Source organism: Pseudophryne corroboree, chromosome 2, assembly GCF_028390025.1.
Source record: "Pseudophryne corroboree isolate aPseCor3 chromosome 2, aPseCor3.hap2, whole genome shotgun sequence".
Classification (NCBI taxonomy): Eukaryota; Metazoa; Chordata; class Amphibia; order Anura; family Myobatrachidae; genus Pseudophryne; species Pseudophryne corroboree.
The window spans coordinates 655,396,172-655,972,887 of record NC_086445.1 but is presented as its reverse complement, the minus strand read 5'-3'; the positions used below and the strand labels follow the sequence as shown (position 1 = coordinate 655,972,887).

Here is a 576,716-nt window from a genome sequence, read left to right as displayed (position 1 = left end):
TCCGTGGGGTGTCAGTAGTGCCCACCCAAATACGCCTGTGAGATTGCTTCCACTGCTTCCTGGTAGATCTCCTCCGAAATACTTCACCACTGCGACGTCTGATGCGGAACCTGGATGTGCAGCGCGTTCCCGATTGTTCTGGCGTAGTCGCTTTAGCCGAGCACTGTCTCACCGCCTTATCCTCCGCAAAAGCCCAGGGAGTGCACCACAGCAAAATTTGATTGTATGAAACTGTGACTTTTGGGATATTTGACCATCCCAGCTGGTGGGTTGCAGCACCTTTGAACTAAAGCGCCATCTATATAACTTTTTGTTTTAGATATGTAAGGCAGCCACATGGTCTTCCATTAACACATTCATTAGACATTATGCCTTGGATACTTTTGCCTCTCATGACGCTGAATTCAAGCGTAAGGTTCTCCTGTCTAATCAGGAGCGTCCCCACCACTAAAAATTGCTTTGGGAAATCCCATTGTTATCCTGTGGATAACCTGTGGACCCTGACGGAGAAATATACGTTATGGTAAGAATTTACAGTTGATAACGGTATTTCTTCTATGCCCACAGATTTCCACAGGGATCCCACCCTGACGCACCTGATTTGAGGATCTTTATACTCAATAAACTCTTTCCTCTTGCATGGAAGGGTGTGCATGTGTGGTGTTCTCGTCTGAATAGGGTTCTACATAATGCTCCTGCCTAAATGCTTTGGAATCCAACTGATTTGCCTGAGCCATTGGACGGGGATAAATGGACAAGCCCGTTGCATCCTGGGAGGACTGAAAGCTTGTGATCATTTGGTGCCAATTCGCTGTCACTCCATCATATCCCACTGTTATCCTATGGAAACCCGTGGACATAGGAGAAATACCGTTATCAATGGTAAGTTCTTACCATAACGTATAGTTCTATCCCTTTAAATTTATCCTTCTAGTCATCTGGAGGGTATTGGGAACCTGTATTGGAATCATTTGCATTGCATCTATTCTAGATTATCATCCACAATATTTATATTTGAGCAATCTCTAAACACCTCATTAATCTGAGTTTTCCTGATAATCCCATGACAAAACATTTTATAGGCAGCAAGACACCTCAATAAAGTGCAACAAAGTATTAAAAATAAGAAACAAAAAGGGTCACTTTAACCCTATAACCGCAGCTCAGTCCCAAATCACAAGAGCACCAAATCTTGAAAAGCACATATATAAAAGCACAAATCTTGAAAAGCACTATACATAAGAGTGGTCCACAAGCGCTGCTAGTCTCATACAGGCAGAACAATTTTTTGTCATCCTGGTGCATCCACATTGTTGTCCTAAAGTTTTTAAGAAATTAAAAAATTACAAGAAATGTTCTGTTATTTATTCACATCCACACAATTCCTCCTCAGTAATAACTTTCTTAAGGCCAGTACTGATGGGAGAGATGTGTGCTGAGCGATCTTAACACAGACCGCTCAGCACACATCTCTCCCCCCGCTCAGCACAGCGCGATGTGTGCTGAGCAAGGGGAGGGCCGCTCACTTCACACAGCGCTGAAGTGAGCGACCCGCTAGATTGAGCCTGCATGCAGGCTCAATCTAGCATCTGCGATAGCGATGCGCTGGGCCGCACATCGCTATCGCTGAGGGGCATACACACGACAGATCCGTGCTTAAAATCTGAGCAATCTAGTCAGTTTGCTTAGATTTTAAACACGGATCTCTGTGTGTGTAGCCCCTTTTAGAGGTATAGAGTGATAAGAAAGTTTAAAATTTCTTTATCGGGGTGGCACTGGGATCTCCCCTTAGTTTTAGCATTGTGTCCCCTCGCCGGCTCACTGCACTCGCCACACTTATTTATTAGAGATGAGCGGGTTCGGTTTCTCTGAATCCGAACCCGCCAGAACTTCATGTTTTTTTTCACGGGTCCGAGCGACTCGGATCTTCCCGCCTTGCTCGGTTAACCCGAGCGCGCCCGAACGTCATCATGACGCTGTCGGATTCTCGCGAGGCTCGGATTCTATCGCGAGACTCGGATTCTATATAAGGAGCCGCGCGTCGCCGCCATTTTCACACGTGCATTGAGATTGATAGGGAGAGGACGTGGCTGGCGTCCTCTCCGTTTAGAATTAGAATAGATTAGAGAGACACTTGATTTACTAATTTTGGGGAGCATTAGGAGTACTCAGTAGTGTACAGTGCAGAGTTTTGCTGATAGTGACCAGTGACCACCACTTTTATTTATAATCCGTTCTCTGCCTGAAAAAAGCGATACACAGCACACAGTGACTCAGTCACATACCATATCTGTGTGCACTGCTCAGGCTCAGGCCAGTGTGCTGCATCATCTATTATCTATATATAATATTATATATATCTGTCTGACTGCTCAGCTCACACAGCTTATAATTGTGGGGGAGACTGGGGAGCACTACTGCAGTGCCAGTTATAGGTTATAGCAGGAGCCAGGAGTACATAATATTATATTAAAATTAAACAGTGCACACTTTTGCTGCAGGAGTGCCACTGCCAGTGTGACTAGTGACCAGTGACCTGACCACCAGTATATATAATATTAGTAGTATACTATCTCTTTATCAACCAGTCTATATTAGCAGCAGACACAGTACAGTGCGGTAGTTCACGGCTGTGGCTACCTCTGTGTCGGCACTCGGCAGCCCGTCCATAATTGTATATACCACCTAACCGTGGTTTTTTTTTCTTTCTTTATACATACATACTAGTTACGAGTATACTATCTCTTTATCAACCAGTCTATATATTAGCAGCAGACACAGTACAGTGCGGTAGTTCACGGCTGTGGCTACCTCTGTGTCGGCACTCGGCAGCCCGTCCATAATTGTATATACCACCTAACCGTGGTTTTTTTTTCTTTCTTTATACATACATACTGGTTACGAGTATACTATCTCTTTATCAACCAGTCTATATATTAGCAGCAGACACAGTACAGTGCGGTAGTTCACGGCTGTGGCTACCTCTGTGTCGGCACTCGGCAGCCCGTCCATAATTGTATATACCACCTAACCGTGGTTTTTTTTTCTTTCTTTATACATACATACTAGTTACGAGTATACTATCTCTTTATCAACCAGTCTATATATTAGCAGCAGACACAGTACAGTGCGGTAGTTCACGGCTGTGGCTACCTCTGTGTCGGCACTCGGCAGCCCGTCCATAATTGTATATACCACCTAACCGTGGTTTTTTTTTCTTTCTTTATACATACATACTAGTTACGAGTATACTATCTCTTTATCAACCAGTCTATATATTAGCAGCAGACACAGTACAGTGCGGTAGTTCACGGCTGTGGCTACCTCTGTGTCGGCACTCGGCAGCCCGTCCATAATTGTATATACCACCTAACCGTGGTTTTTTTTCTTTCTTTATACATACATACTAGTTACGAGTATACTATCTCTTTATCAACCAGTCTATATATTAGCAGCAGACACAGTACAGTGCGGTAGTTCACGGCTGTGGCTACCTCTGTGTCGGCACTCGGCAGCCCGTCCATAATTGTATATACCACCTAACCGTGGTTTTTTTTCTTTCTTTATACATACATACTAGTTACGAGTATACTATCTCTTTATCAACCAGTCTATATATTAGCAGCAGACACAGTACAGTGCGGTAGTTCACGGCTGTGGCTACCTCTGTGTCGGCACTCGGCAGCCCGTCCATAATTGTATACTAGTATCCAATCCATCCATCTCCATTGTTTACCTGAGGTGCCTTTTAGTTGTGCCTATTAAAATATGGAGAACAAAAATGCCACTCCTAGATGGGCCCGGTGTTTGTGTCGGCCACTAGGGTCGCTAATCTTACTCACACAGCTACCTCATTGCGCCTCTTTTTTTCTTTGCGTCATGTGCTGTTTGGGGAGGGTTTTTTGGAAGGGACATCCTGCGTGACACTGCAGTGCCACTCCTAGATGGGCCCGGTGTTTGTGTCGGCCACTAGGGTCGCTTATCTTACTCACACAGCGACCCCGGTGCAAATTTTAGGACTAAAAATAATATTGTGAGGTGTGAGGTATTCAGAATAGACTGAAAATGAGTGTAAATTATGGTTTTTGAGTTTAATAATACTTTGGGATCAAAATGACCCCCAAATTCTATGATTTAAGCTGTTTTTTAGTGTTTTTGGAAAAAAACACCCGAATCCAAAACACACCCGAATCCGACAAAAAAAATTCGGTGAGGTTTTGCCAAAACGCGTTCGAACCCAAAACACGGCCGCGGAACCGAACCCAAAACCAAAACACAAAACCCGAAAAATTTCAGGCGCTCATCTCTATTATTTATTCCCCCCCCCCCCCCCTTCCCAGAGTGGGGATTCCGGGCTCTGGTCAGGAATTCCCTTGGCTGTCGGGATTCCAGCGTCGGTATCCAGCAGGGAAATTAACTGCGTACCACTGCCCTGATTTAAATTATACTTTCAAAAGTGGCACCCTTGCAAACTGTTTTGGCTCATGAGAATTAATACGAATTGAGATGAATATCCTCCCAAAAACATTTTATATTTTTCAAACTTGCCAATTTCTGTTCCTAAATCCTTTTTAAATAACTTCAGGGAGCTGCTGAGGGATTCTGGGGGGCAGGACGGAGAGAGTAAGTTTAATGGAGGTCTACAATTTCCCCACTTTGGGCCTAATTCAGGGTTGATTGCAAAATAGATGTTATGGTAAGAACTTACCGTTGATAACGTAATTTCTCTTATGTCCACAGGTATCCACAGGATAACATTGGGATATGCCGAAGCGACAGCGGAAATGACACCAAACGGTCGCAAGCTTTCTGGCCTCCCAGGATGCATCGGGGCTTCACCATATAATCCCGCCCACTGACTCAGTCAAATCAATTCTTTCCACAGAGATTAGGCAGGAGCATCAGGTAGAAACCTATTTAGGCGATAAGAACAAACATGCACAACCTTCCATACAAGAGGGAAGAGGTTTAGTGATTGTCAAGATCCTCAAATCAGGTGCGTCAGGGTGGGACCCCTGTGGATACCTGTGGACATAAGAGAAATTACGTTATCAACGGTAAATTCTTACCATAACGTCTATTTCTCTGGCTGGGTCCACAGGTTATCCACAGGATAACATTGGGATTCCCAAAGCCAGTTTTAGTGGTGGGGATGCTCCTGATTACACAGGAGGACCTTTCACCCGAAGTCTGCGTCATGAGAGGCAAAAGTATTCAAGGCATAATGTCTGATGAATGTGTTTATGGAAGACCATGTGGCTGCCTTACAAATCTGTTCTGCTGAAGCACCCTGTCGTGCTGCCCAAGAAGGACCTACCTTACGTGTAGAGTGAGCAGAGACATTAGCCGGAGTAGGGAGATCTGCATGAGAATAAGCTTCTGATATTACCATTCGGAGCCATCTTGCCAGCGTCTGTTTACTAGCAGGCCATCCTCTCCTATGAAATCCGTAGAGGATTAAGAGAGAATCTGTTTTTCTGATGGCACTAGTACGATCTATGTAGATTCTTAATGCTCGGACTACGTCCAGCGACGCTTCTCCCGCAGAAAGTCCCGATACCTGAAAAGCTGGGACTACAATCTCTTCGGTAAGGTGAAACTTTGAAACCACCTTCGGAAGATAACCAGATCTAGTTCTGAGAACTGCTCTATCTGGAAAAAAAACGTAGGAAAGGAGACTTAAACGATAACACTCCTAGATCTGACACTCTTCTGGCTGACACCATTGCCAGTAGAAAAAGTACTTTAGCCGTTAACCATTTAAGATCTGCTCTCTTAAGTGGTTCAAACAGAGGTCCCTGGAGGAATTTAAGAACTAGACACAAATCCAAGGGAGCTGCAGGAGGAACAAATGGAGGTTGAATATGCACAACTCCCTGAAAAAAAGTATGTACATCCTGTAAATCAGCAATCTTTCCCTGAAACCATACAGTTAACGCTGATACTTGAACTCTCAAGGAAGCTACTTTCAAACCCTTATCCAATCCTGCTGGAAGGAAATCCAAAATCCTGGATACTTTAAAAGATCTTGGATTCAAACTTTTTTCAGTACACCAATGAATATAGGCTTGCCATATTCGATGATAAACACGAGCTGAAGAAGGCTTTCTTGCTCTAAGCATAGTTTGGATTACTTGTTTTGAAAATCCTCTAACTTCTAAGATAGAGGTTTCAACAGCCACGCTGTCAAAGACAGACGATCCAGATGGCTGTGACAACAAGGACCCTGCATTAGCAGATCCGGATGTTGAGGGAGCAGTATCGGTGCTTCCACGAACATTCTCAGTAGATCTGTGTACCAATGCCTTCTTGGCCAAGCTGGAGCTATTAGAATTATGGCTCAATTTGCTTGCTTTATCTTTCTCACTACTCTGGGTAACAGAGATATTGGAGGGAACAGATACGCCAGATGAAATTGCCATTCTACTGACAGTGCATCTACAAGGACCGCTCCGGGATCCTTTGTTCTTGATTCGTACCTCGGAACTTTGTTGTTTAGACGAGATGCCATGAGATCTATCTCCGGTAGACCCCATCTGTTCACTATCATCTGAAACACTTCTGGGTGTAATGCCCATTCGGTTTCCTGAATGTTGTGTCGACTGAGAAAATCCGCTTCCCAGTTCAGTACACCTGGGACAAATACTGCTGACAATGCTGAAAGAGGGAGCTCTGCCCATCTTAGAATGGGAGTTAGTTACTTCCTCCTTCAATCTTTTGCAGTCAGTTCCTCCCTGATGATTGAGGTATGCTACTGCTGTTGCATTGTCTGAGCGAATCTGGACCGGTCTTCCTTGCAGACTGTCCTTTGCCTGAACTAAAGCCATATAAATGGCGCTTATTTCCAACAGATTTATTGGCAGGCGACTTTCCCTTACGGTCCATTTTCCCTGGAACCAAAGGCTTCTGAGTACCGCTCCCCAGCCTTGAAGACTGGCATCTGTTGTCAGGACTTGCCATTCTTTTATCCAAAAGGGTCTCCTCTTGTTTAAATGGTCTGTCTGTAGCCACCATGCTAGAGACCTTTTTACGTTTACTGGCAACTTTATCATCTGCTTTATCGTCTGATGATTTCCATTCCACTTGGTCAGAATAAGGTGCTGTAAAGGTCTGGAGTGGAATTGCTCATAATCCACCATGTCAAAGGTTGATACCATCAGACCCAACTGTCGCATTGCTGCATGGACTGACATTGTCTGGGTGTGCAATTCTTCCTGCTCATTGTAAAGGCTTGTATTTTAAAGTGCTGCTTGGATTTGTAAGTGTATGTGAGTTGGTAACAGCAAAAGGTGAGTTCTGATTATTCTTTGTCTATCCATATAGGGATAGTAATATTGCGAGATAAAGTTAATCTGAATCTGATTGTTTGTATCTATACTGGTTTTTTTGTTTGTATCTGTACTGTTTTTTGTTTTTTTTGGAGGGGAAAAAAAAGTGTGAGGAGGAAGCCACAGGGAGGGGGTTGAATCAGGTGTGAGTAATCAGGAGGAGGAGGGGCTGACTAAAGCAGCTGGCTGAGCCTATATAATCAGTTATTAGACTCATTGGAACTTGCTCATTTTTTTGGAGGGTGGAAAAAAGTGTGAGGAGGAAGCCACAGGGAGGGGGTTGAATCAGGTGTGAGTAATCAGGAGGAGGAGGGGCTGACTAAAGCAGCTGGCTGAGCCTTTATAATCAGTTATTAGACTCATTGGAACTTGCTCATTGTAAGGGCTTGTATTTTAAAGTGCTGCTTGGATTTGTAAGTGTATGTGAGTTGGTAACAGGAAAAGGTGAGTTCTGATTATTCTCTGTCTATCCATATAGGGATAGTAATATTGTGAGAGAAAGTTAATCTGAATCTGATTGTTTGTATCTATACTGTTTTTTTTTGTTTGTATCTGTACTGGGTTTTTTTGTTTGTTTTTTTGGAGGGGGAAAAAAAGTGTGAGGAGAAAGCCACAGGGAGGGGGTTGAATCAGGTGTGAGTAATCAGGTGGAGGAGGGGCTGACTAAAGCAGCTGGCTGAGCCTTTATAATCAGTTATTAGACTCATTGGAACTTGCTCATTGTAAGGGCTTGTATTTTAAAGTGCTGCTTGGATTTGTAAGTGTATGTGAGTTGTTAACAGCAAAAGGTGAGTTAGAATACAGAAAAAGGTGAGTTTTATAATACACAGTCAGGAACACACACATTTGCAGTACCATTAAACTTCTGGTGAGGCTGCAAGGGGCTGACCTTGTGAGTGAGTGAGTGAGTGAGTGAGTGAGTGAGAGGGTATCTTACTTGGAGTAGCAGAGGGGCTGTGATTGTGCGTGTGTGAGGGGCATTTTTTTTCTTTAGCAGGAGCTGGAAGCAGAGTGAAAAGGAGGTGCAGTGAGCTGGAACAACTGCAACTGCTAAGTGGAGTATCGGTGCCGCAGGAGAGAGTACTACGGCTGCATTACAGTGAAGGACCAAGAACCGCACACAGATAGATAAGTATAAGCCAGCTTAATTATTGTATAAGTGAGATTGCTTGTCTTCTACTTTTTATTTTCGCTTTTTTTCTTTGAGAGTAACAGGGAGTTAGACCTTACAAACAATATGGGAGGGGCTGTGATTGAGGACCTCACTCAGTGCATGTCGTGCAAGATGTATGCACACCTTAAGCTACCGGCCCAGTGTGATTACATCTGCACGAGCGGGGTGTGCGAACGGTTGCCCTGGAAGCCCAGGTAACTGATCTAGAGCAAACTGTTACACGACTGAGGGAGATTCACAATCTCGAGCGAAGTTTAGACAGAACAGTGGAGGAGTTGCTGGAGGGGTCACTGGTAGAAGAGGATGATGATCAGGTAGCCAGCTGGGTCACAGTTAGAAGGAAGAAAAAGAGGGGGAGGCTCAACATCTATCAAACCCGAACAAATTTGCCCGACTGGACGAGGAATCGGAGGATGATAGTGAAGAAATGACAGGGCCGGAGGAGACTGCTCCCTCTAGCGTCCCTCTGGCATGGTTGGGATAAAAGATAGTGAGGTACCTAGTCAGATGGTGGTGGTAGGGGATTCTATCATCAGGAAGGCAGATAGGGCAATCTGCTACCGGGACCGTGATCGCCGTACAGTCTGTTGTCTCCCGGGTGCTCGGGTACGGCACATTGTGGACCGGGTAGATAGATTGTTGGGAGGGGCTGGGAAAGACCCGGCGGTCTTGGTGCACGTTGGCACCAATGACAAAGTTAGCGGAAGGTGGGATGTCCTTAAGAAAGACTATAGGGACTTAGGAAAGAAATTTAAGGCAAGGACATCTAAGGTAATATTCTCGGAATTATTACCCATGCCACGCGCTAGTCCAGGGAGGCAGAGGGAGATTAGGGAGGTAAATGTGTGGCTTAGGGATTAGTGCAGGAAAGAGGGGTTTGTGTTCCTGGAACACTGGGCGGACTTATCAGTCAGGCGTCCTCTCTTTTGTTGTGACAGATTTCACCTGACTGAGGAGGGGGCAGCGGTGCTGGGGGGAAGGATGGTTAGAAGGTTGGAAGAGATTTTAAACTAGGAGCCTGGGGGGAGGGTTTAGTTAGAAACTACGGGTCATGCAGTGAGAATAGTGGGGATGGCGGTAGTAAACGAAATGGGGGAGAAGTTGGGGGGAGGGTAAGAGCAGGCGGTAAGGTTACTAACATGGGTACTAAAAGAGATTTTACCAAAGCACTAACAAATGACGATTACAGGTCATCATTGCTACATAAGGTGAAAGATGTCCCTAACGCAAGGGAAAATACTTATCTTAGTTGTATGTATGTAAACGCCAGAAGCATTACTGGTAAAAAGCGCGAACTAGAAATACTTGTAGCAAGCAAACAGTATGATGATATAGGCATTACTGAAACTTGGTGGGACGAATCTCATGATTGGACAGTCAATCTAGAGGGCTCTACACTGTTTAGGAGAGACAGACTAAATAAAAAGGGTGGAGGGGTGTGTCTTTATGTAAAGCCATTTTTAAAACCTGATATACTGGAAGATATTCAGGAGGGGACTGTAGACACTGTCGAGACATTATGGGTAGAAATTGCATGCGGGGGTATAAGGAATAAAAAAGATAGTATTGGGTGTATGCTATAGGCCGCCTGGTATTAACGTCAGGGCCGAAACTAGGAGTTTAGGCACCCGGGGCAAGCCATTAACTTAGCGCCCCCCCCCCTCTCGCGCGCGTGTGTGTGTGTGTGTGTGTGTGTGTGTGTGTGTGTGTGTGTGTGTGTGTGTATATATATATATATAGTAGCAAAAGGTGCAGCACTGAAGCGGATTCTCTGTAATTAAGAGACGCACACGGTCCTGCATTTGAAACACAGGACCGTGTGTGTCTCTTAATTACAGAGAATCAGCTTTAATGCCGCACCTTTTGCTTCTGTATCTGCTTACACCTGTGAGGGCACCAGCGAAATAATTCATACTACACTGGGAGTGCCGGACCTTTGGTTACACAATGTATATATATCTCTCTCTCTCTAAACTTCATAAGGGCAAAGGGGATCGCTAGGCATTTTCATAATTTTTATTTTCATTTTTTATTTATTTGGGCTACGGATGAAGGAGAAAATAAGATTTTACTCACCGGTAAATCTATTTCTCGTAGTCCGTAGTGGATGCTGGGAACTCCGTAAGGACCATGGGGAATAGCGGCTCCGCAGGAGACTGGGCACAACTAAAGAAAGCTTTAGGACTACCTGGTGTGCACTGGCTCCTCCCTCTATGACCCTCCTCCAGACCTCAGTTAGGATACTGTGCCCGGAAGAGCTGACACAATAAGGAAGGATTTTGAATCCTGGGTAAGACTCATACCAGCCACACCAATCACGCCGTATAACTCGTGATATTATACCCAGCTAACAGTATGAAATATAACTGAGCCTCACTAACAGATGGCTCATAACAATAACCCTTTAGTTAGGCAATAACTATATACAAGTATTGCAGACAATCCGCACTTGGGATGGGCGCCCAGCATCCACTACGGACTACGAGAAATAGATTTACCGGTGAGTAAAATCTTATTTTCTCTGACGTCCTAGTGGATGCTGGGAACTCCGTAAGGACCATGGGGATTATACCAAAGCTCCCAAACGGGCGGGAGAGTCCGGATGACTCTGCAGCACCGAATGAGTAAACTCAAGGTCCTCCTCAGCCAGGGTATCAAACTTGTAGACTCTTGCAATAATGTTTGAACCCGACAAAGTAACAGCTCGGCAAAGTTGTAAAGCCGAGACCCCTTGGGCAGCCGCCCAAGCAGAGCCCACTTTCCTCGTGGAATGGGCTTTTACAGATTTAGGGTGCGGCAGTCCAGCCGCAGAATGTGCAAGTTGAATCGTGCTACAGATCCAGCGAGCAATAGTCTGCTTAGAAGCAGGAGCACCCAGCTTGTTGGGTGCATACAGGATAAATAGCGAGTCAGTCTTCCTGACTCCAGCCGTCCTGGAAACATATATTTTCAGGGCCCTGACTACGTCCAGCAACTTGGAGTCCTCCAAGTCCCACGTAGCCGCAGGCACCATAATAGGTTGGTTCACATGACAAGCTGATACCACCTTAGGAAGGAATTGGGAACGAGTCCTCAATTCCGCCCTATCCATATGAAAATCAGATAAGGGCTTTTGCATGACAAGCCACCAATTCTGATACACGCCTGGCCGACGCCAAGGCCAACAGCATGACCACTTTCCACGTGAGGTATTTTCGCTCTACGGATTTAAGTGGCTCAACCCAATGCGACTTCAGGAAATCCAACACCACGTTGAGATCCCACGGTGCCACTGGAGACACAAACAGGGGCTGAATATGCAGCACTCCCTTAACAAAAATCTGAACTTCCGGCAGTGAAGCCAGTTCTTTTTGGAAGAAAATGTACAGAGCCGAAATCTGGACCTTAATGGAACCCAATTTTAGGCCCATAGTCACTCCTGACTGTAGGAAGTGCAGAAATCGACCCAGTTGAAATTCCTCCGTTGGGGCCTTCCTGGCCTCACACCAAGCAACATATTTTCGCCATATGCGGTGATAATATTTTGCGATCACATCTTTCCTAGCCTTAATCAGCGTAGGAATGACTTCCTCCGGAATGACTTTTTCCTTTAGGATCCGGTGTTCAACCGCCATGCCGTCAAACACAGCCATGGTAAGTCTTGGAACAGGCAGGGCCCCTGCTGCAGCAGGTCCTGTCTGAGCGGCAGAGGCCATGGGTCCTCTGAGATCATTTCTTGAAGTTCTGGGTACCAAGCTCTTCTTGGCCAATCCGGAACCACGAGTATAGTTCTTACTCCTCTCCTTCTTATTATTCTCAGTACCCTGGGTATGAGAGGCAGAGGAGGGAACACATACACCGACTGGTACACCCACGGTGTTACCAGAGCGTCCACAGCTATCGCCTGAGGGTCCCTTGACCTGGCGCAATATCTTTTTAGCTTTTTGTTGAGGCGGGACGCCATCATGTCCACCTGTGGCCTTTCCCAATGGTGTACAATCATTTTGAAGACTTCTGGATGAAGTCCCTACTCTCCCGGGTGGAGGTCGTGCCTGCTGAGAAAGTCTGCTTCCCAGTTGTCCACTCCGGGAATGAACACTGCTGACAGTGCTAACACATGATTTTCCGCCCATCGGAAAATCCTTGTGGCTTCTACCATCGCCATCCTGCTTCTAGTGCCGCCCTGCTGGTTTACATGGGCGACCGCCGTGATGTTGTCTGACTGGATCAGCACCGGCTGGTGTTGAAGCAGGGGTCTAGCCTGACTTAGGGCATTGTGAATGGCCCTTAGTCCCAGAATATTTATGTGTAGGGAAGTCTCCTGACTTGACCATAGTGCTTGGAAGTTTCTTCCCTGTGTGACTGCCCCCCAGCCTCGAAGGCTGGCATCCGTGGTCACCAGGACCCAGTCCTGTATGCCGAATCTGCGGCCCTCTAGAAGATGAGCACTCTGCAGCCACCACAACAGCGACACCCTGGCCCTTGGAGACAGGGTTATCAGCCGATGCATCTGAAGATGCGACCCGGACCACTTGTCCAACAGATCCCACTGGAAGATCCTTGCATGGAACCTGCCGAATGGAATTTCTTCGTAAGAAGCTACCATCTTTCCCAGGACTCGCGTGCATTGATGCACCGACACCTGTATTTGTATTAGGAGGTCTCTGACTAGAGATGACAACTCCTTGGACTTCTCCTCCGGGAGAAACCCTTTTTCCTGTTCTGTGTCCAGAACCATACCCAGGAACAGTAGACGCGTCGTAGGAACCAGCTGCGACTTTGGAATATTCAGAATCCAGCCGTGCTGTTGTAGCACTTCCCGAGATAGTGCTACTCCGACGAACAACTGCTCCCTGGACCTCGTCTTTATAAGGAGATCGTCCAAGTACGGAATAATTATAACTCCCTTTTTTCGAAGGAGTATCATCATTTCGACCATTACCTTGGTAAATACCCTCTGTGCCGGGGACAGACCAACGGCAACGTCTGGAATTGGTAATGACAGTCCTGTACCACAATTTTGAGGTACTCCTGGTGAGGAGGGTAAATAGGGACATGCAGGTAAGCATCCTTGATGTCCAGTGATACCATGTAATCCCCTTCGTCCAGGCTTGCAATAATCGCCCTGAGCGATTTCATTTTGAACTTGAACCTTCGTATATAAGTGTTCAAGGATTTCAATTTTAGAATGGGTCTCACCGAACCGTCTGGTTTCGGTACCACAAACATTGTGGAATAGTAACCCCGGCCTTGTTGAAGGAGGGGTACCTTGATTTCACCTGCTGGATGTACAGCTTGTGAATTGCCGCCAGTACTACCTCCCTTTCTCCGAGGGCAGCAGGCAAGGCTGAGGTAACGGCGAGGGGGAGTCGCCTCGAACTCCAGCTTGTATCCCTGTGATACTACTTGCAGAACCTAGGGATCCACCTGTGGGCAAGCCCACTGGTCCCTGAAGTTCCCGAGACGCGCCCCCACCGCACCTGTCTCCACCTGTGGAGCCCCAGCGTCATGCGGTGGACTCAGAGGAAGCAGGGGAAGATTTTTGATCCTGGGAACTGGCTGTCTGGTGCAGCTTTTTCCTTCTTCCATTGTCTCTGTGCAGAAAGGAAGCGCCTTTGACCCGCTTGCTTTTCTGAAGCCGAAAGGACTGTACCTGATAATACGGTGCTTTCTTAGGCTGTGAGGAAACCTGAGGTAATTTTTTTTCTTCCCAGCTGTTGCTGTGGATACGAGGTCCCAGAGACCATCCCCAAACAATTCCTCACCCTTATAAGGCAGAATCTCCATGTGCCTTTTAAAGTCAGCATCACCTGTCCACTGCCGGGTCCCTAATACCCTCCTGGCAGAATGGACATTGCATTAATTCTGGATGCCAGCCGGCAAATATCCCTCTGTGCATCCCTCATATATAAGACGACGTCTTTAATATGCTCTGTTAGCAAAATATTATCCCTGTCTAGGGTAACACTATTATCTGACAGGGTATCAGACCACGCTGCAGCAGCACTATCCATGCTGAGGCAATTGCAGGTCTCAGTATAGTACCTGAGTGTGTATATACAGACTTCAGGATAGCCTCCTGCTTTTTATCAGCAGGCTCCTTCAAAGTGGCCGTATCCTAAGACGGCAGTGCCACCTATTATGACAAACGTGTGAGCGCCTTATCCACCCTAGGGGATATCTCCCAACGTGACCTATCCTCTGGCGGGAAAGGGTACGCCATCAGTAACTTTTTAGAAATTACCAGTTTCTTATCGGGGGAACCCACACTTCTTTACACACTTCATTCACTCATCTGATGGGGGAACAAAACACTGGCTGCTTTTTCTCCCCAAACATAAAACCCCTTTTTTGTGGTACTTGGGTTAATGTCAGAAATGTGTAACACATTTTTCATTGCCGAGATCATGCAACGGATGTTCCTAGTGGATTGTGTATATGTCCCAACCTCGTCGACACTGGAGTCAGACTCCGTGTCGACATCTGTGTCTGCCATCTGAGGTAGCGGGCGTTTTTGAGCCCCTGATGGCCTTTGAGACGCCTGGGCAGGCGCGGGCTGAGAAGCCGGCTGTCCCACAGCTGTTACGTCATCCAGCCTTTTATGTAAGGAGTTGACATTGTCGGTTAATACCTTCCACCTATCCATCCACTCTGGTGTCGGCCCCACAGGGGGCGACATCACATTTATCGGCATCTGCTCCGCCTCCATGTAACCTTCCTCATCAAACATGTCGACACAGCCGTACCGACACACCGCACACACACAGGGAATGCTCTGACTGAGGACAGGACCCCACAAAGTCCTTTGGGGAGACAGAGAGAGAGTATGCCAGCACACACCAGAGCGCTATATATACACAGGGATTAACACTATAACTGAGTGACTTTTCCCAATAGCTGCTTGTATACACAATATTGTGCCTAAATTTAGTGCCCCCCCCCTCTCTTTTTAACCCTTTGAGCCTGAAAACTACAGGGGAGAGCCTGGGGAGCTGTCTTCCAGCTGCACTGTGAAGAGAAAATGGCGCCAGTGTGCTGAGGGAGATAGCTCCGCCCCTTTTTCGGCGGACTTCTCCCGCTTTTATATGGATCTCTGGCAGGGGTATTTTACACATATATAGCCTCTATGACTATATATTGTGTAGATTTGCCAGCCAAGGTGTATAATATTGCTGCTCAGGGCGCCCCCCCCAGCGCCCTGCACCAATCAGTGACCAGAGTGTGAGGTCTGCATGAGGAGCAATGGCGCACAGCTGCAGTGCTGTGCGCTACCTTGGTGAAGACCGAAGTCTTCTGCCTCCGATTTCCAGGACCATCTTCTTGCTTCTGGCTCTGTAAGGGGGACGGCGGCGCGGCTCCGGGACCGGACGATCGAGGTCGGGCCCTGTGTTCGATCCCTCTGGAGCTAATGGTGTCCAGTAGCCTAAGAAGCCCAAGCTAGCTGCAAGCAGGTAGGTACGCTTCTTCTCCCCTTAGTCCCTCGTAGCAGTGAGTCTGTTGCCAGCAGATCTCACTGAAAATAAAAAACCTAAATATATACTTTCTTTTCTAGGAGCTCAGGAGAGCCCCTAGTGTGCATCCAGCTCAGCCGGGCACAAGATTTTAACTGAGGTCTGGAGGAGGGTCATAGAGGGAGGAGCCAGTGCACACCAGGTAGTCCTAAAGCTTTCTTTAGTTGTGCCCAGTCTCCTGCGGAGCCGCTATTCCCCATGGTCCTTACGGAGTTCCCAGCATCCACTAGGACGTCAGAGAAATAAAATAATAACCCATATATTAATACATACATAAAATCACACACCAATACAAAATGCATACTGTCACGCACACATACATTCACTCACTCACATACATACATACATACATACATACAATCACACACCTGTACAAACACATGTATACTGACACATATGTATAGTGACACATACAGATGGGATGTAGTTATGTGACCGCTGGTCACAGTACCTCCCCCTATATCCCGCCCCCTCACAATCCCGACGGTCGGCATGCCGACCAACAGGGACTATTCCCACCCCAGCGTGGCGAGCACAGCGAGCCCGCAAAGAGGCTTGCTGCGCTCGCCAACCCCCCTTCCCCTCGACGGCATTCCGCTCCCGGGATACCAGCGTCAGTATGCCCGGTCACGCATACCACACCCATACAGATATGTAGTCACACACCTATTCACATACAATCACACACATGCACACATTCATACACACATATAGCAGTCACAGAAACATACAGTGCCCCTTCCCTGAGTTATACTCACTGTTTAGGCTGTGCTGCTCTTCTCCCCTCCTCTCTCCCATGCTGTTGCTGGCTGGCATGGCACTGTGTGTACAGTGCCGTTTAGCCCCGCCCCCTTTTCGGAAATTCTGTTCACTGCAGCAGTGGCTGCAATTATTAAAGTAACTGGCAGTGGGGTGAGCAGGGGAAGGGGGAGGGGGGTTAGTCATTTGTCCCCTGTGCCCCATCTTACTTGCTTCTCTGCTGTACCGATCACTGCACGCTGCAGAGTTGAAACTGAAAGTAAAGTACAGCTCCCGGCAGCAAGGGCTGCTGGGAGATGTAGTTTATTTTCAGTGTCATCTCTACGATGCGGTGAGTGTGCCTGCTGGCTAGACGGGAGCTTGCAGAGTCTGGAGCTCGAGCTCCCCGGCTGCATGCTATCGCTGCCGCATAGGGAGGGGGCGTTAGGGGGGTTTAGTGACAGTCTCGGCGCCCTCTCGAGTCTGGCGCCCAGGTCACATGCCCCCCTAGCCCCCCCTAGTTTCGGCTCTGTCAACGTATCTGATGAGGAATTGTTACTAAAGCAAATTGAAAGAGCAGCAGGAGTAGGAGACATAGTAGTGATGGGAGATTTTAACTATCCAGAGATAAACTGGAAAAACGATTCATGTGATACTGCTAGGGGCAATATGTACTGCTAGGGGCAATATGTTTTTAAACACACTTTATGATAACTACTTAGTTCAACTAATTGAGGAACCAACTAGGTACAATGCAATCTTAGACCTGGTATTAACAAACAATGGGGATTTGGTATCAGGTATTATAGTAAGGGAACCCATAGGAAACAGGGACCACAATATGGTCACATTCAATATCAGTTTTCTCTGGCTGGGTCCACAGGATTATCCACAGGATAACATTGGGATATTGTTGAGCGACAGCGAAAATGGCACCAACACGGTCACGAGCTTTCTGGCCTCCCAGGATGCATTGGGGCCTCCACTATATAGTCCCGCCCACTGACTCAGTCAGATCAGTTTTTTGCTTGGTGCGGCAGGAAGCCGCATGGTCACAGGGCTGCTGTGAAAGCAGCCTCAAGTTTTCATTACTTTATTTTTATAGACTTACTGTTTTGGTTTTTGAGCGACTTCTCTTCACAGCGTCTTAAACGCATATTAGAAAGAGTCGCTCCAACAACTCCCCACCGGGTCGCAACAACGCTTACCTTCGCGGTAAAGTGCTGTCTCGACGGGCGTCTGTGTCGGATGTTCTAGCAGGTCCAGCAGACGTTACCAGGCTGTGGCCGGAGCATGGGGAGACGGTGAGTCTATGGACTTCCTCTTACTGGAGGGGTCAGAACACAGCTACACTGATTTGGTGGAGACTTCAAACAGTGTGTTGATGCGCCGAACATCTCGAGTGTGACAGCGCTACGCTCCTGGGATCATAGGCGCCAGGACTAGGTAGAGGCCGCGTTCCTGGGAGTTTAAGTCAACAGGGGGTTTCAGACGCTCTCCTGGCCGCCCCTCCTCCGAGTTCATGGCTAGTTCCCGCGTGTCTCTCGTTTCATGAACTGAATGACCTCACTTCCGGCTCAGGCGCTACCACGAGGGTACTCGGTCGCAGCTTAGACGCTGCGGTTGTGTTCACTGGATATAAACCCGCCCAGACCGAGTCGCAGGCCTTAGCGTCTGCATGCACGTGGAATCGCTCAGCGTCCGTGTCCGTTGGTGAGCGTCCGCGTCCGTTATCAGTTACCAAGAGCGGCAGTGTACACCAGTAGCGTCTGAATCCACTCAGCGTCTTGCGAGCGTCTTTGCTTGGATATGGAAGTGTGGTGAGTCTCACTGTATCCCGCTCTCTGGAGGCAGGGTATACAGTACTAAAAATTCCTTCTACTTCTTAGTGTGCATTGTTAATTTTTAGTTCCTATTGCATATGAGACCTGTATATTTCTGTGTTTTCTGCATGTTATGTTGAAAAAAGAACCAGGTAAACAGAAGTACAATTTTCCTACTTATGTATAAGTTATTATGGAGGTTGTATTCTCGTATGACAATGTCTAATGCTTTAACATGCTAGTATGTGTGCTGACTTTTCTGTGTAATGTCAGTCCTGTTCTGACCCTCAAATCAGGTGCACTGTGGTCAGATTGATTTCACCTCTATATACTGATTATAGGGTGTTTTTCAGTCACAAAATTGTGTAGTCAATATCAGAAAAAATGTCTGTGAGCGGCAAAAGTGATGAGGAGAATTTGTCAAGCACTCCCATAGCCCTAACATGCTTATCTTGTAAGTCAGGGGTAATTGATATGAATCAATTGGTCACTTATGAGGGTTTGTGTGCAAACTGTTTCGCTTTTCAGCGAAGTAAAAAACAGGAGTTAGTTCAACTTCCAGTAGAGCCACCATGGAATATGTTCGCAAAGACTCTGTCTTCAATAGCGGACAGGTAAGCTCCAGTAGCACCACCTCAAGGGTTAGGTTACACTATGAACCCATACATGCAGCTCCCTTCCTATGGTTTGGTTTCAGTAGCCTCTACAAGCAACCAAGGGGCAGGTAAGACTAAGACAGATACGTCTGTATGGCAGACTACACAAGATGATACATCGGATGATGATGCGGAAACAATAGATTCAACTCCGTATGATGATCAGTCGCAGAGCTTTAGTTCAGATGATGTAGCTGAACTCATTAATGCAGTGAAGGCTGTGCTTTCTCTGGAAGAACCAGCCAAGACAGCGTTAAAAGCAAAAGCACCTGTATTCAAACGAACAAAGTCAGTGAAAGCTGAATTTCCAGCGTCAGAGGAGTTGACGGAAATTATGGATGAGTCTTGGGCAGCGCCCGGTAAAAAGTATAAGATTCCTAGGAGATGGGATTCTTATTATCCATTTCCTGCTGGAGATTGTTCGAAGAGAGAAGTTCTTTCAAAAGTAGATGCACATGTTCTGCGACTCGTGCATAAATCTGCTTTGCCACTGTCATCTACCTCTTTGAATGATGTCACAGACAGGAGGGTAGAGAGCCTATTGAAAAATATTTTTTCTCTTGTGGGTGCAGTGGTAAGACCTGCTATGACTTCGGCCTGGGTAGCAAAGGCAATGGGCGAATGGATAGAGGAACTAGAGAATGACATCCCCTCTCCTACTAGGGAGCAAGAGGATCGTCTTTGCCGTTTAAGACAATCTGCCCAGTATTTAGAAGAAGCAGCCAATGATGTAGGCACTGTTGCTTCTAAAGCTTCAGCCCTGGCAGTAGTCGCTCGCAGAGCAGTCTGGCTACGGACCTGGAAGGCAGATGCGGAGTCCAAGAAGGAATTGGAAGCATTGCCTTTCGTGGGTAATATATTATTTGGAAAACCTTTATCGGATATCCTAGAGTCAGAGGCTGAATCGAAGGTCAGATTTCCGGCTATCTATAACCCTAAGTCCAAGGGTTTAAAATTCCGCTCATTTCGCTGGCAAAGCAAAGCGAAAGCTAAAGAGGAGCCTAAACAACCCCAGTTTAAATCCAGGGGTAGGAAGCAGTGGGCTAGCAAGAAGCCAGCTTCCAAACCTGAACAGAAACCCTCAGCCTGAAGAAACGGGCCTCCGCCTGGAGGATTCCAGGGTTGGGGGCTGACTCCTGCAATTTGCACACATATGGCAACAGTCAACAGCAGATGCCTGGGTGCAGAAGGTAGTATCTCAGGGGTATGGGTTCCCATTCAGGAGGCAGCCTCCTCAAAGATTTTTTTGCACCAGCCCATCTCGTATAGAGTCGAAGGCCAATGCCCTGCAAGAAGCAGTCCAAAAATTACTGCAGTCAGGTGTGATTGTCCCAGTACCTCCATCACAAAGGGGACAGGGGTATTACTCCAATCTGTTTCTAATCCAGAAACCAAATGGGTCATATCGACCAATTCTAAATCTGAAGATGTTGAACAACTACATATGGATCCCGAAGTTCCACATGGAGACGTTACGCTCCATAATGTTGGCTATGGAACCGGGAGACTATATGGTATCTCTGGATGTACGGAATGCTTACCTACATGTGCCTATAGCACTATCACATCAGTGTTACCTCAGGTTTGCCATCCTCAAGGAACACTTCCAGTTCCAAGCTCTGCCCTTCGGGCTAGCTACAGCACCCAGGGTGTTTACCAAGATCATGGTGGTTATGGCAGCTTGTCTGCGCAAACAAGGGATAAGAATATTCCCATACCTAGACGACCTATTAATCTTAGCACAGTCGCAAGATTTACTGGTGAGCCATCTCCAACAAACGATAGTTTGTTTACAGAGACACGGGTGGCTCATAAATTGGGAGAAGTCGTCCCTGAATCCGTCACAGCGGATGGTTCATTTGGGAGCCATATTGGATTCAGACCTACAAAGAGTTCACTTACCAGAGAAGAAAATAGTCAAGGTGCAGGTCATGGCTCAGGAAGCGTTGCAAGCCCAGACAATGTCAATCCATGCAGCAATGCGACTGTTGGGTCTGATGGTATCGGCGTTCGACATGGTGGAATATGCGCAATTCCACTCCAGACCATTGCAGCATCTCATTTTGACCAAATGGAACGGAAATCATGAAACAATAAAGAAGCAGATGATAAAGATTCCAGTGAATGTAAAAAGGTCTATAGTGTGGTGGCTACAGACAGACCATTTAAACAAGGGGAGACCCTTTTGGATAAAAGTGGCAAGTCCTGACGACAGATGCCAGCCTGCAAGGCTGGGGGGCGGTACTCGGAAGCCTATGGTTCCAGGGAAAATGGACCGCAAGGGAAAGTCGCCTGCCGATAAATCTGTTAGAAATAAGAGCCATTTACTTGGCCCTAGTTCAGGCAAAGGACAATCTACAAGGAAGACCAGTCCAGATCCGCTCAGACAATGCGACGGCAGTAGCATACCTCAATTATCAAGGAGGAACTTACAGCAAGAGTCTGATGGAGGAAGTAACTCCCATTCTAAAATGGGCGGAACTCCATCTCCCGGCATTGTCAGCAGTATTTGTCCCGGGTGTACTAAATTGGGAAGCGGATTTTCTCAGTCTGCACACCATTCAGGAAACCGAATGGGCACTACACCCGGAAGTGTTTCAGACACTGGTGAACAGATGGGGTCTACCGGAGATAGACCTTATGGCGTCTCGTCTAAACAACAAAGTTCCGAGGTACGGATCAAGAACAAGGGACCCAGGAGCGGTCCTGGTAGACGCACTGTCAGTAGAATGGAGGTTTCAGCTGGCATATCTGTTCCCTCCAATATCTCTGTTACCTAGAGTAGTGAGAAAGATAAAACAGGCAAAAGGAGCAATCATTCTAATAGCTCCAGCTTGGCCAAGAAGGCATTGGTACACAGATCTATTGAGAATGTCCGTGGAAGCACCGATACTGCTCCCTCAACGTCCAGATCTGTTAATGCAGGGTCCTTGTTGTCACAGCCATCTGGATTGCCTGTCTTTGACGGCGTGGCTGTTGAAACCTCTATCTTAGAGGCTAAAGGATTTTCAAAGCAAGTAATCCAAACCATGCTTAGAGCAAGAAAGCCTTCTTCGGCCCGTGTATATCATAGAATATGGCAAGCCTATATTCATTGGTGTTCTGGAAAAAATTACAATCCGAGATCTTTTAAAGTAGCTAGGATTTTGGATTTCCTGCAGGCAGGATTGGATAAAGGGTTAAAGGTTGCTTCCTTGAGGGTGCAAGTCTCAGCGTTGACTGTATGGTTTCAGCAGAAGATTGCTGACCTACAGGATGTACGTACGTTTTTCCAAGGAGTAGTACATATTCAACCTCCATTTGTTCCTCCTGCAGCTCCCTGGGATTTGAATTTAGTTCTTAAATTTCTCCAGGGTCCTTTGTTTGAACCACTTAAGAGAGCAGATCTTAAGTGGTTAACGGTTAAAGTTCTTTTTTTTTACTGGTATGGCGTCAGCCAGAAGAGTGTCAGATTTAGGAGCATTATCATGTAAGTCTCCTTTCCTAAGTTTTTTTTTTCAGACAGAGCAGTTCTCAGAACGAGATCTAGTTATCTTCCAAAGGTGGAGTCAAAGTTTCACCTGAATGAAGAGATTGTAGTCCCAGCCTTTCAGGTATCGGGACTATCTGCGGGAGAAGCGTCGCTGGACATGGTCCGGGCTTTAAAAATCTACATAGATCGTACCAGTGCCATCAGGAAAACAGATTCCCTCTTCATCCTCTACGGATTCCATAGGAGAGGTTGGCCTGCTAGTAAACAGACGCTGGCGAGATGGCTCCGAATGGTAATATCTGAAGCTTATTCTCATGCAGATCTCCCTATTTTGGCTAATGTCTCTGCACACTCTACACGTAAGGTAGGTCCTTCTTGGGCAGCACAACAGGGTGCTTCAGCAGAACAGATTTGTAGGGCAGCCACATGGTCTTCCATAAACACATTCATCAGACATTATGCCTTGAATACTTTTGCCTCTCATGACGCAGACTTCGGGTGAAAGGTCCTCCTGTGCAATCAGGAGCGTCCCCACCACTAAAATGGCTTTGGGAATCCCATTGTTATCCTGTGGATAATCCTGTGGACCCAGCCAGAGAAATGAACGTTATGGTAAGAACTTACTGTTGATAACATGATTTCTCTTATGTCCTCAGGTATCCACAGGGATCCCACCCTGACTCATCTGATTTGAGGATCTAGACAAACACTAAAAACCTCTTCCTTCTTGTATGGAAGGGTGTGCATGTGTGTTCTTATCGCCTGTACAGGTCTCTACCTAATGTTCCTGCCTCAAATCGCTGTGGAAAGAACTGATCTGACTGAGTCAGTGGGCGGGACTATATAGTGGAGGCCCCAATGCATCCTGGGAGGCCAGAAAGCTCGTGACCGTATTGGTGCCATTTTCGCTGTCGCTCGACAATATCCCAATGTTATCCTGTGGATACCTGTGGACATAAGAGAAATCACGTTATCAACGGTAAGTTCTTACCATAACGTTCATATCTTAATGGTATGTGTGTGTGTGTGTGTGTGTCCGCGGGTGCGAATCTCCGCCCATGCGAACTGTACAAACTGCACATTAATGTACACATATCAATAAAGTTTATTACAGATGACACCATACAATTACAACCAATCACATGCCACCACAAACTATAAATATAAGACCATATATGGAAAACGCCATTGCCATCATGCGCGCAGCAGCATTTACACACCGCGAGATGCGCGTGTTGGTAGCGGTAATGGGCCCTTTATCCCAAATAGGGTAAAGCGCGAGGCCAACGCGGAGGTCCGCAGCTTAATGCGAACTCGCGCCCGGAGCAGGAGGACCGTCATCCAGCTGGAGAGGCGCTGGAGCGACCTCCGCAGGCGCACGCCGGACCTGTTGGCGGAACTCCGCCAACAAATCCGTGATATACGTAGGCGCAGTAAGTTTCATATTACATTAAATAACACTGAGATTATTAGCATAAACTTTGCCTATTTTCCCTAAGTGATAGTGTGAAAATTTGCACACTGACAATGAACTATTGTAGAATAAACATGACACAGTGTGTGTGGTTAGGGCAAGCAGTACTGACTGTGTAGCAAGGTGCTTCTGAATAAGTGCATGTTGTTGTACAGAGTTGCTACACAGGCTGTCAACTGAACCCAATAACTTGCTCAGTCGGGTAAATTTAATAAGGTGGGAGGTTTTTAGAAATGGTGATGTTGCCTATAGCAACCAATCAGATTCAATCTATTATATTCTAGAAGCATCTTAATAAATGTTACGTATAATCTGGTTGCTATGGGCAACATCACCAGTTTTAAAATTAGAAAAATCTATTAATGTTACCCCTGTGTCTTTAACATGGGACAGAACAGTGTAATAGAAAAATGCTGCTGTTATAATTTTTCATGCTACAACCTAAAAATTACATATGTCATTCTAGGGTGAGCACAACGGCAAGCTGCTGCTGCTGGAAGCCCCGACCAATCCCCTTCTCAGCCCCCCTCCCCTTCTGTCGCCCAATCCCCCTCTCCATCCCGGTCCCCTTCTCAGCCCCCCTCCCCTTCTGTCGCCCAATCCCCCTCTCCTTCCCAGTCCCCTTCTCAGCCCCCCTCTCCTTCTGTCGCCCAATCCCCCTCTCCTTCCCGGTCCCCTTCTCAGCCCCCCTCCCCTTCTGTCACCCAATCCCCCTCTCCTTCCCAGTCCCCTTCTCAGCCCCCCTCCCCTTCTGTCGCCCAATCCCCCTCTCCTTCCCAGTCCCCTTCTCAGCCCTCCTCCCCTTCTGTCGCCCAATCCCCCTCTTCTTCCCAGTCCCCTTCTCAGCCCCCCTCCCCTTCTGTCGCCCAATCCCCCTCTCCATCCCGGTCCCCTTCTCAGGCCCCCTCCCCTTCTGTCGCCCAATCCCCCTCTCCTTTCCAGTCCCCTTCTCAGCCCCCCTCCCCTTCTGTCGCCCAATCCCCCTCTCCTTCCCAGTCCCATTCTCAGCCCCCCTCCCCTTCTGTCGCCCAATCCCCCTCTCCTTCCCAGTCCCCTTCTCAGCCCCCCTCCCCTTCTGTCCCCCAATCCCCCTCTCCTTCCCAGTCCCCTTCTCAGCCCCCCTCCCCTTCTGTCGCCCAATCCCCCTCTCCATCCCGGTCCCCTTCTCAGGCCCCCTCCCCTTCTGTCGCCCAATCCCCCTCTCCTTCCCAGTCCCCTTGTCAGGCCCCCTCCCCTTCGGTCGCCCAATCCCCCTCTCCTTCCCAGTCCCCTTCTCAGGCCCCCTCCCCTTCTGTCGCCCAATCCCCCTCTCCTTCCCAGTCCCTTTCTCAGGCCCCCTCCCCCTCTCTTTACCAGTACCCATCTCTGTCCCCCTCCCCCTCTGAAGGCCAAACAACCACTTCGGCCACCTCCCCCTCTCTTTCCCATTCCCCCTCCCCCTCTGTTGCCCAAACACCCTCTCCGCCCCCCTCCCCCTCTCAATCAGACCCACCCTCTGAAAACAGCTCCCCAATCCCTCCTCCTTCCCCAATCCAGCCTCCTTCCCCAATCCAGCCTCCTTCCCCAATCCATCCTCCTTCCCCCATCCAGCCTCCTTCCCCACCCAGTGAATGGGCAGCAGAAGCCCCAGCGGATATTCCGGGGAGTCCGCATGTGGCAGATGAGAGTAAGTTTTTAAACATTTAAAATGTATTGGTTACCTACTTCATACTTGCCTACCTGACCCTCTCCATGAGGGAGAAAATGCTCTGTTCCTGGACTTTCCTGGTAATGTATGATTGCCATCACCTGTGGTGAAACTTCTTTCTTATCAATTAACTAGCTCACCACAGGTGATGGCAATCATACATTACCAGGAAAGTCCAGGAACAGAGCATTTTCTCCCTCATGGAGAGGGTCAGGTAGGCAAGTATGACCTACTTACACTTACAATACATGCAGGGTTGTACTGTGGCCAATCTTGGCCCAAGGAAAAATGTTTGTGCTCTTCTTCATGGTATAGATGTTGCTTGTACATTTATGTGAGTATCATTAGATGTACAGTGTCTGTGTGCAATGTTTAGGCTGTCCACTCTAGGTCGACACTCATTAAGTCGACAGGGTTGCCAGGACAACAGGGTTTATATGTGCTAGGTTGTCAGTGAAACAGTTAGACCTGAGTGGAGTTTAGTATGTTGTTGGTCTTTTACACTTGTGCCTGGGTATTCCTAATATTTGCACATTCAACTCGCATGCTTCACTTTGTTAGCCAGGCTAACGACACAATGATTTGTGTTGTGAAAGTTACACTCACAAAATGATTATTTGATTTTTAAAAACCTATTTGACCTTATGTAGTAAGGCAGGCTTTCAGGGAGTGTGGGCATGCTAGGATATGTTGGCCTTCTGAAGATGTTGATATGCAGTGTGATGATGCAGGGTAAACACCACAAAAGATAAGTCTGCTTCACTCCAGATGTGAATGAATCCCAACATGGTGTTACATTTACTAAGATGGTAGTTCTCTTCAAGATGGGATGTTGCCCATAGCAACCAATAAGATTATACTTGTAATTTTTTTGGCCCCTTCTACAAGATAATATGTTGAATTTGATTGGTTGCTATGGTCAACGTTCCATCTTAAATAGAACTCCCATATTAGTAAATGTACCCCATGGTGTGGTACACTTTAAAAAAAAAAAACCATTGCTGAGCAGGCTTGTGTGTTGTTCTGCTACTGATTTATCCTTAAAACAGCCATGATGTAGTCACTTTGCCATTAAAGCAGGCCTGTCCAAACTGCGGCCCTCCAGCTGTTGAGAAACTACACATCCCAGCATGCCCTGACACAGCTTTTGCATTCTCTGACCCCAAAACTGTGTCAAGGCATGCTGGTATATGTAGTTTCACAACAGCTGGAGGGCCGCAGTTTGGACATGCCTGCATTAAAGTGTGCTTTGTGCCTTGCTTGTATAATAGGTAATGTGAGTAAGTAAGTAATGTTTATGTTGCCTCTTAATTTCAGATGTTGCAGTTGGAGATCCCACTACTTTTGTGGGCATTCTTGCCACCATGCGCCAACACCTGCAGGGATTATTGAGGAGTGTGGAGCAGCTACAAAAGGTTTCATAATTTTTATTTAAAATCATTTTATTTTTCCGTTTTAAAAAAATCAAACACACCAAAAACAAATTATTACAAACAATAAAAAAAATATATTTCGAGTTAAGCGGTGTTGTGTTTATTAATGCAATAAAGGAACAGCAGATTGGCTAGCAGAAATTGATTACCTTAAACATTTCACACATCTAACGTAAGATTAAAAAAAAAAAAAACAGTTAGGAGGTTACTGTCTAAAAAAACATGTAAACACCTTCATTCACAAACTACACCTCTACACAAAAAAACAAACAAAAAAAACAAATTAGACCAGGCACATTTAAAACATCTATATTTTTATTTTTAACATTTAAATGTTGATGGCCAATCATGCCTACAAAGTGTTCTTCAGGTATTTTTTGAAGACTTAATTGGTCATGACCATTATCATTCATTACACTAATTGGATTCGTAATTGAGGAGGGCTTGTGGACTTTAAACTGAAAGGTGTAATTTAACTTAATAGAAAAAAAATACATTGCTGTGCGTTTTTCCGCAAAAGCGTGTGCACTTTTAAGAAGAAGGTGTAAATCTACAAAAAGTTAGTATTTTTACGATGAGGTTTGTGTTAATGCGATGGTTTCGCATTACTGCGATGTCATTTGGCATACGCCCACTTTCTGTAATACTGCGGACGAATTAGCAAAAATACGTTGGAGGCGGATATTCGCTATTTTGCAACATGTTCGCAATATTGCACATACCTTGTGCGAACGAAAAAAATAGCGAACAACTCGGAATGACCACCCAAGTGCGAAGGTAGAGAGAGTGAACAGCACTATTAAGAACAAGCTCAGCAAAGTGATGGCTGAAACTGGATTGCTGTGGCCAGAAGCTTTACCACTAGTGATGTACAGCATCAGAACAACTCCCAGGTCTCCAATTAACTTATGTAAACGCTAGATTTACTTTCAGGACTAAAAGCTACACTTTAATAAGACATTCAATACACTTTAAACGGAGCCGCTGCGGCCGCTATACTTAATCCTCAACCTAAATTCTTATTACACCATTAGCGTACAGAACCCCATACCGTGTACGTACTTTGCGTACAAATGCCGCGCTGGCTGTACAAAGTACACTCAGTGCGTACACACCCAAAGATATTTCGTGAAACCTAAACAGCTACACATGTGATGGTAATACACTTATAACCTTAGCAGGGAAAGGAAACACGACACCAGTTTGTATTTAAAATGCAGGGTTCCGACACACCAACATATAATTACTGAAAGGGGGTTACCATAACAAAACAATACAATACAATAGAATAATGGCTACAGACAATGGTACATACTTGTTCGATTTCGCCTGCGCTTCCCAGTCTGGTCCTCAGTCATCAGGGTAGATGACCTTTAGAGTCTGTGTGTGACCAGGCACGCAGCTGGCCTTTTATACAATCTTCCAAATCTTAACACAATGGATACTGTAATCTCTTTGTCCATTGGACACAGGGATGGTCATTTACAGTACAGGAGAGGTCATAGGTTGGTTTGAATAGGTGGGCGCTGTCTGTTCCAGATGCACTTGTGGGTGGTCTCCTCTGGGTTCCCGCTGCATACCAAATGTACAGTAAATACAGTTTATATTTATATTCTGCTCCTGCACATAACTATTTGCAGGAGCATGCGATCTTATGCAAACCAACACCGGAATATTTTCTTAATATACCCTACAGCTGGATACCAAACACCACCTTATAACCTTGTTCTGTCCCCTCCTATCCAGTAAAGGTGAATCCCTTTGTTCTGATACCATTTAAACTGATAAAACTGGCTGGTGTGGTGCAGGGAGACTATGTGTACATTGTGCACTATTTGGATTAAATATGTAATGTGTTTTGATGGCTTTTTCATGCGTTCACAAACTCTACCGTAAATACACATACGCAAATAGCGAATATGCGCACGCACAGCAGAACAAGTACATGCACGGAGGCCATCTGTGTGTAGTTTGTACGTGATGTGTGTATTGCAATATTTTTCGACATCGACTGTCCACCCTTTGGCAGTCACCAATAACTGCCACTACCTAATCAATAAACAGAAAAATATCTATACAATATATACAGAAGCTTGGATGGTCGGGGGAGAGTTGTAGGTGGGAAATGTATGACCTAGTGGGATAGTAAAAAGCATGTATGTATGAATCCATGTCTGAGGGGCATGTATCATCATGCCATATATGTTTTAAATAAGCTTTAAGGTATTGCAAAGTATACATTAAATCCTTCTCATCCCGTAATAAGTAAATGGACCAACAAACACTACCGAGCTTTTTTCTGCTTTTTTTTGTTCCAACAAATGGGGTCCACATTTAATTGATGATACATGGAGGGGGAACATATGTGAGTGCTAGTATATGTGTATATCACCTGTCGACTATGTGTGACATTAACTGGAGGTTGAAAAGATAAAGAAAAGATATATATATATATATATATATATATATATATATATATAAAAGAATACATTCACATAAACATTTTGGGTAGGGCTGACGTCTTTTCCGGTTGGATGTATCTGGGCAGAGGGGGAGACAAAGAAAAACGGCTGAAAGAAACAGGCCATGAAATTCATTTGCAATCCTTATCATAACGCTGTCTCTATGGATGGATCATAAATTAAATCTTCTGCTGTAACAGCGCCCTTGCTCCTTAGACTCATCAAATTTGTGCCGTGCTTGCGCCGCGTTAGAATTTGAACACACCTAAATATCAAACCAATAATTATGATGACTCCCAGGATACAAAGGAGAAACTTCCCCACACTCATAATGACATTTTGAGCCCACTCTCCTAAACCTGAGAACCATTTGCGTGGGTTCAACCATGAAACCCAGCCGGTCAGTTCATTACTCACAGTCGCTAAGGTAAGGTTGTGCTTCTTCCTGAACTGCCACTTCAACTGCAAGGTCTCATCCATCTTCTGATCGATGATCTCCGTGGGATCATCAGTGCTGTTTGTAATATACGTACAGCACTTCACACCATATTGAGTTGCCAGAGTAACACAGTACCCACCTGTCGTGGCTGTGACATAATTAAGGACCATCCTGTGCTGAATCAGTTCCTTCTTGTAGGCTTGTAACTCCCTTCCCATATACCTGAAGGTGTCATCATACATCTCAGTGATATTATTTATCAAGTTCGCTAGCGCATGGATATACTTATAATTCATAGTTCCTCTAGCAGTACGGGTGATGTCTAATGTGAGAAGGTACTGGATCTCGTTGGATTCGTGGATCAAATCAGAGGCTGCGTGCTCTGCCCTATCTATGAGGTGTCTCTTGATGATGTGTTCATAGTGAGTATGAGTATAAGGAGCCTGAGCACTGCAGTGAACGTCTTTCATTTTATCATGGGTTATGGTCATGACCTCTGGTAGTACTCTCCCAATATAACACAATCCCTCTGAGCAAGCCACTTGTACGCTTTCCTCCCACATATGAAATAGGCATCATCTGGGAGAACATAGGGGACAAAATATAACATCACCATATTACAAATTTTCCAGGTAAAGAAACCAATCCCTAGTTCTCCCATCTGCTCAGTACAAGTATCGGGCTGGATGATATGAGCACAATACCCTGACGATACTTTTCCAACCCACATGGTCTTGCTTCCACGGATATACCTATACCGAAAATACCTCCCACTGTTGGCCATATGGCGTACAAGTTCAGCAGACTATATCCCTTCACAGTGCCTCCGAGCTCCATGACTACCAGAGCGCTTACTGATACTAGCCTTTACTCGAGTGATGTGCTGCTCCTGAGATCCTACAAATTCGTACTCACCATCAGAACCCATTCCAGATCCCTGTTCAACCTCCCTGGGACCCTCACCAAAACAAATTGTCCTGATCAAAACCATAATTACTAGTAGAACCCAAAATGCAGTCTCTTGTGATCGATCCATTTCGTTAGGGGAAAGAAGGAAAATAAGAAGGAGAAAAGAAAGGAAAATGCAGGGGGAGGTGAAAAAAGAAAATGGTGCGACAACCGTTCTAGATCTTGTTGCTCTCTGTGCTCAGGTGCCTTTCAACAGTCCTGCCTCTCAACTTTCCCGGAACAAACACTCCAGTGATACGAGATTCTCTACACTCTGCTCTTTGTCACGAGTTCTCTCCGGGTCAGCGAGCTTCTTGCAGTGGGACGAGTGGACCCAAGTCTCTCTTTCGGCGACCTTCAATGCTGTCGTGCTGGTTAACAAGACTTTGATAGTCCTTCCCACCTGTCTATGAGGCAACCTGAACGTAAGAAATTTTGAATCATCACATAATCCCCAGGTTCAATGTCATGACAATTACTGTTCGGTAGGTCAGGAATCACCAGCTTTAGATTTCTTTGTTGATTTCTCAGCTGCTGGCTCATCCCAACCAAATATTTCACAGTCACTTCATTATTACATTTCAAATCATCCTGGGGGTCTATTATTACATGAGGTTGTCAACCAAAAAGAATTTCAAAGGGTAATAAGTTAAGTGGAGACCTGGGAGTGGTTCTGATGCTGTACAACACTAGTGGCAAAGCTTCTGGCCACAACAATCCAGTTTCAGCCATTAATTTGCTCAGTTTGTCCTTAATAGTGCTGTTCACTCTCTCTACCTTTGCGCTCGCCTGTGGACGGTACGGAGTATGCAGCTTGCTATTAATTCCCATCAGTTTGCACATGACCTGAAAGACTTCGCCTGTAAAATGGATACCCCTATTACTTTCAATTATTCTAGGGATACCATATCTACACACAAATTCCTGCACAATTTTCTTTGCAGTGAACGTAGCAGTATTTGTGGCAGCAGGGAACGCTTCTACCCAGTTGGAAAATGCATCAATACAAACTAACACATATTTAAAATTCCTACAGGGTGGTAACTGTATGAAGTCGATTTGTATTACCTGAAAAGGTCCGTCTGTCGGAGGGATATGGGATGGCTCTGTTGGTATTGTCTTTCCAATATTCTTCCTCAAGCAAGTGAAACATGTCATTGCTCTCTTACCTGCATGAGAAGAGAATCCTGGTGCACACCAGTAGGCTCTTACCAACTTGCACATACCCTCTTTGCCCAGATGAGTCCGACCGTGCGCCGCTTTAGCTAGGCTTGGAAGATATGCTCTGGGGGCCACTGGCTTACCGTGTCCACAGTCCTGAGGACTCCTGGCTATACCCCTTTGCCCTCCAGTCTGCCTTTTCCTGTAGGGAACACAAATTTTGCATTTCGAATAATTGTTGTGTGTTGATCGTATTAAATGTCATCAGTGATGTGATGTTCGTTTGTATGGGGGTGCTTTCTGCTGATTTAGCAGCTTCGTCTGCCCAGCTGTTACCAACTGAAATTGGGTCTTGGTTGTAAGTGTGTGCTTTGCACTTGATAACAGCCTCTCTGTCTGGTTCCTGTATTGCTGTTAAAAGCTTTTTTGATGTGGGACGCATGCGCTACAGGTGTGCCAGCTGCCATCATGAAATTTCTGAGGCGCCATAGGGCCCCAAAATCATGCACCACTCCAAAGGCGTACCTACAATCTGTGTATATATTAGCTGATTTACCCTTGCCCAATTCACACGCTCTGGTTAGGGCGACCAACTCATCAACTTGTGCTGAGTGCGGTGGGCCCAGGGGTTCAGCTTCTATGATACCTTCGTCATCTACAACTGCATATGCAGTGCACAAGTCTCCCGATTCTGTCTGTCTGTAGCAACTATCGTCAGTGTAGAAGGTAAAGTCTACTCCTTCCAGTGGGTTGTCACTGATGTCAGGTCTCGCTGTGAAAGTCTGATTCAGGTATTCCATACAATCATGCGTATCAGTGTCTGCACTAAATCCTCCTCCACCCTCATTCTCATCCTCCACCCTTTGTGCCTGTCCAGGCACACCTGGCAAGTAAGTTGCAGGATGTAGTGAGCTGCATCTCTTAATGGTGATGTTTACCGAGGCCATCAGTGATAATTCCCACTTTGTAAACTGAGCAGATGAGACATGTCTGGTTTGGGCGGAGTTCAGTAAGGCTGATACTGCATGAGGTGTATGGATGGTCAGGTCATGTCCTAACACTACGTCCTCGCTTTTACTTACCAGCAAAGCTATCGCTGCAACACTTCGTTAGCAAGTGGTGAGAGACCGTGCTACAGTGTCCAGCTGTGCACTGTAGTAAACTACCGGTCTGCTGGCATCACCATGTCTCTGAGTTAAGACACCTGCCACGCACCCAGCACTTTCAGTACCGTACAATTCAAAGGGCTTCTCATAATCTGGCATACCGAATGCAGGTGCCTGTGATAGACACTGAGTCTCTCAAATGCCAGTTCGGACTCATTTGTGTGAGCGATCCATTCCGGTTTGTTCAAAGAGACCATTTCTTGCAACGGTAAAGCCAGTATAGAGAACCCTGGAATCCAGTTTCGACAGTACCCACACATTCCAAGGAAAGTGCGGATCTGTTGCGGAGTTTGTGGCAGAGTCATGTCGCGAATCGCCTGTATTCTATCAGTGGTGAGGTGTCTAAGTCCTTGAGTGAAGCAGTGTCCCAAATATCTGACCCTGGTCCAGCACAACTGCAACTTATCATTTGAAACCTTGTGTCCTGTATGGGAAAGATGAAACAGAAGCTGTTTTGTGTCTTTCAAGGACGATTTGAGTGAGTCAGAACACAACAATAAGTAATCAACATACTGTATTAGTACTGATCCACTCTCAGGTTGAAAGGATTGTAAACAGTCATACCCGGGCTGTCAATGAAACCTTGGGGGAGTCAAGTCCAGGTGTACTGTACTCCCCTGTATGTAAAGGCAAAAAGGTATTGGCTGTCAGGGTGAAGAGGGACAGAAAAGAAAGCAGAACAGAGGTCAATGACAGTAAAGAATTTTGCAGTAGAGGGAATTTGCATGAGGATGACAGCTGGATTGGGCACTACAGGGAATTGGCTCTCCACTATCTTGTTTATCCCCCTTAGATCCTGCACTAACCTGTAACCCCTCCCCCCGCTCTTTTTCACAGGGAAGATGGGACTATTGTCGGTGCTGGATGTTCTGACTAGGATGCCCTGCTGTAGCAGCCGCTCTATGACAGGGTACACTCCTAAGTCTACCTCTGGCTTCAGAGGATACTGAGGGATTTTTGGAGCTATTCTACGATCTTTTACTTGTACTGCTACTGGAGCTACATTCGCCATCAATCCAGTGTCCTGTCCATCTTTGGTCCAAAGGGAACACGGTATTTGCGAGATCATTTCCTCTACCTTTGATGGACACTCGTCTATAACAGTAGAATGCGACATTAGCCTTTGAGGGGTGTCTAGTATATCTTGTACTTCTTGAGCATGGTTCTCAGGTATATCCAAGAAGACACCCTCAGGAGTACAATATATGACACACCGCATTTTACACAATAAGTCTCTACTGAGTAGATTAGTCAGAGCCGATGCAGCCAGCAGAAAAGAATGTTTAGTTTGCAAGGACCCTATCGTAATCTCTGCAGGTCTACTCAAAGGGTATTGTTGCACCATTCCTGTTACTCCCATTGCCGAAATCATTTTTCCATGGTCTTTACACCTGATGTGGAATTCAACACTGACCTGGCCGCCCCTGTATCTACAAGAAATGGTTATGGTACACCAGCTACATCAGCCGTGACCTCCGGTTCATTACCAAGGCTAGCAATCAACTTCACTGGCTATAGACTACAGGTGTGGCCCAACCCCTATTGTGTATTTGGACCCTCCCGCTGCGCATTGGCAGCTACGATATGTGAGGGGGTAACTGAGAATTTTCGGAGGTCTGCCAGTCTCTCCTTGGTGGGTACCTCCTTGTTTCCCCTGCATGTGGCTCGTAATTCCTCCTAGGTGGTCCCTGATCCCAATTATGTGAATCGTAGTGTGGTTCATATCCTGGTCTAGGGGGTCGGTATACGTTGTGTGTACCTTTTTATTCCTACATTCCCTCGAGTAATGTCCTACCTTCTGACAATTATAACATATTACTACACGTGACTTACCATCAGGGGTCTGGGGTTTTGGCTGATGTGGTTTTGTTGTAAGAGCATTTATACTTACTGTCATCAGCTTATCCCCCTGAGACTCCCTGTGCTTACTGATGTTCCGGTCGTGCTCGATAGCGGACTCTCTCAATGCAGCCACCGAGATACCTCTCCAGTTAGGTAGAGAGGTTTGTACTCTTGTTCTAAGTGCCTCCTTTAAACCGTCCATTAATACAGAAACTGCTACCTCCCTTTGGTGTGCATTATCTTTAATGTCCTCGATCCCAGTGTATCTAGCTATTTCCTGCAGTGCTCGATGGAAGTATTCGGATGCCATTTCACCTTCCTTTTGTCTTATGGAGAAGATTTTATTCCATTTGACAACGGTAGGGAAATACACTCCTAATTGCAGATTGATTTGCCGTACATTCTCCTGATTGTATTCATCAGTGAGAGGTACCTCTGCATCTAACTTACAATCGGTTATGAATTTCGTGGTGTCAATATTTGAGGGTAAACACATCCGTAGCACTGTTCGACAATCTTTATTTGTGGGCTCATGGGCGTTACCTAACTCTTTAACAAACTTCTGGCATCCAACTAGATCTTTTCTGGGATCTGGAAATTCTGACATAATTGACCTTAACTCTGCTCGGGACCAAGGACAGTGCATGGCAATGTTCCTGATGGGAGTTACTCCCTGAGCGTCAGTCTTCCCATTGGGGACTGCAATCACCCTAACAGGATTTAATTCAATTACATCATTCTGGTTAGACTCTATAATGTGAGGAGCTATTGTTTCTGCATAGTGTATGGTACCGTACATACCTGTGGACATGACCTCACTTATCCCTCCGCTAGGGGGCCTTGCTACAACTCTTGGTGGTTGGGCCGTGCCCACCTGGGTGTCCTGTATGGTGGCTGCTAGAGAGAGTGCCGATATCGCGCTGGGCTCATCTTCCTGCTCACAATCCTGGGCAAAATTTAAAACGGGATACAGCTGGCAAGGGTTAGCGTTAGTACATTTATCAATTGCTTTCTTATCCTGTACCAATGCACCATTGCTTGTAGCCACTTTCTCCCCATCAATATATGGTGGTGGTGGTGTGGTCGCCATTGTTTTCCCGCCAGAGTTGGAACCTGCTGCACGAGCTAATTCCCTTTGCATATCCCCCTCTTGCTGCCATAGATTTAAGCAATCCATATGTCTAATCCTTAGTTTTCTGGATTTTATCAGACATATCCTCATCCTTAAGTTCTGCAATACTTCTGGTTCAAAGCTGCCCACCCTAAGGAATTATACCCTATCATTGTCAGTCATACGTACCCATTCAGACAAAAAGTCTTCAGCGTGTGGACCATATTTTCACACATAACAAACCTCACTGACCCCTTGGGCCGCGGCTCTTCAACCTGAACCCTGGCTACCATACGTCCACCTCTTGTGCAATTGGATCCCATCGCGAACTTTTTACTTTTACGCAATCCCCATTGCACTACATGAATAGACAGTGAAAGTTCTTAGAGCGCTTTCACCCACTCCTTCTCCGCTGAGTACCACGACTCACTCCAATAGTGACCACCGCGTACCCAGTTAGGTCGACCTAAGATTTCTATTTACTGGAAGTGTTAGGAGTGACTTACCCTTTCCAGCAAATATCCACCGTTGGAGATTTTCCTGAGAGAGACCAGTGAAAACTCCCTATGCACTTTATACACAAATCATGCTTGCGTATGCTCTACACGGCGCTAATGATACCGCGATTTTACACAAAAGCTCGTTAAAGCGGTATCAAGTTGCGCTATGTATCGCACCCACAAACATGTGGTCCAATCGCACAACGTATAGGTACTTGTTACCTATCTGCCGTACAACCACGAGTCGATGTACAAACTGCGACCCTCAGCCGGAGCATAACAAAAAACCTTTTTACTTCAATACTATACAATACACAATTGCCTATTATGCTCCTTTGCAAATCTCATGATTTGCGTATTTCAATCTATACTAATGTGAGTCAGCCACCTCATGCCGCCAAGCCTCCACTTACTTGGTGTACCAAACGACGGGATCCCGAATTCCACGGGGTTCAACTCGCTCACTCCTACTTTCACTCACTCAAATACGCTTTGTTTTTCTGTACAGAAAATTTTCACTCGTTCTGATTGGCAGCTTTACCCCCAGAGGCAATACAGTTTAAACAAAAGTTTTATACTAATCTGCTTTAGAAACTGGATAGTTATGTGCTATTGTAGCATGGCTACTGTCCCACCTTTTAACTGAATGAAACTATCGTGTAATTTGTACTTAGCGTCTGCACTCTTACGCACTTTGTGTAAACACGCGACCGTGCGTGTCTTTTACGCTGCATGCGCAGTCCTGTACTTTGTCCGAGACACATGTACAAAACCGTGCGTCCGCAATAAAACAAATCACACACCTCTATAAATGTGAACAATACTAATTACAATTGTCCACTAAACACAACTTGTTCTGTATAAACTTTTATGCAGACCTGCGTTTGTGTCTTTACACTTACTTCCTTAAAATACTGTTTTTTCAAGTTTAACTATATAGCAACAAATGTATCCAAATTCACACAGATCTAAATGAATCTAGCAATCTGAGTCTTGCAGCAACAATGTGAGAGGGTATGCAAAGTATGGGTGCCCTTTGTGTACGCTTTTGGCGACAATTTTTTTTTACAGATTTTTAAATGGCTTTTTTTCCTGTTTTACGGGTTCTATCAGCACCTCTGCAGACCAGACAGAGCGGACGCAATCTAACAGCACACAGATAGGGTTTTCAGCATATCCATTGACCAGTAAAAGGTTACGTAGGATAACTGTCCGCCCTTTGCTGATAGATTAAGTCTGCTATGACCTGTTAGGCTGTGAGCATGTGAAAACCGGATGATGCCCCCAATTGTAAATGCTAGATTTACTTTCAGGACTAAAAGCTACACTTTAATAGGACATTAAATACACTTTAAATGGAGCCGCTGTGGCCGCTATACTTAATCCTCAACTTAAGTACTTATTACACCATTAGCGTACAGAGCCCCATACCGTGTACGTACTTTGCGTACAAATGCCGCGCTGGCTGTACAAAGTACACTCAGTGCGTACACACCCAAAGCTATTTTGTGAAACCTAAACAGCTACACATGTGATGGTAATACACTTATAACCTTAGCAGGGAAAGGAAACACCAGTTTGTATTTAAAATGCCGGGTTCCGACACACCAACATATAATTACTGAAAGAGGGTTACAATAACAAAACAATACAATACAATAGAATAATGGCTACAGTCAATGGTACATACTTGTTCAATTTTGCCTGCGCTTCCCAGTCTGGTCCTCAGTCATCAGGGTAGATGCCCTTTAGAGTCTGTGTGTGACCAGGCATGCAGCTGGCTCTTTCATACAATCTTCCAAAACTTAACACAATGGATACTGTAATCTCTTTGTCCATTGGACACAGGGATGGTCATTTACAGTACAGGAGAGGTCATAGGTTGGTTTGAATAGGTGTGCGATGTCTGTTCCAGATGCACTTGTGGGTGGTCTCCTCTGGGTTTCCGCTGCATACCAAATGTACAGTAAATACAGTTTATATTTATATTCTGCTCCTGCACATAACTATTTGCAGGAGCATGCGATCTTATGCAAACCAACACTGGAATATTTCCCTTAATATAACCTACAGCTGGATACCAAACACCACCTTATAACCTTGTTCTGTCCCCTCCTATCCAGTAAAGGTGAATCCCTTTGTTCTGATACCATTTAAACTGATAAAACTGGCTGGTGTGGTGCAGGGAGACTATGTGTACATTGTGCACTATTTGGATTAATTATGTAATGTGTTTTGATGGCTTTTTCATGCGTTCACAAACTCTACCGTAAATACACATACCACGCGCTAATGCACAGGACCGCGGGAGCGGCCATACGCAAATTTCGAATATGCGCATGCACAGCAGAACAAGTACATGCACGGAGGCATCTGTGTGTAGTTTGTATGTGATGTGTGTATTGCAATATTTTTCGATTTTGGCAGTCACCAATAACTGCCACTACCTAATCAATAAACAGAAAAATATCTATACAATGTCAAAGTCTAAAAATATTGCAGAGCACACATCATGTACAAACCACACACACATGCCCGCTGCGCGTGCACTTGTTCCGCCATGAGTGCACATATCCGCAATTTGCGTATGGTCGCATCCGTGGTCCTGCGCATTAGAGCGTGGTATGAGTAATTACAGTGGAATTTGTACTCTCATGGAAAATCCACAAAGACATATCATAGATCTAATATATATATATTGTAAAAATCCCACACTGTCTGCTTTTTCTTCTTAATAGCATGAAGATCAGTCACACATAAATTAAAACTCCCAGAGACTAAAATACAATGACCTTATTTACACTAAGCTTTGGAATTCTATGAAGAAAGCAAACACCTTTGTTTAGTAGGATAGCCGAGTTTCTATTTTAAACAATTAATAATGGATTGTCATTTCTCTCACCTGAAGGCAAAAACAAACGAAGAGACAATACCCAGGAACCGACGCTGTTAGAAAATCAATTAACAATAGCTAACCAAAACACAAAACCAGACAGTTAGAAATCTAAGATATTAACATTCATAGTCAAAACTCATGGAGATGTATGTGTTTGTGTGTGTGTGTGTATGTATATATATATATATATATATATATATATATATATATATATATATATATTAATATTAGAGATGAGCGCCGGAAATTTTTCGGGTTTTGGTTTTGGGTTCGGTTCCGCGGCCGTGTTTTGGGTTCGACCGCGTTTTGGCAAAACCTCACCGAATTTTTTTTGTCGGATTCGGGTGTGTTTTGGATTCGGGTGTTTTTTTCAAAAAACCCTAAAAAACAGCTTAAATCATAGAATTTGGGGGTCATTTTGATCCCAAAGTATTATTAACCTCAAAAACCATAATTTCCACTCATTTTCAGTCTATTCTGAATACCTCACACCTCACAATATTATTTTTAGTCCTAAAATTTGCACCGAGGTCGCTGTGTGAGTAAGATAAGCGACCCTAATGGCCGACACAAACACCGGGCCCATCTAGGAGTGGCACTGCAGTGTCACGCAGGATGTCCCTTCCAAAAAACCCTCCCCAAACAGCACATGATGCAAAGAAAAAAAGAGGCGCAATGAGGTAGCTGTGTGAGTAAGATAAGCGACCCTAGTGGCCGACACAAACACCGGGCCCATCTAGGAGTGGCACTGCAGTGTCACGCAGGATGTCCCTTCCAAAAAACCCTCCCCAAACAGCACATGACGCAAAGAAAAAAAGAGGCGCAATGAGGTAGCTGACTGTGTGAGTAAGATAAGCTACCCTAGTGGCCGACACAAACACCGGGCCCATCTAGGAGTGGCACTGCAGTGTCACGCAGGATGGCCCTTCCAAAAAACCCTCCCCAAACAGCACATGACGCAAAGAAAAAGAAAAGAAAAAAGAGGTGCAAGATGGAATTGTCCTTGGGCCCTCCCACCCACCCTTATGTTGTATAAACAAAACAGGACATGCACACTTTAACCAACCCATCATTTCAGTGACAGGGTCTGCCACACGACTGTGACTGATATGACGGGTTGGTTTGGACCCCCCCCAAAAAAGAAGCAATTAATCTCTCCTTGCACAAACTGGCTCTACAGAGGCAAGATGTCCACCTCATCATCATCCACCGATATATCACCGTGTACATCCCCCTCCTCACAGATTATCAATTCGTCCCCACTGGAATCCACCATCTCAGCTCCCTGTGTACTTTGTGGAGGCAATTGCTGCTGGTCAATGTCTCCGCGGAGGAATTGATTATAATTCATTTTAATGAACATCATCTTCTCCACATTTTCTGGATGTAACCTCGTACGCCGATTGCTGACAAGGTGAGCGGCGGCACTAAACACTCTTTCGGAGTACACACTTGTGGGAGGGCAACTTAGGTAGAATAAAGCCAGTTTGTGCAAGGGCCTCCAAATTGCCTCTTTTTCCTGCCAGTATAAGTACTGACTGTGTGACGTGCCTACTTGGATGCGGTCACTCATATAATCCTCCACCATTCTTTCAATGTTGAGAGAATCATATGCAGTGACAGTAGACGACATGTACGTAATCGTTGTCAGGTCCTTCAGTCCGGACCAGATGTCAGCATCAGCAGTCGCTCCAGACTGCCCTGCATCACCGCCAGCGGGTGGGCTCGGAATTCTGAGCCTTTTCCTCGCACCCCCAGTTGCGGGAGAATGTGAAGGAGGAGATGTTGACAGGTCGCGTTCCGCTTGACTTGACAATTTTCTCACCAGCAGGTCTTTCAACCCCAGCAGACTTGTGTCTGCCGGAAAGAGAGATCCAAGGTAGGCTTTAAATCTAGGATCGAGCATGGTGGCCAAAATGTAGTGCTCTGATTTCAACAGATTGACCACCCGTGAATCCTTGTTAAGCGAATTAAGGGCTCCATCCACAAGTCCCACATGCCTAGCGGAATCGCTCCGTGTTAGCTCCTCCTTCAATGTCTCCAGCTTCTTCTGCAAAAGCCTGATGAGGGGAATGACCTGACTCAGGCTGGCAGTGTCTGAACTGACTTCACGTGTGGCAAGTTCAAAGGGCATCAGAACCTTGCACAACGTTGAAATCATTCTCCACTGCGCTTGAGACAGGTGCATTCCACCTCCTATATCGTGCTCAATTGTATAGGCTTGAATGGCCTTTTGCTGCTCCTCCAACCTCTGAAGCATATAGAGGGTTGAATTCCACCTCGTTACCACTTCTTGCTTCAGATGATGGCAGGGCAGGTTCAGTAGTTTTTGGTGGTGCTCCAGTCTTCTGTACGTGGTGCCTGTACGCCGAAAGTGTCCCGCAATTCTTCTGGCCACCGACAGCATCTCTTGCACGCCCCTGTCGTTTTTTTAAAAATTCTGCACCACCAAATTCAAGGTATGTGCAAAACATGGGACGTGCTGGAATTTGCCCATATTTAATGCACACACAATATTGCTGGCGTTGTCCGATGCCACAAATCCACAGGAGAGTCCAATTGGGGTAAGCCATTCCGCGATGATCTTCCTCAGTTGCCGTAAGAGGTTTTCAGCTGTGTGCGTATTCTGGAAACCGGTGATACAAAGCGTAGCCTGCCTAGGAAAGAGTTGGCGTTTGCGAGATGCTGCTACTGGTGCCGCCGCTGCTGTTCTTGCGGCGGGAGTCCATACATCTACCCAGTGGGCTGTCACAGTCATATAGTCCTGACCCTGCCCTGCTCCACTTGTCCACATGTCCGTGGTTAAGTGGACATTGTGTACAACTGCATTTTTTAGGACACTGGTGAGTCTTTTTCTGACGTCCGTGTACATTCTCGGTATCGCCTGCCTAGAGAAGTGGAACCTAGATGGTATTTGGTAACGGGGGCACACTGCCTCAATAAATTGTCTAGTTCCCTGTGAACTAACGGCGGATACCGGACGCACGTCTAACACCAACATAGTTGTCAAGGCCTCAGTTATCCGCTTTGCAGCAGGATGACTGCTGTGATATTTCATCTTCCTCGCAAAGGACTGTTGAACAGTCAATTGCTTACTGGAAGTAGTACAAGTGGGCTTACGACTTCCCCTCTGGGATGACCATCGACTCCCAGCAGCAACAACAGCAGCGCCAGCAGCAGTAGGCGTTACACGCAAGGATGCATCGGAGGAATCCCAGGCAGGAGAGGAATCATCAGAATTGCCAGTGACATGGCCTGCAGGACTATTGGCATTCCTGGGGAAGGAGGAAATTGACACTGAGGGAGTTGGTGGGGTGGTTTGCGTGAGCTTGGTTACAAGAGGAAGGGATTTACTGGTCAGTGGACTGCTTCCGCTGTCGGCCAAAGTTTTTGAACTTGTCACTGACTTATTATGAATGCGCTGCAGGTGACGTATAAGGGAGGATGTTCCGAGGTGGTTAACGTCCTTACCCCTACTTATTACAGCTTGACAAAGGGAACACACGGCTTGACAAATGTTGTCCGCATTTCTGGTGAAATACTTCCACACCGAAGAGCTGATTTTTTTGGTATTTTCACCAGGCATGTCAACGGCCATATTCCTCCCACGGACAACAGGTGTCTCCCCGGGTGCCTGACTTAAACAAGCCACCTCACCATCAGAATCCTCCTGGTCAATTTCCTCCCCAGCGCCAGCAACACCCATATCCTCCTCATCCTGGTGTACTTCAACACTGACATCTTCAATCTGACTATCAGGAACTGGACTGCGGGTGCTCCTTCCAGCACTTGCAGGGGGCGTGCAAATGGTGGAAGGCGCATGCTCTTCACGTCCAGTGTTGGGAAGGTCAGGCATCGCAACCGACACAATTGGACTCTCCTTGTGGATTTGGGATTTCGAAGAACGCACAGTTCTTTGCTGTGCTTTTTCCAGCTTTAGTCTTTTCATTTTTCTAGCGAGAGGCTGAGTGCTTCCATCCTCATGTGAAGCTGAACCACTAGCCATGAACATAGGCCAGGGCCTCAGCCGTTCCTTGCCACTCCGTGTGGTAAATGGCATATTGGCATGTTTACGCTTCTCCTCCGACAATTTTATTTTAGGTTTTGGAGTCCTTTTTTTACTGATATTTGGTGTTTTGGATTTGACATGCTCTGTACTATGACATTGGGCATCGGCCTTGGCAGACGACGTTGCTGGCATTTCATCGTCTCGGCCATGACTAGTGGCAGCAGCTTCAGCACGAGGTGGAAGTGGATCTTGATCTTTCCCTAATTTTGGAACCTCAACATTTTTGTTCTCCATATTTTAATAGGCACAACTAAAAGGCACCTCAGGTAAACAATGGAGATGGATGGATACTAGTATACAATTATGGATGGACTGCCGAGTGCCGACACAGAGGTAGCTACAGCCGTGGACTACCGTACTGTACTGTGTCTGCTGCTAATATAGACTGGATGACAATGAGATGTAGTATGTATAAAGAAGAAAGAAAAAAAAAACCACGGGTAGGTGGTATACAATTATGGACGGACTGCCGAGTGCCGACACAGAGGTAGCTACAGCCGTGGACTACCGTACTGTACTGTGTCTGCTGCTAATATAGACTGGATGATAATGAGATGTAGTATGTATAAAGAAGAATTAAAAAAACACGGGTAGGTGGTATACAATTATGGATGGACTGCCGAGTGCCGACACAGAGGTAGCTACAGCCGTGGACTACCGTACTGTACTGTGTCTGCTGCTAATATAGACTGGTTGATAATGAGATGTAGTATGTATAAAGAAGAAAGAAAAAAAAACCACGGGTAGGTGGTATACAATTATGGATGGACTGCCGAGTGCCGACACAGAGGTAGCTACAGCTGTGGACTACCGTACTGTACCTGCTGCTAATATAGACTGGATGATAATGAGATGTAGTATGTATAAAGAAGAAAAAAAAAAACCACGGGTAGGTGGTATACAATTATGGATGGACTGCCGAGTGCCGACACAGAGGTAGCTACAGCCGTGGACTACCGTACTGTACTGTGTCTGCTGCTAATATAAACTGGATGATAATGAGATGTAGTATGTATAAAGAAGAAAGAAAAAAAAAACCACGGGTAGGTGGTATACAATTATGGATGGACTGCCGAGTGCCGACACAGAGGTAGCTACAGCCGTGAACTACCGTACTGTGTCTGCTGCGACTGGATGATAAATAATGATATAAAAAATATATATATATCACTACTGCAGCCGGACAGGTATATATTATATAATGACGGACCTGCTGGACACTGTCTGTCAGCAGAATGAGTTTTTTTATAGAATAAAAAAACACCACACAAGTCACACGACGAGTGTTTAACTTTTTCAGGCAATCACAATATAGTATACTATACTGGTGGTCAGTGTGGTCAGGTCACTGGTCAGTCACACTGGCAGTGGCACTCCTGCAGCAAAAGTGTGCACTGTTTAATTTTAATAATATGTACTCCTGGCTCCTGCTATAACCTATAACTGCTCCCCAGTCTCCCCCACAATTAAGCTGTGTGAGCACAGTCAGATATTATACATAGATGATGCAGCACACTGGGCTGAGCACAGATATGGTATGTGACTGAGTCACTGTGTATCGTTTTTTTCAGGCAGAGAACGGATTATATTAAATAAAACTGCACTGGTGGTCACTGGTCAGTGGTCAGTCACTAGTAAACTCTGCACTCTCTAGTACTCCTAAGCTCCAGTAAATCAAGTGTCTCTGTCTCAATCTCACTCTCTCTCTTCTAATCTAAATGGAGAGGACGCCAGCCACGTCCTCTCCCTATCAATCTCAATGCACGTGTGAAAATGGCGGCGACGCGCGGCTCCTTATATAGAATCCGAGTCTCGCGATAGAATCCGAGCCTCGCGAGAATCCGACAGCGTCATGATGACGTTCGGGCGCGCTCGGGTTAACCGAGCAAGGCGGGAAGATCCGAGTCGCTCGGATCTGTGTAAAAAAAGCTGAAGTTCGGGCGGGTTCGGATTCCGAGGAACCGAACCCGCTCATCTCTAATTAATATATATATATATATATATATATATATATATATATATATATTAATATATAATTCCTAACAAATTGTAATAGCAGGAGTATGTGTGTATGTCTATATATATATATATGTGTGTGAGTATATGGATATATGTGGATATATGTATATCTTGAGGATTGAAATAGATAATCATATCATGTGTGGGATCATATTGTTCAGAGTCACGTAAACATTAATATGGTGGGAATAAGAACATTATTATATATTACCTCATCAAGTTATTAATAATACCAGATTTATGTCTGATTAATGTGATGGGTTTAACTGGTCATGGGGCGGGAACTCAGATGTAAACAACAGAAACCACATCTCAAGTCCTAGCCATCGCCCACTTCTTGAGCTGACCAATGGTCCCCGGTGCACAGGATAAGTCCCACTCCCGAACCAATGGAAGAAGAGCACACAGTGTCTATTGTATTATGTTTTGATCTACTGAATAAAGAGCGAGCTGCAGGCCAGGTCACTATCAGAAGACTCTTAACACTATCTACCTGATGAGCAGAGGGCTGGACCAGGTTGCGCAAGCGAATATTCTCATGTATGTACATTGACTGTAGCCATTTTACTCTGTTTTATATTGTGGTGTATAAATTGTATTGTTATCCCCTTCCAGATATATACGCTGAAGTTTTGGAGCCCAGTGTTTAACTACAAATCGGTGTTGTGTCCTCTTCTCCCTGCTAGGGTTTAAAGCGTATTACATTACCTAACTGTATACGGTTTTGAAGTGTATTAATAAGGTGTGTACGCGCTGCGGGTACTTTGTACCGTCAGCGCTGCATAAGGTTTAAGGTGTATTATCATTGTAGTGCTTTGCTGCATAAGGTTTAAGGTGTAATATCATTGCATTGCATTACTACTAAGGTTTTAAGTATATTTCTGGGTGTGTGCGCACTGTGTGTACTTTGTACCTCCAGCGCGGCGTTTGTACGATAAGTCCGTACAAGGTACGGGACTCGGTACGCAAATAGCGTGCAAAGTACGTAGAGTGCATATTAAGTCTAGCGGCCGCAGTGGCTCCATGGTAAAAGTGTGTTTAAAGTAGTGATGAGTGCCGGAAATTTTTCGGGTTTTGGTTTTGGGTTCGGTTCCGCGGCCGTGTTTTGGGTTCGAACGCGTTTTGGCAAAACCTCACCGAATATTTTTTGTCGGATTCGGGTGTGTTTTGGATTCGGGTGTTTTTTTCAAAGAACCCTAAAAAACAGCTTAAATCATAGAATTTGGGGGTCATTTTGATCCCAAAGTATTCTTAACCTCAAAAACCATAATTTCCACTCATTTTCAGTCTATTCTGAACACCTCACACCTCACAATATTATTTTTAGTCCTAAAATTTGCACCGAGGTCGCTGGATGGCTAAGCTAAGCGACCCAAGTGGCCGACACAAACACCTGGCCCATCTAGGAGTGGCACTGCAGTGTCACGCAGGATGGCCCTTCCAAAAAACACCCCCCAAACAGCACATGACGCAAAGAAAAAAAGAGGCGCAATGAGGTAGCTGTGTGAGTAAGCTAAGCGACCCTAGTGGCCGACACAAACACCTGGCCCATCTAGGAGTGGCACTGCAGTGTCACGCAGGCTGGCCCTTCAAAAAACTACTCCCCAAACAGCACATGACGCAAAGAAAAAAAGAGGCGCAATGAGGTAGCTCTGTGACTAAGATAAGCGACCCAAGTGGCCGACACAAACACCTGGCCCATCTAGGAGTGGCACTGCAGTGTCACGCAGGATGGCCCTTCAAAAAACTACTCCCCAAACAGCACATGATGCAAAGAAAAATGAAAGAAAAAAGAGGTGCAAGATGGAATTGTCCTTGGGCCCTCCCACCCACCCTTATGTTGTATAAACAGGACATGCACACTTTAACCAACCCATCATTTCAGTGACAGGGTCTGCCACACGACTGTGACTGAAATGACGGGTTGGTTTGGACCCCCACCAAAAAAGAAGCAATTAATCTCTCCTTGCACAAACTGGCTCTACAGAGGCAAGATGTCCACCTCATCATCATCCTCCGATATATCACCGTGTACATCCCCCTCCTCACAGATTATCAATTCGTCCCCACTGGAATCCACCATCTCAGCTCCCTGTGTACTTTGTGGAGGCAATTGCTGCTGGTCAATGTCTCCACGGAGGAATTGATTATAATTCATTTTAATGAACATCATCTTCTCCACATTTTCTGGATGTAACCTCGTACGCCGATTGCTGACAAGGTGAGCGGCGGCACTAAACACTCTTTCGGAGTACACACTTGTGGGAGGGCAACTTAGGTAGAATAAAGCCAGTTTGTGCAAGGGCCTCCAAATTGCCTCTTTTTCCTGCCAGTATAAGTACGGACTTTCTGACGTGCCTACTTGGATGCGGTCACTCATATAATCCTCCACCATTCTTTCAATGGTGAGAGAATCATATGCAGTGACAGTAGACGACATGTCCGTAATCGTTGTCAGGTCCTTCAGTCCGGACCAGATGTCAGCATCAGCAGTCGCTCCAGACTGCCCTGCATCAGCAGTCGCTCCAGACTGCCCTGCATCACCGCCAGCGGGTGGGCTCGGAATTCTGAGCCTTTTCCTCGCACCCCCAGTTGCGGGAGAATGTGAAGGAGGAGATGTTGACAGGTCGCGTTCCACTTGACTTGACAATTTTGTCACCAGCAGTTCTTTGAACCCCAGCAGACTTGTGTCTGCCGGAAAGAGAGGTCCAAGGTAGGTTTTAAATCTAGGATCGAGCACGGTGGCCAAAATGTAGTGCTCTGATTTCAACAGATTGACCACCCGTGAATCCTTGTTAAGCGAATTAAGGGCTCCATCCACAAGTCCCACATGCCTAGCGGAATCGCTCTGTGTTAGCTCCTCCTTCAATGTCTCCAGCTTCTTCTGCAAAAGCCTGATGAGGGGAATGACCTGACTCAGGCTGGCAGTGTCTGAACTGACTTCACGTGTGGCAAGTTCAAAGGGCAGCAGAACCTTGCACAACGTTGAAATCATTCTCCACTGCGCTTGAGACAGGTGCATTCCACCTCCTATATCGTGCTCAATTGTATAGGCTTGAATGGCCTTTTGCTGCTCCTCCAACCTCTGAAGCATATAGAGGGTTGAATTCCACCTCGTTACCACTTCTTGCTTCAGATGATGGCAGGGCAGGTTCAGGCATTTTTGGTGGTGCTCCAGTCTTCTGTACGTGGTGCCTGTACGCCGAAAGTGTCCCGCAATTCTTCTGGCCACCGACAGCATCTCTTGCACGCCCCTGTCGTTTTTTAAATAATTCTGCACCACCAAATTCAAGGTATGTGCAAAACATGGGACGTGCTGGAATTTGCCCAGATTTAATGCACACACAATATTGCTGGCGTTGTCCGATGCCACAAATCCACAGGAGAGTCCAATTGGGGTAAGCCATTCCGCGATGATCTTCCTCAGTTGCCGTAAGAGGTTTTTAGCTGTGTGCGTATTCTGGAAAGCGGTGATACAAAGCGTAGCCTGCCTAGGAAAGAGTTGGCGTTTGCGAGATGCTGCTACTGGTGCCGCCGCTGCTGTTCTTGCGGCGGGAGTCCATACATCTACCCAGTGGGCTGTCAGTCATATAGTCCTGAGCCTGCCCTGCTCCACTTGTCCACATGTCCGTGGTTAAGTGGACATTGGGTGCAACTGCATTTTTTAGGACACTGGTGAGTCTTTTTCTGAGGTCTGTGTACATTTTCGGTATCGCCTGCCTAGAGAAATGGAACCTAGATGGTATTTGGTACCGGGGACACAGTACCTCCAACAAGTCTCTAGTTGGCTCTGCAGTAATGATGGATACCGGAACCACGTTTCTCACCGCCCAGGATGCCAAGGCCTCAGTTATCCGCTTTGCAGCAGGATGACTGCTGTGATATTTCATCTTCCTCGCAAAGGACTGTTGGACAGTTAATTGCTTGGTGGAAGTAGTAAAAGTGGTCTTACGATTTCCCCTCTGGGATGACCATCGACTCCCAGCAGCAACAACAGCAGCGCCAGCAGCAGTAGGTGTTACACGCAAGGATGCATCGGAGGAATCCCAGGCAGGAGAGGACTCGTCAGAATTGCCAGTGACATGGCCTGCAGGACTATTGGCATTCCTGGGGAAGGAGGAAATTGACACTGAGGGAGTTGGTGGGGTGGTTTGCGTGAGCTTGGTTACAAGAGGAAGGGATTTACTGGTCAGTGGACTGCTTCCGCTGTCGCCCAAAGTTTTTGAACTTGTCACTGACTTATGATGAATGCGCTGCAGGTGACGTATAAGGGAGGATGTTCCGAGGTGGTTAACGTCCTTACCCCTACTTATTACAGCTTGACAAAGGCAACACACGGCTTGACAAATGTTGTCCGCATTTCTGTTGAAATACTTCCACACCGAAGAGCTGATTTTTTTGGTATTTTCACCAGGCATGTCAATGGCCGTATTCCTCCCACGGACAACAGGTGTCTCCCCGGGTGCCTGACTTAAACAAACCACCTCACCATCAGAATCCTCCTGGTCAATTTCCTCCCCAGCGCCAGCAACACCCATATCCTCCTCATCCTGGTGTACTTCAACACTGACATCTTCAATCTGACTATCAGGAACTGGACTGCGGGTGCTCCTTCCAGCACTTGCAGGGGGCGTGCAAATGGTGGAAGGCGCATGCTCTTCATGTCCAGTGTTGGGAAGGTCAGGCATCGCAACCGACACAATTGGACTCTCCTTGTGGATTTGTGATTTCGAAGAACGCACAGTTCTTTGCTGTGCTTTTGCCAGCTTGAGTCTTTTCATTTTTCTAGCGAGAGGCTGAGTGCTTCCATCCTCATGTGAAGCTGAACCACTAGCCATGAACATAGGCAAGGGCCTCAGCCGTTCCTTGCCACTCCGTGTGGTAAATGGCATATTGGCAAGTTTACGCTTCTCCTCCGACAATTTTATTTTAGATTTTTGAGTCCTTTTTTTACTGATATTTGGTGTTTTGGATTTTACATGCTCTGTACTATGACATTGGGCATCGGCCTTGGCAGACGACGTTGATGGCATTTCATCGTCTCGGCCATGACTAGTGGCAGCAGCTTCAGCACGAGGTGGAAGTCGATCTTGATCTTTCCCTATTGTCACGATCCGGGTATCTGGACGCCATTTCTTACCCATCAGATGCCTCCTAAGGCTGGCTCAGCGCTCCAGGACCGGATCCCATCTGTTATCCTGATGTGCATATTCCCGCATCCTCTCCTGTCTCTCTGGACGCTGTCACAGTAACGCCTTATACATCTGACATGGCGTCTCCCGCGGCCTCCGCCGCCGTTCCTGAGCTTCTGCATTCAGAGTGGCGATTACGTCAGCCGCGGCCTCCGCTGTGTCCGCGTGGTTGGATGTGCACCTGTCAGCCTGGCGTCTCCTGTCTCCGGTGGCCGGCGCCGCCATTACTGTTTTCCAGACCACATGGATTACAAACCAAACTTCCCTCCAAGTGTCTGCATGGGCGCAGCCATCTTGGATTCTGTCATCTGATCATATTCACCAATCTGCTGTCTGTATTATTAATTTGCATAATTGCCTAGCCAATGCCTTCCTTGCTGCAGGTATAAATAGGTTGTGCCTGAGCAAGGAAGGCGTCAGTGCTTTGGTTGTCAAACCTAGTTCCAGTTTGTCTCTCTTCTGTGAATGTCTTCCAGGTTCCAGCTCCTGTCTCCAGACTTCTGCTATAGAGACCCGCACCAGCATTCCATCTGCGGTGTAGCCTGACTCTCCGATCCATACTGGACTCACCTGTTTCCAGCTACAACATCACCTGCTTCCAGCTCAGCTTCCAGCAGTGTACAGCTTCTCTTAAAGGGCCGGTGTCCTTTCTGCAGTTTACCACTCTCCACCGGTATTATTATTTCTCCGCTCTCAAATTCTACATTTCATCTACATTGCATCGCTCTCAAGCTTTATTTATTATTTAACTGGTTCCAGCCAGTTTCCACTCCGTGCCAACACCTGTCTGGTTCTAACCAGTACCCACAGCAGCATTTTATCTACAGCAGTCCAGCTTTCCCTGGAACACCAGCTGGTACGATCCTGGGCTTTCCTCATTGCTACAGTTGAGCCTGGTAAGGACTTTCCAACTTGCAGATAATAAGAACTGTCTCATACCACCAGAGCTCTGTGGCCCCTGCCACCCTGTAGTACCCAGGAACTGTATTATTATTTCTCTGCTGATTTTTATGTTACTTTTTACTGCTACTGTGATGCATGGAGTTTGTCATAAATAAATATCATTGACTTTTACTCAAGTTGTCGTGGTCACGCCTTCGGGCGGTTTCTCTTCATGTTACTTACATGTCCAGGGGTCTGATACAACCTCCCAGGTTCCGGTACATCTCAGCCCCTACAACTGAGGCTGCCTTCCGTCAGCTCAGGCCCTCAGTTGTGACAGTAAGCACTGACCAAATGAATCCAGCCGGAGACCAGGATCAAGCGGCCAGGCCGATGCAAGAACTGGCAGCCCGACTTGAACATCAGGAGGCTGCACAGGGCCACATCATCCGCTGTCTCCAGGATCTCTCTACTCGGCTGGATGGGATTCAGACAACTCTCCGTGGATCAGGCGCATCTGGGGCGTCAACCACAGTGACTCCAACTATAACCCCACCCACCTTACCCGTTTCTGCTCCACGTCTTCATCTTCCAACGCCAGCAAAATTTGACGGATCTCCAAGATTCTGCAGGGGATTTCTCAACCAGTGTGAGATTCAGTTTGAGCTACAACCTGGCAATTTTCCCAGTGACCGTACAAAAATTGCCTACATCATCTCTCTTCTCAGTGGCTCAGCCCTTGACTGGGCATCACCGTTATGGGAGAGGTCCGACACCCTGCTATCTTCTTACACTGCATTCGTGTCAACATTCAGGCGCATCTTCGACGAGCCAGGCCGGGTAACTTCAGCTTCGTCTGAGATTCTCCGTTTACGCCAGGGATCACATACTGTAGGACAATATCTTATACAGTTCCAGATCCTGGCATCCGAACTGGCATGGAACGACGAGGCCCTGTATGCTGAATTCTGGCATGGTTTATCTGAGTGTATTAAAGACGAGTTAGCTACCAGAGACTTACCCTCCAAGTTAGATGAGCTAATCTCACTTTGTACAAAAGTTGACTTACGTTTCAGAGAGAGAGCAACTGAGCGTGGAAGATCATCTGCTCCAAAATCTTCTGCTCCTCCTCCTCCTCGCCAACTGTCACCAACTAAAGATGAGCCCATGCAAATTGGCCGTTCCCGTTTAACTCCTGCTGAGCGCCGAAGACGTCTCTCCGAGTCTCTCTGTCTTTATTGTGCAGCTCCGTCTCACACCATTAATGCTTGTCCCAAACGTCCGGGACTCCAGACCCTAGCTCGCCAAGGAGAGGGCCAGCTAGGAGTAATGATCTCCTCTCCATCCCCTCAAGATTGTAATCTCCCAGTCTCGCTTCAAGTTGCTCAACGTTATCAGAACGTCATTGCCCTCCTTGATTCCGGAGCAGCTGGGAACTTTATTACCGAAGCCTATGTTAAACGGTGGTCCCTACCCACCGAGAGACTTCCTTCCTCCTTTTCCTTAACTGCCGTGGATGGCAGTAAAATTTTTGATACAGTTATTGCTCTAAGGACTCTACCAGTTCATCTGAGAGTGGGAGTTCTTCATTCCGAACTTATTTCACTTTTAGTGATTCCAAGAGCCACACATCCTGTGGTCCTGGGCCTTCCATGGCTCCGTCTTCACAATCCTACAATTGATTGGACGACTACGCAAATCCTGGCATGGGGTCCCTCCTGTGCTGAGACATGTTTGTTTAAAGTGTTGCCTGTCTGTTCTTCCTCCCCCAGGTCGTCTGATGTTCCACCTCCTCCATATCAAGATTTCACGGATGTGTTCAGTAAGGCTTCTGCTGATATCCTTCCTCCTCATAGAGAATGGGACTGCCCGATTGATCTCGTTCCAGGGAAGGTTCCACCTCGAGGCCGAACTTATCCGTTGTCTCTGCCCGAGACGCATTCTATGGAGGAATACATTAAAGAGAACCTAGCAAAGGGGTTCATTCGACCTTCTTCTTCTCCAGCCGGCGCAGGCTTCTTTTTTGTAAAAAAGAAAGATGGTGGTCTGCGGCCGCGCATCGACTACAGAGGTTTGAACGACATTACCATCAAGAACCGCTATCCTTTACCCCTGATTACTGAGCTCTTTGACAGAGTTAGCGGAGCTACCATCTTTACAAAGCTGGACTTGAGAGGTGCATACAATCTCATCCGGATCCGTGAGGGTGACGAGTGGAAGACCGCATTTAACACCCGTGACGGACATTATGAGTACCTCGTCATGCCCTTCGGATTGAGCAATGCTCCAGCTGTCTTCCAGCATTTCGTCAATGAGATCTTCAGAGACATTCTATACCGTCATGTCGTGGTCTATCTAGATGATATCCTCATTTTTGCCAACAATTTAGAGGAACATCGTTTTTGGGTAAAGGAGGTTCTGTCCCGTCTCCGTGTCAATCATCTCTATTGCAAATTAGAGAAATGCGTCTTTGAAGTCAAGTCCATTCCGTTTCTAGGGTACATTGTGTCCGGTTCCGTACTAGAGATGGATCCTGAGAAACTACAAGCAATCCAGAATTGGCCGGTACCCTTAACCCTCAAAGGGGTCCAGAGGTTCTTAGGGTTCGCCAATTATTACCGAAAGTTTATACGAGACTTTTCCACCATTGTGGCGCCTATTACTGCTTTCACCAAGAAGGGTGCTAACCCGTCCAAGTGGTCTGAAGAAGCCATGCAAGCTTTTCATCTTTTAAAACAGAGGTTCATCTCTGCGCCTGTCCTGAAACAGCCTGACATCGACTCTCCTTTCATCTTAGAGGTGGATGCCTCCTCCGTTGGAGTAGGAGCGGTGTTATCTCAGAGGGCTAAAGATGGCCATTTACATCCTTGCAGTTTCTTCTCACGGAAGTTCTCCCCAGCGGAACGCAACTATGCCATTGGCGACCAGGAGTTGCTAGCCATCAAGCTCGCTCTAGAGGAGTGGAGATATCTGTTGGAGGGAGCTTCTCATTCAATCACCATCCTTACAGACCACAAGAACCTTCTATATCTGAAAGGCGCACAATGTCTCAATCCTCGTCAGGCCAGATGGGCACTTTTCTTTTCCAGGTTCGACTTTAAACTACAGTTCTGTCCGGGCTCTCAGAATCGCAAGGCCGATGCCCTTTCCCGCTCATGGGAGCAAGAAAATGAGTCAGAGTCTTCAGACAAGCATCCTATTATAAATCCATTGGCATTCTCCACGGTAGGGATGGACTCTATGCCCCCATCAGGGAAAAGTTTTGTGAAGCCGACACTAAGGAAGAAGCTCATGCATTGGGCCCATGCTTCCCGCTTTGCCGGACATACAGGTATCCAAAAAACCCTGGAGTTTATCTCTAGGTCCTATTGGTGGCCAACTCTGAAAAAGGACGTTTTGGAGTTTATTGCATCTTGCCCAAAGTGTGCTCAACATAAAGTATCCCGCCAGTCGCCTGCGGGGCAACTGGTTCCACTATCTGTTCCCCGTCGACCATGGACCCATTTGTCGATGGATTTTATTACAGATTTGCCCATGTGCAACAAGTTCAATACCATCTGGGTGGTAGTTGACCGGTCTTCCGTCAGCTTCCAAGTTGGCTCAAGTATTCATACAAGAGATCTTCCGACTCCACGGTCTTCCAGAAGAAATTATCTCAGATCGAGGAGTTCAATTCACAGCCAAATTCTGGCGAAGTTTATGTCAAGTCCTCCAAGTCAAGCTAAAGTTTTCCACGGCTTACCATCCTCAGACCAATGGTCAGACTGAGAGGGTGAATCAGGACTTGGAGTCCTTCCTCCGCATCTATGTGTCCTCCTCTCAAGATGACTGGGTTCAATTACTTCCCTGGGCCGAGTTCTGTCATAACAACCAGTATCATTCTTCATCTTCTTCAACACCATTCTTCACCAACTTTGGATTCCACCCTAAAGTCCCTGAGTTCCAACCGCTTCCAGCAACTTCTGTTCCCGCAGTGGATATCACCTTGCATCAGTTTGCCAATATCTGGAAGAGCGTACGATCAGCTCTGCTCAAGGCATCGTTCAGGTACAAGAAGTTTGCGGATAAGAAGCGTCAAGCAGTTCCTGCTCTCAAGGTGGGTGATCGGGTATGGTTATCCACGAAGAATTTGAGGTTGAGAGTTCCCAGTATGAAGTTTGCACCTCGCTTCATCGGTCCTTTTAAAATTGATCAAGTCATCAATCCTGTTGCTTACAGACTCCAGTTACCTCCTTTCTTAAAAATACCCAGGACATTCCATGTTTCCCTGTTGAAACCGTTAATCTTGAATCGGTTTCATTCCTCACTTCCTCCAACTCCGAAAGTCCAAACTCAACGAGGCGTTGAGTATGAAGTGGCCAAGATCCTGGACTCACGTCACCGTTACGGTCGACTTCAGTATCTTATTGACTGGAAGGGTTATGGCCCTGAGGAACGTTCATGGACCAATGCTTCTGATGTCCATGCTCCTGCCTTGGTCCGGAGATTCCATTCCGAGTTTCCTCAAAAGCCAAAGAAGTGTCCTGGGGCCACTCCTAAAGGGGGGGGTGCTGTCACGATCCGGGTATCTGGATGCCATTTCTTACCCATCAGATGCCTCCTAAGGCTGGCTCAGTGCTCCAGGACCGGATCCCATCTGTTATCCTGATGTGCATATTCCCGCATCCTCTCCTGTCTCTCTGGACGCTGTCACAGTAACGCCTTATACATCTGGCATGGCGTCTCCCGCGGCCTCCGCCGCCGTTCCTGAGCTTCTGCATTCAGAGTGGCGATTACGTCAGCCGCGGCCTCCGCTGTGTCCGCGTGGTTGGATGTGCACCTGTCAGCCTGGCGTCTCCTGTCTCCGGTGGCCGGCGCCGCCATTACTGTTTTCCAGACCACATGGATTACAAACCAAACTTCCCTCCTAGTGTCTGCATGGGCGCAGCCATCTTGGATTCTGTCATCTGATCATATTCACCAATCTGCTGTCTGTATTATTAATTTGCATAATTGCCTAGCCAATGCCTTCCTTGCTGCAGGTATAAATAGGTTGTGCCTGAGCAAGGAAGGCGTCAGTGCTTTGGTTGTCAAACCTAGTTCCAGTTTGTCTCTCTTCTGTGAATGTCTTCCAGGTTCCAGCTCCTGTCTCCAGACTTCTGCTATAGAGACCCGCACCAGCATTCCATCTGCGGTGTAGCCTGACTCTCCGATCCATACTGGACTCACCTGTTTCCAGCTACAACATCACCTGCTTCCAGCTCAGCTTCCAGCAGTGTACAGCTTCTCTTAAAGGGCCGGTGTCCTTTCTGCAGTTTACCACTCTCCACCGGTATTATTATTTCTCGGCTCTCAAATTCTACATTTCAGCTACATTGCATCGCTCTCAAGCTTTATTTATTATTTAACTGGTTCCAGCCAGTATCCACTCCGTGCCAACACCTGTCTGGTTCTAACCAGTACCCACAGCAGCATTTTATCTACAGCAGTCCAGCTTTCCCTGGAACACCAGCTGGTACGATCCTGGGCTTTCCTCATTGCTACAGTTGAGCCTGGTAAGGACTTTCCAACTTGCAGATAATAAGAACTGTCTCATACCACCAGAGCTCTGTGGCCCCTGCCACCCTGTAGTACCCAGGAACTGTATTATTATTTCTCTGCTGATTTTTATGTTACTTTTTACTGCTACTGTGATGCATGGAGTTTGTCATAAATAAATATCATTGACTTTTACTCAAGTTGTCGTGGTCACGCCTTCGGGCGGTTTCTCTTCATGTTACTTACATGTCCAGGGGTCTGATACAACCTCCCAGGTTCCGGTACATCTCAGCCCCTACAACTGAGGCTGCCTTCCGTCAGCTCAGGCCCTCAGTTGTGACACCTATTTTTGGAACCTCAACATTTTTGTTCTCCATATTTTAATAGGCACAACTAAAAGGCACCTCAGGTAAACAATGGAGATGGATGGATACTAGTATACAATTATGGATGGACGAGCGACTGCCGACACAGAGGTAGCTACAGCCGTGGACTACCGTACTGCGTCTGCTGCTAATATAGACTGGATGATAATGATATAAAAAATATATATATATCACTACTGCAGCCGGACAGGTATATATTATATAATGACGGACCTGCTGGACACTGTCAGCTCAGCACTGCAGACTCCTAAAGTAAGCTACTAGTATCAAGAAGATAGAAAAAAAAAAAACACCACGGGTAGGTGGTATACAATTATGGATGGACGAGCGACTGCCGACACAGAGGTAGCTACAGCCGTGGACTACCGTACTGCGTCTGCTGCTAATATAGACTGGATGATAATGAGATAAAAAATATATATATATATCACTACTGCAGCCGGACAGGTATATATTATATAATGACGGACCTGCTGGACACTGTCAGCTCAGCACTGCAGACTCCTAAAGTAAGCTACTAGTATCAAGAAGATAGAAAAAAAAAAACCACCACGGGTAGGTGGTATACAATTATGGATGGACGAGCGACTGCCGACACAGAGGTAGCTACAGCCGTGGACTACCGTACTGCGTCTGCTGCTAATATAGACTGGATGATAATGAGATAAAAAATATATATATATCACTACTGCAGCCGGACAGGTATATATTATATAATGACGGACCTGCTGGACACTGTCAGCTCAGCACTGCAGACTCCTAAAGTAAGCTACTAGTATCAAGAAGATAGAAAAAAAAAAAAACACCACGGGTAGGTGGTATACAATTATGGATGGACGAGCGACTGCCGACACAGAGGTAGCTACAGCCGTGGACTACCGTACTGCGTCTGCTGCTAATATAGACTGGATGATAATGATATAAAAAATATATATATATCACTACTGCAGCCGGACAGGTATATATTATATAATGACGGACCTGCTGGACACTGTCAGCTCAGCACTGCAGACTCCTAAAGTAAGCTACTAGTATCAAGAAGATAGAAAGAAAAAAAACACCACGGGTAGGTGGTATACAATTATGGATGGACGAGCGACTGCCGACACAGAGGTAGCTACAGCCGTGGACTACCGTACTGCGTCTGCTGCTAATATAGACTGGATGATAATGATATAAAAAATATATATATATCACTACTGCAGCCGGACAGGTATATATTATATAATGACGGACCTGCTGGACACTGTCAGCAGAATGCGTTTATAGAATAAAAAACACCACACGACGAGTGTTTAACTTTTTCAGGCAGACAATCACAATATACTGGTGGTCAGCAGACAATCACAATATACTGGTGGTCAGTGGTCACTGGTCAGTCACACTGGCAGTGGCACTCTGGCAGCAAAAGTGTGCACTGTACTTAAAATTTGTACTCCTGCTATAACTGCTCCCCAGTCTCCCCCACAATTAAGCTGTGTGAGCAGAGAGCACTCAGCACAGTCAGATATACAGTATTACATATGATGCAGCACACTGAGGCTGAGCACAGATATGGTATGTGTCACACTGTGTATCGTTTTTTTTCAGGCAGAGAACGGATTAATTAAACTGGTGGTCACTGGTCACACTATCAGCAACAGCAAGTAGTACTCCTAATATGCTCCCCAAAATTAGTAAATCAACAATCAAGTGTCTCTACTCTAGTCTAAACGGAGAGGACGCCAGCCACGTCCTCTCCCTATCAATCTCAATGCACGTGTGAAAATGGCGGCGACGCGCGGCTCCTTATATAGAATCCGAGTCTCGCGAGAATCCGACAGCGGGATGATGACGTTCGGGCGCGCTCGGGTTAACCGAGCAAGGCGGGAAGATCCGAGTCTGCCTCGGACCCGTGTAAAAAACGTGAACTTCGGGGGGGTTCGGTTTCCGAGAAACCAAACCCGCTCATCACTAGTTTAAAGGTATAGCTTTATTGTTTAAGATAATATCGACATTATCAACAATATATACAGAAGCTTGGATGCTCGGGGGAGAGTTGTAGGTGGGAAATGTATGACCTAGTGGGATAGTAAAAATCATGTATGTATGAATCCATGTCTCAGGGGCATGTATCATCGTGCCATATATGTTTTAAATAAGCTTCGAGGTATTGCAAAGTATACATTAAATCCTTCTCATCCCGTATTAAGGGTCTGTAAATGGACCAACAGATGCTACTGAGCTCTTTTCGGCTTTTTTTTGTTCCAACAAATGGGGTGCACATTTAGTTGATGATACTTGGAGGGGGAACTTATGTGAGTGCTAGTATATGTGGATATCACCTGTTGACTATGTGTGACATTAACTGGAGGTTGAAGAGATGAAGATAAGACATATATATATATATATAAGAATACATTCACATAAACATTTTAGGTAGGGCTAACGTATTTTTCGGTTGGATGTATCTGGGCAGAGGGGGAGACAAAGAAAAACGGCTGAAAGAAACAGGCCATGAAATTCATTTGCAATCCTTATCATAACGCTGTCTCTATGGATGGATCATAAATTAAATCTGCTGCTGTAACAGCGCCCTTGCTCCTTAGACTCATCAAATTTGCTTCTTCCTGAACTGCCACTTCAACTGCAAGGTCTCATCCATCTTCTGATCGATGATCTCCGTGGGATCATCAGTGCTGTTTGTAATATATACGTACAGCACTTCACACCATATTGAGTTGCCAGAGTAACACAGTACCCACCTGTCACGGCTGTGACATAATTAAGGACCATCCTGTGCTGAATTAGTTCCTTCTTGTAGGCTTGTAACTCCCTTCCCGTATACCTGAAGGTGTCATCATATATCTCAGTGATATTATCTATCAAGTTCGCTAGCGCATGGATATACTTATAATTTATAGTTCCTCTGGCAGTACGGGTGATGTCTAATGCGAGAAGGTACTGGATCCCGTTGGATTCGTGGATCAAATCAGAGGCTGCATGCTCTGCCCTATCTATAAGGTGTCTCTTGATGATGTGTTCATAGTGAGTATGAGTATAAGGAGCCTGATCACTGCAGTGAACGTCTTTCATTTTATCATAGGTTATGGTCATGACCTCTGGTAGTACTCTCCCAATATAACACAATCCCTCTGAGCAAGCCACTTGTACGCTTTCCTCCCACATATGAAATAGTCATCATCTGGGAGAACATAGGGGATAAAATATAACATTACCATATTACAAATTTTCCAGGTAAAGAAACCAATCCCTAGTTCTCCCATCTGCTCAGTACAAGTATCGGGTTGGATGATATGAGCACAATACCCTGACGATACTTTTCCAACCCACATGGTCTTGCTTCCACGGATATACCTATACCGAAAATACCTCCCACTGTTGGCTATATGGCGTACAAGTTCAGCAGACCATATCCCTTCACAGTGCCTCCAAGCTCCATGACTACCAGAGCGCTTACTGATACTAGCCTTTACTCGAGTGATGTGCTGCTCCTGAGATCCTACAAATTCGTACTCGCCATCAGAACCCATTCCAGATCCCTGTTCAACCTCCCTGGGACCCTCACCAAAACAAATTGTCCTGATTAAAAACATAATTACTGGTAGAACCCAAAACTCAGTCTCTTGTGATCGATCCATTTCGTTAGGGGAAAGAAGGAAAATAAGGAGAAAAGAAAGGAAAATGCAGGGGGAGGTGAAAAAAGAAAATGGTGCGACAACCGTTCTAGATCTTGTTGCTCTCTGTGCTCAGGTGCCTTTCAACAGTCTTGCCTCTCAACTTTCCCGGAACAAACACTCCAGTGATACGAGATTCTCTACACTCTGCTCTTTGTCACGAGTTCTCTCCGGGTCAGCGACCTTCTTGCAGTGGGACGAGTGGACACCAAGTCTCTTTTTCGGCGACCTTCAATGCTGTCGTGCTGGTTAACAAGACTTTATATGGTCATTCCCACCTGTCTATGAGGCAACCTGAACGTAAGAAATTTTGAATCATCACATAATCCCCAGGCTCAGTGTCATGACAATTACTGTTCGGTAGGTCAGGAATCACCAGCTTTAGATTTCTTTGTTGATTTCTCAGCTGCTGGCTCATCCCAACCAAATATTTCACAGTCACTTCATTATTACATTTCAAATCATCCTGGGGGTCTATCATTACATGAGGTTGTCAACCAAAAAGAATTTCAAAGGGTAATAAATTAAGTGGAGACCTGGGAGTGGTTCTGATGCTGTACAACAGTAGTGGCAAAGCTTCTGGCCACAACAATCCAGTTTCAGCCATTAATTTGCTCAGCTTGTCCTTAATAGTGCTGTTCACTCTCTCTAACTTTACGCTCGCTTTTGGACGGTACAGAGTATGCAGCTTGCTATTAATTCCCATCAGTTTGCACATGACCTGAAAGACTTCGCCTGTAAAATGGGTACCCCTATCACTTTCAATTATTCTAGGTATACCATATCTACACACACATTCCTGCACAATTTTCTTTGCAGTGAACGTAGCAGTATTTGTGGCAGCAGGGAACGCTTCTACCCAGTTGGAAAATGCATCAATACAAACTAACACATATTTAAAATTCCTACAGGGTGGTAACTGTATGAAGTCGATTGGTATTACCTGAAAAGGTCCGTCTGTCGGAGGGATATGTGATGACTCTGTTGGTATTGTCTTTCCAATATTCTTCCTCAAGCAAGTGAAACATGTCATTGCTCTCTTACCTGCATGAGAAGAGAATCCTGGTGCACACCAGTAGGCTCTTACCAACATGCACATACCCTCTTTGCCCTGATGAGTCAGACCGTGCGCCGCCTCAGCTAGACTTGGAAGACAGTGGGTACAACTGCATTTTTTAGGACACTGAGGACACTTTTTCTGACGTCTGTGTACATTCTCAGTATTGCCTGCATACAGAAGTGGAACCTCGATGGGATTTGGTACCGGGGACACACTACCTAAAGCAATTCTCTAAGTCCCTGTGAACTAACGGTGGATACCGGACGCACATCTAACACCAACATAGTTGTCAAGGCCTGAGTTAACCGCTTTGCAACAGGATGACTGCTGTGATATTTCATCTTCCTCGCAAAGGACTGTTGGACAGTCAATTGCTTACTGGAAGTAGTACAAGTGGTCTTCCGACTTCCCCTCTGTGATGACGATTGACTCCCAGCAACAACAGCAGCACCAGCAGCAACAGCAACAGCAGCAGTAGGCGTTACACTCAAGGATCCATCGGAGGAATCCCAGTTAGGAGAGGACTCGTCAGACTTGCCAGTGACATGGCCTGTAGGACTATTGGCGTTCTTGTCTAAGGAGGAAATTGACATTGAGGGAGTTGGTGGTGTGGTTTGCAGGAGCTTGGGTACAAGAGAAAGAAGGGATTTAGTTGTCAGTGGACTGCTTCCGCTGTCACCCAAAGTTTTTGAACTTATCAATGACTTCTGATGAATGTGCTCCAGGTGACATATAAGGGAGGATGTTCCTAGGTGGTTAACGTCCTTACCCCTACTTATTACAGCTTGACAAAGGCAACATACGGCTTGACACCTGTTGTCCGCATTTCTATTGAAATAATTCCACACCGAAGAGGTGATTTTTTTTTGTATTTTGACCAGGCATGTCAATGGCCTTATTCATCCATGGGCAACAGGTGTCTCCCTGGGTGCCTGACTTAAACAAACCATCTCACCATCAGAATCCTCCTTGTCAATTTCCTCCTCAGCACCAGCAACACCCATATCCTCATCCTGGTGTACTTCAACACTGACATCTTCAATTTGAATATCAGGAACGGGACTGTGAGTGCTCTTTCCAACACTTGCAGGGGGCGTGCAAATGGTGGAAGGAGCAACCTCTTCCTGTCCAGTGTTGGGAAGGTCAGGCATCGCAACCGACACAATTGGACTCTTCTTTGGGATTTGTGATTTAGAAGAATGCACAGTTCTTTGCTGTGCTTTTGCCAGCTTAACTCTCTTCATTTTTCTAGTGGGAGGATGAGTGCTTCCATCGTCATGTGAAGCTGAACCACTAGTCATGAGGAACATAGGAGAGGGCCTTAGCCGTTCCTTGCCACTCCGTGTCGTAAATGGCATATTGGCAAGTTTACGCTTATCCTCAGACGATTTTAATTTAGATTTTTGGGTCATTTTACTGAACTTTTGCTTTTTGGATTTTACATGCTCTCTACTATGACATTGGGCATCGGCCTTGGCAGACGACGTTGATGGCATTTCATTTTCTCTGCCATGACTAGTGGCAGCAGCTTCAGCACTAGGTATAAGTGGATCTTGATCTTTCCCTATTTTACCCTCCAAATTTTTGTTCTCCATTTTTTAATGTGTGGAATTATATGCAAGTAATATATCTGGAATTAGATACCACTAGATAGATACCAGATACCACTGTGACTGGAATGATGATGACCTATGCACAGTGACAGGACACTACCACAGCACCCTACAACAGCAAGATGCAGCACTGTACTAGTATTAGTAATGTAGTATTACTGAGCACCACAAGACAATGAGCAGTGATACTGAGCACTGATGATACTACGGAGAACTGACACTGAGCAGCACGATTAGCGCAAGACACTGTACTAGTATTACTAATGTAGTGTTGCTGAGCACAAGATAATGAGCAGTGATACTGAGCACTGCTGATACTGAGCACTGATGATACTACAGGGAATGATACTGAGCAGCACGATGCAGCACAAGACACTGTACTAGTATTACTGAGCATCACAAAAGCACTCTGGAATTGTCACCCCCCCCCAGATACCACTGTGACAGGAATGATGATGACCGATGCAGTCACAGGACACTACTACCAGAGCACCCTACAGCAGCAAGATGCAGCACAAGAGAGACACTGTAATAGTATTACTGAGCAGCAATAAGCACTGATACTGAGCACTGATACTGAGATTTGACACTGAGAGAACGTAGCCACATCCTCTCTGTACCCTCTACAATGCACGAGTGAAAATGGCGGCGATGCGGGGCTCTTTATATGGAATCCGAATCTCGCGAGAATCTGACAATGGGATGATTTTTTTTTTTTTTGACTCGTTCGGGTTTTTTGAGTGAGGCGGGAATAACCGAGCCTGGCTCAGACCCGTGTTTGACACGTGAAGTTCGGTAGGGTTCAGTTCTCAGAGAACCGAACCCGCTCATCTCTAGTACAAAGCAGGGTAGGGTCGGATTGTATGTCACTTTAACAAAATTTTAAGTGATCACAGTCACAAATTGTGTAGTGACACTGTACAGGTGTGTTTTTTATTTATCATGTCTAAGAGCGTTAAGGGTGAGGAAAATATACTTTCCGCAGCAGCACCAACACTCATTTCATGTTTGTCTTGAAAAGCTGGGTTAACCTCTCAGGAACCGGTCCAAAATGGATTATGTACAAATTGTTTTAGCATTCACTGAAGCCTCAGAAATAATCTGAGACAAGCACAGGTTCAAGTGAATCCCCGTGGTCTACTTTTGCACAGACATTATCCAGTATAGCTGAGCGAATAATGGCAGCTCCTATACCAGGGATAGGTTACCCTTTTAACCCTTACATGCAACATTCCTCCTGGGGTTTATTATATCCAGTACAGGGAGTGGCAGCCTCTCAACAAAGGCTGTTTGTAAGTAAATCACATAGGCATGATACAACATGTTCACAGTCTACACATGTTTCAGATAAGGACTCGTCGGAGGATGAGGACTCATCACACTTCGGGTCTGCATACAGAGACAAGGAGGAAGGTCTCAGCTCAGTGGACATACCTCAGCTAATTAGTGCTATGAAAGCCATTCTATCCTTATAAGAGGCAGCAGAGCATTTGTTTAAAACTAAGGCACCTGTATTTAAACATCCCAAAACAGTTAGGACTAAGTTGCCTGGGTCAGATTAGCTGACAGAAATTATGCAAGAGGTTTGGGTTACGCCCAGTAATAACTTAGAATTCCAAGAAAATGGAATTCCAATTATCCTCTTTGGGCTGGGGACTGTTTAGAAAGGGAGGTGGATCCCAAAGTAGATACGCAGGTCATTAGATTGGTGCAAAAATCTACATTACCTCTGCCTTCAACATCAATAAATGATATCATGGATAGGAGAGTCGATGGTTTTCTAAAAACATTTTTTCCTTGTCTTGGGTAATCATAAAACCAGCCATGGGTTCAGCCTGGATGGCGAAAGCAGTGGCAGCCTGGGCTGATGAATTGGAGGAGAATCTTTCAATGGCATCTAGAGAGCAAAAATCCTATATTGCACATATCTAACAGGCATCTACGTTTATGGAAAAGGACTTGGATATGGGTACAATTGCCTCTCAGGCATCAGCTTCAGCAGTAGCAGCTTGCAGAGCGGTTTGGCTACGTACATGGATAGCTGACTCAGAATCCTGGTAGGTACTGGAGTCTTAGCCTTTTAACTGGAGATATTCTTTTTGGTAAAGAATTAAACAGTATTTTTAATTCAGAAGCAGACTCCAAGAAAGTGAAGTTTCCTTTCACACAAAAAATGTGATGAGAAAAAGTTCCAATCCAACAAGTCTGGTAAGACTAAAAAGCATTGGACTACCGGAGGTCCGGCTCCAAATCAGAAGATAAATCATCATCCTAATGGTGCGGGGCTCCACCTGGGGAATCACAGGGTGGGAGGCCGACTTCTTCAGTTTACACAGATTTGGTAGCAGTCTACCACAGATGCCTAGGAGCAAAAAGTGATATTTCACGGTTATGCATTTGCTTTTAAGACACACCCTCCTGAAAGGTTTTTGTATCAGCCCGCCTTCAGTGGAAATGAAGGCCACGGCTTTGCAAGATGCAGTTCAGAAGTTGCTTAAGTCAGGAGTGATAATTCCATTTTCTCCTGCTCAACGAAGACAGGGTTTATTACAACCTAGTTCTAGTCCAGAAGCCAAATGGGTCGTTCCAACCCATACTCAATCTCAAAGTGCTGAACTAATACGGTTGGGTGCCTCAGGTTCATATGGAGACTTTATGTTCCATTATTTTGGCCATGGAGCTGGAGGTTTTATGGTATTCCTGGATATCCAGGAGACTTAACTACATGTGCTTATAGCACTGTCCCATCAGCGCTTTCTTAAGTTGCTATCCTCCAGCAGTATTTTTCAGTTCAGGTCCTAACATTTGAACTGTTTACAGCTGCCAGAGTATTCACCAAAATTATGGTGGTAATGGCATCTTATCTCCATCAATAGAGTATAAGGATTTTTCCATACCTAAACAAGTTATTAATCCTGGCACAATCTCAGGAATGGCTTCAGTCTCAGCTGCAACTTGTTTGCAGTGACAAAATTGGCTCATAAATTGGGCAAAGTCATCTCTGGTTCCGTCACAATGAATGACTCACTTGGGGACTGCGGTGGAATTGGGTATTCACAGAGTAATTTTACCTCTGAACAAAATATCCAAAAATTAATTTAAGGATTTAGGAGTTGCTACACAGTCAATCGGTATCCATTTACGCAGTAATGCGTGTGATGGGTTTGATGGTGTAGACATTTGACATGATGGAGTATACTTGGTTCCACTCGATGCATCTGCAATGTCTGATCTTTTCCAAGTGGAATGGTTTTCATCAGACTATAAAAGCGCAGATGATGGTCTTTCCTCTGGAGGTAATAGACATCCTATCTGGACAAAAGGAGACTCCCTTGGATATCAGATTGGGAAACTCTGACAACGGATGCCAGCCTTCAGGGCTGGGAAGCAGTGTCAGGAAGGAGTTGCTTCCAGGGGCAGTGGACCAAGGAAGAAAGTTGCCTGCCAATATATATATTGGAACTTCGGGCCATATATATGGCACTTATTCAGGCAAAGAACATCCTTCAGGGAAAACCAGTTCAAATCCACTCGGATAATGCAATGGCAGTAGCGTACCTCATCCATTAGGGAGGAACCCGCAGCCAAAAAACAATGAAGACGGTAAGTCACACGTTAAGGTGGGAAGAACTTCATTATCCAGCCTTGTCCGCAGTATTCATTCTGGGAGTCCTAAACTGGGAAGCAGATTTTCTCAGTAGACACGCCAATCATGCACGAATGGGCTTTATACCCAAAGGTCTTACAAACTCTGGTAGACAATGGGGGTTACTGGAGATAGATCTCATGGCATCCCGTCAGAACAACAAAGTTTTCCCATATGGGTCAAGAACAAAGGATCCCAAAGTGACCTTTGTGGATGACCTGTCAGTGAGATGGGACTTTCGTCTGGTTTATGTGTTTCCACCAATCACTTTGTGACCCAGGGTGATGTGAAAGGTAAGACAAGGTAAGGGTGCCATGATACTAATAGCTCCGGCTTGGTCCAGAAGGCAATGTTACACAGATCTGCAGAGGATGTCCATGGGTGCTCCATTTCTACTCCCTCAACAGCCAGATCTAATGGCTTGGGGTCCTTGCTATTACAAGCACTCGGATCAACTGTCTTTGATGGCGTGGCTCTTGAGACTTTCATCCTGAAAGCAAGAGGATATCACAACAGATAGTTTAAAAAAATGCTCAGAGTACGGAAACCTTCCTTAACTCGCATTATCATCGAATATGGCAAGACTATATTCAATGGTGCAACAACTAGCAATTTGACCTTCGGATTCAGAATTTTAGAGTCTTAGCATTCCTTTAGTCAGGAATGGACTAAGGTCTGCGGGTGGTTCCTTGAGAGTACAAGTGTCAGCATTGACTGTATGGTTCCAAAAGGAAAATTGCTAACCTACAGGATGTGCGCACTTTTTTATAGGGAATACTGCAGATTCAACCTCCTTTTGTTCCTCCTACAGTGCCTTGGGACTTTAGGTTAGTCCTAAAGGCCCTTCAAGTTGCCCAATTTGTACCACTAGAAAGAGTGGATCTTAAATGGTTGACAGTTCTCTTTCTACTGGCTATTGCTTCAGATAGAAGAGTTTCAGATTTGGGGGCATTGTTATGCCACCCTCCATTTCTGATTTTTTTTATCCAAATAGAGCGGTTCTCAGAACCAAATCTGGGTATCTACCTAAAGTGGTGTCTAAATTCCACCTTAACGAAAAAAATGTAGTCCCGGCCTTACAAGGGCCGGACCTTTCTGTGGGAGATGCATCATTGGATGTAGTCCGTGCCTTAAGGATCTATGTGGATCGTACCAGTGCCATTATAAAGACAAACACTCTCTTCATTCTCTACGGATTTTACAAGAGAGGATGGCCTGCTGATAAGCAGACACTGGAGAACAGAGCCAGCCCTAGCCAATATGATGCCCTAGGCAATATTTTGGCTAGTGCCCCCTAGCACATACACTAGTTCCACCTCTGACCCTGTACCCCTTTCTCAGCACCATCACCACTCACCCATAGCAGTCCTCATTTTGGTGCTCCTACCCCCTATATTTTAAATAGGAACAGTGCGCACATTTGGTGTGCAGCCCAAAACGGGACGTGTTCTTGCTGGGAAGGGGTATGGCCACACGATAATACCCCCAGTTGAAATTACGCCACACAGTACTGCAACTTTATTCACATTATATCATGCAATAGTGTATCTTATTTCATGTTACATCACACAATAGTACCACGTTACTCCTCACAGTAGTGCCCCTTATTCACATTATACCACACCATATTGCTCTGTATTCACATTAGACCAAACAGTAGTGCCCTTTCTATATGTTATACCACAAAGTAGTACATCTTATACACATAATGCTACACATTAGTAATGCCTTTATACACATTGTGACAGAATCTACTGTCCAAGGTCCATTCTGACAAGGTTGTAGTACAGAATTGAACCATCAGCTATTGTTCTTAAACAGGGCCAGATGTAATGTGTTATGCTGGACCAGTCACTAGACACTAATAACAGGAAGTTGGGAGCAGTTTGAGCCCTCTGAGGTCACAAATGACTATAAAAGGTTAAAACAGGGAGTGACTGGCTATCTTCCCCCATCACCAAGGGATTAATTGCATCAAGATCCCATTGTTCTCCCCTAGGACTGAGTCAGACACTGGGGCATGAGAACAGCAGGGGGGATCTCTGCATGACTCATCTCTTTTACAGACCCTCATAGAGCTCTTCCAATCAGGGAGGACCTTTCCTTAAAACCGCCCTTGGCAGGAGGGACTTTGGTGGTGGAAATTGGAATTTTGTTTAAAAAGGGAATGCAAGAGATCTCCAGAGTGTGTGTGAATTTGGCTTCTAAAAGCTACTAGTCCTGGAGTTTCAGCTCCTGCTACTGTGCTGAGGATTTTGCCTCGGAGCATTGTGGCCACTGGATTACCCACTTTTCTCTGGATTTGCAGACTTGTTGGCTCTGCTGTATGAACACTGCTTGAAACTCCTGTGATCCTCCACAATTATACTACATCCGGACAAGAGCATGTGGGAAAGTGCTGGGAAGTCTGACGTAAACTGCTGTTTATTGGGACCTGTTGTTCTGGGGTTAATTTCAAATGTGTTTATCTTATAGTTGATTTAGAGAGCTTGTACTAAGTAAATACCTAATAAATATATTGTTATATCTTTATCTGTCTCCTGTCTGCGTGACCTGACCCAGAAGTCCTGGAGTACACTCTGAGTTTATGCTGTAATACTCCTGGTCTTCACAATTGGTGGTAGACAGTGGGGTCACGCAGTCCCGTCCAGTGGGAAGAGCATAAGGTGCTGTATAGAGATACACCAAGCTCTACAAGAACAGGTTTCAGTAAAAAGTAGCCAAGTAACCTCAGTCCCGTCAGATAACCCAAGAGACATCTCAGGAAGAATGGGTAGTGAAGCTGCAATAGGAGATTTGAGGGAAGCAGAGAAATATTACAGGAGGACTAGGAAACAGCAGTTGTTTGAGCTCTGTAAGCTAAAGAAGATCCCCTGTAATGGAACTGAACAAAAGGATGTGTTAATCAATCTACTATTGGACTTTGACAGAGCTCACCCAGGGTAGATTGCTCTAAGTGATGAGGAGGAAGAGCAAATCCCAGCAGTGGGGACAAGAATGGGGAGAATGCATAGATCAGAGGCAACTCCAGAAATATTGGAGCGGTGGATGAATGTCCTAGGGGACAGAGCTACCTCTAGGGAGAGGGCAGGAGTAATACAAACTGTGCTGGGGGTAAATATCTACATGGAGGGACCAGCTAGACAGGCTGTGCAAGAAGAGGAAAGTAGAAAGTCACGTCTAAGATATGGAGATGTGCCCAGATTTAAGGAAGAAGAGACGGACATTAATACTCATCTGCAGGTTTTTGAGAAACTGATGACCGTGCACCATATTGATGAGGAGGAGTGGGCTTGTTATGTGGGACCCAGTTGTCGAAGTCGGAAAATATTACAGTACACACAACACGTACAAACTCCTTACAGATTACCTCCGTGCGCATACTTATTCTGCCGTGCGTGCACATATTCGCAAGTTGCGTATGACCACTCACGCAGTCCTGCGTATTAGCGCGTGGTATGAGTAACTACGGTAGCATTTGTATTCGCATGGAAAAGCCTCAAAGACATATCTCATATTTAATCCACATAGTGCACAATGGCCCTCATTCCGAGTTGATCGGTCGCAAGGCGAATTTAGCAGAGTTACACACGCTAAGCCGCCGCCTACTGGGAGTGAATCTTAGCTTCTTAAAATTGCGACCGATGTATTCGCAATATTGCGATTACTAACTACTTAGCAGTTTCAGAGTAGCTCCAGACTTACTCTGCCTGTGCGATCAGTTCAGTGCTTGTCGTTCCTGGTTGACGTCACAAACACACCCAGCGTTCGCCCAGGCACTCCCACCATTTCCCCGGCCACTCCTGCGTTTTTTCCGGAAACGGTAGCGTTTTCAGCCACACGCCCCTGAAACGCCGTGTTTCCGCCCAGTAACACCCATTTCCTGTCAATCACATTACGATCGCCGGAGCGAAGAAAAAGCCGTGAGTAAAAATACTTTCTTCATAGTAAAGTAACTTGGCGCAGTCGCAGTGCGAACATTGCGCATGCGTACTAAGCGGATTTTCACTGCGATGCGATGAAAAAGAACGAGCGAACAACTCGGAATGAGGGCCAATGTACACATAGCCCACACGCACCACACCAGAGCAAGTTATATTTGTTTAAAAGGTACAACAACAAAGGGATTCACCTTTACAGGATATGAGGGGGCAGCATTAGGTTATGAGGTGGTGTTTGGTATCCAACTGTAGGGTATTTTAAGGGCAACATTCCGGTAGCAGTTTGCAGAAGATAGCACGCTCCTGTGCATAATTATGTGCAGGAACAGGATATTAATATTATACTGTGTTTACTGTACTCTGATATTCGGTGGGAACCCAGTGGAGACCAACTGCAAGCACACCTGGACCAGACATCGCCCACCTATTCAAACCAACCTATGACCCCTCCTGTACTGTAAATGACCAGCCCTTTGACCTATAGATGAAGAGGTTACAGTTGTTGTTGTATTGTGTTTTGACCAACTGTATAAAAGCCAAGCTGTCTAGCCGGTCATTCATCTCTCTCTGAAGGTCATCTTGCTTGATTGATCGGAGCACCCTAACATGTTGCGCTGGTGAAACTAAACGTATGTACCATTGATTGTAGCCTCTTTTCTGTTATTGTGATTGTATATCTGTTGTAACCCCCTTTCAACAATTATATGTTGGTGGGTCGGATCCCAACATCTTAAATACAGTTGGTGTTGTGTCTCTTTTCCTGCTAAGGTTTTAAAGTGTATCTCAGCCACACCTGTAGCTGCATAGTGCAATCAGCGTGTCGGTGTGTGTGTATGCACTGCGTGTACTTTGTACGTCCGTCGCAGCGTGTGTACGCAAAGTGTGTACATGGTACGGGCCTTTGTACGCTAAATGTGTAAAAAGTACGTAGGTTAAGGATTACATACAGCGGCCGCAGCGGCTTGAATTTAAGTGTATTAAGGTATTGCTTTTAGTCCTGTAAGTAAATCAGTATTTACAATAGGGTGCTCGATCTGGTTTTTCACACGCTCGTAGGCTAGCAGATCATAGCAGACTTTAATATATCAGCAAAGGGTGGAGATATATCTTTAAGTAAAACCTTTTCCTAGTTGCTTGGATGTTTTGAAACCCTATTTTTGTGCTGTTAGATTGCGTCTGCTCTGTCTGGTCTGCAAAGGTGCTGATAGAATCTGGAGGAAACAGGAAAAAAGTTATTTAAAAAAAATCTGTCATTTTTTTTGGCGCCAAAAACGTACACAAAAGAGTACACAAAGCGCACACAAAGCGTACCAGTATTCTGCATACTCTCCCACATATTGTTGCCATAGGTTATTCGTCATTTTAGACCTGTGTGAAATCGGATACATTTGTTTGCTATATAGATAAATTTGAAGTAAGTATTAAGGGTGTAATCATAAAACGCAGTTCTGGCCTAGTCATTAAAGGTTTATACAGAACAAGTGTGGGTTGTGTTAGTGAGTGATAATAGTTTGTATTGCTCACATTTATAGAGATTGTGTGATTTGTTGAAATTGCGGACATGCGTTTGTACACGTGGGACAGACAAAGTACATGGTCGCACACGTGGCGTAAAAGGCATGCACGGTCGCATGTTTACGCAAGGTTGCGTAGGAGTGCAGACGCTAAGTACAAATCACACAATAGTTGTTCAAGTAAAGGCGGGGTAGTACACATTTAATACAATAGCACATAACTATCCGATTTCAAAAGCAGGTTATCTTAAATATTTTCTTTAAAACTGTAAGTACCTCTGGGGTAAAGTAACCAAACTAAGGAGTGATATTTTCTGTACAGAAAAGAAAAACAAGGTGTATCTGAGTGAGTGAAATCAGGAGTGAGTGGAGCTGAGCCCCAGAAAATCGGGTCCCATGGGAACACTGGTATTACGCTCACTGTACTTGGAACTCCTGGAACTGGGCGGATGAGCCCCAAGTACAGGAACGTAATGCTGAGGCAGGAATTGAGTTCATCAGCAACCCCTACAGAACCCTGATTCCGTTGTTCCACCCACATGATCAGTCTACACCTGCAAGACTATGTTTGCTTGGTCCCACGTCAGCAGCGTTTGAATGGTGGGTTATGTCTGCCCAACTCCGATGCCCCCCGGTCTTAGTTGGAGACAAGGCGTAAACTGAGATGGGGCAATAACAAGGGGAACCTCTAGCTAAACAGAAACTCGAGTTAGGGGCAACTACAAAACTCAAACAGTATGTGCGGCACAGCCGCCAGGACAAACTACAACAAATGAAATGCTGTCCACACGCCGACACAATACTACTATGTACTGGCGATGACCGCATATGCAGAACCCTCTGCAGAAAATCCAAAGCAAATATAACGGACAGATACGGCCAAGGCCGTAAGGTGCAGCAAAGCCGCTACTCACGAAACTGGTGTGAATACAGGCAGACGGACAAGAACCCCCAAAGCTGCAGACACAGGCTCACATAACAGGAAAGCCAGACAGAGATCTTTAACAGGCTCTGAACACCAGGACTCAGGACTCTGGACTCAGGGCTACTGGATCACAGGAACACACCAGGGCAGGAACAGCTCATAGGAAGTTCTGGACTCTGCCAGAGCTGAGTACACAGGATTTCAGTATCAGACAGGGCCAAGACACAGATGCAATACTGGACAATATTCTATTCAGGAGCATACAGGTATCTTAACTGAACGTCTATCACCAGCTCAGAACTGCATAGTTATCTAGGTAATAAGGGAACATGCCCCAATCCGGATGGCTGGAAGCCACGAACAAGATAATGACCAGAATAGCTGCAGGTGAGAGTAACAGACAAGAGCCAGATTGCAGTACAGAGACCCACCACATACTGATCAACTATCTGACAGGTGAGACTAAACACATAGACACAGGCTGCAATTACACAGACTCACCACCGGCGGCCAACAAGAGTCTTCTAAACAGGTGTAATGGAAATCCTGGCATGTGAACAGAACTAGAATACAAAATACATAAACGGAAAGCAAACAGGAATGAACCACTGCTTGTGGTTCATAACAACTGGGTTAGTAGAGGACCGGTGGCGTAAGGTTCGCTACCTTACGTGAACATAAAGAGAGAAATACGCAAGTCGTGAGGAGACTTGCACAGGAGCATAATAAGGAATTTTGCATTGAGAAGTTTAGAAATTGTGAATTGAAGTAAAGGTGAATCCCAAACGTATAGATATTTTTTTTGTTACGCTCCGGCTGAGGAGCGCAGCTTATGAATTTGACTCCCGCGATCGTAGGGCATATAGATAACTAGTATCTATAGGCTGTGCAATTGAACCGCACGTCCGTGTGTTTTACACAGCACAAAGTGATATTATTGTTTCATATGCGCTGTGGAGAGCATACGCAGACGTGATTGTGTAAAAGGAAAGAGAAAGGGGTTTTTCTTTGAAACGTCGGGAAATCTCCCTGGTGGGCTTCCACTGGAAAGGGTGAGCAATAGTTATTAGGCAACTGTTTTTTTCACCCTAAAAAAATTCCAGTGGAAAGATACCGAAAGGGAATTTTTTCGCTGCCTCTCTCAGGAAAAGATTCCAACAGAACCTCCACCGAAAGAAATTATGGTGCTGTAAGGTCTGATAGGGCCCTAGGTTGGGTACATTGCGATCCACTATCGACAGTGTATCGTTGTACTGGCCAACGTGGGCGAGAGCGGGTGAAGAGCGCTCAGTGAACTTTCACCATCTGCTTGCATTGAGTATTTTGGTGTTTGTAGGAAAAGGCCCACAAATATGGGAGCCAGTTGCTCAAGTGGGAGATGTTCAGTATGCAGGGTTCAGGCTGGAGAATTGCGGCCGAGAGGGTCAGCAAGGTTTATTATGTGTGAGAAATATGGTTCACACACGGAGGCTTTTTGCAATGAATGGGTACGTATGACTGCTGAAGATAGGGCCTCATTCCCTAGGATGGGCAGCTTTGAATCAGAGGTATTACAGAACATAAGGATTAGAATATGTCTGATTAAATCTAGAAAACAAAGGATCAGACATACCGATTGTTTAAATCTGTGGCAACAAGAGGGGGAGGTGCAAAGGGAACTGGCTTGCACAGCAGTTCCAAATCTAGCGGGAAAGCAATTGCTAGCGCATATGTTGATGGGGAGAAACTGCCTACAAGCAATGGTAGATTGGTAAAGGATAGGAAAGTGATTGATCATTGTGTTAACCCTAACCCTTGCCAGCTGTATCCCATTTAAAATTTTCCCCAGGATTGTGAACAGGAAGATGAGCCCAGCATGATATCGGCACTCTCTCTAGCAGCCACCATACAAGACACCCAAGTGGGCACGGCCCAACCACCGAGAGTAGTAGCGATACCCACCAGCGGAGAGGTGAGTGAGGTTGTGTCCACTTGTAAGTACGGTACCACACACTATGCAGAAACGATAGATCCCCACATTATAGAATTAAGTCAAAATGATATAGTTGAACTAAATCCTGTCAGGGTGATTGCAGTCCCCAATGGGAGAACTGACAGTCAGGGAGTAACTCCCATCAGGAACATCACCATGCATTGTCCTTGGTCCCGAGCAAAGTTAAGGTCAATTATGTCAGAATTCCCCGATCCCAGAAAAGATCTAGTCGGATGCCAGAAATTCGTTAAAGAATTAGGTAACGCCCACGAGCCCACAAATAAAGATTGGCGAACAGTGCTACGGGTCTGTTTACCCTCAAATATTGACATCACGAAATTCATAACGGATTGTAAGTTAGATGCAGAGGTACCTCTCACTGATGAATACAATCAGGAGAATATACGGCAAATCAACCTGCAATTAGGAGTGTATTTCCCTACTGTTGTTAAATGGAATAAAATCTTCTCCATAAGACAAAAGGAAGGTGAAATGGCATCCGAATATTTCCCGCGAGCGCTGCAGGAAATAGCTAGATACACTGGGATCGAGGATATTTAGGAGAATGCACATCACAGGGAGGTAGCTGTCTCTGTGTTGATGGCCAGTTTAAAGGAGGCACTGAGGACAAGGGTGCAAACCTCTCTACCTAATTGGAGAGGTATATCGGTGGCTGCGTTGAGAGATTCCGCTATCGAGCACGATCGTAACATCAGCAAACACAGGTAGTCACAAGGGGATAAGCTGATGACAGTGAGTATACAGGCACTTACAGGAAAGTCCTATCAGCCTAAACCCCAGACCCCTGATGGTAAGTCGAGGTCAATGGTATGTTACTATTGTAAAAAGGAAGGACATTATGCAAGAGATTGTAGGAATAAAGGGACACATAACGTATACAGACCCCCTAAACCTGAATACGAACCACACTACAATTCACATAATTGGGATCAGGGACCACATAGAAGAGATTACAAGCCACATAGAGGGGAAACAAGGAGGTATCCAACCAGGAGAGACTGGCAGGCTTCCGAAAACTCACAGCTACCCCTCTCACATATTGTAGCTGCCAATGCGCTGCGGGAGGGTCCCAGTACACAATAGGGGTTGGGCCACACCTGGAGTCTGCAGCCAGTGAAGTTGATTGCTAACCTTGGTAGTGAACCTGAGTTCATGGTTGATGTAGCTGGTGTACCATTACCTTTTCTTGTAGATACAGGGGTGGCCAGGTCAGTGTTGAATTCCACATCAGGTGTAAAAACCACGGGTAAAACGATTTCGGCAATGGGAGTAACAAGAACGGTTCAACAATACCCTTTGAGTAGACCTGCAGAGATAACAATAGGGCCCTTGCAGACAAAACATTCTTTTCTGCTGGCTGCATCGGATCCGACTAATCTACTCGGCAGAGACTTATTGTGTAAAATGCGGTGTGTCATATATTGTACTCCTGAGGGTGTCTTCTTGGATATACCTAAGAACAACGCACAAGAAGTGCAAGATATACTAGACACCCCTCAAAGGCTAATGTCGCATTCTACTGTTATAAACACGTGTCCATCGCAGGTAGAGAAAATGATCTCACAAATACCGTGTTCCCTATGGACCAAAGATGGACGGGACACTGGATTGATGGCGAATGTAGCTCCAGTAGTAGTACAAGTAAAAGATGGTAGGATAGCTCCAAAAATCCCTCAGTATCCTCTGAAGCCAGAGGTAGACTTAGGAGTGTACCCCGTCATAGAGCAGCTGCTACAGCAGGGCATCCTAGTCAGGATGTCCAGCACCTCCAATAGTCCCATCTTCCCTGTGAAAAAGAGTGGGGAAAGGGGTTACAGGCTAGTGCAGTATCTAAGGGGGATAAACAAGATAGTTGAGAGCCAATTCCCCTTAGTGCCCAATCCAGCTGTCATCTTCATGCAAATTCCTTCTACTGCAAAATTCTTCACTGTCATTGATCTCTGTTCTGCTTTCTTTTCTGTCCCTCTTCACCCTGACAGCCAATACCTCTTTGCCTTCACGTACAGGGGAGTACAGTACACCTGGACTCGTCTCTCTCAAGGTTTTATTGACAGCCCGAGTATTTTCTCCTAGGCCTTGCATGATTGTTTACAATCCTTTCAACCTGAGAGTGGATCAGTACTAATACAATATGTTGATGACTTGTTGTGTTCTGACTCACTCGAGTCGTCCTTGAAAGATACTAAACGCTTCTGTTTCATCTTTCCCAGACAGGACATAAGGTTTCAAAGGATAAGTTGCAGTTGTGCCGGACCAGGGTTAAATACTTGGGACACTGCTTTACAAAGGGACTTAGGCACCTGACCGCTGATAGGATACAGGCAATTCGCGACATGACTCTGCCGCAAACTTGGCAACAGATCCGCACTTTCCTTGGAATGTGTGGGTACTGTTGGAACTGGATTCCAGGGTTCTTCATACTGGCACTACCTTTATAAGAAATGGTCTCTTCGAACAACCCGGAACAGGTCTCTCACACAGATGAGTCTGTACTGGCCTTTGAGAGACTAAAACAGTGTTTATCACAAGCACCTGCGTTGGGTATGCCAGATTATGAGAAGCTCTTTGAATTGTACGGTACTGAAAGTGCTGGGTGCACGGCAGGAGTCTTAACACAGAGACATGGTGATGCCAGCAGACCGGTAGCTTACTACAGTGCACAGTTGGACACTGTAGCGCGGTCTCTCCCCACTCGCTTGAGAAGTGTTGCAGCGATAGCTTTGCTGGTAAGAAAAAGCGAGGATGTAGTGTTAGGACACTACTTGAACATCCATACACCTCATGCAGTATCAGCCTTTCTGAACTCCGCTCAAACCAGACATGTCTCATCTACTCGGTTTACAAAGTGGGAATTATCACTGATGGCCCCTGTAAACATCACCATTAAGAGATGCAGCTCACTAAATCCTGCAACTTTCTTGCCAAGTGTGCTTGGACAGGAACAAAGGGTGGAGGATGAGAACGGTGAAGGAGGATTTAGTGCAGATACTGATACACATGATTGTATGGAATACCTGAACCAAACTTTTACTGCGAGACCTGACATCAGTGACAACCCACTGGAAGGAGTAGACTTTACCTTCTACACTGACGTTAGTTGCCACAGACAGACTGAATCGGGAGACTTGTGCACTGGATATGCAGCTGTAGATGACGAAGGTATCATAGAAGCTGAACCCCTTGGCCCACCACACTCAGCACAAGTCGCTGAGCTGGTCGCCCTGACCAGAGCATGTGAGTTGGCCAAAGGTAAGTCAGCTAATATATACACGGACTCTAGGTACGCCTTCGGAGTGGTGCATGATTTTGGGGCCCTATAGCGCCTCAGAAATTTCATGACGGCAGCTGGCACACCTGTAGCGCATGCGTCCCACATCAAAAGACTCCTGACAGCAATACAGGAACCAGACAGAGTGGCTGTTATCAAGTGTAAAGCACACACCTACAACCAAGACCCAATGTCACTTAGTAACAGCCGGGCAGACGAAGCTGCTAAATCAACAGCAAGCACAACCATACATACTAACATCACATCACTGATGACATTTGAAACAGTTAACATGCAACAGTTAATTGAAATGCAAAATTTGTGTTCCCTACAGGAAAAGGTGGTCTGGAAGGTGAAGAAATATGGTCAGGAGTCCTCAGGACTTTGGACAGATGGACATGGTAAGCCAGTTGCCCCCAGAGTCTATCTTCCAAGTCTAGCTGAGGCGGCACACGGTCTGACTCATCTGGGCAAGGAGGGTATGTGCAAGCTGGTAAGAGTCTACTGGAGTGCGCTAGGATTCTCTTCTCATGCGGGTAAGAAAGCAATGACATGTCTTACTTGCTTGAGGAACAATATTGGTAAAGCAATACCAACGGAGCCATCCCATATCCCTCCTACAGACGGACCTTTTCAGGTAATACAAATCGACTTCATACAGTTACCACCCTGTAGGAATTTGAAATATGTTTTAGTGTGTACTGATGTGTTTTCCAACTGGGTAGAAGCATTCCCCGCTGCCACAAATACTGCTGTGTTCACTGCAAAGAAAATCGTGCAGGAATTTGTGTGCAGATATGGAATCCCTAGAATGATTGAAAGTGATAGGGGTACCCATTTTACAGGTGAAGTCTTTCAGGTCATGTGCAAACTGATGGAAATTAATAGCAAGCTGCATACTCCGTACCGACCACAGGCAAGTGCGAAGGTGGAGAGAATGAACAGCTCTATTAAGAATAAGCTGAGCAAAGTGATGGCTGAAACTGGATTGCTGTGGCCAGAAGCTTTGCCACTAGTGTTGTACAGCATCAGAACCACTCCCAGGTCACCGCTTAACTTATCACCCATTGAAATTCTTTTTGGTCGACATCCCCATGTAATGATAGACCCCCAGGATGATTTGAAATGCAATAACGAAATAACTGTGAAATATTTGGTTAGGATGAGCCGGTAGCTGAGAAATCAACAAAGAAATCTAAAGCTGGTGATTCCGGACCTACCGAACAGTAATTGTCATGACATTGAGCCTGGGAATTATGTGATGATTCAAAATCTTTTTACGCTCAGGTTGCCTCATAGACATGTAGGAAGGACCGTATCAAGTCTTGTTAACCAGCACGACAGCACTAAAGGTCGCTGAAAGAGAGACTTGGGTCCACTTGTCCTACTGCAAGAAGGTCACTGACCCGGAGAAAACTTGTGACAAAGAGCTGGGTGAAGAGAACCTCGTATCACTAGAGTGTTTGTTCCGGGAAAGCTGAGAGGCAGGACTGTTGAAAAGGCACATGAGTGCGGAGAACAACAAGATCAAAGACGGTTGTCGTACCAGTTTTCTTTTTTCACCTCCCAGTGCCCTTTTCTCTCTCTCCTTCTTATTTCCCTTCTTTTTCCCTAACGAAATGGATCTACCTCAAGAGACTGCGTTTCGGGTTTTTCTGGTAATTCTGTTTTTGCCCAGGACAATTTGTTTTGGTGAGGGTCCCAGAGAAGTCGACCAAAGATCTGGAATGGGTTCTGATGGCAAGTATGGATTTGTAGGATCTCAAGAGCAGCACATCACTCGAGTAAAGGCTGGTATCAGTAAGCGCTCTGGTAGTCATGGAGCTCGGAGGCAATGTGAGGTGTTATTGTCTGATGAATATTGTATTTGTAGGAATTGTGAGAACATAGTTGGGTGCATCCAGAGATGTCAGTCCAATATTAATATCGACATGGACCGACATCCGTTGAGTGATTACCACTCATTAGTGGGTAAGGTCTTAAACCAGACAGAATGTTGGGTGTGCTCACAGGTACCTCAAGGACAGAGTAAGTCAGGATTAGTACCATACCCTTTAGCAATAGATGAGGTACTCGAATTACAGGGTGGGAGACCGGTGGACAAGAAATTCAATATATCTAGGCCCTCTAGTTTAAAGGTCCACCAGTATCATGCAGATACTGTAGGTCACTTTTGTGCTTTAATGTTTCCAATTTCTGAAAACCAGGAAATAGGGAAGTGACGTGGAATAACCAGACAATGGGGGCAATTCCAAGTTGATCGCAGCAGGACATTTTTTAGCAATTGGGCAAAACCATGTGCACTGCAGGGGGGGGGGGGGGGGCAGATATAACATGTGCAGAAAGAGTTAGATTTGGGTGTGGTGTGTTCAATCTGCAATCTAAATTGCAGTGTAAAAATAAAGCAGCCAGTATTGACCCTGCACAGAAATAAAATAACCCACCCAAATCTAACTCTCTCTGCAAATGTTATATCTGCCACACCTGCAGTGCACATGGTTTTGCCCAATTGCTAACTTTCTTGCTGCTGCGATCAACTCAGAATTACCCCCAATGACCTTTTCACACAGAGCTGATAGGATACCTATCGACTCTGAACTTGTACGTAAGATAGCCAACAGTGGGAAGTATTTTCAGTACCGGTATACACGTGGGAGCAAAACCATGTGGGTTGGAAAAGTATTGCAGGGGTATTGTGCCCACATCATCCAGCCCGATACTTGTAATGAGCAAATGGGAGAACTAGGGACTGGATTCTTTACATGGAAGATTTGCAATATGGTGGTGATACATTTTGTCCCCTATGTTCTCCCAGATGATGCCTATTTTATATGTGGGAGGAAAGCGTACAAGTGGCTTACTCCGAGCTCTGAGGGATTGTGTTATATTGGAAGAGTACTACCAGAGGTCATTACCATAACCCACGACAAAATGAAAGACGTTCACCGCAATGCTCAGACTCCTTATACTCATACACACTATGAACACATCATCAAGAGACACCTCATAGATAGGGCAGAGCACGCAGCCTCTGATTGTATCCATGAATCCACCGGGATTCAAATTCTTCACGCATTAAACATCACCAGTACTGCCAGGGGAATTATAAATTATAGGTACATCCATGCGCTGGCGAACTTGATAGATAATATCACTGAGATGTATGATGACAACTTCAGTTATACAGGAAGGGAGTTACAAGCCTACAAGACGGAGCTGGTCCAGCACAGGATGGTCCTGAATTATGTTACGGCTGTGACAGGTGGGTACTGTGTCACTTTGTCAACTCAATATGGTGTGAAATGCTGTACGTATATTACGAACAGCACTGTTGACCCCACGGAGATAATCGATCAAAGGATGGACGAGATCTTGCAGTTGAAGTGGGAGTTTCGGGGGAAACACAACCTTACCTTGATGGCTGTGGGTGACCGACTGGGTCTCATGGTTAAACCAACTCAAATGGTTTTCTGGATTAGGAGAGGGTGCAGAATGTAATTGCAAGCGTAGGAAAGTTTCTCCTTTGTATCCTAGGTGTCGTCATAATTATTGGTTTGATATTCAAGTGTTTTCAAATTCTAACACGGCGCAAGAACGGCACAAATTTGATGTGTCTAAGTAGTGAGGGCATTGTCACAGCAGCAGATTTGATTTATGACCCATCAATAGAAACAGTGTTATGATAAGGATTGGAAATGAATTTCATGGCCTGTTTCTTTCACCATTTTTCTCTGTCTCCCCCTTTTTACCCAGAAATATCCAACCGGAAAAGACGTCAACCCTACCCGATGTTTATGTGAATGTATTTTTATATATGCGTCTTATCTTCATCTCTGCAACCCTCAGTTAATGGCACACATAGTCAACAGTGTTTGTTTGCCCAAGTACAGACCCTTAATACGGGATAAGAAGGATTTAATGTATACTTCGCAATACCTTGAAGCTTACTTAGTGTTAGGCGCGGCGGTGCGCCCGCTCTCTGACAGCGCAGCGGTCATGGCCGCTGCGCCTCTCTTCTTGTTTCTTCTGCACGGCGCCTAGCAACGCCGGGACGCTAGGCGCGCGCTAGCCGCCGGCTCCCTGACAACGCTAGGGCCGCCGGGTCCTTAGCAACGGGGACGCCACAGGCGGACCGCGTTCCCCGTTGCTCTAATCAGCATTCACCTGTTTTCCCCTGCTCGTGCAGCAAAGCAGCTGCATGACATTTGTTCATTTAGCCCTGTGTTTTCATTGGAGGGTTCCCTGTTATATGCTTCCTTAGTGCCTCACACTAACGCCGGTGATAGCTTCCTGCATGCTGCTCATGTTTGGTGAACGTCTGTTCCTGGTCTGCTGTATCCGGTCCGTTCTGCTCCCTGAGTTCCTGTATCTTGGCGTTCGTTAGCCGGTCCTGGGAATCCTTCTGGTCCTCATTTACCTGTGGCTGTCAGTTGGGGTTCTCACCTGGTGTCGTGAGTGGCGGCCTTGCCGCGTGTTGCGACCTAGGCCGTTTAGTATTGTTTTTTTGTGCTGGAGCATTTGCGGAGGTTTCCGCTTTTATTGTCCTCCCTGGAACTCGGCGGTGCCGTGTAGGGGAGTGGACAAGTGGTATCTTTTGGTTGTTCTTTTCCTTGGCGGTAAGCCGCGCATACTTTTAGTTTTAGGTTAGCCAGTAGCCCCTGGCCTTGTTGTTTCAGTTAGAGGGCCCCTTGTTATTACCCTGTCTCAGTTCACTCTTTGTCTCTCCTTAAGACCTGAGGGGGCATCGGAGTTGGGCAGACTTAATCTGCCCTTCAAACGCGCCTGCCATGGGCCCAAGAAACTATAGTCTCGCAAGAGTGAATTGACAGCACGGTTAAAACAACGGAGGTAGGGTGCCAGGGGCTATTCCCATTCCGTTTCCCTCTCCCAGCATTACGTCCTGCTGCTCTGGACTACTATCTCCCTGGTCCTGAGCCTCTGGGTCGTAACATTATCACCGGCCCAAAAAGAAAAAGAAAAATGAATTTTATTTTTTGTATTGGTGGGCCTAGAAATTCGTCCTCATGAATCCAGCAGGGTTAGGTCCAAATCCCAGTCAGCTTTTGGCCAACCAGATTCAGGAGTTAACTCAGATGTTTCAGGATCTTTCTCTTCGGGTGAGATCGCAGGAAGATCTTTTGCAAGCCTCCCCGAGTGTGGTTCCTGAACCGAAGATGCATTTACCTGATCGTTTTTTGGGTAGTCGGAAGGATTTTTTTAATTTTAAGGAAGCTTGTAAGCTTTATTTTCGTTTAAAGCCTCGTTCTTCCGTTACAGAGTCCCAACGGGTCGGGATTGTCATATCTTTACTCCAAGGTGATCCACAGACCTGGGCCTTTGGGCTAAAATCAGATGATGCTGCCTTGCTATCAGTAGACGCCTTTTTTAAATCCTTAGGCCTTTTGTATAATGACCCTGATAGAGAAGCATCAGCTGAGAGCTATCTGCGTGCTCTAAAGCAAGGGAAAGGTCCAGCAGAAGCATATTGTACCGAGTTTCGCCGTTGGTCGAACGACTGTGGCTGGAATGACCCGGCCCTGCGCAGTCAGTTTCGCCTCGGTTTGTCTGAAATTATTAAAGACGGTCTCCTTCAGTACCCCGCTCCTGAGACTCTAGACAAACTCATGGAGCTTGCCATTAAAATTGATCGTCGTCTCCGAGAGCGGAGGGCTGAAAGAGGAACAACTGTTAGGCCTAGTCCATGTGTATACACTTCTCCTGAGGACGTCGAGGAGCCCATGCAGATGGGTTTCTCCCGGCTGTCCCCAGAGGAAAGGACCAGAAGGTTAAAATCTGGTCTCTGTTTGTATTGTGGTGGCAAGGGACATATTGCACGTAGTTGCCCGAATAAGTCGGAAAACGCCTTTGACCAAGTGAATGGTGAGGGGGTTCACTTAGTTCTGCAGTTAATCTTCTCTAAAAAAAATTTTTAGTTCCTGTAAAGATTTCCTTTGGTAGCCTCAATTCGTCGGTGTCGGCCTTCGTCGACAGTGGAGCTGCAGGAAATTTCATGGATTTAGGTTGGGCTAGGACTTTAGGCATACCTCAGGTACCTTTGGATAAACGTATTACCATGCACGGCTTGGATGGTGGTCCACTTTCCAATGGGGTTATTACTTACCACACACCTCCAGTACTCCTGACTGTGGGGGTCCTGCATTCTGAAAAAATAGAATTTTACCTTACTCATTGCCCGGCATTTCCAGTAGTTTTGGGCCACCCCTGGCTAGCCCTTCATAATCCCACCATAGATTGGCGGTCTGGGGAGATATCTCAGTGGGGTCCCTTTTGTTGCAAGGAGTGTATTTCCCGTCCAGTCCGGGTTGCGGCTGTTACCCCAGAATCTATTCCTTTGGAATATCAGGATTTTGCCGATGTTTTCTCCAAAGGTAACACGGACGTTCTGCCTCCCCATCGGTCCTATGATTGTGCTATTGACTTAATTCCAAATGCCACTTTACCAAAGGGGAGATTATATGCCCTGTCTGGGCCAGAAACCACGGCTATGGATAATTACATTCAGGAGAGCCTGAAAAAAGGTTTCATTAGGCCCTCGAAGGCCCCATTGAGTGCAGGGTTCTTTTTTGTAGAGAAAAAAGATGGGTCGCTCAGACCATGTATTGACTTTCGGGCTCTGAATAAAATTTCTGTTAAGAACACCTATCCCTTGCCATTAATTTCAGTACTCATTGATCAGTTACGCTCTGCCGTCATCTTCTCTAAGATCGAACTTAGAGGAGCTTATAATCTCATCCGAATAAGATCTGGGGATGAGTGGAAGACGGCTTTCAGCACACAGTCAGGTCATTATGAATACCTGGCGATGCCGTTTGGGCTGTCTAATGCGCCTGCGGTATTTCAAGACCTCATTAATGATGTGCTTCGTGACTTTCTTGGGAAGTTTGTAGTCGTTTATTTAGACGACATCTTGAACTACTCCGAGTCTTTGGAACAACATGTTTCCCATGCGAGTCTGGTTCTTCAAAAGCTATGGGAGAATCATTTATATGCTAAACTTGAGAAATGTGATTTCCACATCACGGAAGTGTCTTTTTTGGGGTATATCTTTTCTCCCCAGGGGTTTTATATGGAACCGAAAAAACTCCAGGCCATCCTTAATTGGGCGCAACCCACGAATTTAAAAGCAATTCAGCACTTTTTAGGGTTTGCAAATTATTGTAGGCATTTCATTCATGCCTTTTCTGATTTGGTCGCTCCAATTGTAGCCTTGACTAAAAAAGGAGCAGACCCTTCCAATTGGTCGCCAGAAGCTGAGTCTGCCTTTCTGGCCTTGAAGCAGGCCTTTGTCTCGGCTCCTATTCTCATACATCCTAACCCGGAGCTCCCCTTTATTGTCGAGGTAGATGCCTCAGAGGTTGGAGTGGGGGCTATCCTTTCTCAGGAAGATCCGGAGTCTCAGGAGTTACACCCTTGTGCCTTCATGTCCAGGAAATTCTCCTCCGCAGAATCCAACTATGATGTTGGTAATCGAGAATTGCTGGCAGTTAAATGGGCTTTCGAGGAGTGGAGGCATTGGCTGGAAGGTGCTAGGCATACCATTACAGTGTTTACTGACCATAAGAACCTGCAATATATTGAGTCAACTAAACGACTTAATGCTCGGCAGGCACGTTGGGCATTGTTTTTCACTCGTTTCAGGTTTATTATCACCTTCAGGCCCGGTTCCAAGAATACGAAAGCTGACGCCCTGTCATGTTCTTTTCTTCCAGTTCACAATAACCATCCTGCCACCACCCCCATAGTTCCATCATCTATCATCCGGGCAGGCCTCACACAGGATTTGTTTACACAGCTGGTCCAGCTTCAACAGCAGGCTCCCAAAGCTACTCCTGCTGATCGTCTTTTTGTCCCTGAATTTCTGAGAGGCGCTGTTCTAGCTGAGTTTCATGACAACAAAGTGACTGGCCATCCAGGTATCTCTAAGACCTTGGAACTAGTATCTCGTTCGGTGTGGTGGCCTAGTTTCTCAAAAGATGTTAAAGAATTTGTCCGTTCCTGTCAGGTTTGTGCTCAGTTCAAGGTTGATCGAGCGTTGCCAGTCGGGCAACTCATGCCTCTAGCCATTCCTCTCAGGCCATGGTCACATATATCTATGGATTTCGTGGTGGACCTACCTCTTTCAGCGGGCCTTCGAGTCATCTGGGTGGTGGTAGACCGCTTTAGTAAAATGGCTCATTTCATTGCTCTCCCCCGGCTACCCTCTGCTCAAGGGTTAGCAGTTTTGTTCCTTCGCCATGTGTTCAGGCTCCATGGTTTAACCACGGATATTGTTTCTGACCGGGGTCCGCAATTCATCGCACGATTCTGGAAACGTTTTTGTGCCTCCTTGAATATGAAACTTTCTTTAACATCTGGATATCATCCCCAGTCTAACGGACAAACTGAACGTGTAAATCAGTCATTAAAACAGTACTTACGGTTATATTCGGCCAAACTTCAGAAAGATTGGTCTGAATTTCTGCCGTTGGCCGAGTTTGCTTATAATAACTCTTGTCATTCCTCCACCAAGGAGTCCCCGTTCTTTTCAGTGTTGGGTTTTCATCCTAGAGCAAATTCTTTTTACCCTCATGTTCCAGTCTCTTCGTTGACCTTAACTTCCCGTCTTAGAATTATTTGGAAAAAAGTTCACCTTGCCCTCAAGAAGGCTGCCTTCCGAGAAAAGTTTTTTTCTGACAGGTCCCGGCGCCCATGCACGTTTAAGGTGGGAGATAAGGTGTGGTTGTCAACCCGCAACATCAGGCTCCGACAGCCCTCGGCTAGATTAGGACCCAAATTTATTGGACCGTTTCTTATCATTAAAAAGGTTAACCCAGTTGCTTTTCGATTACGTTTACCGAGATCACTAAAGATTGGCAATACTTTTCACTGTTCCCTTCTGAAACAGTATTTTTCCTCCAGGAGATTTCTTCGGAGGGCTTCCCGGAGTAGACTTCCGGTGAATGTGCAGGGGCAGCAGGAGTATTTGGTGGAGAAGGTTTTAGATTCTAAGATGTCTCGGGCCGACTTTATTTTTTGGTCCACTGGAAAGGCTATGGCCCTGAAGAAAGGTCTTGGGTGTTGGATAAAGATTTACATGCTCCTAGACTTAAGAGGGTATTTTTTCAGGAGTTTCCTCAGAAACCCGGCTCTAGGGGTTCTGTAACCCCTCTTCAAGGGGGGGGGGGGGTACTGTTAGGCGCGGCGGTGCGCCCGCTCTCTGACAGCGCAGCGGTCACGGCCGCCGCGCCTCTCTTCTTGTTTCTTCTGCTCGGCGCCTAGCAACGCCGGGACGCTAGGCGCGCGCTAGCCGCCGGCTCCCTGACAACGCTAGGATGCCATGCGTGCAGGGCCGCCGGGTCCTTAGCAATGGGGACGCCACAGGTGGACCGCGTTCCCCGTTGCTCTAATCAGCATTCACCTGTTTTCCCCTGCTCGTGCAGCAAAGCAGCTGCATAACGTTTGTTCATTTAGCCCTGTGTTTTCATTGGAGGGTTCCCTGTTATATGCTTCCTTAGTGCCTCACACTAACGCCGGTGATAGCTTCCTGCATGCTGCTCATGTTTGGTGAACGTCTGTTCTTGGTCTGCTGTATCCGGTCCGTTCTGCTCCCTGAGTTCCTGTATCTTTGAGTTCGTTAGCCGGTCCTGGGAATCCTTCTGGTCCTCATTTACCTGTGGCTGTCAGTTGGGGTTCTCACCTGGTGTCGTGAGTGGCGGCCTTACCGCGTGTTGCGGCCTAGGCCGTTTAGTATTGTTTTTTTGTACTGGAGCATTTGCGGAGGTTTCCGCTTCCATTGTCCTCCCCGGAACTCGGCGGTGCCGTGTAGGGGAGTGGACAAGTGGTATCTTTTGGTTGTTCTTTTCCTTGGCGGTAAGCCGCGCATACTTTTAGTTTTAGGTTAGCCAGTAGCCCCTGGCCTTGTTGTTTCAGTTAGAGGGCCCCTTGTTATTACCCTGTCTCAGTTCACTCTTTGTCTCTCCTTAAGACCTGAGGGGGCATCGGAGTTGGGCAGACTTAATCCGCCCTTCAAACGCGGCTGCCATGGGCCCAAGAAACCATAGTTTCGCAAGAGTGAATTGACAGCACGGGTAAAACAACGGAGGTAGGGTGCCAGGGGCTATTCCCATTCCGTTTCCCTCTCCCAGCATTACGTCCTGCTGCTCTGGACTACTATCTCCCTGGTCCTGAGCCTCTGGGTCGTAACACTTAGAACATATACGGCACGATGATACATGACCCTCAGACATTGAGTCAAACATACATGCTTTTAATATCCCACTAGGCTATACATTTCCCACCTACAACTCTCCCCCGATCATCCAAGCTTTGTATATATTGTCTAGGTAATATTTTTAGTTTATTAGTTAAGAGTGGCAGTTATTGAAGACTGCCAAAGGGTGGACTGTTGAAGTTGGAAAATCTTACAGTACACACATCACGTACAAACTCCTTACAGATGGCCTCCGTGCGCGTACTTGTTCTGCCGTGTGTGTACATATTCGCAAGTTGTGTATGACCGCTCACGCGGTCCTGCGCATTAGCGCATGGTATGAATAATTATGGTAGTATTTGTATTCACATGGAAAATCCTCAAAGGCATATCTCATATTTAATCCACATAGTACACAATGTACACACAGCCCACACGCACCACACCAGAGCAAGTTATACTTGTTTAAAAAGTACAACAACAAAGGGATTCACCTTTACAGGATATGAGGGGACAGCATTAGGTTATGAACTGGTGTTTGGTATCCAACTGTAGGGTATTTTAAGGGCAACATTCCGGTAGCAGTTTGCAGAAGATAGCACGCTCCTGCGCATAATTATGTGCAGGAACAGGATATTAATATTATACTGTGTTTACTGTACTCTGATATTCGGCGGAAACCCAGTAGAGACCAAATACAAGCACACCTGGACCAGACATCGCCCACCTATTCAAACCAACCTATGACCCCTCCTGAACTGTAAATGACCAGCCCTTTGTCCTATAGATGAAGAGGTTACAGTTTCTATTGTATTGTGTTTTGACCAACTGTATAAAAGCCAAGCTGCCTAGCTGGTCCTTCATCTCTCTCTGAAGGTCATCTTGCTTGATTGATCTGAGCACCGGACCGTGTGGCGCTGGTGAAACCAAACATATGTACCATTGATTGTAGCCTCTTTTCTGTTATTGTGATTGTATATCTGTTGTAACCCCCTTTCAGCAATTATATGTTGGTGGGTCAGATCCCAACATCCTAAATACAATTGGTGTCGTGTCTCTTTTCCTGCTAAGGTTCTAAAGTGTATCTCAGCCACATGTGTAGCTGCATAGTGCAATCAGCGTGTCAGTGTGTGTGTATGAACTGTGTGTACTTTGTACGTCCGTCGCAGCGTGTGTACGCAAAGTGCGTACATGGTACGGGCCTTTGTACGCTAACTGTGTAAAAAGTACATAGGTTAAGGATTACATACAGTGGCCGCAGCAGCTCGAATTTAAGTGTATTAAGTGTATTAAGGTATTGCTTTTAGTCCTGTAAATAAATCAGCATTTACACAGTTTGACAGGCAAAGCTCAGCAAGCCTATCAATCTCTAGCAAATGAGGATGTGGTAAACTACCAACTGGTGAAGAAAGCCCTGCTGGCAAAATTCCAAGTCACCCCCGAATCCTATCGGGCAAAATTCAGGACTCTAAATCGTGGGGGGATGACTCCCATGCTGAATTTGCCAGACAACTGAAGAGAGCGTGCCAGCAGTGGTGGGATGGACGACATGTGTATTCCCCTGAACAAATCCTGAATGAAGTGGTGCTGGAACAATTATTAAATAAAATGGCACCAGAGGTTCGAGAGTGGGTGGCTGACCGTAAACCTCCAAACCCAGAGTCAGCAGCCCAAATGGCAGATGAGTATCTTGCTAACCGAGTCAGATGGAAGGCACCCAGTGTACAGCAACAAGGAACACAGAGAATGGGAATGAGAGAGACCCATAAAACCAGACCATTATCTGCCCCAGCTTACCAGAGGGATGCTGCACCTCGACACTCACTAGTGCAACAGTCCTATCCCCGCAGATGTTACCGATGTGATCATCCAGGGCACATGCAGAAGGATTGCAGCCGGTCCCGAGGACCTTATGTGGGAGCTTGTCCTGCCCCAGTTAATGTGGTGTACCATCCAGTGGGGGGGATTTGAAAGGGATTATCCACATCCTGATGCACCAGAGGTGATGGATGGTGTGTATGTGGTGGACCTGGTAGTGGGGGAGGGATGCCAAACTCCCAGAAACATGAAAGGTCATTTGCAGTCTGTCTGGGTGGATGACCAGGAGGTCCAGGATTTTAGAGATTTGGGAGCCTCTCTTACCCTCATAGAACCTGACCTGGAATCAGTAGACAAGATCCTGGAGGACCAAAGGGTTAGAATCAAGTTTGGGATATCCCAGTAGCCCGAGTGCATCTGGACTGGGGGGCAGAACATGGCCCTGTGGATGTAGGAGTTCTTAGCGGCCTGCCAGCAAAAGTCATTCTGGGAAATGACCTAGGACAGGGACTGGTCACACATTTTGTTCAAGTGGTGACCAGGAACCAAACTCGGAGAATGACCCCCCTCAACAGAGACAAACTCTGCATCTTCGTCCACCCTGGGGCCCACTCTCACTCAGATCCAACACACTACTGCTTATGAACCCAATCCACAGGTGGTGAGTATGCCCATCGCTGAGAATTATATGTTTATAAATAGGAGTACCGCAGTTGACCTAGAAGTGAATTCAGAAAGCTACAGAAAACTGATCCCACCTTAGCCAAACTTTGAAGTGCAGCAGATAGTGGGTTATCTGACTCTGAAGGGTATAAGGTAGGATGGGTGAACGGGCTGTTGTATAGAATTTCTCCTCATAGTGATGATCTGGACCATGGCAGTGCCTTAAAGCAATTGGTGGTTCCCCAAAGATATTGACAGCAGCTGTTGACCTTAGCCCATGACATACCAGCAGCTGGACACTTTGGGGTCAGGAAAACTCGTACTCGAGTTTTGAGAAGTTTTTTTTGGCCCAAGGTATCCCATTATGTGAAGCATTATCGAGCCTCCTGTGATACCTGTCAGAGGTTAGGAAGTGTACCACAAAGAGCCCCTCTACATCCTTTACCTATAATTGGGGAACCCTTTCAGCGGGTAGCCGTATATATAGTCGGGCCTCTTAAGTTTCCTAGTCATTCAGGAAAAAGATATATTCTGACCCTCATAGACTTTGCACCTCGATATCCCGAGGCTGTAACACTCTCCTCTATAGATGCAGAGCATGTAGCTCAAGCCCTGAGTGACATATTTAGTAGACTGGGCAATCCCCAAGAGATTGTAACGGATCAGGGGGCCCAATTTCAGGGGGAATTGTTACAGACATTATGGGGAAAAATGGGGATTACGTCCCTTAAGGACCATCCCCTATCACCCACAGACTAATGGATTATGTGAGAGATTTAATCGAACCTTCAAACACCTGTTGCAGGCTTATGTGCAATCAGAGGGGAGGGACTGGGAAGAGGCACTGCAGCAGCTCCTGTTTGCATATAGGGAAGTGCCACAAGACTCTACTGGGTTTTCCCCATTTCAATTGTTGTATGGCCGCAGGGTCAGAAGACCACTGGATCTAGTCCATGAAAGCTGGGAAGGAAGCTTTATTGATCATGATCAACCCATCCTGCAGTATGTGGCACAGATGCGGGAAAGGATGGTGAGGTTAATGGCCTTAACACAATCAAATCTCCAAGGGGCACAGGCCCGCCAATCTGAATGGTATAATCAGAATGCTAAAATGTACGTAAGAATAAATTACAGGCTACCTGGGATGGCCCATATACTGTGGTAAAACATTGTTGCACTGGATAAGGCTGGCCGACAAGTCAGAAATTTCCACATTAATCGTCTTAAAGCTTATGTGGAAAGAAATGCAGCAGCAATGGTAGTATGTTGTCCCCCAATGGAGGCCTCTGCGTTAGACCCCTTACCTGATTTGTTAGAGGAATGCAAGAAGGACAAAGGATTGGAGCCAGTCCAATATGGGGAAAAACTTAGTGTTGCCCAACGTCAGGACATGGGGAAGGTGTTAATGGCCCAGGCTTTGCAATTTACATGTATTCCAGGGACCACCACTCTCACTGAGCATGTGGTAGATACAGGGGAGGTCAAGCCCATCCGGCAAAAACCATACCGAGTCACGCCTGAGGTAGCAGGCAGCCTCAAAAGGGAGGTTGATGAGATGCTGGAGTTAGGGGTTATTGTGAAGTCCAATAGTCCATGGGCAGCCGGGGTAGTCTTAGTTCCCAAGAAGGATGGGACCACCAGGTTCTGTGTGAATTACCGATGTTTGAATGAGGTGACTGTCACAGATGCATATCCCATGCCCCGGGTGGAAGAGTTGTTGGAGAGATTAGGGGGAGCCACCTATGTAACCACTCTAGATCTTAGCAAAGGATACTGGTAGGTCCCCTTAAGTCCTGAGGCCCAAGAAAAATCTGTATTTACCACTCCATTTGGGCTTTATCATTTTTTGTCTATGCCCTTTGGCATGAAGAATGCCCTGGCCACTTTTCAAAGAGCTACAGATGTAATGCTGGAAGCATGTCAGGCACAAGCATACCTAGATGATATAGCTATATTTAGTTCTTGCTGGGAAGACCATCTATCACATGTGGCCGAGGTCCTCAGGCGTATTCAGCAGGGTGAGTTAACCATCCATCCTGTTAAATGCCAAATAGGAATGGCTGAGGTGCAATATCTGGGTCACCGAGTGGGAAGACCTTCCAATCAGAAACAAGTAAGAGCATTTTTAGGACTAGCTGGCTACTATAGGAGGTTCGTTCCCCAATACAACACATTGGCCAAACGTTTGACGGACCTGACCAAAAAGAAATATGCTAGACAGGTTGCATGGTCCCCTGAGTGTGAGAGTGCATTTGTGGCCATGAAAGATGCCCTCTCCAGTGCCCCAGTACTAGCTGCCCCTGACTTCTCCAAGAAGTTCATTGTTCAAACTGACGCCTCTGGTTGTGGTTTGGGAGAAGTGTTAAGCCAAGTGGGGGAGGATGTGTTATGCACACCAGTGCCTGCAGGAATGTACTGGTGTCTGAACTGTTATGCACACCAGTGCCTGCAGGAATATACTGGTGTTTGAACTGTTATGCACACCAGTGCCTGCAGGAATGTACTGGTGTCTGAACGGATAGGGATGCAAAACAAATGAACTCACAGACAGACTGGGGAATATGACATTACGTACACAGAAGGTGATAGGGTAACAAAATAAACACAAAGTGAACAGAGAAGCCCAGAGGCTAAGAAACTGGGTGTCTCCCTAGTATTAGTAATGCTCAGATGGAAAAAGCAAGATGTTGTGTTTTAATACGTAGAGAACCCGAAATGCTGTTGCTAAGGGCAACAGCAAAACCCTAAAGGGTTACCAACGGGTGTGGCAGTAAACTCCTTGGTCAGAGATGGAATGATAGACACAAGGAGAGTCTCCACAATCCTAATCCTCACTTGCAGTGCACAGGTTCAGTTTACTGCCACTAAACTGACACCTAAACACCTTGCACAGTGAGACAGGATTTAGGCAGGCAAATCTGAGAATACAGCCGCAAACTTGCTAAGTTCACAGAGTAGCAAAAGAACCCCAGCAAGTTAAACGACTGACTCCAGTCTTACTGCTAGGTCTGGATTGGCAGAGTGTAGTACCAAATCCCCAGGCCTATTTGCAGTAAGCAACAACAAATACAAAGCTACACAGTACTGGCTAACTTTCAGGAACTGACTAACCAACAAAGATTCAGCAGCATCTGCTTAACCTTGAGAAGAGGCCTTATATAGCAGGTGCTGTCCACGCCCCACTCAGACCTCACAGACTGTGAGCACAAAAACCAGCACCGGATCCCCTGCCGTGCACAGAGCCTGTAACCACTGCACAGCAAAAGACCCGAACCGGAGTATCAGCTGCGCTCAGGTTACTCTGCTAGCACTTGTCTCCCGGTTGCCTTGATGACGTGGCAGCACAGGGCAGGAGACCCTAACAGGATGGCCGTGACCACCCTGTGGTATATTTGTCCCGTAAACTGGTGGATCGGGAAGTGGCTTATGCCACCATTGAGAAAGAATGCCTGGCCATTGTGTGGGCCCTGAAAAAGTTACAACCGTACCTTTATGGACGAGAATTTACGGTGGTGACTTACCACAATCCACTTAATTGGTTACAAAAGACAGCTGGGGACAATGGATGATTACTACGATGGAGTCTTGCCTTGCAAAGATTTAACTTCTCCTTCTCTCACAAAAAGGGCCGTGGCCCGTGAGCACACCAACGCCAATGGATTATCTAGGAGAGAAGAAGGAAACCGCATCGCACCTGGTAAAGGTCACATGGCCGGTCCAGGAAAATGATCCAACCCTGCTCCCTTGATTTAAGAAGAGGGAGGTATTTGACAGAATCTACTGTCCAAGGTCCATTCTGACAAGGTTGTGGTACAGAATTGAACCATCAGCTATTGTTCTTAAACAGGGCCAGATGTAATGTGTTATGCTGGACCAGTCACTAGACACTAATAACAGGAAGTTGGGAGCAGTTGGAGCCCTCTGAGGTCACAAATGACTATAAAAGGTTAAAACAGGGAGTGACTGGCTATCTTCCCCCAGCACCAAGGGATTAATTGCATCAAGATCCCATTGTTCTCCCCTAGGACTGAGTCAGACACTGGGGCATGAGAACAGCAGGGGGGATCTCTGCATGACTCATCTCTTTTACAGACCCTCATAGAGCTCTTCCAATCAGGGAGGACCTTTCCTTAAAACCACCCTTGGCAGGAGGGACTTTGGTGCTGGAAATTGGAATGTTGTTTAAAAAGGGAATGCAAGAGATCTCCAGAGTGTGTGTGAATTTGGCTTCTAAAAGCTACTAGTCCTGGGGTTTCAGCTCCTGCTAGTGTGCTGAGGATTTTGCCTCGGAGCATTGTGGCCACTGGATTACCCACTTTTCTCCGGATTTGCAGACTTGTTGGCTCTGCTGTATGAACACCGCTTGAAACTCCTGTGATTCTCCACAATTATACTACATCCGGACAAGAGCATGTGTGAAAGTGCTGGGAAGTCTGACGGTAAACTGCTATTTATTGGGACCTGTTGTTCTGGGGTTAATTTCAACTGTGGTTATCTTATAGTTGATTTAGAGAGCTTGTACTAAGTAAATACCTAATAAATATATTGTTATATCTTTATCTGTCTCCTGTCTGTGTGACCTGACCCAGAAGTCCTGGAGTACACTCTGAGTTTATGCTCTAATACTCCTAGTCTTCACACACATACTACACATAATACCACACAGTAATGCCCCTTACACATATGACACACATTATTAAGGCCCTTATACACATAATGTCCCTTACACATATGCACCATATTATTAATGCCCTTATATGCAAAATTGTACACATAATGCCCCTTACACATATGCCGCACATTAGGAATGCACTTTGTATGCAGATAGAGCCGCAGTTACACACAGAATATAGGCATGCTGCATATCTGTCACAACTGAGGGCCTGAGCTGATGGGAGGCAGCCTCAGTTGTAGGGGCTGAGGTGTAGTGGAACCTGGGAGGTTGTATCAGACCCCTAGACACGTAAGTTACATGTAAGAAGATTGCCCGAAGGCGTGACCACGACAACCAAAATAAAAGTCAATGTTGTTTATTTGACATACTCCAAGTATCACAGCAGCAATAAGAGAAAAACATAAAATCAGCAGTTTAAATGACACAGTTCCTGGGTACTACAGGAGGGCAAAGGCCACAGGACTCTGGTAGTATGAGACAGTTCTTATTATCCTTCAGGTGGAAAGTCCTTACCAGGCCCGTCTGTAGTAATGGAGATAGCCCAGGATTGTACCAGCTGGTGTTCCAGGAAAAGCTGTGCTGCTGTGGATAAAATAGCTGCTGTGGGTACTGGTTGGAACCAGACAGATGAAATGCATGGAGTGGGTTGCTGGATAGAACCAGCCAAATAATAAATGAAGCTTGAGAGCGATTAAATATGATGGATATATGGAGCTTGAGAGCGGTGAAACAAATAGTACCGGTGGTGAGTGGTAATCTGCAGAAATGGTATCGGCACTTTAAGAAGAGCTGATCTCTGCTGGAAGCTAAGGCTGGAAGCAGGTAAATCTGTACCTGGAAACAGATGAGTCCCAGAGGACTGGAGAGTCAGGCTGCACCGCAGGTGGTAGACTGGGGCGGGTCTCTTTAGTGGAGGTTTGGAGATGGAAACTGGAACCTGGAAAACAACCACAGGAGAGAGAGACAAACTGGAACTAGGTTTGACAACCAAAGCACTGACGCCTTCCTTGCTCAGGCACAGAATACTTATACCTGCAGCAAGGAAGGGATTGGCTAGGCAATTATGCAGATTACAATGGAAACAACGGATTGGTGGAAATGAACAGGTGACAGAATCCAACATGGCTGCGCCCATGCAGACACTTGGAGGGAAGATTGGTTTGGTAATCCATGTGGGAACTTTAGCAGTAATGGCGGCGCCGGCCACAGTAGACAGGAGACGCCAGACTGATGAGTGCACATTAGAACCACGCGGGCACAGCGGAGGCCGCGGCTGACGTAAGCGCCACTCTGACATCCTGCATGCAGAAACTCAGGGACGGCGGCGGAGGCCGCGGGAGACGCCATTCCGGATGTAAACATGGCGTCGATGTGACAGCGTCTCAGAGTGACAGGAGAGGAGGCAGGAATGTGGACATCAGTATAACAGATGAGATCCGGTCCTGGAGCGCTGAGCCAGCTTTAGGAGGCATCTGAAAGGTAAGTAATGGCGTCCAGATACCCGGATCGTGACAATATCATTTTAATCAGCAGAAGCTGCTTGTGCCCCTAGGCATTCAAAATGCCCTAGGCATTTGCCTAGTTTACCTATGCCTAGGGCCCGCTCTGCTGACGCAGTGTCTTCGGATGACAATTTCAGAAGCATACTCTCAAGCTGATCTCCCTGTTCCGGCTAATGTCTCTGCTCACTCTACTCATAAGGTAGGTCCGTTATGGGCAGCACAACATGGTGCTTTGGCAGAATAGATATGTAAGGCAGCCACATGGTCTTCTATTAACACATTCATTAGACATTATGGGCCAAATGTTGAGTGAGAGTTTCAAAAAGTGAGAGATTTGGTAAGATTTTGCAGTGTTTTTTTTAAAGTGGCAATCATTTACACAGCAAGATCAACCTGAAAAACCTTACCAAATCTCTCACTTTCTGAAACTCTCTATTACATTTGGCCCTATGCTTTTGATACCTTTGCCTCACAGGACGCTGGATTCAGGCGACAGATTCTCCTGTCCAATCAGGAGCGTTCTCACCACTAAATTGCTTTGGGACATTCCAATGTTATCCTGTGGATAACCTGTGGACCCTGCTGGATAAATATTCGTTATGGTATTGCCTAGTGGTAAATCCGCTACTGCACTTAATTGTCAGACCTAGTATAATGGTGTCACACTAAAGGTACTGTTAAATACTGTAGTCAATACAGTCACTGATTGAGGGGGTGCAATAATGGATTTTATAAAGGATGGGGGACCTGCAAAAAGGGGATGGTTGACGTACTACAATTAGTGTGTGTGTGTGTATAAGTGTTGACTGCATTATATATATGTGCCTCTGCCTCCCGCTATTGATTGTAGCAGCCTATTAGATCCCTCTTCCCTTATAATACCCTATATTACACCTCTCAGTCAGTGTGACTGTATTGATTATATATCAGTGCACCCCTGGTTGTAGCAGGCATCTCCCAAACACGGTAGTACTTAAAATAGTGTATTATAGCATAGTGACCTATCACCAGTCAGTGTGTGCCTCCCCCCAGCCATGATTGTAGCAGACACTGTGCTTAAAATAACACTGTCCACCCCCCACCCCTCCATCCCCTACTCCCACCTGATTGGAATTTGAAGTAGGTGAAAGTTATATAAAATTAAAAAAAATACTGTAATAAAGTACACTGGAAGACATCATGTTTTTTTCTGTGCACATCCTGGCTCCTCTCTCTAAGCATCTGATGTCATACACACGTGTGTCATGACTGGTCACATGTACAGTACTGCAGGACTGTCACAAGCATTCTCTAGAACTGTCACCCAACAGCTGTCTAATCAATGACAGCCTGCTGGGAGTATTCAGCCAGCCCAGCTATTGGACAATTTTGGTGAAGCTCATGGTCTTCCAGAAATGCCATTTATACAGCCTTGGGGGTGGGCCCTCTGGGACCTGCAGAGCACCCTGATAACAACAGGGTCCTAAGCAGCTGCTTTGGTTGCCATATGGTAAATCCTCTTCTTCTTCCTGACACTGCTTATCCCTCACACAGCTCTTGCCCTGACAATGCTTAGCCCTCAAACAGTGCTTTCCTGTATACCGCTTATCCCTCACAGCTCTCGCCCTGACTCAGCTCTCACCCCGACACTGCTTATCCCTCACACAGCTCTCACCCTGACTAACAGGTTATCCTTATGTGTATCCCTCTTGCCTGTCTTCCCTTATGGAGGGGCACATTTAGTGTATCTTTCTTCATGTCCTCCCCATCCAGCCTGCCACCCCCCACCCTGTGTCTTTTCTCATGTGCCCCCCCCCCTGTCTTCTTTATTGCGCTCCAGACAGCATCCAAGTGGGTCCACATGTCTCTTCTCATGTCGCCTCTTTACACGGCAGGATAAATGAACAAACAATGACAGTACTACGTGCACCATCTCATTCCCATTGCTAGCTCCATCGAGGGAGAACTAGCTGGGGGAGAAGCTGCAGGCTAGTGCTACTTGCCTCCTCTTTCAATGTGGGAGGCACGTGCTGCACCTCCCACATTGACTGGGAAAGTAGGCGGTGCTATGTTACTCTGTACACTATTATCAACCGGGAACTGCCTGTACAAAGTGGTCGGGCAAGGTGGGCTGGCAGAGGTGATATGCATTTTGCCTTCATATACAACCTATGAAAAGCAGTTCCGACCTGTTCTGGCACTGTTTAACCCATGGTTAAGAACATCTATTTAACAACTTATACCACACTTTCATATTAAAATTATTTTTTACACTTTTAAAAAATATGTGACCAAAATATTGGTCTATCGGATCATCATGACCCTCACAAATTTCACATTTACTGGGCTGCTGCTACTCTCTGCACATATACAACAACATTAGGGTAATTATAAAGTGTGCCATTAGTCCCAGAGAAAAACAAAGTGCCAGTGAAAGACAAAGAGGACATTTTCACCTTTCTTCCTTATAGTAGACTGATTTTTACATTCAGGGTGAGAAAGTGAGGCTACCTGTTTTAATTTTTCCCAATGTCCGATCAGCAGTATTCAGGTGCATGACAGGCACAGGGGACAGGAACCAAGAAGCAGATGGGCCGGGAGGTCCTTCAGAGATTGCCAGCTGCTGGAAGATTATTTTCCAGCAGCTGCACAGTTGTTGTTTCTGACTGGTCACATCAGATGCAGCCATGTCAGGGAAAGTCCAGCCTGGTGTGGCCTCATCTGATGCAAACATGTTTGATTGTTTTTTTTTCTTGAAATTTCATTGAAAAAAAAGGTTTTGTCTACTTTGGTACAATTTTATTGACGTTAGAATCTGAAAAAATAAATAAATGATATTTTCTAAATGTATGGGTACTGCATAAAGAGTCATTCTGATATTGGAAACTGATAAGCACTAATGTTCAAATTTGGCCCCAGCACAAAGTAGGGATCCCCACCTCCCCAGGGAAATTGGAATTAGGTGATCAATAATACCACTTTCAGACAGAAAAATCTCAAAATCACAGGTTTTACCCGTATTTGTGAAACCAGGAAAAACCCAGGTTACAGTTCCTAACCCTCTTTCAGACAGCACATTTGACCCGGATTATTCCTGGGTCGACCCCTTTCAGACAGAACCCATGTCAGCTCTACAATAGACTGTGTGTAATAAGAAATGGACTGTTTTTATGGCACTCAGAGATGAGGTCATGAAAAGTGGGTGGTGACTGCTCACTGCATTGCATTAACCATGGCCGACGAGTTACTGCTGAGTAGCCCTGAGTTCTTGCTGTTTTTTGCTATTTTGCACAGGAAATGAGAGCTTGATGCAGCTGCTTACACTGTGCTACCTGGCACAGTCTTATGCCAAGAGGAGATTGGAGTAATTTCTGGTGGAGAGGGCTAATATTCGACACTGGTATTTGCGCAGGAGGAGAGCCCTGATTTTGGGCAGCATTACGTCCACCCTCAGATTTACCAGTGCGACAAATCGATCATTGTGGGCCAGAGACCGCAGGCATGGATAAGCTTTCTGGGCGACCGTGAAAGTTTTTAAGCCAGAGCAGTTGATGGCACATTTTTGGATGTTGCATGTGTCAAAGTCAGAAAAATATCTCTATGCACACTGCCATATTTGCACCTCACACAGGTCTGCGCTGCGCATGCGTGCGCTCTCCCGTGCGTGCGCATACTCGCTGTTGCGGGCACCCGCGGGCGCGCGGTATGTGCATTTACGGTAGAGTTCATGTGTTCGTAGCGTGCGACTCAATCGTTACATATTTCCACTATATAATGTATTTTGTAGATCATGGTCCCTTTGATAGAATCTGAAAGTTTGGTTAATGTAGAATGTTCATGAACAGAGAAATCCCCCTTTGTTTGATACGAAGGGTCAGACAGGAGTAATACAGTGGTGTTTAGTATCCATCGGAAGAGTATTTAATTAGCAATATTCCGGTGTTGGTTTGAAGCGGATTAATCGCTCGTGCGAATAGTTATGGACATAAGAAGTTTATGAACATTTACTGTATTTGCACTTACTTATCCATGCGGCGGGAAACCCAGTTTCCCTCCCACCTGAGCTGTTGGAAATAGTCACAGCCCACCTGTATGAATCAACCTATGACCTTTTGTTATAATGCGAGGAGGAATTCCTGTGTCCAATGAACAATGAGATTGTAGGGACCATTGAATTGTATTGTGTGTGGGGCATAAATAGACAAGCCGATCACATCCAGCTCTCACTCTTCAACGGTTATCATTGCTGAAAATCGGGAGCTGGATGTCCAGAGGCGCATGCGATCGTTTCCTTTGTGCGTAAGTTTTCTCCGCAATCATATTGTCTTTCTTGTTGTTATGGGCCATATCTCTCTCTCTCACTCTTCTCCTTTTTCTCTCGTAGTCTCTTAAACGTAATAGTATTGTATTGTATTTCATGTGTAGTTATCTGGTTAGGTAGTCTATGTTATATTGTAGTGTATGACTTGTATTGTATTAATTCTTTTGCAAGTATAACATTCATAATATATATATTAGGCGTTGGACCCTAAGCACGGTATCTGTGTATTTCTTATAGTGTTAAGTATTCTCAGAGCGTCGGTGACGCTCAAACAGCTTTTAAGTTAACAAGGTTACACTGTGTTGCATCTACACCCTATCTCTACACTAAGGTTTTACAGCATATTACATTGTTTATGGTTTAGATATAAAGGTTTAACATTGTGAGCGTCTGCGCCGCTCGTGATCTCCTCGTGGTCTCGAGCGTCCGCTACGCTGATAGCGTAGCATTACGGTAGTCGCTCACCTATAAGTGTGCCCGATACCAACAGCGTATTCTTGTGAGCGTCTGTATCGCTAGAGCAGCCCGCTCCCGATACAGCGTCCGTTACGCTATAGTGAACCATTACGTTAGTCACCAGCCAATAGCGTGCCTGCCTGTGATCTCTTTGCCGTGAGCGAACGTGACGCTTGAGCGTCTCGACCACGGCTAAGCGATTGTTACGCAACGAGCGTACCCTTACGGTACTCCATACGTAAATAGCGTACAGTGTTCTTAGACCTCATAAAGGGTTTTATATAAGATAAATATTTAGCTTTATCAATTGGCGGCTCGTCCTGTCCTTCACATATCTCTGCTAGGTAATTTCAGCAGACATTATCCATCAGCAAAGGGCGGGAGATCATATTCTTCGCAGTGCTGACGGGATAAGCGTCTGCTTCGCTTAGTAAAGGGTGCTGAAGAAATCCGGAACCGGAGGTAAGAACAACACGCTAGTGTCTTTTAAAACTGTTTATTTCTGTCTTGCGTACACACGCACATATCTGCATTTCTTTTTCATTCGTGTATTTTCATATATCACTCTCCTGTTTGCCATTTTATAATTGATAAAACGTGCTAAGAGAGATTTGTCGCTATTTCATAGTTAAAGTGTAAAAGTAATGCGTTAAGGGATAAAGTGTAAAGCACACACAGCTCTACCTAAAGGTAAAAGGAGAGATTGGTGTGTTGCGCGGTAGATGATCGAGGATCATCTACATTGATAAAACGTGTTAGTTGTGTTACGGTGGACATTGGTTTTGTGTACACGTGTCTCTAACAAAGGACTGAGACTCGCGTACGCAAGGGCCGACGCACGCAGCGTAAATTACGCAACGGAGCGTCTGGGTATGCCCACGTAACTCAAGTCACACGATAGTGTTGATTTTTAAGTAACGCAACAGGCGATAAGTAACGCAACAAGCGATAAATAGCGCATCAGGCGATAAATAACGCAAATCTATTTTAAATCCGAAATTTAAATTAACAGATCCTTCTCCAAATTTACAACACATCTGGTCTAAAGAAAAAAAAAAATTCTGCGCAGAAATAGAAATAGAAACAAAAGTGTGTATGTGATGAGTGAGTGTTTTTAAGTTTTACAATTTTGGGGATTGAACCACAGAAATCATCGAGTTCTCGTGAAGGTACATACGTGTAAGTGACATACATGGTGTCTAGGGAGGCATCCCTGGTTAAACATATATAAAATTTGAGCATTAGAGTGTAGCAGACCAGGAGGTCATACTGTAACAGACCAGGAGGTCGCATAACAGACCAGGAGGTCCAGGTACAGCAGACAAGGAAGTCCGCTATAGAAACAAGGCACAACACCAAAGAAGGGTTGGTGCGACACCCATATAGGAAAATAAAGCTCAGGCTGAAGGAATTCACAGCTGCTGAATGTCGATTCCACTGGTCGCTCCGTACATAAGATTAGTTGCTTATGTACTGAACGATTGTACCGCACGTAATTGTGTGCATTAGTTAGTAACCTGACCAATACCATTTGTGTACAAACCGGGTCATAAACGCTATTTGTACATTCTAACGTGATTTGTGTAATTTTTTATTTTAACCAAAAAGGGAAATTTTCTGGTCACTCAGGAATTATCCGACAACCCCACCTTTACTGGAAAGGGTTAATGCTCTTCGGATCACACCCACATGTTCCAGTAAACTCAGGTTAATAGGGGCCCTGGGTCGAGTACGCCAGCACTATATCAGTGTGTGGGCATATTGGTCGGCGTGGGCGAGTGAGTGAGGTGCTCGGTAAACTTCACCGTCAACCTATCTTTGAATATTTTGGTTTTTTAAGGGTTAGCAACACCTGCAAATTATGGGGGCCAGTTGTTCAAGAAGGGGGCGATCAACCTCGGTTCGGGTTGATTCTGTAAACCGACCAGTCGGGTCGGCAAGGTACGTAATGTGTGAAAAATACGGAAGGCACACAGAAATTTTATGTGATGAATGGGAGAAAATGACTGTACATGACGGGGAGAAATTCCCAAGAGTAGGTAGCTTCAGCCCAGAAGTGTTAACGAATTTAAGGAGAAGGATATGTCTCATTAAATCAGCAAAGAGACGAATCCAACATTATGATTATTTGCAGCTATGGCAACAGGAGGGTGAAATACAGAGAGGATTGGCTCAGGCGGCGGGATCTGGCCCTATCAGAAAACTGATAGCCACGGCCCCGCCGCCACCATACATACCAGGAGAGAAATTGGTTGCGGAGAATGACGCATCAGGGGGTAACAAACAGGCACTTAGCAACTGTATAAATGTTAAGGATAATGTTAATAAGTTAACCCATGCAAGTATTAACCCGTGCAAGTTGTACCCTGTTTTGAACTTTCCCCAGGAGTGTGATCAGGAAGACGAATCGGCAACAATATCGGCGCTCTCTCCAGCAGCCACCATATCAGAAACGACAGTAGGCACGGCCCAACCCATAAGATTAGTAACAAAGCCCCCTAGCGGAGGGACAGGTGAGGTCGTATCAACGGGTAAGTACGGCACCATACACTATGCTGAGACTATTTCACCACAGGCTGTAGAATCTACACAGAATGATGTTGTTAGAATTAATCCTGTTAAGGTAATAGTAGTGCCAAATGGGAAAACGGACACTTCAGGAGTCACTCCTGTTAGGAACATTGCCATGTACAGCCCGTTTTCCCGAATGGAATTAAGGACCATAGTGTCTGAATTCCCTGACCCCAGAAAAGACTTAGTTGCTAGCCAAAAATACATCAGAGACCTAGGAAACACTTTAGAGCCCAATAACAAAGATTGGCAGGTATTGCTGAGGGCATGTTTACCCTCCAATGTCGACGCAGCTCAATTTTTAGCTGACTGTGGACTGGATCAGGATGTACCTCTTACAGATGTGTACAACAAAGATAACGTAAAAAGAATAAATTTACAGTTAAAGGAGTATTTCCCAGCTGTAGCCAAATGGAATAGAATTTTTTCCATTAAACAAAAAGAGTCAGAAACAGCTGCTGATTATTTTCACCGGGCATTATTAGAAATGGCAAAGTACACTGGCATAGAGGACATTAGGACCAATGCAAACCATCAAGAAGTAGCAGTATCTGTGCTAATGGATGGTTTAAAAGAGGCATTAAAGACTAGGGTACAGACCACACAACCATGTTGGCGAGGTCTGTCGGTGGCTACTTTGAGAGAGGCTGCTATTGATCACGACCGGAATATCACCAGACACAGGGAGTCGCAAGGTGATAAGTTAATGTCAGTAAGTATACAGGCCCTGACCACAAAACAGCCTGTGTTTATATCACCAAACCCTGTGGGTAAGTCAAAGGTGGTAACATGTTATTTTTGTCATAAACAGGGACACATAGCACGAGACTGTAGAGCGAAAAATTCGCAAAGATCATACCAACCCCCTAGACAACGACACGACACACGACATTGGGAGCAAGGTCCGCAGAGACGGAGTTATGAGCCACATACAGGGGAAACAAAAAGATACCCCCCGAACAGAGACTGGCAAGCCACTGGTAGTTCCCATTTCACCCCTTCACAAGTAGTTGCTGCCAGCGGGATTCAGGGAGGTCACCATACCCAATAGGGGTGTGGCCATACCTGTAATCTGCAGCCAGTAAAATTGATTGCAAGTCTTGGGAGTGAACCAGAAATTGCAATCAATGTAGCTGGTAAATCATTAAACTTTCTTGTAGACACAGGGGCGGCCAAATCAGTGATAAATTCGACAGTGGGCATGAGAACCACTGGTAAGACAATTCCAGCCATAGGAGTAACAGGAGTAGTCCAACACTACCCTGTTAGCAAACCAGCCGAGATTACAGTAGGGCCGTTACATACCAAGCATTCCTTTTTGCTGGCTGAATCGGCACCGACTAATCTCCTGGGAAGTGACTTATTGTGCAAAATGGGGTGCATCATTTATTGTACTCCTGAAGGTGTATTCTTGGACATACCTGAGAATCACGCTCAGGAAGTGCGAGACATGTTAGACTCCCCGTCAAAATTAATGTCACATACCATTATGACAAATAGGACTCCATCCCAAGTAGAGGAAATGACATCCCAGATACCAGAGTCACTTTGGACTAAAGATGGACAGGACACTGGATTAATGGCAAACGTAGCTCCGGTAGTTGTACAAGTAAAAGATGGTAGGATAGCTCCAAAAATCCCACAGTACCCTCTGAAGCCAGAGGTGGAGTTAGGAGTGTACCCCGTAATAGAGCGCTTGCTACAACAGGGCATTCTGGTAAGAACGTCCAGCACTGCCAATAGTCCCATCTTCCCTGTGAAAAAGAGTGGGGGGAGGGGTTACCGGCTAGTGCAGGATCTAAGGGGGATTAACAAAATAGTTGAGAGTCAGTTCCCCGTAGTGCCAAATCCAGCTGTCATCCTTATGCAAATCCCTCCCACTGCGAAATTTTTCACTGTTATTGACCTCTGCTCCGCTTTCTTTTCGGTACCTCTGCACCCTGACAGCCAATATTTGTTTGCATTCACATACAGAGGAGTCCAATACACATGGACTCGATTACCACAAGGGTTCATAGACAGTCCAAGTATCTTTTCCCAGGCTTTGCATGATTGTTTACAGTCTTTCCAACCAGAGAGTGGATCAGTATTAATACAGTACGTGGATGATCTACTACTGTGTTCTGATTCATTGGAAGCATCCCTGAAGGATACGAAACAGCTCCTGTTTCATCTTTCAGACACAGGACACAAGGTTTCCAAAGACAAGTTGCAATTATGCCAAACTAAGGTAAAATATTTGGGACACTGTCTAACACAAGGACTGAGACACCTGACCGCTGATAGAATTCAAGCAATTAGAGACATGACTCTGCCACAAACCCAGCAACAGATCAGAACATTTTTAGGAATGTGTGGGTATTGCCGTAACTGGATCCCAGGATTTTCCATTCTAGCGTTACCTTTGCAGGAGATGGTCTCCTCAAACAAACCTGATCGGATTTCGCACACAGACGAGTCCGAGATGGCATTTGAGAGACTTAAACAGTGCCTAACGCAGGCACCAGCATTAGGTATGCCAGACTATGGGAAACCCTTTGAGCTGTACGGAACAGAAAGTGCGGGTTGCGCGGCAGGCGTCTTAACCCAAAAGCACGGTGATGCCAGCAGGCCAGTAGCATACTACAGCGCTCAGCTAGATACGGTAGCGCGATCCCTCCCCACATGCTTGCGAAGCGTTGCTGCGATAGCATTGCTAGTAACGAAAAGCGAAGATGTAGTGCTAGGCCACAACCTCACAATTCATACACTACATGCAGTGTCAGCCTTGCTAAATTCTGCCCAAACCAGGCACGTCTCATCAGCGCGGTTTACAAGATGGGAATTGGCACTAATGGCCCCCGTAAACATCACCATACGGAGATGCAGTGCATTAAATCCTGCAACATATCTCCCAGGTGTGCCTGGACAGGCACAAAGGGTGGAGGATGAGAGTGGTGGGGAAGGAGAATTTAACACAAAGGAAGACACACATGATTGTATGGAATATTTGACCCAAAATTTTACCGCAAGGCCTGACATCAGTGACAACCCACTGGAAGATGTAGATCTAACTTTCTACACGGACGGTAGTTGTCACAGACAGTCAGACTCGGGAGACTTGTGTACTGGATACGCAGTCGTAGATGACCAAGGCACCATAGAAGCGGAACCGCTAGGCCCACCTCACTCAGCCCAGGTTGCTGAACTGGTCGCCCTAACCAGAGCATGTGAATTGGCTAAGGGCAAATCAGCCAATATCTACACCGACTCTAGATACGCATTCGGGGTAGTCCATGATTTCGGAGCCCTATGGCGCCTCAGAAATTTCATGACGGCAGCTGGTACACCGATAGCACATGCAGCTCACATCAAAAGGCTTCTAACAGCGATACAGGAACCCGACAGAGTGGCTGTTATCAAGTGTAAAGCACACACATATAGCCAAGACCCAGTATCACTTGGTAACAGCCGAGCAGATGAAGCTGCTAAGTTAGCAGCTGGTACACCCAGACAGACAGACACCACACAACTGATGGTATTTAATACCATCAACACACAGAAGTTGTGTGAGATGCAAAATTTGTGTTCCACACAGGAAAAGGCAGTCTGGAAGGCAAAGGGATATGGCCAGGAGTCCTCAGGACTCTGGACGGATGGACAAGGTAAACCGGTGGCCCCCAGAGCATATCTCCCATGTTTAGCTGAGGCAGCTCACGGGCTGACTCATCTGGGCAAGGAGGGAATGTGCAAGTTGGTAAGAGCATATTGGTGCGCCCCAGGATTTTCATCTCATGCAAGTAAGAGAGCAATGTCATGCCTTACCTGTTTGAGAAAGAACATCGGAAAGGCAATACCAACAGAACCATCTCATATCCCACCTACAGGCGGTCCTTTCCAAGTAATACAGATTGACTTCATTCAATTACCCCCTTGTCGAAATTTGAAATATGTACTTGTTTGTATAGATGTTTTCTCAAATTGGGTCGAAGCATTTCCTGCGGCCACAAATACCGATATGTTTACTGCTAAGAAAATTGTGCAGGAATTTGTATGTAGATATGGTATCCCTAGAATAATTGAAAGCGATAGGGGTACCCATTTTACAGGTGATGTCTTTCAAGGAATGTGTAAGTTGATGGGAATTGATAGCAAGCTGCACACTCCATACCGTCCACAGGCGAGTGCAAAGGTGGAAAGAGTGAACAGCACTATTAAAAATAAACTGAGCAAAGTTATGGCAGAAACAGGATTGACATGGCCAGAAGCTCTACCCATTGTACTGTACAGCATCAGAACCACTCCCAGGTCCCCTCTTAATCTGTCTCCCTTTGAAATCTTGTTTGGTCGACAACCGCATGTTATGATTAACCCTCAGGATGATTTGAAGTGTAACAATGAAGTGACTGTAAAGTACTTGATTAACATGAGTAAACAGCTAAGGAATCAAAATGATAATTTGAAGTTGGTGATTCCTGATTTACCAGATAGTAATTGTCATGACATTGAACCTGGGGATTATGTAATGATACGGAATTTTCTACGCTCAGGTTGCCTTATTGACAGATGGGAAGGACCATACCAAGTCTTATTGACTAGCACTACAGCATTGAAAGTTGCAGAGAGAGAGACTTGGGTTCATTCGTCCCATTGTAAGAAGGTTGCTGATCCAGAGAGGTCCCGTGATAAGGAACAGACGGTAGAGGACGTTGTATCACTGGAGTGTCTGTTCCAGGAGGACTGAGGCGGCACCTGAGCATCGAGAATCACAAGATCAAAAGCAGTTGTCGATCCCCGTTTCCCTTTTATTGTTTTTCTCCACTTCCCATCCCCCCTCCCTCAAATTATTTTTCCCCCTCCTCATTCTTCTTCGTTTCCTCCTATAAGATGGACTTGCCCCAAGAGACTGTGATCCGGATTTTCCTGTTGACCATGATGTTGACCAGAGCAGTCTGTTCCGGCGAGAGTACCATGGAGGTCGAGAGAGGTTCTGGAATGGGCTCTGATGACAGAGATGGAGGCGTAGTTTTCCGAGAACAACATAATCAACAAGCAAAGGCGAGTATCAGAAAACGATCCGATAGCATTGACCATAGAAGGAATTGTGAAGGATTGTTAGCTGAAGAAAACTGTATCTGTAGGCTCTGTGACAACGTAGTCGAGGATGGGTGCATTAAGAAATGCCAATCCAGTTTTAATATCCACATGGACCGGCATCCCTTGAGTGACTATCACTCTTTAGTGGGTAGTGTGTTAAATCAAACAGATTGTTGGGTATGCTCTCAAGTACCTCAAGGTCATAGCAAATCAGGACTAGTACCATTTCCTTTAACGATAGGGGAGGTACTTGAGCTAAGTGGTGGGAGGCCGGTGGACAGGAGGTTTAATATCTCCAGTCCTCCTAGTTTGAAGCTCCACCAATATCATGTGGATAGATCCCTCATATGTTTTAACATTTCCAATCCCCGAAAGCCGGGAAATTGGGAAGTGTCATGGAGTAACCAAACCATGACCTTTTCATATAGAGCAGATAGAATGCCGACAGATACAGAGCTTATACGCCACATAGCCAGTAGAGGAAAATCTTTCCGATATAGGTATACCCTAGGAAATAGGATTACGAGAGTTGGAGAGGTATCACCAGGATACTGTGCACATATCGTACAAGCTGATACGTGTACTAGACAGATGGGAGAATTAGGGTTAGGAGATTTCACATGGAAGATGTGTAATATGGTTATGTCTTACTCCGTCCCATATGTTCTCCCCGATGATGCATATTTCATATGCGGGAGGAAGGCGTATAAGTGGCTTGCCCCAAACTCTGAAGGATTGTGTTATATTGGAAAAGTATTGCCTGAAGTAATGACTGTATCACATGCCAAAATGAAAGATATACACCGTGTTGCCCAAGCTCCTTATACTCACACCCATTACGAGCACGTAGTTAAACGGCACCTGATAGAAAGAACAGAGCATCCGGCCTCTGACATGATCCATGAATCCACCGGGATTCAGTTTCTAATCGCGTTAGACATCACTCGCACCGCCAGAGGAGTGTTGAATTATAAATACATATCTGCGCTTGCAAATTTGTTAGATAATATCACAGAAATGTATGATGACACGTTTAGGTATACTGGAAGAGAACTTCAAGCTTATAAAACAGAACTAGTTCAGCATAGAATGATTCTCAATTATCTCACAGCAGTAACAGGTGGATATTGTGTCACACTGGCAACGCAGTATGGCGTGAAATGTTGCACATATATTACAAATAGTACCGAGGACCCGGTCGAGGTCATAGACCAAAAGATGGACGATATTCTCCAACTGAAGTGGGAATTTCGCAGGAGACACAATCTCACCCTTGCTGCTGTGAGTAATGAGCTGACTGGTTGGGTGTCATGGTTGAACCTGCGAAATTGGTTCTCCGGTTTAGGAGAATGGGCTCAAGGAGTCATAATGGATGTAGGGAAGTTTCTCCTATGTATCTTAGGTGTTATCATAACGATTGGCTTGATATTTAGATGCGGTCAGGCTTTAACGAAGTGCAAACAACGTACCAGGGTGATGAGTTTAAGGAGTGAGGAAATTGTAATTCCAATGGATTTGATTTATGACCCAAATGTAGAAACAATGATGTGATGAAAATGCGATTTCTACGGTCCGTTTCTTTCACCTGTTTTCCGTTTTCTCCAAGGTAAAAAGACCCACTTGGACGAGGAATTTGATGAGCCGATATACAGACAACAGATGGATTAAAGAAGAAGTTTTGACAACCTGATACACAGATTTTTGATGAACTTTGCCATAGATCCCCAGTTTCCCTAGAAATTTTAAAATTACGCTAGCCCAACACTTTTGTAAATCTATGGACATTGACAAAGCTTTTGCTCGCACCTTATGGGCAAAAGCACAAAGAAGACTGCATTCAACAGACACCGAACAAGACTTCAACTGACAAATGTTCATTTACCTGACATAGAATACCACTGCATTTACCGTAATTATGTCTTATCTTCATCTCTACAACCTTCAGGTAATTACACACATAGTATAGGGAATACAGGCACAGATATCAGCAATCACATATTCCCCCATTCATGTATCATCAACTAAAATGTGCTCCCCATTTTGTTACAACCACAGCCGAAAAGAGCTCGGTAAAGTTTGACAGCCCATCCACAGACCCGTACCGCGGGATAAGAAGGAATTCAAATGTATACTTCGCAATGCCTCGAAGCTTGATTTAAAACACGTATGGCACGATGATACATGACCCCCAAGCACGGATTCATACACATGCTTCTGCTATCACACTAGGTCATACCCTTTTCCTACCTTCTCCTCTCCTCCCCTACCCAACCATGTAAATGTATTAACCCCTGACATATATTTTTCTCGTTTTGAAATGTTTTAGGAAGTGGCAGTTATTGTTGACTGGCAAAGGGTGGACTGTCAAAGTCAGAAAAATATCTCTATGCACACTGCCATATTTGCACCTCACACAGGTCTGCGCTGCGCATGCGTGCGCTCTCCCGTGCGTGCGCATACTCGCTGTTGCGGGCACCCGCGGGCGCGCGGTATGTGCATTTACGGTAGAGTTCATGTGTTCGTAGCGTGCGACTCAATCGTTACATATTTCCACTATATAATGTATTTTGTAGATCATGGTCCCTTTGATAGAATCTGAAAGTTTGGTTAATGTAGAATGTTCATGAACAGAGAAATCCCCCTTTGTTTGATACGAAGGGTCAGACAGGAGTAATACAGTGGTGTTTAGTATCCATCGGAAGAGTATTTAATTAGCAATATTCCGGTGTTGGTTTGAAGCGGATTAATCGCTCGTGCGAATAGTTATGGACATAAGAAGTTTATGAACATTTACTGTATTTGCACTTACTTATCCATGCGGCGGGAAACCCAGTTTCCCTCCCACCTGAGCTGTTGGAAATAGTCACAGCCCACCTGTATGAATCAACCTATGACCTTTTGTTATAATGCGAGGAGGAATTCCTGTGTCCAATGAACAATGAGATTGTAGGGACCATTGAATTGTATTGTGTGTGGGGCATAAATAGACAAGCCGATCACATCCAGCTCTCACTCTTCAACGGTTATCATTGCTGAAAATCGGGAGCTGGATGTCCAGAGGCGCATGCGATCGTTTCCTTTGTGCGTAAGTTTTCTCCGCAATCATATTGTCTTTCTTGTTGTTATGGGCCATATCTCTCTCTCTCACTCTTCTCCTTTTTCTCTCGTAGTCTCTTAAACGTAATAGTATTGTATTGTGTTTCATGTGTAGTTATCTGGTTAGGTAGTCTATGTTATATTGTAGTGTATGACTTGTATTGTATTAATTCTTTTGCAAGTATAACATTCATAATATATATATTAGGCGTTGGACCCTAAGCACGGTATCTGTGTATTTCTTATAGTGTTAAGTATTCTCAGAGCGTCGGTGACGCTCAAACAGCTTTTAAGTTAACAAGGTTACACTGTGTTGCATCTACACCCTATCTCTACACTAAGGTTTTACAGCATATTACATTGTTTATGGTTTAGATATAAAGGTTTAACATTGTGAGCGTCTGCGCCGCTTGTGATCTCCTCGTGGTCTCGAGCGTCCGCTACGCTGATAGCGTAGCATTACGGTAGTCGCTCACCTATAAGTGTGCCCGATACCAACAGCGTATTCTTGTGAGCGTCTGTATCGCTAGAGCAGCCCGCTCCCGATACAGCGTCCGTTACGCTATAGTGAACCATTACGTTAGTCACCAGCCAATAGCGTGCCTGCCTGTGATCTCTTTGCCGTGAGCGAACGTGACGCTTGAGCGTCTCGACCACGGCTAAGCGATTGTTAGCAACGAGCGTACCCATACGGTACTCCATACGTAAATAGCGTACAGTGTTCTTAGACCTCATAAAGGGTTTTATATAAGATAAATATTTAGCTTTATCACATGCTACGTTTTACTACCTGCTGGAACTTCTCCCTCCAGCACTCACCAAGTAAAACACCAACTACCGCAAGACCATTGAGTCATGCAGGAAACTGGCGATTGTGTTGTGGTGGTATGCAACACCCGGGGAATACCGCACAATCGTCTGCTAGTTCTGTGTAGGCATATCGATAGTGTGTGTGCTAGTGAGGGAAGTGACCTAGTCAATGCTGGAAACCCTTTCATCTCCTTACTGTAAGGTGACTGGCTGAATGATACCATAAAAGGTTTCCCATCTATGGCTCCGGCGTGCTGGAGCCATAGATGGGACCCACATACCAATTATTGCCACCAGAGACAACCCAGCGGATTATTATAACCAAAGAGGCTGGCACACCATCATCCTGCAGGCTGTAGTGGACCAAAAGTATTGGTAAATTGTATGGTGTGTTTTAATGTGAGTGATATGCTGGACCCATGATGTGTATTGTTAAACACAGCTAATACGTATACTGTCAGTTTCACAGATGTATTTATCGCCATGCTCATGCCTCCCAGGTACTTGCCAACTTGGATTTGTTCCAGATTGCAGAGGAGAACCAACATGGCTGGTTGTTCCCTAGAGAAGTAAATATATATGTTTTTCACAGCAAAATAATAATACAATAGATTGCAATTATGGTATAGGGCCGGCCTATTACATTGTGTAGCAGGGGTGTTAAACTATAGCTGTTGTGGAACTAAACTTCCCAGCATACCCTGCCACAAATTTTCTATTTGGGGGTGCTGCAACTGTGGCAAGGCATGCTGGCATGTGTAGTTCCACAACAGCTGGGGGGCCGAAAGTCTGACACCCGTGTTGCGTTTCACCATGCTATATGGGAAAGGTGAAGATCCTCACAGCCACGACCCTGAAGGTGGGTATAGATGGAGGGTAGGGTTATGCACCAAGGGGGCAGGTTAGGGTTAGGCTGCTGAAAGTGAGGGTTAGGTGCTAGGGGAGGGTTAGGATACTTATCTCACCCATGTCAGGATTAGATTGTTGGTATCTCTAATTTTTCCCTGTACTTTCCTGAACGGGTGTAGTATGGCCGACGCCGGGATCCCGGCAGCATACCGATGCCGGGATCCCGGCGGGGAGAGGCGAGTGCAGCAAGCCCCTTGCCGGCTCGGTGGCGACCTACGGTCGTCACGGGTTCTATTCCCACACTATGGGTGTAGTGGACACCCACGAGTGGAAATAGTCCCTGTTGGTCGGCATGCCGACCATCGGGATAGTGGGGGTTGGGAGGCTGGAGGAGGTCATGTGATCGTCGGTCACATGAATACCACCCTTCCTGAATATTATGTGTGCCACCTACAGTATACTATATATTAATATTTTTTACCATTACAGAAACAAAGTTTGCTGATAGGGTGGAGAGCCCGCTACACCTTATTGTAGATGTGGCATACCCTTTGAGGCGATGGCTCATCAAGGGCTTCACACAGCATCTCCCACTCTCTCCAGAACAAGTGCATTTCACCCACACTCTCAGCTCGGCCAGGATTGTGGTGGAGAATGCCTTTCTCTGAAGGGGCGCTGGCGGTGTCTACTAAAACGTAATGACATTGACATCACCCTGGTGCCGGATGTGGTTGCTGCTTGCTGTATCCTCCACAACTTTTGTGAGATACAGAAAGAATACTTTTTACCGGAGTGGAATTTTATGGACTCTGAACTGTGTGATACTCCGGTAGAAGCAGCAGAAGCAGCCTACAAGGAGGAGATAAGTAGTGGCATTGCTGAGGAAATCCGCAACACCCTCACTGCTAACTTAACTACTATGACACAGCAGAGGACACGAGATGTGTTGCACACAAGTTTAGGTTTTATTGTTTCTGAAAAGAAGTTTTGTTTTTATTGTTTATGAAAAAGTTATATACATGTTACCTCACATGTATCACTTTAAACATAACATATTAACAGTTTAAAATGCTTCTTTCATTTTTGTACATAAATAGACCATAAAGTGTGTAGAGACATTAGATAACATAAATTATATAAATAGAAGGCATAATGTGTGTACATTCAGCCTAATGTTAACCCCCTCTCAATCTGTAGAAGTGGCTGAGGTAACAGCCAAGGAACTTGACAGGCCTGTAAAGTGCAGAATACACATGAACATTTACAAAACTACCGGTAAATCCTTTTCTCGTAGTCCTTAAAGGATGCTGGGGTTCATTTAGTACCATGGGGTATAGATGGGTCCTTTGAGAGCCACTGGCACTTTAAGAGTTTAATAGTGTAGGCTGGCTCCTCCCTCTATGCTCCTCCTACCAGTCTCAGTCTGGAAACTGTGCCCGAGGAGACGGACATACTTCAAGAGAAGGAAATACACAGATAGTGGTGAGATTCAAACCAGCTCACACATAACAAAAAGGAAAGCCAAGCTAACCAACTTGGAAAAATTAAGCAACGGCTGAAACAACAATGAATACAAGAAAATTACAGAAAGCATTTATGGCGCTTCCACAACAGTAGGATTTTTTTCTCAAAAATCAATTCAGAAATCACAGTACAATAGTGATATATTAGTTACGTTCCTGTAGTATATGGATCAGCTGGCGTGTAAAGGCATCTTTCAACTGTTCCTCCTCTCAAGTGCTGTCCCCAAGGTAAGTGCCTTGAAAAAGAACCTGGAATAGGTTTGAAAGCGTTGGTTCGGTGCAGGTGAGCCACGCTGTGGTATCCAGAGTATCTGGTTACTGGAGTCCAGATCGGTGCTTCCCGGGTGGCTATCTGGCTGTTTGATTATATCTATTTTGAGAACTAGTGTTGGTTCTCAAACCTTCCGGTCATTTTTTCATCTTTACCACTTTTGGATTTCCCCTGCACCCAGTGTGTATACCACTATACATATTTTTATGGAATTTACATTTTAGGATTTATATTGTTTTTATTCTTTTGAGTGTTTTTTATCTGTGGCCTTTATTAAAGACGTATTGCATGAGATACCGATATCTTTTAACTTTTATGAATACCGGCATTTGAGACCTTGGGGACAGCACTTGAGAGGAACAGTTGAAAGATGCCTTTACACGCCAGCTGATCCATATACTACAGGAACGTAACTAATATATCACTATTGTACTGTGATTTCTGCATTGATTTTTTAGATTAAATCCTACTGTTGTGGAAGCGCCATATATGCTATCTGTACTTTTCTTGCATTCTATTTGTCAGATTTTAGGGTGAGGGAACACCCTTTTTTGTACAGAACTGGTATAGGCAGCATCCCATTCTGCACACTTGAGACAATTTAATAGTTTTTTTTTATTGTACCATTTGGCTGAAACAACAATACTGAACCAAGTAACAATGCAGGAGTACGAAGCACTGGGAGAGCGCCCAGCATCCTCTACGGACTACGATAAAAGGATTTATCGGTAGGTAATTAAAATACTATTTTTTCTTACATCTTAGAGGATGCTGGGGTCCATTTAGTACCATAGGGATGTACCAAAGCTCCCAGTACGGGAGGGAGAGTGCTGAGGTTCCTGCAGAACAGATTGACCAAACTTTAGGTCCTCAGAGGCCAAAGTATCGAACTTATAGAACTTAGCAAACTTGTTCGACCCAGACCAAGTAGCTGCTCGGCAAAGCTGTAAAACCGAGACACCCGGGCAGCCTCCCAGGAAGAACCCACTTTACGAGTAGAGTGGGCATTAACAGATTTTGGACACAGCAAGCCTGCATAATAAGTCAAATAAGCATACTGGATAGTAAACCTGAGCCAGCAAGAAATCGTCTGCTTAGAAGTAGAACACCCAACCTTGTTGGGATCATAAAAGACAAATAAAGCGTCCAACTTCCTGTTATAAGAAGTTCTCTTCACATGAATTTTCAAAGCCTTTACCACATCCAAGGACTTTGAGGTAATTGAGGAGTCAGTAGCCACTGGCACCACAATAGGTTGGTTGATATGAAAGGCTGACACAATCTTCGGAAGAAATTGCTGACGCATTTTGAGCTCAGCCCTATCTTCATGGAAAATCAAGTAGGGGCTCTTGCATGACAATGCCCCCAATTCTGACACATGTCTAGCAGATGCCAATGCCAACAGTGTGACCGCCTTCCACGTAAGAAACTTGACGTCCACCTCCTGCAAAGGTTCGAACCAATCCGTTTGCAGGAACTGCAGCACCACATTAAGATCCCAAGGTGCCGTAGGAGGCACAAAAGGTGGATGGATCTGCAGAACCCCTTTCAAGAATGTCTGAACCTCAGGGAGGGCAGCCACTTGTTTCTGGAAGAAAATGGACAAGGCCAAAATCTTAACCTTTAGCGGAGGCCCACGTCCACACCTGCTGGCAGAAAAAGGAGAAACCGTCCCAGTTGAAACTCCACTGTTGGGAACTTCTTGGATTCACACCAAGACACATACTTTTTCCAAATCCGGTGGTAATGTTTAGATGTAATTGCCTTCCTAGCTTGAATCAGGGTAGGAATGACCTTTTTAGGAATGCCCTTCCGAGCTAAGATCTGGCGTTCAATTTCCATGCCGTCAAACGTAGCTGCGGTAAGTCTTGATAGGTGAACGGTCCCTGTTGCAAAAGGTCCTAGTAAAGAAGCCTCGGATCCTCCAGCAGTAATTCCAGAAGATCCGCGTACCAAGCCCTCCTTGGCCATACCGGAGCAATGAGGATCGCCATGAACTCTTGTTCTTTTTGTTAGTTTGAGAATCCTTGGGATGAGTGGACGTGAAGGGAACACATAAACTAACTGGAACACCCACGGAGTTACCAGTGCATCCACCTGTGGTTCTCTCAACCTGGAACAGTACCTCTGACACTTCTTTTTGAGGCGAGAGGCCATGATATCTACTGAGGTACACCCGATCCGCTTGTCACCACTGCGAAAACCTCCGGGTGGAGTCCCCAATCTCCGGAAAGGAGATCGTGTCTGCTGAGGAAATCCACTTCCTAGTTGGCCACTCCCAGAATGAAGATTGCTGATAGCGCCACCGCGTGCTTTTCTGCCCAGAGGAGGATTCTTGTTACCTCTGCCATTGCTGCTCTGCTCTTCGTTCCGCCCTGTCAGTTTATGTAGGACACTGCCGTTACATTGTCCGACTGAACCTGAATGGCCTAATCTTGTAGAAGGCCATTATTGTATATGGCCCTTAGCTCCAGAATGTTTATCGGAAGGATGGATTCCAGACTTGACCACCTTCCTTGGACGTTTTCCCCTTGGGTGACCACTCCCCAACCTCTGAGACTTGCATCCGTGGTTAAAAGGATCCAATTCTGAATCCCGAACCTGCGGCCCTCGAGTAGGTGAGAAGTTTGCAGCCACCAGAGGAGTGAAATTCTGGCTTTCGGTGATAGGCGTATCTGCCGGTGCATGTGAAGGTGTGATCCTGACCACTTGTCCAGGAGATCCAGCTGGAAGAACTTTGCATGGAATCATCCGTATTGTAGAGCCTCGTAGGAGGCAACCATCTTCCCCAGAAGGCGAATGCACTGATAAACTGACAACCAGGCTGGCTTCAAGACATCCCGAACCGTTGATTGGATCACCAGCGCTTTCTCCACTGGCAGAATCACCCCCTGAACTTCTGTGTCGAGTATCATCCCCAGGAAGGGCAGTCTCCTTGTCGGCTCCAAATGTGACTTTGGAAGGTTTAGGATCCACCCGTGATCCTGGAGTAGTCGAGTTGAGAGCAATACTCTGCAACAACCTTTTCCTGGAAGATGCTTTTATCAGCAGATCGTCCAGATATGGAATTATGTTCACTCCTTGCCTGCAAAGGAGTAGCATCATCTCTGTCATGACCATGGTGAACACCCTCGGTGCTGTGGAGAGGCCAAAAGGCAGTGCCTGGAACTGATAATCCAGCAGCGCAAATCGGAGATAAGCCTGGTGAGGCGGCCAGATCGGAATGTGAAGGTACGCATCCTTGATATTCAGGGGTACTATGAATTCCCCCTCTTCCAGACCTGAGATCACCGCTCTCAGAGACTCCATCTTGAATTTGAGTTCCCTCCAGTAGGGGTTCAGTGACATTAGGTTTAATATATTATCGACCTTACCTAACCATCCGGTTTCGGTACCACAAACAGGTTTGAGTAATAACCCTTGTGTTTTAGGTGAGGTGGAACTGGAACAACATTTGTTCGGACCAAATTTTGAATGGCTTCCTGCAGGATAGCACTTTCTATCAGCGAAACTGCTAAGCCTGATTTGAAGAATCTGTGAGGTGGGAGTTCCTGAAACTAGTCTGTGGCCCTGGGTAACAATGTCTGTCACTGGGGGTCTAGGCATGATGACGCCCAGATGTGAGTCAAATTTTTTAGTCTGGCTCCCACGTGCCCAATCTCAAGGCTGGGAGGTCCACCGTCATGCTGAAGATTTTGAGAAAGCAGAACCTGGTTTCTGTTTCTGAGAACCTATTGGTGCAGGTTTTCTGGATTTACCTGACCACCCCTAAAGAAGGTGGAAGGGAATTTGGATTTTTTACATTTTGTGGTACGAAAGGACTGCAGTGTAGATGAAGGATAAGATTTCCTAGTCTGTGGTGCTACTGAGGGGAGAAAGGTTGACATAACCGCAGTTGCCGAGGAGATCCATGCATCCAATGCGTCCCCAAATGGGGCCTGACCAGTGAAGGGTAGGTTCTCCACACTTTTCTTGGATTCTGCATCCACAGTCCTCTGCGCGCCGAAACCGCCATGGAAGTAGCCCTCGCATTCAGCATGCCAAGGTCCTTCATGGCCTCCACTTCATGGCCTCCACCCAGCAGAATCCTGTATGTGATGCAAAAACAATTCAATGTCACACCTATCCATAGTATCTAAGTCCTCTAGTAATGTGCCTGACCACTTTACTATTGCTTTAGAAATCCATGCACAAGCATTAGTGGGCCTTAAAGCCATGCCTATAGCAGTGTATAGTGATTTGAGCATAGTCTCGATCTCTTTTAGGGCAGTTGAAAAACCACCTTTTTAGACAACCTAGAAACAAGCATCTACTAGGTGGGTTTTCCCACTTCATTCTATCCTCCCCAGGGAATGGGAAAGCAATGAGTATTCTTTTAGGGATCTGGATTTTTTTTCCCAGGATTTTTCAAATAAAGAATTTAACTCCTTAGAAGCTGGGAAGGTGAGCGAGGATTTCCTATTTTCCGTAAAATAAGATTCCTCTACTTGTTCAGGAATCTTCTCAGAAATATGTTAAACATCCCTAATGGCTTCAATCATTAGCTGCACCCCCTTAGCAAAGGATGCATCACCCCCCTGCATATCCACATCACCGTCCCCTGTATCAGAGTCGGTATCAGTATCAACTTGCATTATCTGGGCAAGTGTACGCTTCTTTGGGTATGTAGGTGGGTTAGTAGAGGAAGTAGTGGGAAGTGAATGCTGCAACCCCTCTACAGATTTTCTCAAAAACTGTGTCTCTTTCTCATTATGGGACATCCTTGATGAAATCTAGGATATCATTCCCCTAAAAGAATCCACCCATGGGGTTTCAGATTCAGAAGGCTGGGAAAGCACATTGCAGTCCTCACTACAAAGAATAGACTCCTCTGGAGAAGATGCACACTCTGCAGCACATGATACAGAGCCCTTAGACATGGTAATGTGGATATATACACTCACACACACATACAGGAAAATGTCAGACACAGTTTCCCCCAGAGTACCTTCAGAGAGTCACAGAGTATAAGGAGCCAGCCACACAGCGCCCCTGTGGACAGTTATTATTATAAAAGCCCGGCGCTGACTAATCAACCTTAATAGATTGAATAGTACTAACTATACTATATACTAGATTTTAATTTAAAAATAAATAAATAAATAAAAGTGTGTATAAAGTAAAAAAAAATTCTTACTGTTCCTATGTAACTTCGGGGTCTCAGTCTGTGCAGCAGCCGGTGTCTCAGCCAGAGGGGGTCATTCCGAGTTGTTTGCTCATTGCCGATTTTCGCTATGCTGCGATTCGTTGCTAACTGCGCATGCGCATGATACGCAGAGCGCATGCGCTAAGTTATTTAACACAAAACTTAGTAGATTTTCTGCTGTTTGAGCCACGCTTTTCAGTCGCACTGCTGATCGGTGAATGATTGACAGGAAAGGGGTATTTGTGGGTGGTAACTGAGCGTTTTCCAGGAGTGTGCTAAAAAACGCAGGTGTGTCAGGGAAAAATGCGGGAGTGTCTGGAGAAACGGGGGAGTGGCTGGCCGAACGCAGAGCATGTTTGTGACGTCAAACCAGGAACTAAACGGACTGAGCTGATCGCAATCTAGGAGTAGGTCTGGAGCTACTCAGAATCTGCAAGAAAATATTTAGTAGCAATTCTGCTACTCTTTCGTTCGCAATTCTGCTAAGCTAAGATACAATCCCAGAGGGCGGCGGCCTAGCGTGTGCAATGCTGCTAAAAGCAGCTAGCGAGCGAACAACTCGGAATGAGGGTCAGAGTCCCTGTGCTGCTTCCACTGGCATTGACCACATCCTCAATAGTATTGGTGACTGGGTCTCCCACAGCAGCCATCAGCTCGGTGTCGCTGATCTCAGTGATGTCATCAAACAGTATTAGTGGCATCAATGGGCTGGATTGGGTGTTCTCCAGGGTAGCGCTTCGTGAGGATGCACAACTGGACGATGAAATGGCAATGGGATTAACCAGTGCAGAATTGGCAAACACTTCATTGCACTGATTGTAGCATGCTCACTCTATTCTAACAGCACCACTATTCCTCCTGTTGTGGTAGTCAACTTTGTTGTAATATTTTCTGAGAGCTTTCAATTTATTCACTACCTGCTGCTGTGTCCACTCAATCGCCTTTGAGGTAAGTATCTCGGCAATGTTGGTGTACACTGTGGCGTCCTTCACTGCCCCAGTGATCTGTTTCTGGATCTCCTAGTCCCCTCTAATAGCAAGCAGGTCCCAGATCTCTTCTTTCTTCCAGTGTGCCATGCTGTCTCTTTCCATCTCCAATGCAGCACAATTGTGACCTAAGAAGCTAGCGCCAGTGCAACGCCTGCTCAGCCAATCAGAGAGACCCTGCTGCTCAGCCAATCAGCCCGGGCTCCACCAGCTCAGCCAATAAGCACCGTTAACCGTGACCTGTTTCTAAAATCCTGGGTCGGACCCTTTCAGACAGCCGGCAACCCGTGTAAGATCCGGGAAAAACCCAGGTACAAACCTGGGTCAAAGTCCCAGGATTTCAGTCCCGGTTTGACCCTTTTAAACTCCTTTCACAGCGCACATATAACACAGTATTGACCCGGCATATTGCCGGGTCGACACATGTCAGTGTACGGTGTGAAAGTGCCAACTCCAAATTTCCTGTTCGCCTGACCCGGTAATGTACCCCGGGATATAAGCAGTGCTATTCCCGGGTTGAATACCGGGTAAGTGGCTGCATAAACGGATTCCCAGGTTGATGCGACCCAGGACCCGTTTACTAGATAGGGAGAGGCAGCGTGGAGATAAGCTCATCTCCCAGCGCCGTCTCCACCTCTGCCCCTGGTTCCGCCCGCCGCCGCTATGGCAACCAACCTGGACAGCCAGCGAAAGGGGTAGGGAGAGTCTCCAATGCCGGATCCCACCCAGGAAGGACCTGTTTCCAATTCCAGGGTGGGAACCGGCATTGGAGATGTGAAAGGGGTACAAGATAGAAAAAATTTACTGGTCGACCCTTCTCGTGCCGGGAAATTTCCGGGTTCTTTTCCTTGTCTGAAAATAGGATTTTAATTACCTACCAGTAAATCCTTTTCTCGTAGTCCGTAGAGGATGCTGGGGTCCACATTAGTACCATGGGCTATAGACTGGTCCACTAGGGGCCACTGGCACTTTAAGAGTTTGAGAGTGTGGGCTGGCTCCTCCATCTATGCCCCTCCTACCAGACTCAGTCTAGAAACTGTGCCCGAGGGGACAGACAACTTCAAGAGAAGAATTTTACACAGATACTGACGAGATTCACACCAGTTCACACATACAAGGCAAACCAAGCTAACTAGATTGAAACATCAGCAACGGCTGAACAATATTACTTAACCAAGTAACAAAACAGTACTAAACCGAGAACTAAGCAGTACTGAACAAAGTAACCACTGCAGGATCACGAAGCACTGGGCGGGCGCCCAGGTAATTAAAATGCTATTTTCTCTTACGTCCTAGAGGATGCTGGGGTCCACATTAGTACCATGGGGATGTACCAAAGCTCCCAGAACAGGAGGGAGAGCGCGGAGCCTTCTGCAGAACTGATTGACCAAATTTAAGGTCCTCAGTGGCCAAGGTATTGAACTTGTAGAACTTTGCAAACATGTTCAACCCCGACCAAGTAGCCGCTCAGCAAAGCTGTAAAGCCGAGACACCCCGGGCAGCTACCCAGGAAGAACCCACCTTATGAGTAGAGTGGGCTTCAACAGACATAGGACACGAAAATCCTGCTGTAGAAGACGCATGCTAGATAGTGAACCTGATCCAGCGAGAGATCGTCTGCTTAGAAGCAGGACACCCAAGTTTCTTGGGAGCATATAGGACAAACAGAGAGTATGATTTTCTGTGACGAGTACTTCTCGTTACATAGGTTTTTAGAGCCATTACAACATCCAAGGAGTTTGATGAAATTGAGGAGTCAGTAGCAACTGGCACCACAATAGGTTGGTTGATATGAAATGCCAACACAACCTTCGGAAGGAACTGCTGATGTGTCCAGAGCTCAGCTCTATCTTCATGGAAGATCAAGTAGGGGCTCTTACAAGACAAAGCCCCAAGCTCCGACACACATCTAGCAGAAGCAAAGGCCAACAAAGTGACAGCCTTCCACGTGAGAAACTTGACCTCAATGTCCTGTAGAGGCTCGAATCAATCCGATTGGAGAAACTGCAGCACCACGTTAAGATCCCATGGTGCCGTAGGTGGCACAAAGGGAGGCTGGATGTGCAGAATCCCTTTCAAAAAGTCTGAACCTCCGGGAGGGAAGCTGTTTCTGGAAGAAAATGGATACGGCCGAAATCTGGACCTCTACGGATCCCAACCTCAGGCCCATATCCACACCTGCTTGCAAGAAGAGGCAAAACCATCCCAGTTGAAACTCTACCGTAGGAAACTTCTTGGGACTCACACCAAGAGACATATATTTTTTCCAAATACGATGGTAATGTTTTTACGTTACTCCTTTCCTAGCCTGTATCAGAGTAGGAATAACCTTGTCCGGAATGCCCTTCTGAGCTAATATCTGGCGTTCAACCTCCATGCTGTCAAACGTAGCCGTGGTAAGTCTTGATAAGTGAACGGCCCCTGCTGCAGCAGGTCCTCCCAAAGAGGAAGAGGCCTCGACTCTTCTATCAGTAGATCCAGAAGATTCGCATACCAATCCCTTCTTAGCCAGTGCGGAATGAGTGGAAGTGGAGGAAACATGTACACTGACTGGAACACTCATGGAGTCACTAGGGCATCCACCACAACGGCTTGTGGGTCCCTCGATCTGGAACAATACCGCCAAAGCTTCTTGTTTGTTGAGACGAGAGGCCATCATGTCTACTTGAGGTACGCCCCAAAGATCTGTTACCTCCATGAACACCTCCGGAAGGAGTCCCCACTCTCCTGGATGGAGATTGTGTCTGCTGAGGTAATCCGCTTCGCAGTTGTCTTCTCCCGGAATGAAGATGCTGACTGTCACTTGTTTTTCTGCCCAGACGATGATTCTTGTTACCTCTGACATTGCAGCTCTGCTCTTTGTTCCGCCCTGTCGGTTTATATAAGCCACTGTCGTTACATTGTCCGACTGCACTTGAATGGCTCGATCTCGCAGAAGATGGGCCGCTTGGACAGGGCCGTCTTTTCATATGGGCTCAGTGGGCTCTTGCCCAAGGGCCCAAGATAATAAGGGCCCTAGGCTGATAGCTGAGGGTCCCCTCTTTCGCGGGGTACCAGATTTTTGAAAATCGGCTCTGGGGAACCGGAGATATCTGACTTGAAAGCAGTGGTCCCCATCCAAGCCTGTTAATTGCTCTTCCCAGCCAGAGATTTCATGTTCTCTCTAACTTAGAGTATTTCTAAGGGTATAAGCCAAAAGCTGTGACTCTCCCCTTTTAGTGGACACTGGCAGCTTATTTTTACTTTGCCCAGAACCAGAGATATCAGCCTTCAAGCAGCTGGTCCCCGCTCCAGCTCCACATGCCTAATATGCAGATTTAGAATTTCATTGGTGAATTTCTCTGGCTCCTGAACTCTGATCCTCAAGTCCCCAAAACCTTCTGAAAGGTGGGACTCTCTAGTTTTTTATCCCATTCAAAGCTAAGAGATATATTTTCAGGAACTTGAGATATGTGCAGTCAAGCAAGCTGCCCTCCCACCGTAAAATGATAAATATTAAGCCCACTCCACTAGCCACCCCTCCCCTATGTATTAAACACCCCCTACCACCCTGGAAGTCATGTACCAGGGCTTTTTCATTCAGCCCAATGCCCCCTTCTACAGTTTAGCCCCATCTGTGCAGTAAAGTAATTAGCAGAAATTACTGCTTCAGGTCCTACATGCTGAGCAGAAGATAGAACACCTCCTACTGCCCGTGGGACATCACAGCTGCTGCTGATAACTCCTCCCACCCCTACCACTTGAGCATGGGTAAGGGGCCCAGTGCATTGCTGTGCCCAGGGGCCTACACTGCTGTTAAGATGGCTCAGCACTTGGAGAAGACCGTTGTAGAAGGATCTTAGTTCCAGAATGTTGATTGGTAGGCTGAATTCCAGGCTTGACCACCTTCCATGGAAGGTTTCCCCCTGAGTGACTGTGCCCAAGCCCCGGAGACTTGCATCAGTGGTTAGAAGGATCCAGTCCTGTGGCCCTCCAGAAGATGAGGTAGTTGTAGCCACCAGAGGTTTGAAATCCTGGCTTTTGGCGACAGACGTGTTCTCTTGTGCATGTGTAGATGAGATCCCGACCACTTGTCCAGGAGATCCAGTTGTAAGGGCCGAGCATGAAACCTTCCATACTGCAGAGCCTCGTAATAGGCCGCCATCTTCCCCAGAAGGCAAATGCACTGATGAACCGAAATCCAGGCTGCCTTCAGGACATCCCAGACAATTGTTTGTATCACCAACACTTTCCCCTCCAGAAGAAACACCCTCTGCACTTCTGTGTCGAGGATCATTCCCAGAAAAGACAACCTCCTGATCGGCACCAAATGTGATTTTGGAAGATTCAGGGTCCAACCGTGTTCCCTGAGCAGATGAGTCGTGAGAACAATGGACTGCAACAACCTCTCCCTGGATGATGCCTTTATCAGCAGATCGTCCAGATATGGGATTATGTTCACCCCCTGTTTGCGGAGGAGAACCATCATCTCTGCCATCACCTTGGTGAACACACTCGGTGCTGTGGAGAGGCCCAATGGTAGTGCCTGGAATTGATAGTGACTGTCTAACAGTACAAATCTGAGATAAGCCTGGTGAGGCGGCCAAATTGGAATGTGGAGGTACGCATCCTTGATATCCAGGGTTACCAGAAACTCTCCCTCCAGACATGAAATCACTGCTCTGAGAGACTCTATTTTGAATTTGAACACCCTCAGGTAAGGGTTCAATGATTTCAAGTTCAAAATTGTTCTGACCGAACCATCCGGTTTCAGTACCATGAAAAGGTTTGAATAATAACCCTTGTTTTGCATATGAGGTGGAACTGGGACAATGACCTGTGATTTTTCCAATTTTAGGATTGCTTCCTGTAGGATAGCCCTGTCTGTCAGCAAAGCTGGCAAGCCTGATTTGAAGAATGAGTGAGGCGGGAGTTCTTGAAACTCCAGTCTGTACCCCTGGGACACAATATCCTGTACCCAGTGATCCAGGCCGGAGGACAGCCAGACGTGGCTGAAACGTCTGAGTCTCGCACCCACCAGCTCGTCCTCCAGGCTTTGAGGTCCACCATCATGCTGAGGATTTTGAGGAACCAGAAGCAGGTCTCTGGTCCTGGGAGCCTGCGGGTGCAGGCTTTTTGGATTTTGCCCGACCACCTCTAAAGAAAGTGGTAGAAGGCTTCGGCTTTTTTGTCTTAGCGGCCCGAAAGGACTGCAGCACAGCTGAAGAGAACAGTTTCTTCATAGAAGGAGTAGCAGAGGGAAGGAAAGGTGACTTACCTGCGGTTGCCATGTAAATCCACGTATCCAACGCTTCCCCAAATAGAGCCTGACCTGTGTATGGTAGGTTCTCCACACTTCTCCTGGATTCCGCGTCTGCAGACCATTGGCGTAGCCAGAGTCCCCTGCGAGTTGATACCGACATGGAGGTGTCAAAGTCCAAAAATATTGCAGTACACACATCACGTACAAACTACACACAGATGGCCTCTGTGCGTGTACTTGTTCTGCGGTGCGTGCGCATATTAGCAGTATGCGTATGGTCGCTCCCGCGGTCCTGCGCATTAGCACGTGGTATGAGTATTTACGGTAGGGTTTGTGGACGCATGGAAAAGCTATCAAAACACATTACGTATTTAATCCAAATAGTGCACAATGGCCCTCATTCCGAGTTGTTCGCTCGCAAGGCGATTTTAGCAGAGTTACACACGCTAAGCCGCCGCCTACTGGGAGTGAATCTTAGCTTCTTAAAATTGCGAACGATGTATTCGCAATATTGCGATTACAAACTACTTAGCAGTTTCTGAGTAGCTTCAACCTTACTCGGCATCTGCGATCAGTTCAGTGCTTGTCGTTCCTGGTTTGACGTCACAAACACACCCAGCGTTCGCCCAGACACTCCTCCGTTTCTCCAGCCACTCCCGCGTTTTTTCCGGAAACGGTAGCGTTTTTATCCACACGCCCATAAAACGCCGTGTTTCCGCCCAGTAACACCCATTTCCTGTCAATCACACTACGATCGCCGGAGCGAAGAAAAAGCCGTGAGTAAAAATACTATCTTCATAGCAAAATTACTTGGCGCAGTCGCAGTGCGAACATTGCGCATGCGTACTAAGCAGAAAAACGCTGCGATGCGAAGAAAAATACCGAGCGAACGACTCGGAATGAGGGCCAATGTACACAGTCTCCCTGCATCACACCAGCAAGTTTAAACGGTATCAGAACAAAGGGATTCACATTTACAGGATAGGAGGGGACAGAACAAGGTTATAAGGTGGTGTTTGGTGTTCAGCCGTAGGGTATTTTAAATGTAATATTCCGGTGTTGGTTTGCAGAAGATCGCACGTTCCTGCGAATAGTTATGTGCAGGAGCAGAATATAGATATAAACTGTATTTACTGTACATTAGGTATGCGGCGGGAACCCAGAGGAGACCACCCACAAGTGCATCTTGCACAGACATCACCCACCTATTCAAACCAACCTATGACCTCTCCTGCACTGTAAATGACAAATCCCTGCGTCCAATGGACAAAGAGATTACAGTATCCATTGTGTTAAGTTTTGGAAGATTGTATAAAAGGAGCCAGCTGCAGGCCTGGTCTCTCTCTCTCTCTCTCAAGATTCACAGTTATCTATCTAGATGACCGAGGACCAGACTGGGTAGCGCTGCGAAATTCAAACAAGTATGTACCATTGACTGTAGCCATTATTCTGTTGTATTGTATTGCTTTGTTATTGTAACCCCCTTTTAGTAATAATATGTTGTGGTGTCGGAACCCGGCATTTTAAATACAAATCTGGTGTCGTGTTTTCCTTTCCCTGCTAAGGTTTAAAGTGTATTACTATCGCATGCATATCTGTTAAGGGTTCACTGTGTAACTTTGGGTGTGTACGCGCTGTGTGTACTTTGTACAGCCAGCGCGGCGTGTGTACGCAAAGTCCGTACACGGTACGGGACTCTATATACGCTAATGGTGTAATAAGTACGTAGGTTGTGGATTAAGTATAGCGGCCGCAGCGGCTTCATTTAAAGTGTATGAAATGTCTTTTTAAAGTGTTGCTTTTAGTCCCATATGTAAATCAGCGTTTACAGAGGATATCTGTACAGTCAGCATACCCAGGTCCTTCATGGCCTCCACCATGAACCCCGCAGAATCCTGTATGTTACGTAAAAACAATTCAATATCACTTCTATCCATTGTATCCAAATTCTCTAGTAATGTGCCTGACCACTTTACTATGGCTTTAGAAATCCATGCACAGGCAATAGTGGGCCCTAAGGCCACTCCTGAAGCAGTGTATATGGATTTGAGCGTTGTGTCAATCTTAAGATCAGCTGGTTCTTTCAACGTGGTAGATCCAGGGACAGGTAAAACCACCTTTTTAGACAGTCTGGAGACATGCGTCAACAATTGGTGGGTTTTCCTATTTTTTCCTATCTTCCTCAGGGAAGAGAAAAGCAACCAGAACTCTTTTTGGGATCAGGAATTTTTTCTCCGGTTTTCCCAGGATTTTTCGAATATAGCATTTAAATCTTTAGACGCGGGAACGGTTGGCGGGGATTTCTTATTATCAGTGAAGTAAGCCTCCTCAACCTGCTCAGGTGTAGAGTCATTAATGTTTAACACATCTCTAATGGCCCCAATCATGAGCTGCACCCCCTTTGCAAGTATCAGAATCGGTATCCGTGTCATCTTGCATAATTTGGGCAAGTGCATGTTTCTGTGGGAACATGCTAGGGGATTTTGCAGGAATAGGGGCAGAGGGGGTCATTCCGATTTGTTCGCTCACTAGCAGTTTTTAGCATCTGTGCAAATGCTATACAAATGCTATGCCGCCTCCCACTGGGAGTGTATTTTAGCTTAGCAGAAGTGCGAACGAAAGGATCGCAGAGCGGCTACAAAATAATTTTGTGCAGTTTCAGAGTAGCTTCAGACCTACTCAGCGCTTGCGATCACTTCAGACTATTCAGTTCCTATTTTGACGTCACGAACATGCCTTGCGTTCGCCAAGCCACGCCAGCATTTTTCCTGGCATGCCTGGGTTTTTCCGAACACTACCTGAAAATGGTCAGTTGACACCCAGAAACGCCCACTTCCTGTCAATCAGTGTGACTGAAATGCTTTGCTAGACCTTGTGTGAAACTACATCGTTCGTTGTAATAGTACGATGCGTGTGCGCATTGCGCCGCATACGCATATGCAGAAGTGCCGATTTTTTTGCCTGATCTCTGCGCAGCGACTGAAAGCACCTAGTGATCAACTTGGAATGACCCCCTGAGCCTGATCAAACTGCCATAGACTTCTTCAACACCTGAGTTTCAGTCTCAGTAATAGCTACCCTAGTAGAGATATGAGAGATCATTCCTTTGTGCTAAGTTTGTTTAACTTTCAGGAAAGAAAAGCAATACCTTAAATGCACAAATGTTCAGGCCGCTGCGACCGGTAAGCGTGTGTGTGTAAAACCCCTATGAAATGTGTACACATTGCGTAAGCACGCCATCATGCTGTAAGCACAAAGTAGCTACACGTGCGGCGGAATACACTTTATAACCCCTAACAGGAAAGGACTACGACATCAATTGTATATGTAATGTTGAGGTCCAACCCAGCAACAGATGTTTACTTAAAAGGGGTTACAACAGAAAATACAATAATACGAGAAGAAGCTACAACCAATGATACATATGTTTGTGCGCCTGCACCACCCGGTCCCGGTCCTCAGTCAATCTGGATAGATGACCTTCAGAGAATGTGTCTGACCGGCCAGTAGGCTTGGCTTTTATACAATTGTCCAAAGCATGAAACAAAGGAAACTGTAATCTCTTCACCCATAAGACAAAGGACTGGTCATTTACAGTATATGAGGTGTCATAGGTGGGTTTGAATAGGTGGGCGATGCTAGGTCCAGGTGCACTTGCAGATGTCCTCCACTGGGTTCCCGCCAAATATCAAGAGTACAGTAAATAAGTGTGATATTAATACTGTACTCCTGCGCATATCTATGCGCAGGATCATACTACTTTCTGCAAACTGCAATCGGAATATTGCCCTTGAAATACTGTACAGCTGGATACCAAACACCACATCCTAACCTAATTCTGTTCCCTCATATCCTGTAAAGTTGAATCCCTCTGTTGTTATACTTCCAAAGTAAATGTAACTTGCTGGTGTTGTGCCTGTAGGCTATGTGTAAATTATGCACTATATGGATTAAATATCAGATATGTCTTTGTGGCTTTTCCATGCGAATGCATATGCTACCGTATTTACTCATACCACGCGCTAATAAGCAGGACCTCGTGAGCCAATATACGCAACATGCGGGTATGCACACGAACGGCAGAACAAGCACGCGTACAGAGTCCACTGGTGTTTGCACGTGATGCACGTGGCTATACTATTTTTGACTTCAACAGTCCACCCTTTGGCAGTAAACAATAACTGCAACACATAATTAATAAAAACTGAAAATATTACATATACATTATATACAAAGTTCATGTATCCGGGGAAGATTTGTAGGTGGGAAATGTATAGCCTAGTGGGATAGGAAAAAGCATGTATGTGTGAATTAATGTCTGAGGGGCATGTATCATTGTGCCGTATATGTTCTAAGTAAGCTTTGAGGTATTGCGAAGTATACATTAAATCCTTCTCATCCCGTATTAAGGGTCTGTACATGGGCAAACAAACACTACCGTGCTCTTTCTAGGCAAAGGCCATTAACCCTCACCTTTCTGGCTTCTTATACCAAGGTAAGACACACAAAAATAGATTCACATAAATTTGGGTATGTTGAAGTCGTTACCAGTTGGATGTCTCTGGGTAGAGGGGAAAACAGAAAAATGGTGAAAGAAACAGGCCATGAAATTAATTTGCAATCCTTATCACAACACTCTTTCTACGGATGGGTCATAAATCAAATCTGCCGCTGTTACAACGCCCTCGCTTCTTAGACTCATCAAATTTGTCCTGTGTTTGCGCCGTGTCAAAATTCGAACACATCTGAATATCAAACCGATAATTATGACGACACCCAGGATACAAAGGAGAAACTTTCCCACACTTGCAATTACATTTTGCGCCCACTCTCCTAATCCAGAGAAACATTTGAGTGGGTTCAACTATGAGGCCCAGCTGGTCAATTCATTACCCACAGCCGTCAAGGTAAGGTTGTGCTTCCGTCGGAACTCCCACTTCAACTGCAAGATCTCGTCCATCTTTTGATCGATGATCTCCATTGGGTCTTTAGTACTGTTCGTAATATACGTACAGCACTTCACACCATATTGAGTTGCCAGAGTAACACAGTACCCACCTGTCACAGCCGTGACATAATTCAGGACCATTCTATGCTGGACCAGCTCCTTCTTGTAGGCTTGTAACTCCCTGCCCGTATACCTGAAGGTGTCATCATACATCTCAGTGATATTATCTATCAAGTTCGCCAGCGCATGGATGTACCTATAATTTCTAATTCCTCTGGTAGTACGGGTGATTTCTAATGCGAGGAGAATTTGAATCCCGGTGGATTCATGGACCAAATCAGAGGCCTCATGCTCTGTCCTATCTATGAGGTGTCTCTTGACAATGTGTTCATAATGTGTATGAGTATAAGGAGTTTAAATGTATCTTTCATTTTGTCGTGTGCAATGGTCATAACCTCTGGTAGTACTCTGCCAATATAACACAACCCTTCAGAGCTCGGAGTAAGCCACTTGTACGCTTTCCCTCCACATATGAAGTAGGCATCATCTAGTAGAACATAAGGGACAAAATGCAATAACACCATATCACATATCTTCCTTATAAAGAAACCGGTCCCCAGTTCTCTCATTTGCTCAGTACAGGTTTCGGGCTGGATGATGTGGGCACAATACCCTTGCAACACTTTTCCAGCCCACATGGTTTTGATCCCACGTGTATAACTATACCAAAAGTACTGCCCACTTGTGGCTATCTTACGTACAAGTTCAGAGTTGATAGGTACTTTATCAGCTCTATGTGAAAAGGACATTGTCTGGTTATTTCATGTCACTTCCCAATTTCCTGGTTTCTACACTGTACTGGTGGAGCTTCAAGCTAGGGGGCCTAGATATATTGAAATTCTTGTCCACCGGTCTCCCACCCCGTAATTCGAGTACCTCATCTATTGTTAAAGGATATGGCACTAATCCCGACTTACTCTGTCCTTGAGGTACTTGTGAGCACACCCAGCATTCAGATTAGTTTAAGACCGTACCTACTAATGAGTGGTAATCACTCAAAGGATGTCCGCTCATGTCGATATTACTGTTTGACTGACATCTCTGGATGCACCCATCTTCGACTATGTTATCGCAGTGCGCACATATGCAGTATTCATCAGACAATAACCCTTCACATTGCCTCCGAGCTCCGTGACTACCAGATCTCTTACTGATACCAGCCTTGACTAAAGTGATGCACTGATCCTGGGGTCCTACGAATCTGTACTCTCCATCAGAACCCATTCCAGATCCTTGCTCAACGTCTTGGGGGCCCTCACAAAAACAAATTGTCCTGATCAAAAACAGAGACACCAGAAAAAGCCAGAACGCAGTGGATGTGGATCCATTTCTTTAAGGAGCAAAAATAGAAAGGGGAAAAAAAGAAAGAAAAATGCAGTGGGGGTGAAAAAGAAAAATGGTACGACAACTGTCCTTGACTTTGCTGTTCTCCACGCTCAGGTGCCGTCCAACAGTCCTGCCTCTCCGCTTTCCCAGAACAGACTCTCTAGTGATACAAGGTTCTCTTCAGCTTTCTCTTTGTCACGAGTTTGCTCCGGGTCAGCGACCTTTTTGCAGTGGGACGAGTGGACCCAAGTCTCTCTCTCGGCAACCTTTAGTGCTGTCGTGCTGGTCAACAAAACTTGATATGGTCCTTCCCACCTGTCAATGAGGCAACCTGAGCGTAGAAAATTTCGAATCATCACATAATCCCCAGGCTCAATGTCATGACAATTACTGTTTGGTAGGTCAGGAATTGTCAGTTTTAGATTTGTCTGCTGGTTTCTCAGTTGCTGGCTCATCCTTACCAAATATTGCACAGTCATTTCATTATTGCATTTCAGATCATCCTGGGAATCTATCATCACATGGGGCTGTCGTCCAAAAAGAATTTCAAAGGGTGAAAGCCAGCAAGCTGTACTGCATCTGCTAATTATCATATATGAATAGAACTTTGAAAGGGTGATAAGTTAAGCGGTGACCTGGGAGTGGTTCTGATGCTGTACAACACTAGTGGGAGTGCTTCTGGCCACAACAGTCCAATTTCAGCCATCACTTTGCTCAGCTTGTTCTTAATAGTGCTGTTCATTCTCTCCACCTTCGCACTGGCATGTGGCTGGTATGGAGTACGCAGCTTACTATTAATACCCATCAGTTTGCACATGACCTGAAAGACTTCACCTGTAAAATGGGTACCCCTATCACTTTTAATCATTCTAGGGATACCATATCTGCACACAAATTCCTGCACCATTTTCTTTGCAATGAACACGGCAGTATTTGTGGCAGTGAGGTAAAACATCTCTAGAGGAGAGAGAAGGGAAAAAAAGAAAATGTCAGATTTACGTCCACCAACGGGCTGCACACCATCATGCATATCAGTGTCCGTATGCAATCTCCCTTTACCAGTATTTCCATTCTCCACCCTTTGTGTATGACAAGGCACACTGCAGTAATAATGGTGCCATCGTGCTGGTGAGATATACCGGGTTTGGGCAGCACTCTGAAAGACCAATAAGGCATGTGGTGTATGGACTGTAATCGGGTCCATGTATTGTACCCTCCTGTAGGTGAACGTAAGAGAAAACTGTGAAGAACAACCACATAGAGGTTGGTAACAGATAAGTTTGTAGAGGTAAAAAGGATTTTATTAAAATGACAACTGGATTGGGCACTACGGGGAAGTGATTCTCTACTTGGTCTACTCCCCTTTAAAGTTTGTGCTTGTTGTATCACTACTGGTACTATACCAGCCATCAATCCAGTGTCCTGTCCATCCCAAGTTCATAGGGAATTAGGTATTTTGCAAGATAATTTCCTCTACCTGTGATGGACATGAATCTAGAACAGTGGAATGCAACGTTAGTCTTTGTGGTTGTCTAACATACTTTGTACTTCCTGAGTAGGAGCATACTATATGTATATCATATTTAACAAAGTCTCTGTTAAGTTAGTCAGGGGTCACCATTGCTAGGAGAAAAAGAAAGAGTTTAGCATCATAGAGGCCCCATCTTAACTTCAGAAGGTTTTGTCAAAGGGTACTGTTGCATTTATCTCGTTCTTCCCATTTGCCGAATTTGTGTTTTCTATATGATTTTAAATCCTTACTATATGTCCCTTGGTCCCAACTATGTGTTTAATAACGTGGCTCGTATTCAGGCCTAGGGGGTCTATATACGTTAAGTGTCCCGTTACTTATACACTCCCTGGCAAAATGCCCTTTTCTCTTGCAAAAAAAACATGTTATTTACCGTTTCTTACCATCAGGGGTCTGGGGTTTAGGTTGATGGGACTTCCCTGTAAGAGCCTGTATACTTACCATCATCAACCTATCCCCTTGCGACTCCCTGTGTTTACTGATGTTGCGATCATGCTGGATGGCAGACTCTCTTAGTGCAGCTACCTTGATACCGCTCCAATTTGGCAGAGAGGTTTGCACTCTGGTCCTGAGTGCCTCCTTCAGTCCATCCATTAGTACAGAGAAAGCTACCTCCCTGTGGTTGGCATTTTCCTTTATATCCACTATCCCAGTGTATCTAGCCATTTCCTGCAGTGCTCTATGGAAATACTCGGATGCCAGTTTACTGTCCTTCTGTCTTATGGAGAAAATTTTGTTCCACTTGGCAACAGTTGGGAAATACAATCCTAATTGTATGTTAATTTGCCTTACATTCTCCTGGTTGTACTCATCAGTGAGAGGCAATTCTACATCTAGTTTACAATCAGTTATGAATTTTGGGATGTCAATGTTTGAGGGTAGACTCGCTCTTAGCACTGTCCACCAATCTTTGTTTGTGGGCTCATGGGCATTGCCCAATTCTTTAATAAATTTCTGGCATCTGACTAGATCTTTTCTGGGATCAGGGAATTCTGACATAATTGACCTCAGTTCTGATTGAGACCAAGGACAATGCATTGCTGTGTTCCTGATGGGTGTTACTCCCTGATTATCAGTCTTCCCATTAGGGACTGCAATTACCCTGACTGGGTTTAACTCAACCACATAATTTCTGTTTGTCTCTATAATAAGGGGAGCTATTGTCTCTGCATAATGGACGGTTCTGTATTTATCGGTGGACACAACCTCACTTGCCCCTCCACTGGAGGGCATCGCCACTGCTCTCGACAGCTGAGCCGTGCCAACCTGAGTGTCCTGTATGGTAGCTGCTAGAGAGAGTGCTGATATCGTACTAGGCTCTTCATCTTCCTCACAACCTTGGGGAGAATTCAAAACAGGATACAACTTGCAAGGGTTAGGGTTAAGACATTGATTATGCACTTTGCTATCCTTTACCGATATACCATTGGTTGTAGCCAATTTCTTCCCATCGACATATGGCAGTGGTGGTACGCTCGCAATCACCTTCCTGTCAGGTTTGGAACTTGCTGTGCGAGCCAGTTCCCTTTGCACATCTCCCTCTTGTTGCCACAGATTTAAACAGTCAGTATGTCTGATCCTCTGTTTCCTAGATTTGATCAGACATATCCTAATCCCTATGCTCTGTAGTACCTCTGGTTCAAAACTACCCATCCTAGGGAATGATGCTTTATCATCAGCAGTCATCAGAGACGTAACTAGGGTTTTTGGAGCCCAGGGCAAGATGAATACCGGTGCCCCCCCCACCCCCAAAAAAAAAAAAACTACAAAAGGAAAGTATGTGCAGACGCCACCGGTGTCACTGTATATAAAGATTTTAGGGTGTGTATGTTGATAATGCCGATTTATTACCTTATAACATTCACTATATATTGGTAAGAGACTCAGTACGCAATGGGCGTACGGGGTACCGTAAGGGTACGCACTTAGCGTAGCAGACGCTAGGCCGTGGTCGAGACGCACATGCGGCACGCTCGCTCACGGCTTAACGCTTGGTGTCAAAAACGCTATAGGCGGCCGACTACCGTAATGCTACGCTACCAGCGTATCGGACGCTCGTGACCACGAGGGGAACACGAGCGGCGCAGACGCTCACGGGATGACACTCAGTAAACCTTGTATGCAACACACTGAAAGATTGAGTTTGTACTGTAAACCTTACTACTGAAATACTGTAGCGATATAACGCTGCTTAACCTTGTTAATACTAAAGCTGCTTGAGCGATTGAGACGCTCCGAATACCCTCAGCAATGTAATAAACACACAATACCTTGCTAAGGTTTCAACACCTTTACTAACAATATCTAGCTATGTAAAAAGGGGAAAACAGTTAACAGTTCATACACTACAGACTAACATCGCTATCTAAGCAGAATAACTACACATAAATATACAATAGCGGCACAATCGCAAACAATAACATACAATGAGAGAGAGAACGAGAACGTGGCAAAATACAGTCAGAGAATAAGTTGATTACAGAGAATAACTTACACACCGGGGAACGATCGCTGCGCAGTCCTGGTACCAGCTCTCTAGTTAGTCAATGATGAAAACCGTTGTGGAGAGAAGACTGAGCTGGCCAGGCTGGCTGTTCTTATATACACTGCGTACAGTACACTACAAAGGGACCTATAATTTCATTGTTCATTGGACACAGGAATGTCTCCCCACATTATAACAAAAGGTCATAGGTTAGTTTGAACAGGTGGGCTGTGACTATATCGAACTGCTCAGGTGGGAGGGAATCTCAGGATTCCCGCCGCATGGATAATGAACCGCAAATATAGTAAATGTCCAGAAACTACTAATAGACATAACTATACGCAGGAGCGATTAATCTTTACCTAACCAGCACCGGATTGTTTCTAATAAAATGTTCTTTAGTTAGGTACCAAACACCACTGCTCAAACCCTGTCTGACCCTTCGTATCATGCAAAGAGGAATTCCTCTGTCCAGCGACCAGTTACAATAAACAAACTTACAGTTATTATTAAGGGGAACATTATCTATAAAACATACTATTTGGATTTACTATGTAACGATTGAGTCGCCCGCCAGACGCACACAAACTCTACCGTAAATGCACATACCACGCGCCCGAGCGCACGCCCGTGGAGGCGTCGTCACGCAACTGCGAATATGCGCACGCACGGGAGAAAATGTGCATGTGCAGCGGGCAAGCGCATGGGGTGAATATATGGCAACGTGTAGCATGATATTTTTCCGACTTTGACAGTCCACCCTTTGGCAGTCATCAATAACTGCCACTTCCTAAAACAGTTCAAAAAAAGAAAAATATATGTCATCATGTAAATACCTTTTTATGATTGGGTAAAGGGAGGAGAGGAGAAGGTGGGAAAAAGGTATGACCTAGTGAGATAGTAGAAGCATGTGTGTATGAATACATGTTTGAGGGGTCATGTATCATCGTGCCGTACGTGTTTTAAATCAAGCTTCGAGGTATTGCGAAGTATATATTGAATCCTTCTTATCCCTTATCAAGGGTCTGTGGATGGGCTGTCAAACTTTACCGAGCTCTTTTCGGCTTTTGGTTGCAACAAAGGGGGAGCACATGTAGTTGATGATACATGAATGGGGGGATATGTGAGTGCTGATATCTGTGTCTATATTCCCTATCGACTATGTAAGTCATTACCTGAAGGTTGTAGAGATGAAGATAAGAAACAATCGTTATAAATGCAGTCATAAACTATGTGAGTTTAATATGCATTCGCCGATTGAGGTCTTGTCTGATGTCTTGTCTTGATGTACATTATTGTCTGATGTCTCTCGGTGCTTTTGCTATAAATAGCGAGCAAAAGTTGTTCCATTGTCCATAAACTTACAGTCTCTAGAGTATTGGGCTATCGTAAAAGTTAAAGTCACTAGGGATATTGGGGGTCTGTGGCATAGTCCATCAATGGTCTGTGTAAAAGAGGTTGTCAAATTCTTCTTCCAAGCGGATGTCTTTGTACCTTGGAGGAAAACAAAGGAGAAACGGGTGAAAGAAACTGACCGTGGAATCACATTTTCATCACAACATTGTCTATCGTTGGGTCATAAATCAAATAAGTTGTTGTTGTTACAGTGTCCTCGCTCCTCAGACTCATCACTCTGGTACTACCTTTACACTTCATTAAAGTCCGCTAGCGCAGATAGTTTATCACTCCTCTGGCGGTACGAGTGATATCTAACGCGAGTAGGAATTGAATCCCGGTGGATTCATGGATCAGATCAGAGGCCGGATGCTCTGTCCTCTCTATCAGGTGCCGTTTAACGACGTGCTCGTAATGAGTGTGAGTATAAGGAGCTTGGGCAATGCGGTGAATATCTTTCATTTTGTTATGGGTTACAGTCATTACTTCAGTCAGTACTTTTCCAACATAACACAATCCCTCTGAGTTTGGGGCAAGCCACTTATACGCCTTCCTCCCGCATGTGAAATATGCATCATCGGGGAGAACATATGGGACAGAGTATGACATTACCATGTTACAAATTTTCCATGTGAAATCTCCTAACCCTAACTCTCCCATCTGTCTAGTACACGTATCAGGTTGTACGATATGTGCACAGTATCCTGGTGATACTTCTCCAACTCGCATGGTCCTACTTCCTAGAGTGTACCTATACCGGAAAAATCTTCCATGGTCGGCTATCTGGCGTATAAGTTCTGTGTCTATGGGCATTCTGTCGGCTCGGTATGAAAAGGTCATGGTTTGATTACTCCATGACACTTCCCAATTTCCCGGCTTTCGGGGATTGGCAATGTTAAAGCATACTAAGGACCTATCCACATGATATTGGTGGAGCTTCAAACTAGGAGGACTAGAGATATTAAACCTCTTTGTTAGGCGCCGGGGTCCGCTTGTCTGCGCGGCCCGGCGCCTAGCAACTAGAGACGCCGTGCGCGTACAGCCGCCGGCTCCCTAGCAACGCTAGACGCCGGGCGCGCTGAGCCGCACGGACCCTAGCAACGGGGACGCCACTGGCAGACCGCGTTCCCCGTTGCTAGGCTTTAGGAAATTAAGATATTCACCTGCTCTCTGGCCGTGCAGCAAGGCAGCTGCACGGCATTTATTCTAATCAGCATTTAGCAGCTGATTGGAGGACTCCTTGTTAAATACACTCCCAGGGCTTCTCACAGACGCCGGTAATAGCTTCCTGCATGCTGCCTTTGTTTGCTGAGAGTCTGTTTCCAGTCCTGCTGTATCCGGTCATTCCAGTCCTCAGAAGTCCGGTATTCGGGAGTTGTCATCTCATCCCAAGAGGTCGTTTGGTTCCCTGGAGTCCTGACTGATCACCGTTTTATATCCAGTGGTGTTCGTGAGTTGCGGCTCTGCCGTGTGTTGCGGCTCAGCCGCTTTACTTTTTATATTTTGTGTTTGGAGCATTTGCGGAGGGTTCCGCTTCCACAAGTCCTCTCTGGTACTCGGCGGTGCCGGGTAGGAGAACTGGACAAGTGGATATTTTGGTTGTCCTTTTCCCTGGCGGTTTCTCCGCACATATTATAGTTTTGAGTTTGCTTAGCCCCTGGCCTGGTTGTTTAGTTAGAGGGCCTCTTGTTATCACCCTGTCTCGGGTTTCCCTTTGTCTCTCATTAAGACCGGGGGGCATCGAAGTTGGGCAGACGTGATCCGCCCTTCAAACGCGGCTGCCAGGGGCTCAAGAAACCATAGTCTCACAGGGGATTTCTGACAACACGGGTGAGACAACGGAGTTAGGGCGCCAGGGGCTATTTTCCTGTCCTGCTCCCTTCCCCAGCATTCCGTTCCAGTGCTCCGGTCCTTGCCATAAGATCTCCTCTGACCAGAGTGCTGGAATCATAACACTCTTGTCCACCGGCCTCCCACCACTTAACTCAAGTACCTCTCCTTCAGTTAAAGGGAATGGTACTAGTCCTGATTTGCTATGACCTTGAGGTACTTGAGAGCATACCCAACAGTCTGTCTGGTTTAACACTTTACCCACTAAGGAGTGATAGTCACTCAATGGATGCCGGTCCATGTGGACATTAAAACTGGACTGACATTTCTTGATGCACCCATCCTCAACTATATTGTCACAATGCCTACAGATGCAGTTTTCTTCAGCTAACAATCCTTCACAATTCCTTCTATTGTCAATGCTACCAGATCGTTTTCTGATACTCGCCTTTACTCGGTGATCTTGTTGCTCTTGGAAAACTACGCCTCCATCCTGGTCATCAGAACCCATTCCAGATCCTTTCTCGACCTCCATGGTACTCTCACCGAAACAGACTGCTCTGGTCAACATCATGGTCAACAGGAAAATCCGGATCACAGTCTCTTGGGGCAAGTCCATCTTATAGGAGGAAAAGAGAAATTTGTAATGGGGGGACAGAAAATAATTGAAGGGGGAAAAAAATGTTACGATGTCTTTTGTCCTCTAGTCTTGTTGTTCTTCTTGCTCTGTTGTCATCTCAAAGGTGCTGTCTCTCAGTCTTCCAAACGAACATTCTGGTGATACAATATTCCTTCCAAATCTGCAATCTTTCTGTAAGGAGCAAAAATCTTGCATTACCATTTGTCTAACTGATGTGTGAGATACCATCTGTAAAACATAAGAACATGAGAGAGAAGAGGGAAAAAACAAACAAACGAGAAAGAGAACAATTCATCACATTTTTCATTAAACAACAAACAAAAAAACATTATCAGATCTTCCGTTCACCATCAGGCTGTCACACCAACACATCCATTGGTATCTTTGCGCAGTCCCCTCCCCACCAGTATTTCCACACTCCACCCTTTTGTGCCTGGCCAGGACACACCGATGTCGGTAGGTCACACTGGGGTTAGGTAGACTTCTGCAAAGACCAAGTAGCTATGTGATGTTTGAGTTCTGCCGATGAACGTCAGAGATGGGGAAAAAGAAACATTTACAGACAAATTACAAAGTTTTACCCGGCCGTTCCTGTGTCTACAAGGAACTGACCTCCTAACATCATTAACTGTACCTTCAGGCTTACTATCAGTCCTAATGATCACCTTTCCTGACTGCATCTTATGGGTGTAGATCAAAATTTTAAATATGTGGTACCTGATTACAATTTTGTGTATCCCGACTTTGCTCATGTTCTTGTCTAGGGGGTCTGACTTTATGTGGGCTGTTACAGTTGCTGGCGTAATGCCCTTCCCTTTTACACAAATAACAAACCTTGGGCTTCCTCCAAGTGCCAGTGACCTGGGGTCTTGGTTGATTTGATGCCTCCTCAAATGCTTGGATGCTCATCACCATCAACCGCTTTCCCTGTACTTTCCTGATTCCTTGGATACCATGGTTATGTTGTTGTCTAGGGGGTTGATATGACTTTTGTCTACTTCTTGATCTACAATCTCTTGCAAAAGTCCCTCTTTGTGACAATGGTAACAAACTACCACATTTGAATTTCTCACAGGGGTTTGGGTCTTAAGCTGGTGTGGCTTCGTTGTCAGGGCTTGTCTACTGATTGTCGTTTGCTTACTGCCCTGTGACTCCAGGTGTCTTTTGATGTTCCACTCGACAACGGCTTGGAAATATTTTCCTAACTGTCGGTTGATCTGCTTAATACATTCCTTCTGTGTCTAATTTACAATCAGTAATAAATTTTGCAGGGTCAACACTGGAGGGCAAACATGCCCTCAGCACTGTCCGCCAACCTTTGTTGGTGGGTTCTGTGGAGTTTCCTAGTTCTTTAATGAACCTCTGACATGCAACTAGATCTGTCCTAGGATCAGGGAATTCAGACATAATTGCTCTCAATTCCATCCGGGACCAGGGACGGCGCATTGCACTGTCCCTGACGGGAATGATTCCCTGAGCGTCAGTCTTCCCATTGGGGACTGTGATCACCCTGACAGAAATAAATTCAATTACATCATCTTGTGTTGGTTCTACAATATGAGGTACATTTGTTTGTGCATGATATATAACACCGTACGTACCTGTGGACACGACCTCATCTGACCCTCCGTTAGGGGGTTTGATTGCTGCCTTTACCGATTTGGTCGCGTCCACCTGGATGTCTTGTATGATGGCTGCTGGAAAAGGTGCCGACATCGTGCTGGGCTCACTTTCTTGCTGGTAATCCTGAGGGAAGTTTAACATGGAGTGCAACTTGCACGGGTTAACAGTTGTACATTTAACAGTTTTACTTTTATCTTCGTTACATTTGTTACTTTTATCATCAATAATACAGTTGCTAAGTGCATTTTTATCATACACCAGTGTGCCACTCTCTGTAACCACCTTCTCTCTTGTTGCCATATTTTTCTTACCACAGTGAGAGTCAGCTGTGTAAGCTAATCCTCCTTGTCTCTCACCTTCCCATTGCCATAACTGTAAACAATCATAATGTCTGATTCGTCTCTTTGCCGATTTAATGAGACCTATCCTTTTTTTTTTTTAGATTTTGCAATACCTCAGGGTTCAAACTGCCTACCCGGGGAGACTGTTCCCCATCATCCTCAGTCATTCGTTCCCATTCTTTGACCTGTGTGTGTGATTTTTCACACATTATATACCGTGCTGACCCTTTGGGCCAACAAATACCAACGTGAACCCTTGTTGGACGTCCCTTCTTTGAGCAATTGGCCCCCATCGTTTGCAGATATCGCTGTCTCAGCGAATTCTTACAAAACAAACCAAGGTTGCCCGCGGTAAGGCGACGGTGAAAGTTCAACTAGTGCCTTCACTCACTTTACGCCCCAATTGGCCAATACGAGTTCCAGCAATGTGCCCACCACTGGTCGTACCCAATTCGCGGGATCTTTTTGTAACCTCTATTTACTGGGGCGTGTGGGAGTATGCTACCCTCCCCAGTAAATATTGGTTGTTGGAGATTTCCTGAGTGAACAGCGAAACTCCCTTAAAATAACAAAAACCTACACAAATCACGTTAGAATGTACAATTAGCGTTTATGATCCCACAGTAAATTTTAATGGGTATCAAGGTAACAAACTAATGCACACAATTACGTGCGGTCCAGTCGCACTGCGCATAAGTAACTTAATATTTATATGCTGTACGACCAACGGAATCGGTTGTTTAGGATGCTTCAGCCGGAGCTCAATCTATATGGGTACTACGCAAAACCCCCCGGGCTGCGCTTAAACCTTTGCAGTCCTTTTGTCTGCGGATACTACTTGCTCCTTTTACCTTGTATAATGTTAACGCGGGCAAGCCAGTCCCACGCCACCAAGTGTCCACTCACCTGATGTGGTCTCCGACGGGATCCCGATTTCTGGGTTCACAAAATAATACCTTTATTTACACACTCACTCCTGTTCATTCATATACACTCTAATCTTTCTGTACAGAAATTCCTTTCATACAGGCAGTAGTCCAATCCCAGAGGAGTTGCAACTAGAGAAGGATCTATTAGCTTAAAATTTTGGACACTGAGATTGATTTTGCGCTATTATCGCGTTGCCTCCGTATCGCCTACTAAAACAATACTATCGTGTGATTTGTATTATGTGGGCGTACCCAGACGCTCCGTTGCGTAATATACGCTCCGTGCGTCGGCCCTTGCGTCGCGTACGCTAGTCCCGCCCTTTGTTAGAGACACGTGTACGCAAGCCAGGTATATCCACAGAAATACAACTAACACGTTTATATCAATGTAGATGATCTTTAACTGTAATCATCTACTGAACACCACACAGATCTTTCCTTGTATCTTTAGGTAAAGCCGTGTGCGTGTTTTACAAATTACCCCTTAACGTATTATTTTTACTTTTAACTACCAATAGCAACAAATCTTTCTCAGCACGTTATCATTATAAATGGCAAACAGGAAGGTGAGATGTGAAAATACACGAATGAAAAGAAATACGGGTGTGTGCGTGCGTGTGCGCGTACGCAATGTGTATCAAACAGAAATTAAACAGTTTTAAAAGACAATAGCGTTTTGTTCTTACCTTCCACCTTCCGGATTCCACCAGCACTCCTACAGCGTAGCGTAACAGACGCTTATCTAGTCAGCACTACTGTATCCCTCACCACCAATACGGATACGAAGGGATACTGCCTTCCCGCCCTTGCTGACAGATAAAGTCTGTGTTCGCTAGTGCGGATATGTGGAGGACGGACGAGGCTCCAATTGATAATGCCGATTTATTACCTTATAACATTCACTATATATTGGTAAGAGACTCAGTACGCAATGGGCGTACGGGGTACCGTAAGGGTACGCACTTAGCGTAGCAGACGCTAGGCCATGGTCGAGACGCACATGCGGCACGCTCGCTCACGGCTTAACGCTTGGTGTCGAGCACACTATAGGCGGCCGACTACCGTAATGCTACGCTACCAGCGTAGCGGACGCTCGTGACCACAAGGGGAACACGAGCGGCGCAGACGCTCATGGGATGACACTCAGTAAACTTTGTATGCAACACACTGAAAGATTGAGTTTGTACTGTAAACCTTACTACTGAAATACTGTAGCGATATAACGCTGCTTAACCTTGTTAATACTAAAGCTGCTTGAGCGATTGAGACGCTCCGAATACCCTCAGCAATGTAATAAACACACAATACCTTGCTAAGGTTCCAACACCTTTACTAACAATATCTAGCTATGTAAAAAGGGGAAAACAGTTAACAGTTCATACACTACAGACTAACATCAATATCTAAGCAGAATAACTACACATAAATATACAATAGCGGCACAATCGCAAACAATAACATACAATGAGAGAGAGAGAACGAGAACGTGGCAAAATACAGTCAGAGAATAAGTTGGTTACGGTCCTGGTCTGTGGATATGGACTCCAATAAAACCCTGGAGGTATTCCCTTTTAAGGGTGACATTCTTTTCGGAGAAGACCTCAACAAGATAGTGGCTGATTTAGCTTCTGCTAAAACAGCATGTCTACCTAGTACTGCTCCTTCGGTGCCGAAGGCTAAGAGTACTTCCTTTCACTCCTTTTCGTCCTTCAGGGAAAGCAAAAGGTCAGGCATACCCAAAACAGGTTTGCACTTCCAAATCCAATATGCCCAAACCCAAAAGGGCCTGGGCTGCCCGTCAGCCTGCCGCATGATGGGGCAGGCCTCCCTCTAAGGGATCCCTGGATGGGGGGCCGACATCTAGGATATACCCAGGAATGGTTGAGGACCACTTCCGATGCCTGGGTATTGGAAGTCGTCACTCAAGGTTACGCCATACCCTTCAAGAATCGTCCCCCTCATTGATTTTGCCTGACAGGCGTCCCTTCAGATCAGGTGAAGACAAAAACTCTTAATTCGGTGGTACAGTCCCTCCTGGACAAAGGAGTGGTAGTACAGGTGCCTCTGGCTCAGAGAGGCAAGGGGCACTATTCACCGCTGTTCCTAGTCCTGAAACCGAATGGGTCCTCCTGGCCCATTCTCAACCTCAAGTCCTTGAACAAATTTGTGAGGGTTTCCAAGTTTCATATGGAAACTCTTCGCTCTATTGTTCTGGCCTTGGAACCTGGGGATTATATGGTCTCCTTGGCTTTACAGGATGCTTACCTGCATATTCCCATTGCAGTGTCACATCAGCAGTACCTGAGGTTTGCGGTTGGCAACCTCCATTACCAATTTTGGGTGTTACCTTTTGGTTTGACCATGGCTCCGCGAGTCTTCACCAAGGTCATGGCGGTAGTGACGACTGTACTCTGCTGTCAAGGGGTCAGGATCCTACCATACCTAGACGACTTGTTGATCCTGGCAAATTCCCCATAAATTCTTCTACGCCATCTGGATCTGACTATACAGTTTCTACAAGCCCACGAATGGCTCATCAACTGGAAGAAATCTTTCCTGGTCCCTGCTCGGAGCATGGTGCACCTGGGGGCGTTGTTGGACACTCACAACCAGTGGTTGTTCTTGTCTCAGGAGAAAGTCCTGAAGCTTCAGGACAGGATTCAATGTTTCCTATCTCGTCTGAAAGTGTTGATACATTCGGCGATGCAAGTGCTAGGTCTCATGGTGTCGGCTTTTGACATGGTGTAGTACACTCAATTCCATTCCTGCCCTCTGCAGAAGCTGATTCTTGCTAAGTGGGACGGTCTGCCTCACCGAATCAGGTCTCAAATGATCTTGTCTCCGGAGGTCCGTCTGTCACTGAGCTGGTGGCTTCAGGACCAACGATTGAGCAGGGGTCGTCCCTTCTGGATCTCCAACTGGGTCCTTCTGACGACGGATGCCAGTCTGAGAGGTTATGACGTGGTGTTGGAGCAACACTCCCTTCAGGGTCGGTGGACCAAGGAGGAGTCTCTCCTCCTGATAAACATTCTGGAATTGCGGGCGGTGTTCAACTCATTGAACTTGGCCCAGCATTTAATACAGAACAGACCTGTTCAAGTACAGTTGGACAACGCCACCATGGTGGCATACATCCTTCATCAAGGCGGCACTCAAAGCCGCATGGCATTGAGGGAAGTATCTCGGAACGCCATCTGCCAGCCATATCGGCAGTGTTCATTCCGGGGGTCCTAAACTGGGAAGCGGACTTTCTCAGTCATCAGGACGTACACACCGGAGAGTGGAGCCTCCATCAAGAAGTGTTTCAACTCCACGTGGACAAGTGGGGCCTTCCAGATGTGGATCTAATGGCATCTCGACACAATCACAAGGTTCCGGTCTTCAGAGCAAGGACAAGGGATCCTCATGCAGCATTCGTGGACGCACTGGCACTTCCATGGAACTTTCGGCTGCCATACGCTTTCCCTCCGATGTCACTCCTGCCCAGAGTAATAAGGAAGTTCAAGCAAGAAGGAGGTATCCTACTTCTGATCGTTCCAGCATGGCCCAGACGGCATTGGTTATCAGACCTGCAGGGTCTCTCGATAAAGTGTCCCCTTCTTTTTCCGCAGCGCCCAGATCTCCTCGTTCAGGGCCCCTGTGTATATCAGGATTTAGCCCGATTGGCTTTAACGGCGTGGCTCTTGAAGCTTCCGTCTCAAGGTCCAAAGGATTTTCTGAGGCGGTCATTCAAACCATGTTGAAGGCCCGGAAACTGGCTTCTGCTCGGATTTACCATAGGGTCTGGAATTCTTACTTTGCTTGGTGCGCATCTAACAATCATGACGCTTACAAGTTTAGTACGGCCAAACTTTTGGCCTTTCTGCAACAGGGCCTGGACTTGGGCCTTCGTCTAGCCTCCATCAAGGTTCATATTTCTGCCTTGTCGGTTTGGTTCCAGAGAAAAATTGCAACTTTACCTGATGTTCATACATTTACTCAGGGTGTGTTGTGGATTCAACATACTTACATCCCGCCGGTGGCTTTTTGGGACTTGTTGGTGGTTCTGTTGGGTGGGTCTCCGTTTGAGCCTCTTGAATCGGCAGACCTTAAGTGGCTTTCTCTTAAGGTGTTGTTTCTGCTGGCTATTGCCTCTGCCAGACGGGTGTTGGATTTGGGTGCTTTATCCTGTAAGTCACCATATCTGATTTTTCACCGTGACTGGGCGGTTCTTAGAACACGTCCCGGGTACCTACCTAATGTGATGTCTTCTTTCCACTTTAATCAGGAGATTGTGGTTCCGGCCTTTGCCTCTCCTAAATTGTCTTTCAAAGAGCAGTCTTTGGATCTGGTATGGGCTCTCCGTATCTATGTGAAGGACAGCTCCTACCAGGAAGTCTGATTCTCTCTTTGTACTGTTTGGTTTTCACAAACGTGGCTGGCCTGCTCACAAGCAGTCCTTGGCCAGATGGATTAGAATGGTGATTGCACATGCTTATGTACAGGCTGGTTGTCAAGCTCCTGCTACTATTAAGGCCTATTCTACTCAGTCTGTGGGACCTTCTTGGACGGCCCACCGTCGTGCGACCCTTGAACAATTGTGCAAGGCGGCTATGTGGTCCTCAGTGAACACATTCATAAGGTTTAAAGCCTTCGATACTTCCGCCTCCCAGGATGCTTCCTTTGGACGCCGGGTTCTTATGCCACTACAATGCATCCCTTCCCATAAGGATCTGCTTTAGGACATCCCCAATGTCATTCCCTGTGGAGCCCAGTGTACCCCGCAGCAGAAAACGAGATTTATGGTAAGAATTTACCGTTGTTAAATCTTTCTGTGAGGTACACTGGGCTCCACAGGGAGCCCACCCTGACGCACTTTGCTTCTTTGGGTTGGTATGGCATTAGCCGCTGACACTTTCTCCTGTCGTGAGAATGTGGTGTATGTGGCTACTAACAGTTGTCGTCTCTTTTGCCTGCTACTGCATTAGACTGGTTAACAAAAGCTGAGCTCCAGTGCATGGAGGCGGGGTTATAGAGGAGGCGGCGCTAGGCATTCTGGGAAGAAGGTCAAAGCTTTGAGCCTGTTGGTGCCTCAGATCAAGATCCTACTCTATACCCCAATGTCATTACCTGTGGAGCCCAGTGTACCTCACAGAAAGATTTAACAACAGTAAGTTCTTACCACAAATCTCGTTATTTACCATATTTAGTTTTTCAATAAAAATATTAATATTACACAATCAATATAATCTGCAGTAGTTTGTACTAGATGTATACTAATATTACTTCTGAATAACATAAAAATAAACAAGAGCTTTATATTCTGCAATGCTAACACTGTGCCTGATAGGGTTTTTGTTTGTTTTTTGTTTGGTTGTTCTGGGGTTTTTATTTTGCAATTGTGCAATGAAACATTGTGCTTAATATTCATATTGTAATCTCTTTAATCTTCCATATGCAGAAAGCTCTATGTAGCTTTTGCTGAGGATAATCTGCAGAGCTGATACTGTATGCTTTTGCAGCTGCTATTTTCTAAGGTTTGATGTGTTAAGGAAAACTCTCTGTTAGCTCACTTATTGACCAGCTGGTGTTTCTCAGACACATGCAGGAGCATCTGAAAGATGCTGATCGGTTTCCATGGTGACAGATCCTCCGCTCTGGATACTGAGAGTCAGAAGGGTTGAATTCACAGAGCTATTTATAGCCTGCTATCAGAGCACTTATGGAAATAGGTCTGCAGAGGACACGTGCCTTCTCATCCCTTCATTGAACATAATAGCCACACCATGTCACCTGGGCTCTCACCTGTGAAAGACAATTAGTAAGATAAATACCTCTGAATAATATTGATATTTATTTGGTAATAATGAACATGTACAAATAACATCCCACTGCATTTCAACACCTGTAAGATGACCTACTGTAGATTTGGCTAAACACATTAGGGGAGATGTGCCAAACCTTGGAGACAGATAGTGGAGTAGTTGCTGTAAAGTTCGATTTACTTACAAGGAAAATGCAATACCCAATCACACTGTGGCTTGGGCCGCTGCGGCCGCTACATGTAAACAATGACCGTTAAGATGTGTATACACGTTGCGTATACACGCCGACACGCTGTGCGCACGATGCAGCGACACGTGTGGCTGAATACACCTTATCCCCAATCAAGAATGCAATACGACACCAGTAGTTAAATGTTATGTTGTGGTCCAACGCATCAACAATATTTACTCAAAAAGATACAACAGTAATGCAGGGAAGAGCTACAACCAATAGTACATATGTTTGTTCTCCAGTGCTCCCGGATCCAGGTCTCAGTCAGTCTTAGCAAGATGACCTTCAGAGGAATAGACTGAGCCTGGTCAGGAAGCCTTTCTTTTATACAATGGGTCCAAATTCAATACCATGGGGAATGTAAGCTCTTCTTCCATAGGTCAAGGGGCAGGTCCTTTACAGTACATGAGGGGACATAGGTTGGTTTGAATGAGTAGGCGACGCTTGGTCCAGGTGTGCTTGCAGGTCTCCACCACCGGGTTCCCATCAAATATCATGAGTACAGTATTTACAGTATTTGTGAAATGTTACAATTCTGTGCATATCTATGCGCAGAAACATGCGATTAACTGCACATAACAACCGGAACATAGATCTCGAAATACTGCACATCTGGATACCAAACACTAAGTCCTAACCTTGCTCTGTCCCCTCACATCCTGTAAAGCTGGATATCTCTAACCCTCTGTTGCACATTCTCTATGTACCCCATCTGTGTCACCCCTGTCTGTCTACCCCTCCCCTTTAGATTGTAAGCTCTCACAAGCAGGACCCTCTTCCCTCATGTGCTTATCCTTAGTCTTACTTTAATAATCTTCAACTCTACCACATCCAGCAGTCTTCTGCCCCCGATACTTATTCCAGTGTCATCTGCTGATGTAACTATGTTTATTTACCCTGTACTTGTCCTATACTGTCATCAACTGTAAGTTGCTGTTTTCCTGTTTGATTATTTATGTACTCTGTAATTGGGTGCTGCGGAACCCTTGTGGCGCCATATGAATAAAGGATAATAATAATAATCTCTATTGTTCTACCCTTTGCGCAAATGTAACTTGCTGGCAATGTGTGTGGAGACTATGTGTAAATTGTGCACTATATGAACTGAATGTTGAATATGTCTTTGTAGCTTTTCTGTGCGAATGCGTATGCTACCGTATATACTCATACCACGCGCCAATGTGCAGGGCTCGTGGTGCAGTGTACGTAGCGGGCGGGTATGCGTACGCACGGTGAAAACGCACGCAGAGGCCACTCTGTGTGGTGTTTGCACCTGAAGTGTGTGTGTAATATTTTTGACTTTGACAGTCCACCCTTTGACAGTAAATAACTGTCATAAATTACTAACAAAACAGAAAATATTTCAAAACACATAACAGGTGACCTAGACACACGTATGTACTTATTTTGCAAATCAGACATTGACTATGGTTGGGGAAGACAGGGAGGAGAACGGGACATCCTCTATGCACCAGGGACCACTGGTTGGGTGTGGGATGACATTCGACCTATAGAGTATGCTGGGACAGTGTTATAGCCTGTCTGATTTGAACGAGCGTTGCATACATGCATGTGCCTATGTCTCTGCACACTGAGGTCTGGCTTTGGTAGGAGTTTCGCTGGGTAGAGGGAGAGAACTCAAAAAGATGGTGAAATAAACAGGCCATGAAATTCATTTACATTCCTATCACAGTACTGTCTCTATCGTCAGATCGTATACCAGATCTGCCGCATTTACAACGCACCCGCTCCTTAAACTCATCAAATTTGTATTATGCCTTTTCCGCTGCATCAGAATTCGAACACATCTAAATATCAGGCCGATAATTATGACAACACACAGGATACAGAGGAGAAACTTTCCCACATTTGCAATTATACCTTGTGCCCACTCTCCTAACCCAGAGAACGATTTGAGTGGGTTCAACCATGAGGCCCATCCAGTCAATTCATTACCCACAGCCGATGAAGTGAGATTGTGTCTCCATCTAAACTCCCACTTCAACTGCAAGATCTCGTCCATCTTTTGATCAATGATCTCCGTTGGGTCCTCAGTACTGTTCGTAATATATGTGCAGCACTTCACACCGTATTGAGTCACCAAGGTAACACAATACCCACCTGTCACGGCCGTGACATAATTTAGGACCATTTTGTGTTGGACCAGTTCCTTCTTGTAGGCCTGTAGTTCCCTACCCGTATACCTGAAGGTGTCGTCATAGATCTCAGTGATATTATCTATCAAGTTCGCTAGCGCATGGATATACCTATAATTTATAATTCCTCTGGCAGTATGGGTGATATCTAATGCAAGAAGAATCTGAATCCCGGTGGATTCATGAATCAAATTAGAGGCTGCAAGCTCTCTCCTGTCTATGAGGTGTCTCTTGAAAATGTGTTTGTAGTGGGTGTGAGTATAAGGAGGCGGAGCGCTGTGTTGAATGTCTTTCATTTTGTCATGTGCGATGGTCATGACTTCTGGTAGTACTCTGCCTATATAACACAATCCTTCAGAGCTCGGAGTATGCCTTCCTTCCACATATGAAATAAGCGTCATCTGGGAGAACATAAGGGACAAAATGCATCAATATCATATCACAGATAATCCTTAGAAGAAACCTGTCCCCAGTTTTTCCATCTGCTTGATACAAGTATCTGGCTGGATGACGTGCGCACAATATCCCTGTGACACTTTTCCAGCACACATGGTTTTGATTCAATGTGTATACTTGTATCGGAAGTACCTCCCACTCTTGGCTATTCCCCGTACAAGTTCAGTGGTGATGGGTTCTTTATTAGCTCTGTGTGAGATGGTCATTGTCTGATTGTTCCAAGTCACTTCCCAATTTCATGGTTTACAGAAATTGGTTATGTTGAAACACATTAGTGATCTATCTACATGGTACTGGTGGAGCTTTAGGCTAGAGCATCTAGATATATTGAATTTTCTGTCCACCGGTCTCCCCCCCATGTAATTCGAGTACCTCATTTACTGTTAATGGGTATGGCACTAATCCCAATTTACTCTGTCCTTGAGATACTTGTAAGCACACCCAGCATTCTGTTTGGTTTAAGACCGTACCCACTAATGAGTGATAGTCACTCAAAGGATGTCTATAAATATTGATATTACTGTTTGACTGACATCTCTGGATGCACGTATCTTCGACTATGTTATCGCAGTACTTACATATGCAGTATTCATCAGACAATAACCCTTCACATTGCCTCTGAGCTCCGTGACTACCAGATCTCTTACTTATACCAGCTTTGACCAAAGTGATGGACTGATCCTGGGGTTCTACAAATTCATCCTCTCCATCAGAACCCATTCCAGATCCTTACTCGACTTCTCGGGGGCCCTCACAAAAACAAATTGTCCTGATCAAAAATAGAATCACAAGAAAAATCCGGAATACAGTCTTTTGATGTGGATCCATTTCGGCAGGGAAATTAGGAGGAAAAAAATGAAGAAGGGGGGAGGTATTTGGAGAGAAAAAAACAGTCCTTGATTTTACTTTTCACCACGCTCAGGTGCAGTTCGACAGTTCTACCTTTCAGCTTTCCCGGAACAGATTCTCTAGTGATATCAGGTTTTCTTCACCTTTCTCCTTCTCACAAGTTTTCTCCGGATTACAGACTTTCGTGCAGTGGGATGAGTGAACCCAAGTCTCTCTCTCTCGGAAACCTTCAGTGCTGTTGTGCTGGTCAACAACACTTGATACGGTCCTTCCCACATTGTCCCCAGGTTCAATTTCATGACAATTACTGTTTGGTAGGTCAGGAATCGCCAGATTCAAATTCCTTTGCTGGTTTCTCAGTTGCTGGCTCATCCTAACCAAATATTGCACAGTCATTTCATTATTGCATTTCAGATCATCCTGGGGATCTGTCATCACATGGGGCTGTCGTCCAAAAAGAATTTCAAAGGGTGAAAGCCAGCAAGCTGTACTGCATCTGCTAATTATCATATATGAATACCATGAATGCTTAGCTATAGGTATGACCAGTGGGACAACAATTACCAGCAACCTGTACTGCATCTGCTAATTATCATATATGAATACCATGAATGCTTAGCTATAGGTATGACCAGTGGGACAACAATTACCAGCAAGCTGTACTGCATCTGCTAATTATCATATATGAATACCATGAATGCTTAGCTATAGGTATGACCAGTGGGACAACAATTACCAGCAAGCTGTACTGCATCTGCTAATTATCATATGTGAATACCATGAATGCTTAGCTATAGGTATGACCAGTGTATTAATTGTTATTAACAGATTGAAGCAAGCTTTATTATTATTTACTTGGGGAATGTGTGATCGTTTCACCCCCACACACCATTTGTTTGTGTAAGTTTTATTGCTTCAAATGGGTGATGGGCTAAGGGAGGGTCCAATCAATCAATGTGCTTACATACACACGTTTGTTGGTCTTGATATTAGTGTGTACTCTAGCTGTATTAGCGTGGCTAAATCTGGGTGGAATTAAAGATTTCAAAAGGTTAAAATTTCTAAGGGTGCTGTTTATGACTTATACTGGACTTTAACTGGACGGAAACAGAAAGGAACCACCAAAATTAGAAAAGAAAAAAAACCTTCACAAACCAACAATACTTGGACTGCAGCTACAAATGTTTGACCACTCCTAATATTCCCAAATTCTCACTTACTCACAAGACTGTACATTCACTTTCTTACTTTAACTCGGACCCTGCAAATACCTGGTAAACAAATGTTTCATTGAGAAGCATTGTTAATGAAGTAACATTGACTTGCGGGTTGCTAACATTTTGTAATTTTCCATCTAACAGCAGCAAAATATCTGAGTTACCGTTAACCTTTATATAATAAACATATTTTACATACTTGCAAATCGTACTTAATTCTGCAAATTTCATTGCTCTCTCATTCAGCCACCACTCTTCCTCCTATTCTCATTTTACTACCACTATTTACCCCATCCACACTATGGCCATGCTGGCAACCCCCATTAATCCTCGTCTTCCTAATCCTTTATTCTGTCCACTGGTACCACCTCTATCCTTCTCTCCCAGTCTCCTACATCTCATCCTCTCTCCTCTCCTCTGTCTACCATACTTCCCTCTGTCGCCTTTCCCCTCTTCTTCTGTTTCCCCATTGCAATTTACTTCTGCCCCTTCACACCATTTCTTCCCCACCACTCAACCCTGCTCTCTCCCTCCTCTGCCTGTCACCTCACCTCTCCTCCACCAGTATCATACTGCACTCCCTCCCTGCCTCACTCCTGCAGTCTCCTTTCCTAGCCAAGGCCCCAGCTCCATCATTACACCCTCTTTATCCCTTCCTTCCACATTAATCTTACCTCAATGCTACAGCAATCCTGATAATCTCATTCACATCTCTCCCATAAACTCCTACCCCCTATCCTGTGCGCTCTGGAATGCCAGATCTGTTTGCAACAAACTGGCCCCCACTCATGACCTTTTCATTTCCAACTCCCTGTACCTCCTGGCCATTACAGAAACCTGGATTACTCCCTATAACACCACTTCTCCTGCTGCCCTCTCTGCTGGGATCCTCACATTCTCACACACACCCCGACCCGGGGGTCACCATGGGGGTGGTGTTGGGATCATTTTACCCTCAAGCTACACATACCAACTTATACCTCCAGAACCATCCCTTACATTCTCTACATTTGAGGTCCATGCAATACACCTCTACCAACCTACTAATCCTCGAGTTGCTGTCATTTACCGTCCACCTGGTATTTCCTCCAAATTCCTCGACAACTTTGCTTCCTGGCTACCTCACTTCCTCTCTCCTGACATTCCCTCCATTATTCTAGGTGATTTCAACATCCCTATTGATAACCCCACAAAATCACCTGCCTCTAAACTCCTTCACTTCACCTCTTCACTTGGTCTCTCCCAGTGGACCACCTCACACTCCCATGTAAACGGGAGCTCACTGGATCTGGTTTTCACTCACCGCTGTGATATTTCTGATTTCTCCAATTCCCCTTTTCCCCTCTCTGACCACCACCTGCTCTCTTTCAACCTATCTCTCTCTGCTTCCCCATCTCTCCCTCCTAAGGCTACAATCACCAAGCGTAACATTGAGGCTATTGATGCCTCATCCCTATCCTCCCTGTTTGACTCACTTCTCTCTCCTCTTCTCTCTCGCACATGCCCTGAACAAGTCACAACCCTATACAATGCATCTCTTACTTCTGCCCTTGACTCTGTAGCTCCGCCAACCACCATTCACCCTCGTAGAACAACACCTCAACCCTGGCACACCAAATGCACCAGATATCTTCAAAAATGCTCACGTACTGCCGAGCAACAGTGGAGGAAATCACGCTCTAAACCAGACTTCCTCCATTTCAAATTTATGCTCTCGTCCTTCAGTACTGCCCTCTCCCTCGCTAAAGAATCATACTTTAAAATCCTCATCTCTACTCAGTCTTCCAACCCCCGGCGCCTCTTTGCCACTGTTAACTCCCTCCTTTGCCCACCATCACCTCCTCCCCCTTCCTCATTGTCTGCACTTAACTTTGCCACTTATTTCACATCCAAGATTGACTCCATACGTCAGGACATCACATCCCACCATATCAGCCACCACCTTTCCCTTACCACCCCTCCCCTTCCCTCTTACCAACTCTGACATCTTTCTCCCATGTATCTGGTGAGGAAGTCATGGCCCTCATCCGTTCCCCCCCCCCCACCACCACAACCTCCCCACTTGACCCTATCCCCTCCCACCTCCTCCGCTACCGCTCTCCTTCTGCCTGTTCCAATCTTGCCCACCTTCTCAATCTCTCCCTCTCATCAGGCACTGTGCCCTCTGCTTTTAAGCATGCTCTTGTCTCCCCTATTCTTAAAAAAACCTACCCTTGATCCTCCAAACTTCTTGAGCGTATTATCTATAATCGCCTCTCTGCCTTTCTTTCCTCTCACTCATTGCTTGACCCATCCCAGTCTGGTTTCCTATCTCTCCACTCCACTGAAACAGCCCTCACAAAAGTATGCAATAACCTACATGCAGCCAAAGCTAAGGGCCACTACTCTCTTCTTATTCTTCTTGACCTCTCTGCTGCTTTTGACACTGTGGACCACCCTCTCCTTCTGCAAATCCTTCACTCTCTTGGTCTGCGTGATACTGCCCTCTCCTGGCTGTCCTCCTACCTCTCTGATCGTTTCTTCTCTGTCTCCTCTCATGATGCTACCTCCCCCCACTTCCACTAACTGTTGGTGCCCCCCAAGGCTCTGTTCTTGGTCCTCTCCTTTTCTCTCTCTATATGTCCTCTTTAGGTGAACTTATTAGTTCCTTTAACTTCCAATACCACCTCTATGCTGATGACACTCAAATCTACCTCTCTTCCCCTGACCTCTCCCCCGCTCTCCTCACTCGTATCTCCAACTGTCTTTCTGCTATTTCTTCCTGGATGTCCCAGCGCTTTCTTAAACTCAACATGTCTAAGACTGAGCTGATCATCTTCCCACCCTCCCGCACAACCTCACCTCCCACAATCTCATTATCCATTGATGTCATGACTATCTCCTCTAGCACCCAGGTACGCTGTCTTGGTGACTCCTCCCTCTCCTTCAAACCTCACATTCAGCACCTCTCACAAACCTGTCATTTTCATCTCAAAAACATTTCCAGAATCGGACCTTTTCTCACCCAGGTGAGAAAAGGTCTGATTAAGATCATTATTCACTCATTGAATATTTCCAGACTGGACTACTGTAATCTCCTCCTAACTGGCCTCCCTGACAATTACCTCGCTCCACTCCAATCTATCCTCAATGCTGCTGCCCAGCTCATCTTCCTCACCAAACGCACTATGTCTACCTCCCCTCTCCTACAAGCCCTTCACTGGCTTCCCTTCCCTTTCAGAATCCAATTCAAACTTCTCACACTCACTTACAAAGCCTTCACCCACTCCTCTCCCATTTACATCTCTGACCTTATCTCACTTTACTCTCCCACCCGTCCTCTTCGCTCTGCTAATGCACGCCGACTCTCCTGTCTTCTGATTACTACCTCACACTCCTATCTCCAAGATTTTTCATGTGCTGCTCCCTTTCTCTGGAATTCTTTACCTCTCCCCCAGACTCTCCACCTCTCTGCAAAACTTCAAATGGGCTCTTAAGACCCACTTCTTTACCAAAACCAGCCAAATCTCATCCTAACCCTCTGTTCCACGCTCTCTATGTACCCCATCTGTGTCACCCCTGTCTGTCCACCCCTCCCCTTAGAATGTAAGCTCTCACGAGTTGGGCCCTCTTCCCTTATGTGCTTATCCTTTTCTTACTTTAATAATCCTCAACTGCCCAAATCCCACAGTTTTTTGGCCACCTTGGAACTTATCTCTATGTCGTTTACTAGTGTAGTTATGCTTAGCTACCCTGTATCACTGACCTGGTTTGGAAGTGTTGTGGACTCAGGGTTTCTTCCGGTGACCGGGAAGAGGAACCGCTACTGGGTCGCAGAAGAGAAGTCCGGATGTAGGTCTTCCTCATGCAGGATTCGGACGGTAGGCAGAAGGCACGGGTGGGCGCTTGAAGGTCTCCTGAAAGACAAGACTTGTAAAGGTGCTGATGAATTGGTGGAGTACCAAAAGCTCGCTGTGAGCGATGTTGTGGTGCTTAGAGGCACTGAAATGCAAGAGGTACTGAGGTGTTTGAAGGCGCTGAGGCGCTTAGAGACGCTGAGGTGCTTGGAGGCACGGAGGTGCTGAGGCACAGAAGTGCTGAGGCACGGAGGTGCTGAGGCACGGAGGTGCTGGAGGCACGGAGATGCTGAGGCACGGAGATGCTGAGGCACGGAGGTGCTGGAGGCACTGAGATGCTGAGGCACGGAGGTGCTGGAGGCACGGAGATGCTGAGGCACGGAGATGCTGAGGCACGGAGGTGCTGGAGGCACGGAGATGCTGAGGCACGGAGATGCTGAAGCACGAAGTTGCTGGAGGCACGGAGATGCTGAGGCACAGAGATGCTGAGGCACGGAGGTGCTGGAGGCACGGAGATGCTGAGGCACGGAGATGCTGAGGCATGGAGGTCTGGAGATCACAGGTACAGCAGTAGTAGCGATGATACTCAGGCGCCGGAGCTCTGCCCGGCGTCTGAATTTGTACTTCCCGCCAGCACCCGGGCGCCGGACGGAGCGCCAGAAGGCAGAGACCGCCAGCGGGGATGGCCGCCCGTGTAGCCAGCAGCCTCAGAGGGACAAGCCCGGCGGCCGCGGCGGTAATATGACAGGAAGAGCTGGAACCTCTTCTGTCGGAAGACTTGGTAACTCCGGAACTCGTGGATGGAACCTATAGTTGACGAAGAACGGAGACTCACCAGTGGAAGAATGAAATGAATGGTTATGGGCAAACTCCGCCCAAGGTAACAACTCCACCCAGTTGTCCTGTGAAGGGGAGATATAAAGGCGAAGGAAAGTCTCTAGATCTTGATTGACTCGTTCCGTTTGTCCATTCGTTTGGGGATGATAAGCGGATGAAAACTTAAGTTTAATCTGTAAGGCCGAGCAGAGGGCTTTCCAAAACCTTGCGGTGAACTGTACCCCTCGATCAGAGACTATTTCCTGAGGTAACCCATGTAACCGGAAATGTTCGCAGATGAATAGTAGAGCTAGTTTAGGAGCTGTCGGCAGACCAGTCAATGGAACGAAATGCGCCATCTTCGAGAAACGGTCGACGATCACCCAGACAGTGTTGCAACCTTTGGAACAGGGCAAGTCAGTGATGAAGTCCATGGAAATGTGAGTCCAGGGTTTCATAGGAATGGGCAGAGGACGAAGCAACCCAGCTGGAGGCAGACGAGGAGATTTATGTTGTGTACACTGTGGACAAGAATTAATGTAATCCTTTCTCATGGTGTCCCACCAGTAAGATCTTTGCACAAACTTGTACATCTTCTGGGTGCCGGGATGACTGGAAAACTTGGAGATATGGGCCCACTGTAGTATTCTCGACTGGAGTCTAGCTGGTACGGACATTCTTCCAGGAGAAGGAGCTGGAGTAGTTGAAGCAGCAGAGACAGAAATTGGATTTAGAATTAAACTCCGCTCGAAGGAATCATCCTCGTCTGTGGAAATTTGTGAACGGGACAGCGCATCCGCTTTAATATTGAGAGTCCCGGCCCGGTACTTGATAACAAAAGAAAATCGAGTAAAGAAAAGTGCCCATCTCGCTTGGCGAGGATTCAAGCATTGTGCGGATTTGATATACAGCAAATTTTTGTGATCCGTGTAAATGGTAATCACATGTTTGGCCCCTTCTAAGAGATATCTCCACTCTTCCAGGGCAGATTTAATTGCCAAAAGTTCCTGGTCTCCAATAGTGTAATTTCGTTTGGCCGGAGAGAATTTCCGAGAGTGGAAGCCACACGGATGTAATTTCTTATCTGAGGAGTACTGAGAGAGAATGGCCCCAACTCCCACCGAAGATGCGTTAACTTCTAGGAAGAAAGGTTCATCGAAATTTGGTTGTTGGAGAACTGGAGCGGACATGAAAGCTGACTTCAAGTGGGGAAAAGCCTCAATGGCTTCGGGAGGCCACAAACTCGGATTAGAGCCCTTTCTCGTCAAGGCAGTAATGGGCGCAACAATGGTGGAGAAACCCCTAACAAATTTCCTGTAGTAATTCGCAAAGCCCAGGAATCTTTGTATTGCTTTTAAAGAGAGAGGCTGAGTCCAGTCACGAATGGCAGAGAGCTTCTCTGGATCCATGCAAAGCTCCGTCCCCGAGATAATATAACCGAGGAACGGAATTGATGTTACTTCAAAGGTACATTTGGAGAACTTAGCATAGAGATGATTCTCTCGTAAACGGTGGAGCACTTCTTTGACTTGAGTCCTGTGTTCAACAAGATCTTTGGAAAAAATCAGTATGTCGTCTAAATATACCACAATACTTTGATATAACATGTCTCGGAAGATTTCGTTGATGAATCCCTGGAAGACAGCAGGAGCATTACTAAGGCCAAACTGCATCACCAGGTATTCGTAATGCCCATCCCGGGTATTGAAGGGTGTCTTCCATTCATCCCCTTCTCGGATGCATATAAGATTATAAGCTCCCCTCAAGTTGAGTTTGGAGAAAACGCGGGCACCACGAACCCTATCAAATAATTCTGTGATTAGTGGCAAGGGGTATTTATTCTTGATGGTGATATCGTTTAAACCACGGTAGTCGATACATGGTCTCAACCCCCCGTCCTCCTTCTTCACGAAAAAGAAGCCCGCTCCAGCAGGGGAGGAAGAGGGGGCGAAGGAATCCCTTGAGCAGATTGGACTTAATATAGTCCGACATAGCTTGAGTCTCGGGAAGTGACAGAGGATATGTGCGGCCACGGGGTGGCATCTTACCTGGGATAAGGTCAATAGGGCAGTCCCAAGGCCTATGAGGTGGTAACTGATCAGCCGCCTGTTCCCGAAAACACATCCTTGAACCCTTTATACGCCTTCGGAATATGCTCTTCATCCGACTTAGTAGAGACACGGAGCGGACAAACGGGAGTGAGACAGTTAGCATCACAAAAAGGACTCCAAGACAGAATTTGAGAAGACTTCCAGTCAATGTGGGGATTATGAATTTTGAGCCAAGGCATTCCAAGGACCAGGTCGTGATGCATTTCCGGAATCACCAAGAGTACCAGACATTCTTGATGTAGAGCCCCGACCTGCAGCTTAACTGGAAATTCTAGTACCGTTGATAGCCGTCAACGAAATAGGCCACTCGATAGGCCGTACCTTTAACTCCATGCTTTGGATACAGGAGGAAGAAACGAAATTCCCCGCAGCTCCGTAATCCAACAGGGCCTCGCAAGACTTGGAAACTGAATTGGTGATTAAATCACAGGAAGCAAACAATCCAAAATAGGAGAAGATTTAGTCGTGACCCCCAACTTGACTCCTCCGGAACAAGCTATGCCTGCCCGTTTCCCGGTCGGGATTTTCAAAACTTGAGGAAATGATCTGCGGCTCCACAGTAAAGGCAGAGTTTACCCTCACGACAACGCTGTCGTTCCTCCGGAGACAGTCAGGATCGGTTAACTTACATGGGTTCGTCCGAGCTGGGCACAGCCGCCGGTCTAGGAGTAGAATGCCGGAACCTGGGACGATCTGAATGGCTATGTTCTCTTCCACGCTCCTGCATCCGAAGATCCACCTTGACGCAAAGGGAGATCAACTCTTCTAATGGATCGGGCAGATCCCTAGTAACCAACTCATCTTTCAGCCGGTCGGAGAGACCGTTCCAGAAGGCAGCCCTCAGAGCGTCATTATTCCAGCGAAGTTAAGAGGCAATGGTCTGGAAATGAACCACGTACTGACCCACGGGGCGGGAGCCCTGACGAACATGGAGCAAGTCGGAAGAAGCAGTAGTCATCCTGCCGGGCTCGTCGAAGATTCTTCGAAAGGATGTGATGAAGTTGTTGTAGTTGGAAACCACGGGATCAGATCGTTCCCATAATGGAGACACCCAATCCAACGCTGACCCTTCAAGCAGGGAAATGATATACGCTACTTTAGAGCGATCAGTAGGGAAATTATGAGAGAGAAGCTCAAAGTGCACCTCGCACTGATTTAGAAAACCACGGCAATTCTTTGGGTTTCCATTATGGCGGGAAGGAGTAGGAAGCTGAAAACGAGACCTGGTACCAGCCGGAGGTTGAGCATTACTGGAAACAGCAACTAGAGCAGTTACGGGAACTGGAACCGGAATTACGGAAGCTAGGGATGCTTGAATTTGATCCAATCGGCCGGACAATTCCTGAAGATATTGCATCACCTGGCCCTGTGTCGCCTTTTGAGTCTGAACTCGGGAAGCCAAACTTTGGATGGCGCTCGACTCTGTGTTCCGATCCCCCGGGTCCATGTGGCCTGAGTATTCTATCACTGACCTGGTTTGGAAGTGTTGTGGACTCTGGGTTTCTTCCGGTGACCGGGAAGAGGAACCGCTACTGGGTCACAGAAGAGAAGGCCGGATGTAGGTCTTCCTCATGCAGGATTCGGACGGTAGGCAGAAGGCACGGGTGGGCGCTTGAAGGTCTCCTGAAAGACAAGACTTGTAAAGGTGCTGATGATTTGGTGGAGAGTACCAAAAGCTCTCTGTGAGCGATGTTGTGATGCTAGAGGCACTGAAATGCAAGAGGTACTGAGGTGTTTGAAGGCGCTGAGGCGCTTAGAGACGTTGAGGTGCTTGGAGGCACAGAGGTGCTGAGGCACGGAAGTGCTGAGGCACAGAGGTGCTGGGGCACGGAGGTGCTGAGGCACGGAGGTGCTGGAGGCACGGAGATGCTGAGGCACGGAGGTGCTGAGGCACGGAGGTGCTGAGGCACAGAGGTGCTGAGGCACGGAGGTGCTGGAGGCACGGAGGTGCTGGAGGCACGGAGATGCTGGGGCATGGAGATGCTGAGGCACGGAGGTGCTGGAGGCACGGAGATGCTGAGGCACGGAGGTGCTGGAGGCACGGAGATGCTGAGGCACGGAGATGCTGAGGCACGTAGGTGCTGGAGGCACGGAGGTCTGGAGATCACAGGTACAGCAGTAGTAGCGATGATACTCAGGCGCCGAAGCTCTGCCCGGCGTCTGAATTTGTACTTCCCGCCAGCACCCGATTGGAGAGGCGCTGATGACATCACCCGTCCCCAGTGAGCGTCGGGCGCACCCGTGACGTCCTCACTACGGGCGCCGGACCGAGCGCCGGAAGGCAGAGACCGCCAGCGGGGACGGCCGCCCGGGCAGCCAGCAGCCTCGGAGGGACAAGCCCGGCGGATGCGGCGGTAATATGACACCCTGTACTTGTTCTATATTGTCTTCAACTGTAAGTTTTCCTGTTTAGATTATGTGCATATGTACTCTGTAATTGGGTGCTGCGGAACCCTTGTGGCACCATATAAATAAAGGATAATAATAATGATAGGTTAAGCCACAGGCGGAACTACCGCCAGTGCAACCAGTGCGTTGCACTGGGGCCCGCCTCTGTCCAGGGGCCCAAGCATGTAATGAGTCAAAGTGACTCATTACATGCCGCTGTGCGCTGCAGGCAACCGCTGCCCGCAGAGCACAGCCTCCTGTAGAGGAGAGGAGCGCAGCGGCACGGACGGGGGAAGGAGGAGGGAGGTGAAGGAGGGAGCCGCAGCAGCGCTTTGTTACTGGTGGAGGCGCTGTTGCTGCTGCCCCTCTGCTTCACTATAGGCTGTCTTCCGAGAACAGCCTATAGTGAAGCAGAGGGGCAGCAGCAGCAGCACCTCCACCAATAATACAGCGCTGCTGCGGCTCCCTCCTTCACCTCCCTCCTCCTCATTCTCTACTGCCCGGGAATCGTCAAGCTGCACGAGGAGCCTGAGCCAGCGGAGAGGGTAAGTATAATTCTTCTTTCTTTCTGTCTCTTTATTTCTTTCTTTCTTTCTTTCTTTCTTTCTGTCTCTTTCTTTCTTTCTTGGGACTGCCTGCCGCTATGTGTAAAAAAGGGGGACTGTCAGCCGCAATGTGTAAAAAGGGGGAACTGCCTGCCGCAATGTATAAAAATGGGGAATCTGCCTGCCGCAATGTATAAAAATGGGGAATCTGCCTGCCGCAATGTGTAAAAACGGGGGACTGCCTGACGTAATGTGTAAAAAGGGGGAACTGCCTGCCGCAATGTATAAAAATGGGGAATTTGCCTGCCGCAATGTGTAAAAACGGGGGACTGCCTACCGCAATGTGTAAAAAGGGGGAATCTGCCTGCTGCAATGTGTAAAAAGGGGGAATCTGCTTGCCGCAATGTGTAAAAAGGGGGAATGTGCTTGCCGCAATGTGTAAAAAGGGGGAATCTGCCTGCCGCAATGTGTAAAAAGGGGGAATCTGCCTGCCGTAATGTGCAACAAGGGCACGCTGTCTGCCGTAATGTGTAACAAGGGCACGCTGTCTGCCATTGTTTGTAAAAAGTGTGCGCTGTCTGCCATAATGTGTAACAAGGGCACGCTGTCTGCCGTAATGTGTAAAAAGGGCACGCTGTCTGCCGTTATGTGTAAAAAGTGTACGCTGTCTGCCGCTATGTTTAACAAGGGCACGCTGTCTGCTGTTATGTGAAAAAAGTGTACGCTGTCTGCCGCTATGTTTAACAAGGGCAGGCTGTCTGCCGTTATGTGAAAAAAGTGTACGCTGTCTGCCGCTATGTGTAACAAGGGGACGCTGTCTGTCGTTATGTGTAAAAAGGGGGACGCTGTCTGCCGTAATGTGTAAAAAGGGGACGCTCTGCCCGGCGTCTGAATTTGTACTTCCTACGGCGCGCACTGCCCCTATTTTGCATGCAGGGGTGGGGCTCCAATGCCATTTCTTGCACACAGTGCTAAAATGTCTAGTTACGGCACTGTTGCTAGGTATCCACTTCCCTGAGCAGGCCCCCCTCACCAGATCCTCTCCAGGGGTGAGGGGGTGGACTTGGATGGGATGGGGGGGGGGGGGGGCAAGCCATTTTGTCGCACATGGGCCCACTGCTCGCTAGTTCCGCCACTGGGTTAAGCGGTGACCTGGGAGTGGTTCTGATGCTGTACAACACTAGTGGCATCTTTTTGACTTTGACACAGGGAAAATTTTACTCCATTTTACAATTGTGGGGAAATACAATCCTAGTTGTATATTAATCTGTTTTACGTTCTCTTTTGCCTCTATCTTACAATCTGCGATAAATTTTTGGGTGTCAATATTGGGGGGTAGGCACACTCTTAACACTGTCCGCCAATCTTTGTTGGTAGCTTCGTGGGCATTACCCAGATCCTCAATAAATTTCTGGCATCCGGCTAAACCCGGCTGGGATCGGGGAATTCTGAAATGATTGATCGCAGTTCCGACCTGGACCACGGGCAATACATTGCAATATTCCTGATGGGGGTTACTCCCTGGTTATCAGTTCTTCCATTGGGAACTGCTATTACCCGGATAGGGTTTAACCCAACCACTTCACTCTTGTTTGTATCAGTGCCAGAAGCTACTGTCTCTGCATAATGAACAGTCCCATACTTACGGTGGCTATGATCTCACTGTCCCTCCAGTGGAAGACACCACCACTGATCTTACTGGTTGGGCCGTGGCCATCTGAGTTTCCTGCATGGTGGCTGCCTGGGAGACAGCTGAGATCAGTCTGGACTTGTCGTCATCCTCCGAACGACAACCTTTGGAAGAACTTAAGACAGGGTACAATTTGCATGGGTTAGGGTTAATACAATTTGTAAGTGTCTCCCTGTCATTCCCTGGAATGCTACTGGTTGTAGCAGCCTTCTCTCCATTGACATATGGCGGTGGTGGTGCACTCGCATTCACATTCCTGATTCGTTTGGAACTTGCTACACAAGCAAGCTCCCTTTGCATTTCTCCCTCTTGTTGCCATATGTTCAAACAGTCATTATGCCTGATACTTGTTTTCTTGGATTATATCATACATATACTATTTCTAACATTTTGCAGCACCTCTGGTTCAAAACTACCAGCTCTAGGAAATGATGTCCTGTCTTCAACAGTCATACATATCCATGCATCACAAAAAGCCTCCGTGTAAGGACCGTACTTCCTACTCATAATATACCGAGCACACCCTCTTGGTCTCTGCTCCTCAACCTGAACCCTAGCTCCTGAACGCCTCTCGCATGCCCATTTGGCTCACATTGGGGGTAATTCTGGTTGATCACAGCACTAAGTTTGTTGGCAATTGGGCAAAACCATGTGCACTGCAGGGGGGGGGGGCAGATATAACATGTGCAGAGAGAGTTAGATTTGGGTGGGTTATTTTGTTTCTGTGCAGGGTAAATACTGGCTGCTTTATTTTTACACTGCAATTTAGATTTCAGTTTAAACACACCCCACCCAAATCTAACTCTCTCTGCACATGTTATATCTGTCCCCCCTGCAGTGCACATGGTTTTGCCCAACTGCTAACAAATTTGCTGCTACGATCAACTCAGAATTAGGCCCCTTGTGGGCTTTTTCACAACACACCAAAATGGCCCACACGAGACGACGGTGAAAAGTTCCTTACCGCACTCTTTTCACCCGCTCCTGCCTCCGCTGGCCAGTACCACGGTCCATTCCAATAGTGAACCCTGCGTACCCAGGCTAGGACCCTACCAGACCCCACAGCACTGGAAGTATTGAAGTATTAACAGCAATAAATAAATACCCACCTTTTTCAGTGGAGGTTACAGGCCTGATCCTTTTGGGTATCTATCCACTGGAATTTTGTTGGGTGAGAAGCAACTTATCGATCACCCTTTCCAGTGAATGTTCACCAGGAAGATTTCCTGAGAGTCAGCGAAAAATTCCTTTACTTTACACAAATCACGTCTGCGTATGCTTTACACAGCGCGTATGACGCAATTGTGCGAGATTACGCAAATGGTATCATGTTGCACCGCGTATCACACACACAGACATGTGGTCCAATTGCATGGCTTATAGATATTTGTTATTTATACACCTTACGATCACGGGAGTCGAATTCACAAGCTGTGCTGCACAGCCGGAGCGTAACACCAACCTTTTAGTCAATATATCATGCTCCTCTGCATGTTTTACCTTGAAATAAAAACATACACACTACGCGCCTCAATACCAATAAAAACGTAAGGTCGCTAACCTTTACGCCACCGAGCCTCTGCTAACTCAGTGCCTCACGGACGAGATCCCGCTTTGTTCTGGTACAATCCACTCACACTTTCTTTCAACAACCCCACACTTTTAGATTTTCTGTACAGAAAAAAATCACTCCCTTTAGTCGATAACTTGTCCCAGAGGTACTGCACTTATAATAAGATTTTCAGTAATCTGTATAAAATCGGATAATTACTTGTTAATCTTCAACTATAATACTTTTATCCCACCTTTAAAACTGACTTTTATTATGTGGCTAACTTCCGCTTGCGTAAGTACGTACTCACGTTTCTCTAGTGCCACGTGCGTACCCGTGCATCGCTATATACACGTCTACATGCTATTGTACTATGCCACGTGTATACCTGCGTACGCAAGTGTGTATCGCTGAGTACCACTGCGCGCAGCTTGCCACACTGTTTTTCCTAACTCTAGCAATACAACAATAACAATAAAACACTATTTGTATTGTATTGTTGTAGTTAGAGAAATGCTTCCACGTTCCCTTTGAGCACCGGAAGTCCCCTGCAGGAAAGCTTCCACTTCGCGCTACCCAAACCTTTAGGCAGGAACGGAGCTTCACTTATGAAATGCAAACTCCTATTATGCGATTAATGCACAATACACTTTTTCCCTACACACTCTGAAAGTCACCCACGTGGATAACTTCCGTTGAGTGCTGTCCAAACTTTTAGGCCAGGACCAAGTTTTGACTGCGCTAAATTTGATCAATGCGACAATGATAGTGTAATTAATAAAACACAATTTATTCCTAAAATCAATGCAATAGGTTACAGTTAAAAGTTAATTACATGAAGGACAAATGCATGTCAGAAACAGCGAGTATATGGTCTATGTTTCATAAAACAATTCTATGGGATTACCCAATACGCCAGGTTTGTAATGTAGAGATTTGGAAGTTTTGAGGTGACCGTTCCGGATTATTTTTCCCTATAGAGCTACAGTCCAGCATGAACAACAGTCTCAGAGATAAGCAATATCCAATGGATAAGCAATTTACCGTTAGAGGGTGGTATGCTCCAGAATCTTTTTGGTGGAGAGATCCTCATGCATTACGGTTGATGCAGTCCTTTTGTGCGGTTATTGCTATTTGCAGTCTCAGAATTTGGATGGGTCGTCTGGACGAAGTTTAGGGGATGGTCCGGTCCTCCTTCAAAGCAATTCCTGGCGGGGGTCCCTGGTACACCTGACGCGTTTCGCTGCAGTCAGCTTGCAGCTTTATCAAAGGTTTTTTTTTTGCATTGTAAACGGGAGTGACTTCCCTCCTCTTAGAGACTGCCGCTTGGTGAATCATCTCCTACCTAAAGCGCCCGAGCACCCCTGGGTAACCTATTTTTCTACAGGACCAAGTTTTGTATGTGCTTTTACAAATACCCACTAAACAAATACCATAAGTGTATAACAAATGACTTATCCGATTTTATGCAGATCTAACAACGACTATTACAACCTATGGCAACAATATGGGAATATATGCAAAGAATCTGTACGTTTGTGCGCATTTTCGCGCCGAAACTAACACACAATAAAATAACTTTTCCTTGCTGTCCTGCGGTTTGCACCAGCACCTCTGAGACTATACAGGACAGACGTGCTTTAACAACATTAGGTAGTTTTAACATAAAACAAGATTGTTTTACTTTAGACGCTTCCTTCACCCTTTGTTGTTAGACCAAAGTCTGTTAGGCCCTGCAAGTCCGTGAGTGTGAGATGAAATGGACGAGCTCCCAACTGTAAAGTTCAATTTACTTACAAAGAAATGCAATACCCAATCACACTGTGGCTTGGGCCGCTGCACGTAAACAATGACCGCTATGATGTGTATGCACATTGCGTATACACGCCGACACGCTGTGCACACGATGCAGCGACACGTGTGGCTGAATACACCTTATCCCCAATCAAGAATGCAATACGACACCAGTAGTTAAATGTTATGTTGTGGTCCAACGCATCAACAATATTTACTCAAAAAGATACAACAGTAATGCAGGGAAGAGCTACAACCAATAGTACATATGTTTGTTCTCCAGTGCTCCCGGATCCAGGTCTCAGTCAGTCTTAGCAAGATGACCTTCAGAGGAATAGACTGAGCCTGGTCAGGAAGCCTTTCTTTTATACAATGGGTCCAAATGCAATACCATGGGGAATGTAAGCTCTTCTTCCATAGGTCAAGGGGCAGGTCCTTTACAGTACATGAGGGGACATAGGTTGGTTTGAATGAGTAGGCGACGCTTGGTCCAGGTGTGCTTGCAGGTCTCCACCAACGGGTTCCCACCGAATATCATGAGTACAGTATTTACAGTATTTGTAAAATGTTACAATTCTGTGCATACCTATGCGCAGAAACATGCGATTAACTGCACATAACAACCGGAACATAAATCCCGAAAATACTGCACTTCTGGATACCAAACACTAAGTCCTAACCTTGCTCTGTCCCCTCACATCATGTAAAGCTGGATATCTCTATTGTTCTACCCTTTGAGCAAATGTAACTTGCTGGCAATGTGTGTGGAGACTGTGTGTAAATTGTGCACTATATGAATTGAATATTGCATATGACTTTGTAGCTTTTCTGTGTGAATGCGCATGCTACTGTATATACTCTTACCACGCGCCAATGCGCAGGGCTCGTGGTACAGTGTACATAGCGTGCGGGTATGCCTACGCATGGCGAAAATGCGCACGCACAGAGGCCACTCTGTGTGGTGTTTGCATGTGAAGTGTGTGTGTAATATTTTTGACTTCGACATTGCCCAAAACAATTAATCAGCTCCTGTCATTTTTCTAACACAGCCTGTAAAATGACAAGAGCTGATTGGTTGGAGCTTTACCTATCTCTTCACTTTATCACTCTCCAAAGCTTAGGACCTAATTCAGACCTGATCGCAGCAGGGGTGTGTTCACTTCAAACTGAAATCTAAATTGCAGTGTAAAAATAAAGCAGCCAGTATTTACCCTGCACAGAAACAAAATAACCCATCCAAATCTAACTCTCTCTGCATGTTATATCTGCCCCACCTGCACTGTACGTGGGTGGTCATTCCGAGTTGTTCGCTAGCTGTTTTGGGTCGCTTTGCAGCGATCAGGCAAAAAAGCGTCACTTATGCGTATGCGGCGCAATGCGCATGCGTGGCGTACTTTCACAACGGCCGATGCAGTTTTACACAAGGTCTAGCGAAGCATTTCAGTCGCACTGCTGACCACAGAGTGATTGACAGGAAGAAGGCGTTTCTGGGTGTGTACTGACCGTTTTCATGAAGTGTTCGAAAAAACGCAGGCGTGCCAGGAAAAACGCAGGCGTGGCTGGGAGAACGCAGGGTGTGTTTGTGACGTCAAAACAGGAACTGAACAGTCTGAAGGCATCGCAAGCGCTGAGTAGGTCTGAAGTTACTCTGAAAGTGCACAAAAAATGTTTGCAGCCGCTCTGCGATCCTTTCATTTGCACTTCTGCTAAGCTAAATTACACTCCCAGTGGGAGGCGGCATAGCGTTTGCACGGCTGCTAAAAACTGCTAGCGAGCGAACAACTCGGAATGAGGGCCATGGTTTAGCACATTAGAGAACAAATTTCCTGCTGCGAACAGATCTGAATTAGGCCCTTAGTAGATTTCTGCGCTAGATAAATGACAGGACTGATTAAATGCTTTGCGCAACTTCTCCACTTCACCTCTCTCCAAGGCTGTCAGATTGTCCAATCTCTGGCTGGAACCCTACCCGGCAATGACCACTGTGGTGACAAGAGTGGTCATCCCGGGACCCTCCCACATTAGGGGCCCCACACAGTGCTGGGTGAATCAAAGGAACAGCCCCCCCCCCCCCCCTCCCCCGGCTACCAAGGATCTCTTCCGTCTAGAGTCATTCTCAAGACTTGCGGGATAGGGATGTAAAATCCTTGAAGACAATGACCCTGTGTCTGTATATGGTGCGGTGTGCTGTCCCGGCACATGCTGCAGCATCCAGGTAATACGCTGGAGCCAGTGTGTGTGCACATGGGGGGGTGCTCAGGATTTGCCAACACTCTTACTAGCGGGGCCCCCCTCAAGTTCCTTTCCCCTAGGCGCCCACCAGCCTTAATCCAGCCCTATCCACTGCACATATTATGTGGTCAGTAGATTGCACATTCTCAGTAGCATTGCGGGGTTCCTGATAGAGTGAAGTAACTGCTAATGTGATCACTCTCAATACAACATGCATGTGTCCCTGCATGCACTGGCGTAATTATAATGGGTGCAGTGTGTCCGGGGGTCCAGGGGGGCCCACACCGCACACCCTGCACCCATTAATTAAAATACTTTCCCTCCAGAATCTATTGCCGAAATCACTGGGAAAATGGCGCAGCTCCACTTTCCCGGTGATTTGCGCATGCGCATTAGGAAAATCACTAGGAAAATGGCCACCGCACCATTTTCCCAGATATCTGTGCATGAGCTGGTGACTCTGGGACAGCGCTATGGTCCCCTAGTTCCCTGAGTCTACACTGCTGGCTGGAGGGGGGGGGGGGGGGGCAGCCTAGCCTAGCCTGCACACGGGCCTCCTCCTCTCTAGAAATGCCCCTGCCGGCATGTGTATATTGAAACATTCTGCAGTATATAATTTATTACTGCTGCAAATAGCTGCGATAATTAATTACAATTATCAGTCTAAAACCTGATATTTGAACTATGACCTTATTTTATAGTGTAACTAGCTGAATACCCATGCTTCGCTATGGAATGTAAAGAATAGTGGCAATCTTTGTCAGGCCGCACCACTGGGCTGTCAAAAATAAGAATTTATTTACCGATAATTCTATTTCTCGTAGTCCGTAGTGGATGCTGGGAACTCCGTAAGGACCATGGGGAATAGCGGCTCCGCAGGAGACTGGGCACAAAAGTAAAGCTTTAGGACTACCTGGTGTGCACTGGCTCCTCCCCCTATGACCCTCCTCCAAGCCTCAGTTAGGATACTGTGCCCGGACGAGCGTACACAATAAGGAAGGATTTTGAATCCCGGGTAAGACTCATACCAGCCACACCAATCACACTGTATAACTTGTGATCTAAACCCAGTTAACAGTATGATAACAGAGGAGCCTCTAGAAAAGATGGCTCACTACACAATAACCCGATTTAGTTAACAATAACTATGTACAAGTATTGCAGACAATCCGCACTTGGGATGGGCGCCCAGCATCCACTACGGACTACGAGAAATAGAATTATCGGTAAGTAAATTCTTATTTTCTCTGACGTCCTAGTGGATGCTGGGAACTCCGTAAGGACCATGGGGATTATACTAGAGATGAGCGGGTTCGGTTCCTCTGAATCCGAACCCGCCCGAACTTCAGGTTTTTTACACGGGTCCGAGCAGGCTCGGATCTTCCCGCCTTGCTCGGCTAACCCGAGCGCGCCCGAACGTCATCATCACGCTGTCGGATTCTCGCGAGGCTCGGATTCTATCGCGAGACTCGGATTCTATATAAGGAGCCGCGCGTCGCCGCCATTTTCACACGTGCATTGAGAGTCATAGGGAGAGGACGTGGCTGGCGTCCTCTCCGTTTAGAGAAGAGAGAGACAGTATTTTGGGGAGCATTATTAGGAGGAGTACTACTATACTGTATACTACTATACTACTTGCTGAAGTGATATTTATACTAGATTAGATAATAGATAGTGTGACTGTAAGTGTATTATCTGACTTGTGGGGGAGACACTGACAGTGGGGAGCAGTTAGAGTCTGAGAGCAGGACTCAGGAGTACATACAACGTACAGTGCACACTTTTGCTGCCAGAGTCAGTGCCACACTGCCATTGTTGTGACCACACTGACCACCAGTATAATAATATATTTTGTGATTGTCTGCTTAGGCCTCGGAGTACTAGTTGCAAGTTGCAACGTGACCTGAAGTGACCACCAGTTTAATAATCAATCACCACCAGTTTAATATATATATATATATATATATATATAATTGTATATAATATATATATATATATATATATATAATATTGTATACCACCTACCCGTGGTTTTTTTTTTTTCATTCTTCTTTATACATACTACTATAGTAGCTTACTGTAGCAGTCTGCGGTGCTGTGCTGACCTGACAGTGTCCAGCAGGTCCGTCATCAGACATTACATAATAAATATATATAGTACCTGTCCGGCTGCAGTACTAGTGATATTATATTGATTTCATCTCATTATCAATAATTTATCATCCAGTCTAGACTCTATATTAGCAGCAGACACAGTACGTTAGTCCACGGCTGTAGCTACCTCTGTGTCGGCACTCGGCAGTCCATCCATAATTGTATACCACCTACCCGTGTTTTTTTTTTTTCTTTATTCTTTGTACATACTACTATAGAGTATAGTAGCTTACTGTAGCAGTCTGCGGTGCTGCTGAGCTGACAGTGTCCAGCAGGTCCGTCATCAGTCATCATTACCTACTAAATATATTATCTACCTGTCCGGCTGCAGTACTAGTGATATTATATATACATACATATATATATATTGATTTCATCTCATTATCAATCATCCAGTCTATATTAGCAGCAGACACAGTACGTTAGTCCACGGCTGTAGCTACCTCTGTGTCGGCACTCGGCAGTCCATCCATAATTGTATACCACCTACCCGTGGTTTTTTTTTTTCTTTCTTCTTTGTACATACTACTATAGTATAGTAGCTTACTGTAGCAGTCTGCGGTGCTGCTGAGCTGACAGTGTCCAGCAGGTCCGTCATCAGTCATCATTACCTAATAAATATATTATCTACCTGTCCGGCTGCAGTACTAGTGATATTATATATATATACATACATATATATATATATATTGATTTCATCTCATTATCATCCAGTCTATATTAGCAGCAGACACAGTACGGTAGTCCACGGCTGTAGCTACCTCTGTGTCGGCACTCGGCAGTCCATCCATAATTGTATACCACCTACCCGTGGTTTTTTTTTTTTTTCTTCTTTGTACATACTACTATAGTATAGTAGCTTACTGTAGCAGTCTGCGGTGCTGCTGAGCTGACAGTGTCCAGCAGGTCCGTCATCAGTCATCATTACCTAATAAATATATTATCTACCTGTCCGGCTGCAGTACTAGTGATATTATATATACATACATATATATATATTGATTTCATCTCATTATCAATCATCCAGTCTATATTAGCAGCAGACACAGTACGTTAGTCCACGGCTGTAGCTACCTCTGTGTCGGCACTCGGCAGTCCATCCATAATTGTATACCACCTACCCGTGTTTTTTTTTTTTCTTTATTCTTTGTACATACTACTATAGAGTATAGTAGCTTACTGTAGCAGTCTGCGGTGCTGCTGAGCTGACAGTGTCCAGCAGGTCCGTCATCAGTCATCATTACCTAATAAATATATTATCTACCTGTCCGGCTGCAGTACTAGTGATATTATATATACATACATATATATATTGATTTCATCTCATTATCAATCATCCAGTCTATATTAGCAGCAGACACAGTACGTTAGTCCACGGCTGTAGCTACCTCTGTGTCGGCACTCGGCAGTCCATCCATAATTGTATATCACCAACCCGTGGTTTTTTTTTTTCTTTCTTCTTTGTACATACTACTATAGTATAGTAGCTTACTGTAGCAGTCTGCGGTGCTGCTGAGCTGACAGTGTCCAGCAGGTCCGTCATCAGTCATCATTACCTACTAAATATATTATCTACCTGTCCGGCTGCAGTACTAGTGATATTATATATACATACATATATATATATTGATTTCATCTCATTATCAATCATCCAGTCTATATTAGCAGCAGACACAGTACGTTAGTCCACGGCTGTAGCTACCTCTGTGTCGGCACTCGGCAGTCCATCCATAATTGTATACCACCTACCCGTGGTTTTTTTTTTTCTTTCTTCTTTGTACATACTACTATAGTATAGTAGCTTACTGTAGCAGTCTGCGGTGCTGCTGAGCTGACAGTGTCCAGCAGGTCCGTCATCAGTCATCATTACCTAATAAATATATTATCTACCTGTCCGGCTGCAGTACTAGTGATATTATATATATATACATACATATATATATATATTGATTTCATCTCATTATCATCCAGTCTATATTAGCAGCAGACACAGTACGGTAGTCCACGGCTGTAGCTACCTCTGTGTCGGCACTCGGCAGTCCATCCATAATTGTATACCACCTACCCGTGGTTTTTTTTTTCTTTCTTCTTTGTACATACTACTATAGAGTATAGTAGCTTACTGTAGCAGTCTGCGGTGCTGCTGAGCTGACAGTGTCCAGCAGGTCCGTCATCAGTCATCATTACCTAATAAATATATTATCTACCTGTCCGGCTGCAGTACTAGTGATATTATATATACATACATATATATATTGATTTCATCTCATTATCAATCATCCAGTCTATATTAGCAGCAGACACAGTACGTTAGTCCACGGCTGTAGCTACCTCTGTGTCGGCACTCGGCAGTCCATCCATAATTGTATACCACCTACCCGTGGTTTTTTTTTTTTTTTCTTCTTTGTACATACTACTATAGTATAGTAGCTTACTGTAGCAGTCTGCGGTGCTGCTGAGCTGACAGTGTCCAGCAGGTCCGTCATCAGTCATCATTACCTAATAAATATATTATCTACCTGTCCGGCTGCAGTACTAGTGATATTATATATACATACATATATATATATTGATTTCATCTCATTATCAATCATCCAGTCTATATTAGCAGCAGACACAGTACGTTAGTCCACAGCTGTAGCTACCTCTGTGTCGGCACTCGGCAGTCCATCCATAATTGTATACCACCTACCCGTGGTTTTTTTTTTTCTTTCTTCTTTGTACAAACTACTATAGTATAGTAGCTTACTGTAGCAGTCAGCTACCTCTGTGTCGGCACTCGGCAGTCCATCCATAAGTATACTAGTATCCATCTCCATTGTTTACCTGAGGTGCCGTTTAGTTGTGCCTATTAAAATATGGAGAACAAAAATGTTGAGGTTCCAAAATTAGGGAAAGATCAAGATCCACTTCCACCTCGTGCTGAAGCTGCTGCCACTAGTCATGGCCGAGACGATGAAATGCCAGCAACGTCGTCTGCCAAGGCCGATGCCCAATGTCATAGTACAGAGCATGTCAAATCCAAAACACCAAATATCAGTAAAAAAAGGACTCCAAAACCTAAAATAAAATTGTCGGAGGAGAAGCGTAAACTTGCCAATATGCCATTTACCACACGGAGTGGCAAGGAACGGCTGAGGCCCTGGCCTATGTTCATGGCTAGTGGTTCAGCTTCACATGAGGATGGAAGCACTCAGCCTCTCGCTAGAAAACTGAAAAGACTCAAGCTGGCAAAAGCACCGCAAAGAACTGTGCGTTCTTCGAAATCCCAAATCCACAAGGAGAGTCCAATTGTGTCGGTTGCGATGCCTGACCTTCCCAACACTGGACGTGAAGAGCATGCGCCTTCCACCATTTGCACGCCCCCTGCAAGTGCTGGAAGGAGCACCCGCAGTCCAGTTCCTGATAGTCAGATTGAAGATGTCAGTGTTGAAGTACACCAGGATGAGGAGGATATGGGTGTTGCTGGGGAGGAAATTGACCAGGAGGATTCTGATGGTGAGGTGGTTTGTTTAAGTCAGGCACCCGGGGAGACACCTGTTGTCCGTGGGAGGAATAGGGCCATTGACATGCCTGGTCAAAATACAAAAAAAATCAGCTCTTCGGTGTGGAAGTATTTCACCAGAAATGCGGACAACATTTGTCAAGCCGTGTGTTGCCTTTGTCAAGCTGTAATAAGTAGGGGTAAGGACGTTAACCACCTCGGAACATCCTCCCTTATACGTCACCTGCAGCGCATTCATAATAAGTCAGTGACAAGTTCAAAAACTTTGGGTGACAGCGGAAGCAGTCCACTGACCAGTAAATCCCTTCCTCTTGTAACCAAGCTCACGCAAACCACCCCACCAACTCCCTCAGTGTCAATTTCCTCCTTACCCAGGAATGCCAATAGTCCTGCAGGCCATGTCACTGGCAATTCTGACGAGTCCTCTCCTGCCTGGGATTCCTCCGATGCATCCTTGAGTGTAACGCCTACTGCTGCTGGCGCTGCTGTTGTTGCTGCTGGGAGTCGATCGTCATCCCAGAGGGGAAGTCGTAAGCCCACTTGTACTACTTCCAGTAAGCAATTGACTGTCCAACAGTCCTTTGCGAGGAAGATGAAATATCACAGCAGTCATCCTGCTGCAAAGCGGATAACTGAGGCCTTGACAAATATTTTGGTGTTAGACGTGCGTCCGGTATCCGCCGTTAGTTCACAGGGAACTAGACAATTTATTGAGGCAGTGTGCCCCCGTTACCAAATACCATCTAGGTTCCACTTCTCTAGGCAGGCGATACCGAGAATGTACACGGACGTCAGAAAAAGACTCACCAGTGTCCTAAAAAATGCAGTTGTACCCAATGTCCACTTAACCACGGACATGTGGACAAGTGGAGCAGGGCAGGGTCAGGACTATATGACTGTGACAGCCCACTGGGTAGATGTATGGACTCCCGCCGCAAGAACAGCAGCGGCGGCACCAGTAGCAGCATCTCGCAAATGCCAACTCTTTCCTAGGCAGGCTACGCTTTGTATCACCGCTTTCCAGAATACGCACACAGCTGAAAACCTCTTACGGCAACTGAGGAAGATCATCGCGGAATGGCTTGCCCCAATTGGACTCTCCTGTGGATTTGTGGCATCGGACAACGCCAGCAATATTGTGTGTGCATTAAATATGGGCAAATTCCAGCACGTCCCATGTTTTGCACATACCTTGAATTTGGTGGTGCAGAATTTTTAAAAAAATGACAGGGGCGTGCAAGAGATGCTGTCGGTGGCCAGAAGAATTGCGGGACACTTTCGGCGTACAGGCACCACGTACAGAAGACTGGAGCACCACTAAAAACTACTGAACCTGCCCTGCCATCATCTGAAGCAAGAAGTGGTAACGAGGTGGAATTCAACCCTCTATATGCTTCAGAGGTTGGAGGAGCAGCAAAAGGCCATTCAAGCCTATACAATTGAGCACGATATAGGAGGTGGAATGCACCTGTCTCAAGCGCAGTGGAGAATGATTTCAACGTTGTGCAAGGTTCTGATGCCCTTTGAACTTGCCACACGTGAAGTCAGTTCAGACACTGCCAGCCTGAGTCAGGTCATTCCCCTCATCAGGCTTTTGCAGAAGAAGCTGGAGACATTGAAGGAGGAGCTAACACGGAGCGATTCCGCTAGGCATGTGGGACTTGTGGATGGAGCCCTTAATTCGCTTAACAAGGATTCACGGGTGGTCAATCTGTTGAAATCAGAGCACTACATTTTGGCCACCGTGCTCGATCCTAGATTTAAAGCCTACCTTGGATCTCTCTTTCCAGCAGACACAAGTCTGCTGGGGTTCAAAGACCTGCTGGTGACAAAATTGTCAAGTCAAGCGGAACGCGACCTGTCAACATCTCCTCCTTCACATTCTCCCGCAACTGGGGGTGCGAGGAAAAGGCTCAGAATTCCGAGCCCACCCGCTGGCGGTGATGCAGGGCAGTCTGGAGCGACTGCTGATGCTGACATCTGGTCCGGACTGAAGGACCTGACAACGATTACGGACATGTCGTCTACTGTCACTGCATATGATTCTCTCACCATTGAAAGAATGGTGGAGGATTATATGAGTGACCGCATCCAAGTAGGCACGTCACACAGTCCGTACTTATACTGGCAGGAAAAAGAGGCAATTTGGAGGCCCTTGCACAAACTGGCTTTATTCTACCTAAGTTGCCCTCCCACAAGTGTGTACTCCGAAAGAGTGTTTAGTGCCGCCGCTCACCTTGTCAGCAATCGGCGTACGAGATTACATCCAGAAAATGTGGAGAAGATGATGTTCATTAAAATGAATTATAATCAATTCCTCCGTGGAGACATTGACCAGCAGCAATTGCCTCCACAAAGTACACAGGGAGCTGAGATGGTGGATTCCAGTGGGGACGAATTGATAATCTGTGAGGAGGGGGATGTACACGGTGATATATCGGAGGATGATGATGAGGTGGACATCTTGCCTCTGTAGAGCCAGTTTGTGCAAGGAGAGATTAATTGCTTCTTTTTTGGTGGGGGTCCAAACCAACCCGTCATTTCAGTCACAGTCGTGTGGCAGACCCTGTCACTGAAATGATGGGTTGGTTAAAGTGTGCATGTCCTGTTTATACAACATAAGGGTGGGTGGGAGGGCTCAAGGACAATTCCATCTTGCACCTCTTTTTTCTTTAATTTTTCTTTGCGTCATGTGCTGTTTGTGGAATGTTTTTTGGAAGGGCCATCCTGCGTGACACTGCAGTGCCACTCCTAGATGGGCCCGGTGTTTGTGTCGGCCACTAGGGTCGCTTATCTTACTCACACAGCTACCTCATTGCGCCTCTTTTTTTCTTTGCATCATGTGCTGTTTGGGGAGGGTTTTTTGGAAGGGCCATCCTGCGTGACACTGCAGTGCCACTCCTAGATGGGCACGGTGTTTGTGTCGGCCACTAGGCTCGCTTATCTTACTCACACAGCTACCTCATTGCGCCTCTTTTTTTCTTTGCGTCATGTGCTGTTTGGGGAGGGTTTTTTGGAAGGGCCATCCTGCGTGACACTGCAGTGCCACTCCTAGATGGGCCCGGTGTTTGTGTCGGCCACTAGGGTCGCTTATCTTACTCACACAGCTACCTCATTGCGCCTCTTTTTTTCTTTGCGTCATGTGCTGTTTGGGGAGTGTTTTTTGGAAGGGCCATCCTGCGTGACACTGCAGTGCCACTCCTAGATGGGCACGGTGTTTGTGTCGGCCACTAGGGTCGCTTATCTTACTCACACAGCTACCTCATTGCGCCTCTTTTTTTCTTTGCGTCATGTGCAGTTTGGGGAGGGTTTTTTGGAAGGGCCATCCTGCGTGACACTGCAGTGCCACTCCTAGATGGGCACGGTGTTTGTGTCGGCCACTAGGGTCGCTTATCTTACTCACACAGCTACCTCATTGCGCCTCTTTTTTTCTTTGCGTCATGTGCTGTTTGGGGAGGGTTTTTTGGAAGGGCCATCCTGCGTGACACTGCAGTGCCACTCCTAGATGGGCCCGGTGTTTGTGTCGGCCACTAGGGTCGCTTATCTTACTCACACAGCTACCTCATTGCGCCTCTTTTTTTCTTTGCGTCATGTGCTGTTTGGGGAGGGTTTTTTGGAAGGGCCATCCTGCGTGACACTGCAGTGCCACTCCTAGATGGGCCCGGTGTTTGTGTCGGCCACTAGGGTCGCTTATCTTACTCACACAGCTACCTCATTGCGCCTCTTTTTTTCTTTGCGTCATGTGCTGTTTGGGGAGGGTTTTTTGGAAGGGCCATCCTGCGTGACACTGCAGTGCCACTCCTAGATGGGCACGGTGTTTGTGTCGGCCACTAGGGTCGCTTATCTTACTCACACAGCTACCTCATTGCGCCTCTTTTTTTCTTTGCGTCATGTGCTGTTTGGGGAGGGTTTTTTGGAAGGGCCATCCTGCGTGACACTGCAGTGCCACTCCTAGATGGGCCCGGTGTTTGTGTCGGCCACTAGGGTCGCTTATCTTACTCACACAGCTACCTCATTGCGCCTCTTTTTTTCTTTGCGTCATGTGCTGTTTGGGGAGGGTTTTTTGGAAGGGCCATCCTGCGTGACACTGCAGTGCCACTCCTAGATGGGCACGGTGTTTGTGTCGGCCACTAGGGTCGCTTAGCTTAGTCATCCAGCGACCTAGGTGCAAATTTTAGGACTAAAAATAATATTGTGAGGTGTGAGGTATTCAGAATAGACTGAAAATGAGTGGAAATTATGGTTTTTGAGGTTAATAATACTTTGGGATCAAAATGACCCCCAAATTCTATGATTTAAGCTGTTTTTTAGTGTTTTTTTAAAAAAAACACCCGAATCCAAAACACACCCGAATCCGACAAAAAAAATTCGGTGAGGCTTTGCCAAAACGCGGTCGAACCCAAAACACGGCCGCGGAACCGAACCCAAAACCAAAACACAAAACCCGAAAAATTTCAAGTGCACATCTCTAGATTATACCAAAGCTCCCAAACGGGCGGGAGAGTGCGGATGACTCTGCAGCACCGAATGAGAGAACTCCAGGTCCTCCTCAGCCAGGGTATCAAATTTGTAGAATTTAGCAAACGTGTTTGCCCCTGACCAAGTAGCTGCCCGGCAAAGTTGTAAAGCCGAGACCCCTCGGGCAGCCGCCCAAGATGAGCCCACTTTTCGTGTGGAATGGGCTTTTACAGATTTTGACTGTGGCAGGCCTGCCACAAAATGTGCAAGCTGAATTGTACTACAAATCCAACGAGCAATAGTCTGCTTAGAAGCAGGAGCACCCAGCTTGTTGGGTGCATACAGGATAAACAGCGAGTCAGATTTTCTGACTCCAGCCGTCCTGGAAACATATATTTTCAGGGCCCTGACAACGTCTAGCAACTTGGAGTCCTCCAAGTCCCTAGTAGCCGCAGGCACCACAATAGGTTGGTTCAGGTGAAACGCTGAAACCACCTTAGGGAGAAACCGAGGACGAGTCCTCAATTCCGCCCTGTCCGTATGGAAAATCAGATAAGGGCTTTTACAGAATAAAGCCGCCAATTCTGACACGCGCCTGGCCCAGGCCAGGGCCAACATCTTTAAGTGGTTCAAACCAATGTGACTTTTGGAACCCAAAAACTACATTGAGATCCCAAGGTGCCACTGGAGGCACAAAAGGAGGCTGTATATGCAGTACCCCTTTTACAAACGTCTGCACTTCAGGGACTGAAGCTAGTTCTTTCTGGAAGAAAATTGACAGGGCCGAAATTTTAACCTTAATGGACCCCAATTTCAGGCCCATAGACACTCCTGTTTGCAGGAAATGTAGGAATCGACCCAGTCGAAATTCCTCCGTCGGGCCTTACTGGCCTCGCACCACGCAACATATTTTCGCCAAATGCGGTGATAATGTTTTGCGGTTACATCCTTCCTGGCTTTGATCAGGATAGGGATGACTTCATCCGGAATGCCTTTTTCCTTCAGGATCCGGCGTTCAACCGCCATGCCGTCAAACGCAGCCGCGGTAAGTCTTGGAACAGACAGGGTCCTTGCTGGAGCAGGTCCCTTCTTAGAGGTAGAGGCCACGGATCCTCCGTGAGCCTCTCTTGAAGTTCCGGGTACCAAGTCCTTCTTGGCCAATCCGGAGCCACGAATATAGTGCTTACTCCTCTCCATCTTATAATTCTCAGTACCTTGGGTATGAGAGGCAGAGGAGGGAACACATACACTGACTGGTACACCCACGGTGTTACCAGAGCGTCTACAGCTATTGCCTGAGGGTCCCTTGACCTGGCGCAATACCTGTCGAGTTTTTTGTTGATGGCGGGACGCCATCATGTCCACCTTTGGTTTTTCCCAACGGTTTATAATCATGTGGACGACTTCTGGGTGAAGTCCCCATTCTCCCGGGTGGAGGTCGTGTCTGCTGAGGAAGTCTGCTTCCCAGTTGTCCACTCCCGGAATGAATACTGCTGACAGTGCTATCACATGATTTTCCGCCCAGCGAAGAATCCTTGCAGCTTCTGCCATTGACTGCTTCTTGTGCCACCCTGTCTGTTTACGTGGGTGACTGCCGTGATGTTGTCCGACTGGATCAACCCGGCTGACCTTGAAGCAGAGGTCTTGCTAAGCTTAGAGCATTGTAAATGGCTCTTAGCACCAGGATATTTATGTGAAGTGATGTCTCCAGGCTTGACCATAAGCCCTGGAAATTTCTTCCCTGTGTGACTGCTCCCCAGCCTCGCAGGCTGGCATCCGTGGTCACCAGGACCCAGTCCTGAATTCCGAATCTGCGGCCCTCTAGAAGATGAGCACTCTGCAACCACCACAGGAGGGACACCCTTGTCCTTGGTGACCGGGTTATCCGCTGATGCATCTGAAGATGCAACCCGGACCATTTGTCCAGCAGGTCCCACTGGAAAGTTCTTGCGTGGAATCTGCCGAATGGGCTTGCTTTGTAGGAAGCCACCATTTTTCCCAGAACCCTTGTGCATTGATGCACTGAGACTTGGCTCGGTTTTAGGAGGTTCCTGACTAGCTCGGATAACTCCCTGGCTTTCTCCTCCGGGAGAAACACCTTTTTCTGGACTGTGTCCAGAATCATCCCTAGGAACAGAAGACGAGTCGTCGGAACCAGCTGCGATTTTGGAATATTGAGAATCCAACCGTGCTGTCGCAACACTACCTGAGATAGTGCTACACCGACCTCCAACTGTTCCCTGGATCTTACCCTTATCAGGAGATCGTCCAAGTAAGGGATAACTAAAACTCCCTTCCTTCGAAGGAGTATCATCATTTCGGCCATTACCTTGGTAAAGACCCGGGGTGCCGTGGACCATCCAACGGCAGCGTCTGAAACTGATAGTGACAGTTCTGTACCACAAACCTGAGGTACCCTTGGTGAGAAGGGTAAATTGGGACATGAAGGTAAGCATCCTTGATGTCCAGAGACACCATGTAGTCCCCTTCTCTTGAATTTGAACCTCTGTATGTAAGTGTTCAAAGATTTTAGATTTAAAATCGGTCTCACCGAGCCGTCCGGCTTCGGTACCACAACAATGTGGAATAATACCCCTTTCCCTGTTGCAGGAGGGGTACCTTGATTATCACCTGCTGGGAATACAGCTTGTGAATGGCTTCCAAAACTGCCTCCCTGTCTGCTTGTAAAGCCCCAGCGTCATGCTGAGGGCTTGGCAGAGGCGGGAGAGGGCTTCTGTTCCTGGGAACTGGCTGATTTCTGCAGCCTTTTTCCTCTCCCTCTGTCACGGGGCAGAAATGAGGAACCTTTTGCCCACTTGCCCTTATGGGAACGAAAGGACTGCGCCTGATAATACGGCGTCTTCTTATGTTGAGAGGCGACCTGGGGTAAAAACGTGGATTTCCCAGCTGTTGCCGTGGCCACCAGGTCTGAAAGACCGACCCCAAATAACTCCTCCCCTTTATAAGGCAATACTTCCATATGCCATTTGGAATCCGCATCACCTGACCACTGTCGTGTCCATAACCCTCTTCTGGCAGAAATGGACAGCGCACTTACTCTTGATGCCAGTCGGCAAATATCCCGCTGTGCATCACACATATATAGAAATGCATCTTTTAAATGCTCTATAGGCAATAATATACTGTCCCTATCTAGGGTATCAATATTTTCAGTCAGGGAATCCGACCACGCCAACCCAGCACTGCACATCCAGGCTGAGGCGATTGCTGGTCGCAGTATAACACCAGTATGTTGTGTAAATACATTTTAGGATACCCTCCTGCTTTCTATCAGCAGGATCCTTAAGGGCGGCCATCTCAGGAGAGGGTAGAGCCCCTGTTTTGACAAGCGTGTGAGCGCTTTATCCACCCTAGGGGGTGTTTCCCAACGCACCCTAACCTCTGGCGGGAAAGGATATAATGCCAATAACTGTTTAGAAATTATCAGTTTTTTTATCGGGGGAAACCCACGCTTCATCACACACCTCATTTAATTTCTCAGATTCAGGAAAACTACAGGTAGTTTTTCCTCACCGAACATAATACCCCTATTGGTGGTACTCGTATTATCAGAAATGTGTAAAACATTTTTCATTGCCTCAATCATGTAAAGTGTGGCCCTACTGGAAGTCATATTTGTCTCTTCACCGTCGACACTGGAGTCAGTATCCGTGTCGGCGTCTGTATTTGCCATCTGAGGTAACGGGCGCTTTAGAGCCCCTGACGGCCTATGAGACGTCTGGACAGGCACAAGCTGAGTAGCCGGCTGTCTCATGTCAATCACTGTCCTTTGTAAAGAGCTGACACTGTCATGTAATTCCTTCCAGCAGTTCATCCACTCAGGTGTCGACCCGCTAGGGGGTGACATCAGTGGCGGAACAAGCAAGCGGTGGGCCCAGGTGCGACAAAATGCTTTGGCCCCCCCCCCCCCCCCCATCCAAGTCCACCCCGGGGGCAGTGCGCGCCGTAGGCGCGCGCAAAAATACATAGTGGCGTGGCTTCGTGGGGAAGGGGTGTGGCCACAAAATAATACCAACACAGTAGTCTCCATTATTCAAATTACGCCGCACAGTAGCACCACTACACCAGGTAGAGACCCTTTTACACCTTACAGCGAACAGATTCCTCTTTTTACACATTACAGCAGACAGCGTGCCCTTTTTACACATAACGGCAGACAGCGTGCCCTTTTTACACATAACGGCAGACAGCGTGCCCTTTTTACACATAACGGCAGACCGCGTGCCCTTGTTACACATTACGGCAGACAGCGTGCCCTTTTTACACATTACGGTAGACAGCGTGCCCTTGTTACACATTACGGCAGACAGCGTGCCCTTGTTACACATTACGGCAGACAGCGTCCCCATTTTTACACACTACGGCAGGCAGATTCCTCCTTTTTACACATAGCAGCAGGCAGATTCCCCATTTTTACACATAGCGTCAGGCAGCCCCCCTTTTTTACACATTACGGCAGGCAGATTCCCCATTTTTACACATAGCGTCGGGCAGATTACCCCTTTTTACACATAACGGCAGACCGCGTGCCCTTGTTACACATTACGGCAGACAGCGTGCCCTTTTTACACATTACGGCAGACAGCGTGCCCTTGTTACACATTACGGCAGACAGCGTCCCCATTTTTACACATTACGGCAGGCAGATTCCCCTTTTTACACATAGTGGCAGGCAGTCCCCCCTTTTTACACATTGCGGCAGGTAGTCCCCCCTTTTTACACATTGCGGCAGGCAGTCCCCCCTTTTTACACAGTGCGGCAGGCAGTCCCCCCTTTTTACACAGTGCGGCAGGCAGTCCCCCCTTTTTACACATTGCGGCAGGTAGTCCCCCCTTTTTACACATTGCGGCAGGCAGTCCCCCCTTTTTACACATTGCGGCAGGTAGTCCCCCCTTTTTACACATTGCGGCAGGCAGTCCCCCCTTTTTACACAGTGCGGCAGGCAGTCCCCCCTTTTTACACATTGCGGCAGGTAGTCCCCCCTTTTTACACATTGCGGCAGGCAGGCACAAGAAAGAAAGAAGGAAAGAAAAAGAAAGAAAGAAAGAAAGAAAGAAAGAAAGAAAGAAAGAAAGAAAGAAAGAAAGAAAGAAAGAAAGAATTATACTTACCCTCAGGCTCCTCGGTGCAGCTGCGTCAGACGACGATTCCCGGGCAGTAGAGAATGAGGAGGAGGGAGCCGGAGGACGGAGCCGCAGCAGCGCTTTGTTACTGGTGGAGGCGCTGCTGCTGCTGCCCCTCTGCTTCCCTATAGGCTGTTCTCGGAAGACAGCCTATAGGGAAGCAGAGGAGCAGCAGCAGCAGCGCCTCCACCAGTAACAAAGCGCTGCTGCGGCTCCGTCCTCCGGCTCCCTCCTCCTTCCCCCGTCTGTACCGCTGCTCAGCTCCTATCTCCGGGCGGCTGTGCGCTGCGGGCAGCGGTTGCCTGCAGCGCACAGCGGCATGTAATGAGTCAGTTTGACTCATTACATGCTTGGGCCCCTGGACAGAGGCGGGCCCCAGTGCAGTGCACTGCCTGCACTGCCGGTAGTTCCGCCTCTGGGTGACATCCCTATTACAGGCAATTTGCTCCGCCTCCACATCATTTTCCTCCTCATACATGTCGACACAAACGTACCGACACACAGCACACACACAGGGAATGCTCTGATAGAGGACAGGACCCCACTAGCCCTTTGGGGAGACAGAGGGAGAGTTTGCCAGCACACACCAGAGCGCTATATATATACAGGGATAACCTTATATAAGTGTTTTTCCCCTTATAGCTGCTGTATTGTTTATACTGCGCCTAATTAGTGCCCCCATCTCTTTTTTAACCCTTTCTGTAGTGTAGTGACTGCAGGGGAGAGCCAGGGAGCTTCCCTCCAACGGAGCTGTGAGGGAAAATGGCGCCAGTGTGCTGAGGAGATAGGCTCCGCCCCCTTCTCGGCGGCCTTTTCTCCCGTTTTTCAGTGTAATCTGGCAGGGGTTAAAATTCATCCATATAGCCCTGGGGGCTATATGTGATGTATTTTCGCCAGCCAAAGTGTTTTTATTGCTGCTCAGGGCGCCCCCCCCTAGCGCCCTGCACCCTCAGTGACCGAAGTGTGAAGTGTGCTGAGGAGCAATGGCGCACAGCTGCAGTGCTGTGCGCTACCTTGGTGAAGACAGGATGTCTTCTGCCGCCGATTTTCCGGACCTCTTCTTGCTTCTGGCTCTGTAAGGGGGCCGGCGGCGCGGCTCTGGGACCGGACTCCATGGCTGGGCCTGTGTTCGATCCCTCTGGAGCTAATGGTGTCCAGTAGCCTAAGAAGCCCAATCCACTCTGCACGCAGGTGAGTTCGCTTCTTCTCCCCTTAGTCCCTCGATGCAGTGAGCCTGTTGCCAGCAGGTCTCACTGAAAATAAAAAACCTAAAACTAAACTTTTCACTAAGCAGCTCAGGAGAGCCCCTAGTGTGCACCCTTCTCGTTCGGGCACAAAAATCTAACTGAGGCTTGGAGGAGGGTCATAGGGGGAGGAGCCAGTGCACACCAGGTAGTCCTAAAGCTTTACTTTTGTGCCCAGTCTCCTGCGGAGCCGCTATTCCCCATAGTCCTTATGGAGTTCCCAGCATCCACTAGGACGTCAGAGAAATGCTGGTGCTTAGGAGAATAATCCGCCTCCTTCTCTGCCCCGTCCTGCTTCTGGTGCTGCCCTGCTCAGTAGTGTAAATGCTGGGACGACAGGCCAAGCTCCTGCCGCTGTATGTTAAATATGTTAGGTTTGCAGGCTGACTCTATGTCAAAGGGCCCTAGGTCTCCTTGCTTAGCTTTGAAACTAAAGTATGCCTCTGACCCCACCCATGTATGCATCTGCCCTTACACGTGTGTGCATCTGCCCTTACACGTAGGTCCCTCTGCTCCAACCCGTATGCCTATACCCATACCCGTGTGTGCCTCTATCCTTACCTGTGGGTGCCTCTGCCCCTACCCGTGGGTGCCCATGCCCCTACCTGTGTGTGCCTCTATCCTTATCTGTGGGTGCCTCTGCCCCTACCCATGGGTGCCTCTGTCCTTACACGTGGGTGCCTGTGCCTCTACCCGTGTGTGCTTCTGCCCCTACCTGTGGGTGCCTCTGCCCTTACCTGTGGGTGCCTCTGCCCCTACCCGTGGGTGCCCATGCCCCTACCTGTGTGTGCCTCTATCCTTATCTGTGGGTGCCTCTGCCCCTACCCATGGGTGCCTCTGTCCTTACACGTGGGTGCCTGTGCCCCTACCCATGTGTGCTTCTGCCCCTACCTGTGGGTGCCTCTGCCCTTACCTGTGGGTGCCTCTGCCCCTACCCATGTTTGCCTATGGATTTTGATATGTCACCCTCCTGCCACCCCCACCCCTAGAGGTGCCTTACCCCCACAGTATTTATTTCCAGATTGTAAATCATATGTATACTAAATTTGGTATAAATAGCTCCAGGCATTCCAGGATTATGCCAAAAACTACAGATTTTTACATGTTACCCTCACCCTCCTGCCAAGTGCTAGGGGTGTTTTACCCCGGCAGTATTTTTTTCCAGACTCAAAGTCATATTGTGTACCAGTGTTGTTGTAAATTGATCTAAGTGTATATATGTGTATATATAATGTGTATATATATATATATAAACACACGTTTATATATATATATATATATATATATATATATATATAATATATATATATGTATATATAATATATATATGTATATATATATAACACACACACACACACACACACACACACACACACACACACACACACACACACACACATTGTTATATTTGTCTTCATGGCACCTATTTATCCAAAATATTTTATTTTAGCGCATAAGAAAAAGCCTGTCCTTATCTGTAACTGCAAATATCATCAGACATACTGTATCTGTGTGTATCTCATATATAACTGGGTATCCTCGTATGTAGATGTGTATATTTTTATGTGCGTGTATTGTGTGTGTGTGAGAGAGAGAGAGAGACAGCCATACAGCAGGAGATGGGTATCTTCTCAGCACCGTGACTTTCCTCCCCCACCAGTTTCTTTCACACTTTGCCATTCACAAGTGACGGGCAGCAGCATCTCTGGGTGACTCAAGCTTTGCGTCATCAGCGGCGGGTGCGTAAGGGAGCGCAGCTCTTTTCCACCAGCAGCAGGTAAGCAGATCCTCCCCGGAGAACTAGTCACCGTGTGACTTGGGGAGTGGTCTATGCGGGTAGTGACTACTGTATTGGGTTGGGGTCTGTGCGGTGCCCCCCTGGATCCTGACGTCACGCCTGCGTGCGCATCTTTTTGGCACCGGAGCAATGGACAGCAGGTCTCCCTGATCCGTGCGCACAATTCCTCCTCCGCCTGCTGCTTGTATCAGTACCAGCAGCACCGCTGTGCCCGCAGCATCACATGCAAGGGTAAGACTGCCGGCGATATAACCTTTGGTGGCTTGCTATAGGGCATTGGCAGGATGACATTGGAGGGTGCATATGGTGTTCAGTTCTCACCTGCTGGAGAGGTCATGTCACACAACTGCTAGTTCACCCATCGGTGCTGTCAGCTGGGCAGTGACTGTGGCTGAGGGTACAGGACAGCTATAGACCCTCACGGTACTGTCACCTGGACACACCTGAACACACGATGAGACGGTGACATGGGACGCAGGCTGCCTCTCCTGTTAGCATCTTCCTCCCAGCCTCCGTCTCCTGAGCTATTCATTCTGTGACCTTGACTTCCATTCTGAGATGATCTGAATATTTAATTCCCCCGGCCATGACATTAATATGCTGACAGTGTTAGCACAATGCTATTCGGTCCCTGGAGTTAGCTGTCTTTGGCTTAGGAGGGCATTTGTCCATTTGAGGGGGAGGGGGGTAGTATACCTACCTGCCTGCCTCTATATTTTACCTAACGAAGCAAGGAAAGGATGCCTCTCTCCTTAACCCTTATGGAAATTCTGCAGCAACCAAGTGCCCTTCATTTGTGTGTGTGTGTGTGTGTGTGTGTGTGTGTGTGTGTGTGTGGCCATAGAAGTATTCTAGCACTGAGACGCTGAGCATATGGGCAGGTTAAGACATTCTATACCACCTGTAGATAGATGGATGTAAAACGGTGGGAACAGCCAAAGTGATTGTGAATGAATACAGTTAATGCAAACTATTGGATAATTTTTAATGGGAAACTGTCTTCATACTGTTCTTGGTAACTCTCTTTGTCACCATGTATCGCTTTAAGCTGTCTTGTGCCGTATTTCTTTAGCATGACTTATGTAGCTGCCAGATGAAAGTTGCAAAGATATGTGTTGCAGAATCCCTCTAAACAATTGTGTTCACATTTCTTACTAGAACATGTTGTTTTCTATCATTTTGATGTCATACCCCACACAATCACCAGTGTGTCTTTTCTATGACTGTGCTTTGCTATTAAGTAGGACATTTATAACAAGTTGTGTCTCAGAAGTCACTCTTACTGTTTTATTTCATTGTCATTTACGGCTCTAACCCTAAAATGTCACAGTTCTATTAAGTGCATGTACAGATACATCTATGCAATGTTCTTGTTTATTCTCTGTTGCTGACACATCATAATTATGAACCCAACTTGATGTGTAAGATGCCCTGATAAAACCCTACTTATTTAACATGTCAATTTGTATGTAGAGATATTAGAATTAATGTGAAAACTATTTTGCAATTGATTTGTTTTCCAGATACTAGTGTAATGGATGTGCACAATTTGGAGTTACTAAAGTAAGTATGATATTTTACCAGAGAGACAGGAAGGCTTTGTTGTTCCCATGACATTTTAATCTGTACTGTCTAGAGAGCTTTCAGTTCATGAATCCACACACTTTGATCTATGGTGTGTGGTGTGTGATGCAAACTTTACTGCAGAAAGTCTTGTCAATTTACCCGTGCAGATACAATATTTGTCTTTGAAGCTCTAGCTTAATTATTACAAATAATAGCTGATTTGATGTATACTATTAATAAAAATGTTTGTTGCAGGTGCACTTTTATGTACAGAACATCATATTTCAAATATTTCTTTATCGTAATTTCTCTTACGTCCTAGAGGATGCTGGGGACTCCAAAAGTACCATGGGGTATAGACGGGTTCCGCAGGAGCTTGGGCACACTAAAAAGACTTTGACTGGGTGTGAACTGGCTCCTCCCTCTATGCCCCTCCCCCAGAACTCAGTTAGACTCCTTGCCCAGGAGTGACTGGACACACACTAGGGGAGCTCTACTGAGTTTTTCTAGAAAGACTTTTGTTAGTTTTTTTATTTTCAGGGAGACCTGCTGGCTACAGGCTCCCTGTGTCGTGGGAGTGAGGGGAGAGAAGTCAGACCTACTTCTTCTTAGTTAAAGGCTCTGCTTCTTAGGCTACTGGACACCATTAGCTCCAGAGGGTTCGATCACTTGGTTCGCCTAGCTGCTTGTTCCCGGAGCCACGCCGTCACCCCCCTCACAGAAGCCAGAAGAAAGAAGCCGGGTGAGTATTAGAAGAACCGAAGACATCAGACAGCAGAAGACTTCAGTAACGGTACAGCGCAGCGGTAGCGCTGCGCTCCATGCTCCCACACACACTTCACCAACGGCACTCACAGAGTGCAGGGCGCTGGGGGGGAGCGCCCTGGGCAGCAGTTACTGGGGTCAGAGGACTGGCAAAACATATATACGGTACCCGGGCACCGTATAGAATACCCCCGCCAGTATAATTAATTTCAAATTGAGCGGGCTACAGCGCGCCGGGAAGGGGCGGGGCTTAGTTGCACACTGGTCACCAGCGCCATTTTCTCTCACTCCACAGTGCTGCAGAGACGCTGGGCCGGACTTCCAAGCTCCCTCAAGTAACAAGGGGGCAAAACGGGGGACGGACGGACATAAAATGTGGTGCTTTTATCCTATTTAGACAGCGCTAGACACATATATTATCTCTTTTAGTATATGGGCGCTGGGGGTGTGAGCTGGCTCTCTGTGTTTCTCTCTACAGACTCCCATTTGGGTCTGTCCCCTTATTTTTTGGCCGGTGTGAGTGTGGGTGTGTCGGTACTACGTGTTGACATGGCTGAGGCTGAGTGTTCCTCCCCGGAGGAAGTTACTGGGGGCGCAGAGAGGGATTTGGGTATGACTCTGTCGGCACAGCCGACTGCTGATTGGGTGACTATGCTGAGTACACTGAATGCAAATGTGGCTTTATTGTCTAAGAGGCTGGATAAATCTGATTCGCAGACACAAACATGGAGGAAATCCATGGAGGAGGCTTTGTCTCAGGTACAGACCACCTCAGGGTCACAAAAGCGTTCTTTTACCCAGATGGCAGATACATATACTGACACGCACTCTGATTCCGATGTCGATTTCAGTGAGGCTTCTTTACATCCAAGGGTTGTTAGGAGTATTCAGTACATGATTGTAGCTATCAAAGATGTTTTACATATCTCTGAGGAACCTGCTCTTCCAGACACAAGGGTTTGCTTATTTTAGGGGAAAAAGCCTGAGGTGAAGTTTCCCCCCTTTCATGAAATGAACGCGCTTTATGAAAAGGCTTGGGAGTCGCCTGACAAAAGATGGCAGATTTCCAAGAGAATTTTGATGGCGTATCCTTTACCCTCTGACGACAGGGAAAAATGGGAGTCGTCCCCCAATGTGGACAAGGCTCTATCATGACTGTCCAAGAAGGTGGCGCTTCCGTCTCCTGACACGGCTGCTCTCAAGGATCCGGCGGATCGCAAGCTGGAGACGACATTGAAATCCATTTTCTTTAATACTGGTGCATTGCTCAGACCTGCTGTGGCGTCGGTTTGGGTGAGTAGTGCTATTGCTAAGTGGGCTGATAATTTGGCTTCTGATATGGATACCCTTGATAAGGATAACATTCTTTTGACTCTTGGTTATATCAAGGACGCTGCAGATTACATAAAGGATGCGGCGAGGGATGTTGGCCTCTTGGGATAAAGAGCCAATGCCACGGCGGTCTCGGCCAGGAGGGCGCTGTGGATTCATCAATGGAATGCTGATGCCAACTCCAAGAAGAATATGGAAGCTTTCCCTTTTAAAGGTAGTGTTTGGTGACGGCCTTGCTGACCTGGTGTCTACCGCTACTGCGGGTAAGTCATCTTTTCTTCCTTATGTTCCCACACAACAGAAAAAAGGCACCCCATCATCAGATGCAGTCCTTTCGGCCGGATAAATGCAAAAAAGGAAAGACCTTCAAAGGGTAGAGGAAGGGGAAAGAAGTCGCCCGCCGTGTCAGGCTCCCAGGACCAAAAGTCCTCCCCCGCCTCTACCAAATTTACAGCATGACGCTGGGGCTCCCCTGCGGGAGTCCGTACCGGTGGGGGGCCGACTCCGATTCTTCAGTCAGGTCTGGTTTCAATTGGCCCTGGATCCTTGGGTCTTAGACATAGTGTCCCAAGGGTACAAACTGGAGTTACAGGAGATGCCCCCCGCCGCTTTTTCGTGTCGGCCTTGCCAGTTTCTCTTCCCGAAAGAGAGGTGGTAAATGCTGCGATACAAAATTTGTGTCAACAGAGGGTCATTGTGCCGGTTCCCCCGTCCCAACGGGGGGAAGGGTTCTATTCGAGCCTCTTTGTCGTGCTGAAGCCGGACGGCTCGGTCAGACCGATTCTGAACCTAAAATCCCTCAATCCATACTTGAAAACTTTCAAGTTCAAGATGGAATCTCTTCGAGCTGTGATCTCCAGCCTAGAGGGGGGGGGGGGATTTTATGGCGTCAGTCGACATAAAGGATGCCTACTTACACGTCCCGATATATCCTCCTCATCAGGCCTTCCTATGGTATGCGGTGCAGGATTGTCATTACCAATTTCAGCCGTTGCCGTTTGGGCTTTCCACGGCCTCGAGGGTCTTCACCAAGGTGATGGCGGAAATGATGGTGCTCCTACGCAAGCAGGGTGTCACAATTATCCCGTACTTGGACGATCTCCTGATAAAGGCGAGATCAAAGGAAAAGTTGCTAAGAAATGTGGAACTCTCCCTGACGGTTCTGCGACATCACGGTTGGATTCTAAATTTGCCGAAGTCTCAGTTGATCCCGACAAATCGGCTGCCCTTCTTGGGCATGATCCTAGACACGGAATTACAGAGAGTGTTTCTTCTGGCGGACAAAGCTCTGGATATCCAGACCATGGTCAGGGAGCTTCTGAGGCCGACAAGTGTGTCGATTCATCAATGCACTCGGGTGCTAGGGAAGAGGGTTGTGGCTTACGAAGCCATTCCGTTTGGCAGGTTTCATGCCCGGGTGTTTCAGTGGGATCTGCTGAACAAATGGTCCGGGTCTCACCTGCACATGCACCGGAAAATAAGTCTATCTTCCAGGGCCAGGATTTCTCTCCTGTGTTGGCTGCAAAGTTCTCACCTTCTAGAGGGGCGCCGATTCGGAATCCAGAACTGGGTCCTGCTGACCACAGATGCCAGTCTCTGAGGCTGGGGCGCAGTCACGCAAGGAGGAAGTTTCCAGGGAAAGTGGTCAAGCCAGGAATCTTGTCTCCACATAAATGTTGTTGAGTTAAGAGCCATTTACAACGGCCTCCTGCAAGCAAAGAACCTTCTTCAGGGTCTCCCTGTCCTGATCCAGTCGGACAACATAACAGCGGTAGCGTACGTAAACCGCCAAGGCGGAACAAGGAGCAGGGCGGCAATGGCGGAGGCCACAAGAATCCTTCGCTGGACGGAACAGCACGTGAGCGCTCTGTCAGCAGTCTTCCTCCTGGGAGTGGACAACTGGGAAGCAGACTTCCTCAGCAGACACGATCTCCATCCGGGAGAGTGGGCTCATCATCAAGAGGTATTTGCAGAAGTGACAAGGCGTTGGGGAATTCCTCTGATAGACATGATGGCGTCTCGCCTCAACAAGAAGCTTCCGAGGTATTGTTCCAGGTCAAGGGACCCCCAAGCCAGTGCAGTGGACGCCCTGGTAACTCCGTGGGTGTTTCAGTCGGTGTATGTGTTCCCTACACTTTCTCTCAGTCCAAAGGTGCTGAGGATCGTAAGACGAACGAGGGTTCAGGCAATACTCGTCATTCCAGATTGGCCACAGAGAGCCTGGTATCCGGATCTTCAGGAATTGCTTGTGGAAGATCCTTGGCCGCTTCCTCTAAGAGAGGACCTGTTACTCCAGGGGCCCTGCGGGTTTCCGGACTTACCGCGCCTGCGTTTGACGGCGTGGAAGTTGAGCGCCAAATCCTAGCTCGGAAGGTATTCCCGGGGAGGTCATCCCCACTCTCCTTAAAGCTAGGAAGGAGGTTACGGCAAAACATTATCACCGTATTTGGATAAAGTATGTGTCGTGGTGTGAAACCAAAGCAGCTCCTGCGGAGGAGTTTCACTTGGGTCGTTTCCTCCATTTTTTGCAGGCAGGCGTGGATGCAGGCCTGAAATTGGGTTCCATCAAAGTGCAGATTTCGGCTTTATCTATTTTCTTTCAAAAAGAATTGTCCGTCCTTCCTGAAGTTCAGATTTTCGTGAAGGGAGTGCTGCATATCCATCCTCCATTTGTGCCACCCGTGGCGCAGTGGGATCTTGAAGTGGTGTTGCAGTTTCTTATGTCTCACTGGTTTGAACCTTTGCGTAAGGTTGAGTTAAAGTTTCTCACTTGGAAAGTGGTCATGCTTTTGGGTCTGGCGTCTGCCAGACGAGTGTCCGAGTTGGCGGCCTTGTCTCACAAGAGCCCGTATTTGATATTTTATTCGGATAGAGCGGAATTGAGGACTCGTCAACAATTTCTGCCGAAGGTGGTTTCTTCGTTTCACATAAACCAACCTATTGTGGTACCTGTGGCTACGGATGCTGTGGCGGTCCCAAAATCTCTTGATGTTGTAAGAGCTTTGAAAATTTATGTCTCCAGAACGGCTCTTACTAGGAAGACAGAGGCACTGTTTGTCCTGTATGCTTCCAACAAGATTGGAAATCCTGCTTCTAAGCAAACTATTGCACGCTGGATTTGTAATACGATTCAGTAAGCTCATTCTTCGGCTGGGCTACCGTTGCCGAAGTCAGTAAAGGCCCATTCTACCAGGAAGGTGGCGGTGGTGTGGGCTGGTATGTTTCTCGCCCTTAGTTTAACAAAAATCCTTTCCTCGAAATGTCCGTCTCTCCTGGGCACAGTTTCTATAACTGAGGTCTGGGGGAGGGGCATAGAGGGAGGAGCCAGTTCACACCCAGTCAAAGTCTTTTTTAGTGTGCCCAAGCTCCTGTGGATCCCGTCTATACCCCATGGTCCTTTTGGAGTCCCCAGCATCCTCTACGGAATAGGAGAAAAGGATTTACCGGTAGGTATTAAAATCCTATTTTTTTATAGAAATTATTAAATGATTTTCATAGCATTAAACTAAATTTTATTTTTACCACAAAATCTTCTTAAAGTCATCTTATAAACTCATCTCCTTTTATTTTTTGAAGAATATAGGGGGTAATTCGGACCTGATCACTCGCTAGCGTTTTTTGCAGCGTTGTGATCAGGTCAGAACTGCGCATGCGTATGCACCGAATGCGCAGGTGCATTGCATGGGTACAAAGCGGATCGTTGCTGTGCGATGGGTTTTACAAAAAGTCCATTCACACAGCCGATCGCAAGGAGATTGACAGGAAGAAGGCTTTTGTGGGTGGCAACTGACCGTTTTCAGGGAGTGGTTGGAAAAACACAGGCGCGTCCAAGCGTTTGCAGGGTGGGTGTCTGACGTAAATTCCGGCCTGGACAGGCTGAAGTGATCGCAGCGGCTGAGTAAGTCCTGGGCAACTCAGAAACTGCACAAAGTTTTTTTGTACTGCTCTGCTGCACATGTGATCGCACACTTGCATAGCTAAAATATACAGCTGTGCAAGTGGGCGGCAACTATGCGAATGCAGGACTGCAAAAAAACAAGGGGGGTAATTCCAAGTTGATCGCAGCAGGAAATTTTTTTAGCAGTTGGGCAAAACCATGTGCACTGCAGAGGGGCCAGATATAACATTTGCAGAGAGAGATAGATTTGGGTGGGGTGTGTTCAATCTGCAATCTAAATTGCAGTGTAAAAATAAAGCAGCAAGTATTTACCCTGCACAGAAACAAAATAACCCACCCAAATCTAACTCTGCAAATGTTATATCTGCCCCCCCTGTAGTGCACATGGTTTTGCCCAACTGCTAAAAAATGTCCTGCTGCGATCAACTTGGAATTACCCCCATGAATAGGAAAAAAAGGGGAAAAGGGTAAAAAGAGGAAGGTAACCCAACTGATCACACCCATACTCAAATAGTTAACTAAACCATCGAAAGGGTATAACCATAAATGGACAAGGAAGTCAGTGTTCTTTTAAGTAAATGCAGGGGAGTTATTGAAATAAGACGTCCAGTGCTCCCAAACTTTTATAAATATTTTGGAAAAGCCTCTCAGTATACCCGTGATATATTCCCTTTCAATGGATGTGCCAGATATTAGAAGTTATCTCATCTAACCTAGGGGACTCAGAAGCCTTCCATTGAACTGTTATACAGCATCTGGCCGCAAGGATGTGGATAATTAACTTGTTCTGATGATGGGACGCTTCTGGAATACCCCTTGAAAGAAGAAAATATTTTTCACTAAAAGGTATTTGGATGGATAAAATTGAATTGGCAAGGGCAGGGCCGCCCCGCCCCGCCAGTTCCGCGGGGTACACGCAAGAGTAAGGCGCCACAGTGAGGAAGGCGCCAGCAGCCTAGACCACACTCCCAATCCGTGCTGCATACCGCCAGCTCCGGCAGTGGCGGCTCCTGCCAGAGAGTTATGAGTGTGAGGAGCGCAGGGAGGGGGACTGTCTGACGATGAGTGACAGGCCGGCCCCCATAGTTGTGGCAGTATGAGGAGGCGGAGGGTGCAGCGCGGCTGTCAACAGAGCTCAGAAAGTGTGCGGGAGCCCCCATTGCCGCTGCGTTCTGTGCCCTAGCTAGCTCAGACATCTCACCTGTGGAGGAGCCAGTACATCCTGTATGAGCCGCTCTCCCAGCTTGTTTACTTATGTGTTGGCCATGGTACAGTATGATGTGTATACTGTGCATGTGATTTTATTTCAAAGCCTTGTACTTGCTGACCAGGCTTAAATGTGAGCATGTGCCCCACTCTTGTCATCAGGGTCAGCTAGATTAAATACTTCTTCTCTTCCTGCATCACTTACTAAATTGTCCAACAGATCTCTCAGCATCCCTGACAGCAAATATATGTGCCCAAGCTTAGTGGGTTGCCAGTAGCTGGTTAGTAGGTGTTGTATATTCTTACAGCTCTTTGATATACTTTAACAATTTTTCATATATTTATTTTTCTATTTAAATCAAACCAACATTAAATAAAGCACACTTGCATGTTATTGTATTTATTATAACCATTTTGCCTGATGAAAAAGTTGGGGCCACTTACAGATGAGTCCTTGCTCATCTTACTCACTAGTCTCGGGGGTAGTTTACCATGACTAGTAGTGTGCCTGTGGCTTTACGCCTGCATTGTGTATGCACCCATGAATCATAGGATTCCATGGGCGTGTACGCTATTCGCAAGGGGAATAAGGCAGCATGTGTGCCCCGTTCGCGGTTAAGATGAGCAAGGACACAACTGTACTTGTGTGTCCCCAGACTGAAAGTTGCCAGCCAGTCCCTGCATATAGCATATTAAACATATAAGGACTCACACTGACTTATTGCAGTCATTTATTGGTATATTATAAACCTGCCAGCAGTAGGGACATGTTTAAAATTAATATTATTCAGTATGGTGTGGCTCCATACTGATTAATATTAAGTTTAAAATTGTCCCTGCTGCTGGCTTATAATACTAAGAGGAGGGCACCATACTGACTAATATTAATTTTAAACATGTCCCTGCTGGCTGGCTTATAATACGCATTGGGTATGGTATGCCGGCAGGGGGACGAGTGCAACGAAGCCCTTGCGGGCTCGCTGTGTTCACCATGCTGCAGGCTCGCTGCGCTCGCCACAGGTTCTATTCCCACTCTGTGGACACCCACAAGTGGGAATAGCCCCTGTTAGCAGAGATTCCAGCTGTCTGCATTGTCAGTGGTCAGGATTCCGGCGTCGGTATCCTGACCGCCGGGATCCTGACTGCCAGCAATGTAACCGCATCCCTATAATACCAATGGTGCTCTCCTCTTGGTATTATAAGCCAGCCAGCAGGGGTATTTTTAAAATTAATATTACTATGTTTAAGGGGCTGTACCTGGCATAATGTGTACAAGGGCTACCTTGCCTAATGTGTATAAGGAGCTACCTGGCATAATGTGTATAAGGGGCTCTGCTCTACTGTGGTGTAATGTGTGTAAGGGGCTCTAACATGGTATAAGGGGTACTACTGTGTGGTGTAATGTGACTGACGGACACTACTGTGCAGAGTAATGTGAATTGGTACCAATTATTATTGGCACAATTCTGTGCCACACCCCTTCCCCATGAAGCCACACCCCTACTTTTGTTTTAAATTAGGGGCGGGGTGACAAAATCTATATTCGCTTATCAAAAAATGTAGGCTTGGGCTGGCCCTGGGCAAGGGTCGCAATTAAGGTAAGGTAATTAGTTAAGGACAGTTCCACCATATATGGAAAAATGTTCCATCAGATTTATTACAACGCCAACATAAAGGGGAGATCTCAGGATGCATTTTATTTAGTCTGGTTGGGACATAGTATTATCTATAGAATAATTTATATGCATTTTCCTTCAATCTAACGCAAATAGAGCTAGAAGCAATGTTAGCATAAATTTCAGACCAGTCATCACTATCTAGTATTTCTCCCAAATTAGACTCCCAGGCCTTTTTATGTGAATCCTTATTTATTTATTTATTTATTTATTTATTAACAGTTTCTTATATAGCGCAGCATATTCCGTTGCGCTTTACAATTAGAACAACAGTAATAGAACAAAACTGGGTAAAAACAGACAGACAGAGGTAGGAATTCTCTTACGCCCTAGAGGATGCTGGGGACTCCGTAAGGACCATGGGGATAGACAGGCTCCGCAGGAGACATGGGCACTTTAAGAAAGGCTTTAGATCTGGTGTGCACTGGCTCCTCCCTCTATGCTCCTCCTCCAGACCTCAGTTTGATACTGTGCCCAGTGGAAACTGGGTGCTTTTCAGAGAGCTCTCCTGAGCTTTCTGACAGAAAGTATATTTGTTAGGTTTTTTATTTTCAGGGAGCCTGCTGGCAACAGACTCTCTGCATCGAGGGACTGAGGGGAGAGAAGCAGACCTACTTCTGTGAGTTTCAAGACACTGCTTCGTAGGCTACTGGACACCATGAGTCAGAACACAGGTCTCACCCTGGAGTCCGTCCCGGAGCCGCGCCGCCGTCTTCCTCACAGAGCCGGAAGATAGAAGCCGGGTGAGTATGAGAAGAAAAGAAGACTTCAGAGGCGGCAGAAGACTTCATGATCTTCACTGAGGTAACGCACAGCAGATAGCATGCAGAAAAGTACTTTGAAGTCCATTTACACACATTCTGGTACACTACTCAGACCGGCGATTGTGTCGGCAGGGGTTTATAGCGCTATAGCAGCGTTGATAGATACCTTATCAGCGGAGATTGAAACCCTAGATAAGGATACCATGTTATTGACCCTAGGATATATAAAATATGCTGTCTTATATATAAGACATGCTCAAAGAGACATTGGTCTACTGGGTTCTAGAGTCAACGCTATGTCGATTTCTGCTAGACGTGTCCTGTGGAACATGCAATGGACAGGTGATGCCGACTAAAAGAAGCATATGGAGGTTTTACCTTACAAGGGTGAGGAATTGTGTGGAGAAGGGCTCTCGGACCTAGTCTCCACAGCTATAGCTGGTAAATCTGATCTTTTGCCTTCTATTCCCTCACAGCCTAAGAAAGCACGACATTATCAAATGCAGTCCTTTCGGTCGCAGAAAAACAAGAAAGTACGAGGAGCGTCCTATCTTACCAGAGGTAAGGGCCAGGGCACAGCTAGTTCCCAGGAACAGAAGTCCTCCCCGGCCTCTACTAAATCCACCGCATGACGCTGGGGCTCCGCTATGGGAGTCCGCCCCAGTGGGAGCACGTCTTCGACTCTTCAGCCACATCTGAGTTCACTCACAGGTGGATCCCTGGGCAACAGAAATTGTTTCTCAGGGTTACAAGCTGGAATTCGAAAAGGTGCCTCCTTGCCGGTTTTCCTTATCGGCCCTCCCCGCTTCTCCCCCAGAAAGGGAGATAATATTAAATACAATTCACACATTGTATCTCCAACAGGTGGTGCTCAAGGTTTCCCTCCTTCTACAAGGAAGGGGATATTACTCAACCTTGGCTGTAGTCCCGAAACCAGACGGTTCAGTCAGACCTATTTTAAAATTAAAATCTCTGAACCTATACTTGAAAAGGTTCAAATTCAAGGTAGAATCGCTCAGAGCGATCATCGCCGGCCTGGAAGGGGGGGATTTTATGGTGTATCTAGACATAAAGGCTGCATACCTTCATGTTCCCATTTATCCACCCCATCAGACGTACCTGAGAATTACGGTACAGTATTGTCATTACCAATTTCAGGGTAATTGGCGGAAATTATGGTGCTCCTACGCAAGCAAGGAGTCACAATTATCCCATACTTGGACGATCTCCTAATAAGGGCGAGATCAAAAGAGCAGTTGTTGAACAGCGTGTCACTTTCGCTGAAGGTGTCACAGCAACTCGGCTGGATTCTCAATATCCCGAGGTCACAGTTGGTTCCTATGAATCGTCTGCCCTTCTTGGGTATGATTCTGAATACGGACCAGAAATGGGTTTATCTTCCGATAAAGAAGGCCCAGGAACTAATGACTCTGGTAAAACACCTATTAAAGCCAAAACAGGTGTCAGTGCGTCACTGCACTCGTGTCCTGGTAAAGATGGTGGCATCTTACGGGGCCATTCCCTTCGGCAGGTTCCATGCGAGGACTTTCCAATGGGATCTACGGAACAAGTGGTCCGGATCACATCTACAGATGCATCAGTTAATCACCCTGTCCCCTAGGGCCAGGGTGTCTCTCCTATGGTGGCTGCAGAGTGCTCACCTTCTGCAGGGTCGCAGGTTTGCCATCCAGGACTGGATTCTGGTAGCCACGGACGTGAGCCTCCGAGGTGGGGGAGCAGTCACACAGGGAAGAAACTTCCAGGGTCTTTGGGTCAAGTCAAAAGAACTTGTATTCAAATCAACATCCTAGAGCTGAGGGCCATATACAACGCCCATCGGCAAGCGGAAACATGCTTTGCGACCTACCGGTTCTGACCCAGTCAGACAACATTACCGCAGAGGCTCATGTAAACCGCCAAGGCGGCACAAAGAGCAGAGTGGAAATGGCAGAAGCCACCAGGATTCTCTGCTGGGCATTTTCAGCAGTTCATTCCGGGAGTGGATAACTGAGAAGCAGACTTCCTCAGCAAACACGACCTGCATCCAAGAGAGGACTTCTTTAGGAAGCCTTCGCACGGATTGCAAGTCAGTGGGAACTGCCACAGATAGACATAATGGTGTCCCGCCTCAACGAGAAGTACTACATATTCAGCCTCCTTTTGTACCTCCGGTGACGCCTTGGGACCTTAACGTGGTGTTAAGTTTCATTAAGTCACACTAGTTTGAACCACTTAAAACGGTGGAGTTGAAAAATCTCACTTGGAAGGTGGTCATGTTATTAGCCTTGGCTTCGGCTAGGCGAGTGTCGGAATTAGCGACTTTATCACATAAAAGCCCCTATCTGGTTTTCCATATGGATAGAGCGGAATTGCGGACCCGTCCTTAATTCCTGCCAAAAGTGGTTTCATCCTTTCATATGAACTACTGTGGTTCCTGTGGCTACGCGTGACTTGGAGGATCCCGAGTCCCTTGATGTGGTCAGGGCTTTGAAAATTTACGTGGCCAGATCGGCTACAGTCAGAAAAACAGAAGCACTGTTTGTCATGTATGCAACCAACAAGATTGGTGCCCCTGCTTCAAAGTAGACTATTGCTCGCTGGATCTGTAACACGATTCAGCAGGCGCATTCTACGGCGGGATTGCGGTTACCTAAATCGGTCAAGGGCGCTACAGCTGTGCCGAGCTACTACTTGGTCGGGTTCAAACTCCTTTGCAAAGTTCTATAAGTTTGATACCCTGGCTGAGGAGGACCTCCTGTTTGCTCAATCGGTGCTGCAGTCATCCGCACTCTCCCGCCCGTTTGGGAGCTTTGGTATAATCCCCATGATCCTTACGGAGTCCCCAGCATCCTCTAGGACGTAAGAGAAAATAAGATTTGAAACCTACCGGTAAATCTTTTTCTCGTAGTCCGTAGAGGATGCTGGGCGCCCGTCCCAAGTGCGGACTACTTCTGCAAGACTTGTATATAGTTATTGCTTAAATAAGGGTGATGTTATAGTCTCATCGGTCTTGTACTGATGCTATGTCATTTTCATACTGTTAACTGGATAGTATATCACAAGTTATACGGTGTGATTGGTGTGGCTGGTATGAATCTTGCCCTTGGATTAACAAAAATCCTTTCCTTGTACTGTCCGTCTCCTCTGGGCACAGTTTCTCTAACTGAGGTCTGGAGGAGGGTCATAGAGGGAGGAGCCAGTGCACACCAGATCTAAAGTCTTTCTTAAAGTGCCCATGTCTCCTGCGGAGCCCGTCTATCCCTATGGTCCTTACAGAGACCCCAGCATCCTCTACGGACGACAAGAAAAAGATTTACTGGCAGGTTTAAAATCTTATTTTCAGTAGATTGGGGTAAAAGTAATGTATATAAGGTAGATAAAAGCCCTTTAGAGGGCGCTTTACAAAAATCCAAGTTTCTAGAGAAGAAAGAGGTCTAGAACTAATTTGTGCAGCAAGAGAAGAATGAAAGTGCCTAATTTGTTAATATTGAAAAAAAAATTGTTAGGAATCAAATACTTGGTCTGGATCTCTGCAAATGTTGGGAAGGTCAGGTTTTGTGTAATACAGTTGAGCAGTATGATTCTACTATTCTGCCAACAAGCAAATGAAGTGGGAGAAAAACCCGGACGAAAGCCAGGATTGTCGAATAGTGGGACCAGAGGGCTAGGATATGGAGCTAAATTAAATTGTCTATTAGCCATGTCCCAGACATCCAAAGTTTGAGATACAGTCAGATGATTGGCAACTGTCTAAGGAGCCATAGCAAGGAAGATACAGAGTGCATTTTAAATGCATTAGATTTTATTGTGACCCATACCCTCTCAGAGTTACTGTAGGTCTATTCCACAAAATACATTGTGCTAATCTAGCCGCCAAATAGTACGATTTGAAATTTGGAACACCCAAGCCACCATCAGAGGTATGTCTCTGAATTACCGAACGCTTCACTCTGGGCCTCTTTTTAGACCTAACTCATTTTGTTATAATATGTTGAAGACGCTTGAAGACACAGGGAGGTGCACGGATTGGAAGTGTTTGGAATAAATAGAGTAATCTCGGTAACAGATTAATTTTAACGGCAGTAATGCGTCCAATCCAAGAGATATGATTACCCCCCCAGTCGGCATGGTCCCTCTGAAATTGTGCTAATAATTGTGGATAATTAGCTTGATAATAGAGACTCCTAGGTAAAATCGGTGTCGTCTATTGCAACAAAAATGGAAAGATTGTTCTAGAGAATCTTTAACATTTTGTGGAATATATAAGTCAAGATCCTCAGTTTATTGTGTATTGATCTAATAGCCTGAGAATGTTCCATATTCCTTAATTTCTCAAAATAAATGCGGAAGGGAGTGGGCAGGGTCCGAAATCATAAGTAAAACATAATCTGCGTAAAGAGCTATTTTATATTCGGAGGATCCGACTTTGAGCTTTTATGTTGGGATTAGCGCAAATTGGTAACGCGAGCATCTCAATTGACAAGGCGAAGATAAGTGGGGGTAGGGACATCCCTGGCTTGTGCTGTTGGATATCAGGAAGGGAAAAGAAACAACTCCATTGGCCAACACAGCTGCTCTAAGATTATCATAAAGGGCGGAAACTCCCTGAAGGGACCGATCATCTAATCCTATAGATCGAAGGGTATGAAAAGCCCATTGAATCTGGTCAAACACCTTATCTGCATTCAGTCCCATTACCACGGGCGGCGATTTCTGCTTACAACATCAATAATACGCCGCGTGTTGTCAAAAGCTTGATGGTCGGCTATGAAACCAACTTGGTCCGGATGAACTTACAAGGGAAGTAGCAGGCCTAATCTATTTGCTAACAATTTTGCATAGATTTTAAATGTCTACGCTTTATAACGAGATATGACGATAGTTAAAATTTAATTCTGGGTCTTTCTTACAATTTACGCTGTAGTGATTAAATAAACTATATGAGTCTCATTTACCAGGCAGATGTACTACTATAGCTGCAAGTTATCAACCCAAGTGTATCTATAAAGAAATATGGTCCATTATTTTGTTGCTTGTTCAGTAATGTTTGAAATAGCAAATTAGTTTTATTGTTGTTACTATATGATAATTCTTATTATTAATTGGATTATTCTATCCGTCTTGACAAATACCTAATCCACTTTGATGGATCATGTAACCTTGCCCTTTGTCAGACCTTCCAACACGAACCCTTCCATCAAATACAAGATCCTCTGCTCCTGGACTTTCCTCTTAATTTATGATTGATTAAAGTCAACTGTGTTAAAATTTATGATGAGGTGTTCCAATACAGGTGACTTATTTTGTACCTAATAGAAGGGGTCATGTTAGAGGGTCTGCTACTTTGTATTGTATGCAGTAACTGCCAAGGGATTGCAGTTAAAATGCTGGCTGTTGGGATCCTGGCGTGCAGTATGCTGACGCTGAAATCTCGTGAGCCAACAATGCAGACAACCGGAATCCCGCGTACCAGGGCTATTCCAACTCATGGGTGTCCACAACACCTATAGAGTGGTAATAGATCCTGTGGCGATTGCAGCAAGCCACCAAGCCTGCAGCGTGGCAAGCACAAAGAGCCCACAAGGGACCCTTAGCGCTCGCCCCGCTGCCGGCATTCTGGTGGATAGAATGCCGCTGTCGGCATATTGACAGCCGGCATCCTGTCCTCTGATAAAACTTAATATCTGGCAAGTCAGTCACTGCTGTCAATATGTTCAATTCCTGATGTACTGTTTTGCTTTATTATCAGGGGCAGTTGGTGCTAGTGCCTAATAAAAAAGTCTAACACACAATCAATTTGATATAACCATCTGTTCTCAGCCGTAGATATCCTTAAAACGTAGAGCGTTATTGTGCCTTGAGGACCGCATTTGGTAACCTCTGTACTATTCGCTAGCGTTGGTTTTTATTTTAAACACAAATCATTTTTTTAGAGACACCTTTGTATTTATGTATTCGAGTTCTAAAAGGCTGTTATTTATAAAATCATGTGGAGAGATAAAGTGGAGAGATATAGGGGGTATTTCTTAAAGTTCAGAGAGTGATAAAATTGAGAGCAATAAAGTACTAGCCAATCATCTTCTACCTGTACCTCACATTTTACAGTTTATGTTTGAGAAATGACAGGAGCTGACTGGTTAGCTTTCAAAATGTTATTTCTCTCCAAGCTTTAATAAATACCCCCCATAAAGCACTGATCAATCAGCTTATAGCTCTAATTTTACAGGAGCTAATTGTTTAATGCATTATTTTTCTCCACTTTATCTCTCTCAATGCATTGATAAATACCCCCTAAATAGGGAAGCGGTTAAAATACCACCAGTTGGGATCGCGGCGGTCACAATGCTGACGCCAGAATCCAGAGATGCAATGAAATACTGCAGCCGGAATACCGGCGACACAAGCTATTCTCCCTCTGTGGGTGTCACGATACCCATAGATGGAGAATATAACCTGTGGCAAGCACAGCGAGCCACTGTGCCCGCAGCACGGCAAGCGCAGCGAGCCCGCAACGGGCTTACTATCGCTCACCCCACTGCTGGCATTCTGGTGGACGGGATCCCACTGTCAGGATTATGACAGCTGGCATACCGTCCTCCGGTAAATCGTATGTATTTCCCTAAATATATTATAATCATAGACATGCGCAGGAGCTGACACGGGGGTGCCGCTCTAGGACTTCCGCCGCATTATGGACTACACTCCCCCCTCCCCCTTCCCACCAGAACATAGACTGCTTACCTGGGCAGCCCAGGTGAGCAGTCTATGTCCCAGAGCTAGGGGTGGAGAAGGTAGTTTATGACCCAGCGGAGGGCAGAAGTCCCAAAGCCCCCCCCACCACCACCACCACCGTGTCAGCTCCTGCACATGTTAACATGTAGTGAGTATTAGTTACATACTTGATAACATTTATGGGCATAGGCTTCAGGTATTCAGGTTTGTTAGCAAACCAAGGAAGCACACTAATGGGCAGTATGGGGGGTTAGGGTTAGGCACTAGGGGGAAGGTTAGTCCTAGCCGCCATCCCCCACAGATTAGCCCTATCCGCCACCCCTCAAGGGTTAAGGTAGGGGATAGGAGAGGGGAAAATACTTATCCTTGATCTTTATCGAAATCCCCATTGTCAGGATGTTGCGGTCAGTCATGTGACCGCCGGCATCCCTACAGATGGTATTTCAAGCCAACCCGTCTGGAGGAGGGTGTACAGCAAAAATGTACTTTCAGTCAAGTTACTTCTAAATAAGTACATACATTCAAAACATAAAAATGTTCAAATACAACATGGCACTCACAAATTTTAGTTTAGAAGGCCCTGCACTGTTTCTCTAACTATGAGTAATTATGGTTAATTTAATGTTTTGGGGTAACAGTCACTTGCACTATGCAAGTTTATGATTATATGCAATGTCCCTCCCACTAAAAAGTTTACAGTACCTTCTCCAGTAGTCCATACAGTATTCAAATTACATTCTTAAAACTGTTCTGCATGTGACCATGACATTTCAGTTAGACATGAGGAGCTAAAACTTTTAAAATAGTGCTGAATGCATACAGCTAGTATGAGCAGCGAAGCTTTTTCATCAGGAAGCACATGGAATTTAGATTTTGGTTAGTTCCAGGGAAATAGAAACTCCTACTGTATGTCATAGACAAATTGAATGTCTTTGCTATTGCAAATACAGCAAAGGGGTTCATACACAAGGGTGCTGAGAGTGGGTTGGGTACTATATTTTGGAGCCTGGACTTTATCATGACAGCAGTAAGGCATATTAATGCCTCCAACAAGATGTGGATACGCCCTTTCCAGTGGTGCATTGAGTTATCCGCCACCGAGCTGCCCGATGGCGGATACGACCGACGGGCGACCCGGCGGCGGGGGGGCAGTGACGGGTCACCCGGCTCCATAGAAGCGCAGGCAAATACGGATGAGATCGTCCATATTGGCCTGCATGCCCAGGCGACGGGGCACCAGCGATGAACGAGTGCAGGGCCGCGCATCGGGGGTCATTCCGAGTTGTTCGCTCGGTATTTTTATCTCGCAACTGAGCGATTAGTCGCTAATGCGCATGCGCAATGTCCGTAGTGCGACTGCGCCAAGTAAATTTGCTATGCAGTTAGGTATTTTACTCACGGCATTACGAGGTTTTCTCTTCGTTCTGGTGATCGTAATGTGATTGACAGGAAGTGGGTGTTTCTGGGCGGAAACAGGTCGTTTTATGGGAGTGTGCGAAAAAACGCTACCGTTTCCGGGAAAAATGCGGGAGTGGCTGGAGAAATGGGGGAGTGTCTGGGCGAACGCTGGGTGTGTTTGTGACGCCAAACCAGGAACGACAAGCACTGAACTGATCGCAGATGCCGAGTAAGTCTCGAGCTACTCAGAAACTGCTAAGAAGTGTGTCAAAGTCGGAAAAATATCATGCTGCACGTTGCCATATATTCACCTCATGCGCTTGCCCGCTGCACGTGCACATTCTCTCCCATGCGTGCGGATACTCGCAGCTGCGTAATGGAGCTTCTACGGCCGTGCGCATTGGCGCGTGGTATGTGCATTTACGGTAGAGTTTGTGTGCGTCTAGCGGGCGACTCAAATGTTAAATAATAAAACCAAATAGTATGTTTTATAGATAATGTTCTCCTTAATAATGACTGTAAGTTTGTTTAATGCAAAGGGTCGCTGGACAGAGGAATTCCTCTTTGCATGGTACGAAGGGTCAGACAGGGTTTGAGTAGCTGTGTCTGGTACCTAACTAAAGAACATTTTATTAGAAACAATCCGGTGCTGGTTAGGTAAAGATTAATCGCTCCTGCGTATAGTTATGGCCATTAGTATTTTCTGGACATTTACTATATTTGCGATTCATTACCCATGCGGCGGGAATCTTCAGATTCCCTCCCACCTGAGCAGTTTGATATAGTCACAGCCCACCTGTTCAAACTAACCTATGACCTTTTGTTATGATGCGAGGAGACATTCCTGTGTCCAATGAACAATGCGATTGTAGGTCCCTTTGTAGTGTACTGTACGCAGTGTATATAAGATCAGCCAGCCTGGGCAGCTCTCTCACTCTCCACAAACGGTTTTCATCTTGACTAACTTGGAGCTGGTACCAGAAGCTGCGCAGCGATCGTTCCCAGTGTGTGTAAGTAATTCTCTGTAACCAACTTGTTCTTTGTTTGTATTGGCCATACTCTCTCTCTCTCTCTCTCTGTTATAGTATAGGATTGTGACGCTATTGTATATTTCTGTCTAGATATTCTGTTAGAATGATATGTTAGCTTGTAGTGTATGACTTGTAAACTGTTTCCCCTTTTCGATATAACTAAAAGCTTGTTAGTAAAGGTGTTGGAACCTTAGCAAGGTATCGTGTGTTTATTATATTGCAGAGGGTAATAGGAGCGTCTCAAACGCTCAAGCAGCTTTAGCATTAACAAGGTTAAGCAGCGTTACATCGCTACAGTATTTCAGTACAAGGTTTACAGTATAAGAGTATCCTTTCTGTGTGTTACATTCAAGGTTTACTGATTGTCATCCCGTGAGCGTCTGCGCCGCTCGTGTTCTCCTCGTGGACTCGAGCGTCCGCTACGTTGGTAGCGTAGCATTACGGTAGTCGGCCGCCTATAGCGTGCTCGACACCACGCATTAAACTGTGAGCGAGCGTGTCGCATGTGCGTCTCGATCACTGCCGAGCGTATGCTACGCTAAGTGCGTACCCTTACGGTACCCCACACGCCAATTGCGTACTGAGTCTCTTACCCATTTATAGTGAATGTTATAAGATAAATAGTTAGCTTTATCAATTGGAGGTTCGTCCGTCCTCCACATATCCGCACTAGCGAACACAGACTTTATCTGTCAGCAAGGGCGGGAAGGCAGTATCCCTTCGTATCGGGATACAGTAGTGCTGGCTAGATAAGTGTCTGTTTCGCTACGTTGAAGGAGTGCTGGTGGAATCCGGAACTGGAGGTAAGAACAATACGCTATTGTCTTTTAAAACTGTTTATTTCTGTTTTGCGTACACACGCACACACGCACACACCTGTATTTCTTTTCATTTGTGTATTTTCACACCTCACTTTCCTGTTTGCCATTTCACAATTGATAACGTGCTGAGAAAGATTTGTTGCTATTGGTAGTTAAAAGTAATATTAATACGTTAAGGAATAATTTGTAAAACACGCGCACGGCTTGCCTAAGATACAAGGAAGTTCGGTGTGGTGTTCAGTAGATGATTACAGTTAAAGATCATCTACATTGATATAAACATGTTAATTGTATTTCTGTGGATATACCTGGCTTGCGTACATGTGTCTCTAACAAAGGGCGGGACTAGCGTACGCGACGCAAGGGCCGACGCACGGAGCGTATTTTACGCAACGGAGCGTCTGGGTACGCCCACATAATACAAATAACACGATAGTATTGTTTTAGTTAGGCGATAAGGAGGCAAACGCGATAATAGCGCAAACCAATCTCAGTGTCCAAAATTTTAAGCTAATAGATCCTTCTCTAGTTGCAACTCCTCGGGATTAGCCTGCGATACTGAATGAAAGGGATTTCTGGGCAGAAACGAAAGTAAAGAGTATATGAGGTGAAAGATTGTGTATATATATATATAAGTTTCTAATTTTTGGGGTTGAACCACAGGAAATCATCGAGTTCTCATGAGGTACATACGTGTAAGTGACTGCACGGTGGCTTGGGAGGCATCCCTTGTTAAACATTTAAAAAAAGAGCATTAGAGTATAGCAGACCAGGAGGTCTACTGTAGCACAGACCAGGAGGTCCAGAAACAGACCAGGAGGTCTAGGTACAGCAGACTAGGAAGTCCGCTATAGATAAAGAGTAAAGGAGCACAACACCAGGAAGGGTTGGTGCGGTACCCATATAGGCCATTAAGCTCTGGCTGAAGGAATTCGCAGCCACAATTTTCGATTCCACTGGTCGCTCCGCACATAAGATTAGTTGCTTATGTGCAGAACGATTGTACCGCACGTAATTGTGTGCATTAGTTAGTAACTTGACCCAGTACCATTTGCGTACGCTAGAGGGGTCATAAACGCTATTTGTACATTCTAACGTGATTTGTGTAATTTTTTTTATTTTAAGGGAGGTTCGCTGGTCACTTGGGAACTATCCAACAACCAATAGTTACTGGAAAGGGTTAAGTGCTCTTCGGATCACACCCACATGTTCCAGTAAATAGAGGTTCAGGTCGCAGGGGCCCTAGGTCGAGTACGCCAGCGCTAGGGCAGTGTGTGGGCGTATTGGTCGACGTGGGCGAGTGAGTGGAGTACTCTGTAAACTTCCGCCGCCGGCCTACCCCGGACATCTTGGTTTTTGTAAGGGTTCGCTGAAGACCCTGATTTGAAGGTCAGAGGTAGTGAAAGCAACACCTGCAAAGATGGGGGCCAGTTGTTCAGGTAGGGGGCGATCAACCTCGGTTCGGGTTGACTTAGTAAACCGACCAATCGGGTCGGCAAGGTATGTAATGTGTGAGAAATACGGTTCACACACAGAAGTTTTGTGCGATGAATGGGAAAGAATGACTGTGCATGATGGGGAAAAGTTCCCACGGGTAGGCAGTTTTAGTCCCGAGGTGTTACAGAATCTAAGGAGAAGGATATGTCTCATTAAATCTGCAAAGAGACGGATCAACATTATGATTATTTACAGTTATGGCAACAGGAAGGTGAAATACATAGAGGATTGGCTCAAGCGGCTGGATCTAACCCTATCAGAAAACTGATAGCCACCGCGCCACCACCACCATACATAACGGGAGAGAAGGTGGTTACAGAGAATGGCACACTGGTGAATGATAAACACGCTCTTAGTAACTGTATAAATGTTAAGAATAATGTAACCAAGATTGTTGATGCTAATATTAACCCGTGCAAGCTGTACCCTGTTTTAAACTTTTCCCAGGATTGTGACCAAGAGGATGAGCCAACAACAATATCGGCACTCTCTCTAGCAGCCACTATAGCAGAAACAACAGTGGGCACGTCCCAACCAGTAAGAGCAGTATCAAAGGCCCCTAGAGGAGGGACAGGTGAGGTCGTATCAACTGGTAAGTACGGCACCATACACTATGCTGAAACCATTTCACCACATGCTGTAGAATCTACTCAGGATGATGTTATTGAACTTAATCCCGTTAGGGTAATTGCAGTGCCAAATGGGAAAACTGACACTTCAGGAGTCACTCCTCTCAGACACATCGCCATGCACTGCCCTTTTTCCCGAATGGAATTAAGATCAATGGTGTCTGAATTCCCTGATCCCAGGAAAGATCTAGTTGCAAGCCAGAAATACATTAGAGAGCTAGGAAATACTGTGAAGCCCAATAACAAAGACTGGCAGATATTGCTGAGGGCATGTTTACCCTCCAATGTCGACTCAGCGAGATTTATAGCTGACTATAAATTAGATGAAGAGGTACCCCTTACGGATGTGTACAACCAAGATAATGTAAAGAGAATAAATTTACAGTTAAAAGAGTATTTTCCAGCTGTTGTCAAATGGAACAAAATTTTCTCCATCAAACAAAAAGAGGGAGAAACAGCTGCTGATTATTTTCATCGGGCACTACAGGATATGGCTAAATATACAGGCATAGAAGACATTAAGACAAATCTGAATCATAGAGAAGTAGCAGTATCTGTGTTAATGGATGGTTTAAAGGAAGTATTGAGGACGAGGGTACAGACCACCCAACCATGTTGGCGAGGTCTGTCGGTGGCTACTTTGAGAGAGGCCGCTATTGATCATGATCAGAATATCACCAGACACAGGGAGTCACAAAGTGATAAATTAATGGCCGTAAGTATAGAGGCCCTGACCACAAGGCCACCTCTGTATAAATCTCTGACCCCTGTAGGTAAGTCAAACGTGGTAACTTGTTATTACTGTCATAAAGAGGGACATTTTGCACGAGATTGTAGATCGAAAAATGCACAAAGATCATATCAACCCCCTAGACAACGACATGACACACGAAATTGGGATCAAGGACCGCAGAGACGGAGTTATGAGCCACACCCAGGGGAAACAAAAAGGTATCCCCCAAAAAGAGACTGGCAAGTCACTGATAGTTCCCATTTACCCCCTTCACAGGTAATAGCTGCCAGCGCAATGCAGGGAGGTCACCACGCACCATAGGGGCGGGGCCACACCTGTAATATGCAGCCAGTAAAATTAATTGTGAGCCTTGGAAGTGAACCCGAGGTTCACCAATTGTGTAGCTGGTAAATCTCTAAATTTCCTTGTAGATACGGGGGCGGCCAAGTCAGTGATAAATTCGACCGTGGGCATGAGAACCACTGGTAAAACAATTCCAGCCATGGGAGTAACAGGAGTAGTACAGCACTACCCTTTAAGCAAACCTGCAGAGATTACGATAGGGCCTTTGCATACCAAGCATTCTTTTCTGCTGGCTGCATCGGCTCCGACTAATCTCCTAGGGAGAGATTTACTGTGCAAAATGGGATGCGTCATATACTGTACTCCTGAAGGTGTGTTCTTGGACATACCCGAAAACCACGCTCAGGAAGCGCAGGATATGCTAGACTCCCCAACAAGATTAATGTCACACACTGTTGTTGAAAATAGGTGTCCGGCCAAGGTAGAGGAAATGATTTCCCAGATACCGGAATCACTTTGGACCAAGGATGGACAAGACACTGGATTGATGTCAAACGTAGCCCCAGTAGTTGTGCAAGTAAAAGATGGTAGGATAGCTCCAAAAATCCCACAATACCCTCTGAAGCCAGAGGTGGAGTTAGGAGTTTACCCTGTAATAGTGCGCTTGCTACAACAGGGCATTCTGGTAAGAACGTCCAGCACTGCCAATAGTCCCATCTTCCCTGTTAAAAAGAGTGGGGGGAGGGGTTACAGATTAGTGCAGGATATAAGAGGGATCAACAAAATAGTTGAGAGTCAATTCCCCGTAGTGCCAAATCCAGCTGTCATCCTTATGCAAATCCCTCCCACTGCAAAATTTTTCACTGTGATTAACCTCTGCTCCGCTTTCTTCTCGGTACCTCTGCACCCTGACAGTCAATACTTATTCACATTCACATACAGAGGAGTTCAGTACACTTGGACTCGCTTACCACAAGGTTTCATAGACAGTCCAAGTATTTTCTCACAGGCCCTGCATGATTGTTTACAGTCTTTCCAACCAGAGAGTGGATCAATATTGATACAGTATGTGGATGATTTACTGCTGTGTTCAGATTCACTGGAAGCGTCCCTGAGAGATACGAAACAACTCCTGTTTCATCTTTCAGACACAGGACACAAGGTTTCCAAGGACAAGTTACAATTATGCCAGACCCGTGTGAGGTATTTGGGACACTGTCTAACACAAGGACTGAGACACCTTACCGCTGATAGAATTCAAGCAATTCGTGACATGACCCTGCCACAAACCCAGCAACAGATTAGAACATTTTTAGGAATGTGTGGGTATTGCCGTAACTGGATCCCAGGTTTTTCCATACTAGCCCTACCTTTGCAGGAGATGGTCTCCTCAAACAAACCTGATCGGATTTTGCACACAGACGAATCTGAGATGGCATTTGAGAGACTTAAACAGTGCCTAACGCAGGCACCAGCATTAGGTATGCCTGACTATGGGAAACCCTTTGAGCTGTACGGAACAGAGAGTGCTGGGTGCGCAGCAGGTGTCTTAACCCAGAAGCATGGTGATGCCAGCAGGCCGGTAGCCTACTATAGCACTCAGCTAGATACGGTAGCGCGATCCCTCCCCACATGCTTGCGAAGCGTTGCAGCAATAGCATTGCTAGTCACAAAGAGCGAAGATGTAGTGCTAGGACACAACCTCACAATTCATACACCACATGCAGTGTCAGCCTTACTGAATTCTGCCCAAACCAGACACGTCTCATCAGCGCGGTTTACAAGATGGGAATTGGCATTGATGGCCCCCATAAACATCACTATAAGGAGATGCAGCGCATTAAATCCTACAACGTATCTCCCAGGTGTGCCTGGACAGGCACAAAGGGTGGAGGATGAGAGTGATGGTGAAGGAGGATTTAATACAGGGGATGACACGCATGATTGTATGGAATATTTGACCCAAAATTTCACGGCAAGGCCTGACATCAGTGACAATCCACTGGAAGATGTAGATTTTACTTTCTACACTGACGGTAGTTGTCACAGACAGACGGACTCGGGAGACTTGTGTACTGGATACGCAGTCGTAGATGACCAAGGTACCATAGAAGCAGAACCGCTAGGCCCACCACACTCAGCACAAGTTGCTGAACTGGTTGCCCTAACCAGAGCATGCGAATTGGCTAAAGTCAAGTCAGCCAATATTTATACAGATTCTAGGTACGCCTTCGGAGTAGTCCATGATTTTGGGGCCCTATGGCGCCTCAGAAATTTCATGACGGCAGCTGGCACACCCGTAGCGCATGCAGCCCACATCAAAAGACTTCTAACAGCGATACAGGAACCCGACAGAGTGGCTGTTATCAAGTGTAAAGCTCACACATATAGCCAAGACCCGGTATCACTTGGTAACAGCCGAGCAGACGAAGCTGCTAAATCAGCAGCTAGTAACCCCATACAAACAGACAGTACACAACTGATGGTATTTAATACTGTAAACACACAGAAATTGTGTGAAATGCAAAAGTTGTGCTCCCCACAGGAAAAGGCAGTCTGGAGGTCAAAAGGATATGGCCAGGAGTCCTCAGGACTCTGGACAGATGGACAGGGTAAGCCAGTGGCACCCAGAGCATACCTTCCAAGTCTAGCGGAAGCGGCACATGGGCTGACTCATCTAGGCAAAGAAGGAATGTGTAAGTTGGTAAGAGCTTATTGGTGCGCCCCAGGATTTTCCTCCCATGCGGGTAAAAGAGCAATGACATGTCTCACCTGCTTGAGGAAGAATATCGGAAAGGCAATACCGACAGAGCCATCCCAAATCCCTCCGACAGATGGCCCTTTCCAGGTAATACAGATTGATTTCATACAATTACCACCTTGTAGAAATTTAAAGTATGTTTTGGTCTGTATTGATGTATTCTCAAATTGGGTCGAAGCATTTCCCGCGGCCACAAATACCGCTGTGTTTACTGCAAAGAAAATTGTGCAGGAATTTGTGTGTAGGTATGGTATCCCTAGAATCATTGAAAGTGATAGGGGTACCCATTTCACAGGTGAAGTCTTTCAAACAATGTGTAAGTTGATGGGAATTAATAGTAAGCTGCACACTCCGTATCGCCCCCAGGCGAGTGCAAAGGTGGAAAGAGTAAACAGCACTATTAAAAATAAATTGAGCAAGGTAATGACTGAAACAGGACTGTTATGGCCTGAAGCTTTGCCAATCGTATTATACAGCATCAGAACCACTCCCAGGTCCCCTCTTAACCTATCACCCTTTGAGATTCTTTTTGGTCGACAACCTCATGTTATGATTAACCCCCAGGATGTTTTGAAATGTAACAATGAAGTAACTGTAAAGTACTTGGTAAAGATGAGTAAGCAATTGAGGAATCAGAATGATAATCTAAAGTTGGTGATTCCTGATCTGCCAGACAGTAATTGTCATGACATTGAACCTGGGGATTATGTAATGATACAGAATTTTCTACGCTCAGGTTGCCTTATTGACAGATGGGAAGGGCCATATCAAGTCTTATTGACCAGCACAACAGCATTGAAGGTTGCCGAGAGAGAGACTTGGGTCCATTCGTCTCATTGTAAAAAGGTCACTGACCCAGAGAGGTCCCATGATAAAGAACAGACGGTAGAGGTTGTATCACTAGAGTGTCTGTTCAGGGAGGATTGAGACGACACCTGAGCGCTGAGAATAATAAGACCGGAAGCTTGTCGAGCCAGATTTCTTTTTCCCATTTGTTATTTTCTCCAGTTCCCACCTCCCTCCTATTTCCTTTCCCCCTTCTTATTTTTCTCCTTTTACTCCTCTAAGATGGACTTGCCCCAAGAGACTGTGATCCGGATTTTCCTGTTGACCATGATGTTGACCAGAGCAGTCTGTTTCGGTGAGAGTACCATGGAGGTCGTTAAAGGATCGGGAATGGGTTCTGATGACCAGGATGCAGGCGTAGACTTCCAAGAACAACATAATCACCGAGTAAAGGCGAGTATCAGAAAACGATCTGGTAGCATTGACAATAGAAGTAATTGTGAAGGATTGTTAGCTGAAGATAACTGCATCTGTAGGCATTGTGACAATATAGTTGAGGATGGGTGCATAAAGAAATGTCAGTCCAGTTTTAATGTCCACATGGACCGGCATCCATTGAGTGACTATCACTCCTTAGTGGGTAAAGTGTTAAATCAGACAGACTGTTGGGTATGCTCTCAAGTACCTCAAGGCCATAGCAAATCAGGACTAGTACCATTCCCTTTAACTGTAGGAGAGGTACTTGAGCTAAGTGGTGGGAGGCCGGTGGACAAGAGGTTTAATATCTCTAGTCCTCCTAGTTTGAAGCTCCACCAATATCATGTGGATAGGTCCTTAGTGTGCTTTAACATTTCCAATCCCCGAAAGCCGGGAAATTGGGAAGTGTCATGGAGTAATCAAACCATGACCTTTTCATACAGACCCGACAGAATTCCCATAGACACAGAACTTATACGCCAGATAGCCGACCATGGAAAATATTTCCGGTATAGGTACACCTTAGGAAGTAGGACCATGCGAGTTGGAGAAGTATCACCAGGATACTGTGCACATATCGTACAACCTGATACGTGTACTAAACAGATGGGAGAGTTAGGGTTAGGAGATTTCACATGGAAAATTTGTAACATGATAATGTCATACTCCGTCCCATATGTTCTCCCCGATGATGCATATTTCATATGCGGGAGGAAGGCGTATAAGTGGCTTGCCCCAAACTCAGAGGGATTGGAAAAGTACTGCCTGAGGTAATGACTGTAACCCATAACAAAATGAAAGATATTCACCGCAGTGCCCAAGCTCCTTATACTCACACTCATTACGAGCACGTCGTTAAACGGCACCTGATAGAGAGGACAGAGCATTCAGCCTCTGATCTGATCCATGAATCCACCGGGATTCAATTCCTACTCGCGTTAGATATCACTCGTACCGCCAGAGGAGTGATAAATTATAAATATATATCTGCGCTTGCAAATTTATTAGACAATATCACCGAAATGTATGACGACACATTCAGGTACACTGGGAAAGAGTTACAAGCCTACAAAACAGAACTGGTTCAGCATAGGATGATTCTCAATTACCTCACAGCAGTGACAGGCGGGTATTGTGTTACCCTAGCAACTCAATATGGAATAAAGTGCTGCACGTACATTACCAACAGCACGGAGGACCCAGCCGAGGTCATAGACCAAAAGATGGATGACATTTTACAATTAAAGTGGGAGTTTCGAAGGAAACACAATCTCACACTCGCTGCTGTGGGTAATGAGCTGAACAGTTGGGTGTCATGGTTGAACCCACGAAATTGGTTCTCGGGCTTAGGAGAACGGGCCCAAGGTATTATTATAGATGTAGGGAAATTTCTTTTGTGTATTCTGGGAGTCGTCATATTGGTTGGCCTGATATTTAGATGCGTTCGGGTTTTAGCGAAGCGTAAAAGTAATACCAGGGTGATGATCTGAGGAGCGAGGACACTGTACTAACAACAACTAATCTGATTTATGACCCAACGATAGAGACAATGTTGTGATGAAAATGTGATTCCACGGTCCGTTTCTTTCACCCGTTTCTCCTTTGTTTTCCTCCAAGGTACAAAGACATCCGCTTGGAAGAAGAATTTGACAAACCTCTTTTATACAGACCATTGATGAACTATGCTACGAGCCCCAAATTTCCCTAGTGACTTTAAATTTTACGATAGCCCAAACATTTGAGTGACTAACTTTCTGGACAATGGAAAAACTTTTGCTGTCATTTATAGCAAAAGCATCAGGAGACTACAGTCAACATGTACATCGAGACAAGACCTCAATTGGCAAATGTATATTAAACTCACATAGTTTATGACTGCATTTACCATAATTGCTTCTTATCTTCATTTCTACAACCTTCAGGTAATGACACACATAGTCAATAGGGAATATAGGCACAGATATCAGCACTCACATATCCCCCCATTCATGTATCATCAACTAAAATGTGCTCCCCCATTTTGTTACAACCAAAAGCCGAAAAGAGCTCGGTAAAGTTTGACAGCCCATCCACAGACCCGTAATACGGGATAAGAAGGAATTCAAATGTATACTTCGCAATACCTCGAAGCTTGATTTAAAACACGTATGGCACGATGATACATGACCCCTCAAACATGGATTCATACACACATGCTTCTACTATCTCACTAGGTCATACCTTTTTCCCACCTGCTCCTCTCCTCCCTTTACCCAATCATAAAATTGTATTTGCATTATGACATATATTTTTCTTTTGAACTGTTTTAGGAAGTGGCAGTTATTGATGACTGCCAAAGGGTGGACTGTCAAAGTCGAAAAAATATCATGCTGCACGTTGCCATATATTCACCTCATGCGCTTGCCCGCTGCACGTGCACATTCTCTCCCGTGCGTGCGGATACTCGCAGCTGCGTAATGGAGCTTCTACGGCCGTGCGCATTGGCGCGTGGTATGTGCATTTACGGTAGAGTTTGTGTGCGTCTAGCGGGCGACTCAAATGTTAAATAATAAAACCAAATAGTATGTTTTATAGATAATGTTCCCCTTAATAATGACTGTAAGTTTGTTTAATGCAAAGGGTCGCTGGACAGAGGAATTTCTCTTTGCATGGTACGAAGGGTCAGACAGGGTTTGAGCAGCTGTGTCTGGTACCTAACTAAAGAACATTTTATTAGAAACAATCCGGTGCTGGTTAGGTAAAGATTAATCGCTCCTGCGTATAGTTATGGCCATTAGTATTTTCTGGACATTTACTATATTTGCGATTCATTACCCATGCGGCGGGAATCTTCAGATTCCCTCCCACCTGAGCAGTTTGATATAGTCACAGCCCACCTGTTCAAACTAACCTATGACCTTTTGTTATGATGCGAGGAGACATTCCTGTGTCCAATGAACAATGCGATTGTAGGTCCCTTTGTAGTGTACTGTACGCAGTGTATATAAGATCAGCCAGCCTGGGCAGCTCTCTCACTCTCCACAAACGGTTTTCATCTTGACTAACTTGGAGCTGGTACCAGAAGCTGCGCAGCGATCGTTCCCAGTGTATGTAAGTAATTCTCTGTAACCAACTTGTTCTTTGTTTGTATTGGCCATACTCTCTCTCTCTCTCTCTCTGTTATAGTATAGGATTGTGACGCTATTGTATATTTCTGTCTAGATATTCTGTTAGAATGATATGTTAGCTTGTAGTGTATGACTTGTAAACTGTTTCCCCTTTTCGATATAACTAAAAGCTTGTTAGTAAAGGTGTTGGAACCTTAGCAAGGTATCGTGTGTTTATTATATTGCAGAGGGTAATAGGAGCGTCTCAAACGCTCAAGCAGCTTTAGCATTAACAAGGTTAAGCAGCGTTACATCGCTACAGTATTTCAGTACAAGGTTTACAGTATAAGAGTATCCCTTCTGTGTGTTACATTCAAAGTTTACTGATTGTCATCCCGTGAGCGTCTGCGCCGCTCGTGTTCTCCTCGTGGACTTGAGCGTCCGCTACGTTGGTAGCGTAGCATTACGGTAGTCGGCCGCCTATAGCGTGCTCGACACCACGCATTAAGCTGTGAGCGAGCGTGTCGCATGTTCGTCTCGATCACGGCCGAGCGTATGCTACGCTAAGTGCGTACCCTTACGGTACCCCACACGCCAATTGCGTACTGAGTCTCTTACCCATTTATAGTGAATGTTATAAGATAAATAGTTCGCTTTATTAAGTGTCTATTCGCAATTCTGCTAATCTTTCGTTCGCAATTTTGATAAGCTAAGATTCACTCCCAGTAGGCGGCGGCTTAGCGTGTGCAAAGCTGCTAAAAGCAGCTTGCGAGCGAACAACTCGGAATGACCCCTATCGTTCATCGCTGGTACCTCCACACTCAAAGATATGAACGGGATCTTGTTCATTAATGAACGAGATCATTCATATCTTTGAGTATTATCGCCCAGTGTGTAGGTCCTATAAGAGTTACAACACGATGTGGCCACAGACCTCACGTGCTGTGGCCATGTCCACTTCATACCTAGGGCCAGATATTTGCCATCGTAATCCTATACATACATGCCAACCGGGACACTAAGGGCCTAATTCAGACTTGTACGCTAACCCGATGGCTAGCGTACAAGTCTGATGGTGGGGACACTGCGCATGTGCAGGACCCATTCTAAGCATGTGCAGAAGGGATCCTGCTTTCTCACATGCAGTTCCCCCGATTTTCTCTTACGTCCTAGAGGATGCTGGGGTCCATATTAGTACCATGGGGTATAGATGGGTCCACCAGGAGTCAGTGGCACTTTAAGTGTTTAACAGTGTGGGCTGGCTCCTCCCTCTATGCCCCTCCTACCAGACTCAGTTTAGAAAATGTGCCCGGAGGAGCCGGTCACAGCTAGGGGAGATCTACAGAGCTTTCTTAGTAAAAGTTTATTTTAGAGTTTTTATTTTACAGGGAGGCTTCTGGCAACAGCCTCCCTGCATCGAGGGACTGAAGGGGGGAAGCAGTGTCCGCCCTGCGGGGTCTGAGCTACTGTCTCCGCTGACTGGACACTGAGCTCCAGAGGGGATAGATCGCTCTCCGCCGCAAGGGAACGCTCACCCCAGCAGCATGCCGCCACCCCCTTGCAGAGCTGAAGTTTGTGGTGAGTGAGTCACCGACCCCCCTAGCAAGCGGGGGGCCGGTGTGAAGATGGCGGATACAGGGTATGAGCGCAGTACTAATTGCGCTCCGGGAGGCTCAGCGGTACTTAGGTGCGGCGCGGTGAGGGACTCCCTGAGCCGGAGCCTAAACCCTACACTGACCAGAAAGCCTGTCGGGGTTTGCGGATCTCAGCCAGCACAAAATCCTCAGGCCAGTATAATCTTGGAAGAGCAGGAAGACAGCGCCATTAAGGGGGCGGACCTTCTCCTCAGAGCGGACCCAGCAGCATTCAGCGCCATTTTCCTGCCTGCAGACACGCTGCCAGTGGAAGAGCAGTCCCTCCAGAGCACCACCAGCTATCTGTATGGTACCAGGGGGTTGTAGAAGCAGTAATCGCGCTGAGCAAAAAATATTGTGGGTCCCAGGGACCCCTCACTATAAAAGATTGGGGTCCTACTCCACAATTTCTGGGTCCCACCACATATTCTAAGGGGTGAGGGCAGGCACGGAGGGGGTTACTGCTGGGGCTAAGGGTAGATAGAAGTCTGGGCAGTACTAGGGGAAAGAAGGGGGTTGGGGAAAGGCAATACTGGGGGCAGTGATGGGGGTAAAGTAGATAGCAGTTGGGACAGTGCTGGGGGCATGGAGGGGGTTAGGGGCAGGTAGTACTGTAGGCAGTGTTAGGGGTATGGAGGCATCAGTACCCAGGATTCAGTGCTTCCCGCACCCCCATTATCTTTTAAGGTCAGCTCCTTTTTGTCCTTGTTGATGCCCTCCCGTTACAGCGAGATCCCTGAGATGTGTGTGTATGCTGGGCATGGTGTGGGTATGGGAGTGTATGTATGTTGGGCATGGTGCATGCTGGGCACGGTGTGGGTGTGGGAGTGTATGTATGTTGGGCATGGTGTATGCTGGGCACGGTGTGGGTATGGGAGTATATGTATGTTGAGCACGGTGTGGGTATGGGAGTGTATGTATGTTGGGCACGGTGTATGCTGGGCATGGTGTGGGTATGGGAGTGTATGTATGTTGGGTATGGTGTTTGCTGGGCACGGTGTGGGTATAGGAGTGTATGTATGTTGGCATGGTGTATGCTGGGCACAGTGCGGGTATGGATGGCGTTATGGGCACGGTGTGGGTATGGAGGTGTGCATATGCTGGACAATGAAATGGTCCACTAGTTTGATCATTAAAGTCCAAACATAGTTTAGTGATAAGGGAATAATGTGGTCCTCATACACAGGTCTCACAGCTATAATGCAGGCAGTAAGAAATACTTTCTCAGCCCAAGTCTTGGCACAAGGGGGGAGGGGGGGGGGGAGTAGAGGTTCACCTAGAAATGGGCATTGATTACCAGCAGGTCCAAAGTGTGATCGTTTTTTAAAGTAAAGAGGTCTGAAACTTTCTTGTGCAGGGCGCGTAACTAGTTTCTCCTGTCACTGCAAAGATCCCCTGTGTGCATATACGTACATGATAAATCCCGGTGCTCCCACCCTCTCAGCCCTGCTACACACATCCTCTCTAGGGCAACAGCAAGAGATCCCGGAGGTTCCTCTCTGACTTTGCAGCAATGTTCCCACCGCAGGTGTGCTCTGCCCCTGCACCGCTATTATTACCAGCAGCCAGTGGCCACTTCCAAGGTTTGACAGGCTGAGCCAGCACACAGTGCAGGGGAAAGCCAAGGCAGAGAAGGGGTTACAGCATGGAGCCTGCATTACGGGCTTTGAGTGCAAGACAAAACAAACTACAGGAAACACACACCAAGATGTGCATGATGTTCCATGGCGGATCTCAAGGTGACGGGGAGACGCTGTTGGCTACTATTGGAAGGGGAAACACTGAGGGGCAGCGAGTGGATGGTAAGACGCACAGGTCAGTTAGAGACAGCGCGTCCTGCGGGAGTCGCAGTGGCGTAAGTACGTCCCAGTTGCCCGGAGGCATGCTAAATGTTGGTGCCCCCCTACATATACACACACATACCATATGTAACTATCCGGCACTCAGGGTGAACAGTAGTAGCGTGCTCAGGTACCTTTCCCAATAGTAATATACATACACATACAAAGTGGACGCACTGCAAGTCAGTTATTACAATAAAACAGACACCAGCATACCTTTATAGTACACCTACAGTGCTCCCTCACCCGCCAGCGGGGCTCGATGGAGATGCGTTAGCGCAGCGGTGTGCCGATATATATAAAAAAACACACAAACACCTCAATCACTTAAAAACACACGCCTCTTTCACTTAAACACACACGCCGCTTTCACTTAAACACACACACGCCGCTTTCACTTAAACACACACATGCCTTTCACTTAAAAACACACACATGCCTCTCACTTACACATGGCTCTTTCACTCACACATACACACCTCCTTCACTTAAAAACACACACACACCGCTTTCACTTAAACACACACATGCCTCTCACTTACACACACACATATCTCACTTACACACACACGCCTCTCACACACACATTCAGAAACTGACACCCCTCGTAAGGTAGCGTGTACCCAGACCAGGTGTGTGCTCTGTACATAGTCCTGTAGAAATGCTGAAATGCCCCTTTAATCCTTGCCTCTCACGCACATGCCTCTCACTTACACACACACACACACACACGCACGCACGCCTCACACACACATGCCTCTCACACACACACACACACACACACACACACACACACACACACACACATGCCTCACACACACATGCCTCTCACTTACACACACACACGCCTCTCACTTACACACACACACATACACACACACACACACACACACACACACACACACACCTCTTTTACTTGAACACACAACTTTCTTTAAACACACACACCTCCCTTAAAAACATGCACACAGAAAACACAGTGCTTCCAACATTTATTAAAGCTTGAGGCAAGTGCTGCCAGTGCCTACCTTTGGCTATCATCAGCCTGACGGAGGAGCAGAGAGCTTCCCTCGGCTTGCTTAACTGAAAGGGACAAGGAGGAGCCGCGCTCTGGAGCTCCCCCTAGCTGCAGCAGGTGCCAGCTCTCTGTATATACAGGAGGCAGCTTCCGTGTCACTGACACAGCTCCTCCGTCTGTAAGAATCATTAAAAATTTTTTTAGCAATGGCAGTGGCAGAACTAGAGAATGGTGGGCCCAGGTGCAACAATATGCATTGGGCCCCCCTCCCATATTATAAATAGGTGAAGCGCATCACCCAGAAAATTGAGTTTTGTCTCACTGAGAAGGGTGTCGCCATACAATAGTACTCTAAAGTCACGTTGCGCCACACAGTAGAGATCCTTATACATGGTACATCACACAGTAGTGATCCTTGTACACGGTACATCACACAGTAGAAGCCTTATACATGTTATGTCACACAGTAGAGAGCATTATACACGTTACGCCACACAGTAGAGAGCATTATACACGTTACGTCACACAGTAGAGAGGCTTATACACGGTACGTCACACAGTAGAGAGCCTTATACACGTTACGTCACACAGCAGAGAGCCTTATACACGTTACGCCACACAGTAGAGATCCTTATACACGTTACGCCACACAGTAGAGATCCTTATACATGTTACGTCACACAGTAGAGAGCCTTATACACATTACGTCACACAGTTGAGAGCCTTATCACGTTACGCCAGTGTCTACCTGATGTGCACACCAACATTAACTACGAGGAATGTGAGCTAGATAGAAACAGATGTAGCCAGCCTCGTTTTTGCCGTGATGCGTTGGTATAGGCATACGCATTGCGACAAGCTTCAGTGAACGCTGTGCTGCGCTAAGTTGCAGACGACGTTTTGTCTATAGCGCATGCACATTTCATAGACATGGGAACACTAGTCGTGAGTGTGGCTACATCTGTAGATATGGATATACAGTATACTGTATATACACAGATAGTAAACACACACACAGCAAAATACATATACACACACACACATCCATAGCAAAAACGTACAAACACACACACACTACTAAACACACATAGCAAAACACATTTATACATACACAAACACACACCCATAGCAAAAAAATACAGTATACATACACCAATAGCAAAATACATACACACCCCCATAGCAAAACCACACACACCCATAGCAAAACACATACACCCATAGCAAAACACACACAGCTAAATACATACACACACAGCCAGCATTTGCATGTGTGTACAACATACTTTGCACCTCCTGGCTCCTGTAAGGCTCCTCACTGTGGCTGGGCCGATGTCTCCCAGTCCTCACTCTCCACACACACTGCTGCCGTGACTGTCCCTCCTCCCTCCCCCTTCTCCCAGCATTCAGCGGTGGCAGAGACCAGGAGTATGGAGTAAGAAGCAGCAGCGCAGTGCCGAGATTAAGGGTGATGAGCTGGCACTGTGCGCTCACGTCCGGCGGCTTCCTCCTGTGTTAAGGCCTGCAGCGCAGCGACGGCAGCGTGTAATGAGTCAGTGTGACTCATTACACTGCTGCCGGCTGTGGGCCCCGCAAGTTCCGCCGCTGAGCAGCGGCGATCAGGCAGCGGGAAACAGTGGAGGAAATGTGCCCCCTGCAGGCCAGGAGCCCGGCGGCAGCCGACTCCACTGCCTCCCACAGTTCCGCCCCTGGGGAGTCCCTCACTGCCTGTACCGCGTAAAATTGCGCTATAGTGCGTATTTTGTGATCACTGAGAAGGGAGGGGAGGCTGTGTAGAGACTGTGTCACCTATTAAGGAACACAGTCAGCGCTGGTTAAGGGTCTTCCTATACCTATATAGCGCTGTGTGTGGGTTGGCTCCAATCTCTGTGTCTCTTTGCCATTCTTGGGGGGGAAACTCTGTCTGCCCTGTACCCTGTGTGTTTGTGGGCTGTACAAGCAAACATGTCTAGAGACTCTGGTGGTCATTCCGAGTTGTTCGCTCGCTAGCAGTTTTTAGCAGCCGTGCAAACGCTATGCCGCCTCCCACTGGGAGTGTATTTTAGCTTAGCAGAAGTGCGAACGAAAGGTTTGCAGAGCTGCTACAAAGTTTTTTTGTGCAGTTTTAGAGTAGCTCAATACCTACTCAGCGCTTGCGATCACTTCAGACTATTCAGTTCCTGTTTTGACGTCACAAACACGCCCTGCGTTCGTCCAGCCACGCCTGCGTTTTTTCTGGCACGCCTGCATTTTTTCGAACACACCCTGAAAACGTTCAGTTTACACCCAGAAACGCCTACTTCATGTCAATCACACTGCGGCAACCAGTGCGACTGAAAAGCTTCGCTAGACCCTGTGTGAAACTACATAGTTCGTTGTAATAGTACGACGCGCGTGCGCATTGCGCCGCATACACATGCGCAGAAGTGCTGTTTTTTGCCTCATCGCTGCACAGCGAACGGATGCAGCTAGCGATCAACTCGTAATGACCCCCTCTGTCTCATATGCTGCAGAGGATTTATCTTCTCAGGCAGATCCCATCCCGTGTAATCAGGATTGCACTGTTGCAGCGCAGATTCCAGCTAGAGAACCGGAGTGGTTAGCCTCTCTTAGGGGGGCTATTTCTCAGATTTCTGAAAGGGTTGCAAGGACTGAGCATGCAACTCAGGTATTTCAATCCTCTATGGCAGTATGGTCCGATATTGCTCCCTCGGGGCCCCCTGCGGTACATTCTCACAAAGGTGCTCTTGCCCAAATTATGCAGGATGACAATGATACCGATTCTGAAACAGCAGACGGTGATGGGGATGTATCGAGGGAGACGGCATCACTTGCTAAGAGGATGCAGTTGATGATTGAGGCCATTTGGGACGTGTTACATAATTCTGATCCTCCGCCTGAGCAGGTGGAGGAGGCTTTTTTCACAGATAGTAAGAAAGCCCCTCTCACCTTCCCGGCATCTAAGGAATTAAATGCTATATTTGAAAAAGCCTGGGAAAATCCGGAGAAAAAATTCTAGATCCCTAAAAGAGTTCTGGTTGCTTTTGCCTTCCCTGAGGAAGATAGGAAAAAATGGGAGTCCCCATCTATAGTTGACGCCTCTGTCTCCAGGCTGTCAAAACAGGTGGTCTTACCAGTCCCGGGATCTACCGCGTTGAAGGACCCAGCTGATCGCAAGGTGGATGCCACGCTCAAATCCATATACACGGCTTCAGGGGCGATACTGCGGCCTACTATTGCCTGTGCATGGATTTCTAAAGCTATAGCAAAGTGGTCAATCACTCTGCAGGAGGACTTGACTACGATGGATAAAGGTGACATTGATTTGTTTTTACGTAACATACAGGATTCTGCAGGGTTCCTGGTAGAATCCATGAAGGATCTGGGTTCCATGGCTGCGGGGATCTCCTCCATGTCCGTCTCGGCTCGCAGGGGTCTCTGGCTGCGCCAATGATCTGCGGACGCGGAATCCAGGAAAAGTGTGGAGAGCCTACCCTATACAGGTCAGGCTCTGTTTGGGGAGGCGCTGGATGCGTGGATTGCCACGGCTACCGCGGGTAAGTCACCTTTTCTCCCCTCAGCTGCTCTGGCTACGAAGAAGCCTTTTACTCCCAACACGTCACAGTCCTTTCGGCCTGCTAGGCCCAGAAAGAACAAGCCCTCCCACACCTTCTTTAGAGGTGGTCGTGCCAAATCCAAAAAGCCTGCTCCCGCAGGTTCCCAGGACCAGAAGCCTGCTTCTGGTACCTCGAAGTCCTCAGCATGACGGTGGACCGCACAGCCTGGAGGTAGGTCAGGTGGGAGCGAGACTCCGGCATTTCAGCCACGTCTGGGTGTCGTCTGGCCTGGACCCCTGGATACAGGATATTGTGTCCAAGGGGTACAGGCTGGAGTTTCAAACTCCCCCACCTCACCGTTTCTTCAAATCAGGCTTGCCAGCTTTACCAGCAGACAGAGCTATTCTACTGGACGCTATCCGAAAATTGGTAGTGTCCGAGTTCATTGTTCCAGTTCCACCTCATCAGTTGAACAAAGGTTACTGTTCGAACCTTTTTGTGGTACCGAAGCTGGATGGTTCGGTAAGGTCAATTCTGAACTTGAAATCTTTGAAACCTTATCTCCGGGACTTCAAATTCAAGATGGAGTCTCTGAGAGCAGTTATCTCATGACGGATGGAGGGGGAGTTCCTGGTGTCCCTGGACATCATGGATGCATACCTCCACATTCCCATTTGGTTGCCGCATCAAGCCTAACTCAGGTTTGTACTGTTAGACGATCACTATCAGTTTCAGTCTCTCCATGGCACCAAGGGTCTTCACGAAGGTGATGGCAGAGATGATGGTTCTCCTCCGCAAGCAGGGGGTGAACATAATTCCATATCTGGACGATCTGCTGATCAAGGCATCATCCAGGGAGAAGTTGTTAAGATCCATTGCTCTCACGACACATCTGCTCAAGGATCACGGTTGGATCCTGAACCGACAAGGAGGCTGTCTTTCCTGGGGATGATCCTCGACATGGAGGTGCAGAGTGTGTTTCTACGGATGGAGAAAGCGTTGGTGATTCAGAAAATGGTCCGGGATGTCTTGAAGCCTGCCCGGGTATCGATTCATCAGTGCATCCACCTTCTGGGAAAGATGGTTGCCTCCTATGAGGCTCTGCAGTACGGAAGGTTTCATGCTCAATCCTTTCATATGGATCTCTTGGACCAGTGGTCAGGATCTCACCTACACATGCACCAGAGGATACCGAATGCCAGGATTTCGCTCCTCAGGTGGCTACACACTAGGAAAGCCAATCCCGGGCCATTTTTTTTACCCGGGATTGGCTTTTTGCTGTGTTGCCGCCCCCTCGCCCCGCCCGCCCCGCACACATAACTCACCATATACCGGGGGCGCGCGGGCAACATCTACTGAACGCTGCTGGCGGCTCTGTGCAGCGGCTGACAGCGCAGCGTGACCTCTCACTCTGTGCTGGGGAGCCAGAACAAGGAAGCTGGGCTGTGCCTGGGCGTCCTGTGGACGCTCAACGCTGATCCCTCAATCCCCGGGATTGGAGCTTCCAATCCTGGGATTGAATCCCGGCCATTTTTGGCCCTAAATCCCGGGATCCCGCCGATCCCGGGATTGGCCACCATACTACACACCTTATGGAGGGCCGAAGGTTCGGAGTTCAGGACTGGATGCTTCTAACCACGGATGCAATTCTAAGAGGTTGGGGATCGGAAGCTCAAGGGGAGACCTTCCAAGGAAGGTGGTCAAGTCAGGAGTCTCTTCTTCCGATAAACATCCTGGAACTATGAGCCGTGTCACGATCCGGGTATCTGGACGCCATTTCTTACCTATCAGATGCCTCCTAAGGCTGGCTCAGCGCTCCAGGACCGGATCCCATCTGTAATCCTGATGTGCACATTCCCGCATCCTCGCCTGTCTCTCTGGACGCAGTCACAGTAACGCCTTATACATCTGGCATGGCGTCTCCCGCGGCCTCCGCCGCCGTCCCTGAGCTTCTGCATTCAGAGTGGCGATTACGTCAGCCGCGGCCTCCGCTGTGTCCGCGTGGTTGGATGTGCATCTGTCAGCCTGGCGTCTCCTGTCTCCGGTGGCCGGCGCCGCCATTACTGTTTTCCAGACCACATGGATTACAATCCAAACTTCCCTCCAAGTGTCTGCATGGGCGCAGCCATCTTGGATTCTGTCAGCTGATCTTTCCCACCAATCCGTTGTCAGTATTATTAATTTGCATAATTGCCTAGCCAATGCCTTCCTTGCTGCAGGTATAAATAGGTTGTGCCTGAGCAAGGAAGGCGTCAGTGCTTTGGTTGTCAAACCTAGTTCCAGTTTGTCTCTCTTCTGTGAATGTCTTCCAGGTTCCAGCTCCTGTCTCCAGACTTCTGCTATAGAGACCCGCACCAGCATTCCATCTGCGGTGTAGCCTGACTCTCCGATCCATTCTGGACTCACCTGTTTCCAGCTACAACATCACCTGCTTCCAGCTCAGCTTCCAGCAGTGTACAGCTTCTCTTAAAGGGCCGGTGTCCTTTCTGCAGTTTACCACTCTCCACCGGTATTATTACTTCTCCGCTCTCAAATTCTACATTTCATCTATATTGCATCGCTCTCAAGCTTTATTTATTATTTAACTGGTTCCAGCCAGTATCCACTCCGTGCCAACACCTGTCTGGTTCTAACCAGTACCCACAGCAGCATTTTATCTACAGCAGTCCAGCTTTCCCTGGAACACCAGCTGGTACGACCCTGGGCTTTCCTCATTGCTACAGTTGAGCCTGGTAAGGACTTTCCAACTTGCAGATAATAAGAACTGTCTCATACCACCAGAGCTCTGTGGCCCCTGCCACCCTGTAGTACCCAGGAACTGTATTATTATTTCTCTGCTGATTTTTATGTTTCTTTTACTGCTACTGTGATGCATGGAGTTTGTCATAAATAAATATCATTGACTTTTACTCAAGTTGTCGTGGTCACGCCTTCGGGCGGTTTATCTTCATGTTACTTACATGTCCAGGGGTCTGATACAACCTCCCAGGTTCCGGTACACCTCAGCCCCTACAACTGAGGCTGCCTTCCGTCAGCTCAGGCCCTCAGTTGTGACAAGCCGTATACAACGGCCTTCTTCAAGCAGCACACCTTCTACAGGATCGGGCTGTTCAGGTTCAGTCGGACAACGTGACCACAGTGACCTACATAAACCGACATGGCGGAACGAAGAGCAGGGCTGCAATGTCAGAGGTGTCAAGAGTCCTCTTCTGGGCAGAAAGGAACTCTGTAGTGATGTCAGCAATCTTCATTCCGGGAGTATACAAACCTGGAAGCAGACTTCCTCAGCAAACACGATCTCAATCCAGGAGAGTGGGGCCTCCACCCGGAGGTGTTCGGGGAGGTAATCGGTTGGTGGGGGGTTCCTCACATAAACATGATGGCCTCCTGCCTCAACAAGAAGCTGTGGAGGTACTGTTCCAGGTCGAGGGACCCACAGGCAGTGGCGGCGGACGCACTAGTAACACCATGGGTGTTCACTTCAGTGTATGTGTTTCCTCAACGTCCTCTAATTCCGAAAGTTCTTCAACTTGTAAAAACAAAACAAAAGTTCTGGCTATCCTCATTGCTCCAGACTGGCTAAGGAGGGCTTGGTACGCGGATCTGCTGGATCTACTGCTGGAAGATCCACGGCCCCAACCTCTTCGAGAGGATCTTCTACGGCAGGGGCCGTTCGCTTATCAAGACTTACCACGGCTACGTTTGACGGCATGGCGGTTGAGCACCAGATCTTAGCTCGGAAGGGTATTCCGAGCGAGGTTATTCCTACCCTGATACAGGCTAGGAAGGGGGTAATGTCTAAACACTACCATCGAATTTGGAAAAAATATGTATCTTGGTGTGAATTCAAGAAATTTCCTGCGGTGGAGTTTCAACTTGGACGTTTTCTACTTTTCCTGCAAGCAGGTGTGGATATGGGCCTGAGATTGGGCTCCATCAAGGTCCAGATCTCAGCTTTATCCATTTTCTTCCAGAAACAATTAACTGTCCTCCCTGAGATGCAGACCTTTTTGAAAGGGGTTCTGCACATCCAGCCTCCCTTTGTGGTGCCAACGGCATCCTGGGATCTTGATGTGGTGTTACAGTTCCTGCAGTCGGATTGGTTTGAGCCTCTACAGGAGGCTGAAATCAAGTTTCTCACGTGGAAGGTGGTCACTCGACGTGTATCTGAATTGGGGGTTTTGTCCTGTAAAAGTCCTTATCTGGTCTTCCATGAGGATAGGGTGGAACTCAGGCCTCGTCAACAGTTCCTTCCTAAGGTTGTTTCATCTTTTCATATCAACCAACCTATTGTGGTGCCAGTGGCTACTGACTCCTCAATTGTTCCAAAGGCCTTGGAAGTTGTGAGGGCTTTGAAGATTTATGTTAAGAGGACGGCTCGTCATAGGAAATCTGACTCTCTATTTGTCCTCTATGATCCCAAGAAAATTGGGTGTCCTGCTTCAAAGCAGTCAATTTCACGCTGGATCAGGTTCAACCTCCAACATGCATATTCTATGGCAGGACTGCCGTGTCCAAAATCTGTTAAGGCCCACTCTACTCGTAAGGTGGGTTCTTCCTGGGCGGTTGCCCAGGGTGTCTCGGCTGTACACCTTTGCCGAGCAGCTACTTGGTCTGGATCGAACATGTTTGCTAAGTTTTACAAGTTCGATACTTTGTCCTCTGATGACCTCAAGTTTGGTCAAGCAGTTTTGCAGGAGCCTACGCGCTCTCCCTCCCGTTCTGGGAGCTGTGGTACATCCCCATGGTACTAATATGGACCCCAGCATCCTCTAGTACGTAAGAGAAAATAGGATTTTGATTACCTACCGGTAAATCCTTTTCTCGTAGTCCGTAGAGCAGGCTTTTTAAACCAGTGTGCCTGCCGCGACCAGTTGCAAGGTGTGCCGCGGAGCCAGAGCAGCTTCCTGCACCTTCAGAGTGAACTGTTGGCCCGGGCTCTTCTTAGAGGATCAGTCGTGCTCTGATCTTGACCTATACCTTGAAGAAGCGGCAGTGTGATATTATAGGTCACAAACGCTGCGTCTCACCAGCCAGCCCACCCGCCTGCATACACATCTTCCAGTTCCTGCCTGCATACACAGCTTTCCGTGCCCACCCACATCCACACCTGCCCGACCGCCCACTGATCAGTATTCGTAGCACTCCACTATGAACAACCCTCGCCACTGAGAGACAGAGAGGAGGACAGCTGACCGGTAGGGGCTAATATTTGATATTTTATTTCCCCTGTTGGGAACAATAGGATTTATGTGGGGGGGAATAAGGATTTATGGTTATATGGGGGGAATAATGTGAATAATTAATGTGGGGAGCAATAGGATTTATGTGGGGAGAAATGTGATTTATTTATGTGTGAGCAACATGATTTATGTGGAGAGCAATGTTAATGATTTATGTGGGGAGCAATAGGATTTATGTAGGGAGCAACATGATTTGAAAATCACTATTGTAGAGGATGCTGGGCGCCCGCCCAGCGATTCGTTTTCCTGCAGTGGTTATTTACTTCAGTACTGCCTGGTTCCTAGGTAAGTTCTGTGTTATTTACTGTTTCAGTACTGTTTCAGCTGTTTCTGAGTTTATCCGGCATGTTGGCCGGATTTGCCTTGTTGTGTGAGCTGGTATGAATCTCGCTACTATCTGTGTATTTCCTTCTCTCGAAGTATGTTGTCTCCTCAGGCACAGTTTCTAGACTGGTAGGAGGGGCATAGAGGGAGGAGCCAGCCCACACTGTTAAACTCTTAAAGTGTCAATGGCTCCTGGTGGACCCGTCTATACCCCATGGTACTAATATGGACACCAGCATCCTCTACGGGCTACGAGAAAAGGATTTACCGGTAGGTAACCAAAATCCTATTTTTTCTATAATTTCTCTATTGTGTTCTAGAAAATGATAGCCAGACTCTGATTGGTTGCTATGGTCAACAGCAGCACTTGTCTGTTTTAGAGGCTTTAGTAAATCTATCCTACAAGAGTGAACAGTACAGACAGAGTACGGAAATCAATCAAAGCCACAAACGCAGGGGACACTGGTTAAATAACAAACAATGCAGGAGGGCAGTGGCGGTATTGGGGTCAGTGACACCTGGTGCTGCCAATAGCCTTCCTGCGCATGTCGAAGGCATGTACACCTGAAAAAGGAGTGTGGCCTCGTGGGAAGGGCCATGACCTTGCGGGAAGTCCCGGCTGAGATCACTAAGTACTGTAGGCGTGGTCTTATTGAAAGTCACCATTTACATCAATCTGGGGGCATGCCCAGCATCCCTGGATATGCTAGTCTTTCCCTGGAGATTTTGGGCCTTCCCTGGAGACTCTGTGTGCACTGTTGGCTCCTGTTCAGTGACAGGAGCTGGACGCTACAGGATAATGTTACATTGCAGCAGCTGGTTTCTTGACACTGAAAAGGAGATGTGTTTATGTGACCAGTGGTCAGGAGACCGCCGGTCACACATACCCAACCCCTGCAAAGGAGTCAGAAACCAGAGACTCAACTAAATTCCTCTCCTAAAGCTGATTATAAATGCGAGGAGGGGTGCATTTTGCCAAGGATAGAATTATACAGAAGGGAAACAAGGCCTTTGGACATGGAATTTGCATAGCGGTAGGACTCAAAGATAGAGAAGGATCTGGAGGAGAGATGGGAGGGATGGGAAAGGTGGAAATGTCTAGTTTGAATAAACTGATGAAAAGTAGAGCTGGGCAAATGACAATGATCTTTAAGTAAATCGAAGGTAGGAAGCATCCCTTTAGGGGAATTATCACGGAGGAAGCTGATATCGGAGGTAAAGGCTAAGGGGTTAACCCAGGAGAGAATGACGGATTACTAATTTTTCCATTATCTAGAATTTTCTTTATCTCCTTTAATGAAAAAAATATATTACCTTGAGAATAAGTGTACATGAGAGCTGTTAAATTATTGTGTTCAGAACAAAAAAAAACTATAGGAAGAGAGGCTGGCAGAGGAGAGAATGGTAGAGGAGGACCTGTCAGAGGCTCTACAGGAGGATGAGGGAATGGTGGAGAAGTAACTATCGGATGCCCAACAGGAGGGCTCCACAGCAGACTGTGGTTACGACCGATATTGCCATCAGTGGTTAATGTTAATGTCATTGAACTATCAATGGCTTACACCCATGATAGCCATCTCTGCCCTGGTGTGCTGTGGGCCAATCAGGTTCGGGGGTAGGGCTAAACTCTTTGACAAGTAAAAATAAAACATTGATATCAGGCAGCCATTGATGTTGGAGAACCATCAAATCTCCGCCATCGATGGCAAAACCATCAACCAATGATGATAAGCCATCCATGGTTGTTAACCTTCTCTAGACTGTGGCCATTGTGACCAAAGACAAGTGTTGGATCTTGTCTTATTTTCAAACTATAATTTTTAATGTAGCCTATACACTGTAGTATTACACAGGTATTATATGAGTTTTTATTGGACAAGCCAATTGAAGGTGCAGGTAGGTAACTTTGTATTGTGTGTCGATATTTTAATAATTGCTTTGTATATGCTGTTACCATGCCATCCACCAGTTGAATCTTTCAGTTACTTCAGAAACAAGTGTGTGAGACATGTAAAGTACACTGTTTTCTGAAAGAGACTTGTCTAATAAATGTGTTTTAGTTTTGACAATCCTGGCAGTTTGTGGGAAGATAATTGCTTTATAATGTGGAGCTCTGAATAGTACTTGTTTGATTCCTAAGCTAAGCCTATAGTTATTGACTGTACTATGGGGGTCATTCCGAGTTGTTCGCTCGGTAAATTTCTTCGCATCGCAGCGATTTTCCGCTTAGTGCGCATGCGCAATGTTCGCACTGCGACTGCGCCAAGTAAATTTGCTATGCAGTTAGGAATTTTACTCACGGTTTTTTCTTCGTTCTGGTGATCGTACTGTGATTGACAGGAAGTGGGTGTTTCTGGACGGAAACTGGCCGTTTTATGGGTGTGTGTGAAAAAACGCTACCGTTTCTGGGAAAAACGCGGGAGTGGCTGGAGAAACGGAGGAGTGTCTGGGCGAACGCTGAGTGTGTTTGTGACGTCAAACCAGGAACGACAAGCACTGAACTGATCGCAGATGCCGAGTAAGTTTCGAGTTACTCAGAAACTACACAGAGATGTCTTATCGCAACATTGCGAATCTTTCGTTCGCAATTTTAAGAAGCTAAGATTCACTCCCAGTAGGCGGCGGCTTAGCGTGTGCAAAGCTGCTAAAAGCAGCTTGCGAGCGAACAACTCGGAATGACCCCCTATATGATCTAAAACGATAGAGGATAAAAAAGGGCAAAAATGTCCATACTTAATTTACATACATACATAACTGATTATTAATTGAAAAGATAGAATGTTTGTTACATTTGTATCCTGTACTGATGCAAGTGTGGATGACTTAAACTAAAGTACCATCTACTTTAAGAATGATTTGGTGCCATTTATACTGTACGTTCATAAATGCAAAAAAGAGATTTTTTTCCCCCAAAATATTTTTATTGAAGCATTGTAGATAATATCCAATCAAGACATAGCGCACAAAGTAGATTCTTGTAGAGGAAAGTACCATGAGGCAAAAAAGAGATACATTTTCAAGTAAGAGAGTAAGAAAACATAGGTAAAGGGGTAGAGTACACCTTGCAGGAGGCTGGCTGTGTCTATAGAGCCTCTAAAATGGTGGTATTTATCAAATCATGGAGAGAGATTTAGTGGAGAGAAATATAGCACTAACCAATGAGTTCCTAACTGTCATTTTTGCAACACAACCTGTAAAATGAGCATTAGAAGCTGATTGGTTAGTACTTGACAAATAGCCTCCAAAATGTATAAAATTAGTATCATGACAGGGGTGACTGCAATCGGTTCTCAGTCAAAACACATCTGCATATATGCATATCTACTAATTTAAAATATGATTGGAAATATAAAATCTCACTTACAGTAACTTAATATTTAGGGGCCTATTTAGCAAGCAGGTTTTTCATAAATGAAATGCGTTATTTTATGAAAAACCACTTGATGAGTAGGCTTCTTAGAAACAAGTCAATTCATTTGATTCTGTTGGATGATTGATAAGATTGCAGCATTATCTAATCATATCATCATTAAATTGATGATAATTGCACTTCAGCTTGACCACTTTCAGGTAGACGGCCCGGGTGGGTGACATTAGGTGTGCATAGGCGGCACTTGGAGATCAGATCATTTCCAAGTGCTGCCTCTTCTCTATGCAGTGAACAGGTCCTGGGTCGCATCAAACCGGCTTACCCGTTTACACTGCACCGCGAACCAGGTTCAACATGTGTTCAACCCAGATTGCTACGCGGGTTGAAATACCGTATCGCCTGACCCGAGTAATTTCAACAGGGTGCTGCTCCTTCACAAGCAAAAATCTGAGTTATTTATTACGGTGTAAAAGTGGTATTAGTTAAAAAAGGTAATCTCCAGCAAGATTGTGTTAGTAGCAATGATTATTTGCAGTTAATAGAATAACAGGCTTCTTAGAGAGAAAACAGTTCCTTTCTCTGACGTCCTAGTGGATGCTGGGGACTCCGTAAGGACCATGGGGAATAGCGGCTCCGCAGGAGACTGGGCACAACTAAAGAAAGCTTTAGGACTACCTGGTGTGCACTGGCTCCTCCCACTATGACCCTCCTCCAGACTTCAGTTAGAATCCTGTGCCCGGCTGAGCTGGATGCACACTAGGGGCTCTCCTGAGCTCCTAGAGAGAAAGTATATTTTAGTTTTTTTATTTTACAGTGAGATCTGCTGGCAACAGACTCACTGCAGCGAGGGACTAAGGGGAGAAGAAGCGAACCTACCTAACTGGTGGTAGCTTGGGCTTCTTAGGCTACTGGACACCATTAGCTCCAGAGGGATCGACCGCATGGAACCGGCCATTGGTGTTCAGTCCCGGAGCCGCGCCGCCGGCCCCCTTACAGAGTCAGAAGCAAGAAGAATCCGGAAAATCGGCGGCAGAAGACATCAGTCTTCATCAAGGTAGCGCACAGCACTGCAGCTGTGCGCCATTGCTCCTCATACACACTTCACACTCCGGTCACTGAGGGTGCAGGGCGCTGGGGGGGGCGCCCTGAGAAGCAATAAATACACCTTGGCTGGCAAATATATCACAATATATAGCCCCAGAGGCTATATATGTGATAAATACCCCTGCCAGAATCCATAAAAAAGCGGGAGAAAAGTCCGCCGAAAAAGGGGCGGAGCTATCTCCCTCAGCACACTGGCGCCATTTCTCCCTCACAGCTCCGCTGGAAGGAAGCTCCCTGGCTCTCCCCTGCAGTCTACACTACAGAAAAGGGTAAAAAAGAGAGGGGGGGGCACTAAATTTAGGCGCAATATACATATAGCAGCTATAAGGGGATATAATTTAGTTAATCCCTGATTTATATAGCGCTCTGGTGTGTGCTGGCATACTCTCTCTCTGTCTCCCCAAAGGGCTTTGTGGGGTCCTGTCTTCTGTCAGAGCATTCCCTGTGTGTGTGCGGTGTGTCGGTACGGCTGTGTCGACATGTTTGATGAGGAGACTTATGTGGAGGAGGAGCAGGTGCCTATAAATGTGTTGTCACCCCCTGCGGGGCAGACACCGGAGTGGATGGACTTGTGGAAGGAATTACGCGAAAGTGTCGACTCCTTACATAAAAAAATTGACGACATGCCAAATGCGGGGCAGCCGGCTTCTCAGCCCGTGCCTGCCCAGACGTCTCAAAAGTCATCAGGGGCTCTAAAACGCCCGCTACCTCAGATGGCAGACACAGATGTCGACACGGATACTGATACCAGTGTCGACGACGAAGAGACTAATGTAATGTCCAATAGGGCCACTCGTTATATGATTGAGGCAATGAAAAATGTTTTACACATTTCTGAGGTGACCCCAGGTACCACAAAAAAGGGTATTATGTTTGGGGAGAAAAAACTACCAGTAGTTTTTCCCCCTTCTGAAAAATTGAATGAAGTGTGTGAACTAGCGTGGGCTTCCCCCGATAAAAAATTGGTAATTTCAAAAAAATTACTAATGGCGTACCCTTTCCCGCCAGAGGATAGGTCACGTTGGGAAACACCCCCTAGGGTGGATAAAGCACTTACGCGCTTATCAAAAAAGGTGGCACTGCCGTCCCAGGATACGGCCGCCCTAAAGGAACCTGCTGACAGAAAGCAGGAGGCTCTCCAAAAAGCTATATATACACACACTGGTATTATACTGAGACCAGCTATTGCCTCAGCATGGATGTGCAGTGCTGCAGCTGCATGGTCAGACTCCCTGTCAGAAAACATTGACACCCTAGACAGGGACACTATATTGCTAAACGTAGAGCATATTAAAGACGCTGTCTTTTACATAAGAGATGCACAGAGGGATATTTGCCGGCTGGCATCAAAAATAAGTGCACTGTCCATTTGTGCCAGGAGAGGGTTATGGACCCGGCAGTGGACAGGTGATGCAGATTCTAAAAGGCACATGGAAGTTTTGCCTTATAAGGGTGAGGAGTTGTTCGGGGATGGTCTTTCAGACTTAGTGTCCACAGCAACAGCTGGGAAGTCAGCATTTTTGCCACATGTCCCCTCACAACCAAAGAGAGCACCGTATTATCAGGTGCAGTCCTTTCGCCCCCAAAAGAGCAGACGGGGTAGAGGCGCGTCCTTTCTGCCCAGAGGTAGAGGTAGGGGAAAAAAGCTGCAGCATACAGCCACTTCCCAGGAACAAAAGTCCTCCCCCGCTTCTTCTGCTAAGTCCGCCGCATGACGCTGGGGCTCAGCAGGCGGAGCCAGGTACGGTGGGGGGCCGTCTCAAAAACTTCAGCAATCAGTGGGCTCGCTCACAGGCCGCAGATTCGGCATACAGGACTGGGTCCTGGTGACCACGGATGCCAGCCTTCGGGGCTGGGGTGCAGTCACACGGGGAAGAAACTTCCAAGGACTTTGGTCAAGTCAGGAGACTTCCCTACACATAAATGTTCTGGAACTGAGGGCCATTTACAATGCCCTAAGTCAAGCAAAGCCCCTGCTTCAAAACCAGCCGGTTCTGATCCAGTCAGACAACATCACGGCAGTCGCCCATGTAAATCGACAGGGCGGCACAAGAAGCAGGACGGCGATGGCAGAAGCCACAGGATTCTCCGATGGGCGGAAAATCACGTGTTAGCACTGTCAGCAGTGTTCATTCCGGGAGTGGACAACTGGGAAGCAGACTTCCTCAGCAGGCACGACCTCCACCCGGGAGAGTGGGGACTTCATCCAGAAGTCTTCCAACTGATTGTAAACCGTTGGGAAAAGCCACAGGTGGACATGATGGCGTCCCGCTTAAACAAAAAGCTAGAAAAATATTGCGCCAGGTCAAGAGACCCTCAGGCGATAGCTGTGGACGCTCTAGTGACACCGTGGGTGTACCGGTCGGTTTATGTGTTCTCTCCTCTTCCTCTCATACCCAAGGTACTGAGGATAATAAAGAAAAAAGGAGTAAGAACTATTCTCATTGTTCCAGATTGGCCAAGAAGGTCTTGGTACCCGGAACTTCAAGAATTAATCTCAGAGGACCCATGGCCTCTGCCGCTCAGACAGGACCTGCTGCTGCAGGGGCCCTGTCTGTTCCAAGACTTACCGCGGCTGCGTTTGACGGCATGGCGGTTGAACACCGGATCCTAAAAGAAAAGGGTATTCCGGAGGAAGTCATTCCTACGCTTATTAAAGCTAGAAAAGATGTAACCGTACAACATTATCACCGCATATGGCGAAAATATGTTGCGTGGTGTGAGGCCAGGAAGGCCCCAACGGAGGAATTCCAGCTAGGTCGATTTCTGCACTTCCTACAGTCAGGGGTGACTATGGGCCTAAAACTGGGTTCCATTAAGGTCCAGATTTCGGCTCTGTCGATTTTCTTCCAAAAAGAACTGGCTTCACTGCCTGAAGTTCAGACATTTGTCAAGGGAGTGCTGCATATTCAGCCTCCTTTTGTGCCTCCAGTGGCACCGTGGGACCTCAACGTGGTGTTGGGTTTCCTAAAGTCACATTGGTTTGAGCCACTCAAAACCGTGGATTTAAAATATCTCACGTGGAAAGTGGTCATGCTTTTGGCCTTGGCTTCGGCAAGGCGTGTGTCAGAATTGGCGGCTTTGTCATGTAAAAGCCCCTATTTGATTTTCCATATGGATAGGGCAGAATTGAGGACTCGTCCCCAGTTTCTTCCTAAGGTGGTATCAGCCTTTCACTTGAACCAACCTATCGTGGTGCCTGCGGCTACTAGGGACTTGGAGGACTCCAAGTTACTGGACGTAGTCAGGGCCTTGAAAATTTATGTTTCCAGGACGGCTGGAGTCAGGAAGACTGACTCGCTATTTATCCTGTATGCACCAAACAAGATGGGTGCTCCTCCTTCAAAGCAGACTATTGCTCGCTGGATTTGTAGCACAATTCAGCTTGCGCATTCTGTGGCTGGCCTGCCGCAGCCTAAATCTGTAAAAGCCCATTCCACGAGGAAAGTGGGCTCTTCTTGGGCGGCTGCCCGAGGGGTCTCGGCTTTACAACTTTGCCGAGCTGCTACTTGGTCAGGGGCAAACACGTTTGCAAAATTCTACAAATTTGATACCCTGGCTGAGGAGGACCTTGAGTTCTCTCATTCGGTGCGGCAGAGTCATCCGCACTCTCCCGCCCGTTTGGGAGCTTTGGTATAATCCCCATGGTCCTTACGGAGTCCCCAGCATCCACTAGGACGTCAGAGAAAATAAGATTTTACTCACCGGTAAATCTATTTCTCGTAGTCCGTAGTGGATGCTGGGCGCCCGTCCCAAGTGCGGACTGTCTGCAATACTTGTATATAGTTATTGTTAACTACAAGGGTTATTGTTGAGCCATCTTTTGAGAGGCTCTGTTGTGTTCATACTGTTAACTGTGTATATTATCACGAGTTATACGGTGTGATTGGTGTGGCTGGTATGAGTCTTACCCGGGATTCAAAATCCTTCCTTATTGTGTCAGCTCTTCCGGGCACAGTATCCTTACTGAAGTCTGGAGGAGGGTCATAGGGGGAGGAGCCAGTGCACACCAGGTAGTCCTAAATCTTTCTTAGCTGTGCCCAGTCTCCTGCGGAGCCGCTATTCCCCATGGTCCTTACGGAGTCCCCAGCATCCACTACGGACTACGAGAAATAGATTTACCGGTGAGTAAAATCTTATTTTTTGCAGAGGTATTAGCAAAGTCGGTTTTTATATGTCTTAAAGCAGTAGTTGTTGTAAATAGAAGCAGTTATTCAGACAGTCAACTGTTTAAAAAAAAAAACCTATTGTATCAGGCTATTTTGTCTTCCCATTGTTCCCTTTTAGGATTACCATATAATTCAATAAGGATGATGTACAATTACCTGGCCAGGCAGATTGGGATCAGTTCTGTATATATTACCGACGGTCGGGATGCCGCCCGTCAGTATACAGACAACGACATACCGGCTGTCAGTATGCCGGCAGCAGGTGAGCGCTAGCAAGCTGGCTGTGCTCGCCACAGGTTCTATTCCCACTCAATGGGTGTCGTGGAGGTCGGTATCCTGACCGCCGGGATCCCCACTGCCGGCAATGTAACTGCATCCCGACAGATTCTACAACTGGATATAGGCAAATGGGATGCGGTCATGTGACTGGTGCTCGAGATCCCGGCGGTCATCATGCCGACGTTGGGATCCCGAGCGATCGTAATGCCGGCATACAGAAGCCTATTTGTAACCAATTTGCATATAACTTGACATCCATGTTCAACAAAGCTATAAAATGGTAATTATGAAATGAAGTAGGAGCCTTTCCTGGTTTGGGAAGGGTTATAATCTGCACCTCCAACATCTCACTTGGGAAGCTCCCCTTCTCAGAAGCCTCGTTGAACACAGATGCCAACATTGGAGCCAAAATCTCTTTAAAGGTTTTGTAAAAATTTGATGGATACCCTTCTGGACCAGGACCCATATTTAATGGTAGAGAATCAATAGCCCTCTCAACTTCTTCCGATGATTTAGGAGGGGTGTGCCCAAAATAGGGATTGGAATTATTTGATGTTTCATCAGAACCATCGGTCAAATGGTTCCAATGGTGAATGTTTAACCATGAAATGTTGAGAATCCAGTGTTTCTTCAACATCAACAATCACTTGGTTTCTCCCCTGATGTTTCCTCAATGTTTTTCAATGTTTTTTGTGTGTGTGCTGCTGTAGCTGGTGGCTGACCAGAATAAAACACTGAGGCGACTGAGGCAGGGGTGACTGAGGCACAGCTGACAGGGAGAGAGTAGGTGACTGAGGCAGGGGAGACAGTGGGCGACCCAGTGCCACTTAGCAGCATTAAACCCATACACTCCAGGTACAGGTGTAATTACCTCAATGGATCCTTCCCAGTCATAACCCTTTCAGACTAGCATAAATTTCCTGGGTTATTGCGCATGAACGTGCATCAACCTGGGATTTTGCTTAGTCTGAATGGGACCAGACAGCATATACCGGGTTGAGCGTCTCGGCATTTTGTCCCAGGTCAAAGCGACCCGGCACCCGTGCTCTGTATAGGAGGAGGTGGCGCTTGGATCTGATCATCTCTAAGCGCCGTCTCCTGTAGCGTCGGCAGTGATGTCACCAACTCTGCAATATGTCGAGTCAGGCCGAAAGTCTGAAAGGGATCTCAAGCCAGGTCGCACATGGGAAGCACATGTGTACAAATTTCTGTGTGACCCGGCTTTGCTAAGCTGAAAGGGGTATCAATGGATGCTGCGCTGCAGTGGTTACTCCTACAGTGCTCCTCAGCCCTGTTTGTGGTGAGTTCCCAGTGTTCACTCTGCCAGTGGTGTCCTGGTAGCGTGGTTGCCGGTGCCCAGCGGTGTCCTGGGAGCAGGGTCGGCCGTGTCATTGCCAGCGATGTCCTGGGAGCGGAGGGAGTACCAAGAATGTATATGTGGCGCCTCCACAGTTTGGTACTCTACGAGGCTGCGTAATTCGCATATCGGTCAGGCTGGCTCTGGTACTGCTGCCTGTGATCCCAGTGCCAGCTGCCATCATATGACGTCTGTGCCGCTGTCTGTGGGAGAAAAAGGAGCGGATCACCCTAAAGGCACACTGGATTACTGTATGTATAAGAGACACTACTACTGTGGGCATTACTGTATGTGTAAGGGGCACTACTACTGTGGGAATTATGTGTGTAGGCTGCGCTACTATCGTGGGTATTGCTTTATATGTAAGGGGGTCCTGCTACTGTAAAGGGCACTAGTACTGTTGTGTAAGGGGTACTACTAATGGGGGCATTATGTGTAAGGGGCACTCTTATGGGCAGTGGGCCCAATTCAGACCTGATTGTAGCCACTGTCTCCGCTGACTGGACACTGAGCTCCAGAGGGGCAGATCGGTCTCCGCCACAGGGGAACCGCTCGCCCCAGCAGCATGCCGCCGACCCCTTACAGAGCTGAAGTGAGTGGTGAGTTAGTCACCGACCCCCCTAGGGCGCTGTGAAGATGGCGGCAAAGGGGAAGAAGCGCGGTATTACCACGCTCCTGGACGGTACCAGAGGCACAAAGTGCGGCGCTGTGAGGGGCTCCCTGGGCCAGCGCTTACCCCCAACACTGGTCAGCAAGCCTATCGGGGTCCAGGGATCTCAGCCAGCAACTCTCCTCAGGCCAGTATAATCACCTGAAGAGCGGGAAGACAGCGCCATTAAGGGGGCGGAGCTTCTCCTCAGAGCGGACCCAGCAGCTTTCCAGTGCCATTTTCCTGCATCTAAGCTGAAAGGAAGATACAGGTCCCTCCACAGCAACTCCAGCTTACTGTATATGGTGCCAAGGGGTTGTAGAAGGGAGGGGATGCTGTTATTTGACTGTGTGTCATATTAAGGAGCACAAGTCAGCGCTGTTAAGGGGTTTCTCCTTGCTTAAAAAGCGCTGTGTGGGTTGGCTCCAATCTCTGTCTCTCTCTTGCCATTCTTGGGGGGGAAACTCTGTCTGCCCCCACCTGTGTGTGAGTGTTTGGTGGTCTCCATTGAGCTATGTCCAGGGACACTGTGCCATATGCTGTAGAGGATTTATCCTCCCAGGATGATCCCATTCCCTGTCTGCCCCCACCTGTGTGTGTGTGTTTGGTGGTCTCCATTGAGCTATGTCCAGGGACACTGTGCCATATGCTGTAGAGGATTTATCCTCCCAGGATGATCCCATTCCATGTAATCAGGTTTAGCGCTGGTTTAGCATAGATTCCAGCAAGGGAACCAGAGTGGTTTTCCTCTATCAAAACTTGGATTTCTCAGATTTCTGACAGGGTTGCTAGTAATGAACCTGCAACCCAGGTATTGCAGACCTCTATGGTTCTATGGCTCTATGGCCCTTGTCACGGATACCGATACTGATACTACAGATGGTGATGGGGATGTGTTACGGGGGTCTGCATCTCCTGCAAGGGGGGTGCAACTGTTGATAGAGGCTATCAGGGATGTGTTAAATATTAATGATACCACACCTGATCAGGTTGAGGAGGCTTTTTTCACAGAAAATAAAAAAGCCTCGCTAACCTTCCCTGCGTCAAAGGAATTGAACGCTATTTTTGAAAAAGCATGGGTAAACCCTGAAAAGAAATTTCAGATCCCGAAAAGGGTTCTGGTAGCTTTTCCTTTCCCTGACGAGGACAGGAAAAAATGGGAAAACCCTCCAATTGTTGACGCATCTGTGTCCAGACTCTCAAAAAAAGTGGTTTTGCCTGTTCCAGGGTTTACCGCCTTAAAGGAGCCAGCAGATAAAAAGATTGATAACACGCTTAAATCAATGTACACTGCTTCTGGGGGCATATTACATCCCACTATTGCTAATGCATGGATAGCAAAAGCAATAATGAAGTGGTCGGCTACCTTGCTTGAGGATTTGGATACAATGGATAGGGATGACGTTGCATTATATATACGCAACATACATGATTCTGCGGGTTTTATGGTTGACTCCATGAAAGACCGGAGTTCCATGGCAGCGGGAAGTTCTTCCATGTCTGTTTCAGCTCGTCGGGGACTGGCTGCGTCAGTGGTCAGCCGACGTGGAATCCAGAAGAAGTGTGGAGTCGCTGCCCTATACAGGTCAGGCTCTCTTTGGGGAAGCTCTAGATGCGTGGATTTCTACCGCCACAGCGGGTAAGTCTCCGTTTCTTCCCTCAGCAGCACCTGCTCCGAAAAAATCATTCTCCTCAGCTGTGCAGCAGTCCTTTCGGCCTAACAAGCCTAGAAAGGCCAGGACTTCCAATACCTTCTTTAGGGGAGGTCGAGTTAAGTCCAAGAAACCTGCCACTGCAGGTTCCCAAAAACAAAAGCCTGCGTCCAGTACCCCTAAGTCCTCCGCATGATGGTGGACTGCTCACCCCGGTGGTGGGGCCAGTGGGAGTGAGACTCAGACATTTCAGTCATGTCTGGGTGTCGTCCGGCCTGGATCCCTCGGTACTAGATATTGTGTCTCAGGGATAAAGACTGGAATTTCGAAATCTTCCTCCGCACCGCTTTTTCAAGTCAGGTTTACCAACTCTGTTGAAAGACAGCACAGTTCTTTAGGACGCTGTCCAGAAGCTGGTGGAGGCACAGGTCATTGTGCCAGTACCACCTCACATGCTGACCAAGGGTTACTAGTCGAACCTTTTCGTGGTACCGAAACCGGATGGTTCGGTCAGGCCCATTCTGAACCTAAAATCATTGAACCCCTTTCTAAACGAGTTCAAGTTCAAGATGGAGTCTCTCAGGGCGGTGATATCAGATCTGGAAGAAGGGGAATTCTTAGTGTCACTGGATATCAAGGATGCGTACCTTCACATTCCGATCTGGCTGCCGCATCAGGCTTATCTCCATTTCGCATTGCTGGACTGTCATTATCAGTTCCAGGCCCTGCTATTTGGACTCTTCACAGCACCGAGGGTATTTACCAAGGTGATGGCGGAAATGATGCTACTACTCCGCAAACACGGTGTGAACATCATTCCTTATCTGGACGATCTCCTGATAAAGGAGTCGTCCAGAGAGAAGCTACTGCAGTCCATTGTTCTCACAACACGACTGCTCCAGAGTCACCGTTGGATTCTTAAACTTCCAAAGTCACATTTGGAACCAACCCAAAGGTTGTCTTTTCTAGGAATGATCCTGGATACGGAAGTGCAGCGGGTGTTTCTTCCGCAGGAAAACGCGTTTGTGATACAATCTATGGTCCGGGATGTCCTGAAGTCACCCCGGCTGTCAGTTCATCAATGCATCCGCCTATTGGGAAAGATGGTGTCCTCTTACGAGGCTCTCCAGTACGGGAGGTTCCATGCTCGGCCCTTCCAACTGGATCTCCCGGACAAGTGGTCAGGATCTCACCTCCACATGCACCAGCGAATTCATCTGTCACCAAAGGCAAGGATTTCACTCCTCTGGTGGCTACAGCTGCCTCACCTCCTGGAAGGCCGCCGGTTCGGGATTCAGGACTGGGTCCTGCTAAGAACGGATGCGAGCCTTAGGGGCTGGGGTGCGGTTACTCAAGGAGTAACCTTCCAGGGAAGGTGATCAAGCCTGGAAGCCGGCCTGCCCATCAACATTCTGGAACTAAGAGCCGTCTACAACGGTCTTCTTCAGGCGGGCCCTCTTCTAAGAAATTGGGCCATTCAAGTGCAGTCGGAAAACGTAACAACAGTGGCTTACATAAACCGACAGGGCGGAACGAAGAGCTGAGCGGCAATGTCAGAGGTGTCAAGGATACTCCTCTGGACAGAAAAACACGCGTTAGCGCTGTCAGCCATCTTCATTCCGGGAGTAGACAACTGGGAAGCAGACTTCCTCAGCAGACACGATCTCCATCCAGGAGAGTGGGGACTCCATCCGGAGGTGTTCAAGGACATAACGGATCTTTGGGGCTTACCCTAAATAGACATGATGCTCTCTCGTCTCAACAAGAAGCTTCGGCGTTATTGTTCCAGGTCGAGGGACCCACAGGCAATGGCAGTGGACGCCCTGGTGTCTCCGTGGGTGTTCCAGTCAGTGTACATGTTTCCTCCACTCCCACTCATCCCAAGAATCCTAAAGCTCGTACGGAGAACAAGGGTTCAAGCGATCCTCATTGCTCCGGACTGGCCAAGAAGGGCTTGGTACGCGGTCCTTCTGAATCTACTGCAAGAAGATCCAAGGCCTCTTCCTCTTCGGGAGGACCTGCTACAGCAAGGGCCGTTCGCCTATCAAGACTTACCGCGGCTACGTTTGACGGCATGGAAGTTGAGCGCCTGATTCTGGCTCGGAAGGGCATTCCGAAGACGGTTATTCCTACCCTCATACAGGCTAGGAAAGGGGTAACGTCTAAACATTACCATCGTATTTGGAAGAAATATGTCCCTTCGTATGAGTCCAAGAGCTTTCCTGCGGTGGAGTTTCAACTTGGACGTTTCCTCCTCTTCCTGCAAGTAGGTGTGGATATGGGCCTGCGATTGGGGTCTGTGAAGGTCCAGATTTCGACCCTATCCATTTTCTTTCAGAAACAATTGGCTGCCCTCCCTGAGGTTCAGACCTTTTTGAAGGGTGTTCTGCATATCCAACCTCCCTTTGTTCCGCCTACGGTGCCCTGGGACCTTAACGTGGTGTTGCAGTTCCTCCAGTCGGATTGGTTTGAGCCTCTACAGGAGGTGGAGGTCAAATTTCGACATGGAAGGCGGTCACTTTGTTGGCCTTAGCTTCTGCTAGGCGGGTGTCCGAGCTGGGGGCTTTATCCTGTAAAAGCCCATACTTGATCTTCCACGAAGATAGAGCTGAGCTCCGGACACGCCAGCAGTTTCTTCCAAAGGTTGTGTCGGCATTTCATATCAACCAACCTATTGTGGTGCTAGTGGCTACTGACTCCTCTATTCCATCAAAGTCCTTGGATGTCGTAAGGGCTCTGAAAATTTATGTGAAGAGAACTTCTCGTCACAGAAAGTCGGAGTTTGTCCTGTATGATCCCAAGAAGATTGGGTGTCCTGCTTCTAAGCAGACGATATCTCCCTGGATTAGGTTCACTATCCAGCATGCTTATTCTACGGCAGGCTTGCCGTGTCCAAAATCTGTCAAGGCCCACTCTACTCGTAAGGTGGGTTCTTCCTGGGCGGCTGCCCGGGGTGTCTCGGCATTACAACTTTGCCGAGCTGCAACTTGGTCTGGGTCGAACCTGTTTGCAAGGTTCTACAAGTTCGATACTTTGGCCTCTGAGGATTTGAAGTTCGGTCAATCAGTTCTGCAGAAGCCTCAGCGCTCTCCCTCCCGTTCTGGGAGCTTTGGTACATCCCCATGGTACTAATGTGGACCCCAGCATCCTCTAGGACGTAAGAGAAAATAGGATTTTGGTTTCCTACCGGTAAATCCTTTTCTTGTAGTCCGTAGAGGATGCTGGGCGCCCACCCAGCGCTTCGTTTTTTGGTTCAGTACAACTTCGTTTTAGTTGAGTACTGCAGTGTTACTTGGTAAGTAATGTTTCAGCTGTTGCTGAGTAGTTCAAACTAGTTGTCTTGACGTGCCTTGTATGTGTGAGCTGGTATGAATCTCACCACTATCTGTGTTAAGTATTTCTCTCGAAGTATGTTGTCTCCTCGTGCACAGTTTCTAGACTGAATTTGGTAGGAGGGGCATAGAGGGAGGAGCCAGCCCACACTCTCAAACTCTTAAGGTGCCAATGGCTCCTGGTGGACCCATCTATACCCCATGGTACTAATGTGGACCCCAGCATCCTCTATGGACTATGAGAAAAGGATTTACCAGTAGGTAACCAACATCCTATTTCTCTTACGTCCCAGAGGATGCTGGGGACTCCGTAAGGACCATGGGGTATAGACGGGCTCCGCAGGAGACATGGGCACCTATAAAGAACTTTTAGTATGGGTGTGCACTGGCTCCTCCCTCTATGCCCCTCCTCCAGACCTCAGTTAGATCTTGTGCCCAGAGTAGATAGTGTGCATTACAGGGAGCTCTCCTGAGTTTTCTGTGTAAAAGAATTTTGTTAGGTTTTTTATTTTCAGGGAGCACTGCTGGCAACAGACTCCCTGCATCGTGGGACTGAGGAGAGAGAAGCAGACCTACTTAAATGATAGGATCTGCTTCTTAAGGCCCGTACACACTGGTCGATATATCGGCCGTTCTCTTGAACGGCCGATATATCGCGGGTCCGTCGGCCGGTGTGTACGGCCGATACGTCTGTGAACTCCGTCGTTCATAGACGTATCGCGTCGGCCGCGCAGCACAGCCTACGGCCAATATATCTACTGATATATTGGCGCGTCGCTGTGTGTGACCGCCCGTACACATGCTGCGGCGGCTGCCGGTGATTGACAGCTGAACTGGGCGGGCGTGTGTACACGCCCGCCCAGTTCATGACGTCAGTCCCCGACGGATCGGGCAGTGTGTATGCTGAACACACTGCTCGATCCGTCCATAGATATATCTGCAGATCAATTGATCTGCAGATATATCTATTAGTGTGTACCCACCTTCAGGCTACTGGACACCATTAGCTCCAGAGGGAGTCGGAACACAGGTCTCACCCTGGGGTTCGTCCTGGAGCCGCGCCGCCGTCCTCCTCGCAGAGCCGGAAGATAGAAGCCGGGTGAGTATGAGAAGAAAAGAAGACTTCAAGGCGGCAGAAGACTTCAGATCTTCATGAGGTAAGCGCGCAGCGATAACGCTGCCCGCCATTGCTCCCACACAACACACACAGGCACAGATGGGTGCAGGGCGCAGGGGGGGCGCCCTGGGCAGCAATAAACCTCGTTTTTGGCACAAATATATATATTAGGCTGCGGAGGCAGCAAATAGATGATCCCCCGCCATTTTTATGAAATTGAAGCGGGACCGAAGCCCACCACTGGAGGGGTCGGAGCTTGATCCCTCAGCACTAACCAGCGACATTTTCTCCACAGAAGCTGCAGAGAACGCTGGCTCCCCGGACTCTCCCCTGCTGAATGCATCAGAGGGCTGAAAACAAAGAGGAGGGGGGCACATTTCAAGCGCAGTGAGTGGGAATAGCATTGGCATTATATATATAAAAGCGCTATCTGGGTTTTCCAGTGTCAGTTTGGCGCTGGGTGTGTGCTGGCATATTCTCTCTCTGTCTCTCCAAAGGGCCTGGTTGAGGAATTGTTCCCGTATAGTTATATCCCTGTGTGCGTGGGGGGTCGGTACGTGCGTGTCGGCATGTCTGAAGCGGAAGGCTTATCAAAGGAGGAGGTGGAGGAGATGAGTGGTGTGTCCCCGTCGGTAGTGCCGACTCAGGAATGGATGGATATGTGGCATATGTTAAATGCAAGTGTAGCATCATTGCATAAGAGGCTAGACAAAGCAGAATCCAGGGAGACATCAGGGGGTCACTCCACGGATTAGACCGACTCACAGGGCCCGTCAGGGTCTCAAAAGCGTCCCTTGTCACAAATGGTGGACACAGATACCGACACGGACTCTGATTCCAGTGTCGACTATGATGATGCTAGATTGCACCCTAGGGTGGCAAAAACTATTCAGTATATGATTATTGCAATAAAAGATGTTTTGCATATCACAGACGACCCCTCTGTTCCCGACACGAGGGTGCGCATGTATAAGGAAAAGAAACCTGTGGTAAACTTTCCTCCATCTCATGAACTTAATGAGTTATTTGAAAAAGCTTGGGAATCTCCAGATAAGTGACTGCAGATTCCCAAAAGGGTTCTTATGGCGTACCCTTTCCCTACACAGGACAGGGCACGATGGGAATCCTCTCCCATAGTGGACAAGGCTCTAACACGCCTGTCCAAGAAGGTGGCGCTGCCGTCTCCAGATACAGCGGCCCTCAAGGACCCTGCTGACCGCAGGCAGGAGACTACATTAAAGTCTATTTATACACATACTGGTACTTTACTTAGACCGTCAGTTGCGTCGGCATGGGTATGTAGTGCAGTTGCAGCTTGGACAGATACCCTGTCAGCTGACCTTGATACCCTAGATAGGGATACTATTTTGCTAACTTTAGCACATATTAAAGACGCAGTCTTATATATGAGAGACGCTCAAAGAGACATTGGATTGTTGGGTTCCAGAGCCAATGCCATGGCTATTTCAGCAAGACGATCCTTATAGACCCGCCAATGGACGGGTGACGCGGATTCAAAAAAGCATATGGAGGTTTTACCCTATAAGGGTGATGTGTTGTTTGGGGATGGGCTCGCGGACCTGGTTTCCACAGCTACCGCAGGTAAATCTACCTTTTTACCTTTTGTTCCCCAACAGCAAAAGAAAACTCCACAGTATCAGATGCAGTCCTTTCGGTCGCAAAGGCCCAGAAGAGGTCGGAGCTCCTCCTTCCTTGCCAGAGGTAAGGGTAGAGGGAAAAGAACACCTGCCGTGGCGGGTTCCCAGGAACAGAAGTCCTCCCCGACTTCTACAAAATCCACTGCATGACGCTGGGGCTCCCCTGCGGGAGTCCGCACCGGTGGGGGCACGCCTTCGACTCTTCAGCCAGGTCTGGGTTCGGTCAGACGTAGATCCTTGGGCGATGGAGATGGAGATAGTTCCCAAGGCTACAAGCTGGAATTCGAAGAGGTGCCCCCACGCCGATTTTTCAAGTCGGCCTTACCAGCTTCTACCCCAGAGCGGGAAGTAGTGTTAGCTGCAATTCAAACGCTGTGTCAACAGCAAGTGATTATCGGGGTTCACCTGAGCCAACAGGGAAAAGGGTACTATTCGACCCTCTTTGTGGTCCCGAAGCCGGATGGTTCGGTCAGGCCCATTTTAAATCTAAAATCCCTAAATCTGTCCTTGAAACGTTTCAAATTCAAGATGGAATCACTCCGAGCTGTAAAAGCCAGCCTGGAAGGGGGGGGATTTTATGGTGTCACTGGACATAAAGGATGCTTACCTTCATGTCCCCATATATCCCGCTCATCAGGAGTACCTGATATTCGCGGTACAGGATTGTCATTTCCAGTTTCAGACGTTGCCGTTTGGGCTTTCCACGGCCCCGAGGATTTTCACCAAGATAATGGCGGAAATGATGGTGATCCTGCGCAAGCAAGGAGTCACAATTATCCCATACTTGGACGATCTCCTGATAAAGGCGAGATCAAAAGATCAGTTACTGAAGAACGTGTCACTCTCTCTCCAGCAACACGGTTGGATTCTCAATTTGCCAAAGCCACAGTTGGTTCCAACAACTCGACTATCGTTCCTAGGCATGATACTAGACACGGAACGAAAGAAGGTTTTTCTCCCATTGGAAAAAGCCCAGGACCTCTCCAGAACATGGTCAGAGACCTGCTAAAGCCAAAAAGAGTGTCAGTACATCAATGCACTCGGGTTCTGGGGAAAATGGTGGCAGCCTACGAGGCCATTCCCTTCGGCAGGTTCCATGCGAGGACGTTTCAATGGGACCTTCTGGACAAGTGGTCCTGGTCCCATCTACAAATACATCAGAAAATAACACTATCCCCAGGGCCAGGGTGTCTCTCCTATGGTGGCTGCAAAGTGCTCACCTTATAGAGGGTCGCAGGTTCGGCATTCAGGACTGGGTTCTGGTAACCACGGATGCGAGCCTCCGAGGATGGGGAGCAGTCACCCAAGGAAGAAACTTTCAAGGACTATGGTCAAGCCAGGAGTCCTGTCTGCACATCAACGTGCTGGAATTAAGGGCCATATACAACAGCCTTCGACAAGCGGAGGGTCTTCTTCGCAACCTACCGTTTCTGATTCAATCAGACAATGTCACAGCCGTGGCTCATGTGAACCGCCAAGGCGGGACAAGGAGCAGAGTCGCAATGGCGATAGCCACCAGGATTCTTCGCTGGGCGGAAAATCACGTAAGCGTTCTGTCGGCTGTCTTCATTCCGGGAGTGGACAACTGGGAAGCAGACTTCCTCAGCAGACACGATCTCCATCCAGGAGAGTTGGGACTTCATCAAGAAGTCTTTGCAGAGATAACGGGTCTCTGGGGAGTTCCTCAAATAGACATGATGGCGTCACGCCTCAACAAGAAGCTACGGAGGTACTGTGCCAGGTCCCGGGACCCTCAGGCAATAGCAGTAGACGCTCTGGTAACGCCATGGGTGTTCCAGTCGGTCTATATGTTTCATTCTCTGCTTCTCATCACAAAGGTGTTGAGGATCATAAGACGGAAAAGAGTACAGACAATACTCATTGTTCCAGACTGGCCTCGAAGGGCCTGGTACTCAGATCTTCAGGAGATGCTCGAAGAAGATCCTTGGCCTCTTCCGCTAAGGGAGGACCTGTTACAGCAAGGACCCTGCACGTTCCAAGACTTACTGTGGTTACGTTTGACGGTATAGCGGTTGAACGCCGGATCCTAGCTGAGAAGGGTATTCCGGAGGAGGTCATACCTACTCTAATAAAGGCTAGGAAGGAGGTGACGGCGAAACATTATCACCGTATCTGGAGGAAGTATGTATCTTGGTGTGAAGCCAAGAATGCTCCTACGGAAGATTTCCACCTGGGCCGTTTTCTCCACTTTCTACAGACAGGAGTGGATATGGGCCTGAAGTTAGGCTCTGTTAAGGTACAGATTTCGGCCTTATCGATATTCTTTCAGAAGGAATTGGCTTCTCTTCCAGAAGTCCAGACTTTTGTGAAGAGAGTGCTACACATCCAGCCTCCTTTTGTGGCCCCAGTGACGCCATGGGACCTGAACTTGGTGTTACAGTTCCTTAAGTCACACTGGTTTGAACCCCTTAAAACGGTTGAGTTGAAATTTCTCACCTGGAAGGTGGTCATGTTATTGGCCTTAGCTTCGGCAAGGCGGGTGTCTGAATTGGCGGCATTGTCTCACAAGAGCCCCTACTTGATATTTCATGTGGATAGGGCAGAATTGAGGACTCGTCCTCAATTTTTACCTAAGGTGGTGTCTTCATTTCATATGAAACAACCTATCGTGGTGCCTGTGGCTACGAGTGACTTGGAGGATTCCATGTCCCTGGATGTAGTCAGGGCCTTAAAGATTTATGTAGCCAGGACGGCTAGAATTAGAAAAACAGAGGCTCTGTTTGTCCTGTATGCGGCCAACAAGATTGGCGCGCCTGCTTCAAAGCAGACTATTGCTCGCTGGATCTGTAACACGATTCAGCAGGCTTATGTTACGGCTGGATTGCCGTTACCACATTCAGTAAAGGCCGATTCCACTAGGAACGTGGGCTCTTCTTGGGCGGTTGCCCGAGGCGTCTCGGCATTACAACTTTGCCGATCGGCGACTTGGTCGGGTTCAAACACTTTTGCTAAATTCTACAAGTTTGATACCCTGGCTGATGAGGACCTAGCATTTGCTCAGTCGGTGCTACAGAGTCATCCGCACTCTCCCGCCCGATTGGGAGCTTTGGTATAAACACGGAGTCCCCAGCATCCTCTAGGACGTAAGAGAAAATAAGATTTTAAACTACCGGTAAATCTTTTTCTCCTAGTCCGTAGAGGAGGCTGGGCGCCCGTCCCAGTGCGGAAAATCTGCAAGACTTGTATATAGTTATTGCTTACATAAGGGTTATGTTATGTTACAGTTGGAATCGGTCTTGGACCGATGCTGTTGTTTGTTCATACTGTTAACTGGTTTGGGGTATTCCAGGTTATATGGTATGATTGGTGTGGGCTGGTATGAATCTTGCCCTTAGATTAACAAAATCCTTTCCTCGTGTTGTCCATCTCCTCTGGGCACAGTTCTCTAACTGAGGTCTGGAGGAGGGGCATAGAGGGAGGAGCCAGTGCACACCCATACTAAAAGTTCTTTATAGGTGCCCATGTCTCCTGCGGAGCCCGTCTATACCCCATGGTCCTTACGGAGTCCCCAGCATCCTCTACGGACTAGGAGAAAAAGATTTACTGGTAGGTTTAAAATCTTATTTTTTACCCACTGCTTTGCAACACAGTTTATCCAGAGGCAAATTTGCACTTTTTGGACTAATTCTGAGATTCAATGCTAATGTTCACGCAAATTTGTGATTTTTTTTGTGCATGTGTCCCATTGTGTTTGCGTGCAGGACACATTTAGCTACACTGACTCTGGAATGTATTAGGTGTTCCTGGGAAGTGAATGGGGGGTGACTAAACAGACACACAAATATATTCCATCTAGTATCGTGGGCATGACGCAAATGTGATTGCAGACTAAAGCTGGGTACACACTACAGTGATGTTGGCACAGTATGCCATTTTGTAACAACATATTATCTACATCGCTCAGTGTGTACAGGGGAGTGCGCCCTCCTGCGGACGCTGGACGCTTGGTTCTATGTGCTGCACATAAAACCAAGCATTGTCTCTAGCATCCTGTATTATGCTAATGAAGGACGGAACATGTTTGTTCTGACCTTCATTAGCATCGCCCTAGTGTGTACACACGATCTAGGGCTGATGGGGATTCGGTCCCACGTCAGAATGAATCCCTGTTGCTCTAGTGTGTACCCACTTTAAGAGGCCATGCTCTGACAGAGATTCATCCCCTAATATGAGTCTGATGCAAGTCCCAGTGTTGCTTCTGATGGTTGTGACTGCAGCCACACAAAGTGGGTGTTCCAGACCTTGTGCTTTCTGATGCACACTTGTACACCAAGGGAAGGGCTTATACTAGCATGCAACTACAGCACAAACGCTAAAGCTGTCACAGCAGCATGTGACACAGAATCAGCCCCCTTATGTGGATATGCTTCTAACTCTAAGGAGTAAATTTACTAAAGCTTCTAAAAGTGAAAGGTGATCAGATTCTCTATCATTTCCTAGGATACAAAAAATAAATGATAGAGAGAATCTGATTGGTTGCTTTGGGCAGCATCACCTCTTTTCACTTTTAGGAGCTTTAGTAAATTTACCACTAAATGAGACCGTCGGCTGGATGTAATGGAGTCAGAGATTCGAGATGCTGACCGACCTCGGATGTTTTTTTAAAGAGGCAATCATTTATAAGACAAAACCACGCCCTGTAAGTGATCGGCCGGCATCCTGCACCTCTTGCAATCTGGTATTCAGTTACATCCCGCCGCTTCTGTGTGTTGTACATTGAACTCTTCTCCGCTAGGTGCACATGGTACAATCCACGTGATATACAATAATGTCTGCCCCATCTGTATTTACATAAGGTTCCATTTTATTGTAGCACACACACACCCTGTTTCTTTTAACCTAATTGGCATAAAATGTGATACAGTAGATCAGCTGACTGACAATAAACACAAGTATCTCTTTTTCAGATCTCTTTTGCATGGAAGCCAGCATTAAATAGCTTCTTTGTGCTGGATTTGAGCTCTGCTCCAGCCTCTCCTTCAGTGTCCAGCAACCATCTCTTCTCCAAATGCCTAAACAGAGTAAAGTGACTCAGCGAGAGCATATTAACCAACATGTCACAGAATCAGTCGCTGACCTGTTGGCCCATGAAGAGCCAGTAGATCATAAAGCAAGTGCCCTAAATGTAGCAGGAGATGAGTTTAAAGGAAAGCAGCTGGAAGACAACATAGAGGTAGAGGACAGACCAGCATGGAACAGCAAGCTACAGTACATACTAGCACAAATCGGATATTCTGTGGGTCTGGGCAATGTTTGGCGATTTCCATATCTGTGTCAGAAAAATGGTGGAGGTAAGAAGCAAAATCATTTATTGTCCGTGTTATCTAAAGTTAGTTGACAAGGATACAAGTTTCAGGGGGTAGATATGAAAGCATGGAGACAGATAAAGTAGAAATATACAAGTACTAACCAATCAGCTTCTATCTTTACAGGCTGTGTTTGAAAAATGACAGGAGCTGATTGGTTAGTGTTTTATTTCTGTCCACTTTATCTCTCCATATTTTGATAAATTAGCCTCCCCCCCTCCCAATCCCCAAATTGTCTAATTTGTAGGGTTGCCACCTAAAGGGGATTATTCTGGATAGTTCGGTAATCTTATGTCCAGAGGCGAGTAATCTTTGGACGTCTAATGTCTGTGAATGTAAACTTGGCCCCTGAGGTACGGTGCATGTAAGTTTATGTTCTGTAAGCCATCTACAGGAACAGTGATATGAGTCGCCCGGTAATGACATCACTCTTTGGGCACGTGACCAATAGTATGCGGTCTCGTTAGTTGGTACAAATGACTGTTGGGGCTGACGGAGAAGTACGCTTGCTGCATGTGGGTGGATAGTTCCATTTTATGATTTTTTTGTGACACGGCTGACAGGTAATCAGTGTATGCCAATCTTATGCTATGTGATTTATTTGCCTAGTTATTATATTTCATAGACTGCATTGTTGTGTGCTGTAAAATCTGATTACTGCTCCTCATCTCAATCACAATTCACTGGTGCTACTAATGCAGGTTAGCAATTCATGTAGGGTGGGAGTTCCATTGAAAAGACTTTCTCCCAAGCCTGAATTTAGGGGGTAATTCTGACCTGATCGCTAGGCTGCGTTTTCGTACAGCGGGTTATCAGGTCTAAACTGTGCATGCGTATGCACCGAAATGCGCAGGCGCGTCACACAGGTACAAAGCGGATCGCTGCTCAGCGATTGGTTTGTGCGACGGATCCGAACACATGGGTGATCACAAGGAGATTGACAGGAAGAAGGCGTTTGTGGGTGTCAACTGACCGTTTTCTGGGAGTGTCTGGAAAAACGCAGGCGTGTCCAAGCGTTTGCAGGGCGGGTGTCTGATGTTAATTCCGGTCCCGGACAGGCTGATGTGATCGCAGCGGCTGAGTAAGAGACTGCACAACATCTGTTTGTACAGCTCTGCTACACATGCGTTTGCACACTTGCACAGCTAAAATACACTCCCTCTGTAGGCGGCGACTATCTGATTGCAGCAGTGCAAAAATTGCCTGCTAGCGATCAGGTCTGAATTAGACCCTTAGTCAATTAATCGATTTGGAGTCCTCCATCATTCAATAAAACACTGGGAAACAGCGTTTGCGGTGAGGTCACTGGTTGGGGAGGCACTGGCAGCTAACAAGCCCCCCCCCTTGAAAAAAAAAAAAAGTGTGGTCCCCCGACACATCAGTAAAACCAGCACTAGGCAGAACCAGCCAGGGGGAGTAATGCCATAGCAGGGGAGACACTCAGTGTGGGGTCCCCCTGCCATAACATTAATCATCCCCCCGAGCCAGTCAGCCCAGGGTTGGAATTCCTCGGAAAGTGGGAACCCCAAAAAATAAAAATGGGGTCCCCCCTCCCGAGCAATAACCAGCACTGGGCTGATAGCCCAGTGCTATGCCCCGCACCCCTGATGGCGGTGGGTGCGGGGTTCATTGTATGTTAATATTGTTCTTTACAGGTGGCCTACAGGTCCCAGCAAGCCTGCCCCAGCATGCTGGCACTTGGAGAACCACAAGTGCCAGCATGCCCAGACATAAAGGGCCCGCTGGCACCTGTAGTCCACCTGTAAAGAAAATATTAAAATAAAACACCACACGTCTTAAAAACAAGTTTTATTAAACTGGATCTTCACCTGGGGGCGGCGGCCTTTAAGCTCTATTGCGTGGCCGCCGCCTTCCCAGGGCTTCCTGCATCTTCACCTGGGGGGCGCCACATCCCCAGGGCTTCCAGCGTCTTCACCTGGTGGGCGGCGGCTGCTAAGCTCTTTTGCATAGCCGCCACCCATCCAGGACTTCCGGTGTCTTCTTTCTTCAGGAGCTCTTCACAGCTCCTCCTCCGCCGTCGGACTGACGCTCCTCTGCCTCGCGCTGACTTATATATACGCTGAGGCGCCATTTTTGAAACTGGTACCGCTCCGCTGCCAAACTCTGCAGGCCGCCAAAAAGGGTGTGTGGCTTCGTTGGAATGGGCGTGGCTTTGCATAAAGGGGCGTGGCATTGCAGGAAAAGACTTCCTTATACCCCAGTTTTGCAACCTGCACGCCCAGACGTTAGCCACCACTGGAAAGAAAAATAATCCTGATTCATGCCCCTTACATTATTTGTCATTTTTCCTCCTTATAGTAATGCCCAGTATACATTATGCCACATACTGCAATGGCCCTTAGACATTATTCCACGCACAATAATGCACATGACACAATATGCACACACCATAATGCCCCCGACACATTATGCCACACACCGTAATGCCTGTGACACATTATGCCACACACCGTAATGCCTGTGACACATTATGCCACACACCGTAATGCCTGTGACACATGACGACAGGAATCGCAAAGCCCGTTACACATTATGCTACACACTGCAATGCCCCTGATACATTATAGCACATACAATGTCTGTGACACATTATGCCACACACCGTAATGCCTGTGACACATTATGCCACACACCGTAATGCCTGTGACACATGACGACAGGAATCGCAATGCCCGTTATACATTATGCTACACACTGCAATGCCCCTGATAGATTATAGCACATACAATGCCTGTGACACATTATGACACACACTGCAATGACCCTGAGACATTATACAACATACCACAATGCCCGTGATATAGTATACAACACACAGTAATGCCCGACACATTAAGACACATACCGCAATGTCCGTGATATATTATGCCACACACTGCAATGACCCTGAGACATTATACCACATATCACAATGCCCGTGATATAGTATACCATACACCATAATACCTGTGACACATACCGCAATGGCCGTTATACATTATGCCACACTGCAATGCCCCTGAGACATTATACCACATACCACAATGCACGTGATATAGTATGCCACACACCGTAATGCCTGTGACACATTATGACACACACCGCAATGTCCGTGATACATTATGCCACACACCGTAATGCCCATTACACATTAAGTCCTACAGTAAGGCTTCTAATTACTTTTAAATTACCTGCTCGTTGCCAGGGGTTTCATGCTCTTGGTTCCATGCACGGTGCCAGGGGTTTTCATGCTCAGGGTGTCATGCTCGTTGCCAGGTGTTTCATGCACTGGGTGTCATGCTCGTTGCCAGGAGTTTCATGCACTGGGCGTCATGCTCGTTGCTAGGGTGTAGTGCTTGTTGCTAGAGCTGTGCTCCCAGTGCCACATATGTCCCCAGTGCCACATATTCCCCCACGGTGCCAGGTACTCACATGCCCCCAGTGCCAAATATAGCCCCCCCCCTCCCTCAATGCCACATATGCCCCCAGTGCCACATATTCCCCCACAGTGCCAGGTGCTCACGTGCCCCCAGTGCCAAATACAGCCCCCCCCCATGTGCCAGGTACACATGCAGTGCCATATATCCCCCTCAGTACCCCCCCCAGTGCCATATATGCCCCCTCAGTGCCATATATGCCCCCACACTTCCCCCCAGTGCCATATATACCCCCTCAGTGCCCCCCCCAGTGCCATATATGCCCCCTCAGTGCCCCCTGTGCCATACATGCCCCCTCAGTGCCATATATGCCCCCTCAGTGCCCCTGTGCCATACATGCCCCCTCAGTGCCATATATGCCCCCTCAGTGCCCCCTGTGCCATACATGCCCCCTCAGTGCCATATATGCCCCCTGTGCCATACATGCCCCCTCAGTGCCATATATGCCCTCAGTGCCATATATGCCCCCTGTGCCATACATGCCCCCTCAGCGCCATATATGCCCCTCAGTGTCCCCTGTGCCATACATGCCCCCTCAGTGCCATATATGCCCCCTGTGCCATACATGCCCCCTCAGTGCCATATATGCCCTCAGTGCCATATATGCCCCCTGTGCCATACATGCCCCCTCAGCGCCATACATGTCCCCCCCCTCGCTGCTGTGAAGGAGGGACAAGGAGGGCACAGCGCGCGCCTCTCTCATGTCCCTCCTGCATCTCCGTCTCTCTGTCTGGTCTAATAAAGGAAGTGCCGGTTCGTGAGCCAATCAGAGCTCACGAACGGCACTTCCATTATTAGACCAGACGGACGGAGACGCAGGATGGACACTGGAGAGGCGCGCGGCGCGCTGTGCCCTCCGTGTCCCGTTACAGCAGGGAGGGAGAGGAGACAGCAGATTGACATGCGGACGCTCGCATGTCAATCTGCTCTAAATCAGTGGCGGCGCCCCCGCAGCCCCTCGCCCCCAAGCCACCGCGAGGGCTGCGGGGTTAGTAGTTACGCCACTGCACACAGTGATTGACAGCGGATCCAGTGACGGATCCGCTGGCCAATCACTGTGGCCTCACTGACAGGGACGTGCTTTCATAGGTTGAAAGCACGTCCCTGTATGAAAGCGGCACCTCTAATGGTGCCGCTTTTCCATATATTTTCAATGGGCTTTTTCTGCCCATGGCTAGTCCCCGCCCGTGCCCGCCCCCCTGCCCCCATACCTTTCTCCAGTGACAACGGGAGGCACCACGATCGGTGCCTCCCAAACACATAAAGAGAGGAGCAATGATAAGAATAATATTAAGAGGATACATATGACACAGAATATGTGTCATATGCATCTTCTTTGTATTATCTTAATCAGTAATGACAGGGCAGGCACTGCCTCCCCTGCCTCTCCTGACTGCACGTCCCTGCTGTACATATGATAAAGTTTTCTACACTGCTTGAAGCAGAGAGTGATGAGTTATAAGCACCAGTAGTTTTGAGATTATTATAATTTTTATATTATTTGTATTTAATGTCAGAAATTACTGTAGGTGTAGTGGCCTTAGCCATGCCCCCTTTCTAGATATTTACTAACATATAGGTGATCCCCCTTCCATTACATTTTATGTGGGCTATGTGGGATAAAAAAATATCCTTACAGGGAATGATCATCCTAACTTCACGTTTTCTGAAATTTAGCAGTACTTTTAAAAATATTTTAAAATAATGAAAGGAATTCATTTGTATTGTCCTGAATTCACAAGAAAGGTTACAGAATCACAGTGTGCACAGATTGTAGTTTGATACACTATGGAAACAGCTAACACTTCTACACTATTAAAAACAACCAATTCACATCTACAGTATTTGCTTTTAATGTGTAGCCACTAATTAACATCTGAAAAAATAGATAAAAAAATTAATGAATAGTTCCTTCTGAATCTGTTTCCACCATTGCTTCCTAAATTATTAACATAGCACAACTTATTTTTTTCATGTTTTCACAGACGACTAATACAATAGATTGTATTTATAAAAGTGCAGTGAATCAAAAGGAAAATATGTTAAAAATGTATCTTTAGTATGCATGTTTGTTATCATTCACATATATATGAATTCGTCCTGCTCGTATCAGGCCATTTCTCTCACAGAGTGCAACTAAACTTATCAGCGGGTGGTCTTCTGTTTGCCGGCGGCCGGGCTCCCGACGACCAGTATACCGACGCCGGGAGCCCGACTGCCGGCATACCGGCATCTTTTCTCCCTCTTGGGGGTCCACGAGGGAGAATTGCCCGCAAGGGGCTCATTTGTGCTCGCCCAGCTGTCGGTATGCTGGCGGTCGGGATTCCAGCGCCGGTATGCTGGTCGCCGGGAGCCCGACCGCCGGCAGCACCTACTACACCCCTTATCATCCACTCACTGGTCATCTCACGACTCGACTACTGCAATCTTCTCCTCACTGGCCTCGATTGCTCCCATCTTGCTCCCCTCCAATCTGTCCTGAACTCCACAGCTAGGCTTATCTTCCTCTCCTGCCGCACCACATCTGCCACTCCCCTTCGACAAAATCTACACTGTCTCCCATTCCCCTACAGAATCCTCTTCAAACTCCTCACACTCACATACAAGGCCATCTCTAATTCCACTGCTCCCTACATCTCCAACCTCCTCTCACTTCATACTCCCTCCCGCCCCCTACGGTCGACCAATGACCGTCACCTCTCCACCGCCCTGGTCACTGCTTCCCATGCTCGTGTTCAAAATTATGCCCGTGCTGTTGCTGCACCCCTTCAGTGGAACGCACTCCCCCGCTCCATTAGGCTCTCCCCGACCTTGCAAAGCTTCAAACGGCCACTAAAAACCCACCTATTCATCAAAGCATACCCTCCCGATGCATAACCTAGTCCTGAGGCTGCGCCTCCATTCCCCTGCCTGTGAACATCTCAGCTTTGCTTGCATACTGCCATCAGGCTACCTCCCGCTTGCTTGCTCCTTTTGTCATCTGTCTGTTGACCCATCCCACTGGATTGTTAGCTCTTCAGAGCAGGGCCCTCTTTCCTCTTGTTATCTAAGCCCTCGTCTGGACACATTTCACTCGCAGCTCTCCCCTACTCAACGACCATCTTTACCGCTTTTTCTCCTGCTGGTAAAGGCTCATCTCCATCTATGGCCACCAGCCCCTAGTAGTAGGATGAGCACTCCTTCACTACTTACATCTTAGCTGTATTATGTCTTGAGAATGTGTGGTGCTCTATGTTACCTGTACTCTATTTCTGTTATTTATTTACTGTAATGCTATGTTTTGTTTCCCTGTACTGTCCTTTGTACGGTGCTGCAAAACACTTGTGGCGCCTTATAAATAAAATTTAATACAGGTTGAGTATCCCTTATCCAAAATGCTTGGGACCAGAGGTATTTTGGATATCGGATTTTTCCGTATTTTGGAATAATTAGATACCATAAAGAGATATCATGGTGATGGGACCTAAGTCTAAGCACAGAATGCATTTATGTTACATATACACCTTGGCCCTCATTCCGAGTTGTTCGCTCGGTATTTTTCATCGCATCGCAGTGAAAATCCGCTTAGTACGCATGCGCAATGTTCGCACTGCGACTGCGCCAAGTAACTTTACTATGATGAAAGTATTTTTACTCACGGCTTTTTCTTCGCTCCGGCGATCGTAATGTGATTGACAGGAAATGGGTGTTACTGGGCGGAAACACGGCGTTTCAGGGGCGTGTGGCTGAAAACGCTACCGTTTTCGGAAAAAACGCAGGAGTGGCCGGGGAAACGGTGGGAGTGCCTGGGCGAACGCTGGGTGTGTTTGTGACGTCAACCAGGAACGACAAGCACTGAAATGATCGCACAGGCAGAGTAAGTCTGGAGCTACTCTGAAACTGCTAAGTAGTTAGTAATCGCAATATTGCGAATACATCGTTCGCAATTTTAAGAAGCTAAGATTCACTCCCAGTAGGCGGCGGCTTAGCGTGTGTAACTCTGCTAAAATCGCCTTGCGACCGATCAACTCGGAATGAGGGCCCTTATACACACAGCCTGAAGGTAATTTTAGCCAATATTTTTTATAACTTTGTGCATTAAACAAAGTGTGTGTACATTCACACAATTCATTTATGTTTCATATACACCTTATACACACAGCCTGAAGGTCATTTAATACAATATTATTAATAACTTTGTGTATTAAACAAAGTTTGTGTACATTGAGCCATCAAAAAACAAAGGTTTTACTATCTCACTCTAACTCAAAAAAGTCAGTATTTCGGAATATTCCGTATTTCGGAATATTTGGATATGGGATACTCAACCTATAAATAATAATCATAATAAAAGCAGTTATTGCTAAATTCACAGCTAGGTGGAATAAGGTCATAAAAAGAAGGTATAATGTAGACACCAACAACTGCTCACGTCCAACTGCATTACAATGCGCATGCGGTGCCAGATATTTCAGGTTTTGTTACATATCAGAAATTTTACATTTCTGCAGCGGGGTACACTGGTATTCCACAGGGAATAACATCGGGGTGTAGAGTTGGATCTTGGCTAAAGCTATGACTGTTTCCAGGATGCATTGCACCGCCTCCTCTATAGCCCCGCCTTCAGGTGCTGGAGCTCAGTTTGTAAGTTGGTGCCTGCAGTACAGGCAGCTAACAGGTGGTGCTGCGTTAGGCAGCCCTAATAAGAGCGTTTTAAGAAGAAAGAAGACTTCAAGGGCCGCAGCACAGGCACTAGATGCTGTGTATGTCATGCTGACATTCTGTGCTGCGGCTCCATCACCTCTCCCAGCGGCGCCGCATACTCCCGCGCCCTGGTTGCCGGGTACTTGCAGCGGAGTCGCTCCAGTCACCAGGCACACATCACTGCTGCTGCTCTCCTGGATCGCGTGGCCGCACTTCAGGGAAGAGGTAAGAGGGTCCCCCAAGTGGGACCCGCCGAAATCGTGATCCGGTCGCGGTCCCAGGAGACGGACCGCGCTGCTGGCGTGGAGACTGTGGCTGTGCAGGGACCCAACTATATCCACCAGGGCAAGGGAACACAGGTCGGATTTACTAAAATCCGTTAATTATAGGCTCCATAGTACCCGGTGGTGAAGTCTCTCTCTCTCTCCCTCACTCCCTGTCAGCATTTGGGCGCCACTTCACAGAGCTGCGCTGATCCTGGGACTGGTGGGCACTGTCTCCTCTGTAAAGCCGCCTGTCCCATTAGCGCTGTGCATTTACAGGACACTTAAGTATTCTACATGTCGTTTAGACAGCGTTAGTTAAGAACAAGTGTTCTACTATATGAATATTTAGTACAAGTATTCTGTGATATACATCCAGTGTTTACTGTGCATTGTTATATCTGTATACATACATTTCTGTATGTAGTATTATTAGTCCAGTGTAGTTATATTTTTTATATGTAGTAGTTTCTGCATTGTACCTGTGACAGTGTGCCTATAGCTGCTGTGTGGATTCTATTCTGTGTATCACACATATTGCTATCACTATATTCTGTGCCTCGGGGGTCTAAGTCAGGGTCTCATATACCATATAGTGTTCCACAGGATATACTGTTTTGTATTTACACTGTTTTGTATTTTACACTGTGTTTCAGTCGCCTCATACCACTTAAATCCTCTGTTTGTGCTCTGCAATTGCGGTCACATATTTTAGGTTTTTTTTATCAGGTATTGTGTTTGTCTGGCTATATTGTACTGATACGCCCTAAGGCTACATTCCCAATAATGTCTGCTACACAGGGCGGGAAATCCACAGACACTCCTGCGTCATGCAGTGCTGGTGCCACGGATTTACCTGAGGAATTTTTTTCTGCTGAGGGTTCAGGTACTGGGTGTTCTGCGCCCCCTAGTCAGCCCGCAGCACCTGTGGCAGATCCAACTTGGGCTGCATTTTCAAATATGCTGACTACGCTTGTAACAAGACTTATGCCTCCTGTGGGACCTCCTGTGCCATTACATCCACTAGTAGCCCTTTCACAGCTCCAATGCCGGATCCCACCCGGGAATTGGAAACTGGTCATTCCCGGGTGGGATCCTGCATTGGAGACTCTCCTACCTCTTTCTGATGGCTTCCAGACCCGGCGATATGCCGGGTTGGTTGCCTTAGCGGCGGGGATGGAGCCGGCAGTGCGGGCGGAGTTGGAGGCGGCGCTGGGAGATGGGCTCATCTCAGCGCCGCCTCTCTATCTTGTAAACGGGTCCCGGATCGGCTCGACCTGGGAATCCATTTACAGAGCCACTGACCCGGTATTCAACCCGGAAATAACACTGCTTATTACCCGGGTGGAATTACCAGGTCAGGCAACCTAGGAAATCCGATATGGCGCTTTCACACCGCACACTGACCCATGTTGACCCGGCAATATGCCGGGTCGATACCGGGTTATTTGTGCGATTTGAAAGGGGTAATATTGTCCCTGTAGTTAATCCACCATGGGCGGATACTCTGTCAACCCAGTTACAGCAATTAAATCAGTCCTTGGTTAATCAAAAATCTATCCTTCGCCCTACTGGGACCAAAGGGTCATCTAAACGGGCCATTTCTTCCTCACAAACCACTAATATTTCAGATGATTTTTCCGATTCGGATGGGGAATATACTGATCCATCAGATGCTGATACTGTTGCTTCTGATGAAGGTTCTACAACACAGGTTGATGTTCCTGACATAGTGGAGGCTATCAAGCTGATTCTTCAGATTGTTGATGAGATTGACCCTCCTGATACGTCTAAGAAACATCATAAGTTCAAATGTCAGAAGGTTACTAAATTAGTTTTACCACATTCTGACCATTTAATTGACATACGTCAGGAATCCCGGTCTTTTCCAGGAAATAAATTTTCCCTGCCTAAAAAGATGCTAGCTCGTTATCCTATCTCAGCGGAGTTGAGTAACAAGTGGGGAACCCCGCCACCAATGGACTCACATGTAGCCCGTCTTGTGGTGTCATCTACTCTGCCTGTCACCACCATCACCTCTTTGAAGGAACCAACGGATGAGCGTGCGGAGGGTTGCTTGAAGTCTATTTACACTCTTACAGGTGCTGTACATACAGTAGACCCACTACGGCAGCCTCTTGGGCTGCAAAAGGCATTGAAGCATGGGTTCAAGCAATTGAGGAAGAGCTACCTGAATTTTTCTGACACTGCAGGACAATATCTGTCCTATATTACCACAGCCTCCCACTATATTCAGGAGGTGGCCTCTGATGCAGCCAATATGGCGGCCAAGGCATCTACTACGTCTATCCTGGCTCGCCGGATTCTGTGGTTACGATCCTGGTTGGTGGACCTGGACTCTAAGAAGACCTTGGAGGTACTCCCTTTTAAGGGAGATATACTATTTGGAGATGATCTGAATAAGATTGTGACCGACTTGGCGTCGGCCAAGACTGCATTTCTCCCAAGTACTAATCCTTCAGTTCTGAAGGCTAAGAGTACTACTTTTCATTCCTTTCGACCTCCAAATAAAGCAAAGGGTCAGGCGTACCCGAGACAGGCTCGCACTTCCAAGTCCTCTAAGCCCAAACCTAAACGTTCTTGGGCCACCAGTCAGCCTGCTTCCAAACCGGACAAGCCTGCCGCATGACGGGACGGGCCTCCCCCTGGGGGACTCCAGGATGGGTGGCCGACTTCTGCAGTTCGCCCAGGTATGGTTAAAGACCACCTTGGGTGCAGGAAGTGGTCTCTCACGGGTACGCGATCTCTTTCAAGAGACGTCCCCCTCGCCAGTTTTGCTCAAGCTTTATCCCTTCGGATCCGTTAAACGTACAAACACTACATTTGGTTGTCCAATCCCTCCTGGATACAGGAGTGATAGTGCCGGTGCCTCTGTCTCAGAGAGGCAAGGGATACTATTCAACGCTGTTTCTAGTTCCGAAGCTGAATGGATCCTCCCGGCCTATAATCAACCTCAAATCTTTGAACAAATTTGTGAGGGTGTCCAAATTCCGTATAGAAACTCTGCGCTCTATTGTACTGGCTTTGGAACCCAAGGACTATATGGTATCCCTGGATATACAGGATGCTTACCTACACATACCTATTGCCATGTTGCATCAGCAATATCTACGGTTTGCTATTGGCAACCTTCATTATCAGTTCCAAACCTTGCCTTTCGAACCGACCATGGCTACTCGGATCTTCACCAAGGTCATGGCGGTCATAACTGCCCTTCTCCGCCATCAGGGTATCTGGATCCTACCGCATCTGGACGACTTGTTGATCCTGGCGAACTCCCCAGAGGTTCTCCTCCGTCATCTGGAACTGACGGTCTAATTCCTACAAGCCCACGGGTGGCTCATCAACTGGAAGAGATCCTCACTGGTCCCTGCTCAGAGCATGGTGCACCTGGGGGCATTACTGGTCACACACAACTAACATTTGTTCTGGTCTCCAGAGAAGGTCCAGAATCTTCAGGACAGAATCAGATGCTTCCTCTCTCGCCAAAGAGTGTCGATACACTCTGCGATGCAGGTACTAGACCTCATGGTGTCGGCTTTTGGGATGGTAGAGTACGCCCAATTTCATTCCCGCCCTCTGCAGAGGTTAATCTTTCCAAGTGGGATGGCCTGCCTCACCGGATCTCAAATGATCTCCTTGACTCCAGAGGTTCGTCTGTCACTGAGTTGTTGGCTACAGGACAAACAATTGAGCAGGGGGTCGTCCCTTCTGGATCTCCAACTGGATCTCCAACTCCTAAGGACGGATGCCAGTCTGTGGGGTTGGAGCGCGGTGTTGGAGCAACACTCTCTCCAGGATCGGTGGACCAGGGAGGAATCTCTCCTCACGACAAACATTCTGGAATTGCGGGCAGTGTTCAATGCGTAGACACTGGCCCTGCCTTTCGTACAGAACAGGCCTGTTCAAGTACAATCGGACAACTCCACCATGGTGGCGTACAAAAATCATCAAAGCGGCACTTAAAGCCGCATGGCATGATGAAAGTGTAAAAAATTATTCGATGGGCGGAATGCCAACTGCTAGCAATATCGGCAGTGTTCATTCCGGGGGTCCTCAACTGGGAAGCGGACTTCCTCAGTCATCAGGACGTACACGCCGGGGAGTGGAGTCTTCGTCCGGAGGTCTTCCAACTCCTTGTGGACAAGTGGGGTCTACCAGATGTAGACCTGATGGCGTCTCAAAACAATCACAAGGTTTCGGTCTTCGGAGTAAGGACAAGGGATCCTCAAGCAGCGTTCGTGGATGCACTGCTAATTCCATGGAACTTTCGGCTGCCACACGTGTTCACTCCAGTGTCACTCCTGCCCAGGGTACTATGGAAGTTCAAGCAAGAAGGAGGAATACTGCTTCTAGTCGCTCCAGCGTGGCCCAGACGGCATTGGTTCTCAGATTTGAAGGGTCTCTCGATCGAGCATCCTCCTCTACTTTCTCAACGCCCAGACCTCCTCGTTCAGGGCCCTTGTGTTTAATAGGACCTGGCAAGACTGGCTTTGACAGCGTGGCTCTTGAAGCTTCACTCCTGAGGGCAAAAGGTTTTTCTGAGGTGGTTATTGAAACTATGTTGAAGGCCCACAAACCGGCTTCTGCACGGATTTATTATAGGGTCTGGAATTCTTACTTCACCTGGTGTGCTGATAAGAATTACGATGCATACAAGTTTAGTACTTCCAGACTTCTGGCTTTTTTGCAACAAGGCCTGGATTTAGGACTTCACCTGGCCTCCCTCAAGGTTCACATTTCTGCCTTGTCAGTGTGGTTTCAGCGAAAAATTGTATCTATTCCTGATGTTCGTACATTCACTCAGGGCGTACGGATTCAGCCTCCCTATGTCCCTCCTGTGGCTCCATGGGATCTGTCTGTTGTTCTTAATGCCTTTCAAGAGTCTCTGTTTGATCCTCTTGAGTCTGTGGACCTTAAATACCTTACACTTAAGGTCGTTTTTCTGTTGGCTATTGCCTCTGCTAGGAGGGTGTCAGACTTAGGCGCTTTGTCCTGTCGTCCACCCTTTCTGATTTTTCACCATGACCGGGCAGTTCTTAGAACTCGCCCTGGTTATCTACCTAAGGTGGTGACATCTTTCCACCTTAAATTGTGGTTCCGACCTTTATCTCTCCTGGTTTGAGTGGTCTTTGGATGAGCGGTCTTTGGATGTTGGGGGTCATTCCGAGTTGATCGCTAGTTGTATTTGTTTGCAGCGCAGCGATCAGGCTAAAAATTGGCAGTTCAGCGCATGCGTATGCGGTGCAATGTACGGGCACAACGAACGATGTAGTTTTGCACAGGGTCTAGCGATGCATTTCAGTTGCACTGCTTGCCGCAGAGTGATTGACATGAAGTGGGCGTTTCTGGGTGGCAACTGACCGTTTTCAGGGAGTGTGCGGAAAAACGCAGGCATGCTTGGAAAAACGCAGGCGTGGCTGGGCAAACCCTGGGCGGGTTTGTGACGTCAAATCCGGAACTGAATAGTCTGAAGTGATCGCAAGCGCTGAGTAGGTTCTGTGTACCTCGCAGCAAGAGATTTAACAATGGTAAGTCTTACCATAAATCTCCTTATTTATTTAGGATTTTTTTAGTAACTTTGTTATGTAATACAGCTACTATTGTAATTGTGATTTGGAGGGGCTAACCATGTTTTGTGTGATCCCTGTATTATAATCTAATACCATGCAGTCTGCAGCTGCTAGAGTCCCTGGATCTATTTAATGCATCAACTTTGTATGTATGTGGGCATTCTTAACAGCACTGTAGGCACTGGGCAAAGAAATGCACTGGGGCTCCTAACCACCCGTTCATGGGAACCTACAAAAAGCAAACAAAATCAAAACATGCCCCTCCTGTGGTCCTGTGTCGTCTCTCCACATGCTTACATGATTCCTGCGTAAATAGCTGTCAGCACCTTGATTTGTGGATTGCTCCAGCCATTTACAAATCAGCATGCTGAGAGCTACTGTCTAGCTTCAGGCTTGGAGGCAGGTAGAGAACGCTGCTTTGCCACTCTGTGTGTGTGACCACCACTCGCCTGTGCTTGAAGGGCCCTAAAATTGTGGGGCCCTTGGCAGCTGCGTTAAGTTGGCCCTGGGTGCTGTGTATCAACTTGTACAAGGTCTGGTTGTGATGCAATTACTCTTTATAATGTTGACGGTTTGTAATAAAATGTTTAGTCTATTGTCAGATTGGGTTTTTTTTGTTTGTTTTTTGACCAAACAAAAGCTTACACATCCATGTAAAGGTCCAGCTTCTCATCCTGAGCACAACATTACTTCTAAACAGAGAGTGTACATGAGACTCCACCTTGGAGGTCTGCATTGAGAAATTATACTTTCACACCACCTCATTCATTAATCATTAGCCTCTTTTATATTATAAATCAGTGGCGTAACTACTGCCCCCGCAGGGGGGCGAGGGGCTGCGGGGGCGCCGCCACTGCTTTAGCGCAGATTGACATGCTGACGAGCGTCCGCATGTCAATCTGCTCTCACTAACCCTCCGCTGCTGTAAGGAGGGACACGGAGGGCACAGCGCGCGCCTCTCCTGTGTCCCTCCTGGGTCTCCGGTGGGTCTAATAAAGGAAGTGCCGTTCGTGAGCTCTGATTGGCTCATGAACCGGCACTTCCTTTAACAGACTCGCCGGAGACCCAGGAGGGACACAGGAGAGGCGCGCGCTGTGCCCCCCGTGTTCCTCCATCACAAAACAGCGGGGGAGCCGGGGGGGAGGAGCACTGGAAGAGCATATGCGGCACAGGGGGAGGTGGCTTATGTGGCACTGAGGGGGCATATGTGGCACTGGGGGGGGTATATGTGTACCTGGCACATGGGGGGGGCTATATTTGGCACTAGGGCATGTGAGTACTTGGCACTGTGGGGGAATATCTGGCACTGGGGGCATATGTGGCACTGGGGGGGGGTATTGTGTACCTGGCACATGGGGGGGCTATATTTGGCACTGGGGGCATGTGAGTACTTTGCACTGTGGGGGAATATCGGGCACTGGGGGGGTATATGTGTACCTGGCACATGGGGGGGGGGTATATTTGGCACTGGGGGCATGTGAGTACCTGGCACTGTGGGGGAATATCTGGCACTTGGGGCATATGTGGCACTGGGAGCACAGCACTAGCAACAAGCACTACCCCCTAGCAACGAGCATGACACCCAGTGCATGAAACCCCTGGCAACGAGCATGACACCCTGAGCATGAAAACCCCTGGCATCGTGCATGGAACCAAGAGCATGAAACCCTTGGCAACGAGCAGGTAATTTAAAAGTAATTAGGAGCCTTACTGTAGGACTTAATGTGTAATGGGCATTACGGTGTAGCATAATGTATCACAGACATTGCGGTGTGTGTCATAATGTGTCACAGGCATTACGGTGTGTGGCATACTATATCACGGGCATTGTGGTATGTGGTATAATGTCTCAGGGGCATTGCAGTGTGGCATAGGGTATAACGGGCATTGCGGTGTGTGGCATAGGATATAATGGGCATTGCGGTATGTGTCACAGGCATTACGGTGTATGGTATACTATATCACGGGCATTGTGATATGTGGTATAATGTCTCAGGGTCATTGCAGTGTGTGGCATAATGTATCACGGACATTGCAGTGTGTGTCATAATGTGTCAGGCATTACGGTGTGTTGTATACTATATCACGGGCATTGTGGTATGTGGTATAATGTCTCAGGGTCATTGCGGTGTGTGTCATAATGTGTCACAGACATTGTATGTGCTATAATGTATCAGGGGCATTGCAGTGTGTAGCATAATGTATAACGGGCATTGCGATTCCTGTCATAATGTGTCACAGGCATTACGGTGTGTGCATATTGTGTCATGTGCATTATTGGGTGCGGCATAATGTCTAAGGGCCATTGCAGTATGTGGCATAATGTATACTGGGCATTACTATAAGGAGGAAAAATGACAAATATTGTAAGGGGCATGAATCAGGATTATTTTTCTTTCCTGTGGTGGCTAACGTCTGGGCGTGCAGGTTGCAAAACTGGGGTATAAGGTAGTCCTTTTCCTGCAATGACACGCCCCTTTATACAAAGCCACGCCCATTTAAACGAAGCCACACCCCCTTCTCTCTAACGTCCTAGTGGATGCTGGGGACTCCGTAAGGACCATGGGGAATAGACGGGCTCCGCAGGAGACAGGGTACTTCAAGAAAGAATTAGGAATACTGGTGTGCACTGGCTCCTCCCTCTATGTCCCTCCTCAAGACCTCAGTTTGAATCTGTGCCCGGACGAGCTGGGTGCACCTTAGTGAGCTCTCCTGAGCTTGCTAAATAGAAAGTATTTTGTTAGGATTTTTTTATTTTCAGAGAGATCTGCTGGCAACAGACTCTCTGCTACATGGGACTGAGGGGAGAGAAGCAGCCCTACTCACTGTGGATAGGTCTTGCTTCTTAGGCTACTGGACACCATTAGCTCCAGAGGGATCGTACACAGGAACGCACCCTTGGTCGTCCGATCCCAGAGCCGCGCCGCCGTCCCCCTCGCAGAGCCAGAAGCCAGAATCCGGCGTGAGAAGCAAGAAGACTTCAAAAGCGGCGGCAGAAGACTCCAGTCTTCATATGAGGTAGCGCACAGCACTGCAGCTGTGCGCCATTGCTCCCACATTAAACCCACACACTCCGGTCACTGTAGGGTGCAGGGCGCAGGGGGGGGGGGGGGCGCCCTGGGCAGCAATTAGAGACCTCTTGGCAAAGTGGGCATATATACAGTTGGGCACTGTATATATATGCATGAGCCCCCGCCATTATTTTACACAAAATCGCGGGACAGAAGCCCGCCGCTGAGGGGGCGGGGCTTCTTCCTCAGCACTCACCAGCGCCATTTTCTCTCCACAGCTCCGCTGAGAGGAAGCTCCCACAGTCTCTCCCCTGCAGATTCACGGTAGAAAGAGGGTAAAAAGAGAGGGGGGCACATAAATGTAGCGCAAAATCAGTATATACAGCAGCTACTGGGTAAACACTAAGTTACTGTGTAATTCCTGGGTCATATAGCGCTGGGGTGTGTGCTGGCATACTCTCTCTCTGTCTCTCCAAAAGGCCTTGTGGGGGTTCTGTCCTCAAATAGAGCATCCCCTGTGTGTGTGGTGTGTCGGTACGCTTGTGTCGGCATGTTTGACGAGGAAGGCTATGTGGAAGCAGAGTAGGTACAAATGAATGTGGGATCGCCGCCGACGCCCGATTGGATGGATATGTGGAAGGTTTTAAATGATAATGTTAATTCCTTGCATAAAAGGTTGGATAAAGCTGAAGCCTTGGGACAGTCAGGGTCTCAACCCATGCCTGCTCCCAAATTGTTGACACAGATATCGACACGGATTCTGACTCCAGTGTCGATGGCGATGATGCAAAGTTGCAGCCTAAAATGGCTAAAGCCATCCGCTACATGATTATAGCAATGAAGGATGTATTGCACATCTCAGAGGAAAAGCCAGTCCCTGACAAGAGGGTTTATATGTTTGGGGAAAAAAGGCATGAGGTGACCTTTCCCCCTTCACATGAGTTAAATGAGTTATGTGAAAAAGCTTGGGAATCTCCAGATAGAAAAATGCAGATTTCCAAACGGTTGCTTATGGCGTATCCTTTCCCGCCAACGGACAGGTTACGCTGGGAATCCTCCCCTAGGGTAGACAAAGCTTTGACACGCTTATCTAAGAAGGTAGCCCTGCCGTCACAGGATACGGCCACCCTAAAAGATCCTGCATATAGAAAGCAGGAAGGTATCCTGAAGTCCATTTATACACATTCAGGTACCCTACTAAGGCCGGCAATTGCGTCGGCCTGGATGTGTAGTGCTGTAGCAGCATGGACAGATACTTTATCTGAGGAACTTGATACCTTGGACAAGGATACTATAATACTGACCCTGGGGCATATAAAAGACGCTGTCCTATATATGAGAGATGCCCAGAGAGACATTAGCCTACTGGGCTCTAGAATAAATGCAATGTCGATTTCTGCCAGAAGGGTCCTGTGGACTCGGCAATGGACAGGTGATGCCGACTCAAAAAGGCACATGGAGTTTTTACCTTACAAGGGTGAGGAATTGTTTGGGGACGGTCTCTCTGACCTAGTTTCCACAGCTACGGCTGGGAAGTCAAATTTTTTGCCATATATTCCCTCACAACCTAAGAAAGCACCATATTACCAAATGCAGTCCTTTCGATCACAAAGAGGCAAGAGAGTCCGAGGTGCGTCCTTTCTTGACAGAGGCAGGGGTAGAGGAAAGAAGCTGCACAATACAGCTAGTTCCCAGGAACAGAAGTCCTCCCCGGCTTCCACTAAATCCAACACATGACGCTGAGGATCCACAGGTGGAGCCAGGATCGGTGAGGGCGCGTCTCCGAAATTTCAGCCACCAGTGGGTTCGCTCACGGGTGGATCCCTGGGCTATACAGATTGTATCTCAGGGATACAAGCTGGAATTCGAAGTGATGCGCCCTCACCGTTACCTCAAATCGGCCCTGCCAGCTTCCCCCATAGAGAGGGAAATAGTGTTAGCGGCAATTCACAAATTATATCTCCAGCAGGTGGTGGTAAAGGTTCCCCTCCTTCAACAGGGAAGGGGTTACTATTCAACAATGTTTGTGGTACCGAAACCGGACGGTTCGGTCAGACCCATATTGAATTTAAAATCCCTGAACAGTTACCTGAAAAGGTTCAAGTTCAAGATGGAATCGCTCAGAGCGGTCATTGCAAGCCTGGAAGAGGGGGATTTTATGGTGTCTCTGGACATAAAGGATGCTTACCTGCATGTCCCCATTTATCCACCTCATCAGGAGTACCTCAGATTTGTGGTACAGGACTGTCATTACCAATTCCAGACGTTGCCGTTTGGTCTGTCCACGGCACTGAGAATATTTACCAAGGTGATGGCAGAAATGATGGTGCTTCTGCGAAAGCAAGGAGTCACAATTATCCCATACTTGGACGATCTCCTCATAAAGGCGAGGTCCAGAGAGCAGTTGCTGATCAGCATAGCACACTCCCGGGAAGTGTTGCAACAGCACGGCTGGATTCTGAATATTCCAAAGTCGCAGCTGATTCCTACGACGCGTCTGCCCTTCCTGGGCATGATTTTGGACACAGACCAGAAGAAGGTTTTTCTCCAGACGGAGAAGGCTCAGGAGCTCGTGACTCTGGTCAGAGACCTCTTAAAACCAAAACAGGTGTCGGTGCATCACTGCACGCGAGTCCTAGGAAAGATGGTGGCGTCACACGAGGCCATTCCCTTCGGCAGGTTCCATGCGAGGACTTTTCAGTGGGATCTGTTGGACAAGCGGTCCGGATCGCATCTTCAGATGCATCGGCTGATCACCCTATCCCCCAGGGCCAGGGTGTCTCTTCTGTGGTGGCTGCAGAGTGCTCACCTTCTCGAGGGTCACAGGTTCGGAACTGCAAGAAATGCTCACAGAGGACCCATGGCCTCTGCCTCTCAGACAGGATCTGTTGCAACAAGGGCCCTGTCTGTTCCAAGACTTACCGCTGCTGCGTTTGACGGCATGGTGGTTGAATGCCGGATCCTAGCAGAAAAAGGCATTCCGGATGAGGTTATTCCTACGCTAATACAGGCTAGGAAGGACGTGACGGCTAAACATTATCACCGTATATGGCGAAAATATGTTGCTTGGTGTGAGGCCAGGAATGCCCCTACAGAGGAATTCCGGCTGGGCCGTTTCCTTCACTTCCTACAGTCGGGAGTGAATATGGGCTTAAAATTGGGGTCCATTAAGGTCCAGTTTTCAGCCCTATCCATTTTCTTTCAAAAGGAACTGGCTTCTCTTCCTGAAGTTCAGACGTTTGTAAAGAGAGTGCTGCATATTCAGCCCCCTTTTGTGCCACCAGTGGCACCTTGGGATCTTAACGTGGTGTTGAGTTTCCTGAAATCACACTGGTTTGAGCCACTTAAAACCGTGGAGTTAAAATATCTCACGTGGAAGGTGGTCATGCTATTGGCCTTAGCTTCGGCTAGGCGTGTGTCAGAATTGGCGGCTTTGTCACATAAAAGCCCCTATCTGGTTTTCCATATGGACAGGGCAGAATTACGGACTCGTCCGCAATTTCTGCCAAAAGTGGTGTCCTCTTTTCATTTGAACCAACCTATTGTGGTGCCTGCGGCTACTTGTGACTTGGAGGATTCCAAGTTACTAGATGTAGTCAGGGCTTTGAAGGTGTATGTAGCCAGAACGGCTGGAGTCAGGAAAACTGAGTCGCTGTTTATCCTGTATGCATCCAACAAGCTGGGTGCTCCTGCTTCAAAGCAAACTATTGCTCGCTGGATCTGTAACACGATTCAGCAGGCTCATTCTGCGGCTGTCCACAATAAAAGAGTTTTTTATTTGATTAAAAATTATAAAATCACTATTCACATATATCCTTATCAATACTGATCTAAAGGTTTAGACATTGAAACATATTACAAACCATAGCTGTTTTCCAGTGGTACCTATTAGTGAAACAGTTTAAACACAGTGGGTAACTTGCATTAAATTGACACACTCTGCATCTAATTAAACAATTGTGTTAGATGTCATATACTAATCTTATTCCTTTTTGATGGTTCACTCCTTTGAGCAGCCTCCTATAAACGTAATTGGAAGCTGCTCAAAGGAGTAATTAGATGCAGAGTGTGTCAATTTAATGCAAGTTACCCACTGTGTTTAAACTGTTTCACTAATAGGTACCACTGGAAAACAGCTATGGTTTGTAATATGTTTCAATGTCTAAACCTTTAGATCAGTATTGATAAGGATATATGTGAATAGTGATTTTATAATTTTTAATCAAATAAAAAACTCTTTTATTGTGGACAGCACTTTCAACTTTTTTCCTTGATTTATATTTAAATTATTGGGACTCAACAAACCCACTATTGAAAGCAGCAGTGCACAATTGAAAGGAGGTGTAATTTTAAGGAGCTGCACAGCTGACACACACAAGAGCTTAGCGCTTTCTAAGTTTGAGGTTGCTCATTCTGCGGCTGGATTGCCGCCTCCAAAATCAGTAAAAGCCCATTCCACAAGGAAGGTGGGCTCTTCTTGGGCGGCTGCCCGAGGGGTCTCGGCATTACAGCTTAGCCGAGCAGCTACTTGGTCGGGTTCAAACACTTTTGCAAAGTTCTACAAGTTTGATACCCTGGCTGAGGAGGACCTTGTGTTTGCTCATTCGGTGCTGCAGAGTCATCCGCACTCTCCCGCCCGTTTGGGAGCTTTGGTATAATCCCCATGGTCCTTACGGAGTCCCCAGCATCCACTAGGACATTAGAGAAAATAAGATTTTACTTACCGGTAAATCTATTTGTGCACCCTGCCACCTTCTCCAGTTCCTGTTTGTTCCTGCGGTTTGTCACATACATCTGGACTATCATACAACACCGATGACATAATTCTAGTCCAGTTCAGGTATCAAGTGACCCAGACAGGGGGCCGTGACCTGCACGTCGAGAGCCGCGAAGCCCATATCCCCTTGCGGGGTTCCCTGGTGAAAACCTCCCGGTGTGTTAGACTCCGCGCCTCTGTTCTGGGTAACGTCAACTACTTGGTACCTGACCCCACATTCCAGATTCTGCACCAAGTCTCTGACATTCAACCGGTCCCTGACATTGATCTCAAATTCCAGATTCTGCATCAAGTTTCTGACATTCACCCAGTCTCTGACACCATGGCCTGAGTGGAATTGCAAGAGGCACGAGTTGACCGACCGGCAAGAATCGGGGCACTTTGTGCTTAGCACAATCCTGACAGGAAAGGACAAATTCCCTAACATCCTTGGAAAGATAGGCCACCACACCGAGTGAGAGATTAACTCCAAAGTTTAAGCAATACCAGGATGACCAGCAACCTTACTATCATGAAACTCTGCAAGGGCACTGCCTCTCAAGCACTCAGGAACGAAGAGACGACCAACAGGAGTATCACTGGGATCCTGCTGCTGAACCTGGACAAGTTGTGTGAACAAATCCTGTGTGAGGCCGGCCCGGATGACGGACGTTGAGACAATGGGAGTTGCGGAATAGTGGTTATTGTGAGCAGGAAGAAAACAACGTGACAGGGCATCAGCCTTAGTATTCTTAGAACCGGGCCTGTAGGTGATGATGAACTTGAATCGTGTAAAAAACAGCGCCCAACACGCCTGCCGAGCATTAAGCCGTTTTGCTGATTCAATATACTGTAGATTCTTGTGGTCAGTGAACACCGTAATGGTATGTTTCGCTCCTTCAAGCCAGTGCCTCCATTCCTCAAAAGCCCATTTGACTGCCAGCAACTCTCGATTACCAACATCATAGTTGGATTCAGCAGAGGAGAATTTCCTGGACATGAAGGCACAAGGGTGTAACACCAGAGACTTGGGGTCTTCCTGAGAAAGAATGGCTCCCACTCCAACCTCTGAGGCGTCCACCTCGACAATAAAGGGAAGATCAGGGTTGGGGTGTCTGAGAACTGGAGCTGAGACAAAGGCCTGGTTTAGGGCCCGGAAGGCAGACTCGGCTTGAGGCGTCCAGTTGGAAGGATCAGCTCCTTTTCTTGTTAATGCCACAATAGGAGCAACTAAATCTGAAAAGGCATGAATAAAACGCCTATAATAATTTCGCAAAACCCAAAAACCGCTGGATAGCCTTCAAGTTAGTGGGTTGCGTCCAGCTTAGGATAGCCTGGAGTTTCTTAGGTTCCATAAAAAACCCTTTTGGAGAAATAATATACCCTAAAAAGGACACCTCAGTGATGTGGAAATCACACTTCTCCAATTTAGCGTACAAAAGTTCTACCGCAACCTTTGAAGCACTTGCCGCACATGGACAACATGCTGTTCTGGAGACTCAAAGTAAATAAAAATGTCGTCCAAATAAACGACCACAAACTTTCCTAAAAAGTCACGGAGGACGTCGTTAATGAGATCCTGAAATACCGCAGGAGCGTTAGACAGCCCGAACGGCATCACAAGATATTCATAATGTCCGGACTGAGTACTGAAAGCCGTCTTCCACTCATCCCCAGATCTTATTCGGATGAGGTTGTAGGCTCCTCTGAGATCGATTTTGGAGAAAATAACTGCAGTGCGGAGCTGATCAAACAGTACCGAAATCAACGGTAAGGGGTAGGTGTTTTTAATAGAAATCTTATTCAAGGCCCGAAAGTCTATGCACGGTCTTAGAGATCCGTCTTTTTTCTCAACAAAAAAGAACCCTGCACTTAACGGAGATTTCGAGGGCCTAATAAACCCCTTCTTCAGGCTTTCCTGTACATAGTCATCCATGGCCTGAGTCTCGGGGCCAGATAAAGCATAAAGTCTCCCTTTAGGCATAGTGGCACCAGGGACAAGGTCAATGGCGCAGTCATATGACCGATGGGGTGGCAGGATATCAGCGTTACCCTTAAAGAAAACATCAGCAAAATCCTGATAAACCGAAGGTATGAGTTCCGAAGTAACAGCTGCGACCCGGACTGGACGAGAAATACATTCTTTAACACAGAAGGAACCCCACCGGAAAATTTCCCAAGACCACCAATCTATGGTGGGGTTATGAAAGGCAAGCCAGGGGTGACCTAAGACGACAGGCACAGCCGGACAATGGGTGAGATAAAACACAATTTTTTCGGAATGTAAGGAACTAACAAGGAATCATTTGAGGAGATTAACTGCAGAACCAAGTGAACCCCCTCACAATTCACTTGGTCAGAGCGTTTCCCTGTTTATTTGGGCAGTTACGCGCAACATGTCCCTAGCCACCACAATATAAGCAGAGCCCTGAATTTAGCCTTCTGGCTCTTTCTTCTGGGGACAGCCGTGAGAGACCCACTTGCATGGGCTCCTCGACATCCTCAGCGAGAGCATACACACATGGACTAGACCTGAAATTAGCCCCCCTTTCAGCCCTCCGCTCTCGGAGACGACGATCAATCTTAATTGCAAGCTCCATGAGCTTATCTAAAGTCTCCGGAGCTGGATACTGAAGGAGACTATCCTTGATTACTTCAGACAGGCCGAGGCGAAACTGACTGCACAGGGCGGGATCATTCCAGCCACAGTCGTTCGACCAACAGCGAAATTCTGTACAATATGCCTCTGCAGGATTTTTACCCTGTTTAAGTGCACGCAGGTGGCTCTCAGCCGACGCTTCCCTATCTGGGTCATCATACAAAAGGCCTAACGACTTAAAGAAGGCATCTACTGTTAGCAAGGCTGCATCATCGGATTTCAACCCAAAAGCCCAGGTTTGTGGATCGCCTTGAAGCAAAGACATCACAATGCCCACCCGCTGAGACTCTGTACCTGAGGACCGGGGCCTTAAACGAAAATAAAGTTTACAGGCTTCCTTAAAATTAAAGAAATCTTTTTGGTTACCCGAAAAGCGGTCAGGAAGGTGCATCTTTGGTTCAGGAATCATACCCGGGGAGGCTCGCAGAAGATCTTCCTGCGACCTTACCCAAAGGGTAAGATCCTGCACCATCTGAGTGAGTTCCTGAATCTGATTGGCCAAAAGCTGGCTGGGATTCTGTTCTAATGCTGCCGGATTCATGGGGACAGAATTTCAAGGCCACCCTGATTAAAATATCGGAATTAGTTGTTTATTGGGCCGGTGATAATGTTGCGTTCTCTGTGCTCGAATGTAAGATACTGAGTGGGTTAGTTAAGAGCACAGAAACGTGACACTGTAATAATAGCGAAGTTCAAGAGCAACCCCTAGGAACCTAACTCCATTGTTCCACCCGCGTGGTCAGTCTACGCCTGCGAGACTATGTGTTCTTGGGCCCACGGCAGCCGCGTTTGAAAGGAGGATTAAGTCTGCCCAACTCCGATGCCCCCGGATCTTAATTGGAGACAAGGCGTAAACTGAGACAGTGGGGGGGGAACAAGGGGACCTCTAACTAAATAAAGAACAGAGCTAGGGGCAACTACTAAACTCAAACAAAATGTATGTGCGGCACTGCCGCCAAAGGAAGAGGACAACAAAGGTAATACTGTCCACACCCTACACGGCACCGTCGTGTACCGGGGAGGACAGTTAGGGCGGAAACCTCCGCAAAAACACCAGCAACAAATATAACAAAAGAATACTACGGCCTAGGCCGCAAGACGCGGCAGAAGCCACTACTCACAACACCGGGAAGGCAACCACAAGTGAACGAGAACCCCGAGATAACAAGCACAGGTTTCAATAGACTGGAGGGCTGGGAGGACTCCAATGAGTGGCTTCCGACACCAGGACTCAGTACCACAGGAACAAGGTAGACCAGATCACAGGACACTGGACAGGGAATTCTCCAGAGCAGGAACAGCTCACAGGAAGCTATCACCGGCGTCTGTGTAAGGCACTAAAGGAGAATATAACAGGTCTCTGTTCCAATAGCTGCAGAGAACCTAATTTTAAAATGTCATGCAGCTGCCCTGCTGCACGACCACACGCTGACAGGTGCTAATTTCATTACATGGCAATGGGGAACGTGGTCCGCCTGTGGCGTCCCCATTGCCAAGGAGCCGGCGGGTCAGTGCGCACAGCGTCCTGGCGTTGCCAGGTGCCGTGCGGGGAGCAGGGGGAGGCGCAGCGGATATGACGCGTCAGGACCGTTGCTTAGCAGCGGTCGGGCGCTGGCGCGAGCCGCCGCGTCTAACAGTGCCTGGGGAGCCGGTCACAGCTAGGGGAGCTTTACAGAGCTTCTCTGGTAAAAGTTTTTCTTTAGAGTTTATTATTTTACAGGGAGGCTGCTGGCAACAGCCTCCCTGCTTTGTGGGACGAAGGGGGGGGGGGAGTGGTGTCCGCCCTGTGGGGTCTGAGCCACTATCTCCGCTGACAGGACACTAAGCTCCTGAGGGGATCGACCGGTCCCCGCCACAGGGGATCGCTCACTCCAGCAGCATGCCGCCACCCCCTTACAGAGCAGCATGCCGCCACCCCCAACAGGGTATGGAGCGCAGTACTAACTGCGCTCCGGGACTCAGCGGTACATAGTGCGGCGCTGTGAGGGGTGCCATGAGCCAGCGCCTACACCCTACACTAACCTCCATGCCTGTCAGGGTCCCAGGATCGCTGCCCCCACAATTCTTCAGGCCAGCATAATCTCCAGAAGAGGGGGAAGACAGCGCCATGAAGGGGGCTGAGCTTCTCAGAGCGGACCCAGCAGCGTTCAGCGCCATTTTCCTGCCTGCAGAAGCACTGTCAGTGAGAGGTGTCCCTCCAATTCAACTCCTGCTATCTCTTACGGTACCAGAGGGTTGTAGAAGGGGGGGGGGGGGGGGCTGTATAAAGACTGTGTAACCTATTAAGGTGCACAGTCAGCGCTGGTTGGGGGTCTCCCTATACCTTAAAAGCGCTGTGTGTGAGTTGGCTCCAATCTCTGTGTCTCTCTTGCCATTCTTGGGGGTGAAACTCTGTCCTCCCCTGTGTGTGTGTGGAGTGTCTGTGGTCTCCATTAAGCTATGTCCAGGGACTCTGTGTCATATGCTGCAGAGGATATGTACTCTCAGGATGATCCCATTACATGTAATCAGGATTGCACTGTCTTAGCGCAGATACCAGCAAGGGAGCCTGAATGGTTATCCTCTATTAAAATAAACTATGATTTCTCAGATTTCTACTAGGGTTGCACAGAATGAATCTGCAACTCAAGTTTTACAGAAATCTATGGCAGTTTGGCCCGGTTCTGTTACCTCAGGACCCCTTACTGTATGTTCCCACAAACGTGCTCTTGCCCAGATTATGCAAGATGACATGGATACCGATTCTGACATGACAGACGTTGAGGGGGATGTGCTGCGGGGGGCGGCATCTCTTGCAAAAGGGGTGCCGTTGATGATAGAGGCTATTAGAGATGTGTTGAATATTGCTGATACAACACCTGAACAGGTTAAGGAGGCTTACAGTACTTCACTGACAATAAGAAAGCCTCGCTAACCTTCCCTGCATCTAAAGAATTAAATGCTATATTTGAGAAAGTATGGGAAAACCCAGAGAAAAAATTCCAGATCCCTAAAAGGGTTCTGGTTGCTTTCCCCTTCCCTGAGGAGTATAGGAAAAAATGGGAAAGCCCACCCATAGTTGACGCGTCTGTATCCAGACTTTCAAAAAGGTGGTTTTACCTGTTCCAGGATCTACCGCCTTAAAAGAGCCAGCTGATCGCAAAATTGACACTATGCTCAAATCCATATACACGGCTTCAGGGGCGATACTACGTCCTACTATTCCCTGTGCGTGGATTTCCAAACCTATAGTAAAGTGGTCAGGCACGTTACTTGAGGATTTGGATACAATGGATAAAAGTGATGTTGAATAGTTTTTACGTAACATTCAGGATTTTGCAGGATTTATGGTGTAATCCATGAAAGATCTGGGTTCCGTGGCTGCAGGGATATCTTCCATGTCTCTCTCAGCTCATAGGGGACTTTGGCTGCGCCAGTGGTCTGCCGACGTGGAATCCAGGAGAGGTGTGGAGACCCTACCCTACACAGGTCAGGCTCTCTTTGGGGAAGCGTTGGATGCGTGGATTTCCACGGCTACAGCAGGTGAGTCTCCTTTTCTTCCCTCAGCTGCACCTGCTGTGAAGAAACCCTTTTCTTCAGCTGCATCTCAGCCCTTTCGGACTACCAAAGCAAGAAAGGCCAATCCGTCTAACACCTTCTTTAGAGGAAGTCGTCCAAAATAAAAAAAACCTGCTGCGGCGGGTTCCCAGTAACAGAAACCTACTTCGGGTACGCCAAAGTCCTCAGCATGACGGTGGACCATGCGGCCTGGAGGTGGGACCGTTGGGGGTGAGACTCAGGCATTTCAGCCACGTCTGGGTGTCGTCCGGCTTGGATCCCTGGGTGCAAGATATTGTGTCTTAGGGGTACAGGCTGGAATTTCAAGATCTTCCTCCTCATCGGTTCTTCAAATCAGGCTTGCCAGCTTTGCTGGCAGACAGGGCTATCATACAGGAAACCATCCAGAAGTTGGTGGAGGCACAGGTCATTGTACCAGTTCCTCCCTATATGCAAAACAAAGGTTACTATTCGAACCTTTTCGTGGTACCGAAACAGGATGGTTCGGTCAGGCCCATTCTGAACTTAAAATCGCTAAACCCCTTCCTGAGGGAGTTCAAGTTCAAAATGGAGTCTCTAAGGGCGGTGATATCAGGTCTGGAGGAGGGGGAATTCCTGGTATCCCTGGATATCAAGGATGCGTACCTCCACATTCCGATTTGGTCGCCGCATCAAGCTTATCACCGATTCGCACTGTTGGACTGTAATTTTCAATTCCAGGCCCTGCCATTCGGCCTCTCCACAGCACCAAGGGTATTCACCAAGGTGATGGCGGAAATTATGGTTCTCCTCCGTAGACAGGGGGTGAACATAATTCCATATCTGGACTATCTGCTGATAAAGGCATCGTCCAAGGAGAAGCTGTTACAGTCCAAAGTTCTCACGACTCATCTACTCAGGGAACACGGTTGGATCCTGAATCTTCCAAAATCACTTTTGGAACCAACCAGGAGGTTGTCCTTTCTGGGAATGATCCTCGACACGGAAGTGCAGAGGGTGTTTCTTCCAGTGGAAAAAGCGTTGGTGATACAAACAATGGTCCGGGATATCCTGAAGCCAGCCCGGTTGTCGGTTCATCAGTGCATTCGCCTTCTGGGGAAGATAGTGGCCTCTTACGAGGCTCTGCAGTACGGGAGGTTTCATGCTCGGTCCTTCCAACTGGATCTCCTGGCAAGTGGTTGGGATCTCATCTACACATGCACCAGAGAATACGTCTGTCGCCAAAGGCCAGGATTTCACTCCTCTGGTGGCTACAATTGCCTCACCTTCTGGTGGGCCGCAGGTTCGGGATTCAGGACTGGATCCTTCTAATCACGGATGGAAGTCTCCGGGGCTGTGGCGCAGTCACTCAAGGGGAAACCTTCCAAGGAAGGTGGTCAAGTCTGGAAGCCGGCCTGCCGATAAACATTCTGGAACTAAGAGCCGTCTACAACGGTCTTCTCCAAGCGGCCCATCTTCTGAGAAATCGGGCCATTCAAGTGCAGTCGGACATTGTAATGACAGTGGCTTACATAAACCGACAGGGCGGAATGAAGAGTAGAGCTGCAATGTCAGAGGCAACAAGAATCATCCTCTGGGCAGAAAAACACGTGTTGGCGCTGTCAGCTATCTTTATTCCGGGAGGAGACAACTGGGAAGCGGACTTCCTCAGCAGACACAATCTCCATCCAGGGCAGTGGGGTCTCCATCCGGAGATGTTCAAGGAGGTAACAGATCTTTGGGGTGTACCCCAAAGAGACATTATGGCCTCTCGTCTCAACAAGAAGCTTTGGCGATATTGTTCCAGGTCGAGGGACCCGCAAGCAGTGGTGGTGGACGCCCTAGTGACTCCGTGGGTATTCCAGTCGGTGTACATGTTTCCACCACTCCCACTCATTCCAAGAGTGCTAAAGCTCATAAGGAGAACAAGGGTTCAAGCAATCCTCATTGCTCCAGACTGGCCAAGAAGGTCTTGGTACGCGGATCTTCTGGATCTACTGCTAGATGAGCCGAGGCCTCTTCCTCTTAGGGAGGACCTGCTGCAGCAGGGGCCGTTTGCCTATCAAGACTTACCACGGCTACATTTGACGGCATGGAGGTTGAACGCCAGATACTAGCTCGGAAGGGCATTCCGAACAAGGTTATTCCTACCCTAATACAGGCTAGTAAAGAACTAACGTCTAAACATTACCATCGTATTTGGAAAGAATATGTAACTTGGTGTGAGTCCAAGAAGTTTCCTATGGTGGAGTTTCAACTGGTACGTTTTCTCCTCTTCCTGCAAGCAGGTGTGGATATGGGCCTGAGGTTAGGATCCGTTAAGGTCCGGATTTCGGCCCTATCCATTTTCTTCCAGAAACAGTTGGCTGCCCTCCCTGAGGTTCAGACTTTTTTGAAGGGAGTTCTGCACATCCAACCTCCCCTTGTACCGCCTATGGCGCCCTGGGCTCTTGACATGGTGTTGCAATTCCTCCAGTCGGACTGGTTTGAGCCTCTACAGGAGGTTGAGGTCAAGTTTCTCACGTGGAAGGCTGTCACTTTGTTGGCCTTAGCTTCTGGTAGACGTGTGTTGGAGTTGGGGGATTTGTCATGTAAAAGCCCATACTTGATCTTCCATGAAGATAGAGCTGAGCTTCGGACACGTCAGCAGTTTCTTCCAAAGGTTGTGTCGGCATTTCATATCAACCAACCTTTTGTGGTGCCAGTTGCGACTGACTCCTCAATTTCATCAAAGTACTTAGATGTTGTAGTGACTCTAAAAATCTATGTGAGGAGGACTGCTCATCACAGAAAATCGGACTCTGTTTGTCCTGTATGATCCCAAAAAAATTGGGTGTCCTGCTTCTAAGCAGACGATCTCTCGCTGGATCAGGTTCACTATCCAGCATGCGTATTCTACGGCAGGCTTGCCGTGTCCTACATCTATTAAGGCCCACTCTACTCGTAAGGGGGGTTCTTCCTGGGCGGCTGCCCGGGGTGTGTCGGCTTTACAGCTCTGCCGAGCGGCTACTTGGTCGGGGTCGAACACGTTTGCGAAGTTCTACAAGTTCGATACTTTGGCCTCCGAGTACCTTAAGTTTGGTTAATCAGTTCTTCAGGAGCCTCCGCGCTCTCCCTCCCGTTCTGGGAGCTTTGGTACATCCCCATGGTACTAATGTGGACCCCAGCATCGTCTAGGACATAAGAGAAAATAGGATATTAATTACCTACAGGTAAATCCTTTTCTCCTAGTCTGTAGAGGATGCTGGGCGCCCGCCCAGCGCTTCCTTTTCCTGCAGTAGTTTTCTGGTTCAGTACAACTTTGTTTTTAGTTAAGTGCTGAATTGTTACCTGGTAAGTACTGTTTCAGCGGTTACGGAGTTTCCAAGCTTGTTAGCTTGGTTTGCCTTCTGTGTGTGAGCTGGTATGAATCTCGCCACTATCTGTGTTAAATCCTTCTCTCGAAGATGTCCGTCTCCTCGGGCACAGTTTCTAGACTGAGTCTGGTATGAGTGGCATAGAGGGAGGAGCTAACCCACACTCTCAAACTCTTAACGTGCCAATGGCTCCTAGTGGACCCGTCTATACCACATGGTACTAATGTGGACCCCAGCATCCTACGGACTACAAGAAAAGGATTTACCGGTAGGTAATTCAAATCCTATTTTCTCTTACGTCCTAGAGGATGTTGGGGGTCCAATCTTTGTCTCATCAGACCAGAGAATTTTGTTTCTCATGGTCTGAGAGTCCTTCAGGTGCATTTTGTCAAACTCCAGGCAGGCTGCCATGTGCTTTTTACTAAGGAGTGGCTTCCGTCTGGCCACAGTACCATACAGGCCTGATATGTGGATTGCTGCAGAGATGGTTGTCCCTCTGGAAGTTTCTCCTCTCTCCACAGAAAAATCCTGTAGCTCTGACAGAGTGACCATCGGGTTCTTGGTCACCTCACTGACTAGGGCCCTTCTCCCCAGGACTAGGGCCCTTATTTCTCTCAGTTTAGACGGCCGGCCAGCTCTAGGAAGAGTCCTGGTGGTTCCAAACTTCTTCCATTTACGGATGATGGAGGCCACTATGCTCATCGGGAACTTCAAAGCAGCAGATATTTTTCTGTACCCTTCCCCAGATTTGTGCCTCGAGACAAACCTGTCTTAGAGGTCTACAAACCATTCCTTTGACTTCATGCTTGGTTTGTGCTCAGACATGCACTGTCAAGTGTGGGACCTTATATAGACAGGTGTGTGCCTTTCCAAATCATGTCCAATCAAATTAATGTAATTGCATCCTGTTTCCACTGATCATCCTTGAGATGTTACAATTAAGCTGTAGGAACATCTCAAGGATGATTAGTGGAAACAGGATGCACCTGAGCTCATTTCTGAGCTTTATGGCAAAGGCTGTGAATACTTATGTACATATGATTTCTTAGTGTTTTTACTTTTTATAAATTTGCAATATACACAAAAAAACTTTTTTCAAGTTTTCATTATGGGGTATTGGGCGTAATTCAGACCTGATCGTAGCAGCAAATGTGTTAGCAGATAGGCAAAACCATGTTCATTGCAAGGGGGGGTGGGGGGGGGGGGCAGATATAACATTGCAGTGTGAGTTAGATTTAACTTTCTCTGCACATGTTACATCTGCCCCTCCCCCCCCCCCCCCCCTGCACTGCACATGGTTTTGCCCATCTGCTAACAAATTTGCTGCTACGACCAGGTCTGAATTAGGGCCATTGTGTGTAGAATTTTAAGGGAAAAAATGAATTTATTCCATTTTGGAATAAGGCTGTAACATAACAAAATGTGGAAAAAAAGAAGCGCTATGAATACTTTACGGATGCACTGTATACATACATATACATATTAGCGCTTTGTTTACATAACTGCTTCCACCACTGCTGATGAAGAGGTTTACTTTATAAAAGATTAAAGTTTTACCTTATATGGTACATGCTATAAATATGTGGATGTTATGGGCAAGCTTGTATGGGAAAAAAAGTGTAAGTTTCCACATTTGCAATACAGACAGTATATCCACATACAGTACATTCTACCCTACACAACTAGCAGTTGCATTAACACGCCCTCATTGAAAGCTGCATTACAGCCCAGACCACGCATTGCGAAAATAAGCAAGAATACCTCTATATATATTCTGAATATTGTATAAACACAAAATATGATTCAATTAAATGTATAGGTCTTTATGAATGAAAGGAAAAGAGTGCCTTAAATAAATCCTTAATGACGATTTTTTTTTACTGTCCTTTTATTTTTTTGTTTTAGTTACATTTTTCTTTTGGCCACTTTGGACTTTAAAGCTCTCTCTTATGGTAGGATTCTGAAATTTCTCTTTATTTCCCTAGGAGCCTACATGGTCCCCTACTTGATCTTGCTTATTTTAATCGGCGTTCCTCTCTTCTTCCTTGAATTGGCCGTGGGGCAGAGAATTCGCAGGGGTAGCATCGGAGTGTGGAATTACATATGCCCTCGACTGGGAGGAATTGGCTATGCTAGCTGTGTTGTAAGCATTGGGTTCAAACATTTCTGTTTAATTTTTTAGAGTAGCTACAGCTTTAGTCTGTTAATTGTTTTTAGCAGGTCAATTATGTTTATTTTTTTCTAATTTAAAGGATAATAAGTTAACAAAACAAAATTAAAAATGAAAGAAGAACCAAGTTATTTTAAACAAAAATAAAATGGTGATTGTGGGAGGAATTGCCTCCAAGCTCCAAATACCAATATTTAGTATTTTACAGTTACATAAATTGCTACCCAAACTCCTACACCATCACCTGAAACCGCTTGTTCTACCAAACTCCTACATTTGAAATTGTTTCCTTCAGTCTCCTACACTGGCACCTGGAATCTCTTTTCCCATGCCCTAATGTCGGGTTCCTAGGGCAACATATATCTGGGTATGAATTCCATTCATAAATAAGTAAGAAGAAGCAGCAGCAGCAGCTATGTGTTAGAAGTGTTTCATAGGTGACAGGTAATAATTAAAATGTTACAAATTGTTAAAAAAATTATGCAGCTGCAACACCTCCTGGATGGTGTTGGCTAGTTCCCCACTGGCCGCTTACTGTGGACCAGTCATGCGATTGGTACCATGCAGAGAGCAGAGATTGGAGACACAAGGCTAAATCACAGGACAGCCAAAGACCTGAATAGCATTTTGCTCCATTCTTGTGGTTACAGGATACAAGCAGATGCAGGCATCTTGGAAGCAGGGAAGATATCTTAAAAAAGACAGTTCTTTTTTGTCCATAACAGGGAAAACGTTCATTGAGAACTTCATTGAAACTAAGCTTAGAATTCCATTCATAGCAACCATGGTTTCCCTTCATCTTTTTGATTTCTCAGGAACTCAATAACCACACTCTGAAATCACGTAAGGGTTTAAAAAAGTGTGAAAGTATTGAAGGCACTAATCTTGACCAGTGTTTTTGATTGCTGTTCCTGTGTTCTTGGTGGTCCAAAGCCAGAGAACAGAGTTAGAGCAGTTGGAGACCAGGGAGGGTCTCAATTCAAGTTAAAGCTCTGAACTGAAAGTGGTGACTAATAATTTCTTAGTCGTCTGGGCTCTGTAACTCATGCTATATTAGTACAAGAAGGCTTAGGAAAAAAGGCAACATGGGTGATAGTAGTAGTGTAGATGTTTCCCATTGAGGTGGCTGTCTGCTGACATGAGAGTATTTACAGTTTATACACACAAGTTATTTCTACACAGTGGTGCACCAGTCTGAAAGATTTTACATGCACAAAAAGTGAGGTAAGTGAGTATTAAGAGATAAACATCTAAGCATAGAAGAGGCGCTCACTGTATTGTACCACCATGTTGAAATAGTGTTTTCTTCTTGATTTAAGTTTAGTTTGTGGTAAACTCAGAAAAGTTAAATCAATTTTAGGTTTGTTTAGTCTTATTATACTGGTTTAAGTTGGCCTTTGAAACCATCTGTTGGAGTACATTTTTGTGTCATTCATCACATGGGTGGGGCATTGAGTAATTTGTGGAACAACATTAAAGGGAAAATTTACGAAAGGGCAGTTTCATCAAAACCAACAGATTTACTGATGACAAATCCATCTGGCAAAAGGAGAAAATGCATATGCACACTCTATAGTACCAAGTGCCACTAATCAAAATAATTGATTAGTGTTAAATAGTGTTAAATAAGATTAGTGTTAATTAGTGTTAAATAAGTAAGAAGAAGCAGCAGCAGCAGCTATGTGTTAGAAGTGTTTCATAGATGACAGGTAATAATTAAAATGTTAAAAAGTGTTACAAATTGTTAAAAAAAAATATATAAAAAGGTGCTTGATTGTTATAATTTGATGCCCTAAAGCAGCTAGGCCAAACCAACCCAGGGGGCCCTGCTCCACAAACTCATCCCTAAAACTGACAAATTGTAAACAAGTATTTAGGACTTACCGATCATAGTGCCTTTTTTGAAAACTCTTTTGGGCTGAAGGGAGGGGTGCCAGTCCAAGCTGAAGGAGTCTCACCTTCAGTTGTGCACATGTACACAATATGGAATATGTGGGGAGAAGGGAGGGGGGGGGTTGGACTGTACATCCTAATTCTAACTTTAATAAGAGGTGCTACCATGCTAAGACTTGTAGTTCCACACAGAAACAGAAAAAATACAGACGCACACTCTATAGTACTATGGACTGCTAATCAGAATAATTATAATAAAACATTTTGTCCAAAAGTATGGGCGCACCAATTGTGACCAGGTGATCTTATCTGGTGGGTCCCTACCACTAAAATCCAAAGCACGGGACCCCCCAGGCCAGCACAAGCCAACTGCCCCAAGGCATCACACTAGTGAGAGGTTTAAGTGTTAGAAGCTATGTTTAAAAGTGTTACATAGGTGAAAGGTAATAAATAGAATGTTAAAAACTGTGACATTGGTAATTTTTTTTTTTTATTAACTATCTTTATTGGATTTTTTCATATTAAAGAGGAGAAAAATAGAAACAGTACAGAGTAATTGATAAAAAAGCATTTTATATAAAAATAAGGGTCAGGTAGAACAATAAGACAATTCCAGCAATAAGGTGGGCAAGAACAATCCAGAGAGGCAAAATCCATAAACATTCAAAGAGAGTGTAATAAAATAATGTAACTACCAGGCCCAAAACAAATACAAAATAAATAGACGTACTGTACAATCGCTACAAAAATTACCAGAAAAAACAAAAACAGAGGCACAAAAAATCTACAGAGGAATTGGGAGAATAATAATTACACATATTCAAGAAAGGAGCAAGGATTACAAGGAGCCTGCGGTAGGATTCCCAGCTAAGTGAGTCAAATAATTGCAAAATTTGCTGTTGTTGTGAGGGAGGGAAAGATTCATTATAGGGGCTCCATTTCCTATAGAAACGCAAATATTGTGTTCCAGTTCAGGGAGAGTGGACTGACGTTCGAGGGAAAATGTAGTAGTGTGTAAGGATTTGAGGTTCTCAAGGGAAGGGGAAGTTCAGATATCCAATGACATAGAATAAGCTTTCTCTTACGTCCTAGAGGATACTGGGGTCCACATTAGTACTATGGGGTATAGACGGGTCCACTACGAGCCATGGGCACTTTAAGAATTTATAGTGTGGGATGGCTCCTCCCTCTATGCCCCTCCTACCAGACTCAGTTTAGAAAATGTGCCTGGAGGAGCCGGTCACGCTTGAAAGCTCCTGAAGAGTTTTCTGCATTTATTTTCTATTTTTTAATTTCAGGCAGGTCTGGTTGGCACCAGACTGCCTGCTTCGTCGGACTTGGGGGGGAAGGAGGGGAAGGCTCAATCTCCCTAGGGTTAATGGTCCCGTTCCCCGCTGAGAGGACACTGAGCTCCTGGGGGTCTTATTCGCAAGCCCCACGAAGGCGAGCGTACAGACCTGCAGCACACCGCCTCCCCTAACAGAGCCAGAAGTCAGAAGAGTGGTGAGTAGGTGGCCGGCGTCCTGGTTAGCAGGCCGCCGGCTGTAATGGTGGCACAAGGGTAGGAGCGCAGCGCTGACATGCAGGCTGCGCTCCAGGCTTCAGAGACACTGTGTGACCGCTGTGAGGGGCGAGCTGAAGCCACTACTGATACCCACACTGGCAGTACACTACAGGGGTTTTAACCCACTGTAGAACATAATATTTACCTCAGCCAGTATAAAGAAACCCGGGAAGACCGCGAGCCATTAAGGGGGCGGGGCTTCAGTATGGCCGGATCCAGCAGCTCACCAGCGCCATTTCCCCTCTGCAGCTATACACAGGCAGATTGGCAGGGAAGCGCAGCTCCTCCACAAGGACTCCAGAACACCTCAGCGGTACCAGGGGGTCGTAGCAAGGGAGGGAACAATTTTGGGTAGACTGAGCCCTATTAAGGATACTTAGTTTGCGACCCAGCTGTTCTTTAGCTACAGGGGCACTGTGTGGCTGGCTCCATTATACTCTGTGTCTCCCTAGAAGGGCTCTGTGTGGGTTAACTGTGCTTTTAACCTATTTCCTGTGTGTGTGTGTGTGTGTGTGTGTGTGTGTGTGTGTGTTTTCTTTCACCTTTACTATGTCAAAGGAGTGTGTATCATGCACAGCAGAGTGTTTTTCTCAATCTGAGTGATCACTGCAGTGTACTCAGGATAGTACATATTCTCAGACTAGTGGATCTGAACTAGTATGGTTAGATTCATTAAAAGGGATGATTTCAAATATTTTGAATAAATTATCCCAAAATGAGGAGACGCAATACTTAAGGCAATCTGTTGATGACCTGATGAATAGAGATTTAGCGGTCATTCCAGCGTTTCAGACCCCTGCCATTTGTCCACAGAAGCATTCTCTGGCCCAAATCATGCAGGCTGATACCGATGATGATGATGTATCAGACCCAGAGGAGGGTGAGGTGGACTCGGGAGGGGGGGATGCAGCTTTGTAACAGGGTATACAGGCTCTGATAGAAGCTGTTAGAAATGTCCTGCACAGTCCTGATAAGGTGTCAGAGGAGGATGAGGAATGTTATTTTAATGTGAAAAAGAAATCCTCAGCTAATATAAGGAATTAAGGGGAACATTTACTAAGCAATGATAAGAGTGGAGAAATGAGCCAGTGGAGAAATTTCCCCATCAACCAATCAGCAGCTCTGTATCGTTTTATAGTATGCAAATTATTGATGTTACTTCAGTGCTGATTGGTTGCCATGGGCAACTTCTCCACTGGCTCACTTCTCCGCTCTTATCACTGCTTAGTAATACCCCTATATTCCCTATTTGAAGCAATTTGGGTAAATCCTGACAAGAAGTTTCAGGTCCCAAAACGGTTACTCACATCCTTCCCGTTTCCTCAGGATGACAGGAAAAATTGGGAAAACCCACGATAGTTGAGGCATCGGTTTCTAGGCTCTCACGTAAGGTAGTTTTACCTGTTCCTGGGGCAGCTTCCTTGAAGGATGCTACAGACTGCAAGATTGAGACCACTCTCAAATCTCTGTACACAGCTGCGGGGGTAGCCCAGAGAACCACTATAGCTTGTGCATGGATCTCTAGGGCCATTGCAAAATGGTCAGGTAATCTAATTGACGGGTTAGATTCCTTATCCAGGGGGGGAGATAATTTTACTCCTACAGCATATACAGGATTCCGCTACCTGTATGGTGGAGGCCATAAAGGAAATTGGTTTACTCAGTGTACGCATCACTGCCATGGCAGTGTCAGCACGCAGGGGCTTGTGGCTACGCCAGTGGCCTGCAACGCGGACTCCAGGAAAGCCGTGTAAGGCCTACCTTTCACAGGTGAAGCCCTTTTTGGAGATGAACTGGATACGTGGATATCCAAGGCTACGGCGGATAAGTTTACATACCTTCCGCAGCTCCCCTGGCTAGAAAATCCTACACTGCTCCAACTCTGCAGTCCTTTCGGACAGCGAAGTTTAAAAACAAAACCAAATGTTCTTCTACGGCCTTCAAAGGCAATAGAGGTAAACCCAAAAAAAAAACAGCAACTGCAGGGTCACAGAAACAGAACCCCGGTTCTGCTTCCTCTAAGCCTTCAGCATGACGGTGGACCGCACTGCCTGGAAGACAGGCAGGTGGGAGCCCGTTTAAGATTCTTAAGTCACATATGGGAAACATCATGCCAGGATCCCTGGGTCAAAGATCTTATAGCCCAGGGCTACAGACTGGAGTTTCAGGAACTCCCACCTCACAGATTCTTCAAATCAGGCTTACCAGCTTCTCAAGTAGCAAGTATGACTTTACAGGAAGCAATTGAAAAACTGGTACAGACTCAGGTCATTGTTCCAGTTCCGCTTCAGCTGCAAAACCAGGGTTATTATTCCAACCTGTTTGTAGTACCAAAACTGGACAGTTTGGTAAGGCCCATTTTAAATCTCAAGTCGTTGAACCCGTACTTACGGGTGTTCAAGTTTAAGATGGAGTCTCTGAGAGCGGTGATCTCAGGTCTGGTGGAGGGGGAATTCTTGGTGTCTCTGGATATCAAGGATGCGTACCTTCATATTCCGATTTGGCTGCCTCATCAGGCTTATCTGAGGTTTGCCTTACAGGACTGTCACTACCAGTTCAAAGCCCTGCCATTTGACCTCTCTATGGCACCGAGGGTGTTCACCAAGGTAATGGCGGAGATGAAGTTTCTCCTCCGCAAACAGGGAGTGAACATAATTCCGTACCTGGACGATCTGCTGATAAAAGCACCATCCAGGGAGAGGTTGTTAGACAACATTGCCCTCTCAACCCAACTACTCCAGGATCACATGTGGATTCTGAACCTTCCAAAATCTCATCTGGAACCAACATGGATGCTTCCGTTCCTGGATATGATACTGGATACGGAGGCACAGAAGGTATTCCTTCCATTGGAAAAGACATTGGTGATCCAGTCTATGGTGCGGGATGTTCTGAAACCAACCCGGATATCGGTGCATCTATGCATTCGCCTTCTGGGGAAGATGGTAGCCGCCTACAAGGTGCTACAGTACGGAAGATTCCATGCAAGGCCCTTCCAACTGGATCTGTTGGACAAGTGGTCCGGATCGCATCTACAGTACATATGCACCAGAGGGTCCGTTTGTCCCCAAAAGCCAGGATTTCTCTTCTGTGGTGGCTTCAGACTTCTCACCTCACCGAGGGCCGACCGCAGACGCAAGCCTCAGAGGTTGGGGAGCAGTCAGCCAACAGTTCCAAGGAAAATGGTTAAGTCAGGAAGCCATTCTTCCGATCAACATTCTGCAACTAAGGGCCATATACAACAGTGTGACGGCAGTAACGTGCATAAACAAACAAGGCGGAATGAAGAGCAGAGCAGCAATGTCAGCGGTAACAAGGATTCTCCTCTGGGCAGAAAGACACGCTGTGGCGTTGTCCGCGATCTTCATTCCGGGAGTAGAAAACTGGGAAGCAAACTTCCTCAGCAGACACGACCTCCATCCAGGAGAGTGGGGCCTTCACCCGGAGGTGTTCGGGTGTGTGACACGTCGGTCGGGAATTCCACAAATCAACATGATGGCCTCTTATTTCAACAAGAAACTCAAGCGGTATTGTTCCAGGTCAAGGGACCCACAAGTGGTGGTGGTAGACGCTCTGGTGACTACTTGGGTCTACCAGATGGTGTTCGTGTTTCCACCACTCCCACTGATCCCAAAGATTCTCAAAAGAATAAAAAGGGAAAAGGTTCAAGCAATTCTCATTGCTCCGGACTGGCCAAGAAGGGCCTGGTATGCGGATCTACTGGAAATGCTCCTAGAGGACCCGTGGCCTCTACCTCTTCGCGAGGACCTTCTCCAACAGGGGCCGTTCGTCTATCAAGACTTACTATGGCTACGTTTGACAGCATGGAGGTTGAGCGTCAAATTCTAGCTCGGAAAGGGATCCCGGATAGGGTTATTCCAACCCTGACCAAGCCATAAAGGGGGTAACGTCTAAACATTACCACCATATATGGAAAAAATATGTCTCTTGGTGTGAGAGCAGGAAATTTCCTGCACTGGAATTTCAACTGGGACGCTTTTCTGCAGTCAGGTGTGGATGTGGGCCTACATTTGGGCTCCATAAAAGTCCAGATTTCGGCCTTATCCATTTTCTTCCAGAAACAATTGACTTCTCTCCCTGAGGTTCAGACATTTTTGAAGGGGGTTCTGCACATCCAACCGCCCTCTGTGCCTCCTGCGGCACCTTGAGATCTCAACGTGGTGTTGCAGTTCCTGCAATCAGAATGGTTTGAGCCATTACAGGATGTAGACGTCAAGTTTCTTACGTGGAAGGCTGTCACGCTGTTGGCATTGGCTTCTGCGAGGTGTGTGTCAGAGCTGGGGTCGGCTTCTGCGAGGTGTGTGTCAGAGCTGGGGTCGTTGTCTTACAAGAGCCCCTATTTGATTTTTCATGAAGATAGGGCTGAACTCAGAACTCGTCAGCAATTTCTTCCAAAGGTGGTGTGCGTTTCATATCAACCAACCTATTGTGGTTCCGGTGGGTACCGACACCTCTGCTACTTCAGAGTCCTTGTATGCTGTGAGGGCTTTGAAGATCTATGTGAAGTGGACAGCTCGTCACAGAAAATATGACTCGCTGTTTGTTCTCTATGATCCCAATAAAACTGGGTGTCCTGCTTCAAAGCAGACAATTGTAGGCTTACTATCCAGCATGCTTATTCCTTGGCTGGCTTGCCGTGTCCAAAATCTGTACAGGCCCACTCTACTAGGTCGGTGGGTTCTTCCTGCGTGGCTGCCCGGTGTGTCTTGGCTTTACAGCTCTGCCGAGCAGCTACTTGGTCAGGTTCAAACACGTTTGCTAAGTTCTACAAGTTTGATACTTTGGCCTCTGAGGACCTTTAGTTTGGTCAATCAGTTCTGCAGGAACCTCAGCACTCTCCCACCCGGTTTGGGAGCTTTGGTACATCCCCATAGTACAAATGTGGACCCCAGTATCCTCTAGGACGTAAGGGAAAATAGGATTTTAATTACCTACCAGTAAATCCTTTTCTCGTCCGTAGAGGATGCTGGGCGCTCGCCCAGTGCTTTGTTTCTTCCTGCACTGTTACTTGGTTAAGTATTGTTGGTTCAGTATTTGCTGTTCCTGGTTTAAAGTTTGGTTAGCTTGGCTTTCCTCTAGTTTGTTTGTGCTGGTTCGGAATCTCACCACTATTCTTTTTTATCCTTCTCTCAAAGTATGTCTGTCTCCTCGGGCACAGTTTCCTAGACTGAGTCTGGTAGGAGGATCATAGATTGAGGAGCCAGCCCACACTATCAAATTCTTAAAGTGCCCATGGCTCCTAGTGGAACTGTCTATACCCCATGGTACTAATGTGGACCCCAGTATTCTCTACGGAGTACGAGAAAAGGATTTACCGGTAGGTAATTAAAATCCTATTATTTCCCCAGGGTCAATAATACATATAAGAAGGGGATACACTGTACTTGGGAAGTGGGTAGATGCCAGGCTGTAATGTTCAGGACAAGGATTGCTATTGGGTCCATAGGGAGAAATATACGAAAAGTAAACTTAAGGTACCATAACACCTTATGCTAAAACCTTTTCACTTTAGGACAATGCCAAAAATTATGCATCAGAAGAGCGTTAGGCGCCTTGCATTTAGGGCACTGCCCAGTTTCCGAGAAGACAATATACTTACGCTGCCCAGGGGCAATATAAGCTTGGTGGAGAAACCTAACATGAATCTCTTGGAGCTGGGCTGAGTGTAGGGCCTTAAGGACAGAAGGAAGGGGGGAGAGGAAATCATCCATATTCTGGGTCCAGGACCAATCGGAGGACCATCTAAAAATCATGGGGGGCCAGAGAACATCAGGTTTACATGGGAGAAGGTCAGAATACATCCAGCAAATTCTATAGGAGAAATGTAGTCTTAGTAAAAGTGTGTACAGAGGGTCACTCTTCCGCTCGTGCACTTGAGTGATGGGTAAAGATTGCACATAGGGGGTCATTCCGAGTTGATCGTAGCTGAGCTAAGTTTAGCACAGCTACGATCGTTAAGTCAGACATGCGGGGAGACGCCCAGCACAGAGCTAGCCCGCCCCGCATGTCAGTGCCGGCCCCCCCGCACAAATACAAAAGCATCGCACAGAGGCGATGCCTTTGTATTTGTGGAGTAATTCCCGGCCAGCGCAGCTCCTGCGGCTGGCCGGGAGTTGCTCGTCGCTCCCGCTGGCCGCAGCGGCTGCGTGACACGTCACGCAGCCGCCGTGGCCCGCCCCCCCCCCCCCGCTCCCCCTAAACGGTTGCTTAACGCCAGCGTTCAGCCCCCTCCCGCCTAGCGACCGCCTCTGTCTCAGAGGCGATCGCTAGGTAACGAAAGCTGCCATGCGCCAGCGCACTGCGGCACCGGTGCATGCGCAGTTCCAACCCGATCGCTGCGCTGCGACAAATTGCAGCGAGCGATCGGGTTGGAATGACCCCCATAGTGTCGAACCTGGAGAAATATATAAAAATCAGACGGGAGCACAGCATGCCTCTCAGCTAGGTCTGCAAAAGATACCACCAGGTTTGAGTACATCCCTTATGATATCGATTCCCTTGGATTTCTCCAAAAAAATCTGTTATTGTCAAGAGACGGGGTAAAACATGGGTTCCCACACAAAGAAATGAAAGGGGAATATTCAGGGTTACTATTTATGGCTTTAACAATGGCCCACCATGAGAGGTAGGCGTCCCAGAAAAGCATGTTTGTACGTGCCACAGGCGGAAGCAGGGTCTTGGGAGTGTGAAGAAGAGCTCTAAGATCATAAGGATACATTAGGGCTTGTTTAAAAGCATAATTAACATAAGCAACAGGTCAGATATATACCTAAAATTCACGGCCCTACAAAAGGCCAAGAGGTCGGGGACAGCGAGACCCCCATCCTTGCGGGGAAGTTTAAGTTTGGCAAGGGAAATTCTCGATTTTTTATTGTTCCACAAAAATCTAGAGAACAGTCGGTCGCATAATGCTAAGTCAGTTCTGGGGGGTTGAACAGGTAACATCTGAAGAATATAGGAGCTTTTAGGGAAAACAATACTCTTTAAAATAGCAGCCCTCCCCTATAAGGAAACAGGAAGGGAGGATCAGGTAGTGAGAAGTTGGGACACTTTTGTGAAAACCGGGGCATAGTTAATTGAGTACACATCCAGTATATGAAGTGGAATATAAACTCCCAAGTATTAAAATTTAGAGGTGTTCAGTTGGAATTGGGTAAGGGTTGGAGAGGAAGAACGGACGTGTGGAGGCGGAGTGAGTGGAAAGAGTTTAGACTTGGAAGCATTTATCTGATAATCCGTAAATGGGCCAAAATTAGAGATTACCGGCATAATTAAGGGGATAGAGATAAAAAGGAGCATGTCATCTGCGAACAGGCTAACACGCAGCTCAAAGTCACGGATCTTAACACTGGAATAGCCGGGGAGGTGATGTAGCATGATGGCGAGGGGTTCTATTGCTATGGCAAATAATAACGGTGAAAGGGGGCAGCCTTGCCTAGTTCCCCTGTGGAGAGGAATGGGACTAGATAGGTGGCCATTACACATTATGCGGGATGCTGATGGGGAGTAGAGGGCACTTAGCACATTGATCAGGTCCAGCGGGAACCAAAAACCTATCTAAGGTGGTGTATAGGTGATCCCAGCTAACAAGATCAAAAGCTTTCTCAGCGTCTAAGGAAAGCACATATTGTGGGTCAGGGTTCACGCTGGACCTTAACCAAGTAGCTGCTGCTATGATTTTTATGAATGTTATTGGTGGAGTGGCGGCCGGAGATGAATCCCGTTTGGTCCGGGTAAATAATAGAGGGAAGGAGCCCCTTCAATCCATCCATTATGATTTTAGTAAACAATTTATAGTCATCATTTAGGAGAGTTATGGGGCGATAAGAACCGGGTAGATGGGGGTCTTTGCCAGGTTTGGGAAGAAGACGGACCAGTGCATTATTGAAACACAGGGTGATAGAGTGGGAAGTTAAAATTTTATTAAATACCAAAGTCAAAGGCTCTACCAATTTAGGCATAGCATTTTATAATCTTCTCCTGAAAAGCCATCAGACCCCGAAGCCTTTAGCGGCTTAAGACCCTTAATAGCTTTCTACACCTTCTGCGTAGTGATCGGGGAGCAGAGACCATCGGCTAGGGACGGAGAGATCCTAGGAAGGGGAAGAGAGCCCCAAAAAGATTCTTTAGCTTGTTCATTAATGGGAGGTTGGGAGTATATATCTACGTAAAATTTTAAAGGAGTTGAGCCATATCACTAGATTTTGCAGCCAACGAACCATCAGCACGTTTTGGCGTCTGGATTACAGAGGAAGGCACAGAACCTTTCAGAAAATTGGAAAGAAGACGGCCCATTTTATTGCCAAACCTATAGAACCAATGTTTTTTGTGAAATGTAAGACGGTCACCCATGGTTGCCAAAACGGCATTAAACTGGGACTTAGTTTCTAGGTACAACTTCTCGGAGGAGGGGGAAGAGTGCTGTTTGAAATGCTGGTAGGCTTCAGTCATATTATGTTGGGAACGTTTAAACTCCGAGAGGAAGTGCTTTTTCCTCGAGGAGACATATTGTTAGGCGCCGAGGGTCCGCTCGTCAGTGCGGCCCGGCGCCTAGCAACTAGGGACGCCGCATGCGGACAGCCGCCGGCTCCCTAGCAACGCTAGACGCCGGGCGCACGGAGCCGCACAGACCCTAGCAACGGGGACGCCACTGTCGGACCGCGTTCCCCGTTGCTGGGTCTAAGTTAATCACCTCACTGGTTCCTGGCCGTGCAGCATGCAGCTGCACGGCATGTTGTAATTAGCCCTGTCTGGCTCCTGATTGGAGGGCTCCCATTTAAAGGCACTCTCAGGACTTCTCACAGACGCCGGTAATAGCTTCCTGTTTGCTGTGTCAGTTGCAGAGAGTTTTCCAGTCCTGTTCTATCCGGTCGTTCCTGTCCTCAGTGATCCAGTACTCGGAAGTTGTCATCTTTTCCTGGAGTCCAGACCGAGCACCTTTAACATCCTGTGGTGTTCGTGAGTCGCGGCGTAGCCGTGTGTTGCGGCTTGACCGCTTACTATTTATTATTTGGTTATATTGTGTTTCGGAGCTTTTTGCGGAGGATTCCGCTCCCACAAATCCACTCTGGTATCCAGCGGTGCTGGATAGGAGTAACGGATTAGTGGATTTTTGGTTGTCCTTTTCCCTGGCGGTTTGTCCGCACATACTTCTGGTTTAAGTTAGTTAGCTTGTAGCCCCTGGCCTGGTTGCTTAGTCAGAGGGCCCCTTGTTATCACCCTGTCTCGGATTTCCCTTTGTCTCCCATTAAGACCTGAGGGGGCATCGGAGTTGGGCAGACATAATCCGCCCTTCAAACGCGGCTGCCATGGGCTCAAGCAACCATAGTCTCGCAGGGGATTTCTGATTACAAGGGCGAGACAACGGAGTTAGGGCGCCAGGGGTTACTAGGCTTTCCCGCTCCCGTAACCAGCATTTCCTTCCAGTACTCTGGCCTCTGTCATAAGATCTCCTCTGGTCAGAAGTACTGGAATCATAACATTATTACCGGCCAGACCAAAACTTAAAATTAAACAGGGTTTGATTTTTTCCCTTATTCAGTTTAGAAGATTTGTCGGCCTCATGAATCCCACTGGTTTAGGGCCAAATCCTGGCCAGCTTCTAGTTAGCCAGATTCAAGAACTTACTCAGATGGTTCAGGATCTTTCCCTTCGGGTGAGGTCACAGGAAGATCTTTTACGGACTTCCCCGAGGGTCGTTCCTGAACCGAAAATGCATTTGCCTGACCGTTTTTCTGGTGATAGGAAGCAGTTTTTTAATTTTAAAGAGTCTTGTAAACTTTATTTTCGTTTAAAACCAGTCTCCTCAGGTACGGAATCTCAGCGGGTCGGAATTATTATTTCTTTACTTCAGGGGGATCCCCAGACCTGGGCTTTTGGTTTAAGAACAGAGGATCCGGCATTGTTGTCTGTAGACGCCTTTCTGGGGTCTTTAGGGCTATTGTATGATGACCCTGATAGAGAGGCATCCGCCGAGAGTCAGTTACGTGCTCTCAGACAGGGTAGGAATCCCGCAGAGATTTATTGTACGGAGTTTCGCCGTTGGTCGAACGACTGTGGATGGAATGACCCAGCCCCGAGCAGTCAGTTTCGCCTCGGCTTATCTGAATCTATAAAAGACAGTCTCCTTCAGTATCCCGCTCCTGAGACTCTCGATAAACTCATGGAGCTTTCTATTAAGATTGATCGTCGCCTCAGAGAGCGGAGGGCTGAAAAAGGAGCACCTGTCGGGTCTACCCCTTGTGTTTTTTCCATTCCTGTGGACATAGAGGAGCCCATGCAGATGGGTCTCTCCAAGCTGTCTCCTGAAGAAAGAACCAGAAGGCAAAATTCTGGTCTTTGTTTGTACTGTGGGGGTAAAGGACATTTTGCCCGTAATTGTCCGAGCAAGTCGGGAAACGCCTCGACCAAGTGAATTGTGAGGGGGTTCACTTTGGTCTGCAGCTTATCTCCTCGAATAATTCCCTGTTAGTCCCAGCTAAAGTTTCCTTTGGCAGCCTCTGTTCTTCGGTGTCGGCTTTCGTTGACAGTGGAGCTGCAGGGAACTTTATGGACTTAACGTGGGCCAAGGCCTTAGGTATTCCTCAGTTAACCTTGGGTAGGCATATCACCATGCATGGTTTAGATGGGAGTCCCTTATCCAATGGGGTTATTTCTCTCTGTACACCCCCTGTTCTACTTTCGGTAGGAGCTCTTCATTCCGAAAAAATTGAATTTTTCCTTACCCATTGCCCAGCAGTTCCAGTGGTTCTGGGTCACCCTTGGCTGGCCTTTCATAATCCCATCATTGATTGGCAGTCGGGGGAGATCTCACAATGGGGTACCATCTGTAATAAGGAATGTATTACGCTTCCCCTCAGAATTGCTGCTGTCATTCCCGCACCCATTCCTGTGGAATACCAGGATTTTGTTGATGTATTTTCCAAGGGCAATGCGGACATTCTGCCTCCCCATCGGCCTTATGATTGTGCTATTGAGCTAATTCCTGGTGCCACATTGCCAAAGGGAAGGTTATATGCATTGTCCGGACCAGAAACTGTGGCCATGAATGAGTATGTTAAAGAGAGCCTAGGGAAAGGATTTATCAGGCCATCTAAATCCCCTTTAAGTGCAGGCTTCTTCTTTGTGGAGAAGAAAGATGGATCACTCAGACCCTGCATTGACTTTAGAGCCTTGAATAAGATCTCAGTAAAAAATACTTACCCTTTGCCGCTGATTTCTGTCCTCTTTGATCAGCTACGTTCGGCTGTGATTTTTTCTAAGATTGACCTGAGAGGAGCGTATAACCTCATCCGAATCAAGTCAGGAGATGAGTGGAAAACGGCATTCAGTACTCAATCGGGTCACTACGAGTATCTGGTTATGCCATTCGGCCTGTCTAACGCTCCGGCAGTTTTCCAGGATCTCATTAACGATGTGCTCCGTGATTTTCTTGGAAGATTCGTAGTCGTCTACTTAGACGATATCTTGATCTATTCTGACTCTTTGAACAACATGTTACCCAGGTGCGTCAGGTTCTTCAAAAATTACGCGAAAATCACCTATATGCCAAGCTGGAGAAGTGTGAATTTCATGTCACGGAGGTATCCTTTTTAGGGTACATTATTTCCCCTCGGGGATTCTGTATGGAACCAAAGAAGCTCCAAGCCATCCTTAGTTGGGCGCAACCCACCAACTTAAAAGCAATTCAGCGCTTTTTAGGGTTTGCGAATTATTATAGAAGATTTATTCATTCTTTCTCCGACCTGGTTGCTCCCATTGTGGCACTGACTAAGAAGGGAGCGGATCCAACCAACTGGTCATGTGAAGCTGAAGTATCTTTTCAGGCCTTGAAACAAGCCTTCATCTCAGCCCCAGTCCTCAGACATCCCAACCCAGAATTGCCTTTCATTGTTGAGGTTGATGCCTCGGAGGTTGGAGTAGGGGCTATCCTGTCTCAGAAGGATCCGGACTCTCTAGAATTACATCCTTGTGCCTTTATGTCCAGGAAATTCTCTTCTGCTGAATCCAACTACGATGTTGGTAACCGGGAATTACTGGCTATTAAATGGGCTTTCGAGGAGTGGAGGCATTGGCTTGAGGGAGCAACACATACCATTTCAGTTTTGACTGATCACAAAAATCTTCAGTACATCGAATCAGCTAAACGGCTGAATGCCCGGCAGGCTCGTTGGGCTTTATTTTTTACTCGTTTCAAGTTTTTTATCACCTTCAGGCCAGGTTCCAAGAATACCAAGGCGGATGCCCTGTCACGCAGTTTTCTTCCAGTTCATGATAACAGTCCTGTTACTCCCATACTTCCGTCTTCAGTCATTCGGGCAGGTCTCACACAAGATTTATTCACCCAGTTAAAGCAGCTTCAACATCAAGCTCCTGGAAATACTCCTGCTGGTCGTCTTTATGTCCCTGAGTTTTTGAGAGCAACTGTTTTGACTGAGTTTCATGATAGCAAAGTTGCCGGGCATCCGGGGATCTCTAAGACTTTGGAATTAGTCTCCCGCTCAGTATGGTGGCCTGGTCTTTCCAAAGACATTAAGGAGTTTGTTTTTTCTTGTCAAGTCTGTGCACAGCATAAAGTTCCCCGTTCCTTGCCTATCGGTCAACTTATGCCCTTAAATGTTCCTCTCAGGCCATGGTCTCATATTTCCATGGATTTTGTGGTAGACCTCCCTCTGTCAGCCGGATGCCGAGTCATATGGGTAGTAGTGGACCGTTTTAGCAAGATGGCCCATTTCATTGCTCTTCCCCGACTGCCATCTGCCCAGGGATTGGCAGTTTTGTTCCTCCGCCATGTTTTCAGACTCCATGGATTACCCACTGATATTGTTTCTGATCGGGGTCCACAATTCATTGCACAATTTTGGAAGTCTTTTTGTGCCTCATTAAAGATGAAATTGTCTTTAACGTCCGGCTACCATCCCCAATCCAACGGGCAGACTGAGCGAGTTAATCAATCATTAAAACAGTATTTGCGTTTGTACTCGGCCAAACTCCAAAATGATTGGTCCGAGTTTCTTCCTTTAGCGGAGTTTGCTTACAACAATGCCTGTCATTCCTCCACCAATGTGTCTCCATTTTTTACAGTTTTCGGTTTTCACCCCAGGGCTAATTCCTTTTTTCAACATTCCTCTGTCTCCTCGCTGACCTTGACCTCTCATCTCAGACTCATTTGGAGAAAAGTGCACCTTGCTCTCAGAAAAGCGGCATTTCGGGAGAAAAAATTTTCTGACAGGCTCCGGCGGCCTTGCACTTTTAAAGTAGGAGATAGGGTATGGTTGTCGACTCGCAACATTAAACTTCGACAAACCTCAGCCAGATTGGGCCCCAAATTTATTGGACCATTTCATATTATAAAAAAAATCAATCCAGTTGCTTTCCGGTTACGTTTACCAAGAACTCTCCGGATCGGAAATACGTTCCATTGCTCCTTGTTGAAACCATACGTTTCTTCCAGTAGATTTCCTCGAAAGGTCTCTCAGGGGAAATCACCAGTAGATGTACAGGGTCAGCAGGAGTTCTTGGTGGAGAAGGTTCTCGATTCCAAGTTGTCCCGGGATCGGCTTTATTTTCTGGTACATTGGAGAGGTTATGGTCCAGAAGAAAGGTCTTGGGTCCTGGATAAGGATCTCCATGCCCCGAGGCTCAAGAGGGCATTTTTTCGAGAATTTCCTCAGAAACCTGGCCTTAGGGGTTCCTTGACCCCTCCTCAAGGGGGGGGGTACTGTTAGGCGCCGAGGGTCCGCTCGTCAGTGCGGCCCGGCGCCTAGCAACTAGGGACGCCGCATGCGGACAGCCGCCGGCTCCCTAGCAACGCTAGACGCCGGGCGCACGGAGCCGCACAGACCCTAGCAACGGGGACGCCACTGTCGGACCGCGTTCCCCGTTGCTGGGTCTAAGTTAATCACCTCACTGGTTCCTGGCCGTGCAGCATGCAGCTGCACGGCATGTTGTAATTAGCCCTGTCTGGCTCCTGATTGGAGGGCTCCCATTTAAAGGCACTCTCGGGACTTCTCACAGACGCCGGTAATAGCTTCCTGTTTGCTGTGTCAGTTGCAGAGAGTTTTCCAGTCCTGTTCTATCCGGTCGTTCCTGTCCTCAGTGATCCAGTACTCGGAAGTTGTCATCTTTTCCTGGAGTCCAGACCGAGCACCTTTAACATCCTGTGGTGTTCGTGAGTCGCGGCGTAGCCGTGTGTTGCGGCTTGACCGCTTACTATTTATTATTTGGTTATATTGTGTTTCGGAGCTTTTTGCGGAGGATTCCGCTCCCACAAATCCACTCTGGTATCCAGCGGTGCTGGATAGGAGTAACGGATTAGTGGATTTTTGGTTGTCCTTTTCCCTGGCGGTTTGTCCGCACATACTTCTGGTTTAAGTTAGTTAGCTTGTAGCCCCTGGCCTGGTTGCTTAGTCAGAGGGCCCCTTGTTATCACCCTGTCTCGGATTTCCCTTTGTCTCCCATTAAGACCTGAGGGGGCATCGGAGTTGGGCAGACATAATCCGCCCTTCAAACGCGGCTGCCATGGGCTCAAGCAACCATAGTCTCGCAGGGGATTTCTGATTACACGGGCGAGACAACGGAGTTAGGGCGCCAGGGGTTACTAGGCTTTCCCGCTCCCGTAACCAGCATTTCCTTCCAGTACTCTGGCCTCTGTCATAAGATCTCCTCTGGTCAGAAGTACTGGAATCATAACACATATGCTATAAGTCTATCTCGAAGAACTGCCTTTGAAACCTGCCAGAATGTCAAATGATCAGTAGAGCAGGCAAGGTCATTTTCCAGCTGGAACTCCTCCCAGAACACATCCAACTTATTGTGAAACTTCAACGAGGAGGTGAAAGCAGTTGGGAAGCGCCAGCATTTAGAGGAGCCACAATCTAGGGAGGTAGTGAGGGATAGCCAGACTAAGGAATGGTCATAAAGAGACATGGGTTCCATCTGCGATTCGGTAGTCATAGAAATCAAAGGGTCTGACAATAAAAGGAAATCAACCCTGGAGAGTATATTATGAGCAGCCGAGAGACATGAGTACTCTCTGTCAGTAGGGTGGAACCATCTCCACTAGAGATGAGCGGATTCGGTTTTACTCTGATTTACTCGGTTCTCAAACGGCATCTTATTGGCTCACAGATGTCACGTGTTTTGGATAGCCAATCAGATGCCGTTTTGAGAACCGAGTAAATCCGAGTAAAACCGAATCCGCTCATCTCTAATCTCCACACATCAGTTAAGAGGAGCTGTTGTACAAAAAAGGGAACACCAAGGGCAGGGGGATAGCGTGCACGGGTAGAGGAGTTAAAGTCCATAAAATTTGATACTACAACATTAAAGTCTCTGCCCACAATCATAGGGAGGGAGGCAAGTTGGTACAGTTTAGATAGAAGGGCTTTGAAAAACAGTTTAAAGTATTTATTCGGGGCATATGCAGTGCACATAACATATCTTGTGTTATACATATTAACATATAATATGAGAAATCTGCCATCTGGGTCACAGATAGAATTAAGAACTTCAATCTGCAAGTTGCATTTAGGAAGACTCAAGACACCCCTAGCTTTAGAAGTATAGGGGGCATCGGAGAGCACCTTCCATCCCAGGATACCCAATTTTTGGGCCTCCGGGGTCAGGAGGTGGGTCTCCTGCAGAAATTCCAAATCCATATGTAATCTATTGAGATATATTAGAGTCTTCTTCCGCTTAACAGACATGTATGCCCCCGACATTCCATGTACCTATTTTTATTGAAGACATATGAAAGCAGGTATACAGTGTTCAAATTGGCAAACAGCCCACAAACCCAGAAACCTCAGTAGGAAGGGGGTAGACACATGGGGAGGGGAGAAAAAGTTGTAGAAACACAGATAAACAAAGTGAAAGAGAAGCAAAGACCCCTGGGGGGGGCCCACAATAACAATTCTAGAAAGACTTCACGGGAAGTAGACAGAACAACAAGTAACATGTGGCAGGGAGTATACAGCTCCTAGCCAACCACCACTAAATCAAGCATCGTGGCAACAAAGGGGGGAGGGATAGTAGAGCGGCCAAACAATGGGTTTTGCTGTCTAAGTGTGCAGAAAAAACAAGGAAGCCACGCAGGCCTCTACAATTATAACAGCAAATAAAGTGTATCAAACCATATGTATAGCAAAAAATAGAGTCTCAATCTGGTATAAATATATATCACCCATAGGACCAGTAGAAGCATGCAGAAGTCTACATAAAAGTATACAGAGAGGAGTTCCGGTCCATGAAGTACAGAGGACAAAAGACAGGAGAACAAGGGTAATTAGAAGGAAGCAACATAAGATTAGGAGAGTTCCGAGACAGCGTCAAATGGCATGGTCATTCCGACACAGAGTCAAGGGCGAGGAGTTCAGAAAGAAAGGCAGCGGCATCCTCAGGGTTGGTGAAGTCTTTGAAAGATGAGCCCTCGAAGATAGTGCGAACTTGTGGCCCTCTTGAACCAACTTGGAGCAGGTAGGGGAAAAAACTTTCCTAAGCCTGGTAAGTTTCGGGGAGAAGTCCTGGAAGATTAACTGCTTAGCATCCTCCCAAGCAAGGTCACACTTGCAGCGAGAGGCAAGCCACAGCGCCTCTTTGTGTAGAAAGTTAAGACACTGGAACAACACAACCCTCGCTCGAGGAGATGATGAGGAGGGACCTGTTCTGTGAGCGCGCTCCAACACCAGGTCCGATCAAACATCTTGGACACAGAGGAGGTCAGATAAAGTGTGTCTAATGAAGTTATAGAGAGACGGTCCCTTTACAGCAGTGATGGGGAACCTTTGGCACTTCATCTGTTGTTGAACTATACATCCCAGCATGCTATGCTACAGTTTTGCTATTTGGCCATGCTAAAAGTGTACAGGACATGCTGGGCTGTGTAGTTCAACAACAGCTAGAGTTCCAAAGGTTCCCCATCACTGCTTTACAGACTCAGGAAGAGCAATGAGTCTTAGTGTCACGATCCAGGTAATTCATCACCATTTCTTACCTTCCAAGTGTCTCCTGAGACTGGCCCAGCGCTCCAAGCCTGGATTCCACCTGCGCTGTCTGCGTGCAGCACGCTGTGTAACATGGCCTCATTCTCTCACATGCTAAAGTTCAAACAGACTTTCCCTCCAGATTCAAACATGGGCGCAGCCATGTTTGGATTCATCACATGTTGCTTTACAGCCTATCAGCTGCACTCTGGACTCTGCCTGATTACCCAGCAGCTGCACTCTGACAGCTTCCAGCGGTGTTCTGGTATCATTCCTACTTCCATTGTCTGCAGCATTGCTCTCTATCCTCCATAGTGAATTCGTCACTGGCTTCCAGCTTCCAGCATTTCATCCACATCGCTTCCAGCTTCCAGCAGTGCTCTGTGTCACTATCAGTCTACAGCGGTGCTTCACATCATCTCCAGTTCCACTCTCCATCTCCAGCGGTATCCCTATATCGCTCTGCATATCTGACCACACAACATCGAACCACCGTCTCCATCGATGCTCACCATCGGACTCTAAACGTCAGCGGTGAGTTCTGTACACCTTTTGTTCGCACCGGTTCCATCCGGTATTCTCTGCAGTGCTATCAAGTACCACCTCAACTTCTGTGCGCCTGTGTTTACCCCAGCCTCTGTGCATCATCTGCTGGGCCGTACCAGCTCGTTCCTTACCTCAGCGGTTAGCTGTGGCATACGGACTTTCCAGCTCCGGATTTGGCAAGGACTTTTAACATCTTGTTCTGCAAAGCCACAGCACCTATTACCTCTGCGCTTCTAGGAACTGTACAGTATATATATCTGCACATCTACGGTTGAAGTAATTTGCATAACCAAGGTGTCTTAACTGTGTGTACAATAAACTGACTTTCATTTTTATAACTCTGTTGTCGTGGTCACGCCTTCGGGCAGTTGGTGCTAGAACTCCTGTATGTCTTGGAACCCTATTCTACCTTCACGGTTCACCTACACGCCAGCCCCTACACCTGAGGCTTCCCCAGGTCAGCCACAGCCCTCAGTTGTGACAGTAAGCACTGACCATATGGATCCGGCCGGTGACCAGGCCCAAGTGACCAGTCCAGTGCAACAGCTGGCAGCCTGCTTAGAACACCAAGAGGCTGCACAGGGACAAGTGATTTGCTGTGGATGGGATTCAAGCAACCCTCCATGGTTCAGGGGCATCCAGTGTTTTGACTCCAGTACCTCAGGTGGTATTCCCGTTACTGCTCCTCGTCTTCATTTACCGACATCAGACAAGTTCCTCAAAAACCTCTCGGGGTTTCCTAAATCAGTGTGAGATACACTTTGAGTTACAGCCTGGCAATTTCCAAACCGGCCGCACCAAGGTTGCTTACATCATTTCCCTCCTCAGTGGCTCCGCCCTAGATTGGGCATCACCTCTATGGGAGAAGTCTGATGCCCTGCTCTCTTCTTATGCAGACTTCGTGGCAACCTTCAGGCGCATCTTCGATGAACCGGGACGTGTGACATCTGCCTCCACTGATCTTCTCCGGCTTCGTCAGGGGACACGGACAGTCGATCAATATCTGGTTCAATTCCAGATTCTAGCATCTTAACTTTCTTGGAACGACGACACTCTCTATGCAGCCTTCTGGCACGGGTTATCTGAACGGATTAAGGACGAGCTAGCTACCAGAGACTTACCTCCAAAGTTATATAAGCTCATATCCCTCTGCACCAAAGTTGATCTCCGATTCCGCGAAAGGGAGTTTGAGCGAGGAAAGACCTCTGCCGTTAATCCTCGTTGTCAACCATCTCCGCCAACAGATGAGCCCATGCAGATCAGTTGCTCTCATCTGTCGCCTACAGAGCGTAGAAACGTCTGTCCGAGCACCTGTGTCTATATTGTGCTGCTCCATCTCATGTCATCAACGCTTGTCCGAAGCGTCAGGAAAACTCAAAATCCTAGCCAATCAAGGAGAGGCTTGGCTAGGAGTAATGAATTCTTCTCCATCTTCCTGTGATTGCAATATCCCTGTATCTCTTCAAGTATCTCAGCGCTTCAGGAATCTCATCGCTTTTCTGCATTCTGGAGCGGCTGGGAATTTTGTGACTGCAGAATTTGTTAAACGGTGGTCCCTACCCACCGAGAGACTTTCATCTCCCATGTGCCTGACTGCTGTGGATGGCAGCAAGATCTCTGATGCAGTCGTTAACTTCAAGACTCTGCCTATCGGTCTGAAGGTTGGAGCTCTTCATTCTGAACTGATATCATTCCTAGTCATTCCAAAGGCTACGCATCCTGTGTTTTTAAGCCTCCCATGGCTTCGTCTCCATAATCCACAGATTAATTGGTCGACTACGCACATTCTGGCATGGAGTCCTTCTTGTTCCGGGACCTGTCTTCAAAAGGTACTTCCAGTACGCACTTCTAAGTCTTCAGATGTTCCGCCTCCACCATACCAACATTTCACTGATGTCTTCAACAAGTCCTCCGCTGATATTCTTCCTCCTTATAGGGAGTGGGATTGTCTTATTGATCTCATTCCAGGGAACACTCCACCTCGGAGACGCACTTATCCGCTGTCCCTTCCAGAGACCCACTTCATGGAGGAATATATTAAAGAGAACCTTGCCAAAGGGTTCATCTGACCTTCTTCTCCAGCTGGCGCAGGATTCTTCTTTGTGAAAAAGAAAGATGGCGGTCTGCGACCATGTATTGACTACCGTGGGCTTAACAACATCACAGTGAAAAATCGGTATCCTTTGCCTCTTATCACCGAGCTATTTGACTGTGTCAGTGGAGCCACTATCTTCTCCAAATTAGACCTGAGGGGTGCATACAACCTCATCCGTATCCGGAAGGGTGACAAGTGGAAGACCGCGTTTAACACCCGTGACGTACATTATGAGTACCTTGTCATGCCTTTCGGACTCAGCAACGCTGCAGCGGTATTTCAGCATTTCGTGAACAAAATTTTCCAAGATATCCTTTACCGTCATGTCGTGGTCTGCCTCGATGATATTCTCATCTTCGCCAATGATCTGAAGGAACATCGTTACTGGGTTAAGGAAGTCCTGTCCCGTCTCCGTGCCAACCATCTCTACTGTAAGTTGGAAAAATGTGTCTTTGAGGTCAAATCGATTCCGTCTTTAGGTTACATTGTGTCCGGTTCCGGATTAAAGATGGATTCTGAGAAACTCCAAGCTATTCGTGATTGGCCTATATCCACGTCACTTAAAGGTGTTCAACGGTTCCTGGGATTCGCCAATTATTATAGAAGGTTCATTCGGGGCTTTTCTACTGTGGTGGCACCAATTACCGATATCTCACAAAGAAAGGTGCCAATCCCTCCAAGTGGCCCGAAGAAGCTACCCAAGCCTTTCATCTTCTTAAACAGAAGTTTGTCTCTGCTCCAGTTCTGAAACAGCCTGATACCAGCTCACCCTTCATCCTGGAGGTGGATGCCTCTTCAGTTGGAGTCGGCGCAGTTCTGTCTTAAAGAGCCGATGATGTCCACGTACATCCCTGTGGCTTCTTCTCACGGAAGTTCTCTCCGGCTGAGCGCAACTATGCCATTGGTGACCAAGAACTTCTAGCCATCAAGCTCGCTCTCGAAGAATGGAGATATTTATTGGAGGGAGCTTCTCATACCATTACTATTCTGACAGATCACAAGAACCTTCTGTATTGGCACTCTTCTTTTCCAGGTTTGATTTTAAACTCTCGTTTTGTCCCGGGTCACAGAATTGCAAGGCTGATTCTCTTTCCCACTCCTGGGAGCAAGAAAATGAGTCTGAAACCACTGGTAATCATCCTATTATCGATCCAGTGGCATTCTTCGCCGTGGGAGTGAACTCTATGCCTCCACTAGGGAAAAGTCTCGTAAAACCGGCCCTCAGAAAGAAGTTCTTGCAATGGGCACATTCCTCTCGCTTCGCCGGACACGTGGGTATTCAGAAGACTTTTGAATTTGTTCCCAGATCATACTGGTGGCTGACCCTAAAAAAGGACATTACAGAATTTATTGCATCCTGCCCCAAGTGTGCCCAGCACAAGGTACCACGCCAGTCGCCCGCTGGACAACTGTTACCCTTGTCTATTCCTCATAGTCCATGGACCCATTTATCAATGGACTTTATTACAGATCTTCCTGAGCGTACCAAATATAATACAATCTGGGTGGTAGTTGACTGGTTCACCAAGATGGCTCACTTCGTCCCTCTCACCGGTCTTCCGTCAGCTTCCAAGCTTGCTCAAGTTTTCATGCAAGAGATTTTCATATTACACGGTCTTCCTGAAGAGATTATTTCCGACAGAGGTGTGCAGTTTGTAGCCAAATTCTGGCGAAGTTTGTGTTTGGCACTCCAAGCCAAGTTAAAGTTTTCTACTGCTTATCACCCCCAAACCAATGGGCAAACCGAGAGGGTGAATCAGGACTTGGAGTCCTTCCTCCGCATTTACCTCTCTTCTTCTCAAGACAACTGGGTTCATCTTCTTCCGTGAGCCGAATTTTGCCATAACAATTAATTCCATTCTTCATCTTCTTCCATGCCATTCTTTACCAACTATGGGTTCCATCCCAAGGTCCCTGAGTCTCAACCGATTCCAGCAACATTAGTACCTGCAGCTATCACCCTTCGTAAGTTTTCCCAAAACTGGAAGAATGATCGGGCAGCTCTGCTAAAAGCTTCATCAAGGTACAAGAGGTTAGAGGACAAGAAGCGTAGGGCTATCCCTGCCCTCAAACCAGGAGATCGTGTTTGGCTGTCCACCAAAAATCTGAGATTGAAGGTTCCTAGTATGAAGTTTGCTCCTCGGTGTATCGGGCCCTTCCAGATTGAACAAGTTGTTAATCCTGTCGCTTATAAGGTCAAATTGCCTCTGTTTCTGAAATTCCCGAGAACTTTTCATATTTCTCTCCTCAAGCCAGTGATTCTGAATCATTTCCACTCAGCGCTCCCTATTGCACCCAAGCTCCAGACTAAACGAGGTCGCTAAGATTCTGGACTCACGTTTCCGGTATGGTCACCTCCAATACTTGATTGATTGGAAGGGCTATGGCCCTGAGGAAGACTCCTGGACAGATGCATCAGATGTCCATGCTCCCAAGTTGGTCCGGGCTCTCCACGCCAGATTTCCTCGCAAACCTGAGAGGTGTCCTGGGGCCACCCCTAAAGGGGGGGGGGGGGGTGCTGTCTCGATCCAGGTAATTCATCACCATTTCTTACCTTCCAAGTGTCTCCTGAGACTGGCCCAGCGCTCCAAGCCTGGATTCCACCTGCGCTGTCTGCTTGCAGCACGCTGTGTAACATGGCCTCATTCTCTCACATACTAAAGTTCAAACAGACTTTCCCTCCAGATTCAAACATGGGCGCAGCCATGTTTGGATTCATCACATGTTGCTTTACAGCCTATCAGCTGCACTCTAGACTCTGCCTGATTACCCAGCAGCTGCACTCTGACAGCTTCCAGCGGCATTCTGGTATCTTTCCTACTTCCATTGTCTGCAGCATCGCTCTCTATCCTCCATAGTGAATTCGTCACTGGCTTCCAGCTTCCAGCATTTCATCCACATCGCTTCCAGCTTCCAGCAGTGCTCTGTGTCACTATCAGTCTACAGCGGTGCTTCACATCATCTCCAGTTCCACTCTCCATCTCCAGCGGTATCCCTATATCGCTCTGCATATCTGACTACACAACATCGAACCACTGTCTCCATCGATGCTCACCATCGGACTCTAAACTTCAGCAGTGAGTTCTTTACACCTTTCGTTCACATCGGTTCCATCCGGTATTCTCTGCAGTGCTATCAAGTACCACCTCAACTTCTGTGCACCTGTATTTACCCCAGCCTCTGTGCATCATCTGCTGGGCAGTACCAGCTCGTTCCTTACCTCAGCGGTTAGCTGTGGCATACGGACTTTCCAGCTCCGGATTTGGCAAGGACTTTTAACATCTTGTTCTGCAAAGCCGCAGCACCTATTACCTCTGCGCTTCTAGGAACTGTACTGTATATATCTCTGCACATCTACGGTTGAAGTAATTTGCATAACCAAGGTGTCTTAACTGTGTGTTCAATAAACTGACTTTCATTTTTATAACTCTGTTGTCGTGGTCACGCCTTTGGGCAGTTGGTGCTAGAAGTCCTGTATGTCTAGGAACCCTATTCTACCTTCACAGTTCACCTACACGCCAGCCCCTACACCTGAGGCTTCCCCAGGTCAGCCTCAGCCCTCAGTTGTGACTCTGAGCTTGTTGCGGTTCTGTTCTCCAGGTCGTCTGGTTTCGTCCACATAATGATTTCAGATTTCTGCAGTTTAGCAGAGATGTCAGAAAGTTCAAAAAATTTCTGGAAATTTCACCAGCGGTGTGTTCCACATGTAAAACTCATTTAGCCAGCTGTTTGTATTGACTGTTGATGTCGAGGACAGCCTGTTGCAAAGCTGCAGCTTGTAGCTGTGCTTGTTCAATGAACATAGGCCGCAGTCTTCTTTATAGCCCTGACAATATCTTCATAAGACAGGGAATGAGGAGGGGGATGGGGGAGCAGAGTATTCCCTACAGCTGTAGTCCCAGTAGGTACATCAGAAGCGGTAGGAAGGGGAGCCTGACAGTCAGCCTGCGCACCCGCCGCCATAGCTCCAGGGTCTAGAGACTCTGCGGTGGATATCTTGGCTGAGGAGCCGCGTGCAGCCTCGGATTTAGTGCAGGAGACTTTGCCCTGCATACTTAGGGCTTGGAATCTCTCCATGCAGGAGAGCCGGGCAGCGGTACAGTTGATGTGGACTACAGGCCACTCAGTGGGTGCCGGTACGGGCAATAAGCAGGGTTTAGTGGCGGAAGGCACCAGAGCTACAGGAGGGAGCGACTACTCCATGCAGCACCAGAACCGTAAGTTGTGACATTGGTGATTATGTTTTTTACTAATGTAACACTTTTTAACATTCTAATCATTACCTTTCACCTATGCAACACTCTTAACACATGCTGCTGCTTCTTACTTATTTAACACTTTCACCTCTCACTAGTGTGAAGCCTAGGGGCAGTTGGTTTGTGCTGGCCAAACAAAAGAGGTGGTTGTTTAGCAATCTCAAAGGAGAAATTGCCGAAACCACATGGGGGTTTATTTACTATAACGGCAACTTTTCAAAGTTGTCGATTATCTGTGTTTTTACCCACAGAATTTGAAACAGAAATTCTGTTAAATACAAAACCAGGTTTTTTGGGGTGTTTTGCACAACTGCATCTGGACTCATTGGGCTCTGCTCACTCCTCTACTTTCTGTTCTTCACAGCCTGGTGTTCCAGATCATGTCCTACTAGAACCTACCATCCTGAGAAACCTCCCATGCTCAACTCTGATAATCCTGGCCAGTCTTGGTCTAGCACACCAGGCTGCGAGACTCTAGCCTTCTCCATTGGCCCCACCAGCTCTTAAAACATTCATGGTCTCAACATATATTCTGGCTTCACTAACTACAATGCAATGTATCTTTCTAAACTGATACAAATTAGACATTTTCTTGTAGTTGAAGTAAATAGTTTTAGATTCACTAATAAATAATAAAACCGTTTTAGAACATAATTTTAAATCAAAATCTGAGCTGTTGTTGGCCTGAGAATATGAAGTATTTATACCTATTTTTCTTTCTCTACAGCTGCTTTTTTTATTTTTATGAACCCTTTCAAAGTACAAATCTTTTTCATAGTCTTTAATGAAATACAAAGAACTTTAATATCTGAAGCTTCTGCAAAGGAATGCAGAGGTGGCTGAATGAGCCTTTATTTTAATCTTTTGTGTACACTGACAAAAATTCCCAGTCACGATGCTCCTTTTGAACAATTTACAAGACAATTTATTACATTATCTGAACTGAGGGCTCATGAAGTGACATTTGGTATGACAGGGACTATTCACATAACCCCCAACTGTACCTTTTTGGCAGGTACTGACCTTTTTTTTTTATAGTCTGTACCGATTTTTGGCTCTCCAAACTTCCATTGAAAGTATAGGAAAGGGATGTGGCCACGCCCCCTTTCCAGTGACCACGCCCCCTTTTCTAATTTGTACTGATTTTTATATGTAAAATGTTGGAGGGTATGTTTTCAGTGATGTTGGTATCTTTGTAATTCTTTCCACACTTTCCTTAGGTCTGCTTCTTTGTTGGGCTCTATTATAATGTTATCATTGGATGGAGCATATTCTACTTCTTTCAGTCTTTCCAGTATCCTCTGCCTTGGAATGAATGTCCATCTGTGAAAAATGGAACTGTTACTAGTAAGTCATTGCTGAAAATGATCATTCCATTATATATATTGTCATGAGAACCAATAGCAGATGCCGAATTCTGTTGCAGACAGATGGCAGTAAATGACACCAAAAGTCTAGAAAAATGTTTCAACTAGCCACAGGTAGTTTTAATAAGAATTTACTCACCGGTAATTCTATTTCTCGTAGTCCGTAGTGGATGCTGGGCACTCCGTAAGGACCATGGGAATAGACAGGCTCCGCAGGAGACTGGGCACACTAAAAGAAAGATTAGGTACTATCTGATGTGCACTGGCTCCTCCCTCTATGCCCCTCCTCCAGACCTCAGTTAAGGAAACTGTGCCCGGAAGAGCTGACATTACAAGGAAAGGATTTGGAATCCAGGGTAAGACTCATACCAGCCACACCAATCACACCGTACAACTCGTGATAACTATACCCAATTAACAGTATGAACAAAAAACTGAGCCTCATTTAAAAGATGGCTCATAACAATAACCCTTAAGTTAAGCAATAACTATATACATGTATTGCAGAGAGTCCGCACTTGGGACGGGCGCCCAGCATCCACTACGGACTACGAGAAATAGAATTACCGGTGAGTAAATTCTTATTTTCTCTGACGTCCTAGTGGATGCTGGGAACTCCGTAAGGACCATGGGGATTATACCAAAGCTCCCAAACGGGCAGGAGAGTGCGGATGACTCTGCAGCACCGAATGAGCAAACTCAAGGTCCTCCTCAGCCAGGGTATCAAACTTGTAGAATTTTGCAAATGTGTTTGAACCCAACCAAGTAGCAGCTCGGCAAAGCTGTAATGCCAAGACCCCTCGGGCAGCCGCCCAAGAAAGAGCCCACCTTCCTTGTGGAATGGGCATTTACTGATTTAGGATGCGGCAGTCCAGCCGCAAAATGTGCCAGCTGAATCGTGCCACAGATCCAGCGAGCAATAGTCTGCTTTTAAGCAGGAACACCCAGCTTGTTGGGTGCATGCAGGATAAATAGCGAGTCAGTTTTTCTGACTCTAGCCGTCCTGGAAACATAACTTTTCAGGGCCCGGACCATGTCCAGCAACTTGGAGTCCTCCAAGTCCCTAGTAGCCGCAGGCACCACCATAGGTTGGTTCAAATGAAACGATGATACCACCTTAGGAAGAAATTGGGGACGAGTCCTCAATTCTGCCCTTTCCATATGGAAGATCAGATATGGGCTCTTACATGACAAAGCCGCCAATTCTGACACACGCCTAGTCCAAGCTAAGGCCAAAAGCATGACCACTTTCCACGTGAGATATTTTAGCTCCACAGTCTTAAGTGGCTCAAACCAGTGGAATTTTAGGAATCCAACACAACGTTAAGATCCCAAGGTGCCACTGGTGGCACAAAAGGAGGCTGAATATGCAGCACCCCTGTAACAACGTCTGAACTTTAGGCAGTGAAGCCAGTTCTTTTAGGCCCATAGTCACTCCTGACTGTAGGAAGTGCAGGAATCGACCCCGCTGGAATTCCTCTGTAGGGCCTTCCCGGCCACACACCAAGCAACCTATTTTCGCCATATACAGTGAAAAAGTCTTGCTGTCACATCTTTCCTAGCCTTTATCAGCGTAGGAATAACTGCATCCGGAATGCCCTTTTCCGCAAGGATCCGGCGTTCAACCGCCATGCCGTCAAACGCAGCCGCGGTAAGTCTTGGAACAGACAGGGCCCCTGTTGCAACATGTCCTGTCTGAGAGGCAGAGGCCATGGGTCCTCTGAGAGCATTTCTTGCAGTTCCGGGTACCGAGTCCTTCTTGGCCAATCCGGAGCAAAGAATATTGTTCACACTCCTCCTTTTATTACAATTCTCAGCCCTTGGGTCTGAGAGGAAGAGGAGGGAATACATAGACCCACTGGAACACCCACGGTGTTACTAGTGCGACCACAGCTATCGCCTGAGAGTCCCTTGACCCAGCGTAAAATCTTTTTTATCTTTTTATTGGAGGTGGGACGCCATCTAGTCCACCTGAGGCAGTTCCCATCAATTTGCAAAACTGCGTGAAGACTTCCTGATGAAGTTACCACTTTCCCGGGTGGGGGTCGTGCCTGCTGAGGAAGTCTGCTTCCCAGTTGTCCACTCCCGGAATGAACACTGCTGACAGTGCGCTTACTTGATTCTCTGCCCAGCGAAGAATTCTGGTGGCTTCTACCCTCGCCACCCTGCTCCTTGTGCCGCCTTGGCAGTTTACATGAGCCCCTGCGGTCTGACTGGATCAGAACCGGCTGGTCGCGAAGCAGGAACTCCGCTTGACTTAGGGCGTTGTATATGGCCCTTAGTTCCAGGATATTGATGTGAAGGCAAGTCTGTTGGCTTGACCACAAACCTTGGAATTTTCTTCCCTGTGTAACTGCCCCCCACCCTCGGAGGCTTGCATCCGTGGTAACCAGGACCCAGTCCTGAATGCCGAATCTGCGGCCCTCGAGAAGGTGAGCACTCCGCAGCCACCACAGGAGAGACACCCTGACCCTGGGGGATAGGGTGATTAACCGATGCATCTGAAGAGGTGATCCGGACCACTTGTCCAGTAAGTTCCATTGTCCTTGCATGGAACCAGCCGAAGGGGATGGCCTCGTATGATGCCACCATCCTTCCCAGGACTCGAGTGCAGTGATGCACTGACACCTGTTTTGTTTTTCAATAGATTCCTGACCAGTGTCATGAGCTCCTGAGCTCTCTCTATCGGGAGATAAACCCTTTTCTGGTCTGTGTCTAGGATCATGCCTAGGCGAGGCAAATGAGCTGTAGGAACCAACTGCGACTTCGGAATATATAGAATCCAGTCGTGTTGCCGTTTCACTTCCAGAGAAAGTGATACGCTGTCCAGCAACTGCTCTCTTGATCTCGCTTTTATGAGGAGATCATCCAAGTATGTGATAATAGTGACACCTTGCTTCCGCAGGAGCACCATCATATCCGCCATTACCTTGTGAAATTGGTAATGACAATCCCGTACCGCAATTCTGAGGTACGCCTGATGAGGTGGATAAATGGGGACCTGAAGGTATACATCCCTTATGTCCCGATTCACGATAAAGTCTCCCCCTTTTCAGGCTTGCAATGACCGCTCTTAGCGATTCCAGCTTGAACTTGAACCTTTTCAGGTATATGTTCAGGGATTTTAATTCAATATGGGTCTAACCGAACCGTCTGGTTTCGGGATTACAACATGGTCGAATAATAACACCCTCTTGTTGAAGGAGGGGACCCTTGACCACCACCTGTTGAAGATACAATTTGCGAATTGCAGTTAACACTGGCTCCCTCTCTTGGGGGGAAGCCCGCCGGGTCATCGGTGAGGGGGCATCTTCTCACAGTCCAGCCTGTATCCCTGCGACACAATTTCTATTGCCCAGGGATCTAACAGGGAGTGAACCCACTTGTGGCTGAATTTACGAAGGCGTGTCCCCACCGGGCCTAGCTCCGCCTGTGGAGCCCCAGCGACATGCGGTGGATTTTTGTAGAGGCCGGGGAGGACTTCTGTTCGTGGGAACTAGCTGTGTTGTACAGCTTCTTTCCTCTGCCCCCGGCTCTGACAAGAAAGGACGCACCTCAGACTTTCTTGTTTCTTTATTCGAAAAGCTGCATTTAATAATGTCGTGCTTTCCTAGGCTGTGCAGGAATATAGGGCAACTAGCAGAATTACCAACTATAGCTGTGGAGACCAGGCCCGAGAACCTTTCTCCACACAATCCTCATCCTTCCATATGCCTCTTAAGTCGGCATCATCTGTCCAATGTATATTCTACAGGACACGTCAAGCAGAAATCGACATAGCTTTGACTCTAGGACCCAGTATACTCATGTCCCTTTGGGCATGCTTTATAATTATATATCTATCACTTAAGACAGCATCTTAATATATTTATATGCATACTAGGGTCTCAATCTCTGCAGATAAGGTACCTGTCCACGGTGTCACAGCGCTATAAACCCATGCCGACACAATCGCCGGTCTGGGCAGTATACTAGAATGTGCACACTATCTGCAGGATCCCTGAGAATAGCTAGTGCAAACAGGACACCCAAGGGGAAGATTCTCAACACATCCTGGCCCTAGTAGGAAAAGGATACAGCCTGAGAACTCTCTTGTGGGAAGCTGCCATCTCTTGTCTGGAGATTCCCGCTCTTTTTCCTCATGAGAGGAGGGAAATTTACCTCAGCATTCTTCCCCTTAACATGTGTACTCTCGTGTCAGGGACAGATGAGTCATCAGTGATATGCAAATCCTCTTTTATTCCAATAATCATATATTGAATATATTTTAGCCCTCTTGGCTGTAACTTTGCATTATCATAGTCGACAGTGGAGTTAAACTCGGTGTCGATTTGTTATTTTGGATAGTGAGCATAGAGAGACTCTGAAGGTCTCTATGACATAGGGACAGACCAGGGTAGATTTCCTTTCTGTTCCCTAACCTTTTGTGCAATAATTTTACCTCAGCACTTACACATATCCAAACAGGTGTCGGCGCTGTCGACGGAGACACCCTCCCACACACATATCCGCTCTATCGCCTCCTTAGAGGAGCCTTTTACCTCAGACATGTCGACACACGCGTACCGACACACCACACACACAGGGGATGCTCTATTCGAAGACAGTTCCCCCACCAGGCCCTTTGGAGAGACAGAGAGAGAGCATGCCAGCACACACCCCAGTGCTATATAACCCAGGGATTACACTACAACTCAGTGTTTACCCAGTAGCTGCTGTATATACAAATTTTGCGCCTAAATTTATGTGCCCCCCCCCCCCCCCTCTCTTTTCACCCTTTGTGTACCAGGATACTGCAGGGGAGAGCCTGGGGAGCTTCCTTCCATCTGAGCTGTGAAGAGAAAATGGCGCCGGTGTGCTGAGGAAGAAGGCCCGGCCCCCTCAGCGACGGGCTTCTGTCCTTTTATGTACTTTAATGGCGGGGGTTTTTACACATATACAGTACTAGACTGTATTATGTGTGTTTTTATTGCCAAAAGGTAATCTAATTGCAGCCCAGGGCGCCCCCTCCCCCCCCCCCCCCAGCGCCCTGCACCCACCAGTGACCGGAGCGTGTGGTGTGCTGTGAGAGCAATGGCGCACAGCTGCAGTGCTGTGCGCTACCTTATTGAAGACCGGAGTCTTCAGCCGCCGATTTTCTCCTGGAATCTTCCGTCTTCTGGCTCTGCAAGGGGGACGGCGGCGCGGCTCCGGGAACGGACGATCGAGGTCGGGCCCTGTGTTCGATCCCTCTGGAGCTAATGGTGTCCAGTAGCCTTAGAAGCACAAGCTAGCTGCAAGCAGGTAGGTTTGCTTCTCTCCCCTCAGTACCTCGTAGCAGTGAGTCTGTTGCCAGCAGATCTCACTGAAAATAAAAAACCTAACAAATACTTTCTTTTTTAGTGAGCTCAGGAGAGCCCACTAGGTGCATCCAGCTCTGGCCGGGCACAGATTCTAACTGAGGTCTGGAGGAGGGGCATAGAGGGAGGAGCCAGTGCACACCAGATAGTACCTAATCTTTCTTTTAGTGTGCCCAGTCTCCTGCGGAGCCCGTCTATTCCCATGGTCCTTACGGAGTTCCCAGCATCCACTAGGACGTCAGAGAAATTATGCTTGCCATACACTAGTACAGAGGTTCTCAAACTCGGTCCTCGGGGGCACACACAGTGCATGTTTTGCAGGTAACCCAGCAGGTGCACAGGTGTATTAATTACTCACTGACACATTTTAAAAGGTCCACAGGTAGAGCTAATTATTTCACTTGCGATTCTGTGAGGAGACCTGCAAAACATGCACTGTGTGTGCCCCCGAGGACCGAGTTTGAGAACCTCTGCACTAGTACGACCAGCATCCGATCCGATTCCTGTCATGATTTCCCTTTATTACTCCTGGGAGCTCTGGACATACGATTTTGTTTTTTTTGGACACACGATGTGCATCTATCGAGCGATCATATACCGCACAAAAAATACGTGATCACCTTGAAAAAAATGCCACTCAAAATTATGCTGATTGAATGTTCCATTGAACGATGCATCGTATATATCAGAGGTTCTCAAACTTGGTCCTCGTGGGCCCACACAGTGCATGTTTTGCAGGTAACCCAGCAGGTGCACAGGTGTATTAATTACTCACTGACACATTTTAAAAGGTCCACAGGTGGAGCTAATTATTTCACTTGTGATTCTGTGAGGAGACCTGCAAAACATGCACTGTGTGGGCCCACGAGGATCAAGTTTGAGAACCTCTGGTATATATGCACAAAACATGGGGCCTAATTCAGACCTGATCGCAGCAGCAAAATCTTTCTCTAATGGGCAAAACCCTGTGCACTGCACATGGGGCAGATATAGCATCAGACCCTCCAACATGACCCGCCCCACTAGGTACAAAATGCTCTGTTTCTGGACTTCCCTCTTAATTTATGATTTCCATCACCTGTGTTGAACTAGTTCAATGATAAGAAAGCTGTTTCTTCACAGGTGATGGCAATAATAAATGAAGAGGGAAGTCCAGAAACAGAGCATTTTGTACCTAGTGGGGCGGGTCATGTTGGAGGGTATGTAACATGTACAGACAGAGGTAGATTTGGGTGGGTTATTTTGTTTTCTATGCAGGGTAAATACTGGCTACTTTATTTTTACACTGCAATTTAGATTTCAGTTTGAACACACCCCACCCAAATCTAAAGGTGGCCATCCACTACTCAGACTTGTCTGAACTGCAGATAGCATCAGATTTCTCTTGAACTCTCCCGGGAGCGTCCCGGGAATTGGATCAGACCCTGGCTTTAATTTTCATTACATTCACTTCAGATATATCTGATGCAATATATCATGTGCCAGATCGCATCAGATATATCTGATGCACACATGCTACATGTGATTGATCTGATGCTGCTGCTGCCGCTGTTCCCCCTCTTGGTGGGTGGGAGTGGTCAAAGAGATGCCAGTCAAGTGACGCTTCAGATGAATCTGATCAGATACATATGAAGTAAAAAAAAACACTCCGCTGTGCACCTGTTTTCTTCAGATTCAGATAAATAGTTGGGGCAGCTTCAGAGATCTGTAGTTCAGACATATCTGACACGGGAGTGAGCATTGGATCTGAAGAGCCATCCAATGTGACACTTTTCTTCAGATATGACGGTCAGATGCATCGAAATCTGAAGAAAACTGCCCAAATCTGACTAGTGGATGGGGGCCTTAACTCTCTTTGCACATGTTATATTTGCCCCACCTGCACTTCACATGGTTTTGCCCATTAGAGAAAAAAATTTGCTGCTGTGATCAGGTCTGACTTAGGCCCATAGTACGATGTGCATACGATTACAATGGATAATATGGCCTACATGTATGATTAGAGGATGCAACATTTGACCTGCGGGAACACGCATTAGATGGTACCGTACCCAAACATGCACGAATTGCACATGATGCATCGAACGACGTGTCGAAATCATACATTCGTACGCGATATCGTCCTAGTGTATGGCCAGCTTTAGACAGGGAAGTAATAGCACAACAACAAAATAAGGGGCATATGCATTAAAGCATGGAGAGAGATAACGTACCAAACAGTCAGCTCCTGTCAGTTTACAGGTTGTGTATGAAAAATGACAGGAGCTGATTGGTTGTTACTTTATCTCCCCCCCTCTCTACTTTATCTCTCTCCAAGCTTTGATACATATACCCCTAAAGGGTCCATTTACTGAGCCTTGGATGGAGATAAAGTGGATGGAGATAAAGTACCAGCCAATCAGCTCCTGTCATTTTTCAAACCCAGCCTTTGACATGGTAATTAGGAGCTGATTTGCTGGTACTTTATCTCCATCCACTTTATCTCCATTTAAGGCTTAGTAAATAGACCCCTAAGGGGTCTATTTACTAAGCCTTGGATGGAGATAAATTGCATGGAGATAAATTACCAGTCAGTGAGCTCACAACTGTCATTTTTTAAACATAGCCTGTGACAAGTCAGTTAGGAGCTGATTGGCTGGTACTTTATCTCTGTCCAAGGCTTAGTAAATAGACCCCTAAGTCTCTCTTGCTCTCTCTCATGGCATACATACAGAAGGCTCTTCATGTAGACCTCGCAGCTTCTAATCAACCTGCTGTTTTGCTGCAAGACCAGAATATGTAGGTACAGTAACTTGGCATGCACATATACTGGTTAGCATATACTGAATTGGGGATTGATTTACTAAAGCTTCAAATACTAAAGCTTCTAAAAATAAAAAAGTGATTGTGTTGCCCATAGCAATCAGTCAGATCAGGAACATATCTAGAGAGGAGGAGGGTCCTAAATCAGACCCCGTCGCTAATGTGCGAAAATCTCTATGAAGTGATTTTTGCACATATGTGCATGCGTGTGCGCTGGTACGTGCATGTGCAAGATCTTAAACTGAGTTCTCTTCAGAATGCAGTTTAAGACTTGGAGACATGCGGGAATGGCGCGTCGAAGCTGCGTTTTGTGGGCGTCGACGCTCCATTTAAGGGACACAGTCCGGACAATGGAGGCATGTCCGGACCATTGCTGGGGCGGGTCGAGGCGGCTGCGTGACATCATACGCAGACGCTGCGACCCAAAACATGACGGGGTAGCCATCTGCCTTCTCAGCTAGGCTACTCAAAACATGTGAACGCATGGTCGCAGTGTGATGCTTTCGCATGTCTGCGGGAGGGGAGGGGGGGGTGTCAGGACCCGGCATGAGGGGCAGACTTGCCCTTTGCTGGGCATCCCCCACATGTCAGAAAGTTTGATCGTATTTGTGCATTCTTTCACACATCTACGATCAGGTCTGAATTACCCCGGGGCCCATGTGCAGGCTCTGTCTGGGTCCCTTCCCCTCGGCAGCTCTGTACCTCTGGGCACTATGGTCCCTAGGGAACCCTAGCGCTGTCCCAAAGCCTACAACGCATGTGCAGATTTCCGGGAAAATAGCGCGGCTGCCATTTTCCTAGTCATTTTCCTACTGTGCATGTGCAAAACACTGTGAAAATGCTGCTGCACCATTTTCCAAGTGATTTCTGCTGCTGTTAAAAATAATGGATGCAGGGTGTGTGGTGTTGGCCCCCCTGGATCCCGGGGGCCCGTGTGCACCACACACACTGCACCCATTATAAATACGCAGGTGAATCAGATTTTGTCTATCATTTTCTAGGATGCAATATAGAAATGATAGCTAGCATTGGATTGGTTGCTATGGGCAATACCACCACTTTTCATTTTAGAAGCTTTAGTAAATCTACCTCTTGTACTTCTGATATGGAAATGCAGCACCCAATGATTTGAAAGTCCTCTAATCTTCCCAAAAGGAGTGCCAATGTTTCATTTTTGTTAAACTGTCTTCAGGGATAAAAACACAAAACAGTCATTAACATTAAAAAGAGTAACAGCTAGAAGCATATACAGAAGCCTAAAAAATGGCACCACCAGAGTTCTTGTGGGGATGAAGAAGATCCATCACAAGTATCCATGGCAACACGGTAACCTAGAGAAACCAGTAACTCACCACAGTGAAGACTCTGTGACCAATAAGAAGCTAGTAAAAAAAAAAATAGTGACAGCATGCTTAGTGATGACCTTTTTATAAGGAAAACATATATGTCAGGTACTCACAGTTGGTTTAAGAACTGTCTGTTGCTTGTTGCCCCATAGAAGTACTCACAGTGTCAATCTATAAATCAGAATCAGGACCACACTATCTCACTTATAAATATAGATGGAGAGTGTCCAGGAAAAAAATTGGTATATGGATATCATAATTTTTTTAGGTTTGATTTGGTTCTTTGAGTGACAAGTGCTAGCAACTGACCTGCTTAAACATATACTTTTTTTTAAAGAAATCATTTGTATTGCAAAGCTTCATATAAACCAGGGGTAGCCAGACTTTTGGAGTCGGCGATCTACTTTGAAAGCTGAAAAGCTTTTGTGATCTACCTAGGCGCGCCCAAAAAAGGGGGCGTGGTATAACAAAAAGTGGGCGTGGTATAACAAAAAAAGGGACGTAGCCTTGCTGCACAGAGTGTGATGACTGTCTCGCACGAAATAACACATTGGCCCCCACAGGTAAAAACCTCAAACACATAATGCCCCCACAGTGCCAGAAACACATATGCCCCCACAGTGCCAGATATGACCCCACAGTGCTAGATATGACCCCACAGTGCCAGATACAGATATGACCCCACAGTGCCAGATACAGATATGACCCCACAGTGCCATGTGCCCACAGTGCCAGATATGCCCCCACAGTGCCAGATATGACCCCACAGTGCCAGATACAGATATGCCCCCACAGTGCCAGATACAGATATGCCCCCACAGTGCCATGTGCCCACAGTGCCAGATATGACCCCACAGTGCCAGATACAGATATGCCCCCACAGTGCCATGTGCCCACAGTGCTAGATATGCCCCCACAGTGCCAGATACAGATATGCCCCCACAGTGCTAGATTTGCCCCCACAGTGCCAGATATGCCCCCACAGTGCCAGATACAGATATGCCCCCACAGTGCCATGCCCCCACAGTGCCACATATGCCCCCACAGTGCCACATATGCCCCCACAGTGCAGATACAGATATGACCCCACAGTGCCATGTGCCCACAGTGCTAGATTTGCCCCCACAGTGCCAGATACAGATATGCCCCCACAGTGTCATGCCCCCACAGTGCCAGATATTCCCCCACAGTGCCACATATGCCCCGACAGTGCTGCTCACCGCTGTGTAGAGAGCACATCGCATGCTTCTCCTGCCTGCCGCCCTGCCTCTCAGTCTGGTCTCCGGCGGTGACGGCAGCGTGTATATCTCAAATCAGGCGCCGGTCCGCAAGCTCTCATTGGCTAACGAACCGGCGCCTGATTTGAGCTATACACTCCGCCGTCACTGCCGGAGACCAGACTGAGGGGCAAGGCAGCAGGCAGGAGAAGCGCATGCTGCGCTCTCCTCGCCTCGGGTGTATGGGCGGCGGATCGCGATCGACTGGTCGCATGTCCGCGATCGACTGTTTGGCTACCCCTGATATAAACCATACAAGATTTGACATGTGGTACATAGATGTTCAAAGGCATTGTAAAGCTGCTTAAACATATTTTAATGAATTATTTGTTATGTTTTCCAGTGGTGGAGGCTGAGTGTGACAAAAGCTCAGCTACAACATACTTCTGGTATCGGGAAGCTCTAGATATTTCAAATTCAATATCAGAAGGCGGAGGTCTCAACTGGAAAATGACCTTGTGCTTATTATGTGCTTGGAGTATTGTGGGAATGGCCATGATTAAAGGCATCCAGTCATCAGGCAAGGTAACTGAGATTTTTAGTTGTGATATACTAAGTAGAAATCATAAAGCAATTTTCTGCTAAACAATGGGCACAAAAGATTTTGGGGTAAATGTACTAAGTAAACAGCTGATTCTCTGCATATTTAACCAGGAAATTTAAAATGGCAATACTGGTGGTCATTCCGAGTTGTTCGCTCGTTGCCAATTTTCGCTTTATTGCGATTAGTCGCTTAATGCGCATGCGCAAGGTTCGCAGAGCGCATGCGCTTAGTTATTTTACACAAAAGTTAGGTATTTTACTCACGGCATAACGAGGAATTTTCATCGTTCTGGTGATCGTACTGTGATTGACAGGAAGTGGGAGTTTCTGGGCGGAAACTGGCCGTTTTCTGGGAGTGTGCGAAAAAACGCTGGCGTTACTGGGAAAAACGCGGGAGTGTCTGAAGAAACGGGGGAGTGTCTGGGCGAACGCTGGGTGTGTTTGTGATGTCAAACCAGGAACTAAACTGACTGAACTGATCGCAATGGCTGAGTAAGTCTGGAGCTACTCAGAAACTGCTAAGAAATTTCAATTCGCAATTGTGCTAATCTTTCGTTCGCAATTCTGCTAAGATACACTCCCAGAGGGTGGCGGCTTAGCGTGTGCAATGCTGCTAAAAGCAGTTAGCGAGCGAACAACTCGGAATGAGGGCCACTATTAAAATCAATAAATGGCATATATTGTTTTGAGTAGTATTGCCATTTTAAATTTTCTGCTTAAACATGCCGATAAGTGGTTACTTTTTCAAGCCGGTGCCTAGTAAATGTATCTCTTGAGCACAAAACCTAATCTAGTAGAGTAGGAAATTAACAATGCAATCTATTCTATCAGTAACTTATAAACATAGTTACTGTACATACAGTTCTGTTAAAACTAAAGTTTTTTTTTTACTTGGGGCACTCTGGAACTATTTCTAAGGTACAGTACATCATGAAGAGGAAATTGGACAACAGTGGCTACAGATGATGCACAAGCCATTTATTGAAAAATATTAGTAACAAATATTGTCACCAAATGGCACTGGCAATTCAAATCACTTGAAGACCTTTGTAATTGTTCATGTATCCACCACTGTGGTCAACAACAGTTTCCATTCTGAGAACAGCATTCCCTGTAGCAAAATGTAGCTTGTCAAATGAAATAGCCAGCACATGACATCTAATGCTGTCTTTCCCCTGGAGAGAAATGTAATAGGATTTGAGTTTACGTGTGAGTGCAAAGTTGGTGGGTGCAAGTTAGCCTAGCATGCGAGTCCATGCGAGTTTATTTGCTGATAAACTCGTGCCTTGTAATGCAAGTATCATTTCTTTTTCATGGACCTACCACGCCAGCTGAGTATATGGGAGTGAGAGTGTCTAAGGTGTGTGTTTATTGTGTTTATTTTAATATTTATTTTACATAGACCTACCACGCCGTGTGAGTGTATGTGAGTAGGAGTGTCTAAGGTGTGTCTGTATTGTGTTTATTTAGATATTTCTTTTACATGGGCAGTATATAGGCACCAGCAGGCCCTTCAATGCCCTGCATGCTGATACTTGTGGATCTCTAAGTGCCGCTATGTGGGGAAGGCTTGCTAGGACCTGCAGTCATTCTGTAAAAGACAATATTACTATAAATGTAAACCAAATGCAATCAACGCTGGGCTGTGGGTGACGGGGATAGCCCCGGGCTTCAGCCCATGCCTGTGGTACCCTGGAGAGGGGGGACCCCTTTATTGGGAGGGTTCTCCCTCTTCAGGGTACCATTTCCAGACCCTGATCACTGGACTTCACCCCATGCAACTTTTACAGTAGTTGTGAGTTCATTTAAGGAAATAACCAGGTATCAGAACAGGAACACAGCATTAGTCTTCATGAGCTGGTTATTCCACATGACACGTTTCGTTTGGGTGGCACTTGATATACCGGCTGTCTGGATCCTGGCGCTCCCGACAGCTGGTATACTGACATCTAAATCTCCCTCTTGGGGTGTCCACGACACCCCTGGAGGGAGAATAAATAGCATGGCGTGCGTATCGCACCACCGTGTCCGAAAGAGGCTCTTTTGCGCTCGCCCCACGGCATTCTGGAGTTCAGGATCCCGGCACTGGTATGCTTGGTGCAGGGATTCCAAGCGCCGGCAACTCATACCACACCTGTTATGTTCTGCTAAAGAGAATGTTGTTCTTTGAAAGGAAACTGTTATTGAACATAATGAAGGACACATTAGACAAGTGTAACGCTATTTAAGTGATTTGTATTGCAACAGCACCACCTGGTGACAACACGTTCAATTAATGGCTTATGTTGTCCACAATTTTCCTCATTATGAGTCTTGGAACTGGCTCCAGAGTGCTCTTAACCACCCTGTAGATACACAATTCTCACTGGGATCTCAGAAGAAGATCAAAATGTTTCTGCCTAAAGTGACATTGGCTACAATCGCAACAAACAAAGGCCCTCTTTCAGCATTTGTTGCAAATAAGACTGAAATTGCAATTTTCTCTGCAATGCAATTGCTAATATTTGCAAGAGAAGCCACCGCCCAGAAATATATAAAAAGATGCCGACCAGGGCAATCGAAATTTGCTTATGCATGCGCATACGATACGCAATATAGGGAAACATCGACTGTTAGGGTAGACAAGTGGCTACGCAGACTGGACGGGGCAGTATACATGCAGACGCCAATTTTTTTTAAACACAAGTGATCGCAACTGATTTCAGATACAGGCCCCGAAAATGGACATGACACATCTGCATTTGCGACTGATGTTGAATGAGGGCCTAAATAATGTTCTGTGTTTTAAATCTATGCTTTAGGTGTTCCTCTAATCCTGCATTTTGGAATGGGATGTAATCCCAATTATGCTAATTTGGGGCAACTAGAAGGAAATATACAAAAATGAAAGATTTTACACATGATTTCACTGTTTTCATTGCTATAGTAATGTTGCACAATTTAAAAAAATAACAGAAATACGTATTGGGGGTCATTCCGAGTTGTTCGCTAGCAGTTTGTAGCAGCCATGCAAACGCTATGCCGCCTCCCACAGGGAGTGTATTTTTAGCTTAGCAGAAGTGTGAACGAAAGAATCGCAGAGCGGCTACAAAATAATTTTGTGCAGTTTCTGAGTAGCTTCAGACCTACTCAGCGCTTGCGATCACTTCAGACTGTTCAGTTCCTGTTTTGACGTCACAAACGCGCCCTGCGTTCGACCAGCCACGCCTGCATATTCCCTGGCATGCCTGCGTTTTTCCACACACTCCCTAAAAACGGTCAGTTGCCACCCAGAAACGCCAACTTCATGTCAATCACTCTGCGGCCAGCAGTGCGGCTGAAAAGCTTCGCTAGACCCTGTGTGAAACTACATTGTTCATTGTAATAGTACATCGCGCGTGCGCATTGCGCCGCATACGCAAGCGCAGAAGTGCCGTTTTTTGCATCAACGCTGCACAGCAAACAAATGCAACTAGCGATCAACTTGGAATGACCCCCATTGTTCTTTATGCAAAAGATACTGAATACATTCCTTCCACATTGCAGGTAATGTACTTCAGCTCCCTCTTCCCATATGTGGTACTAATATGCTTCCTTGTCCGTGGATTACTGCTAAGAGGATCTGTTGATGGAATTCTTCATATGTTAACTCCAAAGGTAATGCTATTGAGTTTATCACTTTCACACAATTACTGTACATCTTGTATGATGGCAAAGTGTCTAATTTGTTCAATGTCTGTTTTAGATGGAGAAGATGATGGACCCACAGGTGTGGAGGGAGGCAGCAACGCAAGTGTTTTTTGCTTTGGGACTGGGCTTTGGCGGTGTCATTGCCTTTTCCAGCTATAACAAGCAGGATAATAACTGCCAGTTTGATGCAGCTCTTGTCTCTTTTATCAACTTCTTCACCTCTGTGCTGGCCACTCTGGTGGTGTTTGCTGTCCTTGGATTCAAAGCCAATATGATGAATGAGAAATGTGTAGTACAGTAAGTACACAGACCCATGCACCCCTTATTACTTTAAAAGTGATAACATATATTTTCTTACATGCTTGAAAAAAGAAACAAACTCTAACTCTGTTTTCCCGTTCTATAAACTTTAGTCTTTGATTCTTTTATTATTAAATTAATATACAACACAAAAGTGACCTCTGATTCCCACAAACCCATATGAACACTTCAGTCACAAGAACTGTATCATCTTCACTCAATACCCCTAATCTTTTATTAAGGTCTCCCTGTAGTATCTAGTAATGTTGTGTATACTCTGCTTCATTAATTCTTGACACCTCCTGTCTTCTCCTCTTCTCCTTAGTTTGTGCTTTTAAACTAGTAATTTAGCATTGCATTTTCTTTTTCCATTTGTTTAATAGAGTAACAAAGAAATAGATATGGAATAATTGTTCTGCAAGACTTGCTACTCTGTTTGTACATGCGCCAAGCGTAGAAGTCAGATATCGTATCACATTAGCTGCAAACTGCATTTATAAATGCAGCCTTTTGTAATAGGAATCATACACTGAAGTGCCAAAAGTAATAGGATAGGTGCCTAGTGTCGTGTAGGACACCCTCTACCCTGTAGACAGCTTCCCACAGCTTCCTTATATTTGTAAATGCAGGATCTTTGGTGCAAGTGGACCTCTCCACAGCATCCTATAAATGCTTGATGGGGTTCATATTGGGCAAATGTGGTGGCCACACCATTCATGGTAACTCTACAGAATGCTCCTTAAACCAATTCTGGACAACTTGAGACTGATCAGCATTATCCGCTGGAATATTCCATCTTTGTGGGGGTACATGAAGTCCTTGAAGGGCTGTAAATGGTCATCAAGCACTGCAATGTAGTGGTTATAATAATAATTTTATTTATATAGCGCTCTTTCTCCAATAGGACTCAGGGCGCTTAACAGATAGAATGAACATAATACAGTACAGAAATAATGAAGTACAGAAAAGCTTTTCATAAAATACAGAGAGCATGGAGATACTAAAGGGACATTATGGAAATGCTTGAGTAAACAGGAAAGTCTTGAGTCTACTTTTGAAGGATTCTAGAGTGGGGGCCTCTCGCACTGTGCGGGGAAGTGAGTTCCATAGAGTCGGAGCCGCATGACTAAAAGCTCGAACCCCAGATGAATTACGGGAGATTCTAGGAACTGCTAAAAGTCCTTCATATACAGATCGCAGTAATCGAGTGGGGCAGTATGAAAACAGAAGCTGCTTCGGGTACCTTGGGCCCTGGTCATGTAGTGCTTTGAAACTCAGTAAGCCAATCTTGAAGATGATTCATTATCTTACAGGCAACCAGTGAAGGGAGTAAAGAATGGATGTTATGTGGCTAGAACAGGGCTGGTTGGTTAACAGCCTGGCAGCTGTGTTTTGCACCAGCTGTAAGCGGTGCAATTTTTTTGTTGTGAGACCAAGGTAGCGGGTATTGCAGTAGTCTAATTGAGATGATACAAATGCATGTATGACTTTTGACAGATCTTCAGAGGGAATTACTGTAAGTGCTTGATTCTGGCTATGTTCCTCAGATGAAAGAATGAGGATTTGATTGAGGCTGATATCTGATGTTTAAGTCTTAAGCCACCATCCAGGACAATGTTTTTTTCGGATTCAGTCACAGCCAACTGGCACTCATCCACTCCTGGAGCACAGTTAGACAGCCATTTAGGGATTTTATTGGGTTCTCAGTGCCCGGAGCAAAGGTACAGTTGTGTATCATTTGCATAGCAGTAGTAGACCAGGCCATGGCGCCTGGTTATTTCACCCAGTGGTAGCGTGTAAACTGCAAAAAGCATGGGGGACAGTATAGAACCTTGTGGGACACCACATGGCAATGGCATTGATGGTGATGAGTATACTGCAGACTCACCCCCCTCCCCACGGCGCCAACGCAATAAACGTATTGCTCGCGCAGCAAAAAAGGGGCGTGGTCTCAAAAAGGGGCGTGTTACACAATAGTAATGCCCACAGTAGTAGCACCCCATAATACACATAATGCCCACAGCAGTAACGCCTCTTATACAATGCCCACAGTGGTAGTGCCCTTTATATAGAGCCCATAGTAATGGTGCCCCTTACGCAATGCCCGCAATAGCAGTGCCCCTTATGTCCCCAGGAGTGATGCCCCTTATGAAGTGCCCCCTTTACAATACCCTCATTAGTAGTGCCCCCAGTAGTAATGCCCTTAATGGTAATGCCCCTGTGTAATATTGCCCCCAGTAGTAATGTTGCCTGTAGTAATGTCCCCAGTCGTTTAGCTCCTGTAGTTATGCCCACTTGTAGTTTAGCCCCCAGATGTAATGCCTATAAGTAGTAATGCCCCCAGTAGTTTAGCCCCTGTAGTTACACCCCCAGTAGTAATGCCCCTGTAGTTATGCCCCCAGTAGTAATGCCCTCCTGTAGTTTGCCCCCAGTAGCTTGCCCTCAGTAGTTTGCCCCCAGCAGATGCCCCCCAGTAGTTATGTCCCCCAGTAGTTTGCCCCCAGTTGTAATGCCCCCAGTAGTTGCCCCACTGTAGTTTCCCCCCCAGTAGTAATGTCCCCCAAGTAGTTTGCCCTCAGTAGATGCCCCTCAGTAGTTTGCTCCCCAGTAGTAATGCCCTCCTGTAGTTTGCCCCCTTGTAGTTTGCCCCCAGTAGTAATGTCCCCCAGTAGTTTGCCCCCCAGTAGTAATGCCCCCAGTAGTTTGCCCCCCAGTAGTAATGCCCCCCCAGTTGTTTGCCCCCAGTAGATGCCCCTCAGTAGTTTGCCCCCCAGTAGTAATGCCCCCCCAGTAGTTTGCCCTCAGTAGATGCCCCTCAGTAGTTTGCTCCCCAGTAGTAATGCCCTCCTGTAGTTTGCCCCCTTGTAGTTTGCCCCCAGTAGTAATGTCCCCCAGTAGTTTGCCCCCCAGTAGTAATGCCCCCAGTAGTTTGCCCCCCAGTAGTAATGCCCCCCCAGTTGTTTGCCCCCAGTAGATGCCCCTCAGTAGTTTGCCCCCCAGTAGTAATGCCCCCCCAGTAGTTTGCCCTCAGTTGATGCTCCCCCAGTAGTAATGCCTCCCCCAGTTGTTTGCCCCAGGGTAGATGCCCCTCGGTAGTTTGCCCCCCAGTAGTAATGCTTCCCCCTTCCCCCCCCCCCCCCCAGATGTGCCGCTACACAAATTAAAAAAAGACATACACAACACACTTACCAAGCACCGCTCCTTGTCCGGCCGCTGCAGTCTTCAGAGCGTCCGCTTCTCGGCACTATGGGAGAGACGTCATGGCATCTCTCCCATAGCGCGCAATGACCGAGTCGGAAGCCGGAGCTCAGTACTGAGCTCCTGACTCCGGCTGCCGCTGTGCAGGGAGACGGGCGCCCGCTGGTAACACAATCTCAGTGGGCGCCCGTCATCTCCCTGCTGCGGCGCCGGGGACACATGGGTTGAGGTGAGCCAGAGGAGGCGGAACTGCGTTCCGTCTCCAAATGGAACTGACGGAACACAGTTCCACCCCGTTCCGGCTCACTTTAACCCCAGCTGTAGACTAAACTCTCTGTGACCTGCCTGTGAGAAATTATTTGAACCAGCTTAGGACTGTGCCATCCAGTCCACATAAATATATCAGGCGCTCAATCAGTAGCCCATGGTCCATGGTATCAAATGCTGCAGAGAGATCCAGAAGGATTAAGATTGAACAGTCACATCTGTCTCTTGCCATTAGAAGATCATTTAACACACACACCAGGGCAGTTTCAGTGCTATGTCTTCTCCTGAATCCTGATTGGAATGGATCATAAATATCATGGGTTGTCAGGCGGGTTTCCAGTTGATTTGCAACCACTTTCTCAATAACCTTTCCTAGAAAAGGAAGGTTTGATACCAGTCTGTAGTTGGTCATGTAGTTGGGATCTAAATTAGTTTTATTTAAGAAGAGGTCTAACAATTGCTTCCATTAATGGTTCAGGAAAAATGCCCATCTGCAAAGAGCATTGAACAATTTTTGCAAATACAGGACCAATTATATCCATACACCCTATTAGAAGTTTGGTTGAGGCAGGATCCAGATCACAGGTGGTGGGACGCAAAATCCGAGCAATTTCAGCAATGTCCTTTACATCCATTGTGTCAAAGTCGGGCCATGAAGGCAGGTGGCCTACATTGCCAGGCTTAGTAGTTTGGCACTGTTGAGATTCCAGCTCGGATGGTGGATATTTTATCTGCAAAGAAGTTTGCAAACTCGTTACACATTGCCTGGGAGAGGGTTTAATCAGGCTGCAGGCATTCTGGCTTGCAAAGCATCTCCACTGTGCGGAAAAGTTGAGCTTGCCTATTGTTTGCTGCCATGATCTCATTTGACAGGAATTTTGATTTCTTACAGGTGATTGTCGATTGGTATTCTTCATTATGCTTTATTAGTTTTCTCTTGTCCTTCACAAGGTTAGTCTTCCCTCATTGTTTTTCCAGCCTATGCCCCCTTTTCTTGAACTCCCTAACACTGTTGTCAATCCAGGGAGCTTGACAGTGTGGTTTACGAGGTTGTATACGTATAGGGGAGATAATATCAATTGCAGCCATCACATCCCTTATAATAACGGACTAGGGAACAGAATCAATGGTTACCGGTCAATTGTGTGCCCAGTTAGCTCAGTGGATTCAACCCATGCCACGTGAACACACTCCACAACATTTTGGAATCACAACCAGTCTGCATGGTGCCTTGTTGATGACTGGGGTCCATGGACTCATGCGGACTGCGCCACAGCTGGAACCGTAACTCATTGAACCTCGCCACATGTCACCAGTCCTCCAAAGTCCAGTAGCTACATCATGAGCTCAGGTGAGGCACTGGGTCCGGTGTCGTAAGGTTAACAGTTGCACTCTGGTTTGTCTTATGTGCATATGTGTCTGGTACCGCCTGCATTGTATGTGGATGTGGTTTGAGCCAGTGTTGCTTGTCTGTTACCACAGACAAAACTAGCCAAAACGCTGCTGTTCGCGATCATTATGCACCCATGGTTGGCCACTTCACTGTCTATGGTGGGTGGTAATTCCTTCCATGAAATATTCCTGGTACACACGTGACACCGTAGATCGAGAAATGTTGTCTGCACAACTTCGGAAAGGGAATGTCCCATCTGTCGGGCATCCACTGTCATGTCCCATTCAAACTCTGATAATTCACGGTGCACTGCAATGAGCAGCCTAGCCAGTGTTCAGACTGACTGACAAGATGTCAGATTATATCAGCCACCATATTGTCCGGGTACACATCGCTTTAGTGTGTACATGGCATAAGAGCCTTCAGCAGGAAGCCCTTGCTGTGTTAATCGCTGCCCATAATTTGCTTCTAGTGGCTGCTGACTGTGCATTCACAAAAACTGAGTGACGTCGGTAACTAAGGAGAAATAATTGTATTCTGACAAGGATATCAAACAAAGTCAAAATAAATTAGATATCAATTGTACTGTTATAAATGCATTGCTTCTTTTATATAATAGTGGTTAGGTGTCTATTTACTAAGCCTTGGAGAGAGATGAAGTATCAGTCAATCAGCTCCTAACTACCTGGCTGTGTTTGAAAAATGACAGTTAGCAGCTGGTTGGTTGGTACTTGATCTCTCTCCACTTTATCTCTCTCAAAAGCTTAGTAAATAGACCACTTAGTGTTCTAACATAATTTTACTTTCTAATGGTTTATGTATAATTTTCCACCTGTCAGCAATTGAGACCAAGCTTTTTCTTTTAAACAACACTAAAAAAAAGGCTTTTATGATTAATAATTTTTTACAGTATTCCAATGGTGAATAAACTATATGCCTTCACTGACACATATTTAATTGTAGGGGTCCATTTTATTTGCATACGTAGATAGACAAGATGTCACCAGGTACCACAAAAGATGCAAAATAGGGATTAGCTTGTTTCCAACCAAATTACATGTAGTGGATACTTGCCACCTCCACCATACCAAAGTGCAGGAATTCACATATTTTTACAAAATTCACAACTATCTCTCTAGAACTGATTACCTTTTAACATGGCAGTCATTGATTCTCAAAGTCCGGGCTTCAGGTTCTGAACCCATTAGCTTATCAGATCTCGCTGTGATCTCGATCTCACTAGACCCCGACTGTTAAGGGGGGTACACACGGAGAGATCCATGCTTAAAATCAAAGCAATCTGACTACACTGCTTAGATTTTAAGCACGGATCTCTCTGTGTGTATGCCCCACAGCGATAGCGATGCGCAGCCCCGCGGCAGGCACAATCTAGCACAGTGGTAGCCAACCCCGGTCCTCAAGAGCTACCAACAGTTTGCGTTTTCCAGCTCACCTGGCAGGTGCACATGTGCAGTTATTACTAACTGTCACATTTTAAAAGATCCACAGGTAGACTCTGTGAGGAGACCTGGAAAACGTGCACTATTGGTAGCTCTCAAGGACCAGGGTTGGCTACCCTTGATCTAGCACATCGCTCATTTCACCCGCTGGGTGAAATGAGCGCCCCCGTACCCCTACATCGCTCAGCACACTTCGTGCTGTGCTGAATGGGAGGAGAGATGCGTGTTGACAGATCATTCAGCACACATCTCTCCCCGTGTGTACTGGCCTATAGGGAACTCCAGCACTATTGGTGGACTTAAACCTCCAGCAGTAGTTGCTCAAACAATAGGCTGGAGACCACAGGATAATGGACTGGAGACACATGGGAGCACGAGGGTAAGGTCAGTTCTGGGTCAGAATCTCAGTCGGGGCAGATGAGGCACTGTGAAGATGGCTTAGTGGGTACTGAGTAGATGGTATGCAAGCACTGAGTAGATGGTATATCGTGCAGGCTGAGTACAGGAACACTGGAAAGGCAGATGAAGGTTAACACACTAGACTGGAAGTGGGTACAGGTAGGGCAGGAGTCAGAAACCAATAAGTAGGAAATCAGACAGAGTATCTACAGAAACAGCAAGGTTTGCGGACAGGGATCAGTGTCTTACACTTTCAAGGCACAAGCAATAATCGGCACACATAGCTGGGCTGACTGACTTATAACAGTAACACTGTCCAATGGGTTAAGCCAGTTTGGGAGTGTTTACTTAATTGCAAACTCTGTGCAGCTGCAGTGCTGCACGTAGACAAGCTCCACTGCTAAGCACCCAGGAACGCTTCAGCCGAGTGGAAAACTGGCTGCCTAGTAACAGGCCGCTGGAAGACACAACCAGGCAACAACCGGGACTTGAGAGGAGAACAAGCTACTCGGCTACTGTAGACAACTTCAAACTTTGGAGGTCCCATTTTTTTGGGCCTTCTTCCCTGATTTTAAAGTCATGCTGAAGTTGGCATTCATGCTTCATTCTAATTTTGTGCACAACAGGTGCGTAAGTTCATACAGGTACCTGGAGGCAAAATAGAAGGTGGTGCCCCCCCCCCCCCCACCACCCCCCCTCCCCAGTTGCTCCAGCTTGCACGTGGTGACGCCCCAGCGACTTACCAATGGTACATCTGGGAGAATAAAGATTCCTTATTGCAGCTAATTGTGGCGAAAAGGAATCTTTATTTTTGAGTGAAGGCTGCAAATGATAATAAATAGAGCCCTGAGGAGGGATTTAATCAGGGCTCGTAGAGAGTTAAAATTGTGAGAGATAACGTACCAGCCAATCAGCTTCTGTCTTACATTTTACAGGCTGGGCTATGTTGAAAAATGTCCGGTGCCGATTGCTTGGTACTTTATCGCTTTGATAAATACCCTCCCTTAAAAGTTTTATTATAATAATTAGTGCATTTTCTTAAAACCAACTTCTGTTCACCTTTATTTCTTCATATAAGACACAGCAGCAGAGCTGTAGCTCACTGTGTGCACACTTTGATCTATTATCAGACACATTCCAGACTCTTCAGCTGAAGGGGTCTTTAAGGGGATTTTCTGAGCTTGGTCAGCAGTCAGCAGTGACTGGCCCAAACTACTATGAAATGAGTGGAGAGAAATCTTTTCTAGTTCAGCAGCCCCCTCGGTCTTTCTTTCTTTGTGCCCCTCTGACAGCTGAAGCCCTGCGGCACATGACCTATTCTTCGGGGTGAAATAGTTTCCTTTGTTGCTAAGTATAATTAATAGTACCAATCCCGATTATTCGACTCTGCCCAACAGGGACTTACATTAACTTATCAGTCTTTGAAGACACACCCTTCCCACACAACCAAGGTCACTTATGATACACAAAAATACAGTTTGTTTATAGTTCAACAAATGTGCTTCAAGCAGATCTTTGTTAGAAAGTTTTAATTTCAGTGTCGTGGTAACAAGGTTGGTAAACTGCTCTCTGGCCTGCTGATATTGGATAGATCAGCGTGTGTTATTTCCTCTTTGAATTACTTCTTTAATCGATCCTTATGTGTATACAAAGAAGGACACTCTCCAATATAAATGTCCAATTACTGTTTTATTATACTATCACCAGTATCCAGACTATAGAGCTGCACTAAAAAGGTCTACAGTTTACACTAATGGTAGACATGCATTAGGTCGATAGGTTCAAAAGGTCGACAGGGTCAAAAGCCACTAGTGGTAGACCTATTGACTGTAGACCTTTTCAGTGTAGATCTTCTAACTCACACCCATATCACCACCCAGTACTCAAACGTACACTGTTTGCAGCCAAGCATTCAACATGTCTCTTGTCTCAAGCCTTCTATCACTAATTTACATATTTTGTATCTTCTAATATTCCTTTTAATTTAAGATAATAATGATGTTGCCATACATTACATATCTTGTCTGTCGACTTCAATCCATTCCACAGACCATTCAAAGACTGGCACCTCAGCATCAGACACTCACAAGTGCTCAGAACATACTAAAAAGGTACAGATGTGTCCACTTACATCTTTGCTCCATGTGCTACAAGTCACATTGCACACAACGCGTGAGTGCCGTGTGACTGGGTAGCGCTGAGTGTTTTTTTTCTCTTACGTCCTAGAGGATGCTGGGGCCCACATTAGTACCATGAGGTATAGATGGAACCCTTAGGAGCCATGGGCACTTTAAGAGTTTAATAGTGTGAGCTGGCTCCTCCCTCTATGCCCCTCCTACCATACTCAGTTTAGAAAATGTGCCCGGTGAAGCCGGTCACAGCTAGGGGAGCTCCTAGGAGTTTTTCTAGTTTTATTGTTTTTCTAAGAGTGTTAGGTACAGGAAGGCTGCTGGCAACAGCCCCCGTGCTTCGTGGAACATTAGAGGGGGAGTAGGAACAAACTCTAGAAGTTAATGTTTCTCTATCTCTGCTGACAGGACTCTGAGCTCCTGAGGGTGCTGATCGCAAGCCCACGAGGCGACTGCTCACTCCCACAGCACGGCCGCCACCCCTTAACAGAGCCAGAAGACAGAAGAGTGGTGAGTATGACGCCGGCGACCCGGTAAGCGGGTCGCTGGCGAGAATGGCGGAACAAGGGTAGGAGCGCAGCTCTGACAGGCTGTGCTCCGGAGGGCTCAGCGGTACTTGATGTGCGTGACTGTGAGGGGCGCCCTGGGCCAGCGCAAATACCCTACACTCGTCACATATGCTAACAGGGGCTAATCCCACTGTTAGAAGCTAAATCACCTCAGGCCCATATTATCAGTGAAAGCGGGAAGACGCGCCATTACAGGGGGCGGGGTTTCTCCTCAGAGCGGATCCAGCACTCACCAGCGCCATTTTCTTCTTGCAGACACACGCTGACAGGGAGCGCTGTCCTCCACATAGTACACTACAAGGTGTTATAAACAAGGGAACAAGGGGGGAGAATAAATTATGTACTAGCTACCCTGTTACGGTTAAGCTAGTCAACAGGGTTTTTTTTATCATAATAAAAGCGTATAGGGCGCGCTGTGGCTGGCTTCATGTACTCTGTGACTCTCTGAAGATATTCTGGGGGGGGACGGGACTGTGTTGACATTTTTCTGTGTGTGTGTAACTCACTTTACCATGTTAAGAGACTTTGTCCTGTACTGCAGAATGTATATCTTCTACTGGGGAGTCTATACCTTGCTCAAAACTGTGTCGGTGGCAGATCCCCATGCTGTGGCCTCCATAGGGTGTACTTTCAAATATATCCAATACTGGGTGGAAGCTGCAGTTTTGAGTAGTCTGGGGATTAAAATCCCACAGCTGTGCCTCTCGCCCCAATTACGTACCCTAACAAGCGTACACTTGCCTATATACTTCATGACATATAAGGGCGGCATCATATGTTTGAGGCTATTAGGGATGAGGAATATTATATATATATATATATATATATATATATATATACAGGTTGAGTCTCCCTTATCCAAAATGCTTGGGACCAGAGGTATTTTGGTTATGGGATTTTTCCGTATTTTGGAATAATTGCATACCATAATGAGATATCATGGTGATGGGACCTAAATCTAAGCACAGAATGCATTTATGTTTCATATATACCTTATACACACAGCCTGAAGGTAATTTTAGCCAATATTTTTTGTAACTTTGTGCATTGAACAAAGTGTATCTACATTCACACAATTCATTTATGTTTCATATACACCTTATACACATAGCCTGAAGGTCATTTAATACAATATTTTTAATAAGTTTGTGTATTAAACAAAGTTTGTGTACATTGAGCCATCAGAAAACAAAGGTTTCACTATCTCACTCTCACTCAAAAAAGTCCGTATTTCGGAATATTCCGTATTTCGGAATATTTGGATATGGGATACTCAACCTGTATATATATACAGGTTGAGTATCCCTTATCCAAAATGCTTGGGACCTGAAGTATTTTGGATATCGGATTTTTCCGTATTTTGTAATAATTGCATACCATAATAAGATATCATGGCGATAGGACCCAAGTCTATGCACAGAATGCATTTATGTTTCATATACACTGTATACACACAGCCTGAAGGTCATTTTAGCCAATGTTTTTAATAACTTTGTACATTAAACAAACTGTGTGTACATTCACACAATTCATGCATTTTTCATATACACCTTATACACACAGCCTGAAGGTCATTTAATACAATATTTTTAATAACTTTGTGTATTAAACAAAGTTTGTGTACATTGAGCCATCAGAAAACAAAGGTTTCACTATCTCACTCTCACTCAAAAAAGTCTGTATTTCGGAATATTCCGTATTTCGGAATATTTGGATATGAGATACTCAACCTGTGTATATATATATATATATATATGTAATAAATTACTTCCCACTGTTTAGGGTGTTAAACCTGAGTACACCCAGGGATATTAGCCACATCCCTAAAGAGTGTCTAAATTGTCAAAGACGGTTGTGTTACCTGTCCCTGGTACAACCACCATAAAGGCTGATCGCAGATTGAGACTAATCTCTAATACTGTACACTGCTGCAGGTGTGACTCGGAGACCCACTTTTGCGTAGATCTCTGGGTCTATTGTAACGTGGTCAGGCTCCTTACTTGATCATTTAGATTCTATGTGTAGGAGTGACATGTACTTGTTTCTATGTCACATACAGGATTCTACAGGCTTCACAGCTGGATGCCATGAAGGAGATTGGCCTGCATAACGCAGGGACCACTACTCTGGCAGTTTCGACACGCAGGGGACGGTGGCTGCACCAATGGACTGCAGTTACAGAATCCAAGAAAGGTATGATGAGTCAGCCCTTCACGGGTGAGGCCCTGTTGGGATGCTCGGGATACGTGAATATTCGAGCCAACTGCGGGTAAGTTGACGTATCTTAACTCCGCAGCTGCACAGACCAGGACATTAGATCCTATGCCTATTCTGCAATCCCTTCAAACCGCAAGGTTTTCCCATGAATCCAAGGGTTCCTCCACTTCCTTTAGAGAACGTTGGGGAAATTCCAAAAAACCTGCACCGCCAGGTCCCTGGAAATGGATTTCAGGTTCGGTATTCTCAAAACCTTCGTTTTGACGGTGGACCTCACTGCCTAGGAATCAAGCAGGTGGGAGAGAGACTAAAAAGATTTCATTAAAACATCTAGGCGATATCCTGCCTAAGTCCCCTGGGAAACGTTAGGCTGCCCAGGGGTGCAGACTGGAGTTTCTAGTACTCCTGCCTCACAGGTTCTTCAAATCAGGCTTACTAGCTTCTCAGACTGAAAGTACAATACTGCTGGCAGCTATTCTAACATTTGACAAACAAATGTCATTATTCCAGTTCCACCTCGTTTACGTAACATGGGTTACTATTCAAACCTAAGGTCATTGATCCCCTACTGGTGGGTGTTCAATTCAAGATGGAGTCTGAGAGCGGTGATCTGTGGTCGAGATTTAAGGAATTCCTGGTATCCCGGGATATCAGGGGTGCGGCCTTCCAATCGGGCCGCCTCTCTAGGCCTATCTACGGTCGCACTACAACTAGGTGACTTCCAGTTCCAAACACTGCACTTGGCTTCTATGCAACATCGGGGGTGTTCATCAAGGCCATGGCAGCAATTATGCTCCTACTCCACAGACAGGAGTGGATATAATTTCATATCTGGACGACCTTCACATCCTCCATGGAGATGTTGTTACAGAGGGTTGCTCTCTCAAATCAACTGTCCCGGGATCTTGGGTGGATTCTGTAGCTTCCAATTTCACATTTGGAACCGACAAGGGGCATTCCTTCCTGGGGATGATTCTTGTCACGGAAGTGCAGAAGGTGTTTCTACCAGTGGAGAAAGCGTTGGTGTTCCAATCAATGGTCTGGGATGTCCTGAAGCCAGCCCGGGTATCAGTTCATCAGTGCATTCGCCTTCTGGGGAAAATGGTTGCCTCCTACGAGGCTTGTCAGTAAGTAAGATTACTTGCACAGTCTTTCCAACTTGATCTCCTGGTCAAATGGTTGGGATCTCATCTTCACATGCACCAGCGAATACACCTGTCTCTGAAAGCTAGAATTTCATTCCTCTGGTGGCTGCATATTTCTCTGACGTCCTAGTGGATGCTGGGAACTCCGTAAGGACCATGGGGAATAGCGGGCTCCGAAGGAGGCTGGGCACTCTAGAAAGATTTATGACTACCTGGTGTGCACTGGCTCCTCCCACTATGACCCTCCTCCAAGCCTCAGTTAGATTTTGTGCCCGGCCGAGGTTGGATGCACACTAGGGGCTCTCCTGAGCCTTTAGAAAGAAAGTATAGAAATTAGGTTTTTTATTTTCAGGGAGACCTGCTGGCAACAGGCTCACTGCAGCGAGGGACTAAGGGGAGAAGAAGCGAACCTGCCTGCTTGCAGCCAGCTTGGGCTTCTTAGGCTACTGGACACCATTAGCTCCAGAGGGATCGACCGCAGGCCCAGCCTTGGTGTTCGGTCCCGGAGCCGCGCCGCCGTCCCCCTTACAGAGCCAGAAGCAAGAAGAGTTCCGGAAAATCGGCGGCAGAAGACATCAGTCTTCACCAAGGTAGCGCACAGCACTGCAGCTGTGCGCCATTGCTCCTCACACACACTTCACACTCCGGTCACTGAGGGTGCAGGGCGCTGGGGGGGGGGGGGCGCCCTGAGAAGCAATAATAACACCTTGGCTGGCAAAAATACCACAATATATAGCCCCAGAGGCTATATATGTGGAAAATACCCCTGCCAGAATATAGGAAAAAGCGGGAGAATAGTCCGCGGAAAAGAGGCGGAGCTATCTCCTGCAGCACACTGGCGCCATTTTTCCCTCACAGCTCCGCTGGAAGGAAGCTCCCTGGCTCTCCCCTGCAGTCTACACTACAGAAAAGGGTAAAAAAGAGAGGGGGGGCACTAAATTTAGGCGCAGTATACATTTATATAGAAAAAGCAGCTATAGGGGACATAACTCAGTTAGTCCCTGCATTATATAGCGCTCTGGTGTGTGCTGGCATACTCTCACTCTGTCCCCCCAAAGGGCTTTTGTGGGTCCTGTCCTCTGTTAGAGCATTCCCTGTGTGTGTGCGGTGTGTCGGTACGGCTGTGTTGACATGTTTGATGAGGATAATGATGTGGAGACGGAGCAGATGCCTTTAGAAGGGATGTCACCCCCTGCGGGGCAGACACCTGAGTGGATGAGCTTATGGAAAGAAATGAGTGCACGTATAGACTCCTTACATAAGAAATTTGACGACATGCCAAATGTGGGACAGCCGACTTCTCAGCTCGTGCCTGTCCAGGCGTCTCAAAGGTCATCAGGGGCTCTGAAACGCCCGCTACCTCAGATCGCAGGCGCAGATGTCGACACTGATACTGACACCAGTGTCGACGACGATGAGTCTAACCTGATGCCCACTAAGGCCATTCACTGCATGATTGAGGCAATGAAAGAGGTGTTACACATTTCTGATATAACTACAGGTACCACTAAAAAGGGTATTATGTTTGGGGAGAAAAAACTACCCGTAGTTTTTCCCCCATCAGATGAATTAAATGAAGTGTGTGAAAAAGCGTGGGCTTTCCCTGATAAAAAATTGGTAATTCCTAAGAAGGTACTAATGGCGTTCCCTTTCCCGCCAGAGGATAGGTCACGTTGGGAAACACCTCCTAGGGTGGATAAAGCGCTCACACGTTTGTCTAAAAAGGTGGCACTACCGTCTCCGGATACGGCCGCCCTCAAGGAACCTGCTGATAGAAAGCAGGAGGCGATCCTGAAGTCTGTATATACACACTCAGGCATTATACTTAGACCAGCTATTGCGTCAGCATGGATGTGCAGTGCTGCCGCCGCGTGGTCAGATAAACTGTCAGAAAATATTGACACACTAGACAGAGACACGATCCTGCTAACCATAGACCATATCAAAGACTCAGTCTTATATATGAGAGATGCACAGAGGGAAATCTGCCGGCTGGCATCTAAAGTAAGTGCATTGTCCATTTCTGCTAGGAGAGGCTTATGGACTCGCCAGTGGACAGGAGATGCAGATTCTAAAAGGCACATGGAAGTTTTGCCTTATAAGGGTGAGGAATTATTTGGGGATGGTCTCTCGGACCTAGTTTCCACAGCAACGTCTGGGAAGTCAGCATTTTTACCCCATGTCCCCTCACAGCCTAAGAAGGCGCCATTTTATCAGGTTCAGTCCTTTCGGACCCAGAAAAACAAGCGTGGAAAAGGCGGGTCTTTTCTGTCCAGAGGCAGAGGTAGGGGAAAAAGGCTGCAACGAACAGCAGGTTCCCAGGAGCAAAAGTCCTCCCCCGCTTCTTCTTCCAAGTCCGCCGCATGACGGTGGGGCTCCACAGGCGGAGCCAGGTACGGTGGGGGGCCGCCTCAAGAATTTCAGCGATCAGTGGGCTCGCTCACAGGTGGATCCCTGGATCCTTCAAATAGTATCTCAGGGGTACAAACTGGAATTCGAGGCGTCTCCACCCCACCGGTTCCTAAAATCTGCCTTGCCGATTGCTCCCTCAGACGGGGAGGCGGTGCTAGCGGCAATTCACAAGCTGTATTCCCAGCAGGTGATAATCAAGGTACCCCTACTTCAACAAGGCCGGGGTTACTATTCCACACTATTTGTGGTGCCGAAACCGGACGGTTCGGTGAGACCCATTTTAAATTTGAAATCCTTGAACACATACATAAAAAAATTCAAGTTCAAGATGGAATCGCTCAGGGCGGTTATTGCAAGCCTGGACGAGGGGGATTACATGGTATCCCTGGACATCAAGGATGCTTACTTGCATGTCCCCATTTACCATCCTCACCAGGAGTACCTCAGATTTGTGGTACAGGATTGCCATTACCAATTCCAGACGCTGCCGTTTGGACTGTCCACGGCACCGAGGGTATTTACCAAGGTTATGGCGGAAATGATGATACTCCTTCGAAAAAAGGGAGTTTTAATTATCCCGTACTTGGACGATCTCCTAATAAAGGCGAGATCCAAGGAACAGTTGGTGGGAGTAGCACTATCTCAGGAAGTGCTGCACCAGCACGGCTGGATTCTGAAGCTTCTTACGAAGCAATTCCCTTCGGCAGGTTCCATGCCAGAATCTTTCAGTGGGACCTATTGGACAAATGGTCCGGATCGCATCTTCAGATGCATCGCTTAATAACCCTGTCTCCAAGAACCAGGGTGTCTCTACTGTGGTGGCTGCAGAGTGCCCATCTTCTGGAGGGCCGCAGGTTAGGCATACAGGACTGGGTCCTGGTGACCACGGATGCCAGCCTTCGAGGCTGGGGGGCAGTCACACGGGGAAGAAACTTCCAAGGACTATGGTCGAGTCAGGAGACGTCCCTTCACATAAATATTCTGGAACTAAGGGCCATTTACAATGCCCTAAGTCAAGCAAAATCCCTGCTCCTACACCAGCCGGTGCTGATCCAGTCAGACAACATCACGGCAGTCGCCCATGTAAATCGACAGGGAGGCACAAGAAGCAGGATGGCAATGGCAGAAGCCACAAGAATTCTCCGATGGGCGGAGAATCATGTACTAGCACAGTCAGCAGTGTTCATTCCGGGAGTGGACAACTGGGAAGCAGACTTCCTCAGCAGACACGACTTCCACCCGGGAGAGTGGGGACTTCATCCAGAAGTCTTCCAGATGCTGGTAAACCGTTGGGAAAAACCACAGGTGGACATGATGGCGTCCCGCCTCAACAAAAAGTTAAAAAGATATTGCGCCAGGTCAAGGGACCCTCAGGCGATAGCTGTGGACGCTCTAGTGACACCGTGGGTGTACCAGTCGGTTTATGTGTTCCCTCCTCTGCCTCTCATACCAAAGGTATTGAGAATAATAAGAAAGCGAGGAGTAAACACAATTCTCGTGGTTCCGGATTGGCCAAGATGAGCGTGGTACACGGAACTTCAAGAGATGATCTCAGAGGACCCGTGGCCTCTGCCGCTCAGACAGGACCTGCTACAGCAGGGGCCCTGTCTGTTCCAAGACTTACCGCGGCTGCGTTTGACGGCATAGCAGTTGAACGCCGGATCCTGAAGGAAAAGGGTATTCCGGAAGAAGTCATTCCTACGCTTATTAAAGCCAGGAAAGATGTTACGGCAAAGCATTATCACCGCATATGGCGGAAATATGTTGCATGGTGCGAGGCCAAAAAGGCCCCAACAGAGGAATTTCAACTAGGTCGATTTCTGCATTTCCTGCAAGCAGGAGTGAATATGGGCCTAAAACTAGGCTCCATTAAAGTACAGATCTCGGCTCTGTCGATTTTCTTTCAAAAAGAACTAGCTTCAGTACCTGAAGTTCAGACATTTGTGAAAGGAGTGCTGCATATTCAGCCCCCGTTTGTGCCTCCTGTGGCACCTTGGGATCTCAACGTGGTGTTGAGTTTCTTAAAATCACATTGGTTTGAGCCACTAAAAACCGTGGATCTAAAATATCTCACGTGGAAAGTGGTCATGTTATTGGCCTTGGCTTCAGCCAGGCGAGTGTCAGAATTGGCGGCTTTATCATGTAAAAGCCCTTATCTGATTTTCCATATGGATAGGGCAGAATTGAGGACTCGTCCCCAGTTTCTCCCTAAGGTGGTGTCAGCGTTTCACCTGAACCAGCCTATTGTGGTGCCTGCGGCTACTAGGGATTTGGAGGACTCCAAGTTGCTAGACGTTGTCAGGGCCCTGAAAATATATGTTTCCAGGACGGCTGGAGTCAGAAAATCTGACTCGCTGTTTATCCTGTATGCACCCAACAAGCTGGGTGCTCCTGCTTCTAAGCAGGCTATTGCTCGCTGGATTTGTAGTACAATTCAGCTTGCACATTCTGTGGCAGGCCTGCCACAGCCAAAATCTGTAAATGCCCATTCCACAAGGAAGGTGGGCTCATCTTGGGCGGCTGCCCGATGGGTCTCGGCTTTACAACTTTGCCGAGCAGCTACTTGGTCAGGGGCAAACACGTTTGCAAAATTCTACAAATTTGATACCCTGGCTGAGGAGGACCTGGAGTTCTCTCATTCGGTGCTGCAGAGTCATCCGCACTCTCCCGCCCGTTTGGTAGCTTTGGTATAATCCCCATGGTCCTTACGGAGTTCCCAGCATCCACTAGGACGTCAGAGAAAATAAGAATTTACTCACCGGTTATTCTATTTCTCGTAGTCCGTAGTGGATGCTGGGCGCCCATCCCAAGTGCGGATTGTCTGCAATACTTGTAAATAGTTATTGCTAACTAAAGGGTTATTGTTGAGCCATCTGTTGAGAGGCTCAGTTGTTTTCATACTGTCAAACTGGATATAGTATCACGAGTTGTACGGTGTGATTGGTGTGGCTGGTATGAGTCTTACCCGGGATTCAAAATCCTTCCTTATTATGTCAGCTCGTCCGGGCACAGTGTCCTAACTGAGGCTTGGAGGAGGGTCATAGTGGGAGGAGCCAGTGCACACCAGGTAGTCATAAATCTTTCTAGAGTGCCCAGCCTCCTTCGGAGCCCGCTATTCCCCATGGTCCTTACGGAGTTCCCAGCATCCACTACGGACTACGAGAAATAGAATTACCGGTGAGTAAATTCTTATTTTCTCACCTTCTCGAGGGCTGCATGTCACGGCGGTGTCCTACTTAAACCGACAGTGTGGAATGAAGAGCAGAGCTGCAATGTCAGAGGTAACAAGAATCCTCCTCTGGGCTGATAATCACGCGATGGCGCTGTCAGCAATCTTCACTCCAGCGGACTTCCTCAGCAGACACGATCTCCTTCCAGGAGAATGGGGCCTCCATCCGGAGGTATTTATAGAGGTCACATGCCGATGGGGTGTACCTCAAATAGACATGATGGCCTCCCACCTCAACAAGAAGCTTTGGAGGTACTGTTCCAGGTCGAGAGACCCACAGGCAGTGGCGGTGGACGCCCTGGTAACTCTGTGGGTGTTCCAGTCAGTATATGTGTTCCCTCCACTTCCGCTAATCCCAAGGATTCTCAAACTAATAAAGAGAACAAGAGTTCAGGCAATCCTCATGGCTCTGGACTGGCCAAGAAGGGCTTGATACTCAGATCTTCTGGAATTACTGCTGGAGGATCCAAGGCCTCTTCCTCTTCGCGAGGACCTTCTGAAACAGGGGCCATTCGCTTATCAAGACTTACCGTGGCTACGCTTGACGGCATGGAGGTTGACCGCCTGATTTTAGCTAGGAAGGGCATTCTGAAAAATTTAATTCCTACCCTGATACAGGCTAGGAAGGGAGTAACGTCTAACTGGGACGGTTTCTCCTCTTTCTACAAGCAGGTGTGGATGTGGGCCTACGCTTGGGCTCCATAAAAGTCCAGATTTCGTCCTTGTCCATTTTCTTCCAAAAACAATTGGCTGCTCTCCCTGAGAGTCAGACTTTCTTGAAGGGGTTCTGCACATCCAACCACCTTTTGTGCCTCCATCTTAATGTGGTGCTGCAGTTCCTGCAATCGGATTGATTCGAACCTCTACAGGAGGTTGAGGTCAAGTTTCTTACTTGGAAGCCTGTCACACTGTTGGCATTGGCATCTGCTAGGTGTGTGTCAGAATTGGGGGCATTGTCCTACAAGAGCCCCTACTTGGTTTTCCATGAAGATAGGGCTGAGCTCAGAATGCGTCAGCAATTGTTTTCCAAAGGTTGTGTCAGTTTATCATATCAACCAACTATTGTGGTGGTGGCTACTGACTCCTCAATTGCCTCAAAGTCCTTGGATGTTGTGAGGGCTTTGAAGATATATGTGAAGAGAACTTCTCGTCACAGGAAGTCGGACGCTCTGTTTGTCTTTTATGATCCCAACAAGGTTGGGTGTCCTGCTTCTAAGCAGACAATTTCTCACTGGATCAGGTTTACTATCCTGCATGCTTATTCCACGGCTGGCTTGCCATGTCCGAACTCTGTTAAGGCCCACTCTACTCGTAAGGTGGGTTCTTCCTGAGCGGCTGCCCGGGGTGTCTCGGCTTTCCAACTTTGCCAAGCAGCTACTTGGTCACGTTTGCTAAGTTCTACCAGTTCGATACTTTGACCTCTGAGGACGTTAAGTTTGGTCAATCTGTTCTGCAGGAGCCTCAGCGCTCTCTCTCCCGTACTGGGAGCTTTGGTACATCCCCATGGTACTAAATGGAACCCCAGCATCCTCTAGGACGTAAGAGAAAATAGGATTTTAATTACCTACAGGTAAATCCTTTTCTCATAGTCTGTAGAGGATGCTGTGCGCCCGCCCAGCGCTTCCTTTTCCTGCATTGTTACTTGGTTACTTATTGGTTTAGCTGTTGCTGTTCCTCTTTCCTGCTGATAAGCATGGTTTCTTCTAGTTCCTGCTGGTTAGCATGGTTTCTTCAAGTTGCATGCTGCTTAACGTGGTTTCTTCATGTTGCGTGCTGCTTAACATGGTTTCTTCATGTTCCTGCTGGGTAGCATGGTTTCTTGTTGCATGCCGGTTGGCATGGTTCCTTCATGTTTCATGCTGATGCGCTTGCTTTCTTCAAGTTGCATGCTGGTTTGCATGGGTTCTCCATGTTGCATGCTGGTTGGCATGATTTCTCCATGTTGCGTGATGGTCAGAATGGTTTTTCAATTCGGTGTGAGTTGGTGTAATTCTCACCACTATCTGTGTATTTCCTTTTCTCGAAGTATGTCCGTCTCCTCGGGCACAGTTTCTAGACTGAGTCTGGTGGGAGGGGCATAGAGGGAGGAGCCAGCCCACACTATTAAACTCATAAAGTGCCAATGGCTCCCAAGGGACCCGTCTATACCCCATGGTACTAAATGGAACCCCAGCATCCTCTACGGACTACGAGAAAAGGATTTACCCTTAGGTAATTAAAATCCTTTTTTTTTTTCGTTTGTCCTGCGAAAATGCACTTTAGTTGCAAAGTAATGTAATAGGACACACATGCAGCTGATTAAAATGATATACAGCATGTCTACATTCTGTGTGTGACTGTAGCATAGCATTTTGTATGCAAATAGTGTTTTCCTGGAAAACACTGTAACGTGGCATTTCGGATACAGATACAGCCGCAATTACACAACTAATTTAGGCATACAGTATAACTTTAATTAGCAGGATTTGCTTGTACGTCCTATTGCATTACTTTGCGACTAAGACGCATTTTCGCAGGAAAAATGCAAAAAAGATGCTCTGTGGTACTGAATCCTGCCACGGCATGTCGCGACTTGAAGGGCTCTTTAGCATGACTGCAGCATGTATGTAACAGGACACACTGCTGCACATTAAGCACTGTTTCACCAAGCAAATCAGTGTTCATACCTGTCTGTCCAAATCCCCGAATGCACTACGCACGCGCTGGACTGCTCTCTACCGCACTGCACATGCACCCTGCACACACCCGGCATATCAAGCTCAGACTGCACTTCCTTGCAATCTAGCTTGAACCGCATATGTCCGGAACCAACTCTCTTCACAAATTACTTACACATTTACCATAACAGACTTTGGGGGGTATCCAATTACAGGTGAAAATACATTGAGGCGAAAAACTGATGTTTTTTTAGATTTTTCCCGATGTTTCACCCGTATTCTTTTACAGGTTTTTCAGTTTGGTCGCTGCACAAAAAATACATTATCTCCCAAAAACACACAGGTTCAGTGAAACCTTTGTGTTTTCAGGTGAAAACGGGGCTGTTTACAGGGATTTGGTTTAGCCTGCATGAGGCAGGTGAAACAAAATCCCTGATAAACCGGTGTGAGCCGTGGCTTTACGGGGCTAATTGGATAGCCCCCTGCAGAACAATTAGCTGCAATAATTAACCACGGCTAATTGGATAGCCCCCGCGGAACAATTAGTTGCAGTAATTAACCGCAGCTAATTGACCCTTAAGGTCTAATGTCCAGGCTAGTGTAAACATAAGTAATCATATAGGACAAATATATAGCCTGACCCAATTTCATGACTTAATATACTGACTAGCGCTGTATTCCATAGGGCAAAATTGTGTGGAGCACTTATCTACATACAGTGCAATGATAAAATAAACACCACCAATTTTAAAATACACAAAAACAATAATTAACCAAGTAATACAAAAGAGGCCAGTTACACAGGATATCATCTATAACACAATTAAAACCAAAAAAGAAAGAGGACCCCAAATAATATATATTATATATGAATATATATATACTTAAATATACCATATGACAAATAATTGTAGACATATATAATAACTATAAAGAAAAGCATTTGTCTTAACGTGGTGCACCTCAAGAGTAAAATGTAACCTTTATTAGTTATGTTAAAATTGTCCTAAAAGCTGTGAAATACTAAAAAGAGAAAAACATGAGAATGTAGGAAAATTGTGTTGATAAAATACTGTGTTTAGGTGCCAATGTACCTGCAGTTGCTCATTTAATGAATACAAGAATTCAAGAATAGCTGTCCTTTATAATAATTTACTAATACAGTCTCCTCTCTATTATAAAATATCTAGATTATGTTTCTAGATCAGGTTTTAATTTGATATATCAGTCATATTGTAGTGTGGTCCCCCTTTAAATTATACGGTCACTTTCACTAGTATGTAACCTGATAGGTGAACTCGGCTCAATTCTAAAGATAGTAACGCTGTGCAATGGAATAATAGAATACAGAAAACATCTATCCATCTAGACTGGATCCATCCACTGTCGACAGCTGCATTTATATATATATATATATATATATATATAGATATATAGATAGATAGATATATATATATATATATATATATATATATATATACACCCACAATCAGCTGGCATTCCAAGTATATAGCAACTGCTCCGGTGCTCAGAGAAAAAGTCAATACATATCCAAAGAATGACTGGCACTCAGGAGTCTAATGAATGTTCAAAAAAGCATTTATCCAAGACCTTGGATAAATGCTTTTTTGAACATTCATTAGACTCCTGAGTGCCAGTCATTCTTTGGATATGTATGTATACAGGTTGAGTATCCCATATCCAAATATTCCGAAATACGGACTTTTTTTGGGTGAGAGTGAGATAGTGAAACCTTTGTTTTCTGATGGCTCAATGTACACAAACTTTGTTTAATACACAGTTATTAAAAATATTGTATTAAATGACCTTTAGGCTGTGTGTATAAGGTGTATATGAAACAAAAATGAATTGTGTGAATGTACACACACTTTGTTTAATACGCAAAGTTATAAAAAATATTGGCTAAAACTACCTTCAGGATGTGTGTATAAGGTGTATATGAAACATAAATTAATTCTGTGCTTAGATTTAGGTCCCATCACCATGATATCTCATTATGGTATGCAATTATTCCAAAATACGGAAAAATCCGATATCCAAAATACCTCTGGTCCCAAGCATTTTGGATAAGGGATACTCAACCTGTATATATATATATATATATATATATATACATATATATATATTTATTAATATTAGAGATGTGCACTGGAAATTTTTCGGGTTTTGTGTTTTGGTTTTGGATTCGGTACCGCGCCCATGTTTTGGATTCGGACGCGCTTTGGCAAAACCTCCCTGAAAATTTTTTGTCGGATTCGGGTGTGTTTTGGATTTGAGTGGTTTTTTTTTCCAAAAACCCTCAAAAACAGCTTAAATCATAGAATTTGGGGGTAATTTTGATCCTATAGTATTATTAACCTCAATAACCATAATTTCCACTCATTTCCAGTATATTCTGAACACCTCACACCTCACAATATTATTTTTAGTCCTAAAATTTGCACCGAGGTCGCTGGATGACTAAGCTAAGCGACCCAAGAGGGCGGCACAAACACCTGGCCCATCTAGGAGTGGCACTGCAGTGTCAGACAGGATGGCACTTAAAATAATTGTCCCCAAACAGAACATGATGCAAAGAAAAGAGAAAAAGAGGTGCACTGTGGTCGCTGGATGGCTAAGCTAAGCAACACAAACACCTCAATATCACAGGAATTATTCGTTCTAATCAATGGTATTATTGGTCCAAATCACTGGAAGAAAATGACAAAATCACAGGAATTATTCGTGGTATTATTGGTCCAAATCACTGGAAGAAAATTACAAAATCACAGGAATTATTCGTTCTAATCAATGGTATTATTGGTCCAAATCACTGGAAGAAAATTACAAAATCACTGGAATTATATGGCAGCAATGTCGGGAATTATATCAAATGGCAGTACCACTGGACATATATGGAAGTGTCAGACAGGATGGCACTTAAAAAATAGTCCCCAAACAGCACATGATGCAAAGAAAAGAGAAAAAGAGGTGCACTGTGGTCGCAGGATGGCTAAGCTAAGCGACACAAACACCTCAATATCACAGGAATTATTCGTTCAATCAATGGTATTTTCTCTGACGTCCTAAGTGGATGCTGGGGACTCCGTCAGGACCATGCGGAATAGCGGCTCCGCAGGAGACAGGGCACAAAAGTAAAAGCTTTAGGATCAGGTGGTGTGCACTGGCTCCTCCCCCTATGACCCTCCTCCAAGCCTCAGTTAGGTTTTTGTGCCCGGCCGAGAAGGGTGCAATCTAGGTGGCTCTCCTAAAGAGCTGCTTAGAGTAAAAGTTTTATTAGGTTTTTTATTTTCAGTGAGTCCTGCTGGCAACAGGCTCACTGCAACGAGGGACTTAGGGGAGAAGAAGTGAACTCACCTGCGTGCAGGATGGATTGGCTTCTTAGGCTACTGGACACTAGCTCCAGAGGGACGATCACAGGTACAGCCTGGATGGGTCACCGGAGCCGCGCCGCCGACCCCCTTGCAGATGCTGAAGAGAGAAGAGGTCCAGAAATCGGCGGCTGAAGACTTCTCAGTCTTCACGAGGTAGCGCACAGCACTGCAGCTGTGCGCCATTGCTCTCAGCACACTTCACACCAACGGTCACTGAGGGTGCAGGGCGCTGGGGGGGGCGCCATGGGCAGCAATGAAAGTACCTATACTGGCTAAAAATACATCACATATAGCCTCTGGGGCTATATGGATGTATTTAACCCCTGCCAGGTTGTCAGAAAAACGGGAGAAGAAGCCCACCGAAAAGGGGGCGGGGCCTATTCTCCTCAGCACACAGCGCCATTTTCCCTCACAGAACTGCTGGAGGGAAGGCTCCCAGGCTCTCCCCTGCACTGCACTACAGAAACAGGGTTAAAACAGAGAGGGGGGGCACTTATTTGGCGATATGATTATATATTAAGATGCTATAAGGGAAAACACTTATATAAAGGTAGTCCCTGTATAATTATAGCGTTTTGGTGTGTGCTGGCAAACTCTCCCTCTGTCTCCCCAAAGGGCTAGTGGGGTCCTGTCCTCTATCAGAGCATTCCCTGTGTGTGTGCTGTGTGTCGGTACGTGTGTGTCGACATGTATGAGGACGATGTTGGTGAGGAGGCGGAGCAATTGCCTGTAATGGTGATGTCACTCTCTAGGGAGTCGACACCGGAATGGATGGCTTATTTAGGGAATTACGTGATAATGTCAACACGCTGCAAGGTCGGTTGACGACATGAGACGGCCGGCAAACAAATTAGTACCTGTCCAGGCGTCTCAAACACCGTCAGGGGCTTTAAAACGCCCATTTACCTCAGTCGGTCGACACAGACACGGACACTGACTCCAGTGTCGACGGTGAAGAAACAAACGTATTTTCCTTTAGGGCCACACGTTACATGTTAAGGGCAATGAAGGAGGTGTTACATATTTCTGATACTACAAGTACCACAAAAAAGGGTATTATGTGGGGTGTGAAAAAACTACCTGTAGTTTTTCCTGAATCAGATAAATTAAATGAAGGCGCTCACACGCTTATCACAAGTGGCGTTACCGTCTCCAGATACGGCCGCCCTCAAGGAGCCAGCTGATAAGAGGCTGGAAAATAGCCTAAAAAGTATATACACACATATTGGTGTTATACTGCGACCAGCGATCGCCTCAGCCTGGATGTGCAGCGCTGGGGTGGCTTGGTCGGATTCCCTGACTGAAAATATTGATACCCTTGACAGGGACAGTATTTTATTGACTATAGAGCATTTAAAGGATGCATTTCTATATATGTGAGATGCACAGAGGGATATTTGCACTCTGGCATCAAGAGTAAGTGCGATGTCCATATCTGCCAGAAGATGTTTATGGACACGACAGTGGTCAGGTGATGCAGATTCCAAACGGCACATGGAAGTATTGCCGTATAAAGGGGAGCAGTTATTTGGGGTCGGTCCATCGGACCTGGTGGCCACGGCAACAGCTGGAAAATCCACTTTTTTTTACCCCAAGTCACATCTCAGCAGAAAAAGACACCGTCTTTTCAGCCTCAGTCCTTTCGTCCCCATAAGGGCAAGCGGGCAAAAGGCCAGTCATATCTGCCCAGGGATAGAGGAAAGGGAAGAAGACTGCAGCAGGCAGCCCATTCCCAGGAACAGAAGCCCTCCACCGCTTCTACCAAGTCCTCAGCATGACTCTGGGGCCGTACAAGCGGACTCAGGTGTGGTGGGGGGTCGTCTCAAGAGTTTCAGCACGCAGTGGGCTCACTCGCAAGTGGACCCCTGGAGCCTACAAGTAGTATCCCAGGGGTACAGATTGGAAATTCGAGACGTCTCCCCCTCGCAGGTTCCTGAAGTCTGCTTTACCAACGTCTCCCTCCGATAGGGAGGCAGTATTGGAAACAATTCACAAGCTGTATTCCCAGCAGGTGATAATCAGAGTACCCCTCCTACAACAAGGAAAGGGGTATTATTCCACACTATATTGTGGTACTGAAGCCAGACGGCTCGGTGAGACCTATTCCAAATCCGAAATATTTGAACACTTACATACAAAGGTTCAAATCAAGATGGAGTCACTCAGAGCAGTGATAGCGAACCAGGAAGAAGGGGACTATATGGTGTCCCTGGACATCAGGGATGCTTACCTCCATGTCCAAATTTGCCCTTCTCACCAAGGGTACCTCAGGTTCGTGGTACAGAACTGTCACTATCAGTTTCAGACGCTGCCGTTTGGATTGTCCACGGCACCCCGGGTCTTTACCAAGGTAATGACCGAAATGATGATTCTTCTTCAAAGAAATTGGACGATCTCCTGATAAGGGCAAGGTCCAGAGAACAGTTGGAGGTCGGAGTAGCACTATCTCAAGTAGTTCTACGACAGCACGGGTGGATTCTAAATATTCCAAAATCGCAGCTGTTTCCGACGACACGTCTGCTGTTCCTAGGGATGATTCTGGACACAGTCCAGAAAAGGGTGTTTCTCCCGGAAAAGAAAGCCAGGGAGTTATCCGAGCTAGTCAGGAACCTCCTACAACCAGGAAAAGTGTCAGTGCATCATTGCACAAGGGTCCTGGGAAAAATGGTGGCTTCTTACGAAGCGATTCCATTCGGCAGATTTCACGCAAGAACTTTTCAGTGGGATCTGCTGGAAAAATGGTCCGGATCGCATCTTCAGATGCATCAGCGGATAACCCTGTCTCCAAGGACAAGGGTGTTTCTTCTGCGGTGGCTGCAGAGTGCTCATCTATTAAAGGGCCGCAGATTCGGCATTCAGGACTGGGTCCTGGTGACCACGGATGCCAGCCTGAGAGGCTGGGGAGCAGTCACACAGGGAAAAAATTTCCAGGGAGTGTGATATAGTCTGGAGACTTCTCTCCACATAAATATACTGGAGCTAAGGGCAATTTACAATGCTCTAAGCTTAGCAAGACCTCTGCTTCAAGGTCAGCCGGTATTGATCCAGTGGGACAACATCACGGCAGTCGCCCACGTAAACAGACAGGGCGGCACAAGAAGCAGGAGGGCAATGGCAGAAACTGCAAGGATTCTTCGCTGGGCGGAAAATCATGTGATAACACTGTCAGCAGTGTTCATTCCGGGAGTGGACAACTGGGAAGCAGACTGCCTCAGCAGGCACGACCTCCACCCGGGAGAGTGGGGACTTCATCGGGAAGTCTTCCACATGATTGTGAACCGTTGGGAAAGACCAAAGGTGGACATGATGGCGTCCCGCCTGAACAAAAAACTGGACAGGTATTGCGCCAGGTCAAGAGACCCTCAGGCAATAGCTGTGGACGTTCTGGTAACACCGTGGGTGTACCAGTCGGTGTATGTGTTCCCTCCTCTGCTTCTCATACCCAAGGTACTGAGAATTATAAGACGTAGAGGAGTAAGAACTATACTCGTGGCTCCGGATTGGCCAAGAAGGACTTGGTACCCGGAACTTCAAGAAATGCTCACAGAGGACTCATGGCCTCTGCCGCTAAGAAGGGACTTGCTTCAGCAAGTACCATGTCTGTTCCAAGACTTACCGCGGCTGCGTTTGACGGCATGGCGGTGGAACGCCGGATCCTAAGGGAAAAAGGCATTCCGGAAGAGGTCATTCCTACCCTGGTCAAAGCCAGGAAGGAGGTGACCGCACAACATTATCACCACATGTGGCGAAAATATGTTGCGTGGTGTGAGGCCAGGAAGGCCCCACGAAGAAATTTCAACTCTGTCGATTCCTGCATTTCCTGCAAACAGGAGTGTCTATGGGCCTCAAATTAGGGTCCATTAGGGTTCAAATTTCGGCCCTGTCAATTTTCTTCCAGAAAAGATTGGCTTCAGTTCCTGAAGTCCAGAAGTTTGTCAAGGGAGTACTGCATATACAACCCCCTTTTGTGCCTCCAGTGGCACTGTGGGATCTCAACGTAGTTCTGGGATTCCTCAAATCACATTGGTTTAAACCGCTCAAATCTGTGGATTTGAAATATCTCACATGGAAAGTGACCATGCTGTTGGCCCTGGCCTCGGCCAGGCGAGTGTCAGAATTGGCGGCTTTGTCTCACAAAGCCCATATCTGATTGTCCATTCGGACAGGGCAGAGCTGCGGACTCGTCCCCAGTTTCTCCCTAAGGTGGTGTCAGCGTTTCACCTGCACCAGCTTATTGTGGTACCTGCGGCTACTAGGGACTTGGAGGACTCCAAGTTGCTGGATGTTGTCAGGGCCCTGAAAATATAGGTTCCAGGACGGCTGGAGTCAGGAAAACTGACTTGCTGTTATCCTGTAGGCACCCAAAAAACTGGGTGCTCTTGCTTCTAAGCAGACGATTGCTAGTTGGATGTGTAGTACAATTCAGCTTGCACATTCTGTGGCAGGACTGCCACAGCCAAAATATGTAAATGCCCATTCCACAAGGAAGGTGGGCTCATCTTGGGCGGCTGCCCGAGGGGTCTCGGCTTTACAACTTTGCCGAGCTGCTACTTGGTCAGGGGCACACCCTGGCTGAGGAGGACCTGGAGTTCTCTCATTCGGTGCTGCAGAGTCATCCGCACTCTCCCGCCCGTTTGGGAGCTTTGGTATAATCCCCATGGTCCTGACGGAGTCCCCAGCATCCACTTAGGACGTCAGAGAAAATAAGAATTTACTTACCGATAATTCTATTTCTCGTAGTCCGTAGTGGATGCTGGGCGCCCATCCCAAGTGCGGATTGTCTGCAATACTTGTACATAGTTATTGTTACAAAAATCGGGTTATTATTGTTGTGAGCCATCTTTTCAGAGGCTCCGCTGTTATCATGCTGTTAACTGGGTTCAGATCACAGGTTGTACAGTGTGATTGGTGTGGCTGGTATGAGTCTTACCCGGGATTCAAAATCCTTCCTTATTGTGTACGCTCGTCCGGGCACAGTATCCTAACTGAGGCTTGGAGGAGGGTCATAGGGGGAGGAGCCAGTGCACACCACCTGATCCTAAAGCTTTTACTTTTGTGCCCTGTCTCCTGCGGAGCCGCTATTCCCCATGGTCCTGACGGAGTCCCCAGCATCCACTACGGACTACGAGAAATAGAATTATCGGTAAGTAAATTCTTATTATTGGTCCAAATCACTGGAAGAAAATGACAAAATCACAGGAATTTATTCGTTCTAATCAATGGTATTATTGGTCCAAATCACTGGAAGAAAATGACAAAATCACAGGAATTATTCGTTCTAATCAATGGTATTATTGGTCCAAATCACTGGAAGAAAATGACAAAATCACTGGAATCATTTGGCAATATCACTGTAATTAATAATTAATTATAAATCACTGATATTAATTGGTAAAATCTCGCTATCGCCTGCCTAGTGAAGTGGAATCTAGATGGTATTTTGTACCGGGGACACAATAACTTCATCAATTGTCTAAATCTCAATGCACTAATGGCGAAAAACGGGCGCACGTCTAACAGCGCACTGATTATACTGAGAACTGATTATACTGATCAATCACTGATTATACTGAGCACTGATTTTACTGAGCACTGATGATACTACGGAGAACTGACACAGCGAGAACAGCACTGGACTATTGTACTGTAGTATGCCGGTCACCACAATTCTGCACTGTACTACTATATACTGCTCACAACAATGCAGCACAGATATGGATACTTGAAGTGACACGGAGCTACAAGATACAGCAATGGCCTACTGTACTGTACAGCTATATACTGTTGGTCACCAAAATGCTGCACTGTACTACTATATATACTGCTCACAAAAATGCAGCACAGATATGGAATGGTTACTTGCAGTGACACAGAGCTGAAAGATACAGCAATGGCCTACTGTACTGTACAACTATATACTGTTGGTCACCAAAATGCTGCACTGTACTACTATATATACTGCTCACAAAAATGCAGCACAGATATGGAATGGATACTTGCAGTGACACAGAGCTGCAAGATACAGCAATGGCCTACTGTACTGTACAACTATATACTGTTGGTCACCAAAATGCTGCACTGTACTACTATATATACTGCTCACAAAAATGCAGCACAGATATGGAATGGATACTTGCAGTGACACAGAGCTGCAAGATACAGCAATGGCCTACTGTAGTGTACAACTATATACTGTTGGTCATCAAAATGCTGCACACTGGGGGTAATTCCAAGTTGATCGCAGCAGGATTTTTGTGAGCAGTTGGGCAAAACCATGTGCACTGCAGGGGAGGCAGATTTAACATGTGCAGAGAGAGTTAGATTTGGGTGTGGTGTGTTCAATCTGCAATCTAATTTGCAGTGTAAAAATAAAGCAGCCAGTAATTACCCTGCACAGAAATAAAATAACCCACCCAAATCTAACTCTTTCTGCACATGTTATATCTTCCTCCCCTGCAGTGCACATGGTTTTGCCCAAGTGCAACAAAAATCCTGCTGTGATCAACTTGGAATTACCCCCATTGAGCACAGATATTTGCAGCACACTGAGCACAGATATGGAGCTTTTCAGGCAGAGAACGTAGATATTTGCAGCACACTGAGCACAGATATTTGCAGCACACTGAGCACAGATATGGAGCTTTTCAGGCAGAGAACGTAGCCACGTCCTCTCCGTTCAATCTCCAATGCACGAGTGAAAATGGCGGCGACGCGCGGCTCTTTATATAGAATACGAATCTCGCGAGAATCCAACAGCGGGATGAAGACGTTCGGCCTCGTTCGGGTTAACCGGCTGCCTTGGAACAGTGTAAAATAGGTGAAGTTCGGGGGGGTTGGGATCTCGACGAACCGAACCTGCTCATCTCTATTATATATATACACTGCTCAAAAAAATAAAGGGAAAACTTAAACAACACAATGTATTTCCAAGTCAATCACACTTCTGTGAAATCAAACTGTCCACTTAGGAAGCAACACTGATTGACAATCAATTTCATATGCTGTTGTGCAAATGGAATAGACAACAGGTGGAAATTATAGGCAATTAGCAAGACACCCCCAATAAAGGAGTTGTTCTGCAGGTGGTGTCCACAGACCACTTCTCAGCTCCTATGCTTTCTGGCTGATATTTTGGTCACTTTTGAAAGCTGGCGGTGCTTTCACTCCTAGTGGTAGCATGAGACGGAGTCTACAACCCACACAAGTGGCTCAGGTAGTGCAGCTCATCCAGGATGGCACATCAATGCGAGCTGTGGCAAGAAGGTTTGCTGTGTCTGTCAGCGTAGTGTCCAGAGCATGGAGGCGCTACCAGGAGACAGGCCACTACATCAGGACACGTGGAGGAGGCCGTAGGAGGGCAACAACCCAGCAGCAGGACCGCTACCTCCGCCTTTGTGCAAGGAGGAACAGGAGGAGCACTGCCAGAGCACTGCAAAATGACCTCCAGCAAGGTACAAATGTGCATGTGTCTACTCAAACGATCAGAAACAGACTCCATAAGGGTGGTATGAGGGCCCGACGTCCAACACCTTACAGCCCAACACCGTGCAGGACGTTTGGCATTTGCCAGAGAACACCAAGATTCGCAAATTCGCCACAGATGAAAGCAGGTTCTCACTGAGCACATGTGACAGACATGACAGTCTGGAGATGCCAAGGAGAACGTTCTGCTGCCTGCAACATCCTCCAGCATGACCGGTTTGGCAGTGGGTCAGTAATGGTGTGGGGTGGCATTTCTTTGGGGGGCCGCACAGCCCTCCATGTGCTCGCCAGAGGTAGCCTGACTGCCATTAGGTACCGAGATGAGATCTTCAGACCCATTGTGAGACCATATGCTGGTGCGGTTGGCCCTATGTTCCTCCTAATGCAAGACAATGCTAGACGTCATGTGGCTGGAGTGTGTCAGCAGTTCCTGCAAGACGAAGGCATTGATGCTATGGACTGGCCCGCCCGTTCCCCAGACCTGAATCCAATTGAGCACATCTGGGACATCATGTCTCGCTCCATCCACCAACGCCACATTGCACCACAGACTGTCCAGGAGTTGGCGGATGCTTTAGTCCAGGTCTGGGAGGAGATCCCTCAGGAGACCATCCGCTACCTCATCACGGGCATGCTCAGGCGTTGTAGGGAGGTCATACAGGCACGTGGAGGCCACACACACTACTGAGCCTCATTTTGACTTGTTTTAAGGACATTGCATCAAAGTTGGATCAGCCTGTAGTGTGTTTTTCCACTTTAATTTTGAGTGTGACTCCAAATCCAGACCTCCATGGGTTAATAAATTGGATTTCCATTGATAATTTTTGTGTGATTTTGTTGTCAGCACATTCAACTATGTAAAGAACAAAGTATTTAATAAAAATATTTCAGTCATTCAGATCTAGGATGTGTTATTTTAGTGTTCCCTTTATTTTTTAGAGCAGTGTATATATATATATATATATATATATACTCACGCCAAGGACCGGCACTCCCGACATTCCAATGAGTCACGCTGGTGCCCTCACATACACTTGCTGGTGCGGCACTCAGCTTAAAAAGTAGTCAGCAGACCAAGGTTGCTTAAACAACGTTTCAGTGCTTTATTGCACTATCGTCAGGTTATCAAAAAACAAGTAACATACACATACCTTTATACCAAACACCCAGGTGCTTTGTCAGGTCTGAAATACCGCCCGTAGTTCCGTACCTGAAACAGTGAGCACATGACGTAACCGCGTCAGCGGCTGTCAGCACATACGTCCCATCACCATGACAACATTATACAAAGGAGCTGTACAAAAATATACATATATTCAAAAATGGTCACAACAAATTTACAATTCAACAGAGTGATTATCATGCCGTTTAGTTAAAACATGAAAAACGTAAACACTCATTTAATCCTCGTGGGGATAAAACACCCAAACGATGTATCCATTGCGCTTCTCCTTGTAACAAAAACCGATTTCGATCTCCCCCTCTCAGGGGTTTGGGTACCCAATCAGTCATTCTGTATCTAATACTGGAAACATTATGTTTGTATTCAGCAAAATGCCGTGCAGCAGGATGTTCAGACATAGGGGTCTATTTACTGGGTGTGGATCATTAGATCGACAATGTTTAGGTCGACCACTATAGGTCGACAGTTACTATGTCGACAGGGTTGGAAGGTCGACAGGGTTTCTAGGTCGCTTCGGGCAAGGTGCCTCACTCTGCTACCACTACGCTTGGCACAGATTACCATTCCAATCGTAGTCCACGTGGTTTGTTAAGTATGAAAAAGTTAATAAAATGAAAAAAACAAAAACAAACTCATGTCGACCTTTTGACCTGTCGTCCTAGCATATGTCGACCTAGAAACCTTGTCGACCTAGTGACTGTCGACCTATAGTGGTCGACCTAAATATTGTCGACCTAGATAGTGTCGATCTTCAGACCGGATCCCCTATTTACTAACCCTTGGACGGAGATAAAGTCCCAGCCAATCGGCTCCTAACTGCCATGTCACAGGCTGGGTTTGAAAAATGGCAGTTAGGAGCTGGTTGGCTGGTACATTATCTCCATCCACTTTATCGCCGTCTAAGGCTTAGTAAATAGACCCCTTAGTGTCAGACCCCAAAGATGCTCTGATGCTCGAACGGTGCATAGACATACGTTCCGTGAATTTAACTTGTGTTTTGCCTATATAAGATAGGCCACAAGGACAAATGAGTTGGTATATTACATAGGCAGAATTACATGTAAGGTGATGCCTAATCAAATATTTCTTTCCAGTATGAGGGTGGCAAAAGGTACCACCTGCAATTAAAAAAGTGCAAGTTGTGCATCCACACCTAAAGCAACCTTTCTTTTTATTAGCTAAAAAGTGTGTTGGTTTATCTCTTGTGAGGTTACTAATATCGGATTTAACTAAAATGTCCCGTAAATTTCTTCCCCTACTATAGCAGGGCATAAGATTAATTTCAGAAAATGGTAAATTAGAATCAGATTTTACGACATGCCAGTGTTTTCTAACAGCTTTATTAATATCTCTAGAATGGATATTAAACTGATTCACCTAAGGTAACCTCTGAGCACTACGAACCACCTTCTTTTTCCCGATTAAGCTTCATGACTTTGCTTTAGTGACTAATAAATCACTATTAGAATACCCTCTAGTCATAAGTTTAATAATAAGGGAATCAATCTGTGCAACGGCCATCTCATCCTCTGTATTAATGCGCCTAATACGAAGCATCTGTGAGTAGGGTAAAGATTTTTTCAAACTAATGGGTTGGCAGCTACAGTATTGTAGTAAGGTATTATAATCCGTAGGTTTGACAAACACAGATGTAACAAACTTATTATTTCTTACTTTGATATCCACATCCAAAAAATCAATATGCTCTTTACTAATTCTCACAGTTTGATCGGACAGTCAGAACAATTATGGGGTATATTTTCAATTAAAGTCGGATTCATTCCGACATGTATTTGTCGGAATGGATCCGACAACCCCTATTCAATCCCATTTTAATTCGACTTTTTTTAAGTCGAATTAAGATAGGACGCAGAGGAGGAGAAGGGGGGCGAGCCGCGGGGGGACAGCCGGCGGGCATACAGGAGACATCAGCGCTACGATCAGCGCTACTGTAGCGCTGCAGCAGGATGTCACTCAGCTGCCCGACCTCACGGCAGCTTCCTCCCGGCTCCAACAGCGCGCTGGAGCCGGGTGGAAGCTGTCATGAGGTCGGGCGGGTGAGTGACATCCAGCTGCAGCACTGTAGCGCTGATCTCCTGTATGCCCACTGGTTGCCCCCTCGTCTCCCTGCGGCTCCCCCTCCCCTCGCCTCCTCCGGGTCCATCTCATTCCGACATCATTTTGATGTCGGATTGAGATAGTCGAAAAGGGGGCCAAAACCTGTCGGATTTGGCCCCGTTTTCGACATCAACACGTGGATCGGCAGCTATTCCACCGATCCACGTGGTTTTCGACAAGTCGAATGCCTCGACTTGTCGAAAAGCTCTGAATAGGTCGAATCAGGATTCAACCTTAAAAAGTCGAAAACCGACGTCTTTTCGACAGATGGCAGTTTTCGACTGCAATTGAATATACCCCTATGTTCGTTAACCAGACTCATAAATTCATTCTCACTCCCCGTCCAGACGATTAATAAATCGTCTATGAATCTGGTGTACAAACACACTTTACCTGAGACCACTGGATTAGAAAAGAATAGTTTTTGTTCGATGTAAAACATAAAAATATTAGCGAACGCTGGAGCCACTGTTGACCCCATTGAGCAACCGCTCAATTGAATGTAGTATTTGCTATCGAACAAAAAATAGTTTCTAGTAACAATAAATTCCATAAGTGTCACACAGAATTCAATGAATTTATCATCATATAAACCACATTTGCGTAGAAATAACTTTACAGCAATTAAACCATCTTGATGCGGAATGGATATATATAAGCTAACAACATCAGCACATATCATCCAAGTACTGTCATCCACCATTTGAATGGTAGATAACTTATTGAGGAACATGGTAGTGTCCAACAAAAAGTTCTTGTGATCTTGTACCAGTGGTTGTAGGATAGAGTCCAGATATATAGAGGCTGGTTGACCTTTCCCGAAGCATGGCGAGCGAAGCGAACCATGCGAGGGGACACGGGGCACTAATTGGGGTTCCTGGTCACTCGACGAAGAAAACGACACCTTCCCCCCCAAAAAATCACTCATGTCGACATTTTAACCTGTCGACCTAGCACATGTCGACCTAGAAACCCTGTCGACCTTCCAACCCTGTCGACATAGTGACTGTCGACTTATAGTGGTCGACCTAAACATTGTCGACCTAGACACTGTCGATCTAATGATCCACACCCATTAAATAGACCCCTATGTCTGAACATCCTGTTGCACAGCATTTTGCTGAATACAAACATAGGGGGTAATTCCAAGTTGATCGCAGCAGGAAATTTTTTAGCAGTTGGGCAAAACCATGTGCAGGGGAGGCAGATATAACATGTGCAGAGAGAGTTAGATTTGGGTGGGTTATTTTGTTTCTGTGCAGGGTAAATACTGGCTGCTTTATTTTTACACTGCAATTTAGATTGCAGATTGAACTCACCACACCCAAATCTAACTCTCTCTGCAAATGTTATATCTGCCTCTTCTGCAGTGCACATGGTTTTGCCCAACTGCTAAAAACTTTCCTGCTGCGATCAACTCAGAATTACCCCCATAGTGTTTCCAGTATTAGATACAGAATGACTGATTGGGTACCCAAACCCCTGAGAGGGGGAGATCGAAATTGGTTTTTGTTACAAGGAGAAGCGCAATGGATACACTGTTTGGGTGTTTTATCCCCACAAGGATTAAATGAGTGTTTAAGTTTTTCATGTTTTAACTAAACGGCATGATAATCACTTTGTTGAATTGTAAATTTGTTGTGACCATTTTTGAATATATGTATATTTTTGTACAGCTCCTTTGTATAATGTTGTCATGGTGATGGGACGTATGTGCTGACACCCGCTGACGCGGTTACGTCATGTGCTCACTGTTTCAGGGACGGAACTACGGGCGGGATTTCAGACCTGACAAAGCACCTGGATGTTTGGTATAAAGGTATGTGTATGTTACTTGTATTTTGATAACCTGACGATAGTGCAATAAAGCACTGAAACGTTGTTTAAGCAACCTTGGTCTGCTGACTACTTTTTAAGCTGAGTGCCGCACCAGCAAGTGTATGTGAGGGCACCTGCGTGTATCATTGGAATGTCGGGAGTGCCGGTCCTTGGCGTGAGTATATATATATATATATATATATACACACTGCTCAAAAAAATAAAGGGACCACTAAAACAGGCATTCCCAACCACGGTCCTCAAGGCACACCAACAGTGCAGGCTTTCGTGATAACCAGGCTTCAGCACAGGTGACTTAATTAATAGCTCAGTTATTTTGATTTAACCATCTGTGCTGCAGCCTGGATATCACTAAAACATGCACTGTTGGTGTGCCTTGAGGACCGTGGTTGGGAATGCCTGCACTAAAATAACACATCCTAGATCTGAATGAATGAAATATTCTTATTAAATACTTTGTTCTTTACATAGTTGAATGTGCTGACAACAAAATCACACAAAAATTTTCAATGGAAATCAAATTTATTAACCCATGGAGGTCTGGATTTGGAGTCACCCTCAAAATTAAAGTGGGAAAACACACTACAGGCTGATCCAACTTTGATGTAATGTCCTTAAAACAAGTCAAAATGAGGCTCAGTAGTGTCTGTGGCCTCCTCGTGCCTGTATGACCTCCCTACAACGCCTGGGCATGCTCCTGATGAGGTGGCGGATGGTCTCCTGAGGGATCTCCTCCCAGACCTGGACTAAAGCATCTGCCAACTCCTGGACAGTCTGTGGTGCAATGTGGCATTGGTGGATGGAGCGAGACATGATGTCCCAGATGTGCTCAATTGGATTCAGGTCTGGGGAACGGGCGAGCCAGTCCATAGCATCAATGCCTTCGTCTTGCAGGAACTGCTGACACACTCCAGCCACATGAGGTCTAGCATTGTCTTGCATTAGGAGGAACCCAGGGCCAACCGCACCAGCATATGGTCTCACAAGGGGTCTGAGGATCTCATCTCAGTACCTAATGGCAGTCAGGCTACCTCTGGCGAGCACATGGAGGGCTGTGCGGCCCCCAAAGAAATGCCACCCCACACCATTACTGACCCGCTGCCAAACCGGTCATGCTGGAGGATGTTGCAGGCAGCAGAATGTTCTCCTTGGCATCTCCAGACTCTTTCACGTCTGTCACATGTGCTCAGTGAGAACCTGCCTTCATCTGTGAAGAGCACAGGGCGCCAGTGGCGAATCTGTCAATCTTGGTGTTCTCTGGCAAATGCGAAACGTCTTGCATGGTGTTGGGCTGTAAGCACAACCCCCACCTGTGGGCGTCAGGCCCTCATACCACCCTCATGGAGTCTGTTTATGATCGTTTGAGTAGACACATGCACATTTGTGGCTTGCTGGAGGTCATTTTGCAGGGCTCTGGCAGTGCTCCTCCTGTTCCTCCTTGCACAAAGGTGGAGGTAGCGGTCCTGCTGCTGGGTTGTTGCCCTCCACGTCTGAAGATTTACTGGCCTGTCTCCTGGTAGCGCCTCCATGCTCTGGACACTACGCTGACAGACACAGCAAACCTTCTTGCCACAGCTCACATTGATGTGCCATCCTGGATGAGCTGCACTACCTGAGCCACTTGTGTGGGTAGTAGGGAGGTCATACAGGCACGTGGAGGCCACACACACTACTGAGCCTCATTTTGACTTGTTTTAAGGACATTACATCAAAGTTGGATCAGCCTGTAGTGTGTTTTTCCACTTTAATTTTGAGGGTGACTCCAAATCCAGACCTCCATGGGTTAATAAATTTGATTTTCATTGATAATTTTTGTGTGATTTTGTTGTCAGCACATTCAACTATGTAAAGAACAAAGTATTTAATAACAATAATTCATTTATTCAGATCTAGGATGTGTTATTTTAGTGTTCCCTTTATTTTTTTGAGCAGTGTATATATATATATATATATATATATATATATATATATATATAAATGCAACTTTCGACAGTGGATGGATCCAGTCTAGATGGATAGATGTTTTCTGTATTCTATTATTCAGGGACGTGCAGTCAGGGGAGGCAGGGCAGGCAGTGCCTCCCCTGTGATTAATTATTAAAATAACACAAAGAACATACTTATGACACATATTCTGTGTCATAAGTATGTTCTTTATTTTATTCTAATAATTTTAGGGCTTGAAATAGGTTTGGGAGGCACTGATAGCAGTGCCTCCCGTAGATAATGGAAACGGGGATCGAGCGGGGGGCGGGGCCAAGAACTGGGCTGTAAAAGACCATTGAAAAACATAGGCAAAGCGGCATCTCTAGAAGTGCCTCGCTGACATCACTGTCAGCAAGGCAGAAATGATTGGACAGTGGATCCAGCACTGGATCCGCTGGTCCAATCATCCATACGAGGCGGCGGGATAGTAAGCTGCTCCCCTCCCTTCATCCCCCCCCCTTACTCCGTCACCTGCTGCTGGCGATCGCCCCTGCCTGAGGCCCTGTGTATGAGACAAGTGCAGCGGCGGCAGCGGGCGCGTCTGGAAGGCAAGTGCTAAAAGTTCAGCAGCAGCGGGCGGCGCTTGCCTCCTCCAGCCTCAGCATCGGGTGTCTGTCTGTAGCGGAGCCGCGTCCGGAGTGCAGGGACAGCCTGAGGCGCCTGTGGTGAGTACAGCACATCTCTCCCTCCCTCTCCCTCTCCCTTTCCCTCCCTCTCCCTCCCTCTCCCTCCCTCTCCCTCTCTCCCTCTCCCTCTCCCTCTCTCCCTCTCTCTCTCTCTCTCTCTCTCTCTCTCTCCCTCCCTCCTGTGGATTGAACTATGGCCGTACACACTGGCCGATATATCGGCTGTTCTCTTGAACGGCCGATATATATCGCTAGTCCGTCGGCCAGTGTGTACGGCCGATACGTCTGTGAACTCTGTCGTTCACAGACGTATTGCGTCGGCCCCGCAGCACAGCCGTCGGCCAATATATCTACCGATATATTGGCGCGTCGCTGTGTGTGTACGGCGGTCGGCCGACCGCCCGTACACATGCTGCGGCGGCCGGCGGTGATTGACAGCTGAACTAGCTGGGCGTGTGTACACGCCCGCCCAGTTCATGACGTCAGTCCCCGACGGATCGGGCAGTGTGTATGCTCAACACACTGCCCGATCCGTCCGTACATATATCTGCCGATCAATTGATCTGCAGATATATCTTTCTAGTGTGTACCCACCTTAAGCCTAATTTTAATTTTTACAGGTACCCCTAATGGATTCTACTGGACAAGTGGACGTGACCGGCGTGGGATGTAGGTAAGTAATCTCTCTCTCATTTTTACAGGTACCCCTATTGGATTCTACTGGACAAGTGGACGTGACCGGCGTGGGATGTAGGTAAGTATGTGTGAGTGTGTAAGTGTGTTTTTAATAAACTTTTACTATCACGGTGTGCGAGTTGTGTTTTTATTTGGGTATTTTTGTTGTTGTAGAACTACAGGTACCAGCGGGCCCATTATTTCCTCGCATGCTGGTACTTGAGGTTCTCCAAGTACCAGCAAGCGGGGGAGGCTTGCTGGGCCTTGTAGTTCCACAACAAAAAACAATATTCTTTTTTTTACACACGTGGCTATCAGCCTCCCATCCACCGCCCACGGATGGGGGGGACAGCCTCGGGCTTCACCCCTGGCCCCTGGGTGCCTGGAGGGGGGGGACCCCTTGATTTAAGGGGTCCCCACTCCTCCAGGGAACCCCGGCCAGGGGTGACTAGTTGGGGGGGTAATGCCACGGCCGCAGGGACCTACATAAATGTGTCCCCCGGCTGTGGCATTATGTCCCTGGCTAGTGGAGCCCGGTGCTGGTTTTAAAAATACGGGGGACCCCTACATCTTTTGTCCCCCGTATTTTTGGAACCAGGACCGGACAAAGAGCCCGATGCTGGTTGTTTAAATACGGGGAACCCCTGTCCAATTTTTTCCCAGTATTTAAACAACCAGGACCGGCTCAAAGAGCCTGAGGCTGGTTATACTTTGGAGGGGGGACCTCATTGCATTTTTTTTTTAACCCATTCAGACCCTTTTCCATTAAGTTAATGGAAGCCCTGGACAACAAAATTGCATTCATGTCCTCCTCCCACTCCCTTCCCAGTCCCAAACACTAATTTTATTTTATTTTTCTATAAAAATGTACAATATATCACAAGTATGATGAGCAGGCATTCAGCGGGCATTGGTGGCATCGGACTAAGATGCAAATTAGTGGTGGAGGGCTGGGTCAGTTGATGGTGGGTGAGTTTGTAAGCCATTGGTGGTGGCAGCAGGCAGCGGCTCAGGGCAAGTAGCGGGCATTGGCTCGGCGGCGGTAGGGGCCATCGGCAGGATTCGGCAGACTTTATGGCTGTAGTGCCTCACCAGCCACTGACCTCACCGCACGCCACTGCTATTATTCCATTGCACAGCGTTACTATCTTTAGATTTGAGCCGAGTTCACCTATCAGGTTACATACTAGTGAAAGTGACCGTATAATTTAAAGGGGGACCACACTACAATATGACTGATATATCAAATTAAAACCTGATCTAGAAACATAATCTAGATATTTTATAATAGAGAGGAGACTGTATTAGTAAATTATTATAAAGGACAGCTATTCTTGAATTCTTGTATTCATTAAATGAGCAACTGCAGGTACATTGGCACCTAAACACAGTATTTTATCAACACAATTTTCCTACATTCTCATGTTTTTCTCTTTTTAGTATTTCGCAGCTTTTAGGACAATTTTAACATAACTAATAAAGGTTACATTTTACTCTTGAGGTGCACCACGTTAAGACAAATGCTTTTCTTTATAGTTATTATATATGTCTACAATTATTTGTCATATGGTAGCACACCCCATATTTAAGTATACATATTCATACATAATATATATTATTTAGGGTCCTCTTTCTTTTTTGGTTTTAATTGTGTTATAGACGATATCCTGTGTAACTGGCCTCTTTTGTATTTCTTGGTTAATTATTGTTTTTGTGTATTTTAAAATTGGTGGTGTTTATTTTAACATTGCACTTACTGTATGTAGATAAGTGCTCCACACTTTTTCCCTATGGGATACAGCGCTAGTCAGTATATTAAGTCATGAAATTGGGTCAGGCTATATATTTGTCCTATATGATTACTTATGTTTACACTGGCCTGGACATTAGACCTTAAGGGGGTATTCAATTAGCTGCGGTTAATTACTGCAACTAATTGTTCCGCGGGGGCTATCCAATTAGCCGCGGTTAATTATTGCAGCTAATTGTTCTGCAGGGGGCTATCCAATTAGCCCCGTAAAGCCACGGCTCACACAGGTTTATCAGGGATTTTGTTTCACCTGCCTCATGCAGGCTAAACCAAATCCCTGTAAACAGCCCCGTTTTCACCTGAAAACACAAAGGTTTCACTGAACCTGTGTGTTTTGGGGAGATAATGTATTTTTTGTGCAGCGACCAAATTGGATAGCCTGTAAAAGAATACGAGTGAAACATCGGGAAAAATCTCAAAAAACATCAGTTTTTCGCCTCAATGTATTTTCACCTGTAATTGGATACCCCCCAAAGTCTGTTATGGTAAATGTGTAAGTAATTTGTGAAGAGAGTTGGTTCCGGACATATGCGGTTCAAGCTAGATTGCAAGGAAGTGCAGTCTGAGCTTGATATGCCGGGTGTGTGCAGGGTGCATGTGCAGTGCGGTAGAGAGCAGTCCAGCGCGTGCGTAGTGCATTCGGGGATTTGGACAGACAGGTATGAACACTAGTTGCTTGGTGAGACAGTGCTTAATTGGCAGCAGTGTGTCCTGTTACATACATGCTGCAGTCATGCTAAAGAGCCCTTCAAGTCGCGACATGCCGTGGCAGGATTCAGTACCACAGAGCATCTTTTTTGCATTTTTCCTGCGAAAATGCGTTTTAGTCGCAAAGTAATGCAATAGGACGTACAAGCAAATCCTGCTAATTAAAGTTATACTGTATGCCTAAGCTATTTGTGTAATTGCGGCTGTATCTGCATCTGAAATGCCCCATGTTACAGTGTTTTCCAGGAAAACACTGTAGCATAGCATTTTGTATGCAAATAGTCACACACAGAATATAGGCATGCTGTATATCATTTCAATCAGCTGCATGTGTGAGAATATTTCATACATTCAGATCTAGGATATGTTATTTTAGTGTTCCTTTTATTTTTTTGAGCAGTGTATATAAGGGTTGCCACCTCATCCCTTTAATTCTGGCCACATATCAATTACACATGTTCTGTGGCTGGCTGGCTGACTTCAAGACTCCATTTCAGAACCTGTGTAATTAATGTGTCCAGAATTAAAGGGATTAGGTGGCAACCCTAATATATATATATACTGCAATAGATATATTCATTGCCTTGCTAAAGTATTCACCCCCTTGGCTTTTTTCCTATTTTGTTACATTACAACCTGTAATTTATTTTGTTTATGTGAATTTTATGCGATGGGTCTGCACAAAATAGTATAAACACACCTTTTCTGAAAGGCCTCAGAGGCTGCAACAAAACTAAGCAATAGGCATCACACCATGAAGACCAAGGAGCTCTCCAAACAAGTCAGGGACAAAGTTGTTGAGAAGTACAAGTCAGGGTTGGGTTATAAAAAAATATCTAAATCTTTGATGATCCCCCGGAGCACCATTAAATCCATCATCTTCAAATGGAAAGAACATGGTACTACAACAAACCTGCCAAGAGAGGGCCGGTCACCAAAACTCACAGGCCGGGCAAGGAGGGCATTAATCAGAGAGGCAGCACAGAGACCAAAGGTAACCATGAAGGAGCTGCAGAGTTCCACAGCAGAGACTGGTGTATCTGCGCATGTGACCACAATAAGCCCTTACACTCTATAGAGCTGGGCTTTATGGAAGAGTGGCCAGAAAAAAAACATTACTTAGTGTTAAAAATAAGAAGGCACGTTTTGAGTTTGCCAAAAGGCATGTGGACGACTCCCCAAATGTATTGAGGAAGGTGCTCTGGTCAGATGAGACTAAAATTTAACTTTTCGGCCACCGAGGAAAACGCTGTATCTGGTGCTAACCCAACACATCCCATCACCCCAAGAACACCATCCCCACAGTGAAACATGGTGGTGGGAGCATTATGCTGTGGGGATGTTTTTCAGCAGCAGGGACTGGTAAACTGTTTTGAGTCCAGGGAAAGATGGATGGTGCTAAATACAGGGATTTTCTTGAGCCAGACCTGTTTCAGTCTGCATGTAATTTGAGACTGGGACGGAGGTTCACCTACCAGCAGGACAATGACCCGAAGCATACTGCTAAAGCAACACTCGAGTGGTTTAAGGGCAAACATTTAAATGTGTTGGAATGGCCTAGTCAAAGCCCAGATCTCAATCCAATTGAGAATCTGTGGTCAGACTTGAAGATTGCTGTTCACAAGCGGAAACAATCCAACATGAAGGAGCTGGAGCAGTTTTGCCTTGAGGAATGTGCAAAAATCCCAGTGGCAAGATGTGGCAAACTCATAGATACTTATCCAAAGCGACTTGCATCTGTAATTGCCGCAAAAGGTGGCTCTACAAAGTACTGACTTTAGGGGGGTGAATAGTTATGCACACCGGAGTTTTCTGTTATTTTGTCCTATTTGTTGTTTGCTTCACAATTAAAAAAAAAACACTTTCAAAGTTGTTCTGTAAATGAAATTATGCAAACCTTCTAACGATCCATTTTAATTCCAGGTTGTGAGGCACCAAAACATGAAAAATGCAAAGAGGGGTGAATACTTTTGCAAGGCACTGTATGTATATATATATATATATATATATATTGTACATAAACATAAATGGTGAGCTGCTTCAGTGCCTTGGGGTGGTGACTTGTGGCAAACAGAAGAGCATTTCTGTCTATGCTTTTATTATAGAGGGTTGTCCCAAAAGAGCTTCCTACTCTAAAAATCGAAATATCAAGAAACTGAGGCCCAGATTTATGAAGCCGTGCAGTGTGATAAATTGCAGGGTGATAAAGTACCAACCAATCACTCCTAACTGCCATGTTACAGGCTGTGTTTGAAAATTGTATGGTTAGGAGTTGAGTGGCTGGTACTTTGTCACTGTGCAATTTATCACTCTCCAATGCTTAATAAATCTGTCCTGAATCTGGTCGGTTTGAATGTTATAAGTATGGTATTTAACTACTTTACCATATCTTCAAAATCATCCCTGGTACCTTGCCATAAAACAAAGATCTCATCAATAAAACAAAAATAATGCAGAATTATGAGACCATAAACTGGGTAGATCTGTGCATGCTCATATTTAGGCATAAACAAGTTGGTGTATATTGTTGCCAAATTCAAACTCTAAAGGCCCGTACACACTGGTCGATATATCGGCCGTTCTCTTGAACGGCCGATATATCGCGGGAGCGTCGGCCAGTGTGTACGGCCGATACGTCTGTGAACTCCGTCGTTCACAGACGTATCGCGTCGGCCGCGCAGCACAGCCGATGGCCAATATAGCTACCGATATATTGGCGCGTCGCTGTGTGTGTACGGGGTGGTCGGCCGACCGCCCGTACACATGCTGCGGCGGCCGGCGGTGATTGACAACTGAACTGGGCGGGCGTGTGTACACGCCTGCCCAGTTCATGAGTTCAGTCCCCGACGGATCGGGCAGTGTGTATGCTGAACACACTGCCCGATCCGTCCATAGATATATCTGCAGATCAATTGATCTGCAGATATATCTACTAGTGTGTACCCACCTTAAGGCCTGAGTAGATGTGTGGATTAAGGAAGCACCCCAGAAGTAGCATTGGATCCCAGTCATTCTAATGATGCAGGAATCCCAACACTGCAGTTAAGAACTCCTCCTCTCTACTCAGAGCTCCTCCCACTTAGTCATGCCCCACCCATTTTTAAGTTTCAAGAAGGAAAAAAAACACAGAATATTCATTTACAAACACATATAATATATATTTACTCAAAAATGGCACTCAGAGCGCTCAAAGCATGAAAATCAGCAAGTATTGAAAAATATCAACAGTTTCTAGTTTTGGAAAAATCACTGTACTTTTATATACCGTTTTTGACTATAAGATTATTATACTCAGATATTATCTTCCAGATATGCATTGCCTATGGCCCATATATTATGGGCAAGATTAATTTCCCCCTACACCCAATCGTGCCCGCCAGCAGCTATTTCATTGTTTCTGACGACTGGCGCAATAAAATAATTTCTTCTGCGGCGTACACTGGGCTCCACAGGGAATGACATTGGGTTGTAGAGTAGGATCTTGATCCGAGGCACCAACAGGCTCAAAGCTTTGACTGTTCCCAGAATGCCTAGCGCCACCTCCTCCATAACCCCGCCTCCGTGCACAGGAGCACAGTTTTGTAGTTGGTGCCATGCAGTAAGCAGGCACTTAACAGGGGTCTGCTCCAGCTGCCCTGAAAGAAGCTTTTAAAGTATTTTGAAGACTTCAAAGGCTGCAGCAGAGACACTGACTGTGTTAGATGTCAGTCAGACATCTCCTGCTTCAGCTCCATCACCTCCCCCAGCAGCGCTGTACACTCCCACTCCCTGGTTACCGGGTACCTACAGCGGAGGCTCCGGTTTTCTTCATTGTTAGTCACACACACGACCGCTGCTCTCCTGGATCACATGGCCGCACTACAGGGAGGAGGTAAGGGGTCCCCTCAACGGGACCCGCTGTTAATCGCGAGCCCGTGCGGCCCGCCTCCCACCGGCCGCTGACGTGGACACTGTGGTAGTACAGGGACCCCACTAGACCACCAGGGCATGGGCACAGGTTGGTTTTCTCTTATAAAACCGTTTTACTAAGCCACCAGTACCTGAGGACCTGTAGCCCCTCCCCCAGCCCCAGGGCGCCATTTAGAGTATATGTTCCCACCCTGGAGCTGCATCTCTCTCTCTCCCTCACTCCCTGTCAGCGTTTGGGCGCCATTATAGCAAGCAGAGCTGATCCTGGGACTGTTTGGGCAAATCCTCCTCTAAAGCTGCCTTCCTGTCAGCGCTGTGCATTTTACAGGACACTTAAGTATTCTACAAGTCTGCTGACAGTGTTAGTTAAGAAAAAGTGCATTTAGTCAGGGTTATTTAGTACAAGTACCCTGTGATATACATCCAGTCTTTACTGTGCATTGTTATATCTATTCAGTGTTTAGCTATACATAGTACTACTCTGTATTGCTAGTCCAGTGCTGTTTTATTGCATGTCATAATTTCTGCATTGTACAAACTGTGACTCTGCATGTGTGCATGTAGCTGCTGTGTGACCTCCATTTCTTGTCTCTCACTCAGATTGCTATCCCTATATTTTATAACCTGAGGGGGCTTAATGTGTCAGGTTTATCATAATATAGGCAGTTCACAGGATATACTCAATGTGAATTTTTCTTTGTGATTTTTAGTCACCATATCCCTCTTGAATTCCATATTTGTGCTGATACACTGCACAGGGGGTTCTTGTCAGGTGTTGTGCTGCTGATATTGTACTGTGTTGCCTTGCATTGAGCTTTTGATTATGTCAGCTACAAAGGGCAACAGAGCTGGGGCTGATCCCACACTGCGTGGTGTTGACGCTGCAGACACATTTGAGGATAACATAGCAGCTGAGGGTTCAGGTTCTGGGGGTTCCTTGCCCCCCCCAGTGGGACTGTAGCAACGGGGGTGCAAAATGACCCACCTTGGGCTACCTTCTCCACGCTATTGAATACGCTGGTAACTAGACTAACGCCCCCTATGGGACCTCCTGTGCCGGTACAACCGCTTATGGTCCCCGCGGTTAATCCGCCATGGGCAGATCAACTGTCCAATCAGTTACAGCAATTGAACCAATCACTGACTACTCAAAAGTCTTACCCTCGCCCGCCTAAGACCAAGGGGCCCTCTAAGCAGGCAATTACTTCCTCACACTCCACCCACATCCCAGACACCTCGTCTGATGAGGATTGCACTTATACGGACCCCACAGATTCTGATCCTGATGCTTCTGATAGGGAAGTTGTTTCGCAGGTGGATGTTCCTGACTTGTTAGAGGCTATCAGGCTCATTCTTCAGGTTGATGATGAACAGGATCCTGACCTGACAGGTTTAAACGTCAGAAGGTGATTAAACAAGTTTTACCTCACTCTGACCATTTAGTTGACATACGTCAGGAGTCCTGGGAAAATCCAGGAAAGACGTTCACGCCTCACAAGAAGATGGTGGCTCGCTACCCCCTTGCTGCGGAGCTTAGTAAAAATTGGGAAACACCCCCGCCTGTGGATTCCCAAGTGGCGCGGCTTGTTGTATCCTCTGCTCTGCCTGTAACTGCTGTCACGTCCTTGAGAGAACCGACGGACAAGCGTGTGGAGGGTTGTTTGAAGGCAATCTACACTCTAAACGGTGCGGTGCATAGGCCCACTATTGCAGCAATATGGCCTGCTGAAGCTATGGAAGCAGGGGCACATTAGCTGGAGCCGATGTTTCCTTCCAATGCTTCTGATCATGCTAGACAATGTCTGTTGTATATTGTTACAGCGTCTCATTACATTAAAGAGGAGGCTTCTGATGCTGGTATTCTGGCAACCAAGGCTTGTACTACATCCATTTTGGCTCGCTGAATTCTCTGGTTACGGTCCTGGTCTGTGGACATGGACTCTAAGAAAACCCTGGAGGTACTCCCCTTCAAAAGAGACATTCTTTTCAGAGAAAACCTTGACAAGATAGTGGCTGACTTAACGTCTCCTAAAACAGCATGTCTTCCTAGTACTGCTCCTTCGGTGCTGAAGGCTAAGAGTACTTCCTTTAGCTCCTTTCGTCCTTCAGGGAAAGCAAAAGGTCAGGCGTACCCAAAACAGATTTGCACTTCCAAACCCAATAAGCCCAAACCCAAACGGGCCTGGGCTGCCCATCAGCCTGCTTCCAAAACTGACAAGCCTGCCGCATGACGTGAGGTTACGTCGTATCCTTCAAGAATCGTCCCCCTCATCGATTTTGCCTGACAGACGTCCCTTCTGATCAGGTGAAGGCAAAGACTCTTGGTTCGGTGGTACAGTCCCTCCTGGACACAGGAGTGGTAGTACAGGTGCCTCTGGCTCAGAGAGGCAATGGGTTCTATTCACCGCTGTTCCTAGTCCCGAAACCAAATGGGTCTTCCCGGCCCATTCTTAGTCTCAAGTCCTTGAACAAGTTTGTGAAGGTCTCCAAGTTTCATATGGAAACTCTTCACTCTATTGTTCTGGCCTTGGAGCCTGGGGACTATATGGTCTCGCTGGACATACAGGATGCTTACCTGAATATTCCCATTGCAGTGTTGCATCAGCAGTACCTGAGGTTTGATGGTTGGCAACCTCCATTACGAGTCTTCACCAAGGTTTTGGCGGTAATGACGGCTGTACTCCGCCGTCAAGGGGTCAGGATCCTACCTTACTTGGACGTCTTGTTGATCCTGGCAAATTCCCCAGAGATTCTCCTACATCATCTAGATTTGACTATCCAGTTCCTGCAAGCCCACGGGTGGCTCATCAACTGGAAGAAATCCTCCCTGGTCCCTGCTCAGAGCATGATGCACCTGGGAGCGTTGTTGGACACTCACAACCAACGGTTGTTCTTGTCTCAGGAGAAAGTCCTGAAGCTTCAGGACAGGATTCAATGCTTCCTATCTCGTCCACAAGTGTCGATACATTCGGCAATGCAAGTGCTAGTTCTCATGGTGTTGGCTTTCAACATGGTGGAGTACACTCAATTCCATTGCCGCCCTCTCCAGAGTTGGAGTCTTGCCAAGTGGGACGGCCTGCTTCACCGGATCAGGTCTCATATGATCTCATTATCTCAGGAAGTCCGTCTGTCACTAAGCTGGTGGCTTCAGGACCAACGACTGAGCAGGGGTCGTCCTTCTGGATCTCCAACTGGGTCCTTCTGACGACGGACGCCAGTCTGAGGGGATGGGGCGTGGTGTTGGAGCAACACTCCCCTCAGGGTCGGTGGACCAAGGAGGAGTCTCTCCTCCCGATAAACATTCTGGAATTGTGGGCGGTGTTCAACTCATTGAACTTGGCCCAGTGTTTGATACAGAACAGACCTGTTCAAGTACAGTCGGACAACGCCACCACGGTGGCGTAAATAAATCATTAAGGCGGCACTCGAAGCCGCATGGCAATGAGGGAAGTATCACAGATTCTTCAGTGGGCAGAACGCCATCTGCCAGTCATATCGGCAGTGTTCATTCCGGGGATCCTAAACTGGGAGGCGGACTTTCTCAGTCATCAGGACGTACACGCCGGAGAGTGGAGCCTCCTTCCAGAAGTGTTTCAACTCCTCATGGACAAGTGGGGTCTTCCAGATGTGGACCTGATGGCATCTCGACACAATCACAAAGTTCCGGTCTTCAGAGCAAGGACAAGGAATCCTCAAGCAGCGTTCACGGACGCACTTGCAATTCCATTGAACTTTCAGCTGCCATTCCTGTTCCCTCCGGTGTCACTCCTGCCCAGAGTAATAAGGAAGTTCAAGCAAGAAGGAGGAATCCTACTTCTGATCGCTCCAGCGTGGCCTAGACGGCATTTGTTCTCAGACCTTGAGGGTTTCTCGATAGAGCGTCCCCTTCTACTTCCGCAGCGCTCAGATCTCCTCGTTCAGGGCCCCAGTATTTAGCCTGATTGGCTTTGACAGCTGCTGTCTTAAGGGCCAAAGGATTTTCTGAGGCAGTCATTCAAACCATGTTGAAGGCCAGGAAACCGGCTTCTGCTTGGATTTACCATAGGGTCTGGAATTCTTACTTTGCTTGGTGCGCATCTAACAATCATGATGCTTACAAGTTTAGTACGGCCAAACTTTTGGCCTTTCTACAACAAGGCCTGGACTTGGGCCTTCGTCTGGCCTCCATCAAGGTTCATATTTCTGCCTTGTCGGTTTGGTTTCAGAGAAAAATTGCGACCTTACCTGATGTGCATACATTTACTCAGGGTGTGTTACGGATTCAACCTCCTTATGTCCCACCGGTGGCTCCTTGGGACTTGTCGGTAGTTTTCGAGGCATTGCAAGGGTCTCCGTTCGAACCTCTTGAATCTGCAGACCTTAAGTGGCTTTCTCTTAAGGTGTTATTTCTTCTGGCTATTGCCTCTGCTAGATGGGTGTCGGGTTTGGGTGCCTTGTCTTGTAGGTCACCAATTGTGGATGCAGTGGATAACTATTTCTTGTCGGTCTGTGAATAAGTGATAGGTTAGCTGCAGTATGTTTTTTTATCTGAACATATGGTTGCCATATAGGTTTACATATGTGCTTTTGTTATAATTGCTAATCAGAATGTCACAGTCTGGATCGAGTTTTGGATGAACAATTATTGAATCAGGCTGAGAATGTGCAATTTAGCTGTACTGATGAAGATGCAGATAAGGTCCTTTTCTCTAGCATCCGTAAGGGATATTGGGGAACACATTAGTACGATGGGGTATAGATGGGTCCAAAGTAGCCAGTGCACTTTAAATTTCTTCAACTGGGAGTGCTGGCTCCTCCCATCTATGCCTCCTCCTACAGGCAGTTTAGAAAAAAGTGCCCTCAGGAGAGGATGCACACTCTGCTAGCTATAGAGTTTTCTTCAGTTTATTTTAAAACTTTTGTTTTTTTTGTATGCTGTTTGGGCAACAGCATACCTGCGCCGTGGGAGTTGGGGGGAGGGGGGGCGGTCACCGTCCTCGCGAGGTGCAGATCCGCTCCCCCACTGCAGGGGTTGTTTGTTCAACAGGGCACTGCGCTTTGGCTGTCGCAACGGCCGCACGCCGCACACCCCTAACGCTGCCTGAAGGTGATCCCCTGGTTCATTGTGCGGCAGAAGCGCAGATGAGGCGTACGGATCCCTTCTGGGGGGGACCCACTGTAGCCCCTGCGTGAAACTTGCTGACGGTAACTGTACCAAGCATTTATGTGAGGCTACAACATGTATAGGAGAAATATAGGATAAATATTATTAGTAGCTCTGGCGCCATTATGGGGGGCGGAGCTACATCCGAGTGAGCTCAGCGGCTTTTGGCGCCTTCCTCTGCATAAGCAGCAACAGCAGCCTCATACAGCTCCTCCAAACGGTCACACGCTGGATCACCGGTACAGGGTGCAGAGGGGGAGAGCTGCTATTGGTGCACAGTATATCATTCCTCTGAAGGAAATTATTTTATAGACAGTATCCCTTTTATATATATATATATATATATATATATATAAAAAGAACGCTGACTGCCCCACTGGGACTCTGCAGCGTTGAGTGTGCTAGTGCCCTCTCTTCCTGTATCTCCTCTCACATGCATTAGGGCAGGCTTGTATTGTAATCAGTCTGTGTTGTATGTGTATTATATCTGTTATTTCATAATGGTGATACAGAAGTTATGCAGTGTATGTAATGCCATATTCTACCCTATCTCATCTGGCTCCATATCATGTGAGCAGTGTAGTCAGTCATCACAAAATGCTGAGGACAATGTGGGGGAGAGTCACAAGCCCTCCTGGCTGGGGGCTATTAAAACTATGATGCCTGATATGTCATCTCAACTCACTGCAAATGCCAACAAAACACAAAAACTGCAACAAGCAGTAGCAGATCTAGCTGCCAAGGCTGATTTTTCCCATCCCGCCCTGTCTACTACAGTTGTACATAAACATGCTTTACCTGCACTCCTATCAGATACTGATGATGTACAGGATGATGTGGATGATTTGGATCCCAAAAGTGGGGATTCCACCCCTACACAGGGTATTGAACCCCTCATATTGGCCATAAGGGATGTGCTAACGCTGCCCCTGGAGGACGCTACTAATCTGAAGTCATTTTTCTTCCCACTAGACAAACTGAGAGTCACTTTTCCTGATTCCAAAGAATTAGATGATTTATTTAAAATAGCCTGGAAAAGTCCAGATAAAAAATATCAGGTGTCCAAACGGTTTTTGCATACCTTCCCCTTTGCCCCTGAAGGCAGGAAATTCTGGGAAGAATCTCCGGCAGTAGACGTTTCGGTCTCTCGCTTCTCTAAAAAGGCGGTACTCCCTGCTCCGGGCTCCTTTACAGTAAAAGACCCGGGGGATAGGAAAATCTAGACCACATTGAAATCTATCTACACTGCTGCAGGTGTATCTCAAAGACCGGTCATTGCAGGTTGCTGGATGACACATGTAATTCATTCCTGGGCTACTCAAATTCAGGAGGGTCTCTCGGGTGATATGACCTTAGTTACTACGGTAACTTTCCTAAAACACATTCAGGACACGCCAAGAGTCCTCTGTGACTCCCTTAAAGAGATTGTCAATATTAATGCTCGGACCACTGCTATGGCTGTGTCAGCACACAGAGCCATATGGTTGCGTCAGTGGATTGCAGATTAATGGCTCTTCGGAGGCGAATTGGAGGCATGGATCTACAAAACTACTGCTGGAAAATACATGTTTCTCTTACGTCCTAGAGGATGCTGGGGACTCCAAAAGGACCATGGGGTATAGACGGGATCCGCAGGAGCTTGGGCACACTAAAAAGGCTTAAAACTGGGTGTGAACTGGCTCCTCCCTCTATGCCCCTCCTCCAGACCTCAGTTAGACTTTGTGCCCAGGAGTGACTGGATGCACACTAGGGGAGCTCTACTGAGTTTCTCTAGAAAAAGACTTTTGTTAGGTTTTTTATTTTCAGGGAGCCCTGCTGGCTACAGGCTCCCTGCAGCGTGGGAGTGAGGGGAGAGAAGCAGGACCTACTTCTGTGAGTTTCAAGGCTCTGCTTCTCGGCTACTGGACACCATTAGCTCCAGAGGGTTCGATTACTTGGTGCGCCTAGCTGCTTGTTCCCGGAGCCACGCCGTCACCCCCTCACAGAAGCCAGAAGGCAGAAGTCGGGTGAGTATGAGAAGATCAGAAGACTTCAGGACGGCAGAAGACTTCAGTGACGGAAGGTAAAGCACAGCGGTAACGCTGTGCTCCATGCTCCCACACACATATCACCAACGGTTGTCACTGGGTGCAGGGCGCTGGGGGGCCGCCCTGGGAGGCATGTTACTGAAGTTTTATAAGGGCGGCATATGATTGTGGGTGCCGAGGCACCTTTTACAGACCCCCGCCGGCATTTTACATGAGTTTGAATTTGGCGGGCCGAAGCCGCCGGGAAGGGGGCGGAGCTTCGGTCCGCGGCTCACACGCGTCATTTTCTCCCTGCACCAGACGGAGGGAGAGATGCTGCCGGGACCTCCACGCTGATTTCAAGTAAAGGGGGCATCTCCAGAGGGGAGCCGCAGTGGGGTACCAGTCTTTTTGATAATAAGGCAGCGCTGGGTACATATATTCGTGTACCAATATACAGACGCTGGGGTGTGAGCTGGCATACTCCCTCTGTCTCCTCTTCTGGGCTGCATTGTGGGCCTGTCACCTTGCTGGGACGGTTCTGTGTGTGTTGTGTGTCGGTACTACGTGTCGACATGTCGGAGCCTGAATGTTATTCACCAGAGGAGGTTATGGGAGGTGGTGATGCGGGGCTAGATGTAGCACTGTCGACGCAGCCGACTCCTGATTTACTAGCACTCCTTAATATAATAAATTCCAATGTAGCTTCTTTATCTAAGAGGTTAGATAAGTCTGAGTCACAGACGCAGGTGTGGAAAAAGTCCATGGAGGAGGCTTTATCTCAGGTACAGACCCCATCCCGGTCCCATAAGAGGCCTTTTACTCAGGTGGGGGATACGGATACCGACACGGACTCTGATTCCGAGGTCGATTTCACTGAGGCTGCGTTACATCCACGATTAGTTAAGAGTATTCAGTACATGATTGTGGCTATAAAGGATGTTTTGTAGATTTCTGATGAACCTGCGGTACAGGAAACAAGGATTTGCTTGTTCAAGGGAAAGAAACCTGAGGTGAAGTTTCCCCCCTCTCATGAAATGAATACTCTTTGGGAAAAGGCTTGGGAATCGCCGGATAAGAAATGGCAGATTCCCAAGAGGATTTATATGGCGTATCCTTTCCCCTCTGATGACAGGGAAAAATGGGAGACATCTCCAACTGTTGATAAAGCTCTATCCCGTTTGTCTAAGAAGGTGGCGCTTCCGTCTCCTGACACGGCAGCTCTCAAGGATCCGGTGGATCCAAGTTGGAGACGTGTCTGAAGTCCATTTTCGCTAATACGGGTGCATTGCTCAGACCTGCTGTGACGTCGGTATGGGTGAGTAGTGCTATTGCTAAATGGGCTGAGAATTTAGCTAGTGACATGGATACTCTTGATAAAGATAATGTCCTTCTAACTCTCGGTTATTTTAAGGATGCTGCGGATTGCCTAAAGGACGCGGCAAGGGACGTCTGTCTCTTGGGATCAAGGACCAATGCCATGTCGATATCTGCCAGGAGGGCCTTGTGGATCCATCAATGGAATGCTGATGCCGACTCCAAGAGGTCTATGGAAGCTCTACCCTTTAAAGGTACTGTCTTGTTTGGGGACGGCCTGGCGGACTTAGTCTCGACCGCGACTGCGGGTAAGTCCTCTTTTCTTCCCTATGTTCCCACACAACAGAAAAAGGCACCACATCAACAAATGCAGTCCTTTCGTCACAATAAATACAGGCGTGGGAAAGGTTCGTCTTTCCTCGCCTCAAAGGGTAAAGGACGGGAAAGAAAACTTCCTGCAGCCTCAGGCGCATAGGACCAGAAGTCCTCCCCGGCTGCTACTAAGTCCACCGCATGACGCTGGGGCTTCCCTGGGGGAGTCCGGACCGGTGGGGGGCCGTCTTCAGGTATTCAGCCAGGTCTGGATTCAATCAGACCTGGATCCTTGGGTGTCTCAAGGATACAAACTGTAGTTTCAGGAGATGCCCCCTCACCGGTTCTTCATTTCGGCATTACCAGTGGTTCTTCCGGACAGGGAGGTGGTCCGGGCGGCAATTCAAAAATTGTGTCTACAGAAGGTCATTGTTCCCGTCCCTCCGTCCCAGCGGGGGGAGGGGTTCTACTCGAGCCTCTTTGTGGTACCGAAACCGGACGGTTCGGTCAGACCAATTCTAAATCTAAAATCCCTCAATCCATACTTGAAAGTCTTCAAGTTCAAGATGGAATCCCTTCGAGCGGTGATTGCCAGCCTGGAGGGGGGGGGATTTTATGGCGTCAGTCGACATAAAGGATGCCTACTTACATGTGCCGATATATCCTCCACATCAGGCTTTCCTCAGGTTTGCGATACAGGATTCTCATTACCAATTTCAGACGTTGCCGTTTGGGCTTTCCACGGCTCCGAGGATTTTCACCAAGGTCATGGCAGAAATGATGGTTCTTCTTCGCAAACAAGGGGTTTCAATTATCCCGTACTTGGATGATCTCCTGATAAAGGCGAGGTCCAAGGAACGGTTGCTGAGAAGTGTAGAGTTGTCACTATCGGTTCTGCGACAGCATGGTTGGGTGCTCAATTTGCCGAAATCCCAGTTGATTCCGACCACTCGGCTTCCTTTTCTGGGCATGATTCTGGACACGGAGTTACAGAAGGTATTCCTTCCAGAAGAAAAGGCTCGGGAACTGCAGACGATGGTCAGAGAACTTCTGAAGCCGACGAGTGTGTCAATCCATTATTGTACTCGGGTTCTGGGGAAGATGGTTGCGGCGTACGAAGCCATTCCATTTGGCAGATTTCACGCCCGCGTGTTTCAGTGGGACTTGCTGAGCAAATGGTCCGGATCTCATCTACACATTCACCGGAAGATAAGTCTATCTCCCAGAGCCAGAATTTCTCTCCTGTGGAGGCTATAAGCTTATCACCTCCTGGGGGGACGCCGATTCGGTATCCAGGATTGGGTACTTCTGACGACAGATGCAAGTCTCCGGGGCTGGGGCGCAGTCACCCAAGGAAGAAATTTCCAGGTAAAATGGTCGCTCCAGGAAGCCTGTCTCAACATAAATATTCTCGAGTTAAGAGCCATTTACAACGGCCTGCTCCAAGCAAGAAGTCTTCTTCAGGATCGACCGGTCCTGGTACAGTCAGACAACATCACAACAGTGGCCCATATAAACCGGCAAGGCGGAACGAGGAGCAGAGCGGCAATGGCGGAGGCCACAAAGATCCTTCGCTGGGCGGAACAACACGTCAGCGCACTGTCAGCAGTTTTCCTACCGGGGGTGGACAACTGGGAAGCGGATTTCCTCAGCAGACACGACCTCCATCCGGGAGAGTGGGCTCTGCACCAAGAGGTATTTGCAGAAGTGACAAGACGCTGGGGAATTCCGTTGATAGACATGATGGCGTCACGGCTCAACAAGAAGCTCCCGAGGTATTGTTCCAGGTCAAGGGACCCACAAGCCACTGCAGTGGACGCCCTGGTGTCTCCGTGGGTCTTCCAGTTGGTGTATGTGTTCCCTCCACTTCCTCTCATTCCAAAGGTGCTGGGGATCATTCGTCGAGCAAGGGTTCAGGTGATTCTCGTCGTTCCAGACTGGCCAAGAAGGACCTGGTACCCAGATCTTCAGGACTTGCTGGTGGAAGATCCTTGGCCACTTCCTCTAAGAGAGGATCTGTTGTTGCAGGGTCCATGCGTGTTTCCAGACTTACCGCGGCTGCGTTTGACGGCATGGAGGTTGAGTGCCAGATCTTAGCTCGTAAGGGTATTCCCAGGGAATTCATTCCAACTCTCATTAAGGCTAGGAAAGAGGTTACGGCGAAACACTATCACCGTATCTGGAGGAAGTATGTTTCCTGGTGTGAGCTTAAAAAGGCTCCTGCGGAGGATTTTCACTTGGGTCGTTTTCTCCACTTTTTACAGGCGGGCGTAGATGCAGGCCTGAAATTGGGTTCCATCAAAGTGCAAAGTTCGGCTTTGTCTATTTTCTTTCAAAAAGAGTTAGCTGCCCTCCCAGAGGTTCAGACCTTTGTGAAGGGTGTAATGCATATCAATCCGCCGTTTGTACCTCCTGTAGCTCCATGGGACCTCGATGTCGTCTTACGGTTTCTCATGTCTTCCTGGTTTGAACCTTTGCGTAAGGTTGAGTTGAAATTTCTCACTTGGAAGGTCGTTATGCTTTTGGCGCTGGCATCTGCCAGGCGAGTGTCGGAATTGGCAGCTTTATCTCAAAAGAGCCCGTACTTGATTTTTCATTCGGATAGGGCGGAATTGAGGACTCGTCAACAATTTCAGGTGGTTTCTTCATTTCACATTAACCAACCTATTGTGGTTCCGGTAGCTACGGAAGAGGTGGCGATTCCAAAATCTCTGGATGTTGTAAGAGCGTTAAAAGTATATGTTTCTAGGACAGCTGTTACTAGGAAAACTGAAGCGTTGTTTGTTTTGTATGCGGCCAACAAGATTGGTCATCCCGCTTCAAAACAGACTATTGCACGCTGGATTTGTAGTACGATCCAGCAGGCTCATTCTTCGGTAGGACTGCCGGTGCCGAAATCGGTTAAAGCCCATTCTACCAGGAAAGTGGGCTCATCTTGGGCGGCTGCCCGAGGTGTCTCGGCGCTACAGCTTTGCCGAGCAGCTACTTGGTCGGGTTCGAACACTTTTGCTAAGTTCTATAAGTTTGATACCCTGGCCGATGAGGACCTGGCATTTGCTCAGTCGGTGCTGCAGAGTCATCTGCACTCTCCCGCCCGTTCTGGAGCTTTGGTATAATCCCCATGGTCCTTTTGGAGTCCCCAGCATCCTCTAGGACGTAAGAGAAAACAGGATTTTGGTATTCACCGTTAAATCCTTTTCTCCTAGTCCGTAGAGGATGCTGGGCGCCCGTCCCAGTGCGGACTATTACTTGCAGTGTGTTTTCTTACTGGTTAAGTTAGTTTGTACACGAGTTGTGTATTGGTTTGTTGCAGCTGGTTGCTGGAGTTTTATGCATACTATTATCTGGTTTGGCGTTATTCCGGTTTTACGGTATGTTTATGGTGTGGGCTGGTAGTTGGTAGCCCTTAGTTAAAACAAAAATCTTTCCTTGTACTGTCCGTCTCTCCTGGGCACAATTCCTATAACTGAGGTCTGGAGGAGGGGCATAGAGGGAGGAGCCAGTTCACACCCAGTTTTAAGTCTTTTTAGTGTGCCCAAGCTCCTGCGGATCCCGTCTATACCCCATGGTCCTTTTTGAGTCCCCAGCATCCTCTACGGACTAGGAGAAAAGGATTTAATGGTGAGTACCAAAATCCTGTTTTCTTCCCTCGGGGGCTCCACCTGCTAGACGTACCTACTCGGGACCATCTACTCAGTCCTTTCGGGCCTCCAGATTTCGATCTAGGGCCAGAGGTGCTTCAACGCAGCAAGAGGCACCAGAGGTAAGCCTAAGAAACCAGCCGTTGCCGGCTCTCAGGAACAGAGCACCAGTTCAGCTTCCGCAAAAACCTCAGCATGACGGTGCCCACCCACCCCGAGGGGATCTCGTGGTGGGAGCTCGATTATATCACTACAGACACATCTGGGACGGTTCCTGCCAGGATGCCTGGGTAAGGGACCTTATCTCTCAGGATTACAAGCTGGAGTTCGACGGTGCTCCTCACCAACGATTTTTCAAATCAACCTTACCAGCTTTGGAAAATATGCGTGTTACGCTACTACTGGCCATCGAAAAGTTGGTCCAGTCCCAGGTCATTGTTCCAGTACCCCTGCAACAACAAGGACAAAGTTACTACTCCAGTCTGTTTATAGTGCCAAAACCAGACGTGTCTGTGACACCCATTTTGAATCTGAAGTCCTTGAATCTGTACCTGAAGGTTTTCAAGTTCAAGATGGAATCTTTAAGAGCAATGTTCGCAGGCATGGAACAACAGGAATTCGTAATGTCCCTGGATATCAAGGACACCTACCTCCATATCCCAATTTGGCCTCCTCATCAGGCCTATCTGAGGTTCGCCCTGCTGAACGATCACTACCAGTTTCAGGCGTTACCCTTCGGCCTGTCTACAGCTCCGAGGGTGTTCAAGAAGGTGATGGCGGAAATTATGTTTCAGCTCAGAGTCAAGGGGGTCAACGTAATTCCTTACCTGGATGGTCTCCTGATAAAAGCGAGTTCCAGGGAGCTTCTACTGCTCCATATAGATCGCACTATCCAACTTCTGTCTCACCACGGGTGGATCCTCAATCTACAGAAGTCCCACCTGGAGCCATCTCAGCGGCATCTGTTTCTGGGAATGCTACTGGATACTGTTGTGCAAAAAGTGTTCCTCCCAGAAGACAAAGCAAGAACACTCCAAGTAATGGTTTGCATTGGTTATCCGACCTGCTCGATTATCCATTCATCTTTGCATAAAATTGTTGGGAAAGATGGTGGCCTCATACGAGGCGATACAGTATAGAAGGTTTCATGCCAGATCCTTCCAATTGGGCATCCTGAACAAGTGGTCTGATTCCCATCTTCAGATGCACCGGATGATTCAGCTGTCACCCTAGACCAGGATTTCACTCCTGTGGTTGCTACAGTCTTCCAATCTGCTGGAAGGTCGACGCTTCGGGATTCTGGATTGGATCCTCCTCACAGCAGATGCGAGTCTGAGGGGATGGGGAGCTGTCACCCAGGGGGTGCTGTTCCAGGCCAGGTGGTCTGCCCAAGAGGTCCTACTTCCAATCAACATCCTGGAACAAGGAGGGACAAAAAGCTGAGGCTGCATGCGAGAAGTGTCAAGAAGACTCCTCTGGGCAGAAAGGAATGCAAGAGCACTGTCTGCAATCTTCCTCTCAGGAGTGGACAACTGGGAAGCGGACTTCCTGAGTCGCCATGATCTCCACCCAGGGGAGTGGGGACTACTCCCTCAGGTTTTCTAACTGCTCATTGACAGGTGGGGTTGCCTCCAGATCTACTTGATGGTGTCTCACCTCAACAAGAAACTTTGCTGCTATTGCTCGCGAACCGGAGACCCTCGGCCGAGCGCAGTGGATGCGCTGACATTGCCTTGGCCTTACCAGCTGGTCTACCTATTTCCTCTGATTCCGTTGATTCCAAGGGTGCTCAAGAGAATCAGGCATCAGGGAATGTGGGCAATCCTGATTGCCCCGGAGAGTGTGGTACGCGGCTCTTCTGGACATGTCCGTAGAAGACACTTGGCCTCTGCCACTAAGTTTGTTTACCCAGACTTACGGAGGCTTCGTTTGACGGCATGGAAATTGAGTGGAACATCCTAGCTCACAAAGGTCTTTCCAAAAAACTCATTGCCACTATGGTGCAAGCCAGAAAACCCATGACGTCAAAATACTATCATCATATCTGGCGGAGATATGTCTCCTGGTGGGAGGAATGCACTTATCCATTTCCTTTGTTTGCTGCAGGCTGGAGTGGATAAAGGCTTACGTCTGGGATCAATTATGGTCCAGATTTCAGCTCTTTCGATCTTCTTCCAGAAGAAGTTGGCTATTTTGTCAGAAGTCTAGACTTTCTTGCAAGGTGTACTTCACATACAACCGCCATTTGTGCCGCCTATGGCACCTTGGGATTTGGATGTGGTGTTTCATTTTCTACAGTCCTCCTGGTTTGAACCTCTGATGGCGGTAGAGGATAAGTACCTCACGTGGAAGACAGTGATGTTACTGACCCTGGCTTCTGCTAGGCGTGTCTCGGAATTGGGGGCCTTATCGTTTAAAAGTCCATACTTTTACGAGAACAGAGTGAAGCTCAGGACTAGACAGCAGTTCCTGCCGAATGTGGTCTCCGCATTTCACTTGAATCAACCTATTGTGATTCCGTCCAGTTCTAGCACTTCTGCCCCTCCGGAGGCATTGGATGTGGTGCGAGCCTTGAAGATCTATGTCAAGAGGAGGGCTCGTGTCAGAAAGACGGATTCCTTGTTCGTGCTGTATGATGCGCAGAAAAAGGGTTGCCCTGCTTCAAAGCAGTCCATTGCTCGTTGGATTGGGCTGACTATCCAACAGGCCTATGTGTTGGCAGCCTTACCTGTTCCACAGTCTCTACAAGATCAGTGGGGTCTTCCTGGGCGGCTGCCCGTGGAGTCTCGGCCCTGCAACCGAGCCGAGCTGCTACCTAGTCGGGAAAAAACTCCTTTGTGAAGATCTACAAGTTTGATACCCTGGCCAAAGAGGATACCCAGTTTGGGCAGGCGGTGCTGCAGTTGTCTCTGCACATTCCCGCCCGTTTTAGAAGCTTTGGGACATCCCCATCGTACTGTGTTCCCCAATATCCCTTATGGATGCTAGAGAAAATAGGATTTTAATACCTACCGGTAACTCCTTTTCTCGTAGTCCATAAGGGATATTGGGCACCCGCCTCTGTGCGGTGACTTTCTGCAGGTTCTCTGTTATGTGTTACCTGTTCAGCTGTTGCTGTTTTGTGTTGTCAGCCGTTGCTGGCCCGGTTATGTTATGGTGTGCTGGTGTGTAAATCTCACCACGCTTATTGTCGTTATGTTCCTTCTCTCAAGTATGTAATTTCTCCTTCGGGCACTGTTTTACCTATAACTGCCTGTAGGAGGAGGCATAGAGGGGAGGAACCAGCACACCCAGTTGAAATAATTTAAAGTGCACTGGCTCCTTTGGACTCGTCTATACCCCATCGTACTAATGTTCCCCAATATCCCTTATGGACTACGAGAAAAGGATTTACCGGTAGGTATTAAAATCCTATTTTTAAACACGAGGAATTTAGTGAACTACCAGCTAAAAATGCACTGGATTTTACAGGTGTGTCCACATACAAGTTGTGTTATATTCAGTGCGTGAGTGCCAGGTGAATAAGTAATGCTGAGCGTCTTTTTTTGCAACTTTTTACATTAAAATGCGTCTTATTGCAAAATGAGCTAATATGACGCACAAGCGTGACTACAGCTGTGTGACTACAGCTGTATCTACATTAGTGATGTGCACCTGTTAGGTTCCTGGTGCTCAGAACAACGGAGATGTTATGAAGTGAGTCCAAAGCACCAGGACGTAATGCTGAGAAAGGGGAATGGAAAGGGAATAGCCCCTGGCGCCCTATCTCCGTTGTCTCGCCCGTGCTGTCAGTACACTCTTGCGAGACTATGGTTGCTTGAGCCCATGGCAGCCGCGTTTGAAGGGCGGATTACGTCTGCCCAACTTCGATGACCCCTCAGGTCTTAATGAGAGACAAAGAGTGAACCGAGACAGGGTGATAACAAGGGGCCCTCTAACTAAACAACAAGGCCAGGGGCTACTAACAAACCTAAAACCAAAGTATGTGCGGCTTGCCGCCAAAGGAAAAGAACAACAAAGGAAATGCTGACCACACGCCGACACAATACTTTTGTGTACCGGTGGTGACAGCATAAGCAGAACCCTCTGCAAAACACCAGTGACAGAAATAATAACGGAATACAGCGGCCTAGGCCGACGGACGCGGCAGAGCCGCTACTCACGGAACCGGTACGAATACTGGCAAACGGACAGGAACCCCCAATGCTGCCGACACAGACTCTCAGAACTGGAGGACAGGCAGAATCCCAAACGACAGACCGGTGGACACCAAGAAGCCAGAAACTCGACCAGGCATAGGCAAAGCCACAGGACTTCTGGACAGGAACGCTTCACGGCAGGACACGGGATCAGACACAGGAATCGACACAGGGACTGACACAGGAATCGACACAGGAAGCAGCTCGACAGACACTGCTACACAGGAGCTCAGGAACTGGCAGGAACAAGCTCAGAACTCAAGCAGACTGGAAACCTAGAAATATCACCAGCGTCTGTGAATTGCACTCAGCCAGCATATAACAGAGAGGCCTAATTAATAATGTCATGCAGCTGTCCTGTTGCATGACTCCAAACTGACAAGATGCAATTAGCAGCCAGGAGAGGCTGAACACATAGGAACAGACTGCAATTACACAGACTGACCACTGACAGCAAACAATAATCCTCTAAACCAGAGCAAAGGGAAATCCTGGCCTGCAAGAGAACTATAAACATAAAATAGGAATGAACCACTACCTGTGGTTCATAACAGTATCCTCTCCTTAAGGGAGAGCTCCAAGCACCCCATGACACCCACGGGGAACATAAACAGAAGTATAACATAAAATACCTAACCGACATGCAAAACAGGAATGAGCCACAGCCGTGGCTCATAACAGCACCGGACATTTTTCGGGTTTTGTGTTTTGGTTTTGGATTCGGTTCCGCGGCCGTGTTTTGGATTCGGACGCGTTTTGGCAAAACCTCAATGAAAATTTATTGTCGGATTCGGGTGTTTTTTTTTACAAAAAACCCTCAAAAACAGCTTAAATCATAGAATTTGGGGGTAATTTTGATCTCATAGTATTATTAACCTCAATAACCACAATTTACACTCATTTTCAGTCTATTCTGAACACCTCACAATATTATTTTTAGTCCTAAAATTTGCACCGAGGTCGTTGGATGGCTAAGCTAAGCGACACAAGTGGCCGACACAAACACCTGGCCCATCTAGGAGTGGCACTGCAGTGTCAGGCAGGATGGCACTTCAAAAAAATTGTCCCCAAACAGCACATGATGCAAAGAAAAAAAGAGGCGCACCAAGGTCGCTGTGTGACTAAGCTAAGCGACACAAGTGGCCGACACAAACACCTGGCCATCTAGGAGTGGCACTGCAGTGTCAGGCAGGATGGCACTTCAAAAAAATTGTCCCCAAACAGCACATGATGCAAAGAAAAATGAAAGAAAAAAGAGGTGCAAGATGGAATTGTCCTTGGGCCCTCCCGCCCACCCTTATGTTGTATAAACAGGACATGCACACTTTAACGAACCCATCATTTCAGCGACAGGGTCTGCCACACGACTGTGACTGAAATGACTGGTTGGTTTGGGCCCCCACCAAAAAAAGAAGCAATCAATCTCTCCTTGCACAAACTGGCTCTACAGAGGCAAGATGTCCACCTCATCATCATCTTCCGATTCCTCACCCCTTTCACTGTGTACATCCCCCTCCTCACAGATTATTAATTCGTCCCCACTGGAATCCACCATCTCAGGTCCCTGTGTACTTTCTGGAGGCAATTGCTGCTGGTGAATGTCTCCACGGAGGAATTGATTATAATTAATTTTGATGAACATCATCTTCTCCACATTTTCTGGAAGTAACCTCGTACACCGATTGCTGACAAGGTGAGCGGCTGCACTAAACACTCTTTCGGAGTACACACTGGAGGGAGGGCAACTTAGGTAGAATAAAGCCAGTTTGTGCAAGGGCCTCCAAATTGCCTCTTTTTCCTGCCAGTATACGTACGGACTGTCTGACGTGCCTACTTGGATGCGGTCACTCATATAATCCTCCACCATTCTTTCAATGGTGAGAGAATCATATGCAGTGACAGTAGACAACATGTCAGTAATCGTTGGCAGGTCCTTCAGTCCGGACCAGATGTCAGCACTCGCTCCAGACTGCCCTGCATCACCGCCAGCGGGTGGGCTCGGAATTCTTAGCCTTTTCCTTGCACCCCCAGTTGCGGGAGAATGTGAAGGAGGAGATGTTGACGGGTCACGTTCCGCTTGACTTGACAATTTTCTCACCAGCAGGTCTTTCTTTCCGGCAGACACAAGTCTGCAGAGGTTCAGAGATACAACGTAGGTTTTAAATCTAGGATCGAGCACGGTGGCCAAAATGTAGTGCTCTGATTTCAACAGATTGATCACCCGTGAATCCTGGTTAAGCGAATTAAGGGCTCCATCCACAAGTCCCACATGTGTTTTAGCTCCTCCTTCAATGTCTCCAGCTTCTTCTGCAAAAGCCTGATGAGGGGAATGACCTGACTCAGGCTGGCAGTGTTTGAACTGACTTCACGTGTGGCAAGTTCAAAGGGTTGCAGAACCTTGCACAACGTTGAAATCATTCTCCACTGCGCTTGAGTCAGGTGCATTCCCCCTCCTTTGCCTATATCGTGGGCAGATGTATAGGCTTGAATGGCCTTTTGCTGCTTCTCCATCCTCTGAAGCATATAGAGGGTTGAATTCCACCTCGTTACCACCTCTTGCTTCAGATGATGGCAGGGCAGGTTCAGGAATGTTTGGTGGTGCTCCAGTCTTCGGCACGCAGTGGCTGAATGCCGAAAGTGGCCTGCAATTCTTCGGGCCACCGACAGCATCTCTTGCACGTCCCTGACGTTTTTTAAATAATTCTGCACCACCAAATTCAATGTATGTGCAAAACATGGGACGTGCTGGAATTTGCCCAGATGTAATGCACGCACAATATTGGTGGCGTTGTCCGATGTCACAAATCCCCAGGAGAGTCCAATTGGGGTAAGCCATTCTACGATGATGTTCCTCAGTTTCCGTAAGAGGTTGTCAGCTGTGTGCCTCTTCTGTAAAGCGGTGATACAAAGCGTAGCCTGCCTAGGAACGAGTTGGCGTTTGCGAGATGCTGCTACTGGTGCCGCCGCTGCTGTTCTTGCTGCGGGAGGCAATACATCTACCCAGTGGGCTGTCACAGTCATATAGTCCTGAGTCTGCCCTGCTCCACTTGTCCACATGTCCGTGGTTAAGTGGACATTGGGTACAACTGCATTTTTTAGGACACTGGTGACTCTTTTTCTGAGGTCTGTGTACATTTTCGGTATCGCCTGCCTAGAGAAATGGAACCTAGATGGTATTTGGTACCGGGGACACAGTACCTCAATCAAGTCTCTAGTTGCCTCTGAATTAACGGTGGATACCGGAACCACGTTTCTCACCGCCCAGGCTGCCAAGGCCTGAGTTATCCGCTTTGCAGCAGGATGACTGCTGTGATATTTCATCTTCCTCGCAAAGGACTGTTGGACAGTCAATTGCTTACTGGAAGTAGTACAAGTGGTCTTCCGACTTCCCCTCTGGGATGACGATCGACTCCCAGCAGCAACAACAGCAGCGCCAGCAGCAGTAGGCGTTACACTCAAGGATGCATCGGAGGAATCCCAGGCAGGAGAGTCATGCAGGCCATGTCACTGGCAAGTCTGACGAGTCGTCAGACTTGCCAGTGACATGGCCTGCATGACTATTGGCTTTCCTGTGTAAGGAGGAAATTGACACTGAGGGAGTTGGTGGTGTGGTTTGCAGGAGCTTGGTTACAAAAGGAAGGGATTTAGTGGTCAGTGGACTCCTTCCGCTGTCACCCAAAGTTTTTGAACTTGTCACTGACTTCTGATGAATGCGGTCCAGGTGACGTATTAGGGAGGATGTTCCTAGGTGGTTAACGTCCTTTCCCCTACTTATTACAGCTTGACAAAGGCAACACACGGCTTGACACCTGTTGTCCGCATTTGTGTTGAAATAATTCCACACCGAAGAGCTGATTTTTTTTGTATTTTGACCAGGCATGTCAATGGCCATATTCGTCCCACGGACAACAGGTGTCTCCCCGGGTGCCTGACTTAAACAAACCACCTCACCATCAGAATCCTCCTTGTCAATTTCCTCCCCAGCGCCAACAACACCCATATCCTCATCCTGGTGTACTTCAACAGTGACATCTTCAATTTGACTATCAGGAACTGGACTGCGGGTGCTCCTTCCAGCACTTGCAGGGGGCGTGCAAATGGTGGAAGGCGCAAGCTCTTCCCATCCAGTGTTGGGAAGGTCAGGCATCGCAACCGACACAATTGGACTCTCCTTGGGGATTTGTGATTTAGAAGAACGCACAGTTCTTTGCTGTGCTTTTGCCAGCTTAAGTCTTTTCATTTTTCTAGCGAGAGGCTGAGTGCTTCCATCCTCATGTGAATCTGAACCACTAGCCATGAACATAGGCCAGGGCCTCAGCCGTTCCTTGCCACTCCATGTCGCAAATGGCATATTGGCAAGTTTACGCTTCTCATCAGACGCTTTCAATTTTTATTTTTGGGTCATTTTACTGAACTTTTGTTTTTTGGATTTTACATGCTCTCTACTATGACATTGGGCATCGGCCTTGGCAGACCACGTTGATGGCATTTCATCGTCTCGGCCATGACTAGTGGCAGCAGCTTCAGCACGAGGTGGAAGTGGATCTTGATCTTTCCCTATTTTAACCTCCACATTTTTGTTCTCCATTTTTTAATGTGTGGAATTATATGCCAGTATCAATAGCAATGGCCTACTACTATATATACTGCGCACAATTGAAATGCACCACAGGTATGGATGGATAGTATACTTGACGACACAGAGGTAGGTACAGCAGTGGCCTACTGTACCGTAATGCTATATATTATATACTGGTAGTCAGCAAACTGTGCAAAACTGAAATGCACCACAGGTATGGATGGATAGTATACTTGACGACACAGAGGTAGGTACAGCAGTGGCCTACTGTACCGTAATGCTATATATTATATACTGGTGGTCAGCAAACTGTGCAAAACTGAAATGCACCACAGGTATGGATGGATAGTATACTTGACGACACAGAGGTAGGTACAGCAGTGGCCTACTGTACCGTACTGCTATATATTATATACTGGTGGTCAGCAAACTGTGCAAAACTGAAATGCACCACAGGTATGGATGGATAGTATACTTGACGACACAGAGGTAGGTACAGCAGTGGCCTACTGTACCGTACTGCTATATATTATATACTGGTGGTCAGCAAACTGTGCAAAACTGAAATGCACTATAGGTATGGATGGATAGTATACTTGACGACACAGAGGTAGGTACAGCAGTGGCCTACTGTACCGTACTGCTATATATTATAATATATACTGGTGGTCAGCAAACTGCAAAACTGAAATGCACCACAGGTATGGATGGATAGTATACTTGACGACACAGAGGTAGGTACAGCAGTGGCCTTCTGTACCGTACTCCTATATATTATATACTGGTGGTCAGCAAAATTATGCACTGTACTCCTACTATATACTGTCTACAATGCAGCACAGATATGAAGTGTTTTTCAGGCAGACAACATATACTGGTGGTCACTGGTCAGCAAAACTCTGCACTGTACTCCTCCTATATAATATTATACTGGTGGTCCCCAGTCCCCACAATAAAGCAGCACACTGAGCACAGATATGGAGTGTTTTTCAGGCAGACAACGTTTACTGGTGGTCACTGTCAGCAAAACTCTGCACTGTACTCCTGCTATATAATACAGCTGCTCCCCAGTCCCCACAATTAAGCAATAAAGCACAATCAAGTTCAACAATAAACGGAGAGGACGCCAGCCACGTCCTCTCCCTAACATTTCCAATGCACGAGTGAAAATGGCGGTGACGCGCGTCTGCTTATATAGAATCCGAATCTCGCGAGAATCCGACAGCGGGATGATGACGTTCGGGCGCGCTCGGGTTAACCGAGCCATACGGGAGAATCCGAGTATGCCTCGGACCCGTGTAAAATGGGTGAAGTTTGGGTGGGTTCGGTTTCCGAGGAACCGAACCCGCTCATCACTAATCTACATACATAATGTTTTTCCAGGAAAACATGTAGCATGGGATTTCATATGCAGATATAGCCACAATCGCACACCGCATATAGGGGGTGATTCCGAGTTGTTCGCTTGCTAGCTGCTTTTAGCAGCATTGCACACGCTAGGCCGCCGCCCTCTGGGAGTGTTTCTTAGCTTAGCAGAATAGCGAACGAAAGATTAGCAGAATTGCGAATAGAAATTTCTTAGCAGTTTCTAAGTAGCTCGAGACTTACTACAAATAGCGATCAGTTCAGTCAGTTTCGTTCCTGGTTTGACGTCACACACACGCCCAGCGTTCGGCCAGCCACTCCCCCGTTTCTCCAGACACTCCCGCGTTTTTCCCCGACACGCCTGCGTTTTTCCGCACACTCCCAGAAAACGGCCAGTTTCCGCCCAGAAACACCCACTTCCTGTCAATCACACTCCGATCACTACAACGATGAAAAATCTTCGTTCGGGCATGAGTAGATTTACTAAGTTTTGTGTTAAAATATTAACCGCATGCACACTGCGAACCATGCGCATTTTTGCCTTAATCGCTCCGTTGCGAAAATCGGCAACGAGCGAACAACTTGGAATGACCCCCATAATTTTAATCAGCATAAGCTACATGTCCTATTTGCATTGTTTTGTAATAAGACGCATTTTAATGGAAATAGTCGCAAAAAAAGACGCTCTGTGCTACTAAGTCATGCCACGGCATGGCGTGACTAGAAGAGCTTTTTAACATGAAAGGAGGCTAGATGTATTTGCGCACATATCACAAATTGCTGCATTTAAAAAATAAAATAGGTTGATCTGGTACTCTACAGACAGTTCTTGTCAGATTATTTATGTCAAAAAAAGATCCGTAGCGGGTTTCAAATTCAAAATATTCCTACCATAGGATTTATTACCAGTTGCCAGTTATTTATTGCACTAATCCAGCGTTCTGTAGTAAATGGTGTGGAATATTGAATAAATGGGTGGTCTTCAGTATGCCGGCGGTCGGGCTCCCGGCGACCAGCATACCGGCGCCGGGAGCCCGATAGCCGGCATACCGACACTTATTCTCCCTCGTGGGGGTCCACGACCCCCCTGGAGGGAGAATAAAATAGTGTGACCGTAGCGTGGCGAGCACAGCGAGCCCGCAAGGGGCTCATTTGCGCTCGCCACACTGTTGGTAAGCCGGCGGTCGGGCTCCCGGCGTCGGTATGCTGGTCGCCGGGAGCCCGGCCGCCGGCATATCGTAGTGAACCCGAATAAATGTTCGTTAGAACTAATATTATTGGTGATGGAAGAGTTGGGAAATGAGCTTAAAAAGACAAGAACTGACCTTAAAGTTTTCAGATAAGTCTCTCAGGTGAAACTAATTGATAACAAGTCTGAAAAATGAATGTACAAATTGTCTTATAGTATTGAACGTAATAGAAAAGATCTCATAGCCTTTAAGAGGAATAAGTTAGAAGTGGTGTTAAATGATTATAAAAATCACACAGTTTATAAATGGTTAACTGGAGATGAAGCTACTATTCCAAGGCAGAATCCTCCTACTTCTCTTCTGGGACTGAGCATCTAGACAAACTGCCACCTAGTGGTTCAGTGTATTTTTTTAGGGGTCAGTTGAGAGACAACCTCCGTGATAAGTATAAGAGAAAGAGGTCATATGCGAGGAGAGGGTAGAGGGAGAAGGCGACGAAGGAGGCGTTACGGAGTAATGTATTCAATCTGTCCTCATACCAGTTATTGGATAAGAAAGAATCTGTGTTAGGGTTAGGTCATACAGCTGTACCTACCTTCAAAAGGCATGATTTGGGATTTTATGTGGGATTGTATAAATTAGTTCATAAATTTTAAAAGAGCTTTTCAGGATAAAGAAATGAGAGAAGAATGCAGTAACAGTGGAGATTTGAAAAGAACTTGCACGTTTGATCCCCAGTTGGAAAGCGCTAGTATTAACACATATTTGATCATTGGAATATATGAGAGCCTCTGAGGGGCAACACTGCCATTATAATTTAACTCTTAAGCAAAGCATGGCCATAAAATTGCAACAGGAAAATGATAATATAGTCATCTGTATAGCTGATAAAGGTGGTGCTGTAGTGGTGATGGATCACAGCGATTATGATTTTGATATTAGGCAACAATTGAGTGATAGCAACACACACTAAGTTACAATACAGTCCCATATATGACACCAAAGTGAAGGTTGATGAGAGTTTGGTTAAGCTTTTCAGCATTGAACATCCAGTTAAGCCCGATATTATATACAGGTTGAGTATCCCTTATCCAAAATGCTTGGGACCAGAAGTATTTTGGATATCGGATTTTTCCGTATTTTGGAATAATTGTATACCATAATGAGATATTATGGTGATGGGACCCAAGTCTAACCATAGAATGTATTTATGTTTCATATACACCTTATACACACAGCCTGGAGGTAATTTTAGCCAATATTTTTAATAACCTTGTGCATTAAACAAAGTGTGTGTACATTCGCACAATTCATTTATGTTTCATATACACCTTATACACACACCCTGAGGGTCATTTAATACAATATTTTTAATAACTTAGTGCATTAAACAAAGTTTGTTTACATTGTGCCATCAGAGAACAAAGATTTCACTATCTCACTCGCACTCAAAAAATTTTGTATTTCGGAATATTCCGTATTTAGGAATATTTGGATATGGGATACTCAACCTGTAGTATGCTTAAAATGCATAAAACTTTGTTGGAGCCACCACGTTGCACTATTGTGTCAGAACATGATCAGTGTTTACAGCCATTGGCACAATATATTAATTTCCTCCTACAGCCAATCGTGGTGGCAAGTGAGAGTTATATTAGGATTCTCCTGATTTACTAAGTTAAGGGCTATTGGATTGTTACCTGATGATATAATGTGTGCTGCCATGGATGTGGTACCTTTATATACTGTAATTCCCCATAATTTGGGTGTACAAGCAGTAAAGGAGGCAATTGAGAGCTTTGATTTGGTAGGTCCTCCAATTGAGTATGTATGTGAGTCTAACTGTATATTGTCTTCTAATAATAATTTCCAATATGGTGAGTCATTTTACGCGCAGAGAACTGGGACCACTATGGATTCGAATTGGACGCCAGTATACGCCAACTTGTTTATGACCAGTTTATGGTCCTTACATTTTATTGACAATGTCTTTGTTTTATGGAGAGTTACCAGGGATGATTTTGAATATATGGTAAAGCCGTTAAATACCATTGATTGTCCTAAAAGATTCACTTATAACATTCAGCCTGACCAGATTCAGCTTCTTGATGTTTTGATTTTTACAGTAGGAAGCTCTCTTGGGACGACCTTCTATCATAAAAGCACTGACATGATCTATTATTTGCCACAAGCCACTACCCCAAAGCACTGAAGAAGGGACTCCCTCTTTCACAGTTTGTGCGAGTTTTGCGCAATAATTCTCAGGGAGATTAGGCTGAGCCACAATTGAATGAGATTGCCAATAGGTTTGCTGAAAGAAGATATGCACCTAGAGTGATCAAAAGGTGTTTGAAGCGAGTACGATCCATGGAAGAGAAAAGATGCAAAATGGGATAGCGTCTGTAAGCAAATTAGTGATCACCTCCCAGTTTGATACCAGGGCTTCGAATTTTGCAAGGACAATGAAAAAATGACATTCTGATGGTGCTTTAAAAACAATCACTAAGCCGCCTCTGATAGCCGTTAGAAGAGGGCCGGACTTGAAACAGTTGCTAATGAAGCCCATCAAAAATTGCCAGAAGAATTCTGGTACTACTTAGCTATGCAGAAAATGTGCTGGCTGCTTTAAATGCCTCGGATGCACCACATGTTCCAATTGTAAAGGGCAACGGAATTTGCTGCGCTATATAAGAAACTGTTAATAAATAAATAATAAATGTAATGGGATGATTGCTGGGTAAGAGTTTGCCCACTTGCATACAGGCCGAAAGATTTGCATCAACCACTGGCTCACTTGAACATCGTCTTTTGTCAACTATATATTGATGTGCCTGTGTGTCTTATATTTTGACAGTAAGACATCAATATGTTTTTGTGATCAGATGGCGAATCATTGCACATTAGTAAGGCAAGCGATAGGAAGTGGTCAAAGTGATGAACCGGTTGCATGCACTTTATGCAGATGAGTCATCAAATAGTGATATTAAAATGCATGTTGATTCACCATTATTATTATTATTATTATTATCCTTTATTTATATGGCGCCACAGGGGTTCCGCAGCGCCCAATTACAGAGTACAAATGCACATAAAGAAAAAATAGGAAAACAGTGACTTACAGTTGAAGACAATATAGGACAAGTACAGGGCAACTAAGCATAACTACACCAGTAAACATAGAGATAAGTTCCAGGTGGTCAAAAAACTGCGGGATCTGGGCAGTTGAGGATTATTAAAGTAAGAAAAGTATAAGCACATGAGGGAAGAGGGCCCTACTCGTGAGAGCTTACATTCTAAGGGGAGGGGTAGACAGACAGGGGTGACACAGATGGGGTACATAGAGAGCGTGGAACAGAGGGTTAGGATGAGATTTGGCTGGGTTTGGTAAAGAAATGGGTCTTAAGAGCCCGTTTGAAGTTTTGTAGAGAGGTGGAGAGTCTGAGGGGGAGAGGTAAAGAATTCCAGAGAAAGGGAGCAGCACGTGAAAAATCTTGGAGATAGGAGTGGGAGGAAGTAATCAAGACAGGAGAGTCGGCGTGCATTAGCAGAGCGAAGAGGACGGGCGGGAGAGTAAAGGGAGATAAGGTCAGAGATGTAGATGGGAGAGGAATGGGTGAGTGCTTTGTAAGTGAGTGTGAGAAGTTTGAATTGGATTCTGAAAGGGAAGGGAAGCCAGTGGAGGGCCTGTAGGAGAGGGGAGGTAGACGTAGTGCGTTTGGTGAGGAAGATGAGCCGGGCAACAGCATTGAGGATAGATTGGAGTGGAGAGAGGTAATTGTCAGGGAGGCCAGTTAAGAGGAGATTACAGTAGTCCAGTCTGGAAATAATCAGTGAGTGAATAATGATCTTAGTGGCATCCTGGGTGAGAAAAGGTCTGATTCTAGAAATGTTTTTGAGATGAAAATGACAGGTTTGTGAGAGGTGCTGAATGTGTGGTTTGAAGGAGAGGGAGGAGTCAAGGATTACGCCAAGACAGCGTACTTGGGGGCTAGGGGAGATAGTCGTGCCATCAATGGATAATGAGATTGTGGGAGGTGAGGCTGTGCGGGAGGGTGGGAAGATGATCAGCTCAGTCTTAGACATGTTGAGTTTAAGAAAGTGCTGAGACATCCAGGAAGAGATAGCAGAAAGACAGTTTGAGGTACGAATGAGGAGAGCCGTGGAGAGATCAGGGGAGGAGAGGTAGATTTGAGTGTCATCAGCATAGAGGTGGTATTGGAAGTTAAAAGAACTAATGAGTTCACCTAAAGAGGACGTATAGAGAGAGAAAAGGAAGGACCAAGAACAGAGCCTTGGGGGACACCAACAGTTAGTGGAAGTGGGGGGGAGGTAGCATCATGAGAGGAGACAGAGAAGGAACGATCAGAGAGGTAGGAGGACAGCCAGGAGAGGGCAGTATCACGCAGACCAAGAGAGTGAAGGATTTGCAGAAGGAGAGGGTGGTCCACAGTGTCAAAAGCAGCAGAGAGGTCAAGAAGAATAAGCAGAGAGTAGTGGCCCTTAGATTTGGCTGCATGGAGGTCATTGCAGACTTTTGTGAGGGCAGTTTCAGTGGAGTGGAGAGAACGGAAACCAGACTGGAATGGGTCAAGCAGTGAGTGAGAGGAAAGAAAGGCAGTGAGGCGATTATAGACAATACGCTCAAGAAGTTTGGAGGCAAAGGGGAGGAGAGAGATGGGTTGATAGTTGGAGAGAGTGTTAGGATCAAGGGTAGGTTTTTTAAGAATAGGGGAGACAAGAGCATGCTTGAAGGCAGAGGGGACAGTGCCTGATGAAAGGGAGAGATTGAGAAGGTGGGCAAGATGGGAACAGGCAGAAGGGGAGAGGTAGCGGAGGAGGTGGGAGGGGATAGGGTCGAGCGGGGAGGTTGTGGGGGGGGGAGGAATGGATGAGGGCCATGACTTCCTCGCCACATACATGGGAGAAAGATGTCAGAGTTGGTAAGAGGGAAGGGGAGGGGTGGCAAGGGATGGGTGGTGGCTGGTTGCTGGTCTGGTGGGAAGTGATATCCTGACGTATGGAGTCAATCTTGGATGTGAAATAAGTGGCAAAGTCAAGAGCAGACAATGAGGAAGGGAGAGGAGGGTGGTGGTGGGCAGAGGAGGGAGTTAACAGTGGCAAAGAGGCGCCGGGGGTTGGAAGACTGTGTATAAATGAGGATTTTGAAGTATGATTGTTTAGCAAGGGAAAGGGCAGTACTGAAGGATGAGAGCATGAATTTGAAATGGAGGAAGTCTGCTTTAGAGCGTGATTTCCTCCACTGTCACTCGGCAGTACGTGAGCATTTTTGTAGGTATCTGGTGCATTTGGTGTGCCAGGGTTGAGGTGTTGATCTGCGATGGTGAATAGTGGTTGGCGGAGCAACAGAGTCAAGGGCAGAAGTAAGAGATGCATTGTATAGGGATGTGGCTTGTTCAGGGCATGTGAGAGAGAGAAGAGGAGAGAGAAGGGAGTCAAACAGGGAGGATAGGGATGAGGTGTCAATAGCCTCAATGTTACGCTTTGTGATGGTAGCCTTAGGAGGGAGAGATGGGGAAGCAGAGATAGATGAGTTGAAAGAGAGCAAGTGGTGGTCAGAGAGGGGAAAAGGGGAATTGGAGAAATCAGAAATATCACAGCGGTGAGTGAAAACCAGATCCAGTGAGCTCCCGTTCACATGGGAGGGTGAGGTGGTCCACTGGGAGAGACCAAGTGAAGAGGTGAGGTTGAGGAGTTTAGAGGCAGGTGATTTTGTGGGGTTATCGATAGGGATGTTGAAATCACCTAGAATAATGGAGGGAATGTCAGAAGAGAGGAAGTGAGGTAGCCAGGAAGCAAAGTTGTCGAGGAATTTGGAGGAAATGCCAGGTGGACGGTAAATTACAGCAACTCGAAGATTAGTAGGTTGGTAGAGGCGTATTGCATGGACCTCAAATGTAGAGAATGTAAGAGAAGGTTCTGGAGGTATAAGTTGGTATGTGTAGCTTGAGGGTAAAAGGATCCCAACACCACCCCCATGGCGACCCCCGGGTCGGGGTGTGTGTGAGAATGTGAGGCCCCCAGCAGAGAGAGCAGCAGGAGAAGTGGTGTCATGAGGAGTAATCCAGGTTTCTGTAATGGCCAGGAGGTGCAGGGAGTTGGAAATGAAAAGGTCATGAGTGGGGGCCAGTTTGTTGCAAATAGATCTGGCATTCCAGAGTGCACAGGATAGGGGGTATGAGTTTGTGGGAGAGATGTGAATGAGATTATCAGGATTGCTGTAGCGTTGAGGTAGGAGTAATTTGGAAGGAGAGGATAAAGAGGGTGTGATGATGGTGCTGGGGCCTTGGCTAGGAAGGGAGACTGCATGCGTGAGACAGGGAGGGAGTGCAGTTTGATACTGGTGGAGGAGAGGTGAGGAGACAGGCAGAGGAGGGAGAGAGCAGGGTTGAGTGGTGGGGTATAAATGGTGTGAAGGGGCAGAAGTGAATTGCAATGGGGAAACAGAAGAGGGGTAGGGAGGCAGACAGAGGAGAGGAGAGATGATGAGATGTAGGAGACTGGGAGAGAGGGATAGAGGTGGTAACAGGGGACAGAATAAAGGATTAGAAGGACAATGAGTGATGGGGGTTGCCAGCCTGGCCATAGCGTGGATGGGGTGTAAACTGGTAGTAAAATGAGAATAGGAGGAGGAGTGGTGGCTGTATGAGAGAGCAGTGAAGTTTGCAGAAAGAAATACGATTTGCAAGTATTTAAAATGATGTTAATATCTACAGATTACCAGTAAATCAAATATTTGTTGATGTTAGATGGAAAATTACACAGTGTTGGCAAACCACAAGTCAGTGTTACTTCATCAAATATGCTTCTCAATGAAACACCATGTGGCACCATGTGCCTAAGTTGGAAAGGGGTGGTGATAGGGAGCATATTTTATTGTAAAAGGAGGCAAAATGGTTTAAAAATTATTGCACCAAGAGGACTTAACGAGAATATTCATTACATGTGTTTTTTTATATTTTTATTATTATTTGTTTATGCCACTTGCATTCGTTTTTTTTTGTTTTGTTTTGTTTTTGTCATTTTTTATATTTTTGGTTAATTATTCTTTTTGTGTATTTTAAAACTGGTGGTGTTTATTTTAACATTGCACTCAGGGATACATTTACTAAAGGGTCTAAAAATGAAAAGTGGTGATGTTGCCCATAGCAACCAATCAGATCTGTTTATAATTTTCTAGGATGCAATAGAGAAATGATAGAGTCTGATCACCTCTTTTCATTTTTAGAACCTTTAGTAAACTTACTCTTTAGTGTATGTATGTAGATAAGTGCTCCACACTGTTGCCCTATGGCAGTGTTTTTCAACCACTGTGCCGTGGTACACTAGTGTGTCCTGAGCAGTCTCCAGGTGTGCCGCCATAGAGCAGAGCCAGGCCCGTCAGTGTTTTGCCGCTACTGAGGCCCTGGAACGATCAATACTGGTGGGTTTAATGGTTGCAGAGCCTGTTCTAATTTTGGGCCCGGGCAGTGTTGGGCTCTTCTGGGTTTCTCAGATGTGGCTCAGGCGTTACCTATGGAGAAGCTGCGACATAACATCCTAGGATACGCAACTGCACCATGCATCACAATTATATATGAGTGTGCCATGGCAATATTTAGATCTTGTTCAGTGTGGCGTGAGTTATAAAAGGTTGAAAATCTCTGCCCTATGGGATACAGCGCTAGTCAGTATATTAAGTCATGAAATTGGATCAAGCTATATATTTGTCCTATATGATTACTTATGTTTATACTAGCCCGGACATTGGAGCTTAAGGACCTTATTCAACTTCAGTTGCAGTTTGCTAATTTAGCAAAACTGCAACTGGCTAGAATCGCATGCTGAGGGCTTCCCAGCACAGGGCAAGGCTTCCTAGCATGCTAATGGCCACCAGAAATGCAATCGCAATTTAATCACTGGCCCCTTAAAACAAGGGAAGCCCACTGCCTGCGCAACCTAGCTGCGACTGTAGGCACACCGCTGTCATGTTCTGCTTTGCAGTGGCAATGTGTGATGTCACGCGGCTGCCCCGAAAATGGACTGGACCCATCCCCATTTCTGAAGCCGCTCCCCCACCCCCCTCGCGCGCGTCACCGACCCCAACCGATACCAACCAATATGGAGATCATTTAATTATTTATATCCTGTTAATCAGGCAGAAACATTTGCATCACTGAGATGCAAACGCATCTTCTGGGTCGTGCACACACAGAACGAGTACTGCGTGTGCACACTGGACCGAAAATCATCAGTATGCGATGTAGGTCTATACTGAATAGATCCCAATGTGCACCCTGTTCCAGCCCGCCTCTGTAGCTCATGATGTCTCTGTGTCACAAGATGGGGGTGGGGCTACTACCAGGAAGTGTCCTGAGGTTGCTCAGAGTGGCTGTACAGACTGCCGAATGCATGCCTGAAAGGTCTGCACGACGTGCTAAGAAGAAGCAAGGGCCTTGTGGCAGCTATGTGTAATGCTCACTGATTGCACACACACCGATTTGTTTCAATACTGTATTTGAAACACTCATCCAAATTCCTTTAGTATCAGGTATACTTGGATGAGACCAGCATTTATTTTTTCTATTGGATCTATCCTCATCTCAGATTGAAAAGTGGTAAAAAAACAAACAAAAAAACAACAACAATGTTGCAAACTATTTTTTTAAATGAAATCAGAATAGTGTACATTGGGGGTAATTCAGAGTTGATCGCAGCAGCAAATTTGTTTGGGCAAAACCATGTGCACTGCAGGTGTGGCAGATATAACATTTGCAGAGAGAGTTAGATTTGGGTGGGTTATTTTGTTTCTGTGCAGAGTAAATACTGGCTGCTTTATTTTTACACTGCAATTTAGATTTCAGTTTGAACACACCCCACCCAAATCTAACTCTCTCTGCGAATGTTATATCTGCCCCTTCCCCTGCAGTGCACATGGTTTTGCCCAACTGCTAACAAATTTGCTGCTGTGATTGTTAGGATCTTGCTTTTTAACCCCCTCGATGTGATGACCTCTTAGGTACCCGTGAGAGCAACTCTTAACACAAAGAATAAACACGCAGCTGTTGGTTAAGAATCACTCTGTTTATTATAGGGATTACAGCTTACTATATAGATAAGACACATGGGTGTATACAATAGTGCAAGAACACAATTGGATAATGAAGGTAACATACGACACTACAGGCAGGATATCATACAGCGGAAGCATGAATAGCACGAGGGCACCACGAGCTGTATGTCCTTATAAGGGTTTCCGTACACGGACAGGGGTACGTGTCGAAACTAAGGCACAGTTAGTACATAATTTCAGTGTGTGGCGTGGGAGTAGCTTCATAAGGTTATAACCTTATGTGGGAACATTGAGACGTCTTTGTCTCTGTAGCAATAACAGTAAAACAAAGGACATGGACCCTTTAACCCTTCAACCCCCTCTTAGAATCATAAATTCATGTGATATGATTCTTACCAGGAGGTTTCCCTGAACGGTATTTGGCCAGATATTGTTTATAACCTGCAGGTGAGTTGTCATGTGGTGGGGCTATAGACTCATACATGAGAGTATTCTCGATGGTCTTAGTTGTGAGCCGTCGGCAACATGGTAGGATGCAGAACACAATAACACATATAAGAATGAGAACAATCAATATAAAGATTCCCAATTGTACAAGTGCTTGTTTCCAGTTCTCGAACCAACCGAAGTATTGGCTCCAGGGGTTATCAATGCCTGAATTCTTTTTCAATTCTACCGATAAATCCTCTAGTTTTTTTATGGCCAAGGTGACCTTACCATTGGGGCCGGTGTTGTCAGGTATGTAGGTGCAACATCCCTCTATCTTTCCAATATAGACACAGGTGCCCCCTTTTTCTGCCAATATCATATCAAGAGCCATACGATTTTGAAATGTCATTTGGGAAGTAGCTTCTAGTTGCTCGGCTATACCTTTAAGGGCATCTTTCGTGTCATTAACAAATCTCTGCTGATTATAGTAGATATAATTAATCCAGGCCAGATTTTTATTTACGGATATTATGGGGATGAGAGATTCAAAACCAGCAGCAACCTGATCTCTTGCCTTGAATTCATCAGGGACCCCTCGAGGGATTCCTATAGCATCAATATACACATGTGGGTCAAAACTACCTCCTGGGCTTTCCCTTTTCCTTCTCCTGGAGGCTAAAATGGGAGAAGGAGGCTGCTCCTCCTCTGGGAGAATGTGGAGGGGCATGATTACCTTAGCCAGGGCGCATTCTCCTTTCCATGGGGCATCTAATTTTGTTCTTAATTTCATATCTCCACAGATATAGTAGATATCACCTAGAGATTTGGTCTGATTGTTCAGGACAGTAGTCCTTCTAGATGCGCAGTAACCTTGAGGGAAGGTTTTTAAGTTCTTACCATGGGTATCGTTTGACACATAGCAGGTATAATTTCCTGGATATATAGTTATGGTATTACCTGGATTGGGATTTTTCGATAGTATGGGGTATTCCTTTTTCCACATTTCACACTCACTGTCGTTGGTCTTGGTGCCATTGTAGAGGCTGAAAAAACAACCCTCCTGGTATGGGGGTATATTCAGAGGCACTGTACCTAAGTGGGGTCTAGACTTGCCACAAACATAGCAGTTACTTTTATTATGTTTGATGGCACTGTATTTCATCCATTCTAACCAAAAATTTATGTCAGAAAACCCAGTCTCAATAGCTAGGGTGTCTTCGAAGGTGGGATTGTTTATGGCTATTATGTCGTTGAATGTGGTTATGTGAGGCCTCAGGGGATTACTTTGGGTACTAGCTTTAGGCTGATAATCTGAATTATTAAACATATCTTTTAAGAGAAATTGTCTTCGGGGTGACAAATATTCTCCATATTTCCCCAGAACATAGGTGTCAGCGTCAGTGGGTTGGGGATGCCGTATACTTATTATAAAGTGGCTATCACATTTACTTTTCCTATAAAGAGTGAGTCGAGAAAGCAATGATTCCCCGTTTTTATCACGTTTGAGAGTTGCCTCATGGGGCTGGTATCCCCAATTAATTCCTGAATTCCACCCCACCGCCCCCCAGGAGTCACACTCCTTTCCCCACTTAGGGCTGGTGACACAGATATAGGCCTGATTAGAGGAATATGGTGTCCCATATTGGTCACATTGCCAGGACCATCGCTTGGACTTACAGGGGACGATGGTACAATAGTCTATTATGTAGGTGGCTACCTCGGTATTAGAGGAATTATACCAAAAGGTATATGTGCCTGCTTCCTCAGTTATGGCCACCTCAGCCTCGCAGGGCAATGGAAGGATAAGAATTACAGTTAAAGTAGTACATTTCCACCATAGTTCAAAAATCGATGGCTCTTTCTTGTGGATCCCCTCTTTGTTCATGCTGGAGGTCAGGGCTGTCTGCCCCCGTTAGTACCTCTTCCTGCTGGAGGTCAGGGCTGTCCGCCCCCGTTAGTACCTCTCTTTGTTGTTGGGGGTCAGAGTTGTCTACTCCCGTTAGTACCCCTTCCGGTCTTCCTTCCCGGTCTGGTCTAGGTATGTTCTTTACTCGGGATGCATGTATCCAGGTAGGGCCTTCTTTGGTAAGGATCGCTGTTCTGGTAACTGCAACAACCTCTGTTTCGGGACCGTACGCAAAGTCTCCTGGTTCTTTGTTTCTGGGGAGAACCTTAACAACCACTCTGTCTCCCACCTGGAAGGGGTGAGTTGGTTCCTGTGGATTAGAGGGATTTTTCCGAACAACATTATGCTCAACTTCAGTCAGTTTGGTTATGAGAGACCTGACATATTCTTCCCTGATCTGATCGAGATCCCCCTCTTGCACTATCATGGGTTTCTTTGCCCAGGGCGTGGGAAAGGGTCTTCCCATGAGTATCTCAAAGGGGGAGTATCCCAAAGTCTTCTGTGGGGTCATCCTGATTTCTGCTAGAATGATAGGGAGGACTTGTTTCCATTTGTGAAAGGTACCTCCCGTGGCCTTCCTTAACTTGTCCTTAATAGTCCTATTCATCCTCTCTACGACCCCTGAACTTTGGGGGTGATACGGAATGTGAAACTTCCATTCTATCTGTAGGGCCTTTACCAAAGCCTGTGTGATCTTGGCCGTGAAAGCTGAACCTTTGTCACTATTTATTTGTAATGGGCAGCCCCACCTGGGTATAACTTCCTGTGTGAGTATTCTAGCAACAGTCTTGGCATCCTCCACCTTGGTAGGGAATGCTTCGGGCCACCTTGAAAACATGTCTACTATGACTAAAGCATACTCCTGTTTAGCCCCTTTGTTTGGGATATGAGTAAAATCAATTTGCAAATGAGTAAAAGGCGTGGTTGGATATGCCAGGTGTTGGTGAGCTGCCTTCATAGGATTGTTAGGGTTGTTTCTTAAGCATGTAATGCATCTGCTAACATACTGGTCAACTAGTAATCTAGCGTCTGTGATGTAGAAATCTTTGTCTAGTAATGTATGTGTTGTATGTTTGCTGTTGTGACCAATCCCATGATAGTGCGATATGAACAAAGGAGCGCTTGCTTGAGGTATACATGGTTTCCCCTCTTTGCAGATTAATCCTGTTTTAGGATTCTTCTGCATTATTGGAAACAACCAATCAGCTAAATCTTTGGGGGAGGCAGAAACTTGGAGTTCAGTAATTAGATACTGATCATCTATCATGGGTGGGGTCATGACGGCCATGGCTTGGTGTATGGTGGGGAGCTGAGCTGCCTGGCGGGCGGAGCTATCTGCGAGGGCATTACCCCTGGAAATTTCATCAGCCCCGCCAGTGTGGGCCCTACAATGTAAGATGGCAATATCACTAGGCAGGAGTATTGCATGAAGTAAGTCAGTGATAAGTTTGGCATGTGATATGTTCTTACCGTCAGCTCCGATGAAACCCCGGCGGGACCAGATGACTCCATGGTCATGCACAACGCCGTAGGCGTATTTTGAGTCAGTGTAGATGGTAACAGGTTTATCCCGGTACAGAGTACATGCCCTGGTTAGGGCTATGAGCTCAGCAGCCTGGGCAGATTGGTAAGGTATGGGCTTTGCTTCAAGAATGTCATTGGGCAGGCGCACAACGGCATAACCTGCTTGGTATGTGGAGTCATTTGGTCTAGTACAAGAGCCGTCAACAAAGACGTGGTCAGAATCAGGTACCGGTATGGGGGACATGTCCAATCTGGGAGATGTCTCAGTCTCAATAGTCATGCAGCAGTCATGGTCATCGGGCAAGTCGTCTAGGGGACCTTTGAGACCAAGGAGAGAATTTAAAATAGGGGCAGGACCTGAAGTTGCATTGGCATACTGAATAGCAAGGGATGGATTTCCCAACAATTGTACTTCGTAGCCACTGAGGCGTTGGGCAGACATATGTTGTGTGTGGAGGCCTTTAAGTAGGGTAACTACATTATGTGTGGTATGTAGTACAGTAAGGTGACCTAGGGTGAGAGTCATAGCCATCTCAGCCACCATTGCGCAGGCTGCCAGGGCTCGAAGACAAGCAGGCATTCCCTGGACTGACACGGGCATTATTTTAGAAAAAAATGCCACGGGGCGCAGCTTACCTCCATGTTCTTGAGTTAGTACCCCCGCCATGGTTTTACAGTTGTCCCTTGCAAAGAGGTAAAAAGGTAATACATAGTTGGGGAGGCCAAGTGCCGGACTTTTAATCAACAAACATTTCAAATTCTCGTATGCATCCAACATTTCTTGTGACCATTGTATGTCTCTGGGTTTGTCAGCTAGTGTGGCTTGTCTCAGAATATTGTCATAATAGGAACAATCAGATATCCACTGTCTGCAGTAGTTTATCATACCCAGAAAGGACAGCATTTCCTTCTGAGTGGCTGGGCGGACCAGACCCAGTACAGACTGAATGCGTTGTGGACTGACCTTCCTCTCTCCCTCTGTGAGGACAAAACCCAGATAATCAACTTGCTTTTTACACCATTGCATTTTAGTTTTTGACACTTTGTGTCCACATTTACAGAGCCATAGTAACAGTGATAAACCATCCTCTCGGCAGGCCTCCTCCGTTTGACTACAGAGAAGCAGGTCATCTGCATACTGTAGCAGGACAGAACCTTGGGGGGGGTGCCATGATTTTAAAGTGGCTTGGAGGACAATGGTGTAAACGACAGGAGCGTCTATGAACCCCTGGGGTAACCTACACCAAGTTAATTGCTGGCCCCCAAAAGAAAATGCGAACAGCAGTTGTGTCTGTGGGTCAACAGGTATGCTAAAAAAGGCATTTTTTAAGTCAATGACGGTGAAGTACACAGCGTCCGCAGGGATGGCTGAGAGGAGGGAGTTAGTGTCTGGGACTATGGGAGCAATGGGGACAATTAGCTGGTTAATTGCCCTCAAATCTTGTACAAATCTAGTTGATCCATCTGATTTAACAACAGGGTTGACAGGTGTACAGTAAGGAGAGACTACGGGTCTAAGTATGCCTTGCTGCAGGAATTGTTCTACCATGGGCTTAAGGCCATCCATTTTTTCTTTGGACAATGGGTACTGTTTCTGGTAAACGGGATGTACATCAGATTTCAGTGTGGCCTTGTAGGGGGTACAAGATATCAAGCCTGTGTCGAGGGGCCCATCTGCCCATACATGGGGGTCTATGGTGTCTAGTTCAGAGGTTTCAGTAATCACGGGGAAATGTGGTGAGATTATGTCCATACCCTTACCAGTAGGGGTAATGGTTATCTGTAGTTCAGTAAGGAGGTCTCTTCCCAACAGGTTAACTGGGCAGTCAGGTATGACAGTGAACGAGTGAGTCCCTATATATTGTCCACGTGGTGTGTCAATAGGGATAGGTACAGTGGAATAAGCTTTTGTGGGTATCCCATTGATTCCCATCGAAGGAGCGGACTTTCTTAAGGGTCCATGGTACTGGTCCCTACACAGGACACTGGTGGTGGCTCCACTGTCAATCAGGAATGGGACACTTGTTCCATTTATGCCTAGATTGACCATTGGGGGTTCCTTCCAGTGACCAGTGAGCTGCATGAAAGTCGGGACACTCTCCTCCGGGCCCCGTCAGCGGGGCTGTCCCTGCCAGTCAATTTGGAACCTTGGGGCGTCTCTGGGAGTATTGTTAGTGGGGACAGGTTCAGTCAATGGTTGTTTAGTTTTATTAAAGGGGTAAGGACAGTCCCTAGCCCAATGTCCATCTTTTCCACAATTAAAGCAGGATGTATGTCGTCTGCTTGGAGGTGCAGGGGGACCCCTATTATGTGGGATGTCCCGCTGGGGACGAGGGTTCCGGTGTTGCCTCCGGGGGTTCTGAAAACTGTGGGTTGGTACACTTTGGGTAATCTTTTTGATGTCAAAACAGCCTGCTGCTTCCTTTTCATATAAGTGTTTACTAAATACCTCAATGTTGTCTGAGGTCCAACTAGAAACACTTTGTTTTACAGTTAATGTCACGGATGGCAACAAGTTGTTTATAAATGTAGAAATGAGTAAGTTGTCGGTATTAACTAGGGTGAGACCTGCCTCCTCTGACCAACACTTTTTAAATCTCTTCCAGAATTCAGTCACATTCTCACTAGGTTTCTGTTTGCAAGCTACTGCTACTGGGAGAGACGAGCGGGTTTTAAACACTGCGTCCATATGTTCACTCAGTTCATCCCACATTTTCTTTATGCCGTCCTGTGTATTGAGGGGGTAATTAGTGGCAGTCTGATTAGCCGTTGCTATAGGGGCACTGATTGTGGGCACCTTACTCCAATCCCACCCGTTGTAATGATCTATGACCCCGTCTATGATGAGTCTCATGTCTTCCTGTGTGAAACTGCGCCCATTACAAGCCTTTTTTAAGTAAGCGATGCAGCCCTTGGGTGCTACCGTAGGTTTGGGACAGTTCTTAATAATTCTGTCTAAATCTTCACCCTCAATAGGTTTTTTTAATAGTTGATCACCCACTGTCATGAAAGGCATGTGTGTCTCCGTCCCCTGTGTACCGCCGTCCGCCCCTGAAATGAGTCTACCGGACCGGGTATGTCCAGGACTAGTGATTTCATTAGTGACAATTGTGGAGTCCGCTGACTGACGAGTGGTTGCAGAGGCGGAGCGAGGGGGTGAGAGTGAGATGGAGATGGATGATGACTGAGGTGGCGGGGGTGTAGGGGCAGATGGCGGGGCTGGAATAACTGCAGAGGACAGGGCTAAGATGTCCTCGTCTGTTAAAGATGGGTAAAGGCGGTTGTAGGGTGGGGGACAGATGTTGTTAGTTAACTTTTGAAATCTGTCTTTTTCTTTTGCATGAAGTTGGGACTGAGTGTTGGATCTGTTCTTAGTCCTGACCTTTCTTGGTTTATCCTGCCAATGAGGGGCTATGGTAAGCCACTGCTCTCCCCCCGCCCGCATATATGTCATATCCCATTGAGGATCGTGGTCATACCACGGCCAAGCTTCCTTGTCCTCAAGACATAAGCCCTTCACCATATCCATATAAAATGGCAAGTTTGACCCGTCTCTGGGAAAGGGATCGGGACTTTTCATGGCTTCTGTCCAGCCAGCTAGGTTGTCTAGCCAGGGATTAACAAGGTAGTAATTTGTAGGGGAGACACGAGCAACATATTCCTTGCAGGTATCTCCCGGGAGGGGAGGGGGGTATTCAGTCTCTTTACTCTGGTCTGATCCCATATTACCAACAAGTAACTAACGTATTTTAAGGTGAAGCAACAACAATCCTATCACAAAAACATAGACTGTTCCGAACACACTGTCATATAATGCGCGTACACTTACCACCCGCGCAATATATTTCTAAAAGAATTCACAAATAACAGGGAAGGGGAACAATAGTCTATGTATGCATTCAGCTGATCTGATCATAGATCATTGGTAACATGTGGGAGTGCATATTCCCTACACAAACTACCGGGAACAGAAAACAACAACAGTACAACAATATGTGACACCAAATGTACGTACACTTACCACCCGTACAATTAATGTCCCTGTGACTGTACACAATATCAGTTTGTCATGACAAAAAAATAGTAGGTGATCATATCGAGGAAGCACTATTACGGACCCCCGGTCCTCTATAGGTATCCTTGATACCTGTTCTTGGCGCCTAAAATTTCTTATGGTATGAGTATTGTTGAGTCCTTGACTCAGATATTACCATACGTGTCCCCAGAACACGCTACGGGTTCAGATCCAGTAGATGGTCGCAATCCCTTAGTGGGCAAGACAGACAACAAAATTCTCTATCTTACCGGTCAGGGGACGATCGTCTGGATCCCGGCTCCGAGCCCCCAGATTGTTAGGATCTTGCTTTTTAACCCCCTCGATGTGATGACCTCTTAGGTACCCGTGAGAGCAACTCTTAACACAAAGAATAAACACGCAGCTGTTGGTTAAGAATCACTCTGTTTATTATAGGGATTACAGCTTACTATATAGATAAGACACATGGGTGTATACAATAGTGCAAGAACACAATTGGATAATGAAGGTAACATACGACACTACAGGCAGGATATCATACAGCGGAAGCATGAATAGCACGAGGGCACCACGAGCTCTATGTCCTTATAAGGGTTTCCGTACACGGACAGGGGTACGTGTCGAAACTAAGGCACAGTTAGTACATAGTTTCAGTGTGTGGCGTGGGAGTAGCTTCATAAGGTTATAACCTTATGTGGGAACATTGAGACGTCTTTGTCTCTGTAGCAATAACAGTAAAACAAAGGACATGGACCCTTTAACCCTTCAGTGATCAACTCTGAATTACATCCATAGACTCTCTAGACTCAGCGGTATTAGTGCTTCGGATATAAAGATGCATGCACACTGTATGTTCTGTAGAGATAAATCAGATGAAAATAATGCTGTATAAGATTAATACCTTTAGAGTAGTGGCTCTCAAATTCTGTCCTCAGGACTCCAAACAGTTCACATTCTCCAGATCACCCAGCAGATGCACATGTGTAGTCATTACTCACTGACACATGTTAAAAGATTCACAGGTGAAGCTAATCATTTCACTTGAGATTCTGTGAGGAGACCTGAAAAAATATGCACTGTTTGGGGTTCTGAGGACCGAGTGAGAACCTATGATTTAGAGATATTGGGGGTATCAAATTAGGCACGATAACACAATCTGCAATCGCGTCTACAGTTATCTCGCCTATCTACCGAAAAGACAGCTTATCGCAGACTGCATTCTCCTATTTTTCGCATCTATCCTATTCCAAAATAGCGAAAACGGGATTCACGCAATAATTCTAGTCGTAAAACCAGATATAAGTATAGGAGAAAATGGGGAAATCTGCCTGTACCCCCCCAAAAAGCCAAACTTTTATAAGAAAACATTATAGAAGTATATTGGTGGCCATAATAAACTATTTGGTGTAATTAAAATGGGTCAAATGGCTGTTATGTTATGTGCATATTTTGTGAAAAAATGAAGGAAACAGCGGCGGAACTAGTGCCGGTGCAAGCGGTGCAATGCACCGAGGCCCAGCGCTATGAAGGGGCCCGCAGCCGGCAGCAGTATTATGAGTCAGCCTGACTCATTACACATTGCCCGCCGCTGCGCCGTGGGCCCTAACACAGGAGAAAGCTTGGACGCGGTGCCTGGCGCCAGCGATTGAGAAGGGTGATCTCATCACCCTTCCTCTCGGCACCGCGCTGCTGCAGCTTCCTGTTATCTGTATTTGTCGTCCACCATTGCATGCTGGGAGAAGGGGGAGGGAGGAAGGAGAGTCCCGGCACTGGCAGCAGTGTTCTGTGTACAGTCAGGAGGAAACGTCAGCACTGCAGTGAGGAGCCTTGCCACAGCTAGAGCCAGGAGGTGAAAAGGATGTTGTGGAAAAAGAAACACATCTAAATACAAGAGTATTAGTCTGTGTTTTGCTGGCTGTGTGTGTGTTTTGCTATGGGTGTATGTATGTATGTTTAGCTGTGTGTGTATGTGTGTTTGTGTCTATACATGTATTTTGCTATGTCTGTTTAGGTGTGTGTGTGTGTGTCTTTTCTATGGGTGTGTGTGTGTGTGTATATGTGTTTTCCTGTGTGTGTGTTTTACTATGTGTGTGTGTGTATATCCATATCTACAGATGTAGCCACACTCATCCATCCTGTGGTGCATACGCATCGCGGCATAGATAGCGCAACTAGTGTGCCCATGTCTATGAAGTGCATGTGTGACACTGTGTCCACACGCACAACATAGACTTCTATGGAGTGAACATCAGCTGCGACTAGCCACAGCACGGCATTCACTGCAGATTGCCGTGATGCGTATGCCCATGCCTACACATTACGGCAACAATGAGGCTGGCTACATCTGTTTCTGTCTACCTCACATTCCTGGTAGTAAATATTGGTGTTTGCATCAGGTAGACACCAGCGTAACGTGTTTAAGGAGCTCTCCTGTGTGGTGTAACGTGTATAAGGCTCTCTACTGTGTGACATAATGTTTATAAGCCTCTCTACTATGTGGCGTACCGTGTATAAGCCTCCTTACTGTGTGGCGTAACGTGTATCAGGCTCTCTACTGTGTGGCGTAATGTGTATAAGCCTCTTTACCGTGTGGCATAATGTGTACAAGGCTCAATACTGTATTGCGTAATGTGTATCAGGCTCTCTACTGTATTGTGTAACTTGTATAAGCCTCTTTATTGTGTGGCGTATTGTGAATTGGGAGCATTATTGTGTGGTTACACCCCTTCTCAGTGAGACAAAACACCATTTTTTGGGTGATGTGCTTTCCCTATTTTTAATATGGGAGGGGGCCCAAGGCATATTGTTGCACCTGGTCCCACCATTCTCTAGTTCCGCCACTGGAAGAAAAGCTATATTTTTCAGCAAAATAAGTGCTCTCATTACATGTGGGGTACCTAAAAATGGGTATATACTTGGGTCATTTCAAGGGACTTTAATACAAAGTGGAAACAGACTGATTACTTCCACCTGCAAATCTAAAAACAATTGTTCCACTCATAAAGCACCCCCATATATCTGTTTTTATATCTTGTACCCCAATTTCCATTACTTATTTTTGCCATTCAGGGGGGTGTCCTAGGGGTTCTGAACCAAATCCCTATATTTTGACCTTAAAATATGGATTTTGCACTACTTGTCACCTGATCAGAGATGGTGAAGAGAAATTCTCAATAAACCCTATGGAAACTTTTTACCAATAACTTTTCACAGCTAATTTGATACCAAGTTATCGCAAATGCGGCTAATTGGATACCCCCCCTTAGGAAGTTATGTTAATTTTTCTGCTGATAAAAAGTATATGAAAATAAAATGATGGCTTCCATGTTAATATTGCCCTCCCCCCTCCCCCCCTACACACACACACACCTGCTCCTGTCACTGTGCAGGAGCCAGCACTGCACTTCCCTGGGGCAGCCCGCATCTCCGGCACCCCCGGAATGACGAAACGGGGTTCCAGGCCGCGAGGCCACGCCCCCTTCTTTGCGGCACCACACTCCTTTTTACCGGACCGCGGCTCCACCGCGCATTTACCATTTCTCCCCGCTTCAGGTGTCACTGGGAACAGTGACGCCTCTGCACCCCACCCAAATCTAACTCTCTGCACATGTTATATCAGCCCCACCTGCACTGTACATGGTTTTGCCAATTAGAGAAAGTGGTTGCTGCTGCAGTCAGGTCTGAATTAGGCCGATAGATAGATGTGTATGGATCAGATTTGTAACTAGACTGCACTATATTCTAAGTAGGACAAGCGCGTCAAAAAATAGGGGGTGGGCTCATTGAGAAGGGGCGTGGCCACACAATAGTACTCTTAATTCCAATTATGCCACAGTACTGCAACCTTATTCACATTACACCACACAGTAGAGCCCTATATTCACATGAATCAACACAGTAGTGTCCCTTATTCGCATTACACCGCACAGTAGTCCCCTTATTCACATAACACGATACAGTAGGTCAACCTTATTCACATTACACTTATTCACATTACGCAACACAGTAGTCCCCTTATTCACATTAGTCCACACAGTAATACTATACATGTTACGCCACACAATAGTAGTGCCCCTTACATTTTATGCCCACACATTAGCAGCGGTCCTTACACATTATGCCCACCCAGTAAAAGTGCCCCTTACACATTATGCCCACAAATTAGCAGTCGACAGTGGTTAAGGCTGACAGGTACAAAAGATCAACAAGATTAAAAAGTCAACATGTAAGTGGTCGACAGACATTTTGTAATTTTTTTTTGGGTCAAACCTTGTATATTTGATAATATGTCACCAACATCAGTTGAAGCACTTTCCTTGCGGGCTTTCTTTGCTAGGTTCGCTTTGGGCAAGGTTACTATTCCCAGTCATGTTCCATGTGGATAGTAAATAGAGCAAATGTTGGAAAACATTTAAAAAAAACATGTGTCGACCATTTGTATGTCGACCCTTTGTACTTGTCAATATTTTGTACCTGTCGACCTAATACATGTCGGCCATATTGTGTTGACTTATTGACTGTCTACCTTTACATTGACAAGGGAGGTACACACGGAGCGATAATCTAAGCAATCTGACTAGATCAGCAAGATCGCTCCGTGTGTAGCCCTAACAGCGATAGCGATGCGCGGCTATCGCTGGTGCTAGATTGGCCTGCCGTGCAGGCCAATCTAGCGGGTCGCTCACTTCACCCGCTGGGTGAAATGAGCGCCCCTCCCCCATCTCTCCCCGCACGCTCAGCACAGATCGCGCTGTGCTGAGCTGCGGTTCGCTCAGCACACATCTCTCCCGCATCGGCCCGTCTATATGGGCCTTAAGTCTATCATCCAGATGCCCTAACAGCAGTATTCAGACTATTTGTCACTGATAAGATTACAGGTTTTGTTTGTGAACAGGCCCATTGTGGTCCATGAATGAACGTCATTAATTTAATAAACTTCACTGGTACAATGTACTTCATTCACAGAATCACAGCAGTTTTGTCATAAATGTAGAAAAAAAAAGTGATAGCTTTTGTTCAGGGCCATTCCTGGTAATAAGCTGTGTCAGGAAGTGTTGTTTTTTCTCTTACGTCCTAGAGGATGCTGGGGTCCATTTTAGTACCATGGGCTATAGACGGTTCTGCAGGAGCCTTCGGCACTTTAAGACTTTTCAACAGTGTGAACTGGCTCCTCCCTCTATGCCCCTCCTCCAGACCTCAGTTTAGAAAATGTGCCCAGGAGACTGGATGCACACTAGTGGAGCTCTACAGAGCTTTGCTGGAAAAAGACTTTCTTAGGTTTTTTATTTTACAGGGATGCTGCTGGCAACAGCTTCCCTGCTTCGTGGGACTTTGGGGGGGAAGTAGGAACCAACTTCTTAATTAGTTAATGGTTCTGCTTCCGCTGACAGGACACCATTAGCTCCTGAAGGGTACTGAACACAGCCCAAGCCTGGCAGCGTTCACTCCCACAGCACTGCCGCCACCCCCTAACAGAGCCAGAAGTCAGAAGGCTGGTGAGTATATTACCTGAGTCCTGCAGAGAGGGGATCCTCCGGTCATCGTTTGCGGCATACTGGTACACGCGCAGCGGCGGGACGCTGCGCGTCATGTCTCTCAACAAAAGGGTGCAGAGCGCTGGGGGGGTGGGACTCTGAGGACATGTTTTAAAACTTTACTCTCACTGGCAAAAAGGGTACATACATGTACAGCCGCTGATGTGCCATCCCCAGCCAGTAAAAATATTACATTGCTAAGGCTGAAGGGCGGGGCTTCTCCTCAGACTTGCCAGAACACTCACTGGGTGCCATTTTCTCCTGCAGAAACTCCAGTGTGAAGCTCCTGAACGCTGTTTCTCCTCATGACAATGCTGATACAAGTACAGGGTGTTATAAAAGGGGCAGAGAGTGTTCATTATAATTAGGTCTGTGGGCCTATTATTGGTATATGCGCTGTAAGTGGGTAATATTTCCACAATTCACAAAAAGGCGCAGTGTGTGGACTGGCAAATCCCTCTGTGTCTCTCTGACAGACTTTAGTGTGGGTCTATCCCCAATAGCTCCCCTGTGTGATAGGGGTGTGTGTGTGTGTGTGTGTGTGTGTGTGTGTGTGTGTGTGTGTGCGTGTGTGTGTGTGTGTGCGTTTGTGTGTACAAGTGTGTAACATGTCAGACATTGGGGAGGGTTCTTCCCAGGAACATTTAGATGCACAAGAGGGTAATGTGGTGGCCCTTCCCTCTCAGAAGGAGCTGGAGTGGGTGAGAATGTTGCAAAAGAATGTCAATGCTTGCAAATAAATTCTCTGAGTCTGAACAACAGACTAAATATTGGAGGCAGTCTCTGGAGGATGCACTGTTTACTGACCCCTCCATATCATCCACTCGGGTCCCATCCAGTTCCCAGAAAAGGTCTCTGGCCCAGATAATGCAAGGGGACACAGACACAGATTCCAACTCTGACGTCGACACTGGGGATTGGAGAGGGGTAGACCCCAAATTAACCAAAAATATACAATGTATGATAGTTGCTATAAAGGAAGTGTAGGAGTTTCCTGAAACAACACTGGTCCCAGAGGAAAATTATTATTTTAAATTAAATAAAAAGCAGGTTGTGACTTTTCCTCCTTCAAAGGATTTGAATGCGTTCTTTGAAGAATCCTGGGCTAACCCTGAGAAGAAATGTACCCTTCCCAGAAGGATACATGTAGCGTACCCTTTCCCTGAGGAAGACAGGCACAAATCAGGCTCGCAGGAGCAGAAGTCAACTGCTACTTCTGCTATAACCTCAGCATGACGCTGGGGCTCCCCTGCGGGAGTACGATCGGGTGGGGGTACGTCTACTGTTTTTCAGCCAGGTCTGGATTCACTCAAAACTGGATCCTTGGGTATTACAGATAGTATCCCAAGGGTACAAATTGGAATTTCAAGACCTTCCCCCCATGCCGATTTTTCAAATCAGCCTTACCAGCTTCTGTTCAGGACAGAATAAAGGTGCTGAACGCAATACAGAAATTATGTCAAGACAACGTAATTTCCTTAGTTCCTGTGTCACAACAGGAAAAAGGGTTTTATTCAATCATGTTTGTAGTGCCGAAACCGGATGGCTCGGTCAGACCGATTATAAACCTAAAGACTCTGAACCTCTATTTGAAAAGGTTCAAATTCAAGATGGAATCCCTGAGAGCGGTGATCTCCAGCTTGGAGGAAAAGGAATTTCTGGTGTCAATGGACATCAAAGATGCTTATTTACATGTTCCCATCTACCCTCCGCATCAGGCATACCTGAGGTTTGCGGTGCAGGACTGCCACTACCAGTTCCAAACATTGCCTTTCGGGCTCTCCACGGCTCCGAGAATATTCACCAAGGTGATGACGGAGATGATGGTTCTTCTTCGCAAGAAAGAAGTCAACGTAATCCCATACTTGGACGATCTCCTCATAAATGCGAGATCCAGGGAGAAACTAGTGCAGAACATTGCGCTTTCCCTGACGGTGCTTCAACAGTACGGTTGGATCATAAACCTTCCAAAATTACAATTGAAACCCACAATGAGGTTATCATTTCTGGGAATGATATTGGACACGGAAGCACAGAAAGTATTCCTACCGGTGGAAAAGGCTCTGGAAATCCAGAAGATGGTCAAACATTGAAACCAGCATGCGTATCGATTAATCAATGCATCCGCCTGCTGGGGAAGATGGTAGTGCCTACGAGGCTCTACAACATGGCCAATTCCATGCCAGAGTGTTCCAATGGCACCTACTGGACAAGTGATCAGGATCGCACCTACACATGCACCGGAGGATAATCCTGTCAACAAAAGCCAGACTTTCACTCTTGTGGTGGCTTCAAAGTTCTTACCTCCTGGAGGGACGCAGGTTCGGGATTCAGACTTGGATCCTGGTAACCACAGATGCAAGCCTCCGAGGTTGGGGAGCAGTCACGCAAGGGGAAAGCTTCCAAGGAAGATGGTCAAGTCAAGAAGTACTTCTTCACATAAACATTCTGGAATTGAGAGCTGTGTACAACAGCCTTCATCAAGTGGCACACCTTCTTCACGGTCGTCCCATACAGATCCAGTCAGACAATGTATCGGCAGTAGCTTACATAAACCGTCAGGGCAGAACAAAAAGCAGAGCGGCAATGGCAGAGGTGACAAAAAATTCTCCTCTGGGCAGAAAGACATGCAAAAGCTCTGTCGGCAATTTTCATTCCGGGAGTGGACAACTGGGAAGCAGACTTCCTCAGCAGACTTCCTCCATCCAGGAGAATGGGGCCTCCACCCAGAAGTCTTTGCAGAGGTAGCAGGTCATTGGGGCTGAAAGGATTTGCCCTTATACCTTAACCCTCGATGTGATGGCCTCTTAGACGTCTGGAGTGTAAACTCTTAGCCACAAGGTACATGCACAACACAAGCAGTAAGAATTCACACTGTTTTATTGAATGTTTAACATTGGTATAAAAAGAGAACACATAAGGGTGTAACTGATAAGTGTAAAAGGGCTCATTGGCTTAGGGGTAGGTGCCTGGGTGGGGTACGTAGGGGTGGTTAATACTTGACATAACATAATTGGATATAGCAGTTGCTAGGCAGATGTTATATACGTTGCATCAGACGGAACTTAACAAAGGATCTTTTAGTAACACACAGAAGTAGAAAAAGCAGGTTTCATCTAGTATAGAGCTGACCTTGGATGCCGGACCCACACAAGCCTGGTATCTGTATGAGAGACAAAGGCATCTAACACAGGGCAGCACGCATCCATTGCAAACACATAAGAGTTCATAAAGCATGTTTTAACCCTTCACTAGGGAAATAGAAATATTCACTTTTACACTGTAACTATTATAAGGAAACTGATCATATAAAAAGTAATATGTACAAAGACAGAAGAGGTAACCCTTCAATCCCCTCTTAGAATCATGATTATTATATGACATGATTCTTGAGTGAGGCTCCTTTCTTGTTTCTCCAGTTCTTGAGATATTGGACATAATCGTCGGGTCCCTTACTATCAGAGGAGGTGACAGGACTGGTGGTTATGTCATAATACATCAGGGCCTTATCAATGCCTTTGGAGGTAAGTTTCTTTCCACAGGGAATTATACAATAAACTATAATGCCTACAAGAATTAAAGTTACAAGTATGAATATGCTTATTTGCACAAGAGCCTGTTTCCAATTTTCAAACCACCCAAAATATTGGCTCCATGGGTTATCAATACCTGAATTTTTCTTAAGTTCTATGGATAAGGTTTCTAACTCGTTTATGGCTAAAGTAACCTTACCATTGGGACCAGTGTTGTCAGGAATATATGTACAACAGCCTTCCACCTTACTAATGTAAACACATGTACCGCCTTTTTCTGCTAGGATCATGTCAAGGGCCATTCTATTTTGAAATGTCATTTGGGAAGTGGCTTCTAGCTGTTCAGCTATACCTTTAAGAGCATCTTTGGTATCATTAACAAATCTTTGTTGATTATAATATATATAATTAATCCAGGCTACGTTTTTATTTACAGTTACTATAGGGAACAATGACTCAAAACCCGCAGCCACCTCATCTCTAGCTTTGAACTCATTTGGAACACCTCTTGGGACCCCTATAGCATCAATGTATACGTGGGGGTCAAAGCTACCTCCTGGGAGTGCTCTTTTCTTTCGATTAACAGGAGTATTAGAGGGAGGAGTGGGGTCATCGGTGATCATTAAAAAGGCTGAAAAAACAATTTTCCTGTTCTAGGGGTATATTAAGGGGCACTGTACCTAGGTGGGGCCTAGATTTGCCACAGACATAACAGTTGCTTTTATTGTGTTTGTTATCAGCAAGTTTAGGGAACATGAAATAATCAAGGATATATGTGGCTACGTGTGTATTGGAGGAATTGTACCACAAGGTGGGGACCCCATCTGTTTGTGTGATGTCGACTTCACATATTGTGAGGTGAATGAGGGCCAGTAGGGCTATCGAGATAGTCCCCAGGATAAAGATAGGGGACAGGTTCCTCATCTTCTTCTGTTCTTCTTTCTTCGCTAGGTGGGAGGTCAGGGCTGTCTGCCCCGGTTCGTACCTCACTGGAATCACTTGCTTCCCTCTCTAGGTCTGGTCTAGGAACCTTTTTTACTCGGGATGCATGGATCCAGGCAGGACTTTCCTCTGTCAGGACTGCTGTTCGGGTAACTGCTACGACCTCTGTCTCTGGACCATAGGTGAAGTCTCCTGGGCTCTTGTTCCTGGGGAGCACCTTCACCACGACTCTGTCTCTGACTTTAAAGGGGTGTGTAGGTTCCTGTGGATTCAAAAGGGTTTTTACAAACAACCTCATGTTCAATTTCATTCAGTTTTGTTATCAGGGACCTGACATACTCTTTTCTGATGAGTTCTAGATCTCCTTCCTGTATTACTAGTGGTTTCTTAGCCCAGGGTGTAGGAAAAGGGTCTACCCATTAGTATTTCAAAGGGTGAGTATCCTAGAGTCTTTTGTGGGGTATTCAAGATGCTGGTGTTTAGCTTTATTAGGGTTGTTCCTGAGGCAAGTGATGCATCTGCTAACATACTGGTCCACAAGTGATTTGGCATTAGTAACATAAAAATCATTGGTTAGTAGGAGGAGTGTTGTGGCTTCACCACGGTGACCAACACCACGGCACTGGGCAACGAGCAAAGGGGCACTGGACTGGGGCATACAGGGTTTCCCCTCTTTGCAGATTAATCCTGATTTAGGATTTTTTCTGCAGAATTGGGTAAGTCCAGTCGGAGAGATCAGTATTAGTCGCAGCAGCTTGAAGTTGAGTGAGCAGATGGACGTTGTAAAGGGAGGGACATGCTCTAGTGAGTGCAATGAGTTCTGCAGCTTGCGCGGACTGATAAGGTATTGGTAGGGTTTCCAACACAGTATCAGGGAGGGTGACAATGGCATAGCCAGCCTGGTATGTATTGTCATTGAGCCTACTACAGGAGCCGTCAACAAAAACTATGTCTGCGCCTGGTATGGGAACGGGAGACATGTCAAGTCTGGGAGAAGTTTCAGCTTCAATGGAAGCAGCACAGTCATGTAGGTCGGGTGGTTCATCCTCGGGACCTTTCAAGCCTAAAAGGGCATTGAGAATGGGTGCAGGGCCAGAAGAACTAGCAGTGTACTTGATGGTAAGGGTAGGGTTACTCAAAAGGAGTACTGCATATCCACTAAGGCGTTGTGCTGACATGTGCTGTGTGTGCAAGCCTTTAAGTATTGCCAGGACATCATGTGTGGTGTGGAGTACTGTGATGTGGCCTAAAGTGAGGGTAGTGGCCATTTCTGCAACCATTGCACAGGCTGCCAAAGCCCTGAGGCAGGCAGGCATACCCTGCACAGACACTGGCATGACTTTGGAAAAAAATGCCACGGGGCGCAACTTCCCTCCATGAAACTGTGTGAGCACCCCCGCCATGGTTTTACAATTGTCCCTTGCATATAGATGGAAAGGTAGTACATAATTGGGGAGGCCAAGTGCCGGACTTTTCATCAACATACATTTTAAACTTTCACATGCAGTTAACATTTCTTGTGACCATTGTACAGTTTTAGGTTTGTCCTTCAGTGTGGCTTGTCTCAAAATGTTATCATAATAGGAGCAATCAGAAATCCACTGTCTGCAGTAATTTACCATACCCAGGAAGGACAGTAGTTCCCTCTGGATAGTTGGGGTGACCAGGCCCAATACAGACTGTATGCGTTGTGGACTGACTTTCCTCTCTCCCTGAGTGAGCACAAAACCCAAGTAATCAACATGCTTTTTTACACCATTGCATTTTTATTTTGGACACCTTGTGTCCACATTCACAAAGCCAGTTTAGTAATGAAACACCATCCTCTCGGCAGGCCTCCTCAGTTTTACTACAGAGCAGCAGATCATCTGCATACTGTAGCAGGACTGAACCATGGTGAGGTTGCCAGGGCCCCAATGTGGCCTGGAGACAACAGGTGCGTCAATAATCTGCACCAGGTAAGTTGTTTACCCTCAAAAGAAAAGGCAAAAGTAATTGTGTCTGTGAATCTACAGGTATGCTGAAAAAAAAAAGGCATTCTTCAAATCAATTACAGAGAACGCAGCATCTGCAGGGATTGCAGAAATGAGTGAGTTTACATCTGGAACAATTGGTGCAATTGGGACAATTAACTGATTGATCGCTCTGAGATTCTGTACAAATCTTATACTGCCATCAGCTTTGGCAACAGGGTTCACAGGAGTACAGTATGGTGATACAATATGTCTGAGAATACCCTGTTGTAAGAATTGCTGTATCATGGGGCGGAGACCTTCTATCTTTTCTGGTGAGAGGGGACACTGCATAGGTCAGAACACAAAACACTGGTTGTTGCACCGCTGTCCACTAAAAAGGGAATTTTACTTCCATTTATAATAAGTGGCAGCAGAGGTGAATCTTTACTATGACGGGAGAGTTGAATAAAGGCTGGGATGCCCTCCTCCGGGCCCCGTCAGTGCGCGGGGTCTTTGGAATCTTCCCTGACTGCGGGGTTGGTTCTGTCTGGTGGGGAAATGAGTAAGCTTTCTGAGTTAAGCAAAGGTAAGAGTGTCATCTGTCCAGCAGTCCTTAAACCTTTTCCAAAACGCAGCAACAGACTATGAAGGTTTCTGTTTACAAGCTACAGCGACAGGCAAAAAAGACTTCCTTCATATGTGTATAGCTGCGTCCTTTGCAAGCTTTGCGCAAATAAGATATACAGCCATCGAGGGTAATAGTGGGCTTGGGACAGTGTTTTACTATTATCTAAACTCTGGGTTATTGATGCGTTAGGGATAGAGCTAGTGGACGCACCCTCCAGCAGTGAAGTTGGAGGCGATCCCATTTGGTGTGAAAGGGTTACTGCTGCCAAGAGATTTGTGTCTCTGAGCGCAGGATACATTGGAATGCAAGGGGGGGAGGCGAGAGGGATTTTAAAAGATTTACAGTTCTCTGCAGTTTCGCTTCTGTGCTAAACTGACATTTTTTTTTAAATCTCCATATAGAAAAGGTAATTACTGCCTTCCCGTAGGAATGGGTCCTGTCCTGCTTTCTCTGTCCATCCCGCTAAATTATCCACCCATGGGTTAACTAAATAATACTCTGAGGTAGAGTTACGGGCAACATACATCTTGCATGTCTCACCAGGGAGGGGCGGGGGATATGCAGTTTTTTACTCTGACTAGAGCCCATTGTCAGACAGTAATATAAATCAACAATACAACTTTTAAAAGAAAATTATCTAAAATATACAACACTCTACTTATACATGCATCAGCTAACCAGTTAATTAGTCATTGACAATATCACAATATTATCTGTATAATGAGAACATGAAATCTTTTGACGGGTACGCTTACCTTCGTACAAGATGTCAGAAAAATACAGCGTTTTAGACAGGAAGCAAGAAAAGTGTTTGAGTAAAGATATCTGGCAGACGAAAACTTACCAGCCGTCTGGACCAAATATAAGAACTTATCTCACTACAAACATACAAGAATATAGACGATCAAATCGAGGTATGATCTACGTTACGTATAGACCCCAGGTCTATGTTTAAGTATCCCAGATACTGACGTCTTTGGAGAATTGCGCTTGGACCTCGGTCCTTTCTCAGACGTATCTTTAAGTCCCAGACATTAAAGATTCTATGGTATCCCTGATACCTGTTTTATGCTTTTACATAAAACTTCGTAATATTAAGTCCCGGACTTAAATATTACCTTGTCACGTGTTCCCGGAACACTGACACGGATTCAGCTTCAGTGTATGACCGCAATCCTGTATGGCAAAGACAGACAATAAATTCTCTATTTTTACCATTCAGGGACGATCACTGAATCGCGGACGTAGCCCCCAGCTGAAAGGATTTGCCCTTATACCTTAACCCTCAATGTGATGGCCTCTTAGACGTCTGGAGTGTAAACTCTTAGCCACAAGGTACATGCACAACACAAGCAGTAAGAATTCACACTGTTTTATTGAATGTTTAACATTGGTATAAAAAGAGAACACATAAGGGTGTAACTGATAAGTGTAAAAGGGCTCATTGGCTTAGGGGTAGGTGCCTGGGTGGGGTACGTAGGGGTGGTTAATACTTGACATAACATAATTGGATATAGCAGTTGCTAGGCAGATGTTATATACGTTGCATCAGACGGAACTTAACAAAGGATCTTTTAGTAACACACAGAAGTAGAAAAAGCAGGTTTCATCTAGTATAGAGCTGACCTTGGATGCCGGACCCACACAAGCCTGGTATCTGTATGAGAGACAAAGGCATCTAACACAGGGCAGCACGCATCCATTGCAAACACATAAGAGTTCATAAAGCATGTTTTAACCCTTCACTAGGGAAATAGAAATATTCACTTTTACACTGTAACTATTATAAGGAAACTGATCATATAAAAAGTAATATGTACAAAGACAGAAGAGGTAACCCTTCAGGGGCGTTCCTCAAGTAGATATGATGGCATCACGTCTCAAAAAGAAGCTTCAGAAATATTGTTCCAGGTCGAGAGACCCACAAGCAATAGCAGTAGATGCACTGGTGACCCAGTGGGTGTTTCAGTCAGTGTATCTGTTCCCTCCATTTCCACTAATACCAAAAGTTCTCAAGATCATCAGAAGAACAAGGGTTTGAGCAATTCTCATTGCTCCAGACTGGCCAAGGAGGGCTTGGTATCCAGATCTTCAGGAGTTACTACTGGAAGATCCTTGGCCTCTTCCTCTTCGCGAGGACCTGCTTCAAGACTTACCGTGGCTACATTTGATGGCATTGCTGTTGAGCGCCAGATCCTAGCCCGTAAGGGTATTCCCAATGAAGTCATTCCCACTCTTATTCTGGCCAGGAAAGGGGTGACGTCTAAACATTACCATCGTATTTGGAGAAAATATGTATCTTGGTGTGAATCGAAGAAGTCTCCTGCGGTGGAGTTTCAATTAGGACGTCTTCTCCTATTTCTACAGGCGGGTGTGGATGCTAGTTTGAGATTAGGGTCTATCAAAGTCCAAATTTTCAGCCTTGTCCAATTTCTTTCAGAAACAGTTGGCTTCCCTTCCTGTGGTCCAGACATTTGTGAAAGGGGTTCTGCGCATCCAACCTCCCTTTGTGCCTCCTGCGGCGCCATGGGATCTTAATGTGGTGTTGCAGTTCCTTAAATTGTACTGGTTTGAGCCTCTGCAAGAGGTGGAGTTGAAGTTTCTCACTTGGAAAGTCATCATGCTGGTGGCCTTGGCCTGAGGCAGACGAGTGTCTGAATTAGGGGCTCTGTCACACAAGAGTCCTTATTTGATTTTTCATGAAGATAGAGCTGAACTGCGGACGCGTCAGCATTTTCTTCCAAAGGTTGTGTCTTCTGTCCATATTAACCAACCTGTTGTGGTGCCAGTGGCTTCTGACACCTCAGCCGTTTCAAAGTCCTTGGATGTCGTCAGAGCGTTGAGGACTTATGTTGCAAGAACGGCTCGGATAAGGAAAACAGAATCTTTGTTTGTCCTCTATGACCCCAACAAGATTGGGGGTCCTGCTTCTAAGCAGACTATTGCGCGCTGGATCAGAGGTACCATTCAGCACGCTTATTCCACGGCAGAATTGCCGTTACCGAGTTCAGTAAAGGCCCACTCTACAAGGAAAGTGGGTTCTACCTGGGCGGCTGCCCGGGGTGTCTCGGCGTTGCAAATTTGCAGAGCAGCTACTTGGTCAGGGGCAAACACGTTTGCAAAGTTTTACAGGTTTGACACCTTGGCTGCTGACGACCTTCAGTTTGGTCAGTCAGTTCTGCAGGAACATTAGCACTTTCCCGAGCTTTTGTACATCCCCATGGTACTAAAATGGACCCCAGCATCCTCTAGGACGTAAGAGAAAATAGGATTTTAATTACCTACCGGTAAATCCTTTTCTCGTAGTCCGTAGAGGATGCTGGATGCCCGCCCGGTGCTCATTTTTCCTGCAGAATTACGTTTTGTCTTTTACACAGGTTCTCATGTGTTAAGATATTCACAGCTGTTGCTGTTGCGTTATGCATGCACGTTGGCATGGGTTATGTTGAAGGCCATGTTAGGCGCCATGTTTTGTAAGGTGTGAGCTGGTGTGAATCTCGCTACTAGTTTAATGTAAATTCTTCTCTCAAAGTTGTCCGTCTCCTCGTGCACAGTTCCTATACTGAGGTCTGGAGGAGGGGCATAGATGGAGGAGCCAGTTCACACTGTTGAAAAGTCTTAAAGTGCTGAAGGCTCCTGCGGAACCGTCTATACCCCATGGTACTAAAATGGACCCCAGCATCCTCTACGGACTACGAGAAAAGGATTTATCGTTAGATAATTAAAATCCTATTTTTTTTAAACATACTTCATAATATGTTCGCTTTAATTTCCCTCCGTTCGTCTGCCTGGCAGGAGAAGATGTACATAATAATCATATGATGAGTTCACCATGCCGGTCTTCTGTATTGGGGAGATATAAGGGATAGAGATACAGTAGTTATACCAGGAGGCTAAGCTTGTTCCCATCATAACTGTACCCTGTCTACAATATCATCTGATGCCATTTCATGGAAGAGTGGCAGCATAAGCAGGAGGAGGGAGATAGAATTACTGGCTACACTTCTTCAACCCACACATGCTACTCTTTGCCCCCTGCAACCCCCACATTCATTTACTCCGTCTGTTCAGTAGCGGGGCGCCGCTGTCCTGATGGCGCTGCCGCCGCTTCCAAGGCAAGAGCCGCTACTGGTGCCGTGCGCCTGACGTCATCACACACCGCATGGCATTGTGGGAGCGGCCGCAGACGCTAGAGGTCATAATTGACCTTTAGTGTCTGTGCAGTGTGCGGCGCTATGGGAGAGACGTCATGACGTCTCTCCCATAGATCTGAGGAGCGGCGGCCGGAGACGGAGGACAGCAGCAGCGGTCGGGAAGCAGGAGCGAGGGCTGGTGAGTATTTTTTTTTTTTTGTAAGCGCCGCTACTAGGGGCACAAAAACTGAGGGTACAGCTACAGGAGGCACAGCTACAGGGGCACAGCTACAGGGGGCATAACTGACCACGCCCCTTCCCTATGAAGCCATGCCCCTATTTTTTGCAGCGCACCTTTTTTGCCTATTGGGGGGGGGGGGGGGCGCAAAAGGAAACTTTCGCCCTGGGCACCACAAGGTCTAGAACCGGCCCTGCGTCTGTTGTTACCCTTTTATTTTGCAAAGCAGTACTCTGCTATCTTTGCCCTAGGCCCACAATTGTCCCACTGTGTAATAGTCCAGAGTTGTATAGTAGTGTGCAAGAATAATTCGATTTTGTATTCAGTTCCTTGGTGTAATATTTGCTTTTCTTCCTCTTTATAGTAATGCAGAGAAAATTCTTGGCTATTTGAACTCTCATGTTCTGAGCTTTGATCTTATCCCACCACATGTGAACTTTTCTCACTTGACAACAGCGGATTATACGGAAATGTATCAAGTCATTAAAACTGTGAAAGAAAATCAATTTCAAGATCTCCATCTGGATGCCTGTCTGCTAGAGGATGAATTGAATAAGGTGTTTAGATTTTAGACATCAAATTTTATTGATTAGCTTTGTGGAATTGCAATATTTATCACTTTTTCCTCTGCAGCTAACACAACACAGTGAAACAAGCAACAAATAGCAGTAAGCAGGACTTGTTATATTTACAGAGCATAACGTTACATACTAATTGGGCACACATACGGTGCGATTCTGCCTATAGGCAGATTTGTACTACGCGATTTCCCTTCATCACCCCAGAGCCAAAATCCACACGGTGCGATTTTGGTAGATTGTACACTTTATAGTCAAAACCAACCTGCCTACACAGTCTATTTTTACTTGCGATGCTGACCCCGCGGTGGTGCCCATTGGCATTGCAAGCTGTATACACACGGTGTGATTTGCACTATGGGGGTCATTTTGACCTGACCGTAGCTGTGCTAAATTTAGCACAGTGATCGAGCACAGCTACGATCACTTACACTGACATGCGGGGGGCCACCCAACACAGGGCTAGTCCGCCCCGCATGTCAGGACGCCTCTCCCGGCACAAGTATAAAAGCATTGCACAGCGGCGATGCTTTTGTACTTGAAGAGTAACTCCCAGCCGGCGCAGCTCCTGCAGCTGGCCGGGAGTTACTCGTCGCTGCCCGGGTCGCAGCGGCTGAGTGTGACATCACGCAGCTGCTGCGGCCCGCCCCCGCACGGTCCAGCCACGCCTGCATTGGCCGGACTGCACCCACAAAACGGCAGCCAAACGCCACCATGCCGCCCCCTCCTGCCCAGCGACCGCTTCTGCCTGTCAATCAGGCAGAGGCGATTGCTAGGCAATGACAGCCTTCGGCTGTCAGCCATGCGCTGGCGCACTGCGGCTCTTGCGCATGCGCAGTTCTGACCTGATCGCTTTGCTGCGATGAACTGCAGCGAGCGATCAGGTCAGAATGGCCCCCTATGTTTACTACCAATATGGACTATGTACAGTTGTGCTCATAAGTTTACATACCCTAGCAGAATTTGTGATTTTCTGGCCATTTGTCAGAGAATATGAATGATAACTCACAAACTTTTCTTTCACTCATGATTAGTGATTGGGTGAAGCCATATATTGTCAAACAACTGTGTTTACTCTTTTTAAATCACAATGACAACAGAAACTACCCAAATGACCCTGATCAAAAGTTTACATACCCCAGTTCTTAATACCGTGTATTGTCCCCTTTAACATCAATGACAGCTGGAAGTCTTTTGTGGTAGTTGTGGATGAGGCTCTTTTTTTTCTCAGATGGTAAAGCTGCCCATTCTTCTTGGCAAAAAACCTCCAGTTCCTGTAAATTCTTGTGCTGTCTTGCATGAACTGCACGTTTGAGATCTCCCCTGAGTGGCTCAATGATATTGAAGTCAGGAGACTGAGATGGCCACTCCAGAACCTTCACTTTATTCTGCTGTAGCCAATGACAGGTCGACTTGGCCATGTGTTTTGGATCATTGTCATGTTGGAACGTCCAAGTACGTCCCATGCGCAGCTTCCGGGCTGATGAGTGCAAATTTTCCTCCAGTATTTTCTTTCCAGTGTGTACCAACCATTAGGCACTAAAGTTTCTGTAAATCACTTCCTAAAAATCTTAGATAATTTCAATTCAACTGATGTGACAGCAGTTCATAAGGCAGATTGTTTTATTATTTTTATTATTTTTTTCCCCCAACATTTTTATTGAAGCATCGCATCACAACAAGTAAGATTTTCTTATAATTTGATCTCTAATATGCCAATTTCTAAATAAAGGTGATTTAGAGACCTGTAATAAAGGCGTGCTTCATGTGTATACTGTATATCTACTTTTCCATGGCTTTGCATTGTCAGTAGTTATATGACAAAATAATCATATTGCTTTTTCTCTTTTTGATATATCTAATGCCAGATTATTGCTTAAATGTTAAGTGGAGGCCTGCTGATGTACTTATTCTCAAGAAAATCATTCTGCTGTGAATATTTCAAATGCATAGTCCTTTTGTACTAGCAGGAAATGTATTACTCATTTATATGCAGTGTTAGTATAGATCAGAATATGCACTTACAGTAAATGCTAATTCTAATTTCATGTATCACAGGCAGTACAAGGAACGGGATTGGCATTTATTGCATTCACTGAGGCCATGACTCACTTCCCAGCCTCTCCCTTTTGGTCCGTTATGTTTTTCTTCATGCTGATTAATCTTGGGCTAGGAAGTATGATTGGCACGATGTCTGGTATTATTACTCCTCTCAATGACACATTCAAAGTACGAAAGGAAGTTTTGACTGGTAAGTAGCTCATAGAAATGGTGTACAGAAACATAATTGTGTTTATATGGATCTAAATTATATCCAGAAAGGTTTTACATGTCTAGTGCCTCTTTTTCTGGATTATTATTATTATTATTTTTTAAATCTTTTAAGATATTTAACACATATATCTAAACTACCAATGGTTTCTGAGCCGTTTATGTATTATGTTTACTATTTACTGTCCATACATCTAGCCAGTATCAGGGCATTGGCGAATCAGAGATTTTTAACATGTTCAGTTTCCACAATGAGTTATCATTCATCGATGTCCATTGGTCAGAGCATCAGATCGGCAGAACTGGGAATCATATGGCCTGCATTACTCTTGTATGTGTATAAAAGGCTGAAGTACAGGTTGAAACTATTAGATTATACTGTACATATTGAGAATCTCTACTTTCTCCATTGGCACAGAAAAGGTTACATTAATAAATTTGCACTACTTAATTCATTGTAAGCCAATTCATTTCAGAACTAGGGGGTAATTCCAAGTTGATCGCAGCAGGAATTTTGTTAGCAGTTGGGCAAAATCATGTGCACTGCAGGGGATGCAGATATAATATGTGCAGAGAGAGAGAGAGAGAGAGAGATTTGGGTGTGGTGTGTTCAATCTGCAATCTAAATTGCAGTGTAAAAATAAAGCAGCCAGTATTTACCCTGCACAGAAACAAAATAACCCATCCAAATCTATCTCTCTCTCCACATGTTATATCTGCCTCCCCTGCAGTGCACATGGTTTTGCCCAACTGCTAAAAAATTTCCAGCTGCGATCAACATGGAATTACCCCCTAGGTGGGAAAAAATGGAGCTGAAAACTCCAGGTATAACGAATGATGATGGCACATATGGAACTTCCTATGAGAATCTGCACCTGCAGCTCAAGTCTGCACAGAGAACAAAGATGTACACAAATCCGATATTTATGCAGTTGAGTTCTTATGAGCTGGCTGCACATGTGTCACGATCACACTGCTCACATGCTAAGGTACCTTAGGGATACTGCCCGCAGTAAGGTTCTATTTGTGAATTGACTTGACAGTCAGGGACTGTCTGGAAACAGTTAGAGGGAGTAGGGGCAAAATTGCAAGCGCATCATCTGCATTTTCGCTCATGGTCATTCAGACGGTCAATAGGCAGAGGATTTACCTGACACTCTGCGTGTGTATACACAGATGCTGATATTTGCGAGGCTGCCGGTGGGCGTCTGAATCCATTTCCAGGGGGCTACAACATTAGCATATTTTCAGACAGTAGCTGCGTACAGGATCGCATCTGCAAAAGCATTAGTGTAAGTAACCCTAACCCTCCTTTCTCTTACATCCTAGAGGATGCTGGAGTCCACATTAGTACCATGTGGAATAGGGGGTCATTCCGAGTTGATCGATAGGTAAAAATGTTTGCAGCGCAGCGATTAAGTGAAAAAGCGGCACTTCTGCGCATGCGTATGCGGCGCAATGCGCACACATGATGTACTTTCACAACAGCTGATGTAGTTTTACACAAGATTTAGGGAGGCTTTTCATTCGCAATGTCCGCCGCAGAGTGATTGACATGAAGTGGGCGTTTCTGGGTGTCAACTGACCGTTTTCAGGGAGTGTTCGGAAAAACGCAGACATGCCAGGAAAAACGCAGGCGTGGCTGGGAGAACGCAGGGCGTGTTTGTGACGTCAAATCCGGAACTGAACAGTCTGAAGTGATCGCAAGCGCTGAGTAAGTCTGGAGCTACTCTGAAACTGCACATTTTGTTTTTGTAGCCGCTCTGCGATCATTTCGTTCGCACTTCTTTTAAGCTACAATACACTCCCATTGGGAGGCGGCATAGCGTTTGCACGGCTGCTAAAAACTGCTAGCGAGCGAACAACTCGGGAAGACCACCATAGACGGGTCCACTAGGAGCCATTGGCACTTTAAAAGTTTAATAGTGTGGGCTGGCTCCTCCCTCTATGCCCCTCCTACCAGACTCAGTTTAGAAAATGTGCCCGGAGGAGCCGGTCACAGCTAGGGGAGCTCCTAGAGCTTCTTTAGTTTTATTATTTTCTAAGAGTTAGTTAGGCACAGGGAGGCTGCTGGCAACAGCCTCCCTGCTTCGTGGGACTTGGGGGGGAGTAGTGTCCGCGCTGAGGGGTTCTAGCCACTATCTCCACTGACAGGACACTGAGCTCCTGAGGGTGATGATCGTTAGCCGCCCCAGGCGACCGCTCACTCCCACAGCAAGCGGGGAGCCGGTGTCAAGATGGCGGCAACAGGGTGGGACACAGGGTGGTACACAGTGCGGCACCCTGATCCAGCGCATATACCCTACACAGGTCATCAAGGCTGTCAGGGACCTCGGTAACGCTGCCAGCACCATTCCTCAGGCCAGTATAAAGAAGTGAAGAGCGGGTAGCAGCGCCATGTTCAGGGGGCGGTGCTTCTGCTCAGAGCAACCCAGCAGCGTTCAGCACCATTTTCCTGCCTGCAGATCCAGTACATGGAGAGCTGTCCCTCCACGCAACTCCAGCTATCCTGTGCGGTACCAGGGGGTTGTAGAAGGGGGGAGGCTGTGTAAATACTGTGTAGTCTATTAAGGTACACAGTCAGCGCCAGGTAGTTGTATTATATCTATCCAGGGCAGCGCTGTGTGTGGGTTGGCTCCAATCTCTGTGTTTCTCTGTGGCATACTTGGGGGGAAACTGTGTCTGACATTTTCCTGTGTGTATGTGTGTGTGTGTATGTATGTGTGTGTGTGTGTGTGTGTGTGTGTGTGTGTGTGTGTGTGTGTGTGTGTTTGTGTTTGTTTCTCACATAGCCATGTCTAGGGACTCTTTGTCTTATGCTGCAGAGGACATTTCCTCTGAGGAGGAATCCATTCCATGTACACAGGAATGTAATGTTTTGTCTCAGATACCTATTACTGAGCCTGAGTGGTTGACCTCTATTAAGGGAATGTTCTCTCAGATCTCTACTAGGGTAGCTCATACTGAGACTGAAACTCAGGTATTAAAGAAATCTATGGCAGTTTGGTCCGTATTCCTTCAAAATCCCCTAGCATATACCCACAAAAATGTGCACTTGCCCAGATTATGCAAGATGACATGGATACTGAATTGGACACGGCTGACGGTGATGGGGATGTGCTGGGGGTGGGGTGGGGGGGGGGGCAGCATTCCTGGATAAGGGGGTGCAGCTCATGATTGAGGCTATTAGAGATGTGTTAAACATTTCTGACACAACACCTGAGCAGGTTGAGGAGGCTTACTTCACAGATAATAAGAAAGCCTCGCTAACCTTCCCTGCGTCTAAAGAATTAAATGCTTTATTTGGAAAATCCTGGGAGAACCCGGAGAAAAAGTTCCAGATCCCCAAAAGGGTTTTGGTTGCCTTTCCTTTCCCTGAGGAGGATAGGAAAAAATTGGAAAACCCACCCATAGTTGATGCATCGGAGAAGGTGGTTTTACCTGTCCCTGGGTCTAAGAACAGGCTGATCGTAAGATTGACACTACGCTCAAATCCATATACACTGCTTCAGGGGTGGTACCTCAAATAGATATGATGTCCTTGCGTCTCAACAAGAAACTTCGGAGGTACTGTTCCAGGTCGAGAGACCCACAAGCAGTGGCGGTGGATGCCCTGGTAACACCATGGGTGTTCAAGTCAGTGTATGTGTTCTCTCCACTTCCACTCATTCCAAGAATTCTAAAGCTTGTAAAAAGAACAAAAATTCAGGCGATCCTCATTGCTCCGTACTGGCCAAGGAGGGCTTGGTACTCGGATCTGCTGGATCTACTGCTGGAAGATCCAAGGCCTCTTCCTCTTCGGGAGTATCTTCTACAACAGGGGACATTCACTTATCAAGACTTACCACAGCTACGTTTGACGGCATGGAGGTTGAACGCCAAATATTAGCTCGGAAGGGCATTCCGAACAAGGTTATTCCTACCCTGATACAGGCTAGGAAAGGAGTTACGTCTAAACTTTACCATCGCATTTGGAAAAAGTATGTGTTTTGGTGTGAATCAAAGAAGGTTCCTGCAGTGGAGTTTCAACTTGGTCGGTTTCTCCTCTTCCTGCAAGCAGGTGTGGATATGGGCCTGCGTTTGGGATCCATAAAGGTCCAGATTTCAGCTTTATCCATTTTCTTCCAGAAACAGTTGGCTGCCGTCCCTGAGGTTCAGACCTTTTTGAAAGGGGTTCTGCACATCCAGCCTCCCTTTGTGGCGTCGAAGGCACCCTGGGATCTTAACGTGGTGTTGCAGTTCCTGCAATCGGATTGGTTTGAGCCCTTACAGGAGGCTGAGGTCAAGTTTCTCACGTGGAAGGCTGTCACTTTGTTGGCCTTAGCTTCTGCTTGATGTGTGTCGGAATTGGGGGCTTTGTCCTTTAAAAGTCCCTACTTAAGCGTCAGCAGATTCTTCCAAAGTGTCGGCTTTTCATATCAACCAACCTATTGTGGTGCCAGTGGCTACTGACTCCTCTATTGCATAAAAGTCCTTGGATGTTGTGAGGGCTTTATAGATCTATGTGAAGAGGACGGCTCGTCACAGAAAATCGGACTCTCTGTTTATCCTTTATGATCCCAAGACAATTGGGTGTCCTGCTTCTAAGCAGATGATTTCTTGCAGGATCAGGTTCACTATCCAGCATGCATATTCTATGGCAGGATTGCCGTGTCCAACATCTGTTAAGGCCCACTCTACTCATAAAGTGGGCTCTTCCTGGGCGGCTGCCCGGGGTGTCTCGGCTTTGCAGAGCGGCTACTTGGTCTGGGTCGAACACGTTTGCTAAGTTCTACAGGTTCGATACTTTGGCCTCTGAGGACCTAAAGTTTGGTCAATCAGTTCTGCAGGAGCCTACGCGCTCTCCCTCCCGTTCTGGGAGCTTTGGTACATCCCCATGGTACTAATGTGGACCCCAGCATCCTCTAGGGTGTAAGAGAAAATGGGATTTTAATCACCTACCGGTAAATCCTTTTCTCGTAGTCCGTAGAGGATGCTGGGCACCCGCCCAGCGCTTCGTTATCCTGCAGTGGTTCTTTGGTTCAGTACTGCTTTGTTCTTAGTTAAGTACTGCGTTTCTTTACTGGGTTCAGTAATGTTTCAGCTGTTGCTGATTTTTCAGGCTGGTTAGCCTGGTTTGCCTTGTGTGTGTGAGCTGGTATGAATCTCGCCACTATCTGTGTAATTTCTTTGTATGTCTGTCTCCTCAGGCACAGTTTCTAGACTGAGTCTGGTAGGAGGGGCATAAAGGGAGGAGCCAGCCCACACTATTAAACTCTTAAAGTGCCAATGGCTCCTAGTCGACCTGTGTATACCCCATGGTGCTAACGTGGACCCCAGCATCCTCTACGGACTACGAGAAAAGGATTTATTGGTAGGTAATTAAAATCCTATTTCTGCTGCGTGGTACACTGGGCTCCACAAGGATTAACATCGGGGTGTAGAGTAGGATCTTGATCCAAGGCACCAACAGGCTCAAAGCTTTGACCTTCTTCCCAGGATGCATAGCGCCGCCTCATATCACCCCGTCTTCGTGCACAGGAGCTCAGTTTGTAACTTGGTGCCATGCAGTAAGCAGGCAATCAACAGGAGGACTGCCTTTGCAGCCCATAATATAGCTTGAATTGAAGAAAGAAGAAAATCTTTGAAGACTTCAAGGGGTGCAGCTTTTATGTATGTCATAGGACATACTGTACTTTGCTGCAGCTCTATCACTCCCCCAGCGGCGCTGTGTCCTCCCGTGCCCTGGTTGCCGGGTACCTACAGCGGAGGCTCCGGTGTATTTCCTGTCAGTCACACACACCCTCCGCGTGGCCACAGGTATAAGGGGAGGTAAGGGGTCTCTTTGGCCAGCTATTACCGCGATCCGGCACGGCCGTGGGAGGCGGTCCGCGCGCACTGGCGTGGACACTGTAACTGGGCAGCCACTCCACTAGTTGCCGGGACCCTGGGCACAGGTGGGGCTTTTTCCTCTTATAAAACCCAATTTTTACAAAGCTCGCAGCGCCCGGTGGGGAAGCCAGCAGGGGGATATGTCCTAACCTGTAGCCCCTCCCCCAGCCCCAGGGCGCCATTTCAGTGAATGTTCCCACCCTGAGTTGCATATCTCTCCCTCACTCCCTGTCAGTAGCCATCACAACGGAGCTGCGCTGTTCCTGGGACTGCTGGGGCAAATCCTCCTCTGTAAAGTCGCCTGACTGCCAGCGCTGTGCATTTTACAGGTCACTACAGTATTCTACCTGTCACTGGGACAGTGTTAGTTAAGAAAGAGTGCATACATTCAGGGCTGTGTGGTACAAACACCCTGTGATATACATCCAGTATCTACTGTGTTTTGTTATATCAACTGTGTTGATAGCCATACTGAGTATTACTTTGTATTGCTAGTCCAGTGCAGTTTTATGGTGTATCATTTCTGCATAGTACGCTTGTGACTATATATGTGTGTGCATCTACCTGCTGCGTGGCTGCCATATCGAGTATTTCACTCAGCGTGCTACTCCTATATTCTGTAACCTGAGGGGCTAAGTGTGTCAGGTTTTCTGATATAATATAGGTATTTCACAAGATATACTTGCTGTGTATTTTTCTTTGTGATTTATAGTCACCATATATCTCTTGGATTCCCAGTTTGTGCTGACAGAAAAGTCAAACTGCACTGGGAGTTCTTGCTAGGTATATTGCTGCTAAGAATTGTACAGGGTTGCCCAATATTGTGCTTATTGTTATGTCAGCTACACGAGGCAACGGAGCTGGGGCTTCTCCCACATTGCGTGGTGGTGATGCTGCGGACATTTTGGAGGAGAATATGGCAGCAGAGAGTTCAGGTTCAGGGGGTTCCTTACCCCCCAGTGGGTCCGTAGCACCAGGGGCAACAAATGACCCACCTTGGGCTACCTTTTCCACGCTGTCAAACATGCTTGTAACTAAACTGGCGCCCCCTGTGGGACCACCTATGCCAATGCAGCAGTTTATGGTCCCTGCAATTAATCCGCCATGGGCAGATCAAATCTCCACTCAGTTACAGCAATTGAACCGGTCACTGACTAAATCTAACTCTCACTCTCGCCCACCTACAGTAAGACTAAAATGTCTTCTAAATGGGCCATTACCTCCTCGCAATCCACTGCTATCCCGGACACATCCTCTAAGGAGGATTGTGCATATACCGACCCCACAGTCACTGACTCAGATGCTTCTGATGGGGAAGGGAAGTCAATGGTGGATGTCCCTGATTTGATTGAGGTGATCAGGCTCATTCTTCAGGTCTCTGATGAACCTGAGCCTGCTGCGGTCTCTAAAAATCCAGACAGATTTAAACGTAAGAAGGTGGTTAAACAAGTTTTACCTCATTCCCAACACCTGGCTGACATAGGTCAGGACTCATGGGATAATCCGGGAACAGAATTCACACCGCATAAGAGACTGTTGGCTCGCTATCCTCTCTCTTCGGAACTATGTAAAAAAATTGGGAAACTCCTCCCCCTGCAGATTCTCATGTGGCGCGCATGGTAGTTTCCTCTGCTCTGCCAGTAACTACCGTTACCTCTGACAGAACTGACGGATAGACGTGTGGAGGGTTTTTTGAAAGCAATTTACACCCTAACGGGGGCTGTGCATAGGTCAACCATTGCAGCAACTTGGGCTGCTGAAGCTGTTGAGGCGTGGGCTCAGGAGCTAGAGGCGGAGCTGCCTTCCAACGCATCTGCGCATGCTCGACAATGTCTCTCGTATATTACCACGGCTTCTTTGTACCTTAAGGAGGCGGCCTCCGATGCCGGGGTGCTGGCGGCCAAGCTGCTATTATGTCCGTCTTGGCCAGACGTATCCTTTGGTTGAGATCCTGGTCGGTGGATTTGGATTCCAAGAAAACCCTGGAGGTGCTTCCTTTCAAGGGAGACATTCTCTTTGGAGAAGACCTCAATAAGATTGTGGCTGATTCGGCTACTGCTAAAACAGTTGGCCTACCTAGTATGGCTCCTTCCACGCAGAAGGCTAAAAGTACTTTCCCTCGGCCCTTTCGTCCTCCAGGTAAAGCAAAAGGTCAGGCGTACCCAAACCAAGCTCATGCTTCCAGATCTGCCAAGCCCAGACCGAAGCGGGCATGGGCTGCCCGTCAGCCAGCTTCCAAAACTGACAAGCCTGCTGCAAGGGCGGGCCTCCCTCTGGGGGATCCCAGGGTTGGGTGCCGACTTCTAGGTTTTGCCCAGGAATGGTTGAAGACCACTTCCGATGCCTGGGTAAGGGAAGTCGTCGCTCGAGGTTACGCCGTACCCTTCAAGAATCGTCCCCCTCATCGATTTTGCCTGACAGATGTTACTCTGGACCCGGCAAAGGCAAACACTCTGCTTTCGGTGGTACATTTCCTTCTGACCACAGGAGTGGTAGTACAGTTGCCTCTGACTCAGAGAGGCAAGGGGTACTATTCACTGCTGTTTCTAGTCCCGAAACCAACGGGTCCTTGCGGCCCATTGTCAATCTAAAGGGTTTGAACAAGTATGTGCGGGTCTCCAAGTTTCATATGGAAACTGCGCTCTACTGTTCTGGCCTTGGAGCCTGGGGACTATATGGTCTCCGTGAACATACAGGATGCCTACCTGCATATTCCTATTGCAGTGTCTCATCAGCAGTACCTGAGGTTTGCGGTGGGCAACCTACATTACCAATTTCGGGTGTTACTCTTTGGTTTGACAACGGCTCCCTGAGTTTTCACCAAAGTAATGGCAGTCATGACGGCTACACTCCTCCGTCAAGGGGTCAGGATCCTACCGTACTTGGACGATTTGTTGATCCTGGAAAATTCCCCAGAACTTCTCCTGTGTCATCTAGATCTGATGGTCCAGTTCATGAAAGCCCACGGGTGGCCAATCAACTGGAAGAAATCCCCCCTGGTTCCTGCTCGGAGCATGGTATACCTGGGAGCGTTATTTGACACTCACAGCCAACGGTTGTTCTTGTCTCAGGAGAAAGTCCTGAAGCTTCAGCACAGGATTCGATGCTTCCTATCTCGTCCGCAAGTGTCGATACATTCGGCGATGCAAGTGCTAGGTCTCATGGTGTCGGCTTTCGACATGGTGGAGTGCGATCAATTCCATTCTATCCCTCTGCAGAAGTTAATTCTGACCAAGTGGGACGGCCTGCCTCACCGGATCAGATCTCACATGATCTCCTTGTCTCCGGAGGTCCGCCTGTCACTGAGCTGGTCGCTTCAGGACCAACTATTGAGCAGGGGCCGTCCCTTCTGGATATCCAACTGGGTCCTGCTGACCACGGATGCCAGTCTGAGAGGTTGGGGCATGGTGTTGGAACAACACTCTCTTCAGGGTCGGTGGACCAAGGAGGAGTCTCTACTCCCGATATATATTCTGGAACTGCGGGCAGTGTTCAATGCGTTGACAATGGCCCAGCATCTAATACAGAACAGACCTGTTCAAGTACTATCGGATAACGCCACCATGGTGGCGTACATCGATCATCAAAGCGGCACTCGAGGCCGCATGGTAATGTGGGAAGTATTAGGGATTCTTCAGTGGGCAGAACGCCATCGGCCGGCCATATCCGCAGTGTTCATTCCGGGGGTCCTAAACTGGGAAGTGGACTTTCTCAGTCGTCAGGACGTACACGCTGGAGAATGGAGCCTCCATCCAGAGGTGTTTCAACTTCTCGTGGACAAGTGGGGCCTTCCAGATGTGGACCTGATGGCGTCTCGACACAATCACAAGGTTCCGGTCTTCGGAGCAAAGACAAGGGATCCTCAAGCAGCGTTCGTGGATGCTCTGTCAATCCCATGGAACTTTCGGCTGCCGTATGTGTTCCCTCCGGTGTCACTTCTGCCCAGAGTAATACGGAAGTTCAAGCAAGAAGGATGAAACCTACTTCTGGTCGCTCCAGCGTGGCCCAGGCGGCACTGGTTCTCTGATCTACAGGGCCTCTCGTTGGATCATCCCCTTCTACTTCCACAATGACCAGATCTCCTCGTTCAGGGCCCTTGTGTTTACTAGGACTTGGCCTGTCTGACTTTGGCTCTTGAAGCTTCCGTCCTGAGGGCCAAGAGGCGGTCGTTCAAACTATGTTGAAGGACCGTAAGCCGGTTTCTGCTCGGATTTACCATAGGGTCTGGAATGCTTACTTTACTTGGTGTGCGTCTCATAATCATGATGTTTTCAAGTTTAGCATGGCCAAACTGTTGGCCTTCCTGCAACAGGGCCTGGACTTAGGCCTTCGTCTGGCCTCCCTCAAGGTTCACATTTCTGCCTTGTTGGTTTGGTTTCAGAGAAAGATTGCTGCCCTACCCGATGTTCATACATTCACTCAGGGCGTATTGCGGATTCAGCCTCCTTATGTACCGCCTGTGGCCCCTTGGGATCTGTCGGTGGTTCTGGAGGCCTTGCAAGAGTCTCCGTTTGAACCTCTTGCATCTGCGGACCTTAAGTGGCTCTCCCTTAAGGTTTTGTTTTTGCTGGCTATCGCTTCAGCTAGTAAGGTCTCGGACTTGGGTGCCTTAGCCTGTAAGTCCCCCCATTTGATTTTTCACTGTGACCGGGTGGTTCTTAGAACGTGACCGGGTTATTTACCCAGGGTGGTGTCTTCCTTCCACCTTAACCAGGAGATTGTGGTTCCGGCCTTTAATTCTCCTGAGTTGTCTCCCAAAGAATGATCTTTGGAAGTGGTATCTCTGTGAAGAGAACATCCTCCATTAAGAAATCTGATTCTCTCTTTGTACTGTTTGGTTTTCGCAAACGTGGCTGGCCAGCTTCCAAGCAGACCCTGCCCAGATGGATTAGAATGGTGATTGCACATGCTTATGTACAGGCTGGTCATCCAGCTCCTGCTACCATTGAAGGCCATTCTACTCTGTCTGTTGGACCTTCTTGGGCAGCCCACCGTGGTGCGACCCTTGAACAATTGTGCAAGGCGGCTACCTGGTCCTCAGTGAACACGTTATATGCCTTCGATATTTCCGCCTCCCAGGATGCTTCCTTTGGACGCCAGGTTCTTGTGACCGCTATATTGCGTCCCCTCCCATAGGGAACTGCTTTAAGACATCCCCGATGTTAACCCTTGTGGAGCCCAGTGTACATCGCAGCAGAAAACAAGATTTATGGGAAGAACTTACCGTTGTTAAATCTCTTTCTGCAAGGTACACTGGGCTCCACAAGGCGCCCACCCTGACGCACTTTGCTTTTTTGGGTTGGTATAGCATTAGCCGCTGACACCCTCCCCTGTGGTGAGTGTGTAGTTTATGTGGCTACTCATGTTTTGTCGTCTCTGTTACCTGCTACTGCATTGGCCTGGTTAACGTAACTGAGCTCCTGTGCACGGAGGCTGGGTGATATAGGAGGCGGCGCTATGCATCTTGGGAAGAAGGTCAAAGCTTTGAGCCTGTTGGTGCCTCGGATCAAGATCCTACTCTACACCCCAATGGTAATCCTTGTGGAGCCCACTGTACCTAGCAGAAAGAGATTTAACAATGGTAAGTTCTTACCATAAATCTCGATTTTCCTACAGCCTAAACCTTCCCCCCACTCCCTGCAGCCTAAGCCTGGCCCCCCCCCCCCCCTCCCTCACAGTCTAAACCTGAAGTTTTGCCTAGGATGCCAAGAAACTTTGCACCTGTGCTGCCTGTCTGAATTCCAGCGCCGGTATTCTGACTGCCAGGATCCCAGCTACATCCCAACAAACACCTTGATAAATGCACCTGTAAGTAAGATGTTGTATTCTAACTAAGGATTTCTTTTAAAGCAAACTTATCTCCATAGATGATTGCAATTTAAACCTTGATGCATCTGACTTAATGCATTTTAATAAATGTTTATAACAGTATTTTTATATCTTCCTGAATGTTTTAATATTCAACATGTTCTTGATTGGATTGAATAAATGTAAATCAGCGTTATGCTGCTGTTAAAATTGAATTGCCTTATTTTGAAGAAACAGTGGTTATTCTTTTTTATTCTAGTCTTTAAAAAAATATTTTTTGCTTGAGGTTTTGTTAAAATGTATGTTTAACCAACATTTGCAGCAACATAACGCGAAGTACAAAATCATACTATAGGTATTAATTTTCAATTCTTAGCCTAAGTCCTTATTTCAGGCAATAACATGATTTGAGCAGTTGCCATAAATGTACAATACATGTTTCATTGGTAAATACACAATTTTAAACCTGAGGTGTAGATAGTTAACACAATGCTAGCACTGAGAGGTGTAAACAATGCACTAAAAGTGAAAGTAAAGCGCAACAGAATTTGCTGTACTATATAAGAAACTTAATAAATACAAATTAAATAAAGTGAATATAAAAACAATAGAGAAGATAGTTTAGCCAGGGAACAAGGCTCAGTAAAGAAAAACAGGGAGCAATTGTGGGAGGGGTAAGTAGAAGCATTAAAGATGTGCTTTTAAGAGAGTAGTAAAAAAATAACAAATATGGTAAGAAATGCTACAAGTCTTGCAAACAATATAGGAATTCATAGAGCCTTGTGGAATAGCCTATGAGATGCAGGCACAGGTGCGATTCCGGCAAGTCTGTCCATATTTTTAAAGCAGCAATAATTTAAAAGACAAACCTTAGCCTTTGAAATTATTGTTACTTTCAAAATAGGAGCAGACTCGCCAGAAGCTCTCCCGAGCCTGTATCTTACAGGCTATTACATAAGACCCTTACAGGGAAATAGCCGCAGGATGCACTGCATGGCCTCTGCTCCTCAGCCATTAGAGGCCGGTGATCAACCCACCACTAGCCCTGAGGCAAAACTTAATGCAACCTCTAGAGGTGCAAGCAAAAATATGTTCTAATTGCTGCTTCAACGCTAGAAGCGGGTTGATTGCAGACTTCTAATTGAATAGCTCTGGACACTTTGCCTGGGAGAACTGGGCTACTATTTTTTTTTTTTTTATTTGTATATTAAACAGAGACAAAAATCCAAGAATATTAAACACAGAACACCTGCCAAATAAACACTAAAAATCATATATTTACAGCTGCCAAAGAAATTAGCTTTATTCTTTTGCAATTATGTTAATTCCTGTGCTATAAATTATGACTAATACAATGTCTAATGGCTTCTGCAGAAAGCGGCCAATATAGATTAGTCAGTAGTAATGGAAGCATAATAACACCTACTGAATCTCAATGAAAACAGATGTGTGTTCATATTTCCCTCTTTGAACTATTATGTGTGACAGACATACATACATTATAAGTATGTTCTCCAAACAACCCATGTATCTATATAAGCAAGGACTGTCTCATGACAGAACTACTGAAAAATAATTCCTTTAACTGAAGCACTGACATTTTTTTTTTTTTTTGTATATATATTGATATTTGCAGTTTATGATCCAGAAATTAAATGCATCTGCACCGTCATAATTAGCCATGTTTTAGCTTTTCTGCTATCTAAAGGGCCCTACACACTGGCCGATTTTTTGAAAGATATGAACGATCTCGTTCATAAATGAACGAGAACTCGTTCATATCTTTCAGTGTGGAGACTCCTGCGATGAACGATGCGCGGCCCCGCGCTCGTTCATCGCTGGTCTCCCGTCGGCTGTGCATGCAGGCCAATATGGACGATCTCGTCCATATTTGCCTGCACTTCAATGCAGCCGCGTGACGGGGGGAGTGAAGAAACTTCACTCCCCCAGTCACTGCCCCCCCGCCGCCGGGTCGCTCGTCGGCCGTATCCGCCGTCGGGCAGCTCGGCGGCGGGTCGGCCAGTGAGTAGGGCCCTTAAGAGTTTTATGTGTATGCATCACTTTGGAGAGTGCAGACCTTTGGCTCAGCATGTTTATGGATATGATAACTTTATTGATTCAAGTGGATCCTGAATGAGGAAGTTCTTCTGGTATCTGAACTGTCCCGATCCACTGTGGGTTGCATGTATAACTCGCATGTTGATACTGTTACATTCATGTTCCATGCACATCATTTCACTGTATATTTTTTCTTTCTGCTAATAATTGTAGTCAGCTGTTGCATCCTTGCCTTCCTGCTGGGCTTGATCTTTGTTCAGCGTTCTGGGAATTATTTCGTCACCATGTTTGATGATTACTCAGCCACACTACCACTCACCATTGTGGTCATCCTGGAAAACATTGCAGTAGCTTGGGTGTATGGCACAAAGAAGTAAGAATTCTACAGCTCCATGACTGTCAACACCTTTACACCTGAACTTCCTCCCTTCCAGTTTGATCTTTCTGTCTTGTACTTCATTTACAGACTACATAACGAAGCAGCAAAATAAAAATATGTCATAAGTTTAAAAAAACATTTTTTGCCCATGTTAAAACAGCAAAGATGTATATATAATTTGGCTGTACTATAAAAGTTTTCTATTGTTTATTTATTTTTTACAAAAAAGAAGGATTTATGTTCATTTTGCTCTTTAATTAAACAGAAAGTGCTCTTTATGCAAATAATATTAGTCTTCAAGGCAATATTGGCCAGATACTAACGTAACCGATTGTAATTAAATTTGGGGGAGAATGATCAAATCTTGGAGAGAGATAAAGGTGCAAGAGATTAAGGGGGATTTCCCCAGATGTATCCAATTAGCTCCAAAGGCAGCCTGATGCCAGCTCTTACCAAGGATGTTTGGGGGGACTTGCTGAGGTTCCCCGAAATAAAATCCTGATACTGTAAGTGCCCTGTTTTCGCGATCACTGACGTGCAAACACATAGGTCAGGGATCCCATGTGTTTTCACCCGAAAATGGGAACCTTTTCAGGTGAAAAAAAAGGGCTTTAATTGGATTGCCCGAATATAAATTGGATTGGCCCAAGATCATGGTAAAAGTCTGTTTTTTTTCGCCTGAAAGCTGGCTAACTTAATTCCCCCTAAGTACCAACCAATCAGCTTCTAACTCATTTTACAGGCTATGCTAGAAACATGACTGGAACTTATTGGCTGTTACTTTATCTCTCTCCAAAATTTGATAAATATCCCCTTCTCCCCATTCTCCACTCTGTATTTTTTATTTTATTTTGCTTCTAGTTCCAGTAGTTAGCTATAAAAAATACTATAAAAAATAATATTTATTGACTCAATTACAATAAAAAAAAATCACAAATGTTGATTTCTTTGTTGAACTTGAAAGGGATTTTTTTAAATAATTAGTACATTACCATAACAATGATAAGAGCTAACACTTCCCCCCCATTCTCCAAATGAGCAGTGAGGGATATTTGTCTTGTTTGTGTATTTTTCTGGACATTGGTTCACAAAAGTTCTGCCTCTGTGTTCTCAGATTTATGCAGGAGCTCACAGAAATGCTTGGATTCCGCCCGTATGTCTACTACTTTTATACTTGGAAGTATGTGTCACCAATCTTTATGGCAATTTTGCTGTCAGCAAGTGTAATCCAACTATTTATCAGTCCACCAGGATACAGTGCATGGATCAGAGAACTGGTGAGTAAAGTATGCACACTACCAACTGTAAAACATAAAGTACAGAAGGCTAATCAGAAAAAATAAAAACCATTAAATATATATATATATATATATATATATATATATATATAAAACCAGAGGTACTGAAACAGGGCTTCTGCCCAAATGTCCATATTAGGTCATTCTATCCTTCAATGATGCATTTATTTCATGTGTAGTCCAATTCCTATATTTCAGGTGGCAGCCATAGATCTCCTATGAGACCGTTGTTGTGCAGTCTTAGTTGTAAAAACTGGAAAGAAGGGGTGAGAAAGGCGCTCTATAGTGTAGTCATTTTTCAAAACATATATAATGAAGGATGTGGTAATGTGCGTACCAAATAGTGCCGAATTAAGTGCTCATAAGTATGGTCTTTACTGGGGTCGTCAGTCATGATGCTGTCATCAGCAGACTTGAAAAGTGGAAACTCTCAGCATGTCAGTCAGGTCCCCTTTAAACTCCCAGACTCTCATTCAATCCAGTCAGTGATTTCCATGTGAAAAGAAAAGTTTTACTCCCATAGTGTAATATTTTAAAATCACTGGAGATTAATTTGGTGCAAAATAAATAAAAATACAATTTAGCTTACATTAAGCAAAGCTGGAGAAGTGCCGGTATAGTGCCTTGAATCCTCAACGCATTTCGTCACTTAAACCTATGCTCACAGGCTGGACTTCATCAGGAGCATTATTTATAGGCATATTACTAATTGACAATGCCATCTATGGCATTTCCGGTAATTTCCCAGTTCCGCCATCTTTGATGTTACCGCGCATGCACGGGATTGGCTAGAGATCGCAGTAACCACTGTATTGTAACTGCACATACGCGTGATGAACTAAAGATTGTGGTAGCAGCTGAGTTCAACCGTCCATGATCTTACCGCGCATGCGCGCGGGTGTCTAAAAGCCGCTACATTTGTAGTTCTTTCATGAGGCCCTCATTAGTATTATTTCATAAATAACTCTATTTCTCCTTCATCCGTAGTGGGCCACTGGAGTGTAGATACAGTGGGGATATAGTAGGCAGTAACTGTGAGCTGACACTTTAAATTTATAACCATGTGACTAGCTCCTCCCCTACTATGTCCCCCCTCCAAGCCAGTCTTTATTTTGTGCCCAAGGGAGCTGGTCACTCTTGGGTTTTTATTTTTCTCTTCTTTTTTTTTCTTCTTTCTTCACAGACTGGCAGCTCTGCCTCTGCCAGTCTGCACCGCGGGAGCTGCCGGCGGGGTCCCATCGCAGCTGCACGCGGCTCGGGATGGTCCCCGGTTGAAGGAGACACTGAGCTCTCTGGAGATGGCCGGACACCGCTGCGTGCGGCGCGTGTCAGGACCACTCCATCAGCGGAAGATTCCGGCAGCAGGGCAGCGGTAAGTATGACAAGCCTCATGGCTTAGAGCACTAATGCTCTGCACTATGGTGCATATGGACACCCATCCCCCCCGCTCCACTCTGCTCCCCAGCCCGGCTCACATTGCCGTCGGGGGATACATCTCCCCGCTGCGGTCAGAGGTGCCTTTGCATGTTTGAATTAGGCACCATTACGGGGAGGTGCTGCCATGGCTGTGACACGGAAGGTTTTCCAATGTCAGAAGTGTTCTGCAAAATTCACCTAGGGACAGTCTGTGAATTCCCTGTTATGTGAGGATTGTGGGTCGGAGCCATCTGCTCAGCCCTCATCACCGCCCCAGAACACTCCTGTTTGGACGACACAGCTCACAGAGGTTATGTTCCTGTTAACTAGGGAACTGAAAGCTTCTAGGGATCATGTATTGCACCTATTCTTACTAATTTTGCAGTACACTACATACAGGGCGGGTATTGCCTTCCCTTTATTATTCCTTTGTTTCACACTTTTTTCTTGTAGTGGGCTATGACCAGAGTCTATTAACAATGACACTTGGTACTAATACTGTTTGTAATTTGGGGAATGTGTGTAGCATCAGACAAATAGCCGCTGTGGCTCAGTATGCTAATAGCGGGGACATCTGAACACAGAGACCCGGGTTTGAATCCCAACGAAAACCAGCGTTAAGGGAAACGTGCCTGTCACTGCACGTTATAGTGCAGGGATTACATAGGGCTACACTTCTTTAACCCACCTTTTCTCTTTTCTTTCAACTAAACGTAACACTCAGGACAGTCAGAGAATTCCCTGTAATGTGAGGATTAGCCCTCAACGCAGCTGCAGCACGCTCCCGTTTGAACAGATCAGCTTATGCAGGTAATGTCGCTGTCAACCAGAGACCCCGTCCGTCATTTCTCCTCTCCAGGTTTCTAAAAGGAGGTTGCTAACCTCAATGTTACACAACTCTGCGGATGAGAGGCCTGTCTTGGAGGAGGCGATAGATGTCCAAGATACTGATGACGTCGGTTTTCTGTGGAGTCTGAACCAGTGTCTCAGGATATCAAGGCACTTTTTGCAGCAGTTCGTCTGGTGCTACAGGTAATTGAGTCGGAACTAGACATTTCACATCTCTCGGGGCGCCAATGAAGAACTGACAGCGACTTTTCCAGTTTCAGATGAGCTGGATGTGCTCCTGTCGGCGGCCTGGAAACATCCGGATGCACAATTGCAGGTATCAAACAATGTTTGTCTTCCTATCCCTTCCCCGCAGATAGCAGGAAACGATATGAGACCTCTCCAAGTGTATACCCCTCGATGTATCGCCGGGCCAAGAAGCTGCCGGTTCCTGGTGCAACCTTGCTGAAGGAGCCGTCTGAGAGGAATATGCGGCAGTAGGAGTTCTACTTTGTCCGGCGCAGGTGGGTTGTTGGGGAACAATTGTCCTCTGGGTTACAGGACGGTTTGCATCAGGATCAGCTGATACCTTTGGCAGATCATATTCAAGAATCTGCTTTATATTCTTTTGTGGTCTCCAAGGACGTCTGTATCCTCGGAGCTAGAATTTCCGCTTTGGCCATCTTAACCTGACGACCTCTAGGGCTGCGACAGTGGCTGGCGGATTTTGAATCCTAGTGGGCAGCAGAGACATTGCCCTTTACGGGCTTGGTTGGGAAGGATCTTACTGCCTGGATTTCTCAGGCCATTGGGGGTAAGTCCTCTTTTCTTTCCACTGCTGCTCCAGCTCCAAGACGGACCTATACCGGTCCTTCCTTTCGATCCTTTCGTGCCCCTTCCAGGTTTCGAGGCTATGACAGGGGCAGTACCTCCGTCACCAGGGGATCTCGAAGTAAGAGGCAGAGGTTCAACAATCTCGGGCCAGTCTGATGGTAGGTCCTCCACCACACCCACCGCATGATGGGCCTCCCTCCCACCTGGGAGATCCCAGGGTGGGCGCTTGTATGTGGTTTTTCAGGGAGGCCTGGGTATGCTTGGGTTCGGTTTCTCATCACTTGCGGTTACATACTCGATTTTAGAGTCCAGCCGCCTCAGTGTTTCTTCACTGCGGGTTTGCCGATTTCTGACAACAAGAGTCGTACTGCAGGCGGCGTTCCAGATGCTTCTATCCGCAAGGGTGCTGATCCCTGTTTCATCGCATCATCGGAAACGGGGCTATTTCTCAGGCCTTTGTTTTTCCCATACCGAAGTCAGATGGCTCGGCCAGGCCTATTTTGATCTTAAAGGATCTCATTCCATTTTTGAGGAATCCCTTCAGTCTGTTATTGCCAGTTTGGTGCATAACGGGTTTAGGCGTCCTTAGACATCAAGGATGCCTGCTTACTGGTTCCCATTTGGTTTCCTCATCGGTCTTTTCTACGATTCGCGATACAGGATACTCATTTCCACTTTCAGACCATTCCGTTCGGTCTCTCTTCCGCTCCCAGAGTGTTCATGAAGGTCATTGCAGTCAGGAGGGCCTTACTTCACAATCAAGTAGTGACGTTTGCTCCCTAGCTGGAAAATCTGCTGGAGACCCACTCTGCAGATCGGTTGCTTCAGAATATCCAGGTGATCCAGGATCTTCTGATTCGGCACGGGTCTCATTTATGCCCCTCGCACAGTTTCTGTTCTTGGGGATGATTCTCAACACGGTTTGTCAGAGGATTTTTCCTTCCTCAGGACCAGCTCCTCTCTCTTCAGCCAAGTGCGGCGCTGAGAGAGGTCACCAACGTCCTCCTCTGAGCAGAGGTAAACAATCTTCATTCCAGGGCTGGTCAAGCCGACAGGTAGGGCACCCGGGTGAGTGGACACTCCATCCCCGGAGTTTCGTCAGCTGGTCCACTGTTGAGGGTGACTTCCGATCGACCTTATGATGTTCCGACTGACTCTTCAACTGCCTCTTTACTGCTCTCGGACGAGAGCCCTGGCGGCTGTAGCCGTGCATGCCCTCACGGCTCCTTGGAACTTCTGGTTAGTTTATCTTTCCTCCTTTCCTGTTACTACCTCAATTTCTGCAATGCATAAAGTGAGAATGTGCGCTAGTCCTCCCGGTGGCTCCAGATTGGCCGTGCAGGACTTGGAACTCCACCCTGCACCTATTGTCAGTAGAGAAGCCTTGGCTCCTGCCTCTCTGGTACAATCTACTTCAACAGGGTCCTTTTCTTTGTATAGCCTTACACATGCTTCGTTTGACGGCGTGGCTGTTAACAAGACCTTCTAAGACGGAAGGAGTTCGGTTATACCTACTATGCTCCGAACTCAGAAGTCAGTTACCTCATCTCACTATTACCACTTTTGGAAACTTTTTGTGGCCTGGGGGAACGACGAGAGTTTTCCCCTTCAGTTTTTCATTTAGCCGCCTTCTTCGATTTCTCCAGGTGGGTTTCTCGGCTGAGCCTCGACTAGGTTCACCTGAGGTTCAGGTCTCTGCTCTTTCGGTTTTCTTCCAAAGGATATTGGCCTTGCTGCCGGAAGTTCGTATTTTCTTTCAGGGAGTTCTCTAAATGCAGCCTCCCTTTCGCCCTCCAACAGCTCCATGGGACCTCAAACGGGTTCTCACTTTTCTGCAGTCTCCATTATTTGATTTCTGGAGTCGGTGGTGATGTATTTTCTCACCAGGAAGGTGGTCCTTCTCCTGGCTCTGGCTTCGACTAGATGGAAGCTTGGCTCTCTCTCTCTCTCTCTCTTTCTCTTTCCCCCTTGCCGGCCTCCTTACCGGATAGTCCATGAGGATACGGCTGAGCTTCATGCTCAGATGTCGTTTCTTCCAAGGGTGGTGTCCGCTTTTCACATAAATCAGCCACTTGTGTTTTCGTCCCTCTCGGTGGATTCACCGGATTCATGATCTTTGGATGTTGTCAGTGCGCTCCAACTCTATGTACAGACGGCTTCGACTATTCGGCAGTCTGTTTTCTTCTTGGTTCTGTACTATGCTCCTGTCCTGGATGGCTGGTGTCCCAGCAGACGTTGGCCCATTCGATACGTCTGACCATCAGACAGGCTTATTTGGCGGTTGCTCGAGAGCCTCCGTATTCCATTTCGGTGCACTCTACGCTCTCTGTGGGACTTTCGTGGGCGGTCACCCGCGGGGTTTCCGTGACTACTTCATGTCGCGATGCCACTTGGTCGGGCCATCATACGTTTGTCACATTGTACAGGTTTGACACTTGTGGCCTCTATGTCACAGTTTGGCCGGGCAGTTTTGCAGGACTCTCAGCGCTCTCCCTCCGGTTTTGGGAGCTCTGGGACGTCCCCATTGTATCTGCACTCCAGTGGCCCCTAGTGGATGAAGGAGAAATCATGATTTTGGTACTTACCAATAAATCCCTTCCACCGATTCCACAGGGGCCACTGGACGCTGTTTCCTCCTACTTCACTTATCTGTTTGCAGGTCACTGTGTGACTGCTCGTTTTGTTCATGTTAACCTTTCAGTATGTTTCCAGGTTTCCTTGGTGTTATCCTGTTTTAAATGGCTTGAGCAAACCTCCTCTACTTAAACGTTGGTCTTTTCCAGCTCTCCTCGGGCACAGTTTTAACTAGCCTGGCTTGGAGTGGGGACATAGTAGTAGAGGAGCTAGTCACATGGTTATAAATTTAAAGTGCCAGCTCCCAGTTACTGCCTACTATATCCCCATTGTATCTGCACTCCAGTGGCCCCTGTGGAATCGGAGAAAGAGATTTATCGGTAAGTACCAAAATCCTGATTTGGTGCACGCAGCATATAATCATAGATTGAAGAAAATTTCCTTAGATCTGAAAGTATACTTATATTAAACTCATTAATGTTAATTAAAATTACCGGCAGACATTTTCTTGGAGCCAGTCCGTGGTACAGGTAATACAGGTTGAGTATCCCTTATCCAAATATTCTGAAATACGGAATATTCCGAAATACGGAATTTTTTGAGTGAGAGTGAGATAGTGAAACCTTTGTTTTCTGATTGCTCAATGTACACAAACTTCGTTTAATACACAAAGTTATTACAAATATTGTATTAAATGACCTTCAGGCTGTGTGTATATGGTGTATATGAAACATAAATGAATTGTGTGACTGTAGACACACTTTGTTTAATGCACAAAGTTATTAAAAATATTGGCTAAAATTACCTTCAGGCTGTGTGTATAAGGTGTATATGAAACATAAATGTATTCTGTGCATAGACTTGGGTCCCATCACCATGACATCTCATTATGGTATGCAATTATTCCAAAATACAGATAAATCCCATATCCAAAATACTTCTGGTCCCAAGCATTTTGGATAAGAGTTACTCAACCTGTACTATAAAAGGCTTCCTTTGTTAGCAGCGGCTATTTTGTTATAGATAAAAGTATATATAAAAACATCTTATTTAGAATCCCAATGAGAGTCCCTTATATTTAGGAATAAAAATAGATTAAAAAATGGCATTGATAAATTAGAAATCTCCCAAATAACCTCCTTTACAAAACATAGAAAAATATACATAAAAAAACATATAAAAGGGATGTGGACTACAAGATGACATATGATATATATTATAGTATAATTAGAGGAATGTTTGATTAAAATACATAAATACTTTGCATATAAATTCAGAAATTTTATAAATTTCTATATTGTGATTGGAAATAATTACAATACACTGCATATATAAGAATGATTGCTAGGGGAAGGTATCAATATATATAAAAACCCAGAAGACAATTAGATGTTAAAAAAATACAGAAATAGGGAAAGAAGACTTACATTAATATTCTAAAATATACACATATAATTAATCATCTGGAAGTCACAACATATTCTCATAGTATTTATTATTGGAAAGGTATAATTTCGTATGACTCATTTAACCCATGTGGACTCATGGTGTTTAAAGTATAAATCAAGTACATCTCCCTTTGTGCCATTTTTTTATCCCGGTCACCACCTCGTGGTCCCATATGTATATATTCAATAGCTTTGAACCGCAATGTCGCTGGATCTGAATTATGATATTTAGAGAAGTGTTTTGGTACTGAATGGTTGTCTACACTTCCATACCACATAAAAAGGGTATTTAAAGTTGTAGAGAAGTTTTGAACAGCGATTTATCAATGGATTCACAACATAAAGATGTTATTTGTGTACTCATTGATTTTATTCTTGGTCACAATTATTTTAAGTTTTTGGATACATTTTATATACAAACTAAAGGAACAGCGATGGGCACTGTAGTTGCTCCCAGCTTCGCCAATCTCCATATTTTGTTATATTTTATCATACTCCATTCATACACAAGTAGCACAATGTACAATAAACAAGCTTCTTTTCGATTTCAGGGGGTGTGACAAGAACTCTCTCTCTCTCTCTATATATATATATATATATATATATATATATATATATATACATACAGTGTATATATATATATATATATATATACACAGTATATATATATATATATATATATATATATATATATACAGTGCATCTCGAAAGTATTCACAGCGCTTCACTCTTTGCACATTTTGTTATGTTACAGCCTTATTCTAAAATGGAATAAATTCATTTTTCCCCTCAAAATTCTACACACAATACCCCATAATGACAATGTGAAGAAAGTTTTTGGGTGATTTTTGCAAATTTCTTAAAAATAAAAAAAACAAAGAAAGCACTCGTACATAAGTATTCACAGCCTTTGCCATGAAGCTCAAAATTGAGCTCAGGTACATCCTGTTTGCACTGATCATCCTTGAGATGTTCCTACAGCTTAACTGGAGTCCACCTATGGTAAATGTAGTTGATTGGACATGATTTGTAAAGGCACACACCTGTCTATATAAGCTCCCACACTTGACAGTGCATGTCTGAGCACAAACCAAGCATGAAATCAAAGGAATTGTCTGTATACCTCCAAGACAGGATTGTCTTGAAGTATAAATCTGGGGAAGGATACAGAAAAATATCTGCTGCTTTGAAGGTCCCAATGAGCACAGTGACCTCCATCATCCATAAATGGAAGAAGTTCGGAACAACCAGGACTCTTCCTAGAGCTGGCCAGCCATCTAAACTGAGCGATTGGGGAGAAGGGCCCTAGTCAGGGAGGTGACCAAGAACCCGATGGTCACTGTGTCAGAGCTACAGCATTCCTCTGTGGAAACAAAATATTCTGGTCTGATGGGACTGAACTCTTTGGCGTCAATGCCAGGCATCATGTTTGGAGGAAACCAGGCACCGCTCATCACCAGGCCAATACTATCCCTACAGTGAAGCATTGTGGTGGCAGCATCATGCTGTGGAGATGTTTTTCAGTGGCAGGAACTGGGAGACTAGTCAAGATAGAGGGAAAGATGAATGCAGCAATGTACAGAGACATCCTGGATGAAAACCTGCTTCAGAGCGCTCTTGACCTCAGACTGGGGAGACGGTTCATCTTTCAGCAGGACAACGACCCTAAGCACACAGCCAAGATATCAAAGAAGTGGCTTTAGGACAACTCTGTGAATGTCCTTGAGTGTCCCAAACAGAGCCCAGACTTGAATCCGATTGAACATCTCTGGAGAGATCTGAAAATGACTGTGCACCGACACTTCCCACATACAACCTGATGGAGCTTGAAAGCTGCTGCAAAGAGGAATGGGCGAAACTGCCCAAAGATAGGTGTGCCAGGCTTGTGGCATCATATTCAGAAATACTTAAGGCTGTTGATAGCTGCCAAAGGTGCATCAACAAAGTATTGAGCAAAGGCTGTGAATACTTATGTACATGTGATTTCTTAGTTTTTTATTTTTAATAAATTTGCATAAATCTCAAAATAAAAACTTTTTTCACGTGGTCATTATGAGGTATTGGGGCTAATTCAGACCTGATCGCTAGCAGGAGATTTTTGCACTGCTGCGATCAGGTAGTTGCTGCCTACAGGGGAGTGTATTTTAGCTGTGCAAGTGTGCGAACGTATGAGTAGCAGAGCTGTACAAACAGATCTTGTGCAGTCTCTGTGCAGCCCAGGACTTACTCAGCCGCTGTGATCGCATCAGCCTGTCCGGGACCGGAATTGACGTCAGCAACCCTCCCTACAAATGCATGGACACGCCTGCGTTTTTCCAACCACTCTCTGAAAACGTATTGACACCCACAAACTCCCTCTTCCTGTCAATCTCCATGCAAACGCCCGTGCAAATTAATTCTTTGCACAAACCCATTGCTGAGCAGCGATCCGATTTGTACACGTGCGACGCGCCTGCACATTGCTGTGCATGCGCAGTTTAGACCTGATCGCCCGCTGTGCGAAATGCAGCCTAGCGATCAGGTCTGAATTACCACCATAGATTGGTATTACATTTTTCCTCATGCCTTATCTTGCTAATACTAAATCATAGCGGGTATAGGTCCTTATTCAGCTTGGATTACAGATTACCCAAAATCCCAAACGTGCGATTTTCGACAATCTGCGCATTTGCAGTGGACACAAATTGTGTGCACGTACCCTCACAGTGCGATGGCGATCACACTATGATTGACAGTGGCGGCTGTCGGGAGGCATCAACGCAGCGTTCCAGGGGCTTGGTCCAGACAATGCAGATGTGTCCAGACCATTTTCGTGGGGCAGCTGCGTGGCATCATGTGCAACCGCTGCGTAGCTAGGGATGGTGGTGGAGCACCTGCATGTGCAGCCAGGCTGCATATGGACGGAGCTTTCATAATTTGACTGGTCTGTGAAGCCATCACAATTGAATTGTGATTGCATGGCTGGGTGGCACTTTACATGCTGGGTGGCCTTGCCATGTGCTGGGCGGCTCCCAGCGTGTGATCGTCAGCAGTAGCAGATTCTGATTTTAGCAGAATCTGCTACTGAATCTGAATAGGGTCCTTAATTGGCTACACATTTCTTCATTGCTTATTGTTACGAAGGCCGGAGAAGTTGCTATAGTGGATGACGGATCTCTTCCTGTGGAAGCTGAACTTCGTGAAGATCTTCTGGGTGTTGACCCCTGTGCTCAGCTGGTTTAAGTCTCATAGAACACGCCAGCAGGTCTTCTTGCCTATAAGAGCCGCTTTTCCCATAAGACTAAGTGCGTACCGGTACTGAGATGCCCACCAGGACGTACGCTACTGATGGCAGTATGAGCTTAACTACAGAGAGACCTGAGTCAACCCTGGTAGAAACTGAACACTACGATAACTAAAATGGAGAATAGAGGTCAACAGAGCAAAGGGAAGGCAAATAATGGAACTAAGGCTGGAACAGAAGTACAAAAACAATACGATAGCAACAAGACTAAGGGGAGGTATACACAGAGAAGGTAATAAATTAAAGTACCCCAAACGGGGAATAACTTCCGAGCTGGGTGGAGCAGTTCTACTGTTAATAACCAGTGCGCACAAGTACTATGAGCAATAACAAAAGACATAAATAAAGTACCTCAGAAATATACAAAAGAAAGCAGGAATGGTGCTGGGGCTGGATTCAGGAACTCCGACTAGGGATGGTTGCTGACGGGCAGGAGAGTATACACAGACTAAGACTAGAACCCAGTGGCAAGGGCTTCCGCAGCAACTAGGAACTATGACCAGCAAAGACCGAGGGAGAGACCAGGAACATAAAGGGAGCAAGCACCAATCAGCATGAAAGAACACTAACCTCCCTTAATTGCAATCCCGTGCGCAGGTCCATGAGTGCCCAGCGTGCCAGAGTCCAGGGATGGACTAGGGCTGCACAAGGGCCCTGGCATAGCAGTAGTCACGGCTTGCGGTACACCCACTGCTTTTTCGTATGTCGGTCGGCCAAGCAGATCACCGGGAAGCAGAGCTGCTCAGCCAGCCCTCGTCTCCGGGTGCTGGGTAGAGCACCGAGAGGCTACGCTGCTCAGCCATCAGGTCTCTCTGTGTAGCCCGACCGACCCATCAGGCCAATGGCCCTTCTGGCATTTGCCAAAAGTGCAAGATGGGCAGTTCGCTCTGCAATGTCAGAATGAGGCAGAGGCGGTCACTGGGTGGGAGGAGCTGTGATCCTGCCAACACAGGCGTGGGTGGACAGTCGGGGGTGGGCGGGCCGCGGTGGCTGCGTGACGTCACACGCAGCCACTGTGACCCAGGGCAGCGAAGAAGTTCTCCCGGCCAGCCGCAGGAGCTGCGCCGGCCGAGAGTAACTCCTGAGATGCGAAAGCATCACTGCTGTGCAATGCTTTTGCATTTCTGTGGGAGGGGGGCGGCACTGACATGCGGGGCGGACATGGATAGTCATGCATTGATCAGTGAGATCCGTGCATGCTTAAATGTGGTCAAGGGTCTGTTGAGGTTAAAAATGTAAATAAAAAATTGCGGTAAACCGCAAGGTTAATTTGGGTCACTCTTGTGGGTGACCCCAATTAACTTTGCGGTTTACCACAGACCGCAAAGTTCCCATCATTGGGTAGAATGGAGGAGCGCTCTCCTCCATTCTAGTCAGTGGACTCCTCCTGATTGACAGTCTAGGAGCGCACAGCCAATCAGGAGAGCGCCATGACGTGGCGCTCCCTGATTGGCTGGCAGGACCTTCAGAGACGGAAGTCACGGTGGGTCCCGGCATTCGGGGAAAGGGGTTCCATGTGTAAACATGGAACTCCCTTAGTGGCGTGGATCGGGTTTCCGGTTTGTTATTTTATTCAAGTCCCTGGATTACGTTGGATAAGAAGAGGACAGATTTACACTGGATTGGTCGTAAATCAAATTTTTAATTGACAGGTACCCCGTGGATTCTACTTGACAAGGGGACCGAGGGGCTCCGTGGGACACTAGGTAAGTATGTGAGTGTGTAAGTGTGCATGTATGTAAATTAAAGCTTTACAGTGTGTGTGTGTGTGTGTGTGTGTGTGTGTTGTGTTGTGTTGTTATTTGGGTATTTTTGTTGTTGTAGAACTACAGGTACCAGCAGGCCTGTTATTTCACTGCATGCTGGTACTTGTGGTTCTCCAAATACCAGCTTGTGGGGAGGCTTGCTGGGACTTGTAGTTCGGCAACAACAAAAAACAATATTCTTCTTGTTACACAAAGGCTATCAGCCTCACATCCACCGCCCATGGATGGGGGGGACAGCCTCGGGCTTCACCCCTGGTCCTTGGGTGCCTGAAGGGGGGGACCCCTTGATTTAAGGGGTCCCCACTCCTCCAGGAAACCCCTGCCAGGGGTGACTAGTTGGGGGGTAATGCCATGGCCACGGGGACCTATATAAAAGTGTCCCCCAGCTGTGGCATTATCTCTGTGGCTAGTGGAGCCCGGTGCTGGTTTAAAAAATACGGGGGATCCCTACATCTTTTGTCCCCCGTATTGTTTTAACCAGAGCCTGGTGCTGGTTGTATAAATATGGGGGGGGGACCACTCATTTTTCCCCCTGTATTTTTACAAACAGGACCGGCTCAAATAGCCTGAGGCTATACATAGGAGGGGGGACCCCACGCAATTTTTTTTTCTAGATATAACTCTTTAAACACTACACATAATGTACATAATGTACATAATGAAGCCCTGCACGGATCTCACTAATCTGGCCAGGCTTCGTTGTTTTTAACTTATCACTCCCGTAAAACACTGCCCGACAATACGAATCACATCGACATCGGAACATACGAAACAAGAAAACTCGTCAGCTTAGTAAATTACTGAAAATGGATTCAAAAAGTTGCAGTAAAATACGTCCGATAAAAATCGAGATTAAAATCCCATCAAATCGGCACAAACACAAATATTAGTAAATCCCAGTGAATCTAAAAAATTTTGGTGAAAATGGAAGTCTATATATCATTTTCCCATTAGCATTTCTTCACCATCAACTTTCCCTGTGTATAGGGCTCTCTTGCACAACTAGTACTTCTGTCTGCACTGTTCCTTATCAATAGTTTTGTAAAAACTGCAAACATTTGAATAACAAAAATGCTTGATAAGCATTAATTAAGCATGTACAGTACTATTTGGTACTATAAGCATGTACTATTTGGTAGTATAAACAGTATCTGGATGACAAGTTGACAGTTAAAAGATCGACAAAAAAAATAGCCAGTTGATGACTTCTATACTTTCCTCATCTCTAATTGTCGGTTAATCTGTAGGGTAGGTCATGAGTCTCCTTTCATTGCAAAATTCCTCTGTGAGGGGAGTAGCAATAAAATAGTGCTTGACGCGTGGTTGTGCCTAAAGAGATCGCTATGTGGAGCAGTGTAAACCAAAAATGGTGTCAGTCCATATGGGATCAGTGTGAGTTTTCCACTCAATTGGCTGGGACTACAGTATAACTGCTACCACTGGACCATATTTACTGTATATGGTAATATTTGATTTTACTCATGCATGTAAGTCCATAACTATAGGTGAATTGTAGTACCAAAACTGGTCTGGGACAGACTAATTTATTTTTTATCAATGTTTTTGAATGTTCATCTTTATTCCATTAGTGACTGATCCATTGGCAATATAGGACACATAATGCTCTCTATTGATGTATTTTTACTGCATATGTTTCCTGTGTCTTTCTTCTTCGTGTTCCATAGGGTTCACACAGGGATGACAATGGAGTATAAGTGGTGGATAGGACTGGGCACCAAACAGTTGAGCTTTTTTAGCTCCCAGGATGCACTGGTCCTTCCTCCCTATACCCCGCCCACAGCTCAGGCTCTTCAGTTTCGTCTTGGTGCAAGCAGGAGCTGGATGCACATTTTTACAGTGGGGCTGCTTAAAGCTTTTCATTTTCTGACTTATTTAATTTTCCTTTTTACTTCATGAGCTAGCAGCGCTAGGCCGTCCTCTGGATGCCAGAGTTGCTGCTCCATCACCCCCTGCCAGTGGCAAAACACCTGCCACAGGTCTGGTACTTCCGGCACAGCTAGCATAGCTCTCACGGGGGACCCCAGGACTGCAAGCCGACATCAGGGGCAGGTAAGGCAGGTTCTCGCTCGCGGGAACCAGCGTCTTCTTAACAGTCCATCCTCCGGTCACGAGAGACAGACTGGAGGATGCTGGTGTGTACACTGGTGAGACAGGGACTCCATTAGACCACCAGCATATGCACTGGCATATGCCACCAGTATATGCACTGGCATAAGCAATCCTTAATGGGGCCAGAGTACCAGGTAACTACAGAATAGGGAGGTCAGCACTCTGCCTGTGGCCCCTTCCCTACCCCATTCCATGTCGTCTTCCTGACGCTGAGCTGCTCCTAAATCAGTACACATGATTTGTGTACTGCTTGTTAAACATCTCTCCATTCTGCACTACCAACCCTTGTGCAAAACCCCCCCTGGGCTTCTTTCTCACAATTATTGGGTTAGATAGCTGAATGCCTGGCAACATCTGTAATTACACCCCCTATGGGTTTTTCCTCAGCAGGTGAATCCTCTTATACCGATGTCCTCTCATAACAATGTCTCAGGCTATGCCTGTCCCAGCCACATCTCCTTCCTGGGTGGATCTGCTTTCTACCTTTGTACAAAGCCTGGCACAGACCTCCATTGCTTTCCAACAGATGCTACAGGGTGACAGGCCCTTGCCCTCTAAGACCACTAGGCATCCTGTCCCTTTTTTTCAGTCTACACATACTGACTCAGAGGCAGCTTCTAGCGAGGAAGAGGGTGCTGATGTATCTCTATCTGAATACGCTCCAGGGTTGAGGAACTGCAGTCCCCATTGCATGTATCTGCCTTAGTAAGATATATATATATATATATATATATATATATATATATATATACACACACAGGTTGAGTATCCCATATCCAAATATTCCGAAATACGGAATATTCCGAAATACGGACTTTTTTGAGTGAGAGTGAGATAGTGAAATCTTTGTTTTCTGATGGCTCAATGTACACAAACTTTGTTTAATACACAAAGTTATTACAAATATTGTATTAAATGACCTTCAGGCTGTGTGTATAAGGTGTATATGAAACATAAATGAATTGTGTGAATGTACACACACTTTGTTTAATGCACAAAGTTATAAAAAATATTGGCTAAAATTACCTTCAGGCTGTGTGTATAAGGTGTATATGAACCATAAAAGCATTCTGTGCTTAGATTTAGGTCCCATCACCATGATATCTCATTATGGTATGCAATTATTCCAAAATACGGAAAAATCCGATATCCAAAATACCTCTGGTCCCAAGCATTTTGGATAAGGGAGACTCAACCTGTATATATATATATATCTGACCATCTCATGGAACTCAGACGTGTAACCTGGAATAGTCCTAAGAAAAAGTTTTTGCTTCCCAAGTGACTAACTTCTTTTTATCCTGTTCCTTTGTCTGACTGTACTAAATGGAAGACTCCCCCGCCGGTGGATTCCTACATAGGCCAATTGGTTAAATCCTCCACCCGCCCTATACCATCAGCTTCTTCCCTAAAGGAGACTACAAATAGAAGGGTTGAAGCTTGCCTCAAATCTGTCTAATTCCTTACAGGTGCTGTGACTAGGCCCACTATGGCAGCATCCTGGGTGGCCAAGGCCATTGAACACTGGGCAGATGCTTTGGAGGAAGTCCTCTTCTCATTTGCTTCACAAGAGACTCTTTCTCACATCGCTAATATCAGGATGGCCGCATCGTACCTTGGGGTATCCTAGCTTCCAAGGCATCTGCTACCTCCGTTGTCTCCTGCTGCATCCTCTGGCTCTGCTTGTGTAAAGTAGACATGGATTCCAAGAAAGCTTTGGAATTCTTACCTTTCACCAGAGATATCCTGTTTTGGGCGGAATTGGACAAAATTGTAGCTACACTGGCAGCTGCCAAGATGGCTCTCCTGCCCTCTGCATCTGCTCCATGGGCTCGGACCTCCATCTTTCACCCACAGGGTAAAGAAAAAGGTCAGTCCTTCCACAGACAAATGACTTCCTGAAGGACAAGTAAACCCAAACAGACCTGGGCTGCAAGATGTCAACCTACCAAGCCCTCAGCCTCATGGGGCAGGCCTCCCCTTGGAGGACCCCAAAGCAGGAGGCTGACTTCTTCAGTTGCACAAGTCTGGCGCCTGACCACTTCAAATGCCTGGGTGCAAGAAGTGGTCTCCCACGGACACACCATCTTGTTCAGAAGGCGGCCCCCTTAACAGATCTTTTGCATGGTCCTCCCTTCAGATCCCAGCAAGGCTGCAGCCCTCAAAGAGCTTATTCAATCTCTCCTTCAGTCAGGAGTGATAGTATATGTTCCTTGGTTGCAAGCAGTGGATGTGGTCTTTTTGGAATTCACTAAGGCCTTTGGCTAAGTCCCACATAAGAGACTAATTTTCAAATTAAGAGAGCTTGAGTTAGGAAATACCATATGTGCTTGGGTGAGTAATTGGCTGTAGAATAGGGAACAGCGAGTGGGGATTAATGGGATGTACTCTGATTGGGCATCAGTGCTCAGTGGAATACCACAAGGTCCAGTACTCGGGCCATTGCTGTTTAACATATTCATTAATGACCTAGGAAAGGGACTAGAAAGCACAGTGTCAATTTTCGCAGACGATACTAAATTATGTAGAGTAATTACTTCAGACAAGCATATGGATTCTCTACAGAGTGACTTATCTAGACTTGAGGTCTGGGCGAATAAATGGAGAATGAGGTTCAATATAGACAAATGTAAAGTTATGCACTTGGGACTAAGAACAATCGGGCAGCATATAAACTAAATGGGGAAAATGTAGGGATAACGGTAGTTGAAAAAGATTTGGAGGTGCTCATCAGTACGCAATGTCAGAATGCAGCAACAAAAGCAAATAAGGTGTTAACATGCATAAAACGGGGAATGTAGACTAGGGATAAGAGTGTAATCCTGCCACTGTATAAATAATTGGTGCGGCCACACCTGGAATATTGTGTACAGTTCTGGGCACCTCACTATAAAAAAGATATCTTGGAAGTCGAAAGGGTTCAGAGGCGAGCCACCAAACTGGTTAAGGGGTTAGAGGCACTGAATTATGAAGAAAGGGTTAGATTTGTTTACACTGGAAAAGAGACGATTGAGAGGGGACATTATTAATATTTATAAATACATAAAGGGACAATACAAGGATTTATCAAATGATTTGTTTATCAAAATAACGCTACATAGGACACAAGGACACTCCCTGAGGTTAGAAGAAAAAAAAATTCATACACAACGAAGAAAAGGTTTCTTCACAGTAAGAGCAGTAAGGATTTGGAATTCTCTGCCAGAGGTAGTAATGGTGGATTCAATCAATAAGTTTAAAATTGATTAGATAAATTCCTAGCTGAAAAAAAAATCTAAGGATACAACATTTAATTAATATAGAATTATAATACAGGTTGAACTCGATGGAAATTTGTCTTTTTTCAACCTCAACAACTATGTAACTATGGGGGTAATTCAGAGTTGATTGCAGCACAAAATTTGTTAGCAGTTGGGCAAAACCATGGTGGTCATTTCGAGTTGATAGCTCACTAGCAGTTTTTAGCAGCCTTGCAAACGCTATGCCGTCGCCCACTGGGAGTGTATTTTAGCTTAGCAGAAGTGCGAACGTTTGTAACGCAGAGCGACTACAAAATAATTTGGTGCAGCTTCAGAGTAGCTTCAAACCTACTCAGCGCTTGCGATCACTTCAGACCATTCAGTTCCTGATTTGACGTCACAAACATGCCATGCGTTCGCACAGCCACGCCTGCGTTTTTCCTGACACGCCTGCGTTTTTCTGAACACTCTCTGAAAACGGTCAGTTGACACCCAGAAATGCCCCCTTCCTGTCAATCACTCTGCGGCAGCTAGTGCGACTGGAAAGCATTGCTAGACGCTGTGTGAAACTACATAGTTCATTGTAATAGTACATTGCGCATGCGCATTGCGCCGCATACGCATGTGCCGCATGCGCAGAAGTGCCATTTTTTGCCTCATCACTGCACAGTGAACGAATGCAGCTAGCGAACAACTCGGAATGACCCCCCATGTGCACTGCAGGGGGGCAGAAATAACATTTGCAGAGAGTTAGATTTGGGTGGGTTATTTTATTTTTGTGCAGGGTAAATAATGACTGCTTTATTTTTACACTGCAATTTAGATATCAGTTTGAACACACCCCACCCAAATCTAACTCTCTCTGCACATGTTATATCTGCCCTTCCTGCAGTGCACATGGTTTTGCACAACTGCTAAAAAATTTGCTGCTGTGATCAACTCTGAATTAGGCCCTATGGGGGTAATTCCAAGTTGATCGCAGCAGAATTTTTGTTAGCAGTTGGGCAAAACCATGGGGGTAATTCCAAGTTGATCGCAGCAGGATTTTTGATAGCAATTGGGCAAAACCATGTGCACTGCAGGGGGGGCAGATATAACATGTGCAGAGAGAGTTAGATTTGGGTGGGTTATTTTGTTTCTGTGCAGGGTAAATACTGGCTGCTTTATTTTTACACTGCAATTTAGATTGCAGATTGAACACACCACACCCAAATATAACTCTCTCTGCACATGTTATATCTGCCTCCCCTGCAGTGCACATGGTTTTGCCCAACTGCTAACAAAAATCCTGCTGCGATCAACTCAGAATTACCCCCTATGTTTCTATTCCACCCTGTTTTTGGTTCAGAAACACAATAGTTCTCATCGACCTATCCTCAATCTCAAATTTCTCAACAGGTTTGTCAGAGTATGGAAACCCTCCACTCTATTGTCCTTGTTATGGAGCCTGGACTTTCAGGATGCCTATATGCATGTCCCTATAGCACCCTCTCATTAACGATTCATGCATTTGCTGTACTTCAACAACATTACGCATTTCGGGCCCTGCCATTTGGGCTGTCTACTGCACCTAGGGTCTTTACCAAAATACTTCCATTTATGGCGGCTCAGCTACGTCATATGGGTATGATTACTCTCTCATCTGGATGACCTGATTCTAATGGCACACTACCAAGAGGTCATGCAACTCCATCTCCAACTGACTGTTGCCTCGCTACAGCAAAATGGTTGGCTTATCAACTGAAAAAAGTCACCCCTTATGTTCTCCTACAGTCTCGGGTCCAGAGGCTTTACCTGCCTGCAGACAAAATTTCAACACTGCAGCAACGAGTTTGCAAATTGCTGCACAGTCGTCAAGTGTCCATCCACTTGGCCATGGGGAGCATGGTCTCCGCCTTCGACATGGTGGAGTATGCCCAGTTCCATTCCAGGCCCCTGCAACACCTGATCATGTCCCGGTAGAATGGACAACCCCATCTGATCAGGTCCCAGACGATGGACCTGTCCCCAGAGGTCCGACTGCCTGGTGGCTCCAGATGTCACATATGGACTAGAGGCGACCCTTTTGGATACCAGATTTGGGTACTTATAACCACTGATGCCAGTTTCTGTGGATGGGGCGCAGTGACCGGTCAACACTCCTTTCAGGGCCGTTAGACTCCCGCAAAAATCTGCTTACCAATCAATGTACTGGAGCTCTGAGCTGTCTACGGGGCCCTCACTCTAGCGTAGGACCTGCTCCGGGGCAGACAGGTCCAAATTCATTCCTACAATGCCACTGCAGTGGCCTACCTCAACCATCAGGTCAGCACTCACTGTCGGTTGGCAACATATTCTCTGGTGGGCCGAACGCCATCTTCTGGCCATCTCAGCAGTCTTCATCCCATGGAAGCAGACTTCCTCAGCCAACAAGATGTACATCTAAGCAAGTGGCTCTACACCCAGATACCTTCCAGCTCCTGATGCACAAGTGGGGCCAACCGGACATGGACCTCATTGCCTCCCAATACAACCACAAGGTTACTGTGTACGGGTCCAAGACAAGAGATCCCAAAGCAGCCTTAATGGGTGCCCTTGCCATAAGGTGTACCTTCTGTTTGCCGTACGTCTTTCCTCCAGTCTCCCTTCTTTCATGGCTTCTTCGGAAGCTCAAGCAAGAAGGAGGCACCGTACTCTGGCATGGCCCAGGCATCATTGGTTCTCCGATCTACAGAGTCTCTCCATAGATGCTCCCTTTCCACTCCCTCCATGACCAGACTTGCTGTCTAAAGGTCCCTGACCCCATGCAGACCTAGCCTGTCTATCTTTGGTGGTGTGGCTCTTGAGTCATCCACCTTAAGGGACAATGGTTTCTCTCGTTCTGTAGCTCAGAGTGTGGAAGCTGGCCTCTGCCCGTATCTATTGCAGGGTGTGGCATACATCCCCCCAGTGGTGCGCTGCCCCTCTAGTGTTTAGAGTTTCCCGGATCCTTGCCTTTCTTTAAGCTGGATTGGATCTTGGACTCTGCCTGGCATTTCTCAAAGTGCACATGTCTGCTCTGTCAGTCCGATTCCAGCACAGGATTGCTCTACTGGCTGCTCACACCTTTCTTCAAGGTATCCTCCATGTTAAACCTCCCTTTGTCCCTTCAGTGGCTCCTTGGGATTTGCCACTGGTTCTCTATGCACTTCAGGAGCCTTCATTTAAACCCCTGGATGCAGTAGATCTCAAGTGGCTAACGGGATAGACTATTGCTCCTGGCTATTGCATCTGCCCTAAGTGTGTCAGATTTGTGGGCACTCTCCTGTCGTTTTTACTTTCTGAATTTTTACCGGGGCAAGGCTGTTCTTCGAACTTGGCCTGATTACCTTCTTATGATAATGTCACTTTTCTACCTTAATGAGGATATTGTAGTACTGGCCTTCCTCTCCCCTGAGCTCTCGGCAGGGGAGGTCTCCCTAGACGTGGTTACGTGCTCTCTGGATCCATATGGATCGTACCAGTTTCATCAGGAAATCAGATTCCCTCTTTGACCTCTACAGCTTCGATAAGAGGGCCTTGCCTGCTGACAAACAGATTATGGCCAGATGGCTTTGCATGCCTATCTTTCGGGCGTACACACAGGCTGACTTTACTGTGGTGTGTTAGGAAACGAGTATCTGGAACTCTGAAGACTGGGTGGCAACTAGGGAGTTTCAGAACTCGCGTGTGGAGCTGCGGCTGGGAATGAGTAATCCCAGCTACACCTACTCTACCCCTGACTCCGTTACTCCTCTTAGTGGTCAGATGGTGCCTGAAAAGCTAGTCTTCTGCCTTTAGCAGCCACGTTTGAATGGGCGACTTAGGTCCGCCCAGACTCCGATGCCCCCAGGTCTTATGAGGTAACAAGGCACCAAACGAGACTGCGAGTGGGTAAGGGGAAAGCTAACTAAAACCTGCAAGACTACCAATGGGAATGAATACCGAAGGCCAATGAACAGATTATATGCGGCACAGACGCCGAAATCCCCACATAGGAACCAAGGCACAGCCCGAAGAGAGAGTTCTAAACACAACCTAATCACACATATCAAATTGTGTAGAAAGCAATGACACTAAATATACGAGTGATTGTAAAAACTACAAACTGTGAGGCAACAATGCTCTAAGATATTATAAGCAACTAAACTGTATATATGTACAACAATACACAAGATGGAATGAATGATAAATCATAAAGCAATGAGTTCCTTAATATCTAGGCAAAGCAAAGCGAAGTATAAACAACAAGAACACTTAGCTGCGGGAGACTCCTGGATTCCAGGCTAGGCAAGACAGAGCAAGACAAGGCAGGAATGACCAAAGCTGTTGATACTACTTCCAGGCAAGGTTTCACATATAGAATCAGGAACTCTGGTAACAAGGGTAATGTGCTCCAAATTGTGGCAGGACAGGACACACAGCATTCTAACTGGACTGGGAATCCCAAGCAATGCAATGGCACCAACTGTACAAGTACAAGATTTCACACCATAGGACAGGGACCAGGCACTAGTACATACAGGAACAAGAATCTATCACCGGCTCCAGGTGAAAGGCAGGCTGGGTAATAAAGGAAATACGCCCCAATCAGGATGGCTGGAAGCCAGACACAAGGTAATAGCCTAATTATCTGACAGGTAAGACAGCACAGGCCACATACAAGAGACAGTCTGCAGTTACACAGACTCACAGCATAATGGCCTAATAATCTGACAGCTGAGACTGCACAGGCCACACCTATAAGAAACAAGCTGCAGTTACACAGACTACCCGAGGGCGGCCCACAATAGTACTCAAAACAAGTACATGAGAAAACCTGGCATGCAAACAGAAATCTAACATAAAATACAAAAACAATGCAAACAGGTATGAGCCACAGTAGTGGCTCATGACATGGTGGCTACAGTCTCTGCTCATTCTACTCGCTCTGTGGGTCCACCAAACAATTGTGCAAGGCAGCCATGTACTCTTCTGTTCACAAGAAGAGTACATGGCCCAGGATGTTTCCTTTTGGATGCAGGATTCTCCTATCCTCTCAGAAGTGTTCCCCTCCCTTGAACAACTGCTTTGGGACATCTCCATTGTCTCCTATGTGTAGCCCTGAGAGTTATGGTAGACTTACCTTTGTTATCTCTCTTTCTTCAAGGTCCACAGGGCGCACACCATCACGCACCTGGCTCTCTGGCTTTCTTTTGTTGATCACCAGTTCCCCTCTCTGGTCCATTAGAGTGTGTTCTTGTGTGTACCATGTCCTCCTTCTCTCCTATCTTGCTCCTGCCTTGGGCTTGTTAACAAAACTGAAGAGCCTCAGCTGTGAGCGGTGTATAGGGGTAAAAGATCAGTGCATCTGGGAGATGTAAAAGCTTAACTGTTTGGTGCCCAATCCTATCCACCACGAATACCCCATTGTCTCACCTGTGGACATTATGGACCTCGAAGAAAGAGAGTTTACAAAGGTAAGTCTACCATAACTCTCTTTTTTCTGTATTCTATGTGTTACCATTCTGTCAAGCTGTTTGATACTCAATAGACTTTACATTTTTAGTACTGTATCTTTATAGTTCCATAATTTGACTTATATCTTCTTTAAAGTTTGCAGCAGTTTTAGTAGTACTTATGCTTGGTGGGCTTGAGCAATGATCTAAGAAACAGATAGAGGTAATTTAAGTCTAAATGGCATTTCATTCATTACCAAAATGAAAAGATTTGCGTGTCATAAATATCAAATCTGGTGACAAGATGATTCCCACAAGTGTGACCAGCCTGCATTCATCAAGGAATGCTCCAAACTCTTCGGTATAAAAAGATTCATATTATTGTACTCCTCACTGACACTGCCATCTTTGGGAAGTGCAAAACTGTTACGATGCTTCAAGAGATCAGAGATTTCTTTTTTGAATGCAGGCCGATCACACTTGTGGGATCATCTTGTCACCAGGTTTTATCATTTTAGTCGGTATTGTAGATAAGCGGATGACACTTCATTCTTTAGATGATTTGCAGAAAGTACAGTATTTTGGACTTCTGCTTATACTACGTTATTGGTACCTTGCCACTGGTTTTATTATTTTTACCCTGTGCGTAAAATGGCAACATATTACACAGCTCTTTACAGAGAATGCTCCATCATTTACAGAATTATCTTCCCAACTGTACTGTAGCTTACAGTCTAAGGGGGAGATGTATCAAAGCTTGGAGAGAGAGAGAAAGCATCAACCAATCAGATTCTGTCATTCCACAGGTTGTGTTTAAAAAATGGCAGTTAAGAGCAGCATGGTTGATTCTTTGGGGCAAATGTACTAAGCTTGGAGAGAGAGAAAATGGAGATAAACTTGCAACCAATCAGCTCCTAGCTGTCATTTTTCAAACACAGCCTGTAACATGGCAGTTAGAAGGTGATTAGGTTGCTTTATCGCTCTCCAAGGCTTAGTACATCTCCCCTTTTATTTCTCTCCACTTTGTCTCTCTCCAAGCTTTGATAAATATCCCCCTAGATTCCTTACTAAACCACATTCAAGAAATGCAAAGATTGTACATGTTAGGAAAGTTATAGAATTAGTTTCCATAGCCTGCCATCATTATAGAACTTCGGCATGAATTGCCTGTAAATACTGTATATGTAGAACCTCTGGTATGGGTTGTGTAAGCACTACTGACTGGTAGCTTTCCTCTTGAGGCCTGTTTGTACTGCAAAAGGAATAGCATGGTTAAAAAGCATCATTATCTGATGTATATTTAATGTAGTCCTTTCTGATGTCCTGTAAACATTAATTTTCTTTAATGACTACAAACTTTATTCTGTTTCAGGCTGCAGAACAATTTCTGCTGTATCCTACATGGGCCCTGTCATTACTTATTTGTCTGATAATATTAGCAATCCTTCCAGTGCCCGTAATCTTGATTCTTTCTCAATTGCAACTATTACCGGACGGATCCAATAAACTATCCGTGTCATACAGGAAAGGTCGTATGATGAAGGATATGTCCAATTTGGAAGATAATGATGAAACACGCTTTATCCTGAGCAAAGTGCCTAGTGAGACCCCATCTCCAATGCCATCTCATCGTCCATATCTCGGTCCTGAAAATGCCTCTACTTTAGATTTGGGTGGATCAGCAAATGGGCAGTATGGGAGTGCCTATGTAATGGCAATCACTCCTGAGTCAGAACTTTGATCTCGCCCTTTGTTTTTTCGCACAACACTGTCAAATGCAATTAACTTTATGCTTTACAACTAAAAGCCCTTTCCAAAACACCTTGCAGCATATGATAAAAACAATGGAACGTTTATGTCTAACAAGAAGAAACTGATGTTCCACCATAGCACAACTTGTCTTTGGAACATCAAAAGGTCATCCTGCCACAGTGTTCCTCCAATCATAGACATCAGTCAGCTTGCTTCTGCTTTGTGAGTTTATTCATCCTCTCACTACTGTATGTACTGTAGGATCATGCTTAAAAGTGAAAAGCTTGTTGGTATATAGCACTGCATAATTGTTTTAAAACATGTATGATACTTTATCAACTATTATTTATGCTTTTCTCTTATTGAAATATTTTAAATATTTGCAGTTTAACACACAAACAAGAGTAGTAACAACACAACCAAGGTGGTTTATTAGCATAACCTATGAGACTCTGACTAAATTAATTATGAACATATTACTTAACATTGAAAAAATATAAGCTAGTTTTTTGTTTAGATATTAAGAGCAAAATAATCTCTGTCTAGACTTTACCATGCTAAGCAATCATAGCAGTGAGATAACCAGTAACGTTCGGTCAGGGTAGGCAGAGCCTCACCTGTCATATTCCAGTATACTCCAGAGCTTTGACTCTTAAAATGATTAGAATATTACAAAAAGACATTAACTTAAAAAATTAACTTTGTTTTATTCTCATCATTTTTATAGTAAAATCTCATCAAATTTGCAGCGCTCCGATGTAAATACGGGGACTAGCAGGTAGGGACCAGAGGTGAAACAGCTCTTGTACTACTGTAGCTAGTGCCTCCCCAGGCATTGACCTCAATCACTGGAGATAACAGTAAGCTTAAGGGCCTGTGTACATAGATGGCTTTTCTATGTCTTTAAATGGAGGAAAGATGTAACAAGACTGCAGTACTGTATATGTAGGCCTAAGGGTTGTTAACCCCAGTGACTTGCAGTGAGGTAAATGGGTGGGGAGGCACTGGCTAGTATCAGAGTCCGATTTACACACACGTATATGTACCCTAAGGTTTAAGTAGGGATTATACAAAGGTGCAGCAGTGTACAATGCATACGGTAAGTATTCACAGCGCTTCACTTTTTCCACATTTTGTAATGTTGCAGCCTTATTCAATAAAATGGAATAAATTCATTTTTCCCTCACAATTCTACACACAATACCCCGTAATGTCAACATTAAAAAATTATTTTTGAGATTTTTGCAAATGTATTCAAAATAAAAAACAAAGAAATCACATGTACATAAATATTCACAGCCTTTACTCAATACTTTGTTGATGCACCTTTGGCAGCAATTACAGCCTCAAGTCTTTTTGAATATGATGCCACAAGCTTGGCACACCTAATTTTGGGCAGCTTCACCCATTACTCTTTGCAGCACCTCTCAAGCTCCATCAGGTTGGATGGGAAGCATCAGTGCACAGTCATTTTCAGATCTCTACAGAGATGTTTAATCAGATTAAAGTCTGGGCTCTGGCTGGGCCACTCAAAGACATTCACAGAGTTGTCCTGAAACCACTCCTTTGATATCTTGGCTGTGTGCTTAGGGTCATTGTCCTGCTGAAAGATGAATCGTCGCCCCACTCTGAGGTCAGTGGCGCTCTGGAGCAGGTTTTCATCCAGGATGTCTCTGTACATTGCTGCATTCATCTTTCCATCTATCCTGACTAGTCTCCCAGTTCCTGCCGCTGAAAAACATCCCCACAGCATGATGCTGCTGCCACCACAGTGCTTAAACTGTAGGAATGGTTTTGGCCTAGTGATGAGTGGTGTCTGGTTTTCTCCAAACATGATGCCTAGCATTCACGCAACAAGTTCAATCTTTGTCTCATCAGACCAGAGAATTTTGTTTCTCATGGTCTGAGAGTCCTTCAGGTGCATTTTGGCAAACTCCAGGCGGGCTGCCATGTGCTTTTTACTAAGGCGTGGCTTCCATATGGCCACTCTACCATACAGGCCTGATTGGTGGATTGCTGCAGAGATGGTTGTTCTTCTAGAAGGTTCTCCTCTCTCCACAGAGGACCATCGGGTTCTTGGTCACCTTCCTGACATGAACAACTCTCCCACGATCGCTCAGTCTAGATGGCTGGCCAGCTTTAGGAAAGTCCTGCTGGTTCCGAACTTCTTCCATTTACAGATAATGGAGGCCACTGTGCTCAATGGGACCTTCAAGCAAATATTTCTCTGTACCCTTCCTCAGATTTGTGACTCGAGACAATCCTGCCTCGGAGGTCTACAGACAATTCCTTTGACTTCATACTTGGTTTGTGCACTGTAAAGTGTGGGACTTTATATAGACAGATGTGTGCCTTTCCAAATCATGTCAAATCAACTAAATTTACCACAGGTGGACTCCAATTAAGCTGTAGGAACATCTCAAGTATGATCAGTGGAAAAAGGATGCACCTGAGCTCAATTTTGAGTTTCATGGCAAAGGCTGTGAATACTTATGTACATGCGATTTCTTAGTTTTTTTATTTTTAATAAAGTTGCAAAAATCTAAAAAAAAAAAATTTTCATGTTGTCATTATGGGGTATTGTGTGTAGAATTTTTTGGGAAAAAATAATTTATTTATTTTTGGATTAAAAGTCGGATCCATTCCGACATGTATTTGTCGGAATGGATCCGACAACTCCTATTCAATCCCATCTTAATTCGACTTTTTCAAGTCGAATTTAGGTAGGACACAGAGGAGGAGAAGGGGGGACGAGCCGCGGGGAGACCAGCGGGGGACAGCCGGCGGGCATACAGGGAAGATCAGCGCTACAGTAGCGCTGCAGCAGGATGTCACTCAGCCGCTCAACCTCACGGCAGCTTCTACCTAGCTCCAGCAGCGTGCTGGAGCTGGGTGGAAGCTGCCGTGAGGTTGGGCGGGTGAGTGACATCCAGCTGCAGCGCTACTGTATCTCCCTTTATGCCCGCCGGCTGTCCCCCGTCTCCGTGCGGCTCGCCCCCCCCCCCACCCCACCCCCCTCGCCTCCTATGGGTCCGCATCTCAGTCCGACATCATTTTGATGTCGGACTGAGATGGTCGAAAAGGGGGCCAAAACCTGTCGGATTTGGCCCCGTTTTCGACACAAGCACGTGGATCGGCAGCTATTCCGCTGATCCACGTGCTTTTCGACAAGTCGAATTTATCGACTTGTCGAAAAATGTAGGGAAATATTGAATAGGTCGAACCAGGATTCGACCTTAAAAAGTCGAAAACTGCCATCTTTTCGACAGACGGCAGTTTTCGACTTCAATTGAATATACCCCTAAGGCTGTAACATAACAAAATGTGGAAAAAGTGAAGCGCTATGAATACTTTCCGGATGCACTGTATACTGCTGGAAATTTGGTCAGTTTTGATTAGAGGTGTGCGGACAAGGTAGGCAGGTGAGGCACTGCCTCACCTGTCATACTACAGTGTTTTGACTATAAAAATTATTAATAATATAAAGAAGATATTTATAATATCATCTTGTATTTTTTTTATATCATTTTTATAGTCAAAACTTTGGAGTATAGTGGAGTACGACAGAAGCTCTGCCTCACCTCCCTACCGTGTCCGCACATCAGTGGTTAATGCACATGAACGTTTTCTAATCAGTTTTTTTTCTGTCTGTTCTTTTATTTTTGTTGAAAAGCTACAGTTTAGAGCCTACATTTTCTCTTTTTATTTTTCATTGAGTCAATTGGCAGAGGAGAAATATGGATAGAAAATGTGTTTAGTTCATTTCAGAAACATTTTTATCACAAAAAATAAAATATGATAGAATGGATATTAGCTGCTGTGTTTACCGCGCCACTAAAACTCTGGGATTGACCCCCGGATCTATTCAGTTAGCAGGCAATTTTCCTGCACGGTTAAGGTGCCTTAACCCACAGCTTCCAGGTGAAGTGCTCGGAATCTATCAGTTATCCCAGAAGTTAAGCCCCAGAGGGTGCATTTAATGCAGATGTTTCCTTGCAGATCCTGTGACGGCAAGGAAAAATCTGTGTTAAGTGCACCCTTTTGTGGCTATCTGTGCAGGGTAGCAACACTTGAATAGCTCAGGGTAATCTATGCAGCTAATTCAATCTGCCCCTAAAATGTGCTTGTGTGTACATAGGCCCTCATTCCGAGTTGTTCGCTCGGTAAAAATCTTCGCATCGCAGCGATTTTCCGCTTAATGCGCATGCGCAATGTTCGCACTGCGACTGCGCCAAGTAAATTTGCTATGCACTTAGTAATTTTACTCACGGCTTTTTCATCGTTCTGGCGATCGTAATGTGATTGACAGGAAATGGGTGTTACTGGGCGGAAACAGGCCGTTTTATGGGCGTGTGTGAAAAAACGCTACCGTTTCCGGAAAAAAGGAGTGGCTGGAGAAACGGAGGAGTGTCTGGGCGAACGCTGGGTGTGTTTGTGACGTCAAACCAGGAACGACAAGCAGTGAAATGATCGCAGATGCCGAGTAAGTCTGGAGCTACTCAGAAACTGCTACGAGGTGTGTAATCGCAATATTGCGAATACATCGTTCGCAATTTTAAGATGCTAAGATTCACTCCCAGTAGGCGGCGGCTTAGCATGAGCAAATCTGCTAAAATCCGCTTGCGAGCGAACAACTCGGAATGACCTCCCTAGTTTAAAGCACTTTTAAAAATAGAAAAACAGGAAAAGTTGTTGCAGTTGTTTCCTATGCAGTGAGTAATAACTGTTGTATTCTTCAAAGTCCAGCAGGCTGCAGCATGCACAATCAAGTTTGTGTCCACACACTTTAACGTTATGCATCAAAATAGTCCTGTCCTAATTATTTAGCTATAAATGTCTTTAGATTTAAAAATAATATTTGTTCACTTATACAAATTATATTTTTTTTATGCACTGTGTTAATGTAAAAGGACACTAGTTCTGAATCACATTTTGCCTTATAAAAAACAGTTACTAATAACATTCAGATATATCATACTGTACTTGCCTACTTTATATTTCTCCTCTCCAGGAGAAGCCCAGAGAGAAAACGTAGCAGGTCACATCTCGAGGAAGCGGGGCCGGACTGGCATGTCATCAAGCGACGGGGAAATATATCTCACATCTTTAGCTCTGCTTCTTCAGACCGTCTCTGCTTTTATCCTGATCCTGCCCGCTTTACTAGGAAGCAGGCAGGATGCGGCAGAGCCACACACACTTCCTGACTGCAGGAGACTACCCTAGAAATTGGTAGTCTCCCTCAGCTTCCAGGAGGGTAGGCAGGTATGAGATACAGTATATACATGTGTGTGTGTTCCCATACCAAGAATTTGAAATGCATGACATTGCGTTTAGATTTCTTTCACAATACAGTTATTGCTGTCTTCAGCCAATTTCTGTAAAAAGTCATTTTATACTGGCCTGACACCACTGGCTTATTTATTAAGGGTCCAATGCACGCAGGCCCCTTTGTCCAGACACTGCACCTATTTCTTGAATACTGTACTTTACCGGAGATGTGTGCATGCACATTAGAGTCTACCAGCAGAGAAAAGAGGACCCAGACAGAGGAGGCTGCATAAGCACCTCCTCCTCTATTAAAACACCCCTGACCCACACAGTGTAATATTAACAGTGATATACTGTAATGCATAGGTCTGATTACATACTGTGATGCTATGGCACAGGGGCAGCCATCAGGGCGATCACCTTCCATATCACACAGCTACTGATGTACTTATGCTGTCAAGGGTGTAGCTGTGCAGGGAGTCACCTGCTATGGGGCCAGTGGTGAGAGGGCCCATCTTCTTTGTCAAAGTTACATTTTTCACCATTGGGTGATAATTTACATAAGGACTCTTACGAGATTTTGCCTTGGGGACTACAATATGTCTAGTTATGCCCCTGGACCTGCTCAGTGGGCCTGAGTCAGATGAGGTTGGAGTTGCCATTGCTGCTGCTCACATGGAAACAGCTGGGATTGCACTAATATGTTAATGCAGCAGGAGGCATTCCTGAGCTGAGCTGTGTCCTAGGACGCAACATCAGATCATCCATGACACATCAGCCATCTGTGTGACACATGGGGTCGTGCAAGCCGGCCGCCACAGGAACAACACAGAGGTCAGGAAATATCTGTCCTCAAACGGAGATCCTGGACATTTTGAGAATGCCTCCAATCAGCATCAAACTGACACTGACAGTCTGATGCCGTAGACACGTGCTGGTCCAGTGCATACACCACTACTACAACGTGACCTAATCAGGCCCTTTGTAATGTGGTATAAAATTAACTGGAGGGCCTTAGAATGTTACACATTATGAACTCGGGCACTGTGATGAGGCACAATATGAAATGGAGGCACTATAGTGTGGTATAATATGAACTGGGAAAACTGTAATGAGGCATAATATGAAGTGGGGACACTGTGGGCCGGATGCTTCAAGCATCACATTTTGCTTGCGATGCATCCCGCCACTCCTCACAAGCATAACGGCGTCCACTAATGCCGTATACGTGAATAGAATCACAAAGGACAAGCTTTTGCAGTAAGATCTGTTCTTTGTGATGATAGGACTTCCAAATTTATGACCCGGAGTCCTAGTGATGAACAGACCGTGGGTGTGGGTGTTTGGGAGGGTGCTGGAAGGGATCCGATTGGATCTGTCTCACCAGGGAAATGCGAAAGGAGCCCATAGGCTTCTATAGGGCAACACCATCTAAAGATGGCTTTGCCCACCGCATCCAAGCCCCACAATCGCATTCCGAGGCTTGATGCATATGCGATAATAGGCCAAACCTCCGAAAATTGCATTTTCAGAGGTTTGGCCGCATTTTACAGATTGATGCATCCTGCCCTGTATGTCATAATATGTATGTGGTGGTAATGTGTTGCATATTGTCAGCCCTACAATGTGACATAATGTGAATTAGGGCACTACTATGGTTCCTAAAATAAACTAGGGCACTGTTCATAAAATAAACTGTGGGACATAACATTAATATTGGCACTACTTTGGTTCAGAAAATGATCTAGGGCACTATTATATGGGGTATAAAAATAATAAATGCTGCAGGGAGGTGTCTCTCTAGAAACATTGGGACAGAGGCCTCTTGAGAATGTTGCTATAGGGCCCAACAAGTTCTAGCTATGCCCCTGGATGCTGCAGTAGTACAGCTCCATACAGGGGTCCTAGCAGTAGCTACAGATGGATTAGAGCTCTTAAGCAGCTGATCACTGGATGAGTGCACAGCTTGGAGCCCCTCCCTGGGGACAGGCCGGGCACATTTGTGTAGCAGGACCATTAGGAAGCTGGGTTGTGTGTGGGAGGGGCTGAGATAGTTAGTCTGAGCAGTGAGCGAGCCTCCCTGTGACTGGAGGTGAAAGGGGGTGCTGGTTGATACAATGCTAAATATATGTCCAAGCACAACTGACTAGGATCATTATTAAGTATGTTGTAAAATGTGATATGTGACTGTTATTAGTAGCTGCTTTATATATGTCAATTTGTATTTTACATTTAGTGAACATTTAAAGATAATTATTTTTTCTCAGTTGTACAATTGATATTTTGGTTTATATTAACTTAAATTATATCTTTATATGGTTCATATTTCTATGTCCTGATCATGAAAGTACAGTCCATTTCTAGATTCAACGTCTTAGGAACAGTGCAGTCTAAATCTACAAAAATGACACTATTTTTACATGGAAAATGATAAATTATATTCGCATCACCATATCTAAAGTGGCAGATGTTAACAGCACTTTAAGGGCTTATAACAAATTAAAAAAATACTAAGGTATAATGAGTCAAAATGAGCCTTGATACAGTAATTTTCTTATCTTTTAATAATTTTTACTTACAAAATATGAAACAAGATGAGTTCTGTTCCATTGGATTAATCAGTACATCTTGTGGAGATTTGTTGACATATTTTGGTTCCTACAGTCCTCTCCTTTGTGTATCATGAAGATTTTTTTTTTAAACCACGTGCTATCTAAGGATATGAGCACATGACACTGGTCCTAATTCAGATATGGCTGTTTTTGCGATTGCTGTTGCTAAACTTGGCGTTTGCAATTGCGATTATATGCTCATTTGAGCAAAAGCTAACCTGAGCATAGGGGCCCCCACTGCTGTTGCATCATTTCCATCCGACAGCATACAACTGCTGATACATCAGTACTACCATCACAAATCGGGTCATGTCACAGATTCTGAGCACCTCTGAGCTGCTGAGCTGCTCACCTGGGACACAGATGGCTCTCCAAGTAGCAAGTAATATTGCAACTGTTAATTTATGCATGCCCAGAAAACATAGTCTGAATGGCCATGACACATCTGCGTTTATCAGACCACTCCCTCAAACGCTTATTACCTGTCACTCACTTTTTGACTAATTAATCAGTATGACTGCCATCGCATTTCAAATGCTGCATGTCCTCATACAATAGCTACTTTGCAACCACATCTGAATTAGACCCACTGTGCTGAATTAATCAATTGCAATTCAACTTGATCACACTTGGGGCAGGATGTATTAACAGCAAAATGTGGCCAAAACTCGGAAAACTATCATTTTTCATACAGTATGTATCAAGCTTCGGAAAGTGAGACTTTGAAACCTCCAGAGCTTGTGCCCGATAGGCAATGCCATCTATAGATGACATTGCCTATAGAAGCTTGTGGGCATCTGTCTGCATAATTCCCCGAGAGGTATCCCTCCCAGTGGCTTGCGTATGTGTTGACCAATGGCCACTCATGCTCAGTTGGACCCTTGGGTCGTAAAACTGGAAGTACTCACACTGCAAATGACAGCTCCTTTCAGTCTTAATTGCAAATCTTTGCATATGGCATTAATAATTGCTGCTATGCATGCAGTAAGTGGTGAAATATATTCAAAATGTGACGCTTAATCCATTCCTCCCCTGGAGGGCCAAATTGTATGGCCTAGTAGTTCTGACAATTAAATTGCAAAGATGAAATTCTTTTCTTCTATCTAGGTTACTTAAACACATGATAAAATTGGATTGTTTGGCTGGCCACTTATTGTACAGTGTCAGTTCAAATTACCAGGTCAGCTTTAAACTGCTTGTTGTGCTGTGATAATAACCTGATCATTAATTAGACTAAAGGCAATAATATAGTAACATTTTCACACAACAGAAAAGAACATTGACTGACAGCTATGTTCTTATACACGTTTTAATTAAGCTCAATTCCCAGTTCTCTTTCTCCTTATTTAATTACATATGCACTTTAAATGAGATTTAAATATTATTACTCAGGGTCTCTATATTTTGTGGTAGCCCATATAGATTACCCACTGTGCAAAAACAGTATTTTCAGTGCTTTTGTTGACTCTTTTAAGTCTTTTGCAAAGCAGTGTCGACATTTTGTGACATTCATTTTGTGTTGCTGTTTTCTGATGAAGCCTGACCTTGTGATATCTGCATGCATAGCCAGTTCAGGTTTTGTGAAACTCACCTATTGTCTGTATTTACTGCCAGTTTATGAAGTGTGCACAATGTATTGTTTTTATTTTGCAGTCAAGCAGAAGCAATTAACGTACATCTCATCTTCAACCATATGAGATTCGTACCAAAATGTTAATATCTGTAAACAGATTATTTTCCTATTAGATGTAATTAAGCCAATAGAACTTCACAATATTAGAGCTATATACACTGAAATACACTGAATTATATGTATAATTATATATTGTTATATTGTATATTCAATTGTATATGTTGTGTAAATTATGTCCCTCCGATGTGAACTACTTGTCGTTTCATTTTGTATATACATGTATTGCTGTATACTGTAAAATAACTTTCATCTTCAGGTTACTTGTATGCGACTGTAGCTAGGTGGTTTTGGAAATAGAGCTGCTTGTTGCTTGTGTCATTTTCTGTGTGCTAACAGTTCTAAGTTAACGCTAGAGCTAGTTAACACTGTGTGTTATGTTAGAATAATCTGTGTGCCGGCCCTTATACTTTAGAGCCATATAGAATGTACCCCTCTGTGGAAGCAGAAGAGAAGCAGTGTGCACATATTATTTGGATGAGGCCTGCTCCATACCTTAAAGGATAATAGCCACACATTTGGAACCTGATCTCCTGCACACAAATGCAATTAATGGCCTGGGCAGGAGCCAGCGGTATGCAATGGACCAATTAAACACATTTCCAGAGCTAAATATAATGCCTCATCAGTCTCTGAGGGCAGTTCCGGACAATATCTATTCTGCCCTAAAAATACTTAGGTTTAAAATAGCACATAAAAAATTGAGAAGCACAAAGGATACTGAATGAGCCAAGCTCTGTCTTGGTATAAAAGCACATTGCTGATCAACAGATGGTCAGTAATACTGTAAATCAAATATATAGCACAGCAATGTTGTAGAGAATAAGAGGTGGGGCACTGGGGGTGGCAAAATAGAATAGTAATAAAAGAAATAGAGCACAAGAAAGTCCAGCAATAACAAAATGGGTGTAGTCAGGTTTTTAATGAACAGAATAGCTGTATATGGGTAGTGATAGTAATGATGTAGTTAAAAAATATATATATTCACCAGCACTATAGGCAGAGTTTCAAGTTGGTGCATAGAATACATTAGTAAAAAGTACAGCAAATACCAGAAATAAATACTTCAGATAGAATACACGCAGAACGGTCATCCTTGCTAATGCAGCTTTCCAGATGCAGTAGTAAAACTGAGACGGTATTCAATCATCTGGAACAGTTCCTCTCCCTCACACAGTCTTCATTTGGCAGCCATTCACTGGTATACTCCTCATACACTAATGCAGATTGAGGAATATTGTAGTTGATCAGAGTGTGAAGCCATTATTGTAAGTTTCTTACAATACTTCATGAGCCTTTAGCCATTTACAGAACGCAACTGCTGTCCCCAGTGTGGTACCTCTCTTCCATTACACATCTTTCTCTATTATGAACCCTCTTGTCTGCCCTTGTGGGCAACTTCTCCACTGGCTCACTTCTCCACTATTATCACTGCTTAGTAAATGTCCCCCTAAATTTGAAAGATAATTCCTGCAGTCATCAGGAATACTGCTTAGGACCTAGATATGTCCATTTCAACCCCTACAGCTAATCTACTGGGTGCACCTGAACTGTTGTCTTTTTCCCTTTGCCGAATCAATATATACATTATCTACAATAACTTGAATTTGCATCCATTAAATATTACTTCTCAGGCAAAGTACTTTGGGTCCTGAAACCTAAAATAATAAATAAAAAAAACATACCAAAAAGAAAAGTAAAACATTGGGCAGAATGCTGTACCCAGGATAATGTGTCTTTTCCACAAATCCAGGTCTGCCCCCCAAATATGCTGCCTCTCGGATAGGTTACAGGTGCAGCATCCTACAATTTGTCTTCATTTTCTGTACTTCTGCATCTTTTTCCCATTTTCGGTTAAATATAGTTGACGTCTATGTCTGTACTGTAATTTGAAGTTCCCAAAAACGTTCTTAGGAGGGGAAAGAGGAATGTTACTATACTCCATTGTTGTGCTGCAGTATCTGTAATCTCAATTTATGGCACAGCCCCATCTCCCTACCCGTAAATCCAGCCATAGTGAAACAATTGATGCAAAATTACTGTTTAGACTAAAGTGGCACTTTAGCAATAATTTCAAAGTGTTGTTCTTATTGAAAACAGGTAACACACTAGCAAATAACTACTGTATATAATCTAAAGAAAATAGCACAAAAAAAAGATATTACTTAGACACATTACAGGCCAATATTATTACATAAATTAAGTAGAATAAAAGCACTTATAAATGTAGAAATATAACTTACTGTATGAAATTATACTAAGGAGTTTTATTGTAATAGAAGTGAGCAATTTCCAGACCTGAAAAAAAACATACCAAGTTTGTGCAGCAGGACTTATTGTAGTAGATGGTATAAACAGAATACACAATGTTAATATTTAAATGTGACATGGTAAATATGCCACTGTTGTCAATATTACAAAATGGCAGAGCCAGTTTAAATAACACTGGAACGTAATTCATTTTTGTATATCATGATGATAATGGCCACCCGGTGTATGTTAACATGTCTCTTACACTTATTAACAGCTCCAGCTTGTGGCCGTGACATAAGGCGATTGTATAACAGTGTTATGACATGCTGTAGTATAACTTCCTTATGCAGCACACTTAATGTATCTGTTGTCATATACAATGTAGAGCTGGGCGGAGTTGCAGAGGAATTTTGCACAAATCATATTTCACAGCAGAGCCAAGTTCTGGCAGTGCAATCTGTACTTAAATGTTTTGGTTTGCCATTCTGAAAAATGCCAAACTGTTTTTGTAAATTCCGCATTATGAGAAATGTGTAGGCTATAGATATTGGTGGGGCAACAACGGTGTCACCTCATTGTGTTCTGTGGTGCGCAGTTCAGGTAGGAGCAGAGATTTTATTGCGGAACACATAAGGTTATATTCTGCTGGAGTAATGTGCGAAATTCTGCCCACATATGTGAAATAAAGCAAATATTCCACAGGCCACTTTTGCTCACCTCTTTGTGTATAATAAATATCTTCTACTTCCATAAGTATTCTCTCCAGTGCTCTGTGTAGTACTGTATATAAAATAAGGTGTGTAACTGATCAGATAGTACATGTGTACAATGTACATGAATAAATTCAGTTCTTACAAGAATGGCTTTCATTGGTTTTGTTCTATGAAATTATTTATTTGTAATCTGAAATTCCATTTTGTGCATTAAAATATTCAGATCCCGGGGAATTTCTAAGGACCATCTGAAATTAGTTTAGTTATCACTTTAAATGCTAAACGTTCTGTTTTAAATGACAACATTAATAAAATGTGAACAGAAATTAATTTTATTCATCTATTTTATTGTTTCCTTTTCCACTATCTTGAGTAAAAATGAGTGGTTTGGCAATTGTTGCTGCTACAGAGCAATATGTAATATACTTAACCTGAAGTTCCTAACATATATGTTTTTAGTGCTCTAAATTGTGTTTGAAGTGCAACTGATTTATTAGTTATTACATTTTCCTTTGATCTTTTTGAAATGACCACAGACTGGACCTGTGTGCAAACCATTGCTGACATTTAATATCTTGTGCAAGACTGATCAAAGCTAATTGTTATGAGTTGCTGGATATTTTGCTCTATTACTGAATGACCTTCAAGGCAGAGCCAGATTTGTCACATACTGTATGTCAATATTTGTTTGAAAGGGTTAAAGACCATTGCTTTCTTTATCACCATTTTCTTGCTGATTGTTTAAAAATTCTTCCAACTAGCATTTAATTAGTGTATTGTTGAAATTATCTCTACAAGCAACTTTGTTTGCCTCACCTATGAATATCAGCAGTTCACATAAATGTTTGCCAAAAATATTTGAATTTTTCATTACAGTCACCAATGTTTTGACAAGAGCCAAGGTAAGTGTCCAGCTAGCTGGAATGTCACATCGTAAGAGCTTGATATAATCTGGTCAAATATACATTACGTTTTTGTTTGCAGTGATAATATACTACATGGTAAGTGTGCAAGAACCAGGGGTGGATAGGACCACCGGGAATTCGGGTACTTCCCACTGGGATTGACTCCTCTCATTAACACCCGCAGCCTGCTTAGTAACAGTGCTGCAGCCATGCTTAAAGCACTAAACTCGGAGGGCAGAGGCTGAGTTGGCTGTGCCTGTGCTGCCACAACAGCAATCATTTTTTTAGAGCTACTTCTGTCAAAGACTTGCACAGTTTGTTTATGTTTTCTGGGTGTGAATTCTGTGGTGTGTGTCAGTAAACCCATTTATTTGGGAGGCTAGGTTTGTTATAGTATTAGCAGCCCATTGTGCTATGTTGATCGAGTGTCCACATTAGGTTCAGCATCAGGATAGTGGCTCTGGTTGAGCTCAGAGACACCAGATTAGGTAAAACAGGTCTGTTGGCCCATGTTGGAAACAGAGCAGCTCTAGGCCGCATGTTGATCAGACCTGTGATTGCACCTGTGCAGGGCTGGAATACTGCAGTCTAGATAAAAAAGCAGAACACTGTCTCTTTTTATGTTAAGTGAGCTCTATGCTTGTTTCTTTCCTTTGTGGGTAGTTCTTTAGTGTCTGGCATCCATGAATTCCTTGCCGTGTGGCTCCCTACTGAACTCACGTGGGTTGATTTCCAATTCTGTTAGGCTCTCTCTATGTGAGCTGTGGCTTTTTCGTGGGAGCCACTATGCTATATTAGCATCCAAGGATTCTAGTTTCGGTCAGTATGTCTTCCGTTCAGGTTTTTCTCAGCGTACCCCCCGCCCTCCTCCCCGAGGAGTGGCTTATTGTCATTGCCCAGTCTCCCCAGTTTGGATGAAAAAGAAAAATTGGATTTTAATTACCTACGGGTATATCCTTTTCTCGTAGTCCATAGAGGATACTGGGATTCCATTTAGTACCATGTGGTGTAGTCGGGTCAACTAGGAGCCATGGGCATTTTAAGAATTTGATAGTGTTGGCTGGCTCCTCCCTCTATGCCCCTCTTACCAGACTCAGTCTAGGAAACTGTGCCCGAGGAGATGGACATACTTTGAGAGAAGGATATAAACTATAGTGGTGAGATTCTGAATCAGCACACACAAACTAGAGGAAAGCTATGCTAACCAAACTTGAAACAGGAACAGCAACAGCTGAACCAAATAGCAATACTTAACCAAGTAACAGTGCAGGAAGAACGAAGCACCAGGCGGGCGCCCAGTATCCTCTAGAACTACGAGAAAAGGATTTACCCGTAGGTAATTAAAATCCTATTTTCTCTTACGTCCTAGAGGATACTGGGGTTCCATTTAGTACTATGGGGATGTACCAAAGCGCCGAAACTGGGTGTGAGAGTGTTGAGGTTCCTGCAGAACTGATTGACCAAACTGAATGTCCTCAGAGGCCAAAGTATCGAACTTGTAGAACTTAACAAACGTGTTCGAACCTGACCAAGTAGCTGCTTGGCAGTGCTGGAAAGCTGAGACACCCCGGGCAGTCACCCAGTAAGAACTCACTGACCTAGTAGAGTGAGTCTGTACAGATTTTGGAACTGGCAAACCTGCCGTGGAATAAGCATGCTGGATAATGAGCCTGATCCAGCGTGAAATTGTCTGCTTTGAAGCAGGACACCCAATTTTATTGGGATCATAAAGAACAAACAGCAAGTTCAATTTTCTGTGACGAGCTGTTCGCTTTACATACTCCTTCAAAACCCTCATAACATCCAAAGACTTTGAAGTAGCACAGGTGTCGGTGACAATCGGAACCACAATAGGTTGGTTGTCCTAATGCAGACACCACTTTAGGAAGAATATGCTGACGAGTTCTGAGTTAAGCTCTGTCCTCATGTAAGATTAAATAGGGGCTTTTGTGAGACAAAGCCCCCAGCTCCGACACACGTCTTGCTGAAGCCAAGGCCAACAGTGTGACGGTCTTCCACGTAAGATATTTTACGTCCACCTCCTGTAACGGTTCAAACCAGTCTGATTGGAGGAACTGCAGCACCAAATTGAGATCCCAAGGTGCCGTTCCACCGCAGAATATTTCCTGCTCTCACATCAAGAGACGTTTTTCTCCCAAATATGGTGGAAATGTTTTGATGTTACCCCCTTCCTGGCTTGGATCATAGTTGGGATAACCTTGTTAGGGATCCCTCTTCTGGCTAGAATCAGCCATTCAACTTCCATGCCGTCAAACGTAGCCACTGATAGATGAACAGGCCCTGTTGCAGAAGATCCTCGCGAAGAGGTAGAGGCCACGGATCTTCGAGGAGCATCTCCAGAAGGTCCACGTACCTGGCCCTTCTTGGCCAGTCCGGAGCAATGAGTATTGCTTTAACCTTTTCCTTTTTATTCTTTTTAGAGTTCTTCGGATCAGAGGAACTGGAGGAAACACGTACACCATCTGATAGACCCATGGAGTCGTCAGAGCGTCTACCGCCACTACCTGTGGGTCTCTAGACCTTGAACAATACCCCTTGAGCTTCTTGTTGACACGAGAGGCCATCATGTTGATTTGTGGATATCCCCATCGACGTATCAAGCACCTGAACACTTCTGGGTGAAGACCCCACTCCCCCGGGTGCAGGTCATGTCTGCTGAGAAAGTCTGCTTCCCAGTTGTCTACTCCCAGAATGAAGACTGCTGACAATGCCACAGTGATTTTTACTGCCCAGAGGAGAATTCTTGACACCTCTGACATTGCTGCTCTGATTTTCGTTCCGCCCTGTTGGTTTATGTAAGTCACTGCCGTCACATTGTCCGACTGGACCTGAATGGCCCGATCTTGAAGACGATATGAGGCCTGCAGCAGAAGGGCGTTGTATATGGCCCTGAGTTCCAGAATGTTGATTGGAAGGATAACTACCTGACTTGACTATCTTTCTTGAAACTGCACCCCCAACCTCTGAGGCTTGCGTCCATGGTTAACAGAATCCAGTTCTGAATTCCGAACCTCCGACCCTCAATGAGGTGAGAAGTCTGTAGCCACCACAGATAGGAGATCCTGTTTTTTGGCGACAGACGGATCCTCTGGTGCATTTGAAGATGCGATCCGGACCATTTGTCCAACAGATCGAGCTGGAAGGGTCTTGCGTGAAACCTTCCATATTGAAGCGCCTCGTAAGAGGCCACCATTTTCCCCAGAAGGCAAATGCATAGATACACCGTTATCCGGGTTGGCTACAGGACATCCCGAACCATCGACTGGATTACCAATGCTTTTTCCAATGGACGGAATACCTTCTGCGACTCCGTGTCCAGTATCATTCCCAGGAATGGAAGCCTCCATGATGGCTCTAGGTGAGGTTTTGGAAGGTTCAGAATCCACCTGTGATCCTGGAAGTTTGTTTGAGAGAGACCAATACTGTCCAGCAACTTCTCCCTGGACGGCACCTTTATCAGAAGATCGTCCAAGTACTGAATTATATTCACTCCCTGTTTGTGGAGGAGAAACATCATCTCTGCCATCACCTTGGTGAACAACCTCGGTGCCGTGGAGAGACCAAATGGTAGGGCCTGGTACTGTTAGTGACAGTCCTGCAATGCAAACCGTAGATAAGCGTGATAGGGCGGTCTGACCGGATTGTGAAGGTACGCATCCTTGATATCCAGAGACACTAGGCATTCCCTTTCCTCCAGACCTGAGATCACCACTCTCAGAGACTCCATCTTGAACTTAAACACCCGTAAGTATGGGTTCAACGACTTGAAGTTTAAAATGGGTCATATCGAACCGTCCAGTTTCGGTACTACAAACAAGTTGGAATAGTACCCCTTGTTTTGCAGATGAGGTGGAACTGGAACAATGACTTGAGTCTGTACCAGTATTTGGATGGCATGCTGTAAACTTATACTTGCCTCTTGTGAAACTGGTAAGCCTGATTTGAAGAATCTGTGAGGTTGGAGCTCTTGGAACTCCAGTCTGTAGCCCTGGGAAATAAGATCTATGACTCAGGGATCCCGGCATGAACCTGACCAGATGTGACTGAAGATTTTTAGTTGGACTCCCACCTGACAGCCTTCCAGGCATCGCAGTCCACCTGAAGGCTGAAGGCTTTGAGGAAGCAGAGCCTGAGCTCTGTTCCTGAGAACCTGCTGTTGCTGGTTTGCGTGGTTCACCTCTTACGCCTCTGGAGGCTGTAGAAGCACCTCTGGATTTGCCCTTAAACTTGGCTGTCCGAAAGGACTGTAAATTTGAAGCTGAATAAGCTTTCCTGGCTGGGGGAGCTGCGGAAGGAAGCTACGTAGACTTACCCACAGTAGCTTTGGAGATCCATTTGTCTAGTTAATTTCTGTTCAAGTCAAATTACTTTCTAACAAATATTTAAAATACTAGCTCTAATATATATACTGTGGACGCCTGTGCGTCTTATTACCATGTGCTATTAATGTGCGCTATACATCGCAAAACACTACATCCCATAAGAGAAGACAATACACCCACACATTATCTGAGTTCCAAAGCTCATTGATGTATATATTTGTTATTAAAAGGATATGTATTCAATATATCACAATGTACAGTATATATATATATATATATATATATATATATAGTTACATGGTTACAATTTACAAAGAAGCAGTTATTACAAACTAATTCAAATACATACTGTAAATGACCAGCAATACAAATTACCATCTCCCTCAATGCTCACTATGCTCCCCCTCATGCTCACAGCAGAGTATCGGCAGAAACCCATCTCGATTAGCGTCTGGGACAAAACAGGGCAGCCGGCTCTGTGTGTGTGATCAGCTATACACTGAGTCTGTTGGGGGCGTGCACAGATCTCTTGCAATTGGTCTAGGGGAGGGAACTTTCTCATTCATGATGAGTCATTGGTCAGTTCATATGCAAGCAACGTCCAGCCTTGATGGTGTAATTACAGGAGATAGCCACTGGTACCAAGCTGCAAACATGCTGTCTTCCAGGAAGTTCATTGTTCTAATAAGAGTGACTTTAGCTTTCATACATTTAATCATATCTACTCATGGCAATGTGCTACAACCTAATCACAGGCATCAAATTGACACACACATTAATCTGGTTACTTTGACACCAAGCACGACATGTTCATCTTGCTCCACTCCAATAATACACATACATGATGTTACTCCATTATATAATTTAAAACCTTATGATGTCTGGTGCTTGATATGTTTAAATGTATGTGCTGTATGAAATATGTGTTGAATCTATCTTTGTGGCATGTCTGTGTAAATGCGTATGTTACCATATATTGCTGTGCATGCTGTGTGTCTTCGCAAGCATAGCGACTCATAATGTGTGGAGTCTGTATGTTCTCTCTATGTAATATTTTTGACTTCGACAGTCCACCCTTTGGCAGTAAACAATAACTGCCATAAATTGTTAACATAAGAAAAATATTTCAGACAATAATCGGTGATCTATACACACATATGTATTCATTTCGCAAATCAGACACTTCACTATATTTGGGGAAGACAGGGAGGAGGACGAGACATCATCTATATGCACTTGGCGGCCACGGGACCACTGGTTGGGTGTGGGACAACATTCAACCTATAGAGTATGCTGGGACAGTGCTATGGCCTATGATGTCTGATTTGAACGAACATTTCACACATACATGTACCTACGTCTTTGTACACTGATGTTCGGATTCGATTGAGGTTCTGCTGGGTAGAGGGAGAAAACACAAACAAATCGTAAAAGTGACATATAAAATTTTCATGATATATATATTCCTATCATTTTCTGAACATTGTTTACATTTCTGGAACGTATGCTAGGTCTGTTTAATCATTGAACAAGGGTTATAAGTAGTGTCCTTCCTAGATAACAGAGTTCGGGGAGAGCCACTCATAAACCTTTCTTCCACATATATTAATGAGCTCTTTATCTGCTATGTGTGAGTAGCCATTGTCTGATTGTTCCTGATTACCGCCCAATTTCCTGATTTCCTAAAATTGGTGAGATTTAAACATACCAAGGATTTATCTATGGTACTGGTGGATCTAGTTATATTATATTCCTTGTCCACCAGTCCCCTCCCCCTTCCGTGTAATTCAAGTACCTCAGCTAACTCTAAATAAATATGGCACTAATCCTGCATCTTTTCGTCTTAGAGGTACCTGTGAGCACATCCAACATTCCGTTTGGTTTAAGACCTTACCCACTAGTGAGTGGTAATCACTCAAGGGATGTCTGTCAAATGCTGCCTTATTGCTAGACTGACATCTCTGGATGCACTCATCTTCAATTATGGGGTCACAATAACTACAAAATACAGTATTCCTCAGACAATAGCCTATCACGTTACCTCCGAACTCCGTAACTACTAGACCTTTGATTTTTCTCTGGCTTTAACAAACTGATAGTCTAATCCTGGGATCCTATAAAGAAATCACTCCTTCCTCCAGAACCAGTCCCACACTCGACTCCTCATAAAAAAAACCTCACAAAAATTGAATGTCCTAAAAAAAATATGTTTGTCAGCGGGAAAAAGAAAAAAAAAATAGAATGAAACAAATCTTGTCCATAGCAAATCAATTACAACGACTGGTCTTTCTGTAATCCTTTAGCATGCTCAGGTAGTGTTCAACAGTGCCGCCTCTCAGTCTTCACGGAACAGACTCTCTGGTGATACTTTTGCGATCTCACTCCATTTACGAGTTCCTTCTGGACTACTGACTTTCCTGCAATGGGAATCGTGGACCCAAGTCTCTCTCTCGGCTACTTTCACTGGGATAGCGCTGTCAACAAAACTTGGTATGGTCCTTCCCACCTGTCTATTGGACAACCTGAGCGTAAGAACAATCACACAGTCTCTTGGTTCACAATCAAGACAGTTAATATTTGGCATACCAGGAATCAACAGTTTAAAGTTCTTTTGTTAAATTCTCATATGCTGGCTCATCTCGATAAGGATCTGTACTGTCACCTCATTGGTGTATTTCTGATCATTGTGCGGATCAATCATGACATGAGGTTGTCTTCCAAAAACAAAAAACACAAAAACAAAAATTTCAAAGAGGGTGATTCGTTAAGTGAAGATCTGGGAGTGGTTCCGGTGCTACATAATAATAGTGGCAGTGTCTATGACCACAATAGTCAAATTTCACTTTGCTCCTACTTCTAGGGGTACCATATCTACACACAAATTTCTGCACAATTTTTCTTTGCGGTAAACACAGCAGCATCCGTGGCGGCAGGAAATGCCTCTACCCAGTTTAAGAAAACATCAGTGCACACCAATACATAACAATAATTCCTAAAGGGTGTTAACTATATGAAGCCGATTTGTATTACCTGAAAAGGTCCATCTGCAGGAGGGATATGGGATGGCTCTGTTAGTACTACCTTACCAAATGTTCTTCCTCATGCAAGTAAGACAGGTCATTGCTTTCCTGCTTGCCTGAGAAGAGAACCCTGGTACACACCAGTAAGCTCTTACCAATTTGCACATACCTTCCTTACCTTAGGTGAGTCAGACCATATGCCGCCTCAGCTAGGCTTGGGAGATACGTCCTGGGGGCCACTGGCTTACCTTGTCCATCTCTCCAGAGTCTTGGGGACTCCTAACCATACCCCTTCGACTTCCAGACCTCCTTTTCCTGTAGGGAACACAAATTTGTATCTTAATTTAACTGTTGTGTGTTTGCAATGTAGAGTACCATGAGCATAACTCAAAAAAAAAAAGAAAAAAAACATCTCTAGAGGAGAGAAAGAAGAAAATTTCAGGTCTGCGTTCACCAACGGGCATATCAGTGTCTATACAAAAATTTCCCTTCACCAGTATTCTCATCCTTCCTCCACCCTTTGTGCATGACAAGGCATACTGCAGTAATACTGGTGTCATCGTGCTGGTGAGATATACTGGGTTCGGGCAGAACTTTGAAGGACCAATTAGGCATGTAGTGTTTGAACTGTAATCGGGTCCATGTATTGTACCACCCTGTGTGAACGTAAAAGATGAAGAAGAAACTGGAGAAACAGAATAGAGGTTGGTGACAGATGAGTTTGTAGAGGTGGAGGGGATTTTATTAAAATGACAACTGGATTGGGCACTACGGGCAATTGATTAACTACTTGGTCTACCCCCCCTTAAAGCTTGTGCATGCTGTGTCACTACTGGGACTACTTCAGCCATCAATCCAGTGTCCTGTCCATCCTAAATTCATAGGGACCCTGGTATCTGTGAGATAATTTCCTCTACCTGTAATGGACATGAATCTAGAATAGTGTAATGCAACATTAGTCTTTGAGGGTATCTAACATACTTTGTACTTCCTGAGCGGGAGTACAATGTATGTATTTCACATTTAACAAAATCTCCATCGATTAAGTTAGTCAGGGGCCACTGCTGTTAGGAAAAGAAGGAAAGGAAAGGGTTTGTCAAAGGGTAATGTCACACCTCTTCGATCCTCCCATTTGCCGAATTATTGTTTACTAGTGATCTTATCCAGACAGAGAATTTTCTAGTACTGCAAAAGACAAAAAAAAAAATCAACAAGCTTCTAGGTCATGCGAAGAATTCATTCAATCCTTCCCATCCCGTATTAAGGGTCTGTACATGGTCCAACAAACATTTCCGAGCTCATCTTGACTAGGGGCATTACTAGAAATGAATACTTCTTATATGGTAACTAAAAGAAATACCCGGGGTTTACCCTATCTCTGTCCGCTTTCCTACTGGCAAATACTAAAGTGCGGACAGGTTTTTCTCCATTTCTGACGATACTGTCTTGATTTTTATTTTATTTTTGGGTTATACCATATATGTACATGAATGACTCCATACTTACCAGTTCCACTGGTCTCAGCCATGTCCCATGCACGCTACTGCTCTTCTTTTACCGGTTGGATACTCCTCTGAGTGCATGAGAAATGGCTGAAACCAGTCAGGTCGCCTTCTCCTCCTAAATAAAGCTTCGACATTCATTAGTACATATATAGGTTAAAGTCATATTTTTCATATTTTTATTATTTTCTATAGTTTGTATGCTGGCCGTAACTGCTTCCACATCTACATATGGCGGTGTACTTGCTTTCTCTTTTTTTCTACTTGTTTATTGTTGCTACAAGTTCAAACAGTTCTTATATTTCCGTTCTTGTCTTATATGACTTTGGTTAGACATACTACCTGCAATACCTTAGAATCAAACTCACCAACCCTAGGGAATGATGCCCTATCATCAGCAGTCATACGTACCCATTCATCACAAAAAGCCTCTGCGTGTGGACCATATTTCCCACACATTATAAACCTTGCTGACCCCTTGGGCCGCACCTCTTCTGCCTGAACCCTGGCTGCTGAACATCTCTCACTTGAGCAACTGGCTCCCATTGTGGATCCTCTACCACAAACACCAAAATACACAATGCAAGCAGACGGTGAAAGTTCTCAGAGCGCTCTTCACTCGCTCTCGCCCACGCTGGCCAATACTACGATACACTGTTGATAGTGGATCGCGATGTACCCAACTTAGGACTCCTATCATATCTTACAGAACCGCAATTTCTTTCGGTGGAGGTTCTGTTGGAATATTTTCCTGAGAGAGGCAGCGAAAAATTCCTTTTCGGCATCTTTCCACTGGAATTTTTGTAGGGTGAAGAACCGAAAACTTCAATAACTATTGCTCACCCTTTCCAGTGGACTTCCACCAGGGAGATTTCCCGACGTAATCAGCGAAAAACCCCTTGTTTACACAATCACGTCTGCGTATGCTTTTCCACAGCGCATATGACACAAGAGTATCACGTTGTGCTGTGTAGAACACACAGACGTGCGGTTCAATCGCACGGCCTATAGATACTTATCTATATGCCCTACAATTGCGGGAGTCGAATCCACAAGCTGCTCTCCTCAGCCGGAGCATAACAAAAAACCTTTTTTTTTTTTAAATTCAACACTTTTTATTGAAACTGTTTTCCTTTTTTGTACATATCACAATACATACTTATATCCTAAATCTAAAGCATTGCTGTCAACAACAAAATCAAGCATCATATATAATATCGCACACACATATATATAAGTAAACAATCGACGTCATCAAACATAGGGGGTAGTGTCTTGAGTGTGATATATAGTAAATAACAAGATTGTGCAAGCAGTACCAACTCCTAGCCTCCTCATATAAACCCGGGATGATTATGGTGAAGTTAAGCTCGCATCCGCAGGCAGAGCAATGCGGGCACTCTTAGCATATGGCGATGATAGCCACCTATCCCAGATCGCATAATATTTAATAATGGCTTTCCTGGACACATAGAAAAATCTTTCATGTGCCACTGTAGTATTCACTAAGGCAATCCATGAGTCAATATCTGGGCCATGAGGTGCCATCCACGCCCGGGCTATAGAAACCTGTGCAAGAGCACACAGGTTGATAACATAACGCCTGAAGGGGGCATCCAGCAACTCATCCACCACCGCCAGCACACACACAAGAGGGGACAGCACATCAGCAGGAACCCCAGTGGAGACCATAATCCTGAGTACTTCCTGCCTGCCAAAATGCATTAACTATCCTACAGGTCATATCATGTGCCAAAAGGTACCTCCATCCAGAGCACACTTGGGACATCTAGAATCCACCCTTCCTCCGAATTTCATCAATCTTTCAGGAGTAATATAGACTCTATGTAAAACAAAAAGATGCACCTGCTGGTACCGGACCGCTGTGGTCGCCACCCTAGAGGCACCCAGCGCATCCTCCCAAGTGTCATTAGATATGGGCCCCAGATCACATTCCCATTTAGATTTAAGAGAAAGTAGGGTCTCACCATGATATGCACGTAGTAAAGCAGAGTAAAATATGGAAATAGTACAGTTTTGAAGATTAACAAATAGTTCCCTAACTGGTGTGTCCCGGAGCATCAGGGGAGCGTTTGCAAACTGAACTTGACAAGCATGGCGGAGTTGTAGATATCGATAAAAATAGAAGGATGGGATATTATAATCCTCCTGCAATTGTTGGAAAGACTTAAAGATACCCATATGATACAATTGCCCAAGAGACTGCACTCCCCGGCGGCACCAGACCTCCATTATCTGTAACGATGCAAGCTCGTTAAGAGAATGTGCGTAGGCCAGAGGCGTTTCCGGATCCCAACCCTTTCCCCGGAGCAGTCTATGCGTCTGTCTCCATACCATAATTGCTTGTTTGACAACGGGAAGGTCAAGTATTGCTACATTGTTACTCAATAGTAGTTGTAATGGGGTGCAATTCCGATCTGTTACATAGAGAATTCGGGAGATCAATTCATCTCTAGCAGGATCATGTAACCACTTACTAATATGCACCATTTGTGCCGCTAGATAATACAATCTGAATTTAGGGAGGCCCAGGCCCCCAGAATCACGGGAGCGTGTGAGGGTGTCTAATTTTATTCTGACCCTGCGTTTAGACCATACGATAGAGGACAGAACACTATCTATTTTCCGAAAGGTTTTTAATGGGAGATAGACAGGGGAGTGCTGCAGCACATACAGCAACTTAGGCAGGGCCACCATTTTCACTAAATTAATTCTACCCGTTATAGTTAGAGGTAGAGTCCCCCACACCGCAATACGGGAATGCAAATAATCTATATGAGGTTTTATGTTTAGGGAAAAGTATTGAGAAGGATTATTTGTGACCCAGATTCCTAAGTACTTGAATGAGTCCACCCAGCGAAGAGGGAGGGCCACGGGCGGGACACCAGGACAAGCACCCCGAAAGGGCAATATGCAGGACTTATCCCAATTAATGGACAGGCCAGAGTATCCGCCATAGGTGTCAATAATATGCAACACATGTGGCATGGTATTGCAGTAGTCTGATATAAACAGCAGAATATCATCCGCGTATAGAGCAATTTTGTCCGTGGCGGAGCCCACCCGGAACCCCCCCACCCGCAAGTCAGAACGCACCAAGCACGCCAAGGGCTCTACTGCCAAAGCAAAGAGGATAGGGGATGGTGGACAGCCCTGCCTTGTACCCCTGGCTAAAGGAAATGCAGATGAAATGAATCCATTTATCGAGACCCTAGCTGATGGGGCAGAGTAAAGTAACTTGACCACCGTATAAAGCGTGGTCCAATGCCGAAGCGGGCCATAGACCCCCACAAGAACGCCCACTCCACTGAATCAAAAGCTTTAGCACTGTTAAGGGACACCACAACAGAAGTGTCGGCGTCCCCGCGAGGGCCCTGTAGGTGCGTGAACAAGCACCTAAGGTTAGTTAGAGTGGACCGCCCCGGCACAAAACTGGTCTGATCTGTGTGTATAATTTGGGTAATAACGGAGTTCAGACTAAGTGCCAGGATCTTTGCTAAGACCTTGACATCAATTGTAAGTAGCGAGATAGGTCTATATGAATCTACCCGCTCTTGGTTCTTATCCGGCTTCAGTAGCACTATTATCAAAGCCTCAGTCATAGAATCCGGCAGCGACCCCAATTCCAACAGGTCATTGAACAGAGTAAGCAACTTAGGGCCATAAAAGTCAATATGTTTCTTATATAGCTCAATGGGAAGTCCATCCAGCCCTGGTGCCTTGCCTCCAGGAAATGATTTGATGGCTGTTTCAATTTCCGTCAATGACAAAGGGGAATCAAGGAATTCAGCTGCCACATTAGAGAGCGAGGGCAATGGTATACCAGCAAGATACTCATTTATTTCCGTTAAATCCGCCGATAATCTCGTACTATACAGACTTTTATAATAAGCAACAAATTGGTCCGCTATTTCCGGGGTTTTTACATAAGTTACACCATCATCCCCGCCTATTGCAACGACAGTATTGGAGAATTTATCTGCCGCCGCTAAATGTGCTAAATAAGTACCAGGTCTATCGCCCGTAGCATAATAAGAGTGTTGGGCATACAGTAACCGGTATTTGGCTTTATCAGACAGACAGTTTCTCCAAGCAACCATGCGTCCTTGGAGGCAACCAATCCATCTTGCAAATATTGGATTTCTAGGGACCTGCAGGACGCTTCAAGTTCCATTTCCTGGAGTTTGTAGCCATTTTTTAAAGTAGCAACCCGTCTAATTAAGGAACCTCGTATAAATGCTTTAAATGCGTCCCAGAGGATTGCTGGGCCAGCAGTACCCCCGTTTAGCTCCAAGAACTCCCGCCATGCAAGCTCAAGCTCCACTCCAGTGCCCATCTGTGAAAGCCAGAATGAGTTACATTTCCAAAACAACTGCCCACGGGAACCCCCAGTATCCAGATTCAACAGTATTGGAGAGTGGTCAGAGATACCTCTAGTTGCATATTGGACATCATCAATTTTGGGAATCATACAGGGTGAGACCAGGGCCATATCAATCCTAGAAAAGGAGGAGTAAGTAGGAGAGAAGCAGGAGAACTGGCGAGCAGCCAGATGCCGTGCTCTCCAGACGTCCACCAGGCCCATACCCTCCACTAACAGAGCGAAGTTACCCGGACGTGGACGAGGCACAGTGACATTGGTGCTAAATCTATCCACTCCAGGATCCATGACATTATTAAAATCCCCAATGCAAACAGTGGGAATGTTGGGGTAAAGGGACATAAAATCAGCAGCTTTGCGTAGAACCTCCGGGGAGTATGGTGGAGGAATATAAATAGCCAACAATAATAAAGACATGGAATTTATCTGACAGTTAAGAAAAATATATCTTCCCCACCGGTCCACCTGTACCTGGCCCACAACAAACGGGACAGATCTGCGGATCAGGATGGAGACGCCTCTGGAATGGGAGGTATGAGTGGAGTGGTACGACCACCCTATCCATGGCTTTTTAAGTGATAGAACTTTGGCTCCCTCCAGGTGCGTCTCCATAAGGCAAATAACATCTGCGGAGTACTGCCTAATCTGCCGAAGCACCAGGGCCATTTTAATTTTATCATTAATGCCCCGCACATTCCAGGATAAAATTTTTAGACTAAGTGATGCCATAATACATAGTAGCGCTAAGTGTTAAGTGTGTCCAAAACAGTGAAGGTATCCCAAATAGACAGGAAAGTAACTCCCTACAAAAAATGTCGCTAAACATGTCGCAACAGCAATGCATAAAAAACATCAACCCATTAAATCCTTCCTTCCCCCCCATACAACCCCCCACCCTGTATACCGGCCCGAACTGTGGCATACCTAACCCCAAAATAACCTCCCAACAACTAAACAACTAGTAAAGAGGACAAACAAAATACAGTGGCCAAGGGCAGGCATTGCTCCCCCACCATAACCTAACCCCCCAGGGCCAAGGCAGCACCCAACCCCCCGACCAAGCAGGGACCCAACAGCAAGTGCAACATAAAATATACTACCAGTAAAGGCCCCCTAAAAGGAAAAAGTCAACAAACATTAATAGAATAACTGTAGGCACAAAATATTTGAGGACATATATCGCAGCTCAATCCGTGGGTAATCGTGACACTCAGTCATTTGCCAGAGCGCGCCCGGCCGGGAACTGCCGGTCAAGCCATGTCGCCGCCTCCCGCGGGGTCAGAAAGAATTTTGTCTCTCCTCCTGCGACCACCCGCAACTTTGAGGGAAAGAGCATAGCATAAGGGAGATTGAGCTCTCGAAGACGTCTCTTGATTGGAAGGAATTGGGATCTCTCCTTCTGGATGTCGACCGCAAAATCAGGAAACACCGAGATCCGGGTACCATTCCACTTGAGTGGGCCCTTGGTGCATGCCAGGGTTAGAACCATGTCCCGATCCTTGAAGTGTAGGAATTTAGCTATAAATGTTCGGGGAGGAGCACCAGGCGGTAGTGGCCGCATAGGGATTCTATGTGCTCGTTCCACCGCATAGTGTGACGTAAAAGCATCCGTCCCAAAGAAATCTAGGAGCCACTTCTCCAAAAACTGCTCAGGTGCATCACCCTCTTCCTTCTCAGGCAGGCCCACAAACCGAATGTTATTCCGTCTCAGACGCCCATCCAAATCGGTCAACTTTTTCTGCATCTCCGTCATCTGGGATTCAAGGGCAGTGGTGCGTCGGCCAAGCGGAGCCACAGTGTCCTCAACAGTAGAAATACGGGTTTCCGCCTCCCCCACTCTCTCTCTAACGCGTTGTAGATCCTGATGGATTAAAGAGAGATCCGATTGTACCTGAGTGATCTTGTCGGCCAGCCTGCCTTCGCTGGCATTAACTGCATCCTCTGAAGCTTCAGGGGGGTTGGAGCCAGCACTTGTAGCCGGAGAGGGAGGAGAGGAGCCATTCTGTGACCCCCCCATTCTCTTATTTTGTGCAGGAGGATTCCTAGCGTATTTTTCAAGCTTGGCCGCAGCCTGAAAATTTTTCCCCATAATAATCGTTATATTCACCCCCAAGGGGAATTGCAGCACTATATGAGAGAGTTATGGTAAGACAAGTAGACAGTCTTCCAGTCAGTGCTATATCAACAAATCAGGAATCACACAATGGTAGGCCAGCAGCCTCCAGCCGGATATATATAATGAAAAGAGAAAAAGTCACAGCCCTATATTTCAGGTAATAAATATGCAGCAGGGGGAGCTGTGAGCCGGGAGTATTGAGCAGATAATGACTAGGGGTGAGAGCTTAATTCACTATCTCCCAAGCCCCACATGCAGCTCTGGAGGGGGGAGAAGAGACGGGGGGGCCTCCGTGCAGCCCAATATGAATGACACCCCACAGTGGAGCACCTCTGACTCATGGACAGTTGACTGTAGAGGGAAAAAACCTAAATGCCAGCCCCAGCAGTAGTTCTCACTGACAGCAGCTGGAAGCACCTGGGAGGTACTTTATATGTGGCCTGATTTGTGGAGCTTTATTATCCAAGGCAGCAGCAGCGTGGCCCCTCCGGCATCAGCAGCAGGCAGGAGGTAACCGACACAAGGAGAAGCGGGGGGGGGGGCACGCCCAGCCTAGCAGGAGGTCAGGAGGTGCAGTCCGTGCACATCTCCCGGCCGCCGACCGGAAGTAGCGCGGGCGGCCGGAGCAGGGGAGACCGCACTCAGGCAGCGGGACCGAGGTGCAGCAGAAGGGAGGAGGGCAGAGGGCGCACACCACCGCAGATCACTCCCCGGGAGCCCGACAGACCCTGCAGAGGCAGCGCTCCGATCCCCACCGTCATGGACACCGCGTCCCACATGGCACAGCAGAGTCCAGGCCGAAGCCGTCCCGGCGGCCAGTCACACAGGCAGGGCAGCAGATCAGGGACAGAGACACTCCGATGGGTCCACCAAATGGTAAGGCAGGTCCAGGGCACCCACGAACCCTGGGGGGAGCCGTCAGGATATACAAAAGGATGTTCAGGCAGGAGAGCTCAGCACAGTACGTGCTACTCCCTGCCCATCGTAGCCACGCCCCATAACAAAAAACCTTTACTTCAATTTACAATTCTATATTCACAATTCCCTATCACGCTCCTGTGCAAGTCTCCTCATGACTTACGTATTTCTCTATATATTCACATAAGGTAGCGGACCTTACGCCACTGGGCCTCTACTAACCCAGTGTTCCCACGGGATCCCGATTTCCCAGTTCAATACATCCACTCCTACTTTCACTCACTCAGATACACAGTGTTTTTATTTTCTGTACAGAAATATCACTCCCTTTAACTAGTAGTCTTATCCCAGAGGTAGTACAGTTTAAACAAAGTCCTACACTACTCTGCTTTTGAAATCGGATAGTTATGTGCTATTGTATTAAATGTATTCTATCCCGCCTTAAATTGAACTGCTATTGTGCGTTTATAATTTTCACTCGCAACCCTTCGCAACCTTGCGTAAACACGCGACCGTGCGTGCCTCTACGCCATGTGTGCGCCCTTACGCCGCGTGTGCGCCTCTGTACGCTGTCCTCATGTACCGTACCACATGTACAAATGTGCTGTTACGCACACCAGTGCTAACAGGAGTATACCGGTGTATGAACAGAGAGGGATGCGAGGCAAAACGAACTCACAGACAGTATAACACAACATACACAGGAGGTGATGGAATAAACACAAAATGAACGGGGAAGCCCAAAGGCTCAGGAATTAGGTGTCTCCCTAGTGTCAGGAATGCTCAGATGGAATAGAGCGGACAATGAAGCGAGATGTAGTGATTTAACATGTGGAGCACCCAAAATGATGTTGCTAAGAGCAACAGGAAAAACCCCAAAGGGTTACCAACGGGTGTGGGAATAAACTCCTTGGTCAGAGATAGAAATATAGACACAAGGAGAGTATCCACAATCCTAACCCCCACTTGCAGGGCACAGGTTCAGCTTACTGCCACTAAACTGACACCTGGACGCCCTGCACAGTGAGGGAGGATTAAGCAAGCAGGTCTGAGAGTACAGCCGCAAACCTGCTGGGTTCACAGAATAGCAAAAGAACCCCAGCAGGTTAAACAACTGACTCCAGTCTTACTGCTAGGTCCGGATTGGCAGAATGAAGTACCGAATCCCAAGGCCTATTCGCAGTAAGCAACAAGTAAATACAAAGTCACACAGTACTAGCTAACTCTCTGGAACTGACTAACAAACAAAGATTCAGCAGCATTTGCCTAGGCTGAGAGGATGGTTTATATAGCAGGTGCTGTCCACGCCCCACTCAGACCTCACAGACTGTGAGCACAAAACCAGCGCCGGATTCCCTGCCTTGCACAGAGCCTGTAACCACTACACAGTAAAAACCCGGACCGGAGTATCAGCTGCGCTCAGGTTACTTCGCTAACACTTGCCTCCCGGTTGCCATGGCGACGTGGCAGTACAGAACAGGAGATCCTAACAGTACCCCCCCTCTGACGAGGGGTCAAAAAACCCCTACCACCGGGTTTATCGGGGAACTGCGAGAAGAAAGAGCGTATCAGTCTGGGGGCATGAAGATCACAACTGCACACCCACGACCGCTCCTCCGGACCATACCCCTTCCAGTGCACCAAAAATGACAGCCGACCCCGAACCATCTTGGAGTCAAGAACCCTTTCAACCACAAACTCCCTCTGACCCCGTATCAGAAGAGGAGAAGGTCTTCCACTGGAAGAAGGATTACTAACCGCCAGTTTTAAAAGGGAACAATGAAATGTTTTATTGATACCCAATGAACGGGGCAGATCTAACTGAAATGCCACCAGATTGATAACCCTGGTGATCTTATAAGGGCCGATGAACCGGGGGCCTAACTTATGAGATGGCTGTCTCAACTTCAAATTCTTGGTGGACAACCAGACGAAGTCTCCTAATTTAAAGCTGCAGGGTCTTCTCCGCTTATCAAAAACCCTTTTGGTCACTAATGACACAGACACAAGGGCTTTCTTAACTTTCCTCCAAATACCCCTAAGGGCCGAAACCACAGAGGAACCACGAGGCGTGGAATCCAGGGGGTCAAAAGAATTGGCCTTAGGATGATGCCCATACACACAAAGGAAGGGAGAGATCCCTGTAGCAGAGTGAGCCGCGTTGTTATAGGCAAACTCCGCCATGGACAGATGAGCAACCCAGTCAGTATGAAACTTGGAGACATAACACCTGAGGAACTGCTCCAAGGACTGTTTCACCCTCTCAGTCTGCCCATTAGACTGTGGATGGCAGCCTGACGACAAGCTCACAGAAATCTGGAGATCAGAACAAAATGCCCTCCAGAATTTGGCCACAAACTGGGATCCACGGTCAGAGACCACATCAAGTGGCAACCCGTGGAGGCGCACAACATGCTGCATAAATAACTCAGACAGGCGTCTGGCCGATGGCAACCCAACCAGTGGAACGAAATGCGCCATCTTCGAAAACCTGTCAACGACAACCCAAATGGCTGTCATCCCCGAGGATTTGGGCAAGTCCACCACAAAATCCATGGAAATGTGGGTCCATGGCTTAGATGGAATAGAGAGTGGATGTAATGGGCCGACAGGAACCCCTCTAGGAGTTTTATTTCGGGCACAAACGTCACATGCCCGAACCCACTGATCCACATCCCTAGCCACCGAGGGCCACCACACCGCCCTAGACAGCAACTCCCGAGTTCTGGCAATACCCGGATGCCCTGCCGACCTCTTGGCATGGAATTCCAGGAACACTCGCTGTCTTAACCTAGGAGGCACAAACAAGAGACCTACCGGAAGGTCTGGAGGAGCCTGCTCCTGTGCTCTAAGGACATTCCACTGGGTATCATGAGCCAACCTCCGAAACTCCGTACTATAAACCTCAGCTGGCCGTCGCCCTTGCTTTAGGACCGTAATCTGAGCCTCGGCTGAAGCCATCTTGTCAGGGTCATCATACAAAATGCCCAGTGCCGTAAAAAAAGCATCAACACTTTTAAGCGACGGACAGTCCGGCTGCAACCCATATGCCCAGACCTGTGGGTCTCCTTGTAGCAAGGAAATCACCATGCCCACCCGCTGAATCTCCGACCCAGAAGACTGGGGCCTAAGCCTGAAATATAGCTTACAGCTCTCCTTGAAACAAAAGAACTGCGAGCAATCTCCAGAAAAACGATCCGGGAGATTTACTTTCGGCTCCTTAACCCCTAAACTTGCCGCTGCTGCTGTGGGAGCTCCGCTAGCGGCCTGCGGGGTGTTCATTTTAATGGACATCTCATTAAATTGTCGAGTCAGGACCTGCACCTGATCGACCACCTGTTGCAAAGTATTTTGAGGGGTATGCTCCACATTCCCACAAAATTTCAACAGGAGTAGGGCTGCTGAATATGTTACGCACACCAGTGCTAACAGGAGTATACCGGTGTATGAACAGAGAGGGATGCGAGGCAAAACGAACTCACAGACAGTATAACACAACATACACAGGAGGTGATGGAATAACTAATAAACACAAAATGAACGGGGAAGCCCAAAGGCTCAGGAATTGGGTGTCTCCCTAGTGTCAGGAATGCTCAGATGGAATAGAGCGGAAAATGAAGCGAGATGTAGTGATTTAACATGTGGAGCACCCAAAATTATGTTGCTAAGAGCAACAGGAAAAACCCCAAAGGGTTACCAACGGGTGTGGGAATAAACTCCTTGGTCAGAGATAGAAATATAGACACAAGGAGAGTATCCACAATCCTAACCCCCACTTGCAGGGCACAGGTTCAGCTTACAGCCACTAAACTGACACCTGGACGCCCTGCACAGTGAGGGAGGATTAAGCAAGCAGGTCTGAGAGTACAGCCGCAAACCTGCTGGGTTCACAGAATAGCAAAAGAACCCCAGCAGGTTAAACAACTGACTCCAGTCTTACTGCTAGGTCCGGATTGGCAGAATGAAGTACCGAATCCCAAGGCCTATTCGCAGTAAGCAACAAGTAATGACAAGAGGTCCTGGGTAATGCCCACTTTAATACATGATGGGGACACAATGGGCAATGGTCCTCGGTGGTCTCTTGGACTGGAGCAAAACTCCGCGAGAGCGCATCAGCCTTGATGTTTTTTGACCCAGGGCGATATGTTATCAAAAAATTAAAGCGAGCAAAAAACAAAGCCCATCTTGCTTGCATGGCATTGAGCCGCTTCGCTGACTCTTAATATGCCAGATTCTTATGGTCGGTGAGAATTGAGACCACAAACTTAGCCCCCTCAAGCCAGTGTCCCCACTACCCGAATGCATCCTTTATAGCCAACAATTCCCGGTTACCCACATCATAATTCATCTCGGCAGACGAAAATTTATGGGAAAAGTAAGCACAGGGATGAAGGCGATTATCAGTCACCCCCATCTGAGAGAGCACTGCCCCAATACCTATCTCAGAGGCATCCACTTCTACCACAAAAGGACGCTCTGGATCTGGGTGTCGCAGCACCTTGGCCGAGACAAATGCCCTTTTTTTTAGACGGGCAAAGGCCGCTTTGGCCTCACAAGACCAGTGAGCAACATCCGCCCCTTTCTTAGTGAGTGCCACCAAGGGGGCCACTATAGACGAAAATCCAGCGATGAACCGTCTATAAAAATTCGCAAAGCCCAGAAAACGCTGAAGCGCCTTCAAACTAGTGGGCTGCACCCAATCCAGGACTGCCTGTACCTTAGAACCCTCCATTTGGAAACCTTCTGAGGAGATAATATACCCTAGAAATGCGATTTGCTGGACTTCAAATTCGCACTTCTCCAGCTTCGCCCCAAGCTGGTGGTCTCTGAGTTTCCGGAGGACTAAGCGTACATGCTTCCGATGTTCCTCCAGGGAATGGGAGAAGATTAGGATGTCATCTAGATAAACAACTAAAAATCTATCCAAATATTCCCTGAGCACATCGTTCATGAATTCCTGGAAGACTGCCGGGGCATTAGAGAGCCCAAAAGGCATCACCAAATATTCATAATGCCCTGAGTGGGTATTAAAGGCAGTCTTCCATTCATCCCCCTCTCTTATTCGGATTAGATTGTAAGCACCGCGTAGGTCAATCTTAGAAAAAATGGTGGCAGTACGAAGCTGGTCAAACAAAACCGAAATGAGAGGCAGTGGGTACGAGTTTTTAATCGTGATACGGTTCAATTCCCTGAAGTCGATGCAGGGTCGCAACGAACCTTCCTTTTTACCCACGAAGAAGAACCCCGACCCAACTGGGGACTGTGAGGGTCTGATAAATCCCTTAGCCAAGTTCTCCTGAATGTACTCTGCCATAGCCCGAGTCTCAGGACGTGACAGGGAGTACAACCTGCTCTTGGGAAGCTTAGCATCCGGCAACAAATCAATGGCACAGTCATAGGGGCGATGGGGAGTTAGTACCTCCGCAACTTTTTTGGAGAACACATCCGCCAAATCTGCATAACATCCTGGCAATCCTGGCAAACTTAGCTGCGAGAGCCTGACTGGAAGGCTCAAGCAACTCCTGAAACAATCACTACCCCAACTAAGAATCTCCCCAGAGACCCAGTTAAATTGAGGGTTATGGGCCCTTAACCAGGGTAACCCCAAAACCAATGGGGCAAAAGAACAGACAGTCACATAGAAAGACAATTTTTCAGAGTGTGTGGCTCCAATAAACAAAGGAATTTGGCTGGTGCAGGAGGTAATTTTACCCTGTGTGATACGAGTGTGATATGAAAGGGTGAGAGTGGGGTTTTCTGACTGACTTCCATTTTGTGCCGCAGTAACTATGCCACATAATGACAAGAGAATAGCAAGGGTGTTTGTCTTATGAAAGGGTGTTTGTCTCATGCTAGAAGAAGGATTCTTAGAATAGACAAGGACTCGTGTTGTTATTTTCAGTTTGTTATAGACAAGGACTCGTGTTGTTATTTTCAGTTAGATAAGATGTTTCAGAACCCCGGAATGTACCCACATATGGATAGATTGTGTTTTTAGTTTTGTATAAAGGACGGGGAATGTTAGGGGAATTTCGGAATCCACCTGAGACGCTAGCAGACGTGCTGCGTGTGAATACCGAATTTCCCCTTGAGACGATCGTCCTGAGATTCCCCGATCCAGAGTGCTCAAGTGATGCTACAATATTCGGTAAGATATTGATGTAGTTTCTTGATATTATACCTATATTTATGATTATGTATTAATACCTGACGAAAATACTATAAGAACTAATAAATTATTTACTATTGAGACATAAAAGTGTTGTTTGTTTTGCTGCATTAAAGTGTAAGCCTGTTCTGGGCAACAGTGAGCGCAGAATGTATTGAGCAATCTCACACACCCTAGTTCTATACAGCAAGACATTTTTGGCGTAGTCGGCAGGATCTATGTTTTCTTATATCTCGGTGTAGGATACTTATAGTGTAAAACGCTTTTGTACAGTGGTGGATCCTGGCCAGACGTATCTCTGTGCAAAGTTTTGTCAATTGGCAGGTTGCCAAGTTTTCGCCGATATATAACATAACATAGTACAGTAAGAATGTTTCGTAAGAAAAAGACAGTAATGGGGCAGATTACTGTTCCAGGGTGGACTGAGAGTCCCTATAATATTATAGCACAGGAATTGTTAACGTCAGGATTCGCAGAATCATGGGATGGTAGACTCAAGAATGCAGAACCCCTCGATGTTGTACAGGTACTCGAGGGGGTCCCTGCCAAGGCAGGTGATGTAATGGCGCTGGGAAGACGGTGCTGGATACTAGTATCAGCATACCGTAAAATGCACCAAAGATATGAGCAGTTACAATCACGTTATTTAGATATAGAACAAACAGTAATTGAACAACAAGGAAAGATAGGATTGTTACAGTGCAGCAATCAGATGTTATCAGAAAAAGCCCAGAAATATCAGATTGTTGCCGAGAAGGCTGCTGTTAAAGTAGCCCAGAACAAATATAAAAAAAGAAAGGGAAGGGTAAACACCCGAAAAGTACGAGCAATTATTGCTTCTGCCGATCTTCAATGGGATCCCGATACATGGGATGGTGATGTATGGGATAGTAGTAGTGAGGAGGAGGACAAGGACAAGGGGGATGGGAGCCTCCCAATCCTGTCATTGACCCTCCTGGGGCAAATGCTTGTCCTGTCTCGCGCAGGCAATTAACTAAGGTTGCAGAAGGTGGAGGGCAGGCAGTCCTCAAAGAGAAAATGATACTGCAAGATTTCACTCAAAATGAAGTCATGGAACTATTGACCAAATTTTCACAACGCCCCGGGGAAGGCGTCCTTACCTGGCTGGTCCGTTTGGTAGAGGATGGCGCTGGAGGGGTTGATGTAGATAGACAAGATGTTGCAAAATTTGAAGCCTACTGCTCCTCCCGAGGAACAGGAAGATTCAGAGGGTGATGCATAGGTAGCCAGCCAAGCCCCTGTATGGATTCGTCATGATGAGAGACCTTATGTCAAATTAGGAATCCATTGGTCACGGGGCAATGTACAAGAGGTCCCCGCGTTAATTGACACAGGGGCGGAGGCTACCCTAATATATGGAAATCCCAATAGATTTAAAGGACCCCGAATTAAAATTGCAGGGTTGGGGGGTCGAGTAACTGAAGGGGTACAGGTGGAAATACCTCTAAAAATAGGAAATTTACCTATTAAGAAATGCCGAGTACTAATAGTACCCATTAGAGAATATATTATAGGCATTGATGTTTTAAAAGGACTGACCCTTTATTTAGATACAGGAAAATTTAGTTTTGGAGTCAGAAGTAATTGTATTCAGGCCAGACCTATTGTGGTGGGAAAAGTAAAAATGCCCCCAGTACATGTCCCACCTGCAACTAAATTAATTGCAATGAAACAATATCGTATACCGGGGGGCCATCAAGAAATAAGCAAAACCATTAAAGAATTAATGGATACAGGAGTGGTACGATATACCACTACTGCTTGGAATAATCCGGTATGGCCAGTGAAAAAGAGCGATGGCTCCTGGCGCATGACTGTGGATTATAGAGAACTGAACACATGAAAAATAAAGGGTGGGAGATTAATCCCGCCAAGGTGCAGGGACCTGCACAAGCGGTGAAGTTTTTGGGGATACAGTGGAATAAAGGACATTGAAGTTATCACTAAACAAACAAAAGTAACTGTATTCCATGTTGATGCACATGTACCATTAGACTCACTTGAACGTTTGTTTAATTCACAAGCAGATGCACAAGCCGCCATTGCTAAGTCATCTCATGAGCCAGTGGCAGGAGAGACGAAGGAATTGGAATCATGGTTGCAGGGTACAGCCCTTTGGGCACACCAAAAGAGTGGACATCTGGGAGAAAAGGCAACTTACAGGTGGGCGCAAGAAAGGGGTATTCCCCTCACATTGGACATTGTGAAATCTGTGATTTTACGGTGTCCCTTGTGTCAACACTCCCAAAAGAGGGAAGTGCCCCATACTGTAATGGGTCATATTGGAAGAGGTAAGTTACCTGGACAAATCTGGCAGATGGACTTTATTGGACCCCTGCCAGAAAGTCGAGGGTGTAAATTTGCATGTACAGCAGTAGATACATACTCAGGATTAATAGTAGCTTTCCCCCGTAAGACTGCTACACAATGGAGCACTATTAGGACACTTGAGATTATATAGAAAGAATGAATGGATTATTAAAATCCACTCTGAAAAAGGTTAATGGATCTGATAAGTTTGGGCAATGGAGAGATAATATCTCAGAATCTTTACAGATAATAAATAACCGACCATTGACAGAATCCACAACTCCTCTGATGAGGATGTTGACCCCCAATTTATCAATCAAGGCAGCACATAAAGTAGAAAGCCTTATTTATTGGAAACTTCACGAAAAGGCGATAGAACCGTACAGAGCTACGCCCATGTTGGCAGGGTTGGACATGTATGCTATAAACCCTGATGTTATTGTTCCTTATGGGATTAAGGTTATACCTACTGGGATAGGTTGCAAAATGCCTTCTAATCATTATGGACAGTTGTCAACCCGTTCTAGTATGGCCAAGAATGGAATAATAGTGATAGGAGGAGTAATTGACCCTGACTATCAAGGAGAAATTAAAATAGTTGTGATGAATTTGAGCCCAGACCCCTGCGTAATCTGTGAAGGGGACCGAGTGGCACAATTGTTAATAATACCTATTTTGATAGAGCCTATCCAATTGGGAGAAGCTCCAACCGAACTTGCTGTTCGAGGAGACAAAGGTTTTGGTTCATCTAACACTGTGAATGTAGGAGCAAAAATCTGGGTACAGAAGCCTCAAGGGCCGCCTGAACCGGCTGAGGTTATAGCTGTGGGAAAAGACAGAGTACTCTTAATAATGAAACCAGGACAAGAGAAATGGGAATATGTACCTCAAGAAAAATGTTATTTGCGAGAGTAACTTACACTAATTTTGTACCTATAGATTGTCGTGAGTCTCAGTCTTGGAATCCTTGGAATTGTATTATTGGTCGTCCCCTCTAGTACATGGACACCTGGATTGAAGATAGAGAAACGAGAGTTGCATACTGTACGGTGGGGATGGAACAATGCCACCATACCAAGAACCCAAGATAATTTCACTTGTCAGGCCAATCAGCGCTGTACTAATATAGTAAATATAACAATTCCAGGAACGATGTGGGCTGGACCGCCTGATCCACAAAGAAACAGATATCGACCTACATTTGCCTTACATCAGTCAGAAGGCAACATCACAATTAATGCTGCAGTAAATATAAGTTGCTGCTCCAAACCTTATAGGTTCCGATTTCTCCCTAAAGAAGAGAAGAATAAAGAATACAAGAATTGTTCTAAACAAGGAGCAACCACATTTCGGTTAGCCGTAAAAGACGTTTTAATTTTGGTATGTCATAATGCTACTGAAATAAAAAATCGAACGTGGTGGGCACAAGATTTAATGTTTATTGATATCAATGCATCACGAATCGATATTGGACATGTTAAAAGATTACCATCTACATGTAAAAATGTAGGTACACAAGCTCAAAAGACTGTTAGTCACACAAGTTGTTTTCCCTCCCAATAATAGACAATGTATATCCCGGCAACGACGTGCCTGGTATGATACATTGTTGGGAGGATATGGGACTCTAACAGGAGTATTAAATAGAATAGATATTGAAACATTAGCCAATAGGATGCATAGCACCGGTAGTAAATTAAATGACGGACTTACATTACAAGCAAAATGGATGCCTACTATTTTTGAGCCAGCCAAAATATCGGCTGGAATAGATACTTTAATGAATCAGCTAATTAATGCTAGTAATGATTTTGCTGTTGGATTTGATACCAACATTACTAAATTTATAAATTGGACCGTCTGTACACTACAGACTATGTATGAGCAACAACAAAAAGGCGTTATGCAAACTATGCTAATGACCGGAAATGAACAAGTATGGAGAACAATTTTTAATACAAGTGTGTCCAGGGACGCTTGGATACACTTGGAAGCTGCTAAAATGATTTGTAATGACACCATATGCCAAGGTATTTTAACTATGTATAATGTAACCAAAGTTATTCAAATGTGTAAATATATTGTAATGCCTTTGTTGTTAGGACCATCTGGTGGAGAATGGTACTGGTTCCCCACTATGAAAGGAGAATATATAGATGAGAATAATAGAACTCATGATTTGAGTATTTGTACACCCACTTTACAAGGCAAGATATGTAGAGTACAATCTGCAGTTTATGAACCTTGCTTATTAGAGAATGGAGTAAATTTATGTAAATGGATAGTTTTACCTTTGTCATATACAATGATGATGGAGGTAGCCCTACAAGAAGTATGTTTGGTAACTGATACACCAGCCATACCTGGAATGGTAGTTCCATTTTCCGGATGTATTAGTAATGTTAGTTCCTTAACCTGGGAAAATGAGACATTTATATTGTATGCTGACCGTGAAGAACATGTTACAAAATATTGGAGTCCACAAAATTTAAGTATTCCCCAATGGGATTTGAAGTTAGATAAACTACATACAATTATGAAACAATCCAAAGTTATTGAAGATCATATCAAATATCTAAATCAATCTATTGTAACTCATCAAGTGACAACAACAATAATTGCTGATCAATTACAGAAAATTGGTTCTGATGTCCAGGATGCAACTTCTCATCATTGGTGGGACTTGTTTAGTGGATATTATCCGTCTGCATCCAATATGCTAAATTTTCTGATACATCCTGTTCTCATACTGTGTATAATAATAATAATTTTATCTATTTGGAACTGTGTGGTATTTTTCCGCATATGTTGTAAACGACAAAAGGTTGTAACGGCAAGTTATGAGTTATAATTGGAATCAGTCAAGGGCCGTTTGTGATACGAGTGTGATATGAAAGGGTGAGAGTGGGGTTTTCTGACTGACTTCCATTTTGTGCCGCAGTAACTATGCCACATAATCACAAGAGAATAGCAAGGGTGTTTGTCTTATGAAAGGGTGTTTGTCTCATGCTAGAAGAAGGATTCTTAGAATAGACAAGGACTCGTGTTGTTATTTTCAGTTTGTTATAGACAAGGACTCGTGTTGTTATTTTCAGTTAGATAAGATGTTTCAGAACCCCGGAATGTACCCACATATGGATAGATTGTGTTTTTAGTTTTGTATAAAGGACGGGGAATGTTAGGGGAATATCGGAATCCACCTGAGACGCTAGCAGACGTGCTGCGTGTGAATACCGAATTTCCCCTTGAGACGATCGTCCTGAGATTCCCCAATCCAGAGTGCTCAAGTGATGCTACAATATTCGGTAAGATATTGATGTAGTTTCTTGATATTATACCTATATTTATGATTATGTATTAATACCTGACGAAAATACTATAAGAACTAATAAATTATTTACTATTGAGACATAAAAGTGTTGTTTGTTTTGCTGCATTAAAGTGTAAGCCTGTTCTGGGCAACAGTGAGCGCAGAATGTATTGAGCAATCTCACACACCCTAGTTCTATACAGCAAGACACCCTGGGACAATGGTTCCCCGTTTAACCCACAGATCTCAATCTCTGATGCCAAAGGTACTGAGGGAACAGAGTGTTCCAGGGCGAATTGACGGTCCATGAAAACCCCATCGGCCCCACTGTCAACAAAGGCCTCAGTCTTGACAGTTTGACCGAGGATCTCCAAGGTCACCGGAATGAGAAAAGTCTTTTTGGGAAAATCTGACGTCTGGCCTGACAGGATATTTCCCATCACCCTCAGGCCCTGAAGTTTTCCAGCTTTTCTGGGCATGATACTACGACATGACCTTTATTCCCACAGTACAAACACAAACCCTGCTGTCTCCTCCGCGTCTTCTCACGCGAGGAGAGGCGGGTAGCCCCAATCTGCATAGGCTCCTCGGAATATTCCTCAGAGTCTGAGGTTCCCTTGGGAAAAAAGGAAACTGCGGTCTCCCTTTCAAGCCTACGCTCTCTCAGCCGTCTATCCACCCGGATGGATAACTGCATGAGCTGATCTAAGCTATCAGGCGAGGGATATTGTACCAGTTGGTCCTTTATCTGGTCAGAAAGGCCCCTTCGGTACTGGTTTCTCAGGGCTGGGTCATTCCACTGGGTATCATGAGCCAACCTCCGAAACTCCGTACTATAAACCTCAGCTGGCCGTCGCCCTTGCTTTAGGACCGTAATCTGAGCCTCGGCTGAAGCCATCTTGTCAGGGTCATCATACAAAATGCCCAGTGCCGTAAAAAAAGCATCAACACTTTTAAGCGACGGACAGTCCGGCTGCAACCCATATGCCCAGACCTGTGGGTCTCCTTGTAGCAAGGAAATCACCATGCCCACCCGCTGAATCTCCGACCCAGAAGACTGGGGCCTAAGCCTGAAATATAGCTTACAGCTCTCCTTGAAACAAAAGAACTGCGAGCAATCTCCAGAAAAACGATCCGGGAGATTTACTTTCGGCTCCTTAACCCCTAAACTTGCTGCTGCTGCTGCGGGAGCTCCGCTAGCGGCCTGCGGGGTGTTCATTTTAATGGACATCTCATTAAATTGTCGAGTCAGGACCTGCACCTGATCGACCACCTGTTGCAAAGTATTTTGAGGGGTATGCTCCACATTCCCACAAAATTTCAACAGGAGTAGGGCTGCTGAATATGTTACGCACACCAGTGCTAACAGGAGTATACCGGTGTATGAACAGAGAGGGATGCGAGGCAAAACGAACTCACAGACAGTATAACACAACATACACAGGAGGTGATGGAATAACTAATAAACACAAAATGAACGGGGAAGCCCAAAGGCTCAGGAATTGGGTGTCTCCCTAGTGTCAGGAATGCTCAGATGGAATAGAGCGGAAAATGAAGCGAGATGTAGTGATTTAACATGTGGAGCACCCAAAATTATGTTGCTAAGAGCAACAGGAAAAACCCCAAAGGGTTACCAACGGGTGTGGGAATAAACTCCTTGGTCAGAGATAGAAATATAGACACAAGGAGAGTATCCACAATCCTAACCCCCACTTGCAGGGCACAGGTTCAGCTTACTGCCACTAAACTGACACCTGGACGCCCTGCACAGTGAGGGAGGATTAAGCAAGCAGGTCTGAGAGTACAGCCGCAAACCTGCTGGGTTCACAGAATAGCAAAAGAACCCCAGCAGGTTAAACAACTGACTCCAGTCTTACTGCTAGGTCCGGATTGGCAGAATGAAGTACCGAATCCCAAGGCCTATTCGCAGTAAGCAACAAGTAAATACAAAGTCACACAGTACTAGCTAACTCTCTGGAACTGACTAACAAAGATTCAGCAGCATTTGCCTAGCCTGAGAGGATGGTTTATATAGCAGGTGCTGTCCACGCCCCACTCAGACCTCACAGACTGTGAGCACAAAACCAGCGCCGGATTCCCTGCCGTGCACAGAGCCTGTAACCACTACACAGTAAAAACCCGGACCGGAGTATCAGCTGCGCTCAGGTTACTTCGCTAACACTTGCCTCCCGGTTGCCATGGCGACGTGGCAGTACAGAACAGGAGATACTAACTTGTGCGTTCGCAATGTAATAAACCACACTATCTCGATAAATGTGAGCAATAAAAACTACTATCACTCACTAACACGACAAACAATTGTTCTGTATAAACCTAAACGACTAGGCCAGAACTGTGTTTCATGTTTTTATAATTACTCCCTTAACACACTAATTCAAATATATATATATATATATATATGGAAAGAGTTTTTTAGGTCAGTGCGCTTATCCAACGTTCGAATGTTCCTTCAAAGGAAGGGGTCGCCAAATGTCCAAATATTAGGACTTAATTGATCGTGGACAGTCCGTATCAGTGGCTTTCTAGCAAAAACTTTGTGCTCTATAGACACCTCCCAAACTTCTTTGGTGGCAGCTCAGTTCTTCAGGATATGACCCGGGTATATTCAGTCATGCAATTCTGTGGAGGCAGGGGAGAAGAACAAGCGCCATATGGTGTAGTAATTTAGAAAAATTAGAATATTGTAGACACATATACGAAGTGTAAGTACCGGATGAATTCTTGGAATCAGGCCTATCTGTCTCTCTTTATCCTCAGTGGCTGTACCCCACCTTTTCCTTAGAATGGAGCATCTTTGTCCTCCTTTCCTTTCCCAAAACTGAATGGTCTTCCTTGCCTGTGGACTGGTTGCAAGTCTTCTGTAATGCAGATTGTGGCACGCCTGGCTTCTTTCTCATTCGCTTTTGTGGCGGTGAATCTGAACGGTTTCTCTCTCCAAGGATACGGGCAGGTTGCTGGTCCGTCAGACACTGATCCCTCACAGCTGTCCCCCCTCCCGGTAATGTCACCCTGTGCAGCCGGTGACACCGCCACAAAAGCGAATGAGAAAGAAGCCAGGCGTGCCACAATCTGCATTACAGAAGACTTGCAACCAGTCCACAGGCAAGGAAGACCATTCAGTTTTGGGAAAGGAAAGGAGGACAAAGATGCTCCATTCTAAGGAAAAGGTGGGGTACAGCCACTGAGGATAAAGAGAGACAGATAGGCCTGATTCCAAGAATTCATCCGGTACTTACACTTCGTATATGTGTCTACAATATTCTAATTTTTCTAAATTACTACACCATATGGCGCTTGTTCTTCTCCCCTGCCTCCACCATATATATATATATATATATATATATAGCAAATAAATGTATCCGATTTCACACAGATCTATAATGACTGCAATAATCTATAATTTAAATGCTATGATTCAGATTGGATAGCTATCTTGCAGAACATACACTGATATAAATATACACATAATTATAATAATATAATGTGTATATATATATATATATATATATATACACACACACACACACACTATTGTGAATGCCAAATTGTTTCCTCACAAATATTTAAAATGCCCGCTCCAATATATATTGTAAACGCCTGCACATCTTATTACCATGTGCCATGAATGTGCACTATATATAGCAAAACACTGCATCCCATAAGAGAAAACAATACACCCACACATTGTCTGAGTTCCAAAGCTCATTGATGTATATATTTGTTATTAAAAGGATATGGATTCAATATATTACAAAGTACAGTATACCTATAGTTACATGGTTACACTCACACAGTAAGCAGTTAAAACATACAGTTACAGTTACATGCCAGCATACAATACCATTCCCTCAATGTATCTTATCTCTCTCTCTCTCTCTCTCTCTCTCTCTGTATAGTAATGCTGGGACTCCATCTTCCTCTGAGACCAAAACAGGAACTAACCTCCTGTGTGGTCAGCAGTGTGTTATCTAGTTTCTGGGGGAGGGGACTCACTCATTCATGATAAGTCAATAGTCTCTTTGTATATGCTGAACAGGTTCAGCCTTGGGGACGTCCAAAGGGGCTGGCCTGAGCTTTCTGTCCACTACCTGTTTGGAATATCTATTGTTCTAATAAAAGTGATTTTAGCTTACATACATTTAATCGTAATTATTTGTTGGAATTTCCTACAACTTTATAACAAGTATCAAATGAATCTACACATTAATCTGGTTGCTTTAATAGTAAATATGACAGGTCTATCTGGTTTCGTACACATACATGACATTACTTCATTATCTATAATTTTAAATCATCATGATGTCTGGCGCTTGATATTATTATAGTTATTTACTATATGAAATAAGTGCCGAAGCCATCTCTGTGGCATGTCCATGTAAATGCATGTGTTACCATATATTGCTGTAGTTGCTGCGCGTATTTGCAAGTATAGCGACTCATAATGTGTGTAGTTTGTATGTTCTCTTTATGTAATATTTTTGACTTCGACACTATATACTGCACTTCTATGAAACATCTTTATATGTATTCGTGGGCACACTGATTGACTGTATTCTATAAGGGCCTCTATGATTTGCATATCAAAGATATTTGCCTTGCTTGTACAAGAAAGTAGTTACACAAGTTAATTAACATTTCAATGGCTATCCTACCCTAGCAAACAGAGTCAACAAGTCTTGGAAGAAAAAGAAAGAGAAAAAAAACCTCTCTTTCCTTTTTCCATCTGTGTGCAACTCCCCCACTTGATGTAAGAGAATTACACACAGATAAAAAAAAAGTATTCACTTATCTCACCACTTACTCTCACTAGGCCCAATTGAAACTATTTGTAATTGACTATGGCATGGGTTAAATAAATTCATTGGTAACTTATAAATGGTGCTTGATTTGTAGATATGTGGAAACTTTGTGACAAAGGAAACTGATTGTTTTAACCAGACTGAAAATCAGTTATTTAGAAAGTGACCTTCCTAAAATGGCCACTGCTCCTCCCCCTTTCACATCCATGTGGCTTGAATAAGATGGTGGACAGGCCATGTGGCTAGCCCAAAATGGAGGACAGACCATGCGGCTCTTTTGTCACAAAGAAATCACACTCTATACAGGCACCAAAAGTTACTTTAGGCCTGAGTTTAAAAAGTATACAAATTTTCTCAGCATGCTAACACTATTATGGCTATGCATCAACCTTTGAATGCTCTTTAAATGTACTTAACAGATAAACAATCCAATCTGCATCAAACACAATATGACTTATTTGAACTTTGTTTTGCAACAATAAAAATACACTGTAGCATTTTAAATATTATGAGAAACACACTGTCCCTTGAATTTCATATCCACGCCTTACTGAAAACACAAAAAAAAAAACCAGCACGTGATTCAGCAGTATATCGCGATGCATCCATCGTTAGATGGTTGACCACAGCGGCGCTTGTACAGGGTTCCGGTATGAAAGATAGATAGTATCTAGTTAGACAGTCAATAGATAGACACCATATGTTAGACAGACATTAGGTCGACAGGGTCAAAAGGTCAACATAAAAAGGTTGACAGGTCAAAAGGTCGACATGTCAAAAGGTTGACAGGGTCAAGAGGTCGACATGAAAATGGTCGACATGAAAAAGGTAGACACCATGTTTTTTGCATTTTTGTGGTTTGTGTGGATAGTTTTGTCATCTGGGACCCCCAATTGTAGAAAGGCATACCCTCGCGGGGCTCGCTTCACTCGCCGAGCTTCGGGCACGGTGGCTTGCTGCGCTCGCCACAAGGTTTATAACCAACTCTATGCCGACATGGATAGAGAAAGTATGAAATAGTCCAAAAACATGTTACATAAAAAAGAATTGTCTATCTTTTTTATGTCGACCATTTTTCATGTCGACCTTTTGACCATGTTGACCTTTTGACCTGTCAGCCTTTTTCATGTCGACCTTTTGACCCTGTCTACCTTTTGACCCTGTCGACCTAATGTCTGTCTAATATATGGTGTCTATCTATTGACTGTCTAACTAGACACTGTCTATCTATCAAACGGATAGGCTTGTACAGTGCATCATTAAGAACGTGATATTGCGGACGCGCCCCCATCTGTTCAAGTCAAATTACTTTCTAACAAATATTTAAAATGCCAGCTCTAATATATATACTGTGGACGCCTGCGCATCTTATTACCATGTGCTATGAATGTGCGCTATACATCGCAAAACACTACATCCCATAAGAGAAAACAATACACCCACACATTATCTGAGTTCCAAAGCTCAATGATGTATATATTTGTTATTAAAAGGATATGTATTCAATATATCACAATGTACAGTATATATATATATATATATATATATATATATATATATATATATATATATACACACACACACAGAGGAAAAACCACAGCACTCACCACACCAAAAGCGGGGCACAGCTATGCACTTACCACTCACAGGGTGGGGTGCATGTAACACTGCACTCTCCACCACAGAAGCGGGGTACACAGCTGTACTTACCACTCACAGGGCGGGGTGCATGTAGCCCATGACCACATCGCTCTAATAAATACAAACAGAGAACCCAGCACTCACCAAAGTAAACTCACTTATCCTCAACAATTCAATAAATAAATGATGGGGGTTTAGTTGGTGGATTGGCCAATGCACGGAAGCCTGCATACCGATTTTCAAGGTACCCCACCTTCATGCAGGTCCTACACTATCACAGAGTCTTAAAACCTGACTACTTCACTGCTGCATCATCTGCCTGCTAGATGTAATGTGTACCTGCCACAGACTTTATGGCTTTTAAAGGCACACTAGTCACCTAGTGCTGGGTTCTCTGTTTGTATTTATTAGAGCGATGTGGTCATGGGCTACATGCACCCCGCCCTGTGAGTGGTAAGTACAGCTGTGTACCCCGCTTCTGTGGTGGAGAGTGCAGTGTTACATGCACCCCACCCTGTGAGTGGTAAGTACAGCTGTGTACCCCGCTTCTGGTGTGGTGAGTGCTGTGGTTTTTCCTCTGTGTGTATATGAAGGGGTTAATCTATGGTTAGCTCTTATTAACCGTGGCCACTAGCTTTCTCATGCACCCCTGTGTGGACTTTATTATCCTGAACCTGTCTCAGCTGTTCTTTAGCAATCATCTTTGAGCCAGTGCAATAGGTGACTAGTGTGCCTTTAAAAGCCATAAAGTCTGTGGCAGGTACACATTACATCTAGCAGGCAGATGATGCAGCAGTGAAGTAGTCAGGTTTTAAGACTCTGTGATAGTGTAGGACCTGCATGAAGGTGGGGTACCTTGAAAATCGGTATGCAGGCTTCCGTGCATTGGCCAATCCACCAACTAAACCCCCATCATTTATTTATTGAATTGTTGAGGATAAGTGAGTTTACTTTGGTGAGTGCTGGGTTCTCTGTTTGTATTTATTAGAGCGATGTGGTCATGGGCTACATGCACCCCGCCCTGTGAGTGGTAAGTACAGCTGTGTACCCCGCTTCTGTGGTGGAGAGTGCAGTGTTACATGCACCCCACCCTGTGAGTGGTAAGTGCATAGCTGTGCCCCGCTTCTGGTGTGGTGAGTGCTGTGGTTTTTCCTCTGTGTGTATATGAAGGGGTTAATCTATGGTTAGCTCTTATTAACCGTGGCCACTAGCTTTCTCATGCACCCCTGTGTGGACTTTATTATCCTGAACCTGTCTCAGCTGTTCTTTAGCAATCATCTTTGAGCCAGTGCAATAGGTGACTAGTGTGCCTTTAAAAGCCATAAAGTCTGTGGCAGGTACACATTACATCTAGCAGGCAGATGATGCAGCAGTGAAGTAGTCAGGTTTTAAGACTCTGTGATAGTGTAGGACCTGCATGAAGGTGGAGTACCTTGAAAATCGGTATGCAGGCTTCCGTGCATTGGCCAATCCACCAACTAAACCCCCATCATTTATTTATTGAATTGTTGAGGATAAGTGAGTTTACTTTGGTGAGTGCTGGGTTCTCTGTTTGTATATATATATATATATATATATATATATATATATATATAGTTACATGGTTACAATTTACACAGTAAGCAGTTATTACAAACTAATTCAAATACATACACGGCCAGCAATACAAATTACCATCTCCCTCAATGCTCACTACGCTCCCCCTCCATGCTCACAGCAGAGTATCGGCAGAAACCCATCTCGATCAGCGTCTGGGACAAAACAGGGCATCCGGCTCTGTGTGTGATCAGCTATACACTGAGTCTGTTGAGGGCGTGCACAGATCTCTTGTTATTGGTCTAGGGGAGGGAACTTTCTCATTCATGATGAGTCATTGGTCAGTTCATATGCAAGCAACGTCCAGCCTTGATGGTGTAATTACAGGAGATAGCCTGGTACCAAGCTGCAAACATGCTGTCTTCCAGGAAGTTCATTATCATATCTAAACATGGCAATGTGCTACAACCTAATCAGGCATCAAATTGACACACACATTAATCTGGTTACTTTGACACCAAGCACGACATGTCCATCTTGCTCCGCTCCAATAATACACATACATGATGTTACTCAATTATATTATTTAAAACCTTATGTCTGGTGCTTGATATGTTTAAATGTATGTGCTGTATGAAATATGTGTTGAATCTATCCTTGTGGCATGTCTGTGTAAATGCGTATGTTACCATATATTGCTGTGCGTCTTCGCAAGCATAGCGACTCATTTGTGTGGAGTCTGTATGTTCTCTCTATGTAATATTTTTGACTTCGACGTTTCCAAACAAGGCCTCTCCTATGAATGGTAGGCCTTCCACGCCTTTCCTGGAATCTGCATCAGCAGTCCACTGGCGTAGCCACAAGCCGCTGCGTGCTGACACGGCCATAGTGGTGGTGCGTGCATTAAGCTAGCCTATCTCTTTTGTGGCTTCCACCATAAAGTTTGTAGAGTCCTGTATATGCTGCAGGAGTAAAACAACATCCCCCCTAGACAAGGAATCTAACCCCTCAATTAGGTTACCTGACCATTTAGCAATGACTTTTGTGATCCACGCACATGCAATAGTGGGTCTCTGGGCCACCCCAGCAGCTGTGTAAAATGATTTGAGTGTATTCTCAATTTTAGCCATGTCTTTTAGGGAGGCTGCACCAGGGACAGGCAATACAATTTTCCGTGACAGCCTAGAGACTGATGCGTCCACTATCGGTGGATGTTCCCATTTTTTTCTATCCTCCTTTTAGGGATTTGAAATTTCTTATCAGGATTAACCCACGGTTCTTTAAACAGGGTATCAATTCCTTTGACACAGGAAAAGTTACTGAGTACTTCTTTTTTACATTAAAATAAGATTCCTCACACTCCTCTGACACCTTATCAGGAATTTGCATAACATCTCTGATAGCCTCTATAAGAGCCTCTATTGCCTGTGACAGTAGCACCAAATCCACCTCACCCTCCTCCATGTCTGACCCGTCAACGTCAGAGTTAGACTACAGGATATGGGTCAGAGATCATTTTTGTGGACAAATGGGAGGGGATTGAGATGCTGGTTTGTGGACTGAGTCTCTGTTCATAAACATCCACAGTCTGTCGTAAGTATTGCGTCTCTTTCTCATTACGTGATAATTTCATAGAAATATTGGAGATCATTCCTTTAATGGAATTAACCCACTCTGGTTTAGCCTCGCTATTCTGGGAAGGTGCACTACCCTGAGTACCCAGTAGTGATCCCCCTGGTGAAGAGGAATACTCCGCTGTACAAGAAACACACTCTTTGCCTGACATAATGTAATTTGACAGCACACACACACAGGAAAAGGTTAAGCACAATTAACCCACAAAGAGCCCTTCAGGGAGACACAGAGTTATTTGGAGCCAGCTCCCACTGCCCATATCGCTAATGCCAAGCTTAGCCGGGTCGCAGACTAAGTACCCTGATAGGGGACTTAGTACACTAATAATCGCTCCCTCCTGCTATGATCTCCTGGTACCGCTGAGGTAAACTGGAGCTACTCCGGAGGAGCTGCGCGTCCCTGTCAGTCAGCATCTGTGTCCACTGCAGAGGGAAAATGGTGCTGGTGAGCTGTTGGATCCGCTCATAGTGAAGACCCCGCCCCTTTAATGGTGCACGGTCTTCCCGCTTTTTTATACTGGTTGAGGTAATCTGGTGCTTAAAATGGAGACAAAAATGTTCTAAGGCTGTTTTTGCCAGTATGGGTACTGTGTACATTGTACTGAGACGCAGCTGTGTACTGTGTCTGGAGATGCATTCCATCCCATTTAGAAGCTGTGCGTGCCCGTACCCTCATGCCGCCATAATGGTGGCGTCCCGCTAACAGGGACGCCAGCTTAATCCTCACCACTCTTCATTCTTATGGCTCTGTTAGGGGTGGCGGCGTGCTGCGGGAATGTACGGTCGCCGTGGTGGGGCTTGCGAATCGTTCCCTCAGGAACTCAGTGTACTGTCAGCGAGGAACAGGACCATTAACCCTTCAAGAGGTTGGTCCGCCCCCCCTCCCCAAGTCCCACGAAGCAGGCAGGCTGGTGCCATCCAGCCCTGCCTGAAAATTACAAACATATAAAATAAATGCAGAAAACACTTCAGGAGCTTCCATAAGCGTGAACGGCTCCTCCAGGCACATTTTCTAAACTGAGTCTGGTAGGTGGAGTATAGAGGGAGGAGCCAGCCCACACTATCAAATTCTTAAAGTGCCCATAGCTCCTAGTGGACCCGACTATACCCCATGGTACTAAATGGAACCCCAGTATCTGCTAGGACGTAAGAGAAACTGAAGTTTCTCTTACGTCCTAGAGGATACTGTGGTCCACATTAGTACCATGGGGTATATGGGTCCATTAGGAGCCATGGGCACCTTAAGAAATTAATAGTGTGGGCTGGCTCCTCCCTCTATGCCCCTCCTACCAGACTCAGTTTAGAAAATGTGCCCAGAGAAGCCGGTCACGCTTGGGAAGCTCCTGAAGAGTTTTCTGTATTTATTTTCCTTTTTATTGTTTTCAGGCAGGTCTGGCACCAGACTTTCTGCTTCGTGGGACTTAGAGGGGGGAACAGCCCAACCTCCCTAGAGTTAATGGTCCCGTTCCCCGCTGACAGGACACTGAGCTCCTAAGGGTCCTATTCGCAAGCCCCACGACAGCGAGCATACAGACGCCAACTCCCCTAACAGAGCCAGAAGTAAGAAGAGTAGTGAGTAGGTGGCCAGCTTCCCTGTTAGCGGGTCACCAGCTGTAATGGCAGCACAAGGGATAGGAGCACAGCGCTGATAAGCAGGCTGCGGCTCCAGGTTTCAGAGGCATACAGGGTGCTGTGTGTTCTACTGTGAGGAGTGAGCTGAAGCCACAGTACACATATACCCACACTGGCAGCAATTCTTCAGGGGTTTTAACCCACTGTAGAACAGAAATTACCTCAGCCAGTATAAAAAAAACGGGAAGACCATGCACCATTAAGGGGGCGGGGCTTCACTATGAGCAGATCCAGCAGCTCACCAGCGTCATTTTCCCTCTGCAGCTATCCACAGGCAGACTGGCAGGGAAGCGCAGCTCCTCCACAAGGACTCCAGAGCACCTCAGCGGTACCAGGGGGTCATAGAAAGGTAAACTAAACCCTAGTTAGGGTACTTAGTTTGCAACCCAGCTAAACTTGTACTTTAGCTATAGGGGTGCTGTGTGGCTGACTATATTATGCTCTCTGTCTCCTTAGAGGGCTCTGTGTGGGTTAACTGTATTTTATCCTATTTTCCTGTGTGTGTGTATTCTTTCACATTTACTATGTCAAGGAAGTGTGTATCATGCACAGCAGAGTGTTTTTCTCAATCTGGGGGATCACTGCAGTGTACTCAGTACACATCCTCTGGCTAGTGGATCTGAACCAGTATGGTTAGATTCATTAAAAGGGATGATTTTAAATATTTTGAATAAATTATCCCAAAATGAGAAGGAGATGCAATACTTAAGGCAATCTGTTGATGACCTGATGACTAGAGATTCAGTGGTCATTCCAGCGTCTCAGACCCCTACCATTTGTCCACAGAAGCGTACTCTGGCCAAAATCATGCAGACTGATACTTATGATGATGATGTATCAGACCCGGAGGAGGGTGAAGTGGACTCGGGAGGGGGGAGGAGGGGATGCAGCTTTGTCACAGGGTATACAGGCCCAGATAGAAGCTATTAGAGGTGTCCTGCACATCCCTGACAAGGTATCAGAGGACGAGGAGGAATCTTATTTTAATGTGAAAAATAAATCCTCAGCTACTTTCCCTACATCTAAGGAATTAAATTCTCTATTTGAAGCAACTTGGGTAAATCCTGACAAGAAGTTTCAGGTCCCAAAACGGTTACTCACATCCTTCCCGTTTCCTCAGGTTGATAGGAAAAAATGGGAAAATCCACCGATAGTTGACGCATGGGTTTCTAGGCTGTCACATAACATAGTTTTACCTGTCCCTGGGGCAGCTTCCTTGAAGGATGCTGCAAACCTCAAGATTGAGACCACTCTCAAATCTCTGTACACAGATGCCGGGGTGGCCCAGAGACCCACTATAGCTTGTGCATGGATCTCTAGGACCATTGCTAAATGATCAGGTAATCTAATTGACGGGTTAGATTCCTTATCCAGGGGGGAGATAATTTTACTCCTACAGCATATACAGGATTCTGCTAACTTTGTTGTGGAGGCCATAAAGGAAATTGGTTTACTCAATGCACGCACCACTGCCATGGCAGTGTCAGCACGCAGGGGCTTGTGGCTATGCCAGTGGACTGCAGACGTGGATTCCAGGAAAGGCGTGGAAAGCCTACCTTTCACAGGTGAAGCCCTTTTTGGAGATGAACTGGATACGTGGATATCCAAGGCTACGGCGGGTAAGTTTAAATACCTTCCTTCCGCCGCTCCCCGGCTAGAAAATCCTACACTGCTCCAACTCTGCAGTCCTTTCGGACAGCGGAGTTTAAAACCAAAACCAAAGGTTCTTCTACGGCCTTCAAAGGCAATAGAAGTAAACCCAGAAAACCAGCAACTGCAGATTCACAGGAACAGAACCCCGGTTCTGCTTCCTCTAAGCCTTCAGCATGACGGTGGACCGCACTTCCTGGAAGACAAGCAGGTGGGTGCCCGTTTGAGATTATTCAGTCACATATGGGCAACGTCATGCCAGGATCCCTGGGTCAAAGATCTTATAGCCCAGGGCTACAGACTGGAGTTTCAGGAACTCCCACCCCACAGATTCTTCAAATCAGGCTTACCAGCTTCTCAAGAAGCAAGTATAACTTTACAGGAAGCAATTCAGAAACTGGCACGGACTCAGGTCATTGTTCCAGTTCCACTTCAGCTACAAAACCAGGGTTATTATTCCAACCTCTTTGTAGTTCCAAAACCAGATGGTTCGGTAAGACCCATTTTAAATCTCAAGTCATTGGACCCGTACTTACGGGTGTTCAAGTTCAAGATGTAGTCTCTGAGAGCGGAGATCTCAGGTCTGGAGGAGGGGTAATTCTTGGTGTTTCTGGATGTCAAGGATGCGTGCCTTCATATTCCGATTTGGCCGCCTCATCAAGCTTATCAAAGGTTTGCATTACAGGACTGTCACTACCAGTTCCAGGTCCCGCCATTTGGCCTCTCTATGGCACAGAGGGTGTTCACCAAGGTAATGGCAGAGATGATGTTTCTCCTCCGCAAACAGGGAGTGAACATAATACCATACCTGGACGATCTGCTGATAAAAGCTCCATCCAGGGAGAGGTTGTTAGTCAACATTGCCCTCTCAACCCGACTGCTCCAGGATCACGGGTGGATTTTGAACCTACCAAAATCTCATCTGGAACCAACACTGAGGCTTCCGTTCCTGGTGATGATATTAGATACGGAGGTGCAGAAGGTATACCTTACACTGGAAAAAGCATTGGTGATCCAATCGATGGTGCGGGTTGTTCTAAGACAAACTCGGACATCGGTGCATCTATGCATTCGCCATCTGGGAAAGATGGTAGCCGCTTACGAGGCGCTGCTGTACGGAAGGTTTCACGCAAGGCCCTTCCAGCTGGATCTGTTGGATAAATGGTCCGGATCGCATCTTCACATGCACCAGTAGATCCGTCTGTCACCAAAAGCCAGGATTTCTCTTCTGTGGTGACTTCACCTGACCAAGGGCCGAAGGTTCGGGATTCAAAATTGGATTCTGCTAACCACAGACTCAAGCCTCAGAGGTTGGGGAGCAGTCACCCAGGGTGAACAGTTCCAAGGAAATTGGTCACGTCAGGAAGCCATTCTTCCAATCTACATTCTGGCGGAACGAAGAGCAGGGCAGCAATGTCAGAGGTAACAAGGATTCTCCTTTGGGCAGAAAGACACGCTGTGGCATTGTCCGCAATCTTCATTCCGGGAACTGGGAAGCAAACTTCCTCAGCAGACACGACCTCCATCCAGGAGAGTGGGGCCTTCATCCGGAGGTGTTTGGGTGCTTGACACGTCGGCGGGGAATGCCACAAATTGACCTGATGGCCTCTCGTCTCAACAAGAAGCTCAAGCGGTATTGTTCCAGTTCGAGGGGCCCGCAAGCAGTGGCGGTGGAGGCTCTGTTGACTCCATGGGTCTACCAGATGGTGTACGTGTTTCCACCACTCCCATTGATCCCAAAGATTCTCAAAAGAATAAAAAGGGAAAAGGTTCAAGCAATTCTCATTGCTCCGGACTGGCCAAGAAGGGCCTGGTATGCATATCTACTGGAGATGCTCCTAGGGGACCCGTGGCCTCTACCTCTTCGCGAGGACCTTCTCCAACAGGGGCCGTTCGTCTATCAAGACTTACCAAGGCTAAGTTTGACGGCATGGAGGTTGAGCGTCAAATTCTAGCCCAGAAAGGGATCCCGGATAGGGTTATTCCAACCCAGATCCATGCCAGAAAGGGGGTAACGTCTAAACATTACCACCGTATTTGGAAAAAATCCGTCTCTTGGTGTGAGTACAGGATATTTCCTGTGGTGGAATTTCAACTGGACGTTTTCTCCTTTTTCTGCCGTCAAGTGTGGATGTGGACCTATGTTTGGGCTCCATAAAAGTCCAGATTTCGGCCTTATCCATTTTCTTCCAGAAACAAATGGCTTCTCTCCCTGAGGTTCGGACATTTTTGAAGGGGGTTCTTCACATCCAACTGCCCTTTGTGCCTCCTATGGCACAAAGGGAGGTGGATGTGAAGAACCACCTTCAAAAATGTCTGCAGGGGTGGTGTCTGCATTTCATATCAACCAACCTATTGTGGTTTCGGTGGTTAACGACAGCTCTGCTACTTCAAAGTCCTTGGATGTTGTGAGGGCTTTGAAGATCTATGTGAAGCGGACAGCTCGTCACAGAAAATCTTACTCACTGTTTGTGATCTATGATCCCAATAAAATTGGATGTCCTGCTTCAAAGCAGACAATTGCATGCTGGATCAGGCTAACTATCTAGGATGCTTGTTCCACGGCAGGTTTGCAGTGTCCAAAATCTGTACAGGACCACTCTACTAGATCGGTGGGTTCTTCCTGGGTGGCTGCCCGGGGTGTCTCAGCTTTACAGCTCTGCCGTGCAGCTACTTGGTCAGATTCGAACACGTTTGCTAAGTTCTACAAGTTCGATACTTTGGCCTCTGAGGACATTCAGTTTGGTCAATCAGGTCTGCAGGAACCCTTAGCACTCTCCCACCCGGTTTGGGAGCTTTGGTACATCCCCATGGTAGTAATGTGGACCCCAGTCCTCTAAGACGTAAGAGAAAATAGGGTTTTAATTACCTACCGGTACATCCTTTTCTCGTAGTCCATAGAGGACACTGGGCGCCCGCCCAGTTCTTCATTTCTTCCTGCACTGTTACTTAAGTATTGTTGATTCAGTGGTTGCTGTTCCTGGTTTCAAGTTTGGTTATCTTGGCTTTCCTCTAGTTTGTGTGGGCTAGTTCAGAATCTCACCACTATCCTTTTATATCCTTCTCTCAAAGTATGTTCGTCTCCTCGGGCACAGTTACTAGACTGAGTCTGGTAGGAGGGGCATAGAGGGAGGAGCCAGCCCACACTATCAATTTCTTAAAGTGCCCATGGCTCCTAGTGGACCCGTTTATACCCCATGGTATTAATGTGGAACCCAATATCCTCTACGGACTACGAGAAAAGGATTTACCGGTAGGTAATTAAAATCCTATTTTATTTTATTTTTTTAAATTATTTATTTTGTATGGTCAGGTAAAGTAGAAACAGTACAAATAGAAGTAGCAAACAGGCAACCAAAGCCCAAAAACGACCATATTATTTTAAAGAATAATATAAACCAAAAACCAACATTGAATCAGTATCGAATGGGTATTGAGGTGGGGGGGATGAGGAAGAATAGGGGGGATGGGGGAGAAGAGAGGAGGGAAGGGAGTGGAACCACGATACAGTCTTACAACAAGTATATGGCAAACTATTATATGTAGGATAAGAGGGAGGGAGAAGCAAAAGAGAGTATAAAAAGGCCAGAGAAAAGTATGGGGAGCGAGAGCTAGAGGAAGGGGGGGGACAACAGTCATCGTCCACGGGTCTGCGGCAGAAATTAACAATGCAAAGGAGGAAGAGATGGTCTACGCTCTGCAAGGAGCCCAAACCTGGTCAAAAGCATATCCTCGGTCATGGAGGTAGTAGGTGATTCTCTCCATTGCTGCAATGTGCTAGATTTTGGATTTGAGGGCAGAGAGAGGAGGGGAAGAGTTTTTTTCCAATTAAGAGCAATCAGTGATTTTTCCGCTGTTAAGATGTGTGTTGCTAGTTTTTTTGAAAATTTATCAAGGGCTGGGGGAATAACACAGTAGAAAGACCCAAGGGTCTTTCAGCAGAGGGGTTTCGAGGAGGGAGTTCAATAGGGCATGAACTAAGTCCCGAAAGGGGTTATTATCGGACAGGTCCACCATATGTGGAGCATAATACCTCTACAGCCACAACCCCCACAGCAATTTGGAAAAGTAGATGGAAAGATCTTATTGAGTCTGTCAGGAGTATAATACCAGCGATAATAAATCTTGTATGAAGTCTCTTTGATATTGGTTGCAATAGAGCTCCTTGCAATCCCCAGTCTCATGTCGTCCCAGTCCTCAGCTGCCGGGGGAGGTCCAAGATCTCGTTCCCAAGCAGTTTCATGGGGTCTGGAAGGGGTAAGGGTGGCATCTAGTAGGAGGGCATAGAGCTGGGAGATTAAGCCTTTGGAGAGGGGGGAGTTTTTACACAAAGTTTCAAAGGGGGTAAGGGCACAAAGTACTTTGAGTGGAGGCAGGGAGCATAAAAAATGTCGAATTTGTAGAAATTCAAAGGGGTTAATAGTTTGTGAGGGGGTTTTCTGTTGGAGATCAGACAGGGCTAGCCATTGGCCCTGATTGGCAAAATCAGATGGAAATTTAAACCCAAGTTGAGTCCATGTACGGAATCTCGTAACCGAGGATCCTGGAGGAAATAAAGGGTTCTGACAAATAGGGGTCAAGGGGGAGGGGAGGAAGGTAAGATTCAACTTTACAGAATAACAATCCCTGAGTCTAAGATTAAATTTGATGGTAGGAAGTAATTTGGAAGTAAGGGGACGGGATGTGGAGGGTAGACCCCATAAGGGAGTCATATCCAGGAGGGTAATGTAAGCTGATTCAATATCATGCCAGGAAACAGAGCCAGAGGGAGCATAGGAGGCTACAATATGGGAGAGATGAGAGGCCAGATAGTAGAGTTTCATTTCAGGAAGACCCCTACCACTGGCAGAAACTGGTCTTTTCAAGGTAAAATCCTATTTTTTACTGTTTAATCCTCTTTGGGACACTGCGTTCTGTCAAAGTCGAAAAATATCTAAACCTACATTGCCTTGTTTTCTCCCCATGCGTGTGCACGCTGCACGTGCATGAACCCTCCCGTGCGTGCGCATACTCGCCATCACGGGCGCACGGTATGCGCATTTACGGTAGAGTTTGTGTGCGTCTAGCATGCGACTCGATCGTTACATATTTTAGTCATATAATGTATTTTGTAGATTATGGTCCCTTTGATAGAATCTGAAAGTTTAGTTAATATAGCATGTTCAGAGACAAAGAGATCCCTCTTTGTTTGATACGAAGGGTCAGACAGGGGTTACGCAGTGGTGTTTAGTATCCATCGGAAGAGTATATAATTAGCAATATTCCGGTGTTGGTTAGAAACAGATTAATCGCTCGTGCGTATAGTTATGACTATAAGAAGTTTATGGACATTTACTATATTTGCAGTTTATTACCCATGCGGCGGGAAACCCGAGTTCCCCTCCCACCTGAGCAGTTTGAAATAGTCACAGCCCACCTGTATGAACCAACCTATGACCTTTTGTTATAATGCGGAGACGGATTCCTATGTCCAATGAACAATAAGAATGTAGGGACCATTGTACTGTACTGTGTGTAGTGTATATAAAGACAAGCCGACCTGGGCCAGCCCCACTCTACTCTTCTCAACGGTTCTCATCACTGATAATCGGGAGCTGGATATCCAGGAAGGCGCTTGCGATTGTTTCCCCTTGTGCGTAAGTTCTCTGCAGCCATTTTACCTCCTATTTGTTGTAAGCCATTCTCTCTCTCCTTCCCCTTAAATGTAATAGTGCTGCTATTGTCTTTTAACGTGTAGTAATTCTGTTAGGTATTTATGTTAGCCTGGTAGTGTATAAACTGTACTGTATATTCTTTTGCAATTGAACGTTCATTCTCTCTCTTAAAGGTGTTAGAACCTTAGACCGGTATTTGAGTGTTTATTATATTTCTAAGGGTTCTCTGAGCGTCTCAGTCACTCATACAGCTTTTAAACTAACAAGGTTACATTGCGTTGCATCTACACATTATCACTGCATAAAGGTTTACAGTATAAGTACATTCTTTAAGGTATAGTTATTAAGGTTTAATTCTGTGAGCGTTCGTGCCGCTTGTGTTCGTTTCCTGTTCACAAGCGTCCGTTACGCTATTAGCGTAACATTACGGTGATCGGCCGCCTATGGTGTGCTTGATACCAACAGCGTATTCTCACGAGCGTTTGTGTCGCTCGAGCGGCTCGCTCCCGATACAGCGTCCGCTACGCTAAGGGCGTACCCTTACGGTACCTCGTGCGCCAATTGCGTACTGTGTCTCTTAACCTTTTATAGTGTTTAATATAGGGTAAATCTGTAGGCTTTATCAATTGGGGGCTCCTCCGCTCTTCACATATGTGCACTAAGTAACTTTAGCAGACATTATCGGTCAGCAAAGGGCGGGAAGGTGGTATCCCTCGTAGTGCTGACCAGATAAGCGAGTAAGGAGTGCTGAGGGAATCCGGAACCGGAAGGTAGGAACAGTACGTTATTGTCTTTTAAAACTGTTTAGTTTCTGTTTTGCGTACGTACGCATAAGCACACAAACCTGTATTTCTTGCTTAGTAGTATTTGTCGTATCTCATTCTCCTGATTGCCACATACCATTGATAACGTGCTGAGAGATTTGTTGTTATTAATAGTTAAAAGATAAAAAGTAATATTTAAGGGAATAGTTGTAAAGGCACGCACACAGTCTCGCCTAGAAATACAAGGGAGATTTGGGTGGTGTCCAGTAAATGATTACACTTAAAGATCATTTACATTGATAAACGTGTAGTTGTGTTACTGTGGACGTACTTGGTCTGTATACACGTGTCCTTACAAAGGCGGGGCGTAAACGACGCAAGAGTCGACGCACGGAGCGTATATTACGCAACGGAGCGTACGGATACGCCCACATAATACAAACCGCACGATAGTATTGTTTTAGTAGGCGATAAGGAAGTAACGCGATAATAACGCAAATCTATCTCAAATCCAAAAAGTTAAAGTTAAAAGAAAAACCTTCTCTGTTGCAATTCCTCTGGGTTAGACTAATACCGAATAAAAGGAATTCTGTACAGAAATAAGAGTGTTCGAATGTAAGAGTGTGTATATATAAGATTTCTCTCTTTTTACGGACGTGGGAACCATAGGAAATTAGAAAGAGGTACACCAGCGAAAGTGATAGCGCGGGGTGGCTTGGGAGGCGTCCCTTGTTAGTCTCGACATATTATGAGCAGTAGAGTCTGCTGTACATAACAGACCAGGAGGTCACGGACCAGGAGGTTCAGGTACAGTAGACTAGAAGTAGAGAGCACAACCGAAGAGGGTTGGTGCGAGACCCATATAGGCCAACAAAGCTCATTGCTGAAGGAATTTGCAGCCGAAATTTTCAATTCCGTTGATCGTTCCGCACATAAGATTAGTTGCTTGTGTGCAGATACGATTGTACCGCATGTGATTGTGTGCAGTAGCGTGTCTTGAATATTCATAAGAACGCTACTTGCACATTGTTAACGTGATTTGTGTAATTTTTTTTATTTTAAGGGAGGTAGCCTGATCACTCAGGGACACTCCAACGACTGATACTTGCTGGGGAGGGTAACATACTCCCACACGCCCGAGCAAGTAGACGTTCATAGGGGCCCTAGGTTGGGTACGGAACCTCTGGGAACTTTGGTCGCCGTATTGGCCAGCGTGGGCGGAGTTAAGTGGGCGGACCTCGGTGCAAAACCCCCACCGCAGCCTTACCCCGGACATCTTGGTTTTTGTAAGGGTTGCCGAAGACCCTGATTTGAAGTCAGAGGTAGTGAAAGCAGCACCTGCAAAGATGGGGGCCAGTTGTTCAGGTAAGGGGCGATCAACCGAGGTTCAGGTTGATTTGGTAAACCGACCAATCGGGTCGGCAAGGTATATCATGTGTGAGAAATATGGTCATCACACAGAGATGTTGTGCAATGAATGGGAAAGGATGACTGTGCATGACGGGGAGAAGTTTCCCCGGGTAGGTAGTTTTAACCCAGAAGTATTACAGAATTTAAGGAGAAGAGTTTGCCTGATTAAATCTTCAAAAAGGCGTATTAGACATTATGACTATTTAACATTGTGGCAACAGGAAGGTGAAATACAAAGGGGGTTGGCGCAAGCCGCTGGATCTAACCCTATCAGGAAACTGATAGCCACTGCACCCCCACCACAATACATACCTGGAGAGAAATTGGTTGCAGAGAATGGCACACAGGGTTATGATAAATGTATAGAAGTTAAAGATAATGTAACCAAAGTAATTAATGCTAAAACTAATCCGTGCAAGTTGCACCCTGTTTTGAACTTTCCCCAGGATTGTGACCAAGAGGATGAGCCCACTACAATATCAGCACTCTCCCTAGCAGCCACCATAAGAGAGACTACCGTTGGTACAGCCCAACCCCCCAGAGCGGTAACAAAAGCCCCTAGCGGAGGGATAGGTGAGGTATCGTCGACTGGTAAGTACGGTACTGTACATTATGCAGAAACCATTACACCAAGTATTGTAGAATCTACGCAGAATGATATCATTGAGCTTAATCCTGTCAGGGTAATTGCGGTCCCAAATGGGCGAACTGACGCTTCAGGAGCAACACCTGAATGGAACATCGCCATGCACTGTCCCTTTTCCCGAGCAGAATTAAGATCAATGATGTCTGAATTCCCTGATCCTAGGAAAGACTTAGTTGCATGTCAAAAGTATATTAGAGAGCTAGGAAATTCTGCAGAGCCAAATAACAAAGATTGGAGGACAGTTTTGAGGGCATGTTTACCCCCCAATGTTGATTCGTTAAAATTTATCGCTGATTGCAAGTTAGATGAGGAAGTACCACTAACAGACGAGTATAATCAGGATAATGTAAAGAGAATCAACTTACAGTTAGGAGTATATTTTCCTGCAGTAGTAAAGTGGAATAAAATCTTTACAATAAAACAAAAAAGAAGGTGAATCCACACCAGAGTATTTTCACCGGGCTCTGCAGGATATGGCTAGGTACACTGGTATAGATGACATTAAAACTAATGTACACCACAGGGAAGTAGCTGTCTCTGTATTAATGGATGGGTTAAAAGAGGTTTTAAGGCATGGGTCTTCAACCTGCGACCCTCCAGCTGCTGTGGAACTACACATCCCAGCATGCCCTGCCTCAGTTTTAGCATACCTTAATAGCAAAACTGTGGCAGGGCATGCTGGGATGTGTAGTTTCACAGCAGCTGGAGGGCCACAGGATGAAGACCCATGTTTTAAGGAATAGAATACAAACCACTAGGCCTGATTGGAGAGGTATGTCGGTGGATGCATTGGGAGAGGCTGCTGCTGGGCATGATCGGAATATCATCAGACACAGGGAGTCATAGAGTGATAAATTAATGGCTGTGAGCATACAGGCCCTTACTACCAGGCCACCTCAGCCCAGAACTGTGACCCCTGAGGGTAAGTCAAGAGGTATAAAATGTTATTATTGCCACAGAGAGGGACACATGGCACGTGATTGTAAAGCAAGACAAATACAAATTCATATCAATCCCCTAGACAACGACCTGATACGAGACATTGGGATCAAGGACCGCAGAGGCGGAGCTATGAGCCACATGCAGGGGAAACAAAAAGGTATCCCCCAAGAAGAGACTGGCAAATCTCTGATAGTTCCCATCTACCCCCACCACAAGTAATTGCTGCCAGTGCGATTCAGGGAGGTCACCATACCCAATAGGGGTGTGGCCATACCTGTAATCTGCAGCCAGTGAAATTAATTGCGAGTCTTGGAAGTGAACCCGAGGTCACAATTGATGCAGCTGGTAAACCATTAAATTTCCTTGTAGATACAGGGGCGGCCAAATCAGTGATAAATTCGACAGTGGGCATGAGAACCACTGGTAAGACAATTCCAGCCATGGGAGTAACGGGAGTAGTACAGCACTACCCTGTTAGCAAACCAGCAGAGATTACAATAGGGCCTTTGCATACCAAGCATTCCTTTTTGCTGGCTGCATCGGCACCAACTAATCTCCTGGGATGCAATAGAGGGCGAATCGCGTCATTTTTTACGTCTGTTTTAAATTCGCCTGCACTCGCCAGCCGCAGCCCTGCCGCCGGGACCATGAATTCACTATATGCAATGCAAAACGGATTCGACCCACCCCCAGGCGGATAACGGCCAATCGGCGAGTAGTGGGCGTCCCGAATTCGACTTCCCGCCGAAAGCAGCCCTTTATTAGGGCTTGTTTGCTGCGTGCTCTGCAGCCATTTTGTGAACCTGCAGAGAGGTGTGAGGAGGTGCAGAGCTAGCAATTTGGTTGTTTGCTGTGGATATCGTTTGGACACCCCAGCAGGCTTTATTCCAGGACAGTCAGGAGGATACCTGTTACCCCGGAGGAGAGCCATTTTAGGAGCTTTTACAACATTTGTAGGTAAGTACCACATGTGGGTCTGGTGTTGCATGTATGTGTTTGTGTAGTGGGGGTTGCCATGAGGTGTACATGGGGTGTTTGTGTATGTGTGCAGGTATGTGTATAGCTCCTGCTTGTGTTGCTGCATTTTTTGGGGGAGATTTGTGTTTTGGGGTAGTTTTTCACGTTTTTTTTTCTTCTTTAAATGACTTTTTGGGTCTTCTTTTAGCATTGGTGTACCTCCTGAGTGTGCTGGGATGCTTTCTGGCCATTTTGGGGTGATTTGGAGCAAGTTTGGTCGGCAATCTGGCCGACATGTGCTGTCGACTGTTTGGCAAACATGTGTTTTCCCTCCTAATTTAGCTGTGGCGTACCTCCTGAGTGTGCTGGGATGCTTTCTGGCCATTTTGGGGTGATTTGGAGCAAGTTTGGTAGGCAATCTGGCCGACATGTGCTGTCGACTGTTTGGCAAACATGTGTTTTCCCTCCTAATTTAGCTGTGGCGTACCTCCTGAGTGTGCTGGGATGCTTTCTGGCCATTTTGGGGTGATTTGGAGCAAGTTTGGTAGGCAATCTGGCCGACATGTGCTGTCGACTGTTTGGCAAACATGTGTTTTCCCTCCTAATTTAGCTGTGGCGTACCTCCTGAGTGTGCTGGGATGCTTTCTGGCCAGTTTGGGGTGATTTGGAGCAAGTTTGGTCGGCCATGCGGCCGACATGTGCTGTCAACTGTTTGGCAAACATGTGTTTTCCTTCCTAATTTAGCTGTGGTGTACCTCCTGAGTGTGCTGGGATGCTTTCTGGCCAGTTTGGGGTGATTTGGAGCAAGTTTCTGTCTCACATGTGGCCGACATGGGGTGTCGGCTGTCTGCCAAACATGTGTTTTCCCTCCTAATTTAGCTGTGGTGTACCTCCTGAGTGTGCTGGGATGCTTTCTGGCCATTTTGGGGTGATTTGGAGCAAGTTTGGTCGGCAATCTGGCCGACATGTGCTGTCGACCGTTTGGCAAACATGTGTTTTCCCTCCTAATTTAGCTGTGGCGTACCTCCTGAGTGTGCTGGGATGCTTTCTGGCCATTTTGGGGTGATTTGGAGCAAGTTTGGTAGGCAATCTGGCCGACATGTGCTGTCGACTGTTTGGCAAACATGTGTTTTCCCTCCTAATTTAGCTGTGGCGTACCTCCTGAGTGTGCTGGGATGCTTTCTGGCCATTTTGGGGTGATTTGGAGCAAGTTTGGTAGGCAATCTGGCCGACATGTGCTGTCGACTGTTTGGCAAACATGTGTTTTCCCTCCTAATTTAGCTGTGGCATACCTCCTGAGTGTGCTGGGATGCTTTCTGGCCAGTTTGGGGTGATTTGGAGCAAGTTTGGTCGGCCATGCGGCCGACATGTGCTGTCAACTGTTTGGCAAACATGTGTTTTCCTTCCTAATTTAGCTGTGGTGTACCTCCTGAGTGTGATGGGATGCTTTCTGGCCAGTTTGGGGTGATTTGGAGCAAGTTTCTGTCTCACATGTGGCCGACATGGGGTGTCGGCTGTCTGCCAAACATGTGTTTTCCCTCCTAATTTAGCTGTGGTGTACCTCCTGAGTGTGCTGGGATGCTTTCTGGCCAGTTTGGGGTGATTTGGAGCAAGTTTGGTCGGCCATGCGGCCGACATGTGCTGTCAACTGTTTGGCAAACATGTGTTTTCCTTCCTAATTTAGCTGTGGTGTACCTCCTGAGTGTGCTGGGATGCTTTCTGGCCAGTTTGGGGTGATTTGGAGCAAGTTTCTGTCTCACATGTGGCCGACATGGGGTGTCGGCTGTCTGCCAAACATGTGTTTTCCCTCCTAATTTAGCTGTGGTGTACCTCCTGAGTGTGCTGGGATGCTTTCTGGCCAGTTTGGGGTGATTTGGAGCAAGTTTGGTCGGCCATGCGGCCGACATGTGCTGTCAACTGTTTGGCAAACATGTGTTTTCCTTCCTAATTTAGCTGTGGTGTACCTCCTGAGTGTGCTGGGATGCTTTCTGGCCAGTTTGGGGTGATTTGGAGCAAGTTTGGTAGGCAATCTGGCCGACATGTGCTGTCGACTGTTTGGCAAACATGTGTTTTCCCTCCAGCCATTTTGTGTGTGTCAGCCATTTTGTGTGTGTGTCAGCCATTTTGTGTGTGTGTCAGCCATTTTGTGTGCCATTTTCTGGCCATTTTGGGGTGATTTGGAGCAAGTTTGGTAGGCAATCTGGCCGACATGTGCTGTCGACTGTTTGGCAAACATGTGTTTTCCCTCCCAAGTTCTCAAGCATGGCTGTGTGTGTGTCAGCCATGCTTGAGAACTTGGGTCCCAGCAGCATGACGTGATTGCATTTAATTATGTAATGTGTGTATATGTATATATGTATGTGTATATGTATATATGTATGTGTATATGTATATATATATATATATATATATATATATATATAATTTATTTACTTGTACTTTTTTTAAACAGAGATGTCAAAGGACAAGCAGACCCGATCCGCCCCTTCCCCCACCCCCTTGGATCTATCCCTGCATAGCAACGAGGAGTGGGAGCCAACCCAGTAGGAGGATACGGCCGACCAGGCATGTAGTGACCAGCCGCGGTCGTCAAGGGCCCATGAGAAGACTAAGAAAAAGCCTAGTAGAAAGGTACTAACCACACCTGCAGACACAAATAGCATCAAACTTTACCCACTCTAGTTTGCGCACTGCCATGCACACCTACAGGTATATGTGCGCAATGCCAGGGATACTGACACTCACAGGTACATACCGATCTTATTAAATGTAATTTTTTTTTTTTTTTTAATCCCTAAAGGCAAGAAGCCAGCCAGAGGAGCAGTCGGAGGAGGAAGCCTCTGGTGAAGATGCAGGACCGAAAAAGCCGCGTGGACCCAGATACACTGAGGCGGAAAACTGTACCCTAGTGGATTGCGTCGACAGGTCCTACGACGTTTTGTATGGACCAAGGGCACAGACAACAGCAGCTAGGACAAAGCGAAGCATCTGGGAATCCATTGCGTGTCAAGTCACTGCAATATCTGGAAACCGCCGGAGCACCAGAAATTGCTTGAAGCGGTACAGTGATTGCCGCAGACAGACCAAGAAGAAGATGGGGATTCAGCGCTGACATGAGACCGCTACGGGAGGTGGTCCGGCTCTCAATCTGAAGTGGCTACCCTGGGAGGAAGTTATTAAAAGGCGCATGAACCCTGCCATGGTCGAAGGAGTTCGCGGAGGTGTGGACTCCAGCCGTCCTGCTGGCTTTCCCCAGGAGGAAGAACCGCCCAGAAGACGGAAGAAGGCGGGAGATAAGCCGTCCAAAAGGAGGTCTGATGGTAAGAATACATTCACATGAGCTGTACTTCCCTTTAAAATATTTGTATGTGCTAATGTGAGATTTTTTTTTTTCAGACAGGCCTGCCCAGAGGACATCACCTGCGCGCAGGACATCGCCAGCGCACGGACCATCACCTGTGCAGCAGGCATCGGCAGCAGCGCGCGGACCATCACCTGCGCCGCAAGCATCGGGAGCGCACAGATCGTCACCTGTGCGCCACAGTTCGTCATTGCGCAGTTTGTCACCTGTGCACCAGACGACGTCAGCGCACAGAACTTCACCTGTGCGCCAGACACCGTCGGCGACCACACCACAAGATGGGCGCCAAACATCAGCTCCTGCGCGCAGGCCATCACCAGATCGTCGTCTCTCCAGGAGCTCTGGGACTGTGACTGAAGAGCCTCAAGACACAACCCTTGTGGACCCATCACCCGATCCGTTTGAGTCTACAGGGTTAACAGACGAGACTTTTCTTGGGTTTGAGGACAGCCGTGCAGAAGTATCCAGCCAGACCCTTGAAATGTCTTCCGAAACGAGGACAAGTGAAGCTCCTGGAGCAGCGGCATCACAGGATGGAGAAGGTTTGTATTTATTTTGTGTGTGTGGGGGGGGGTTCAGCAGTTGTGTAAAGTTTATCAACTTTCCAAAAAAATTTATTTTGCAAACAGTGGTGCCACGGACCAGCAGCGGACTAGCTTCGGGGATTGGTTCCTACTTCAGGCCGGATCTCCTCCTACAGGATTTGTCAGAGGATGAAGAGGTGGAAGTGCAGGAGGATGCAGTTGCTACATCCCTGTGTGAGTAAATTGAATTGTGAGCCTTCAAACAAATGTATGATGAATGTGTATAATATTTTCTAATTTTCTTTACAGCTGCCCAAATGCAAGTGGTGGCAGACGTCCAGGAAGGGCAGAATCCCTCAACTGTTCAGAGGGTTCACACCCTGGCATCGGAGATTGGGACCCGCCAGGATACGTACACAAATGTCGTGGGAAGCAGACTGGACAACATTGAGAGGACAATGGAGAAAATGTCAAACAGTCTGCTTGAACTGCAGAAGACTCTTTCCGACAGCACGGCCACAATGCTACAGGTCAGAATGCAAGATCATAGGGAGACTATGGACGTCCTTAACATTCTGGCCGAATCCATGACCCGGCTCGTGGAAAACACCTCATGTCTGGCAGCAAGCAATACTAACATGTCGGAGAGTCATCGACAATCCTCATCCAGCCAACAGGTCATCGCAACCACACTGCAGATGATCTATGATAAGCTCCCAGGACCAGCTCATCAACACGCTGGTGATCCACCATATCCGCCGTCGCAAGCCACAAGGACGCCTCGTACCCTTCCTCAAGTACCATCCCAGTACAGACAGTCACAGATGTACCAGGGATATACAGGGATGTACCCCACCCCCCAGATGCATCCACCACCGGCCGCACAATCTACAGCCGCATGGGCACAGAGGCCCAGTCAACGTACTACCCAGCCTCCCAGGACATCGACGCCCTATCAGGGGGAAGAAGATAATCCGGACAGACTTCCACCATAAACCCGGTCGTATTGTTTTATTTACTTATATATGTTTTTCATGTATCCCTTTCTTCCCCTCCCATTAGTTTTTTTTTTTTCTTACTATTGTTTTCTGTGTTGGGCTTCCCCACCCGTGACCGGCGGGTACTACCAAGGAGCTTTGTGTAGGCATACATGCGCGGGCATGTATGCGGGCGCGTGTGGTAACGGATGAAAGCTCCTTGTGGCTACATGTATGATGGGCCAAAGAGCTATTCTGATACCACTTTTTTCTTCAAAAAATCCTTTTTGTAATGGTGTACAGTAGGCTTTCATTGTGTGAATTTACTATTCACTAGTCTGTGTTTTTGACTTATTCATAGGATTGGTGGGAAAAATGAAGTGGACGGCATAAGTTCGTGTTGTGCGTACCAAGGTGAGTAGAACCATGTTTCAATGTATCTATTCAAGAAACTTTGGACCGCATGCCTTTGTGGAACCACACAGTCCAGCAATGGGTCATGCTGGGCTGTGTGGTTCCACAAATGTTAGCGTGTCAAAGTGCTGACCACTGACACCACTATTTCACTTTGAACCGCATGCCTTTGTGGAACCACACGGTCCAGCAATGGGTCATGCTGGGCTGTGTTGTTCCACAAATTTTCATGGAAAAGAAATGAACATGAATTTAGTGTGTCTTTACTTTAATATACTTTATTTTTTCTTTTCCCCACAGATATCTATATACACAAGAAAAGAATGTAAAGAAGAACAAACTAATTTTTTGTTTTAATTAACTTTCAAACTTTATTTAAAAAATAAATTCATTTTTTTTTCTTCAATAAACTTTAAAAAATAGAAGTTTCCTGTGGTTTTTAATAAAACTTGAAATGCAGTTGGATTGTACGTAAGTAGGTGGGCGATGGAATATCAGGTGAAATGTCGTGTCTCTTCAACATCCACGCCACTTGTGAAGATACACTGCAGGACCTGTGGAAGAGAACAGTTTGAGCTTCCAGATATGGGTAATAGTGTCACCCTGGGACTGGAAAGAAGAGGTACATACAGTCCACACAACACAAGCGGGTTACAGCGGCCCAAATGCAACCCTCCGGCACTTGCGTCACTACACATCCGAACATTCCCTGACAAGCATTGGTGTATCAGGGAATGTTTGGATGTGCAGTCTTGCAAATGCCGGAGGGCTGCACTTTGGACATGCCGGGGTGATTTTGGACAAGGGATGTTTGGTCAATACATCTCACCTGAGGGGGTTGTCTGCTACATGGCGGAAAGTCAGGTCCACATCACCAGTAGGTCGCCCATGGAACATCAGGTGAAATGTCTTGTCTCTTCAACATCCACGCCACTTGTGAAGATACACTGCAGGACCTGTGGAAGAGAACAGTTTGAGCTTCCAGATATGGGTAATAGTGTCACCCTGGGACTGGAAAGAAGAGGTACATACAGTCCACACAACACAAGCGTGTTACAGCGGCCCAAATGCAACCCTCCGGCACTTGCGTCACTACACATCCAAACATTCCCTGACAAGCATTGGTGTATGAGGGAATGTTTGGATGTGCAGTCTTGCAAATGCCGGAGGGCTGCACTTTGGACATGCCGGGGTGATTTTGGACAAGGGATTTTTGGTCAATACATCTCACCTGAGGGGGTTGTCTGCTACATGGCGGAGAGTCAGGTCCACATCACCAGTAGGTCGCCCATGGTAGAGTTGGATAAAAGGGTCAAATATTTGCGATAACCCAACAACAGGATAAAACAGGGGGGAACGAACTGTACAAACATGGCCTGGGGATATACATCAACAGGATGTAAAACTCTGAAATACATAAATGAAGAGGTTTTTTTTTAAATATTACAATGTCAGTTTACACGATAATACAAATGTTGTCAGTATACTCACAGGCAACTGCAAAAATTTTTTGGATCAATGTCCGCCGGGAATCATCTCCTTCGTCCATACCCACCGGTAGAGCAGAAGACCGGTTCCCGCGTCGGAAAGCACTGCGACGAAGAGTCACCGGCAAACGGTTTGCGACACATATGTTGTGTAAAATACAACATGCATTTACCATGCCGCAAACCTTCGCCGGTGAGTACAAAAGAGCACCGCCAGAAGTGTCTAAACATCGAAACCGGCTTTTAAGTACACCGAAGGCACGTTCAATTATTTGCCTCGATGCAATGTGTGTCTCTTGGTAACGTTTTTCTGCTCTACCAACAGGATTAGACAATGGGGTCAAGAGCCACGGTTTGTTTGGATAACCCGCATCGCCTATAGAAAATATAAAAAAAATGTTAGGTACTTGTAAAAAATAATATAAAAAATAAAATAAAATAATAATAAAAAAATAAAATAAAATACATACCTAACAGCCAGCCACCAGGCATGTTTCCTGTTTCGAACTTGTCAAACAGCGATGACTGGCTTAGGATGAAGGAGTCGTGAGATGATCCAGGAAATCCCACAAAAATGTTCAAAAATCTCATGTTTACATCACAGACCGCCTGCACGTTCAGGGAATGAAAATGTTTTCGGTTCCGAAAACATTCCTCCGAATTCCGTGGCGGTCTGATCTGCACGTGGGTACAGTCAATCGCGCCCAGCACATTGGGAAATTTGTATTTGTTGAAAAAGCCTAATTTGATCTCCCGACATTCGCTGTCCGTCTCTGGAAATGTGATGTACTGGATCGTCAATTTGCGGAAAGCCCTAATGACCTGGGTTATACAGCGCGACAGTGTCGACTGTGAAAAACCGCATGTTTGAGACAGTGTAGGCTGGAATGTGCCTGACGCCAAAAAATGTAACGTCCCCAGCAGTTTCTGAAAACCGCTGATTGCACGATTTGTCCGTGCCCGAGGTTCCAGGTCGGCCTTCAACAGAGCGTACAGCGAATATATGTCGCGAGTCGATAAGCGATAATTTTGTATCACCTCTAACTCGCTGAGATCCTCCAGTTCACGCCTAGTGCGATACTGGCGTGGATGTGGAAATGAAACCCGCAATACTGGCTCACCCAATGCAGACATTTGCTGACCTGGATCCTGATGTTCATCAGCACTTTCTTCCTCCATCATGCTTGCAGCCAGCATGAACATCACAATCTGGTCAGAAAAAGGCTCCATCATTGTAGTCCGTACAAAAATAGGAATGTGTTTTAAAACGTAGGATTTTTCCTAAAAAAACGATTCCACAAAAGAGCTGACTGTAATGGCTCCTCTCCCTGTAGTCTCAAACCCGGGAGTGAGGAGATAGGAGGGGCTTTGCAGAAGTGTATCCTGGGTAAAACTGTGGAATCATGGGTAAATTTCCCTCAGGAGATTGAAGAAAAAAATATTCCTTTAAAAAATCAATTAAATAATACTTGCGAAGCAAAAAAAGACAAACCAAGTAGATAATCCTTTCAAATATAAATAGATATGCTACTAGCAATCCTCAAATTTAAAAAAAAATCATGTACTAAAAATTTTTTTTTAGATCCCGCCAGGCAACTGAGGCGGACTGAAATTGGCGAATTTGCGGTCGAAAAGCACTGCTGTCGAATTTCCAAACTTGAATTGAATATGCTTTGGGCGAATTGCAGCATTTGTACCATTGCAGAAAAGTCGAATGCAAAAAAAGTCGAATTTCCAAAAGTCGAATTTTGAATGTCCGTTTTTTTGCGAAAAAGTACTGTAATGCATAGGCAAATTTTTTTTTGGGGCGAAAAAGTTCCGGAATTCGACTATTTCTGAAATTCGACTGCAATTGCATATACCCCTTATTGTGTAAAATGGGGTGCGTCATATATTGTACTCCTGAAGGTGTATTCCTAGACATACCTGAGAACCACGCTCAGGAAGTATAAGATATGCTAGACTCCCCATCAAAATTAATGTCACATACTGTTATGATAAATAGGAGTCCATCCCAGGTAGAAGAAATGACATCCCAAATACCAGAGTCACTTTGGACAAGAGATGGACAAGACACTGGATTAATGGCAAACGTAGCTCCAGTAGTTGTGCAAGTAAAAGATGGTAGGATAGCTCCAAAAATCCCACAATACCCTCTGAAGCCAGAGGTGGAGTTAGGAGTGTACCCCGTAATAGAGCGCTTGCTACAACAGGGCATTCTGGTAAGAACATCCAGCACTGCCAATAGTCCCATCTTCCCTGTTAAAAAGTGTGGGGGGAGGGGTTACAGGCTAGTACAGGATCTAAGGGGGATTAACAAAATAGTTGAGAGTCAGTTCCCCGTAGTGCCAAATCCAGCTGTCATCCTTATGCAAATCCCTCCCACTGCGAAATTTTTCACTGTAGTTGACCTCTGCTCCGCCTTCTTCTCGGTACCTCTGCACCCTGACAGCCAATATTTGTTTGCGTTCACATACAGAGGAGTTCAATACACCTGGACTCGCTTACCACAAGGTTTCATTGACAGTCCAAGTATTTTCTCACAAGCCTTACATGATTTTTTACAGTCTTTTCAACCGGAGAGTGGATCAATATTAATACAGTATGTAGCAGGGACGTGCAGTCAGGGGAGGCAGGGGAGGCAGTGCCTCCCCTGTCATTAATGAGTAGAATAATGCAAAGAAGATACTTATGACACATATTCTGTGTCATAAGTATCTTCTTTAGGCTGTGTATTATTTTAATAATGTGACCCTATAAAAAAAACTACTTTAAATGTGAATCGGAGGCACCTTTCACGGTGCCTCCAGCCGTCAGCGAGAAATTTCCGGAAGCGGGGGGTGGGGCCAAGCACTGGGCAGTGAAAGCCCATTGAAAAAAGCCTAATAAGCGGCACCTACTAGCTGTGCCGCTTTGACAGGGGCGTGCTTTCAGCTCATCTGAAAGCACGCCCCTGTGACTAGAGAACATATGATTGGGCAGTGGGAGGGCCGGCCCTATCATTTACCCTGGACATTTAGGAGGTCACCGCATCCCGACTTACCCTGACTCAGTAAGTTTGTTCCCCCATCCCCCTGGTGTCCCCACTGCCAGCGCACACAGTCCCCGGTGATCCCACACCCCCTTCCCTGTGTGTCCCCGCAGACGGCGCGCACAGACCCTTGTGTAAGTTGTGTTCCCTCTGGACCAGGGGGAAGGGGGAACACAGGGGTCTGTGCGCGCTGTCTGCGGGGACACACGGGGATGTGGGTGTGGAACACAGGGGACTGTGTGCGCTGCACTAGCGCACGCAGGGGGGTCCCCTGGCAGACCAGATAGTTTTTCTTTTAAAGTAAAAGAGCCGTAGCCGCGGCCCGCGATTTAAGCCCCGCCCCTCTGGCAATTGGCTCCGCCCCTTCAAATGATCCACGAGTCATGGGGCTGTGCACTAAAAGTTTGCCGTATATCTTGGCCTGCAGCTGCTGCAGACAGTCCCCAGTCCCTCAACTTCCTGCTGTTTTCTCTCCGTGTGCCAGATACTTGTAAGTATTTATTATTATTGCTCCACAATACAGTACTTGTATTTGTAGTTCCTTCTGCAAAAAAATGTCTATATATATATATATATATATTTATATATACTGTATGTACATATGTGTGTATATTTATGTATGTGTGTGTGTATATATATATATATATATATTCACACACCACACGCACACACATATATACAAAAGTGTCCTCCAACATCCTTGCTGCGGGAGGCTGCATAGTGTGGCGTTGCTGTGATGCGTACTCGTCGCAGCATAGCGCAGCCTCCCGCAGCTGTTTTCCATAGCCTGCGATGATAGCCGGAGCATATTGTCACCTTCCCGCTGGAAAGGGGGAGAGAAAGGGGGCGGGGCCAAGCACTGGGCTGTGAAAGCCCATGGAAAAACTGCGGTGGAAGCGGCACATATGTCAGTGCCTCGTTGACAGGGGAAACCCGCTACAGTGGAGCCGCCACTACAGGCGGTGGGACCAGTTGTTGGAGCTGCCTACAGCAGCGGCAGCTCCGGAGATAACTGGAGCACCAGAGCTGGGGACAGAGCGGCGGTGCCGGGCAGCGCTGGTACCTGACCACCCAGGCGAGGAGGCGCAGGGTGGGTTGGGGGAGTTGTGCGGTGGGGTGGGAAGTGTCTGGCCAGCTCACCCCCAGATCACTTGGACTGCAGCTCACCCCCAGATGATCTGGGGGTGAGCTGCAGTCCAAGTGATCTGGGAGTGAGCTGCAGTCCAAGTGATCTGGGCGTGAGCTGCAGTCCAAGTGATCTGGGGGTGAGCTGCAGTCCAAGTGATCTGGGGGTGAGCTGCAGTCCAAGTGATCTGGGCAAGATCACTTGGACTGCAGCTCACCCCCAGATCACTTGGACTGCAGCTCACCCCCAGATCACTTGGACTGCAGCTCACGCCCAGATCACTTGGACTGCAGGGACAGGGAAAAAGAAATAAAATAAATGACAGGGACTCGAATCGTCCCTGAAAGATACGAAACAACTCCTGATTCATCTCTCAGAAACCGGACACAAGGTTTCAAAAGATAAGTTGCAATTATGCCGGACTAAGGTAAAATATTTGGGACACTGTCTGACACAAGGACTAAGACACCTGACCGCTGATAGAATTCAAGCAATTCGTGACATGACTCTGCCACAAACCCAGCAACAGATCAGAACGTTTTTAGGAATGTGTGGGTATTGCCGTAACTGGATCCCAGGTTTTTCCATACTAGCATTACCTTTGCAGGAGATGGTCTCATCAAACAAACCTGATCGGATTTCGCATACAGACGAATCTGAGATGGCATTTGAGAGACTTAAACAGTGCCTAACGCAGGCACCAGCATTAGGTATGCCAGACTATGGGAAACCCTTTGAGCTGTACGGAACAGAAAGTGCTGGTTGCGCGGCAGGCGTCCTAACCCAAAAGCATGGTGATGCCAGCAGGCCGGTAGCATACTACAGCGCTCAGCTAGATACGGTAGCGCGATCCCTCCCCACATGCTTGCGAAGTGTTGCTGCGATAGCATTGCTAGTGACAAAAAGCGAAGATGTAGTGCTAGGACACAACCTCACAATCCATACACCGCATGCAGTGTCAGCCTTGCTAAATTCGGCTCAAACCAGACACGTCTCTTCAGCACGGTTTACAAGATGGGAATTGGCATTGATGGCCCCGGTAAACATCACTATAAAGAGATGCAGTACACTAAATCCTGCAACATATCTTCCAAGTGTGCCTGGACAGGCACAAAGGGTGGAGGATGAGAGTGATGGTGAAGGAGGATTTAGTATAGGAAAAGACATGCATGATTGTATGGAATATCTGACCCAAAATTTCACGGCAAGGCCTGACATCAGTGACAACCCACTGGAAGATGTAGATTTTACTTTCTACACTGACGGTAGTTGTCACAGACAGACGGACTCGGGAGACTTGTGTACTGGATACGCAGTCGTAGATGACCAAGGCACCATAGAAGCAGAACCGCTAGGCCCACCTCACTCAGCCCAGGTTGCTGAACTGGTTGCCCTAACCAGAGCATGTGAATTGGCTAAGGGAAAGTCAGACAATATCTATACGGATTCTAGATACGCCTTTGGGGTAGTCCATGATTTCGGAGCCCTATGGCGCCTCAGAAATTTCATGACGGCTGCTGGTACACCGGTAGCGCATGCAGCCCACATAAAAAGGCTTCTAACAGCGATACAGGAACAGCGACAGAGTGGCTGTTATCAAGTGTAAAGCACATACATATAGCCAAGACCCGGTATCACTTGGTAACAGCCGAGCAGACGAAGCTGCTAAGTTAGCAGCTGGTACCCCCAGACAGACAGATATCACACAACTGATGGTATTTAATACTGTTAACACACAGAAATTGTGTGAAATGCAAAATTTGTGTTCCCCACAGGAAAAGGCAGTTTGGAGGTTAAAAGGATATGACCAGGAGTCCTCAGGACTCTGGTCAGATGGACAGGGTAAACCAGTGGCACCAAGAGCATACCTTCCAAGTCTAGCGGAAGCAGCACACGGGCTGACTCATCTGGGCAAAGAAGGGATGTGTAAGCTAGTAAGAGCTTATTGGTGCGCCCCAGGATTTTCTTCTCATGCAGGTAAGAGAGCAATGACATGCCTCACCTGCTTGAGGAAGAATATCGGGAAGGCAATACCAACAGAACCATCTCATATCCCACCAACAGACGGCCCTTTTCAAGTAATACAGATTGATTTCATACAATTACCCCCTTGTCGAAATTTGAAGTATGTACTAGTTTGTATAGATGTGTTTTCAAATTGGGTCGAAGCATTTCCTGCGGCCACAAATACCGCTATGTTTACTGCTAAGAAAATTGTGCAGGAATTTGTGTGTAGATACGGTATCCCTAGAATAATTGAAAGTGATAGGGGTACCCATTTTACAGGTGATGTCTTTCAAGGAATGTGTAAGTTGATGGGAATTAATAGTAAGCTGCACACTCCGTACCGCCCCCAGGCGAGTGCGAAGGTAGAAAGAGTGAACAGCACTATTAAAAATAAATTGAGCAAAGTTATGGCAGAAACAGGATTGACATGGCCAGAAGCTTTGCCCATTGTACTATACAGCATCAGAACCACTCCCAGGTCCCCTCTTAATCTGTCCCCCTTTGAAATTCTGTTTGGTCGACAACCGCATGTTATGATTAACCCTCAGGATGATTTGAAGTGTAACAATGAAGTGACTGTAAAGTACTTGGTTAAGATGAGTAAACAGCTAAGGAATCAGAATGATAATTTGAAGTTGGTGATTCCTGATCTGCCAGATAGTAATTGTCATGACATTGAACCTGGGGATTATGTAATGATACAGAATTTTCTACGCTCAGGTTGCCTTATTGACAGATGGGAAGGACCATACCAAGTCTTATTGATTAGCAAGACAGCATTGAAGGTTGCCGAGAGAGAGACTTGGGTTCATTCGTCCCATTGTAAGAAGGTTGCTGATCCAGAGAGGTCTCGTGATAAAGAACAGACGGTAGAGGAAGTTGTATCACTGGAGTGCCTGTTTCAGGAAGAGTGAAAAGGCACCTGAGCATTGAGAATAATAAGATCGGAGGCAGTTGTCGATCCCCTGTTCCCTTTTATTGTTTTTCTCCACCTCCCATCCCATCTCCCTCAATTATTTCTTTCCCCCTTCTCATTTTTCTCCATTTCCTCCTATAAGATGGACTTGCCCCAAGAGACTGTGATCCGGATTTTCCTGTTGACCATGATGTTGACCAGAGCAGTCTGTTCCGGCGAGAGTACCATGGAGGTCGAGAGAGGTTCTGGAATGGGTTCTGATGACAGAGATGGAGGCGTAGATTTCCAAGAACAACATAATCACCAAGCAAAGAGACAATGTTGTGATGAAAATGTGATTCCACGGTCCGTTTCTTTCACCGTTTCTCTTTTGTTTTTCTCCAAGGTACAAGACCCGCTTGGAAGAAGGATTTGAAGACCACATTTATACAAAGATTTTTTTTTATGGACTATGTTGCCGGCCCCCAATATCCCTAGTGACTTTAATGAAAACGCTAGCCCAGAACTTTAGTGATTTAAAATTTTATGGACATTGAAACGGCTTTGCTCGCATTATAGCAAAAGCCCAAAGAGACTACAGTCAACATGTACATCGAGACAAGACACAAGACAAGACCTCAATCAACAAATGTATATTAAACTCACATAGTTTATGACTGCATTTACCATAATTGCTTCTTATCTTCATTTCTACAACCTTCAGGTAGTGACACACATAGTCGATAGGGAATATAGGCACAGATATCAGCACTCACATATCCCCCCATTCATGTATCATCAACTAAAATGTGCTCCCCCATTTTGTTGCAACCAAAAGCCGAAAAGAGCTCGGTAAAGTTTGACAGCCCATCCACAGGCCCGTAATACGGGATAAGAAGGAATTCAAATGTATACTTCGCAATACCTCGAAGCTTGATTTAAAACACGTATGGCACGATGATACATGACCCCTCAAGACATGGATTTCATACACACACGCTTTGCTATCTCACTAGGTCATAACTTTTCCCACCTTCTCCTCTCCTTCTCTCCCCAATCATAAAAAGGTATTTGATGATGACATATATTTTTCTGTTTGAAATGTTTAGGAAGTGGCAGTTATTGGTGACTGCCAAAGGGTGGACTGTCAAAGTCGAAAAATATCTAAACCTACATTGCCGTGTTTTCTCCCCATGCGTGTGCACGCTGCACGTGCATGAACCCTCCCGTGCGTGCGCATACTCGCCATCACGGGCGCACGGTATGCGCATTTACGGTAGAGTTTGTGTGCGTCTAGCATGCGACTCGATCGTTACATATTTTAGTCATATAATGTATTTTGTAGATTATGGTCCCTTTGATAGAATCTGAAAGTTTAGTTAATATAGCATGTTCAGAGACAAAGAGATCCCTCTTTGTTTGATACGAAGGGTCAGACAGGGGTTACGCAGTGGTGTTTAGTATCCATCGGAAGAGTATATAATTAGCAATATTCCGGTGTTGGTTAGAAACAGATTAATCGCTCGTGCGTATAGTTATGACTATAAGAAGTTTATGGACATTTACTATATTTGCAGTTTATTACCCATGCGGCGGGAAACCCAGTTTCCCTCCCACCTGAGCAGTTTGAAATAGTCACAGCCCACCTGTATGAACCAACCTATGACCTTTTGTTATAATGCGGAGACGGATTCCTATGTCCAATGAACAATAAGAATGTAGGGACCATTGTACTGTACTGTGTGTAGTGTATATAAAGACAAGCCGACCTGGGCCAGCCCCACTCTACTCTTCTCAACGGTTCTCATCACTGATAATCGGGAGCTGGATATCCAGGAAGGCGCTTGCGATTGTCTCCCCTTGTGCGTAAGTTCTCTGCAGCCATTTTACCTCCTATTTGTTGTAAGCCATTCTCTCTCTCCTTCCCCTTAAATGTAATAGTGCTGCTATTGTATTTTAACGTGTAGTAGTAATTCTGTTAGGTATTTATGTTAGCCTGGTAGTGTATAAACTGTACTGTATATTCTTTTGCAATTGAACGTTCATTCTCTCTCTTAAAGGTGTTAGAACCTTAGACCGGTATTTGAGTGTTTATTATATTTCTAAGGGTTCTCTGAGCGTCTCAGTCGCTCATACAGCTTTTAAACTAACAAGGTTACATTGCGTTGCATCTACACATTATCACTGCATAAAGGTTTACAGTATAAGTACATTCTTTAAGGTATAGTTATTAAGGTTTAATTCTGTGAGCGTTCGTGCCGCTTGTGTTCGTTTCCTGTTCACAAGCTTCCGTTACGCTATTAGCGTAACATTACGGTGATCGGCCGCCTATGGTGTGCTTGATACCAACAGCGTATTCTCACGAGCGTTTGTGTCGCTCGAGCGGATCGCTCCCGATACAGCGTCCGCTACGCTAAGGGCGTACCCTTACGGTACCTCGTGCGCCAATTGCGTACTGTGTCTCTTAACCTTTTATAGTGTTTAATATAGGGTAAATCTGTAGGCTTTATCAGTTCCCACCCTTGCACTCAGTTTTTTGTTCGTGGGTTGGTTGTAGTTGTTTTGTAAGTTACACTCTGTAGTTTGTCCTTAGTTTAGGGCTTCTTTTGAATTTGTACTGCAGACCATGGGTTGCAGAAGGGAGGAGCTCATAGGGGAGGAGCTACTCTCTTAATGTTATACTAGTCTGATTGCCAGTTCCTACGGACTCCTCAACCAACCGTATGGTCCGGTGTCCCCCAGATGGACTAAAAAAAAAAAAGAAAAGCAGAGTCAGTCTTAGGCATAGAAATTTTAGGCAAATGCCCAGGGGCATCACAAGCCTAGGGCCGGCAGTAGATTTTCCCCCTTTTACCTGGCTTTGGCACTGACCAGCGATCCAAGACAGCCAGGAGGATACATCAGGGGGCTGCAGCAGCACACCAGAGACCCCATGCTCAGCCTCAGACATGCAAGCACTGTGATTACTTGCACTTTCCGCTTGAAGCTGAGCAGCTGCAGAGGAAGCCAGACAGCATGTGCAGAGCTGCAGGACCCTACCCCAGCCACACATGATAAAGCTGGGGGGGGGGGTCAGATACTCATGGGGAGTGGGGGCTCAGGGAGCTAATGACACTGCTATGTGGGAGGAAGATGCATATTTATATGGAGGGTGGGAGCTCAGGGGGCTGATGACACTGCTATTAGGGAGGAAGAGCAGGAGGCAGAGACACATGGGGAGTGTGGGCTCAGGGGGCTAATGACACTGCTATGGGGGGAGGGAGAGACATATGTGGAGTCCACATGGGCACTGGGGGATATAAGACTGCTGTGGGTATAGGTGGACTCCATCAGTCACATTGGTAAGATGGGACTCAGCATGTGGACTAGTGATGATGATGGTCACCAGGATGGAATGCTTGATGGTATACAATAGCTTAATAGTGAGAGATACTATAAACAGGTCACCGTCTTCCAAGTAAACATTAACCCTGGTTAGTGGTTAACTATACTTAGTAGCAACTGTTTAAGGAGACAGTAGTAAGTCTGTTAGGAGACAGTAATTTTAGCCCATCAACATCATGCAGTTTTAGTACTATACAACAAATAAATATCAAGCCGGCATGCAACAATAACTAAAAATAAAAAAGGTTTGCAGAGGAACTGTAGCGGCTGTATTTTGTATAAATCAAAAAGGGACCAAACAGAGTTACTGCCTCACATTTGAAGTTATGTATACTGTTATAAATTTGCATATCAGGTAGATTGACAACCAGATTGCAAATGTTTTAAGAATATACTGGTACTTAAGAGGTATTAATTAATTAATGAACACTCTTAATGTAAGTCATTTATCATTACATTTATTGTAAGCTAGGTTGATAAGGTAAAATTAATGTATATACACCAAATATGTCCTTTAGAGAGGAAAGTTGTTACAAATGAATGTTTCCCCTCATGGAGGGGACTTGAAACAGTCCTTTTAGTCAGTACTTGGGACAATATATACCAAGCCACAGAAGGGGAGTAGCTGCTCTTGGACAGTGTCCCATATAGAGGATGGACTGCAAACGGTGCAAACAGGAAGTGGGAAATGGACGAGTTACATCCACGGTTATAAAAAGGGGAACCCGTTGGACTGTTAAGAGTGGTTCTGAGAAGACCGGGAGGAGCAAAGGGGTTGCGCTGCAAGAGCAGCACTGACAGGACTGATACTGCGGGATAGATAGTGGTGTCGGAACGGTGTGCTGCTGCGGTAGCAGTGAAACCCTGGTTACACCAGGAGGCAGGGTGGATCTTTCTTCCTTTCCATTGGTGCTACCTCAGCAAAAGTCAGTAAGGGGGAGCGGCCTTGGGAAGACTGACAGCAGCGGGCGGAGACAAGTGGCTGTCCTAAGCATCTGGGAGGTCTATTCATGAAGCAGTGAAAGAGAGGAGAAAAGAACCAGTGTAGAAGTTGCCTATGGCAACCAATAAGCTTTGAAGGAAGCCTTTATCAAGCACATTCTATAAAATGTAAGGTAGATGCTGATTGGTTGCCATGGGAAACTTCTCTACTAGTCTGTTTCTCCATTCTTTTTACTGCTTCATGAATAGACCCCATAGTCACCAAGTAAGGTGGGTCTGGAGGTGCGGACCATCAGAGATTGACAGCGGTGGGCGGAGCAAACTTCACAGCTAGCTCATCATTAAACAGGCGCACTTGGACTCTCTATAGACGGTGACTGCGAGCTACAGGAGAGTTACTGTAGTACAATAAAGCACTGCACATCACACCTACACAGCCCCTAATAAAGGAGAGTGAACCTTCTTGAATGCTTAACATATGTACAACAGTCCGAAGTTACATTAATTCAGGCAGGAATTCTAACTAATTATAAATAAAGAGCAAGGGAGTGTTACAATATCTTCAGTATATGTTCATAAAATACTGTAGAGACAGTTATGACAGACAGACTGACTATCTGGAAGGAGTAATTAGAAGATTTCAGTCAGCAATAAATGAATTACTGTCTGCAAACCTTACATAGGGCTTAATTCAGACCTGATCATAGATGTGCTAAATATAGCACATCTATGATCAGCTTCCCTGGCATGCGGAGGGATGCCCAGCACAGGGCTAGTCCGCCCCGCATGTCAGGCCCTACCCCGCCACATAAGTACAAAAACATCACACAGCGGCGATGCTTTGTACTTGAAGAGTAGCTCCCAGCCAGTGCTGCTCCTGCTTGCTGGAAGGGAGCTACTCGTCGCAGTCCGGGTCACAGCAGCTGTGTGTGACATCACGCAGCCACCGCGACCCGCCCCCCACATGGTCCGGGCATGCCTGCGTTGCCTGGACCGTGCCCCTAAAACCCGCCTGCCCAGCGACCGCCTCTGTCTGTTAATCAAGCAGAGGCGATCGCAGGGCTGAGACGACCATTACCGGCGCATGCGCAGTTCAGACCTGATCGCTGCTGTGCGAAAATGCACAGCAGCGATCAGGTCTGAATTAGGCCCATTATTTTATCAGACAGTGCTAACAGTTATAACTCTTAGCTGTCTGTCACAGCTTTAACCTCCCATCTGCTTATTTGTCTACAGACCAGAGAAATTAAAGTATTTATTTATTGCTGAGGAATTATAAATAGACCTTGAATACAAACCAGCAGACGTCTACATTATGCTAGTTTTGATAGTTTCTTTTTTGAACTTCTATACACCGTGTGATTAAGTGGATTAATTTCCTAAGAGCCAGTGAATCGCTAATATGACTAACCAAACACTTATTCTGTAAAGCAGTTCTTACATCCAAATAACACGAACCTAAACAGTAACCATTTCTTATTGTTGGAGAATTCACAAATGTGCACCACCGAAAGTGAGCTCAATTGAGCTGATCTCTTATTTAACTCTGGGAAGAACTTCATAAGTAATACTATATGGAAGTTAAGGTTGAATTATTCAGTTGTGCTAAAGTACATGTACAGATGTAGCCACCTTTATCTTGAGTGGCTGCGGCGTTTGTCCCGTTCGACCATACGCAGCGTACTGGGGCGTAGCGAGGCGCGCCTAGTCACAGAGAGGCTATCTAATCGCACGGAGACAGACATTTGACGTTTGGCGTTACCTTTACGTGTAATACCTGCGATCAGCCACCAGATGTCGCTTTTTACAATCACCACTGCGCATGCGTGTGGTCTCCCGTAAAATACAATACTGAAATACATAATAAGGACTACTTTACTAAGGCGTCTCATTACGCTGCATACAGTAAATACTGTACTCATTACGCTGCATTATTTAATACAGTACTGTATATACGACACCGACGCAAATAGTACAGCATACAGTATATGATCCATCTACAATACTTTATGAATACTGTATGTGAGCGTCCAAGTCCCGCAGACAAAACATACAGTACTGTAAAACCAGTAGTGTACACTGTCGCAAATGGATGTGTGTTACAAGTTCACTATTGCCTCTCAAGATTAGGAATTTTGTACAGTATGTTATCGTCCTAATCCCGTAGCCATTACAGCATAATCAAAACCAACAGATTTATACATTTGTCTGCGGCGAAGTGGTGAAGTGTTTCGCTTCCTATACTCAGAGTCCAGGGTTCGATTCCTTAAGTACGAATGCATGTTAGTTTTTTTCAGACACTTTATTATTTTTTTTATTCACATACAGTACTATAAACCAGGGCATACAGTAGCTGCATGAGCGGTTCTATGCGATCGAGTCCGGTGTACCATAATGTGCAGGTTCTATGCAGGTTAAGGTTCTATGCTCCGTACAGTACACATACAATTCTGTAGCTGGGCAGACTGAATAGAAATGGCTACCACCTATGACTCCTTGCCCCACAGAGGCCCTAGGCTACGGAGCAAGTAATAGTCCAGATTGTACAGACTATGGGGCAATGCTGAAGGAGCGTCACAATCCCCTAGCTAAAATACACAGTATGCATATTATGGTACACCGGACTCGATCACATACTGTAGCACACTGGCAAAATGGCCGCCGCCCCTGAACCCTTGTGCAGGTTATGGGGCAATGCTGAAGGAGCGTCACAATCCCCTAGCCAAAAATACACAGGGGAGATAGGGATAAGCTACTGTAGGATTGCATACAGTATTACGGTACACCGGACTCAATCGCATAGCACACTGTCAAAACGACCACTACCCATGAACCCCCACCTCCTGAACCCCCACCTCGTGGCAGGCAGCAGTTGGGTATGGAATGAGAAATGGCATAAGCTGTGCAGGCTACGGGGCGATGCTGAAGGAGCGTCACAATCCCCTAGCCAAAATACACAGAGATAAGCGAGGTCTATGCACATTACAGTACGTTACACCGGGCTCGGTCGCATAGCAAACTGACAAAACACAAGTTTTACAGTACATACAGTAAAGCAGGCCAAAGCTGCAGGAGAGTTTCTACTGTAAAGGTTCTATGCACCGTACGGTAATGTACACATACTGTACAGTACCTGTACAATTCTATAGCAGGGCAGACTCAATTGAAATGGCTACCGCCTGTGACTCCTAGCTCCTAGGAGGCACTCAGCTATGGAGCAAATAACAGCACAGATTTTGCAGGCTACGGGGCAATGCTGAACGAGCGTCACAATCCCCTAGCTACAATACACAGGGGTGATAGAGATAATCGAGTGGCTGGAGGGGGGTCCCCTTGATTTAAGGGGCCCCCACTCCTCCAGGGTACTCCGGCCAGGTGTGACTAGTTGGGTATTTAATTCCATGGCCGCAGGGACCGGTATAAAAGTCTCCCCCGGCTGTGCATTATCTGTCCAGCTAGTGGAGCCCAGTGCTGATTCAAAAAATATGGGGAACCCCTACGCTTTTTTGTCCCCCTTATTTTTTGCACCAGGACCAGGCGCAATATAAATACTGTACAGTGCTGTATAGACCGGATACCTGCTGCTACAGCAGCCCCTGCTATAATGTACTGTACCTGTAACTACAGTAACTTAAAGTACAGTAATCTACAGTAATGTACTGTACTTACAATCCCTTATGGCCTGCAGGCGTCGTGGGGTCCTCCTCACGAGGTCACTCCATCTCCTCTGGAGAGACCTCACCGTTCTCCTCCGGTTGTAGGTCCGGAGGATAGCCCTACTTGCCCTCCTGTATGCTCTCACCTTCTCCTCGTTGCTGGCGAGAGTTCTGTCCCGCCAGCGAACGAGGAGACGCAGCTCACCCAGAGCATAGGGACGGTCCCGTACAGCAGCCATAACCGTCCTTATGCTCAATGAGCGTCTCAGACGTCGTGCGCCTCAGACGTCGTGCGTCTCAGACGTCGTGCGTTCCAGGCATTCAACGTACAGTACTGTAGTTACTGTACTTTGTGACAGTTTCCCTTAGTTTTAAATATGCCCTTTCTTTGACCACAGTATTTTCCACTGTCTTGCCCTACGCCCTTCCCTCCTGGGAGCCTTCACAGGTCTTATGCTATACACAAATACCGAAGATGCACAGTCCGTCAGAATACACTCATTTCATTCCCGCTGTTTAGGTGCATTTAGCGTAAAGAATCGCTCCTGCAGATGTACTTTGATTTATGTGAAACCTGTGTGCATCCTTCCATTGGATGTACTGTATTGGAGAGAAAAAAAAAAAAATGTTAAAGTGAATGTCACGGGAACACATTAAAAATAAGGTTGGCACTTCCTTCCCATTGGTGTTGGTTTACAGTATGCCGTAGTGTACTCGGACGCTCATGTAATTGCATTTCAAAGGCACAGTATTTTCCATCGTCTCCCCCCTACCCCCATCGCCCTTCCCCCCTGGGGGCCTGCACAGGGAGGAAATTCAGGTCCTGTGCAATACACAAACGCTGAAGATCTACAGTACTGTTTTGCTTAGTTGGTAGCGTCAGAATACACTCATTTCATTCACGCTGTTTGGGTGCATTTAGCGTAAAGAATCGCTTCTGCAGATGTACTTTGATTTATGTGAAACCTGTGTGCACCCTTCCATTGACTGTCTTACAATGTAAATAAAATAATACAGTGCATTATTACAGAAAAAAAAAAAAAAAAAAAAAAAGAAAGAAAGCACATCATGTCTCGAACCCTGGACCCCCAGCGAGGGAGGTGGGAGCCTTCACCCCTAGCCCACGACGCCTCATGAGAGATTTCTAATTTCATGTGTGAAAGTACTGCAAACAGCGCCCGGCCCTCGCCCCATTGCTGTTGGTTTATGCCTTAGAGGACTCGGACGCTCGCATTTGTAAAGCACGGTGTTTTCCTCCGCCTCCTGCTAGCCAGTTGCCCTTCCCCCATGGGAGCCTGCACAGATCATGCAGTAGACAGGGAGGGAATGCAGGTCATGTGCAATACACAAACGCCCACTGTAGTACTATTTTGCTCACTTACAGTACTGTACTGTAGGTTGCATTTAGCGTAAAGAATTGCTCCTGCAGATGTACTGTACTTTGATTTATGTGAAACCTGTGTGCATCCTTCCATTGGATGTACTGTATTGGAGAGAAAAAAAATAAATGTTAAAGTGAATGTCACGGGAACACATTAAAAATAAGGTTGGCACTTCCTTCCCATTGGTGTTGGTTTACAGTATGCCGTAGTGTACTCGGACGCTCATGTAATTGCATTTCAAAGGCACAGTATTTTCCATCGTCTCCCCCCTACCCCCATCGCCCTTCCCCCCTGGGGGCCTGCACAGGGAGGAAATTCAGGTCCTGTGCAATACACAAACGCTGAAGATCTACAGTACTGTTTTGCTTAGTTGGTAGCGTCAGAATACACTCATTTCATTCACGCTGTTTGGGTGCATTTAGCGTAAAGAATCGCTCCTGCAGATGTACTTTGATTTATGTGAAACCTGTGTGCACCCTTCCATTGACTGTCTTACAATGTAAATAAAATAATACAGTGCATTATTACAGAAAAAAAAAAAAAAAAAGAAAGAAAGCACATCATGTCTCGAACCCTGGACCCCCAGCGAGGGAGGTGGGAGCCTTCACCCCTAGCCCACGACGCCTCATGAGAGATTTCTAATTTCATGTGTGAAAGTACTGCAAACAGCGCCCGGCCCTCGCCCCATTGCTGTTGGTTTATGCCTTAGAGGACTCGGACGCTCGCATTTGTAAAGCACGGTGTTTTCCTCCGCCTCCTGCTAGCCAGTTGCCCTTCCCCCATGGGAGCCTGCACAGATCATGCAGTAGACAGGGAGGGAATGCAGGTCATGTGCAATACACAAACGCCCACTGTAGTACTATTTTGCTCACTTACAGTACTGTACTGTAGGTTGCATTTAGCGTAAAGAATTGCTCCTGCAGATGTACTGTACTTTGATTTATGTGAAACCTGTGTGCATCCTTCCATTGGATGTACTGTATTGGAGAGAAAAAAAAAATGTTAAAGTGAATGTCACGGGAACACATTAAAAATAAGGTTGGCACTTCCTTCCCATTGGTGTTGGTTTACAGTATGCCGTAGTGTACTCGGACGCTCATGTAATTGCATTTCAAAGGCACAGTATTTTCTATCGTCTCCCCCCTACCCCCATCGCCCTTCCCCCCTGGGGGCCTGCACAGGGAGGAAATTCAGGTCCTGTGCAATACACAAACGCTGAAGATCTACAGTACTGTTTTGCTTAGTTGGTAGCGTCAGAATACACTCATTTCATTCACGCTGTTTGGGTGCATTTAGCGTAAAGAATCGCTCCTGCAGATGTACTTTGATTTATGTGAAACCTGTGTGCACCCTTCCATTGACTGTCTTACAATGTAAATAAAATAATACAGTGCATTATTACAGAAGAAAAAAAAAAAAAAAAAAAAAAGAAAGAAAGCACATCATGTCTCGAACCCTGGACCCCCAGCGAGGGAGGTGGGAGCCTTCACCCCTAGCCCACGACGCCTCATGAGAGATTTCCAATTTCATGTGTGAAAGTACTGCAAACAGCGCCCGGCCCCCGCCCCATTGCTGTTGGTTTATGCCTTAGAGGACTCGGACGCTCGCATTTGTAAAGCACAGTGTTTTCCTCCGCCTCCTGCTAGCCTGTTGCCCTTCCCCCATGGGAGCCTGCACAGATCATGCAGTAGACAGGGAGGGAATGCAGGTCATGTGCAATACACAAACGCCCACTGTAGTACTGTTTTGCTCACTTACAGTACCGTACTGTAGGTTGCATTTAGCGTAAAGAATCGCTCCTGCAGATGTACTTTGATTTATGTGAAACCTGTGTGCATCCTTCCATTGACTGTCTTACAATGTAAATAAAATAATACAGTGCATTATTACAGAAAAAAAAAAAAAAGAAAGAAAGCACATCAGGTCTCGAACCCTGGACCACCAGCGAGGGAGTTGGGAGCCTTCACCCCTAGCCCACGACGCCTCATGAGAGATTTCCAATTTCATGTGTGAAAGTACTGCAAACAGCGCCCGGCCCCCGCCCCATTGCTGTTGGTTTATGCCTTAGAGGACTCGGACGCTCGCATTTGTAAAGCACGGTGTTTTCCTCCGCCTTCTGCTAGTCCTCCATTCCCATTATGCATTAGCGAACTCAGACGCTCATATATTTTAAAAGCACGGTGTTTATACATTGTACTGTACATTCTTCCTTTTACACAATTACTGTAGTTGCGTCTCCATACACATACAGTACTGTACAGTACTCCATACTTTTTCCACCGCCTCCCGTTACGCCTACAGTATTGCCAGAGCTGTAGATCAATCCGCCGCTATACTGTATGATCGAAAGTACTGGATTAGTGGAGCATTAGCCACACAGTGGTGGAGATGTGTAATGCATGATGAGTATCTAGATCGTCTCAACGCGCCTGCCTGTGATTAAACTCAGCTATCGCCTTAGCGTGGCTAAACGCCCGTCTCGGCGGAGAAACAGTCAAGATAAAGGTGGCTACATCTGTACATAGTGATTAGATTATAAATGGGAATAAGTCATGTCTGTTTACAGTTAATGGCCCTCATTCCGAGTTGTTCGCTCGTTGCCGATTTTCTCTATATTGCGATTAGTCGCTTACTGCGCATGCGCAATGTTCGCAGAGCGCATGCGCTTAGTTATTTTACTCAACAGTTAGGTATTTTACTCACGGCATTACGAGGATTTTTCTTCGTTCTGGTGATCGGAGTGTGATTGACAGGAAGTGGGTGTTTCTTGGCGGAAACTGGCCGTTTTATGGGTGTGTGTGAAAAAACGCTGCCGTTTCTGGGGAAAACGCGGGAGTGGCTGAAGAAACGGGGGAGTGCCTGGGCGAACGCTGGGTG

General features: G+C 46.2%; 2 protein-coding genes and 1 pseudogene across 5 annotated transcripts; 2 read left to right on the top strand and 1 right to left on the bottom strand.

Moving 5' to 3' along the window:
- Nucleotides 1–191,812: 191,812 nt before the first annotated feature.
- Nucleotides 191,813–488,591, top strand: SLC6A17 (solute carrier family 6 member 17). Of its 2 annotated transcripts, XM_063955025.1 has the most exons (13): nucleotides 191,813–192,055; nucleotides 193,348–193,387; nucleotides 260,518–260,901; nucleotides 294,177–294,334; nucleotides 322,939–323,065; nucleotides 334,193–334,374; nucleotides 337,918–338,028; nucleotides 338,117–338,358; nucleotides 443,212–443,404; nucleotides 445,484–445,676; nucleotides 459,647–459,806; nucleotides 460,927–461,089; nucleotides 485,436–488,591. In XM_063955025.1, exons 3-13 carry the CDS (start codon nucleotides 260,619–260,621, stop codon nucleotides 485,802–485,804), a joined length of 2,181 nt encoding a protein of 726 aa, XP_063811095.1. In that variant the 5' UTR covers nucleotides 191,813–192,055; nucleotides 193,348–193,387; nucleotides 260,518–260,618; the 3' UTR covers nucleotides 485,805–488,591. The 2 variants fall into 2 exon arrangements, with proteins under 2 accessions (XP_063811095.1, XP_063811094.1); XM_063955024.1 differs by lacking the exon at nucleotides 193,348–193,387.
- On the bottom strand, nucleotides 412,318–419,745 carry LOC135050430 (uncharacterized; annotated as a pseudogene).
- Nucleotides 488,592–521,281: 32,690 nt separating the features above from the next.
- On the top strand, nucleotides 521,282–527,559 carry LOC135042448 (uncharacterized). Of its 3 annotated transcripts, none has more exons than XM_063955022.1 (3): nucleotides 521,282–521,705; nucleotides 523,775–523,910; nucleotides 524,997–527,559. In XM_063955022.1, exon 3 carries the CDS (start codon nucleotides 525,733–525,735, stop codon nucleotides 526,906–526,908), a length of 1,176 nt encoding a protein of 391 aa, XP_063811092.1. In that variant the 5' UTR covers nucleotides 521,282–521,705; nucleotides 523,775–523,910; nucleotides 524,997–525,732; the 3' UTR covers nucleotides 526,909–527,559. The 3 variants fall into 3 exon arrangements, with proteins under 3 accessions (XP_063811092.1, XP_063811093.1, XP_063811091.1); XM_063955023.1 differs by having other exon boundaries at nucleotides 523,772–523,910; XM_063955021.1 differs by lacking the exon at nucleotides 521,282–521,705 and having other exon boundaries at nucleotides 522,243–523,910.
- The last annotated feature ends 49,157 nt before the right edge of the window (nucleotides 527,560–576,716 follow it).

Excerpts from the sequence above, each read along its gene's own strand:
- SLC6A17 (XM_063955024.1), top strand. The coding sequence starts at position 260,619 with ATGCCTAAACAGAGTAAAGTGACTCAGCGAGAGCATATTAACCAACAT. Across the intron at positions 323,066-334,192 it reads GAAAAATGGAACTGTTACTA|TGGTGGAGGCTGAGTGTGAC; the intron begins GTAAGTCATTGC and ends TATGTTTTCCAG. Across the intron at positions 443,405-445,483 it reads TAGAGGATGAATTGAATAAG|GCAGTACAAGGAACGGGATT; the intron begins GTGTTTAGATTT and ends CATGTATCACAG.
- LOC135042448 (XM_063955022.1), top strand. The coding sequence starts at position 525,733 with ATGCATAGCACCGGTAGTAAATTAAATGACGGACTTACATTACAAGCA.